The sequence below is a fragment of the Pleurodeles waltl genome, chromosome 10 (assembly GCF_031143425.1).
Source record: "Pleurodeles waltl isolate 20211129_DDA chromosome 10, aPleWal1.hap1.20221129, whole genome shotgun sequence".
Taxonomy (NCBI): Eukaryota; Metazoa; Chordata; class Amphibia; order Caudata; family Salamandridae; genus Pleurodeles; species Pleurodeles waltl.
This window is the reverse complement of record NC_090449.1, coordinates 570,473,176-570,884,151: the sequence shown is the minus strand read 5'-3', so window position 1 is coordinate 570,884,151 and position 410,976 is coordinate 570,473,176. Positions and strand designations below refer to the sequence as shown.

The window sequence follows — 410,976 nt, the reverse complement described above, 5'->3', positions numbered from 1 at the left end:
AATATGGCCCATAGTATAGCATCATCTGACTGTTATTTGCATCCGATTTGTGACAGTGCCCTTGAATAGCCAAATCTTGGCCCTTCCGTTGTCTGGCCCTCATTAATGCCTAAACTACAAAGTGTGACAGTGGACCAGGACCATAGTGTATGATGGTGTAAATTGCCTCCATCAAAGCCAGCAACCTCAGATAATGTCCATGAAAAGGTAACACATATGAGGACCCTGACTGTTCAAACGCTGAGTAACATTGTTCAAATGATAAAGATGAGTCGTGTGTGCTGAATACCAGCCATTTACTTCTGCACAGAGGCTATGATGGTTCCTGATACATTACCATCCACAGAGGCCAACTGGAGTACAAATGTTGCAATGACACATGCCGGATCCAGACACCTGAGACATTCTTTCACTCAGCACACCAAGGTTGCCCAGTTGAAAGTCTCATTACACGTTTTCAGTGACAGGGTGGGACCATCCATGTGTAGGTGACCATGTCCTCAATGGCTTCTCTCAAATTTTGCTACAAACAATACCCAATAGAAACAAGATTAGCTGCCACTAACTCACGAGGAGACCTGGAAGTTACAGTGACAACATACACCCTGACAGTTGATACTGGATCAATATTGGACCACACACATGTACATGTACCATCCAATCAACAAAATATTTGCAAGCAGCCGATCACAGTAGTGTCCCAGTTGTAACCTAGCAGGAAGAATGAAACATGCCACTAAAACAGGTAATGCATAAAGGGCCACATACATCAACAACCTGTAGCTATCAGGACATGAGGAACGTTGAGATTTTGCAAAAAATATCAATGCAAAATGGTATGTCAGATTTCTCCAAAGAATCAATAGGGCAAACGTAAAATGGGCAAATGGGATTACAGAATGGCAAACAGTGAATCATACCCTATTTGCTTCCATGAGCCTGCTGCTGAAGGTTTAGCATTACTGAATTTGGGAAACCCTTGGATAAATTTGCAAGTCTGGAAGAGCAAACCCTAGGGTGCTGGGGGCCTAAGTCCACCTCTACTGCCCCCCAAATAGACATTATTTATGCACATGTGAAGCACACACATGCATAAAGAGCATGTGTGGCCTACATGTCAAAAGTAAAACACATTTAAGATACATTAACTCGGAAATATGACATGGTTACCCCCTTAAAAAGTGTAGGCGACAATTGCACTACCTATTTGGCCTTTATATAATTTTGATTACCGTGATAAATGTGGACACATTTTTGCTAAGGAATACATCCTGGCATCCCATTCATATTTTGAAAATAGCCATCAGAAATTACCCACATATGTGTACAATTATGAGTAATATCTATTCTGACCAATCATTACTATTGCACTGTGAATACCTTCTATACATCCTATAAGGGACATTTGCCATAGCTAACCCCAAATGTGTATCACTTAGCACTGTTTGGTCATGACAAAATTCATTTTACAATTTGACAAATGAAAGACATATTTGTCATAATGCGTCATATTTCCAAGCATACAGCTTGTGCGTCATAATTTTTGACGCACAGGAGTGCAGATAATGCTGAGTCAAAAAATTATTTTAAAAATAGATATAATAATATCCAGCATTACATGGCCTCCATTTTTTTCCATAATGCGTCATATTTCCACGCATACAGCTTGTGCGTCATAATTTTTGACGCACAGGAGTGCAGATAATGCAGAGTCAAAATTATTTTTCATATTTAGATATCATAATTGCCAGCGGCTTAATTTTCAACTCTAGAACTGTAAAATAAGCCTCAAACAAATATAATGGACCAATGAAGAAAAATATTTTGACTCTGCATTATGTGCACTCCTATGCGTCACAAAAATATGACGCACAAGCTGTATGCGTGAAAAATTACGCATAGCGGGAAAAAAACGTCGGCCATTTTATGCAGGATGTGATGTAATAGGATATCCTGTTTACAGAATCTGTACAGTGGGTGTACTTTGACTTTCACTTTGCTGTCTCAGATTATTCTAGACTGTGTCGCTGTGTGGAAAGTGTTGTCCTGTGTATTAGTGCTTTTGTGTCCAGTGTACCTTCTCAATTGTGCTTTTGTCATCATTGTCTTGTTGTTGAATACTGTCTGAGTCTGTGTTGTATTTTTTTGTCAAGTCCAGTGTTTCATTTATTGTCTATCGGAGTCTGTTGTGGGTACTGTAATATAGGGGTTAGTTGGGCTCTTCTTCTTAAGTTTTCTTTGTATTTCACCACTCTACCTTTCCCCATTTCCCCCTTTTCCTTTTTCTACAACTTTTTCCCCTTTGTCAGTGCTGATATGTCTGGTAGGCTACGGCTTGCCAGGATGGGTGAGGAGGAATTGGGTGGATTTATATGGCTTGTTTGCCATTTCCTCCCACTCATGCTGGAGGCTGGGGGTAGGGTGATACAGGGGTATCACACGGAGGCCCGTAAAGTCCGGTGGGGGAAGGTGCGCCATCACTTGGTCCGTGTATATGGTAGCCTAAGGAATGAACATCAACTGAAGCACCGCTGGGCTGATCTGATATCCAGGAAGCAAGATCTGCTGGACCACCTGGGAATCAGGATTGGTGGCCATGTTGGTGAGTACACATCAATTACATGTGCACAATTTAAAGCTGTGTGGCAACATGTGATGATTGTTACCCAATCTGCCAGATAAATAGCTGAACGTGTGTAATGCTAGGGAAACCTACTGGGTAATTGATGCACAATGTGAAGGAAGACAAATGCTAGCAGTCAGGTAGCTCATGTTTTCTACACATACTGGTTGCCTGTAGCAGTATGTAATGTAGTGCTGCCTTTGTGTCAGATAAGCAACACATTAATGACTCAATTAGAACTCTACAGCTCACAATAGCCAGTGAAAAATGGATGTTGAAACATCATACCTACATATGTATACGCCATAGCTAAACTGACATTTGTAAACCCTACATGATGCTATAAATGAGTGCTGCCTTCACGTCAATTGAAGTTAGCAATGTTGTCCACTCATATGTCACATGTGTGTCTGGTTGGTGTGTAGGGAAAATGACCACATAGGCTGTTTGAGTTTGAGAGGTCATGCAGTCCTCAAGTAACCAGCTTTTGGATGTCTCTCTTGGATGCACATGATGAGATGAATGCACCCCTATATTGTTGGGGCATACTAATGGAGGTGCATCTTTGACACCACATGACTGTCCAGGCCACTGCATGTGTGTAGTAGGGTGTGTAACTGTAGCAGGACACTCATCCAATGTAAATATTGCTCATGAATAATTCCATGCAGTATGAGCATGTGTGAAAGGGTTTCATTACTCATGTCATATTCTCACATTGTCTTTGTAATTGCAATTGTTTGTCAGTGCACGGATTCTGAGTGTATTCTTCCTTCCATGCTTTACAGGTGGACCTGCACCGTACACAGTGGGAGAGGTGGCTCATTTTGAGGACCCCGACACCTACAGTGAGTGTTGCATGTGTGCTATTTTTAATGTTTGGTGGTGATGCATGATGGACTACTGTGTGTTCAACAGAATTCAAGGTTTGATGCGCTGCCCATTCATTAGTATTGTTCCATTAGTGGGATTTCAATTATCACTTCATTTTGAGTTGACCTATGCTTATCCATTTCTCAGATTTTGGGTCTGTAGGCCATTCCAGTAGGGCCTGCTATGGGGAATGGGGTGAGTCATGTTGAATACACTGGTTAATGTAAGAGTTGCTCTGGGACTTGTCTCGGACTGAGTCTGCATTTCAGACTGACATTCTCCCAGATAGCTTCTGCAAAAGGCTTGACTGAAATCTGCTGCTTCCCTAGTTAACGATGGACTGAGTACACTGTAGGTTGGATCTTCCGGGGGCATGTACTTCCACAAGTTGAACTAGAAGTGTGTGGGACTAGAGTGCAATGGCCTAGGTGTACATGCTATTCATGATCATGGGTGTTCTTGCTCCTCTGTGTCTGTAGTAAAATATGCCTCACTGGTAGTATGTGATGTTGGCCTAAGTCAGTACATTTGGACATGTGTGGACCTTGGATAGGACAAGGTCTAGCTGACTCCAATTTGTTGCTAGGCCTTCACTGGTGTTGTGTGTGTGGAGGCAAAAACCTGTTGAGCTTTCTTTACACTCCTGGGTGTGCATAGATTATGGGATTGTTGGAGGTTCTTCCCACCCCACCCTCAAAGACTGCCATGTGTTTGGGAATAGGGTACCTAGGACTGTAGCAACCATTATGTCACACATACTTGTGACCATTTGAAATTTTGTTTTGAACCTAGTGTACACACTCGGTTATGGCACATGAGTTCTATACTAGCAAAAACAATTACAAATCGCAGATATTGAGTGTTGTGATTGTTATCACATACACTGACATATGTAGTCAAGGCAATAGGCGGAGAAGGTGCAGCCATGATGTCAGCTGCATTACTAATTATTTTGATGAGAAGTTTAGGCTGATGTCACCCATCATGTATAGACATGTATATGCTAGGTGTGAGATGCCCTTTTGTATGCAGGCTTCCCATGTACTTCCTCTGAGACTTTCAATGATCTATGTGGTGATATGAGCTGTTACAACTACAGTAAAAGTAATTTCCAATTGACCCATTGTGCTATTCCACCCAATGCATTTCCTATGGTAAATAGTTGCCCTTTCTCTTCACAGCTGCAAACATGAGTGCCGCACAGAGGCATGATTTTGAAAGGCGGGCCATGAGATACCGGCACATCCTGCAGGTGCAGTCGGGGTTCCGACGGATGGCCCGAAAATACCAGGCGGATCGGGCCTCCGGAGCATGGTGGGCCTCACCACAGGGTGGCCCAACGTTGCCCACTACAGCCACCACCACCACATCCACCAGTTCTCCCCAAGTGGACCCAGCAACGGCGGGGACAGTTGTCCCTGCCTCTGCAGCACGACCTGGACCCAGCAATACCAGAGCTGCAGGACAGTCCAGTGGGCTACAAACAACTCCCACACAGAGCACCTCTGCCAGCACACAGACAGCAGCAGCACCTCCAATTGACCCTGCGGCATTCCAGGCTTTAGACCGGAAAATGGACAAGTTCATTCGGAAGGTGGACAAGCTGAGCCAGGATGTGGCGTACATAAAGAAGCGGGTCAGGTCCATCATATAGGTTGTTAGCTTAGTTAGTGTGAGGGAGGAGGGTGGGGAGTCCTTATTCTTTCTATTTTTCATTTTTGAGTGTGTGGATGGGTCGGTGGGGGTCAATGTTGGGATTCCTTTCTGTTTAGAAGAAGAAAAATATATATATATCTATAAAAAAAAATACAAAAAAATATATGATTGTTTAGGATAGTATAGTATGTGTGTAGGTTAGTATGTGTTGTCCTGCATGTGTCCTGTCTCATAATGGTGGGTGGGGGGTTGATGTTTAGATCGATTCGTTATATGTGTAGAGTAAGTTTAGCTTAGGTTAGTTAGGGACAGTTGTGGGTTAGGAGTAGTCAGGTTAGATTAGTGTAGGTATGACTTTTCCCTTAGTTGCCTCTGGTGTGAATACATATGAATAAATATATAGTTAACCCTTTGCATTATGTGTTAACTGCTACTTGATCATGGCCTTGACATCAGTGTAGGTGATTGTTGTTCTATGACATTTGTGTCCTATGCTACACACCGAAGAAAATAGAGGTTTAAAATGGCAGCTACCACTGTGCTAACTTGGTAAGTATCCACCATTTGATAGAACCACCATTTGGAGTTTACATGGATCACCAAGGATTTGTGTTGATGAGTATGTTTTCTACATCAAAAAAGTGTGCTTCCAGACTTGGTATTGTGGGTAATTTATTAGGTCGGACTGCAGTGTGATGTTCAGGGACATCTTTGTAGATGAGGTGTTGTTAACACTTTTGTCTTGTTGTCTTCATTACTGACATAGATCATGTGTGCAAAAATTCAGCATGACTTCCCTTCATGGAAGTATACTCAGAAAGGGTGATATGATGCTGTGTTTAGTTGTGTTTGTTTAGATTATACTGCATAATTTAATGTTTTAGTATTGCATGGTGCCCACATTTATCAGCCACCATTAGTTGACTTTGATTGCTATTGATGGAGCATTATTCTGTCCAACACAGCATGATTGTGTGTTGTTTCTCCCTTCATCAGTTATTCTCCTCAGGATGGGCAGGCTATGATGCAATCCTGGCCACTACGCAGATGTATCAGACTACATGATGTCAGGACAGTTGTATTGACAAGCTACATGGTTGTCACACAGGCACTTTAGAGTTATCTACTGCACAGTTGATGTATCAAATAACACAGAGACATATTAGGTGGGCAAGTGCTATTTATTGATAGGTGCGGTAGTGCAAAATGTACATTGTCCATGTTTGCTGAGTCCGTTCTAGTGCATTCTTACATGGTGATCCTACAGAAGGGGTGTGGATGATGCTCCTGACATGCTGGGGTGATGTTATAGACAGTGCAGAGGGACAGGATTTGCCAATTAGTAGGAGAGAGACATTCACTGGCAATGCTGACAAGTTATACAGTGGTTAGCAGAACAGTCATTGAGTATAGTTGTAGTGAGAATGGCATTTGACAAAACGTAGGACCTTGGTCAAAGTAGGCCATGGTGCAGGGACTAGTGCTTCCGGGTACTCTTCCGTGTGAATGTGATCTGTTCCATGTCTTCTTCTTCTGATGTGTGTGTTGCCTGCTTTGACCTTGTTGTTGTTGGTTGTGAAGGGGCAACACACACCTCAGTGTTAGAAGACGTGGAGTCAGACATCCCGGTGGCTGCTCCCTGTGAAGGTCTTAAGGGCAGTACTGCAGCAAGGAGGGTCTGCTGGTTCTTGAGAATAGCAGCTACATCACAATGGTAGGCAGCCAGGTCGGCCCTGAGGGAGTCATGATTGCATTCGTGCATGCAGTGGAAAGTTTGGGGTGCGAGGTGTTGTGGCAACTCCCTTACTGCAGTGGTGAATTCCTTTATAGTTTCTTGTAGTCCTTGCAGTATGGATGTTAGGGCTTGCATGGCTGCTGCCTGATCTGCAGATGACATCATGCACGAGCGCACCCCCTCAAGGCTGGCTGCCATATTTTGCATCCCCAACCGCACCTCCTTGGCCAGCTCCCGCTGTACTCCAACTACAGTTCTTTCAAAGTTGCTGCCAGTGTCGTCAGAGTCCTCAGCTGTGTAGGAGCTGGCAGGTCTTGCAATTGGGGTGGTGGGTGGTTCTTCTGTGATGGCTGCTTGTTCTGTGCTCCTCCTTGTGACTGAAGGTGGGGTCTGGAGGGTTTCAAGGACCTTTTGGATGGTCTCCTGGGGAATGTTTATGGACTCGTCATCCATGTCATCAGGGAAATCTGGGACAGGCATATCGGCAGGAGATCCATGTTCCTCTGCAATGAAACAGGGTACAATTAGTGTGTCTGTGTTGTGACAATTTTGACGTAACATGCCAGCCTTTTGATGGATTTACTTTGTGATCTTGTTTGGTATTGGTATCTGCTGTCCTTCATATGGGGATTGTTATAGGCCTATGGCCCACCTGTGTGTCACATGTATGATATAGAGTTATCAGACTTGTCTGCCTAATCGCCTCTAGGTGTTGCTTTGTACCAAATAGGGAATAGCCATCTTTTTGTCCTACTCGACCCTCCGTGTATATCTATTCTTATGGTGAGACCTTTCACTGGCTGTGGTTGTTCTGATTGCCCTGGCAGCACACTTGCCTCTCAGGACCTGCCCCAATCCCTGATTGTTCACATTGACTTAATTGTAATTGACATGTGGCATATCCTATGCATGGCAATGTTTTGATGTGATATGGATGTAGACATTGTTAATGTGTCCAGCTGATGTTGGGTAATGTGTGTTTAATTGGATTGCCCTGATTATCGTATCAATGTCCTATTTGGTCCTCTGACTGTGCAGGTGTATTTCAGTGACCAGTTGCATGTGTCCCCTCCTCAATGCTGTTGTCTGAGCAGTATGACATTTGTGATGTTGCCTTGATAGCCAGGCACTTGAAGGACCCTGACATATGCAGCATGGGTGTGTCCTTAGTGCTGTGTCGCTCCTATTGCTGTTTACTTTGGGTGATGTATGTGACAACTATGGGCATTGACATACTGTATGAGTGTACTGGGGCCTTTGTCTTGTTTCAGGAGATTGTTGCAGATGTCATCCTCACTCCCTAATTTAGGTATGTATGTTCCATGGGGAGGTTACTGCCATTGGCTACTTGAGCTGCACAGAGATCAGAGGTGTTAGTGTCAACTGTTGTTGCAGTTACATTGCAGTTGTTGTTTTGGCTAGTGGATTGCTGATAGGGACCTAGTTGATGTAGGAGATATTTTGGCTGACGAGTACCAGGATGTAAGTTTGACGTAGTGGCCTTCCCTCCTGTCGAGGCTTTCCCTTAGCTCCATTGTTGTCATGACAGGATGCCCCCATGGGACTGTTGTTGGTGTTGTGTAATGTTGTGCCCCAGCTTCTGTATGTGCAGGGCATGTCCCCCTGCCGTGCCCCTTTACCCATGCCACTCCATGTATATGCTGACTTACATGCAATGTGTAGTGGTATTACCCCCCCTGCTTACAGTCAACATTATTGCATTTTAATTCCCCATGCGACTTACCCTGCATGTGTGTTGTCTCGTGGTAGTCTGCTCTGTCCTGTCCTTGAATCCCTGTGACGATCTCCTCAGGGATGACGGCTGCGACCATCTCCTCCATGTGGTCCAGGGCCTCCTGGTGTGCTGGACTCCCCCCTCCAGTCTGCAGTGCTGCCTTCCTGTTCCTGGCCATTTTTTCCTTTCTCCTACGTTTGCAGTCATGCCAGCGTTTCTTACACTCGGTGACTGTTCTGCGTACTTCAGCCACACTGTTGATCTTGTCAAAAAAAAATTGCCATATGGCCTCTCTCCTACTGATTGGCAACTTAGAGGTGATGAACAGTTGGTGCTGGTGTTCTGTCACCTCTTTAACCAGGATTTCCTGCTCCTCTGCACTGAAGCGACACTTTCTTTTTTTTCTATATATGTCCTGGTTCCTGTATGGATCATCCTGGCTGGTTCCTGGTCTGCTGTCATCTTCCTGGGCTCTGTAGTGGCATCTGGGATCCATTTTGGCTCTCCTCTGCTGAAAGGGCAGTGTTCGTGTGTATTTTTGGCGCTATTGCGTAAAAAAAAACGGCGCTTTCCGGGTTGCGCTGTCGTAAATCGACCCACAGTCATTTACGTCGCGTTAACGTCGTTTTCCTTTACGACTTGACGCCGTGATGTGCGTAAAAAAAATTACTCCCACCTGTTGATTGTGCCGCCGTGCGTCAAAGTATAAATTTGACGCCCGCACGGCGCATCGAAATGGCGTAAGCCGGCGGTAATATTTTTGACGCAAAACTGCGGCGGCGCAGCTTTGCGTCAAAAAGTATAAATATGGCCCTCAGTGTGCCCCACGAGGTCAGCTCTCTGGAGGCATGTCCACTCCCTGAGACCACCCAGACATCTCTCTGCAGAGGGGTGCTTTCTCTCACTGCATCTACCTGCAGGTGTCCTCTGGCCTCCTTTACATGCAGGCAGGTGCAACATACATCGTGCACGATGAAGTGGCTACTTCAAGGAGCCCCTCTTGTCTTTTACTAATGAACTTTCCCATGGCAGCTGTGAGTTTGCTGCTGCCCTCGATCCAGCGCGTTACAAGTAAAAGGGCGCAGTCTCTGTTTTCACTAATTCGAAGATGTGCAGTGGGACAGTGCGCCTAATTTGTAATTCCAACCGGTTAATACTTGTTTGTGTTCCAGGCAGTAAAAAAGTTGTAACATCTGATATTTGTTTCCCAATTGAAACGTGCACCTAAAATGCTAAATTCTAGAAGAATTATTTCTAAATTTATATTAAAGCAACAGATGAGTATTTGTCGCTATAAAAAGAATAATTAGGCTTTTAAAGAAATTCTTATTCAACTATCGACTCCTGACCCTCTCAGAATATTAAAACTTAATCAAATGGATGGTACTTTGTCCAAACAATGGGTTCACTATTCTTTCTTCCATCTATCAGATACTAGGTGATAATAACAACAGTCTGTTATTTAATATAGTGCTTTCACCAGTGTTTTACATAGAAATGTTGACATAGAATAAAATATAAACCAATAGAAATGTGTATTCATTTTATCTAGTTGTCTCTGTGTCTCCATGTCCTCAAGCACCCCTTCCTTTCGATCCATCCCTGCTTGTTTCCCAGAATCTGTGTTTTCCCTTCCCATCACCAACAGCGCCAGTGGCTCCCTTTCTCATATCACCATATCCTCGAATCTCGTGCATGGCTCTAACTATAAGTGGAAGGCATGGATGGGAATACTGAGATCTGGGGTGAACTCTGCAACCCCACAGTTTTACCCCTGATTAATTTCAACAGATCAACCTGCTGCTTTTTGATTTTTGAATACCTCGGGAATAATAATAAATGCCGACCATGGTGAGGAAAGTAACCAATTCTACATGCACTTTCTCATTTTTCCAGAGGAAAACTTGAAAAAGGAGATGTTTACCACCCTCAGTAAAAACCACACCCCGGTGCTTTCAGTATACAATGATTACTTCATCCTTTCCAGGCTCCCTTGTAATCAGAAACCATGTGTCCTTTTGCGGGAACTAGGCGCCACACCCAGCATGGATTTGTGATGTAAGAAATAGAAATGCAATATTTCATCCAATTACTACAACAGTATCTAATTTTGCAGTTTTTTGGGGGGGCAAACCAATTCCCTCTCATTCATGATTATATAGGTACCACGCAGTTGGCAAATCTGTTGTGGTCATCTCTTTTGTTCCATTGTGGGGAACATGTTTGAAGTAAAATTTAATAACTTTCTAGGTGTTAAACATCACTTTAAGTGTAAATTTTACAGTGTTTTATTTGTGGTTCTTAAAACAACCTAACAGCACTTTGGCCAAGTAGCCGGCCAAGCACCTACCATAAATATTACCACTTTACTAGGCGGCTGCATTGTCATGCACCAGCACTTTATCACTTGGCTAGATTTTTAATCATGAGTGGACTTGTTTAGTAGTGGGATTTCTTTTGCATTTTTGTGTATGAAATTAGTAATATATGTTGTGAAATGCTTAATATTTTGAATGGCTGGTTTCCGTCAAGCTGACAGAATAAAGTTATTTACTATTTACTTTCCTAAGCTTGTGGTTCTGGGGCCTTGCTGCACAGGAATTTGTGGGGATAAATAATAGGGCACAGAGATAGGAGGTACAGACACTTGGCACAACTAGTCTGTGTATATTTGTGCACAGCTGTGTTTGTATGAGCTAGCACATAAATGCCAGATCTTTGGCCAGGCCAATGTTTGTTTTATGAGTCATAATGTCTAATGAATGCCTTAGTTGTGGTTTATGTCAGACTTCCAAGCCTGATTCACAAAGCATTTTCTTTTAGTAATTTGCACTCAGGTTTAGTTGTGGCTTACCCTAGAATCTCCTGAAGTAAAAGATGCTTAGTCATGGAAAACAATTTTGAGATTCACAAAGATTTTCACCAGTGGTAAAAACAGCTTACTCCTGGAAAGACAACACTGGCCATCAGAACCTCAAGTTAGAAACAACCATTCAGAGAAAAAGCTTTGTGAAAGGGGCCCTATATTGCTACGATTCTGATACACATAAAGGAAACCCACGGACGTCCTAAGGAAGAGCGTCATTGGTAATAAGATCTTTGGTGATGTTTACTCTTCTTCTGTCCATATGATGACTGGGGTAGAAAATGGCTACTGTTAGCTGTGTTATGTCTCTGCTTGACAGCTGTTTATCTGTGTATTTCTGAAGATCAGAAACATTTCAACTAATTTGTAAATTTATTATCTAAAGAACAAGGATAAACTAGATGAGACAATTCCTCTTATTTTTTTTTAAAAAAGGACATTCATGATCATCTTCATGTCATACCATAGCATTACTGTGACTGCTCTGAACGAATCATGACTCTGCATTGGATTTTTCTTTCTACCGCTATAAACTTTAGTGATTTACCCAGAAAAATGTGGGAAGCCCAGTTTATTGTCTCAAGCAGTATAAAAGATGGATTTGCCATGAAAATCAAAATACAACAGAGCTGAATTAGCCACCCAGAGAAAAAGGGTGCAGGTGAAATCATTAGGAAGGAAAATTCCCAAAGAAAACACCTAGGGCCATATTTATGGCCAAGTGATGCAGCACAGTAGGTCACCTTATTGCGCTGTGCTACATCACTGGGAAAGGTCAGGAATGTGCTTTAGTTAACCCAATATGGTGCATTCCTGTCCTTTCCCCAGCACTGGGGCACAATGGGTTGCCTAGCACCAGCGCAGGCACCCTTTCACCTCCATTGCATGTACAATTGTTTTTGTGCAGGAAGGGGCACATTCCTGTAGGAAAACAACCCCCTGATGTTTTTTCCTCTTTCTATGTGTGCTGCAAAATGAGGAGAAATAAAGATGTTTCTCCTTGTTATGTTCCTGGGGAGGAGTAGCTTTTTGGCACACTCCCAGGTCTCCCAATTCTGGTAAATCTGTGAATGCATCACAATACATGGATGTTGTGTAGGAACACCCATGCAACACCCTTTGAAACCCTTCCCTGGTGCAGGTTAATGTAGTGCAGTGATTTGTGCTGCCTTGCACTACTCAAGATTTATGAGCCACAAAGGGCCACGTAAGGTGGGTTTGCATGGCTTCAGAAATCTCATTTTTCAGTTGCATCACTTGGTCCAAGAGCAACACAAAGTGGCTCCTTTATATGCCTGAGTTTTTGCCTAAATATTCCAAGCAAAGCATTCAAAGGCCATAATGTGTATGCGCCACTTAGCCGAACTTTGCCAGCCAAAAGAAACACATCTCTCTGCACGTGCTCAAGCCTATTGCTGTTATAGGCCGATATGAATTTCCTGTCCTCAATGTACGTTTCCAGCATCTGCTGATTTTAAAGTTACCAGTGATTTCAGTGTTGTTTTACACCTTTTGCGTCGACCTGAGCGTCATAGCTCTTTGATGACATGCAGTCACATTCTCCCCAGATCAGGACTTTTCCTGGGACGTCCGGTCAGCGAGAACAGTTGCTGCCTCCTAGCTGTGCGATGTGTCATGTTTAAATGTGATCGCCTTACACATGCTCCACTGCGACTTGGCTTTGTAGTGCTTGGGCTATATATAAAGCTGAGCCTGAAACCAAGCACTCCACCAGCTGCATCTAAAACCATCAGATTCCTGATTCGCCAACTGCCTTGTGAACGAGAAACCCTCTCCCTTTGGCCTGGATGCACACGTTGAAATAGGTCCTTTACAGTTCAGGCAGAGGAGAGCGTGGTCTCTTTCAAGATGGCACTGCCGGTGGATCCAGCGGAGGAGCTACGCCTGTACCAGCAAACCCTCCTACAAGATGGACTGAACGACATGCTGGAGCATGACAATTTCATCGACTGCGTGTTGAAGATCAAGGATAAAGAATTCCCGTGCCATCGGTTGGTGTTGGCGGCTTGCAGTCCGTATTTCCGAACAATGTTCCTTTCAGATCAGGAAGAGAGCAAGAAAAGGGAAATTAACCTGGAAGATGTGGAGCCGGAAGTCATGGGGAAGATCCTCCGCTACATCTACACTTCCGAGATAGACATCACCGAACAGAATGTGCAGGACATTTTCGCAGTTGCCAATATGTTTCAGATTCCATCCATTTTCACAGTGTGTGTCTCCTTCCTACAAAAACGTCTGTGCCTTAGCAACTGTCTGGCCATATTCCGACTGGGATTGATGTTAGACTGTCCTCGACTCGCAGTGGCCTCCAGAGACTTCCTGTGCGACCGCTTTTCGCTTATCACGCGCGATGAGGACTTCTACCAGCTTTCTCCCGACGAGTTGATTGCCATTATTTCCAGCGATTCCCTCAATGTCGAGAAGGAAGAGCTCGTTTTTGAGACTGTCATGAAGTGGGCTGCCAAGGAAAAGCAAAACCGGGTCAAGGCCCTGCCTGTTATTTTCGAGAGCATCCGCTTCAGGCTAATGCCGCCGGACTATGTGAAGGACCACGTGGAGGCGCATGCAGAGGTCAAATCCAGCCCAGAGCTCCTCAAGAAACTCAAAGTCGTGAAGGAGGCGGCGGAGGGGAAACTGCCAGTCGTGAAAAAGAAGAAGCCCAGTAGCAAGGATGGCCCTGGGAAGGAAGTCAATGGCGAAGTGGAAGGAGAGGACGAAGAGGAGGCCCTGCCCGGAATTTTAAATGACACCATGCGCTTTGGGATGTTCCTCGCGGACCTCATATTCATGATCAGTGACACTGGTGCAGTGGCCTACGACCCGGACAACAATGAGTGTTATTTTGCTTCTCTCTCTGCTCAGATCCCCAAAAATCACATCAGCCTTGTCACGAAGGAGAACCAGATCTTTGTGGCTGGTGGACTCTATTACAATGAGGAAGACAAAGAAGACCCTCTGAGCTCCTACTTTTTGCAGGTATGGGTTTGCTTTTAGTTTGTGTGGTCGATGTGTGAAGCTCAGCAGTTGTATTGTGGGTGTGGCAGGCTGCTATGTGCCTAGCAATTGAATCAAAAACTTATTGTGCACACGCCTTACCACTTTTACTACCATCTGCAGATCTGTTAAAGTGATGCACACATTTGGGGCGTAAAAAAGGACCATTTACCGTTGTAGACAGCAACAAAGTAGAATTTCTAATGGGAATCCGACATACAATACACAATAAGGGTTACGTGGTATACAGGGTAAGGCGGCGGAACTGCTTGCCTCACTCTGCAAACCCCAAGTTATACTAATTAAGCACTTAACAGCAGCCTAAATTTCTATTCGGATCTAAAATTTGTGAGGTTTACCAGAGAACTCCGGCTACTAAATCCTGGGTGAAATTGCGGGAGGAAGCCAGTGCTCAGTGGCAGCTCCTCTGCTATGGCGGAGGAGCTTTGCGCCCCCCGCCAGCAGCACCCGCTGCAAATCCTTTAACAACAAAAGGATAATAAACTATGTTAAATGTGTGGGGCACTGGGGATGACGAGCACTGAGGGGAATGCCCTGTACAGTCCCCTCATTGCGCATGAATGTTTGACCGGCCGTCTTGGGCCGCCAAACATTCATGCGCACTGTGCTCTCTCCAGCCCGCTCCCAATCTGCCTGGGAGAGCCCTGGCTGGGTGTTCCCAGACAATTCTATTGCTGCTCTGGGCAGCATCAGGATTGGCTCCAGGGCAGGCTAGGAGCCTGTGCCTGCCTGCTTCTGAGGAGATTCAGGAGGGGCAGTGCAGCATACAGGCCAGTTTTACATTTTTTAAAATTAATATTTCACCCCGCTCCACCCTGCTCCCTGTAACCCCCGCAAGCCACAACTGCAAGTGGTTAGTTTCAGGCGGTGGTTGCCAATGGGGCCACACCACTCACTTTTGGGGAAAGGTGATTTTTTTTCCTAAGTGGGAAGGGTATGCCCAGACGTGGGTACCTTGCTCACTGTGCCACTGGATTCAAGCTAGCCTGGCTGATGAAGGGTGATACCCTGAAACCGGTCCCAGGATGCTTGTTTCCAGTCCAGGGAGGACCTGGCTTGGCAGTTCCGGCTGGACTGTTCCCATGGGGAACAGGGTCAAGACTGATTTGCATATGGCTGGGTCCAAACTGTGGTGGCAAGGTGAGCAAAAGAATGATGGATTAAACCCAGATCTGTGGCTGGGGTAAGTGTTTGCATTGTTCAGCACTCCGTCCATCATCCTTTTGAGTTGCTAGATTTTTTTTCCTCTTCAGACATTTCCCAAGAGCAACAGAGGGACAAGTGCATAAAGAAAGAAAGAGAGAGCGAGAAAAAACTCTGCAAAGGGAGAAAGCAGGAACCACAAGAGTGAGATAACGGGGCAGGTGGTATTTGGCAGTGGTTTGAAGAGGCCTTTGGTGGAATCAAGACCATGAAGCCCTGGTATTTGGTGTGTTGACATTTAATGTTGTCAGCCATGAGCTTCTGAGTACAGCTTTGGGCCTGCACTCATTATTTTTCAAATCAGACACTGCGTATAAGGCTGAAAACACAAATTCCTGCAAGTTATTCCCTGAAAACATGGAGAGTATGTGTGCCTCCCTGCACCTTGCAATTACCAAAGCTTTATTTCGGTAACTCTAGGGGACGATTTGTAATCCTACCCTAAGTACTGATGTAAAGTGCTGCAATTTTGAGGAAATGGGTAAACCAGGGGAGTATAATGTTGATCTTGGCAGGCCACAAGCCGTTCCCTTATTTTTAACAATAACTACTAGCTTTTTACATGATTACCATTGTGGTCCATTGTACAAAAATACATTTTAAGTGGTTATCCTGAAAATCTGACATGGATTCAGTACATTTTGGTGCCAAAGCTGGATACCCCTGTGTCCTGCTAGTCTTTTTTAGGCTGTCATTTTTTATGAATCTAAAAAAACCCTGCTTTTCTCTAATGTGATCATTTTACAGGCTCAAATTAACTCAGAGCCAGATGTATGAATTTTGCAGTAGCACACACTCTGATTTGAAGTTTACAACTGATAAAAAGTTATTGGCCTTGGACAAAACCATTTTAGGAGTCAGTAACTTTTTACTGACTCCTAAAATGGGAGTACAACTGGATGCAGATTTGGCAATTGAAAGAGACATATTTTGGGTGTCCCCTCCAAATACCAATTAAATACCAGATGTATCATTGGTTTGAAACCGTAATTCTGGTTTCAAACCACTGAAAAGTTACTGACTCACGAGTTGAGGTGGTGAAAGGAAAGGGGTCCACTTTGAACTTCTTCCCATTTATGAATTTGTGTAAATGTTTCAGGGGGAACTGGCAGTGGTTCAGGGGACCATTGACAACTTTCCCAGAAATGTAAAAAAAAATAAAAAAAATAATCAGGCTTCTTTTTTGAAAAAATAATTGAAAATCAATCACAGCATGGTGGTCTGCTGACCGCTGCAGACCACTATCCCTACGATGGAGTCTAATTGGAGAGAGTTGTAATTTGCAACCTCCCCAGTGAATATTAATAATGTAGGGTGGACTTGAGCTGACTTCAATAGCTTATTTTGCCAACAAACCTATTAGTAGATAGGTCGATTTACAAAACACATTTCTGGCCACAAAAAGGTGAGTAAAAGTGTACTATTCTTTTTGTGATAACAAAGTTCGGACATCCTGCTCTTAGATTTTTTTTGGGGGTGCCAGCTTCAAATAACAAGCATTGGGAAAGCCAGTAGGTCTTGATTTTGGGACCTTTTGGATTTGCTAATGGTTTTAGCCATGCTGTACAGAGCTTCCACATTGCTGTGCAGCATGGCTTAAAAAAAAGTGAAAAAATCCTATGATGCCACTGTCTGCATCATTTTTTAGGTTTGCGGCCCAAAACGACTCAAGTGCTTTTAAAAATGTTTAAAAATGTTTTTCACCAATCCGAGTTAGATTAGTAAACGAAAGCAAACAATTTGCATGAGCAGGGGGGAGGAAGCCACACAAGAGGGTTGGAATCATAGAGGGTAGGGTGGGTAAGCAACAGGAGGGTGGGGGAAGCAACAGAGTGGTGGACAGAAGCAATACAGAGGGGACAGGGAGGGAAGCAGATGGAGAGACAAGAGAGTGCAAAATGGAGCTGGGGGGAAGAAGATTACAGGTGAGAATACATACACAAAGGAGGAGCACACAAGAGCAATTCCATCACAGAGGGGGGCGGGGTGAAACACACTTTTAGGGCAAAAGCACTGCAAGTGTGGTGGAGAGGTACATGAGGTATTGAGCTGGAAAATATGTGCACTCTTGTGGAGTGCTTAAACAAAAACAAAAATGTAGCGATTGAAAGGTAAGCAGTGGAAGGACATAAGTAATATGTCCATGTTTCAGGGGATGGACACATTCATGAAGATGAAGTAAAGCTGACACAAGTATCGAATTAGAAGTAAGGATAGCAGAGTGAAAATGAAGCTAACCAATGGTAAACAATGGACGGGATGTAAGTGCACTCTAAGCTCACAATAGGTTTCATAACAGACAACGAAGTAGCTGTCAAGTAGCGAGACCTAGTAAAAAGAAAAATGATTTCAAAGTGAAATGTGTTCTTTGGGGCAGTTTGGGAGACGGTAGTGCGCTGAAGTAGGCTGGCTTGATGGTATCAACAAAGCTCAAACAATTGCTTTTTCTACAAAACACTACAAATACACATTATAAAAGTCTAGTTCAGTATTTAAAGACATTTTTTTAAATCAAAAAAATAATTTGTTTTATCACAAGGCAGCCTAAAACTGGCTCCTCTTGGCCATGGGTGGAAGAGAGAAGAGTCCAGTAACCAATTGGTGGCTGTCAGACATGTGATGAAATGCAACTCTGTAAAATGCTAGGGCTAACAGGTTTCCATCACATGGTAAATACTGATATCCACTGGTGATGTATTTTTCGGGTGAAGTAAGTATTTTCCATTCTGAGTTTTCCATTTGGAAATGAGGCCTAACATATTGGATTGGTGTGATCTGCTGAAATAGAGTTGAAGAAAATTATTTATTACAAAACTCAAAAGTCCTATACTTGTGCATACTCCCGTTTGCGCAGAGAATGGGATTTAACTACCTGCTTATAATGTGGGCCTCAGCGTGTAATTGTGTGAGGGTTGTGTACAATTGGGAGACAAATCTTGTCTGATTTTGCTTTTATGTAAAATGCTGTGATCTTGGTGCAGCTGTGACATTAAGGTCGCAGTAATTTCTGCCAAGCGAAATCAGACCAGGGTCATGAGTAACAAGCAGAGCTTATTTTAACATGCTAACAGGCAAGTATGTGTAATGAGGTTTTATCTTGCTGATTGGGTCTGCCTGTAATGCTCATAGTTATCTGACAAGTGATCAGACATTCCTTATTATCAACGAAACCCTCAGGATTTTACCTGCTACCACCCCGCCATCTCTGTGCAGTTACTGATACCTTCAGTGTCTATATTCCAGGAGCTGGCACTAGGGCACTCATAATGAGGTCCTATGTGGCATCAAAGTGCAATGAACATTTTTTTCATAAAATAGTTCATGTTAAAAATGGTATTGGGATTGACTGTGGCTAAACTGTGCCCAGCTTCCTCGGGGGACCTGTGGATGGATGGATTATTGAGCCCTCGGTCGAAAATAAATTCAGAGTTTCTCACTGTTATTTATTTATTTATTTTTTGCCCAAATTGACCACCTCAGAAGTCTTTGCACATGGTCCATAGAGAGTTTTTCAGAAGATATTTCAGTAGTATTGTATGTATTGTATTATGTTCAGGGTGACATTATATTATACTATTAGTATTTGCATGTTGCATGTATACAGTACAGTTTCAATCATCTTAGAGCACATGTGGCGTCAGGTTGCCCCTTATATCCCTCTGTTCTCAAAATGTGCTCCCAGTTTATTAGGGATCTTTGAAGTGCACTATGTTTATGGATCTGTGTGCTAAAGAAGTATAATATACTCTGTATTTTTTGGGGGCAAAAAAATACATAAATAGGCTAATTACAGGTTTCTCACCAATTCTGATAGGAGCATTAACTCCTGTTACTAGCCCTATTTGAATAATAAGGACTGTACAATTACTGTAGATCCTGTACATTTCGCCTGTGATTTTACCTGCTGAAAGCCGCCAAAATATCTGGTGAACTACCTGTGGTAACCATGTGCTGAAAGTGAGAGAACACCATAGGTGGTACAAGGAATCATTATTCTCATCTGTCTCCTTGCTCTCCTCGGGTAAACCCATGTGGAGCACAAGCATTTTAAACTGGCATTATAGGATGGAATATACAGTTACAAGGACAGGGAAAACAAGCATTGGCAAAGCCAATAGGTCTCGTCTGTAGGAGAGCTATTGGCTTTGGCAATGTGTTTTTGCCATGTTGAAAATCGGTGTGGCTCCTGTTCAGCATGGCTAAAAGTTAGTAGCGTGGAGTGTCTTGGAGCAGAGTGGGGAGTAGAGTACTGTAGAGTGGAGTAGGGGGTAGAGTGTCATAGATGTGGGTAGAGAACTGTAGAGTTCAATTATTCAGTGGCAGAGAGTGTTGTGGAATGGAGTGGCATGAGGTGGAATAGGGTGAAGTGGGTTGGAGTGGATTGAAGTAGTGGATGAATTGGAATAGAGTCAGGTGGATTGGATTGGAGTAGAGTGGGGTTGATTGAGTGGTGTGAGGTGCATTGGAGTGGGGTGATTAAAATGGGGTCCGGTGGATTACAGTGGAGTGATTAGAATGGATTAGCTTGGGTGGATTGGACTGAAGTGATATGACTAGTGTGGGGTGGATTAGATTAGGGTGGGGTGGATTGTATTGGGGTGATTTTGAGTGGGATGAACTGGAGTGGGGTGGATTAAACTGGAATGGAGTGGACTGGAATGGGGTGGATTGAATTTATTAAATTGGTGTGGGATGGACTAGAGTGTGGTGGAGTGGATGGATTGGAGTGGGGTGGACTGGAGTGGGGTGGGTTGGATGGACTGGAGTGGGGTGAAGTGAACTGGGGTGTGGTGGATAGGTATAGAGTGGGATGGATGGGACTAAAGTGGAGTGGGTGGATTGGAACAGAGTGGGGTGGACTGGAGTGAAGTGAAGTGGTTTAGAATGGAGCAGGGTGGATTGGAGTGGAGTTGACTGAATTGAATTGAGGTGGGGTGGAATGGCGTGGGGTGGTACGGATTGGCTCAGGGTGAGGTGATTGGATTAAGGTGGACTGGATTGGGGTGGGGTAGATTGCAGTGGGGTGGTGACTGGAGTAGGGTGGACTGGAGTGGGGTGTATTGGATGGGAGTGAGGTGGATTGGACTGGAGTGGAATGGACTGGGCTGGAGTGGGGTGGAATTGAGTGGGGTGGAATGGAGTTTGGTGGATTGTATTGAATGGGGTGGACTGGATTGGAGTGGATTGGATTGGTTGGGGTGGAGTGGAATTGATTTTTTGGAGTGGGGTGATTTAGATTGGAGTGGACTTGATTTGTGGAGGGTGTATTGTGGTGTTGGATTGGAGTGGATTGGAGTAGAGTGGGGTGGATTGGAGTAGAGTGGGATGAGATGGATTCAAGTGGGGTGGAGTGGATTGGATTGGAGTGGGTGGTAGTGGATTGGATTGGAGTGGGGTGGATTGAAATGGGTGGGAGTGGACTGAATGAGGTGGATTAGAGTGGGGTGGATTGGACAGGTGTGAGGGAAATGGATTGAGGTGGGGTGGACTGGAGTGGGGCGAAGTGGAATGCAGTGAGGTTGATTGTATTGAGTGGGACTGATTTGATTGGGGTGGGTTGGATTGGGGTGGAGTACACTGGATTGGAGTGGGGTGGATTGGAATGGAGTGGGATGAGTTGGATTGGAGTAGGGTGGATTAGATTGGTATGGAATATGGTGGGTTGGATTGGTGTGGAGTAGGGTGGATTATATGGGAGTGGAGTGGATTAAGGTGGTATGGGTGGATTGAGTGGGGTGGATTAAAGTGAACTGGCTTGGACTGGGGTGGATTAAGATGGATTGGATTGGAGTGGGATGAGGTGGGTAGATAGGAGTGGTGTGAATTAGACTGGAATAAGTTGGATTGGTGTGGGGTAGGTTGGACTGTAATGTGGTGGTTTGGAGTGGAATGGATTGGATTGGAGTGGGGTGGGTTGACCTGGAGTAGGGTTGGTTGGAATGCAGTGGGCTGGGCTGGACTGGAGTGGGTTGGATTGTGGTGGATTGGATTGAATGAAGTGGTATAGATTGGATTGGCCTGGAGTGGAGTGGATTTGATTGGTCTGGATATGGGTGGATTGGATTGGTGTGGGGTGGATTGTGGTGGATTGGCGTGGGATGAATTGGGATGGAGTGGGGTGGATTGGGGTGAGATGGACTGGATTCAGGTGGGCCATTCTGGAGTAGGATGGACTGGAGTGGGGGAAGATTGTTTTAGATTGGAATGGGGCAGATTACATTTTATCGGAGTGGGGCGGATGGTTTTGGATTGGAGTGGGGCAGATTTTATTCCATTTGGAATGTGGCAGATTGTTTTGGATTAGAGTGAGGTAGATTGTAATGGGGCAGATGGTTTTTATTTTGTAGTGAGGCTGATTGTTTTGGATTGGAGCAGATTTATTTGGATTGGAGTGGGGCAGATTAGTTTGGGGCACATTGTTTTGGAATGGAAGAGGGCAAACTGAAGTGGGGTAGATTGTTTTGGGCTGGAGAGGGGCGAATTCTTTTGGATTGGAGTGGGACAGAATGTTTTAGATTGGAGTGGGGCAGATTGTTTTGGATTGGAGTGGGGCAGATTGTTTTGGATTAAAGTGGACTGATTGTTTAGGATTACAGTGAGGCTGATTGTTTTGGATTGGAGCAAGGCAAATTGTTTTGGTTTGTACTGGGTCAGACTGGAATAGGACATATTATTTGGGATTGGAGTGGTGCCGATTTTGTGGACTTTAGTGGGCAGACTGTAGTGGGGTATATCGTTTTGGATTGGAGTGGGGCAGACTGTTTTGGATTGAAGTGGGCCAGACTTTTTTTTAATGGAGTAGGGCAGATTGTTTTGGATTGGAATGGGACAGATTGAAGTGGGACAGATTGTTTTGGATTGGAGTGGGGCAGATTGTTTTGGATCAGAGTGGGGCAGATTGGAGTGGGGTGGATTGAGATGGGGCTCATTGGGGTGGATCTGGTGAGGTAGACTGGATTGGAATGGGATGGACTGGATTGGAGAGGGATTGGATTGGAGTGGGGCAGATTGTTTTGGATTGGAGTGTGGCAGATTGGAGTGGGGCGATTGTTTTGGATTGGACTGGAGCAGACTGTTTTGGATTGGAGTTTGGCAGATTGTTTTGGATTGCTGTGTGTGAGTGGGGCTGGCTGTTTTGGATTGAAGTGGGGGCAGATTGGAGTGGGGTGGGGTGGGAGTATTGGAGTATGGTGAACTGGGATGGAGTGAGGTGGATTGGATTGGAGTGTGGCAGATTGGACTGGAGTGGGGCTGATGGTTTTGGAGTGGGACAGATTGTTTTGGACAGTAGTAGGGCTGGCTGTTTTGTATTGGATTGGGGCAGATTAAAGTGGGGCAGATTGTTTTGAATTGGGGTGGTGCAAATAGTTTTGAATTGGAGTGGGGTAGACTGGAATAAGCAGATTGTTTTGAATTGGGGTGGGGCATATTTTTGTGAATTAGAGTGTCGCAGATTGAAGGGGGCAGATTGGAATGGAGTGGGTTGGGAGTATTGGACTGTGGTGTATTGGAATGGTGTGAGGTGGATTGCATTGGAGTGTGGTGGATTGGACTGGAGTGGGGCAGATTGTTTTGTAGTGGGGCAGACTGTTTTGGATTGGAGTGGGGCCGAATTAAGTGGGGCAGATTGTTTTGGATTGGAGTGGGGCAGATTTTGGATTGGAGTGGGGCAGATTGTTTTGGATTGGAGCGAGGCAGATTGTTTTGGATTGTTGTATGGGAGTGGGGCAGATTGTTTTGGATTGATCAAGGCAGATTGTTGTGGGTTGGGAGTATTGGAGTGTGGTGGATTGGGATGGAATGAGGTTGATTGAATTGGAGTGTGGAGGATTAGACTGGTGGTTTTGGAGTGGGGCAGATTGTTTTAGACTGGAATAGGCCAGATTATTTTGGATTGGAGTGTGGCAGATTGAAGTGGGGCAGATTGTACTGGACTGGAGTGCGGTAGATTGCTGTGGCTTGGAGTGGTTGGAGTGGGGCAGATTGTTTTGGATTGGAGTGGGGCAGAATGTTTTGGACTAGAGTGGGGCAGATTGTTTGGATTGGGGTGGGGCAGATTGTTGTGGATAGGAGTGAGGTGATTGTTGTGGATTGCTGTCTTGCATTGGGGCATTGTTTTGGACTGAAGGGGTCCGATTAGAATGGTGTGGGAGTACTGGAATGTGGTGAATTGGGATGGAGTGAGGAGGATTGGATTGGAGTGTGGCAGATTGAACTGAAGTGGGGCAGATTGTTTTGGATTGGAGTGAGGCCAATTGTTTTGGATTGGAGTGGGGTAGACTGGAGTGGAGCAGATTGTTTAGGATTGGAGGGTGGCAGGTTGTTTTGGATCAGAGTGGGGCAGGTTGGAGTGGGGCAGATAGTTTTGGATTGGAGTGAAGCAGATTGTTTTGTATTGGAACAGGGCAGATTGTTTCGGAATGGGGCGGGGCAAATTGTTTTGGATTGCTGTATTGGAGTGAGGCAGATTTTTATGGATTGGAGTGCCGCAGATTGTTTTGGACTGGAGCTGGCAGGTTGGAGTGGGGTGGCTTTGGAGGATTGTAGTGTTGTGAACTGGAGTGGATTAGGGTGAGTTGTTTGGATTGGAGCGGGGTGGATTGGATTGGAGAGAGGTGGATTGGAGCGTATGGCAAGATTATGTGATAAATCACAATTTCGAAAATTACACATAAAAAAGAAACAATGTTCCTTTGCAATATTCAGAACAAGATAATAGTCATCTTTTGAGAACAGCGCCCACAAGCAAAAAAAGCAGTGCAAAGTGAGAAAATAATACTTGGCAAAATATAAAAAAGTAAACAATAGAAAGTACAAGTTTGCAATTTTGTTTGTCTAACTGGGCCTGTTTTTGCCAGTCATGCAACTTCTGTTTGCAGGGCAAAAGAAGTTAAAAAATTCAAAACATGCGTGCAAAGCGAGAAAAGAAGACTTGGCAAATGAAAAAAAAGTTAGCTATAGAAAATACAACTTTGCAGTTTTTTTTGTCCTGCTGGGCATGTTTTTGCCAGTTATACACATTCTGTTTGCAGGGCACTAGAATTTAAAAGAAGAAAATAGTACCTTTATAACGTCAGGAGCAGCAGACGGCACAGATTAATTTGAATCAATCAGTGCTTGGTCCCTGCTCCATGGACAGGAACATAAATGATGATATGCCAGCCGTGACCAATTACAAGGCTGTAAAGAAGAGTGCCAGGCAACCCAACTAATGATAAGCGACAGCCGGGCTCCAAGCCCTTTTCTAAATACAATAGTCTCTCACTAGCGATACGCATTCACTAGCACATGCTATCACAGGCTTGACCCTAAAAAGGGATTGAAGCATTATGAAAATATATTCCATTAAAAGTGATAATGCATAATGGCAAAGAATTACAATACATCTGCCTTCCTTTGGGAAAGAGTAACATATAACAAAATCTTCATGCCGTTTTTGGGGTTTTCAGATCTATATTTGGCATGTACTGCAGGTTCTGTTTTACTATTTGGTGAATTTATGAAAGTTTGACTTTAAGAGGGCAATGGAAAAACTGGGCATTCAGCCAACATGCCCATGATAAATGCCTCTCTATTATCTAGATTCACAACATTGTTTTTTTTTTGTTCTCATAAGAAAATCCCACCACACTACACGAGAGTCATAAACCGACATCAAACATGGTAACCCCGTAAACCAGGTTAGAACCCAAGTAGATGCAGCACTTCACCTCTCCCGGGCCCTCCCAATGCTCTTATCCAACCGCAAATCCATGAGCGAGGAGGAAAAAGCAGAAGGGAAGAGGGGGGGGAAAAAAAGGAGGCGGAAATAATCATTGGACTACTTAGTGTGAAGAGAAGGCAGAAATAATCATAGGACTACATATCAAGAGTAATTCCATTTTGCCGAGCATTTTCACAAATGGCCAACATTCATCATTGTCACCCATTGGGCCACTACGTTCTAAGCAAGAAAAATAATCTATTGAAAACAGCCAATCCAAAACATTCGGGGGTATAGGGCTGACCGACTTTAAGCATATTTGTCTCCTGGCCAATAGTAACAACAGAAACAATACACCCTTATACGGCCTAGATAACTTCTGTTCCCATATGGACCCTGGGGAGACACCAAAAAATACTAGAGAGGGAGTCACTTCCACTTCAGTAATTATAAATTGCTTAAGAAAACCATTAATCCCTGATCAAAAAATACCTAGTTTTGGGTAGTTCCAAAACATATGTACATCGTTTGCATTAGGCTCCCCACATCGCGGACACTTTTTTTCTAATTTCCCCACAGTGGACAGCCTCTGAGGAGACCAGTAAACCCTATGCATCGTAAACAGTTGATTTATTTTCAAAGCGGTTGATCTAGTTACCGACCATAGCATAGAGCTTGACATTTCCCAAATATGCACTAAATCCAAATCTGGGAAGACCTCTCCCCATTCCTTCTCAAGAGGCAAAACTGCTGAATCTGACACATCAAGCAATGACTGATACCAAACAGAAACGTCTTTATGTATCAAGATCGAGGATAATTTCTCTTCCCAAGGATTATACACTCCCCCTTTCCCCTGAAGAGATGCTGCCCAACTTGCTAATTGTAAATACTTGAACCTTTAAAGCTTATGGTCTGTTAATTCCTCCAAACTTGATCAGGGCACCAGCTTTGCATCCTTTAAAAGTTGTCCCCACTTCGTCACCCCCTTTAGCACCAAAGCCAGTTTATCTAGAAGAAACTCAGGAGTGCCAGGGGAATCCCAGACCGGAGCCCCGGGACTGTAATAGTAAATGTGGAGAATTTGGCATACCAACCACCATACTCTAGCAGCGTCTTTAAGAAGCTTCAATCTGATCTTTTTGAAAAATTTCAGGTGACCGAACTTGTATAAGAAAAAACTACCAGCCACTGAAAACTCTTGAGTCACTGCACCCCAAAAAAACATATATTCAGACCTATCCCGTAGCAAGATCCTAACATTTTTCAAGTGAAAAGCTAAGTAGTATTTATAAAAATCAGGAGCTGCAATCCCCCCTTCCCCTTGGGCCTACATAGTTTTTGCCAGGCAATTCTAACACCTTTTGAAGACCAAACAAACAAAGTTAAGTCGGCTTGCATCTTCTGAAACCATCTCTTCTTGAATTCCAAGGGGATCATGTTAAACAAGAATGTAAATTTCGGAAGAATAATCATTTTAAGGATATTTACTCTACCTATAAAAGAGAGAGGGAGCCCGCCCCAGGTCTTAAGTAAGTTACTAGATTCCTTACAGAGCTTATCAAAATTAACCCTGGCCAATTCATTGAGATTAGAAATAACTTGAATACCCAGGTATCTAATCTGTTGCTTCACCAGCGGACTATCAAAGGTAGTATTCCAACACATAATCTCAGTTTTCTCTGAAACTTCTCCATATTCCTTTAAACGTAATAAAATTCTAGAAAACACCTGTATCAAGTCCCCAGTGTATATCATAAGATCGTCAGCATATAGAGCAATCTTCTTCTCCCAGCCCATACATTGAAAAGGAGGGATCGCTCTATCCTCTATAGCTGCTAAAGGTTCGATATATAAATTGAAAAGGAGAAAAGGAGAGGAGATAGTGGACAACCTTGTTGCGTCCCTCTCTGGATGCTATATCTGGAAGATAACTTATCGTTAATCAAGATTCGAGCTGATGGGTCTTTGTAAATAACCTGAATAGCCCTAATAAATTTCGGGCCCATCTCAAAGGCCTCCATTACACGTTGTAGAAAACACCAATTTACACGATCAAAAGCTTTAGCTGCATCAAACGTAAGGACAGACAGGGGAACTTTTTCAGAGGTCGCCAGATCAACCACACCCAGTAAATCGTGAGTCAATTCACGCAAGTATCTACCTCTGACAAACCCTTTCTGGTCCCCATGAATCAAATCGAAAAATCACACTCTGAAGCCTGTTAGACAAAATATGTGTGTAAAACTTATAATCTGAATTCAGCAGGGAAATTGGCCTGTATGAACCACCAAGGGCCGGATCTTTCCCAGGTTTGAAAAGGAGGCTTATGGCTGCCTCACTCCAAGACCTGGGCATATCCACCCCCTCCTGTAATAGGAAATTAAACAATTCTGTCAAAATAGTAACCAACTCCTCGCAAAAATTGCCATATAGTTCATTAGGCAGACCATCTGGACCCGGAGCCGTCCCCTTCTTTAAATTCAAAATCGCTGCTCTCACCTCCCAGGATCTATTTCTCTCACAAGTTGGTTCTGATTTGATACTGTTAACTGAGGGAGATGAAGTGCTTCCAGATACTCCTTTACAGACATTTCAAACGTTACAGCAGAGTACTGGTCTTCTGTATACAAGTTCTAAAAAAAAAACACAAAGGCCTCCTCTATCTCAGGATTAGTTGTGCATACAGCTCCCGTAATCTCTGATTTAACAAGTGGAATTAAATTCTTAGAGCGGTCTGATCTGGTTTTCCATGCCAAGAGTTTTCCCCTCTAAAAATAGGCCCATCTCCGATCTAGCAGATTCCAACTGAGCATTAAAGAACCCCCTCTGTTTTTCCTCCACCCTTGAGGAAGCTTCCTGCAAGGAGGCCACCTTGAGCTCAAGTTGTCTCTCTCGGCTCTATATCTACAAATGGCCAACCCCGCAAGCCTGCCTCTAATAAAGGCTTTATATGCGTCCCACAGTATCTGCAGTGTGGTGGATCCGTAATTCAGTTCAAAGAATTCATTAGTGTCTTTCCTCAGCCCGTCCACCAATAACTCATCCAAAAACAAGGAACGATTTACTGTCCATCTGGGAATAGAAACTTGACTATTAAGGAAAACTTGCATTATCACTGCTGAGTGATCTGAAAGATGTGCCGGGGCATGACAAACCGATATTACCATGTCTCTCAACTGATGTTGAATTAAAAAGAAATCTATCCTTGAATGATGACCATATTTCTTATTATTAAATGTATACCTAACCCCCCCCACCCTTCTGATGCCAAATATCAATTAAACCAAGGCCCAGCATTCCTTGTTTTATCCTTGATCGAGTTCTAGGGAAATTGACAGTTGGTCTTGGTGTGGACTTGTCTAAAGAAGGATTCAATAAAATATTAAAATCTCCACCAATTAGAATCGGATGTTTAACAAGCAGTAGATGGGCAAAAAGATCTTGAAAGGGTGAAGGCTCATCAACGTTAGGACCATAATACCCAGCGATTGTAAACCAGGTACCACATAAGGCGGCTTCCAAAATCAGCCATCTACCCCTCGGATCTTTCTTAATATTGACAACCTTTACTCCTACTGACTTCTTTATCAAAATTGCCACCCCTTTGATCGCGCATGATTGATTAGTGAACGCACAATAACCCACCCACTTCAAATGTTTAAGATATGCCTTCCATTCGGTCTCTAACAAATGGGTTTCTTGTAAGATAATTACTTCCTCTTCTACCCTTCTTAAAAATTCAAAAATTCTCCTCCTCCTCCTCCCCGGATCCCGTAAGCCATTTACATTCCATGATAAACACTTCAAAGTAGCTCCTGTCTGCTTAGCCATTACCAATTATAAAAAAGTTGTCACCAAAAGACAAAAAACTCAACAAAAAGTTAAGACCCTTCATACGAACACATAGCATACTACTGAGGACATTTTCAAACATTGCATAACTACCCCCCGCTGTTACACCACCCCACCCCCACCTCCCATACCATGTGAAGAAAAAACAAAAAACCTCCTGACTTGTACCCCAAACACACCCACTACCTCCTCCACCCATGGGAACCCTCCCTCGTCTTCAAAGGTGACTATTACCACCCGTGTGAGCTCGAGCTGGCCGGCTCTTTTTCAAGAGAAGAAAAAAACATCAACATAAATTTTTCATTTTCTCAATTAGTGCCTGGACTTCCGCGGGTTCCCTAGTATTGTACATGGTATTATTCCACGTAATCTTCAAAAAAGCCGGGAACCTCATCTGAACTGTAGCGCCATGGGACCTGAGATCTTGCATGCACTTCCCCAATTCCCATTGCCTATCTAAGGTTGCTTTAGAAAGATCCGAGCGAATCCTAAATGACCAATTGCCCATTGAGAAACTACCCGCCTTGAGAGCATGAGACAAAATTATTTCTTTTACAGAGTAAGTACCAAAATTAACCAGGATCTTCCTGGGGGTCTTCCTATCAGGCTTCCTCCTAAAGGGATCCCGATGAACCCTTTGTATATCCTCTTTCAACTTTGTCTGATCCATTGCAGGAAAAAAATTCTCAAGCAAAGTTAGTACAAAGGCCTTGATATCATCTCCTTCCAACCCCTCAGGTACATTCAGTAGTCTAATGTTATTCCTCCGTAAGTTGTTCTCCAAGGACTCTAGCTTTTCCTCGACCATCCTGCCATCACGTGTGAACTGGGAGATGCCCTGGGTATTAGACAGCACACGGGCTTCCTGCTCTGACACCGCCGTTTCCAAATTACTTATCCTCTCAGTCAAAGCATTAAGTTCAGTCTCCAGAGCGGCGCAGGACTCTCTGAATTTCCCTTGGTTATATTTGTATACCTCAAATTTGCCTCTGATCTCCTCAGATAAGGAGATCAAAAGGTTCTGTACCGCAGAATCATGAGCAGGTAGACCCAACTCTAGGGCCTCCATACACAAGGGGCCCTGCACCCCACTGCACACTACAGATAGAGTTAGCGCTGACTCCTTCTCGCCAGCCTGCCTCCCATACCTGGGGGGGAGGCTGAGGGGATCCGAGAACGAGGGGAGTCTTCTAAGGACTTTAGGGGCTGCATCTTTGCGCAGCGTGAGGTGTTCCTCAAAAAGGGTGTAAGGGGAGAAACCAACTTGTCTTTCTCAGCAAGTAGACCTTGGATGCAAAAAGCCTTACTAATTTTGCGGGACTTATTTCTGTGCCTTTTTCTGGGCTCCAAATCAGACAAAGAGAGTACAGACAAACTCCCCTTGTTAGATTTTCCAGTCCCCTTCGCTTGCACCCTCTTATTTTCGGACCCCACCTTGCTAGAAACTTGCAAACAGCTAGTTGCGCTTTTCTGAGGGGCCTCCTCACCCTTCCCAACACTAAAGAAAACTTTCTGGCTTTGCACCAGTGGGGGGCCCCTAGAAGACGCCCGCATTCTTAGTATAATTGGCGTCATCTAAACAGAGCCTCCCAAAAGAATAGAAAAATACTTGCTGCGAGCTTTAGAAGCCTTAGGGGGTCATTCCTACCCTGGCGGTCCGAGACCGCCAGGGTAGGGGACGGAGGAAGCACCGCCAACAGGCTGGTGGTGCTTCTGGGGCTATTCTGACTGCGGCTCAGAAAAGGGAAGCCAGCGGTTTCCCGCCGGCTTCCCACTGCCCCTGTGAATCCTCCACGGCGGCGCTGCAAGCAGCGCCGCCATGGGGATTCCGACCCCCTTCCCGCCAGCCTGGTTCTGGCGGTTTTCACTGCCAGAACCTGGCTGGCGGGAACGGGTGTTGTGGGGCCCCTCGGGGCCCCTGCAGTGCCCATGCCAATGGCATGGGCACTGCAGGGGCCCCCTAACAGGGCCCCACATTGATTTTCAGTGTCTGCTTGGCAGACACTGAAAATCGCGACGGGTGCAACTGCACCAGTCGCACACCAGCAACTCCGCCGGCTCCATTCAGAGCCGGCTTCCTCGTTGCTGGTGCTTTCCCGCTGGGCGGGCGGGCGGCCTTTTGGCGGTCGCCCGCCAGTCCAGCGGGAAAGTCAGAATGACCGCCGCGGTCTTTTGACCGCGGTACGGTCTTCTGGCGGTTCCCGCCAGGCGGGCGGCGACCGCCGCCCACCAAGGTAGGAATGACTGCCTTAGTGTCTTCCTCCAGTTCCCTCCTATGGATACCAAAAGCTGCTTCCAAATGGGGCCCCCAGAAGCAGCTATGAAGAAGTACACTCGATTCAAGAAAGAGGCAGCCTCCAGCCAAGATCGTGTAAATGACGCGCCATTCCTTGGCATCTCTGCTGGAAAAAGCAGCCCCTCGTCTCGCCCTAGTTCACACGGAGGGCGGGGGCGTGGCACGAAGCTCATCGGGCTCGCGGTGTCCAGGCACGCGGTTTTGGCGTCAGCAAAGTCGAACACCGGCCGGGGCAGAGCACGCGACCGCGGTGTTACGCGCCCACCATGTTCCCCCTCATAATCACAACATTGTTTTTGACAGAGGATATACACATTGGTTTAGAAAAAATACTGATGCTTTTCCTTTCAATTCTCTGATCTCTTAATACACATTCAACAACATTCCATTTTTGCCTCTTGACTCTATGACCTGTGCCATATCTCACTTTGTAAATATTTCTTTGGACCAAAGTTTTTTGTTCATCTAATTTCTGTTGGCCTATGCTGAATCACCTCCATTTGGCCTCCATGGTGAAACCTTGGTACCTGGCTTTCTTCCCTTGAATCCTGCAAAAGGAGCAACACCAGTTATATTGTTGGGAGTGGTATGATAATGCCATAACAATTCTTGAATTGCTACCTCAATTAGAATTTTAGAAACTTAAGCTCTTTGTATACAGTCTTTTAACATTCTATACACCCTTTCAACTAGCCTATCAGCTTTAGGACAATAAAGTGTTGTTTTCATGTGAACAACAAACATATCTGATAAAAACCTGTTTCCTCTCCTCTGAAGCGAATTACACTATTATCTACAAACAAAGGCCCATGTTTATCATATTTTCATGCAGTGCAATAAGCCATCTTACTGCACTGCGTGAAATGGAAAGGGCTGTAATGCGTCATATTCAACGCTATATGGCGCATTCCTGTCCTTTCATGGTACTGGGGCACTTTTTACTGCCTAGGCCCAAAAGAGGCATCCTTACGTCATGGTGCAAAGATGACTGCATTGTAGGCAGGATTGTTTTGTGAATGAATGGATATCTTCCTTTATAAAAACAATCCTGACAGGAATTTTCCTTTTTCTATGTGCAGAATGATAGGGCTGGGGGGCTGTCCACCATGGGCCACTCCCCCAGAAAGAGCTCAGCACTCTTTATTTCTTCCCGGGGGGGGGCAGTTGGGGGTGATTACCCCAATCTGGCCAACCTAGGACAGAAAGTAGAAAGCCCACTAGATACTAGGGTACTTTAAAATATATATATATGTTGACAACTGCTTCCTGTTGCGGAGACTAAGCAGGCCTACCCACACAAGTGAGTTACCATTTTTATTGGGAGACTTAAGGGAATGCTGGGTGGAAGTAAGTTTGTGGCTCCCCACAGATTTCAGAACTTTCCATCAAAGAAATGTGAGAAAAATGTGTTTTGTTAGTGAATGTTTGAGGTTTGCAAGAGATTCTGGGTAAGAAAACCTTCATGCCATCATAATCTCACCGCATTCCTGTTCCCAAGGTGTCTAGTTTAAAAAAATATGGAAGTTTGCTAAGTTTCCCTGGGTGCTGGCTGAGCTAAGGCCCAACATCTCAGCTACCCACTTTGCAAAAAAGGTTCAGTTTTGATTGGATTAGTGTGATGCATCCATGTTGGGTTTTGGGTCGTTTGCTATCACGGGCACTAGGCCTACACACACAAGTGAGGTACCCTTTTTTAAGTAAGACATGTGTGAGCAGAAAATAGTGGAACATTTATTATTACTAATTGGATTTGACTGCATTTGTGCCTTCCAAATGTAAGTCAGTGTGTAAGAAAGAAGACGTTTTGAAAAATAACCTCTAAATCATATGCTAGTACGGGTACCCACAAATTCAGAGATGTACAAACATCCACTTCTCCTAAACTCCATATCTTGTGCCCATGTGAGAAATATATGTTTCCTTCATACCCATTTTTCACTCCACATATTACACCAAATGACTTGGTCTATACTTTCTAGACAATTAAAAAAACATTGTTTGGCACAGCTCAGTTGTTTTCTTTGGAAGTTACAAACCCTATATATCTCTGCAACCAGAAGGGTCTAGCAGACATATGTTTCTTTTGTAAATTAGCCATTGTGAAAAAAAGTTACAGATGAAAACTTCACAAATGGCCATTTTATTCCTACTCATTTTCAATATTTCTTTATTTCAACAATTTGTTACTTTGGAACACCTCAGGGTTCTACACATATGATCCCTTGCTGAATTGGTAATTATATCTACTTTAACAAATCTATAGCTTTCCTGGATCACCCATGAGTTTCACACTGGTTTCCACCACAAACTGGAAGTAGGTTCAAAAATAGGAAAAATGGGCTACCTCTTTGAAAAATGCCAAAACTGTGGTGAAAAATTAGATTTTTTTTTATTCAGCTCGGCATGTTCCTGAAAGCTGCAAAGATGGTGGGATTAGCACTGCAAACTGTTCGTTGATGCCAAGTTTAGGAAAATAAAAACAGATTCTTTTATCCGGAGCACATTTTTCCTATTTAAAAAAAAAAAAACTCAAACACTGGCCACATTGTGCCAATTTTCTCAGTCCATTCCAAGGGAATCCAAAGTCCCTGGCTATCTTTATAGTCCAAAGGAAGTTGGAAAAAAGGACACAGATTTGGTGTGGATACCTGTTGGACCTGGCCTTTTTACAGGGTCATCCCCAAACTTTTTGCCTCCTTCCCCCTAGAGCAGGGTGCTGTGTGGGTAAAAGGCAGGACATGTACCTGTGTAGTTTATATGTCCTGGTAGTGTAAAACTCCTAAATTCATTTTTACACTACTGTGAGGCCTGTTCCCTATATAGGCTTACATTGGGGCTGCCCTCATACATTGTTGAAGTGGTAGCTGCTGATCTGAAAGGCGTAGGAAGGTCATGTTTAGTATGGCCAGAATAGTAATACTAAACCCTGCTGACTGGTGAAGTTGGATTTAATATTACTATTTTAGAAATGCCACTTTTAGAAAGTGAGCATTTCTCTGCACTTAAATCTTGCTGTGCCTTACAATCCACGTCTGGATAGGTTTAGTTGACAGCTCCTTGTGCATTCACTCAGCCACACCCCAAACACAGGGTACTCAGCCTCACTTGCATACATCTGCATTTTGAATGGGTCTTCCTAGGCTGGGAGGGTGGAGGGCCTGCCCTCACACAAAGGACTGCCACACCCCCTACTGTGACCCTGGCAGACAGGATTGAACTGGAAGGGGACCTGGTGCACTTCTTAGCCACTCTTTGAAGTCTCCCCCACTTCAAAGGCACATTTTAGTATAAAACAGGGCCTCGGCCCTACCACCTCAGACACTTGCTGGAGAAGAAACCTGAACCAGAACCTGCATCCTGCCAAGAAGAACTGCCTGGCTGCTCAAAGGACTCACCTGACTGCTTTCTACAAAGGACTGCTGCCTTGCTGTTGGCCTGCTGCCTTGCTGAACTCTTGTCTTGCTGCAAAAGTGCTCTCCAAGGGCTTGGATAGAGCTTGCCTCCTGTTCCCTGAAGTCTCAGGACCAAAAAGACTTCTCTTTTTCAACTGGACTCCTTGTGCGCCGAAAAATTCGACGCACAGCTTGCTCCACGGTGAAAAATTCACTGCACGCCGATCCGGAAAGACGCTGCTCGACGCCACACCTGCGGTGCGACCGGAACTTCGACGCACGGCCCGCCTGGACAACGCCGCCCGACTTATAGAGAGGAAGTCGACGCGATGCCTGCCGTGAGGAAGAAAATTCCACGCACAGCCCACCGGAACGGCGCGCAGCCGGATAACAAGCCTAGGATTCCACGCACAGACCCTGGGACATCTGGTAATCCCGCGACCCACAGAAGGAGACGGTCCGCGTGCCGGAAATGATGCACGTCTTCCCCGATTGAAAAATAACGACGCAAGTCAGTGTGTGAAGGGGCGAAACCGACGCACACGCCATTTTTCTTCCCAGAGAACAATGCACGTCTCCCCACGTGGAAAATAACGACGCAAGTCTGTGTGTGAAGGGGCGAAACCGACGCACACACCATTTTTCCACGCATCTCCTCCTCTGCGGCCCTCTGCAGAGATTTTCCACTCCAAACCAGGTACTTTGTGTTTGAAATAGACTTTGTTTGCTTTTTAAAGACTTAAGACACTTTATATCACTTTTCAGTGATATCTCTACAATTTCATATTGCATCTTTTATCGTTTTGACCTGCAAATACCCAGATAAATATTATATATTTTTCTAAACATTGTGTGGTGTATTTTAGTGGTGCTTTATTGTGTTATTGTATGATTTATTGCACAAATACTTTACACATTTCCTTCTAAGTTAAGCCTGGCTGCTCAGTGCCAAGCTACCAGAGGATGGGCACAGGATAATTTGGATAGTGTGTGACTTACCCTGACTAGAGTGAGGGTTCTTGCTTGGACAGGGGGTAACCTGACTGCCAACCAAAAACCCAATTTCTAACAATACCCTATGTGGAAAAAAATATATGCAGCCCTAAGCTCAAACCACCCCAAATAGCCAAATAAGGGCTCCCAACTGGGAGGGGGTGGGGTGAGGGGGACAGTGACTAAGGGCAGGTCTATTGTGCTTTGTTTGTGGTTTTTGACTTTGGTTGGTCCTATTTTGCATACGTACTGAAACAGTTTTATGACTTGTGCATCCCATGCCCATGTCACTGGATCCCAGCCCAGAGAGCTTGTGCACCAAAATGTTGAGTCATGAAATGTCACTGAATTAAGTGGATGAGTTGTAGGATATTTTGAATAACCCAATGATTACTTGGACATCTGTTTCTAGGAAGAGTGGCAGGAGGAGGTGGCATACAATTACAGCACTTGTGGCATGAGGCATGCAGCCTGTCGTTGTAGGCCTAGAGTGAAATGTGCTTTTTGTGGAGTACAGTAGTCCTCTAGAGGAAGCATGACATGTTTGGCCACCTCACCACTGTCTCATGACTGCCAGTGACTCTGGAATTGCCTATACAAGAAGGCTTGATTCACTCAATTCTTAGGCGGATTCCTCTACTCATACAGCAGCAGCAAATCTAGACTAATGCGCAGACACTAAGGGCCTTATTTATACTTTTTGGTGCAAAACTGCACTAATGCAGTTTTGCACCCAAAAGTTTTGCACCGGCTTGAACCATTTTTTAGCACCATCTGGGCACCATATTTATGGAATAGTGCAAGCCAGTGAAAAGGGTAGGCTAGCGTAAAAAATAATGACGTTAGGCAGGTTAGAGACAAAATAAATGACTCTAACCAGACTAGCGTCAGTTTTTGACGCTAAGGGGCATATTTATACTCTGTTTGCACTGAATTAGCGTCATTTAAAAAAAATCTAATTCGGTGCAAAACTAACTCCATATTTATACTTTGGTGCTAGACCTGTCTAGCGCCAAATTTATGGAGTTAAAGTCACTTTTTGGAAGTGGAAACCTACCTTGCCTTAATGAGATGCAAGGTAGGCGTTCCCATGCAAAAAATGACTCTATGGCCTTAACGCTATATTTATACTCCCATGCAAAAATAGTCTAAGGGAGCGTGGTGGGGTCAAAAAATGGTGCAAGGCTTGCTTTGCCCCTTTTTTAAAGCCTGGGTCAGGGCAGGCGTTAGGGGACCTGTGGGCCTATTTCCATGATGGAACACCATGGAATAAGCCCACAGGTGCCCTGCCCAGGCCCCAGGGGCACCCCCACCCACACCAGATGGACTGGAGACCCCATCCCAGGTAGGTACAGGTAAGATTGCATTTTATTTTTGAAAGTGCCAAAGGGGGCCCTGAAATGGGCTCCCATACATGGCACAGAGTGCAATGGCCATTCCCAGGGGACCTTTGTCCTCTGTGCAGGCCACTGGGGTGGTGGGCATGACTCCTGCCTTTTCTAAGGCAGGAGTCATGTGGCATGGTAGGTTTAACACCATAAAATGACGCTAATCTGGTTAGAGTCATTTATTTTTTACTCTAACCTGCCTAAAGTAATTTTTTGGTGCTAAACCCCCTTCTTCTATACCGCCAGCCCCACCCGACTAAAGTCATTTTTTTTACTCTAGCCTACCCTTTGCACCTGCTTGCACCATTCCATAAATATGGTGCCCGGCTGGTGCACAGAAATGGTGCAAGCCGGTGCTAAACGTTTTGGTGCAAAACTGAGTTAGTGCAGTTTTGCACCAAAAGTATAAATAAGGGCCAATATTTTGTAAGTTTGCACCACTTTTGCGTCAAAAAGTGACATTAACGCAACAGAAAAAAAGTATAAATCAGGGTCTTGGTGCTAGACGGGTCTAGCACCAAAGTTTAAATATGGAGTTAGTTTTGCACCGAATTAGAGTAAAAAAATTACGCGAATTCGGTGCAAACAGAGTATAAAAATCCCCCCAGTATAAATATGCCCCTAAATATGGCATTAAGGCCATAGAGTCATTTTTTGCACGGGAATGACTTTCTTGCATCTCATTAAGGCAAGGTAGGTCTCCACTTCCAAAAAATGACTTTAACCCCATAAATTTGGCGCTAGACGGGTCTAGCACCAAAGTATAAGTATGGAGTTAGTTTTGCACCGAATTAAAGTAAAAAAAATGACGCTAATTCGGTGCAAAAAGAGTATAAATATGCCCCTAAGGGCCTCATTAGGAGTTCGGCAGATGGGAAGACCCGTCCTCCGAACTTCCAATGGGGAAGTTGCTGCCACACTAGCTACCTCCCCGCTGGATCCATTAAGACTTTCCTGCTTGGCCGACTGGCGAAAACCAAGGTTTCTGCCAGTCAGCCTAGCGGGAAAGTGGCGGCTGCATTGTTTCCGGCTCGTAATCGAGCCGGCAGCAATGCTGTCGCCTGCACAGGGCACCAGCACCCTCGCAATGTTCACTGTCTGCACAACAGATAGTGAACATTGCGAGGGTGCAGGGCAGGGGGAACCCTGTACTGCCCATGCTGAGTGCATGGGCAGTGACCTTTTCTCTGCCAGCCATTTCATGGAGGTGATACCGCCATGAAAGGGCTGGCGGAGAAACGGTTGTAATCAGCAGGGCGGCTCTGCATGCAGCGCCGCCCTGGCTGATTCTGACCTGCACCTGCGGATCACCAATCCCAGCAGACGGCGGAACCCTGCCAATCTGACCTCCAGGGTCTTAATGTGGTGGTCGGACCGCCACAGCAGCGGCAATCCTGACCACCACCATGAGGCAGCTGGTCTTAAGACCCCAACCTCGTAATGTGGCCCTAAAACTATGGGGCATACTTATGGAAAGTGGCGCTGCACTGAGTGCAGTGCCACTTTCCTGTGCCCCTCAACACCCCCCTACTGCCACCATTTATTTAAAATACGGCGCACCATGGCGCAGGGTATGGGACAACATCGTCATTTCTCATGATGCTATTGATGTACTCTGCAGGAGTAGTGCAAAATATTGGCGCTACTCCTGCAGAGTACATAGGGCCCCATTCTAAAGAATGGAAGCCCCTTTTAACGCCTGCTCTTGAACAGGCATTAAAAATGCGTAAAAATTGCGCCATTATTCCAGCTCCCCTAACGGGGGAACACCCCCTTTACATACATTATGCCTGGCTCAGGTATAATTTAGCACAAAACGTTACAGAGTGGCACAATGCATACATTGCACCACTATGTAAATACGGCTCTGGGTTACTCAGCCTCGTTGGGCTACATTAACGTCAAAAATAACGATGTTAATGTGGCCCAAGGTGGTGCTAGGGCATTACAAATATGTCTCTATGTTCCTAAAGTCCCATGTAGGCAATAGCCCTTCTCACCCCTTAACCCGCTGATGCAGCTAGGTGTTACGGGACACCATTACCTACAACCAGCAATTAATTTGCAAAATAAATGGGGACCAGTGCACAAAGCTGTGCTCCGAAACCCGTGACCTGCGGTATTAAATGTCAGCATGCTGAGTGGTAGTCTTGAGTCCCATTCTGTCATCATTAATTCACAACCAGACACTCCATGACCCTTTATCTCTGTGTTGCAGATACCTGCTTTCTCCCCTTATGACAGATTTTCTGTCTTTCTCTTCCTCCATCTTGCCCCATTGTTTGTTTTAACTCTCCTGCTCTCTGTCAGTGTCAGATGAGGAAAAATAAGTGCTAGTCCCCACAAATGAGTGGTAGTGGGCCCCACTATTGAATTGAACAAATTGAATGTTTTATGTTTTTCCACCTGGCTTCACAGCTTCAAAATGTGTCTGTCAGACACCCCCAAACTGTTATCACATTATTTCTGAAAAAATGGGGCTGGCAAGGGACTTCTATGTGTAACTCAACTATCAGCAGTAATTAGCCCACAGTTGTATTTTGTTTGCTGCACTCGGCGCTTACTGCGGCAACAGTCGCTCTACATCTTGACATGTTGTGTACTTTCTGGATGATTTCTGCAATCCCTCACATGGCTAGGAAGTAATTTTGGTGACGTGGCATTTTAAAAATGGAGTGAATCAATCATTATTTTACAATGATACAAACTTTTGAAACGTAGCATATAGAAAAGAATTGTTGTCAATTATAACCCAATCTAAATCACTTTTTAAGTGGTGCATTCATCTCATTGAAGAGTCCTAAAGCAATTACCTAGCTTTTAAAAGTTCTGGTTTGTTCTTCTCCATGTTTTGTTATATGATATCTCCTGGTGAGACACTCATATAGCATATACTTAACTGCCCTCGTGCATTGAAGCGATGTTTGTTATAGCCCCGCTTTGATGCCCCAAAGGAAGCATAATATGTGGCAGGAAGCCACTCAATCAGCAATCAACATAGAAGTTCAAACAGACAGTGAGAGCCCTGAGCCGAACCACAGTGCAAAACCCACTCCAACAGTGCCTGCTTTGGCGCTAACAGGTTATGCACCAGTGCATTCCTGCTCACTTCCTGTCACGCAGCACACACCACTGCAAGTTGTCTAGCTGCATTGTGTTACATGAAACCTTGATAAATCTGACCCTGGGTTTATGGAAGATGGTGTTAATTCACTTTCAGCTAAAGATTTCACACTGTTTGTTGGGCTCTGATGGCCGATCAGCTTAACTAGACATTTAGAACTACTGGAGAAAAATACTTTATAAGTTGTAGGGGTACCTTTTAAAATGACCATCAGTTTAATAGGGAACCCTAGCATGGACAGAAGGGCTCTGACATCGGGCCTAGGTTTATTTTTGGTGCAGTATTTAAGACCAGCTGAAGTTGTTCTAGGGCTTCTTCCGGGATCCAGAGTAAAGTAATGCAGAAATTACTGTAGACGGTATTGGTAAATACAGGATGCAATATCACCACATTATAACAATATTGTTCCTGGTAATGAAGCATAACATGTGGAATCTGTGCTTTACACACCAATTTCCACATGTTTCCCCTCTTTCCAATAACTTTTATCCTTTCACATTTGCCATGTTTTTCTTGGCAAAATGTGAATGATAAACATGTCCTGATTTGCATGTTTTCAAGCACAACTCCTAATCCCAATTTTGGTGGAAACCTGTGTTTCTGCCAAATCAGGACTAAACTGAATTTAGGATTATCTTGTCAGGATGTTCTTGCCACGGTTTACAGTGGCCCAAGAATCATACTCATGAATTACATAAAATATTGTGGAAAAAATATTACGATCCCCAAATATCATGTCAAAAATATTAACAACTCTCAAAAAAAGTATTTTGGGACAGAATATAGCAGCTAAGAGTTTACTGTTTAGGTATATAATACATTTTAAAAAGATTGTTGTACATAGTATTGTTTTATTTAATATAGTTTTATAAAATATTTTTTATTGAATTTGATAAATATGAATTATTGTATAATTTTAAGGTAGTAATAAAATAATATTTCTATTTAACCTTTTAAGTATAGTTTGTAATTTTTACTGGTGTATTGGAATTTTATTAGATTGTTTTTATTTAGTAGTGCTTGTTGGGTTTGTAGGGCATTAGGGTGGGAAAGTAAAGTATCAATTTTAATTTATAATGAATGTATGTGTAATTTAATTTATTAATTGATAATTATGTAAATTAAGAGACTTATTATTGTAATTATTTTTTAATGATTCATTTATTTAATTGTAACATTTTTAAATTAATGCTATATTTAATTGTTTTAAAGTTTATTACATTCAGTAACTAATTAATCATTGAGAATGTTTCATTTTTTATATTTTTTATTGATTTCAGTTGTTCGTTGCTGTTTATTTTTTAGGTAATAGGGAGGAAAGTGTAATTATTTTTAATATTTATATTTTTTCTATATTTTCTAATTTATTTTTGAGGTAAAAATTATATTTTTAGAATTCATTTTAATTTTAGTTATATTTAATGAAGGTATTTTAATTTTGAATATTGCACTTTTTATTTAGTTCTCAGTTATTTATTTATTTTTTTAAATAAGAGTTGGAATAGTAAATCTCACCCTTCCAAAGTCTAGCACTTTCTCTGCTTTTACATACATTAGAGTCAGAATACTGAATTTGACTACTTCAAAGTCCAGCACTTTCCTTGCTGTTGCTCAGTTTGCAGTGGGAATAGTAAATATAACCCTTCCAAAGTCCAACACTTTCCCTGCTGGTTCTGACATTAGAATGGGAATAGTAAATTTGAACCCCTCCAAAGTCAAACAGTTTTTCTTGCTCAGATTGGAGTGGAAATGGCACATTTGCCCTGCTTTTACTTGTGCTGGAGTGGCAGTAGTAAATTTGATCCCTTTCAAAAGTCCAACTCTTTCCTTATTGTTGCTCAGAATAAAGTCGTAATAGTAACTGTAACCCCTCCACAGTGCAACACTTTGCCTGCGTTTGCTTATGTTGAAGCGGGAATAGTAACTTTGACCACTCTCCAAAGTCCCACACTTTCTTTACTGTTGCTCCATTTGGAAGGGTAGTAGTAAGTTAACTCCTTCCAAAGTCCGACACTTTCTCTGCTTTTGCACATGTTGGAGTGGAAATGGTCAATCTAACCCCCAAAGCCCAACACTTTCCCTACTGGTACTCAGATTAGAGTGGGAATAGCAAAACTGAACTCTCCAAAGTTCATAACTTTCCCTGGTTTTACTTAAGATCGAGGGGGACTAGTGAATTTGACACCTCCAAAGTCCAACGCTTTCCCTACTGTGGGTCAGATGTAATCGGTAATGGTAAATCTAACCTCTCAAAGGCTAAGTTTCCTTTCTTTTACCTATTTTGGAAAGGGAGAAATCATTCTGGCCCCTCCATAGTGCAATAATTTGACTACTGCTGCCCATACTGGAGTGGATATAGTAAATCTAGCCCCTTCAAATTCCAACACCTTCTGTGCTTATATTTACATTGGAGTGAGAATAGTAAGTTTGGCGCCTCTAAGGTTTAACACTTCCCCATTTTTAGGTTTGCCTGCAAAGTGCTTGCATTGTGCTTGCGAAGCATTATGCTACAAAACAAATTTCTTTAAAGGGACTTAGAACTCGCCCCCTACTTCACCCCTTACTTACATGAACTTTACATTTGTTCATTCAAATGTAGCTCCAACTTCGCTTGAATTTACTTGCCTTTTATTGGCTAGCAGGTCACTCCCTGCTCTTCTGCTCTGCTTTTGCCACCACGTGGAGCGTGGCCGAAGTACACCTTCCGGTTTTTGTTGATTGTTTACTTGTTAGTGTCCTTGTGCGAAAAGATGAACTGAATGCAAGTCAATTTGCGTTGAAATGTGTGTAAACATGTTGTCCATCTTGCAATGTAGTATCACGTGTGCATGTTAACCATGCAGAGATTGGGCTCATTTTGTTGTGTATTTCATTCCTTAATAATTACACTTCTGATGAATAGCAATTGTAAATATTAAAATTATTTGTGTGTTCTTTTTTTGAATTTTTTTAAAGAAAAGTAATTTGTATAATGGGGTGATGTTTTATTTCGAATTGTTATTCTCTCAGTGACTTATTGACAGGCAGTCACAAGTGCAGTTATCTTGCAGGCACTATGGCCATGATTTGAACGGTGCAGTAGGTGCAGTGGCCCCAGGGCCAAAAGTTGTCACAACTTATCTAAACACAAATTTTTGCAATATTTTACTACTAAACAGACAGTCACAAGTGCAGTTACCTTGCAGGCATTAGGGTGGTGATTGGAATGGTGCAGCAGGTGCAGTGGCACTGGAGCCACAATGGGTCAGAACCCCTCTAAACACAGATTATTGCGAAATTTTACTACCAAAAAGGCAGTCAAAAGTGCAGTTACCTTGCAGGCATTAGTGTCATTATTTTAGTGGTGAAGCAGGTGTAGTGACACTGGGGACAAAAGTTTTAGCAACCCCTCTAAACACCAAATATTGCTATATTTTACTACTAAACAGGCAGTCATAAGTGTAGTTACCATGCAGGCAATAGGGTCATGAGTTAAATGGTAGGTTCATGGTTTGAATGGTGCAGCAGGTGCAGTAGCACCGGATCCAAAAGTTCTCATAATTCCTCTTAGCACCAACTATTGCAATATTTTGCTATTAAAGAGGCAGTCACACGTGCAGTTATCTTGCAGGCACCGGGACCATTATTTGAATGGCGCAGCAAGTGCAGTGGGACCAGGTCCAAAACTTGTCAGAACTCTTCTAAACATAAAATATTGCTATATTTTACTACTAAACAGGGAGTCACACATGCAATTATCTTGCAGGCATTACGGTCATGATTTGAATGGTGCAGCAGGTGCAGTAGCACTGGGGCTGAAAGTTGTTTTAGCTCCTCTAAACACCACACATTGCTATATTTTACTAATAAACAGGCAGTCACAATGGTGGTTACTTTGTAGTTAAAAGGGGCATGATTCCAGTGGGGCAGCAGGGGCTGTGGCACTTTACTAACTACAAATTACTGTACTCTAAAACAATGCCATATTAAATAAGGTACAAATTACAAGTGAGGAACCCTCGGATATTAATTACATCACAACCTAAACAACTATTAATGGTTTATCAAATTCAAAACAAACATTATTATAACATTTTTTTAAATATTTCTATCCAGTTATTAAGATACAATTCAAAATAAAAAACAAAGGTGAAACCTATTGGCTTTGCCAATGCATGTTATATGTTGGAGTGGCAATAGTAAATCTGACCCAAACAAAGTCCAACGCTTTCCCTACTATTGTTTTCTTAGTAATATGAATATGTAATTAATTAATTTATTTATTTTAAATCAGTTTTAAGATTTTTATCAAATTAAATAATTTGCATTTTTGTTTATATTTTCATTTTGTTGGTTGTGCATTCATTTTATTTGTTAATATAATGTGATATATGTTTTTGTTATGTGTACATATTTGTTATTTTTTATATTAATTACAATATAATGTTTTAAAATGTTTACATATTGTTTCCTTTTTTAATATATAGTTTTTTTTATTTTACAATAATTATATTACTTGTTTCTATTTATTTTTAATGAAAGTATTTCTTTAAACCTTAGTAAATAAAATAAATGACATAATGCTATATGTAGGTATTTCAATATATTTACCTATGTTATGGCGATATTACGGTATACATTTTTTCAATATTGGAGTAGTTTACCTACCATACAATATATGTAAGCTTGGCATTATGGGTCTATTTGTGTCACAATATTTGTGTGTTGTATTTTTTTTGTTCCTGATAATTTGTCATACAAGCATCATATCACCACTAAGTGGACGAGACCATGGTGTGCTAAAAATCAACTAACATGGTAATTTTTCTGAACATGCTGTGCTGCAGGTGTGTGCTCTTCATCACAAAGTTCATTTGTGAGATGAATTCTAGGGCAGGATCAAACAGTGACCCCGGTTTGTGACTTTAGAGCTGGTGATGGGCAAGGAGAGTACTGGATGTGTGCTGTAGGAATGACATCTGATTTAAGATGATCTTGTGAAAACACCACACTATGGTGCTTCACCCAATTAAGCAAAGGCTTCTTTCTCTGTCTGTCATCCATCTCATCCATTCTTGAATATGGTCCGATTTTACACTTGTTTGGAAGACCTTTTCAAAGTCACAACATATATGGATATCATTTGCTTGCTTTTGAAAGTATAGGTGTAGAAATGGATAGGCTATACTAATGACATACTGTACACTGTACACTTTCCACCAACATGACAAGACACAACACAGCATGCAATTAGCCAAGGGGTGCACATGTACTTTGAAGAGCCACTGGAAATGACTGAACCTTTGAGGACTAAACAGATTATTTCTAAGGTTTCCAACATCAATGGTTCACCGGCACAGTAGTAAGGATGCTTCTCCCACAATTCTTATACACTTTTTCATGCAAGGGCTCTTTTCTTAATTCCTACACTTTCATACACCCTAAGACTAGTCCCACTATTCCCATACACCACTCTAGCATTGTATGTTTGCAGATGCATACAATATTGTTATTTTATGCAAATTTGTAGAGCACACTATCATCTGGGAAGGCATCTTGACACTGTACACAGCACCTGTACCTATGGCCTTGTAGGATTATTCAAAAAGCCAGGTCTTCAGCTTCTTGCAGAATTCAAGAAGTGAGAAGGAGGCTCTTATGTGTAACATCATGTCACTGCATGTTTTAGGAGTGATGTAAGAGAAGGCTTGACTGCCCAATCTGGTTTTCCGTATGTGTGGGATGTGTGCAAGTAGGGGTCAGGACAAACCTTCCAGGTGTTTCAAAGGTTTGTGAAAGCTGATGCAATTATTGAGGTATCTTGGGACATTGGTATGTAGTGCCTTGAAAGTGTGGGTGCGGAATCTGAATTGTGCTAGTTTATGTATGGAGAGCTGGTGTAGTTCCTTCAGGAGTAATGTGATGTGTGTGCAGAGTGGGAGGATGAAAGTGATTCTGGCCACTAAGTTCTGCATGGTCTGAAGCCTTTTGGTGAGTTTGGTTGATCCTGGCATAGAAGAACTTTGTGTAGTCTAGCTTGCTTGTGAACAGGGCATGCATGACAGTTTTCTGGGTGCTAATTGGGAACCATATTGAAAATATTCCTCAGTATCTTTGGGATATGGAAGTATGAGTCAGTGACAGCATTGACTTGGACGGTCATGTCGAGTTTTGTGTTGATGATGATCTTTATGCTTTGATGTGGGTAGTAAGGGTGGGTGTCAGTCCTAGACCTTCCAGAAGGTCAAAGTTTTGATATTGTCAGTGTTCACTTCAGGCAGTTTGTTTTTGTTCAGGGAGCTATTTCAGTCATGCAGGCATTGAACTGTGGGTACTGGGCATCTTGTCCATGAGGGAAAGAATGAGTTACATGTCATCAGGTTAGGAGAGGGCATTGTTGTTGTGGGAGTGGATGATGCTGGCAGGAAGGATCATTTATACATTGAAAAGAGTTAGGCTCAGGAAGGCTCCTAGCAGAACTCCTCAGATGAGGTTGCGGGCGTCTGAGGTGTACAGTGCCTGACTGACTGGGTCCTTCCAGTCAGGAAGGAGCAATCCATCATAGTACTGGTCCTTGGTGTCCGATGTCAGAATTGTTGAAAATGGTATTGTATGTTTCTGAAAGGTGCCATGAAATGAGAAATGTAGTTTGCTGTTTTCTGGGCTTGTTAGTATTTACATTCTGCTGCCAACTGATCTCTGTCCTGCTAAACTGCCTGACACTTTGCAAATTGTTATGTATTCGACATATCTGCTTGCACTGAAAGGTCACTTTCAAACAATTAAGGAAAAACATTTCCTTTCTACTTAAGTACATGAGCGTGAGTCTAATGACTAAATACACTGTATCATTGTTTTCCTACTGCAGTTTGATCACTTGGATTCTGATTGGCTTGGAATGCCAGCAGTACCTTCTCCCAGGTGCCTTTTTGGCCTGGGAGAGGCTGAAAACTCGATATTTCTCATTGGAGGGAAGGAGCTGAAGGAAGGAGAACAGACTCTGGACTCCGTGCTATGCTACGACAGACTGTAAGTGTAGGGGTGGGCTGAATTTGAATGAGGCTTGGTCCTGGAGCCAAGAAAGTGTTTCTAGGGGGTCATGGGATTTAGTATTATATTGTTTCTTGCAGTTAAAGAACAAATCTTGGCTCTGCACTTGTTCTAATCTGGTGGTACTCATTACGATAAGTTCTTTTAAACCACATATTTGAAACATATACTCTACACTATAATCAACGTTAAGGTCTGGCCATTCGGTAGTCTGCTTTGAACAGTGGTTGGATTTTGCAGAGATGGGATGTTTAAACTTTGGTCTACTGTGCTTACGTTTTGGGTGACAAATAAGTCACAGTTAAAGATTATGTTCATGTTCCTCACAATGTGAGATGAACTGTCGCTGAGGATGCTGGCTAGTGGAATGGGATTGCAACATTCCTCTCCTTTCCAGCACCAAAACCTCTATTTAAGTAAGCCTCATTTGGAGAGGGGGCAGGAGAGAGAGAGAGTGTGTACACACAAACATACACATATTGAATTTAGGAACCTGGTTTGGATATGAACACATTCATAACACCTGTGTGCTGACACACTACATCGTTGCAGAATAATAATGCACTATGACAAATATCACCAACGTTTGAAGAGTTTTAAGTTAAGCCTGTGTCTGGATCCATCCAGATAATAATTTACACACAGTAGGATTCCAGTGTACTCTAGTTCCCTGGAAACCATAACTACTGTGTGTGGTTTTTTTGGTAGCCAGTGATTTTAACTCACTTTTGCCACTCAGGCAAACAGCAACCACTGACTCTAACTCTGGCAAATAGTGCACTCTATCATTCTCTTATCTATACAGTGCTTCTTGAGCTCTTTTCTATCATTATCAGAGGTGACATTCCCACAATGGAACCAAACTAGGATCCTGATGATTCACCTGTGCCCTAATGACAACAAGATCCAACTCATAATTAGCAGCTTTGCACCTAGGAAAGGGTTCCTGCCTTCAGGAATATGGAACGTCTCCCAATAGGTCCCAGATATCGCTCTAATAATTAAAGCTATTCATTTTTCTACTAAGGCATCCTTAGGAAGCTGAGAATTACAGCTCTTGGCCCGTTACACTTTGTGTTCACAAAGCTGAACGTCACTTTCCCACCTCTAACATTTAAATGTCATACACTCAACTCTCCACTTAGCACCAATCCAACATTCCCTGATGACATCACAGAGTGCTTCAACGCTTGCTGGCACTACAACATTCTCAACATAAAAGCATGTAGGCAGAACAAAAGCTAAAGATTCCTTTGTTAAATCCACTCTCAATAAGTTTAGAGATAAATGCTTAATTGACAACATATTCAGAATAAGTAAATTCAGACTGACACTGTGCGCAGAATATTGATGTCACTTCTACTAAGGTGTTAGCACATCTATAACATAAATATTATGAAGGTTACATATGTTGAAGAGCAGTGGTAAAAGGAATGACCCTTGTGATATGGATCTCTACTTTCTGCAGGTTGGGTAGGTCCAACTGCTACCCATTGCCTTCAGGGATGTATGCAGGCCCTTGGAATCAAAGGGTGGAAGTAAAGCTGAGGTTTACCAACAATTCGTAAGGTGAACCAAACTCAAACAGATTGTGACAAGAGAGGAGCAGTAGGAGGCAGCTAAGGATATTAGGAGAATAGAGGGTGAGGGTGTTAACAGTGCCAGCAGAGGGAGACGATAATTTAGAAAGTAAAGAACCTTCTTATAAACCTTTAACTCCATCCAAACATTAAGGTTTATGTATGTTGTATAAAAAGAGCTTCAATAATTGTGGCAATTTATAAACTTGGGAATTGAGCAGCTGCCCTAGAAATAGTATCACCTGCATGTAAAACACCACAAATCCAGAAAGACTGCTCAGGAGGTTGAGGCCCGTATTTATACTTTTTGACGCTAAACTGCGCTAACGCAGTTTAGCGTCAAAAATTTTTGCGCCGGCTAACGCCATTCTGAAGCACCATGCGGGCGCCGTATTTATTGAATGGCGTTAGCTGGCGCAAGCAGACCGGCGCTGCCTGGTGTGCGTGGAAAAAAACCACGTACACCAGGCAGCGCCGGCGTTGGGAAAAATGGCGTTAGGGCGTCTTAAAATGGCGCAAGTCAGGTTGACGCTAAAAAATCGTCTTAACCCGATTTGCACCATTTGAAACGACGCCCAGACGCCATTTACATGACTCCTGTCTTAGTAAAGACAGGAGTCATGCCCCCTTGCCCAATGGCCATGCCCAGGGGACTTATGTCCCCTGGGCATGGTCATTGGGCATTGTGGCATGTAGGGGGGCACAAATCAGGCCCCCCTATGCCAAAAAAAAAATATAAAAAAAAAAAATTTATACTTACCTGAATGTCCCTGGGGTGGGTCCCTCCAGCCTTGGGTGTCCTCCTGGGGTGGGCAAGGGTGGCAGGGGGGGTCCCTGGGGGCATGGGAGGGCACCTGTGGGCTCATTTTGAGCCCACAGGCCCCTTAACGCCTACCCTGACCCAGGCGTTAAAAAGTGGCGCAAATGCGTGATTTTTGCCCGGGAGTATAAATATGACGCATTTGCGTCGCCATCATTTTTATAGACGGGAACGCCTTCCTTGTATCTCATTAACGCAAGGAAGGCGTTCACGCAAAAAAATGACGCTCTTTACTCATACTTTGGCGCTAGACGCGTCTAACGCCAAAGTATAAATATGGCGTTAGTTTTGCGCCGAATTTGCGTCGAAAAAAACGACGCTAATTCGGCGCAAACGGAGTATAAATATGCCCCTGAGTGTCTGCTGGAGGATAATGAGTGGAGGCCACACTTTGTATTTAAATTTGTATTTATATCATGATCAAACCAAATTGGTAAAGAAGCTTTTGAATTGTAATGCCCGTAAAGTAGCATAGTCAGTTAAATCACCTGTTGTACAAATTAATGTGTGTGTCTGTGGTGGGGTGTCTTTGAGAGTAATTACACGATTATTTTATTTTTGCTATTTGATTAAACTTAATCGAAAAAGCAGTGAATCATGTGAAAGAGATCCTTTTTATATTAGCAGGAGCATCTCAAACTTAAGGTGCTGAACATACGTCACCATGGTGTGCATTGGAACTGACTGAACCCGATTACAATCAACAGACTTAGAAGTAGGAGGGAGATAACAGATTGTCATAGGGGCATCACTAGACAGGATACTATGCACCCACTGGCACCCTCCCTACTTTCATCTTACATCCTTCTACATGGTTGTTCACTCATGAGCCACTGAAGATTACTAGTAGGGCGTCCAGGACTCTACCCTACTATCTAACCACTATGGACAGCCACAGGTGCCTACCTGTAGTGCATGAGCCAGACACGCATGTGCACCCCGGTTGCAATCCCTCATTTGCTGACTGTGCTCATGCCTGTCAAAGCTGAAGCGATGAAGCTGTGTACTGGAGTCACTGTGGAGATTGCAGACTCACGGTATCGGTGTAAATCGGAGATGGTGGGCCGAATGAGGGGATTAAAACATGCAGTTCAGCCTCACCGATGGGAGCTGTTCCGGCCTACAGTCATCAAAGAAGGAGTTATCAGAGCTCACAAGTCCCTGGAGCCACCAGCCCCTTCTGTCCTTTTCATGGTCCTGGCTGAAGCACATACATCTTAAAATCTCTACCCATGGCAGCAGTCCTTTTGCTTCTTCCAAAGAAATGGCTTGAGCATGAATTTAGTCTGCTACACTTCAGCCAGCTCTTCTCACACACACATTCATGCCAAATTAATGTGCAACCAATTTTGGTTGAGAAGTTCATTCTCACCCAACACACTCCAGTGCTTAGGCCGAGTATTAAATTAGGGATAGCCTGCCATATATGCATTCAGGCTACCCATCATATACAATTCTAATGTCAAATTCCCCCACTGAAGAAGACAAAGACTTAGGAGCATAGTTACAAAAAAGTGGTGCAGTGTCGCGCAGCAAGTAACCTTGCTGTGCTACCCTGCGCAACAGGGAAAGGGCAGAAATGCATTGTATTTACAAAATACAGCACATTCCTGTCCTTTCCCCCGGCCCTGGAGCACTATTTGCTGCGTAGTACCAACGTAGGCATCCTTGCACCATGGTGTAAGGGTGCTTGCGTTGCATGCAGGATTGTTTTTGTGCAGGAAGGGGCGCCTTCCTGCTTAAAAACAATCCATGGAGGCGTTTTCAACTTCCTATGTGTGCTGCAAAATGCAGCACACACAGCAAGAAGAAAAAACGAGGAGAAATAAAGATATTTCTCCTTGTTGTGCCTGCCCTGGGGAGGCCTAAGGTTTTGACCGATTCCCAGGTTTACATTGCCTTGTAAATCTGCGAATGCCTCAAAACCCATGGGTATTGCGTGGGTAAACCCATTGCAATGCCCATGGAATGCCCCCGATGCAGTGTAAGGCAGCACAGCAACTTGTGCTGCACCTTACAGATATATATGAGGCCATTAAATGCTACGCAAAGTGGTTTTGCGTGGCCTCATAAACATGAGCCTGCACTCTGCACCACCGGAGCGTAAAAAAAAAAATGATTCACTTGCGGGATATGATTCACTGGCAGGATATCCAGACAATTTCAAGAGATACATTTGAAAGTCAAGGTCATCTTATTAAAGAGAAAGCTTGAAAGTATGACCGGATGTGCGTCAGGCTCTAAGCCTCCTCTCCAGTTCCCCTTTATAAAAGCAAACATCAAGGAGAGATGTCTTTACAGGCTGAAGAGAAAATCCACTTATGTCTCAGAGGGAGGCAAAAATGTAATGTTTTAGATGGTTTTTGAATGCTCTCCAAGAATGCAATATCAGTGGTAGTAGTTGGGAATAACTGGCACCTGGCTGAAACACTTTTATAATTTTTAAAATAGCCTAGAACTATAAACATGAAACAGGCATTGAAAAAGTCAAAATGGCTGGATTTTATAATGGAAAAAATTAGCATTTCTTGTGAAGGGGGGTTGTTATTGTCAGTTGTAGTATGATGTCACTTGCATTCCAGTGGAATGTGGTGGGTGACAGGGAGAACGGAAGACAGTTAAGGAGAGAAAAGGAAAGACAGTTGCAGTGTGGATGGCTGGTAGCTCACTCTTTATTATTTGGCAAATTATTATACCTAAGTGCAATTCACTTTACCGGTCTTGGAGAGTTTCTTCACTGGCGACGGAGGTGGGATCTGTGAAGCAGGGAGCAACCGGTGTGTTCATCAGAGCCAGCAGCAGTCTGTTGTTGTCTATCAGAGTGTTGGAGCCACGTCATTGCAGGCAGGGTACTTAAAGGCCTGTTAGAGAGCACAGGGTGGAGTAAATCCCCACAGGTGGGCGGAGCTTGATTTGTACAACGAAGGGGTGCAGCAATTTCCAGCCCGAAGTATATGCATTTGCTTGCCTGTAACACATGCAGCTCGCAAGTCCATGGGCATGTATGATCGAGACTGAGTGCTTTCCGACAACAAATGCGTGATGAGGTCACACAACATCAACCAAGTTTAGACTGAATGGTAGTCTACGCACCACTAGCATTTAAGGGAACTAAACTGGATTTTCAATGATAAAGAACGCGCCTTCACGGATTCTTAAGAAACGTGATTAAAAGTGGGAAAAAAAAGAAAAAGAGGAAACGTATTGCCATTTATTATACCCAAGAAGTTTTACAATTAAAGACTAATTAACACTAAGTTTAAAGGAACTTTTTTGGAGCACCTAAGCCACTTATTGCGAGTCATTGAAGAATAAAGGGTCTTTTCTTAAAGACTATGGCCCTCATTATGAGTCTGGTGGGCGGAAATGACCACCTGCCAAACTCCCGGGGTCAGGTCACGGCCAGTGCAGTGACCTTCCGTGGCCCCTATTACGAGTTTCCTGCTGGCCCAGCGGGTAACAGTCCACAACAATGATGCCGGCTCATAATCGAGCTTGCGGCAATGTTGCGGTGCGTAGGGTGCAACAGCACCCATCATGCTTTTCACTACTTAGACAGTGAAAAGCACGACAGGGCTGACCAGGGGGGCCCCTGCACTACCAATGCCAAGTGCAGCGCCCCCCCGTCTCCACCAGCTTTTACATGACAGTGCTACCGCCATGTAAAAGCTGGCCGACTGTGGCCGAACCACTACGGTCATAATGTGGCGGTCTGACTGCCGCCAAAGTGGCGGACCACCACTTTGGCAGCAGTCAGACCGTCACCGCAAGTCTATTTGGATGGACAGGCACCCCCTGCCCAACATTGGTGAAATGTTGACAACAATCCAGGGGGCAAAAATATTCTCCACCTTGGAGTTGACATCAGCTTATCACCAGATAGGTTTGTACCCTGATTCAATGCACCTTACATCCTTTATCACTCCAGAAGGGGTGTTTAGATTCAAATGAATGCCTTTTGGTTTGGCATCTACTTCAGCAGTGCTCCAGAGGGCAGTGCATCTGTTATTCAAAGGTTTGGTGAGCGTGACATATTTCCAAGATGATATACTGATCTTTGCAGAGGATATGAGGAACTATGACGATATTCTGGCAAAGGTGTTAGGAATTTTACAACAGTGGATAGACTACAAGGTCAGACAAATGTAGAATTGGTGTCAAGGATGTGGAGTATCTGGGACACTGGCTGGATGAAAATGGTGTGTCACCAAAACACAAGTTGGTAAAAGCTATTGAAGATGCACCGTCACCATTGGACAAGGAACTATTGAAATCCTTTCTGGGACTAGCAGAGTATTATTCTCGTTTCATTTCCAACTTTGCTGACAAGACTGCGTGGATGCACGGACTCATGATGAAAAATGCCAAGTTTGAGTGGGGTACTGAATGTGACCAAGAATTCAAACAGCTCAAGAAGGAAATTGTGTCAGCTCTTAACCCAAATGACACATGTGATAAAATCATAATTTGTACTGATGCCAGTGCTATAGGTTAAGGTGCGGTATTAATACAACAGAGGTAGGGAAAGGAAGTTTCTATTGCTTACGCATCGAAACCACTCACTGATGCTGAGTGCATGTACTCCACAATAGAAGGAGAAGCTTTAGCGTGTTGGTGGCCAGTATGTCACTTCAAAATATTTGGGAGGGGAACAGAGTTTTTCATTTGCACAGATCACCATCCTCTTGTTGATGTGTTTACTAATAGAAGAACAGCATGTGCATCATCAAGAATTTTGTGATGGGTGCTGAGAATGATGATATATTCATATACCATGAAGTACATGCCTGGAAAGAAAAATATTGTGGTTGATTGTTTGGCGAGGCTGCCAGTAGGTTATCAAGAAGACAATGAGGAGTGCGAGAATGAAGAATGTGTTGCATGTGTAAACTCTGTCACAGAAGGGCGAATGGGTGCAAGCTGTCAAAGATGACGTGATGTTACATGACCGAGGGGTGGCCAGTCAATGGAAGAGTATCTGAGGATGCTGCATCCTTTAAGCATGTGTGCGAGGAAATGTCAATGGAAAGTGGAATTTTGTCCAGAAGTGAATTATTGGTGGTGCTGGAGAACGCTAAAGGAAGGCATATATTTAGCCCTGTACCAAGGAGGCCAATGGAGAGAGGTGGTGAGAAAATTGATATGGGCACACCACACCACTCCCAATAGTGTCACTGGAAAGATACCTTTTGTCACTATGAGAGGCAGAAAGGCATGGTTCATGCTGGTGAAAAGGATGATGAAGGAAGACAGGGAGAGTGTAGCAAAAGTTGGAGAATGCTCTGCAAAACGTTTTTGTGTGGGTGAGTGGGTACGAGTGAGAAAAGGTGCTAAAGAATGTAAGGCTGCATATGCTTCTCCCCTAAAACATGGTAACATTAGTGTATACAGAATTTATATATTTAATTTACTTGTAGGTCCCTTGTAAAGTGGTAAACCATATACCTAGGGCTTGTAAAATAAATGCTATTAGTGGGCCTGCAGTACTAGTTGTGACCCCCACTTAAATAGCCCTTTAAACATGTTTCAGGCCTGTCACTACAAAGCCTGTGTGTGCAGTTTCACTGCCACTTCCACTTGGCATTTAAAACTTCTTGCCAAGTTAAACTCCCGTTGTATTACATATAGGTCACCCCCTCATGTAGGCCCTAGATAGCCCACAGGGCAGGGAGCTATGTAAGTAAAAGGCAGGGCATATACTTTTAAGTTGTACATGTCCTGGTAGTGAAAAACTCCCAAAGTCATTTTTCACTACTTGTGAGGCCAACTCCTCTCATTGGTCAGCATTGGGAATTTCTTAATATACTTTTAAGATGTAATTCCTGATCAGAAAAGAATAACTAAATCATGTTTAATATCATTGGAATGTTAAATCCTCTTTAATGGTAAAGTCATATTTAACATTACTGTTTTAGAAATGCGACTTTTAGAAAGTGGGCATTTTGCTGGACTTTCTGCTCTTTGTGCCTTGCAGCCTGTCTCTAACACACATCTAGGCTAGGAGGCAGCTACACTGTGTGCACTCCCTCTAGACAGCCACAAACACAGGAAGGGTGGGTGTGATAAAGGACTCATCTGCATTCTGATGGGCCTTCCAGGGCTGGAAGGGAAGTGTAACAATTGCACTTCAGTAGGGAAGTGCCTGTCCCCTACACAGAAGGCTATTTACCTCCTACTGCTAGTCTGGAGCCAGGACTAGGAAGGAAGGATCTCTGTGCACTTAAGGAGATGGTTTGAAGTCAGCTCCACTTCAAATTTTTGTATAGGTATTAGTCTCCAACCCTACCAAATCAGTAGACTTCTGGGCTTGGGAAGAACTCTGCTGGAGGAAAGACTTTTGTGCTGTAAGGATTACCACTTTGCCTGGACTGACTGTTCCAAGGAACTCTTTCTCTGCTTTGCTGAGCCGCCCTGCTGCATGCTGATTTCTGCCCTGCTGCCTGCTGATCTCTGCCCTGCTGAGGACAAGGACTGGACCCGTCCTGCTGAACCCCGAGTGACTCCAAGAGCTTGCTGGCTTGCCCCCTGTTTTTCTGCAGTCATAGGGACATCACAGACTGCCTGCTACTCTCCTGGTGCTGTTGGACTCTGCCATCTATGAGTCCAACCCTTGCCTGAGGTGCCCCGTCCAGTCCTGGGCCTCAAAAGTGGGTTCTGCAGCTGAATTCTGTAAAAACAACACATTGCCTCGAGTGCATGAGAATGTCGGCCACATCGCTCCTTCAGCAATGATGCAGAGGCTGTTCGATGACAGCAGATTCACAGCTTGCACGGCCTGACGCCAACTCTTCGTAGCGTGGCGGTGGCAATTCACTTTCAATTCAACGGAGTGCAACGCTGATGTGGGACCCGACTGCGAGGATCAGAACCAGCGCATTGTGCCATTGCCGATGACGCTTTGCTCCATCATAGGTACTGTTTTAGCGGACCTTGCATGAGTTCTGTAGCTGGCCTACCCGCCATTCCAGTCAGCCTGAACTTTGAATTTGTACCTGTCCCTTGTGACGTCAAGAAATCTTTTGACCTCCAGAGACTTCTAAACACTATTTTTAGTTTAATCTTTAAAAATTTACATCTCAACTTCTACTGATTGGATTTTTGTCATTTGGTCTTGTTTTGCTCAGATAAATATTCCCTATTTTTGGGTGTGGAGTATTTTTGTGGTGTCTTCATTATGTGTGTGAGAGAGTGAGAGAGAGAGAGAGAGAGAGAGAGAGAGAGAGAGAGAGAGAGAGAGAGAGAGAGAGAGAGAGAGAGAGAGAGAGAGAGAGAGAGAGAGAGTGTGTGTGTGTGTGTGTGTGTTTTTTTTTTTTGTTCCAAGCTACCAGAGGGTGAGCAAAGGTCAATTTAAAGTGTGTTTCTGACTTATCCTGATTAGGATTGTCGTCCCTACTTCGACAGGGTGCATTCCTCTGCCAACTAGAGACCCAATTTCTAACAATGGGGATACAGTAGCAAAATAATTCATGTAATATTGATAGGGGAATAACATGCAAAAATTGGTGCTCTTGCACTTTTTGCTCCATGTTATTCTCAAACACAGGCCTTTTTACATAGACAAGTTCCACATGATTAGACCTGATGGATTTCTCTACAGATTGACCTATGGTTGTTATGCCAAGCTTCATAAACCTGTGGAAACACACACTCTAATAGGAATATAATTTTTATGGGGGAATAGTGTGCCCTTCATTCTGTCCTTTCAGATGCATACAGGCTAGCCAAATTAAGAGGTCCAAGGCAGTCAAAGGGGATAGAGTCAAACACTTCAGCCGGAAGCTCGACCCTATCTGATATGTTTTGTTCTGCCTCTTGATGTACATGTCAGGCTAGTTGTATGAGGGCTACAGCAGATCGTGGAGTGGTGGAGATGCATGCTCCAGTAAGAATCCCTTTCTTCTGGAATATACTGTTTGAGCCTGGAGAGTCAATGTCATTTTGTGACGACTTCATAGCAGACCCTATACAGCTGCAGTTACCTTCTGTGTGCAGAAGCCATGCCAGTGCCTCCAGCCTCACCAGGTGCTTCCCAGTTCACTGATGCAAGTACAACTGTACTAATGCTCTGGGTCAGAGATAGCTGCCAGCGCTGCTACGAGTGCTGAGCACTATACATGCTTCAGCATTTGGTCTGTGGGTGCAGGAGCATTGCTAGTGTCTTTGGCCTTATTAGCTCTGTGCCACGCAGCAGGTTTGGAGCACCATGGTTGTCTCTGTCAAGAGACCTTGGGGAACATTTACTAACATTTTGCGTGGTGGATGCACTACTTTTTTGGTGCAGCCACCATGCAAAATGTTATGTTCGGTGGCATGTGTAGCTGCAGATACACATGCTGTGCACAGTCCGCCGTCTGGTGTTGGGTCGGAGTGTTACAAGTTGTTTTTCTTCGAAGAAGTCTTTTCGAGTCACGAGACCAAGGGACTCCTCCCACTTCGGTTCCATTGCGCATGGGCGTCGACTCCATCTTAGATTGTTTTTTTTCCGCCATCGGGTTCGGACGTGTTCCTTTTCGCTCCGTGTTTCGGGTCGGAAAGTTAGTCAGAATCAACGGAAAATTTGTTGGTATTGTTTCGTTCGGTATCGGGATAGTTAGGGCAAATCGACACCGAGCCTTAAAGAGCTCCAGTAACCCTTCGGGGTATTTTCGATCCCCCGTCGGGGCCTGGTCGGCCCGACCGCGTGCAACATCGAGACTGATGGAACGGACCCCGTTCCGATTCTGTCCTAAATGCCACAGTAAATATCCTTATACAGACCAACACTTGGTCTGTAACTTGTGCCTGTCCCCCGAGCACAAGGAAGAGTCGTGTGAGGCCTGTCGCGCGTTTCGGTCGAGAAAAACGCTCAGGGACCGAAGAGCCAGGAGGTTGCAGATGGCTTCCACGCCGACAGGACAACAAGGGTTCGAGGAGGAGGAAGAAGAAGAAACTTTCTCCATCCGCGAATCGGATTCCGAAGAATTCGACGTCGACGAGCAACCAACCGTGAGTAAGACGTCGAAAGAAAGATCACACGAAAAAACAGACAAAGCCCAGGGGACGCCACTGCCAACAGGCCATGGCATAACCCATAAAGTAGGTGACCGTCCATCGGCACCGAAAAAGAGAGAGCTGGTGCCGAAGTCGTCCGACTCAGGTCGAGACACAGGCACGCAACACTCTCGGGACCGAGAGAGTGGTGCAGAAAAGGCTTGACACCGAGATAGCGGCACCGAAGCTACTCGACACAGAGACAGCGGCACCGAAGCTGCTCGGCACAGAGATAGCGGCACCGAAGATGGTCGGCACGAGAGGCCAAGACACCGAAAAAGAGAAAGATCTCGTCGGAGCCGAAAACAACTAAAGACACGGTTTCGGTGCCAAAACACCCGGCAACCGAACCAAAAACCAGTTCCTACTCAGAGGAACAATCACTGTCCTCCCAACTAAAAAGACACCGATTTGAAGAGGAATTTCAAACTACAGAGGTAGATCACACGCAAAAGCGGATCTTTATCCAAAGGGGTACAGGGAAAATCAGCACTCTTCCCCCAATCAGAAGGAAAAGGAAACTTGACTTCCAGCAACAAAACAAGCCACCACAAGCAAAGGTGGTAAAGAGGGTAACTACACCACCCTCTCCACCACAGTCAACTCATGTATCACCGGCACAGACTCCACCACAATCACCAGCTCATACCACCATGAGCCAGGATGATCAGGAAGCATGGGACCTCTATGATGCTCCAGTATCGGACAATAGTCCAGAGTCGTACCCAACTAAACCCTCACCACCTGAGGACAGTACAGCATATGCACAGGTGGTAGCTAGGGCAGCCGAATTTCATAATGTATCTCTACATTCGGAGCCTATTGAGGATGACTTCCTCTTTAACACCCTGTCCTCCACCCACAGCCATTATCAAAGCCTTCCCATGCTCCCGGGAATGCTAAGGCACGCTAAACAGATTTTCAAGGAGCCTGTTAAAAGCAGAGCAATAACTCCAAGGGTGGAGAAAAAATACAAGGCACCGCCCACAGACCCTGCTTTTATTACATCACAACTGACACCAGATTCAGTAGTCGTAGGAGCAGCTCGTAAAAGAGCCAACTCGCATACATCAGGCGACGCACCACCTCCGGACAAGGAGAGCCGCAAGTTTGATGCAGCTGGGAAAAGGGTTGCAGCACAAGCTGCAAATCAGTGGCGCATCGCCAACTCGCAAGCACTCCTAGCGCGATACGACAGGGCCCATTGGGACGAGATGCAGCATCTCATCGAGCACCTCCCCAAAGAATTCCAGAAACGAGCGAAACAAGTGGTTGAAGAGGGGCAAAATATCTCCAACAACCAAATACGTTCTTCTATGGATGCAGCAGATACAGCTGCAAGAACAATAAATACTGCTGTGACAATAAGGAGGCACGCATGGCTGCGCACATCTGGCTTCAAACCTGAGATACAACAGGCAGTGCTCAATATGCCGTTCAATGAACAGCAATTGTTTGGCCCAGAAGTGGACACTGCAATTGAAAAATTAAAGAAGGACACTGACACAGCCAAAGCCATGGGCGCACTCTATTCCCCGCAGGGCAGAGGCACATTTGGCACATTTCGCAAAACAACTTTCAGAGGAGGGTTTCGAGGTCAAGCCACAGAAGCCAGCACCTCACAAACAAGACCACCTACCTACCAGGGACAATATCAAAGGGGTGGCTTTCGAGGCCAATACAGAGGGGGCCAATTCCCAAGAAACCGGGGAAAGTTTCAAGGTCCCAAAACCCCTCAAAATAAACAGTGACTCACAGGTCACACAACCCCTTCACACAACACCAGTGGGGGGAAGACTAAGCCAGTTCCACAAATCATGGGAGGAAATAACAACAGACACTTTGGTCTTAGCAATTATCCAACATGGTTATTGCATAGAATTTCTCCAACTCCCTCCAAACGTCCCACCGAAAACACACAATATGTCAAAACAGCATATAGACCTTCTAGGACTAGAAGTTCAAGCATTACTGCAAAAAGACGCAATAGAATTAGTACCAAAAACACAAAAGAACACAGGAGTTTACTCACTGTACTTTCTAATACCGAAAAAGGACAAAAGTCTGAGACCAATATTAGATCTCAGAACACTAAACACCTACATCAAATCAGACCACTTTCACATGGTCACGTTACAAGACGTAATACCACTACTGAAACAGCAAGACTACATGACAACGTTAGATCTAAAAGACGCATATTTCCATATACCGATACATCCCTCGCACAGGAAATACCTAAGGTTCGTATTCAAAGGAATACATTACCAATTCAAAGTGTTGCCATTCAGAATAACAACAGCACCAAGAGTCTTTACAAAATGTCTAGCAGTAGTAGCTGCACATATCAGGAGGCAGAAAATACACGTGTTCCCGTACCTAGACGATTGGTTAATCAAAACCAACTCGCTAACAAAGTGTTCACACCACACAGATTATGTTATACAAACCCTTTACAAACTGGGTTTCTCCATCAACTATGCAAAGTCACACCTTTTGCCGTGTCAAACACAGCAATACTTAGGAGCGACAATCAACACAACAAAAGGGATAGCCACTCCAAGTCCACAAAGGGTTCAAAATTTTCACAAGGTGATACAAGCTATGTATCCAACACAAAAGATACACGCAAAGATGGTATTAAAACTCCTAGGCATGATGTCCTCATGCATAGCCATTGTCCCAAACGCAAGATTGCACATGCGGCCCTTACAACAGTGCCTAGCATCACAATGGTCACATGCACAGGGTCAACTTCTAGATCTGGTGTTGATAGACCGCCAAACATACATCTCGCGTCTATGGTGGAACAGTACAAATTTAAACAAAGGGCGGCCTTTCAAAGACCCAGTGCCACAATACGTGATAACAACAGATGCTTCCATGACAGGGTGGGGAGCACACCTCAATCAACACAGCATCCAAGGACAATGGGACGTACATCAAAGAAAGTTTCATATAAATCACCTAGAATTGTTAGCAGTATTTCTAGCGTTGAAAGCATTCCAACCAATGATAACCCACAAATACATTCTTGTCAAAACAGACAACATGACGACAATGTATTATTTAAACAAACAGGGGGGAACACACTCGACACAGTTGTGTCTCCTAACACAAAAAATATGGCATTGGGCAATTCACAACCACATTCGCCTAATAGCACAGTTTATTCCAGGGATCCAGAACCAGCTAGCAGGCAATCTCTCTCGGGATCACCAACAGGTCCACGAATGGGAAATTCACCCCCAAATCCTGAACACTTACTTCCAAATTTGGGGAACACCTCAAATAGATCTATTTGCAACAAAAGAAAACGCAAAATGCCAAAACTTCGCATCCAGGTACCCACACCGGCAATCTCAAGGCAATGCTCTATGGATGAATTGGTCAGGGATATTTGCGTACGCTTTTCCCCCTCTCCCTCTCCTTCCATATCTAGTAAACAGATTGAGTCAAAACAAACTCAAACTCAGACTAATAGCACCAACATGGGCAAGACAACCTTGGTATACCACACTACTAGACCTGTCAGTAGTACCTCATGTCAAACTACCCAACAGGCCAGATCTGTTAACACAACACAAACAACAGATCAGGCATCCAAACCCAGCATCGCTGAATCTAGCAATTTGGCTCCTGAAATCCTAGAATTTGGACACTTAAACCTCACACAAGAGTGTATGGAGGTCATAAAACAAGCTAGAAGACCATCCACTAGACACTGCTATGCAAGTAAATGGAAAAGATTTGTTTGTTACTGCCATAATAATCAAGTCCAACCATTGCATGCATCTCCAAAAGATGTAGTAGGATATTTACTACATTTACAAAAATCAAATCTAGCTTTCTCTTCCATAAAAATACATCTCGCAGCAATATCTGCTTACCTGCAGATTACTCATTCAACTTCCCTATTTAGAATACCTGTCATTAAAGCGTTTATGGAGGGCCTAAAGAGAATTATACCACCAAGGACACCACCTGTTCCTTCATGGAACCTAAACATTGTCTTGACAAGGCTCATGGGTCCACCTTTCGAACCCATGCATTCTTGTGAAATGCAATACTTAACGTGGAAAGTTGCATTTCTCATTGCCATCACATCTCTAAGAAGAGTAAGTGAAATACAGGCGTTTACCATACAAGAACCATTTATTCAAATACACAAAAATAAGGTCGTTCTAAGAACAAATCCAAAATTCTTACCAAAGGTTATCTCACCGTTCCACTTAAACCAAACAGTGGAATTACCAGTGTTCTTCCCACAGCCAGATTCAATAGCTGAAAGAGCACTACATACATTAGACATCAAGAGAGCGCTAATGTACTACATTGACAGGACAAAAGAAATTAGGAAGACAAAACAACTATTTATTGCCTTCCAAAAACCTCATACAGGAAATCCAATTTCAAAACAAGGTATCGCCAGATGGATAGTAAAGTGCATCCAAACCTGCTATCTTAAAGCAAAGAGACAACTGCCTATTACACCAAAGGCACACTCAACCAGAAAGAAAGGTGCTACTATGGCCTTTCTAGGAAATATTCCAATGACCGAAATATGTAAGGCAGCAACATGGTCTACGCCTCATACATTTACTAAACACTACTGTGTAGATGTGTTATCTGCACAACAAGCCACAGTAGGTCAAGCCGTACTAAGAACTTTATTTCAAACTACTTCCACTCCTACAGGCTGAACCACCGCTTTTGGGGAGATAACTGCTTACTAGTCTATGCCCGGCATGTGTATCTGCAGCTACACATGCCACCGAACGGAAAATGTCACTTACCCAGTGTACATCTGTTCGTGGCATTAGTCGCTGCAGATTCACATGCGCCCACCCTCCTCCCCGGGAGCCTGTAGCCGTTTAGAAGTAGATCTTGAACATTTGTACATTTGTAAATATATTACATTAAACCTTCATTTTGTACATACATATTTATTCCATTGCATGGGCACTATTATTAGCATACACAACTCCTACCTCACCCTCTGCGGGGAAAACAATCTAAGATGGAGTCGACGCCCATGCGCAATGGAACCGAAGTGGGAGGAGTCCCTCGGTCTCGTGACTCGAAAAGACTTCTTCGAAGAAAAACAACTTGTAACACTCCGACCCAACACCAGACGGCGGACTGTGCACAGCATGTGAATCTGCAGCGACTAATGCCACTAACAGATGTACACTGGGTAAGTGACATTTTCCTTCTGAAACAAAGCCACATAAACCGGCTCTACGTAGCTTTGCATGGGATTTTTCTCAAAAAGTAAAGCAAGGCAAAGCATAGCATTGCCTTGCTTTACTTTCTGTTCAGGAGGGGTTCCATGGATGGAGATTGGGCATTCCCATGCATTCATCCATGGATTTTGGCGCATTCCCAGATCTGTAAGACATGTAAATCTAGGAATGCATCAAAATGCTACGCTTTCCTGAACCAGGCATAACAAGGAAAAATATATATTTTTTTCTCCTCCTTATTTCCTCTTTCTATGTGTGCAGCATTCTGCAACTCACACAAAAAATATGAAAATGCTTTTAAAGATTGTTATTGTACAGGAAGGAATCCCTTGCTGCACAAAAGCAATCCTGTCTTTAATGCAGGCACCTTTGCACCATGGTGCAAGAGTTCCAGCTTAGGCAATAGGCTGTCACAAGTGCGCCAGCGGAGGGAGAAATCTGAAGAACACAATATCTTAGTAGATAGGGCGCTTTCCAGGCCTCTCCCATTCACACACTGCAGCTCAGCAACTTGCCTTCCTGCACTGTGTGACGTGAATTGTATGTACATATTCCCCTTTGTTTCTACATGTGAACTTCGAAAGGAATTAAAAGCCATATGCTAACCAGGAGGTGTGCAACCAACTGGGGCTGATTTACAAATTTTTCACACAGGGCAGCAAGCAAAGTTGCTGCGTTGCGTGAAAGGGAGATAGCAGAAATGCACCATATCAAAAGGTATGGCACATTTCTGCTGCCTGCTAGCACTAGCACACTGTGTGCTTCCTAACACCAACACAGGCACCCTTGCATGATGGTGCAAGGGTGTCTGCATTACAGGCAGGATTGTTTTTGTGCGGAAGGGGTACCTTCCTGCACAAAACACATCCTTAACGGTGTTTTCATCGTTCTATGTGTGCTGCAAATGCAACACACGTGTACAGAAAAAATAACGACGACAAATAAAATGATTTCTGCTCGTTATGCCTGACTGGGGAAGAAGTAGCATTTTGCCGCATTCCCAGGTTTACAAGTCTTTGTAAATATGGGAAGGTTCCAAAATCTACGATTAGGTACTTGGAACAAGAACAGTTGAATATATACTCAAAACAACTTGAGCTGGTTCCACAATTTGTGAAATTGAAGCAGATGAGCGTCTGTTATTGGACCAACCAAGGTAACTGTTAAAAGATGAATTTACCAGGATGATGAAAGAATCGTTGAAGTGGAGGTGGAGGCTGGCGTTGGAAATAAGCATCTGGTGTGCAAAACAGAATATCACTCACCGGCTGAGCTGTCTAATGTTGTTGGCCACTACTCCACTTGGAATGCTATCAATGCATCTTCATCACCATTGATGGTGCAGCTTTGATGCTCATATTCAGTTTATCTTTTGTGTATCCCTCACACAGGTCCTTTAAATGGGGGGAATCAGACCCAATTCCTTACGAGGTCTACGGACATGCAGTAATTTCACAAGATGATCTTGTCTACGTCATAGGAGGGAAAGGAGCTGACAAGTGAGTACAACCTTTCTCTCTGTTACCACGTCGCTAAGTTCAAAGCAGCAAAAGTGATGGGCTGATACTTGGGTTCATTGAAAGGTAGAGTGAAGAAAGTCCTATTGTATCATCTTGGGAACTATCTGCCATAAACTAGAAATTACTGAGATATAAATGGTACTTTAAGAAGTGGTTTTACACAATACATAACCCTGGTCCTATTTATTCTGGACAGAATGCTGAAAACACTTTAACTTGGCTAATTGACTGCATCGATAAGTTTACATTTTAATGTGGTTTTGACAGAGGCTGATGTTTATAAAAAAATGATTTTATTATGACTTTTCATCTTTTTAATATGGTTTTATTGGGCTTATTAGCCAATTTATTTTTTCATGTATTATTAGTATTTATTGAATGTTTTTATTAACGATCAAGAAACCACTTTGGTTGCTGAAACCACTTTAACTTGGCTAATTGACTGCATCGAACGTTTTTATTAATGGTCAATACAGTTACTTATTTACTTACTGGAGATATAAATGTGTTTGTTGTATTATGAAGGCAGTCTTATTGGTTGTGCCAAGATTATTATGGGTTGTAAATGCAACCAGAGGTGTTGTGAAGGCAATCATGATGTTGTGAGGAGATCCTAAGGGCTGTAAAGGCTCTTGCAGCAATTGCAATACTGTCATAATAAGGCAGGGAGACAATCTCCATTACAAAGGCGTCTACATGTGGGCCAGATTTACAAACCTGTCACAGTTGATCCACTGCATTGCGAGATAGCAGGAAAGCACTATATCTACAGAGATATGTCACTATTGTGCTCTCCCCATAGTGCCAGCGCAGAACCATGCTACCTAGTGCCGCCCACAAACCTTTGCACCATAGTGCAAGAACTCTTCCCACTTTGAATGTGTGCTGTACGATGCAGCACACATGCATAGTGGGAAAAGTTAGGATAAATAGCAGCCTGTCTCTTTTTTAACACTAATTTTCAAATGGCATTAATTTTTGGCACACACCCCGGTCTAGTATTGTTAGTAGATAGAATTTTGCATCAACAACCATGGATGGTTGCACAGAAAAGTCCATGTGCTACCCATAGAATGCCCCCTTGATGCAGAGTTACCTTTTCTTATAAACCGATGCAAATACTAATTTGTGTTGGTTTGTATATCCCAAAAAGGATTTTGCATCAGATTGGAGTTAAAATAGTAACGCTAACCTGATGCAAAACCTTTGTAAATATGGCTTGTAGTGAGAAGTCAGTCATAGTACTTGTTCAGCTAGTCACGGGTGTGGGAAGACAATCCTAATTGTTGTTACTGCATTCCTACGGATGTCAATTCAGGTATTAACTTCACTCATGTGTATTGTCTAGTGCTTCTTACTGGTTAGGAATGCAAATATCATAATTCTGATGAAAAAGACCTATGTTTTTAACTCTTTGCTCCTAGCATGGAGTACGAAAAACACGATGCCATGACAACAACATTTTGTACGCATAATTTTCCATTTATGCTTTCACTATGCACTATGAAAGCAGCTTTAATGGAGATGAAAACAGCGACTGAGGCTCTTAGGCTTGTGACTAGCCATAGGAAGAGTGAGAATAGTTGCAGAGGATGAAGTAACTTTGGCAGGGTACTTGAAGGTGGTAATAGCTTTGTTTCACATGTGACCTTAACTGCATTTTATTCTCCCTACTCAGGAAATGCTTGAAGAAGATGTATGTCTACAACCCAAAGAAGTTTGAGTGGAAAGAGTTAGCACCCTTGAAAACCGCTCGCTCTCTCTTCGGTGCTACCCTGCACCAGGGCAAAATCATAGTGGCAGCTGGTGTCACGGACACAGGGCTCACAAGCACAGTTGAGGCCTACAACATTGCAACCAACAAGTAGGTATACCTGCTGCAAACTAAGGAGCTATCTATGAATATTTATATACACCTGTGACCTTGCTGCAGAAAGTGCAAGTCTACTCTCTTGTAAAGTTTGCATTTTGGGCTGACTAGAGGAAGCTATATAACACCCGTCTCTTGGTTCAGCCTTAAAGGCCTCCTAGCAGAATTGAAATGGCCTCCAAGATAATATGTAGCTCTCACTTTACAGGACACCGTCCCTCAAAGTTGGTTAGTGTTTGAGAATAGTCAGTCAAGTGTTATGCAGACCAAACTCCAATTCGTCTGGCCTTTTCAAGTTACTAGCCTGCCGGAAGAATATCCAGATTTATACTTAAGGCCAGTCTGCATTTTTCCTCAGAATAGCTTATAGCAAGCACTGTTGAGCTACCTCTGCGTTTGTGAAAGTAGATGAAGGTGGCTAAGTGAGAGTTTCAGAGAAGGAGACAGCATAAGGATTTATGGATTTGTGCACAGGTATTTATAGAGCAAAAGCCTAGCTGAGAAGCAAGGAGCTCTTAGCACTAGTGGGCCATAAAGGAGTGAACACACTTATACAGGTGGTAGCTAGCCAGTAGCTTTTAGTGTGTTGGGGTAAAGTGATTCTTGAAGAGATGCGTCTTAGGCTTTTCCTGAATTTCAATAGGGTCTAAGAAGGTCTTAAAATGGGGTTGCCGTTCTACACCATGTTCTATATCCTGGGTGCATAAGTGGAGAGTACCTATCATATGATTTTTTCCTGCTTACGGTTTTTAGTCACCAGTCTAGTGGAGTCTTCACCTCTAGTTTGGTGCTCTTTACTAGACATTGTTCATTTCTGGGGCACTTAATGGAAGGGGGCATATTCTTGGAAATGACTTTCAAATATCTTGTTTTTATTCCAGTCTTCACCTTAGCAAAAGATGGACAGCGTGTTCTCATAGACTCCCTTTGGAACCTGTAGGATCAATAAACTAGCACAACAACTCTGTAAAGTGGAAAGCAGGGACAAGTAACTTAGGACCTTATTTACAAGGCCAATGGCGCAGGGCGGAGCAGCAGGTACCTTGCTGCGCCACCTGGAAAGGACAGAAATGCGCTGTATCTATAAGATACGGTGCATTTCTGTCACCTCCCCATGCGCTAGAGAACTAATTGCTGGCTAGCGCCAATGTAGACATCTTTGCACCATGGTGTTAGGGTGCCTGTGTTCCGGGGATGATTATTTTTGTGCGGGAAGGGACACCTTCCTACACAAAACAATCACAAGAGGTGTTTTATCTTCCTATGTGTGCTGCAGAATGCAGCAATCGTAGGAAGAGGGAAAAACTGAGAGGAATAAAGCTATTTCTACCCGTTGTGTACGCCACCCCTGAGGTGGCCAAGGAATCTCACGCATTCCCAGACCTGTAAATCTGGGAATGCATCAAATTCCTTTGGGTTCCATGGGTGTGGGGTGGGAACACCCGAAGCAACACTCATGGAACGTCCCTTTTATGCAGTGTTATGCGTGAAAGGGGTCCATATTTACAAGGCCATAAAAGTCATGCAAGGTGGCTTTGAATGCCTTGTAAATATGGGCTGGCACACTGCATCACCGGGCCATTTAAATACATGATGCTCCTATGGTGCAGTGTGCCCTAGGGCCTCGTAAATGAGGCCCTTAATGTGCTATGAAAGAGATTTTCTGAGGGGTTGTCTCTAAGAAGAGCCCTTTAGAAGTCGGTCTTGCTTTTTTTTGGCATTGTGTTTTCTGCAAGATTAAGGATTTAGGGGGTCATTCTGACCCTGGCCGGCGGCGGTAGCCGCCGGCCTGGCGGGGCCCGCCAGAATACCGCTGCGCGGTCAAAAGACCGCCGCGGGTATTCTGGGTTTCCCGCTGGGCTGGCGGGCGACCGCCAGAAGGCCGCCCGCCAGCCCAGCGGGAAACACCCTTCCATGAGGATGCCGGCTCCGAATGGAGCCGGCGGAGTGGAAGGGGTGCGACGGGTGCAGTTGCACCCGTCGCGATTTTCAGTGTCTGCATGTGGGGCCCTGTTACGGGGGCCCCTGCAGTGCCCATGCCATTGGCATGGGCACTGCAGGGGCCCCCAGGGGCCCCACGACACCCTATACCGCCATTCTCTTCCTGGCGGCCAAAACCGCCAGGAATAGGATGGCGGTATGGGGCTCGGAATCCCCATGGAGGATTCCCCAGGGCAGCACCGCCGGTTTTCCGTTTCTGACCGCAGCTGTACCGCCGCGGTCAGAATGCCCATGGGAGCACCGCCAGCCTGTTGGCGGTGCTCCCGCGGTCGTAGGCCCTGGCGGATTTTACCGCCAGGGTCAGAATGACCCCCTTAGTCCGTTTGTGAAAGTGAAATCCACACAAAATTAACCACATTCCTCTATAGTTATGCTAATTTGGCACACGAGATCCGGGCTGACAAATGTCAAGAAAGATATCTGTAAAATGGCTGGATTGCAAGATATGCTTAACATATGAAAATTTCCTTTACCAGGTGGGAAGCATTCACAGAGTTTCCCCAGGAGCGCAGTTCCCTCAGCCTTGTCAGCATGAAGGGTACTCTTTACGCCATCGGTGGGTTTGCTACAATCGAAAATGATGAAGGGGAATTGGTTCCAACAGAAATGACGGACATCTGGAGGTAAGCCATCCGAGTGTACAAAGTATTACCCACTATGGCTAAAATGTCCATTCCTCTATTGTTTACATGACCCGCGGAACCGAGCTCTCACATTTAACCGTTTGTTGATTGCCTTATTATTATTGGATATGATCTCAAATGATCCTAGGACTTTTTAATGCAGGAAAGCCACTAATATATCCATCATGCCTGTGACTGTCCCATAATTAATTCACCACTTAGTGTGCTTGTGTTCACAATTCTTCCCTAGCCGCATAGTTTTACATGTGTACAAGTGCCACTCTTATTTGGACTTTTTCAGGTTTTCTGAGAAATGGAAGTATCAATGGGGATGGACAAAGACCCAGTTGTAAAGTCAAGCTCAAGTTTGGCAAATCTAGCCTGCCTCCATGCTTTTTGGGGATTTAGGGCCTGATTTAGAAATTGGCAGTTAGATTACTCCATCGCAAAGGCATGGGATAGCCAAGCCTCCAAAATCTAAATCCCATTATTTTCTATGGGATTTAGATTTCCGCTGTCAGGATATCCATCACTGTTGTGACAGAGTAACCCTTCTGCCAATATCTAAATCAAGCCCTTAGTCTGGGGGCCCACTTTTTCTTCTTCTGAGTTTTATTGTTGTGTGCATTTTGGGTTACTTACGCCCTACCCCAATGCCTTCTTATCTTTCCCATCCTGGTGTACCTAAATATGTTCCCCGTCTGATCCTTAAACTTTATGTGTTCGGGTAGTGAGAAGGAGGGAGAAAAAAAATGGTGGTGAGGCATCAGCACAATTGAGCCTGCATACCACCTCAATTATCAAGACAAGAGCACGCTTATCCTTCAAAAATGTAAATTTTGAATTTTAAGTCTTGAGGGCATTTTAGCCTTCTCAATCAACAAATGCCTTCCAATCATAAACACCAATGTCAATAAACTGCAGAAAAATTACTCAGTCCTTTTGCATTCGAATACCAATGGTATGTTTGAGGTTGCGCTAATGATCTTGCGTCTTTCTGTCTTTTTTAAATTAATATATTTAAAACAGACTTTAATTCTGTGCCAAAAACTCCTTAACTCCTCAATTTCTGGTAAACGTTCTGAATAATCAAGGTTCATCCCTACCCATCACACACACCATAGATGCGAAAACGCGCCAATACACATGGGGGAACGCGTGGGAACACCTCCACCCATGGAACGCTTCCCAAGTTAAAATGAAACAGCGCAGCGCAAGCAACTGCCTTGCATTATGTTTCTTTACAAAGCCACGCAAGGCCACGAAAACCAGGCCTTGCATGGCTATGTAAATAATACTGAAGCCTTTGCATTGTCCTTGCATCGACTTGAAGCCTTTGCATTGTCCTTGCATCGACTTGCATGATACAATGACAACACAAATGCTTCATAAGTATGAGGAGAAATGTTTACTTGTTGTATTTGGCAAATTATGAAGCACATTGGTAATTTAGTGGCAAGCGGGTAAATCCATAATCATGTAGAGAATGCTGCAGTTGCAGAATTACGTATTTCAGTGGCTCTGCCTATTACCAGATCGCCAAACCATGGATGTGTTACAGATACTGAATGGGAACCTCTGCAGAGGCCACACAAGCTTCCATGGACACACTGACTTATTTTACACTTACTTTGCAGATACAACGAAGACACGAAGAAGTGGGAAGGCATGCTGAGAGAGATCCGCTACGCCTCCGGGGCCACCTTCTTGCCTGTCCGCCTGAACACGTTACGACTTACCAAGATTTAACACCAGAAAGAGAACATATGCTACCCATATTTAGTGACTGAGTGAATGCAGAAGGCATTCCTTCGTGATTTTTTTTAACAAGTGCAGACTTTAATGTAACGTGGCTCTTATAACCACAAAAGTGTTGACTTTTAATTGCATATCATTCGCCATAAAGATGGAGGAGGCCAACAACTCTCGCCACCCCCACCACTCCACGCTCACGCTCACGCTCACCACCACCACACTCCTGAAATCCTGAGATGTTCGAAATTACATATAACTATTTTTATGTAACACGTAAACCTAATAAAGCAAACGAGAATTACCCAAGTGAGCTCTGGTCGGTATGCCTAAACGAGGCAGAAGCCATACTGAGAAAAACAATAAATAAATGCAACACCTTGGTTTTGCATTTATTTATTCTAACTTGGATACTTCTATTCTACGTTGTTCCCACTTCGTGTATACAGAGAGTGATTGTTCTAACATATATCAAATCATATTTATTTTTACAGCAGCCATAAATCGAAACAGCAGAGTAATGATAGGCCCCTTTCAGTGCTGGCACTAAAGCAAGCACAAGCACTTGTCCTTCCTTTGTGTTGCCCATGTTGGTGTTGTGTCAGGAACGTGTGTGTTAGCACAGGACACAATTGCGCACCTGTATTTATGCGACGCTGTTACGAAAGCTCATACATTTAACTCAGAATATCTCCGAGTTAATGCATAGGAAGCAGCTAGCATAGCTCGGAGACAAAAAATAGTGGTTGCCTTATTGTCTTTCCGAGCTGTCCTATCAGAATTTACATTTGCTTAGAGAAATTCAGAGTTTAATCGGTACACTCTAAACAGTGCAATCTGATAAACCAGAGCTGTGCAGTGCGGTGCTACACGCCAACGCACGCATTCACCATACAGATCCTAATTAGGATTGAATAGCGGTTACAGAAAAAAACTTCTAAAAAATCATTCTTTTACAAACTTTCACACTTTTTTATGAAAATGAATTTTTACATTTTTTTAGTCGCCATTTTATAATCTTTTGACCTTTATAGGCAAGTACTTTCTGCCCACAGACTATCGTCGATTTTTTTCCAGAAGAGCCTGCAGAAGTACACTGTATGTATGCTAAAAATAAAGTAACAGATGCTGATTTTTGTGCATTCATAAATGTACCTTACAAATTCCACACAGAAGGTGTTTCATGAAATCAAAAAATCATATTTTTTGTCTCAAGATTTTAAGAAATCTTTATTAGATCTTAGATACGATATTGTCTCAAAATAAAGTAAAATATATCCCGTTTCTAGTTTCTGGGTCTTCACTGGTTATGTAAAAAAATGGCAAAAGTATTTCTCCCCTTGATGAAACCCTTCAGGAATCAAAGCTTAAGGTCGTCGCCTCAGTAGGGTCAGCTCGAAGGCCTGTGCCATCAATGTGCCTCTGGTTGGAAAAACACAACACATACAGTGTGTATGCCAGGTGCACAATTCTGGACCTCCCCAAAATGTCAGCTTCCAAGCAGGATAAAACCTTTTGAACATACCCAATTCATGCAATAGGTAAAACTTGCTAGCTGTCCCTCCTCCATTTTATTCACCTAAAAACAGAGCCAGTAACCTCAGTTCTGTATTCTGCAGTCACCTGAAAAGAGATCTTTCATCTTCAGTTTTTCTCACATACAGTTGTCTTTCTCCTCTTGTTCATATGATTTACACAGACTGAAAACCAAAGCTCATAACTTAGCCTACGTCAGGGCCTTGGTTTTGACATAGAACGTTTTGCCACATAATTGCATTTAGCTGGAGTTTGAATGTGTATGTGTGCCCATGTCGAAGGGGACAGGAGAAACATCATGGAACAGAAATCAAAATTGTCAGTTTAAATGTAAAAATTGACCAAATAATATTTGGGATAAGCCCCGTGTTATTGACTTAGAATGACTTTCTAAATGTTCACATTTATTTTGGAATGATATTTTTCTAATCTAGACAGTACACAGCTGCTGAGACCTGGCAAACTTGCTGCACAGAAGATTACTTTGCAGAGTAACTGTTGAATAAGAAATTGTAAACTTGTGTTGACTTTGAAGGCTTGATTTAGGCCCTGATCACAAGTGGGCCATTACATTCTGATATGTACGGTAACTTCATGTTACTCATACAAATGATTGTTGAACAACTCACCGAGTTCAATTTCTATTTCTATTTACAATAAGCTCCGAATTCTGCATGTCATGCCCTATTTTCCAAGGGAAATATCAGAGGAAGTGTTGTTTACTGCACCCCGTTAATATCGCATCCAGTGTCACTATTTACCTGGAGCAGTAAGTACCTCATGCCTATGGGCATGTCCAGTCTTATATTTCTTTTGATAATTTATTTGTAAGATGACATGTATAGGGTAACCATCAATTACCCTTAAAGGTCGACACAAATCTCTGGACTCAGATAGGAGTGAGATACCATCCTAACAATCAATATCAACGATATCAAATCAAATACACATCACTTTCAATATTGGAGTCAGTAATTTATACACACCATGAGCTATGTGGCCATGAATCACCACACCTGTTTAATAAAGTTCAAGCATTTATTGCCCTTTAGATTAACAATGCTAGGATTACGTAAATCAAAAGGAAGACCAAATGATAAACATACAGGAATAACGCAGGTTGAACAAACCTTCGAAAGAAACTTAACCTATATAGAATATTTATCATTAAACATTCAAGAAACACCACGCAGAATAACAGTAATAAATGAATGATAGAAACAGAATACATTTAGTTATCACAGATGAATTGTTTACAATCAATTTATATGAAACAGTCGAATTTAGAATTTGACATCCTTAACTATTACTCGAATTCGATAAGCATGTTTGGGCATCATGCAAACAGAAAAGAAAACAAATTAATTTGGACAACATCTGACTTTTGGCGCTAACCAAAAATATCATTTGGATTTTCTGAAAAGAGAAAACATAAAAATCTGCAAGAAAGAGAAATGCACATTTGGTTATACCTCTCCTAAATGGATCAGCAAGTGGTGATATCTTCATCAGAGGAGTATCTCATGGTCTTCTTCATTTGGGCAATGACATAATAGAGAACAGTTATATAATGTTTGGCCTTAATCTATCCCTGCGGACAGAATCATAAGCAAAGAGCTAAGAAACAGGAACAGATCATTTCACTAGCTGAGAAAAGGAAAATCTGCACTTACATCATTTGAGTTTTGCTATATTAAACCTCTAGAAAGCAACTAACTTTCTATTGGTCAGTCTATGGGGTGGTTTAGGTCAGAGCCAATTGAAACTATTCCACATTCTCAGAAGTATCTTTTCTAATTTTCTGCATTCATGATGGGACCGTCATCTCTCACTGCAGTCACCAATGTCTGCAGTAGGATATAATTGTTGCAGATTATACATGAGCACTGAAGACTATTGTTCCTCGGGACACATTGGGCCTGATTCTAATTCTGGCGGGCGGCGGAGGCCACCCGCCAGAATTCCGCCCCCATAATACCGCTCCGCGGTCAGAAGACCGCAGAGGGTATTATGAGTTTTTCCCTGGGCTGGCGGGCGGTCTCCAAAAGACCGCCCGCCAGCCCAGGGAAAAACTCCCTTCCCACGAGGATGCCGGCTCGTAATCGAGCCGGCGGAGTGGGAAGGTGCGACGGGTGCAGTAGCACCCGTCGCGTATTTCAGTGTCTGCAAGGCAGACACTGAAATACCTTGCGGGGCCCTCTTACGGGGGCCCCTGTCGTGCCCATGCCATTGGCATGGGCACGGCAGGGGCCCCCAGGGGCCCCGCGACCCCCCCCTACCGCCATCCTGTTCATGGCGGCTTTCCCGCCATGAACAGGATGGCGGTAGGGGGGGTCAGAATCCCCCATGGCGGCGCAGCAAGCTGCGCCGCCATGGGGGATTCTGAGGGCAGCGGTAAACCGGCGGGAGACCGCCGGTTTACCCTTTCTGACCGCGGCCAAAGCGCCGCGGTCAGAATGCCCTGCGGGGCACCGCCGGCCTGTCGGCGGTGCTCCCGCCGACCCTCGCCCCGGCGGTCGAAGACCGCCGGGGTTAGAATCAGGGCCATTATCTCTTCCCTGGAAGACAGACAAATGTTACAACATAAGAATGTACCATTTCCACAGTGAGCAAGTCACTCAGGATACTTAGAGAAACATTATTTGCAGCATTAACAATTTTAAAACATAGCCTCTGGAAAATTACTAAAACATGAGGCCTTTTTAAAACCAATGCTAAAACATGAAACATTTTATGATATTTAAACCATTAATCCTTTTAGTACATATTAATATTCATTTTTCGATACATTTAATTATGAATAAACAAAATACATTTTCGTTAGACAGTTATTTTATTATTATGTCGAACCACATTGTGGCTGACACCAGGGTGATCATATTTTGCAAAACACACATTTTCAGTTTAACTTTTTAATAATTGTTATTTGATTGTGTTCTAATGACAAAATGTTTATTAATAAAGTTTGCACTCCAAAAACCCTCCTCTGGTAACTATGGGGGTAATTATGACCCTGGAGGTCCTCCACCGCCACACCGGCAGTGGCGGCCAGACCACCAACAGCATGGAGGTGCAGGACTGCCAAATTTTGACAATGGGAGTGAACTGGCTGTATTGCAGCCAGTTTACCACCTGTACCACCAGCGTGGTAGGACCGCCTGGCCGAAGGTAGACCACCTATGACCCAGTGGTCCATCTAACACCGCCTGCGGTATTTGTGCATCCTTACCGCCAGGGATTCTGTGGCGGCAGCCCTGCCATGGAATCCATGTTAGTAATGATACTAGCAACAGGAATGCTCATTCCTGTTGCCACTGCAGGACTCCCCAATGCCCCTCCATGTAGGACCCTCCCCCCTGACCCCATCTGAAGCCCCCACTCCCCCCAAGCTGTGACACCAATCTTGTTGATTTAACATAAAGTCCCATGTATCCTTAAAAATAAATACATGTCTGCACTCACTCGTTCCCACAAACTTAGTATCAGTTCTGGATTGAGGTATATAAAAGCAAAGTGTCCCTACATGTTGGAAATCTGAAGCAAGCTTCCCTTGTGTTTGAGTTTCACTAAATGCATAATCATTTCTAAATGTCCTCTTTACTAACTCTTTTTCTATTTTCTTCTTCAGTGCTTTTCTCCTGTGATCAGTTTGATCTAGAAATGTTTTTTCTATTGGCGAAAGCAAGCATGTCAAAATATTGTGGTGTGCGTAAGCAGTACCAAATGTTAGTGTAGGCTCAAAGAAACTCCCCACGATGTCAATATTTCTTTCTTTAGCTATGTTACTCAAGTGTTGGTTAATCGGAACAAAAGATAACATTCAGGCCCTTATTATGAGTTTGGCGGTCATGAGACTGCCAAACTCGTGGTGGCGGTCTAACTGCCGCAGACCCGGTGCTTTATTAGTTGTGAGGTTTGGCCGAAGCCAAACTGCCACAATGCCGCCAGTCCCGCCGGTCCAGTCGGACCGCCGCAGCTGGCAGTGAGCGCCTCTGGGGCAGCAGCAGGCCTAAGGCCGCCAGCCGTATTATGAGGCAGCGAACCGCCAGGCTTTTCGCGGTGGTCGTCCCGCCACCAAAACCCTGGCGGTAATGCACCTGACGAGAGGAATCCCCACTCCTGTCGCCGGCACACACACCCCCACACGTCCACACATATGCAAACACTCCCCGCACCCGACCACACATTTGCAAACACCCCCATTTGACCCCACACATCCATACAAACACCCCACCGGCACTCATGCATACAACCCCCCTCTGCATTCATGCACACCCCTCAGCCCTCTGCACACGCATACATTCACACACTCCCACTCTGCATATGCATACATGCACACACTCCCCCCTCCGCATACATGCACACACTCCCCTCCACATACATGCACACACCCCCCTCATCTGCACACTTGCACACACACACCCCTTATCCGCACACTTACACATACATCCCCGTCATCCGCACGCACCCACACACACACCCCCACTCACTCGCAGACTTGCACTCATGCACCCCCCTCACATGCATCCCAATACACACATCTACTCACTCGCACCCCAACACTCCCCCTCCCCTCCGCATACATGCAAAAACACACTCCAAACCACACCCATTCATCCAGGCACCCCTACTCGCTCGCAAACACGCACTCATACACCCCTATTCGCAAACATACATGCACTAAGACACCCCATTCACACACATACATGCATTCAGACACCCCAATTTGCACACATACGCACACTCATACAGATACCCCCCACCCCTCTGCATACAAACACAAACACGCCCGCATCCCGACACACCCACATCCGCTCAGCTTCCATTTGGACACGCACACATACATACGCACACATACATACATACACACACGCACACCCATACTGCTACACATACACACACACACAACACACAACCCCCTCTCCCCCTTTTGGACGGTCCACTGACCTGTCTCGGCGAGGCGGTCGTCCAGGAGGGGATGGGTCTCTGCGTTTCCACCGCCAGCACTGCACCGTCATTTAGGAAACTGCTGTGCCGTATTACGTATCGTAATACAGCGGGCGGAGTCCTGTTGGCATGGCAGTGGAATCGCCTCTCTTCTGCCACTGGCCAGGCCGACCATGTCGGATTTCTGCCTGTAAATGGGCGGAAATCCGACGTGACTTGTAATATGGCAATCTTCTGGCACCCGCGGCTTCGGCGGTCTTGTGAAAAGATCGCTGAAGTCGTAATGAGGGCCTAAGTCATAATTAGAATAGAAATATTGTATGTACTCTTGGTTATAGAGCCTTGTTAGTAAAAGACTACAACTGATTCCATATGTTAATGGCAAGCTATGTTAAGTAATTCCTTCCTGCACTGATGAAGGAATTTGCGTGCAAGCATAATATTCTCTTACATTTATTGTCTCAACGTATTCATACAGCAAGCAATAGAAAACATTAGAAGAAACATCTCCATGTGGTTTGTCTAAGTGCAAATATTTCTCATCCCTGTTAATTTATTCTAATTCAGAAAGTGTAGTCGTCTCTGAAGAAAGTGTATAATTTGATTCAGCTTTGTTCGAAACACTCATGCTCACACTTTATTACAAACTTACTAACACACATAATTCCCAAGCCAATACACATACATTTGCAACACCTATTGTTTTTTTAAAGAGATTGTGATTGTTATCCATGGCCTATAAAGAATCAGAAAGTGAAAGAAAAAGAAAAATATTTAACTATGCAGCCACAATCAAAAATAATATTCATTCTTCTTTGCGGTTATTTACAGACAACTTTCAGACTTTTCTCCAAAACTTTGTCAAAAATCGTTTTAGCATCTTGTCAAAATCAGTTTTCAAAGTCTCTTTAAGTAGATCATAATCTATTGGACAGTGATTATTACTTGTAGCATCTTTTGTTCAGATGGCAATGTAGTTTCAAATCTCAGTTCAAAAGTAACTTCAAGTTCCAAAATATTGAGCCGGAAATTCATGATAAACAAAAAAAAAAAAAGACAAAAATTCATGTTGCCACTCATCTGTTGTAAAATACGCCCATTCAGGACCTGAGTATCTTTGACTTGCAACTCTTTTTCTTTTTGATCTCCGATTTACACTTGTTTCTCCTTCACTCAGATCTTCATCTGTATCTGCTCTTGTTGTTGTGTCTAGCTCTTCATTTATGGTTGTTAGCACACATGGAGCCTTTTCATTTGTTTACAATATGGGCCATTTGTCTCCTTTCAGAGCTTTCTTTGACTGTTGTTTGCAAAACTAGACTTACAACTCTTCTTGATTCAGCAGGATTTTGACTTTGACTTGATATACCTACTACATTACCCAATTCAGGAGGAGTCAAACCTTTGTAACTTGGTTTCAACTTAACTCCATCCTCAGCTGCTTCAGGAAACATGATTTATTTGAACTGATCTTCCCAATCGTCTTCTTCTGGGAGAGTCCTCCTCTGACTTGACTCTCCTGCTATGTCTGCTGATGCTTGAGCAACTTCAGAAACCTCTATTTCATCTCTTAGAGATGTACCCTGATCCTCACCAGTTTGCACTATCTCTGTTTCTGTCTCCACAGTCTCTCTTCTTGCTCCTTGAGACTGTATAGTAGTTGTTGGTGCTCTGAACAACTCTTCTTCGTCTTCCAGGGGATAAGGTACTTTTTGAGTGTGGCTGGCATGAATCCAGTTCGGGATCACAGCACACCTCACAGCAGTCGTCTTAACAAGTACGACCTGGTAGGGCCCCTCCCACCTAGGTTCCAGACAAGTTTTTCTCAGGTGCTTCTTGACGACCACCCAATCACCAGCTTACAGACTGTGACACTGGTCTTGGGATGGCGGCACAGCTGTAGCTTTTACCTGGTGAGAGAAAGAGTGAAACACATCAGCCAGACTCTTGCAGTAATCCAGCACCATATCATCTGTTATATTCACAAGAGCATTTACAGGAACAGCTAGAAATCTCAATGCTCTACCCATGAGGATTTCGTGGGGAGAAAGTCCAGTCTTTCTATCAGGTGCATTTCTCATGCTCATCAAAACCAAAGGCAATGCATCTGGTCACTTCAGATTTGTAGATGTACACATTTTTACAAGTCGTGCCTTCAGAGTACCATGCATTTGCTTTACTAATCATGAAGCTTCAGGGCGATAGCTACAGTGCAACTTCTGCTCAATGTTTAAGGATGATCATAGTAATTTATTCACCCGGTTACTGGAGTGACTTCCTCTACCTGATTCTTAAGAGGCCGGGAACCCAAAGTGAGGAATTAACTCCTTATGTAAACATTTTGCTACTGTGAGACTATCATTTCTATGTGTGGGGTAAGCCTCAATCCAGTGACAAAAAATACAGACAATCACCAACATGTATCTCAGACCACCACCAATAGGCATCTCAATAAAATCCATTGGCATTCTGTTGAATAGACCTCCTGCTCTTCCAGTGCGACTCAAATTAACAACTGTTCTTTTCACCACGCTCATTTGTTGGCATGTAACACATCTGTGACAAATTGCTTCAGCAACCAGTCTAAACTTTGGATTGAATTAGAACTGTTTAAATGTTTGAATCATTGCATCTCTGCCAATGTGTGCTTGACCATGATAGTATCTTGCCATTTGCGTCAGTTGACAGTTTGGCAAAACCATCTGCCCTTCGTTTGAAATCCATATTTCATCATTGTCTCTTTGAGAACATTTAAATTTTATCCAACCTTTCTTTTCATCTTCAGAAACATTTTTTTGTAAACTTTAGATTTCCTCCCATGTATCAATTACTGTTAACATGTAACTTGGGTTTACTTCATCATCTTTTAGTTCTTTCCATTCTTCATTGAAAGAGATGCAGTTCAATGCACAAAAACATGCAACTTGATCTGCATAAGCATTTCCCATTGGAACAAAATCATTTGATTTCTGGTGTGCATTGCATTTAACCAAAGCAATCCTCCCAGGTAATTGTAGGGCTTGTAACAAATCATGAATTCTATCACATTTCTAATTGGTGAGCCAGAAGAGGTCATGAAACCTCTCTGTGACCACAACTGCTCAAAGTCGTGCACTACTCCAAATCCATATTGACTTTCTGTGAAAACTGTAACTTTAAGCTGTGCAGAAATACAGCATGCTCTAGTAAGAGCCACCAATTCAACCACTTGTGCAGAAAATACTCTTTGAAGCCGCGAAGCTTTGAGTATACCAGAAATGGTGCACACAGCATATCCAGATTTCAATGTTCACACATTATCTCTTAGACAAGAACCATTGACAAAAACAATTTGATCATTTTCCTCTAACAAAGTATCCTGAATATCAGGTCTGGGTTTCGTGCACAATTCAGTAACCTCCAGACCGTCATGTTCAACTTCTTTCAGTTTTTCAAGTTCAACATTGTCCACTGGGAGCAAGGTTGCTGGGTTAAGCACTGTACACCTCTTCAGGGTAACATTTGGAGAGCCTAAAATTAAAAACTCATACTTCGTGAGCCTTGCATTTGTCAAATATTGGGTTTTTCTTCAGGTGAGCAAAACCTCTACAGAATGTGGTTAAGGAAAGCTAAAGAATGTCCCATCACAATACTCTCACACTGAGTGAGTCTCAATCCAACCGCTGCCACAGTCCACAAACAGCCAGGTAATGCTGCGGCGACTTGGTCCAAAGTAGCAGAAAAATATGCTACAGGGCGATTTATAGCACCATGTACCTGTACAAGAACTGAAAGGGCACACAAATTAAGTTCATGACAAAACAGCATAAATGGTTTAGTGTAGTCAGTCATTCCCATAGCTGGTGCTCTGCACAAACTCTCTCTCTGCTCAGTAAAAGCTTTCATACAAGCTTCATCAAAAAGCACAGGGTCAGAAATATCTTTGTGGGTCAGTCTCTGCAATGGCTTTGAAATAACAGAAACATTGGAAATCCACTGGCGACAGTAGCTCACAATTCCCCGAAACATCCTGACATCTCTTTCTGTAACCAGAGGATTAAATAGCAAAATAGCTGTAACCGTTTCTCTGCACACCTCCCTTGCACCTTTCTCTATTTGGTGACCCAAGTATTTAACTTCTTTCTGACAGGACTGTAGTTTCACTAGGGGTACTTTGGGTATCATTACGATGCTGGCGGTCTTGAGACCTCCAGGGTCGTGGTGGTAGTCGGTTCGCTGCCAATGTGGTGGTCCGGCAGCCACATTACGACCACGGACCACCAGTACCGTCAGATAATTACTTTTCATCTGTCTGGCAGTGCTGGCGGTCCTAATGCGTCAGGGCAGTGCCGCCCTGGGGATTACAGGTCCCTTCTCTGCCGGCGATTACATGGCGATAGCCCCACCATGTAAAGGCTGGCAGAGACGGGGTGCAGGGAGGGTAAAGGGGTCCCTTGCACTACCCGTGCACTTGGCATGGGCAGTGCAGGGGCCACCCTAGAGAGCCCCATCACGATTTCCACTGTCTGCTTTGACAGTGAAAATTGCGACAGTTGCTGGTGCACCCTAAGCACTACAGCATTGCCGCCGGCTCAATTATGAGCCGGGGTCAATGTTGTAGGCTGTTTCCTGCTGGGCCAGTGGGAATCTCTTAATGGGCCCTGTGGGAAGGGGACCGCACTGGCTGTAACCTGACCACGGGAGTGTGACAGACAGCCTTTTCCGTCTACCAAACTCATAATGACCCCTTTTATGTCCATTTTCACCTACATGATTCAATAAGGCAATTGTACCTTGCCTGCATGCTTCCTTTGTCTTCGAAGCAACCATAAGATCATCGATGTACTTAACTAATGCTGATTGGAAAAGCATTTCCAATGATTCCAAATTCTTTTTCAACACCTGACTAAATATGGATGGAGACTCTGAAAAGCCTTGTGGGAATTCTACATCAAGAATATACACGACTGCAGAATTAATTTAAAACAGAAAGTAAATTGGCTATCCTCTTGAAAAGGTGCTGAGAAAAATGCTTGTGATAGGTCCACCACGGTGAACCTTTCTGCATTACATGGGATCTGAAACAAAATCAAGGCTGGATTAGGGACAACATTTGACCACTATGTCAATAATTTCTACAATTCTAAATTTCCCACCTGGTTTTCACAAACCCATAATAGGAGAATTACATGGGCTGCTCAGCACTTCTTTTAGAACTGCCTGCTTCGCAAAATCTGCAATTACATGAATAGCTCCTTCAATTACATCTGGTGCCATGGTATTGGAGTTTGCGGAAAAACTGCATTAGGCGGGACTGTGACTTTTACTGGTTCAACTCCTTTCATCATACCAATGTCTTTCCCAGAAAGATCCCAAACTTTGACTGTAACTGTATCTTGAAGATCAGTTGGCAGATCTTGTACTGTGAATGCAGGATAGAACCTAATCAGAGGAAATTCTTCATTAACTGAATCACATTCAATTGGCATAGATGAATCATCATCATCATCATCACAATTCGTCTGAATAGCAATTCCAAAATTTGTACAGGTAATCAAACACTTTGTTTTGCACAACAAATCTCTTATCAATAAGGAAACTGGACTTGAGTCGCAGACTATAAATTTGTGCAAACCTTAAAAATTTCCAGTTTTATCAGGAACCAATGTAGTAATCATATTTGTTAGAAATTGATTTGCAGCACCTACAATCTGCACTGTTTTCCCAGAAAGTGGCACATTAGGCACTTCTTTAGTTCTTACTGTAGAGCATGTAGCTCCTGTGTTTACTAGGAATGAAACCTCATGGCCCATTACTTTTCCATTTACATAAGGACCCTTTTGATCCATGTAAGGAAATGCCTCCTTGGCATGGTTACCCCCTGACTTTTTGCCTTTGCTGATGCTATGTTTTGAATTTGAAAGTGTGCTGAGGCCTGCTAACCAGGCCCCAGCACCAGTGTTCTTTCCCTAACCTGTACTTTTGATTCCACAATTGGCACACCCTGGCATCCAGATAAGTCCCTTGTAACTGGTACCTCTGGTACCAAGGGCCCTGATGCCAGGGAAGGTCTCTAAGGGCTGCAGCATGTATTATGCCACCCTAGAGACCCCTCACCCAGCACAGACACACTGCTTACCAGCTTGTGTGTGCTAGTGAGAACAAAATGAGTAAGTCGACATGGCACTCCCCTCAGGGTGCCATGCCAGCCTCTCACTGCCTATGCAGTATAGGTAAGACACCCCTCTAGCAGGCCTTACAGCCCTAAGGCAGGGTGCACTATACCATAGGTGAGGGTACCAGTGCATGAGCACTGTGCCCCTACAGTGTCTAAGCAAAACCTTAGACATTGTAAGTGCAGGGTAGCCATAAGAGTATATGGTCTGGGAGTCTGTTTTACACGAACTCCACAGCACCATAATGGCTACACTGAAAACTGGGAAGTTTGGTATCAAACTTCTCAGCACAATAAATGCACACTGATGCCAGTGTACATTTTATTGTAAAATACACCACAGAGGGCACCTTAGAGGTGCCCCCTGAAACTTAACCGACTATCTGTGTAGGCTGACTGGTTCTAGCAGCCTGCCACACTAGAGACATGTTGCTAGCCCCATGGGGAGAGTGCCTTTGTCACTCTGAGGCCAGTAACAAAGCCTGCACTGGGTGGAGATGCTAACACCTCCCCCAGGCAGGAGCTGTAACACCTGGCGGTGAGCCTCAAAGGCTCACCCCTTTGTCACAGCACCGCAGGACACTCCAGCTAGTGGAGTTGCCCGCCCCCTCCGGCCCCGGCCCCCACTTTTGGCGGCAAGGCCGGAGAAAATAATGAGAATAACAAGGAGGAGTCACTGGCCAGTCAGGACAGCCCCTAAGGTGTCCTGAGCTGAGGTGACTCTAACTTTTAGAAATCCTCCATCTTGCAGATGGAGAATTCCCCCAATAGGATTAGGGATGTGACCCCCTCCCCTTGGGAGGGGGCACAAAGAGGGTGTACTCACCCTCAGGGCTAGTAGCCATTGGCTACTAACCCCCCAGACCTAAACACGCCCTTAAATTTAGTATTTAAGGGCTCTCCCTGAACCTAGAAACTAGATTCCTGCAACAACAAGAAGAAGGACTGCCTAGCTGAAAACCCCTGCAGAGGAAGACCAGAAGACAACAACTGCCTTGGCTCCAGAAACTCACCGGCCTGTCTCCTGCCTTCCAAAGAACTCTGCTCCAGCGACGCCTTCCAAAGGGACCAGCGACCTCTGAATCCTCTGAGGACTGCCCTGCTTCGACGACGACAAGAAACTACCAAGGACAGCGGACCTGCTCCAAAAAGACTGCAACTTTATCCAAAGAAGCAGCTTTAAAGAACCCTGCAATCTCCCCGCAAGAAGCGTGAGACTTGCAACACTGCACCCGGCGACCCCGACTCGGCTGGTGGAGAACCAACACCTCAGGGAGGACCCCCGGACTACTCTACGACTGTGAGTACCAAAACCTGTCCCCCCTGAGCCCCCACAGCGCCGCCTGCAGAGGGAATCCCGAGGCTTCCCCTGACCGCGACTCTCTGAAACCTAAGTCCCGACGCCTGGAAAAGACCCTGCACCCGCAGCCCCCAGGACCTGACGGACCGGACTTTCACTGCAGAAGTGACCCCCAGGAGCCCCTCTCCCTTGTCCAAGTGGAGGTTTCCCCGAGGAAGCCCCCCCTTGCCTGCCTGCAGCGCTGAAGAGATCCCTTGATCTCTCATTGACTTCCATTGCGAACCCGACGCTGGTTCTAACACTGCACCCGGCCGCCCCCGCGCCGCTGAGGGTGAAATTTCTGTGTGGGCTTGTGTCCCCCCCGGTGCCCTACAAAACCCCCCTGGTCCGCCCCCCGAAGACGCGGGTACTTACCTGCTGGCAGACTGGAACCGGGGCACCCCCTTCTCTCCATTGGAGCCTATGCGTTTTGGGCACCACTTTGAACTCTGCACCTGACCGGCCTTGAGCTGCTGGTGTGGTAACTTTGGGGTTGCTCTGAACCCCCAACGGTAGGCTACCTTGGACCAAGAACTGAACCCTGTAAGTGTCTTACTTACCTGGTAAAACTAACAAAAACTTACCTCCCCCAGGAACTGTGAAAATTGCACTGTGTCCACTTTTAAAATAGCTATTTGTGAATAACTTGAAAAGTATACATGCAATTAAAATGATTCAAAGTTCCTAATGTACGTACCTGCAATACCTTTCAAACAAGATATTACATGTTAAATTTGAACCTGTGGTTCTTAAAATAAACTAAGAAAATATATTTTTCTATACAAAACCTATTGGCTGGATTTGTCTCTGAGTGTGTGTACCTCATTTATTGTCTATGTGTATGTACAACAAATGCTTAACACTACTCCTTGGATAAGCCTACTGCTCGACCACACTACCACAAAATAGAGCATTAGTATTATCTCTTTTTACCACTATTTTACCTCTAAGGGGAACCCTTGGACTCTGTGCATGCTATTCCTTACTTTGAAATAGCACATACAGAGCCAACTTCCTACAATCCACTTCTAATGAAGCTGACACATTCTTCATCATCCGAACTCTCACTCATCACTTCATCATTTGATTCATCTTCACTGTGAAGTGTGAATTGTTGCACTATGTGATTACTTTGATTAAATTTTTGACCTGTGTTCTGCTGAGGAAGCATCTTCTGCTGCTGTACCATTGGAGCTTGAGGTATTTGCATTTGTTGCTTTGGTATCATTTGCATCTGGGGCTGCATTTGCTGTGACTGTGGCACCCAAAAACGTGGAACCTATATCTGTTACATCGGTTGGGAACTTTGCATTTGCTGAGGGATCTGCATTTGATCATTCATATTTTGTGTATTTAAATTAGGACCTCTTATTCTCAGTCCTTTCAAATTTGGAAAAAGATTGTTTTCATTCATCTGCGTAACTACACCTTCCTGTACCATCATTGGACCCTCCTGTTTCCAATGCCCGAGGCCCCCGCAAGCGTGACAAGGTAACATCCTTTTCAATGTCTGCATATCATCTGGATTAACAATAGTATTCAAATCAATGTCACAGTTTCCATTTCCAACACAACCTATGCCTCTTGCTTGACCCCGATTTTGAATCGCCTGCATGTTTCCCTGTTGAGGAAAAATTCCCTGCATTCCTGATTGTGCTGCATTAATCTGCATCACCATTGCCTTTTCCTTCAATTCCGTCTGCTTCATTTCAATCTCATCACCACAGTATTTACAAACTGTAATACTTCATCAACTGGTTTGCTTGCCAGCAAATCAGATGACTCTTAAACATCTGGCTAATTTCAGGTCTCAACCCTTCAACAAATCTGAACAAAAAATGAATCATGTCTTTGGGCTCAATTGTTTCTGTACCACTGTAATGTGTACATGCTTGCAACAATCTCTCATAGTACGCATGTATTGACTCCTTTGCTTCCTGTGCCGTCCAATCAAATATGCTAATCAATACTTTTAGGAGAAATTCTCGTTTTCAAAAATTCAATTACTTTGTAATAATATTTCATTACATCAGGCGATGGGGCACCTGTAACTGGATCTCGTGGAGGCTCTCTTGTTGACCAGTCGACACTTCTTTTGCATTCAACCCATAAATCAACTGGAACCACTATTTCTAACAAGGTATTCAAATCCTCCCACCAGCATTTTGCAAGCTTCACAAATCTATCTGCCTGCTGGTACCATTCCACTGGTTTCTCTCTCAATCTCAGATACTCATTTGTAAATGACAAAATATCACTCATGCTCCAAGGAACATGTACATAATTCCCTCCAGGATTTTTTCTCTCATTGGTAATATCTTTACTGGATTATCAGTCTGCTGCACATCAACATTTGAATTTGCAGACTCTTTTGTCTTCTGATCTCTTTTCTTTACCCATCTGCCTTCCCATTTGTCTAATGCTTCCCATGTTTGAATATTCTGAACTAATTCCTTAATATGAATTTTTATTCCAGGTATTCTCGTGTTCTCAATATCTTTTGATTCAAATTCTACTCTGCAACTCCTTTTCAGTGGCTTTGACTTCTCAATTTCTAATATATATTTCTCTGCAAGTTCTCCTAATTTCTGGTGTGCCAATCCTGCACTGTTTGTAACATTTTTATACATGAAGCGTAACTCGTCTTTATTGTATGAGTTAATTCGATTTAACTTGTGTCCTTCAATCATTTCACTTAATTCTAACTTAAGTCTTGGCATGTTCAATAAATTTCCTCCTTCAGCATCTAATTTTGCTCCACTGATTTTTTCCAACCTGTCTGTTAACTGCTGAGCTGTCAAACCTTGTAATGAAACATTATTTACATTAGACACACTATGTGGAGTGTTACATGGAGTCTTAGGAGTCATCAGAAATGAATTTGAATTCAAATCTGACTTTCCCAAATTCTGTGACGTCATAGAATAATTTAAGTCAATCAGTGGACCTGTCTTGTCAAAAGTCTGATTCATTGGAGACATTGACTCCCCAAGTAACATTGAGCCTCTCCATTTCTGCATTTGAATAAAAAAGATTCTGTACACTTCTCTCATTATTTCCCTGGGTAAACAATAATACAACAGGACCAATAGTAATAGATACTGTTAGTGCTGCTGAACTTGATTGGACATTCTGATTTCTCAAGTAAATTACTTCAGAACTCAGACCAGTTCAGACAATACCAAGGTATACACCTGTAGCAATATCACAGTCAAGTTCTTCAATGCGGTCAGGTCAAATATCTTGCACAGAAATACTTTAATTAGGTATAGACTCCATCTGAACCATCACTGGTGTCTGGTAAATCTGTGGTATCTGTGATGATGGCACCACTGGTACGGTCATACTCGGTGCAGAACTTACAAGAGGAATTGTATGATAGACTACAGGTAACTCAACCTGACTCATAGGTGTCTTAGTAACTGTGATAGCAGGAACGTTAGTTGCAACTTGTACTTGACTATGTGTTACTACAGCTGTTACTGGAGCACTTGAACCAGTACTCTTACCTGGACTTGTCTCTTGTGCTGCATATGGTGGAGGATGACTTCTCAGAAATCGCATAATAAATTCACCATCAGCTGAGTCACCATCACTAAGTCAATGATTTCCTAACCTCATCTGACTTCGTCTCCTCTTTTTCAGAAGAGTCCCTATTCTTTTTCTTTGTCTTTTATATGACACTGCATTCTTTCTCTTGTGTAATTGCAGGAAACATTTTAACTCCCTGTAAAGTTTCAGTGCTCCAAAAGTTCTGCTGATTGTCCCAGCTTGCCGCTAATATCTTCTCAACTTTTCTCATTTGCCTCTCAAATTTTAATTTCTCTTGTTGTCTGGCCACTAACTCCCAAATGGCTAAAGGTTCAAATTGTGCTGGTCTCGGAGGAGGTTTTAATTCGTACAATACTCTCCTCAAACTTTCTAAAATTCTCATATTGAAAGTTCCGTAAGCAGGAAATGCTAAGCTCCCTTTCTTCTCCGTAATTTTGCACCATTGCTCTAACCAAATACATGCTGAGGTCCCTTTCTCTGCAATTATGATGTATGCAGGTGTACCTTCTGGTGGGGCAATTTCTCCTACTCTAACTGGAATGCTTTAATTCCAGTTAGAGTAGGAGAAATTGCCCCACCAGAAGGTACACCTGCATACATCACATACAGCATACAGCACACTCTTCAACGCTGTGAAAAATGTAATTTTTACTTTGATCGGGTTTAAAACGACAATTTAAATTCAAAACAGGAAATAATTAAATCCCAAAATCCTTTTTGCTTGCCTCTCTCAACCAATAACACTTCATGGTTGTTCACCAATCCGTTTGTGACTGCTTCTCACCAACCGACCTATCCCAGCACTGACCTAGTAATGTCACACTCCCACGCACTGAGCATGACAAAGTCTTGCGGACCTTCCAAACTCGATTCACATGAAAACTAATGCAAAATATTGCAAGCACCAAAAAAATAAAATAAACACTCATACTTGTCTACTTACTACAAGTGGGAAACACTATTACTCCTGAAGCTCACAAATTTTCGATTGTGGCTTTTAGCTCTGACAACTACTCATTCGATTTTAGCTTTCTCTGTTTTGCAAGTAAAATTCGACAAGCAAACTTCACCCTTCACTAATACTAGATCCTCCTTGTGCACTCAGGAATCACCAATATCTGTCGAACTAACAATCTTTTTAACACACACTTTAGGAATACTATTTGTCAACCACGCCCGATTAACTACACAAAGCAGACAAAGTGCGCAACAAAACCAAGTGTCTTCTACACTTGCCCAGTACGCCAGAGTTTTAGACCACGCAGGGTCCATATACCAACAACGACGTGGGCAACCTTTGAGCACAAGGTGCCACACTCAATTGAAGTACGACGACTTCCCTACATACACCCTTTTGCGTGCGCACACTCCCTAACAAACTACATTGGAGTACGCAAACTCCCTATTTCTCTCAAACATCACAATTCACCTGCGATTTGCTAAAGCACTGCAAGCACAAACCATATCCCAAATGCAAATTACCCTAGGAACACTGAGAACATCTTTAAACAACCATTGGCAAAACCAAATGTCAACCAAACAGGCACTGGCAAAACCACATTTAAAAATTTCAACAAGCACTGTTAAAACCAAATCTCCCAATTCTTTCAAAATGACAAATAACGAGATGAAACCATCAGATGATACCCTCCTACTGAGATGTAACCATTCACTGCTACCAAAATTGTGGGGGATCCAGCCTTATATTTGTTTTGATAATTTATTTATAAGGTGACACGTGTAGGGGAACCATCAATTACCCTTAGAGGTCGACACACATCTTTGGACTCGGATAGGAGTGAGATACCATCCAAACAATCAACATCAACAATATCAAATCAAATAAACATCACTTTCAATATTGGAGTCAGTAATTTATACACACCATGACCTATGTGGTCATGAATCACCACACCAGTTTAATAAAGTTCAAGCATTTATTGCCCTTTAAATTAACAATGCTAGGATCACATAAATCAAATTCAAGACCAAATGATAAACATACAGGAATAACACAGGCTGACCAAACATTCGAAAGAATCTTAATTTAGATAGAAAATGTATTATTAAACATTCAAAAAACACCATGCAGAATAATAACAGTAATAGATGAATGATAGAAACATAATACATTTAATTATCACAGATTAATTGTTTCAAATCAATTTATATGAAACAGTCAACTTTAGAATTTGACATTCTTAACTATTACTCTAATTCGATAAGCACGTTTGGGCTTCATGCAAAAAGAAAAGAAGACAAAAATTAATTTGTAAAACATCTGAATATGGCGCTAACCAAAAATAGCAGTTGGATTTTCTAAAAAGAGAAAACATAAAAATCTGTAAGATAGACAAATGCATATTTGGTTAAACTTCTCCTAAATGGATCAGCAAGCAGCGATACCTTCATCAGTGGAGCATCTTCTGGTCTTCTTCATTTGGGCAATGACATAATAGGGAACAGTTCAGTAATGTTTGTCCTTAATGCATCTGAACCGACAGAATCATAAACAAAGAGATAAGAAACAGGAACAGAACATTTCACTAGCTGAGAAAAGGAAAATCTGCACTTACATGACTTGAGTTTGCTATATTAAATCATCCTTAGAAAGCAACTAACTAAGTTTCTATTGGTCAGTATATGGGGTGGTTTAGGTCAAAGCCAATTAAAACTATTCCACGTTCTCAGAAGTATCTTTTCTTCATTTTCCGCATTCACGATTGGACCGTCATCTCTCACTGCAGTCACCACTTTCCACAGTAAAATACAATTGTTGCAGGTTATTCATGAGCACTGAAGACTATTGTTCCTGGGTACACATTATCTCATCCCAGGAAGACAGACACATGTTACAACTTAAGAACATGACTTTTCCACAGTGAGCAAGTCACTCAGGATGCTTAGAGAAACATTTCCAGCGTTAACACTTTTAAAACATTTCCTCTGGAAAATTACTAAAACATGAGGCCTTTTTAAACCTAATGCTAAAACATGAAGAATTAAACATTTCATAATATTTAAACCATTAATCCTTTTAGTACATATGAATATTAATGTTTCAGTACATTTAATTATGAATAAATACAATATATTTTCATTAGACAATTATTTTAATATGTCGAACCACATTGTGGCTGACACCAGGGTGATCATAATTTCCAAAACACACGTTTTCAGTTTAACTTTTTAATACATGTGTCAGGAATAAGGCCATGCGCGGTCCAGGTCTCGCCTGAAACTCCGCTGTGCGACTCTGCGGCGCTTTATGCGCACCACTTGTCATCCCCTCTTGTTCCAAAGGTGGCCTTCAGCGTCGTCTGCCCTGTGGCAAAGCTTATAGAGCTGCAGGTTCAGGACATTGGTGGTCAAGATGCACTTATCAGTGCTATTCCATGAAGGGACTACAATTCCCATGTTTTTAGAGGCAGCAGCCATCTGGGGTGTCGCAGGCCTATAAAGCCCAGCCACACCCAAGCACGTTGCTCACTATTTTGAAGACTTCAATGCAGCCAGACCTCGTGGGGGTTTCTCTGGAGAAGAGCAGAGTTCCTGAATGGCAGAGTGTTATCCAACCGAAGTATCCTTGTTTCCATGGTGCATTAAAAAACGAGTAGGTCGTACTCGTAGCGGTAAGGCCTTGATGAATCCAAGTTTGGAGGAAGTCGTTACTTCCAAAAGGTAAAGCGCCCCTTAGCATAACAAGCAATGCGTTTTCAGTTTATAGAGTACAGCGGCCTTTGCGCAACGATCAAAGGCATTTCAGAGCACAGGTGTAAAGCGCTCTTTTCACGGCAATTCAAGCGATTCAGTTCACAGATGTAAAGCGCTCTTGGCACGACAATTCAAGCGCTTCAGTTTACAGATTTAAAGAGCTCTTGGCATGGCAATTCAAGTGCTTCAGTTCACAGATGTAAAGCACTCTTGGCACGACAATTCAAGCTCTTCAGTTCACAGATGTAAAGCACTCTTGGCACGGCAATTCAAGCGCTTCAGTTCACAGATGTAAAGTGCTCTTGGCATGGCAATTCAAGCTCTTCAGTTCACAGATGTAAAGTGCTCTTGGCACGACAATTCAAGCGTTTTGGTTCACAGATGTAAAGCAATCTTGGCACAGCAATTCAAGCGCTTCGGTTCATAGATGTAAAGCGCTCTTGGCACGATAATTCAAGCGCTTCAGTTCACAGGTTTAAAGCGCTCTTGGCATGACAATTCAAGCACTTCAGTTCACAGGTGTAAAGCGCTCTTGGTACGACAATTTAAGTGCTTCAGTTCATAGGTGTAAAGCGCTCTTGGCACAACAATAAAAGCGCTTCAATTCACAGGAGTAAAAGGTTCTTGGCACAACAATCAAAGTGATTTAGGCCACTTGAGTAAAAGCGCCCCCTTAGTATAGTAAGTGTAGCGCTTTAAGGCAAGACAAGTAAAAGCGCTTCCTGGTATTATAAGTAAAGCGCTTCAAGTTCAATGAGTAAAAACTTTTCGGTCTTTATAGTTGTGAATGTGAAAGTATTTTTGGAGATAAGCAAATCATAGTTTTCATTGTTCTTTGAAAAACTTAAGATGTGAAAAGCATATTTAATTCTTTGAGATTTTCTAGGTCATGATCAAAGGTTTATATTGTGAATGCAGAGATGTTACAGGATTGATATTCTGAGTGTAATCATAGTCCAAAGCTCTTGCCATCTCTTGTTTCTGAGGTCGTAGTTTATTTTTGTTCCATGTTTCAAAGAAGGGGCTTTGCCCTCATTTCAAAAAGGGGCTCCATCTGATATCTCGAGACGCATTTAGTCAAGAGTCTATTTGATAAGTTGCATTTCTATGAATGAGTAAATGCATATTTGTTCTAACCTTTTTCTTTTCAGATCTCTCTTCCTGCTGTTCCCTACCCTAATTCCCTTCCCTCCGACTGGCTTCACCATAACTCTGTGCTATAATAGCTTTCTGAGTTGGTGATGCCGGAAGGTAGGCCTTTTGTTCAGCGACGTGCAGATCCTGAGGAAAGGACACTGTGACAACATGTTATTTCATTGTGTTCTAATGACAACATTTATTAATAATGTTTGCACTCCAACATCCCCGTCCACCCAACTCACGGTCAGGGCTTTAGAGTGAAAGTTCTGACTACAAGAGTTATCCGCCACATTTAAATTTGACTGCCTGCGTGGTGGAGTTTTCTCAGCCAAACAGGAAAAGCTGGAGAAATACCCTACAACTCTCGTTGGGCGGCGTGATTTCCACGACTATAGATTGGCACTGGAAATGGATGTCCAAAATGGTGGTTCGTTGTCCATGCTCACATGATGGGCCACTTTACTAAACTTTCCATGAGCATGAAAGTCTGGCAGACTTTTGATGGCATTTACGTGGAGATAAGTTCGCCAAACATGGTGGTGGATCAAACACCCTTGTTCAGCTGGATGGCGAACAGATTCCGGCACTTTGGTGAACCTGATGTCTGAGCCCAAGCGGTTTACGGCAGATTGATGTCAGGCTTCAATCAAAAATACTACAATTGATTAATTTGCATATTTGCAACATGCAGGCAGCGAGGAGGCTTTAATATTTTCAGCTCTAGCTGGGCCCATGACAAAGGCACACTTAAGGGGTCATTAGGTTTCACTATCCTTACTGGGAGCTATCTGAGCCTCCCACTTAGATGCAAATGCAGGGGAAGGGAAATAAAGGCACACAGCTTGTTATCACTTCACGAGTATTTGAGGGGCATGCTTTTAGGTTGTCAGCAAGTTGCTGTTGTTAAGATCAGATTGGCCATATTAACGGTGCTGAATCCAACAGATTGATTTCAGCTCGTTTGTCAGATTTCATCCTGCCCCGGGGACTTCAAAGATGCTTCTCGTCGCAAAACAGCAATAAGCAATGAATGAAAAGGAAGGGGGACTCACAGGCCTTTAAATGCTTCAGGTGACAGGCAGTCAGCAATGTCTTTTGTCAAAGAGTGTGTCAGTAGGCGTGCTGGCGTGTCTGACCTTAATAAGTAAACTTACAAGGGGACGCGAATAGGTCGATGAACCTTTTGACTTGTTTAAGATGTTCCCGCCATGGATCTAGAGCAGAATTCATTTAACTCAACAATCAATAATCATTAGTAATCAATTAATCAATAATCAATGGAGTCAGTAAATATTACTCACCATGACCTGTCAGTCATGAATAACCACACCTTAACACTTAACACCTTAACCTAACCAGCGTTAACACTTTTAAAACATTTCCTCTGGAAAATTACTAAAACATGAGGTCTTTTTAAACCTAATGCTAAAACATGAAGAATTAAACATTTCATAATATTTAAACCATTAATCCTTTTAGTACATATGAATATTAATTTTTCAGTACATTTAATTATGAATAAATACAATATATTTTCATTAGACAATTATTTTAATATGTCGAACCACATTGTGGCTGACACCAGGGTGATCATAATTTCCAAAACACACGTTTTCAGTTTAACTTTTTAATACATGTGTCAGGAATAAGGCCATGCGCGGTCCAGGTCTCGCCTGAAACTCCTCTGTGCGACTCTGCGGCACTTTATGCGCACCACTTGTCATCCCCTCTTGTTCCAAAGGTGGCCTTCAGCGTCGTCTGCCCTGTGGCAAAGCTTATAGAGCTGCAGGTTCAGGACATTGGTGGTCAAGATGCACTTATCAGTGCTATTCCATGAAGGGACTACAATTCCCATGTTTTTAGAGGCAGCAGCCATCTGGGGTATCGCAGGCCTATAAAGCCCAGCCACACCCAAGCACGTTGCTCACTATTTTGAAGACTTCAATGCAGCCAGACCTCGTGGGGGTTTCTCCGGAGAAGAGCAGAGTTCCTGAATGGCAGAGTGTTATCCAACCGAAGTATCCTTGTTTCCATGGTGCATTAAAAAACGAGTAGGTCGTACTCGTAGCGGTAAGGCCTTGATGAATCCAAGTTTGGAGGAAGTCGTTACTTCCAAAAGGTAAAGCGCCCCTTAGCATAACAAGCAATGCGTTTTCAGTTTATAGAGTACAGCGGCCTTTGCGCAACGATCAAAGGCATTTCAGAGCACAGGTGTAAAGCGCTCTTTTCACGGCAATTCAAGCGATTCAGTTCACAGATGTAAAGCGCTCTTGGCACGACAATTCAAGCGCTTCAGTTTACAGATTTAAAGAGCTCTTGGCATGGCAATTCAAGTGGTTCAGTTCACAGATGTAAAGCACTCTTGGCACGGCAATTCAAGCGCTTCAGTTCACAGATGTAAAGTGCTCTTGGCATGGCAATTCAAGTGCTTCAGTTCACAGATGTAAAGTGCTCTTGGCACGACAATTCAAGCGTTTTGGTTCACAGATGTAAAGCAATCTTGGCACGGCAATTCAAGCGCTTCGGTTCATAGATGTAAAGCGCTCTTGGCACGATAATTCAAGCGCTTCAGTTCACAGGTGTAAAGCGCTCTTGGCATGACAATTCAAGCACTTCAGTTCACAGGTGTAAAGCGCTCTTGGTACGACAATTCAAGTGCTTCAGTTCATAGGTGTAAAGCGCTCTTGGCACAACAATAAAAGCGCTTCAATTCACAGGAGTAAAAGGTTCTTGGCACAACAATCAAAGTGATTTAGGCCACTTGAGTAAAAGCGCCCCCTTAGTATAATAAGTGTAGCGCTTTAAGGCAAGACAAGTAAAAGCGCTTCCTGGTATTATAAGTAAAGCGCTTCAAGTTCAATGAGTAAAAACTTTTCGGTCTTTATAGTTGTGAATGTGAAAGTATTTTTGGAGATAAGCAAATCATAGTTTTCATTGTTCTTTGAAAAACTTAAGATGTGAAAAGCATATTTAATTCTTTGAGATTTTCTAGGTCATGATCAAAGGTTTATATTGTGAATGCAGAGATGTTACAGGATTGATATTCTGAGTGTAATCATAGTCCAAAGCTCTTGCCATCTCTTGTTTCTGAGGTCGTAGTTTATTTTTGTTCCATGTTTCAAAGAAGGGGCTTTGCCCTCATTTCAAAAAGGGGCTCCATCTGATATCTCGAGACGCATTTAGTCAAGAGTCTATTTGATAAGTTGCATTTCTATGAATGAGTAAATGCATATTTGTTCTAACCTTTTTCTTTTCAGATCTCTCTTCCTGCTGTTCCCTACCCTAATTCCCTTCCCTCCGACTGGCTTCACCATAACTCTGTGCTATAATAGCTTTCTGAGTTGGTGATGCCGGAAGGTAGGCCTTTTGTTCAGCGACGTGCAGATCCTGAGGAAAGGACACTGTGACAACATGTTATTTCATTGTGTTCTAATGACAACATTTATTAATAATGTTTGCACTCCAACATCCCCGTCCACCCAACTCACGGTCAGGGCTTTAGAGTGAAAGTTCTGACTACAAGAGTTATCCGCCACATTTAAATTTGACTGCCTGCGTGGTGGAGTTTTCTCAGCCAAACAGGAAAAGCTGGAGAAATACCCTACAACTCTCATAGGGCGGCGTGATTTCCACGACTATAGATGGGCACTGGAAATGGATGTCCAAAATGGTGGTTCGTTGTCCATGCTCACATGATGGGCCACTTTACTAAACTTTCCATGAGCATGAAAGTCTGGCAGACTTTTGATGGCATTTACGTGGAGATAAGTTCGCCAAACATGGTGGTGGATCAAACACCCTTGTTCAGCTGGATGGCGAACAGATTCCGGCACTTTGGTGAACCTGATGTCTGAGCCCTAGCGGTTTACGGCAGATTGATGTCAGGCTTCAATCAAAAATACTACAATTGATTAATTTGCATATTTGCAACATGCAGGCAGCGAGGAGGCTTTAATATTTTCAGCTCTAGCTGGGCCCATGACAAAGGCACACTTAAGGGGTCATTAGGTTTCACTATCCTTACTGGGAGCTATCTGAGCCTCCCACTTAGATGCAAATGCAGGGGAAGGGAAATAAAGGCACACAGCTTGTTATCACTTCACGAGTATTTGAGGGGCATGCTTTTAGGTTGTCAGCAAGTTGCTGTTGTTAAGATCAGATTGGCCATATTAACGGTGCTGAATCCAACAGATTGATTTCAGCTCGTTTGTCAGATTTCATCCTGCCCCGGGGACTTCAAAGATGCTTCTCGTCGCAAAACAGCAATAAGCAATGAATGAAAAGGAAGGGGGACTCACAGGCCTTTAAATGCTTCAGGTGACAGGCAGTCAGCAATGTCTTTTGTCAAAGAGTGTGTCAGTAGGCGTGCTGGCGTGTCTGACCTTAATAAGTAAACTTACAAGGGGACGCGAATAGGTCGATGAACCTTTTGACTTGTTTAAGATGTTCCCGCCATGGATCTAGAGCAGAATTCATTTAACTCAACAATCAATAATCATTAGTAATCAATTAATCAATAATCAATGGAGTCAGTAAATATTACTCACCATGACCTGTCAGTCATGAATAACCACACCTTAGAAAAGTTTAGTAAGTTTATTTCCCTTATAATAACAATGCTAAAGTCATGTAGATTAATCTCAAAATCAAATGAAACACATATAAGAACGTAACTGGTTGTCCATAACGGTGGAAGAAACGCAATCTAACCAAGGCTTGAATCACGACACATTCTAAAGCTACAGTGCAGATCAATAGCAGAGTCAGCTGCAAAGAAGTAACATACATAAAATTCTGAAAGATAACTCGTCAAACATTAGTCACTGTAATTCATCAGTTAAGTCTGAGTGCCCTCAACTAACATCAGATTAGCATCAGCATGTTGGACTTCATGCAAAACAATTTACATCACAAATTTTGGAAAACATCTAGCTATGGATCTGTAAAACAGCGCAGTTGGTACCTAGAAAGAAAAGGCATAAAATGTATAACAGTCACATTGTCGTATCTACCTATCCACGGTATGGGTCAGCAAACAGAATCAGTCTTCATCCTCAGGTCATCAATCGATCAGCAAAACATCAGGCTCTCAGTTAGAGAGTATGAGCCCAATGACAGAATCTCGAGTCTCTCCTAAAGTCGTTTGTTTTCTCAAAATCTGCATAAATCCAATCTGAATAATTCTCCTCTGTCGTGTTGTTATATCAAAGTCACCTAAACTATCCCCTAATTCCCCATTGGTCAATCAATTGTACGTTTATACACTACCCAATAACTTTTCTATACTAAATCTATGAATTCTAATATTTCGCTCTTCACACAAAGTCAGTTGGTCCACTCTCCGATGTCCTCATCATCAGGTAACAATTTTGTTGCATCTTCATCTCCAGTCAGTGTCTTCATTGTTCTCCTCCTGGGAAAGTACATCTCACACGATTTGTTACACTGCTAGAACACCATCTCCTGTCCTTTGGTTCTCACGGAAAGCTTCAGTTAAGCACTTTTAACAAGACAATGGACATTTCACAGTTAGTTCACTCTGTCAGCATTTTTATTACCCACTAAGAAATACAGCTTTCGCATGAGGCCTGGCAAAACTAGGCCAAGGCACTCGCTAAGTTAAGGCCTACAATTAATAAGCTAAAACATACTTCATAACCCTAAATATGACATATTATTACATTAATCTAGTACATTTTCAGTATTTCATAAGTGTTATCATCAATTAGTATATATCGTGAACACTGGTGGCCATTCTTCAAGGTCACATTTTCCAAAAACATGTGCATTATTTTTCTAATTTATTAATTTTCTACACAATTCAATTATTTAAAATGTATAAACACTCATTGATTATTTCTAGTTAAGACACCTGCTTCATCAGGCACGGCTCCTCCGCTAAGGTGGAGGAGCGTCGCCCTTCGTCCAGCAGCAGCTGCAAAACTTTTACAAAAAAACAATAGTAAACTATGTTTATCGGTTCTGGGCCACGGGCAATGACAGGGACTGAGGGGGAGTGGGGCAATAAAATTTGAAAAGTTATTGTGAAAAAAGATCTTAATTACTTTGATATGTAATATTAGGTGTGAATTACGACTCAAACACAATGGTAGCAATGTTATTGACCTCAGAACAATGAACTTTGCGTCAATTATGCATAGATTCAAACATATGACTTGCTGACTACAGGCAAATGTTTGTAGCAGGCACACTGCAATCCAATATAGGAACTTCTGATCAACAGCTTGCACAAGGATCTCATAAATGTTAACTCCCACTGGGCCATATTGTTAGGATTCAGATTTGCTCTAAAGGTAAACGCACTGCTTTGTAAAAGGCAACATATCCGTCCAGATAAAGAAGGAAGGTATGTGATTATTTAAATCTGTAACCAGCAGATTACACACATCTCTCTAACAAATGCTTCACAACCAAAGCTTTCTTCCTGATATACCAAAAGGTGCTGGATATACACACAACTCTTCAAATAGGTACCTTAATTAACCACGTCACTTTTCTTAAGAGCAGATACTCTTAGCAGGCAGATATAGCTAGTAAAATAGTTCAGGTAATCCATCATACTGCAGTAACCTGATGATCAATATTTTTAATCTTTCAAGAGACGTTTTAAGTCATGGCCAAAATGGGCTCTTGCCCAGGGCTCTCATCTTTCAGGGCCCCCCGATAGAGCCAGCATTGTCCTGCTGAGGGTCTTGCCTAATAAACTTGAATAATTCTTGAACATATTGTTTTAAATGCTGTTTTTCCTTTTCATTTATTCTTAACTTGGTTCATGTGTTAGGCTCTATTACAGACATTTTACAGAGAAATGTTGCACTTACGTTTCATGCAACATCCATAAAAAAGTTTCTTTTAGATCAAAACAGGACCTCACATATGAGAAATGGGAGGGTGTCTCCGAGATTATTTGCAGTGATGTTGGTGAGCTGCTGCTCTGTTACAATAATGAAAACACACGTTACTAGCCCTGAATATTAGATGTAAAAACATTCAGAATTTGGAGTGTGCCTTTGTACTGTCACTGCTTAATGTGGATCATAAAATCAAAGCTGTTCCGTACAGGCCCCCCAAAAAACGTGTGGCCCTGGGCCCCTAAAATCCTTAAAATGTCCTTGAATCTTTCAGCAGCTAACTTAGCCTTTCATTTTTCTATGGTGAATAAAAAAAACACTACTGGTCTGGGTAATGATACCGCCTGTTATCACTATAACCAAATTATAAGACTACAACACTAGTACTTAAAAAAACAAATAAAAGCGTGTGTATATGCACCAACGTTAGAGAAAAATGGAGGTGGTGCCAATGGGGGTGCCTCTTTTACTGTGTTACCCATTTCCTGCTCCACGCTCTACAAACCACAAATAAACAAACACGGGAGTTAGAGATATCCAAGTAAATTTCATAGAATGCTGCCAGGTAGGATTTACCCAGCTCAAACTGCTACTAGTGACGTTTATATACCCAATGAAGATAATTTCTCCAGACTGGATAGACAATGCATTTTCTTATTAAAATGAATCTGTACCTTTAATGCAAACTGCAACTATCAACTTTCTACAAGCGCAGTCAGGTTAAGCTCTCCTCCTGGAGTTGAATTTCGTACTAAATGTCTGGCTGCTTTGGTCAGCTCCTTGTGTGAAAGGCACAAGTATCAAATAAGACCAGTTTTGAAACAATTCGGCCAGATTTACTAAAGTTTTGTGTCATGGTGGCACCTCTTTGTGGCACATCCGTGATGCAAAATGCTAGTAGATATTTACAATGCCATGCAAGGGGTGATTTGCGCCACATTGCATGGCACTGCAAAAAAAAACAAAAAAAAAATGTAACAACGCCTTGTGTGCTACTTTGCGTCAAATTTCCGTCTGAAAGGTATTCCATGGGTGGAACATGGATGCTCACATGCACCCACCCATGGATTTCACGCAATCCCAGATATACAAAGGCTTCTAAATGTGGGATTGTGTGAAATTGGTATGCCTTCCAGGGGATGGCATAATGAGGAGGATTTTTTTTTTCTCCTGGTTACTTTCTCTTTCTATAAGTACTGCAATCTGCAGCACACATAGAACGAGGAAACGTCCTCCAGAGGTTGTTTATGTGCATGAAGGTATCCCTTCCTGCCCAAAAGCAATCCTCCTTGTAACACAGGCACACTTGCACCATGGTGCAAGAGTGCCTGTGTTGGCGCTAGGCTGACTGAAGTACGCTAGCATTATGAGGTAGCAGAAGTGCTCCATATCTTAGTAGGTATGGCACATTTCTGCTCTCTCCCTTTCTCGCAACACATCACTGCAAGTTGCCTTGCTACACTGCTTTGCGGAAAGGTTAATAAATCTGGTCCTTTGTTTTTTTTTTCCCTACTCGTGCAGCTCCCTAGAATTCGGGTGTGGATGGCAGCTATGTTTCTTAAAATAAGCTGTTGGTTTTAACCCTTGCGTTCTCCCAGACAGGGGTGTAGGTTCCATTTGTGAGTAGGTGCAGTGGCTCCGGAGCCCACAGAACCCTGATTCTAGCTGTATTTCACAGTTCATACAGCTGCCAGGGGGCACATATATTTCCTTGCAATAGGGTGCACCAGTCACTGACTATGCCACTGCTCCCATCTGGAGTGTCACTCGTCTCTTTTCATTGGCTGTCTGCACTATGCTCTCTTTCCATTTCAATGTATTCAACATGCTATAGTTTTTTATTGTCTACCTTATGATGCAGACACATGTCATGCCACTACTCCAGACTAAGAGTACTGATCCCTATTCCGGGTCTTCAAATCCATTCACAACCGGTCTCCTGTCACAATCATCATATGTGGTGTTTCCTATCACTTTTAGGGATCCCACACTTCTTTCTAGTATTTTCTGACTCACATCCATTCCAATTGTGCTCTTAGACTCTGCTTCTTCAGGCTTACTACGCACAACTATTGTCGCTCTTCTGCTGCTTAATTTGTTGAAAAATAAATCATACAATAAAAAATAGGACCATGGTCCAATTTATTTGTTGGAAGCCCTTCACTAGTACTGTTTAATGCTGGGTTGCTGAATTACAGGGCTGCCTTGCCTTGATTGCCTCTTTCTTGCACCACCCTACACTTTGGGCATCATTACCAGTCTGGTGGTCTACAGATCACCAGACTCGCGGTGGTTGTACCACAGTTGCCAGCACTGCCAGGATTAGTTGTCCCAGGAGTCTGACGGTTGTGGCAGTCCTAATCCGTCAGGGCAGCGCTGCCCTGAGGATTAGGACTTTGTTCTCTGCCAGCGATAGGCTGGCCGAGAACGGGTGCAGAGGCCCCCAGGGGGGCCCCTGCACTGCCCACGCACTTGGCATTGGCAGTGTACAGGCCCCCCTGGCAAGCAGACAGTGAACATTGCTAGGGTGCTTGTGCACCCTGCATTATCACAGCATTGCCACTGGTTTCCGCCTGCTGACCTAGTGGGAAACTTTGGCGGCAAACTCCCTGTCGGATGTCCTAATCAGGCCCTTTGTGTCTCTTTAGCTCTCTCTTCCACCTTTGAAACTTTTTTTCCAATCTTTCACTCCATATTTCTTTTTTGCCTTTCTCTGTCTTCCTCTCTGTAAAGTCTGATGATGGAAAATAAGTCCTGGTCTCAAAAAATGAGGAGGGTGCCCAACACTTGTAACCACCAGCTCAAATTAGGCACTGTTTTTTTCAGCTTCTTTGAAAATCTTCAAAATGTACTTAATATTTTGTGATCTCTCAAGCATGTCACCGTTATTGTCTCTCATTTATCGCCACAACATTTTTTGCGCTCTTCCAAGTTCAATAAATGTAAAAACATTAAATAGATAACTCAAAAAGTATATCAAAGAAAAAGGCACCAATTGGCTAATGCTGAAACCTCTACAGAAAATCTTACTCTGTAAATAAACTCTCGTAGTGCTCACCTATCATATGACAGACGTGGACGTTTTAGCTGTAGAAAAAATATGTTTAATACAATGGAATCACACACCACAAATTCGATCTGTTCTCAATTTAGGAGGTTCACATTTCTCACCTCAAAAAATTATGAAGCTTAGTTTTTTGTGTTCTTTGGATTGAAAAATGCATTCATAGAACCATGCTAAAATTTGCGGTGATACGCTTCAGTGGCAACAACGTTATAACTCGGTATTAACCCAGATTTAGGGTTTCACTGAAATACAACAGGAATAGCCTGCTACAGCAACAGTGTCACAAGTTTTTCCTGAAGTATTGGAAAATGGTTTCCAATCAGCTGTTTTGCTAATTCTGTTGGTAGGCTTAAAATAAGCAGTAAAACTGATCCCTCCGTTTTTATCCTCATTGCAGTAGTCTAAGAGCAAGATATGCTGAGCCATTTTGTAGTCACAAACTCTGATTCACGAAATTAGAGGGTTTGCAAAAGCAAAATTTGTTTTGGTATGCACTAAACACATTTTGTTATCCAGTAATCCTGTAACAAGCATAGAAATGGACTCGTGACCTACCTCAATAATATGCATGAGGTAGATCATATTGTGATCTACTCCGAATGGAAATTTTGCAAAGCAAACTATTAGTACATAGTTTGGGTTACAAAATTAGAATTGATTCTCAAAAGTCGACTGTGAGAAATTGGGCTGTTTGTTGACTGGGATGCAAGACCTGTTTAAGCAAGAGCCACAATCCCTTGCAGGGTGAACCACAAAAAAGTCACTAAATTAACCTGTGCTCAACTCTAGGTAGCTTTGAACAAAAGCAGTTAGGCTTAACTTAGAGGCACTGTGTAAAGTATGTCTGAAGCACACAAACAGTAATAAAGTGTAAACATAACACCACAAGAATCTAAAACCAATTTACAAAAATAGAGTACATTTTAGTACATCATTTGACACCAAATCAACATAAACCCAATTAGTAGAACTGGAGTTATGATTTCTTAAAGTTTAAGATTCAGAATAGCGCCTTTAAGATAAAAGTGCCATCCACTGATATCTGGTCACCTTTAGCACCACAATCAAGAATCCAGAGTGTATGGAGACCTCTTAGGGGTTCAGGACGCACTCAGGCTGGGTCCAGGTGCAGGTTAAAGATGATGGGAACCAGTTATGTCCCTGTGGTTCTGAACAGGAGGCCAACAAACTAGCCTTTGGAGTAACTTCTGGAAGTCCTGGGTGCAGGTGAAGATGAAGGGCTCAGCAGCCAGGCTGGCCTCAGAGGGTTCAAGAGAGCTCCAGCCAGCAGAGCAGCCCTTCAAGATACAGCAGCAGTCGGGCAGAGTGCACAGCCGGTCATAGCAGCAGGCAATCCTCCATGAGTCCCTCCGCGGGTCCAGTATTGAACCGAAGAGATGGTTTTGGAGCCCTACTGTTATACCCTGGTGCACTGCTTCAAGAAGGTGGAAGAAGCTTCTAGAAATGCTCTTTGAAGTTTCTGGGAGTTTCTTGCCTCCTCTGTCAGGGCTACAAATTGGCTGGCTGTTTGCAGTGACAACAAAGGGTCGTTAAGACTGTCGTAAGGAAACTGGGCACAGTTCATTCAGGCGCAATGAGGGCTGTGCTCGGCTACACCCTCCATCAAGCCCTTTAACGGCCCATTCAGACTCTGCTAATCCCACTATTGTGTGACTGTCTGGGAGGAATTCACAAAGCCTGTCAGCTATACCCAGTCATGAGAATTGGGAAGGAGGTTTAAATGCCAGGCTGACAAGGCAGTGTGACACTGCATTCAGGCTGCAATGGCAGGCCTGGGGCTTGTTTGAAGGTGCTACCTAAAAGACTGGCACAAAAAGTGCTGCAGATCCACAGGTAGCATTTAATTTACATGCCCTGGAAATATCGTGCACCACTCTATGAAGGACCTACATGTAAATTAGATGCCAAATCAAACCATGTTTAAGAGAGAAAACAAGCACTTTAGCACTGGTAACCAGTGGTAAAGTGCACAGAGTCCTATGACCAAAAGGAGGAGGAGAAAGGCAAAAAGTTTGTGGGTGACCTTGTAGAGAGGGCCATTTCCAACACTGATGCACAATTTATGACTACTTTTCAGTTCTTTGTACAACCGGCCCTAAATTAGGTAATGTGTGAAAAATGCAGTGGTTAACGTAAACAAAGACAGGCAAGGGGTTGTAAAAACACGTAATTTATTAAATTAAAATACTGGGCTTAAAAACCTTGGCCCCAATACCTTTCACATTAATCTACCCACATCCATTTTCTAATGGATGATCAAAACTATACCATTACTCACCACACTCTCCTTGGCCTCGGATCCCTCAGCCCATTCCTATCCCATAGCTTCTCAAAACACAATGCCCTCCTTCACTCATCTTTAACCCCTTAAGCGTGGGTGTTAGCCAATTGCCGATTCCCGCACTCCCTTTCCAGTGCGTCTGTTGGCTATTGGCGGACACTGGGGGCTCATATAAAGGCCCCTCTAGTGCAGAGCACCACGGGGATTGCTATATGATTTTTTTAAACTTGGGCTGCTCAGGAAGAGCTTCCCAAGCAGCCTAATTCTTTTTTTTCCTTTAGTGTAATGATGACCAGAGTGCAGGGCATGCTTACGTCATTAAATTAAAGTGAAAGTAAAACAAAAGCTTGTGTCATTTTACTTTCACTGCATCAGTGCTTGGGGGGCATAGCTCGGCCCCCACAAGCACTGATTGGGGTGGGAGAAGTATTGTTGGAAAGAGAAGACTCTCTCCTTTCCAATGATATCCCTGCCGAGTAGATCCTGGCTTTGGAATCGCCACAGGAAGGTGATCCTCTAAGCAGGGATCCTCCTACTAGACACCAGGGATATTGGGGGAGCAGGCTCCAGTCTTTCCGCCCCCTTTGGGGGCTGATGGGGATAATTACCCCTAGTCTGACCCATGGGGGGGCAGAAAGCTAACTGGACACCAGGGACATATAAACACGTAAAATAGGGGTAAGGACTGTCCATCATGGGTATGGCCATGCCCCCCATCAAATATGCTGACAGGCTTTTTGCTCCCCAGGGGGTGGATAGGGTTGATTACTCCCAATATGCCCCTTTGGGGGGGCTTAAAGACCACTAGACACCAGGGCTATTTAAAAAATATAGGGGCTCAGGCTACCCACTCTGGGCATGGCCATGCCCCTCCCCACCCAAAAAATATGCTGACGGTCTTTCTGCTCCCTCTATGGAGTTGATTACACCTAATCTGCCCGGGGAGAGGGTAGAAAGTCAACTTGACATCAGGGACACTTACAACAAATACATGGTTAGGGGCTGCCCACCATGGCATGTCCCCGCCCCAACAGGGAAGGCAGTCTTCCCGCCCCCACTGGGGGGGTGGATGGGGGCAATTGCCCCCAATCTATCCTTGGGGGCACATAGCCCACTGGACACCAGGAATTATTATAAAAAAGATATGGCTGAGGTGTGCCTATCATGGGCATAGCCATGCCATGCCCTTCCCAAACAAAATATGCTGACAGTCTCTCTGCCCTCACCTACGGGGGGGATGATTACTTCCAATCTGCCCAGAGACATTATTTTAAAAAACAAGTATAGGTGTGGGGGCTGCCCACCATGGGCTTGGCCATGCCCCCACCCTAACAAAAATGTGTTGTGAGTCTTTCTGCCCTCCTGGAGGGTGGATAGGGATGATTACCCCCAATCTGCCAAGAGAGGGGGCAGAAAGCCCCTAGACACCAGGGACTTCATTTAAGCCATATTTGTTTGGGGTGGGGATTGTCCCTATGGGCATGGGTTTGTGCTCACCCGCCATCCAATAGATTTTCTGCCCCACCAAGGGGTATGTAGGGTTATTCACTCTCAGAAAGCCCAATGAACACCAGGGATTTCAACAACACCAAAACAAATAAAAAGTAGGGGCACCTACCTTGGAATTGAGCAATACCCACCTTGCTCCAGAAGGAGCAATAGTGTATTTCTGCCCCTCCCCCCCAAGAGGCAGACAAATTTGTCTCAATTGTGGAGGGTGCCCCAAATATTCTCCCAGAGGAGGTAGAAAGTCCACCTGACACCAGCCTACAATCAAGGAATGCTTAACCCTTACATCATACACTGTCCTCGAGGGTAATGGGGGTTGGGACAACATAAGAAAAGATAGACTTGCGGCACTCATCCTGCTGCCTTGCAACACTGCGTAAAAGGTTCTCCACTCTCTGCACTTTTTGTGTTGGTGTTAATGTAGTGCACTGGAAATACCAAGAAGAATAGTTTACCAGTAGTTCTCAGCATACAATGATTATGTAGTTATTCACAATATTGGTACACTTGCAGGCATCACCACACGTACTGCAAGAGAGCAGGTACAAATCAAGATTCAAGGCTGGAGTTTCTGGCACTCCCAAGAATCATTTTACATTCCATTCTCTGTACAAGTTTGTATTCATATGTAGTGCACTCTAATAGGTCCTTTCTCATTCATATTACAACAATTTGTCAAGAATTACTGTTGGGTGGATTTTAGCTTTGATATAATTCAAGTTTGGAGTGCCTCTTCTGTAAAAGAGTTCAGAGGGCAAAATCCATTGAAACAAAGGAAGTCTCTGATTTCTGGAAAGTAAGCTTTCTTATATAAAACTCAGTTCAAGGGTTAATCTAAGGATTAGTGTGCACTAACCTGTGATCAAGTACTTAGCCTTGTCTCTCCTACTAAAAACTGGAATCCGGAGGAAGTCTTTGTTGCTGTAGTGCAGGGAGCCGAAAAGGAAGAGGAATTGCCACACTGGAAGCGAAGAAGACAGAAGCTTCAACAGTGTCAGGATCACATGAGCTGCAGGAAGTCTTGGGCTGAGGAAGACTAGAGCACTGGAGGAATCCAGTCACCTCAGGTGGTGAGTGCAGGGATGATGTTTGTTCAGGACAGGATCAAGCCAAGCACCAACTAGACTTTCAGGTGTAGTTTAAATGCTCTGTGGGTGTGGCTAACTCCTGAAAGGCACATGGCACACAGAGGAGACAGGAAGGTTCCAACAGGCCCTGGGAGAGAATACCTGTCAGACAAATGGTTTTAAATTTTAATACAAGCATGTGCAATCTATTAACATTAGTAGGTGGAGTCAATAGATCAGGGCAGTTGAAACCAATAAACAGAAGTAGGTGGAATCAATTAAAGTTAGCAGGTGGAGTCAATAGGTAATGGCAGTTGGAACCAATAAATGGGAAATACATGTCTATGCCTCACAAGAGTGTACACTGAAAAAATAATTGAACTACAGTATCAGAATGCTCTAATGATCTGGAAAGGGTCTGCCAAAGGGGTTAAGTGTAGTGGGACCATTGAGCTTGAGGGATGTTTATCCTGGTATCACAGGAGGCCATGAAGTGCCACAGGGAAAATACAGCATCTGCCCTATGCGCCGGCCCTCTGTACAGAGGGTGCAAGAGGGGGTCATGATGGCGTGGGTGTGCACTCTGGCATTGGCCACACCTTTACCCCAAAAGAGACAAACCAGCCTCCACCCCTCCAGGGGCAGGCAGGAATGTGTGCCCCCTGTTTGCCTCTGGGGTAGGCATAAAGCCCACCATATGACAGGAATAGATTTTTAAAATAAAATTTTGGGGTGAGTCTGGCCCATCCTAACATCAGGCCCTACCCTCACCCCTATGGGCCAGGAGAGCGTAGCTAACTCCCGATTTCATCCAACTTCCAATTGAGAATGGCTTCATTTTCTGGCCTGCCAACTGGGAAGATCTAGCAGACACAGAGAGTTCTGAAAATTAGATACCTGGAGGAGTCCAGGTTGGTGTGCTTCGCATGGATCCCACAGCATTTGTTTACCCACAATGCCCTGCAAGCCTCTAACGTTGACTAAAAACACAATTTTCCCTCAGATTTCTATGAGGAAAACTTCTTCAACCTGCACATTTCATACCACCCTGAGTTCTCACTGATCTCCCAATAAGAACAGACCTCCACTTGTGTGTGTCAGCCAAAAGACCACTAAACAAAAGGCCCTAACACTCTATGTAGAGAGATCAACGATCGGGGTAGCTCTGGGATTTCAGGCCGTGTTCAGGAGCCAATCATGGACACCTACCAACCACAGTCATTTTCCAAAACTATGTACAAACTACAGAGACCTACTCAATCATGTGGACTGTCCAGGCCACTTTAAGACAAAAGCAAAAAATCTTAAGAACATGGCCTGGGCAGTCCACATGACACCGCTGTTCTGCCTCTACTCTTCCCCTAATTTGTAGTATAATTTTTGAAAACTAGACAAGAGGATTCCAGGGTGGTTACCTTGCATGGATTCAATAGGTTTTCTTATCCACAATGCCTTTCAAACCACAAACTTGCAAGGGCTCCCCATGGACCTTGGTTTCATCCATTCCTGCTGCAGGCAGTAGTCCCAGCCACATAAGTAGTCAAGCATTTTTCTAGGCAGAAGTAGGTTAATGCTAGGCGGTAGGAATTTTGTGGATTTGTGCAGATTCCAAAACTTTCCATCACAGAAATGTAAAGACATTGTGTGATTTAAGGCAAAGTTTGAGGTTTGCAGGGCATGGTGGGTAAGAAAATCTCATGTGATCCACACCAGGCATACCACTCTGGAATTCCTTAGTTGTGTAATTTTCAAAAATGTCTGTGGTTGGTAGGTTTGCATGAGTGGCACCACAGCACGGCCCCAAATACTGCAGTTACCTCAATTGCTTATCTCTCAATGTAGCACTTCAGGGCCTTTTTGTGTTGTGGTCTTGTGACCCACCAACACAAGTGGAGTAACGTTCTTATTTGGTGAACAAGTGGGAACTCCAGGTGGTAGGAAATAAGTGGCTTCCCGCAGATTCCAGAACTTTCCCTCACAGATATGTGAGAAAAATGTGTGTTGTTTTTCTTACCAAAGATTGAAATTTCCAAGGGCATCTTGGTACTATTACCTACTGAGAATCACACGAGGCATGCACCTTTATACTCAGATAGTTGTCTAGGTTTGCCAGATGTGCTAGGTTCAGGCTATGTAGGGACAAAAATCCACAGCTACCAACTTTCCAAAAAAAGGGTCAGTTTTGAGTGCAAAAATGTGATGTATCCATGTTGCGTTTTGGGCAGTTTCCTGTTGCAACACTAGGCTTACCCACACAAGTAAGGTACAGTTTTTATCAAGAGACTTGGGGCCACGCTGGGAGGAAGGAAGTTTGCGACTCCCCACAGATGCTAGAATCCATCATGAAAAGTTGAGGAAAATGTGTTTTTTAAGTCAAGGTTTGCAGTTTGCAAGGGACTCTGGGTAAAAAAAAAACGCAATGGGAGTCGTGCAAGTCACCCACCCTAGATTTTCCCAAGTGTCTCGAGTTTTGAAAAAATGTGTACATTTGCTTGGTTTCCCTAAGTACCAACTGACCTAGGGCCCAAAATCCACTGCTACCAATCTTGGAAAAAAAGGTCAGTTTTCTGTGGAAAAATAAATTGGGTCCATGTTGCATTTTGGGCCCTTTCCTTACACAGGCATGGGGCCTACCCACACAAGTGAGGTACCACTTTTATCAGTTGACATGTGGGAACATAGAATAGTAGAATAATAGTTACAGCAGAATTTTGCTGCATTTGTGCCTTCCAAATGTAAGCCAGTGTGTAAGAAAGAAGACATTTTGAAAAATATACTTGAAATTGTGTGCTAGAAAGGGTACCCACAAATTCAGAGATGTACAAATAACCACTGCTTCTAAACTCCACATCTCATGTCCATTTCAGAAATACATAGATTTCCTTGATTTCCATTCTACACTCTACATACTTCACCATATGAATTGGTCTATATTCAGTACACAATGGAAACCCATTGTACTTTGCAGCTCAGTTGTTGGCTCTGAGTACCTTGGGTTCTTAGAGAACCTGTTAACTCTACATATCTCAACAACCAGAAGAATCTAGTGGATTTAATGTTGTATTGCTTTTGTAAGTCACCCATTTGGCAAAAGTTACAGATGAAAAAGTTATTATTTTCTGTGGGAAAACTTTGAGGGAACTACACATATGTCACCTTTCTGGATTTGGAATTTTGTCTAATTTTCAGAAATCTTTAGATTTCACAATGGGTTTCACCACAAACTGGAAGTAGGTTGAGAGCCCCAAAAATAGGAAAAATGGTTTGCCTCAAGGAATATCTCAAAACTATGGTAAAAACATAGGGGCATATTTATAAGAAAGTCATGTAGCAGATCAAATAATCTTGCTGTGCTGTGTGAGAGGGAAAGGGCAGGCATGTGCTGTGTTTAAAAGAATACAGCACATTCCTGCCTTTTTTGTGCGGGCACAGTTTTGGCTGCCTGGAGCCAATGCAGGCATCCTTGCACCAAGGTGCAAAGGTGCCTGCCTTGTAAGGAGAGTTGTATTTGAGCAGGAAGGGGCATTTTACTGCACAAAAACAATCTCCTAATGCATTTTCCTCTTTTTCTGTGTGCTGTAGAATGTAGCACCCCTAGAAAGAGGAAAAAACAAGGAGAAATAAAGATATCTCTCCTCGTTAAGCCATACCTGGAGAGGTGTAGCAGTTTTGGCACATTCCCAGGTCTACCACTTTTGGTAAATCTGGTAACGCATCGAAAATTCATGGCTGTTGCATGGGAACACCTATGCAACACCCATGGAATGTCTCCCTGGGGAAGAGTAAGGCACAACAGTGATTTGCACTGTGTTGCATTACTCTGCATTTATCAAGCTACTCAGGGCCATGCAAAGTGGCAGTGCGTGGCTTGATAAATCTCATTTTGGAGTTGCTTCACACATGCAGCATGTTGCGTGGTGCAAGAGAACACAACTCTCTCATAAATATGGCCCAAAGGTTTTTTGATCCTGCTCTACTTGTTCGTCTGGGAAGATTGTGACTTTAGCAAAACCAACTGTGTGTTGATGCCGGTTTGGGAAAAAAAAACAGAGCATTATGTCCTTTTTTCCTACAAAACTCAAAATTTTGCTATATTATCTCAGGCCCCTCCAGGGAAATCCACACACTTTGTGTACCTTTAGAATCCCAAGGGTGTTGGGAAAAAAAAGGCACAATCTGGTATGGATATTTTATGTGGAAAAATGTTATGGCACCCTAAGCGCAAACTACCCCAAATAGCCAAAAAGGGGGCCAGCACTTGGGGTTAATCTTGTAGTCTTCAGTATAGCATGCACTTTTCTTCTGTTGTCCTCACAAGTATTTCAAGTTAAACAATCCACCCTAACTGCGCAAGTGTAAGAGGGACTGCCTCTTTCCCATCCTTTCACTTTCAAACCAACTTCTCCTGACTCCATTGCCACTCCAAGAGCCTCAGTGACAGTGTTACAGGCATCAGAAAGATCCTGCCCCATATGGCGTTACATTCTGCCATGCTCCACCCCCTGCAAATCACTAGTGGTGTCTTTCTAAAGTTGTTCAATGATCATTTGGAGAGCCACGATATAGAAAGACAAGTGGAGTCCATCGTGTTCAAAAGATCTGGGATGCCTGTTATCATATCTGGGTGCCAAAAGGTGCCCATGCCTCTATCTTTACAAAACAATTCTTGCTTCCTCATTTACTTTATTTCACGTTCTGTTAACCGCTACTGTCTTCCATTTCCAGTTCCTCTCCACACCCTCATATTCAGAAACCGCAGCCAATATATTTTACCTATAGGCAATCGCACCCAAGTATCTTTCAAACCAGCTTTTATCCTCTTTATCAAGTATAAAATTTGATCTTGCACCAATCTCTTGTCTTCTCCTAGACACAGAACTAAGAAGACAAGGGAAATCTTCCCACTTTCTTACCTTTACTAATATCAACAGCAACTGCAACCAGCACATCCCTCCCCTGCCAGATCATACCTACGCCACTTTTGAAAAAACACTCAACACAGTAAAGAGCAGTCTATTGGCAGCTGAAGACAAGGTGGACTTTGCTAAAATGGCTCATACCTGGATGGTATTAAATAACCATAAAATTCTAAAACCGGCACATACCTGGGGACTGGCTATTCAGTTCTCTTAAAACACAAATTCATGACCTTCCATGTTGGCAATTTACCTTTGATAATCCACAACCCACTGTTGTTACCAAATAATGAATCAGCTAACCACAGTTTTTGTGAGTCAGTTCAAGAAGATATAGTTCATCTGGTCTTTATTTGCCCCACATTTGTAAAGGACCGGACAGAACGTTTGAGAACGGTTTTTAATCAACAAGATATTTGATCTTGTAGGCAAGCTATACTTGCTTGGTACAATCCAATCAACATTATTCTCAGTTGCCACGTCATAAAATTTTAAAATCAAAGTGGAGCGTAGACGCAAGAGTCTTAATTGCTGGTGTGGGGCCCTAGCTACACCTGTTTATTCAATTCTAATCAGCAAACTTTTTAGCATAAGTACTCTCTCAATGAAACAACTCTATTGTAAATTTTCTTTATTTTGAGTCTTTATTTTGTAAGCTACGATTTCAATTATCCATATACAAGAAATTTGATTTGATTTGTCCTTACCTAGTTTCCATACCTAATGGATCCCAACCTTTACCACAGCTTGTTCTCTATTTCACTCATACTTATCCTCATGCCATTCACGACTGCTCCAGTCCTAAAGAGCTGCATCCTGTTCTCCTTTTCTTGCAGTCTTAAACTGATCAACCATCTCTTTGAAAAGCATAAAGCCTGGACCCTCCCAACATGTTCAATTCCTGTGAATGAACACCCGCCTCCATGATGGACCATTCAACTGAAACAATTAACAAATTGCCCTAAATGCCCTTAGTAGACACATCTCTGTGTCCCCAGAGGCAGCAAGGAATCACATGAATCTGCTTATTAATGATTAACGCGAACAAGGAAATGTGCATTTCTACTAAACTCCACTCCATTTGTTTCACCTTAATATTCCAACACCCTACGTATAGTGAAAATCAGCATTGTAAATACCAGCTTGTCCTTCAAACTGGAGTATACACTTGGCAGGGTATCTTCAACAGCATCTCTGCTGCCATGGCCGCCTGCAGTCTGTTAACCTTGACCATCATTCTAAAATCATACATTACCTGCCAGCATTTCATAACCCAAAAAACATTTCCCAAAATGTCTGCTTATAAAATTCGGTGCAAATGGTGGCTAGGGCCCATCCTTGTCAACCAGGCTAGGATGCCATCTCTATGGCACTTAGAATAATTCAAACAGATCAGCAAAGGATTATACACCACCCTGGCCATGCCTGACAATTACTGCTTCATAGTTTTATACGATAAATTTCCCAAGTCCTCTATGTATGCCAGTGGGATAATCCATACACCTGTTTTGCAGCTCACCTCTGGATTTTTTAGAACTGGCAATACTGATACAGTCGAATACAGTTCTTGTTTTCCCGGATATTACTCCAGCGCAATTAAAACATAACACTCTTCTTGCATTGATCGTGGCCCTCCTTGACGATTATTTGGCTTGAGCCAATCAGGAACAGCAACCTCCTCAGGATCCCTTATTTGTGGTGTTATTGAACAAGTCTGGTTGTGATTACAAAAGAGGAAGTGAGATATGTATCTCCTTTGGTTTACAAGGTCAGAGGTACAGATCAAAGTATTTTTTCATATTGAAAAGCAGATTGTTTTTATAAAGGGTTGATCTTCGATAGGAGCATCCACATCTCTAAATATGTCCAGAAATTAATCTGCTGCCCCAGACTATACATGAATCCATGGGATGTCACCCACACCCTTCCTCAAATGTTATGCATCCATACATTCTCTGTAGGTATGAATAGGATTATTATTTGTCCCTCTGGGGAGGACATCCATGCTTGACCTTCTTCCCTCTCACTATCAGATGTAATGAAGACATGGTTTATGGCTGTCATCCAAAAAAGTTATACAAACAGAGTCAAATAGGGTACTTTTAAGTAAAATAAAATTCTGTGCTAATGCGGCATATCCTCTGCACCTCTGCCTTGCGTAGTTGACCACTTTGCGTAATGTGGTGCAATGGTCTTATTTGTAGAAATTGACTTTTCCAGCATATCAAACAAACCCCCTGGAAAGAACCCAACAACCAACTTACCCTGCTAAACTACAAACGTTTTCTGTACCCTCAAACCCCCAAATATTACTACAGTCCTAAAGATCTCACTTGCACGTTGCTTGACAGTCTAAGTAATGACTTAACACTTCATAAAAGTGTGGAAAATGTGTGTAAATTGAAGAAATACTTCTGAAGCGACATTGCGTGTTCCTTGGTCAATTGCATGTACAGTACCAGGCTCTTAATGTTACTAAGAGCCAGATGTACTATCATACTGGTGGTAAAAAGTGGCCACAAATTGTGCACCAACTTTTTGCGACCATTATTTGATTTTGCAAAGAAACCTATGTACTGATAGGGCGCTTTGCAAAATCATCAGTTGCAGGGGTTCTCAGAATGACATGGTTAATGAATATTAGTTATGCATGTTGCAATTTGCAAACCCCTGTGAATAGGTGAAACAAAGGAGTGGCGGAAAGCAAGGGTCAGCAGACCACCATCCCTATGTTTCCATTCCCAAAAGCGAAACATTCATATTTTCAAGCAGCCTTTGTTTCATAGAGGAATCAGTGCTGCTATTAAACAAAAGAAAAGTGTTCCATTTGGGAAATCATTATAGGGGAGAAAGCACTGGTCCCCTAGACCATGGCCCAATCCCTCTGGGTCAGCCAACATGATTCCCAAAGTGGAAGAAGTCGCAAGGGGACCACCTTCCTCATTATGAACTAGTTACCACCTCCTTTGAGGTGTTGGTAACTGTTCAGTGATTTGCAACCAGAATTTCAGTTGAAAAAAACAATGGAATAGTGCATACCAAATCAAATTTGGGAGGAACTTACCTTTTATACCTCTTCCAAATTACAAATTGCTAATTGGCATGGTTTGTAAAGACCACTTTACAAGTTAGAAAAACTTTTCCAAATCGTAATATGGGTTTTGCACACAAGAAACAGCAAATCTGCAGTCACAAACCTAGTTATTTTCTAATTCAATGGTTTACAATTGTAAAACTGCTTTGTAAATCTGACCCCAAATCTCTCTGGAAGAAAATGATGCCTGGGGTGTGTGGTAGTGTGGAAGGGTATGCAGGATGGAGCAGCTGTGTGCAATTAATATGCAGGCAATCAACCCTTCTTCATGATCACCTTGAACGACAACAGCACAAACTGAAAAACCATGAAGAAGAAGCACACAATTTAAAGAAAGAGACAGCACTCAAGTTTAAAGAATATATATTAGTTACATTGTTTAATAATGAAAGAATCTATTACTCTTAAATCCTCTCTTCCATTTGTGTTATAGCACTGTGCAACAGGCTGGACAACAAAGGGCACAGAATACATAATTTATAGTATTAGCACCTCTAAACAAAGCCGGACTTCTTTTCTTTGTATAACCACATCTACAACCGTCTATACGAAAGCTATTTACAAAGTTTAGCTAAGACACCAGTCTTGATGCTGTAGCATAGAGAACTGACAAGTTGTTGACCAGACTCTTAACCTGATTGGCTGCTCCCTTTTACTAAAGTGCCAAATACAAGAATAATCCAAAACAAGGACATGAGCCCTTAATTCTAGTCAACAGTGTATTTCTGCAAGATATGAAGAGTAAGGATGTATGAATGAGCAGCAGGAGAAGGAGGAATTGGAAGGTACTGGTCATGGACAATAGGCAGCCTTACACACAAAAGGCCCATCTTACTTTTTAACTTCCAGACTTTGACATTGTAAATGATACAAGAGGGGTCAAAACTGAGAGATAAACAATTAGTCAGACATACAAACAGAAGGATGAGTAGTGTATGAAGGACATTAAAACAAAGGAAGACCATGCAAGTCATTAAGTGGTAGAAACCACTACACATATACTCTTGTTTGAAGCTTAAGTAAACTGCCTAGCAAGCCTTGTGATTTAACATATATATTTGTTTTTTTAAACGTTTATATGCACTTACATTTTCATAGTTTTAGCATTAATTTGTTTTAGGTGATATTGCTCTTCATATTGTTAATGTTAACTTGTTTTGGGCTGTCTAGTTTAAAGTTTTAGTCTGATATTTCCCCTATTTTGTGTTGGAAATGTAATGAAGAACATTATCGTTCTTATGGTACATTAAATAGTTTATAAATATTACATTAAACAAATAACAGAACGTATACACAAGGTCATTAGCTGGTCAAAGGTCAACTAGTAGAATCTCATTCACATGAGACGTGATAGCACTTCACTAACTCTATGGTTTTGGCCTAACGATGTCACTAAGATGGACCGAAATAAAAGAAGCAATTTTAAGAGCTGCACTTCACTATGCGCTCTCTCCAAGCAATTCCTTATTAGTAAGCGGATCTAACTTTTAGTCTCAAGAAAGTGGTGAACTAACACATATGAATAATCTATCAGAAGTAGCAGAAAGAAATGGCTCATGTTGAGTTCGCGGAAATGGAAGAAAGGGGAGGAGGGAATCACTAATTTTTGCCTTTTTCTTTATTGTCTATATAAAAAAAACCTGATAAAACAGCTTTCCAACTTGGGGTTCCCTATTCACATTTACAAAAGATTGCTAATGAATGAATAAATAAACTAAATTTGAACCCTCTAGAATGTGAATAGAGGATTTGTATTTGAAAGCTTTTCATATAGTTCTATTCACAGAATTGAGGGTATAGAAGAGGACATATTAACAAAAATATGAGCGTTTGAAAAGGAGAGGCCACTTTAAAATCGATTAAGTAATTGAGACAAAACAGAGTGAATTATGCTCCAAGACTTGAGAGAAATGGCCAAAGACTGGGAGGTGTCTGCATGTCTAGTGATGGCTATAATCCCAACTCATGAGTGAAGTAACGTAGTTGTGTGATTGCGAGGCAAGCAGGGGCAGCTCCTCCATATGGGCGGAGGAGCATCGCCCCCCATCAGCAGCAATCGCTGTGAATCCTTTCACAAGGAAGGGATAATAAACTGTGTTTATTATCCCTTCCTTGTGAAAGGGGCGGGGCCAGGGGGATGATGAGCAGAGCGGATTGCACTGTTCAATCCCCTCACTGCGCGTGTGTGTTTGGCCTACCGTCTCCGGCCGGCCAAACATACGTGCGCAATAGGCTGTCTCCATCCCAGCCAGGGCACTCCAAGCCAATCCTGACGCAGCTTTGAGCAGGGAGTCTGTGCCTGCAGCCTTCAGAGGTGAGAGGAGCAGCGTGGCGCAGGAGCCGAGGTAAGTTATTTTATTTTTTATTATTATGCAACCCCGTGCCCCCTTCTCCCCCACCACACACGTTGCCCCGCCCCCCAGGAATCCCCACAAGCCACGACTAGAGGCAAGGTAGACAGAATAGAAGCATATGGATGACTCTACTTGAGACCTCAAACAAAAGCAAAGTACTCCAAAGCTAGATGCAGCTCAAGAAGGTAGGGGTAAGCAGGTTTGTGGAACACACACAACTGCTAATATGGCCCAAATTCTGAGTGCCTCATAATTCAAATGGGTCTGGTGACAGCAATTATTGGACCCATCAGAATTATGAGCTCCTCAGTAACAATGCAGATCGCTTTAGGTTCACCCAGAGATTTTCAGCTGATGAAAATAGGTGAGATCGCTGTGTAAAAGTATAGAGGAAAAAATGAGGAATTACAGGGGCAATTAGACCAGACCTACAGTAATCCCTCATTCCTTAATGGACTCTCAGGATCCAATCTGTAATGGGCTGAATTCTCCCTATCCCTATAGTTAATGGTACCCAGAATACCGGTAACTCTGGAGGTGGGGAAATCAGGCCCACTTACTGAGCCACACAGAGTAAGGGTCTAGTGGGAAAAGGAGGTGCCTTGTCAGAAAAGATCAGAGAAATGTGGGTGCGGTAAACAGACACCTGTAAAAGTAAATTGTGAGTAGTGGGAAAGAGTGAGCAGGAAAGTGAGGGAAGCACATGAAGAGGAAATAACAAATTAAAGGGGTGGTTAAGATCTATCCATTTCATGTACATAGACTCAGAACATTATTTATGTCCAAAGGAATATAAAAAGAACAGTGCTCCCAAAAATCTATTTAGAAGAACTTATATTTAGTTCTCCAAACACTATTATATTTGCATTTCTAAATGTGTGCTGGTTAAATGATCCATGCACTGTACCATTAATTATGCATATTTGCTCGCCCTTCTAGACATTGGAAACCCCCAAACCACAGGAAACAACAGATAATGATTTGTGCTTTGCACAGTACTAATCTAAAGGAAATTATTTTTTTAAGTTCTTGCCTTGAGTGTCAGTATCTGCTCCAAGAAAAGAAAACTGCTTTACCTGCAGCATACAGCATTTAAATGATACTACTTGCAGTAAAAGTCTATACAAACAAAGAACTCGATGCACACCCATGAATTTCCACATGGACAACTCGTGAAAACCTGTGTTTTTAAAGGCTTTTCAAGTTTTTTCAGTCGTGGAGTGTTGCCTCCCCTTATTGGAGCTTAACCAGCATATTCAAGTGCATGGTAGGACATTTCATATAATAATGGGGTGCAGGGAAAGCAAGGTTCACACTTGCAGAAAGATTAGATTGCTAGAAATAAACACGCATAAGCCAGACACATTTTGATGATTATAGATCTATTTTTATATGAACTCCCTGCTAATATTCTATGTTGATTATAGATCTACATTTTAAGGACCTCCCTCAGAAGAAACACATTAAAACTAATTTCAAAATTTGCAGGGGTGGACAAAACTCCTTGTTAATGGGTAGAAAGAATATAAAAAGAAAGTGCACACTTGAGAATGCTGACGTCTCTGGAATCCTATCAATGAGTCCTAAAGACAGGCCGTTATATTGATTTAACCACATTGTGTATATTGGTTTCCCTATCAATTACAATTAAGGAGGATAGAAGTAATACGAGCAACTGGTAAATGTATTATTCTACTGTAAAGTCTAAAGACATTTATTTTGGAGACAATCACAGTTAAGGACTTAAGGTACCAGTATCTTTACAGCATGTCTTGTCGTGAACTGTATCCCTGTTTAAGAACTGCACTTCTGAATGAGGTCCCTCAAGGTTGAGCTAGCAGAGGATGTAAACAAATCTCATCTACGGTCTGTTTCTTCTGCGTGAGCTTAACCACTAGCTGTACATCTACCAAAACATCCTGGTTCATTTAGGTCCCTCCCTTCAGAATGAGTTAGCGATCCCGGTGGACTGTATTTTACAGGGAAACACCACTGGCTCAGTTAAGCTTCCCAATGAAAACTGTTTTAACTGAAATCTCTCTTGAAATCAATTAACCGACCAGATGCTAAGATGAACAAACCAGAAATAATAAACATTATTAACAGCCCTCTTTCTCCTCTTTTTCACAGGATCTCATTAACATCAGCAACATAATAGGGAGGCTTGAAGGTCCAGGATCCCTAAGTGAAAGGATCTAACTCTCTTTGGCTTTTCAGTGTCCAATCAGATGGCAACAATATGAGTCTCTGGGTATCTGGAAAAGCTAAACAAGAAGTCTCCCTTGATGATTAACACATGAAGATGATGCTTACACAGCTTTTATGTAATCAAACGACAAAGTATTGCACTGAATTTAAGAAGTGCCCCCATTTAAAAGATTTTGAACACTTGTAAGCCATTTTGTTTGTTTAGTCCAAAGAAAGAATCACAGTTAATACACTGAAAAGGAACAGTTGGTTAATACCACATTTTCTATATGTTATGCACTAAGACGTGCCTGACTGCTAATTACTGCAACTACGGAAGAAAAGGGTTTTAAAATCGGCCTAATTCTAGCAGGTAAAGCGATCTGATTGGTAGACAAACGGATGGAAATGGCATCAGTGATATTACCATCAAACAAGGCTGCATTGACCTGTATTAGGTTTAAAAGGTAACAATGCTAACCAAGGGCTCCTTCACACCTCTTCACCCCCGGACAATGGTATTGTAAATCACATCACGGAGAGAGTGTTTAATGTCAATGAAAGTGCTATGTACTGGGCAGGAGAAAGTATAAAACACCAAACGTCTAAAAAACAAATATTTAAGCAGCATACTAAAATTCTTCTGTGGGATAAAGGGAGAGCATCGTAGCTTATCCAATATAGAATAAAGTGCCTAGTTTGTATTACTACATTTTGATTCACTAACCATACGTTTTTACTTGGCATGTCACTCATATAATGAATACCTTAAACATAACATACAGCCAGGCAGCTGCTTTAGACCTCAGTTTGAAGCATGTGTAGAAGGTTGCTGCGATTCTCTTCTGAGGCAAGTGAGAGAGTATCCACCTCCTTCTCTTTTCAGGCTCCTCCCACAAGAACAGCTGGAGTGATAGAACAGCCTTGGCTTAGCTGGAACCACGTTTTGTCCGTATAATTGTCTTTTCAGGGTCCCTGACGATTAGCCGGTTCGTAAACGGTCCTTCAGAGAAAGGGGAAAACATTTGAAACGGCCGCAGAAGCTCTTGCCTGCTGCCAATATTGCACACCACCAGAAATTAAAATTCCATCAGAGCGGGCAGCCCGTAGTAACATCCTGCCTTGTGCCCTGCCATCAGGTTGAAGGGCATCCTGGAAATGTGTAGAGTTCCAGGCTTCTAAGAACATATTGGCATTCCACGTTTAACAATGTCTGTTGTACTTTATTTGTTTAATTTTATTTCACCATGTCCTGTGTCTCCCATTTTTTTTTCTCTGCATAATAAACAATTTTTACTACACATATGCGCCACACACACAACACCCTCACTCATTTGAAAAACGAATGTTCGGGTTTAAGCAATTTTAATAAAAAATATAACAACATAATAACTTAAAAAGCTTATGGGCCTGATAGTTTCCTTTGTAAATCATTAAGGATGTTGACAAATGGCTGAAGGCTGTTATTTGTGTAAAAATGCCTAAAAAGGGCACGAATGACCTCGGAACACACTACTGAAGAAAAGGTGTATTCGAGCATGGCCATATAGGACTGAAAATACAACCACAAGACAGAGGGACCCGCAGGACATGTAGAAGCTTCCACAGTATGCCACTATCACTTCCCAAAATACATAGTACAGCCTGCAGTCCAGGGGGGGAGAAAGTGTTGTTCTAACAGGTAAATTCTTGTAGATGCTGACTAGGTGTTTGTTCTGTTTCACATGCGGTGCAAATAATGATTACATGTGAGTTCCCTGTCACTGACCAATCAATGGATGTTGCGCTTTGGAACAAGTCCCTTTAAAATTCAAAAAGACGTGTACTTAAGCGATCAGTCTCATCTAAAAGTTGTAATATAATTTTTGAAATACAGTATCTGTATGTGTGGATGTATCTGTATGTATCAGGATTGAAGACTTTAGTAGGATGACTCAGGATTAAATAATATAGGCAATGACAGTGTTCTAATGGAAATAAAGTGAAACATTTTCCACCTGTGGGCTGGGATTCCCTTATTTAACTGGAGACATAGGGCCTCAGCCTGGGTTTGGGGGCGGTGGAGGCTGCCCGCCAAACTCATTAGGTTGGAAGACCGCCACTCCAGTCTTCTGTCCGCTGGCCCTATTATGAGTTTCCTGCTGGGCCAGTGGGAAACTACACACAACATTGACGTCGGCTCATAATCAAGCCGATGACAAAATTGCAGTGCGTCGGGTGCGACAGCACCTGTCACGCTTTTCACTGCCTGTAATTCAGGCAGTGGAAAGCACGATGGGGCTATCCATGGGGGGCCCTGCACTGCCCATGCCAAGTGCAACTTGGCATGGGCAGTGCAGGGGCCCCCATGGGCCCCCTGGCACCCCGTCCCGCCAGCCTTTGCATGGCGGTGGGAATGCCACGCAAAAGCTTGTGGACACAGGAGTCATACTCCCCAGGGCAGCGCTGCCCTGGTGGATCAAGACCGCCAGCACCGCCAGGCCATCGGCCGGCGAAAAAGTAGCAGTGCAGAATGTCAGACTTTGCCATGGTCATAACGTGGCTGTCGGTGGTCTGACTGCCACCACGAGTCTGGAGGTCCTAGGACTGCCAGACCCATAATCAGCACCATAGTTGTGTTGTGATGCCTTATCCTGATGTTTGTCTCAAGATTGTTTGGCAACAAAGGGATCCAAAACATCATCCTTAACATGCTGGCTTCACAAAAAATGATGATTATACAGTCATCATTGCCCAATAACAGTGACTGGGATGTATTTATTGGTAGATCTTTGTAATAAGCAGCACCCCTTGTGACACATGTATTTTAATACCAATATTTGGATAAATGTGTTTTTGGTTTTTTAGGGGGTTACCATGTAGTCAGTAAAATATTAAATAAATTGGAGTTTTCTATATATTTTGTTTGTTTAAAAATTATCACTTGATGATTGTGTTCATTCCTTTTAAGTATTGTTTTTAAATTAAACAAGCATTATAATGCCTACATTTTAAGACATCAATAAGTTAAAATAACTAAAACAAAGTCATAAGGATGTTTTTGAAAAAGTGAATAACTGTTTTTGATATTTGGCATCTGCAGCTACAGCAGTATTCTTGCACCAGGACAGTAATGTGACTGGCAGTAGCAATACTAGCTCTGTGTTGCAGTCTAGACAAGTCTGTAATAATCGGTGACCTACTTAGACTTTCACAAATTCTCCGGTGGCAAAGCTACATAATGGAGAATCACTATAGGCTGCTAATAAATAACTTTTCACAACAAGCTGATGAAAGATCCACTGACACTCCTACAGATCTTGACAATGGCAAAAACTGATGCCTGAATTGAGGGTTACAAGGCTAATATGGAGAAAGGGTGAGACCAAGATAACAACTAGATAAAGTGCAAGTGCCAGCCTTCATAATAAGCAAAAACAGACTACACTCTCACTCTAGAGCAATGGAAACTAAACAAATAAGAATGTTTTAGGCCTCAACAACTTAAGGTGGTATAGACAAAAGACAGCACATAATGGCAATATTTCATTAAAAAGGCCATTCATGTGATAACACTGAGCATGTTGATATGAGGTAACATCAATATGGTCAGCCACAGTGCATCATATGTAGGACCACACACACAAGATGTACTCTAGACTGTGGTACAATGTGCAACATTGTGTGTGCATCTGAATAAGGAAAAATATTTAACATGTTGTGCTTGTCACTATGAAAAATGGATGTCTCCTGGTGAGGTTGCAAATAAGCTGCCTGCACACTCGGCCAAACACAATAGAACATAATTCATATCAACCCAAGGTGAGGTGCATGTTCCCCCATAGCAACATTATAGAACAAGAAATAGAATTAATGGTGATGACAGTCGTAGAGGGCTGTAGCCACCTAGCCATTAAAAACATGCCTACGATATTCCAAGGCCTGCCAAAGTTATGACATGCACAGGTAACATTTCACATCAAGCCACTATTCACCCCATCACACAGAAAATGGCAGAATAATACTGTCCTCTTGGTCAAGACAGTCATAAGCAAGTAATTGGGCCCACTTCCTGGAAGTCTTCTAGTGAAGCCGTCTCAAAATCAAGGAAAGAGGAAAGATGGGGATTTGAGTGGTTATATGCCTGCCAAATGTGTATATTCAAAAGACGAAGCATCCAGGACTTCACAATAGTGGCACAACAAACTACCTGAACGGAATCTAGACAGGTTGTAATCTGGATTAACACAAAGGATGTCATCAGCATCAACTTAATCCAAAGTCACATTACAGTATGATCTTTTAACACATCTAGGAATGTTACTCTGTAAGCGTCTCCGTTTCGGCATCTTGGGGGAAGCAATTTAAAGAAACCATCAAGCTGATAACAAATTCAATTTCGTAACAAGACTCTGGACCATGACCAAGCACTTAATAAAGTATGCATAGCATTGGCATAAGCAGGGCTCTTGTTAAGCACCAACAAATCTGAATTTTTCAAAAGGTCAACTCGTTATTTACCACATTTTTATAAAAGGCAGGAAATCTGACCCAGAAAAGAATGAAGTAAATAGATGCACTCCCGTTCTTGCAGATGTCATTCAGCATGCCCAGTTACTGTATTTTCAGCATTAAGGATTTTGCACTAGCAGGTCTATACAAAGCAAGCAAGAGTGCTAGAGTACTGCATACTGAGAAGAACTTCAAAAAGATAAAGAAAATGCAGTCTTGAATGAATATATGGTGTACTATAACCCTATTACATGGACTGAACTCAAAGTAGTCACCTGTTTAGGCGGGACTGGAACTGTCCTTAGACAACAGAGACATGGCTGAGACTCAAAAGAGAAAGATGAAATCATATGCTAACAGACTCCTGATGAAAGAGGATTAGCTATATTCCCAATAAGAGCTAGCGAGATGAGCAATGGCATGGGCCTCTGCGCACTCTCACATCTTCCAAACAGGACTGATCAAAAAGATTTGTTGATAATTAGTGGCAAAAAGATAGCTAAAATGCTGCCATAGATCGAGAGACAAGGAAGGAGGTTGATGCAGTTGACTTTAAAATGTTTAATCTGCTGAGGTTAAGAATGTAAACAGCATGCTCTTCAATGGTGGAAGAACCTCCTTAGTTTGTGATACCAATATTGGTTCCAATAAAAGATACCAGAGATCAAATTTTGGAACCCACATTAGAGGATCTCCCCGAAGTATCTGTGCTACATAAGGAAGCAGACTTCTATGAGCTACTAGACATAGAGCTTCATACAGAGTTTAGTGGATGGGATACTCTATGAAACTGTGATGGATATCTCATCTGCCTTTTACAATGGCCTTAGGCTATGCTGCACTTGTAAAATGGCAGATAGGACATCTGTGACATCTAGGACTGGGTGACCAGTCTACCTAACTATAAATAAGGCCCTCTGTGTGATATTTAACTAGTGTCCTAAACTTCCCTGTAGTCTCTCAGGTGGCCGTGACTGCTGTAACAACCAGAGGCCATATGTACCAACACATTTTCCCCCAGACACAAAATGAATAAAACCTCTTCATACATCTGGCCCCATGTTACCAGCAATAGAAAAATCCATTAGCAACAGGAGGAATTCAGGCACCCTAAAAAATGACAACAAGAGCAGCTTTAGCAGATTCCTTAAATCTTTAAAACAATTAATGCCTTTAAGTCTTTATAGTACTGGTATGGTGGAGTGATTCATTTAAACTCTAAGACGACTATACAAAGAGTGGATTCTATCAGGATATCTAGAATTAAATGTGCCAAGTTCTGCAAGATTCCACACCATGTCATGTATGTTCACGAATCAATGGGCTTCAGAATTTCTTTTAGCCAATGAAAGCAAACACGTCTCTCTTGTGCCCACAGAGTCATCAAAATAATGCACTGCCATTTGTAATATAGGGAAATAAAAAAGCATGAAGATGAAATAAAAGGCTAATTGAAGAATGGGCATTACCACTTTGTAGACTCAGAAATAGAATGGGGGGTGCAAAGATCCAAGAAGACTTATGTTAAGCAGGTCATCCAGCTACAGCTGTGAACACATAGAAGACAGGAAAAGGTTGATCCGGCGTTCTAAAAATCATTTACCGATTCGCACAACCCACGTATATGGTCAGAGACCTGCTCCAGCCAGTAATAGGGCAAACGGTAATTAATAAGGATTAACAATTAAATAGTTTGTACCAAAGGCGCAGCTTCAAGAGGAGTTCGTGGGGTGTTACACCCCCCTAAAAATGTATTCTGCAGTAAATAGTTGGGTAATGTGAAGTGTCTGTCGGATTTCACCTGGGATTTTTACATGCCCACACTGCCATAACACACACACACACACACACACAAACATACACTCTTGTCTATGTTTGGAAGCACTTAAAAAATGTTGATTAGTTTAAAAATATTGGCCCTCATTACAACTCTGGCGGTCAAAGACCACCAGGGCTGTTTTGGAGGTTGTACCATGGATTACAACTGCGGCAGAAGTACTGCGGTCGCACCGCCGGGACCGGTCCTGGCGGTTGTAATCCACCAGGGCAGCGCTGCTTGCAGCGCTGCCCATGGGATTACAAGTCCCCTTCCAGCCAGCCAAAGGATGGCGGAAAGGGGAGTCGCGGGACCCCCTGGCACAGCCCCACACAGCGTTTCAGAAAAGCGCGACGGGTGCAACTGCCATTTGGAGCCGGCTCCCATGTTGCGGCCCACATCCCCGCTGGGCCGGCGGGCGCAAACTCTGTTTCCGCTTGCTGGCCCAGTGGGGATGTTATAATGGGCACCGCGGGAGTGCGGCCGCATTGGCGTCCGCACGGCGGTTGCAACTTGGCAGGCGGCGGTTGCCACTCGCCAATCTTGTAATGAGGGCCATTGTGTTTTAAGTTCCCTAATAAAAGCATTCCTCTTTTTTCACTGACCATTAAGCCCCCTCTTCTTCTCATATGATGTTTTTTAATATACAATGTCCCAGCATGATTGTTGGGAAATCTTAATCTCACCACCCCCCCAAATCATACTGACCAAGCTGCACCCCTGTTTGTACCTGCATTACAACATCCGTTTTCTCTTGACATCTTGAGTTGCATCAACCAACACCTCCTATCACTGATCACTTCCTTGTGGCCCAGATGTGCACAGGTCCTATGAACTGGAAGCAAGTGCCTGTTGTGAGACACCCACAGGCCATGGATCAAAAACATCCACCTAACCATTCTACAGTTCCAGATCCTGTACCAAAGTCATCCCTGTGTAGGGTTCCTTTCTGAAGAATCCTTTTCCTGTGGAGCTTCAAGCTCCTACAGAGAGATTCATCAAGAACTGGAAAGGCAGTATATCAGTAGTGGCTCACAGGAGGGAAAAGGGGTGGGGCGGCATGTGGCAGGGGAGGAGGTGGTGGTGTGGAACACAACATAAAAAAATATATAATGAAAAAAAAGGATCTTTTTGCTCCGCGCCACTCCGGTCCGCTCCTAGGCTGGACTGCAGGCACAGGCTCCCAGCCTGTCCTGCATCCATTCCTAATGATGCTTTCATGCTGCTGGCATCATGAAAGCAGAGTTAGGATTGGACTTAGTGCTCAGCCAGGGTGCTCCATGCAAGAGTGGAATTCTCTGCCTGCTGTCTCCAACCCAGCAACGCTGTGCCTGTGTTGCTGGGTTGGAGAGAGCCCTGTGTGCATATGTTTCTTTGGGGGGCCCGAGACGGCCGGCCAAACATACATGCACATTGAGGGGGATTGCTGTGCACTCCCCCTTGCCCCCATCACAGCCCCATTGCCCCCGTCATGATAAAACGATAATAAACAAAGCTGATTATCGTTTTATAGTGAAAGGATCTGCAGCTGCTGCTGCTGGCGGGGAGGGGCGATGACACTCCTCTGCCATAGCAGAGGAGACGCCCCTGCAGTATATGCCCAGGCTTTCCAGAACTGTGGGCCACGTGGACTGATCCTTCTTGCATCATTGATGAGGTCCTCTGTTTGTAGTAGATCCATAAGAATATGCCCAGAACCAACAACAGTCTGCATCACAGAACTCTGCTTGCAAGATAAAACCTAGCTGCAAACGGCACACGTTTTAATACTCACTACCTTCGCCCTATGCTTAAGTGGCAGTCAAAACAAAATTATATTTATTTACAGTTCTAACCATTAACATGTACAATGCATATAACAGCTTTGCATGGGGCTAGGACTTTTGTGGATTTTTTGAAGGATTTACCTGTCTAAGGTGTATTGTTATTTTAGCAGACATTACACTCTTTTCTGTACACTTCTGAACAAATATGGACTGACTATGCCTCAGTCTCAACTTTTTCAGAACAAAGTATACCAGATCTATGTAAGCATAACTGAGGAGCTAAGCTAAATTGCAGGAACAATATGGCTAAACTGTGACTGGGTATAAAGTTACTGGTATTTTTTAAAAAGTTGCATCATATCTGCCCAGTAATTACTCAGACACATCCATGTGTTGCCCAACTTTTGTTATCCAAGCAGAATATCATGTGAGCATAAAGTACATTGCTTGTTAATGTCATTGTGTTATGCAATGTACACATTTGCATCCCAAGAGATGCTCTGGGGCACTGGGCCTATGGCTGCAGATCATTGAACCGCCTTGGTGGGTAGATAATAGCCTTCAAGTTGGTCCCCCGAATTTAATGTTGGCGGTTTTGATCTGATGTGATCTGGAGCTCACTATTTTAAGTCCTGCCAAAACCAACTCATCCTTCTGAGGTTGGCAAATTAAGTACCATTAAATTGTATAATAATGGTACCTGTAACGTTCAGCATTGAAAGCGTTAGCAAAACTGTGGTGTGAAGCACTGCATAAAACAAGGTACTATTATTATTATTAGTAGTAGTAGCATTTGCATAATTAGTATTACTATTATTAGTGTTATTGATAATAAAACTAATAATAATGATAACAATAATAACAATAATATTAACAATTATAATGAATAATAAGTATTATTTATTGGTAGTAGTACTACTTTCACTATTAATATTATTCTGTGCACATGTACAGTACACGTTTGAGAATTATTGCTAATACGCATTTTGTGGGTATTTACAGTGCAGGTCAGAGTGAGAAGGCACTAAAGTGTAGCTGCCCAAGCACACTAAAGGCAGGTCATCATCCGGATGAAATTTTAATCTGAGAATTTTCCTACTTTTACTGTATACTGACAAACAACTTTCTTTTTAATTAGAGCACGTCTGTTAGTTTATTCTAACGTCAGTGTATTTTTATTTGTCATGCACTGAGTGGAATACATTATCGTGCTCTATTATCACTTTATTTTCTTACTTTATTGTTGCTCCTGCTTATATTATTGCTTCCCTTTGTTTTCTAAGAGGCTGTATTAAAGACAGCTGGAAACAAGAGAAGACCTTTTCCGCCTACTGTGTGGGAATATCTGAAAATACTATGACCTGATTCACAAAAAAGTAAATTTATGTGCGGAGTCTTACACTTCCAATTGGACAGCGCTTTATATTTCTTTTAAATCTCAAATTTGTCAAGGGTATGCCAGGAACGATGCACAAGTTGCAGCTTTTTATACATAATCCATCACAAGTTTTAGGACTTCCATTTTTAGGTCTTGAGTGAGCAAAGACCTTTTGGTTTCTTATTAAAATATGTTGGATAACATACTATGCTATACGCACTTCAAGTGGACTTTTATTCGTCTCTCTTCCTCAATTGGTCTGCTGTAGGGTCACATTCACATTTTGCTTTCACTAACTTCAGTATCTGTACACTTTTCTAATGCTTGTTGGTGTTACCACTGGTATTTGACTGATGCCTTATTGGATAATGGTTACAGTGGGTGCCTGCGGAAGAGAACACTGGACATCTCCCCCACACATTTTTGACAGGCTTGAGACTAGAAAAGGCAGGGGATAGATCCCCTAAGACAGGGTGCGGGTTATAAGATCAGGTGCAGGAAGGGGTGACTGTCTTTTAATTTTAATTTCTCCTTTGGCCTTGGGTGGTTTTAAGTGCTTCTCTTCACGCTCTCCCCACATTTTGGATTTGTACTGAAATGTGGAGATGGGAATGGAATTTATATTAATTTATAGTTAGAAGGGGGAAGTTATTTTTTGCATATATTTGTGTTGCTGGTAAGGCTTTCTTGGTACAGGTTTTGGATTGAGCTTGTTGCTGCTGATAGGACAGGTTGGCAAACACTAGCACAAGATGAGTACAGGTTAGAGGGGCAGATGGGCCACCAAGGAGTAGATATCCCAGCTTGATGGTGGTGTGAAGTGTGTATCTGAATTTAGAGGTTGTTAAGGGTTTAAAAAAATGGAAAAAATAAGTGTGTGGTAACGGGGAGGGAAAAGCTAGAGTTAAGGCTTTTGACTTTTTTTTATGGGCAGAGGACAAGTGAGGATAACAATGGATGACAAGAAACGGAAATTGACATTTTAAAATGTATAGCTATTGAAGGGAGTATTAGGGATGCAATTGTTTGGGAAATTATATTATATATGAGCGAGGCTGGGTTATTTTAGGATGTTTTGTTTGTTGCTAGGGTTTTTTTTTAATATGCCACACGGCGTTGTATAAGTGGCCTTTCTGAACTATGAGTCAGTAGTGGCTGACACAGTCTTGGCTAATTGTACACTGTCAAAAGCCACTTATGCAAGGGATTTTTTTTTTCCTTCAGTTGGAAAATATTTTCTCTGTGGAGAAAGCTCTTCTAACTAGACTCGAACGATTTGGCTGGTGTTTCCATTCCCCTTCCTGGAAAAGGATTTACACCAGACTTTAGCAGAAGAAAATCTCTGACCATCTTCCGGGTGCAAAAGGGTCGTAGGAATTCACAGAATATTCCTGTTTATTGGCATTCACAGAATTTAAGATTAATCAATCCTTGAAACTCCCACCCCACGACCCCTGCATGGTCTGGTCTGCTGAATATGCACAAGCCTGGGTAATATTCCATAGGTGTAGATCAAATCAAATCATAAATATTTATAAAGCGCGCTACTCACCCGTGCGGGTCTCAAGGCGCTAGGGGGAAGGGGTTACTGCTGCTCGAAGAGCCAGGTCTTGAGTAGTCTCCGGAAAGCGGAGTGGTCCTGGGTGGTCCTGAGGATGGTGGGAGGGAGTTCCATGTCTTGGCCGCCAGGTAGGAGAAGGACCTCCCACCCGCCGTGGTGCGGCGGATGCGAGGGACGGTGGCGAGAGCGAGGTTGGCGGAGCGAAGAGGACGGGTGGGTGTGTAGAAGCTGAGGCGGCGGTTGAGGTATTCGGGTCCCTTGTTGTGGAGGGCTTTGTGTGCGTGGGTGAGGAGTCGGAAGGTGATCCTTTTGTTGACGGGAAGCCAGTGCAGGTGTCTCAGGTGGGCGGAGATGTGGCTGTTGCAGGGTATGTTGAGGATGAGGCAGGCGGAGGCGTTTTGAATTCGTTGCAGACGTTTCTGGAGTTTAGCAGTGGTTCCTGCGTATAGGGTGTTGCCGTAGTCCAGGCGGCTCGTGACGAGGGCGTGGGTCATGGTCTTTCTGGTGTCGGCGGGGATCCAACGGAAGGTCTTTCGGAGCATGCGGAGGGTGAGGAAGCAGGAGGATGATACGGCGTTGACTTGTTTGGTCATGGTGAGAAGTGGGTCCAAGATGAAACCGAGGTTGCGTGCGTGGTCTGAGGGGGTCGGTGCGGTGCCAAGGGCCGTGGGCCACCAGGAGTCGTCCCAGGCGGTCGGGGTGTTTCCGAGGATGAGGACTTCGGTTTTGTCTGAGTTCAGTTTCAGACGGCTGAGTTTCATCCAATCTGCGACGTCTTTCATTCCATCTTGCAGGTTGGTCTTGGCGCTGGTGGGGTCCTTGGTGAGGGAAAGTATCAGTTGAGTGTCGTCGGCGTAGGAGGTGATGATGATGCTGTTTTTGCGTACGATGTCGGCGAGGGGGCTCATGTAGACATTGAAGAGAGTCGGGCTGAGCGAGGAGCCTTGTGGGACGCCGCAGATGATCTCAGTGGGGTCAGAGCGAAAAGGTGGGAGGTAGACTCTTTGGGAGCAGTTGGAGAGGAAGGAGGTGATCCAGTCCAGGGCCTGTCCTTGGATCCCGGTGGAGCGGAGGCGGGTTATTAGGGTTCGGTGACAGACGGTGTCGAAGGCAGCCGAGAGGTCGAGGAGGATGAGGGTGACTGTTTCTCCGTTGTCCATCAGGGTTCTGATGTCGTCTGTGACTGAGATGAGGGAGGTTTCTGTGCTGTGATTGGCTCGGAATCCGGACTGAGAGGGGTCGAGTAGGCTGTTGTCTTCAAGGAAGTTGGTAAGTCACTTGTTGACGGTCTTCTCTATGACTTTGGCAGGGAATGGGAGGAGCGAGATGGGGCGGAAGTTATTCAGGTCGCTTGGGTCCGCCGTAGGTTTTTTCAGTAGGGCGTTGACTTCAGCATGTTTCCAGCTCTCGGGGAAGGTAGCAGACGAAAACGAGCTGTTGATGATGGTCTGGAGGTGCGGGGCGATGATGTCGTCGGCTTTGTTGAAGATGAAGTGTGATCAGGGGTCCGAGGGGGCACCGGAGTGGATGGAGTTCATGGTGGCTTTGGTCTCTTCCGTGTTGATGTAGAAGGATTCATGATTGCACAGACACCATTTGTTTATCCTATACCATGCACTTATGAATCAAGACAATTGTTCGCCTATATCTCATTTACAGGGGGGAAATGGCTTTGTGAACCCAGTTCCACTTGTTTGATTTTTGTAATATGGTAGCCTGCTGTCTATCTCAGTCCTATAAAAATTGGCAAGGGAAAAGAACAAAATTATACATCAGTAACTATGTGTGGATCCATTCTTTTGAGATTAGTTGCATTATTTGCAACCTCATTAGGAACAATGCTCCGAAATAAGGCTTCATAGAAGGCCGTGTCAAATAAGAACCAAAAAAACAGCTATCAATTTAAATGCCAGGGGAAGTGCAAAGTTCTCTCACAGCTTTCACAAACGTCTATAGACAATTACACAAAACTGGAAATATTAACAGTTTTTTCCACTTTTGCATAACAATGGTGACTTTTCTGAATATGTATATCACAAAAGGTAAACTTGCTGAGGGAAACTCTGTATGCATTTGCCGTTGTGAACAGAAAAGTTCTGCAAAGAATACATTTGCAGAAAAAAAGTCGCCACGCTTTTTCCATTCTAGAGGAAAAATTATCTGATTATATAGTAAATTATCTCACAATGTGCAGGAAAACTATTCAAAGGCAAATGTAAACTAGAAAATTTCACTTATTTGGAGAAGTGCAAAAAACAAGTACCTCGAAAGACTTCATTAGAGTAAAAGACGTCACACCTTTCTCTCACCTCAGATGTTTTACCTGCTTCTATCCAGAGTTTTTTTTAAAATGCTTTACACTTTTTGGTTGCATCATTTCTGTTAGGCAACCATGATTTGAGTACAGTTTCAACCTCAGCGAGAATTTTCTAGGCTTCTATGGAATCAGTACCCTCTACATCTATTTTGAACAGTAGTCTCCCAGCTAAAAAAGTGTCAGACTCTTGTGTTGTATGTATTTCCTTTAGGAAATTCAAACTCACATGAAACACCCTACAAGAAGAATGTGAACTCCTGGTGACAGACAGGGAAGTAAGAAAATCAACTGAAAGAAGAGCATACCGGTTTCCACTTGGGCACCTACACTCACACTCAATACCTACAGGACAAACTATTTTTACACTTTAAATTCTGCGGCTTAACATGGCATCACTTACTCAGTTCCACCGAGGCCTTTAAGTGGGTATCAAGAGGTTTCATGACTTGAATATCCCCTTTAATTGTTAACCCACAGACCGCTCTGTGGTCAGCCTAGCAAAGACTTACATCCATTCATAGTAAATTTTAACTTGCTTGAGGCCAACTTCTTTCAGTTGTGCTGCACAAAGAAGAGACACTTCTTTGCTCCACTTATCACTATCTATAGAGGCTACATGGAATCACCCCATTATTATGAGGGTATTTTCAAATTACACATTTGTGGAGTAGCGGCAGCGATAACATTTGGAATTTTTTTTTGCTTCTACTAGCAGCGTTTTATTTTCACTTGGCTCCTCTCCTTTAAGGCAATGTGAGTTATTTTGCATGTGTGCCTGGAAAAGTACTGTACCACACAGCCACCAGAAACATGAGTGATGACACTGTGTGACTGGCAACCAGGTAGGCCTGGAGAAATTTTAATGAAGCTAATGCATTTTGCTTCATTCCAGAATTTTAAATTACACAAAATTCCTGAAAATAAAGTAAATTAGTTGACATTTTTCATTTTGCATTTTTTGTAATTTTAACACACAAAATATCTCTTGAAGAGACATTTTTTGCTTAAACCAGCAAACTCTGGTATCCCACAAGACATTTTCACCCAGTGTTGCGTTAGAATGAAAAATGTCAGGCAAAATAATAGTAAACCACATTTTGTTAAGAAAGTGTCATCTCACATATTTTCTTTGGAATTTTGCGAAATTTCATGGTAAAAATAACGTAGTTGTGGCCAACTGTAGAACTGGGTTACATAAATCCCAGTAAAGTTACAGCAGCCATCAATGTGCGTCATCATCTCCTCGTAGCTGGTAGGAGATCACTGCCCATAAACAGGGGGCTTTGTGGTAGATATCTGTCTTCCCAGCTTAACTTTAAATGTACTGTGTTGTAGGAGAGAACGTGAGGTGACCAAGACATTTTGTAAAGTCTTTTTTTGTCAATGGATATTTTTTATACCAAGACAGTACTGAGTACAGGCCTAAGTCACAATGACACCATTGGGCTAACTTCTCCCTCTTTGTGTGTTGTCATTCTCTTTTACTCAGTCTTATTATGTCTTAAAGTCAGAGCCAGGCAACTACAGAAGATTCCTCACAGCTTCTTAAAACTAAGATACCTGAGAAGGTATTTCACAGCTCCTCAGCAGGTAGAACAGTGGGTGCAGAGCTCCCTTTATAGCTCAAGAAACAGGGTCACAAGATCTTGGAGTGACAGAGCCGACTAGGGTCAGATTGGGACGGGCACCAAAATAAAAGTGGGCTACATTAGTGAATTAGAAAGCTAAAAAAGTGACTTGTTTTAGCAAACTGAGGTAGTTTTGAACTTGTAAAGACTGGGTAGGTGTTTTTATTGATCTGGAAGCCTGAATGCATTTGAGCTTAATGCATGGAGTGTTTGCTTTAATATCAGAGAAATAAAGAGTAAAAACTGGCCAAGCTGTCCACAGAACAAGCCCACAAACATCCACAAACGGTCCACACACTGACTTGCCAAGCCCTTCGAGAATTGGCTGATTGCCCTCTAGGCCAGCCCAACCCTCAGTCTAACATCAACCTTGCCTGATCCCAGACCTATTGGATCAAACTCAACTTCCCACAGTTTACTAAAAACATAATGCAGCGGTGAAAGCTAGTTTTCTCCAGGACTAATGACCTTCATTCCAGCAGATCCTGCTTCTTTTTAAGCATCTCTTTCTGTATGACAACAAAACATATTAATACTAATGATGATAGTAAGAATAAGAATAATACGAGTAAGAATAAGATTTTTTTTTACTTATGCAGTGGTTTCACTCAAGCGCCTTACACAGAACATTTTAACACCCAATTAATGTACAATAGAAATTGGTATTTGTTTAAGAGCCTGCGATGACTTATGTTTTAAGATGACCTCTCGAATTTCGAACCTGTCACTTGCACAACCCAGAGTCATAGCAGCGTCCGCTTAACTCACCAGGATGGCTTGCTGGCTGTGTAGAAGATATTTTGGAATTCTCTTTTCCTGTATGTTAAGCCGGTTCTGTTGCAGCAGCAACGTCCCCACAGCTGTCTAGCGCTGTTGATGATTACACATACCCGGTAATTCCTTAGATTTCGCAATCAGACTTCACATTTACAATATTTTGTCTGAATCTGTGCTAGGCTGCACAGTCCTTCTGCAGCATAGCAACACTATTACAAGCCTCAGTGCCGCGTAGGGTAGAGATGTACGAAAAACATCTCACACTCACCAAGAATTATGATTTGCCCGCTATGTAAGCTGAATGGCACTCAGTCGTTGTGAACACAATACTTAGCAAACGTTCTGTAACAAACTAATACTTGTATGTCCACCGATTAATTGCGTAAATGACCCTTGCTTGAGGTATGTGCCTGAACTGTTTTTTTCAATCCATGCCTGGCATCTGCTACGAAAGCATTCCATAGTCTGTTACAACGAATGGCCAGGACATCCAGAAATTAAAAAACAGAGTTCGGGCAAAACACTATGGGGGTTATTCTAACTTTGGAGGAGGTGTTAATCTGTCCCAAAAGTGACGGATTTACCACCAGCCGTATTACGAGTCCATTATATCCTATGGAACTCGTAATACGGCTGGTGGTATATCCGTCACTTTACCGTCACTTTTGGGACGGATTAACACTCCTCCAAAGTTAGAATAACCCCCTATGTGATTACACCCAAACAATAAAGAAATGCAAGCAGGGATAAACACATACTGCATACTGACGTCAAGGACGTCAAGGTTAAGATTTGAAAAAGGAGGCCATGTATTAAGGTGAAATGTGTCGGATGTCTTGCATGAAAAAGTTTGGATCTTGTTTGAATGAAAAAATAAATCATGAATTAAAAAGACATCCTTGTTCTATAGTATGTGCTTGATGCTTCTAAATGTTCGTTTCTGGTAAAATGCTATAACGCAAAAAACTAGTGGAAAGCTCGTGATCAGGAGTGCATGCACGGCGGGCCTAAATATACCCTTATATATGTACGTATTTTTTGAATGGTTAGAATTTATGTGTCAGTCATACTGAGGCTTAGAGGTGCTTTCTGTGAGCCTCTAATGTGAAGCAAGCTGATTTTAGCAAGGATTAACGTCACGAATATTAAGAAGCTGAGTTCATGTAGCCTGGGCAATATTCCAAATTTATATAGCTTTCCTGAACTTTCACCAAGAGAAAAATTATTCTTAGGGAAAGCTGACACCAATGAGCATTTTTACATTTAACTTTTTTGTATTTCGGGAGTAATAATGCCTCTTACCCTACTCCCCATTTAAATGTGGGTGTATTCAGCTCCCATTCCCTCCATTGACATATTAGGGTGGGTTTCCAAGAGGAGACACTACCTGCTAGGAGTATGCAATTCAAATTTACAAGTTTCTGGGTGTCCATATATTTCAGTAACACCCAACAAATCCACCTACAACCTTGAATTTACAAATGCAGAAATGTTAACACACTGGGAGAAATTCTGTAGTAGCAAATCCCATTTCGGAAATTGCATTTCTGTCAATTCCAATTATTTGAACCCAGATTTGGGATTTTGTGTTTTCAAATGGAATTAATTATACACCTACCGAATTTCGTATATGTGGATAAAAACTGTTGCACTAAAATATTTTAAAAAAATCAAATGTCTTAAGGGAACCAAAAAATAATAAAGAGATATCAGGCCATGACTTTCCAAAGAACTTGAGCCAGATGGAAAAGCAAGTAATCCTTGATTCCACAGTCTTTGAGAGGAGAGTAAAGGGCAAAAAATACAATCAATAGCATCTCGTGAAAAAAGAAAAAATGACTACCAAGCCAAGACAGCCTTTTGTCCACATCCTTTCTTTAAATAGCTCATTCATTCTGCTCACATACAGCAACATTACTGTCTCCCTAGATTCATGTACCCAAACATGGAAAGACAATATTTTAGGAAAAAAATAAAACACATTTTTCTGGATCTTTTCCTTTTCAATGAGTTTGGATAAGATTAAAGTGTGGATTTTTTGCCAAAATCATTTGTCAGTTTTTTTTAAAGTCCTTTGTTTTTGATTTAAAAAAAAATATTTTTTAATTTTAGCTTTCATTTTTCATCATTCTATGTTTTTTTTAAAACATTGCCCCAGAACGAGTTGGAAATTAGAATCCTTCCAGGTGTTTGGACAAGAAACGATCCATCCTTTTGGCGTATTTATAGTGTTAAGGTGGCCTGTCACTGCACTCGAAAGAAAGCATAAAACTGAATAAAAGTCAATAATCTTTTGTAAAAGATTTTCCGGAAAATTGCTTTTGTTTAGAAGTTTTAACAAAAAGCAAAAAAATGTCATCGTAGACATACGGCTGAAGTGTATCTCTGTGTACAAGGCAAAAAGTTTGCTAAAAGTGAGAACATCATGAAAAATGCTTGCATTCAGAAAAAAAAAAACACGCAAAGCAAATGCAATGCTTATTGGGCACTTCTGAAAGGTTGATTGACTTCTGTCCATTTTCAGTCATCATTAGAAGAGTGAATTCTGCTAGTTGGAAATAATGGTGGAGGCGACGGTAGGTGAGGGGCTGGATGGAGGCTATGAGTGAGAGAATGAAGGTGTGGGGAGGGCTGCTGGTGGGGAAGCGCTGCCAGATGGGGTGGGAGACAAGGGCTGCATTGATTAGGTGGTGTGGCACTCTCCTCGGGGGTTGGCAGAATCATGGGGTGGGTGGGTGGAATGAGATCAGAGGTCACTGGGTTGCTGACCCGGAAGCACTTTTCCTTGTGGGCCTTCAGCATGTTTGAGAAGCGGAATCTCTGTCCACAAACATCACAAGGGTATGGCTTCTCCCCTGTATGTGTTCGGCGATGTCGCTTCATGTTGGGCCGGCTGGTAAAGCTCTTGCCACATATTTCACAGATGTAAGGCTTCTCTCCTGTAATGACAAGGGTCAAAATAAATAATTTCGTTTACATTTCACATGAGGCATGAGAGAATGGTAATGAGAATCTCTGTATCTAACCTTGGTATTTCCTCCCTGCACAATGTGTAATACGAATCTACATAGATTTGTCTTTTTCTTTAGCAAATAAGGAAACTCAATTAGGTGATATGGCATCCAACTGGATTTCAGTAGCTACATTATCGACAAAATTATTTTATGTAAAAGCAGGTCCACAGACTATATTTTGCCATTTGCTTTAAATGTGGTTACACTGAACAGTACCACTGTCCATTGCTTAGAAGAATCACTAGTATGCCAGACAACCCAAAGTAGTGATGTCAGCAGTACAGTAGATTTTGTCAGTCTTCTTGTGTATGAACCTTATACCTCAGGTATTATTGTCACAAGTCAGGATATTAAGAAAGAAGTACAGGCCTACTCACCTTCTATCTTTTACCTGCAAGTGCATAGAAGTAGGGGTGTGTCAGTCTTGTGGAAGTCTGTGTGTGTCACCAATCTAACAAAATGTTTCAGGAAGACTTAAATGCATGGTCGGTCACTGCTGTATTTCCTTAATGTGGCTCTGCAATGCTAAGTAAAACTAAAGGGAAGTAACCACCAGTTGTAAGATGGGTATGATGAAACACTTTGACAGTCTTTTCCTAGAAAAGAGCCCATTTTCTCATTGACCCTAATGTCCATCGCTCACATCCTATGTTCTTAATGGAAGCACAATGTAAAGATTTCCATTGTTTGTTGTTCAAAAAGCTCACTTCTTGGGCATTTCAGCCTTTTCTAAGCACAGATACAAACAAAGATTCACATAATATTTTATGTTGTTCAGAGGAATTGCATTTAGCCACTGAAAACCTCATGAACCCAATGCAAGACTGCAAGGTATTCAGGGTACCTATGATAATAACATAGCCAACAACAATTATTATTATTATTCTTATAATTAAATCCCCTGAATTCAGTTCAAAATTCTGCATTTGTAAAATCAACAATAATATAAAATGCATACAACTAGTTCAAGACAGGATGTTTTTCTGAGTTTGTAAAATCAACAATAAAATAAACTCATACAACGAATTCAGGACAGGATGTTATTCAGTATTTGTAAAATCAGCAATAAAATAAAATCATACAGCTAATTCAGGACAGAATGTTACTTCAGTGTTGTGAAGAGGCTCCTAGATAAATTACAATAATAGTAATACTGTTATCTTTAATAATAGTAAAACCATTGGTAAAAGTAGTAACAAAAAAACAGTGAAGTCGAAGAACGATGAGACCGCTTTGACTTCTTCTTCTTACGTGCACTTCAAGGTTTTGAGGAAGATGAGTGGTGATGGGTCCGTGAACGGTCTTGAGACCTTCCTCTCGAGTGAGACCGAGACGTACGCAAAGTCAAGCGTTAGGCCGCCGTGAGCTTGAAGGACCGCTCCCTCAAGGCCTTCAGGTGCATGGCCCGGCACTCTGAACAAGACTTCGGGTCGTGGTTGCGCTCAAGACACCACAAACAAACCTGATGCGGATCCGTCACCGATATCGTGGCAGTCCTTGCACGGCTTGAACGCACCAAAAGCTCACTAGAAAACTCGACAAAATGGTCACATTTGGTCAAAAAGAGATCAGGGTAGCTCTCTCCGGATCAGCACATGGTACAGAAAGAAAAGAACTGACATCACTGCGCTGAGGAGGCGTCTATGTACTACTACCGACGTCATCACAGCGACTACGACGCCAACGACGCCTGAGGAGTCGACCGACGGGCAAGGGTACTGCTTGAAGAAAAATCTCCGGATCCAGTCTGACGCCTGGGGGAAGTTCTAAGGTAAGGAATCTGCAACTAGAAGTCTCTATCAGATATCAATGAGCATAATGATGTTAACAGACAAAAAATAACAAGCATAATAACAATGAGTAATGATGGTGACAATGGTAATGGTAATGCAAAAAATATAACATACGAATAACAACAAAAACCAGAATAATTATGACAATTACAGTTTCATTTGTGTGTATATTTTGAACTGTATCATAAATAGTAATGGTAATATGAAGTATAGTTTCATTTAGTTAGGTGACTTCTTCTATTAATTTTGATATTTATACATTTTAATGATTATACATTTAGTACAATTTTATATAGTGATTTGTCTACCACTATCCTTAGTGTTTTTTTTTTTAACATATTTTATTAGATTTTGCAGAAAATCATGCAAGCTGACAACAAGTTCCCCTTTATCCCTGATAACATAATTTGACATCCGTACCCGTCTGGCATAGCACAGTCCTTCAGCAGTTTTCGCACAATTTTGCAGTATCAGTAGCGAAGATCAATGCCAGTAGTTTGCATGCAGATCTACCTATTGCATGGGGCAGAACAACTAACCCTTTCTCCCTCCTCCCCTCCCCCGGCTGGTGTGGTATGACAGTAGGTCTAGTGTCTCTTTTGAGCCCATGTGGGTGAGCAATGTAGCGGTCTTGTGTCTGCTGTTTTCCTTTGCTTTTTGTTTAGTTTTTTTGTAATAATAATTATTGTTTTCTGTTTGCTCTGTGGGCTCCTAGTTGTGTCCCGTAGGCCTTTCATCTCAGTCTTATTCCTCCTGGGGGTTTTTCAGGGCCAGGACTAGTGATTCCCAAGCCCGCACATTATCCAATGTGCCTAACCCCTTATGTGCCTCTCTTCGCAGTAAGGTCACTTCACAGGCTGCCCAATAATAATAATATCGGCAAGTCTTTGTACAACCTTTGCCCGGTATTGATTAAGAACAGGACATGTCCACAGCATGTGCATGAAGGACGCCCCCACCTCTCAACAGTGGTAACAAGCCGCTCCATGTGTGTTGAAGTATTTATTAGTTCTTTCTGGGGGTAAGTATGCTCTGTGTAGGCTATAGAAGTTAATGAGCCGAAACCTGGCATTTCTGGAGGTTCTGGGCATTCTATCCAGTATGCCCTCCCATTCTGCCTCTGATATAGTGGTGCCCAAGTCTGCCTCCCACTTGTTCAATAGTTCATCAATGGGCCTGATGGTCTCTGTTTGTAAATGTTGATATAGACAAGTACCTGCCTTCACTGTCCTGGCTGCCTCCAGGATGTAAGAACAGCACGCATGAGTTTGCAGTTCTGCATCAATGTTTCCCCAGTGCCTGCGTATGATTGTCAGTGCTGCCCCGTGGTTCAGGAATTTCCCTCTCAGGATATTAAATTCCACACTAAACAACTCGAAGGGGGTTTTGATCCCATCCCGGAATAGGTCACCCAGTTTAGTTACACCTGCTGCAGTCCATGTCCCCAGGCCATACCAGTTCCATCCCTCCTTAAATAACGGTAAGACTGAAAGGGGGAGTTCTGGGGAGTACAGCCATTGAATATCCGATTTTTTCAAGGAGGCTCTCTAGCACTTCTGCATGGTTGTAAAGGACTGCAGGTTTATTCCAGCGGGCGTCTCAACTCCCAGGACAATTCCAAGCAGCGCCCAGTATGTGGGTGTAAACCCACCTATGTGCCCCTCCTGCCGTACCGGACGTCGAAGTGTATCCCATGCCACTCGCCGTCGCCCCCTGCCCCATATAAATGCCATACTAAGTGAGGTTAGTTCTTTGAAATATGATTGGGGCACCCACAGAGGGAGCGTTCCGAAGAGGTAGAATAACCATAGTAGTGCAACCATTTTCAGGAGGACAATTCTGCCCATCACTGATATGGGCAGTGTCTGTCAGAAGGCAATATCTACCTTCGGGTTGCGAATTCCTAGCCCGTAGTTACCCTTAAACGTGTCCTGGACAGATCGGTACACCTTGACCCCTAGGTCTGGCAAGCAGCGGGGCTCCACCTCCAAATGTCTGGGCAAGTTAACCGGGGTCTCATTTTCCTCAATAAGGAACAATTTTGTTTTGGACCAATTCACTTTAAGTCCTAAGACCGCTGCAAAGCGGTTCAACAGGGATTGTGCCCCCCGCAGATCGCTTCCCGTATCTCGTAAAAATAACAGATTGTCAGCAAACAATGCAATACGCTATATGTCTTCCTCTGCTAGGAGTCCCTCAAAGTGATGGGAAAAAGTAAGGGGGATAATGGGCATCCCTGCCTCGTACCACGCTGTACCCCAAAGCCCTCTGAAATAGTCTGCCCCTTCTTCACTCTGGCTGTGGGGCTAGTATATAGGATCTTCGTCCAAGCCACAAATCTCTGTCCAAGTCCCATACAGGTCATGGCTTCATAGAGGTATGCCCACTCAAGGCTATCGAAAGCCTTTTCAATATCTACAGATAATATAGCAGCACTGGTTCGGTCATATGAGGTATCACATAATATGGCCATAAGACGTCTGATATTAGCTCGGGGCCAACTCTGTTGAGTAAGTACTATACAATTCGATCAGTAGGCCATCCGATCCTGGAACTTTATCTTGGGCCATTCTTTTAATGGCCCCTAGTACTGCGGGCACAGCTATTTCCTTCCCCTGGATTACTGCCTGGTCCCGGCTCAAGTGTGGGACTGTGATGTCTTGCAGAAAATGAATTCGTTGAGTGGGGTCAGCTAAGGGTCTACTACTATACAAGGTGCGATAAAAGGCAGAAAAGTAGGCATTTATTTCTTCTTGTGTTTCCATCTGGATCCCGGTGTTCAAGTTTATTTGCACTTTTGGTGAGCCCCTCCTTTCTGCGTTCCCAAGCCAAGCCAACAGTCTTCCCACCCGATCCCCTTCGTTATGTTGTCGTGCAATGTAAGCCTTATAGTCAAACGAGCATAGCCGTTCTGTGTTTTCCGCCACTCGCACCCTGACCTCCTGCAGTCGTGGTGCTAGGTCTGGGTGGCCCGGTCTGTCTGATTCTAAAGAGCCCAGTTGAGTTTCCGCATCTTTTATGTCCTTTAGCAAGGTGGAGTGAACCCCAACCCTTTCCGAAATACCATGGCCTCTAGTCACCACCTTGAACGTTTCCCACTCTGCTTGAAAGTTTGAGGCTGTGCCCTCATTTTCGTCAAAATAATGCACTATCTGCTGTTGTGTCTTTTCCCGAAAGGGAGGATCCTCTAGCATTCTCTGGGCTCAGTCGCAAGCTCGGGATCGGCACAAGAGGTTTTCCCCAGGATAACCTAAGCAGCACTGGATTATGGTCAGACAATGTGCGAGTGAGGTATTCAACACCCATCACCTTGATGTGAATTTCAGGGAAGAAAATAAAAAAATCTAGTCGGACATGTAGCTCATGGATGCTTGAGAAAAGGGAGTGGTCCCTTTATAAGGGAAGTAGGCGCCAGCTGTACCAAAGCCTCCGGTGTTCCTGCCACTCTAGTAGCACCCTTATTACCCTATGTGCAGGTGAGTCCAGCACGGGACGGTGAGAGCGATCCATCTCAAGGTCGAGGACACAATTACAATCGCTCCCCCAAAACTACCCTACTCTTTAACACGTGTGGCAATTGCGCTGTCAATTGATCGAAGAAGAGTGATTGATGTATATTGGGGCTATAAATATTAATCAGCGAAGTGTCCTGCCCATCTAGCCTACCCATCACTGCAACATACCTCCCCTCAGGGTCCACCTCTGCGCCCACCAGAACTCCCCACGCATAAGCTGAGAACATAGTATAATATAGTTGTCATCGTCTCTGCAAGGCCTCGCCCTCTTTGGCAGTCATGTGCATTTCTTGCAGGAAGGCAATGTCCAATCCCCGTCTCTATAGGAATGCGAAGACCTTATATCGCTTAGCTAATGTATCTATGCCCCTGACATTCCAGGAGATTATCGTATAGTTTTTTTATACACCATGAGGAATAAGTCATTTGAATTGGGAAGGGGGCATTTTCTTTAGCAGATCGCAGGAGCTTACACACAGCCCCACCCATTCCATACAAGCGGTGAATCCCAACAATCCCCAACTAAATCTAAGTAAGTAACAATCCAATTCCCTCTCCCAAGGACAGGAAGAAACAGTCCCCCCATCCAAATGACAGATGAAACAACAGTTCATTCTCAGTATAAAACTTTACAGGGGTTATCCAGGCAGCAGTCGACTTCCAGAAAATCCAGTTCCCACTTCAAACATTTCTTACGTGAAACATCTTGTAGCCCTCGATCATGGGGACATATGTAAAACAGTGGAAAAAGCTGTGCTCGGCCCCGCAGGGGAGCTCCCACTGATTGTACGTTTCCCTAGCAGGTAATGCAATGCCACTCTCATAGTCAATATATTTCATTACAGATCAGATCATCAACTGAGTGGGGGGCTAGGTAGGCCCTCGCTAGAGGGGAGCAAAATGTTTGAGTCATTGTCTGAGTTGGAGCTTGTGTTGGTGCTTAGTGGTGACTGTGTGCATCCTCCAGGCACCTTCCCGCTTATAGAGGCCACTTCTTCAACGGCCCTCAGTTTTCCTTGTTGTACCTCTTCCGCTGAGGAGGAGCCATGCTTCATCGGCCCTCCCTTCCTCTGGGATCATGCACAGCATCTCCTCTTCCCAGCCTGATGTTCCCCTCTAGGGTCCGGCCCAGGCTGGCATTCCGCCCATGACCAAGCCTCCTGGGGAGTGAAGAAGAATTGAACTCCTACTGGGGTGATCACTCAGAGCCGGGCTGGGAACTGCATAGAATATTCCACTGCTAAGTCAAGTAACTTTTTTTTCACCATGCCGAAGGCTGCTCATTGTCGCTGTACTTCTGTAGAAAAGTCAGGGAATATTAACACTTTATGGTTTTCAATCACCAAGTTGTTGTTTTGACAAGCTTGTCATAGTATAAGGTCAGGATCTCGAAAGTGTAGCAGTTTTGCCACAACTGTGTGTGACGGCGCTCCCAGAGGGGGAGCTCTGGCCGGCACCTGCCGTGCTCTTTCAAGGGCAAAAAATGGAGAGAGCCCTTCAGGGACTAGCTCTTGAGCAATCAATTTCTCCAGATGGCCAACAAGGTCATTTTTCTCTACCTTCTCTCTTCTATTCAGATGTTAATACGGCGGGCTCTATTTTCAGCATCTTCTGCTCTGGCTTCTAGTACCTTCAAGCGCTGCTCCACATCGTTTAGTGTGTTATTAGCCTCCGTTACCACTGAAGTTGTCTCCAACAGTTCCCTTTCTGTAGCAGTCACGCATTCCACCTGTTCTAGAGCTTCCCAAGATGCCGCAATTGCTTCCATCACATCTTGAAGCATGGAAGTGGGGAGCATGCTTTCCAGATGCGGGTGGGCCCTCTGCGGTTCCAGGTCAGTCCCCTGTAAGCCGCTCATCCGGTCCTCTGCCGTCACGTCACGCTTTTTATTAGCCTTCCCCATAGTTATGGAGTTCAGTGATGCCCGGAGAGCAAAAAATGGGGTACTCGACTGTTTTCAACAGGTGCCCCTAGCTGGTGACCCCCAATGAGCCTGCTGCTACTGCGTGGCCAATACTCCTCACTTGCTGAGTGTTTTTCCCCCTGTCATTGTGAGCCACACAGGTTTTTCTGTTCTTGCCTTGTTCACCAATCTATGATCCCACGAGTGCTGGCTGTCATCAGCCAGACAACCCACCTGCGCCATGTTGCACCCCTAAGCACCCCTAAGGGTGACCTCCAGGCAAGGCGCCAGGGCTGGTACGTGCCCTCAGCTATCTTGAGGGCCCAATGGCTGGCCGGGCCCCATTGTCCTCTTTTCTGTGGGGTCCTAGGCTTTGTTTCTGGTGAGGGTATGCAGTGAGGGGAGAGGCCACTCTCCATGCAGCATTGGGCTGACCCCCCTCCAATCTGCGGGGCCCCCGCTATGTCACCTCCGTCAGCGGGGCCCCCAGCTCCTTTCTCATCCAGGCCACCCCTCCAGGCTCCATGGACCTTGCGTACGGGTGGGAAGGCAGCCCCCGAAGACAGCACTCAGCAATGAAGGGGGGGGGAAATGGTGCCACTTTTCAGTTGCCGTGGGCCTCCCGTCCATGGACGTGCCCACTCCTCACAGGGGTCAGTGCCCTCGGCGCGGCATGCTCTCCGCTGGTCCAGCTTCCAGGCTCTGCTGGTGCGCTCTCCCAGCCCCCCGCTGCTTGTGGACACCGCCGGACCGTGGCAGCTGCCATTATGTAGGCCCTCACAGCATCCCGACTCCGCTGCACGCTGCCTTGCTTGGCCCCACAGCAGCCCGCTTCATCTTTATTTTCCCCCTCCCGGGGGCCCCACCGCACTGATATGTCGGGCAGAGTCCCCATGGAGGGCAGCACTGCAGCCAGATGGTTAGGGTGAGGGCTGGTTCCCCCGGAGCTACAAGGTTCCACGTCTCACATCGTCAGCCGCCTGGCCACGCCCACGCTATCCTCAGTGTTTTAGAGTTGTACACCATACATTACTATTGTCCAGACCAACTGTCATAAATGTATATAGCTTGGAGGTATAAAGACAGTGGCACTCATCATTTATCAAACCTGGGACTCAAATGTAGGTTATGCACAGTTATGGAGCAGCATAATTTATTGCTCCACATATTTATATGCAAATTATACTTGATGTGTGATGAATCCTATTAATCCGTGTGCAGGTATTATTAATCAAATGTATTAGGCGATTGTACTTACTTTAGAGGAAAGCCACACATATATAAATTGAATCTTAATCAATGTAATTACTCATCTTAACTGTACTTGCTTAATAGCCATATTTTCTGAAATTGGCCTAATTTGAAACCAGGCCAGAGTTGCATGCATTTCATGTTTATAAAATGTTCTGTCAGTCTTCTGTTTTTCTCCTCTGCAGATGCCTTATCAGGCTTCTCATTAGCTAGAATAGACTTATTGTTACTACACTGAAAGTGCCAGGTGGTTAGGAATTAATTGGAATTTGGCTGAAGACATGCAGACTGTGGTCTTAGGACAGATCCTCCCTTACCCAGCAGTCCTGACCAGTGATAAATCAAAGGTTGGGCAGATGTAGGTTTCATTGCCCAGCACTGGGAAACTAGGAAGTCTACCTACTCCCAGACAATGATAGCCGCTGATGGGACCATTTGATTAATTATGTGTTTCATAGCATAGTTATGACATAGCATGTCCTGATCTCCCTGAGAGATCTATTCTCTACTCTGAGGACTTCTCCTGCCCTGGGTGTTGAGCTCCATGCATCAACACTCCTGCCTATCCACTGACCCTTAAACTTGGTTCATTTGATGCTAACACTTTCCTCTTATAAATGTTCTGTTCCCCTTTGGGTACTTATTTAAAATAAGTACTTGATTTTCTGTCTGATGTACGTCATCATATTCTGCATCTTTCTATTGATAATATACAAAATCAGATTGCATGATTATTTGTTTATAAATTCTTATATTATACATTGACTAATTTGCTGATTATTGTTTGAGTTGTAACCTTGACTAAATTTGTTAATAAACCCTTATGGTTTGGACATCATCCTCTCTGTCTGCCTTGTGGAGACACATTGGTTTCACAGTAATTCCCAATGTTTTAATAAATGCTTTTTGTGACTAATCCACAGTGCCCTACCAAAACAGTGCAAAAGGTTTCAAGAGTAGCTGTGTAATAGAGCTTGTAACACCATACAATAAAAGAACACGGTGTCTGGTGACTATGTGTGAAGCATAAGTAGCTGTTGAAGGCAGTTTGTCCTTTGCACAAGTGTTCTATGAACAGGACAACTCTTGCTTCAGAACAATACAATAAGCACTCATTTGTTAGGTATGTAAGCTTGGACTCAGCTCATTACTAAATACCCTTAAGTCAAACTTGGAAATGTTGAAGGCTGCTCCATCAATTACATAAAGCTCAAAATATGGTCAAGCTATCTCTAAAAGTATACAGCATCAAAGACACCTACACTTTAGAAAGGCCCTGAAATCCTTACTACACCTCTAACCATTCTTCTCTTGGTGGGCCTGTGTGGTTCCTTAGTGATTGCTCCTTTCTGATCGGTGCCAAGATACTATTTGAATGAATGATGTGCTCTATAAATAAAAACAATAATATTTATCCTCATTATCATCATCACCATCATAATCATCATTTATCTTGTCCTTTCTGCAATTAAAAAAATTCCTGATGGGCCTTCAGGTGCGTTCGAGAATGCATGAAAAGAGGGCAGACTCTAGTCCACATTGTTGCCCAGTGGCAGGCTCTCTCTTGTGCAACTTCCTGCATGATTCATTTGTACAAAAGGATCTAGACAAGCCAAGGTTTACCTTCCAAGTAAATTAGTTGCACTGTAACACCATTCTACAATGAAATAATAAAAAGGTATCTATATGCTGGCAAAATGGAGTAGCTGACAAGGGAAAAACTGTTAAGTGATTTCTTACCTGTATGCGTCTTCATGTGTTCATCAAAGTACTGCTTCATGTTGAAGTCCTTCCCACACCACTGGCACATAAATTGCTTATGTCCAATATGGATACTCATGTGTGACCGCAGCTGGTACTTGTACTGGAACCGCTCATTACAGTTCTGAAAAAAAGAAGCATGGGCTAAGAATAAAGATTAGCTGTGACTCTGACAAAGAACATCCTGGTGTGTGGAACTTGTGGAACATGAGTAAATAAGTGCAACTTAAGCAAGACTTCTTAGTAATCAAGCTGTAAATGCCTCAATGCACAAAGGACAGGTGTTAGAAATGGGGTTTTTGGTTGGCAGTCAGGTTACCCTCTGTCCAAGCAAGAACCCTCACTCTAGTCAGGGTAAGTCACACACAATCCAAAATTATCCTGTGCCCACCTTCAGGTAGCCTGGGACGAGCAGTCAGGCTTAACTTAGAAGGCAATGTGTAAAGTATTTGTGCAATAAATCATACAATAACACCATATAGCACCACAAAAATACACCACACAGTGTTTAGAAAAATATATAATATTTATCTGGATAATTGCAGGTCAAAACGAATAAAGATGTAATGTGAAATTGTAGAGATATCACTGAAAAGTGATATAAAGTGTCTTAAGTCTTTAAAAAGCAAACAAAGTCTCTTTCAAGCACAAAGTACCTGGTTTAAAGTGGAAAATCTCTGCAAAGGGCCGCAGAAGAAGAGATACGTGGAAAAATGGTGTGTGCGTCGATTTCTCCCCTGCACACACGGACTTGCGTCGTTATTTTTCACACGGGGAAGCCGTGCATCATTTTCCGGCGCGCGGACAGTCTCTTTCTGTGGGTCGCGGGATTACCAGATGTCCCGGGGTCTGCGCGTGGATTCTCCTGCTTGTTTTCCGGCTGCGCGTCGTTCCGCGGGGCTGTGCATTGAAGTTTCGCTCTCACAGCAGGCATCGCGTCGATTTCCCCTCTGGAAGTCGGGCGGCGTTGTCCTTGCGTGGCCGTGCGTCGAAGTTCCGGTCGGCCCGAAGGCGTCGCGTCGATCAGCGTCGGTGTACGGCGTTTTTCTCGCCGCGGAGCAAGCTGTGCGTCGAAATTTTCGGCACACGAAGAGTCCAAATGAAAAAAGAGAAGTCTTTTTGGTCCTGAGACTTCAGGGAACAGGAGGCAAGCACTATCCTAGCCCTTGGAGAGCACTTTTACAGCCAGACAAGAGTTCAGCAAGGCAGCGGGGCAACAGCAAGGCAGCAGTCCTTTGTAGACAGCAGTCAGGTGAGTCCTTTAGGCAGCCAGGCAGTTCTTCTTGGCAGGATGCAGGTTCTGGTTCAGGTTTCTTCTCCAGCAAGTGTCTGATGAGGTAGGGCAGAGGCCCTGTTTTATACCCAAATGTGCCTTTGAAGTGGGGGAGACTTCAAGGAGTGGCTAAGAAGTGCACCAGGTCCCCTTTCAGTTCAATCCTGTCTGCCAGGGTCCCAGTAGGGAGTGTGGCAGTCATTTGTGTGAGAGCAGGCCCTCCACCCTCCCAGCCCAGGAAGACCCATTCAAAATGCAGATGTATGCAAGTGAGGCTGAGTACCCTGTGTTTGGGGTGTGTCTGAGTGAATGCACAAGGAGCTGTCAACTAAGCCCAGCCAGACGTGGATTGTAAGGCACAGAAAGATTTAAGTGGAAAGAAATGCTCACTTTCTAAAAGTGGCATTTCTAGAATAGTAATATTAAATCCAACTTCACCAGTCAGCAGGATTTGGTATTACCATTCTGGCCATACTAAATATGACCTTCCTACTCCTTTCAGATCAGCAGCTACCACTTCAATACCGTCTGAGGGCAGCCCCAATGTTAGCCTATGAAGGGAGCAGGCCTCACAGTAGTGCAAAACAAATTTAGGAGTTTTACACTACCAGGACATGAAAAACTACACAGGTACATGTCCTGCCTTTCACCCACACAGCACCCTGCTCTAGGGGTTACCTAGGGCACACATTAGGGGTTACTTATATGTGGAGAAAGGGGAGGTTTAGGCTTGGCAAGTACTTTTAAATGCCAAGTCGAGGTGACAGTGAAACTGCACACACAGGCCTTGCAATGGCAGGCCTGAGACAAGGTAAAGGGGCTACTTGAGTGGGTGGCACAACCAGTGCTGCAGGCCCACTAGTAGCATTTAATCTACAGGCCCTAGGCACATATAGTGCACATTACTAGGGACTTATAAGTAAATTAAATAGTCCAATCAGGTATGATCCAAGGTTACCATGTTTAAAGGGAGAGAGCATATGCACTTTAGCACTGGTTAGCAGTGATAAAGTGTGCAGAGTCTAAAAGCCAGCAAAAACAGTGTCCAAAAAGTGAAGGGAGGCAGGCACAAAGTTAGGGGTGACCACCCTAAGGCTGTCAGGTCTAACATGTGTCCCCCCCAGCTGAAAGTGGGGAGAGCTACCCGACCTCCTGGGAGCTCTCATCGCTAAGGCGGAAGTATCTGGAGAGACCATCAGCATTGGCGTGGTTAACCCCTGGGCGATGCTCCACCGTAAAGTCCATCCCCTGTAGGGAAATGGACCAACTCAAGAGTTTAGGATTTTTCACCCCTCATCTGCATGAGCCATCTGAGGGGCTGTGGTCTGTCTGAACCCAGAAGTGAGTCCCAAACAGGTATGGCCTCAGCTTCTTCAGTGCCCAGACCACAGCGAAAGCTTCTCTCTCAATAGCACTCCACCTCTGTTCCCGTGGTAATAGCCTTCTGCTAATAAAGATTACTGGTTGGTCTAGGCCCTCCTCATTTAGCTGTGCTAGGTCCGCCCCTATGCCATGCTCTGAAGCGTCTGTCTGCACAAAAAATTCCTGGGAGTAGTCAGGGGCCTTGAGCACAGGGGCCGTGCACATGGCTTCCTTTAGAGAGTCAAAGGCTTTCTGACAAGCCTCTGTCCAATTCACCAACCTAGGTTGTTTCTTGGAAGTGAGTTCTGTCAAGGGTGACACAATGGTACCATAGCCCTTGACAAATCTGCGGCAGTATCCTGTGAGGCCTAAAAAGGCTCTCACCTCAGTCTGTGTTCTAGGTGGTTGCCAGGCCTTGATAGTTTCAATCTTGGCCTGGGGTGGCTGCACCTTGCCACCACCCACTAGGTGTCCCAAGTACACCACGGAACCCTGCCCAATCTGGCACTTACTAGCCTTGATGGTCAGGCCTGCCTGTTGCAGGGCCTGAAGCACCTCCTTGAGGTGGAGCAGGTATTCCTCCCAGCTGGAACTGTAGACAGCTATTTCATCCAGGTAGGCTGCACAGAAGGCATCCTTGCCAGCTAGGACCCTGTTAACCAACCGTTGGAAGGTAGCGGGGGCATTTTTCAACCCAAATGGCATCACCCGGAACTGGTAATGGCCATCAGGAGTGGAAAATGCAGATCTCTCTTTAGCCCCCTCAGTCAGGGCGATCTGCCAGTACCCTGAAGTAAGATCAAACGTACTCAGGAACTTTGCAGCGCCCAGTCTGTCAACGAGCTCATCAGCACGGGGGATGGGGTGAGCATCAGTCCGTGTGACTGAGTTGAGACCCCGGTAGTCCACACAGAACCGGAGTTCTGGCTTCACACCTGGGGCAGTAGCCTTAGGGACCAACACCACTGGGCTGGCCCAGGGACTACTGGATTTCTCGATAACCCTTAAAGCTAACATCTTGGAGACCTCCTACTTGATGCTGGCCTTCACCTTATCCGATAACCTGTAAATTTTGTTCTTCACAGGGAGGCTGTCACCTGTGTCAATGTCATGAACACAGAGGTGGGTCAGTCCAGGAGTAAGGGAGAACAGGGGGAGAACTGCTCCAACAGCTCATAGCAGTCTCCTCTCTGGTTTAGAGTCAGGGAGCCAGAGAGAATGACACCTTTCACTGACCCATCACCTTCTTGGGCAGAGAGGAGGTCGGGGAGAGGTTCACTCTCCTCTTCCATTCCTTCATCTGTGACCAGAAGCATGTTGATTTCAGACCTCTCAAAATGAGGCTTCAGTCGGTTGACATGGAGCACCCTTGGGGGCTTCCTAGGGGTTTGGAGGTCCACTAGGTAAGTGGCCTTCCCTTTCCGCTCCTTTACTTCAAATGGGCCAGTCCAGCGGTCCTGGAGAGCTCCAGGCTCTACTGGCTCCATTACCCACACTTTGTCTCCAGGTTGAAACTCTACCAGGGTGGCCTTCTGGTCATACCAGCGTTTCATTACCACTTGACTGCCTCAAGGTTACTTTTGGCCTCTTTCCAGAAGCGGGTCATCTGGTTGCGGACGGCCAACATGTAGCTGACCACATCCTGAGGAGGTGCCTTTGGAGCTTTCTCCAACCCCTCCTTGACAATGCTTAAGGGTCCCCTGACAGGGTACCCATAGAGAAGCTCAAAGGGACTGAACCCTACCCCCTTCTGGGGTACCTCTCTGTAAGCAAAGAGAAGGCATGGTAAGAGGACGTCCCACTTACGCCTCAGGGCCTCAGGGAGGCCACCAATCATGCCTTTCAAGGTCTTGTTGAATCTCTCCACAAGACCATTAGATTGGGGGTGATAGGGTGTGGTGAACATGTAGGTTACACCACACGCATCCCTCATAGCCTTCATGTATGCAGACATGAAGTTAGTGCCTCTGTCAGACACTATCTCCTTTGGGAATCCCACACGGGTAAATATCCCCATCAGAGTTCTGGTCACCACTGGTGCAGTTACGGTCCTCAGAGGGATTGCCTCTGGGTAACGGGTGGCATGGTCCACCAAAACCAGGATGAACCTGTTGCCTAGGGCAGTTTTGGGGTCCAATGGACCAAAAGCGTGGATGCCCACCCTGTCAAAGGGGGTGCCAACGACAGGAAGTGGAATCAGGGGGGTCTTAACCCTTTTTCCTGTTTTACCACTGGCCTGGCAGGTAGGACAAGATCTACAGAACGTATCTGAGTTTGTCCTTATTCTGGGCCAATAAAAGTGGGTGACAAGCCTGGCAAAGGTTTTGTCTTGCCCCAAATGTCCTGCCAGGGGAATGTTGTGAGCCAGACCCAGTAGGAAGGTTCGGTAACACTGGGGGACCACCAGCGCACGCGCTGCCCCAATGGCCGGAACCTTAGGCTCACTGTAGAGGAGATCATTCTCCCAATATATGTGGTGATCGCCAGAGGCTTCACCTGCTGCTTGGGTTGAGGCTTGCTTCCTCAGACCCTCTAGAGTGGGACATTCTTTCTGCACCTTGCAGAATTCCTCCCTGGTGGGTCCCCCCTCAACTTGCCAGCCAGCAAGCTCAGGTAGATCACCTAGGGTGGCAATGTCTTCCCCAGTTGGTTCGGGAGCCTCCTCCTCAGGAGCCCCGTCAACCACTGCGGGAACTTCTGGGACCGGTTTCCCGTGCCCCTTGCCCCTCCTCTTGGCAGTTTTCTGGGCCATTGTTCCAGGCTCCAGACGCCCTTGACTTCCCTCTCGGTCAGCCATGGACCGTGTGGTCATGCAGACCCACTCAGGTAACCCTAACATCTCCAGGTGAGATCTGAGCTCTACTTCTTTCCAAGCAGTATGCTCAAGATCATTGTCTAATGGACAATCTACAGGCATGGCAGGACTCACAGCTACTTTCAGAGTACCAGAGACCCACCCCCCCCCCCCACTCAAAGGGAACCAGAGCCACCGGTAGGTGACTCACGATTGTCAGCGACTATGACCTGGTGGAATGTATTAGGGACTATCTGCTCTGTTGACACCAGCTGACTCTTGATAGTAGTCATACTGGCTCCTGTGTCACGCACAGCCTCCACCTTTTTCCCATCAATGGTAACCCACTGCCTGTACTTGGAAGTATTTTGGGGCATGTGGGCTTTGGGCACCATTTCTCCTTCTCCCAGAGACACTAGGGAAATCTCTACCTGCTCCCTAAAGCTATCTGGGTCCATCCCCCCCCCGAGCGCTACACTAGTCAACCCAGGTGTCTGTCCAGTAGTGGACGGTGCCCTCTTGGAGCACTGGGGGTCGCCTTTATAGTGACCATATTGGTAGCACTCTAAGCATTTGGGGTTGGATCTTCCTGATTTATCATAAGTCCCTGGCTTTTTCCCAAATCTGGAAAAGGAATGGTTGCCACCTCCTCCCTGGGAATTCTTTTGGGGGCCTTTGGAGAGTTCCTTATCTGTAAGTTTATCTCCCCCCTCTTTCTTCTGTTGGGAACCCTGACCACCTTTGTGGGTGTCCCCCAGGTACCTTTTTGGACACTCTGGTGCTAACCCAGAGGTCCGCCTCCTCAGCAAGCTTCCTGGGATCAGTCAGCTTACTATCTACTAAGTGCTGGCGCAACTCTGTATAAGTAGTATTGAGCGTATGCTCTCTCAGAATCAAATCATATTACCCTTTATAATTATCTACTTTGTTGCCCCACACCCATCCATTCTGTGCCTTACTGGAAAAGTCAAAGAAATCTACCCATGTTTGTGTGGTTTGTTTGGTGCTGTCCCTGAACTTCTGACGGTATCCCTCAGGGGTCAGCCCAAACTTGGCAAGTAAAGTGGCTTTCTGAAGTGGGTATGTGTTTTGATCAGGTTGATCCAATGTGAGAAGTGTGTCCCTCCCCAATGGCGGCACATAACCCCACATAGCTACCCCCATTGCCCTTCAGGAACCTCATGAGCCCTTAGTGCAACTTCATAAGCAGCTAACCATTTATCTATGTCATCTCCCACCACAAAACTGGACACCACATTTTTGGGTATACAAACCTTCTTTTCTTCAGCAGGTCCTGTCTGTATGCTGCCACTATTATTGCTGGATTCAGACTGTCTCGCCTTGATCTCCAGCTCCTTGAGACTCAGTTCATGAGCCAACAATAGTTTCTTTTCAGCCAAAGCTCTGTCAGCTTCCACCTGTTTGGCTGCTCTTTCAGCCTCAGCTTGTTTGGCTTCTCTCTCTGCCCTCTTGTATTCCTGTTGAGCCTCAATTTTCAGTTTTGCCATTTGCAATTGGAACTCCCTTTCTTCTCTCCTTTCCTCTGCGGTCAGGCTTTGCACAGAGACACTGCTCCCTGGTCTGGAAGGGGGCACAATTGCAGTGGTAACATCATCCACTGATAGCAACAAATCCTCTGAGGGGTCATTTTCTGGCTCCTCTTCCTCATCATCCTCCTCTAAATGGGCTTCTGCCCAGGCCCTCAGCACCACTTGAAAGTCCTCCTTTTTGGAGGCCCCTTGGGTGGGTACTCTCCTCACCCTGCAGAACCCTCTTAGCTGTTTGACCATATATGTATCCAACAGGGCTAGGTCAAAGTCTCCTACTTGAGACCCAGTCAGAGACATGTTGAGTGAGGATTTAGTTTTTGAAAATTGTCAGGAAAACAAATTTGCAAAACAAGAGATAAAAATCAAGTTGACCTTCAACTGTGGGTAGGTAGTGAAATACTTAGCTACTGTATGTCACTGCACAAATACAAGTCCTATCCTCACCGCTGATCACCAATGTTAGAAATGGGTTTTTTGGTTGGCAGTCAGGTTACCCTCTGTCCAAGCAAGAACCCTCACTCTAGTCAGGGTAAATCACACACAATCCAAAATTATCCTGTGCCCACCCTCTGGTAGCTTGGCACGAGCAGTCAGGCTTAACTTAGAAGGCAATGTGTAATGTATTTGTGCAATAAATCATACAATAACACCATATAGCACCACAAAAATACACCACACAGTGTTTAGAAAAATATATAATATTTATCTGGATAATTGCAGGTCAAAACGAATAAAGATGTAATGTGAAATTGTAGAGATATCACTGAAAAGTGATATAAAGTGTCTTAAGTCTTTAAAAAGCAAACAAAGTCTCTTTCAAGCACAAAGTACCTGGTTTAAAGTGGAAAATCTCCGCAAAGGGACGCAGAAGAAGAGATACGTGGAAAAATGGTGTGTGCGTTGATTTCTCCCCTGCACACACAGACTTGCGTCGTTATTTTTCACGCGGGGAAGTCGTGCGTCGTTTTCCGGCGCGCGGACAGTCTCTTTCTGTGGGTCGCAGGATTACCAGATGTCCCGGGGTCTGTGCGTGGATTCTCCTGCTTGTTTTCCGGCTGCGTGTCGTTCCGCGGGGCTGTGCGTCGAAGTTTCGCTCTCACGGCAGGCGTCGCGTCGATTTCCCCTCTGGAAGTCGTGCGGCGTTGTCCTTGTGAGGCCGTGCGTTGAAGTTCCAGTCGTCCCGAAGGCGTTGCGTCGATCAGCGTCGGTGTGCGGCATTTTTCTCGCGCGAAGCAAGCTGTGTGTCGAAATTTTCGGCACACGAAGAGTCCAAATGAAAAAAGAGAAGTCTTTTTGGTCCGGAGACTTCAGGGAACAGGAGGCAAGCTCTATCCAAGCCCTTGGAGAGCACTTTTACAGCCAGACAAGAGTTCAGCAAGGCAGCAGGGCAACAGCAAGGCAGAAGTCCTTTGTAGAAAGTAGTCAGGTGAGTCCTTTAGGCAGCCAGGCAGTTCTTCTTGGCAGGATGCAGGTTCTGATTCAGGTTTCTTCTCCAGCAAGTGTCTGATGAGGTAGGGCAGAGGCCCTGTTTTATACCCAAATGTGCCTTTGAAGTGGGGGAGACTTCAAAGAGTGGCTAAGAAGTGCACCAGGTCCCCTTTCAGTTCAATCCTGTCTGCCAGGGTCCCAGTAGGGGGTGTGGCAGTCCTTTGTGTGAGAGCAGGCCCTCCACCCTCCCAGCCCAGGAAGACCCATTCAAAATGCAGATGTATGCAAGTGAGGCTGAGTACCCTGTGTTTGGGGTGTGTCTGAGTGAATGCACAAGGAGCTGTCAACTAAGCCCTGCCAGACGTGGATTGTAAGGCACAGAAAGATTTAAGTGCAAAGAAATGCTCACTTTCTAAAAGTGGCATTTCTAGAATAGTAATATTAAATCCAACTTCACCAGTCAGCAGGATTTGGTATTACCATTCTGGCCATACTAAATGTGACCTTCCTACTCCTTTCAGATCAGCAGCTACCACTTCAATACCGTCTGAGGGCAGCCCCAATGTTAGCCTATGAAGGGAGCAGGCCTCACAGTAGTGCAAAACGAATTTAGGAGTTTTACACTACCAGGACATGTAAACTACACAGGTACATGTCCTGCCTTTCACCCACACAGCACCCTGCTCTAGGGGTTACCTAGGGCACACATTAGGGGTGACTTATATGTGGAGAAAGGGGAGGTTTAGGCTTAGCAAGTACTTTTAAATGCCAAGTCGAGGTGACAGTGAAACTGCACACACAGGCCTTGCAATGGCAGGCCTGAGACAAGGTAAAGGGGCTACTTGAGTGGGTGGCACAACCAGTGCTGCAGGCCCACTAGTAGCACTTAATCTACAGGCCCTAGGCACATATAGTGCACATTACTAGGGACTTATACGTAAATTAAATAGTTCAATCAGGTATGATCCAAGGTTACCATGTTTAAAGGGAGAGAGCATATGCACTTTAGCACTGGTTAGCAGTGATAAAGTGCGCAGAGTCTAAAAGCCAGCAAAAACAGTGTCCAAAAAGTGGAGGGAGGCGGGCAAAAAGTTAGGGGTGACCACCCTAAGGCTGTCAGGTCTAACAACAGGGATATGTTTTGGGACCCATCTAGCTTTCCTTGTTCATTCATGATTTACCTTCTTCTATAAACAAACTTAATTGTAACCCTCCTCCATACCTTATTACATTCTGACAATTTGGTTATTCTTGATCATATGCCTATAGGTTTATAAAGGCAGTTCCATGCTCTGGAGAGGTACTGTAAAGCAAACATGCTGAAATATAAATACATCTATAATCAAGGTAATGCATTAGGACAGAATTACCTACTTTTGCCTGGTACAATTTTAATTTAAAACTAGAAAGGGTTAAGTTACTTGGGTGTCACTTCTGGCACCACTTTGTATTTTGAAACACGTGCAATACAAACCCTTGTTAAAAGCACAAGATGTGCTATCTGGCTTCAGTAGATTCAGTCAGAAATAGGGGGGTTCTTCAGTCCTACTATTTTTGAAGGCATGTGTTACGAAGGTGATACCTATTGTCACTTATGCCAGTTCTGCTTTGTTTCTAAGCCATCCTGTTGATTTTAAAACATTTGGAGGAAGCACGCTTAATAAAGATTGTAATATGCCTAGCTCAGTTGAAGAGAAAGCACTGCATCTTGAACTTGGTCTATGTCCCATAACCAATGCCGTAATGGGAGCTATTATCAAATGTTTTCAGCTTCAAAAAATCCAGAGCATCATTTACTTGCTACAGACTCCTTTCTGGTTCTTTGTAAAAGCAAGTTACTGTTTGCATGCAAACCAAGATTCTGTTTGATTAAACTGTATCTTCAGTATGGAATAACAGTTAAATGTGAACAACTGGAAGTCAAATATATTTATATAACTAAGGGGATAATGACGTACAGGGTAAAGGAACTGTCATTCAATGCTGACCACTCATATATAGAAAATAAAAAGACACTCAACTGCCTATACAGAGTGAGAAAATTGTTCCTAAACTCAACCTATGTTGTAGGCTCCTGCTCTTTGGATTGAGTGCTTAACAAAAAAAGATTTTGTTTTAGCTAAGGGTCATTGTTCATGTCACAGATCTCATTATTTAATGAATGTAATGTTGTTATGCTCTGATTTTAAATCATTAAGGATGAAGAGGACTCTAGTTTCATATTTGAATGATCAATGCATATGCTTATTAATATGAACCTATGAATTTTAACTGTACTTAAATGTTTTCATGGGGGTATATAATGAGTACTAATTTGGCGTAAGGGCTAAAAAGTTTAATTAAAATTAAACTGAAGTAATCTTCATGTAGGAATGTAGGATGAGATTATAAGCACTGCAATAAGTGTGTAAATTATAAACATAAATGTTCTTTAACTGTAATTTTAGATAAATTTATTTTTTTAATTATTATTATTTTTATTATATGGACACACAGCAATACACAAAATTTCATCGCAGAGTGGGCGTCGTAATTCATACAAGAATCTCAACAATCAGATATTACCATCATTATCATATACAGGAAAAGTGCAAAATTAATTTTGTAACCAATCCACTCTCAGGGCCCTAAAGCCATAAGGCCAAAGGTGCCGAAATATTTAAGCCTTTTTTCCTTGCTGCGGCACCCTTTAATTCATATAAACTGTATTCCAGATGGTATACTGATAGGACCCGCGAAACCCATTGACTCCAAGGCGGAGGATCTGATTACCGCCAATCAGATGCTACACATCCTCGTAATACGGACATTGCAACAAACAAAAAATATCTGCATCGGTTCTTACAAACTGAATGGTCGACCCCCAGCAAAACCAATGTCCTGCCTCATAACTTTCTTCAAAAATTCAGATATTTCATAAATCAGTCTTGATATTTTCACGCAATCAAAAAACATATGGCAAAGATCTGCCTCCAGACTTCCACATCGCGGGCAGGTGTTACCCAGAGTTTTTCCCCAGCTAGCACTCTTGGCCGGTGTGTAGTATAAATTATACAAAACCATATAATGCTGAGCTTGCGGACCGGAGGACAATAAAACATTCTGAGCCATTTCTATAGAATCAAACACTTCAGACTCTTTAGAGCCTACCCGTGATTCGCATGTCTTGACAAGTAGTGCCAAATCATCCTGTACTGAATTTAGAAGGAGCGGGTACAGATTCTTAATAGTACAACCGATGGGTTGACCCACAACCTCCATCAGCTTGATCTTGCGACCGCATGAACTTTGTTTAAAAGAGGGTAATAGAAAATTCCTAATCTGTAGAAATTTGTAAAAGTCCCTTCTATCTAGGGCAAATTCTAAGCTTAAATCCTCAAATGACTTAAAATGACCACCCAAAAGTAAAAGATCCCCCACTTTCTGAATGCCACGGCTGGCCCATCTAATGCAATAATGATCTTTAAATATTGCTGGAAACATTGGAGTATTCCAAAGCGGTGTGTAGTAACAAACCCGCCCTATCCCTATCTTGCGCTTAACCGGTGTCCATACCTTAAAGGCGGAGTTTATCGTTTTGAACTTAACCTTCTTGTATTAGCTAGGTTCCAAAATCCGTAAAAAGACTGCTTCTGCCTCCTAGCCCAAAATTAATGTGTAGATTGAGGGAGGGGTATCTTGTATGGATCTATCCATACCATGTAGTGTCTGTGCATAGTGCAATACAGCCGCTAGCTAATATAGTTTGAAGTTGGGGAGTGCTCACCCCCCTTTCTCTCTTGGAAGCGTCAAGAAACGAGAGGCCCAACGTGGTTTGGTATAAGACCATATAAAATTGCTGGTCAGCCCTTCCATTGATTTAAACCATTCCTGTCCGATTTCTAATGGTATAGTTCTAAAAAGATAGAGCATCTTAGGTAAAAAAGTCATTTTAATCACATTACAGCGTCCCATAAATGATAAATGCAAATTGTTAATACGATAAAGGTCCTTTTTAGCCTTGGTTAAAACCGGGGCCAGATTTATTTCTACTAACTCGTCGATGTTAGCCGTCAACTTTACTCCTAAATACTGGACCTGGGTCTTTATATGCTCATCCTCAAAAGCTGCCCAGCCGTTAACTAATATTTGGCACTTAGTTTTATTCAATAAGTAGCCAGACACTTTTCCAAACTGCGCAGCCTCCTGTTCTATTTCATGCAAGACCGTCATAGGGTCAGTTGTAACGACCGCAATATCATGCGCATATGCCAGTATCTTTGTGCTGCCCCCTCTCGATATCACTGGGCTAATCTGGTTATTGTTAAGCAGTTTCCTTATCAGAGGATCAATATATAGGGCAAACAACAATGGTGAACACGGACAACCCTGCCGCGTACCTCTCTGGATAATAATTGGAGCTGATTTTAGCCCAGCGATTTGCAAGGTGGCAACAGGATTGTGATAGAGCTGCTGAATCGCCTTAATGAACCCAGGGCCGATATTATTCTTGCGCAAGATTGTCCATAAGAAGGGCCAGTGGACCCGATCAATCGCTTTTTCCGTGTCGAGCAGTATGACTGCCATTGGAAGCTTAGACATGGCCCTGGCATCCAGCAACGTGATGACCCGTCTTACATGATCAGCAGTACTTTTCCCTGGAATAAATCCATTGTGCCACGGAGATACCAGATTAGAAATCAGTGAGCTTAATCGATTGGCCAGTATTTTAGCATAGATTTTGGCATCACTATTAATCAAAGAGATCGGGTGATATGAGCGAGGTAAATGTGGCTCCTTATCCTTTTTTAAGAAGACTATGATCTTGGCCTCTTCGCTGAATAAGCTAAATAAATCCTTTCGTAATTCCAAGAAAAAAACCTTATAGAACTCAAGTGGGATCTGATCTCCCCGGTTGCCTTACCACTTGCCAGAGCACTGATTGCTATACCAAGTTCTTTGAGTGTCAAAGGAGCTTCCAATTCCCTATTATCTACCTCCTGTAACTGTCCCAGCGACACATTACCCGTATTAAAAAACATTTTCTCCTCCTGAGATTGCCCTTCTTGTGCATATAGTTTTTGATAAAACCGTCTAAATACTTCTATAATCTCTGGGCCACTATTAACTAGCTGCCCTCCCTCATTCTCCAGACTGTTAATACTACCATAGGTCTGCTTCTGCCTTATTTTTAAGGCCAGCTGCTTCCCAACTTTCCCGCTATATTCATAGCATTCCTGCCGATGTACCAAAAAGTTTGCAGCCGCCTTTTCGATAAAAATCTTAACGGCCTCCGCTTTAATGACATTTAATTCACGTAAAATATCTGAAGTCTCTCCCTTACTCCGGATCACCTCCCCTAGTCATTGCTCAGCTACGCTCAACTTTGTCTGTATTAATTTTAATTGATCAGTACGTGTTCTCTCTTTTGTTACTGCATACCTCAATGTTCCTCCTCTGACGGCTACTTTGAATGTGTCCGATACTACATGGCGGGGGCAGAGCCCTGATTTATCTAAAAAAACATTGGGATCCACTCTTTAATTTTTTGTACATACACTGGATCTGCTAATAATGCCCTGTCAAACAACCAGGACCTAGCTTGAGACCCCTCTTTCCCTACCTCCATCACCAAGACCAGCGGATTATGATCCAATATGATTCTAGGATATCTCTCAACCCTTAATCCCCTTTGCAGAGATGCTGATACAAAGAAATAATCTAGCCTAACTGATTTATTATGCAGAAAAGAAAAAAAGGTATTGCCTGGATCCTGCGGCTGCACCTCTGCCAAACGTTGATCAGGCCATGATTTACTACTAATGTCTGGAGCGCGATTAATTTGTAAGGTTTATTTTTTACATGTTTAGGTTTCATACCCATTGTTAGCCATAATTTCACTTTAAGAGTATTTATTTCAGCTAATTTTCCTGTTTTCTTTTAATCATACACTACATCCAACTTCAATGAAAGTCTACCCTAACTCTTCAGTGAAAGTATGCCCTAGCCCCTGCACACGTTGAATACAACAGGGGCAGCCCAAAAAAAACTACAACTGGGACAATAAAATCTGAATACACAACAGAGGTTCCAGGTGAAGTGGAATCAAAACATAATTTTGAAATAACGTATAAAAAGACAAAAATCACATTAACTAATTTACAATAAAATATTAACAAAACATTAAACAAGAAAATAAAAAAAAACAAGGTGCTGACAAAGCAATTTTTAAGAATGTAATATATTAATGTTATTTCATCTATAATATACAAATAAAGAACTTAAAGATAAAGCAGTACTCAAGTGATCACAAAGTAGTGCACATTGAATAGTACGCAATGTGTTAAAAGCAAAGACTGATAATGGAATATTCAACTTTTTAAACAAATGCAACAATCCAAATCATATTGAACAAAAGGTTTTAATCCCTTCCAATTGTCAGACGCGTCAACGGCGTTTTGACCCAGATGAGTAAGAGGGTCATTATCAGGATAAAGAAACTTAATGAGAAAAAGCATAGTTTATTACTGAAAGGAACAAATTTAAAGAATTGGACCAACCCGCAAATATTGGGCTGTCAAACACTAGTTGAAACTGTAACTTTCTTATAGCTGTTTTGCTCAGATAATCTGAAACACCCGCATCAGGCAGGAGACCTCTTGAAACTGAGGAAAGCCCAGGAAAACACAAAGCTGAATGGGCTGGCCCTAAGCCAGCTAAGACAGCGGTTGAACTGCTGCTGCACATGGCCTTCAGCAGTGCACAGAGGAGGTTTGTCAACTCTTGCTGCACACAGCTTTTGGCCTCACAACGCATCACTGATAACCAACTCATTCTTTTGAGCCCACAAACCCCAGTCAAGGGTTATAAACCCACACAGGTCCGGGGGCACATGTTGGACCTCTGTACCCACCGCAATACTAAAGAATGGTCCACCGTGGGTCCACGAGCCCTCAGTCAGAGGAAGCTCTACATGCCTCTTTATGCCTCATTCATTTGTAGTTTTCAGGACTTGGGGACTGTGGTACAGTGGCTGCAACCGTTTTTCCAAGTTGTAGCCAGTCAATCAGAGAGCTTCAACCAAACTCAGAGCTGCTTCCGACAGTCTATCCAGGATATGAAATTATCTCTGCACACCTAAAGCAAGTACTCTTTCAGTGAATAAAGCCGTTTTATTACTTTTATATTCCCCTTCATATGGCCTGGGGTCAGTCATTAATTGAGACATACGTTTTTAACAGATCTCAGTTCTCTAACAATAAAATTCACTCCTTTACTTAGTCAGTGGAAGACTTTGGGCCTGATTTAGAGCTTGGCTGAGGGGTTACTCCATCCATGTGACGGATACCCTGTGTGCTGTACAATCTCCATAGGCTATGATGGCACGTTTGTGATGGAGTAACCCCCTCCGCCAAATTCGAAATCAGGTTCTTTGTACTATACCAGTGGTTCCTAACCTTTTGACCTCTGTGGACCCCCACTTATTCTTTACTTGAATCCGGAGACCCCCATGAGATATTACTGGAAGCTGGGGACCCCAGCCGAAGCAATTTCAATGCTTTGACATGCAAAACAATACTAAAAAATACAGACACAACCATTCACCAAACAAATACACAAATTATGTAATATTTTAAATAATGCACAAACAAATAAAAAAAATGTAAATTTTAATTTTAATGGGGAGGTTGATCTTTGCTAAATTCAATTGAAGCCACCCATCATCCATATTATATTCCTTGATGCACTTGCCACTGCCACAAATCAAACTGAGGATAACTTAATTTTTAGTTTCCAATTTTAAATTTGTTAACACTTACAGAACTTGTTTACATTTTCTATTAAATATTTTGCTTCTTTACATACTCTGCACTAATAATCCGTTAAGATTATTTATTTTCTAAGTATAGGTCTGTGAGTCTGCGTGGGTCTGTGAGTGGATGCATGAGTCTCTGAGTGGGTCTGTGAGTAGGTGCATGAATGTCTAAGTGGGTCTGTGAGTGGGTGCATGAGCCTGAGTAGGTCTGTGAGTGTCTGTTTGGGTGTGGCAGTAGCTGCATGAGTGACTCGGCAACAAAGAACCCGCACCTGCAAGTTAATCCAACAAGAGTCCACAGTTTTGCACAAGATGTCTACCCAAATGAAGTACATTCTGCTAGTTAGTTAGAAAGTGCTACCTCGTTGAGTAAATGTCCAGTGTGCATTCTACACTAAAGCTGCATAATGGACCATGAAGAAATGTCTCCAGGTGATCTTGTGTGCATTTAGCAATGTGATTGTTCCTCGTGTGTCTTTCTCCAGAATTCTGTGGTGACATGAATCCTCCTATAGAAAGGCCAAGGAGACAACAAAGATGTAAATCTACACGAAACCATGGTCCTTCCTCTTATCTATTTGACTTAAGTGCTTCTTTATTTTGTGGAGAAGTACTTGTATTCTTTGGCGTCAAGAACGTGCCACTAAAATGGTTGGGAAACACACTGGGGGGCCCTTTGGTAAGCTGTCCATCATCCTGGCAAAAGGCAGGAAGACCTTTGCATACTACTAAGACGAATAGTGCACGGCCAAGCGGGTGGAGCTTTCAGGTCATTCGCACATTTGTATACTTGTAGCAATTTAAAGGAAGACCCATGGACTCTATGGGAGGGGGACCGTACCCAGGCTGATTTTGGCCCTGGGGACACATCCCCTGGGCATGACCTTCATTTAATGGGGAGGAGGACTGTGCAGCTCTCCTCCCAGGGCTGATTTTGGTCCCTGGGACCCCATCCCCTGGGGCCTGGCCATCTCTCCTGGGTGCCTACCAGAGCATCCAGTGTGTAATGGGACCATAGGGGGAACCTCAAGGCCACCGTGGTCCCAGACAGCTCCCCATCTGCTGTGGGAGCCAGCATTGCTTTTGAACACAGGGAGCTGCTAAATATGCAGCTCCCTGTCTGCAAAAGCAGCGTTTCATCTCTTTTCCTGCCTGCATCTCTGCGGGCAGGGAAAGCGATGAAACCTCTGCTTCCAGCAGACGAGAGCACTTTCACAGCTCTCAACCGCTGGAAGTGTTTGCTCTGACTTGACAAGAGCAGTCAAAACAGGGCACAGCAGGATCAGTCCCTGCGGGGTGGTGGTCCCCAGGGCCATTACTGACTACACAAGTAGGGCCCTCTCCAAAGTTTAACTTAGCCCCAGGGAGGTGGTGTACCCCTGGGGCCGGGGGTCCGTAACAGATCCCCTTCATCATGTCATCATCATCCTTTATTTTGATTCATTGAATCATAAAAGTTAGGATTAAGAAGTTAAATATAACCATCAAAAGTTAAAATATAATGACATACATTCTCCTACTCCCACATGGGAATTAAAATTTAGTAAAATGTAAATATACACACAGTGTGAATCATCTGATTTAAAAATTATTCCTTGATACTTGAGGATCTTGCTCTAATGTGCCATATTGCTAAGAAAACCTTTGCTACAGCACACACAACAGTGCCATGAGTGCTTGTTCTGCAGATCCTAAGGGCTACATGACGATCCTTAAGGCCCAGACAGTTGCAGATGGGTCTAATCCAACAGGCCCTCTGCTTGATATACCCAGGACAATAAAATAGGACATGAATGATGTTTTCTTTGGTCTTGCATCGCATAGGGCAAGAATCTGTTAGACCACCATTCTGCTTCCATCTAGAAACAAAATCTCGCAAAGGTAAAGATCCATTTCTGAATCCAATATAAAGTGCATGTGCCTAAGGCTGTAAAACAGTATCAAGATAATGTTCAAATTCATAACAGCACTTGATTGATAAAAAGTGTGTTTGTCAGACTGCCAGAGGGAGCTGATGCTAGTTCGGCCATTTGCAAGCTAGCCCAATATGTGTCCTTCAGACTCCGTAGGGCGTTTTTAGGAAGGTGCAAGGGGTCCAACCAATAAGAGCCCAACCCTAGTTTGAAAAAGCTGTTTTTTACATAACTACCCATGCAATTTTCTCGGCTTGAGAGGCCTCGAGGAGCTCTCTTAACCATATCCTATATGGATCTAACATGTCTGTAGACCAAACACTGATCCAATACTGTAGTGGCCTCAAGGCAGCGAAATCTGCAACAGATTGCAGGTTCAGATCCAAGCGAACTGGGAGCGTGGGTGAGCACGATGGAATCTTTAACAAGCCCTTTATGAAATGGTTCTCTCCATAGCATGCAATTTGCCATGGCCGCGTGGCTCAGCACCATACAGAGCTCCCCCTCTGGCTTGGCTTTTATAAATTTCTATCGCTGGCATGATGGAAAAATTGGAAAGTCTTCCAGTGAATCTTAATATGCCCCCTGCCTTTTGTCTTAGGGACATGGTACACCTTGACAATTGGCCTGTCCATTTATGGAAATTCTCTAATCTGACTCCCAGGTAGTCAAATTCTGATTCTCGTTCAAGGATCTCACCATCTAGCGATATGGTTTTCTTCACTCTGTGTTTTCTGTCAGCAAAAACCATATATTTGGTTTTGTACTATTTACTTGCAAGCCATGGTCCTTACAGAACCCCAAAAATGTCTTGAGGAGCTTAGACAATCCGGATGCTGTTTGCGATAGTAATAAACTTTTGTTAGCAAACAGCAACCAGGGTGTCTTTGACCCACCTCTTTTGGGGACATGTCTGTAGACCAAACACTGATCCAATACTGTAGTGGCCTCAAGGCAGCGAAATCTGCAACAGATTGCAGGTTCAGATCCAAGCGAACTGGGAGCGTGGGTGAGCACGATGGAATCTTTAACAAGCCCTTTATGAAATGGTTCTCTCCGTAGCATGCAATTTGCCATGGCCGCGTGGCTCAGCACCATACAGAGCTCCCCCTCTGGCTTGGCTTTTATAAATTTCTATCGCTGGCATGATGGAAAAATTGGAAAGTCTTCCAGTGAATCTTAATATGCCCCCTGCCTTTTGTCTTAGGGACATGGTACACCTTGACAATTGGCCTGTCCATTTATGGAAATTCTCTAATCTGACTCCCAGGTAGTCAAATTCTGATTCTCGTTCAAGGATCTCACCATCTAGCGATATGGTTTTCTTCACTCTGTGTTTGCTGTCAGCAAAAACCATATATTTGGTTTTGTACTATTTACTTGCAAGCCATGGTTCTTACAGAACCCCAAAAATGTCTTGAGGAGCTTAGACAATCCGGATGCTGTTTGCGAAAGTAATAAACTTTTGTTAGCAAACAGCAACCAGGGTGTCTTTGACCCACCTCTTTTGGGGGCATCATCTTCACAATCATATAAATAAAGGATACAGGCATTTATGAATAGAAGGAAAAGTGTGGGGGCCAACACACAGCCCTGTCTAACACCTTTCTGAATGGGAAGCTCCTCTGTTAGTTCCCCATCCGTTCCCCATCTTATTCTGGCAAAACTCTCAGAATACAATTCCTGAGTCAATCTTAGCAAAGGCCCAGGGACTCCAATTCTGCCCAAGATCTCCCCTAGCTTTTCTCGGGGGACTAAATCAAAGGCGGACTTAAGATCTACAAAGGCAACAAACAATCTCCCAGTGTCTAGTTCAACAGATTTCCACTTCATTGAGAGAAACCGGAAGATCTGGTCCACGGTGCTCGACGTCTGCTTAAAGCTCACCTGTAAGTGGCTTAGGACGTCATTTTCCTCTATCTAAGCCCTGAGCCTACCCAAAACTTGATAGGAGAATATTTTCTGTAAATTATCTAGCAGACTAGTCGGTCTGTAATTGCATGGGAGCGACTTATCCCCTTTTTTGTAAATGCGTATGATAATTGCACCTTTCCAGGAACCAGGGAAATAGCTAGAAGCCATGACAGTGTTTGATACACAATTTATGTAGGGGCCCCAAAGCTCCAAATCAGACTTGAACAGGTCAGACGGTATCCCATCTAACCCAGGCACCTCCCCCGGTTTTTGAGCCATGATAGCTACCTCAGTTTCCCTCATGGTAAATGGGATGATCGATCCTGCCCCTGCGTTGCCCCACTTGTTTAAGCTCACTAGTCCAATTGGGGACACGGGCTCCTGTCTATAAAGTTCAGTAAAGTGAAGGGACCAGTTTTCAGCAGAAATGTGGTAATCGGGTCTGAAGCTCTCATTTCACCCACTGTGGGAAACCAAGCACCAGTTTGAAGGAGTTGCCTCCTTGCAGAACGAGATATACTCCTGCCTACGCACATTCATGGTGGCCCATGTTTTCCTGGAATAAACAGACACTAAAACTATCAATAAACAAACCCACTCTACATTGTCAATCTTATTTCGTATACCTGCTACATTTCATGCGGTTAGAGCAGGGTAAAAGTAGCCAGTTCCCAAATCCCTGGCGCTGGATGTTACATTCAAGCTCCTGGTGGCATCTATCGCATTGGGAATCCCAACGTGTTCAGGCTCCCTCAAACTATTCAATTCAGGGTGCTCTTTTGTTGCCGATTGGGAGTTTCCACCCTTAGTCAGTGTGTTAGTGTTCAGGAGGCTACAGCTTCCCAGTCAATCAATTTCTGAGAGATCATCTTTACACATTTTTCTAGGCGGTCTCTGATTCTTGACCTTGCTCACATGCTTCCTCCTAGCAATGTCCATGAAGTGAGCCCTTGGAGATGATACTTGCTCCACGTTGCCCATGGTAGGTGCCCTCTTAACTGGGATGTATTGTTCGGCCCGAAAAGCTTTTAAAAACAATATTTAAGCCATTATGTACCGGGTTGCGGTCCTCCATGGATATCAGACCTATTACTAGTTCACAACTAGATAATCTTAGCTGAATAGAATCCCAATGCTCCGCCTCTCCTAAATATCGTTTGTCAGAAGTGATGTTTGGATATATGATAGAGCCGCACTGTCTGACATGTCTTACCCATGGATAACTTTGTTTTTTAGTGACATGCTATCCTCCCGGACATTTGGTGGTAATGTGGGAACCATACGCATGTAAATTGGATTCCCAATATTGTGATCTTTAGCAAAAGGCTGTCCTTCCGTGGGGTTCCGTGCCACCTCCAAATGAGGGCAGATCTGTAAGGGGGAGCTACTGTGCCTGTTTGCCCTTGGGCCATTTTTACTACTTTCTCAGGGTACTCTTGCCCTATTGGCTTCCATAATGGGGCCTGCACTCAGTGAGTTTCTCGGCTCAGTAGGTCTAGACATGGCTTGTGTCAGGATTTTTTTGGGAAGGCTCTTTTCATCCCTTTCCTTTGCTGCTGATCGAAGTAGAGTGACTGCCTCTGTCATCATTTGTATAAGTTGCTCAACCTCTTTTTTCAGGCCAGTAATAACGTTTACCACTTCTTTCTGGAAGGTATTGTCTGTTACCTGTTGACTAGACGTTTCCAAATTTGCATCAACATAACCCATTCCGGGGAGGGGTCCAGGTTCCCCAACAAGGAGAAGCGATTTGTGCAAGGTAATCATGCACAACTATACTTCTGTTTACGGTGCTCGCATATGTTCTCTGTAGAAGGTTTAATTCCCTATCCCTTAGCATTGGCCTCACCGTGTTTCCCTTGTGCTGGCAATGCAATAGGGGCATCCATGTTGCAGGCTATTGATCCCTTTTTAAACGTTCTGGGCTTGAAGAAAGAGAGCCACTTTTTGGCCTCTTTGAGACTCACCTCTCATTCCCTTTGAATATGGACGCAACTTCTTTGTTTAGAGTATCGATTTTGGTAGTGACACAATTAGAAGATTTGGTGGAGAATTTATATGACTTGGCAATTTTAGGTAAAGCATCCTCCACCACAGGGCTCTCTTGGGCTTTGCGCTTCCTCATCCCCTAGTCTATGTTAAAAGGTAGCACTGTCTTCAAAGTCAACTGGATACAGTCAAAATATTCAAAGGTGCAAACCTTACCTTGAAACCAAGAGGGGGTGGCCCAGCCCAGCCTCTCACGGCCACTGACAGGCACAGTTGGGCCCGTCCTTGGCCCGGGATATGCCAGGGCATGGCCTGTGTGCGTCCCCCGCTGTGGGAGACCCAACATGCTTAAGAGCACTCTCCTGGCATGTCCTCCCGGTCCTGGGGCCACTCACTGGCCTGCGGCCTCCTGGGACTTTGAGTCCCCATCTTCCTCAGGTGAAAAAGAGTGTAACAGCGTCCAGCTCTGCAGGGGACCCAAAGTACTTAAGAGCGCTCTCCCGGCGTGTCCTCCGGGTGCTGAGGCTACCCACTGGCCTGTGGCCACCAGCGACTTCAAGTCCCAGTCTTCCTCAGGTGAAAAGTGTAGCAGCGCCCCACGCTGCGGGAGACTCAACGAGCTAAAGAGCACTCCCCCAGCATGTCCTCGGAGTGCTGGGGCCGCCCACGGGCCTGTGGCCTCCTGGGACTTCGAGCCCCCATCTTCCTCGGGTGAAAAAGAGTGTAACAGCGTCCCTTCATCATGTCATATCAGCCATAGGTGTTGGTCCTCAGGTTGCGGGGGGGCATGAACCCCCCTTTAATTGCAACAAATTGCCCAGGGAGGTGATGGTCCCTAAGGCTGTGGGGTGGCTGTGCGGGCCACCCACATAAATTTTAGATTTAGCCCTGGGGAGGTGGCGGTCCCAGGGGTGGGTGCCTTGTGTGCCCTCAGCATGAATTTCATTTTTATCTCCGGGGAGGTGGTGGTCCCCAAGGTTGTGGGGGAGGCCTTATGGGTCCCCCACATTATAAATTATTGTTTTGCCCCACGGAGGTGGTAGTTCTTGACTCGTAGGGGCTGGGCAGCCCTCCCATATTTTTGCATAATTGCCCCGAGGAGGTAGTGGTCCCCAGGGCTCAATAAGCCTTAGGAGTAAGGCCCGCTGCCTCCAGGACCTGTCCCACCTCGGGGCTTTATTAAAAACAAGGTTTTTTTGTTTTGCTTTTTACAAATTTTTGCTGTAAGCTCTATATATAATGCAATTTAAAACACAAGGAAGACTGCGGTCTTAGCAGACCGGTTTGAGCACAGATTAGCCCCAGAAATACAACAGTATGTCCACCCACTCGATCACCTGTAAGGCAGAGGTCTTCTTCAGCAGCTAGTCTTTCACCGCCCCATACTCCCGACAGCTTCTCCAGCAGGTCATGTGCATGGGCTCTCCCAGCAATACCTTCTGAGGCAGATGTTATGCTGTGATCAGGGTACGTTTGCTCAGCCGTTGCAAGGTGGCAAAGCCTTTGTGCTGCTTCTCCTTCAACTTGAAGAGGCACTGTAAGCCGAAAATATCCAGATCTGGGCAGAGACTGTCCATAAAGACGGGGAAGTCCACCTCTTACAGGTAGAGCAGGTCTGCATTGTAGCTTCTTAGCTCCTTGCATAGTAGGGTCTGCTGGTAGTCCATGTCCAGGGCGTATGGACAGAAGGGGTAGAGCATGACCCAGGAGTGATCGGTCTGCCCATTTGTGCCTGCCAAGATGTTGTACGAGACTGTGTGGGGGAGCAACTCCGAGCTTATCCGCTGTGTGTACAGGTGTCACTGCTCAAAGATTCACATCCACGGTCTTCCTCCATTGTGCAGCTGGACTCCACCTCCCAAGTGGTGTCCTTCTGTGGGGGGGTCTGCACGGCCCAGCTTTAGCCATAGTCCAATGTCCTCGTAGGTCGGTGTGTAGACCAGCTGGTTACCAACCAGGGCCAAATCAGAATAACAGCAAGGCCTACCGCTGCCCAAAGTTGATGTGCAGTGCAGGGCAGATGGGGAAGCTTGCCATGATGTGGCGAGGAAGCTGCATTTGGCGGAAGGTGGGCAGGCTGGGCTCCATGTTGCTCCTGGAAATGGGCGACTCCAGAGGAGAGGCAGATGGGGAGGCCTTTCCGCTGCACTTGCATTTCCTGGTCTTGCTGCTCTGGGCTGCCTTCACAGTGTTGGTTGGGATGCAGGCCAGTGGCTCTGATTGGTTGCGTTGCATGTGCTTTTGGTTGCCATCAAGAGTGAAGGAGAGGGTCAGCTTGAGCTCCAAAGGCACACACCTGATCACAGTCGCCAGCCTTCTCCATCTCGCAAGGTGGGTTACAAGTGGTGGAGCAAACTGGGACACTCTGCAGTAGCTTTTAGGCTGAGAGCCTCAGCATTAACCCGGCACCTGATACAGCAGGGCAGAGGGGATTCTAGTATACTGGAGAAGGCAGCAAAGCCATTCATTATTGGCGCCCGGGATAGCAGTTACACCAGCATAGCAAAGAAACAGAAAAAAAGACTAACTGTACACGGCCCAGGGAAAAGACAAGTAGGCTGGTAATATGTACGATATCACTAGCCTAGTTCTTTTCCATGGGTGAACGATCAAGGCCAGTTTGAGAAGGTGTCAGTCTGTCTTCTGCTCACTTTTAATATGGTGAAATAACGAGGATACATAGATGCTCACATGCCGCCAGGACCTGGCCCTCCTAGGAGTTCTATTATAAACAATAAGATCTCAGCACAGGATGTTCGGGATCTGCGGAGCCTCTGCCTCCCTCGATATCTAAATTTTCTTTTTCCTTTATTATCTTTAAAACTACTGAATGCATTTATACCAAATTACAAAAAGCATGCATTCTGCCAAATTTTGTGTGAATCCGTCCAGCGGTTCAGGCTGTAACTGTGTTCAAAATCACTTTGGGAAAATGCGTAAGGGAAACTTGTTTTGGGACCCCCCCCTTTTCTTGGACACTTGCTTGACAGATCACACAAAACATTCATGACAGTAGCTGAATCGACTTTCATATTAGTTTTGAAAATTTTGTGAATACTTGTCAAATGGTGCCAAAGTTATTGGCAAAGCAAGAAATGCTTTTCCAATGGAAACTATGGCCCTCATTCCGAGCCTGGCAGGCGGCGGAGGCCGCCCGCCAGGCTTCCCCCCTCCGAAATACCGCTCCGCGGTCGTAAGACCGCGGAGGGTATTCTGAGTTTTCCCCTGGGCTGGCGGGCGGTCTTCACAAGACCGCCCGCCAGCCCAGGGGAAAACTCCCTTCCCACGATGACGCCGGCTCGTAATAGAGCCGGCGGAGTGGGAAGGTGCGACGGGTGCAGTTGCACCCGTCGCGTATTTCAGTGTCTGCTTTGCAGACACTGAAATACTTTTAGGGGCCCTCTTACGGGGGCCCCTGCCGTGCCCATGCCATAGGCATGGGCACGGCAGGGGCCCCCAGGGGCCCCGCGACTCCCCCTCCCGCCATCCGGTTCCCGGCGGGAGAACCGCCAGGAACTGGATGGCGGGAGGGGGAGTCGGAATCCCCATGCCGGCGCAGCATGCTGCGCCGGCTTGGAGGATTCCTTTGGGGCAGCGGGAAACCGGCGGGAGACCGCCGGTTTCCCTTCTCTGACCGCGGCTGAGCCGCCGCGGTCAGAATGCCCCGCGGGGCACCGCCGGCCTGTCGGCGGTGCCACCGCGTCCCACGGCCCTGGCGGACTTGTTCCGCCAGGGTCGTAATGACCCCCTATGTGTTAACTATAATATATATATATATATATATATATATATATATATATATATATATATATATATATTTTTTTTTTTTCACTGAAAAAAGCAAAGGTTACAAGGACGTTCTAGTTAGGTTCTGAATTTACTCGTACAAAACCATAGAAATTCAGCAATTATAGTTAGAGTTCTTTCAAGTAACTATAACTCATACCTTAAGGGAACTATAACTGTGCCCTTGCCATGCACAGTTTTCTTAGCAATAATGGTATTACAAATGTTGCAGTGATATCAAAGATGCCATACAAGATCTCACCGACGACATAATATGTGGCGTAATTAGATGTGCATGGTGAATGCGCTGGTTATAGTTACCTTAGGGCGATCAATATAGCAAAGTCCCTAGGAATGCTTGCAGGGAAACAGTAACCTCCCCCCCCATAGTGCTCATGAAACCCCTCAGGTCCTTGCAAACTGGGTGCCTTTTCTTAGTAATAATATCAGTCTCCCCGAACTTAACACTTACTTCGTCAAAGGGTGCATTACAGGGTACTACCTATATGTGTTGCCTCTCCCAGCAGCTTGTCCGCAAGTGGCAGTGATCAGGATCGAATAAATACTCCACTTGATCCAGCAAAACATATCAGTAGAGCGTTGCTGTGGGGTGCATCCCATGACACCATGGGCACATCCCAAGAATCATGGGAAATGTAGGCAAAAGGTCTGAACATAACTGTACTCTGCCTCGGCCAGCATCATCCATCTCTTGTCGTGAGCACGTATGGACATTATTGGCGCGTCCCAAGAATCATGGGAAATGTAGGCAAAAGGTCTGAACCAATCAGTACTCTGCCTCGGACAGCTTCAGCTATATGTTGTTATTCATATAGATATGTGGGATACTCAGATTGTGCATGGGTAGTAGGAGCTCGCCTGGTTAGCTAGAACGTATGGAGCTCTAATTAAATATTATAGGGAGTTGTGTTAAAAAACCATAGTAAGAGGAAATCAATGGCCTTCTCTTCTGTTCATGTACCTATATGTATTCTAAGCGAGAAAAGTTCCAGAGGAACGGTAAGTGGGAAGAGAGGGAGGGAGAGGAGTAAGCACTGGGGGGAAAGGCAGGGGTTCTTTTATACATGCATGCTTATCTAAGCCAATACAGTCCATCTCAGTGCCCTCCCTGACCAATTGGGCATTGAGGAGAAAGAGAAGGGAGCAATCCCAAGGGTTGCTGTACACCACATCAGTCTGAATTTAATTGGCTGTCCCAAGGGTGATGACCCAGTGTATGTGTGCTGTACACCACATCAATCCAAATTGTAATGGCAGGCTCAATCTGGGAGGTGCTCAGTATTTGATTAGCCCTAGTTATCTAGTAAGAACAAAGTGATTTCATCGTTCAAACCATCCCCGTCAGTGTGCAATCTCCACACCCTCCTTTGGATTTTGGTCATATTTTGTCTGGTTTATTTAAGTCTCTCAATCTCAAACCATTCCATTTCATCAGCACTATGGCCCTCATTACAACATTGGCGGTAAAAGCCGCTTACCGCCGTGCAGAAGACTGCCAACACACCGCCGCGCCCATGGAAATCCGCCACTGCCATTATGACCCACAGCACGGAATCCGCCAATATTCAGACACCCACACAAGTCCGCCACACCAAAGGTCAGTGATAAACTGGCGAAAACAAAACCTCCACCGTAACGCCAATAGAAATACGCCCACACTATCACAACACACAAATCCACGCGGCGGTCTTTCAACCGCTGTATTCCATTGGCGGTACACACCGCCGCGCTCAAAATATACACACACATACAAAACACAACTACATTGGACAATTCGAAATACACACACCTGATACACATACACACACCACTCCCACACACCCAATACAATATAAAACACACACCCACATCACCCACAAACACCTACGACTACAATTGAGAAAGAAGGACAGAGAGAGACACCACCATCAACAATACTAGCATCCACAGGCACACAACACCATCACCCACATCACTTCCACGCACCTCACACAACACCCCACTACATATCAGCACACTTATCACCACACACACCACCCCACACATCACCCCACACATCACCCCACATGACCCCATGGCACGGCAAAGACACCCCAGGTTCTCGGAGGATGAGCTCAAGGTCATGGTGGAGGAAATCGTCCGGGTAGAGCCACAGCTTTTCGGATCACAGGTGCAGCACACCTCCATTGCAAGGAAGATGGAGCTATGGCGAAGAATAGTGGACAGGGTAAACGCAGTGGGACAGCACCCAAGAAATCGGGATGACATCAGGAAGAGGTGGAACGACCTACGGGGGAAGGTGCGTTCCGTGGTCTCAAGACATCACCTTGCGGTTCAGCGGACTGGCGGCGGACCCCCGCCTCCTCCCCCACAACTAACAACATGGGAGGAGCAGGTCTTGGCGATTCTGCATCCTGAGGGCCTCACAGGACTAGATGGAGGAATGGACTCTGGTAAGTCAAATCTTAACTATTACATCCCCCACCCTACCTGCATGCCATCACAAACCCCCACCCTCACCCTTACCCCCATCACTCCAACTCCTCACAAATGTCCCAACATCACAAACCACACATCCCAACACCAAGCCCTGCATACAACACCAAAGCATGGACACCCATCACCAAATCATGCCCACTGCACAAACCCATACACCCCCCTAAACCATCATCACACAAGGTCCCACACAGGAATGCAAGCACTGGGGTACACGGTCACCCACCCATTGCACACCATGGCACACACACATGTAATAAACATCCTTTTATACCCCTGCAGGACCCCTACCCAATGTCACCGGACAGGAGGGTCCACACATGTCCACACCACCAACAGAAGAGGCCCACAGTGATGACAGCACCTCTGTCCAACTGGATCTAGATGACCAGCCTGGCCCATCGGGGACCTCGGGACAGTCGGTTCCCATCACACAGTCACAGGCCACTACAGAGCGTCCCCCCTCTGGAAACACCAGCACAGCACCCACCCAGCGGGCCCATACCTCTGTCCCCAGGACACGTCAATCAGCAGTGTGTCCACCACGACAGGGAACCCAGGCTAACCCACCACCCCAACAACAACAGGGACCTGGGGGCATTGGCAGTGAGCACACGGTCCAGGGGACGGAGGCCCAGGAACACAGGGTAACTGGGAGGGCTGCTGTGCGACAGGGAGAGGACAGGCCAAGGGAACCCACTCTCCACGAGGCCCTCTCCAATATCATGGGAGCCTACCACCACTCCCAGGAGACGATGGCAACGGTACTGGTCAAATTTCAGGAGACCCAGCGCCTGCAGGAGGAACTGTATTTGGGCTTCAGCGAGAAACTCAGAGCCATCAATTCCACCCTGGGCACCATCGTAGGGCTACTGAAGGAAGTACTCAACACCAGGAGGGACACTGTGGCACAACAAGGGGCCCCTGACACTAGCCTGGACGATGAACTGCCCACCACCTCCGCCGGCGTTAGTGGACAGGAGGCACCGCCACAGGACCACCACACCAGCACCCACCCCCTGCAGAGGGAGAACCACCCTGCAAACGGTCCCTGAGATCCAGGACAAAGACAGAGAATGATGCCAAGACCCCCGCCAAGAAATGAGACCACCCTGAATGTCATCCTTCCGTCCCACTTTGTCACCCTGCCCATCCTTAAACTTCCCCAGCTCCACTTCCTATGCCCATTTGGGCAATGCACCTGTGAGACTAATAGACTGGACTCTGCCATGGACATTCGTCCACCATCACCCCTCACCATTTTGCAACCCCCTCCAAAATTGCGCACTAAAATAAACACCCTTGAAGCACAAAACAGTCAGTCTGTGATTTCGGAATAGTGTATTAGCAATTACTGTGGCAATTTCAATTGTAATGTCAACATACCTATGTCACACAGCTCTAGTTCATGAGGAATCAAAGCAGATGTCACACAGTGGGACCCACATCTGTGAAATCGTAAGTGAAAGTGACAACTCAGTGACCATACACTGGGTGAAAACGACAGACAGTAGAGAGGTAGTAGTGTTAAAGTACATGTAGCAGGCAGGTTTGTATTCTTACCTGTGTCTCACTGGAAATATTGCAGGATCACTGAGTCCCTGTTGTCCATGTCTTCTTCTTCTGCTTCATCGTCTTCACTGTCCATAGGCTCCACAGCTGCAACAACACCGCCATCTGGACCATCCTCCTGCAGGAAAGGCACCTGTCGTCGCAAAGCTAAGTTGTGAAGCATACAGCAGGCCACGATGATCTGGCACACCTTCTTTGGTGAGTAGAATAGGGATCCACCTGTCATATGGAGGCACCTGAACCTGGCCTTCAGGAGGCCGAAGGTCCGCTCGATTATCCACCGTATTCGCCCATGGGCCTCATTGTAGCGTTCCTCTGCCCTTGTCCTGGGATTCCTCACTGGGGTCAGTAGCCATGACAGGTTGGGGTAACCAGAGTCACCTGCAAATGGCGAGGGACAACAGTTAGACACACACTAACCTGTAGGGATAACCCCAGACCCAGACAACCATTCCCACTGACTTGCTTCCAGGTGCTCACCTAATAGCCACACACGGTGCCTCTGGAGTTGACCCATCACATAAGGGATGCTGCTATTCCGCAGGATGTAGGCGTCATGCTCTGAGCCAGGGAACTTGCCATTAACATGGGAGATGTACTGGTCTGCCAAACATACTATCTGTACATTCATCGAATGATAACTCTTCCGGTTTCTGTACACCTGTTCACCACTGCGGGGGGGACCAAAGCCACATGTGTCCCATCAATGGCACCTATGATGTTGGGGATATGTCCCAGGGCATAGAAACCAGCTTTCACTGTAGGCAAATCCTCAACCTGAGGGAAAACTATGTAGCTCCGCATGTGTTTCAGCAGGGCAGACAACACTCTGGACAACACGTTGGAAAACATAGACTGGGACGTCCCTGATACAATGGCCACAGTTGTTTGAAATGACCCACTTGCAAGGAAATTGAGCACTGACAGCACCTGCACTTGAGGGGGGATTCCTGTGGGATGGCGGATAGCTGACATCAGGTCTGGCTCCAGCTGGGTACACAGTTCCTGGACTGTGGCACGGTCAAGCCTGTATGTGATGATCACATGTCTTTCCTCCATTGTCGACAGGTCCACCAGCGGTCGGTACACAGGAGGATGCCGCCATCTCCTCACATGTCCCAGCGGACGGTGCCTATGAAGGACAACAGCGAGCACAGAGTCAACCAATTCAGAGGTACGTACCCACAGCTTACACAGAACACGAATCATAATCCAAAAAATTGGCCTGTATGTGTGTTGAGTCTAGGCCTAGGTATGTGTGAAGCAGTTAAAAATGAAGCCATGTGGGCCCCTGAAATGGCGGCTGCCTGACCTGTAAAGTGGGACAATGGGATGTGAGGTAACTGCGCTGGCGTTGTACACCGTCGCAGTAGGCGGTCGAAGACCGCGGCGCAATGCTGCATTGGTTAACATTGGACCCTATGGGTCCCAGGAGCCAATGACGATGTACACCGGCGGTGACGGTACGCACCGCCGCGGACGTGACCGCTATTTTCTATCTGTTCAATCACTCGATACCTGATCTTCGACAGGAGAGGACCTACACTGCAAATGCTGCTGTGACCTCGGTCTGGAAGAGACAATGGCTCGAGTGTCTGGGGAAAAGGGCCCCTGCCTTCACATCGGAGGAGTTGGAGAAACTCGTGGACGGGGTCCTCTCCCAGTACACGCTACTCTACGGTCCTCCAGACAAACAGGTAAGTACACTGGGAGCATGCTGTATGGGCTATGCCTATGTGGAGTGGGGTGGATGTAAGGGGGGGGATTGCGGCGTGCATGAAACGACGGTGAGTGCATGTGCCACATGGCAAGGGTAGGGATGGGGGCCAATGACTGTGACGGTGCAGTTGGTAATAAGCTTCTCTTCCCCCTGTACAATTCAGGTAGGTCAGCGCCCACCAGAAAAAAGATATTTGGCGTGCCATCGCCAAGGACGTCCGGACCCTGGGGGTCTACCACAGACAGAGCACCCACTGCCGGAAAAGATGGGAGGACATTCGCCGCTGGAGCAAGAAGACGGCGGAGGCTCAGCTGGGGATGGCCTCCCAAAGTGGGAGAGGTGGGCTGTGGGTTTCCCTAGGCCAGGGTGAGTTTAGTAGGCAAGGTCCCTCCATAAGGCAGGCCATGTGGCACCCCACCCCACCTCTGTAGAGTGCCAAGTACACCTAGTCATGCCCCTGTGTCATCCATGGGTGCAGATGTCGTGCATAGCCTAGTAGGCCATTTTCCAGGGATTGAACAGTGGCGCCCAAGAGCGCGGCGTAGTGCAGGGGGCTTCTATGTCTGTCGTGTCCGCCAACGGTAGCGGTAATGCATGGACTCAACATGTCTTTCTTCTGTCGTCCCCCCCTTTTTGTGGTCTCCCTGTTCTTGTGTGCATTAGCATCATCAGGCGGAGGAGCAGTGGCACCGGAGCACGAGGGGGCTGCATCCCACATGGCCATGGAGGGCCACACCACGGACTCAGACTTCACCAGTGGGACGGAGGGCGAGGGGAGCTCCACGGCAGGGACAGGAGCTGACACCAGCGACACGGACTCGTCCTCTGATGGGAGCTCCCTTGTGGTGGCAGCAACATCTGTGCCCCCCCCCCATCTACAGGTACAGCCGCCACCCCCCTACCAGCACCACCCTCCCAGCAGCCCCTCAGCCTTTGCCCCGTGCCCGCTCACCCGGGAGGGTGGGCATCACCTTCGCCCCCGGCACCTCAGCCCCTGTCCCAGTCACCCCTGCTGCCCTCAGTGAGGCCATTGACCTCCTCAGGTCCCTCACTGTTGGGCAGTCTACCATTTTGAATGCCATCCAGGGTGTAGAAATGCAGTTGCAACAAACAAATTCCTGGAGGGCATTCATTCTGGTCAGGCAGCCCTTCAGCAAGCTTTTCAGACTCTGGCCTCAGCACTGATGGCAGCCATTGTCCCTGTCTCTAGCCTCCCCCCTCCAACTTCCTCCACCCAGACCCAATCCCCTGTACCCCAGCCTATCACAAGCACACCTTCAGACCAGCATGCACACACGTCAACACACAAGGGAAGCTCTGGCAAACATAAGCACCACACATCCCACAGGCACTCACGCAAGCATCACACACATGCAGACACACCAGCATCCACTGCCTCCACTGTGTCCCCCTCCTCCTCGTCTACCTCCTCCCTCCCAGTCTCGTCTACACTCACACCTGCATGCACTACATCTACAGCCACTACTGCCATCACCAGCACGCCCACCACCACACCCCGCTCACGTGCAGTCACCACCCCCACTACCATTCACACGTCCCCTGTGTCCTCTCCCAATGTGTCTGTGACGCCACCTCCCAAGATACACAAACACAGGCACACACCCACCCAACAGCCATCCTCCTCACGACAGCCTCCAGCCCATGCACCTTCACCCAAAGTCAGCAAACGAACACCTCCTACAACCACAACCTCTTCCTCCACTCCCAAACCCCCTCCAGCTAACCGTCCCAGTATCTCCTAAAAGCTTTTCCTGTCCAACCTTGACCTCTTTCCCACACCTCCCCCACCCCGTCCGTCTCCTAGGTCCCGAACTAGCACCTCAGCCACAACATCTCCGGGACCAGTGGTGCCTGTAGTCACCGGAATGCAGCTGGAGTGCACCTGCCACCAGGGCAGCCAGTGTGGCACGGAGCACAGCACGGACAGTCCCCCACCTGTCAAGCATCAAAAGTTGGCCAGTGCCCAGCGGGAGAGGGGGAAGACTCCAGCCACCAAAGCCGCTCCCAGGGGGCCCGGTGGGAGTGTGGAGTCAGCTGTGACACCTTCCAACGTGGGGAAGTGCCACAAGAAGCCAGGAAAGTCTGGGAACAGCAGCACGGCAGAGGAGACCGCCATCATCCCCGCTGCCCAGGAGGCCACAGCCATCATCCCTGCTGCCCAGGAGGCCACCACCATCACCCCCGCTGGCCAGGAGGCCACATCATCCCCGCTGGCCAGGAGGCCACCGCCATCATCCCCGCTGGCCAGGAGGCCACCGCCATCATCCCCGCTGGCCAGGAGGCCACCGCCATCATCCCCGCTGGCCAGGCCACCGCCATCCTCCCCGCTGGCCAGGAGGCCACCACCATCATCCCCCCTGCCCAGGAGGCCACAGCCATCATCCCTGCTGGGACAGAGAGGACCGCCAGCACCAGCCCCGCTGGGACAGAGAGGAACGCTAGCACAAGCCCCACTGAACAGGGCACCGCCGCTCCAAGCACCGCTGAACAGAGCAACGCTGCTCCAAGCACCGCTGAACAGGGCTCCGCCGCTCCAAGCACCGCTGAACAGGGCTCCGCCGCTCCAAGCACCGCTGAACAGGGCACCGCCGCTCCAAGCACCGCTGAACAGGGCCTGGCGCTCCGAGCACCGCTGAACAGGGCCCCGCCGCTCCAAGCACCGCTGAACAGGGCACCGGCGCTCCAAGCACCGCTGAACAGGGCACCGGCGCTCCAAGCACCGCTGAACAGGGCCCCGCCGCTCCAAGCACCGCTGAACAGGGCCCCGCTGCTCCAAGCACCGCTGAACAGGGCCCCGCCACTCCAAGCACCGCTGAACAGGGCACCGCCGCTCCAAGCACGTTGAACAGGGCACCGCCGCTCCAAGCATCGCTGGCCTACTGAGTCCGTCACGAGCAGGATGAAGCACTTTGGGTACAGAGCCCCCTCCAGAACCAGTGGAGAGATACATCCACTACCTCTGTCCTTAGCAGGGTGAAGCACTGTGGGCACCATGCCCCCTCCAGAACCAGTGGAGAGATACATCCACTACCTCTGTCCTTAGCAGGATGAAGCACTTTGGGCACAAGGCCCCCTCCAGAACCAGTGGAGAGATACATCCACTACCTCTGTCCTTAGTAGGATGAAGCACTCTGGGCACAAGGCCCCCTCCAGAACCAGTGGAGAGATACATCCACTACCTCTGTCCTTAGCAGGGTGAAGCACTGTGGGCACCATGCCCCCTCCAGAACCAGTGGAGAGATACATCCACTACCTCTGTCCTTAGCAGGATGAAGCAATTTGGGCACAAGGCCCCCTCCAGAACCAGTGGAGAGATACATCCACTACCTCTGTCCTTAGCAGGATGAAGCACCCTGGGCACAAGGCCCCCTCCAGAACCAGTGGAGAGATACATCCACTACCTCTGTCCTTAGCAGGATGAAGCACTCCGGGCACAAGGCCCCCTCCACAACCAGTGGAGAGATACATCCACTTGAGAGACTGGGGCTTTGCACTCCCCAGGATGGGACAGTGGGCAATCCACCCACTGTAGAAATTTGTGAGACTGTGGCTTTGCACTCCCCAGGATGGAACAGTGGGCAACCCACCCACTGTAGAGACTTGAGAGACTGTGGCTTTGCACTCCCCAGCATTGAACAGTGGGCAACCCACCCACTGTAGAGACTTGTGAGACTGTAGCTTTGCACTCCCCAGGCTGGAACAGTGGGCAATCCACCCACTGTAGAGACTTGTTAGACTGTGGCTTTGCACTCCCCAGGATTGAACAGTGGGCAACCCACCCACTGTAGAGACTTGAGAGACTGTGGCTTAGCAGTCCCCAGGATTGAACAGTGGGCATGTGGCCCTCTCGTGGGTTTGGCATTGTGCACTCAACCGGCTGAGGTGCCCCCCTTTCCCTCCCCCTGAGGTGCCTGTTTTCTTGCTCTCTGATGCCCCTGCAGTGTTCTCTCCGTCATGGTCGGGGATCTTGTGTGGGCCTCGCCCAGTGTTCCACAGACTTCATTGGAGCACTACCTGGACTAATAAGCTTGGTGTATATTTTGTTTATGGTGTATATATATATTTTTGCGTACTTGATTTTAATATATTACAATGGTTACATTCATTTCCTTTTGTCTTTGCATTCTTCCGGGGGGTGGGGTTGGGGGGTGTAACTATAATGTATAAATATGTATTAGTGTGTGTGTTGTAGTGGGTGAGGATGGGGGTGGGGGTGATGCATGTGTGTCCCCCTGTTTTTTCCCTCCCCCCTTCCCTGTGTCGTAGGTGCAGTACTCACCGTGGTATTCACCGCCGGCATTCGTGCTCCTGGTAGAGGAGCAAGAAGATGAGGGCTGGCAGGATGTGCAACTCTGGTTCCATGGCATCCGGATTCCTCGTGGGGTGTGTAGAGGTGAGCCTTTTCTCTTCGAAGCCCTGTTTCCGCCGTGTTTTTATCCGCAGTGAATCCGCCCCGGAAAAGGTGGCGAATTGGTAGGTTGTGATACTGTGGGCGGTACTTTGTCTTCCGCCTGTCTGTTTGCGGTGACTGCCAAGCTGTTTGTCTGTACCGCCGTGGTCTTTGTTGGCGGTTTCCGCCACGGTCGTAATTCTAATTTTTTTACCGCCGGACTGTTGGCGGTCTTACCGCAGCTTTAACACCGACCACCTATGTTTCTTTGTCATATAATGTCTTGTAAGTTTGGTCGAGTCTTTTTACAACAGATAGTGTTCCTATGTTCCTAAATCCGTATCCTTGCTTTGTGAGTCATCATCCCAAAATATCTTAATTTACACAAGCACTGGATCATGTTAAATTATATTTTTGGTATTACAGTTCGAAAAAGATCTCAGTTCTCAGAGAGTCCTTAGTCCCAGCTCGATTTGGGTGATTCTTCTTGTGAATCTACAAACACTGCATTTTCCACTTGGTGAATGACCTGAAGGACCTGGTAGATTCCACAAAGTCTGTTGGCTCTCGCTGGTTTGTCCATTACCTGGTCGTGTATGGACTACCATGTCCTGAATGCTTCTTGCTCTTTTGAGAGCATGCACTGGTTGTGGGAAATCTAAGCCACTGACATCAAAATCTTTGATAATCTTCTGCACATCTCTTGACATAGGGCAGAAAGTAGATACACAGATTAATTTCTCCTCCCTCGGTTTTTCCAAGGATTCGAGCAACTGTTCTCTATTAGTATTTCAGGCCCTCTTCTTTGCTCTTTGAATCAGGTGCCTAGGTTAATTCTTGTCTGCTAACTTTCCTGAGAGCTTTCATGCATGTTTATTATATTAATCTATGTTAGAACAATTATGTCTCAGTCGCAGAAACTGGCCTACTGCTAGGTTCACTCTCAGAGCTCGGGGATGGAAGCTCTCAAATCTCAATAAGTTGTTCCTGTCCATTGGTTTGTAATAGAACCTGGGTCTCAGGGATCCCATTCCTGGGCTGTATCAGGAGCTCAAGAAAGGGAAGTTCCTGTTCCCCGGTTGTAATAGTAAACCGTAGGTATGGATTGAGTTTGTTCAACCAATTGGAGAAAAGCATTGCCTCATCCCTCGTACTCTTCCAAATCAGCAGTATATCATCAATGTATCTTTTCCATAGGCTGATTTTCTCAAGGAAGGGGTTACATTTGTGTAAAACTTAATTCATCTTAAAAGAGTGGACATACAGGCATGCCTGGCTTGGCGTGAAGGTGCTGCCCATCGATGTCCCATGGACTTGAAAGAAAAAATCACCTTCAACTTCGAAATAATTCCAAGTGAGTGCTAGGTGTGCTGCATCTAAAATGAACTCCGGCAGGGTGATAGATTCCCAATTGGTATTCTTCAAGATCCCGTCTATTACCTCTAATGTAGTTTCTTGGGGAATATTAGTATATAAAGATTTTACGTCGAAGCTAATCAGGAGCTCCTTTCCACTGTCAAATGTCATATTCTCTAGCTTATTCAAGATATCCTTGGTATCTTGCAAGTATGTGGGCATTTGTTTCACTAATGGACGGAGGAAAATGTCACAAAACTGGGATAAAGGTTTGAGGGCCAAACTAATCCCCGACACTATTGGTCTTCCAGGGGGAGGGATTCTCCCCTTATGGATCTTAGGGAGTATGTAGAAACACAGTATTCTTGGATTTCATTTTCTTAAGAAACTTCCCTCCTGTTTAGTGATCCATTCATTTTCAAGGCCCTTGGTGACTAGGAAGTATTTCTTCCTCGATTTCCGAAGTAGGGTCATTAGACAAACATTTGTAGTTGCAGGAATCCTTCAGCAAGTGTAAACATTCTTCCTTGTACATTTCTGTGGGCATTGGTACTATAGCCCCGCCTTTGTCTGCTGGCTCGATGACAATGCTAGTGTGTGAGTTTGATGAGACCCAAGTGTTTTCAAGAGTAACAACTGTTACTGTTTCCTTGCACACATTTCTGAGGCCCTATGGCTTTGAAAATAAGATCTCCTGAGTCGCCTACCGCTGATTAACTTTTTTAGGGACCTTTTTTCATAACTAATGGACCTTATCGAGACATTGGAGAAGTTTCTTCTGTTTTCTGTTCACTGCACGCAGACAAAGGCCAAGCACATTTCTGTTGGGACACTCTTTTACTCAAAACTTCCCCTCCCCTTTTTTTTGTATCTGTATGTATGATTGGCTGACCTGTGACATGCTCATTCTCATGGAGATAATTATGGAGGTCGCAGAGCCCCAGTAATAGGGGTATAGAGAAATATACACATATATATTTTGGTCTGTTTGTTAATATGGATGGACTTGTGTTCTGTAATGAGAAGGGATACTCATTCCCTCTGCTTAGTCCTGAGCCTATTGACCTAGGAACTACTTAGTCTTTGCCCCAAATTATACGTGACCTTTTAAACCTATATGTGTTCTCCTTGACAGTACTAGTAGTGCTTTGATTCCTCTTAATTTTCATAGACCAGTTTGGATAGAAGCAGGTTCTGGATGCCAGGTGGACCTATGATCTAGGTTTGTTTCCTAGCCTGAGTTTTAGTGACGAAAGCAATATTAATTGTTAATGACTACTAGTGACCTAGAATCATACCATTGACAATTTCACAGTGGATTTACATTTCACTGTCTTACATCACCCACACTGGAATCTTGAGTATGTGTGTTTGACTGAACATGCTCAATTAACATAGAGATGCTTGTTTTGACCTGAACATTTTTTACACTGGTTTGCAGTGATTTGCAGTGCACTCTTTCACTTCACAGGCTCACCTAATGTTTCTGTAGAGTTGATCATATAGTAAACTGTTTAGCTTTGAATCCTGCTCTGTGCTCTATTCCTATTAGGTTTGAAAAGGCTGATACACTCTCAGGTAGCCCCTGAGTAGATTCTTTCTTTCTAGTTACAGACTTCTATTACACTTATAGCCCTACACTTTTCAATTCGGAACTATATAGGGATCCACAGCCCTGATGAAAGCCCTACACCAGTTGAAGCTTGAAAAATGGGCAGAAACATGTTGTCTTATTTGCAGATGAGCTGAGTCATTATACTCAAGCTCATCAATCCTTCTTCATTTTTAACCAAATCAGTCGACACCATAATAAAGGTAAATTACCGGTAGTCCACTAGGTATTTTTAGATATCTGGATCCCGGTTTTATTCAGCAAGCTTTATATAAGAATGCCCTCTGGTATGTCCAAACCAGAAGGTTTAGTAGGCCCTGACAACATTGTTCTACTAGGGTGGGAAGAGGAGGTCCATGGTGAAGCATGACACTATTAAGTGTGTGAAACCAACTCTCCCATAAAGGAAACTTTCCTATTAGTCTTACTCAAGGGATACCCGGGGAACCATTAGTATATCCCAAGTGGGGTTGAGCTCAAATTAAGCAATCAGCCCCCTTTTTTTTTTTTTTTTTTGGAACTACGGGTTGGGTTCTCTTTGGGTTTGCCTCAAACAGAGGCACCCATCTGAACTTAGTTCCCCCCCTACACCTTTTGTGTGCACAGAGTGTGGTAGGTCCCCATTGTTAGTTCTGATGGTCCATGTAGGCACCAACAACAGTCTATCGCAAAAATGTGTATTGGAAGATCAATGGTTAGTGGGGGTATATGTGTATTCTGGAGTTGATACCAATGCATGCATGCCTTACTACTGAACTGATATATCCAATCAAGATGTTGGTCTCTGAGGTGTTCTGGATGTGTCTTCGATCAGTCTACATGCAGCGCATTCTTGTTAGATTAAGGGAGTGGTAAGCATCCTCACATGCCCAAGCTTCCGAATCGTGCACAAATATCAATTGGTGTACAACAGTGGGCTGTGCCTGTATTCTGAAACTGATCCCAATGCACAAGTCAGAATGCAGCATGGATGAAAATACAAACAACATATATTGGAGGGATTTACATGGTAGGCTACACCCTTACCTACCGTGTATCGTTTAGACAAATATATGTTTGGCCAACTCATGTGGTAAAAACAGCCCACTACACTAATCTATATCGTGCTTAGAGTGGCGTTTTTGTTTTATTTGGGGAATGATGAACATGGATGAGTAATTGAATGTTGCACGAATGTGTATTTAATCAGCTTGCATTAAGGAGTCTCTTAAAGGTGCCCTAGTTGCTGAATATTGTGAATAGATTAATCTAGATTAGTGGTAATATGTGGATGTTGCATAATGTGCATTTATTCCACATACACCTCATTTGTATTTGATGATTTCGGTGGGTGCATGCTATATATTCCTGCTTGACCGAATACTGGGCTAGTATGTTGTCTGCTGTGCATATTGCGGAAGGAAGTGTATTAGGAAAAAAACGTCATCCATAGTTCTGTTTTCCCATGTTCATGCTTACAAATATAATTTTCGAACATGGATTAGTAATCTCTTCAGGGTGCACTTCTTATCTGCTGTTGCGCCAATAGTGTAAAAATGTGACTTCATTTGCTCGGCCGGTGCATGACTGCTGGATGAGCTTTACACTGTTTGAAGTCCTTTCTTGGTTCAAGTTGCGTGAGAAATTTGCTGCAGCTTTTTTTTTTTTTTTTTAGCTATTTCACTGTTTCCTGTTCTCTGGAAGAACCTACTTCAAAATCCTGTTGATTCCATGACCTTAAAAAGAAAGTTTAAACTACGAAATTGGTCTGCACTACATTCCACATGCATCAAGTCACGCAATTTCAAGCAGAATATTCGAAATATGTTGGCCTTTTGGTTATAAATTGCCAAAGACAGAGGTAAAACAAGATTTTTCATTCCCTAAGGAAAGTTTCATGTAAACATAATTATGTTGTGTCATTGTATAAAATATATATATATATATATATATATATATATATATATATATATATATATATATATATATATGTAATCAAAAACATAATGCCAAAAATGTTTAACTCTTAGCTGCTATTTATCCTGTGTTTAAAGATCATCCTCTCTTTAGATCACCTTTTAACAACTGTAGCCTGCATTCATTTTAAATCACACTTCTGTATCTGGGCCGTGGTTTATTGCAAGTTGTCCAAATTAACTTAGAAATGTAACCTATACTTTTAAGTATTGCACTACAAAGCACAAAGGTCTTGCCAGAATATGGCAGGGTCAGCACGCACTAGTACACTCGACCCCCATCTTACATCATTCGGCAGCACTAGGGGAGCAAGGGACCACCTGCCACCAGTCTACCCTGTCCATTGACACCCTTCATTACTTCAAACCCTCTCTCATTTGCTACCTACCGAGAGCTTGTGTTCACTGGGAGCATTAATCCACACACAAGTAGGAATGCCATGTGTAATTTGACTTGGAAAAATTAGGTTTTCATTGTTAGTCCCCATTCTGAGTAGGTTGAATCATAACTGCAAGGACTTTCTACAGAGTACAGTGTATATAGGTGAAACGTTTGCACCCTGCCGGCACTGTCCAACTCATAATGGGGCTCCATGTGTTGACTTTTCATAAAATCGGCATTCATTGTGTTTTAATAATCATACATTATTGCCCCTAAAGGTTTTCTTTAATCATGCTTGGAGGCTTCAGTTGAAACACATGATCCGTAAATTGATGTGAGTGTGTCGTAGTGTGGTAATTTGCATATTTTGCTCCTGGGTACAAGTTACCGTATTCAACATTAATATTCTTGCCTTTTGTCAATGAAATTTAAACCTGATCACAAGGTTTAGAAGTCTGGATCTTCATCTCACCAATTTTAACAGCAAACACAAGACTATTCAGGGTTCTGTCCTACCATGACAACTCCCCTTCCCATCACAAGTAAGTGTGGTCTCCACTGTTATCACATTTAACAGCAACATGTCTATACCAAGAAATATCTACTTACGGCGACCACCATACACATAACTTACTGAATCTAGTATGATCCAACTGCTGCATTTTAGGATGAACAAAAATAGCCACAAGGAAGATGCAGTGTTTTATATTGTAACTGCAGAAGTATCCAACTTTGCATCAGGTGGAGTTATCAGATCGGGTTTGGGGAAATCCTCATGAACATCAAGGATATGCAGATCATGTTTGTGGCCAGAGATAACAAAAATAAAACATAAGCGCCCCAAGAAGTTAAGTAAAATAGAGGCAAAGAATAGCAAATGGAATACTAATGAACCAGCAGAGACAAAGCATTTACCCCATGGTTTGAACCAATAAAAAAAATGAATAGTTATCAACTTATCCAAGAGTAGAATAACAAACAAGGAAATGTGTATTGTCATGCCGTTTTATTGCTCTCACTTAGTCCTAATACTAATGTGACTGAAATTGAACATTGATTTATTTATGTTCATGAGAAAACAGATGCAACATAAACTTCATTAGAAAATATTAACATATCATAACACAGGAACACCTGCAAAGAATGATTTGTAATATTTTGAATTATAGATTGGACAAATCTCTTCACACTATAACAGCAGCAACAAAATCAGGATATTGTAGAAAGCCAAGTAAGATTTTGAAAAGTTGAGTTGCGAGTCAACCCCTAGCCAGGCAAGTGGTTAAAATAGTAAATGTAATTTCTGTTCAAGTACCATTATGGATGCAGGTTAAAATACATTTCAAAATTTGATCTATAAGGACTGCCAGACAAACCTGAACAAAACAATTTAGAAACACAAAGGAAGATAAAATCTAAATATTTTCCAATAGCACGTCACTGAAGGTATTACAAGATGATTGGGTTTTGTGGCATTAATGAATAACAGAAATTACAAAGCTTTCTGATACTGACAGAAGGCTTGACTGGGAAATTCAAGAACAATTATAAAAAATGAATACAGTGATTAGTATCTACTCTTTTGGATGCCGATGAATATAAATTTCTTTCCAGAAGTGATTTATGGATTGATATACGTAATTAGCGATTCCTTGACTCCACAGATGCCAGTTTATATGGATAATTTACCTGCACTATACATTGAATTTCTGAATTAATTTGACAGAAACGATGTTTTAACTAAATGTAATATTGTACTTTGGAGACCAGATTATACCAATGCTAGCTTGAATGGAACATCACTGTACCCATGTATGAGGATTGAAGATTGCCTAATGGCATTGGGACACTCACTGAGCAATCAATCTGCACCTTTCTATTCGAATAGTGAAACGTTTCAAGAAATGACAAAATGTATTCTGTATCATAATACTTTAAATTTTATGAGAAGTTCCTTCTTAAAATCCAAATCACAAACTACTGGCTCATATTTGGCGGTAATAGATGCACATTTAATCCTGTGTTACTGGGAACAGTAGTGTTGCACACCAGTATAGATAAATGATACAAGCATGTAGTCCTGGAAATGTACTAGATCAATGGCTTGCATTTTATTTGGGATACAGTTACTATAGTGCTAAATGAGTATCTGAATCAGCCTAAAGAAAATATTTTACATTTAAATTTCACATATTGGTGAAGTAAGGAGCAACTCATTATCAGATCTGAAAAATATAACAATATGGACAGTATTTATCTCAGAAATGAGAATTCAAATGACTAGATTTTGTATGCACTAAGTCGTCAACTTTAATTATAAGGATACAGTACAGGGAACTTATAAGAGCAATACTGAGCTTTTTGGTATGCAAATACATTTGCATAAACAGGCAAAACATTTCATAGAAAGATTATGAGAAATGGGATTTTCTTATGAATTATTATATCCAGCTATGCGTAAGATACTAAATAAATATGATGATAAAGTTTTGATTGAGAAATTGGAGAACAAAGACAAGCAAAAAGCTATAGGGTTCATTAAAGATAAAGAAATCACTGTGAGGCATTAAGTCCTACAGGCACTGACGCGCCTTACAATTGGATTTGAACAGTAAACTGTATAGGGCACTTTCAGCAAAGTTCTAACATTACAGACATAAAAAGTACACTCAGCTGAAATTTAGACCCTCTAGAAGTATAAGATTGTCAAACTAGTTAAGGGCTTTTCATAACTTTGGCAAACGCAACACGCGCCATAATGGTATAAATTGAAACAAAGATCCTTTGGACACACAAAAGCCAAATATGAGAGCAGTCCTCTTAAAATCTGTGAGATCACAATAATGGCTTATGAATTTATTTGTTCTTGAATTCTAATTCACTTTGTTAGCAACATAAAAAGTGTGAAAACAAGAGATGGAGAGCAGGTGCAAGTCATACAAACAATTATCCCCTGTGTTCAATAGCCACACATTTTAATGAGAGACACAAAAGCAAATTGGAGAGTTATGTTTTGTAGTAGAACGTACATTTAGTACCACAGAAACATTCTACAGTAGTGTTTATACACCACACAGAGAAGTGAGTGAATGTTTACTGCAACAATTTATTTAGTACTGCATACAACAGCAAATGGTGAGAAGACTGACTTATGTGATCAACAGATAAAGAGCTGTAAGAACACTACTGACAGACAGGATTTGGCTCCACCCACATGTTTATCTTCCTCCCTACTGGGCTTTTAAGCATGCAAAAGTTGTGTTCTTTTGCTGAAAAACAATGTTAGTGTTTGTACTGCACAGATTATGCTCAACATATTAAGCCTGTGCTGGTTATGGTGACAAGCCAATGATCAAGGGTGTAAGCCTGATTGGTTCACTGGGAAAAGTTATGTCAGATGCCACAGGTCTGATCTGTTAATCATGAAACGTTATGACACACAATAGGCCCAAATTATTTACTGTGAAAAGCATGTGTTAAGTCCAATAGGTCTATATGGAGCTGCATGCCAAAAACTTGGGAAGTGGCTTCACATTATGAGCTTCTTTGTCAAACACTAAGGGCAGGGTTTAGTACATAAATATCTTTTTAGGCCCTGTTGCAGTAAATGATAGTGTCTGCAAAAGAAGAGCCAATGGTAATGTCCATGTATATCTTCTGTCAATAAATTTGGTTGATGGGTCCCTCGGGGCAGATACCACAAGGTCACGCATATGCCCATTTTAAAGCCAGTATGTTTACCTTATTGATGTGTAAATGTGGAAACAAAAGGAGTAGGTCTCTCCTTCTACACTGGAATGCCTTGACAAAGCCTGTAAGCCTAAACTGGTTGCATTCGGCTCATATTGGGGGCACTGCTGGTTTTTAGGGTTAGAGCCTGTTGGTGTGCAAATGTTCACCTGGTATTACACAAATAATTGGAACAAACTAGAAGCACCAGGCTAGTTTACCTTTGTGACATATTTTGGGAGTAAATGATGTCCACTCTTTGATTCTGCAAGGACCCCTTGGAAGGGAGTTTCAATTTGTGCACAGTATTTAGTTGAGTGTTCATTAATATACTTTCTCTTTTAAAGGCAAATTGGCTAGACATTGATCTATTGTTATTTTGTGCACTGCTAAGTTTTGATTTTCTAACACACATCACCTCCCTGAGTCTGCCTTATTACCTTGCAACTGAAGTTCTATAAGGGGTACTTCAGTGACCCTGCAGAGAGGATTCAGGACACCAAAAGAAAAAGAGACCCCATTGAGACAATCAGGGTCCATTAACTACCAACTGCCCAGGGACATCCTGAAACAGATGCCCCAAATACAATAGGAAAGAAACTTTGAGTGGGTATTACATTGTAACCTCTGGCAAATGTAACAGAAAGTGGCTTTACATGATTATGTCTCTGACAAATATGATAGGAAGGAGTTTTAAATTTTACTGGAGGACAAACACCAGATGAAGAGGTCTTTACATTTTTAAATATCTGACAAATACAATAGGATGGGGATTTACACTGTGAACTCACTTTAAAATTTAATAAGAATGGGCTTACTGTATCTGTCTCTTTTCTATTCTGGCATTGAAAAATTATCAATATATGCGCAGGGAAATTTAAGGTCCATGTCAATGTGTACTTTGAGTCTTCCTATAATGTTTGATGGGTCACTCAAGGAAGAGAGCAAATGGTAATGTTTATTTGTTTTCACATTAAAGCCAAGATGCTTGCTTTTTTTATTAATAAATTTGGTGGCAAAGGCATTAGCCCTCACAATTTACATTCTAAATGCCATTTTAAAGCCTGAAGGCTTAATCATTGAGATTGTGAAAAGCTTCCCGTTTTCCTATAGGCCTATAGGAGCCTTGCTGTTTTAGGATTAAAGACGGCTCCTGTGCAAATTGCCACATGGTATCTCACAGATAATGAGGGCAGCCTAAATTTTAGAAGGTTAGTTGCCTCCTATAGTATTTCTTTAGAAAACATGACCCTCGTTAGCTTGCAAGGCCCCTAAAGAAGAGGTTCTAAATTGAATTTTCACCTGAAATCTTGTAAGTAATTATTTGTCATTTTGATTACAGTATCTAGCTGTCTGTGTACTTTTATTTTTTTTAAATAAACACCATTAATTGGACATTGCTATATTTTGTATTCATTTTTGGTGTTACTTGTTTCTGAATTTCTAGCCCACAACACCTCTTTAAGTCAGCATTGGACTTCTCAGACTCAATAACCTCAAAGTCAGGCTTTTAATTTCAAACATTTTGATACATGCTTGGGAAGGGGATTCACGCTGTGAATTCTCTGACAAATGCAAGAGAAGAGGGTTGTGCTTAGAGAACTTTGTGACAATAATAGGAAGAATGGCCCATTGTGAACTCCTTGATGAACACCATAGGCAAGGGCTTACTTCATTTATCACTAATATACCTTATTAAACAATCTGCAGTTCAGATGATGCTAGACAGGCCTCAGTTTCATTGTGTAGATTTGTAATTTTGTGTATAGGAGATAGTTGCGTGTGAATTGAAGTACTTTAAAAATAAACACTGGACAATCATTAATTAAGGGTTAATGAACAATTTATGGCGTTCTTTAACATTTATTTAACCCCTTTAGTTTTTTTTTCTTTTGGCCTCATGTTTGCATCTACATATTAATATTCAATTAATGCTACAACAAAATAGCACTATCAGTAACCCTCCCCTTAAACTACGGAAATTCTTGCTTCAATATCATATTTTATGACGAATTGCCCTTTGAAGTTGAAGGCAGATAAAACAGAGCTTTTGGTTCTATAGAATCATCCTTTGACCTAAACAGGCATTTGGTAGTCACTGACTTTTGGCCCACTCTAAGCCTGTGGTACTCTACACAAATATTTTGGTGTTACTATCAACGGTGATATTACCTTCCATCTGCATGTCAACAGGATCTCTGGTATGTTACTCCCTTCTGAAGAGTCAATGGAAAATTCTTCCTTGCCTCCTAGTTAAAGGAAGAAGGTAGGTGATCCAGGCAGCTGTGTCATCCTATTTGGATATGAATGCAATCTTGCTTGATTCACCTAAATATCATGTGTGTCACCTTATGATTGCACATAATGCAGCTACCACATTTGTTACTTATTTTACTGCAGAGTATGTTGGTTAAATGCTGGTTGGACTTCCTCCAAAGGAATCCAGTGAACTAAAGGCTTCTTTTAAAAACACTTTGTGAGGTGCACAAAGTACTTGCAGACACTAGTCCTAATCAGCTCAGCTCTCAACTTCACCCCAAGTTCCCTTCCACAAGTTTCAGGACCCATCTTATGCACTTTTTGTTGTGCTCATATTTCATCCTACCTGAGCCTGCAGATTTTCCTTCCTGTTTCTCGTTCCTATTCTGAATGCACCAGAGGGAGATCAATGACCGAATATCAACAAAAATATTGTATGGACAGAATATTGCGAGAAAATTATCAAGGATCAAAATATTGAGAACGTAAGTATAAAAAGATAAACATAGATTTACTATTCTTAACACCACATCTACGTACCTTAAATATATATTTATATATATATATATATATATATATATATATATATATATATATATATATATATATATATATATATAGTTAAGTATAGTAAAACTTTGCATACCCATAAAAGCTTCCCTTCATCACATTCTTGTCCTCAATATTATTGATAAAATATTTTGTTTGCACATTATTTGGAGTCAATGTTTTGTCCAAACAGCCCAGAGGCAAATGGCTCTGCCAGTTTGACTACAGAGTAAGCAGTGTGCCTGTTAGAGTGCAGGGTGCAATAGTTTAAAGCCAGACCTATTTTCCATTGACAATTCTTGCTTACTTTTTACTCGTCATAAAAGTGAGCTGTGTGAATGCTATCTTACTAAAGGAGAAATCCAATTAACTAAACTTCAAATTTAAAAAAGGACATTTCTTCAATCAGACCAATCTCTGAATCTCAGCTAGGTTATGGAGATGGAGTGGATTGCAGGATTAGGGGGAAGAGAATACAGGGAGTGCAGAATTATTAGGCAAATGAGTATTTTGACCACATCATCCTCTTTATGCATGTTGTCTTACTCCAAGCTGTATAGGCTCGAAAGCCTACTACCAATTAAGCATATTAGGTGATGTGCATCTCTGTAATGAGAAGGGGTGTGGTCTAATGACATCAACACCCTATATCAGGTGTGCATAATTATTAGGCAACTTCCTTTCCTTTGGCAAAATGGGTCAAAAGAAGGACTTGACAGGCTCAGAAAAGTCAAAAATAGTGAGATATCTTGCAGAGGGATGCAGCACTCTTAAAATTGCAAAGCTTCTGAAGCGTGATCATCGAACAATCAAGCTTTTCATTCAAAATAGTCAACAGGGTCGCAAGAAGCGTGTGGAAAAACCAAGGCGCAAAATAACTGCCCATGAACTGAGAAAAGTCAAGCGTGCAGCTGCCACGATGCCACTTGCCACCAGTTTGGCCATATTTCAGAGCTGCAACATCACTGGAGTGCCCAAAAGCACAAGGTGTGCAATACTCAGAGACATGGCCAAGGTAAGAAAGGCTGAAAGACGACCACCACTGAACAAGACACACAAGCTGAAACGTCAAGACTGGGCCAATAAATATCTCAAGACTGATTTTTCTAAGGTTTTATGGACTGATGAAATGAGAGTGAGTCTTGATGGGCCAGATGGATGGGCCCGTGGCTGGATTGGTAAAGGGCAGAGAGCTCCAGTCCGACTCAGACGCCAGCAAGGTGGAGGTGGAGTACTGGTTTGGGCTGGTATCATCAAAGATGAGCTTGTGGGGCCTTTTCGGGTTGAGGATGGAGTCAAGCTCAACTCCCAGTCCTACTGCCAGTTCCTGGAAGACACCTTCTTCAAGCAGTGGTACAGGAAGAAGTCTGCATCCTTCAAGAAAAACATGATTTTCATGCAGGACAATGCTCCATCACACGCGTCCAAGTACTCCACGGCGTGGCTGGCAAGAAAGGGTATAAAAGAAGGAAATCTAATGACATGGCCTCCTTGTTCACCTGATCTGAACCCCATTGAGAACCTGTGGTCCATCATCAAATGTGGGATTTACAAGGAGGGAAAACAGTACACCTCTCTGAACAGTGTCTGGGAGGCTGTGGTTGCTGCTGCACGCAATGTTGATGGTGAACAGATCAAAACACTGACAGAATCCATGGATGGCAGGCTTTTGAGTGTCCTTGCAAAGAAAGGTGGCTATATTGGTCACTGATTTGTTTTGTTTTTGAATGTCAGAAATGTATATTTGTGAATGTTGAGATGTTATATTGGTTTCACTGGTAATAATAAATAATTGAAATGGGTATATATTTTTTTTTTGTTAAGTTGCCTAATAATTATGCACAGTAATAGTCACCTGCACACACAGATATCCCCCTAACATAGCTAAAACTAAAAACAAACTAAAAACTACTTCCAAAAATATTCAGCTTTGATATTAATGAGTTTTTTGGGTTCATTGAGAACATGGTTGTTGTTCAATAATAAAATTAATCCTCAAAAATACAACTTGCCTAATAATTCTGCACTCCCTGTACTTTTTCAGACAAAACAGAAACATTGAGATATCTCACCTCACACTTGAAGGGCTTTTCCCCAGAGTGCTGAAGCGAATGCACTTTGAGGGACATGCTGCGCTTGAATGACTTCCCACAAGTCTCACAGGTGAAAGGCATGTCCTTGGTGTGAGCTGCAGAAAGAGCAGAATCGAAAGGCATGATGATAAATGTGATAGAAGACAGAGCTCATAATATCCAAAAAGTAAAAATGAAATATATTCAACAACATTGCCCATTTCTGCACATTTACTGAGCACAGTGGCTGGTACACCACACCATGCCAACAATCCGTGGAGAAAATTTCACTCACTGCAAAACCTGGAAACGTCCAAAGTATTACAGTCCCTTTCCAAAGATGTATAATTTCAACAATCGCTGGAGATAAAGCAACTGTGAAGGTTCTGGCTGTCATCATGCTGTTATCTTTTTCCACTATGTATTTTTTTTTATTTATTTTTTTTTGCTTTTACTTGAACAATCACTAGTTGTAAGCTGCAGAAGCCATTATACCATTACGATTTGGTACCGGAAACTATTTAAATGGTTTGCGGTGCAGTGGGGGTTACTGTGAAAGAGGACAGGGTAGCAGTGGGTTGTGCAAGTTATAGAAATATATGCAGTATTTGGCTGGCGTTATTGATATATATAATATTTGGCTGGCGTTATTGGAATTGGTGATATGGTTAAGCAAGATCAATAAGTGTGGAATCATGAACAGAACTGTTTTGAGGATTATATTACTCGTGATGCCAGCTACGTGATCAATATAATATCTGTTATCCTGTGCTTTTGTGTTAGATGATGCATGCGCTATTGTTGATTAAAAGGATCAATATAATTTATAAGGTAAACATAATTTAAACATTTTCACTGAACCACTTATCATTGTTCTTAAAGCTGAGTAGCATATAAGCAATATTATAGCCCCATATTAATGCCCCAGCTTATCCACTTAGGGGTAGAAGGCAGAATTGTACACATGTGACTAACATGAGGAAACTACAGTAAGGTGTCCTTTTCTGACTAGAAAAGAGCCAAAAGACTCAAAGTGCCAGCAAACATCAAGTCCTCTTCCCTTAGAAGTGTATACTATTTGAGATTTTTTTTCTCCGAACATCTTCCTTTTATGGGGATGCAAGTGATTGAAGACTTTTATGCCTTGAAAGAGCCCAGGAGAGCCGAAGGTCAAGCGACTTGCTTAACAGTACACAGAGTGACCTGCCCCTACAAACACCTCACACGAAACCTGCATCTCCCAATCCGAAACGAGGGTGCAGACCTGCCAAACAGCACTAAAGCTGCGACTGATCAACATATGTGTGCCTCAGTCTATGGCTCTGGGTCCCTTGAGCGGCATCAGTACATGCTTTTGAACCCCTTACTAGGCACATTTGCCGGCTATGGTCATACCACAAAATGTGAGTCTGGTTTGTCATTTAGAGATTATAATTTATAGACCTATCATCTTCTCTACTACCACGCTGTGTCACAATTCTACATTTTTTTTTATAAATCTATAGGTCTGTCCACATTCTGAATCGTACTCTATTTCCACACTATGGCATTAATTTGTTAGTCTTTGCCCAGGTGTATAGATCTGCCTCCATTTTCTGTTCTACCATGCTGGAGGGTAGGTGTCTCACCTTATCCGATACAATGGTATTGTCAGGGAGCTGTTGCTGGGGAGTACATGGATGAGGATGCAGTAACACTGTGTTCCATCTCAGTGTACTAAGGTTGTGAGGCTAGTGTCTTCCACCTCTCTTTGCTATCAGCAGGGGGAGCAGTGAAGCACTCTAGTACTCGGACAAGAGACCAGGTTCTGCCTACCTTTGTACCTTTGTACCCTTGCACAATGCATAAGCCTAGCATATGTGGAACGATGGATTACATTGGCCGGCAGGTGGTATTGTTTTCTGAGGATAAACTTTTTTAGACCACCTAAACTCAACTAAGGTGTGCAAAAACATAATTTATAAGGGCACAGTCCAATTCACGGTTTGCAGAATCTGAAATGGTGAGATTTTGCACTTACAAACTGTATCACTGCTCACATAGAAATCCTCTAAATATGTTAGGGTTTCAATGCCATAAGGAGTGGGTTTGTGGATGATCCTAATTCGGTCCAGCAGAATACTTGGTGAACATCCGCAAACAAGTAAGACTGTTGAAAATAAATAAACATCTGTAGGTACCTTTCCTGCCAAAGGAAGGACAAAATGGGTGTTTAAGTGATAAAGACGGTGGAGAGGGGACACCCTCAAAATTGAGAGTGATGTAGGGGAAGGGTTTTCTACACGCAAAGCAAAAGCAATTGTGCTTGATGTGGATATGTACACCTGTTTTTATTTATTTATGCAGAAATATTTGTGCATGTGAGTACTTTAAAAATGAGCCGCAGTTGCAGATTTCCAAGCGTGCTGTAGGATATCTATGTGAATTGCTAAAAACATAAAACTGTACACTAGTGGACGGAGTATTCATGAAAAAGGAAATTTCGGAAGTAACGACAGACAACATAAACTGAAGACTAAAGATGGACAAAATACAAATGATGAACAAATACCTTTGGTGATACAAGACGTCTCCATTTAACTATTTTCCTGATTGAACCTGTCTTCTCCTTCATCTGTATGCTCAATCTGGGTTTGCCCTTCAAACCACATGTTTGGGACACCACTGACAGCCTAAAGTGTTCTAAGAGTTGTAGAGCTGCTTTGCTACCATTGAACAAAATAACACACCTGAGGGGAAATGTGGGTGGAAGAAAGGACCCGAATTCGTCACTTTGGTATCTTGATCGCACTGAACAAACTGTCAGCCTTTAGTCAGTACTTACCAACCATGTGCTTCCTGACATGGGCCATGGTGTAGAACTTCTTTTCGCAGATCTCGCAGGAGAACTTCTTCTCTGCGTACCCGTGAACTATTTTGTTGTGTTCGTGGAGGGACCACAGTTTCTTAAATGGCTTCCCACAGGTGATGCACTGTCAGGATACATACATGAATAGACATTAGAAGTAAATCTGCACAAATGTAGCTCTTTAAACTGAAGCTATTCTCAAACATCCCCTCCAACTTTCTCATTCTCTACATTTAGTTTAATTTTCCTGACCATTCAATAGTATTCTTGTCTTTTATTTAGTCCTCTCTCAGGGTTATCTATTTCAGGTGACTCCAACAAGTAGCTTGTGAGTCTCAGTAGCTCTCCAGCTACCTGCAAGTAGCTCTCCTGTGGTCAGTTCAGTCTACTATAGTAGCATTTGCTAGGTTGAACTAATATACCTATAGTAAAATTAAAAAGAGCATATTTGAGACGAAAATGTGTGTATTTTAAGAACTCATAAGCTGATGTATGGAGAAAAATGGTCCAATGTTCAAAAGGTTCTTTCAAGCTATTATTTGAGTGATAAATTATGTGGTGTTGGAGAGACATATTACTCATACTATTACTTTGGGGTGCTGCTCGGATTCCGGCTATGGCTGTTATGTGTTACCCTTGTAGAGGCATTTCAAATTGATAATCCTTTATTTACTTTACTGCTGATAACCATGCCAGATGCACTGATGTGATCACTGCTGACAATCTTGGATGGGGTGGTCACCAGTGCATCACCAATATTAGTAGATTGGGGTGATTTTCATTGAACATAAGTAGCTCTAATAACAGAAAAGGTCGGAGACCCCAGATCTATTTATTAATACTGAAGATTTATATAGTACAGAATAGCCCAGATCGGTCTCCGAGTGCATTATATGACAACAGTTACAAATACCTATGCACTTTAACTTTGTAAATTACATTTTGCTGAAGACAGCTTTCGTGTTGCAAGTTACTACCAGGCATGTTCGTTTTTTTTTTCTTCGTTTTTTTTCTAAAGAGTCAATGTGTAGCTCATCAGGTCCTCAACACAGTAGGATGTTGGTGAACACACATATACAGTCTGGCCCTTTACTAGGCAGGAGTCCCACCGCCGTGGAGCTGCTGCTAGGCCGTCACTCTCAGCTTCTGCCATTTCAAGGCGACTCTTGGGTGAGAATATAGGTAACTATGTTAGCAGAGTATTTGTTATGAAAAGATGAAGAGTACGGTTTCTCAGCAGTAGCAGAGAGCACCTGAATGCAATAATGATACATGAGTTATGGTGGAGATCTGTGGCACTTTCTGAAATGTCCTCATATTGTTTAGAAGGAGATTGGATGGGATTTTAAAAAGCCATCTTAAACAAGTGGCTATGTTGGCTTCCAACATGTATAATTCTGGTAAGTCAGAACTCCATCCTCGTCATTAGTACTCCAACACCATGCCATTATTTGTCAATGTAGGGGTTTTAAAATTCTCTTGAGTATGCGTAGCTCAGTATTCATTCACTCTCCTTTTCATTACAAGACTTTCACCCCACTGTTCATTAAGCACTGGACTCCTAGGTTGGCTGAGGATTTGTAGGTTGGATGCTTTGGAATCTTGTTTGAGGGGTGACTGGGACTTGCACCCTAACTCTAAAAGTAGCTCTCCTTCCCACCCCCATAGCCCATCCCAGGTGAAGCCCACTCTGCCAAGCAAGCTACCTGCTCAAAGGTATGCTTATGCTGAGGATGCACATGCACTCTTTTTGACTGTGTGTATGGGAGTGTGTAGTGGTTCAGTCCATGACACACATCTGCCAGTGTGCTACCTGTGCTGCGCAGCTGACATGATGTTTTAAAGTAGTGCCTGGCAGAGCTGGCAATGGAGCAAAGGCCTAAGGGCCTGATTTAAAGTTTGGCGGATGAGTTACTTCGTCACAAATCTGATGGATATCTTGTCCACCTTGTTACAAGTCCATTATATTCTATGGCACTTGTCATAAGGCGGACAGGATATAAATCATGATTGTGACAGAGTAAACTGTCCGCCAAACTCTAACTGAGGCCCAATGTGTTTACTTTGTGCACAGCAGCAATAGGCTCCCTTTGAAGGCAAACTTAAAGCTGACGGCATAGTTGTGAGTGGGACCAGGGCTACATAGCTGTCTACGGTGGAGCCAAAAAGAGGAGGCTGCATGTAAATACATATATATGTGGATAAACTTCAGACTTAGGCTACTGAATGTGGATACCACTGCTCTGGAATCTGTATGCTTGAATATTTGGTAAACCCTCTTACATATTGGAATTACTCTGTCATACAATGGAAAACAGTGGCATTAAATAGCATAAATCCAAAAGCATTTTATTTTTAGGCATATGTATGGTATGTCTACTGCCAGAGAAAAAGTGATGGATGTTATTTCTGGTAATTAAAACTGTGATTATTTGTCTTGGTAAAGGATTTTCAGGGGGGGTTTGGTCAAGTGGATCACAGTCTATCAGATAAGCTGGAGCATTTCCTGGCGCATAAATATATGCCAGATTGCTCAGCCAGTGGTGTTTTCATATGGGTACACATTACATTTAGGGGCAGACATGTACTGTTTCCTGCAATGGCTGCATATTTCTCTTTGGGTCCGTGGCAGGTCCTGATGTACGGGCATATTTTATTAGTTGTCTTTCAAAACTACCTTTTATATTCTATTGCTTTTAACCAATGTATTTGGGGGGCACCAGAGGTGGAAGATGCCCACACCGCCACTAACGGGCATCTTTTCAGGATGGAAATGGTCCTGGAGGTAATAAAAAACAAAAATGAAGACTTGGAGGCTCGGTCTTGATGAAATAACCTCAGTATCCTTGGGGTCCCAGAATCAACCACCATGGACAGAATGGAACCCAATGTTGAGGTGTGTTCCCCTCCCTGTTTGTTGAACACCTAACCCCACTGTTCGCCTTTGAGCATGCCTACCCCTCACTGGGTCCCTGCCTACCTCTAGGGATTCTGGCACGGCCTATTGTGGCACCCCTCCTTAACTACAAAGACAGAGACACTGTCCTGTGCCTGGCCAGAAAACGCAGAACTATCCAGTAGTGAGGTAATGAACTTATGTTCTAAGCGGATTTCTCATCATCCGTCCAAATGGCCTCTGTGAATTTCTACCAGTCTAGTGCCTACTGCAAAAGGCTGAGATGCAATATTCATTGATTTACCATGCCAAACTTCATGTCTTGTTCCATGGCATAACCTACCTTTTCACTGATCCGGTGGGCTGCCTGTCCTAGGTCACGGGCGTTGGCTGGTGACGCTCTCAATGACAATAACTGAACCAGTCACAATATGCATGCCTGTGGGGCAGTGCAGGCCCGTGGAGGCTACGGGCCATGGACTTCCTGCTGTACCCGGCTTGGCCTTAACTGATTTCTAATACGGTATTGGACCATCAGCCACAAAGCCCCCTGTTCTCTGTTGCCTGCTGTCTCGGCCACCCAGCTTGGACTTGCTGGGTGTTTGCATGGCCTCTTGGTACCCCGAAGGATGCATTCCTACATTCTTTCTTATCACGTTTGCATTGGGACGGGAGGGAGGGGGTAGAGAATGGTTCAACTAGATTGGGTGTTTGGAGGGGAGGAGAGGGTTTGTTGCGTTTCTGGTTTGTTTTCCTTGTGGCAGAGCACATACTTATTAGAATGCTAGGTTTGCCTACAACCCTTTACAGCATCTGGCACCCTTCACATAAGCTCTACATCCAGTGCTCCCACCCGACAGGCTGTGGTGACAGCCCATAGATGTTTGACCTGGAAAATACGCTGCTTGAATGATCAGTGCAAGGCTCAAATAGCGCATGCTTACTTTCACCAATATCGCATCAATAGTTGCTTCTTGCACAAACTCCACTACACTAGTGTCTCTCAACCCCACCTTTGAACTGACTGGCTCACATAGATGCATGCTACAGAATACTTTATTTATGCTCGGGGAGAGCCATTCTCATCTGGAAAAGACTACAGTGCCACACAACAATGTCCATCTGTGACACGCAGAGTAGATACGTTATCATACATGGTACATTCATGGGGAGGCCTCTCACGTTGGTTGCTGTCTATGGACCAAACATTGATAGCCCGACCTTCTTTGTGGACGTCTGGCACCACTAGTACGGGCCTGCCATAGTCTTCTGGGGAGGCAATTTTGATGTCATACTTGTGACACAAGACGGCCAAACACCGCTGCAATTGCTCAACTGAATATACAATAGAACACCGCAGGCTTATTGACCTGTGGCCATGAACTCACCTCCTGGATAGATAGGGCACTAGTAGTGGGGGCACACATAACACCTGGTCTAGAGCAGACCTCTGGCTTGAGACCCAGATGTGGCTCCCTAGTTGCGGTCTGTTGCGCATCTTCCGCTGACACTCTCGGATCATACCCATGTCCTCTTTGGACTCTCAATCCCTGGCATGCGGTCTCGCTACTTCACTTGGCAACTCCCTATCAACGCTCTGCACGATCCAACCTTCTGGGATAAGATTAGATCAAGTATTGTAGAATATTTTTCCTTTAACCCACAATCTGTGCCCTCCACTGCTCCACTATGGGAGGCCTTTAAGGCGTACATTCGGGGGGGGGGTGGTGCATTGCCAAACAGGCTGGAGTGCTGAGGACGATCCAAATGCAATTTACTGAGGTTGAATCAGATATTCAAGCCCTCAGCTTTTCCTTTTTCTTTTCAGGGGATCTGGGCACTCTCACCCCCATCAAGCAGGAGTTCCGCAAGTATAAGGAGGGGGCCCTGAGGGAGGCGCTCCATCATGATAAAGAAGCTAGAGCCCGGCATTATAGGGAGGGCACTAGGCAGGGCGGGTCCTGGTCAGGCTGCCGAGCCAGACCTGGGATAGTGACTATATTACAGAATTGCTTGATGATCAGCAGGTTCCCCACTCAGACCCAGAGGGCCTTAAGCACACTATGACAACCCTTTACAGTGACCTCTACACCTCCAAGATTATACATGAACCACCCAGCTTAGATAAATTATTGGACTCTGTTCAACTCCTTTACCTTGACTAAGCAAAGAACAACTAACAGCATACTGGGAATTACTGCCTTGGGGCTCCCATCCAGTAGACATTTGACTCCCCTTTACCACTTATATTGTATTCTGTGCAAATCCTGTGGAGGCCACAGTACCCCAAATCATCACATGACAGGTATGCCCCCCAGGGCACAGGTACCCCAGCATGCCCCCAACTGGGCCAAACAAGCAAATAGAGCGAATTCTAGCAACCATGGTGGCACATGTCTCACAGGCTTTACAGCTCCTCTGCCTGTGGACTGATATATTGTGGGCCCAATGTTTTGTGAATGAGGTTAGGTCGTGGGTCTGTGGTGCTGTCACCAACGCTTTATTTATTTTTTTCAACTGATATTATGACTTTGCTCTGCTTGTTCTCGTTTGCGGTTACTCACCTTAACTGCTTGAGGTATTTGGTCTGTGAAACACCTGTGTAAAACCTAATAAATAAATGTAAAATAACAATGTATTTAGAAAACTGTATGATAAAATACAGAACTTGGCCTATTTTTTCTCAAATCTTCAGCAGGACAGATCTTTTCTCCCACTTCCCTCTACGCTGTGAAATGTGGGACTGGCATTACAATATTTACAGGGCTGGTGGCAGTTGCCAGCCCAGACCTGTCCATTTGTGCTGCTTTTTCCTGTTCAGTTATGGTCTTCTGAACTCTTGCATTCATTAGTATATGCTTACATTCAGTAATGGTAGTGAATCCTGGAGTTGAAATACTTTCAGAACCTTACTGAATTACTGAGGTTTATACCACTTTATGTTCCTCCTGCCCTGAATAAGCCTGCTTTGATTTGGTGGAAAGAACTTGGCTTACTGTCAATAGTGAGTGAAAATACGAATAGCCAATGTTTTGCTTCGGACCGCTTTTTGAAACTGACTAAACTCTGTATTCAAACCTTTCGCACACTGGTTCACATATACACTCCAAAGTATATTTTTAGACGGGGACTACATTTCTTCATCCTCTCGCAGATGTTGAGCCCTTATATTTGATAACTGCCATATCTTTGATATGCAGCCATTGTCAGAAGCCACGGAATGAACATTGTGTCATATGCCGATGACACACAACTCATCATTTCCCTCACCAAAGACACAGACACGGCCAAAAGAAACCTCCACTCAGGAATGGAAACCGTCGCTACTTGGATGAGAGAAAGCTGCCTCAAGCTCAACTCTGACAAGACTGAGCTCATCATCTTTGGAAACGCCACCTTAGCTTGGGACGACTCCTGGTGGCCCACATCCCTCAGCACTCCCCCCCTGCACCGACTGAGCACACCCGCAACCCTGGCACCATTCTTGACTCCTCCCTATTGATGACCCGCCAGGTAAACTCAGTCGCCTCCTCCTGCTGGCACACACTCCGCAAACTTCAGAAAATCTTCAGATGGATTCCAGCAGACTGACGCTGGACAGTCACCCACGCCTTAGACACAAGCAAACTCGACTATGGCAACACCCTCTAGGCAGACACCTCGACTAGAAACATAAAAAAACACAAATCATTCAGAACGCCGCCGCCAAGGTCACCCTGATCCTCCCACACCGAGAACATATCTCCCAACGCCTGAGGATCCTCCACTGGCTCCCGGTCGAAAAACGAATCACCTTCAAGCTACTCACCCACATGTACAAGGCCATACACAACGCTGGACCAGCCTACCTGAACCACCGCGTCTCCTTCCACACCCCCGCCAGATCCATCTGGCCTCTGTTCTGCCTTACACGTTTCAGCACTGTTTTCTGCAGTTACTAGGGTCTCACTACAGTCAATGTACCTACCTCATAACATTATATGCTCATGTGTTCAAATGAATCTGCATGCGGCACATAGGTCTCTGCAGTAGTGGACATTTAACTCAAACAGCTAAATGGCCAGTTCCCTACCCTGTTCTATATTTTACTTTATATATTGAATTTAGGGGTTTAACAACCCCCCAAGTATGTATTTTTCTTTACTGATAGCGGCCACTTGAGTCGTAGAAGCAACAATGTCCTTCATATGTCTTTTACTACGTTTTCTTAGGACATTTTATGATGTGGAGTTAAAGCTTAAGGAGTCATGCCCACAGAGCATGCAAGGAAAACCAAGTGCTGGCTGTCTTTGTACCTAAGGACCCTGGCTACACTAATGGCTACAGAAACACCCTCCTAGAATGGCCCTTAAACAAATGGGTAATTTTGAGTATATATAGTTTCTGTGAGTGTATAGACCTCCACTTGAGATGTTCTCTTAATTATAATCTCATATAGAAGATTTCAGAGAATATATTGACAATGGTCAGAATGAGATTCCAGAACAACTGCAATCTGTTTCGAGGACAATAAACACACCACCAGTTACTTCAAGTGACAGCAAAAGAGGTTTCAGCACCATTAACATGATAGTCACCCTTACAAAAAACTGTCTTGGTATTGCACATCTTTCTTCACTAATGTTCATAAATCTCATGGGCCCTCCTCTGCCTCTTTAGAATCCATTGCCGTATGTTAATAGTTGGTTGACTGCTCATTGTTATGCAAATGTTACTGAGTTCAGGAAGGTGGGCCCTACTGCCCATCACAACAAAAGATATGCAGAGACTTTGGATTTTTTTTAATGGATTTTGTTACACACGTTAGGGGTTCAAGGATGTAAAAGGTCTCACTAATTACTAATTTCTTTTGGTTAAACATCCTGTGGCAATATAGCATGGTACACAATGTCTGAATTAATATATGTGCAGAGTATGCATTTATACTGTATCTTTCATAGAGAATATTGTTTGCCAAGCTCACAATACCAAATGCAGTGTGCAACTTGCATTTTGTGATACTCGTCAATGTGTGCTAACATTGTCATTGTATATAAAGGTGGTATGTTAAGTAGGTTAATCAGTTTTATAGTTGTGATATTCATAATTGCAATTACTAGCATTTTTAATGCAATGCATGAATTGTGCTTTGTTCTTGGTGTCAAGTTTAGAAAGCATAGCTTGTAGCACTTAGTGGATTGTCTACTGTAGTTAGTTAGACAATAAACTTCATCCACATTTGGACTGTTAATTCCTTCTAATTGAGGACTCAAGTGACATGCTTAGGTCCTGATCACCTTTCATTTGTTAAATCTCAAATGCCGCTCGAATGTACTCATGGTAGACCTGCAAAGCATGTGTGTGAGGTCTTAAGATCTGATGTCACTTCTTGTGATACCAATTCTTGTGAGGTCAGGAGTAATTTTGTCACTTCCTGCGATGCCATGTGTGATGATATGTGCTGTGATGTCACATGCCATGAAGTCACTTGTATACTGCCTATCTTGGTTAATCCCCAGTCTTTCTTTAGGAATTGTACACTGGAGGCACTCAAACTTCTGGTGGAATAGTACCAACATCAATATTTTGTTTTACCTTATGCATGGCAAGAATTTTCAGCCAGAGTAATAGTTTGGTGTTAATCAAAAACCCTCCAATTTCTAGAGGAAAATGATAAAACTAGAACACTGTTCCCATGAATGAGCCACTAATCATCTTTATCCTTGCTTTTCACTATCCAAACTATATATACCAATAACTCTAGTGAGTGCCACTTGGGTTTGGAAGGGAATGGTTTATTTTAATAGCAAATTATGCTAACTGACTCAGGCAATATGTTACATGTTATGGTACTGGTCTAGTACCTGTGAAAGATTTTTTAATTTAATTTTTTAGATACCTTTTAGTGTAATTTAAAAAACTGATTGAAAACAAGGAAGTGGAGCCCCAAGCAATGTCCACAAGGAAGAGCTGCCCCTGTGTTCTTTGCACTGATGTTGCCACCTCTGAGGCCAGAGGTCTATGAGACAGTGCACACAAGGGGCAAGCTGCGACCCCTAAATGAAGTCTATGTTCTGCAGTAGAGATAATAGAGGCTGAAACCTTGGCTTCTGGCCGTCTGCAGATAACTGTTGAGCACAGATAATACTTAAATATTGGCATTAAAGACTTTATATTTGACCGATGAGAGATATGTGGAGTATGTGGTTTATCTGAGTGTATATATATCACTAAGGGTAGAAATCTAAATTGTGAACCAGTGTTGTATGAGTTAATTAGCACTATGAATAAATGGAATAGGCTCCACATAGGGCTTATAGTGAGCTGTAACATAACTTAAATGGTTTTGCGCCCTATATTCTTGTAGCTTTTCAGATCAATACCCCTTATGATCCTGCTGATCTTTTTCAAATGCATTCATTTTGAGGTTAACAGGTTTGGCTGGGGTTCTAAGAAGCCATGTTGTACTATTAACTTGACATTTCCTCAAGAATGTGGAGGAGGGCCCTTTCCTGATTTTAAATACTATTTTTGGGCTTCACTAGGTGCCAGGTTGCACACACGTTAGGTACACATGCAGGGAACTGGCCATTACAGAAATCCTACCCGGATCAATTTCATGTTAGGTGTCCAGTGTTTTAATTTAAGCCATACCACGTTAAAATAATTAAATTCAGAAACACTTGGTAGTACTCACTCACACCTGGTATACATGGGTAAAGACGTTTGGAATCCAAAATGCAGCATTGTAGAATAATGTTACTCTCCCTAAAATATTTAGAGACTCAGCTGCATTTTCCTGGCATGACTCCCCCTTTAATTTCATGGACCGACCCTTTAGGATGTTTAGCCTCAGATCCTTTGGTGAATTCCAATTCCAAAGATAGGCTTTTCAAATATCTTCAAATTAGGCAATTCCTAGTTAAAGGTAACCCCAGTGATATATACAGTACATAGCATTAAGCATTCTTCTAGATTTCATGCATGGGACACAAAAAAGGAAAGGTTTGAGCACAAATCTGTATAACTTGCTTCTGGATGCATTGGAAGATAACTTGCTGCACAATGCAAACATTTGGACTGTTAAACTGGATTAAATTATTGCTGCTCAGGAGTTGGAAGGAACTTTAGTGAGATGCCACCAATTACATAACTTGGCCAACCTTAAATTACAACATTTTAAGTTCATTCCTGATTTATTTCATACACCAAAAAATTTATATCGATGGGGCTGTAGCCTAAATTCACAAAGTTTTTTTAGTGTAACCTGGTCCATGTAATTGTTTACTGTACTAAATTACAACTCTGCTGGCTGGGGATCCTCCAAGAGCTTTTTATTGTAGCAGAGACAACTCTTTCCCCCACAAGCATATTCATTATTCTGGGATAGTCTAACGAGATACCATCATATTATGAAGGAGTTTTGTTTACCGTAGTCATCACTGCCTAATTCAGCATAGCCAAATACTGGCAAGATAAGGAGCCGTCCCTGGTTGGATATTTCTGGAATGCTCTCCCTGATCATGGTGGGATGGAGATTTCTATTTTAGATCCTAGTGGAGATCGTAGCCATTAGGCTGGTCAGGTTGATCAGGAAAGGAGAAATTGGTTTTAACGGTTATTCTTCTTGGTTTTTTAACATCTCCACAGTTTGTGATGTATTTCTGTATTAATGAGCATTTATATACTATTGCAATATTATGTTTGTTACAAAGCGATAGGGTAGTAGTGTTATACAAATCACACCTCCTACTGGAATAAGTTAGTGGGAAATTATACTGCGCATGATTCTTTTTGGCTGGTGCTACCAGGTATCAAGTACCCTACTACCAAAGGTACAAACACAATAGGCCTAGAGGGCTCACTGTCTATGTCAATCACTAATGAAGATAACCCCATCACCCAGAGCAGAAGTCCAACAAATCAAAAGTCCATAATGTAAGGCTTGTGAAGAAAAATCCTGTTTATAGATTTATTGAATCATGAAGAATTCAGTAGTCCATAGCCGAAACATGTTTCACTAGGATAAGTGACATTTTCAAGGCTATACATGTAAAATTACAAAGAAAAAACTATACCAACAAGGCTAATACATATAACATCACAGGAGTGCTCATGAATAACGATAGCTAGCTATAAAATAAGAAACCAAGTACCCGTGAATAATCAAAGAGTACAGAAAATAAATAGAAAAATAGATGGCATGTTGTGCCATACCCTAGCGAAAGAAGAAAGCAGAGAAAGATATAGTAATTTCTGTGATAGCCTTTTAACACCAAAAGTAAAACCTCCAGCAAGGACCCGTAAACATGAATGAAAGTAAAAATAAAAATAAAAAAAATATTAATCCACCAACAAACAAATCAAATGAAGTGGTTGACGGAGGAGTCTTGAGAGGTTAAGTAAGAAAAATTAAGCAATAAATGTTAACCTAAAGTAGTCAATTAGGTGGCAAAAAAATGCAACGTATAAAGAATCTCCAAAACCGATGTCTGGATAAAAGAAAATCATGATTAATACAAAATAATAAGGAGCTAAGAAGAGCTCAATGTTACGTAGCATACAAAAAGACCAACCTAAACTGGTTTGAGCATATCCATACAGTAAGATATGAAACTTTCACAGTGAGAATCCTAGATCGTAGTTAGAAGATGCTTGAGTACTAAATTGTGCTGTGAAGAAAATGGCCAAGCTGAATAAAAACAAAAAAATGAGAAACAAATTAAATATACCATGACCAATATCTAATTCTACATTAGCCAACACCAATATCAAAAGACAAAAAAGAAAAGAAAATGGAGCCCACATGTGGTAACCACCGGGGAATACAATATAAACCAATATATGCATCTCTCAACAGAAGTAGTGTCATCCAGCACCATTGATGTCCGATGTACGACAGCAGTCCTCAAATAAATTCCCCTGTATGAGTATATAAAGATAATTAGAGATATAATAAGAAAATAAACATGGCACCCCCTACTCATTCAGGGGGTACCAGGCTGCGGGAGACACTACAACTGGCGACAAGATAGAGGATAAGTAACCCAAAGACGAAAGTGCTCTCCTGAGGTGTTGCCTTGGTGCAAGCAAACTGCTTGTGAGTGCCACATGTGCCTTTGTCGTAGTGCTGAGTTGACAGTTGACGTATGTGAAGTCACAGCACAACTCCAGCCAGTGTGAAGCGTGAGAATGGAGAGAGAGCTTCATTGAAAAGTCTATGCATTGTTGGTCAAGAACCTACGACCAAGATCATACAAAAAGGTACAGCACCTCCATGCAAAATAAAATTATACTGTATATGGAGCGTTAACGCTGAAGGCGGATTCAACCATGTTTACAAAGAGCAGTTAAAGACAATTATGAGATACTAAATAATGCTGCAAGGCAGAGATCAGCTAGCTGTAAGAAAATACAAACTGAAGTGAAAAGAAATGAAAGGGGTGACTCACCGAGACCATTAAAGCGAGTCATCATGCCACAGCAGTCACCAAAGTGGTTCAAGGAGAGGTGCTCGGGTTGTGCTTACAGAGCTATCCATACCAGATGCGGCTGCGCATCAAGCTGCCAAGTGGGGTTCAGAACAATTTCATAGGCCTTCAAGGAGCAAAAAGATTGAAGGCAACAGTTCAATCTGTAAAGCTTGAAGATGTCAACTAAGAAAGAAGATGCCATTCCCATTAAAAATTAGGGCACATCCTGAGACTCACAAGTCAAAAGACTTTAAAGAGGATTTGCACAAACATCATCATTTTGTAGTGACAGGGAGCCCGCTACTCTCAACATCAGTGAGTTCCGCATCCACATTGATCTACAATGCTACCGTCATCCAAAAACCACCACTACCAAAAGACAAATTATTGGTGATAGATGGACTGCCTTGATAGAGACGTTTGGAGATTTCATTGACGTACCTGAAGAGACTGATAACAGAAAGATTATCAAATATCTGAAGGTTCTTGCTGATGATGTGAAACAAGTCATAAAGAAAATGCCAAGAACTGATGAAGAAGTCACATATTGTTAAGTTAAGCATGTGTTGAATCTCAAATTTAATCCAGTACCAAACGTTGAAATTGAGAGATATGTTTTCACTCAAGAACAAGAACAAAGTGTTGGCGAAACAATCAATGAACCTGTGGAAAGACTCACACTCATCAGACACTGTAAGTTCAATTAATTTAATGATGGAGAGCCATGCAGCTTAGAGTGATCAATGGATGCATGTCCAATTCATTCAAACGACGAATGCTGAGAGAATTCTTAGTCTGGGTGTATGTTAGTGGCTGTCAAAGCTGATGAACGTGCTGAGAGTCATGCTGGTGACATGGAGATCTAGCTGCCCAGAGCAAGTCAGTCATGAGTGTGAAATGTATTTCAAAACGGAAGACTGAAGGACACATAGGGCCTCATTACAACCTCGGCGGTCTTACTAAAAGACCGCCGAGGCTGCGTGAGCCAGAATACCGCCATTGCCGGCGGTATTCCTAGCTCCCTATTATGACTTTTCCGCTGGGCCAGCGGACGGTTACAGTGTTACCGTCCGCTGGTCCAGCGGACAAGTCACATCAACATTGCTGCCGGCTCGTAATAGAGCCGGCGGCAATGCTGATGTGCAGCGGGTGCAGTAGCACCCGTCGCGCATTTCACTGCCCGAAATTCGGGCAGTGATATGCACGACGGGGCTATGCCTGGGGGCCCCTGCACTGCTCGTGCCAAGTGCATGGGCAGTGCAGGGGCCCCCCATCACTCCAAGTCCCCTTAACACCAGCCTTTCCACGGCGGTGTTTACCGCCACGGACAGGCTGGCGGTCGGGGACTCATAATCCCCAGGGCAGCGGTGCTTGCACCGCTGCCCTGGGGATTATGACCGCCAGGCAGAAGCCTGGCGGTATGTTGGAGGGGCCGGTGGTATGGCCGTGGCTATTGCGCCACGGTCATAATAGCTGGCGGAACACCGCCAGCCTGTTGGCGGTGTTACCGCCAGCTTACCGCCAGCCGCCAGGGTCGTAATGACCCCCATAGTGATGTCTACACGCCAAAAGAAATTGTGTTTCAGATGTGAATTTGTGTTTTCACATGAAGGAAATTGTCCTGACATTAGTCAGATATGTAAAGGCTGTGGTAAAGAGCACCGTTTTGTGATGTTGGGCAGAGCAAAGGAAAAAATACATGCGTCATGGTGGGAAGACAAAATGGCTGCCAGAATGTTTCAGATGCAACGTTCAGTGCGCACACACAAGGCCAGGTGGCAACATTAGTTGAGGCAAATAGATACTAAATGAAGTCGATCATCGTCAAACTATTTCTCCACCTCAATTATAAGTGAAAGTGAAAAAAGTGATTTTGCTATGTCAATGTTTACCTCAGAAAAACATGCCCATGTCGGACTGGTCACTTGCGAGGAGAAAAGTCAGTCAAAGATAAGTCGACATGTCAAAGCAAAAAAATCATGCAAACACTGTCCAAGGATTACATTGAAAATAAATGGATGTTCAATACCTTTCATTATTGATAGCGGTGCATCAATAAATATAATGCCTGAAGAAAAGTACAATTAACTGTTTCCATTACCAAAGTGTATGCCATCAAAAACCTAAGTGTACACTTGGGCTGCATTGGCGCCCATGAAAAGTTGAGGTTCATTTATAGTGACAGTGAAACATAAGAAAACAAAAGTACAAGCACCGATCCATGTGCTTCAAGGTACAGCGGCAAGTGCCTACTGGCTCCGTTTCAACACGGCTGCTGACATGGGACTAATTTCAGTAAATTACAACATGAATGCTCATAGTGGAATAGTAAGCCTATTCCCTTCATTGTTTCATGTTTTAGGGCAGTTAAAGACTCTGAAAGTAAAAGTGCTTTTGAACCAGAATTTCCATCCTGTTGCTCAGGGACATAGATGAGTTGCGTTTCAAGAAGTTGTTGAAAAGGAACTTGAATCATTACTTAAGCACAACATTATTGAATGTTTCACTGGTCCAATGCCATGGGTTTCTCCCATAGTAGTAGTGCCTAAAAAGGACTATGATGGATCTGTGTGCATAGGTGGTGACATGCACGAGGCGAACAAAGCAATTGAATGAGAACAACATCCAGGGCCACACATTGCTGACATGATAACGCAACTGAACCGTGCCAAAGTGTTTTCTCAACTTGATTTGGATAAAGGATAGCATCAGTTAGAACTTGAAGAAAGCTGCAGATATATTACAACCTTTTCTACAACATGTTGTTTTGTTTAGATATAACAGACTTAGGCCCTCATTCTGACCTTGGCGGGCGGCGGAGGCCGCCCGCCAAAGTCCCGCCGTCAGGTTACCGTTCCGCGGTCGAAAGACCGCGGCGGTAATTCTGACATTCCCGCTGGGCTGGCGGGCGGCCGCCTTCAGGCCGCCCGCCAGCCCAGCGGGAAAGAGGCTTCCACGATGAAGCCGGCTCGGAATCGAGCCGGCGGAGTGAAAGCTGTGCGACGGGTGCAGTTGCACCCGTCGCGTATTTCACTGTCTGCGCAGCAGACAGTGAAATACATTTAGGGGCCCTCTTACGGGGGCCCCTGCAGTGCCCATGCCAGTGGCATGGGCACTGCAGGGGCCCCCAGGGGCCCCGCGACCCCCCCTACCGCCATCCGGTTCCCGGCGGGCGGACCGCCGGGAACTGGATGGCGGTAGGGGGGGTCGGAATCCCCTCGGCGGCGCAGCTAGCTGCGCCGCCTTGGAGGATTCCAATGGGCGGCGGTACACTGGCGGGTGACCGCCAGTGTTGCCGGTCCGACCGCGGCTTTACCGCCGCGGTCGGAATGCCCATTGGAGCACCGCCGGCCTGTCGGCGGTGCTCCCGCGGTCCTCCAACCCGGCGGTCATGGACCGCCAGGGTTGGAATGACCACCTTAGTTTTGTTGTGTCATCAGTTCAGAACTTTCCCAAGACGTCATACCATGCATTATATAACTTGTTGCACATGCCTTCCATTACAGTGATGACATATTCGTTTTAGGAGCTACACAGAAGGAGCACAATAAAGCCCTCACACAAGTACATCAATTAGTCAATGATTGAGGTTTTACCTTAAGTGCAGACAAATGTCAGTCAATAAAACAAAATTGAAATTTTCTGGCCATATCTTTTCTGATGGGGGTAGGGCGCGTGATCCTGCAAAAGTACAAGCTTTGACAAATGCTGGACCCCCACAAGATGTTTTAATCGTACATTTTTTTCTTGGACTGTCCAGTTGCTGTTCAGGATACATAAAGGACTTTATCACCGTCAGTGCTCCATTACGGGAGTTATTGAAGAAAATGTTTTCTTTTAAATGGTCTCGAGAATGTGAAAAAGGTTTCAAGAGAATCAAACACACTTTTGAAAAACTTCGGAAATGGCGTACTTCAATCCAATGCTACATACCCAGATTGTGATTGACGTTAGCCCAGTCCGGTTAGGCACTATGCTTGCACAGCATAGTGGATGCCGACATGCAAGATAACATATTGCTAGTAGAAGTTTGTCTCAAGCAGAACATGCTTACTCACAGCCTGAGAAGGAAAGTTTGGCTGTAGTATGGGCTTGTGAACATGTCCATGTATTCCTGTGCATAAAGCCTTTTACGCTAGTGACTGATCATCAAGCTTGGCTGACCATTTTTGGCAATCCAAAAGCCAAGATGCCTCCTCGGATTGAACACTGGGGACTACGATTGCAAGAGTATGATTATACAATTTAGCATCGACCAGAAAAGATAAAAATCCTTCTGATCACTTTTCAAGAGTGCCTATCCAAGGTCATGGTACTCTATCTAAAACGGCTGAGGCCTACATCAATTTAACTTTTCAGGTCAAGTACACCAGCTGCTGTACCATTAGCCCAGACTGTAACTGCTACAAGCATGATAGTGACCTGCTGATTTAAAAGACATAATTACACCTCAGTCATGGAACAAAACACACTCGCCCCCTCAGTACCAATGGTAAACATAAAAAATATAAAAATGTGAAAGACGAATTGTCCATAACTCAGAAAGGATTTATACTGCAAGGACTGCGGACCCCGATTCTGGAGAGTCTACAACACAAGGTGATCAAAGTGACTCACTAAGGACATTGTGACATTGTTGCTACAAAGAGAGGTCTGAGACTGAGTTTGGTTTCCGAACCTAGATAAAAGAGTTGAAAAGGAACTTAGGGCCTGTCACATATGCAACTGCCTTAACCAAAGTTACTCAAAAGCCCCTGAACACGTCAGAACTCACTCAACATGCCTGGGAGAGAATAGCCATCGATTTCTTTGGTCCACTTGATAATGGACATAATGTAATGGTGATTACAAATGAATATTTACTTTTTCCTTTGGTCGAAGATCTTTCAACCACAACACATGAGCAAGTAATCGGACAACTTGATGGCACCTTTGCAACACGGGGCATGCCAGCCACAGTCGCACAAAAGTCCACCCTTCAACAGCAAAGAATTTAAACAATTTCTGGACCATCTGAACATTAAGCATCAAAAGATCACACTTCTATGGCCAGAGGCCAATGAACTTGTAGAGTTTTTTATGAGTACACTAACGTTAGAAATCAACAACGGCCAACAGAAACCAAGCTGTACATTGACACCTGACTTCGGCCATCTTGAAATGTAGTGCACTGAAAGATATTCAGGCTATAAAGTATCCCTATATTTGTATTTATAAAAGGTACAATATTTTTTTTCTGATTTAAATAGCAGTATGAAGATACTGAGGCTTGACAAGTATCCCTTAAGACATCATGTTGGCGTTGCAAATCGCATAAAAAAATCAATACACTGTTTCTAAACACTGCAACACCAACTAGCTGAGATAAATGATTCAAAGGGTAGTGTAAAAAGTGTTGAGTAATTTATTAGTTTCAGACCTTATGTCCTAAACAAAAAAAGAAGAAAGTTGGGGAAACCAAAATAATGAAATTGCAAAAAATTTGCAATGGTACAGTTGGTGACTTTCTTTTCACTCACCTTGTTTACTGTTTCTTTATTTTCCTCTTTTGTGTCATTGCTAGTTAATTTTAAAAAGTATTATCACATTGTTTTAACAATGAATTCTTCTCTTCTATGCTTTGGAATGCCACTACTTTGTGATACATAATAGGTATGGTCCCATGTATTTCCACTTTAGGTTTTTCTGACGCATTGCCTCCGCTGGATAAAATTATCATCATTTTATCTACATTGCATTTCATTCCAATCAATTCAGAAAATAATTATTGTACCTTTTATAATTACTAATATAGGGATATCTCATAGCCCATATATCTCTTAGTGCACTACATTTCGAGATGGCCGAAGTCGGTGTTGATTCACAGCTTGGTTTCTGTTGTCCATTGTTGATTTCTAACAGACAAGTCAAAAATGCGGGGATGATACGGAGTTCTGTTTCTACCACTCTGAATGCTGCATTGCCGCTCAATACTTCAGAGCACAGGTAATTTGTTTGATAGTGTTTGTATTCAAATCTTCAATGTTAACAGTTGATTCAATATAGTTTTCAGTAGTATTTATGTCACTTTTATCATATGTTTTAGGCAGGAGCTTATCAGGGCTTTCTTATCACTTTGATGCACTTAACAGGCACTTCGCTCAACCGCAGGACTTTTGGTCGGTCTTATGGGTAGTTTTACTACCTTGCATTTTTTGTTACTTTGAGAATGGGGCTTCCTTTGTGGAATTTTGTTATTATCTTTGGTTTGGGTAAATAGGTTACGTAGGTTTTTATTATAAGTAACATACCTCTATTGTCCAATATTTTAGGGAGAGAGATCTGTCCCTGAACCCCTTAACGTTTGTCATTTGGTGAGTGGCTGTGTATAGAATTGATAATTTAACAGGTACTTGCCTTATATTTGTGGGACGCTTTACTAGACATTTTGGGAGGTTTAGTCATTACTTTTAAGTGATCCAATAACTTACCTTTTCTCCTTTGTTAGGCGCTCACCATCAACTGGTTATTTGGGACAATTACTTGGTGCCATACTAGACTGCTAACTTTGACCTTTTTTGCGAACCCACATGTTAAGTTTCACAATGCAATTTCATATGAAACACTTGGGTGCCATTTTTATTTTTTTATTATATCTCTAATTATCTTTATATACTCATACAGGGGACTTGATCTGAGGACTACTGTCGTACATGAGACATCAATGGTGCTGGTTGACACTGCTTCTGTTGAGAGAGACACATATTGATTTATATTGCATTGCCTGATGGTTACTTCATGTTACGCTTGATATTCTTTTTTTCTTTGTTCTTTCATACTGGTGATGGTTAATGTAGAATTGGGTATTGGTTACTGTATATTTCATTTGTGTCTCACTTTGTGTATTCATTCAGCGTGGCCATCTTCTTCGTTGCAAATTTAATACCCAAGGATCTTTGACCTACAATCCAGAGTTTACACTGTTACTAATTTTTATACCTTGCTGTATGGATTTGCTCAAACCAGTTTAGGTTGGTCTTTTTATATACTATTTAACATCGAGCTCTACTTCAGTTTCCCATTATTTTGTATTAAACATGATTTTCTTTTATCCAGACCTTCATTTTGGGGATTCTGTATACTTAGTACCATGAATTGACTACTATTATGTTACTATTTATTATCTTTTTTTTCTTGACCTCTCATGACCCCTACATCGGCCACTTCACTTGATTTGTTTGGTGGTGGATTGAAGGGGTGTTTTTTTACTTTGATTCATGTTTACAGGTCCTTGGTGGATGTCTGACTTTCGGTGTTAAAAGGCTATCACAGAGCAGAAGTTACTATATCTTTCTCTCTTTGCCTTTCACTAGGGTATGGTACAAAATATTATGATTATGACTAGAGGAGATTACACACATTTGTATATATATATACAGGGAGTGCAGAATTATTAGGCAAGTTGTATTTTTGAGGATTAATTTTATTATTGAACAACAACCATGTTCTCAATGAACCCAAAAAACTCATTAATATCAAAGCTGAATATTTTTGGAAGTAGTTTTTAGTTTGTTTTTAGTTTTAGCTATGTTAGGGGGATATCTGTGTGTGCAGGTGACTATTACTGTGCATAATTATTAGGCAACTTAACAAAAAAAAAATATATACCCATTTCAATTATTTATTATTACCAGTGAAACCAATATAACATCTCAACATTCACAAATATACATTTCTGACATTCAAAAACAAAACAAAAACAAATCAGTGACCAATATAGCCACCTTTCTTTGCAAGGACACTCAAAAGCCTGCCATCCATGGATTCTGTCAGTGTTTTGATCTGTTCACCATCAACATTGTGCAGCAGCAACCACAGCCTCCCAGACACTGTTCAGAGAGGTGTACTGTTTTCCCTCCTTGTAAATCTCACATTTGATGATGGACCACAGGTTCTCAATGGGGTTCAGATCAGGTGAACAAGGAGGCCATGTCATTAGATTTCCTTCTTTTATACCCTTTCTTGCCAGCCACGCTGTGGAGTACTTGGACGCGTGTGATGGAGCATTGTCCTGCATGAAAACCATGTTTTTCTTGAAGGATGCAGACTTCTTCCTGTACCACTGCTTGAAGAAGGTGTCTTCCAGAAACTGGCAGTAGGACTGGGAGTTGAGCTTGACTCCATCCTCAACCCGAAAAGGCCCCACAAGCTCATCTTTGATGATACCAGCCCAAACCAGTACTCCACCTGCACCTTGCTGGCGTCTGAGTCGGCTGGAGCTCTCTGCCCTTTACCAATCCAGCCACGGGCCCATCCATCTGGCCCATCAAGACTCACTCTCATTTCATCAGTCCATAAAACCTTAGGAAAATCAGTCTTGAGATATTTCTTGGCCCAGTCTTGACGTTTCAGCTTGTGTGTCTTGTTCAGTGGTGGTCGTCTTTCAGCCTTTCTTACCTTGGCCATGTCTCTGAGTATTGCACACCTTGTGCTTTTGGGCACTCCAGTGATGTTGCAGCTCTGAAATATGGCCAAACTGGTGGCAAGTGGCATCGTGGCAGCTGCACGCTTGACTTTTCTCAGTTCATGGGCAGTTATTTTGCGCCTTGGTTTTTCCACACGCTTCTTGCGACCCTGTTGACTATTTTGAATGAAACGCTTGATTGTTCGATGATCACGCTTCAGAAGCTTTGCAATTTTAAGAGTGCTGCATCCCTCTGCAAGATATCTCACTATTTTTGACTTTTCTGAGCCTGTCAAGTCCTTCTTTTGACCCATTTTGCCAAAGGAAAGGAAGTTGCCTAATAATTATGCACACCTGATATAGGGTGTTGATGTCATTAGACCACACCCCTTCTCATTACAGAGATGCACATCACCTAATATGCTTAATTGGTAGTAGGCTTTCGAGCCTATACAGCTTGGAGTAAGACAACATGCATAAAGAGGATGATGTGGTCAAAATACTCATTTGCCTAATAATTCTGCACTCCCTGTATATATATATATATATATATATATATATATATATATATATATATATATATATAAACTCCTCTAGTCATAATCATAATATTTTGTGTTTTTTGTCAGCTTTTTCCAAAAAACAAAACCTGATAGTAGCAAGAGTGTTTTTATAAAAAAAAAGAGCAATGTTGAGAGCTCTGTCAGGGAGAAAAAGCAGATTATACCAAGGCCTCAGGAGACCCACATTGGTGCCGGTTCCAGTGGCAAAAACAGTTAAATATCAATCAACTTCCATTGTTCTGAAACATTTTGACAGATCATTGCGCAAAAGTGAAGAAGAATCTTCACTTTAAAAAAGTTGAATCATTGTCTGAATAGAATTGATTTTATAATTTAACTGACACTAGTTAATGGTTATTTATATATTTTTTATTTCTGAAAGCAGTGAAACCCAGCTCCTAGTCCTCTGTCATCAAAGTCAAGATTGAAGAACTGATTCAATTGGCAACTGCCCAGAGTTTGTTTTCCACACTGATGCACAGGGGCTGGTCCCTTAGTACATCTAAATATCAAACATGCTAGTTTAAAGATAAAAGACTTGGAAACTGTAACCAGTGAAGATCTGGCCCTACAATACTGCTGCTCACCTTCCCAAAATTAAGTGCCACTCCTGCGGTCGTATTTTGCAGTTCTTATAAGCAAGAACTTTAGCCCTGAGGAAGATCTCCAACTTATATAATGCTATAGAACAATTTGAAGTTGATGTGCCTATGTCATGTTTTTCCAATATAAGGTAAGGTTTGAATTAGCTGTCTTTGGGAAAAGAAGGCAGAGAGCACCACTGACTCAAAGTGGGTCTTGAAGTTGAGATTCACAAACTGAATGACAATCAAATTAGATGGGGTCTTTGTAAATGAGGTAGGGAAGCTGAGTAGTGCAGAGGGAAAGTGCAGGGTAATGTTATTTTGAAAATGCTAACGTTGTCCATTAGTCTATAACTTTAATTAAAACCCCAACAAACCTCCAATTGTCAAAAACTCTATTTTGATTTGACTTATGTTTAAAATAATCCATGCCTTCTCAACACACTTGAACTTTTACCGTAGTATTCCGTAGACAGAAGGTACTGAAAAAGTAGTGGTGGCATTTAAATAAACTTACAATTCTTTGAGCTTCAGGCACAGTAGTGCACGTGTTTCTTTTGAACATTTGAGAGACCTTTTCATTTCTCACTGGAACACTATTTTTAACAAATTGTCATTTTTGTAAATATAACTGACTGGACATTGAATGCCTTCCTTTAAGAGTACAAGTATCCCTCTCTTCCCACATAATGGTACCACATCTTACTGATGTCTAAAGAAAGATTGGAAAACTTCAAACAGTTAATTGGAGCTAATCCATAACCAAACTAGAGGAACAAAACTGAAGATGATGACCAAGGGCCTTATTTAGAGGTGGCTAAATGGGAACAACAGCCAAAACTGGCAGATGTGCAGTATGATGAATTAAATACATTGCAAATATGATAGAATGAAGATCTAACACTTATTGGCAGATGTCCGGCTGTGCCAAACTTTGAATATGACTTCAAGGGCAACATTTCACAGAGTCAAGTTGCACCCAAAGCATTTGAAAAAAAAGTGTGCTACAAAGTATAAATAAATCATCTATGCAATGTACAACTTGTAAACATTTGCTCCACAATAATTCTATCCTGCCTTGTTCCAGTTTTCACTCTAGAGTCGAGACAAAAAGAAAGTGAAAAAGCCATGTCTGCTCATGTTCCTTTTTTGCAAAGTCACATCACAAGTGAAGTCCCAGAATCATCATTCTCCTTCTTGCTAATCCATTCACGTCTGCTGGAAGGTGGACAGAGAGCCTGATCCACCTTGTGCTAAGGTTGGGTAATGAGCCCAATTTTCATTGTGTTTGGTGCCAGAGCTGTGATCTCCTTTTGCATTATCTATGCAATACCGGGTTAAACTGTTGTACCACCAGACAGGATGGGGTTGGCATACAGGTTTTCGGGATCTCAGCATCAAACTTCATATTAGGGTTGTAGACATTTTTATTAACTTCATATTGCGCCAAACAAAGGCAAGCTGGATGAAAAGCCACTTCGCACCTGAGCCTCTCATGGCCAAAAGTGATCAATTGTCATTTGGGGCAATTGGTAGCTATTCTCCAGTGAAGACGGGGAAGCAGTTGTGGAAATTGCCTTCTCAAAGTCTAGGACAACATGGCAGAGCTTCTATGACATGGGTGTGAAAGTGTAGTCCTTCGGGCTGACTAGTTTCAAAATGTTGTCTGTCGGGTCAGGGCTAGCCAAATAAAGACATGACATGAAGCTGAATATAACCTTCAGAAGTGCGCAATGTTAGGGTAACACCCTCACCAGAACCCATCACAATATCAGTGTACGACAGGTGGCAGCCAGGAGCATTGCTGCCTGAATGCCCAAATACATGGCTGGAATGCTGAAGGAGGCAAATACCAGGACAATAACTTATCAGGAAACCCGGTTTCTCTTGGGAATTTTCATAGTTCATATGTCTGTGAGCCACACATTACATTTTAAGAGCTCTAGAGACATGGGTGATACGGGGGCAAAATGGGAGATGCAGGATTTAAACTAAGTAACATGAATGAAATATGCACTTTTATATTGTACACCTTCGACATCACATATTGCCTCAGATGTTGACCCCTATCTGTAGGTAAAGCTCTCAGGAGCCATCCAAAAGTGGAAAAAAGCAGGCAACAAACTAAAGTAGAAAAGGAGAATGATGAAGATTATGAATAGTAATCAAAGCAACACACCATCTGATTATTGTCAGTTACGGCATCAATCTAGATAATGTACAATTGGCCTCATAACAGAAATCCATTCAATAAAATTGTTCTCAAGAGACTCACTGGAAATTCATAAATCCATATTTTCAGCCATAGTAGGGTCAGCAGAAGACTGTAAAAGGGCCAGTTGAAACCTTTAATGGAGTCAGGATAAACCTGTGTCTGAGTCAGCAGAAGTCTTTGAAGGGTTCAGCAGAAGCCTGCAGCCTAGTCAGCACAAACCTGTGGGGCAGTCAGCAGTCATGGGGTCAGCGGCAGTTTGCGGCAAGCTCAGGAGAAGCCTTTGAGGGATTTGCATGAGGAAGGGAGTAAAATGGCACAGTAATCAATTATAAGACATAATTAGGCTTTCCCGTTTTAGGTTTAAACTTATAATAACTGATAAACCCCACCAAAAAGAAACAGCCCTCATCAGTGTAAACATTTAAACATTGATAAACAAGTGCATAACCATAAAAAAAATGTAATTCAAAGAAACAGAAGTGAGAGAGAATTAGTAATTTTAATTTCTTCCTGAAGAGGCCAGCACAGTGTAACTTTGTTTTAGAAGGTAGCAGCAAGAAAGATTGGTCTAAGATTTATCTTCTTGACTTTTGTTGTTTAGGAATGGCACTAAGATAGTGTGGCTTCCTTTTTTTGTTTTACTAGTTTTGGGTGCTTGATTAAAGGTGCATGGTTTACAAGCATGGTTTAGGTCAGATCTAGTTATTTTATACACTGTGGAGAATCTGCGAATATTAAAATCATATTTGTTCTTTTGGCAGTGTTTAATTCTTTCACTGATTGGTGAAATCGCTGCTGCATAAGCATTATGGACAATAAGAACTGTCACATTTACACACAGCCACAGAAGGGGTATAAGCTTTTGATACAGCGACCCCCTTTTCTAACATATCAGTATTGATAACAGGCCAACTACCAAACACCCCAGACATTAAACATTCAATGCAAGTTGTAGTGGCAGGTACCTCTGAGAAGAGCACTGTCACCAGGTACATGTGCTATTGGTAATAGTGCGACACAAGACTTTCCACATACCTACAAAATTCATAGCTGTAATGTGACCCATTGTCAAGTGTGATACCTTCAGCTAATCCTCACCTTTACCCAACTGCAAAATACAGTTGAGGTTTTTGTGCTCTTGCTTAAAATGTTAACAGCAAAGGTCCAAGACCCAGAATACAATGTGATGTCTGTTAAAAGGTCAAGGCTGACTTAAAGGGAGACATCTACCATAGGGACACTTGGCAACTATGAATGACCACACAATAACAGCACCACCTTCATGTTGTCAGGTAAGGAGCACAAAAAAGCAGTGGTGAGCTGCTTAAAGCATCAGATTTCCAGTGCATTAGAATACAGGGCTACAAATCAATCTGGTGTAATTCAAAAAGTTAAAGGCTACACAAGATACTACATTTGCTGGGTTGACCACCCCTACAATGCCATAATATTCAGTAATGAGTAACTGAATGACCCTCAACTGTGTTCAAGAATTTGTATATTAAAACATTTGGAACCAGCACTCTAACTTTTTTAAACCATTAATAGCCCTGTACACCAGACAGAGCCCCAATAGAGGGAGTGTAAGAGGTAATGTGATGTGAGAGAGGGTAATGTGATGGGAGACTGAGTCAGAATACATTACACATACTTTCTATGCGTAGCATAGTCTAATAGGCTTCTCAAATGAGTAGCTCGTGAGCTACTGGTAGCATTCCAGATACCTGTAAGTAGCCCAAGCTACCAAATTAGAAGCTTTTATTTGGCTTAATTAATATATGTATACTGTTAGACTTGGCATCCCTGGTGTGGTATCCCCTAACTTTTTTGCCTCTGTTTCCCAGGTTGTTGATGTTTGCTGGACTCTGTTTTTGCTGTTTTTGATCCTCTGGGCACTTTACTACTGCTGTCCAGTGCTAAAGTGCAGGTGCTCATATGTAAAATGTATGTGTAATTGGCTTTCCATAATTGGCATATTTAATTTACTAGTAAGTCCCTAGTACAGTGCCCTAGAGGTGCCCAGGGCCTGTAAATCAAATGCTACTAGTGGACCTGCAGCACTGGTTGTGCCACCCACATTAGTAGCCCTGGAAACATGGCTCAGACCTGCCACTGCAGTGTCTGTGAGTGCAGTTTTAAACTGCTAATTCTGCTTGACAAGTGTACCCACTTGCCAGGCCTAAACCTTCCCTTTTTATACATGTAAGGCACCCCTAAGGTAGGCACTAGTTAGCCCCATGAGCAGGGTGCAGTGTATGTTAAAGGTGGGACATGTACTTATGTGTTTTACATGTCCTGACAGTGAAATACTGCCAAATTCGGTTTTCACTGTTGCAAGGACTATCTCTCTCACAGGTTAACATGGTGGCTGTCTTTAAATATTATTAAAGCAGAGATTCCCTTTGGGAGCAGATAAAGATATGGAGTTTGAGGTCTCTGAACTCACAATTTAAAAATACATCTTTTAGTGAAGTTGAATTTTAGATTATGTGTTTGAAAATGCCACTTTTAGAAAGTAGGCATTTTCTTGCTTAAAACATTCTGTGACTATGCTTGTTTGTGGATTCCCTGTCTGGGTCGGTTTGACAGTTGGGCTGTTTGCGCCTATTCTCTAGACAGTGACACAAAGGGAGCTGGGGTGTAGCCTGCATATCCTGGTGAGCCATCTGTGCTAGAGAGGAGGGGAGGAGTGGTCACTCACACAATGCAATCTCCAACCCCCTGGGGTGTGTCTGGGGCCTGGCCTGGGCAAGGCAGGATCTTACAAACAACAGAGACTTTTCTTTGAAGTTTGCCTACTTCAAAGGCAGAAAGGAGTATAAGAAGAGGGCCCAAAACCCCTGAAAATTAGGTCACTTCTGGATTCAAGAGGAACCTCTGCCAAGGAGAAGAGCTGAAGAGAAGTGCTGCCCGGCGTGTGACTGTGCTTTGTTGGGCTATCCTGCAGTTGCTGCTTCTGCCTGTGAAAGAGGGCAAAGACTGGACTTTGCTGTGCATTCCTGCTTGAAGACGAATCTCCAAAGGCTTGAACTGAGCTTGCCTCCAGTTGTTGAAGTCTCAGATCCATCAAAGACTTCTCCTGCCAGCACCTGGAATCTCTGCTGAGCCTCCTGCCCAAGCAAGCGGTGCCCTATCCAGTTCTTGGGCCCCTTGAAAGGTGAAGCTGGAAGACAAAGACTGAAAATCCACGCACAGACCACCATGCGGGGAAATTTTTGACGCACCTTCCGTGACGCGGCTGATAAACGACACGCCGCCGGCTCAGCGGATGAAATCAACGCTCCATCTGGATCACGGCTGGAAGATCGACGCAACGTGGCTAGAGAAACGACAGGCAACACCTGCTAACAGAGGCTGATAACGACTCAAACCCCAAGCAGCGCAGTTTTCTGATACCATGTGACCAGATTGCTGGGCACGGAAAACCACTGCAAACCCTGGCCGGACCTGAGGTGCCCGTCTGGATTGATGCATTGCTTTCCTGCGGTAGAGAAGAAATGACGCATGCCGACCCGACCGGAGGAGGAACGGCGCACGGTCTCACTTGCGAGTGAGAAATCGATGCATCGCTGGCCTTTTCCGACCCATACTCGACCGTGCAGTGTTATTTTGTCGCTACCCAGGTACTTTTGTGCGCTAACAACGTTCTCACTTTTTTCTAAGGATTACGACTCTTATTCTTTCAAAATTCATATATTGACTTATGTATGTTGGATTTTTGTTATTTTGGTCTTGTTTTGTTTAAATACATATTACCTATTTTTATAAACCTGTGTTGTGTCATTTTGTAGTGTTTTCACTGAGTTACTATGTGTGTTGGTACAAATACTTTACACCTTGCTTCTGAAGTTTATCCTGCCTGCTCGTGCCAAGCTACCAAGGGGGTGAGGGGGGTTAACTGAGGGTGATTCTCCTTTACCCTGACTAGACTGATGGTCCTTGCTTAGATTGGGGTAACCGGACTGCCAACCAAAGCCCCCATTTCTAACATATACCAACATTGAAAGGTATGTATTTGATATGAAAATCTGTGTGTTTTCAGAACCCATCATTTCCAAAATATATCTACAGCTGATATTTGACTAATAAATCATGCAGCATTGGAAGACTTATAAGTAATACTACAACCTTGGTGCCACGAGGCACTGCTGAAGTGATTGTTTTGTATTACCCTTGTAGAAGCATTCCAAATTGACTAAGCATTATTCACATTACTGTGGGCAGTCCTGCACTGAAGTGATCATGGATGATAATCTTTAATAGGGTGGCCAGTAATGTAATTTTGTCTGGTGTGCATAATACTAATAATATTAGTAGCTCGAGATGAATTCCATTGAACAAAAGTAGTTCTTGTAAGTGAAAATGTTGTAGACCTCTGGTCTAACATAAGTCCATTGCACCTACTGCTAATGGAAAGAAAGTACACACCCTGCATTATTTTTCTTTTATATTAAATATGTGATGCATAACAATCACTGCAAATAAACACGTTTTGAAAACACTGGTAAAGCACTATTTTGAGGGGTAGGCAGCAAAATAAGAACTGATTTCAAAAGGTTTATAAAACACTGAGAAACACCACTGGACTCCACAACAAATTAACATTGAAAACAGGACAGCCAAAACATAATCAAGTTATAAATGTTACAGATGGAAGAAGGGGTACATGGCACTAACTACTGATGCTATAGGGAACTACACAAGGCAATGAAAAGTTTGAGAATGCCTGCAAAGCATAACACTATAAGGATCTCTTTATAGGTCTTACTTTTAGGAATGGATTAACATCTGATATTAAAGCTCAAAACCTTTTCAAACACTTTTTAAGTCTCCTGTCCAATTTTTCAAAAACATATTATGTACTACTTTCTTCTTTTACTGCACTATGAAAACAACATGGCCAATGAGAATGTTCTTACCTGTTTACTTGTTTTCAGACTAATGGGATTAGTTCCACAAAATAGTGATGTAATTGATTCATTTCTTAAATCAAATTTCCATGGGGCAGTCTCTCAAATATGCCCTCTAAAAACTTCCAAGAGTCAGATATACCTGCCTCTGAAAATATACATAGTCAGTGAGAGAATACCTCTCTGCTTCGTACAGCTTCTATAGTGGGGACGAGACATTTTCTGGTGACATCTGAACTTTACAAGTGTGAACCTGGGCAAAGTCAACTCTGCCTTCGATTCTTCTGAAGTAGATAAATTCAGTTCCCTTACATTAGCTAATAATAATAACACCTATTATTTACAGCACATACAACTGGCATAAGTGAGGTATGAAGTGCCATATGGGAAATAGGTTATTATTCTTGTTGAAATCATCAAGGGGATTTTCCCCACTCAAAACCTTTACACACTAGAAAGTTGGTAAAAAAGTGTCTCACCTGTATATTCTTTTCACAGTCTGTCTGATGATGCAGCAGCAATTCACTTTCCAGAAGAAATCTTTTGCCACACTTATCGCAGATCTGCATTCTGCTATGAGTAACGTTCATATGCTTTTCCAAATACCATCTATTATTGAACACTCTAGGGCATTTTTTACAAGGATAATTCTGTTTCTCCTCTAGCTTCACTTTCTGAGAAAATCCATCATGCTCCTGCTTCCTGTCTTGTTGAACGTCTTGTGATTTTTCATCCTCCCGGTGCCTGGTGGAAACGGCGGCTATTGTCATCCGTGAAGAACGTGTCCCCCTCATTCCATCTCCATTATTCTCATTTCTAGCTTCTGCCATGTCGCCTTCCTCTTCTTCTTCATAGTCTTCATCATCCTCCTCTTCTTCACTGGATTCTTCAAGCTCTTCCTCCTCACTCTGCTCATCACCATCCTCTCTGCCATCAGCATCTTCATCTTCTTCCTCCTCCCCTTTTTCGTTTTCACCCTTTCCATCCTCTCTATCTTCTTGTGAATTTTTTGGGCCATCGCTATGACCCATCAGGGAGGCTGATTCACCCGACGAAGCCATTCCTTCAGCGCCTTTGGAAACATTTAAAGTCTGATTGTTAAGATTCACCTCCACAATGATCTGTTCACGATCATAAGCTGCTTGAATGTCTGAGTCAACTGAATAGGGGCCTTCAACCTTACACATTGTTGGTGCAGCAGATGTCTCCTCTTTGAAATACTGTTTTGTTGGAGCATTTGAGAGGTGCTGTTTGGTGGGAGCACTTCCTTCTACGCGCACAGAAAAAGGGTCTGTCCCTTCCCGTGCAAAGATCTTTGTGATTGGGGAATCTAACTCCTGCTTAATATCACAGTAGTACTGTGTGGCTAGCGTAGTGTTGCGATTGTCTTGTGTGGCCATTTCACTGGCCATGATCAGGTTCAGCGATCTACTGTTGATCAGCTCTTGGCAAGAGGCTGCAATGTCATTCATCTGCAAGACTGCAGCTGCATTTAGTACATCATGAACGTTGCAGGCATTGACTAGAAGCTTGGATGTGTAGATAAAATTAAGTATCTGTTGAAGACCTTGGGATGTCAAGGTGTCCAGCGAGAGCTCCACTCGCTGGAGCTGCTTATTCTGGGTGAAGAGGGAGTGGAAAAACTGGCTGTAGGCTGCCAGGATCCCTTTATGTGCAGGAAAGCTGCTCTTCTGCTGGACCAGGACAATGTCTACGTCACACAGATCCAGCTGAAATAGGCGTTGCTCATTCAGTCTGTCCATTAAACATGTGAAATGGAGGGCAACATCCTCCACTAGAGAGTACTCCGTGGAAGGGAAGTCAGTTGTCTTTTTAACTATCAGCTGTTGAGAAAAGAAAGATAACATATGAGAAATTATTTTACAGTCCTTAAAAATACTTTCCGAAGAATAATTCATATGTTTTAAAGAGCGAGTCAGATATATACTTCAACTTTTAAAGCAATGTCTTCTCAATGCCCCACTATGAATGATCAAGCAACACAGACAACATTCTGCACACATCTTTATAGGAACAAACTCAACCATTTACGGGATGCTTAACCTATGCAATTGAGAGTCTCAATATACCCAAAAACATACACAAAGGGTTATTTTTGCCTGTGATTTTAGGCGATGAACATCTGCACTCATTTTTGATGACTGGGACTTACTCATCAACACTCTTCGATCCTGAAAAAGGTAGAAAAGCGAGAAAGATTGTGGAAGAGAAAGATAGAAAAACAGTGCTATAGGAAGAAAGCAGTGCTGAACATAACCTCATAGGGAGATATAAACAGGCAGTAAGTTCAGGTGTGGAAGAAATAGGCATGATATGGAATCACGACTAGGCAGGCTTGGTATCCTACCACAGCGGAGGATGGGTTCCTAAGAAAAACATATGATCTCTTAGCTTTTTTTTAAAAAAAAATACTGTGGGACATTAAACAATGACATGAGAACAACAGACATTTCCACTTGGTTAGAACAAATACCAGCAAAACAGGGGCACTGTATAAATTTATGAGCAATGATGATCTTTGCAAAAGGCAGCATTTAAGATAACTTTTAAAGTGCATATAGCTGAAGCATCCTCCCACTACAAACGTTAATTATATCTAGGTTGAAGGCCTTTAATCTATGTAGGTGCTATCTCCAGTCACCGAACATATTTTCTCAGAGATGAGTATGATTGGAAACTGGGTATGAGCAAGCAGCCCTTCTTTTATTAATTTTTTTTAATTAATTAAAGCATGACTGCATGTCCTACGTGTGTAGATGCGGAGATGCAGCAGTCATAAAGATACTACCAGTAAAATACTTTTGTGAATAGTAAAGAGTCTTAAGCTTACACAAAAGTTTACGTTTACCTGTGTGAATCAGGCCCTCTCCGTTTTCCTTGTGGAGCCTAATGTGCTTCATGTTATTTAAATGTACTGATTTGATGATTTGCATCAGTTGTGGATCTTGATTCATCAGATAGTGTCGTATGGTCTTCAAATCTGCACGCAGAAATGTCGTTACAGCCTACTTCTGCTACCTTGAATTAGACCCAATATCCAGTGCAGGACAGTGTTCAGAACTCAACAAGCACTTTGGTACACGGAGAAAGGAGTTGGGGTGCCAATTTTCTCCATAACGAACTAGATAGCGGCTCTTTATGTCAAGCACCCTGCAGATTATTGTCCATACTGTTGCGAAAGTGCATGTTACAGACATTCCATTTTACTTGGCATCCTTCATCCTCTCAAAAATAGACTGTGTGCCATATGGATTGCCCAAATTGATTGTATTTGCTAACTTTGTGCGCTTTTGCACTGTTCACACTTTATAAAACCCGAAGGCAGCGGGAGGAAGTGTTCCCCTGTATGTATCGCCTATATGGGGCAAATGGAGCAGGTGCTGGCTGCCACTACCGTGGTGGTTTAACTCGTGCCAGTGGCTGCTGGGTACTGATGTGTTGGGCCAGTGGTCAATCGCTGCCCTTCTTCTTAGCAGTTGACAGATGATGTGAGGAGATTGGCAGGGGAAGATGAAGGGTTGAAAAATAAACGAGAATAGCTGGAGGGATGCAGGCAATAACGGGCTAATAATAAAAACAATAATAATGATAACAATATTGAGCTAAGGCAGAGCAACACAGAGAGTGTTAGGGCTTGAAGAGAGTAGACGCACACAAGGGAGAAAGAAACGCAGGCCACGGGTGTAGCCGAGTTTGGTGGAGATAAGCAAATAAGTGCGAGTAGAGACAGCAGAACACAAGGGACAGAGTACCACAGAGCACAGAATCAGGTATTTGGTAGGAGAGAACCATATAAGGAAGAGAGCTGGTGGACACAAGTAAAAAGAAAACAAACGTTCCGTAAAAAGGATGGTAAAGAGCCTATATTCCAGGGGAGGGACAAGCACAATAAGAGGAAGGCAAGCAATCAAATTAGAAGCATGCAAAGGAGAGCGATCATAAAGCCAACCTACGGCAATTATTGGGTGGGATTTAAGTCCACTGTGTGTTTTTGGTAGGCCTATAAAAGTTATTTTGCAATCAAACAGATTGTGCTGTTGGTCAGATGAGACCTAAAATGTTACTTTTCCCTGGGTACCACCGTGCCAAACATGAGTTGGCGCAGACTGACAATAAAATGTGGTATAATGTTTGCATTTACCTATTAGTCCCTTTTTAATGAGGGTCTTGAAGAATTAATGTGGCTGCAAATCAAAAGATATGCTAATCCCTTGCCTGCCGACAGGAAATGCACTTTTCTTGAAGATGCAAGTAGACTAAGTTGAACGAAAAATTAAAACCAGAAAAATAAACCGCCATTAACCTAAATGCCAGTAGTAGCAGAATAGACGCCAAACACACTTTGACCTCAAGGACACCATAGGAAGTGACATCATATCACTTTTGGCCTGGAATCTTCCCAGGAAGTTAAGTCACATAAGGGAGTACCGCCTATGCTACTCCAGGCAAGATCTTCTGGTTCTTGCACCTAAGGTGAGATGTAAGGGAGCGAGGGTATTAGATCTAAGGTGAGAGGAACTGTGGCACTGTGTTTGTTGCTTCTGGACATTGGCTGGTCCCAAAGGTGGGATAATGCAGCCCAAATTCAGGCCCTTGAAAGAGTACTCGGGAAGGGCATGTTGGAAAGGCCTCAGGTCCTAAAGAAAATCTTTGTTGTGGGTTGGTGAGTGCCCAGTCCCTAATTAAACACAGTCTAGAAATCTGCAAGCTGATAGAGACAGCTAAGTTGGACTGCATTTTGACGGAGACCTGGGCAAAAAAGGATTCCGGCCCTGACTTTGCAATGGCCACCCCATCAGGATATGGGGGTGTAAGATTGAATAGAACTGGGTGGGAGGGGGGGCTAGCCATGATTTTTGGAGAAGGCCTGAGTTGTAAACCACAGTCTATCAACACTGGTATTGAATGCTGTGAAGGAGGACCTTTCAATATTAAAACTAAAAACGTAATTAAGTTGGAAAGGATTCTGGTTTATCGTCCACCTGGGCCCAAAAAGCAATTTACTTCTAACTGGCACAGAGTGATAGAACCCTTAATTTCTTGAAATAACTTCATTATCCTGGGGGATTTTAACTTACACTTAAATGATGAGCTGGACCAGGATTCTAGAACTTTCTTGGATTTTATGACTAGCTTTGGCTTGACCCAAGGTGTTAAATCTGCGACTCAAAGCTGGACACATATTAGATGGGATCTTCTCCAGTCAAGAGAGTTTTATCACTACTGGTTGCCTGCAGTTAGACTGGACCAATCATAGTCTGGTTTCATTTAAGGTACAGGAGGTTGGAGTGATGGAACACAGGCAGAGTACCATCAAGTGCGTTAGAAGGGGGGGGGGGGGAATTGAAGCGGGGGAGTTTGCATGTGCCCTGGATACATTTATGGAGATGCGCTTGATCGGCCGAGCCTCACCAGCCGAGAATTCTAATAGCTCGATCATGGCAGCTGTAGAAGAGGTGGCCCCAGTGAGGAGTTTAAGGTCAAAGGACAGGAAGAAACAAACAGCGTCTGTAGTGGATCCTATTTAGTTTTAATGTGAATCAGGAGTAAGCTTAGCCTTCTGTCTTCCAAGCCTGTGCCCCGTCACCCAGTGCCTTTTAACCTACTTAGCGCGCTCTGTTTTAGCACATTTACTGAATTAATTCTTCCAAGATGGCTGCCATGGTTATATTGAGGAAGATGTTTTAGTTTCACATTATCAGTGCCATTCTGTAAAGGAGTAACTGTCAACGTCAAAGATAATTGAGATATGTAGGTTGTCACATTATGTACTTTCCCACTTACGTGTGGCAGTAACATAATGTACCTTTTCAGGGAATTGTTGATATAATTTCCACCCAAGGCATGCTTTCTTATCTATTGTTTAGGAACATACGTGCATCAGGGGTCCTACCAGATCTGTATAAATACATCTCACACAGACAAGATAATCAGAGGGTTTCCTATTAAATGCCATCAAAGTTATCTATGCTACACGTCGCCTTGATGCTGACCCAGTCTCCGTGTCCCCACGGAGTCTGATCTAGAGACCTCGTTCAAAGATAACAAGGGTTGGGAGGGGCTCTTCTCATGGACATGGTACTGGCAAATTAGGTTTAACACACCTAGCTCTCTTTAGGGTAGAGATTAGGTTCATCATGCTAGGGTATTAGGGTCTACACCACACTTGCTTTACATTTCATGTTATTGCAAGATGGTGGGGGTCTTTGTATTCACGACTCTTGTTTTGACCATTCTGTTCCTTGCATTATTCATTATCCTAATCATTGCAGCCCATGCAATTTATCGTAGATTGTAGTCTTGTTGATAGAACCTATTGAAAACTCTACTGCATCTCTTTGATTGTCTATATCTGATTGAGACATGTTTATGTGAGAAAGCGGTAATCTCCGCTTAACCACTACCTCCCCGAGATGTCACACTCTTGAGTCCATGCGTAAAGGCTGCCACAAATCACTTTTGCGTTTGGGTTTTTTGGGAGATACTGCTTGTCAGCCGGGAGGGTTTGGATGACTATTGCGACTTGTTGTAGAACTGACCTAGTCACCTACAAACATAAGTGCTGTCATCCTTAAACCAGCTGTCTTGCCTACAGCAATAGTCAACCTACAACATGGCGCCACCAACAATGGTGTTTAGGCACTAATTTACTGATACTCTGACTATCACTGTCTCACATACAAAAGGTACCCTAAGTACCGTTATACAGAGACATCCGTGGTCTTGGGGAAGATCTTCTTCAGCTGAACAGGAAGCACCTAATTAGGCTGTTCGAGTTTGAACTATTAAAAGGACTTTATTCCCACTTGGTGTTCCATCTGTTTGCCCATTTCACAATATGGCTAACGCCATAGACATTCCTGAGAATGCTAGACAGGCATTCACACTACACCTAGTAGCGCATGGCTTAACAGATGAGGGTGGGGATGTTACATTCATAGTAGAAGCTAGTGAAGCTTATCAAACGGAAACATTCTACTATTGGACCAAAGATCATTCACATTCCACACATCCAGAATTGCAAACGTACCTCAACGGTACTAAGCATGCCAGTATCTTGAAATTCCGATTACGTATCAAGAACATCAGAACTGGTTTAATGGCACCCTACCACACGTAATACAACCCATGAGATTAGGTACCTCAGGTAATGAAGGACCAATGTGGCCTATGTTTGCCACATACACACCTCACCCAGGTATACAAAACATGCAGGCAGCTGATCTGTGCAATCTATACAGTGAGCTAGTAACACTATACAGATGACTTGTTCAATTCGTAATGTGAACTCTGAACACCACACCAGTGGATACCAACTGGCTACTACTGGGATTAATCCACAAACAGTACATTCTATCATGGGCAAAGTATCCACAGACCAGGAGAAAATCTTGCTCTCGATAGCCCAGAAAACAAATCAGCTGGAAGCTGTGTTTCCCCATGCGGGACCACAGGAAAAACATAGAATTCTTACAATGTGCTTGCCCTTCGGGATGGTTCCCTCAGTGGATGGCTGTGCCACATGGGGGTACAGTCTTTGTTGCAATTTATACAACCACACATGGTACCCCAAGACTTGCCAATTTACCAGAAGTGTTAAAACAAATTCAGAATGAGCACGGCTGCACCAGCCCTAGATTTGGGGATGAAATTAATGCGTAACTTCAACGCAGTCTCCTCAATCTTACTCAGGGGAAACTGTAGCACTGGCTATATGCCAGCGCCTCCGAGAGATTCCACACCTGGAATAGGGGAAACAGCTACTGAAAATAATTTCTGACACCTACACTAGTATAGGATGGGATAGTTTGGAGGTCAAGCCGAAAAAGCTCGAAATACAAAGGGATAGACAAAAAAAATTAAAGACAGACCAAGTCAGAGAGCAGATTCTCCACACCGGAGAACTCCAACGGAAGATATAATCTCAGAAATATAGAAAATATAAAAGTTCCTGACAGATATACTGATTCACGTCCCTCTCGTTCCTTTCAGGATGCACCGGATAGACGTGGCGAGAGAGTGAGCCGGTGAAAGCGGTGTCCTGACTACGTGAAACAGAAGAAAGACTTCAGACAAAAAAGAAGATAAGTCCCCACAACAAAAGTCACAGTTTAAACAGAAAAAGGTGGCAGCACTGTTAATTAAAAAAGGCAGTACACTTGAGAACATTGCTGAAGAACAAGACGTGGGCAGTGACACTGCTAGACAGAGCGGCGGAAGTCATGATATGGCGCCAGAGTCTGAAAGATCATCTGGATGAGACAGCAACTAGCAACTTTATTGCAGTCGAGACTGCGGACGGCGCGTTCTCCCACCAGACAGTAGTTTTATGATTTAAATATACAAATTGAGGGAGACATAGAGTGCATCATTAGTGTGATATTCTGGTATGAACTTAGTTGTGATATCCCGCAGCCGAGAGGTACTGGCCACCTGATCACGTCCGTAAGCTCCCACATGGGGAAGATGTAATTTTGTCTTCTTTCTCTGATCTTGTTCCAGAAGCAGTAAAACAACCCTACGCTGTCAACTGGGCTTTAGCGCAGGCACCTGCGTTATACAGCAATCATGTAGGTTGGGACAAGGATTCTCATTTTCATGCAATACCTATTAGGTCTACACCCCAGCCTCAGTCACGATATCCAGTTGAACACAAAGCTAAAGCTCCAGCGAGGGAGATCCTCACTCAGCTCGAGTACCAGGGAGTAATTGAGCCCTGTGTCTCTGCAATAAATATTCTGTTATTCCCCACTGCAAAACCTGACCAGTCATACAGAATAGTCTTAGATTACAGAGACTTAAACAGTCATACTCACACTTACGTTATACAAAATGCACATAGCACAACACTTATGAAGAACATAGAGCGCAAAAAATACAAAACAACCTTGGATATTTCCAATGTTTTTTTTCTGCCAATACTTAACACACGAAAGTCGGGACCTGAGTGCATTCTCATTTGACTCACAAAAACGTTTCTGCCGTTTTCCCCAAGCCTACAAGAACAGCCCAGGGCTGTTCTTAGCCCGTGTAACATCAATAATGCTGGATATTGATCCTGAGGCGTTGTCCTGCGTGGATGACACCTATCTCACAGATAACAACCTCAACATTCATCTTGCCAAGGTCGAATAGATCGTTTTAGGATTCGCAGCCCTTGGTTACAAATTTAATTTTAAGGAAACTAAAATAGCCTTTTTTCAGCGTATTATTCCTGGGATATGAGCTATCAAATGAGGGCAAGAGCCTGGCCCTGCACTTTTTAGAGAAATGTGCTAAACTCCAAAAACCAAATGCAATCAAGAAACTACAGTCTCTACTTGGTTTCTTTAACTTTGGCAGAACTTACATTCCTGACTATGCACAACGTATCAAGCCACTTTATTACTTAATATGCCCTAGTTTACAAAGGAGCTCAAGGAGCTCCAAAGGCAGTGCAGGCAGCAGGAGCAGGAATGGAAACTGGCCCCAGAGGTGGGAGAGAAAACCAAACTTAGGCTATTGATTCTGAAATATAAAAAAGTAATTAAAGAAGCCAAAGTAGGATTCTTCTCCAAGAAGATTAAGTCAGCCATTAATGTCCATAAGGAACTGTTCAACACAGTACGCACCCTTGTTGTTCCCATGATTCAGGAAGTTGAGAACTCGCAATTGTTTGTGGTAAGATAGATGAGTTCTTTAAAGAAACATATATTGAAGATTCATGCAGATTTTTCAGCTCTTACTGACGGGTCTGTCTACTCTGGAACTCAGTTAGGTGAAGGGGAAGAAAGGATAGCCTCAGAATCACCTACCCCCAATGGTCTTGCCAGATTCTCCCCACTGCCTGCAGACAAGATCAAGACCCTTTTAGCTGGGATCACCTCTGGTTCCCCATATGACCCTTGCCTGCCGAGGGTACGGCACTTGATTCCAGACCTTATGGCTGAGGCTTTGGAGAAGATCTTTGCTGAGGTCCTGGAGACCGAGGTGTACACCCAGGGCTTGAAGGAGGCAGTTGTCATCCCTCTGAAAAAGAAACCTGATGGGGACTCCAGCAACCTGAAGAATTTATACCCAATCTCTTTGCAGCCTGCTCCTGCAAAGATATTTGAGAAGTATATAAACTTGGAACTAGCCAATTTTCTCCTGGATCAATATCTCCTGGACCCTTCACAAAACAGGATTAGGAAGAACCACAGCACTGACTCAGCACTCAGTCCGCAGGCATGTGCATCAGAGAGGAGTGGCTGACCTGGGTTAGGTTGATCTATCAGTGGCCTTTGACACATATCTCCATCACTGATGGTGCAAAGGCTACAGCAGGCTATGCTGAGAGATGTCACCCCCAAATTGCTGGAGCCCTTTCTGTGCTATAGCTCGATCACAGTGAGTTGTAGTCACTTCAGAGCGGCCCTATTTCAGCTTCCTCTGAAGTTCCTCAAGGATCTTCCCTTAGCCTGACCTTACTTAACCTGTATGTCACCCACTTGGCAAAACTGGCTTACTCGTTTGGGTTCCACGTTTCGTCTTATGCGGACGACACCCAGATCATTGTCTTGCTCTCTGATGACTGGGAAGAGGTGGCAGACAGGTTTCGGGTCTGCACGAGGGAAGCCAGCGGATGGATGGGCGAGAACTGACTGAAAATGAACAGGGTGAAAACCGAGATCATGGTGTTTGGATTAAATAGCTCTAGCTGGACAGAAAGCTGATGTCCAGATATCTGTGGCACTCTAACTAGCCCAATAGCTGCTGCTGGAAACCTGGGTGTGATGTTTGATAACAGGTAATAGAATGGTCAGTTCTTGTTTTTGGAGGGTAAGGATCTTAAAGAAAGTTCAGTGTTTCTTGCCGAAATAGATCAGGGTAGTGGTGGTCTAAGCTCCTACTACATTGAAATTGGACTACTGTAATGTCCTGTATTTAAACATCAATCAATTCTCGTTAAACAAGCTCCATCTCATTCAGAATGCGGCCGCACACCTGGTTTTAGGAGTACCCAAACATTCCTCGGTTAGGGAGGGACTGAAACATCTACACTGGCTGTGGATAGGGAAACAAGTGTCCTTTAAAGTGCTCTGCCTGACGTATAAAGCTCTTCACTCAGATGGATCTCGCTATCTGCAGTCCACCCTGAATTGGTACATTCTGAGAATACCCTTGAGATCTGCGGGCCGATTCAAGGTCGTAGTCCCACGCTGCCAGAAAGCCAGGTGAGGTGATCGGGATTTTACAGTTGCAGCAGCAGGTTATGGAGTTCCCTTCCCAATCAGATTAGGGGCTTTAACTCTTACCTACAGTTTTGCAAGCAACTTAAAGCTTGGCTTAAGGCCTGTTTCTCTAGAGGGGATATTTGCTTGGGTTGGCACAGTTTGTTCTGTCTCTCCTGTTTTCTAGCGCTTTGATGCCTTCTGGTTTAACACGCTTTAGTAATACCAAATGTGAAATATGAAATCCATGACCTAGACATTGATAAAATCACAATAACTGATCTAGCTAAAAATAAATGCTAACTGCATAATTAATATGACAACACATACAAGTATTTATTTTTGGCACTACCTATATTTTACGTAGGGTGCTGACATGATATAGAATGAGTATAGTACTTGTATCTCTTTTTAATACATGAAAACGTATGTGTTCATTTGAAAAAGAGTATATAGCACAGAAAATTCAGACAACTGGGGCCCTAAATTATTTGCATCAAAGACTGCCATTATTTATTGCGTTCTGTGTATATCACATCTAAAAATGTATTGATAAATCAAAGAGAGAGAGCTAAAAAAGACACTGTTAATTTTCTGTTGTTGGCACTGATTTTGCCACTTCTGAGGACTAATGTAAATGTAGAGCCAGGGTTTCTCATAGAGCAAGCCAGGGGTTGCAGCGTTTACTGCCCCCAGCAACCGACGTCAATGAAAGCCTGCCCTAGACACAGTGGCAAGTGGCACTGGGAAAACAAAAGAAAATTAAAAAATGAGGAATTATATTTGCTTCTGTGTCTTTAATCGAATTAAATGTTTGCATCACAAAGTACTGGGTACATCTATATTTACTAGCAAAATATTCATCCCAAATCCCTATAAAAATGATGTGAACTTTAATCATTCCATAGCTTCCATTTAGTACGCCATTCACAATTATCAATAAACCAAATTGCATCGCTCAAGTGACACTTGGGCTCTCGTCTATAATTGTGAGCCGTAGTCAGTGTCTAGTGGCATTCCAGGACTTTCTTCCTTTGCCACTTTTCAGTGTCTCTAGATTTGGAATTCCTTTTGATGCTAGAGTTGAAGCATGTCAGTTTCCCTTCAAACCTGCACCTATGCATGCTCGGTTTTCAGGAATACGATCAGGTATCAATCCTACCGTTTATGTAGACCTCTACTGACTCGCTATTAAAACACCCACCAGCCCATTTTTTTGGTACCTTTTTATTGGTGGTTTAAAAGCAGCACATTTTCTTAGTTAGGTCCGTTAGGCAAATCGGCACAAAACTTTTTTTCAAAAGTCCATCCTCTTTGGGTTCTTCATGGTAAGTTTCATACAGATCCATGAAGTAGGGGCCAAGAAAAAGAGGGGGGGACCCAAAGGAATCGTTTCCCAATTTAAATACCGTAGAATTCTTTGGACTGTGATACAGAAAAAAAAGAGTAGAAAAGAATTACACCAAATTTGGCATTTAGCTAGACATTTACTCAAGGATTGCGCTTTTTTGCTTGGTGTAAATTCATTCAGTAGTTGTTGAAAAGATAGTGTTAAAATGGTCCTCAGGTTGGGCCTGAGTTGGTTACATTTTAAAGCTGTCTGGCCATGTAATTTGTGGATCCTTCGTGGATTCTCAAATCCAGAGGATTTGTAACTGCATTTTGAAAAATAAATGTACTGTTTTGGACCAGGGATTTTTTCCCTATATGCATGCAGGTTCACAAATCCGGCTCCGGAGTTGCAAATTTGCCATGTTTTGATCACTTGGCTGAAGGCCACACACAGCAGCAGCTACTAAACAAAGACAGTTGAAAGCTGTAAGAAATTGGTTTGTTGGTTGACTGAGGTGTGGGCCCTGGTCGAGGAGCAACCACAATCCTTGTCAAGGTAAGGCACAAGCAAACCCTGAACTAACCTGTGTTCAGCCGTCTTGTAGCTTGGCATAGAGCTGTCAGACTAACCTAGAGGCAATGCATGAAGTATTTGTGCAACACTTAAAACAGTAATAAAGTGAATACCCTACACAAAAAGGTGCTCACGCCATGTAAGACCAATGGCATTTCTTCAAATAAATAAAACAAGATCAACATGCCAAAAATCCAATCAGTAGAACGGAAGATATTACATTTTAAAGATGTTATTGAAATAGCACCAAAAAGCACAAAGTACCAACTCTGGACATGTGGTCGCGCCAGACCAGGACAAAGTCCTAAATTTAGGATGGAGCGCAAGCCAGCTACAGAGGCCCAGTTAGGCCCGCTGAACAGATTACCTTAAGTCCTTGCTTGCAGAGCATTGTGAGGATTGACGTTGAAGATGTGTCATGCAGACAAGGCAGTGCGTCATTCTGATATGTGGCAAAGGTGTGGTGCCAAGGCCTAGTCGTAGTCGAGGGTCTCACTGATGGGGCCTTGCGATGCGAAGTCTGGCATCAAGGATGCGGCATGCAGTCGGGGCGATGTTTCGGTACCGAGGAGCTGCGAGACTGATGCGGAGTCCAAGTGTTGTCCTCAAGCCTGCCATTTAAGAGGGATGCGAGGCCCTGAGCGGAGAATGCATTGGACAATGACGCTTCCAATGAGGCTGAAGAAGCAATGTGGGTCTTTGCGATGGGTCCAATCCTTGCAGCAAAGGTAATAGGTTGGTTCAGCTTGGGATTGCGCTGCGGAGAAGAGGCGATGAGTTGGTTCCACTGGATCTACAGAGCCCACTTCCAAGGGTCCAGGTCTGGGGTGGCAGGGTGTACTCACAGATGGCAGAATCCAGGAGGAGGTGCAAAGTTGTTGGAAGCTTGCTGTGTCACTGAGGCTTCAGATCAGGAGGCCAGCCAACTATCCCTTGGAGTCACTCAGGGTTCTGGGTTCAAGTGGTGCAGATCCAGTCCTCCTCACCCAGGCAAGAGGGCAGCAGGTAACCAAAGCAGGGCAGCACTCCTTCAGCAGTCGTCCAGCGGAGTAGCAGTCCTTTAAGCAGCACAGCAGGCCTTCTTCCTGGCTGAGTGTCCACAGGTCCAGAAGTGTGCTGAAGAGTTGGTGTCCAAGGTCCAGTATGAATACCCAGTTGTGCCTTTGAAGTGGGGAGAACCTTCTACGGGCATGCTTTTGAAGTGTACAGGTGCCCTACCTTCCTGTCCCTGGGTCCAGACTAACTACAGAGGTGTATGCAGCCCTATGTGTGAATGTAGCACACAGCCAATTCAAGTGTAGTGTGGCTGGGCCAAGCTTGTCCCTCCCACCCTTCCTGTGCTGGCCCATCCAGTCACACCTAACCTCACCATTGTGTGTGGCTATCTAGGAGGAATACACAAATATAAATTGCCAACTACACCCAGTCATATCACCCACAGACAGACTGCAGGTACCAAATGGTTATGGCAAGAAAAAGCCAACCTTCTAAAAGCGGCATTTTCATAATTTTAATTTAAAATGTAGCTTCACCATAAGTTAGGAATTTTCGTTACATTTCCAGAGACACCATAACCGAACTTGTCACCTGTTCTCACTTGGAAATTACACTTATAACATATAATAAGTTAACTCAAATGTTATCCTAAGGCAGAGTTAGGGTTTACAGTAGCGAAAAGCAGATTTAAAAGTGTTTTACTACGAGGACTTGTAAAACTTGAAGGTATATATCCTCCTTTTGAAGGACATTGCACCCTGTCCTCTGGGCTATCCAGGGCCTAACATGGCGTGACTTATAGGTATGAAAAAATTAAGGTTTGGGCCTGGCAAAAGGCTTACTTAGCCAGGACGTAATAGCAATTTAAAACTACACACACACAGGCTGCAATGGCAGGCCTGAGACATGTTTAAACTGCTACTTAAGTGGGTGGCACAATCAGTACTGCGGGCTTATTAGTACCATTGACTTTACAGGCCCTCGGTACAGGTAGTGCCAAATTACTAGGGACTTACAAATAAACTCAGTGTGTCATTTGGGAATAAGCCAATGTACCATAATTTAAGGAAAGAGCACAAGCATTTTAGCACTGCTTAGCAGTGGTAAAGCAAACAGAGTCCTAAGGCCAGCAAGAACAAAGTCAGCCAAAATAGGAGGTCTGAAGGCAAAAAACAAGGTAAAGAACCACACCAAGGAGGCCAAATCTAACAAGAGCCGGGACTGGCTGCAAGAAGCTATGTCACACAATTTTAACCTTGATAAAAATCGCAATAATTGACATAGCTAATAACCCATGACTACTGCATCATTAATATAATAACAATATACATATAAATATCCATGTTAGGTGCCACCTACATTTTAACTAGAGTGATGACATGATATGCTGCGAGTATAGTACTCATACCTCTGTATTACATGAAGAATTATGTGCTCATCTGAAGAAGAGGACATAGTGTCAAAAAAATCATAACACTGGGGCCCTAAATGATTTGCCCCATAAACAATCATTATTTATTGATGCTTGGGTATATCACAACTAAAAATGTATGGATAAATCAGAGAGGTAAAACAAAATACCAGTGATGTCTACTTGTATTCGTAAAATACATTAATGTTACTCTTTTAATTTTTTCTTTATTTGTACTATATTTTGATTTATGTTAAGTCGGAGGATCCGCCCCGAGTGCGGACTTACATTTACTACTCATAAATGCACTTTGTGAATTCTCAAAGTCATAAACTTAGACATTTGGTCTAAGTTTAGACCACACGTCAAAGTATACCTTTGTGAATCAGGCCCAACTTCTTTCCTCTTTAGCCATTTATTAGTGTTTCTTGGATTTCGAATTTTATTTGATGATAGATTTGAAGCTTGCCAGATTCCCTTCAAACTTTCATCCATGCAGGCTCGGTTTTCAGGAATATGCTCAGATATTTATTCTATCAGTTATGTAAATCTTTATTGACTCTATGAAAACACCAACCAGCCCTTCTTTATCTGATACACTTTTATTGGTGGTTTAAAAGGAGCACATTATCTTATTTTGGCACTGTTAGACAAATTGCCACAAAACTTTCCAAAAAAGGTATATCCATGTTAGGTCCTTCATGGGAAGTCTCATGTGGATCCATGAAGTGAGGGCGAAGAAAAAGTGGGGACCATTTTAATTTCTGTAGGATTCTTTGATCTGTATTAGAGAAGAACACAGCTGAACAAGATAACACTAAATTTGGCATGAAGACAGAACTTTACACAAGGATTGTGCATTTGTTGTTTGGTGTAAATTCATTCAATTGTTGCTGAGAAATTAGTGCTAAAATGTTGCTCAGGTTGAGCCTGAAGAGGTTACATATTAAAGGTGTCTGGCGATTTAATTTGTGGATCCTCCATGGTTTCTCAAATCCACAGAGGATTTCGGACTCCATTTCGAAAAAAAAAAAAGATGTATGCTTTGGACTAGGGTCCTTTTTCCCTTCAAGCACTGCAATTCACAAATCCGGCTCAGGATTCATGAATTTCCATGATGTGATTGGCTAGAAGTCACAGAACCATTTCTGCTACAGCCACCAAAGCAAAGGATGTGCAAATCCCGAAAAAATTGAAAGTTTTTAAAGCAAAATTGCTGTGCTTGGCCAAGAGGGACACAAGAGAGTTGATCACACACAGCAGGATAGGAGCAGGACCTGGCAGCAAACCAGGCCCTGAGACCAGCCCCACACACCAAGACTTGGTGAAGGCGCCACACAGCAGTAGCTGGCTTCCAAAAAGACAGTTTAGAGCAGAGCCTGGGGGAAGCAAGGTCCGGCAAACAACTCTGCTGCAGATGCTTAAAGGCAGTGTGCAGCAGGGTTTGGTCACAGGCTGAGGGTTGGGCATAGGCTCTGACTAGAGGCTAGGCCTGGAAGCAACCCCTCACGACGCATGGCTGAAAGCCATGCACTGTGGGTGTTGGATGCATGTGGAGAGTTTGGCACAATTGCTGGCAGGAGGCAAGGCCCTCTAGCAAACTCTACTGTACACTGCCAAAGGGTGTGAACAGCAGGGGTTGGTAGCCTGAATTAAGTGAGCACAGGGCTTGATTGAAGGCTAAGACCTGTGGCAAATCCCCTCTGCATGAGGCCAAACACCACCTCCTGTGAGTGTAGGCTGCTCATGAAGGTGTAGGCCCATGGCTATCTGGAAGCAAGGCCTAGCTGGTTTAGCCACCCATGGATTATTGAGAAAGGGCCTGACATGAGGCCAGGCCCTGCAGCCAAACCTCTATTCACAGGGCCAAAATCCATCCAGGTGTTGGCTACCCAGGAAGATGTGGGTGGGCAAGCTTGCCTAGAAACCATCCCTTTATGCTTGGCCACAGGCAATGCACAATAGGGGGTTAGCTGTGACTGTAATGTTAAGCGCTGGGCCTGGCCTACCCCACTGCATATGGTCAACAGCTGTGCGCTGTTGGCCAATTTCAGACAGTTGGGCACTGAAGCTGGACAAGGCCCTGCTGTCAACCCTATTGCACAGGCCAAAGGCCTGGAGGACAGGCCCAGTGGGCCACCACTGCATACAGTCATGCACAGCAGAATTGCTGCCCATGGAGTGTTGGACACAGGGCCTGCACTGGACAGTGGCCAGGACATGTGGCTAACCCCTGCTTTGTACAGCCAAAGACTATACACTTCAGGCCTTAGCTGCCTGCATAGGGTTTGGTTTAGGTGAAGGCAGGAGGTCAGGCTCTGTAGCCAACCACTAACTGCACATGGCTGAAGGCCATGCATTGCAGAAACCCATGAGTGCTGGAAGCAGGGCTTGGCCATAGGCTAGAGTCCAGGTGCATAGACCAACCACGCCATGCAGTGTTGATGTTGATGTGCTGCAGTTGTTGGTCACCTGGAGTGATCAGGAGGCAGGGACTGTTCAATGAATTGTTGGGTGCAGAGCCTGGCCAGAGGGCAAACCTTGAGGACAATCCTTTGCTGCACACAGCTAAAGGCTGTACATTGCTGGGGATGGGCACCTATGGAGGGTTGTTGGATGTTGTATCTGATAAAACAACATTTTAAAAATCAAGGGGGTTAAGCAAAGTTATATTTAGATTTGGTTATACCACCTCCATGTATGTTTAAAAAAAACGGAGAAATCCACCTAAAAACACACAGTTAACGTACAGGTATGGTTACAAATTAGAACTGAAAATCCACTGAAATTTAAAAGTTATGGTTAGGAGCACAACCTATAACTTGTACCACATGCAATGAATTTGACTTCACAGCACTTATAACAATAAATAATAACTCCTATAGGTGAAATGTAATTAAACAACAACACATAACCAAACCAATTAATGATACAAAATGTACAACAATGTCTGTCAAACTGGTAAGGGTAATGTGATATGTGATTTTATCTATAACACGGTTAAAAAATCTGTAACAGCATCTTTTTAATTTCAGGTAAGGTTTAATATTGTATTTGGTGTGTGAGGTATGATTTCCATGGATATTGTGCGTGTTTTGGATAGTACACCTAACCATATCTTCCCTAGTTCAGTCTTTATGTTTTAACTTGGAACTATAACTGAGTTTTAGGCGCTATATATATATACATATATACATATATATATATATATATACACACACACACATATATGTATTTATATTTTTACACACACATCCACACATTATATACATATATATTTTTTTCACTGAAAAACCAAAGGTTACAAGGACATTATAGTTGGGTTCACGTTTTACCCATACAAAACCACAGATATTCAGCAGTTATAGTTATACTTATAGTTAGTTATACCTATGTTAAGAACCTTGTTGCTCAAAGTTACTTTCTGGCTTGAATTTTATGGCAAGACCGGAGGCTCCTATTATGCGTTTCTTTTCTTACTTTAATTAAATAGCAGCAGTCAAGAAACATACTACAATTCCCAGAAGGCTAAACAACAACAGCCAATGGGAATCAAAACGTAGTCATAACAGTGTACACCAATCACATGCATACTAGGGTATTATGACATCACTTGACTGCGAACAGCCCTCTTTTCTTGCTGCTCGCAGTCAAGATAAGTACCCTTTTATCTTTCTCCACATATTTGAGTGTTGTAATGTTGTGGGTTTATTATTATTAACCTTTATTGTTAAACTTTACTTGGTTTTCTTCTTGCGCTTTGCAAACGCGTTAGTTTAACGCTTTTTCCTTGTAGCTTCCTAGACGGCAACTTGCTGCATTTATTGACCGCCTCTCGGCTCGCGAGCCGCAATTCTGACTGTTTTTCCTAGCGCGCGGCTCCCCGCGCGCTCTCCGGCCATGTACCCGGGTTTTTCCTCAGGCGGCAGTTATTCTGCTCGCACTTGAGGAAACACCGGGCGCTCTGCCAAGCTCTGCTCCCCTGAGACTCAGAAGCTATTTTTAGACGCGCTGCTCATCACGTCTCTCAGGAAATTGCAGGGTTTTCCTTCCACATTACCGGCTTGACGTTCTCGGGCCTCTTAATCCTTCTGCCTCCCTCCTTTGCCTCGTAGCTGTGTTTTCAGCTCGGCAACGCCCACAATTTGTCCTCTTCCTTGATTTTAACCCCTCTCTGCCCAGTTCCTTTAGCATTATGAATTCAGATAATTCCCCCTCACATGATGTTGAGGATATTAGACAAGAACTCTCTGCCTTCATCAAATCATCTGTCCAACAGGCAGTTTCTTCCTCCATACAAAAAATTTCAAAAAACCTAGAACATTCATTTTCTGATATAATTTCTAGGACTATGTCGACGCAGGCTGCGGGGGAATGCAGTCAGCGCCTTTCCCCTAGTAAAAATCCTAAAAAATCTAAAAAATTGGCGCAAAAGAGAAGTGAGGTTTCCTCACATGCGGCAGAGGACGCAGTTCCTCAAAAGGCTCCCACCAAGGAGTATAAAAATGTGGACATTGGGAAACCAAATTTAAAACATAAATCTAAAGCAAAGAATATTATTCTTCCTCTGATGATTTCATCCATCCCTGATACGGATGACGATTTGTCGGATTTGGACTCCGATTCCAGTGTCTCGAATGACGCAGACAATGGTAATTTTTCTCCTCCACCTCCCAAAAAGACCAAGTTGTCCTCCCTTCAAACCTCCACGCTCCTGGACCCTGAGGGTTTCCCGATGTTTGACCCTTCCAATATACTTCACCCCAACTCCACTGAGTGGGTTCCCGCTGACCATGTGGCACAATATGTCTCTGCAAAAATTAATTGCCCCTTGGACAAACAAACCGGGGCGAAATTGAAATCTGAGTGCCCCCGCCCCTCCCTGTCCCGTAATTTCTCTGCTACTCCCTCTATTGACCAACCTCTTTTAACATTTTTTACAAAAATGGGCAAGGATCCACGCAAAGGGGTGGATAAAGCGTGGGCCTCTTGCCAAGATAAATTGCTGGATGTTATGGGGCCGCTAACCCGTATTTATGACATTGCGGAAGCGGCCAGAATAGATGGTTCCTTCATTGATCCCGAAGAACTCACTTTATGGGTTCAACGTACCTTTTGCCTTTTAGGTAATGCGAATTCCGACCTTACACATGAAAGACGCAAGGGTCTCCTCTTGAAACTTGACTCTAAGTTAGTCAACTTGGCGACTGTCCAATCCAACTCTCAAACAGATGGTGCACTGTTTGGAGAGTCCTTCATCAAAGAGTTAAGCAAGTATGTAACAACCTTTACTTCACTGGACAAGGCTCAACAATCCATGAAAAAGATGTTTTCACAGCGTGTTTTTGCAAGGGCTGGCAGAGGAAGGAACCACTTTGCCGGCCGTGCATACCACAATCAAGGTTCCAGAGGATATCATAACGCATCCTACCAGGAATATAGACCGCAGTTTTATCCCCAAAGAAGCAGGGCCTTCCGCTCCAGAGGTTCAGGAACTCCAGACCTTCTCCCCAACCAAGTAAGTCACGTTTCTTCTTCCATTCCCATAGGAGGGCGTCTCCGTTTTTTCCTTCCAAAGTGGTCAGAAATCACGGCAGACCTGTGGATTCTCAACACTATTCAGGGTTATTCCATAGAACTTTACACAAGTCCTATTCAGACTCAGCTACCCCCTCTTCCTCGCTTTTCCTCGGACATGGCTTCTCTCATAACTTTGGAAGTGCAATCTCTATTGCAAAAACAAGCCATTGTTCCTATCCTTCCTGATCCAACAGGTTTTACCAGCTCAATTTTTCTTGTTCAAAAGAAAGAAAAAAAAGATTCGCCCTGTGATAAACCTCAAGTATTTCAACCATATTGTAGTCTACCATCATTTCAAGATAGAAACTATTCTCCATCTCAGAGATACTCTTCTGCAACGGGATTGGATGGTTCGACTGGATCTTCAAGATGCGTATCTAGTGGTCCCAATCCATTCTCATTTCAGGAAGTTTCTCCAATTTCAGTGGTTAAAACAGTTTTTTCATTTTACCTCTCTACCCTTCGGTCTCTCATCAGCCCCATGGTGTTTCACCAAACTCATGAAACCTGTGGTAGCTTTTCTCAGGGCGCAAGGCGTCAGACTCATCATCTATCTCGACGATATTTTAATAATGAGTCAGTCCCCACAGTCCCTCCTCTCTCATCTATCTCTCACGCGTTCCCTGCTATCGGAACTAGGCTTCATCATAAACAGAGAAAAATCCATTCTAATTCCCTCTCAAGTTATAGAATTCTTAGGATTCCAAATAGATTCAATTTCAGCCACCCTGAGGCTCCCTTCCGCAAAGATCAAGACCATAAAGTCGGAAATTCTACAAGTCCTTCGCAGTTCTCAGATATCACTAAGAACGTTAGCGCGAATTGTGGGTCTACTCTCCTCTTCAATTCAAGCCATATTCCCAGGTCCTCTCCATTACAGGGACCTTCAAAGGTTAAAAATCTGTCACTTAAGGAAGGGTCTCTCGTACGCAGATATTATCCCACTAGACGTCGATTCTCGCACAGAGCTTCAATGGTGGATAGACCATTTAGATGCTTGGAACGGAAGGACTATCTTTGCATCAGCCCCAGATCTAGTATTAGAATCAGATGCAAGCCAATCAGGATGGGGGGCCCGATGTGGACCAATCTCAACTGGAGGCACATGGTCGTTAGAGGAGTCCAAAATGCATATCAATTGTTTAGAGATGCTTGCCGGCTCCTTTGCAATCAGAAGCCTTGCAAAAAACAGAGTCCGCTGTGCCATTCTCCTCAGAATGGACAACATATCAGCCGTTCGCTATATCAATCATCTTGGAGGCACAAAATCCAAACCTCTGACGGAATTAGCCAAGGGGTTTTGGGAATTCTGCCTTTTAAACCACATTTCGGTTCATGCAGAATATCTTCCGGTGTCTCTCAATTCGGTGGCAGATTGGCACTCTCGTCATCTGCGAGATTCAAGCGACCGGAAACTCCATATTTCAATTTTCCAATCCATTCAAGACAAATAGGGTCCCCTAGTAATAGATCTTTTTGCCTCACGTCTCAATTCCCAGCTTCCTCTATTTTACAGCTGGCGTCCAGATCCATTGGCCTTAACATCAGATGCTTTCCTACAGGACTGGTCCCCTTCCCTCAATTATGCATTTCCCCCTTTCCTCATGATCAGCAGGGTGCTGGCCCATCTCAGACGCCAACAAGCCACTATAATTCTCATAACTCCCTTCTGGCAGTCTCAAACCTGGTTCCCAGCTCTTTTAGAATTATCAATAGACTTCCCGGTCCTGATTCCTTCCTTCCCGAACCTATTGCTCAACCCTCTAGGTCATTCTCACCCTCTTATACTGGACAATTTGCTAACCCTCTCGGCATGGAAAGTCTCGGGAAATCCCAATTTATCCCGAGCATTTCAGCAGAAGCTTCCCGATATATCTCTCAGTCTTGGGCCCCAGGTACAAAAAAGGCTTATTCATCAGCCTGGTCTATTTGGCACAGCTGGTGTTTGGGAAAACAAATTGATTCCTTTTCAGCAGATTTGATTTTTATTCTCAATTTTCTAGTAGCCGAAGCCAGTAAAGGCAAAGCCTTCCGTACTATCAACCTTTATAGATCAGAAATTTCGGCCAATCATTCCCTAGTGAATGGGAAACCTGTGGGAGAACATCCTTTGATCTGCCGTTTACTAAAGGGAGTAAAGTTTTCTAATCCTCCTTTACCTAAATACAGTCGGTTATGGGATGTTTCTATTGTTTTAAAATTTCTATTGTCTTGGCCTGATAATCTCATGCTTTCTCTAAAAATGTTATCTGCAAAGCTAACCATGTTATTGTGCCTTGTCTCTATTAAACGTCTTGCAGATGTTAGAGCTCTAGATATATCTAACCGTCAGTTTACTCCTTCTGGGGTCATGTTTACTGTGGTTCGTCGAACTAAAACTAATTTATCCTCAGTTTTTTATCCTTATTTTCCTGACTATCCGAAACTATGTGTGGGACAATGTTTGAAAGCGTGTGAATTGAAGACTGCAGATTTAAGATCCTCTTCTCATTCCCAATTACTAATTTCATTTAGGAAACCTCACTCTCCAGTTTCGGCCGCTACTCTGGCCCGGTGGGTTCGTTGGTTGATGTCTTTGGCGGGCATAGATACATCTATGTTTGGGGCTCACTCTTCTAGAGGGGCAATGGCTTCTAAAGCGTTTTGGACAGGCTCCCGTTTAGAAGACATTCTTAAATCTGCAGACTGGTCTAATGACAACATATTCAAGTTTTTTATTGTAAACCTATTGATAATGTTTCTCTGAATATAACTAATATGCTTTAAACTCGCATAATAGGAGCCTCCGGTCTTGCCATAAAATGTAGATTTTCCTAGTATTATGACGGAAAGTCTTAATTTTATTAAAGACACGGAGGCGAGTATTATCCCTCCACTTTCATTAACTTTGTTTTTCTTTCCCACCCTTTATTCTAGCGCCATTGGCCATCACTCAATCTTCCACTTAAGTCTCCTCCTTCGACTTGGATTTCTACTCTACAAACTTCCTTGGCTCCGTTCAAAGCTGGACCTTCCACAGGAGTAATCTACCAGGATCCGTCGTGGTTACCTTGGATTTTGAACTATTGTTCTGATGTTTTGTCTTTTATTATGGCAATTCTTATTTTGTTCTCTATAGTTCCATTGTTTAATTCTAATTGACTCTCTTGCAAGAAAAGAGGGCTGTTCGCAGTCAAGTGATGTCATAATACCCTAGTATGCATGTGATTGGTGTACACTGTTATGACTACATTTTGATTTCCATTGGCTGTTGTTGTTTAGCCTTCTGGGAATTGTAGTATGTTTCTTGACTGCTGCTATTTAATTAAAGTAAGAAAAGAAACGCATAATACTCGCCTCCGTGTCTTTAATAAAATTAAGACTTTCCGTCATAATACTAGGAAAATCTACATTATAGTTTCTTCAGATAAGTATAACTATAACTGCTACAATGCTATGGTTTTGTATGGGTAAAATGTCAACCTAACTATAACGTCCCTGCAACCATTGGTTGTTTCAGTGAATTTCTTTGTTGTTTTTAATGCACATGTTAATATTTGTGTCAGGTTGCGGCAAGCTAATCAGGACCTTGTATTTCTCCAGGATCCAAGGAGGATCCTCGAATCCGCAAGATTGGCGAAAAAAAAAGGGTATTTCTTTTGCCCATGGGGGGGGGGAGGTTCATGTGTCCTATAGGGTCAGGTTACCTGTATGCTGACCCCTTATATGTTCGGCCACTATTCCTGTTCAAAATCCATATGGAAATTAACATGGAGAAAACACGTTTTTGGACCCCCACTTTTTCTCAGCGGCCACTTGACGGATAACCCTGAAACGTTCCAGATAGAAGCTGATGTGTTGTATTTTTTAAAAAATATCGTGAAGATTTGTCAACCGGCGCCAAAGATAGAGGCAAGTGAAAAAAGAAAATGCTTTCTCTATAGAAACTGGGTCCTCTAACTATAACTACCTAGTGTCGACTGCCACTAGGTTATAATATACATATATATATATATACATGTATACATATATATATATATATACACACATATACATACACATATACTAGCGGTCGCAGGTAGTTATAGTTACAACCTCATTCCCATAGGCAAAGCATTTTTTCGGGATGATCTTGGTAGCCAAGAAAAAAGCAGTTGTCCCAGAACATGTCTTCTGCATGCAATTTCACATAGGGATTTTGAACACAACTAAAATTTGAACCACTGAACAGAATACACCAAATTTGGCAGATCTCTTTTTGTTATCTGGTGTAAATATGTTCAGTAGTTTAGGAGTTATTAAAGGAAAAATACATTTGTATATCTAGTGATGCGGATACATTGTGAATCCAACGCGGTGCTCTCTCTTCTTTGTTGCATAACTTACACCAAACTCTAACCCTGAAAGTGTTTTGTTTTCACTTACACTGGCTGCTTCCTTGTCTGTAGACAAAGCTAAACCTCTTTGATGGGCTATAACGATAGCGAAACACGTCAGTGGTTGCTTCTGCTCATTTCAGGGAGGCTTGAATGGTTTTATAGCAATCCAAAGCTGTAACACTGTGCCTGCAATTGTGAAAGGCTGTTATCACTCCACAGCTCTGCAAGGATGGCACAGTGCCAATCTATGCTTAAAGAGTGTGCTGTACAAATGACAAAGACGTTGTCTCTTAGTAGCTTGGCGTGGACGCCACTGTGCTAATCCTATGCTTAAAAACTTTGCTAGAAAAACAGACATTTAAGGTGAGCAAGTCTTCAGTGTCTCTGGTGTTGCAGGGTGCTACTTCCTGGAGCTGGTCTCCACCTAAACTTGGGAACTATTCAGAGTTCTCTCTCCTTTTTTTGCATAATTTATGCATCACTCTAACCCTGAAAGTGTTTTGTTTTGCTATAAGTATATATATATATATATATATATATACACTGAAGTAAGTACTGAGGTAAGTAAATAACTGACATAAGTATAACTTGCAGCTCCATAGATTTCAGAAGTCAATAGTGATGTAATAGGTGCAGTCATAAGCAGTGTAATTTTTACTTATAACAAGAGCCACTGGAATTAAGCAGCAGGGAAGCACCACATTAAGCTGCAGGGTTGATTTTGTGAACAAAAAAGTAACGCCAATGCCAAGTTACCATGAAAGCAAAGTAAAACATATGTGCAAAGGCAAATAGTGAATAACACAGTGTCTAAATAACACACTAAGACATCCAGAAGACGGCAACTTCATAAACAAAACTGCAATATATTATCATTTAAAATGTAGCTGCACTAGCAAAGTAAAGACATCAAAAAACACAAACTGGCTCTAAATTGTCAGAAAAGGACTACATGTTTCCTCGTCACCAAACTCTGCTTAGAACACAAATGGAGCAACATAACCAATCAGGAAATGCCATGGCCTTGATGGACTGCTTCTCTAAGCAGTGCCAAACACAAGAAAGTCAATGACTGAAGGGGGCTTGCTTAAAGACTATTCTCTCTGTGTGCTACTTCTTACTGCACTTTCTAAAGAACTGGTGGCATGTCATCCACAAAGCTAGAGTCATCTGTAGCCAGATTTACAAAATGTAATGTAATGTTCCACACGGCTTTTAGCCATGTCAGTAAACGCTTGGTATAAATATCAACAAGTAGCTGGATATTCAAAAAAGTAGACTCGTGCAAAAATATAGGAAAAATATAGGATACATTGTCAGATTTATTTTCAACGATTGTTCACTATGCACTCAGTCAAATATAGTCCTCAAGGGAGCTGAACTTGGACCTTATTTTGAAGTACACCTCTGTACCTCAACGTCAGAAGTTTCTACAGCTGAGTAGAATTACCAAGCATAAAGCAACATGGCAAATGTTTAAACTGTTCTCACCCTGATTCTTGAAGGAGCCAGAATTCACAAGTACCAATGACTAATCTGGGACTTTAGAAGAGTTTGTGTTCAAATCGAAACGACAGAACCCAACAGCTAACAGGTAAATTTTCCTCCATAGTACAAATCCCGATGCGACTAAATCAACATTGACCACTTAAGTACATTTTATCCTTTGCTCCTCATAACCTACTTAGCATTTCCTTCCTTAACAGTACCATACCCACATACTCAACGTGTTATTTGGATGTATCAATTGGCCTGCATTGCAACAAAGTTGTCACTTTAAGTATTAAGTGAAACAGACTCAGAAGAGTATTAAAATCCAGCTGGGTCCTGCATCTTACCGTGCATTGCAAGAGTCTTTTTGTCCCTATTCCCTGGTACCGAGGCAGCTTGTTCTCTGCATCAAGGCAAAATGTCACTTCCGAGCTTGTAAATTACTCTCTAAGAGGCATGTGGGGTCAAGCTAAACGTCATGTGATATAAATAAATATGACCAAACCATGTAATGTCAACAACCCCAGAAAGAGCTTGTCAAATGGCCCTCCTAGCATGAGTAATTCCGACACCAGACTACTACTACTACAACTAATAATAATAGTTTGCAGAGTAGAGTCCAGTGGTGTAGAGTAGTGCTGAGTAGAGTGGTGCACAATGCAGCAATGCAGAGTAGAGTGGCATAGAGTAGAGTGGTGCAAAGTAGAGTCCAATGGAGTACAGTGCAGAGGAGTAGAGTAGTGCAGAATAGAGTAGAGTGACGTAGAGTGCAGTGGCATAGAGGACAGTGGTGCAGAGTAGACTACAGAGGCGTATATTGGAGTGGCATAGAGTGGTACAATTTAGAGTGCAATGGCGTAGAAAGCAATGGCGTATAGTGCAATAGCGTAGAGAGCAGTGGCGTAGAGTGATGCAAAGACGAGTGCAGTGGCATACAGTGCAGTGGTGTAGAGCGCAGTGGCACAGAGTGTAGTGGCATAGTGTGCAGTGGCACAGAGTAGTGTGGTGTAGAGTAGAGTGGCACAGAGTGTAGTGGCATAGAGTAGGGTGGTGCACAGCAGATCAGAGAGGTGTAGAGTGCCGCAGACTGCAGTGGCACAGAGAAGAGTGCCAGAGGGGCATTCGATCACGCAGGACAGCAATAAAAAAAGGACTTGATCCAGAAGACCCTCAGGTTATCTGTAAGGCGATGAAATATTTGATTTTATACGAAACAGCAACTCAATCTACATTTAATTGTGCACTATGATTTTTACTTGTTAAAGGTTTAGGCACTAACAGCACAATGGCGCTTTACTGATGACTATCTATCGACAAGTAAAGAGGATTACACTGTTTTGAAATTATTTTGACTTGCGATATTTTTATTCTTTAATAATGATTTATGAGGGCTCTTGTCTCCAGTGAGACCGTGATTTCTATGATTTGGCGGTTTTCATCATGTATTCTATTTAACATGCTTCTGTATTTGTAGTAGTATTGTTATGGTTTTTATTAACCCAAACATAGAGTGCACTGTCACAGAGTGCACTGGCACACAGTAGAGTGCAGTGGCACATTGTAGAGTGGCATTGAGTAAAGCGGCAAAGAGTGCAGTGGGGGAGAGTAGAGTGGTGCAGAGTAGAGTAGATTGGTGTGTTGTACAACACAACCACGCATGCCTAAACAACTCATGCCTGAACAACGCGGTCGGAACCACAACCTCATCTTTACCACACATGCCTTTCCACGCATGTCTTTACAACAAATTGCGTTGTAAAAGCATATGTGGTAAATAAATATGCATGGTGTATAGACCCGGAGCTGCACCCTAACACCAGACACCCCTATCCTGCAATGCACCCGACCCTGGCCTTAAAACTACCCTGCCCCCCCACACCTCCCCTTGCCCTTAAAACTACCCGACACCCCGAGTCCTAAACCTAAGAAACTACCCTGACCCTTCCCTGCTCTTAAAACTACCCTGACCGCCTGCTCTTAAATCTACCCAGTCCTGAGTCTTAAACCTGCCCACATACCCTGAAAAACAACCACCCCTCTCCAAAATACCCCGCCCACCGCCCTGAGCCCTAGAACACCTCTGCACCCTAAAAAACAACCTCCCCTTCCAAAACTACCCCGACCCCTCCAGATCCTGAGTCCTTAATCCACAAATCGATCCCAGCCCCCACCTGGCCCCCCTGCCCTTAACTCTAACCCGCCTCCCCGCCCCACCCTGAGACAGAAATTCCAATAACTACCCTGACCCTCCCGCCCTGAGCCCTAAAATGCCTCATGCACTCCTAAAAACAACCTCCCCTCCCCAAACTCCCCGACCCTCCCACCTGCCCTGAGCCCTAAATCAAAAAAGCTACTCCTTCCTTAAAAACAATCCCAGCCCCTCTTACCTCTCCCAAACCTTTTTCCTGTTCCTTCCTGCCTGCCGGCCCATCCACACAGCTAGAGCACTGCCTGAACCACGCATCTGCGTCCTGCCTTAACCACACATATGCGTGGTTAAGGCATATGCGTGGTTCAGAGAAGTGTTGTTCAGCTTGCAGGCAAATGGCACGTGTGGCTGAGCCTGCGTAGTTTAGGCCATTTCCCCTCAGAGTACAGTGGCCTTGAGTAGACTGATGTGGCGTAGAGTGCAGTGGTGTTGAACAGAGTGGTACAGAGTGTCAGAGTGCAGTGGCATAAAGCGCAGTGGAATGGACTGGTGCAGTATAGAGTGGCATAGAGAGAAGCTGCGTAAAATGCAGCTGCCTAGAGTGGAGTAGAGTAGGGTGCAGTGGTGTAGAGTAGAGTGTCAGAGTGCAGTGGCATAAAGTGCAGTGGCGTAGAGTGGTGCTGAGTACAGTTGCATAGAGTGCTGTTGTGCAGAGTGGAGAGGTGCAGAGGAGAGTGCAGTAGCATTGAGTAGAACGCAGTGGCACAGAGTACAGGGTTGGGGGAAAAGATGCAACATGGAAGGGGGCGTACATAGATGGGGATATGGGAGATGGACTGAAATCACAAGCACTCATGTGGGGGCTTGAACACAAAGAAAAAAGACGCTCCAAAAAAGTGAGCAGTGGACGGACACAAGTATTTGCTTCATGCTCCAGGGGAGAGCCAAACATAAAAAGAGCACATGAACCGCACATGCCATGACAAACGGGGGCCAAGAAAAGGAGAGTGATGCTGAAGCTAACAAATGGTACCCTATGGAGGGGCTGTAAGCCCACTGTATGTAAATAACATGTCTTGCAGAGACAGCCCGTCTGCTGTCTAGGGGAAACCTAAACAACCTACATTAGAAGGAGGTAGGTCTGTGAGAACAATGCATAATCTCATACCGTTTCACAATGAAATCCAGTAGATTACTAGTAAATGAATTTGCACCGACACTGAAATATGTCCAATACAACCACCTATTGATAACATTTTTAATATCATTTTTATTTTTAGGTACAGATTAAGCATCACTAGATGACTGCTTTCAACAGTAGAGTGTTGATTGAAGAGGATGTGGTGTGAAAAGGAAGTACGAGAAGTATGGACAGACAATGTTCCTAGGCATTGTACAGCAAGCATTCTTGTGGGTCTTGTACAATCTGAAGTTCATGCAGCCAGGTTTTAAGCAGAGGTCCTGCAAGATGCAGGTCCAAAGTGGGATCCTTATTAGTGGAAGGAAGGCAGAAGTCTTCAACTTTTTCTGTAGTAAGAACTACTTCTTATCAGTGAAAATCATTGTGCACTACTGAAGGCTAAGCAATTAGCGTATTGTTACCAGACGCCCCCAACCCAGCTTAACTGACTTTAAACCTAGTGTCCATAGAGTCACATACTAAGGTTTGAACAAACATACTTTGACTAGGGGCACTGTGAAAGGGCTGCCATCTGTGCCAGTGAGAGCATGGTCCTTGGGAATGTATGAACATTTGAGTGTGTAAATGGGTTGTATGTGTACAGGTGACTGAGAGACAGTGTCATGTGTACTTGTGGCACAGGACATATCTTTCCCAATATGTGGCACCCTTACATGCATAACACAAACATACAACCTTTTTTTTTTTAATGGGAGAAACTTAATGTGCAGCAAAAATGTTCAGAATATGAAACATTTTTCTGTACTTTAAATTTCTCCCACATAAAATAATGGCGGTCTTTTTCACTTATAAATATGGCACTGTGTTGAGAATATTAAACTGAAGAGTTAACTTTGTTTATATGGTTTCCATAAAGCTCATAATTCAAATTTTCTCCCATTTCCAAGAGTCACATTTACAAACACCAGGCATCTTGCTCCCAGTGGCCTGTAGACATGGTGCCATATTTACAACTGAAAAATACATTTGTTTGTTTAAATGGGAGGAATTTTAAGTGAAGAAACATGCTTCATAAAACATTAAGACGTAATTGGCTTAATTAAAATTGGAGAAAGGCATTAATGGCCTGATTTAGATATTGGTGGACGAGTTGCTCCGTCACAATGGTGACGAATATCCCATCCGCCAAAATCTAATTCCCATAGTACATAATGTGATTTATATTTCTCAAACTGGATACCCGTCACTGTTGTGAAACAGTAACTTGTCCACCAATATCTAAATTAGGCCCTAAGACTTAATGTTTCATACAAAATGTTTTCTTCAGTTTCAATAGCTCCCATTTCAAACAAGCATTGGCAAAGCCAATAGGTCTCAGAAATCCGAGGGCTATAGGCATTGGCAATGTTAATGCATTTGCGTATATCAGTAAAAACAGCCCCAGATTCGTACACAAATAAATTTACGTTGCCCATGCCTATAGCTCTTGGATTTACCTCTGTGCCCCAACCTGGCCCATAAGTCTGATTCAGCACTGCTCATTATCAGGCCCTGCTATCAGCAGCCTGATGAGAATAATGGAAAGTAAACACAGCCTTCTCTTAGCTCTAAAAGAAAAATGTGATTCTGTGATTTCTACTCTAAAGGTGTCTGAGAGCTCCTAGTAGTATACGATCGACTGATTGGAGACACCTGACCTAAAGTATTTGTACTATAACTAGCAGATGTCAAGCAGGTTTTGAGAGGTGAACCGTAGATGTCTAGTTAGTTGGTTGATCAGAAGAACTCTAATAATGTCATGGGTGCCCAGCCACAGAGGGCTTTATCGGTGAGGGACATGATGTAAGTGTTGACACATTCTTTGGTTGACAGCCAGTGCAGAACATCATGACTGAGGGATATTGTCTTATTTCTTTATGGTGAAGATAAGGGATGGCAACTTGGATTTGGGCCTGCTGCAATTTTTTCAGGAATTCGGAGTGAAGCTATATGTACAGCCTATGACATAACAATAAGTATTGGTGTGAGGGCTGCAAAGACAAATGTAATGTACTAGGCTACATGGGGGGAAAGGAAGGATTGAAAGAGACTCATCTAGTACAAATGTATAGTTTGTGTATCCAATCATCTGTGGCAAGAAAAATTAGAGAATAATCTCAGGTCATTGGTTATTAGATTTGTGACTAGACCCAGTCCATAGCGGGACACAAGGGTTAAAGAGAAATGCTCTGCATCTGTAGGTCTTTGGAGAACGATCTCCATTCAGACATTCATGATTGTCAGGGGCCGAGCCTTCATTCCTCACTCCATCTCTATATTCTTGTTATTCCATAGTGTTTGATCATTTGTTTGGCCATTATCTTTTACTTATATTATCTATCATCTCAAGAAAACAAACTTCCTTTTCGAATCCCTTCAGAGTAGGGGACACCACTGTCAGGGGATGTGTACCTTAGAATGCCTGAGGCATGTGTAGACAAGCTTTTTATTTGTTGATAATGTTAGCAAGCATTACAGGGTTTGATGCTAACATAGTCCGTGATAGTGCATTAAAAGGTTATCCATACGGTTCATTTAGCAGTTTTGTGCTAAGAATGAAAATCAAGTCTCAGAATTGACTGTGCAATCTTGCAGTATCTGTGTGGGTAAAATTACCATATCTTGTGTTTCGATGTTGCTTCAGCTGAAAGCTGAATGTTTTGCTTTCTTGCTAAATGTTATTTGTGACTACATTGGCAGTGCTTCTGCAGGCTGCCCGTGTACAGTTCCATGCTAATGGCGCTCAAAAGTATAAAAGGGCTAAACCTTCACACTTCTTAATACTTCCAAAGAGAGAGTGATAATACCACCTTTGATTCAAAGCTAGGAACCCACCTGCTCCATAGACTTCTTAAGTAAGAAAGGTACAGAAATTCCTTAAAATTGGTTTGCAGCAAGACCCAAGTTAATGGAGAAATTGTAACAAACACAACACCTACTTTGCAGGCCTTCTGGTCTACAGATATGCAAGGCTACAACATGGCTTGGCGACAAACTAACAATAATAAGAGAATGTCACAAGGCAGAAAGAGAGTTTTATACTAGTTAGTTAGCAATGAGTGCTGAACAGTCTATTGAGTGTACTGTAGTCTTTGTTCACCATAATAGTTGTAATTGTTGTTCTAGTCATCATTAATATGGCCCTTCTCACCACTAGGCATACAATAAATACACATTTTTTTATATGTACACTGATTCTGACTTTTACGGGCGAATCCTCCTACACTTCCACCAGTAAGAGAAATACATTTTCTGAGAGGCTTTTAGGATTCCAGAAGCCATTTCATTCTTATAGTTACAACTCAGAGATAGGGGTGAGAAAAGCTGACGGTTTTCTTTTTCCCTGTGAAGGTGACAGTTTACTTGAGGGATACCCAAAAAAAGTGGGAATGTTATGACACCTGAGGGTGCCTCATACATTTCCTCACATTTACCACCCCCCACGGCTGGGACACTGTTGTTTGAGGGCAGATGACTGACCTGGGGCTAAATGCAAAAATCACCTTTTGCTACAAATTTCCTTTGACGTACCACCATGGCATGTTACACAAAGTAAATTTCATGCCAGCTCCCATAGGTAGGATGGTAGACAATAAAAGCAGGTTCAAGAGCTGTCCAGCACACAGAGAAAAGGGCAACTATTACCTGTTTCCTATCACTCTCAGAGCAGAATGACCTCTAGGGAAACTGTTGAGGAGGCTGCCATTGTTGGTCTTTCTTCTCTGAAATTGGGAGAGGCAGAGAGCATGTATTTAGTGATATGGTTTCTCTTCTCATACTCGAACAGACAATAGTATTAAAAACTAGGGAGCAGTTACCCTCAACAAATGACAATGAGGAGGGAAGGGGGAGGTCTCCCTGGGGCTCTGAGAGCACATAGACAGGCTTTTCCTGTTAATCGACAAGAAGGGCCTGAAAGGAAACATGGTGACTAAGCCATTCTCTTTTGCATGAAGTTGGGGGATGGAACCCTAAAAAATGAAGGGGAGGGAAACACCCGATTCTTCTCCAAATGGGATACTCCAGAATGAGTGAAAGAACCCTTGACTCAATTTTATTTGTGATATATGCCATGAACTGAATCGCTAAACACTCAAAAGACGATGAGCATGAGGTATGTTCCTGAGGCAGAAGCATCAAAACAATTGGTTGTGAAATAAAACTCAAGAAAACCAACTGACTCTGGTACTCATTTTGGTTATTGCATTAGACCATTCATCTAATCAGGTTGAAGCCTAACGAAGCCTAAACAGACAGCACAGCTGTCTAGTTGCTAAAGATGTCTTGGGGGCATTCTGAAAGCTGAGTTAGGAATGCATTCCGAACACTGCTTAACATTGACTTTTTTTTAGTCCTCATTTACCACAATCTGACTCAAGGGGTGCCCAGGGAACTCAGCATCCTCCAGACACTCTTTGCCTCACTCTGTCAGGCGGCTCCTGTCTGGAAAACAAAGCTGAGTCACTGATCGTGTGCTGCTTAAGATCCACAAAGCAAGCCGAGGATCAGAGGCAGTGTAATCATCGGACAATCAAGGCTCCCAGAGGGGAAACTGATAATGTGAACTTTCCAACCAATCTCTCAACGGTGCCCAGAGTTCCTTCTCCTTCCTCCCCCTCTTCATATACAAAGTAGAGTTGTAAATTAGCGCCTCTAACCAATTCTGCAATTTCGAGGGGAAAGCAGTCACCCATTTTCTAAAAATTTCACATCTAGCCAACAAAATCATATAGAAGAGTTACTTAATGTTTCTCCTCTTAAGTGTTAACTGGCTTTGTTCCTGAAAACCCCCCAAAACAACCAGGGAGGGGCGGACCTAATCGTTAATCAAGAGTACCTCCCTTATTACCTCCCCCACCTTACTCCAAAACTTGGTCACCTGGGGGCAGCTCCTAAACATATGAAGATCATCCACACTGTCAAGACCACATTTCTTACAGGCTAAAACCGTTCCTTGCACCATCCTAGATAATTTCGCAAGTGTCCAGTAGGCCCTATGAATAGTGAAAAGGTGATTCTTTCTCAAAGATGCTGGTCGAATTGTCTTGCATAAAAGGGCATTAGAAGCTTGCCATAGATCCAGAAGCTGCTGACCTGGCAGGTCCTTCCCCCATAGTTTCTCCGGAAGAGAGAACACTCCATGCACTGTCTCCATAATCAATCAGTACAACTTTGTTATCTCCCGTCTCGAAGGGAGATTAGAGCATAGAAACTCTTCCAAATCATTCAAGACCCCTACTTCCTCCTTCACATATTTCAAACAATTGGAGATTTGAAAGTATTTGAACCTGGATAAGCTGCCCCCAACCTCACAGTTCAAGGTCTCAAAAGATGCCAAACTCCCATCCTTGACCAATTGTCCCCAGCCACGAGGTTAGCTTCCTTCAATGGGACAGCCAACGTATCTCTAGTTCATTCCGAGAAACCTGGCGAGTCACAAATTGGGGCATACCTACTATAATATGGCAGATTAATAGCTCTTCTCAGACCCCCTCAAAGTTTTACCAAGTCCTTAATTACTTTCAGACTAATTGTTTTAAAGAACTTGGGGTCGCCAAACTTATACAGCAAACCCTTATGATGTACACCATTTAGTTCCAACAAAGCCTTGAACATTTGTCCCTTCTCAGAGTCCCAAGGTTCCTCCCTTAGTTCCTTGGGATTCCTAAAAAAAAAAAAAAAGCCCACGCATAGTACTGCACATCCGGTAATGCCAACCCTCCTTTCTCTCTTTCCTCCTCAACTTTCTCCAAGCAAAGTGTACCCCTTTAGAGGCTCAAATTAAGCTACCAATTTCTCACTGAAGCTTACTCAGCGCCATTGTTTCTTAAACATCAACTGGACCGCATTGAAAATAAATCAAAATTTAGGAAGGATCATCATCTTTACTAAATTCACCCGTCCTGTCATTTTAAGGGGAAGACTAACCCATTTCTTCATCAGTTGCATGGTTTCCCTCAAAATGTTCTTAAAGTTAACTTATGCAATTTTATTTATTTATTGTGTTATAGTGACCTCCTAAGTAATCTTCCCAAAACCCCCCTCCTGGTCTTTCACAGCATTTAAAGTTTGGGTCAAGTCAGATGTATTTATTGATATATTGTCCGCATAGAGAGAAATCTTCGTACTCCAATCCCCACAATGAAACGGGACTACCCTCTGATCCCTCCTAAGTTTGCACACAAAAGGCTCAAGATGTATATTAAAAAGCAATGGTGATAATGGACACCCCTGTCCAGTACCTCTTTTAATTTTGATAGAAGAGGATAAAGTCCCATTCACCAGAATCCTTGCCTAAGGGTCTTGATATATCCCTTGCAACATCCCTATAAGATTTTTCCCCAATTAAAAACATTCGCAATCCTTCCTCCAATAGACCCAGTTCACCCTATCGAAAGCCTTAGTGGCATCCACAAAGACTATCGCCAAAGGATACCGGCATGCAATAGCCAAATCAATTGAGCCTATCAAAGTATGTGTCAAATCCTACATACACGTCCCCCTCATAAAGCCTTTTTGATCTTGGTGGATAATTTTGCACAGGACCCAACTTCACCTATCTGCCATAATCTCCACAAAGATTTTATAATCATTATTTAGCAGGTAGATTGGTCAATATGCATCGCAAGATCTCGGATCTTTCCCAGGCTTCGGAATCACCCTTGGGAGGGAGGGGTGAAGAAACGACCCCGACATGCTGCTGAAAACTGTACACTGACTCAAACTGACGACCTAATAGAGGAAGTAGAGAGCTTGCTAGCCACTAAATCTTGCAAGTCCTCCAACAGAGGAAATGACGTTGCAACCAAAGACATCAAGTCTTTCTTTATCCCTGCGAATAGAGAGCTGCTGCCAGAATTATCTCGGGGAACCTGGTTGGAGTCTATCATACCAGAAACCCCTGCTAACTTTATAGAGAGCCCCAATTTGAGCGTGTCTAACCACCAGGATAGTGCGTCACCTCCCATAAACTGTTCTAATAGTTTTTTACCCCTTGTCTCCCTGGCATCCTCTAGTATAGAGAAGAGCATACCAAGGGAAGCTGAGGAGGCATCAACACACTTAGGGGGTCATTCCGACCCTGGCGGTCCATGACCGCCAGGGCCGGGGACCACGGAAGCACCGCCAGCAGGCTGGCGGTGCTTCCAGGGCCATTCTGACCGCGGCGGTAAAGCCGCGGTCAGAAAAGGGGAACCGGCGGTTTCCCGCCGGTTTTCCCCTGGCCCAGGGAATCCTCCATCGCCGCCATGGGGATTCCGACCCCCTTCCCGCCAGCCAACCAGGATGGCGGGAACGGGTGTCGTGGGGCCCCTGGGGGCCCCTGCACTGCCCATGCCACTGGCATGGGCAGTGCAGGGGCCCCCTAACAGGGCCCCATGAAGATTTTCACTGTCTGCTTTGCAGACAGTGAAAATCGCGACAGGTGCTACTGCACCCGTCGCACCCCTGCAACACCGCCGGCTCCATTCGGAGCCGGCTTCTATGTTGCAGGGGCTTTCCCGCTGGGCGGGCGGGCGGCCTTTTGGCCGTCACCCGCCGGCCCAGCGGGAAAGCCAGAATGGCATCCGCGGTCTCTTGACCGCGGAGCGGCCATTTGGCGGTGACCGCATGGCGGGCGGCGACCGCCGCGGTCAGAATGACCGCCTTAGTCACTCAGGTGGAACGTCATGCTGAGGCACAGCTAGTACAAATAAGAGCAGAGATAGTGAGCCTAAGAGAGTATCTTACATCTTTCAGTCGTATGATACATGAGAAGCTGGACGGCATAACCGCCGTAATTGGGGACATAAGAAAATCCTCTTCTAAATCGGAGTTTAACTCTCTATCTATGCAAACTCAGCAAATTGAAACATCTACGGCTGGAAAACGCAGGGGAAAGAGGGCTGGAGTGACGTCACAAAACTGCCAACGAGAAGACTGTGTACCCCTGAAGTGGCCAATCTAAACAAACGTGATACCAATTTGATAAGAGGGGCAAACCATGAGGTGTACAGAAATAAGCCTCTAGATAACACCAATAAAGACCCCCCCCCATGGAGTACTTTGTCAAGCCAGACCAAGCATAGTCAGTATGACGTATATATGATGAACATTCCAAAGTTAAACTATGACTGAAAAGGAACAAGGGGACTCACTCAAAAATAAAGTAATTCATTGGATAAGGGGTGTAAAGAAATGTAGGTCCGTTTTTACGGGATGACATAGTTATTGCCCAGAGATTTTCAAGTGATAGCTCAGAAACGGACCTCATAGGGCTGAAATTGAACAGCCAGTGCCTAGTAAAGGGTCTTCTAGCGCTTGAGCAAAGATTGAGACCTAGTACCTCATCCCAAGTGACTCTTACCCAAACGATTCCGCCAATAATGGCTACTTTGTTTTTAAGAGGCAGTTCTAACAACCCACTGCTTACCAATATATGCACTTCAAGGCGGAGCCGCAGGAGTAGACCAACTTCAACTGTGTACTGACGCAAAGCCCCCATAGCGAAGGCAGGGAGGGATGATGTACGCATCAAAAGGGTTCTGGAATCTTGTGCCCTAAGCAATTTGTCACTGGGCATTGCGGGAGCAGAGGTAGGAATGCATTGTAATGGCCAAGTAGAAGGGAGGGACTGTGGGACAGCATCCTTCATAAATAAGACCAATGAGAGATTGTAAATTACTGGGGACGGTAATGATCCCCTAATCAAACTCTTATCTTGGAATGTGGCAGGTGTGCTATCAAAAACAACCAACCCGGAATGGTTCAGTTTCATGGACCAACATCACATCATTCTACTACAGGAGACATGGACCCCTTCTATGATTTATAGAGCAGGTTACTGGACCTTCCGAAAAGCTGCGCTTCTATCGCCATCTGGGAGGGCATCTGGGGGCCTGATAACTTGGTTAAAGCATGATCTGTTCCTCAAGGCAAAGGAGCTATCTACCCCCAGTAGAGATATATTAGCTGTGGAGGTTGAATTTAGCAGTCCAAGGGGGCCAACTCGCATATTATTTGTAAATATATACATTCGACCTGGACCACAAAGCACCCAGATTGCTCTGTTCAATTCGCTTGCAGATCTTTTGAACCATTTACCAGGGGGGCAGGGCTTAATCGTTGAAGGGAGACTGCAATATACAGCTGAGTTGTAAGGATGATTACCAGCAAGAAGGAATCCAGTTTGCAGACCCCTGGGACAGATCAGGCCCGGTCCAGGTCACAGCAAAGAAAATAGGGGGGAGCATTAGATCTATTTAAGAACTTAATAAAAACTATGGGGCTAAGAATAGTAAATGGAAACACAAAGTCGGACACTCCGGCGTTGCCTACATATAGAAAAGGACCATACTCGAGCCATCTAGATTATATTTTAGTAGACGATATACTCTGGAACTCTCTTATTGATATGGCTGTCTCTCCACGAGACGATAGTGACCATCAAGCTCTCTGTACATCCTTCTTAACTTCCACATTTAATTGCAACACACTGACTAAATGGGTGAAGGGTAACGCTTTACTCGCGACAAACGATTATAAAAACGTGAGATGGAAAATGATGGCAGAAGATGTAAATTTCCAGATATCAATATATAAAGTAGTTATATCGACGCTTCTCACCATGAAGCACACCGACTTTGTACTGGTTGACCGGATTAACTTGCATGGTACCTTGGTCAACCGATTAAGACCATATTTCCAGGTAGCAAGGAGGCGGATAGAAACTAGGGACAGATCATTGGGATGGTTCTCTAGTTCCTGCCGACAGGCTAAAACACAGCTATTGGGAGCATTGAAGGTAGGGAGTCGCTGAGAGATCAGAGCAACCAGGACTGCATATAAAATGACACTGAAAAATGCCAAATAAGAGTGGGAAACCAAACATTGGAACGCTCTGGTAGATGCTCTCCGTGAGAAGGATACAACATTGTTTTGGAAATTAGTGGCAGGAAAAGGACATCCCCAAAATGTGGAGAGCTGTCCAGCAATCCAGCCAGAAACCTGGGTGTCACACTTTAGAAATTTGTACAGAGTGGCTCAGATTAGCTGCACCACCATCCCTCCACCAACAACAGAGGGGTCTTTTACTTCTTATATACCAACTTCTGGGGCAGCCATCTCATCTAATTTTGATTTGGACCTCTTTTCCTTAAAAGAAACAACTTCTGCTCTCCAAACATTTCGCAAAGGAAAGGCTCCTGGGCTAGATGGTATCCCAGGTGACTTGTATTTGTCCCGACCCAGAACCTGGTCTTTATATCTTAATGCACTTAGTAACGAGATCCTGAGGGGTGGTGGGTTTCCCTCCCACATGGCAAGGAGCAATTATAGATCCTGTTTTTAAAAAGGGGTAAATGGAATTACCAACTAACTACAGACCGATAAGTTTAATTGATGTGAGTCAAAAAGTATTTTGTAAGCTGGTCCTGACCAACTGCAGATATGGATAGAGGACTTTCAGATTCTCTCCAATTTTCAGGCAGGATTTAGGAAAGGAGTGAGTACAGTAGACCAGGCGTTCAGATTTAATCTCCTTTGCTGGAAATACCTGATACTCAATAAGAGCCACTTGTATGTGGCCTTTATTGACTTACAAGCCGCCTTTGATATGGTCCCACAGGATTTATTGTGGAATGTCTTGGAGTCTTACAAACTTGATAAAGAACTGCTGAGATTGATAAAGTATCTCCATGAGGGCACTTATGCTCAGATACGCTGGTCTCAAGGTGGAGATCTGACAAAAACCATACCCGTTGATAGGGGGGTCAGACAGGGGCGTGTCTTGGCTCCCACACTGTTTAACCTTTTTATCAACGGTGTGGTAGATCAGCTGATGCATTGTAATCATGATGCCCCGAAGCTAGCAGGAGTCCCTGTCCCCATTTTAATGTTTGCAGATGATACTCTATTGATTTCAAGAACCTCAATGAGCCTCCAAAATTAACTTGATGCTTTTTTCTAATTTCTGTGATAAGAGGGGCCTTGAAATAAATCCATCTAAGACCAAGTTTATGGGGAAAATGACCATAGCTGGACAACTGGTAGAGAGAGTTAGCCAATTTGATTATTTGGGGATCAGGTTAGCGGATGACCAACAGTGGGCGGCACAGACTGGAAAGAGTTTGTCTATTCTCCGGCAGAGGTCAGCAGTGATAGGGAGGAAAATTGCCAACATCTCGGAAGGGGAAATCTCACCTGCCATTACAGTATACAAGGCAGTGGCAGTGGGTGCTTCAATTTATGGTGCCGAGCTATGGGGGTACTGTAATTCCAGAAGTTTAACAACGGTAGAAAATCGCTTTGTGCGTAACTTCTTGCGGCTGCCGATGAGTACCCCACTTACACCCCTCAGATTTGGTTTAGCTCTAAATGCGATTCACAATGAAATTGTCCTAAGACCTCCTATGTACTGGGTCCATCTTTGGACATCCGAACAGCTGTCCACCTATCAAGCAACAGCAGCTGAGCTTTTAGCGGATGGTGGCGTGTTAAAAATTCCTTGGTTTAAATATATTAGGGAAATGAGTCAACTCATTAAAATGGAGGAGGTGTGGAGAGATCCTCACACTTAAACCAAGGCAGTAAAAGCACGTATAAAGCTGTCCTACTGGGAGACCATTTTGGTGCAGATTTGGACCAAAAAGACCTTAGGTAGTAGGACATAACAGTTTTTAGATTAAAAATGCAGTCCCAAATTTGAGGCCCACATGGACAATATAAACCCTCCCCATACCAAAAGCCTTTTTATTAAATTTAGGCTAGGGATTTTGCCACTCAAGACATTCACTGCAAGGTGGAGTAAGGAGGATAACAACTTGAGCTCTTGCTATTTTTGCCATGAGCAACCAGAGACACTTGCACACTTTATGTTCTTTTGCCCCAGATACTTGGTTCCCAGGAAGAAGTGGATTATTCCTCTATTCAGATCAATGGGGATAAGGAAATACAATACATCCCTACGAATTTTTATAAGTGACACAAGTGATAAGGTAGTTTTTGCAGTCGCAAGATATCTCCAAAGTGCATGGGCTATAAGAAGTAGAGAAATTCTTGCTGACCGATTGGCAAAATTAAAAGTACTTAAGGTTGAAGTAGATTATTAAGTGAAATTAAGAAAGAGAGGCTCTTAGTTTCTTAAAATCTGATCGTCCTGTATTGTTATAAAAATTGTGCATTTTAATAATCTATTTTAGAAGAAACTGTCAAGGCTTTTTAATGTATTATGTGGCACCCTTCTTTTCTATTCTTAACTATTTTATTGTATGATTATGGTATGTTGTTTTATTGGACACTTTTATGGCTTTTAGCCGAAATAAAGTTATTTATACTAGACTTTGTGGTTTGTAACTCATATCTGCTTGCTTTCTATTTACTAGCTTCCTTCGTTTTAGGCTGTTTTTGTCCCGCCAGTGGAGCATACTGTTTACCACCTCTCTGACTAGCTCCTTGTATTCTTCCACAAGTGCTCACTTTCTGCAAACAGGCCTTTACATCTTCTTCCTATTTTATCACATTTGCTGTGCATTCAAAGACAGAGGTCAAATGTGAGGCTCTCTCTTCAGAGGGAAGTTAGAGTTTACTTTTCTTTCTGTGACTTCATAGTAGAGGCTTCATGTTTCTAAGTATGGGTGTGAAAGGAAAGGCTTTTACTAGCATACAACAAAATGTAAATGTCTGTAAATGAACTGTGCAAATATATCAGAATTAGGACAGCACAGATGAAGCACATGTTTGTAATTCTGAAGTGTGTTAGAAAGAAATATTTTAATATGATCACATTTGTACACATTATTATTTGTGCACTGTATAGTTTTATCAGTAAAACTGTATGTCTTGCCAATGTAATGGTCATTTCAATTGAAAATGTGTTGTCTTTAATGGCAATGTGCTACCACAGCATGCATAATCCACTCTGTCACACTCTACTCCCCTCCACTCAGCAACACTCAACACCACTACGCCACTCTGTTCTACTACACAGACCACTTTACACCCATTTACAATACTCATGCTCTGCAACTCCACTCTGACACTTAACTGTGCTTATTCTACTCTACTCTATGCCACGCCATGATACTTTACTCCACTCTACAACACTTTACTGCATACTATGCTATGCCACTCTATGACATTCCACTCTGCATCACTCCACTCTGGCACTCCATAATACTTCCTCAACACTTCCATGACACTTGACACTTACACGACACTCAACGACAGTCTGACACTTCCACAACACTTCCATGGCACTCCCACGGCACGCTCCGATATGGCACTAACTTTTAGCCTTGCTGAACAGCAGCCACACTGCTGTACAACATGACTAAAACACATTAGCAAAGCCAGTAGCTCCTGCATGGGCAAGACCAATTGGCTTTGCCAATATTTGTTTCATGAAGCTACTACTTCAAGGTATTTCCCAAAAGTACAGACAGTGCTTATTTTGTTATAAATTGTTTTTTTTAAAAGGTCAGCGGTCCAAAATGTTCATAGTAGCCAGCTCCTGCTGGTGCTCAATGATGGGGTAGCTGTTCCATGACAGTCTACTTCCTGCCTTATTATCTCACTCTTGCAGGTTCTTTTTCGTACCTCATTTACCTGACATCCCTCATGAAATAAGAGACTGCATTTGGCGCTTTCCAAACCACACTTTACAAATGTTTTTTGGCACTATCGGGTTTGTTCAAATATTGTGTGAAAATCCATTAGGAAGGTTTGGGCTTAAATGGGTTAAATGAAGTGCAGGTACTTATCAAATCCTGTGCGGCAGGGGGCATCACTCCACTCTATGACACTCCACGCCACTCTATGTCATTTAGCTCTAAACTACTCTACGCTACCCCACTCTATGACTGTACTCCACATTAAGCCATTCTACAACAAACACTCCTCTCCATGACACTCCTCTCCATGACACTCTACGCCAATCCCTTGTACTGTACACTTTTCTCCACTCTACACCCCTCAACTCTATGACACTCAACTATACGCCACCTTATTCAACTCTACAACACTCACCATCCCTCTACTCTACACCCATCCAGTCTACGACCCTCCAATCTATGACACTCTACAACACTCCACGCAATGAAACTCCATGACACTCCATTCCATGACACTCCACTTTATGCCACTCTAATCCACGACACGTAGTCCACTCTATGCCACAACACTACAACACTCTATACCCCTCCATTCTATGACATTCCACTCTATGACACTCTACTCTTCTCTACTACCCCCTCTCTATGACCCTCCACTCCACTCTATGCCACTTCACAACATTATACTCCACTCTATGCCTCTGCACTCAATGCCACTCTTCTCCATGCCAAACAACTTCCTCTACAACACTGTAGGAAGTTGGCTCTGTATGCACTATTTCAAAGTAAGGAATAGTATGCACAGAGTCCAAGGGTTCCCCTTAGAGGTAAGATAGTGGCAAAAAGAGATAATACTAATGCTCTATTTTGTGGTAGTGTGGTCGAGCAGTAGGCTTATCCAAGGAGTAGTGTTAAGCATTTGTTGTACATACACATAGACAATAAATGAGGTACACACACTCGGAGACAAATCCAGCCAATAGGTTTTTATATAGAAAAATATCTTTTCTTAGTTTATTTTAAGAACCACAGGTTCAAATTCTACATGTAATATCTCATTCGAAAGGTATTGCAGGTAAGTACTTTAGGAACTTCAAATCATCAAAATTGCATGTGTACTTTTCAAGTTATTCACAAATAGCTGTTTTAAAAGTGGACACAGTGCAATTTTCACAGTTCCTAGGGGAGGTAAGTATTTGTTAGGTTAACCAGGTAAGTAAGACACTTACAGGGCTTAGTTCTTGGTCCAAGGTAGCCCACCGTTGGGGGTTCAGAGCAACCCCAAAGTCACCACACCAGCAGCTCAGGGCCGGTCAGGTGCAGAGTTCAAAGTGGTGCCCAAAACACATAGGCTAGAATGGAGAGAAGGGGGTGCCCCGGTTCCGGTCTGCTTGCAGGTAAGTACCCGCGTCTTCGGAGGGCAGACCAGGGGGGTTTTGTAGGGCACCGGGGGGGACACAAGCCCACACAGAAATTTCACCCTCAGCAGCGCGGGGGCGGCCGGGTGCAGTGTAGAAACAAGCGTCGGGTTTGTAATGGAAGTCAATGGGAGATCTAGGGATCTCTTCAGCGCTGCAGGCAGGCAAGGGGGGGGTTCCTCGGGGAAACCTCCACTTGGGCAAGGGAGAGGGACTCCTGGGGGTCACTCCTCCAGTGAAAGTCCGGTCCTTCAGGTCCTGGGGGCTGCGGGTGCAGGGTCTCTCCCAGGTGTCGGGACTTAGGATTCAAAGAGTCGCGGTCAGGGGAAGCCTCGGGATTCCCTCTGCAGGCGGTGCTGTGGGGGCTCAGGGGGGACAGGTTTTTGTACTCACAGTCTTAGAGTAGTCCTGGGGTCCCTCCTGAGGGGTTGGATCGCCACCAGCCGAGTCGGGGTCGCCGGGTGCAGTGTTGCAAGTCTCACGCTTCTTGCGGGGAGCTTGCAGGGTTCTTTAAAGCTGCTGGAAACAAAGTTGCAGCTTTTCTTGGAGCAGGTCCGCTGTCCTCGGGAGTTTCTTGTCTTTTCGAAGCAGGGGCAGTCCTCAGAGGATGTCGAGGTCGCTGGTCCCTTTGGAAGGCGTCGCTGGAGCAGGATCTTTGGAAGGCAGGAGACAGGCCGGTGAGTTTCTGGAGCCAAGGCAGTTGTCGTCTTCTGGTCTTCCTCTGCAGGGGTTTTCAGCTAGGCAGTCCTTCTTCTTGTAGTTGCAGGAATCTGATTTTCTAGGGTTCAGGGTAGCCCTTAAATACTAAATTTAAGGGCGTGTTTAGGTCTGGGGGGTTAGTAGCCAATGGCTACTAGCCCTGAGGGTGGGTACACCCTCTTTGTGCCTCCTCCCAAGGGGAGGGGGTCACAATCCTAACCCTATTGGGGGAATCCTCCATCTGCAAGATGGAGGATGTCTAAAAGTTAGAGTCACTTCAGCTCAGGACACCTTAGGGGCTGTCCTGACTGGCCAGTGACTCCTCCTTGTTTTTCTCATTATTTTCTCCGGCCTTGCCGCCAAAAGTGGGGCCTGGCCGGAGGGGGCGGGCAACTCCACTAGCTGGAGTGTCCTGCTGGGTTGGCACAAAGGAGGTGAGCCTTTGAGGCTCACCGCCAGGTGTGACAATTCCTGCCTGGGGGAGGTGTTAGCATCTCCACCCAGTGCAGGCTTTGTTACTTGCCTCAGAGTGACAAAGGCACTCTCCCCATGGGGCCAGCAACATGTCTCGGTTTGTGGCAGGCTGCTAAAACTAGTCAGCCTACACAGATAGTCGGTTAAGTTTCAGGGGGCACCTCTAAGGTGCCCTCTGGGGTGTATTTTACAATAAAATGTACACTGGCATCAGTGTGCATTTATTGTGCTGAGAAGTTTGATACCAAACTTCCCAGTTTTCAGTGTAGCCATTATGGTGCTGTGGAGTTCGTGTTTGACAGACTCCCAGACCATATACTCTTATGGCTACCCTGCACTTACAATGTCTAAGGTTTTGTTTAGACACTGTAGGGGTACCATGCTCATGCACTGGTACCCTCACCTATGGTATAGTGCACCCTGCCTTAGGGCTGTAAGGCCTGCTAGAGGGGTGTCTTACCTATACTGCATAGGCAGTGAGAGGCTGGCATGGCACCCTGAGGGGAGTGCCATGTCGACTTACTCGTTTTGTCCTCACTAGCACACACAAGCTGGCAAGCAGAGTGTCTGTGCTGAGTGAGAGGTCTCCAGGGTGGCATAAGACATGCTGCGGCCCTTAGAGACCTTCCTTGGCATCAGGGCCCTTGGTACTAGAAGTACCAGTTACAAGGGACTTATCTGGATGCCAGGGTCTGCCAATTGTGGATACAAAAGTACAGGTTAGGGAAAGAACACTGGTGCTGGGGCCTGGTTAGCAGGCCTCAGCACACTTTCAATTGTAAACATAGCATCAGCAAAGGCAAAAAGTCAGGGGGCAACCATGCCAAGGAGGCATTTCCTTACACACACTCTATGCCATTTTACTCCATTCTACGTCATTCCTCTCTACCCTACTCCATGATGCACTACTCCATTCTATGCCATTTTACACAACTCCATGACACTCACTCTAAGACACTCTATTCCACTCTATGCCGCTCCCTTTGGGCCACTCTGTGCCACTTTACTCCAAGACATAGTGCTCCACCCTACTCCACTCTACACCGCTCCATGACACTATGCTATTCCACTCTATAACACTTTATGCCACTCCATGACACCTACTCCAATACATGCCACTCCACTCTACAATACTCTACTCTCCTCTCCTCCACTCTCTGCTTCCTTCTCTACACCACTCCACTCCACTCTACTACACAACACTCCATGCTACTCTCCTCTACTTTTTAGCCATGCTGAACAGAAGCCATTCTGGTGTAGAGCATGGTAAAACACATTGGCAAAGCCAATAGCTCTTGCATAGGCGCGATCTATTGGCTTTGCCAATGCTTGCTTTATAAATTCCTTCAAAGGACTAAGGACTCTATTGTTATAATGGGGACCATCATTGGCACAGTCTGTCATTATTATTTTGTCATCCATTGACCCATTCACAGAAGTCAAACACTGGGAACCCTTGCTTTGGCAGTACGTTTGTATAAAAGGTCCCTACTAGGTAATAACCTGTGTGCCATGTAAGAAGGTTACCACCCTTTTTGTCTGGCTGCATGCCTCTCCTCGCTGAGAATGTAGTGACGAGTGTCCAAGAGGGTGATGACTGTGACCCAAATGCCAAGTTTAGCCTTAGATGAGGCATTTGAAAATCTCAAGCCATGAACTGGTACGAGACTTGGTGTGGGAAACCTTACAGTTGTAACTTGATGAGGGAGCACATGGTGTCTAGCTCCAGGACTTAACCCCTTCTGTGCCGCGGACGTAGTGGTTACGTCCCGCGGCACAGTGCTGCTGTGCCGAGGACGTAACCACTACGTCCTCGGCACACAGCCCAGAGGGAGCGCTCTCGCTCCCTCTGTGTGCTTCCCCCCACCCCCCCAAAGTCAGGGATGGAAGGGGAAGCCCTTCCCCTTCCACCCCCGACCCCCCCACCCCCCCATAATGACATCAGCGCGCGATCGCGCGCTGACTTCATTATGGGGATTTCGCCGCACAGGAAGCCATTTGCTTCCTGTGCGGCGAACGGAGAAGAGGTGAGTTCCTCTTCCCGGTGGGTGGGGGGTTTGGGCTAAAGAGGCACCGGGGGAAAGGAAAGGCTTTTCCTTTCCCCCGGTGTCTCTTTGAGCATTCCTGCTGCCCGATCGCATTGCGATCGGGCAGCAGGAATGCCCACTAGACACCAGGGATTTTTTTTTTTTGTTGTTCTTTACGGTTTCTTGTTTGCGGGGAGCGGCCCCTTGGGCAAGGGTCGCTCCCCTTGTGGGGGCAATTTGTTACGGCCATTTCTGCCCCCCTTGGGGGCAGATTGGCCTACTTTTTAGGCGGATCTGCCCCCAAGGGGGGCAGAAACCACTGGATCACCAGGGATTTTTATTTTCTGTGCATTTATGTTGGGGGGGGTGCCCCCTTGGGCAAGGGGCGCCCCCCCCAAGGGGGCAGAGAACTGTTGGCCTTTTCTGCCCCCCTTGGGGGCAGATCGGCCTATTTTGTTTAGGTCCATCTGCCCCCAAGGGGGGCAGAAGCCACTTAGGCACCAGGGATTGTGTGTGTAGTGAATGGGGGGGCGCCCCCTTGGGCAAGGGTCGCTCCCCTGTGGGGGGCATGTCCTTTAGGGCCATTTCTGCCCCCCTTGAGGGCAGATTGGCTACTTTTTAGCCAGATCTGCCCCCAAGGGGGGCAGAAAACACTAGATCACCAGGGTTTTTTATTTTTATGTGTATTTATGTGGGGGGGGGTGCCCCCTTGGGCAAGGGGCGCCCCCCCCAAGGGGGCAGAGAACTGTTGGCCTTTTCTACCCCCCTTGGGGGCAAATCGGCCTATTTTTTTTAGGTCCATCTGCCCCCAAGGGGGGCAGAAGCCACTTAGGCACCAGGGATTGTGTGTGTAGTGGATGGGGGGGCGCCCCCTTGGGCAAGGGTCGCTCCCCTTTGGGGGGCATGTCTTTTAGGGCCATTTCTGCCCCCCTTGAGGGCAGATCAGCCTATTATTTTTAGGCTGATCTGCCCCCAAGGGGGGCAGAAACCACTAGAACGCCAGGGATGTTTTTTTATGTGTTTATTTTTGTGGGGGGGCGTCCCCTTGGGCACGGGGCGCCCCCCCAAGGGGGGCATTGACCTGTTGGCCATTTCTGCCCCCCCTGGGGGCAGATGGGCCTATTTTTCTAGACCCACCTGCCCCCAAGGGGGGCAGAAGCCACGTAGACACCAGGGATAGTGTGTGTGTGTGTGTGTGTTAGTGGATGGGGGGGGGGGGCTTGGGCAAGGGTCGCCCCCCACTTTGGGGGCACATGTACCCAGGCCATTTCTGCACCCCTTGGAGACAGATCAGCCTATTATTTTTAGGCTGATCTGCCCCCAAGGGGGGCAGAAACCACTAGAACGCCAGGGATTTTTTTTTATGTGTTTATTTTTGTGTGGGGGCGTCCCCTTGTGCACGGGCGCCCCCCCCAAGGGGGGCATTGACCTGTTGGCCATTTCTGCCCCCCCTGGGGGCAGATGGGCCTATTTTTCTAGACCCACCTGCCCCCAAGGGGGGCAGAAGCCACGTAGACACCAGGGATAGTGTGTGTGTGTGTGTGTGTTAGTGGATGGGGGGGGGCTTGGGCAAGGGTCGCCCCCCACTTTGGGGGCACATGTACCCAGGCCATTTCTGCACCCCTTGGAGACAGATCAGCCTATTATTTTTAGGCTGATCTGCCCCCAAGGGGGGCAGAAACCACTAGAACGCCAGGGATTTTTTTTTATGTGTTTATTTTTGTGTGGGGGCGTCCCCTTGGGCACGGGCGCCCCCCCCAAGGGGGGCATTGACCTGTTGGCCATTTCTGCCCCCCCTGGGGGCAGATGGGCCTATTTTTCTAGAACCACCTGCCCCCAAGGGGGGCAGAAGCCACGTAGACACCAGGGATAGTGTGTGTGTGTGTGTTAGTGGATGGGGGGGGGCTTGGGCAAGGGTCGCCCCCCACTTTGGGGGCACATGTACCCAGGCCATTTCTGCACCCCTTGGAGACAGATCAGCCTATTATTTTTAGGCTGATCTGCCCCCAAGGGGGGCAGAAACCACTAGAACGCCAGGGATTTTTTTTTTATTTGTTTATTTTTGTGGGGGGGGCGTCCCCTTGGTCACGGGGCACCCCCCCAAGGGGGGCATTGACCTGTTGGCCATTTCTACACCCCCTGGGGGCAGATGGGCCTATTTTCTTAGGCCCACCTGCCCCCAAGGGGGCAGAAGCCACTTAGGCACCAGGGATAGTGTTGTGTGTGTTTTTTTTGTTTGAGGGCTGTCCCCTTTGGCAAGGGTCGCTCTCCATGGGGACACAGTACTAAAGGTATTTTTTGGCTTCCTTGGGGCAGACAGGCCTATTTTTTTAGTAGGCCCATCTGCCCCTATGGCAGAATCCACTTAGGCACCAATTTCTAAAATGTTTGATGGTGGGGTGTTTGTCAACTGAAGAAGTCTTAGCATTTGTGATAAAAAATGTTTTCCTCCTTTTTGTTCTAGTTCAAAGCTTTTGCTTTATTTGCTGTGGCTCCTTGCGGTTTTGGCGGTGGTTGACCTGCAGTTTGCACAGTTGCATGTTTTAGGTAAGTAAAAACAATTTACTCCAAAGGAGTATTGTTGCCATGCATGAATGACATGTTTGTAGGGGGTGTACTAAATGCAGGATTGTGTGTGAAATTGTCCTTAGGTTTGTGCACAATGATATTTGTTTTGTCTTATTTCTAATTTGCCTTTCTTTCTTTCTTTTTAGTGGGATATCATTGGTGATTGCTGTGTAGTTGCTGGTGAATCAAGCTTTTTCAGGCAAGTGAGCGGTATAGTTTTTGAGTTTGTAACTCTTACTATCAAAGCTACACTTTGTTACTTGTCTTACACAGTGCTGGTTGTTGGTGGTGAATTTGTCCAGTTAATTTTAGCAGGAGAGATCATGGCTAGCCGCAGGATGACCGCTCAGCAGGTGGTTGGTATGCTTTTTGAGTCACAGTCTGATCATGACTATGAGACGGACTCTGCATCTGAGGCAGAGGAGGAAGTCAGAGATTCTGGCAGTGATGTTTCTGTTGGAGGGGAATCTTCTGATGATGAAGCCACACTCAGTGCAGATGAAGGTTCTGTTTTAGAGGAGGACATTGATGTGCCAATAGTGCAGCAACCTGGGGCTGAAAGGTTTCCCGTTAGAAGACCTGATGTCTGGGTTGCCCCAAACATGGAGCAGCCAGAGTTGCCTGCCTTTACTGGTCTCCCGGGGTGTAACGCCAATACAGAGAACTTTATGCCTATCAATTTCTTTGAGTTATTCATGGATGATGTGTTTTTGGAAGAGATTGTTGAGCAGACTAATTTGTATGCGGAGCAGCATTTGAGGGACAACGCTGCTAGACTTAGGCCACACTCTAGAGCTGCCCAGTGGATTCCCACAAATTTGGAGGAGCTAAAAAAGTTTTTGGGTTTGACTTTTTTGATGGGGTTGATAAGGAAGCCGTCACTGGCTTCTTATTGGTCTACTAGTCCCTTGATGGCAACAGCTATATTTCCAGCTACCATGAGTCGTAATCGGTATTTGCTTGTTCTTAGGATGCTGCATTTTGTTGACAATGCATTAGCCTTGCCACGAGATCACCCAGATTCTGACCGTCTTTTTAAGATTAGGCCTGTCCTTGATCATTTTGTAGATCGGTTTTCGGAGGTCTATGTTCCAGGCAAAGAGATAAGTGTGGACGAGTCTTTGGTCCTCTTCAAGGGTCGTTTGGTTTTTAGGCAGTACATTCCTAGCAAAAGGGCACGATATGGAATTAAATTGTATATGCTGTCTGAAAGTAGGACAGGATATGTGTATAGTTTCCGTGTGTACACTGGTAGGGATTCCAATATTGACCCCCCTGGTTGTCCTCCCACTTTTGGAGTTACTGAGAAAATAGTGTGGGATCTTGGTAGACGACTGTTCAACAAAGGTCACCATTTGTATGTAGATAACTTCTACACTGGTGTGCAGTTGTTCAAGGAATTGTTTAGAGTGGACACAGTTGCTTGTGGCACAATCCGTTCTAACCGGAAAGGCTATCCAAGGGAGCTTGTCTGTAAAAAACTTGAGAGGGGACAGTGCTGTGCCTTGCGGAACGAGGAGCTGCTAGCTTTGAAATTTTCAGACAAGAGGGATGTCTACATGCTAAGTACCATCCATGATGAGAGTACTTCCCCTGTGACTGTTTGGGGCCAGGTTGCTGAAGTGCGCAAACCTGTGTGCATTTTAGATTATAATAAGCACATGGGAGGTGTAGATAGAGTTGACCAGAGGTTGGAACCTTATACTGCTATTCGTAAGTCTTATGTTTGGTATAAGAAGTTAGCACTTCACCTCTTCCACTTAGCAACCTTCAATGCTTTTATTGTGTTTAGGGATAGGTCTCCAGACTCAAAGATGACATTTGTGAAATTTCAGGAGTCAGTGATAGAGAGCCTTATTGTGGTGGAACAGGCCAGAGTTCCTAGAGAAGCAGTGGTGGAGGATGTGGCTAGATTGAAAGATCGCCACTTTGCTGAGCACATTCCTCCCACACCCAAAAAAGACTTTCCAGCTAAGAAATGTAGAGTGTGTTTTCGAAGAGGTATCCGGAGGGAGTCTCGAATGTACTGCCCAGATTGTCCTTCAAAGCCTGGGCTGTGTGTCGGTGCTTGTTTTAAGAATTACCACACCCAGAAGAATTTCTGGGAACAACCATGAGTGTAAACTCATGTCTGTTTTGTATTTTCATGTGTTTAGTTTCATGGTTAGCATTTCTGTCATGCTGTTAGTTAGAGCTTTTGTGTTTGTTGTTTTGTAATTCTTTCTACTTAGTTAGGGGTTCCTCTGTTTAAAAAAATATATATATATATGATGCCATTGTGTGTGGAGTGGGGCTTGGCTGAGACTGTACATATTGACTTGATGTTGGCTACTGCAACACACTGCCAGCCAAACACCAGTCCACACACTCCCATCAGCTGGTGTGATTGTTGTATCAGGCATGTGGGCGTATGTAAGTGATGGGCCCTTGAGTGGCGCTGTCTGTCGATGTGAGTGTTGTAATGTGCTGGGCCCGTGGCTGGCGGTGTGAATGGCCTTGTGTGTGTCATGTATGAAAGTTGTGTGAATGGACTGTAAAGCGGTTGGTGCCTTGTCGCGGCTTTACAGCTCACGAGCTGTGAGTCATTGGTTCAGTTTTTTGCCTTTCAGTTACTAACAGTGCTTTTCATTTTTGTGAAAGCTCTTGTTAGTAAAATTTGATCCACTGAACCATCACTCACCCTCGTGCCAAATCCAACCAGTATGTGTGGTAAAAATGACCAAACCTGCTCCGCTGTAATCAGGCGTCGCAGCACACCTATGACACGCTAGGTGCCTCAGGTGGGACCCCGATGATGAAGCATGCCACCAACTTGGTTGGTGGGTGAGGGGTCTTTTTCACATAACCTAAGTGTGTTTCTTTTCAAAATTTTAGTGTTTGGCACATCACGGACGTATGTGGGCACATCAAAACGATATATTACAAAACTACCTGTGTTTGGGGGGGGAGAGGGCACCTATGTTTTTGGTCCTGTGTGCGGCCTTCATCTAGGGAAACCTACCAAACCCAGACATTTTTTAAAACTAGACACCCCAAGGAGTCTAGGGAGGAGTGGCTTGCGTGGATCCCCAACATTTTCTTACCCAGACTCCTCTGTAAACCTCAAAATGTGCTTAAAAAAAGCATATTTTCCTGACTTTTCTTCGTACGATCACCACTCCAGCACAAAATTCCTACTCCCCAGTGTTCCCCTCAGTCTCCCAAATAAAATGACACCTCACGTATGTGGGTCCCCAAAGCAGAGTCAGTCTAAAGATGTATAAAAGAATATGTCCTTATAAACTCGCAGTACTATCCCCTGTATCTCTACAAGTTTTGGGCCTTATTCTGTTTGAGGCACCTGGCCCACCCACACAACTGAGGTATCATTTTTATCGGGAGACTTGGGGGAACGCTGGGTGGAAGGAAATTTGTGGCTCCACTCAGATTCCAGAACTTTCTGTCACCGAAATGTGTGAAAAATGCGTTTTTTTAGCCAAAATTTGAGGTTTGGAAAGGATTCTGGGTAACAGAACCTGGTCAGAGCCCCTCAAGTCACCCCATCTTGGATTCCCCTAGGTCTCTAGTTTTCAGAAATGCACAGGTTTGGTAGCTTTCCCTAGGTGCTGGCTGAGCTACAGGCCAAAAACTACAGGTAGGCACTGTTTTCAATGAAAAAATGTGATGTGTCCACGCTGCGCTTTGGGGCGTTTCCTGTCGCGGGCGCTAGGCCTACCCACACAAGTGAGGTATCATTTTTATCGGGAGACGTGGGGGAACGCTGGGTGGAAGGAAATTTGTGGCCCCTCTCAGATTCCAGAACTTTCTGCCACAGAAATGTGAGGAACATGTGTTTTTTTAGCCAAATTTTGAGGTTTGCAAAGGATTCTGGGTAACAGAACCTGGTCCGAGCCACACAAATCACCCCATCTTGGATTCCCCTAGGTCTCTAGTTTTCAGAAATGCACAGGTTTGGTAGGTTTCCCTAGGTGGCGGCTGAGCTACAGGCCAAAATCTACAGGTAGGCACTTTGCTAAAAACAGGTCTGTTTTCTGTGATGTGTCCACGTTGCGCTTTGGGGCGTTTCCTGTCGCGGGCGCTAGGCCTACCCACACAAGTGAGGTATCATTTTTATCGGGAGACGTGGGGGAACGCTGGGTCGAAGGAAATTTGTGGCTCCTCTCAGATTCCAGAACTTTCTGCCACAGAAATGTGTGGAACATGTGTTTTTTTAGCCAATTTTTGAGCTTTGCAAAGGATTCTGGGTAACAGAACCTGGTCCGAGCCCCGCCAGTCACCCCTCCTTGGATTCCCCTAGGTCTCTAGTTTTCAGAAATGTACAGGTTTGGTAGGTTTCCCTAGGTGCCGGCTGAGCTAGAGGCCAAAATCTACAGGTAGTCACTTCGCAAAAAACACCTCTGTTTTCTTCCAAAATTTTGGTGGTGTCCACGTTGCGCTTTGGGGCGTTTCCTGTCGCGGGCGCTAGGCCTACCCACGCAAGTGAGGTATCATTTTTATCGGGAGACTTGGGGGAACGCTGGGTGGAAGGAAATTTGTGGCTCCTCCCAGATTCCAGAACTTTCTGCCACAGAAATGTGAGGAACATGTGTTTTTTTAGCCAATTTTTGAGCTTTGCAAAGGATTCTGGGTAACAGAACCTGGTCCGAGCCCCGCCAGTCACCCCTCCTTGGATTCCCCTAGGTCTCTAGTTTTCAGAAATGCACAGGTTTGGTAGGTTTCCCTAGGTGGCGGCTGAGCTAGAGGCCAAAATCTACAGGTAGGCACTTTGCTAAAAACAGGTCTTTTTTCTGTGATGTGTCCATGTTGCGCTTTGGGGCGTTTCCTGTCGCGGGCGCTAGGCCTACCCACACAAGTGAGGTATCATTTTTATCGGGAGACGTGGGGGAACGCTGGGTGGAAGGAAATTTGTGGCTCCTCTCGGATTCCAGAACTTTCTGCCACAGAAATGTGAGGAACATGTGTTTTTTTAGCCAATTTTTGAGCTTTGCAAAGGATTCTGGGTAACAGAACCTGGTCCGAGCCCCGCCAGTCACCCCTCCTTGGATTCCCCTAGGTCTCTAGTTTTCAGAAATGTACAGGTTTGGTAGGTTTCCCTAGGTGCCGGCTGAGCTAGAGGCCAAAATCTACAGGTAGTCACTTCGCAAAAAACACCTCTGTTTTCTTCCAAAATTTTGGTGGTGTCCACGTTGCGCTTTGGGGCGTTTCCTGTCGCGGGCGCTAGGCCTACCCACGCAAGTGAGGTATCATTTTTATCGGGAGACTTGGGGGAACGCTGGGTGGAAGGAAATTTGTGGCTACTCCCAGATTCCAGAACTTTCTGCCACAGAAATGTGAGGAACATGTGTTTTTTTAGCCAATTTTTGAGCTTTGCAAAGGATTCTGGGTAACAGAACCTGGTCCGAGCCCCGCCAGTCACCCCTCCATGGATTCCCCTAGGTCTCTAGTTTTCAGAAATGCACAGGTTTGGTAGGTTTCCCTAGGTGGCGGCTGAGCTAGAGGCCAAAATCTACAGGTAGGCACTTTGCTAAAAACAGGTCTTTTTTCTGTGATGTGTCCATGTTGCGCTTTGGGGCGTTTCCTGTCGCGGGCGCTAGGCCTACCCACACAAGTGAGGTATCATTTTTATCGGGAGACGTGGGGGAATGCTGGGTGGAAGGAAATTTGTGGCTCCTCTCGGATTCCAGAACTTTCTGCCACAGAAATGTGAGGAACATGTGTTTTTTTAGCCAATTTTTGAGCTTTGCAAAGGATTCTGGGTAACAGAACCTGGTCCGAGCCCCGCCAGTCACCCCTCCTTGGATTCCCCTAGGTCTCTAGTTTTCAGAAATGTACAGGTTTGGTAGGTTTCCCTAGGTGCCGGCTGAGCTAGAGGCCAAAATCTACAGGTAGTCACTTCGCAAAAAACACCTCTGTTTTCTTCCAAAATTTTGGTGGTGTCCACGTTGCGCTTTGGGGCGTTTCCTGTCGTGGGCGCTAGGCCTACCCACGCAAGTGAGGTATCATTTTTATCGGGAGACTTGAGGGAACGCTGGGTGGAAGGAAATTTGTGGCTCCTCCCAGATTCCAGAACTTTCTGCCACAGAAATGTGAGGAACATGTGTTTTTTTAGCCAATTTTTGAGCTTTGCAAAGGATTCTGGGTAACAGAACCTGGTCCGAGCCCCGCCAGTCACCCCTCCTTGGATTCCCCTAGGTCTCTAGTTTTCAGAAATGCACAGGTTTGGTAGGTTTCCCTAGGTGGCGGCTGAGCTAGAGGCCAAAATCTACAGGTAGGCACTTTGCTAAAAACAGGTCTGTTTTCTGTGATGTGTCCATGTTGCGCTTTGGGGCGTTTCCTGTCGCGGGCGCTAGGCCTACCCACACAAGTGAGGTATCATTTTTATCGGGAGACGTGGGGAAACGCTGGGTGGAAGGAAATTTGTGGCTCCTCTCGGATTCCAGAACTTTCTGCCACAGAAATGTGAGGAACATGTGTTTTTTTAGCCAATTTTTGAGCTTTGCAAAGGATTCTGGGTAACAGAACCTGGTCCGAGCCCCGCCAGTCACCCCTCCTTGGATTCCCCTAGGTCTCTAGTTTTCAGAAATGTACAGGTTTGGTAGGTTTCCCTAGGTGCCGGCTGAGCTAGAGGCCAAAATCTACAGGTAGTCACTTCGCAAAAAACACCTCTGTTTTCTTCCAAAATTTTGGTGGTGTCCACGTTGCGCTTTGGGGCGTTTCCTGTCGCGGGCGCTAGGCCTACCCACGCAAGTGAGGTATCATTTTTATCGGGAGACTTGGGGGAACGCTGGGTGGAAGGAAATTTGTGGCTCCTCCCAGATTCCAGAACTTTCTGCCACAGAAATGTGAGGAACATGTGTTTTTTTAGCCAATTTTTGAGCTTTGCAAAGGATTCTGGGTAACAGAACCTGGTCCGAGCCCCGCCAGTCACCCCTCCTTGGATTCCCCTAGGTCTCTAGTTTTCAGAAATGCACAGGTTTGGTAGGTTTCCCTAGGTGGCGGCTGAGCTAGAGGCCAAAATCTACAGGTAGGCACTTTGCTAAAAACAGGTCTGTTTTCTGTGATGTGTCCACGTTGCGCTTTGGGGCGTTTCCTGTCGCGGGCGCTAGGCCTACCCACACAAGTGAGGTATCATTTTTATCGGGAGACGTGGGGGAACGCTGGGTGGAAGGAAATTTGTGGCTCCTCTCGGATTCCAGAACTTTCTGCCACAGAAATGTGAGGAACATGTGTTTTTTTAGCCAATTTTTGAGCTTTGCAAAGGATTCTGGGTAACAGAACCTGGTCCGAGCCCCGCCAGTCACCCCTCCTTGGATTCCCCTAGGTCTCTAGTTTTCAGAAATGTACAGGTTTGGTAGATTTCCCTAGGTGCCGGCTGAGCTAGAGGCCAAAATCTACAGGTAGTCACTTCGCAAAAAACACCTCTGTTTTCTTCCAAAATTTTGGTGGTGTCCACGTTGCGCTTTGGGGCGTTTCCTGTCGCGGGCGCTAGGCCTACCCACGCAAGTGAGGTATCATTTTTATCGGGAGACTTGGGGGAACACTGGGTGGAAGGAAATTTGTGGCTCCTCCCAGATTCCAGAACTTTCTGCCACAGAAATGTGAGGAACATGTGTTTTTTTAGCCAATTTTTGAGCTTTGCAAAGGATTCTGGGTAACAGAACCTGGTCCGAGCCCCGCCAGTCACCCCTCCTTGGATTCCCCTAGGTCTCTAGTTTTCAGAAATGCACAGGTTTGGTAGGTTTCCCTAGGTGGCGGCTGAGCTAGAGGCCAAAATCTACAGGTAGGCACTTTGCTAAAAACAGGTCTGTTTTCTGTGATGTGTCCACGTTGCGCTTTGGGGCGTTTCCTGTCGCGGGCGCTAGGCCTACCCACACAAGTGAGGTATCATTTTTATCGGGAGACGTGGGGGAACGCTGGGTGGAAGGACATTTATGGCTCCTCTCAGATTCCAGCACTTTCTGCCACAGAAATGTGAGGAACATGTGTTTTTTTAGCCAATTTTTGAGCTTTGCAAAGGATTCTGGGTAACAGAACCTGGTCCGAGCCACACAAATCACCCCATCTTGGATTCCCCTAGGTCTCTAGTTTTCAGAAATGCACAGGTTTGGTAGGTTTCCCTAGGTGGCGGCTGAGCTAGAGGCCAAAATCTACAGGTAGGCACTTTGCTAAAAACAGGTCTGTTTTCTGTGATGTGTCCACATTGCGCTTTGGGGTGTTTCCTGTCGCGGGCGCTAGGCCTACCCACACAAGTGAGGTATCATTTTTATCGGGAGACGTGGGGGAACGCTGGGTGGAAGGAAATTTGTGGCTCCTCTCAGATTCCAGAACTTTCTGCCACAGAAATGTGAGGAACATGTGTTTTTTTAGCCAAATTTTGAGGTTTGCAAAGGATTCTGGGTAACAGAACCTGGTCCGAGCCACACAAATCACCCCATCTTGGATTCCCCTAGGTCTCTAGTTTTCAGAAATGCACAGGTTTGGTAGGTTTCCCTAGGTGGCGGCTGAGCTAGAGGCCAAAATCTACAGGTAGGCACTTTGCTAAAAACAGGTCTGTTTTCTGTGATGTGTCCACGTTGCGCTTTGGGGCGTTTCCTGTCGCGGGCGCTAGGCCTACCCACACAAGTGAGGTATAATTTTTATCGGGAGACTTGGGGGAACATAGAATAGCAAAACAAGTGTTATTGCCCCTTGTCTTTCTCTACATTTTTCCCTTCCAAATGTAAGACAGTGTGTAAAAAAGACGTCTATTTGAGAAATGCCCTGTAATTCACATGCTAGTATGGGCACCCCGGAATTCAGAGATGTGCAAATAACCACTGCTTCTCAACACCTTATCTTGTGCCCATTTTGGAAATACAAAGGTTTTCTTGATAGCTATTTTTTACTCTTTATATTTCAGCAAATGAATTGCTGTATACCCGGCATAGAATGAAAACCCACTGCAGGGTGCAGGTCATTTATTGGCTCTGGGTACCTAGAGTTCTTGATGAACCTACAAGCCCTATATATCCCCGCAACCAGAAGAGTCCAGCAGACGTAACGGTATATTGCTTTCGAAAATCTGACATTGCAGGAAAAAGTTACAGAGTAAAACTTAGAGAAAAATTGATGTTTTTTTCACCTCAATTTCAATATTTTTCTTTTTCAGTTGCTATTTTCTGTAGGAAACCCTTGTAGGATCTACACAAATTACCCCTTGCTGAATTCAGAATTTTGTCTACTTTTCAGAAATGTTGCGGTTTATGGGATCCAGCGTTGGTTTCATGCCCATTTCTGTCACTGACTGGAAGGAGGCTGAAAGCACAAAAAATCGTAAAAATGGGGTATGTCCCAGTAAAATGCCAAAATTGGGTTGAAAAATTGGGTTGTCTGATTCAAGTCTGCCTGTTCCTGAAAGCTGGGAAGCTGGTGATTTTATCACCGCAAACCCTTTGTTGATGCCCTTTTCAGGGAAAAAACCACAAGCCTTCTTCTGCAGCCCATTTTTCCAAATTTTTAAAAAAAAATGAAATTTTCACTGTTTTTTGGCTAATTTCTTGGCCTCCTTCTGGGGAACCCACAAAGTCTGGGTACCTCTAGAATCCCTAGGATGTTGGAAAAAAAGGACGCAAATTTGGCATGGGTAGCTTATGTGAACAAAAAGTTATGAGGGCCTAAGCGCGAACTGCTCCAAATAGCCAAAAAAAGGCTCGGCACAGGAGGGGGAAAAGGCCTGGCAGCGAAGGGGTTAAAGCACAGTGGGGTTAAGCCACATATCTGGCAGTACTGTAGGGAATAACATGGGGCAGTGGTTCTTATTCTTTTGATTGCTGTGGACTCCTACTGCTGAATGGCTACTGGAAGCCAGGGGAGCGCAGCCTAAACTACTTCTACGATTTGAACCTCAAAAACATATACATACAGAAAGGGCCTTGGTTTGACTTATACTGGGTGCTCCCTTGTGTCTGGACAAAGCTATACCCCTCTGAAGAGCTCTAATGTGTGCGAAACACGTGTCAGGGGTTGCTTTACTCATTCCAGGTTGGCTTGGACGGTATTTGACCAGTTCAAACCTGTAATACTGTGCCTGGAGTGGTAAATGGCTTTTGTCATTTTACAGCTCGGCGAGGATGACACTGTGTCAATCCTATGCTTAAAGATTTTGCTGTACAAACGGCAAAAGACTTTGTCACTATCTAGCTCGGAGAGGATAGCACTGTGCTGATCCTATGCTTAAAAACTTTGCTAGATAAGCAGACATTTGAGGTGAGCAAATCTAGAGTGTCGCTGGTGTTGCAGAGTGCTCCTTACTAGAGCACCGCTCCACCTAAAATTGGGAACTTCCCAGAGTTCTCCTTTGTTTTTTGCATAATTTAAGCATCACTCTAACCCTGAAAGGGCCTTAGTTTGACAGAAATAAGTATATATCAAAGAAATACACAAATTTACAAATATTTTATTTAATTCACAAACAGAAAAATGTGAAAAACACATTTTAGATTTAATGGGAAGATTAGAGCTTGTCAAAATGTTGTTTTTCTTTTTAAAGAGGAAGTTATATGTTTGATGCTAGCAAATCGCTGTTTTTCTCCTAATAGTGCATGTTCTCTTTTTGTCAGGTCATAATAGTGCTGCTTCAAGTGAGACCACCGATCGTCCATATTAGGTTCTATGTGCTGCACTTTTGTTGCTCCCACAGATTAAAAAAGTATACCAAATTAATTTTAGCTTCTAATTTCAAATTCCTTCCCAGTTAGAGATTTTTTAAACTTTCAGTTTCCAATTTTATTTTATGTATAAGTACTTTACCAATTCTTCTAATTTTATGTAATTTCTAAAGAGTCGCAGATCCCCAGAAGTCCACAGATTACAGGTTAACAATCACTGATTTAGGGACTTCACTAGGAGAAGGATTAGTTCACTCGCCCTATTTCCTGACTACTAAGTGCTTAGTAAAACAGGATTCCCATTTGTTGGCTGTAGGAGACAAACCTGCATCTGAAGGGGAAAGTATCAGTTGTGAGACATGCTAAATATATGTAACGATCTTGCATGCAACCTGTGCCTTAGAGGCACCCATAAAACAAACTATTCTGCAAGGGCAACACACTATGATAGAACCCAGGTATCAATTTGTGGCACAGTTCGGGTGAAACCAACGTTTTTTTTTTTATTCAAGAATATTAACTGAATAAATCAAATGGCTGGTTCGCTTTAACTATAACACGGATATTGCATTATTTCCAAGAGACAAGGTGGTAGCACAGGTGTAAGAGGAACTCAGACGAAGAGCAATACACTAAAGTATGTAGGACCAATAAGAATTCAGGCAATCTTGCCAACATAGGGGATGACTTGAAACAGACTCCTGCACCGGTGAGTCAAAAATGTATTTACACTAAAGTTAATAATGGCTTAAAGGCTAAAAGACGCGTATAGATTCACTGCATTTATACAATATTTACTTATTTCGTTGCTCTGTATTGTAAATGGAATAATGTGGCATTACCTCAAAACTATGCCATAGGGTGAACAAACTTTCCATGTGCTTTTAGCCCTCACCAAGTAGAGGCAGATCTTTAAGAAAGGGAATATGTAACAGTAGAATTGAAAAGAAATCTGCCTATTCGGCTGCAAAATGGGATGAAAGCTATGCTGCAAGTTTCAAACCCTCACATAAAATAGCACAAGATGTCTATATGCCAATTTGAGATATCTAATTACCTGCAGTCAAAAAGGGTATAATACTAAAAAAAATACAATGGATCAGCCCTTCACAAATGACAAAATTATATGTGATATAGCCTTGATTTATCACAACACTCATTGTCTTGAGGCAGTATCAGATCCGTGGAAATCCCAAATTGTTCCAACTTAGAAAGAAAGAACAGGTCTATACACTTATACTAACAAGACATGATCTAAAGACAGGACAGGACATTGTTATTGATGCCTGTTATTTGGGTCAGAAATATATGAATGAAGGTTCACTCACATCATTGGCTTTCTCTTCATGGGGTGGGAAAGAGAGTGTACCAGAAACAAATTGAAGATATCTGCATAAAGTCTACAGTGATGGGGAGATATCAAGATAATGTTTTGATAACTTATTAGTACCACTCCACTTTTACAGATGAAGGTCTTATTTTCTGTTTAAAGATTTGGAATACATAAAAAGGAACTCTTAGTACTGTAGTACATTTACATCTTGTGACAGGCAAACTGAGAGGTTCTCTCTCCAACAATGTGCATGACGACCAGTGCAAGCAAGAAATGGCCTCATGAATTGGGGTCATAGGCCCTCATTACGACTTCGGCGGTCTTTTCAACAGACCGCCGAAGTCACCATAAAACCACCAGTGTTGGCAGTCTGAAGACCGTCATATTACGACTTCATTCGGATTTCCGCCCGTTTACGGGCAGAAATCCGACCCAGACGGCCTGGCCAATGGCAGAAAAGAGGCATTTCCACCACTTGCACCGCCATGCCAACTGGACTCCAGCCGTCGTATTACGATACGTAATACGGTGCAGCAGTTTCCTGAACGGCAGTGCGGTGCTGGAAAATGCAGAGTCCCATCCCCTCCTGGATGACCACCTCGCCGAGACAGGTAGGTGAACCGTCCGAAAGGGGGGGGGGGTTTGTGTGCATGTGTGTGGTGTGTGCGTGTATGTGTATATGTAGCGGTATGGGTGTGCGTGAGTGCGTGTGTATATGTAGGTGTGCGTGGAGGGGTGAGTGTCTAAATGAAAGCGGAGGGGAAAGGGGTGTGTCAGGTGCAAGTGAGTAGGTGTGTGTATTGGGATGCGTGCGATTTTGGGTGTTTGTGTGGGTGCATGCAAGCGAGTGGGGGTGTATGTAAAGGAGTGTGTTGGTGAGTGGTGGTGAGCATATGAGTGTGTTGAGTGGGGGTGTGTGTCTATTTGTGTGCAAGCGAGTAGGAGTGTCTGGATGTATGCGTGTGGTTGGGGGGGTGTGTCTTCAAGTGTGTGGATGGGTGTGGGGGTGTTTGCAAGTGTGTGAGGACGTGTGCTGGTGTGTGTGCTGGTGACAGGAATGGGGATTCCTGTTGCCAAGTGCGTTACCACCAGGGTTTTCGTGACGGGATGACTGCAGCGGAAACCCTGGCGGTTTGCCGAGTCGTAATATCGGCAGCGGTCTTACGGCTGCCGGTGGGCCAAAGGTGCTCACCTCTGGCCCGGCGGTCCGACCACCCTGGCGGTACTGGCGGCGTTGTGGCAATTTGCTTTCGGCCAAACTGCCAGACTTGTAATGTGGCGCTCTTTACCACTGGGTCCGCAGCGGTAAGACCGCCACACTGGTAATGAGGGCTATAGTGTTGAGTAGGTTTATTACCATAAAGGCCTTCTTTTGAATTAAATATTTTGGCTAAGATTAGACACAGGCAAATACGATCTATTGAATTATCTTCCTTACTGTGTTTTGTGCATTTTGGATGAGAGACTAAATAATGTCCAGTCACATGGGAATTAACTGATCGTCATGAAACCCTGTACAAGAAATTAAACTGCGCTCGCCCTCTAATAGCTTGGCACAGAGCAGTCAGGCTAAACTTAGGAGGCAATATGTAAAGTATTTGTGCAACACTTAAAACAGTAAGGCAGCGAAAACACTACCTGGTTAGAAAAATAGAGCTTAATTTAATGAACAAAACAAGACCAAAATGACAAAAATCCAACACGTAAAGTCGAGATTTGAATTTTTTAACAATATCTGATAATATGGTGCTTAAAAGCATTAAGCGCTAACCAGGGCCATCTGGTTGCGCTTTACTGGGGTATATCCAAAAGTTCAAGCTGACCGCAATGGAGCATGGGACGGCTACAGGGACCAACCTTGTCCCTCTGAAACAGTACCTTGTTAGAAGGTTATGTTGAGGGGCGAGATGCGGAAAGCAGAGATGCCATGTGTCAGTTCCGATCCTTCAGGATTCCTAAATGATGCGTTGTCATCGAGCCGCGCACTCAGGGATGTGCCATTATCAAGAAGCCCTGGATGAAGGTCATGCGCAGTTATCGAGCCACGCATCCGGTGATGCAATGTCCTCATCCGCAGTGGCGATGCATCAGGTTCAAGGGGAGATGTGTCGGTTCTGACCACCACAATCAGCATTGCAAACTCCTCGTCCTCAGCTGAAGCGGTGATGTGTAAGGGAAGGTACATCATTCTGACCAAAGCAACTGGCAATGCGCAGGTTCTGGCAGGTGCAGCACGTTCCCACATCCAAGGGCCCAGGATTGGATTGGCACTACTTGGCCACGCAAGACTTGTAGCAAGCAAAGCCCAGGTGTTTTTGCAGGAAGAATAAAGTCATTGATGTCCCTGAGACTTTAGAACAAGAGGCAAACCAGCAAGATCCTGGAGTCACTTCGGCTCTTGAGATATAGAGATGCAGGTCCAGTCCTTCTCATTCCCAAGCAAGTAGGGCAGCAGGGCAAGCACAGCAGAGCACAAGACCGGCAAGGTCCAGCAGAGTGACAGTCCCTTTTGCAGCACAGCAGTCCTTCTTCCTGGCAGAATGTCTTCAGGTCCAGTAGTGTATCGATTTGGTTGGGTCAGAAGTCCAGTTAGTATACCCAGTGGTGCTTTTGAACTGGGTGAGACTTCAAAGAGCGGCCTTTGAAGTGCACAGAGTCCCTGCCCTTCCTGCCCTGGCTCCAGACTCACTTTGTGTGGGACCAGGATACAGCCCATTCAGGTGTGTCAGCTCTTCCCTCCCATCCTGCCCAGGATAGGCCATCAGTATGTTGATGGCCCATCAGTCACACCTAAGCTTTCTTTGAGTGTGGTTGCCTGGAGGAAACGCACAAGAGCCCAGCTGTCACTCGCTGAGACGTATATTTAGAGACATGCATAAGGCATTAGATAATTTACGGTAAAAAAAATTCCAACTTTCTAAAAATGGCATTTTGAGAATAGCAATTTAAAATCCCACTTCACCATCAGTTGTTTTTTTGAATTGTGATTCCATAATCACCAAACATGGGAGTCCCATTTCTTCCCATTTGGAAATGACACTTATAAAATGTAGTAGGGCAATCCCAACGTTCACCTATGTGAGAGATAGGCCTTGCAGTAGTGAAAAACGAAGTTAAGAGTTTTTCACTACCTGGACATATAAAATTTAAAAATACATGTCCAACTTGTCCCTTTTGGGGCCATCCAGCACCTACCCTTGGGGTGACACATGTATTAGAAATGTAAATTTGACCTGGCCAAAGGGTTAACCTGCTAGTTCAATATGGCAGTTTAAAATGACACACACAGGCTCTGCAAAGGCTACTGAAGTGGATGGCACAGTCAGTGCTGCAGGCCCACCAGTAGCATCTAATTTGCAGGCCCTGGGCACATGGAGTGCACTTTACTAGGGACTTATAAGTAAATTAACTATGCCAACAATGGATAAACCAACATTACAATGTTTTAAGCAGAGAGCACTGGTTTGCAGTGGTAAAGCGCCCAACAGTCCTAAAGCCAGCAAAAACCGAGGTCAGCCAAACAGGAGATCAGAAGGCAAAAATGTTAAGGGGAAACCACGCAACGGATGCAAGGTCAAACATACTTCTTGTAGGGGCATGTGCATGATGAATGCCAAACTCAAGAACACTTAAATAGTGGAGGGATGTTTCATTGGTAAGCTATTTTAAACCAAATACACAAAACTTAAAATAAAACAATAAAAAGAGAATAGTATTTATAAGAAATTGTGACCAATTACCAAGTTATCAAAGCCATTAAATATCCAATTTCATATTTTACTAATCTTAATCTATTAATAAGATTTTAGATTCTGTTTAAACCTTTAAAGGTGCAATGGTTACATTTGTCTCTAACGTCTCAAAGCAACGGTTAGCCACTCTACAAACAAAAGATCATAATAAAAAACCAACCTGAATCAGTGTGTGTATTACCAACATGTGCAGAGATAAAAAGGGATAGTTCCCTTTGAGTGACCCTAACATTCTAAAACTGAGCTTTAGCAATGTGGTAGGTTCCTATTTAAATAGTTAATTTCAATGCCCACACAAATGAGCTATATAATCTAACTGATAAAAATAATATGAAATAGTGTCACTGTGAAGACAATTTGCTTAAATCACATGTGAGATCAAAACATGTAATAGGGCTATATTTACCTAGGCCTCTATTTAAATAATGCCCAAGGTGATTACAATTGTTAGGTTCTCTAGCCTAGTGTATAATTGTATACAATCTGTGATTGTATCAATACTGGTCTATACTTCAGGCCATCAAATGTGTGTTTAAGATGTATGGAGTGTTATTGCTTGACAAGACTTGCTTTTTTTGTGTAATCATGATTTATTGAGCAAGAACAAAGTATTATGTTTTTGACAGTAACATTTAAAGCAGAGCATCCCAGACAAACTACAATCAATTACCATGTCCAAGTAAAACATTAAATAATGTGATGACAGTTACAACACTTTTCAATATGTAAATGATCAAGATAACATAAAGTGATCTAAAGAAGGCATTTAATAATAAGATAAATCAAAATAATATAAACAATGGTGCAAAGAGTATAAGATATTCGTTGAAGACAAATCACATAGAATTAAATACTCATATATGCATACTAATATAATCAAATGATGAAAATATTAAGAATAAAGAAATCACCATTGTAATGGTACCAGTGGAATTGATAAGAAAACAAATATTGGACTAAATAGTAATGTGAGAAAGGTTCAAAAGTGTTAATCCTAAACATAGGATTTAAAGATTTGTACACTTGAGGCCTAGATAAGAAATTAGTAAAAAGCGTCCAAATATGAACTTGTTTCGAATTTGAAAATTCTGATGTGAACTGAACTAAATTAATTTTTTGATTATAATGGATGCCATTTACATTAAAGTTTCGTAAAATTTTTCTAATTTGAAGAAATATTTGAATCACAAAGGACATTATTAAATCTAACAATTTACCTTTAACTGGAAATGTATTCCAATCTCAGCTCAGGCTTTTTAATAGAATATTGTAAGCAGATAAAGGAACATTAATAATGGCGATCTCATTAATAAAGGTACAAAGCTTAGTCCTAAAACTGCACACCATAGGACAGTTATAGATCATATGAATAAATGTTGCTTTAGCTTCCGAAAAAGCCCAGCTCACTGAAGCACTCAGACATTCCCCACCACCGGACACTACGGACTCCAACGCCTCAGCCCGCAACCTCTGCCACTAGATCGCAGACTGTGTCAACATCCTAGCCCCCCCTAAGGAAACCTGCCGGCAATCAGCACCACAGAAAACCCAGTTGGTTGTTGTCCGATCTCCAAGAATCGAAGTGCACCTGCAGACAACTAGAGTGAAAAAACAGCAAGAGCATGGCAGACTGCAAAGCTTACAAAGATGGAGTCCCCTCACAACACCAGCGCATTAGATCCTCCAGAAAGTCAGACATTCAGCAACAGCAAGGAGCTTTTCACCACAGTTATGGTAATCCCGAATCCTGGCACGGACACCACAGACAACCCCCCTCTCTCAGGACATCTGCAACAACCTTGCCACTATTTTTCACTTAAAAATCCAGGACATCTATGAAGGATTCAAGAGCTAACCCCCCTCCCCGCCCCACCACTTACCAGCACCTCCATGAGCCCCATTCCCCTAGCCGACCCTGAGTGAGCCACTGGACCCTCATCGCCACGGAAGACACCCAAAAACTCAAGAGTTTTATCCACTATGGGACACCATCAGGCCAATGCCCACACCACATTTTTAACTGAGCCAGCACCATCATCGCCCCCAAATTGTGCCGGACAATTAACCGCTCAATCAAGACCGCCACCTTCCCAGACGACCGGAAACACGAGGAGATCAACCCTCTACTGAAGAAACCCTCAGCTGACCAAAGGGACATGAAAAACCTCAGACCAATCTCATTGGTCCCCTTCCCAGCCAAGGTAATAGAAAAAGCTATTAATACGCAGCTCGCTGAGTTCCTTGAGACAAACCACAACCTAGAGCCTTCCCAATCTGGAATCAGAATCAACCATTGCACAGAAACTGCTCTCCTCGCAGCCACGGACGACATCCGCATCCTACTGTACCACGGAGAAACAGCTGCCCTCATCCTTCTCGGCCACTGTCTTCCATACCACATTATGCATCAGACTACACGACACAGGCATCCATAGCAAGGCCTTGGGGTGGATCCGCTCCTTCCTCACCAGAAGAACGCACAGTCAGACTCCCACCATTGATCTCGGAACAAACAGAAAACAGCTGTGGAGATACCCCGGGCTCCACCCTGAGCCCCACCCTCTTTAATATCTAAATGGCCCTGCTTGCCAAGATCCCCAGACACCACGGTCTCAACATTGTCTCCCACGCCAATGACACACAGCTAATTCTATCCCTTACCGACAAACCATCAACAGCCAAGAGCAACTTCCACACCGAATGAGAGCAGTCACCGACTGGATGGAAGACAGCTGCCTCAAGCTCAACTCGGACAAGACAGAGATCCTCAGGCACATCTCAGCCCACCTGAGAAACCTGCACTGGCTCCCCATCAACAAACGTATCACCTTTGAACTCCTGACGCAAGCTTACTTGGCTCTGCCAACATTGAACCAGCCTACCTCAACCACCGTCTATCCTTCTATGCCCCCTCCAGACAACTCTCCATCGCTCAACTGACCCTTGCTGCCACCCCGAGAATCAGGAAGAACACAGCAGGAGGTAGTTCCTTCTCCTACCTCGCCGTGCAGACCTGGAACACGCTGCCACTCCACCTCAGCTAGTCCCCGTCACTGAATCAGTTCAAGAAGACCCTCAAGACCTGGATCTTTGACTGTACAGCGCCCCCTCACCAGCTCATTGAGACCTCATGGGTGAGACCTTGTGCTATACAAATAGTTGATTGATTTCAGTGACCAACAGCCTTCTAAAGTAGCATTGTTAGATTTATGTATAATAATTAGTGTTATAAACAGTCTAGTATAGATGTAAATCTAAGTTTGTGTAAAAGAAGTTGCCCTTGAAGTACAATGAAGTTTAGACCAAATTTATCACATACTGCAACAGACCATTCAATAGCTGTACCTGCGTCCGACATTTCTTCAACTCTTGATTTAGTTCTTTCCTCTCTCTTGTATAGTAAACCAGCATAAATTAGAGAAGGTTTCGTACATGTTGAATTGATCTTCAATATTTGTTATTATTTGATAATTTGTCAATCACATCCCAGAGTTCTTGTATTTTATTAACAGACAAGACTTGCTTAAAGGTTCGTTTTTTAACACCCTTATGGCTGTTTTATGGTGCAAAAAACACTCTCTAAAAATTAGTAAGTAAAATACCTCTATGAGAATTCCTTTAGCATATACAATTATACATTATTTAGTTCAGGGGTCTTCAACCTTTGCTGTAGCGAGAGCTGCTTCTGATAGATGAATATCATCATGAGCTGCCAAAGACTAAACAACTTGAGCATTATTATCAGACACGCCGCGCTCAGCTTCCTTGACTTTAAGCCTGATGTCCATAAAGCCAGATATTATGGTTTTAACAAAATACTTTGACTAGGGGCACCATGACAGGGCTGCCCTGTGTGTGTGTCAGTGAGAGTGTGGACTTTCGGGATGTATGAACATATAAATGGGCTTCATGTGTATGGGTATTAGAGCCTGTGTCATATGTACTTGTGGCACAGAACATGCCTTTTGCCATGTACGGCACTGTTACCTGTATAATACAAACATGCAACCATTTTTTAAAATGGGAGAAATTTAAAGTGCAACGAGGTCCATAATGTGGAACATTTTCTGCACTTTAATTTTCTCCCATTTAAAAAATTACTCTATTTTTCAGTTATAAATATGGCATAGTGTTCTACTGGGAGCAAGAGGCTGCTGTTGGTAAATGCAACACTTTGAAAAAAAGAAAAATCGAGAACTTTAAAATGATAAGTCAACTTAATCATTAAGGTAATGTTTTCATCATTGTGTTCTCATGCTACAATACTGAGTTTACAAGGACTTTTAGTTAAGATTTAAATACTTCAGTGCTTCAGTTCTTCACCTCTGTGCCCTAGGTGATAAATCTGACTTCAGGACTTCTTCTTATCAGGCCATGCTTTCTGCAGCCTGATAATAATCATGTAAAATAAACACAGCCTTCCCTTAACTTTAAAAGGAACAATGTGACCCTGTGCTCTTTTTAAATGTAGGCTGTGAGCTACTCTGAAAGGGTCTGGGAGCTACTGGTAACTCTTGATCAACTGGTTGGAGAGACTTGATCTAGTTTAATCCATGAGCTTCTCTCTTCCCAGCAATTTTGGATAGGAATCTCTTGGTGGGTTTTGCTCCACTGTCACTTGCATATAATGGAACAAATCCAACTATTATTTTACCTATTGCGTCACGTCTTTGCTTCTGCCCTCTCATAATTAAGTGACCACAAGGGAGATACACGTCATTGGACGAAGCTCTTAACACCGAGTAGAAGGTTTATTATAATGCTGTTGATATAGGGTGAAACAACAGGATTACCTTGGAAACAAACTGGCAAATGTTGAATGGGAGACGAAGCAAAAAACATTACTGTGTTAGCAAACAACACCAGGGTGAAGAGATTTCTGACGCTCATTGGCAATCCAAACAGCTAACATAAATGTGTATCGACAGAGTTATCAGTCAGACGACAATATACTGCCTTCCAAGTTTTCAGAAATAAAATTTATTCTTTTTATAAACCTAATTCTAATAGATTCATACAGACCGACTTTCTACATAAATACATAGCTTTAAACGTCTATGGTTTCCTTCATGATCATTTATTCTAAGAGATACTGCTCCACTTTCTCAAACAAGTTTTCCATTTGGCGACTAAATCATGCAAATATGTCAGAAAAGCTACTTAATGTTGTGCCACTGGAAACCTATGCAGGTAGTATGGCATATAGATAAAACGTCAATCATCATTATGGAAGTATGCATATGAAGCAATATAGATGAAACCATATGCCTTAGTACCAGACATGCATGCTATAATATACTCAGGGCCCCACCACATAGGGTTCCGCACAGTGAAATGTGATTTCCGGTGAATCATGAATTAGACAAAATGCTGGAACACTGCTTTTTACAAAAAAAACTGGTCCTATTCCCAAGTGTGGAAAGGGCCGAAAATGCAAAATTACCACAAGAATCAAGTGCGGTATTCAAGAAGTAATTCCTAATTTCACAGGGGGGAAAAGGTGAAATAATGCCCTAGCCCTGACTCCCGAAATAACCAATACCCATGGTATCAAGTTATTTGGGAGTGAGAGTACTGTTTTGATAGTTCCATCCCCCTGTAACGGGGGCCGCAGTATGATCTATAAAGTAAATACCCTATCCTCTCACCTACTCTTTGGCTCATTACATTAAAGCCTTGCTCTGAGGGGGCTCCCAATAATTCTTTCTAAGTATAGAACTAGCACACCAACATAGAAAACCAACAGTATGACTGCTGGGAAATGCATAGTGATTGAGGAAGGTGCCATGCTATATTTTGGGAATTTCTGAAGCATGGGTATGCTAGCTGTATGATCCCTTAGTGTGTTTGAGTCTGTGTGGTTCTTGGATTCCTCACTGATCTCAATCCTGGGTTTCTGATGTTGTGTTTTATCGCTCTGGTCAAGTTCAGAATGTAGAGTATTGTTTGGTGATGGTGTACTATGTTGCTAGTTTGAGGACTTTGGGTGTGATTCTATGCCAGAAACCTAAATGGGCGTCCACTGTCTGGCCCCTCTTCTCAACTACATTGTAGTGTTCCCGCTTCGCGGGTCGCGCTAATTGTTTCCTGCTGCTGACGTTGGGCCGGAGGAAAGGCCCTTTAAATCTACAGGAGTGCTCCCGCCTCGTAGGACGCGCTGAACTTTGGTGCCTGGGGCAGGGAGGAGCCCCTCTTCTCAACTACATTATAGCGCGCCCGCTTCGCAGGTCGCGCTAATTGTTTCCTGCTGCTGACGTTGGGCTGGAGGAAAGGCCCTTTAAATCTACAGGAGCACTCCCGCCTCGCGGGACGTGCGCGGGCGGGCCCATCCTTCGCCCGTCAGCGCCTGGCAGAGGCTGGGCTGGGCCACCCCCCTGACATCTTCCCTGCGATTATTGGTTTGGGTCACTAAGCCTCAAACAGGTACTTTTTTTTTTTTTTTACCTCTTGCAGTAGGGTTTTAACTTTGTACTTTTGATGACTCTGCAAAACAGTCTTGTAGCACCGTGAGAAGCCTTTTTTATTGATCATTTTTAATCTGTATTGTCACAGTTATACAGAGATTGCTTTATTTTAGTTTTATTTTTTATTGGTGAGGAGCACTGTTAGAGCATTTTTAATGAAACCTTTTTTAGGATCAAATAACTAGTAAGAATGGGTAAAAGGAAGCAATCCAATACCAAAGATACTACCTCTCAGAAAGATCACTCATCAATATTAAAATTTATCTCAGGAGCCATGGGGGCAATTGACAAACAGATCACTAATGTTGAGGAAAAGATTCTAATTCAGAAGGGCCCATTGGGCCCTCCTCATTTTCCCCCACCAGCAAAACCAACCAATCTTTCGGCAATTGGAATCCAAACTAGAGGTATAAATGGATGTATCCAAGACACAATTGACTTTATTTCAGATGATGATGACCACTCACCTTCTCCTAAACGTTTGAGGAAACCCAAATTAGCCCGTAAGGATAAAGTCTCCAGTCAAGAGCCACTTGACAAGTCTAGACGTTGTAATTCTGGAGCTTCACTCATGGAACCTACACAACACGTACAAATTGTCTGTGAGAATACAAAATCTGGCCAGAGGAATAAACAACCCATAGTGAAAACGAACGTTAATCCCCTAGAGACTACTAATGCCTTGGAACATCTAGTCAGGTCTCTTTTTGACCAAATGATTAAACGCTTAACACAATTGGAGGAAAATGTGGAGACAATGTTTAATTTAATGAAGGCACAGTTTGCAAGCTTAACAGCCGCCACTATTCAGCATTGTGACGACCCAGATCCAAACGGTAATCCCCTTATAGAGCACAAACAGCTATCACGTATGCGTCAGACTATCCAAAGACACGTAGACCTACGTACTCCACTAATCAGCACCAGAAGTCCCCTATATCAAAAAGCAAAGATAAACAGAGGGGAAACACCGAATAGTTTGAAATTTTCCCGGGATTCTTTTTCAACACCAAGAGATATACTAGATCTTCCTCCTGCGGCAACTCCCTATGTGATAGTTCTTGCAAATGTTCCTACCCTTTCCGGGGATCACAGGGAATCATGGACAGCGTTGAGGAATAAATCCCTGAATTGGATTAGAACTCGCATGAAATCTGGCATTACAGAAGTTCTCTTTGAGGATATTAAAATGGTTAGAAGGGTAAAATGGGTGGGTAAGAACCAGAAAATATTCAGGGGTGACTGTGTGGTAATCTCGTTTAAAACCCCGAAACTGGTCGAAGACATTTTGATTCACTTAAGCCCGCGGCAGATCACGGATCATGGCACTGTATTGCTGCCTTTGTTTTTTTTTATTTTCATAATCCAGGCCAGGATCGTTCTGGTCCTAATCCTGAGAAACAAACAATCAGGTCTGAGAGATATTACACGATCCCTACCAAGAATAGATTCCATACTCTTTGTTCGGAAGGAGTCGATTGACTACCATTTGATCAGGAAGTGGGCGAATCTACAAATACTATGTTAACCCCAGTCCCTGATCTATTAAAGGGTGGTGATGGTCTGGTGGAGAGCATTGGAAATGAACGGATGGACACGGAATCCTCACCAAGAAAAATTGCCAACAATGAAGTGCCAATAAGCGGACTTCCTGTCCAATTACAAGACAAAGCAATAAAACAGTCTTCTGCGGGGAAAGGTACTAATACTCGGGGAGAGGATTTCTCATTTTTATTTTGGAATGTGGTGGGCCTGCGTTCTAAAATCAAGAATGAAGATTGGTTAGAATATATCCGATCCTTTTCTTGGGTGAGTTTACAAGAGACTTGGTCTGTGGATCCTATTCACATAAACGGTTTTAGGACATTTCATACCCCCGCTGTTCCTTGTTCACGGGGCAGGGCAAAAGGTGGGTTGTGCACTTTCATCTCTAATAAGCTCAATTTAATTAAGGAGGTTACTTTAATTTCCAACTCATTCTATCAATTGATCACATGTGAACTAAAAAACATTGCACAATTGGTGATCATTCATTTCTATAATAATGCTCCTCAACAAAGATTTTTATCTGTACTCAAGCTGCTTCAGGAAGACCTGGATCGAGCATGTAATTCAGCGCATAATGAGACCTTTATTGTGTGGAGGGGTGATTTTAATACACACTTGTGTCTTCAAACTGTTGAGAAATTTTGCCTTTTCTGCACAGGTGGAGATGATGATTCATTCCATTTCACACATAATTATTACGGTAACTTGTTGAATTAAACATTATTTAAATTTGATCTCCTCTTGTGTAACAGTTTAAATCATTGTAAATCGCAGTTAAAACCCACATTTAACAGTAGACACGCCAATACAATAATTGATTTTACATTATTATCCAATAATTTTATTTCTTATGTATCCGAATATAAAATTCAAGATGTGATGTTTAGTGACCATTACCCTCAAAGTCTAAGCCTTGCATTGCCTCAACCCACACCCAAACACAAGGAACCAACAGAGAAGGTAGAGAACATTGAATTGGGAGCAAGAAATGGTTATACTATCCGGTGGTCACAGATCAAACCTATGCGTTTTATGAAACAATTAATGAGCAGATTCTCCAACGAGTTTGAAGTTTGCCTTTCAGACAACATCAGTCCGCAGGACTGTATTAAAGCTTTTACTGCAATTACCACCGGAATTAAACACTCCATTACAGTTAGTTTTGGCAAACCTAGGCCTCATGTAGGCAAAGGATGGTTTGATAGTGAATGTACTCAAGCCGATAAGAATTTAAAACAGTACTTACAAAGACAAAATCCCGACAAACATAGTATCAGTCTTCGGAGGAAGGAGTACAAAAAGGCTATAAAAATAAGGAAACAGAATTTAAAAAACGAGGCATGGCATTCTCTTTGTGAAGCAAGTCTTCAGAATGACAATGTCATATTCTGGAAAATTGTGAACTCTCCTCTCCTACGTGATGGAATGTTACCAACAATTGAAATAGCCATCATGGAAGAGGATTGGGTCTCTTTTTTCTCTAGCATATACTCCGCAAAAAATCTGGTCTTGGAACCAAATCCTCTGAGACCAGTTTCCCAACCTATCATTCCACCATTTATTTTAAAAGAGGTTACTGACGCTATTAACGCCAGCAAAAGCGGGAAAGCACCAGGCCCAGATGGAGCCCCAATTGATATTTACAAGTCTAAAGTTTCACTATGGGGCCCATTATTAACACAGGTTCTACGTGCCTGCTGTGCCACAGTCTTTATCCCGACCTGGGCTGAGTCCATTATTGTTCCAATCTTTAAAAAGGGAGATCGCCAAAACCCTGCATGTTACCGCCCAATCTCCCTGCTTGATACTCTTGCAAAGATTTCTGGACGAATTGTTCTAAATAGGCTACGAGATTGGACGGAAGAAAATCACATCCTTTCAGACTTGCAATATGGCTTCGGGGCTGGGATAGGGACCATGGAGCAGGCTCTGAACTTAGACATCATACTTGGTAAATATACGAGGGCCAAGGCAGGAGCCTTATACCTAATGTTTGTCGACCTGACTACAGCATTTGACTGTGTGGTTCATAGCAAACTATGGCCTATCTTATTGGACATGGGGGTAGATCCAACTATAGTTCATTTCATTAGGGAACTATATGCTGGAGCTAAAGCCAAGGTGCGTTATGGGCTTCAGGGGGAATGTACCTCAGCCTTTCCCATTGAACAGGGGGTACGGCAAGGCTGTGTACTAGCGCCCTTACTGTTTGCTTTATATATTAACAAACTAGAGGGGGTGTTATCTGACGTTTGCAGCAATCTCCCACAAGATGGTTCTCGAAAGATCCCAGCACTTCTGTATGCAGACGATGCCGTCCTGATGGCCCGCACTCCAGTAGTCTTGCAGCGGTTACTAACAACCTTTGATAAGTATATGGAAGCTTTAGGTCTTAGAATTAATCACTCTAAAACCTTCTCAATGACATGTGGTAGAAACTCTACAAAGAAACCCCAGATCATGCTAAAAGGCACAAAACTAGATGACACAGGAATCTTTTCATACTTAGGCATCACGTTTGATAATGAAGATATATGGTCACAAGCCATAAATCGAGGAAGCTGTCATTTACAAAAACTATTATGGCTATAAAAAACTTTTCTAAAAAGGTTGGTAGAGCGACCCCCAAGGATATGATGACATTCTACAATGTAAAATGTGTCTCTGTTGTACTGTATGGGGCAGGACTCTGGGGATATAGGAACTGTAATACCTTACAGCTAGTCGAAAACAATTTTTTAAAGTCCACTTTAAGTGGTCCAAAATTTACCTCAACACTGGTATGCCATATAGAAATGGGGGCAACATACCTCATAGACTTAATTTGTATTCAACCAAAGTATGGACTTCTGATTCCACTAGGCTGAACAGGGCCATTATAGAAGATGCATTAGCATTAACTTATTCGCTGAAAATTCCAAGGTTAAACTACATAGAGAATTTTTTCAAAGAGCTGGGCTATTCTGAGTCATATTCTACCCCGGCCAAATTGGAAACAATCTCAAGGAAGGAATTGAAAAACATCTGTCTTACTCATCTGGCTGATTTAAGATAGGCCACTGAGGTAAAGAAACCTAGCGTAAGGATTAATTTTATGTTGCAACAAACAGATGGCATGGAACCATACTTGAGAAATGTATTGAATCCAAGGCATCGGTTTGTCCTTACGTGCTTAAGATTAGAAATGTTTCCATCGTCTCGTCAGCTTTCCGAATATTAATGACTGGACCTTAGCCTTGGTAAAACGTCCTTGCGACTCAGTGTCTGACCAAAGCACAATACATATTCTTTTCTTTTGTACATTTTATTTAAACCTAAGGAAAGCGTTTGTGATTCCACTTTTAAAACAAATGCATTTTAAACAATGTCGCCCAGCCTTCAGCTATCTTTTGTCCCTACCATCAATCATGATTTGTAATGGATTAGCTTAATTTTTATGTGCAGTGATTAAGGCTAGACTACATTATTAGAAAATCTAGCGAGGTCTCTTTTTAATCTTTATACGTATTTTATTAATGATAATAGCTTTTGTTTTAAACACATTGTCTTATTGATCTTATAATTGCTTCTTATGAGAATGTATTTAATTTTTTGTAACCCAACCTGTTACATGGTCCTCATTTTAGGTATGGTTTGATTTATTTGTTCCATTATCTTTTTAAGTATTGAGTGATGTTATTAATATGAATCATTTGCTTTTATGATTGTTGAATTCAATTGAATAAAGTATTTTTGATGATGAAGCAACGGCTCCAAGCTTATATTTCATTTCTCATTTTTTTGGCTCTGGCATAGTACCAAGTATGCTTTGCTTGATTATATATTCTCCACAGGTTCACATATATTGTAAAACACTTTCACCTTGATTACCCTCACCTGTCTGATTACGTAAGGGTATGTGATTGCCCAAACATGAGCAACTCTGAGGCCGTCCCTTTGGTGTATATATACCCTGCAGTAATTTGGCCTCCCAGTCGCTGTCCATCTATCCTATCATGTGCTGGAGTTGTAAAGCCAGATAATTAATCACCAGCTCAGGCTACCCTAGTCCACCTTTCTCACTTTTAATATTTCCAACTTAACCCTCTTTTGTTCCACCCACCACCTGCACAGCAAGACCGACTAACTGTCTAAATCTTTGAATAGCCTTACTGACAGTGGGACAGTTGAATTTTGCATTGTGTCTAAATATCTAAAAGATCGTATTGGCTAAGAACATTTTAGAATGGTAAAGGGTTTCACAATTGCACCAAACTCGTATTCTGGTTAATACACTGTCCACACTGTGTTCATATTGTCGCTTTGCTGTGTGGGAGACCAGACATCGGATTTTTTTCTTTTCACACTGTACCTCAGTATCAAGCACAGTTCATGGGTCATCTTCAGGGACCCCCCGAAGTAAATAAATTGTATTCCTTCCTGCTAGTGTGCAGTCCTGAGATCAGCCTGAGGCATTCCACCTCTTGATGCTGTACCAAGGGAAATAGCAACAGCAAAAGCCGGCAGATGGGCCATATTCCTCTACTGGTCTCTTGGCTGTATGATCCTACCCCATCTGTTCTCAGCTTTGTGTACACTAGTTGCACCAAAACCAGCCAGCGCAGCCCAAATTCCATTTTTAATAAAACCTGTGAAATATTATCCCATCCAATTGTATCAAATGCCTTTTCCATGTCCAGCCCTGTTAATGTGTAGTGCATATATTACTTTCAGTTATTCAATTTCCCTACTCGGTGTTTGTTCTCACTGAAGTTTAAAATGTGTTGAATTTGAGAAATAGGGTAAAAAGGCTGCCAGGTTAAGTGCGTACTATGTTTCATAATTTCCACTTTCTTCACACATAATTCAGTCCACAATGCCCATACTTAAGTTCTCCGTTAATCAACATTCCATTGGTCCTAACAGTAAAGTCTATTATTTGAATGGATAGAGACAATTCAGATTGGGGAGTTAGATATGTGAAATTTTATTTCTTACAATTTGCTAATATTATTAGACAATTTATTTTTATTAGCTCAAAACAAAACTCTGCTGGAGATTGCCGATCACATGTCCGGGCATGTTTCTATATATGTGGATTCTTGAAAAGTGACTGGTAGATGAACTATCCTTGGTAGAGTGACGATGTGCAGTGAGGTAGAGGGTACCTGGGGGCACAGCTTAGCATTTACTCGGTAGTTCCGACAATAAATTAAAATCAAATGGAATCAAACCAATGAGAGGACAGACGGTGTCGAGTGATGAATGGGTCTGACAGTTTATGAAAACTTTTTATCGAGTCAGTATTTTTAGTCACATACAGTGAGCCTTTACTTAAAAACACAAGCAATGACCAAGCCAATAGTGTTGGCATTTGTGTAGAAAAAAATGTATGGTTACTTCTGCAAAGTGCTTATTATAGTCGATTTTGCTATTGTTAGTGTTGTAGGAAACAGCAGTCCCCATTAAACAATTAAATGCCGTTCTTCAATTTTGGACCTCGATAGATATAGAAAATCGCACAGGTATTGCTTGGATTAAAACGTGTAACCTGAAGTTCATACATGGATCTCAGCAGGTGCTTACTTCACTGACCCATCTTGAAAGCGCCCAAATTATTCCATAAAATGTATTTTTTCCGTCAATTACTATACAGAGACTTGCAGATAGGATATTTTCTCCTGAATCCCTTTAACCTGAAGCAAAATCTCCATGTTATCTCTCTGTGCGCCTTGTAGAGTGTTGGGAAAGAAAAGTATCTGAGAGCCTTTCAGTTGTAATTTACCTCTTCACCTTACCACCTCTGGAATACACTCTCTTAGCTTCTAAACCCTCAATGGGATACCTAATTTTTTCGCCATCCATCCAGGTATGTAGATGCCCAAACGAACCTCTCCATCTTTCAGTACCCTAGCACATGCAGATTTCTACTTCTCAGGTGATTGTCCAGCAACTCCAATTGCCAACCTATAACCCATGTGATTCCTTTGCACGTGGGCAACTGCCTTTAGTCTTTTGTAGGTAGGGCTTTACAGTTTTTCTGGACCCTTCTTCTCTTTTCAGAAGGGCCTGGGTGGATTTCTCTAATTATTGCACCCTCTCGTCCAGTCATTCCCACTATCCCCTGTAAAACATCAAATTTGTCTTTCAGTCAGGACATGTTTTAATGCATCCTTTGTAATGCTTTGATAATGCTTGCCAAATAAAACTGGTAATATCCCAGGGTATCGAAATCGTCTTCAGTGGCCCCCACCTTCCCTTGGTATGTCGACGGGATTACTTGGGGTGAAGAAACCAGACTTCTCCCCTTACCTTGTATAGTTTAATGGGGTTAGCATCTCTTTGGGCGCCTTGCATTAGGTGAAGTCTGCTAAATAAGGAATTGCTGTTCTTCTCACTCCCTTCAAATGTGGCCACCGAGCTCAGTATATTCAAGCCTGACGGTGAGAAATCTCATGTCTCAATGTGTTCCCTGATCACCTTCTCTATGATTTACCACTAGTTGTCGATCCAAGCCCCTCCCTCTGTATCTTCTTCTGTGTTCCACACTACTGCTACGACACTATCAGACCCAGCTCTCTCACGGCCGGGTTGCCAGAGCACATAGAGCTCCACGCTCCAGCATTACTAGCTTACATGTGTAGCATAATATTTGTATCTTTTGCCTGCCCCTCGAGTGTCTTCCGTCAACCATCGGTTTATACAGATGCTTCCTTGCTGCAGCTGAGAAGTCTGCATGAACGTCAATTCGCCAAAATGTAAGGGGTAGCGGAAGTGACATCACACGCCATTTGCCTTTTACTTTCACCCACGCACACATTCACACATACATACACTCTCAAATAAACACACTCTCACCCTCAAGCTCACACACAACATACATTTTAAAAACATTTTTACATGCCTCAGCTGCCAGGGAGGGTACTACGTTCCTGATTACACTAATAATGAATTATATAACATTATTCACTGTTGAGGTAATACAAAATCGTCAGAAAACAAAGAAAGTGGAGCCCCAGCCGACGTCCATAAGGACGAGCTTCCCCTGTGATCCTGGCACACTCTGGCGAGGCGAACCGTTAACGTCGTCTATAAAAATCTGCAAAGGGAACGTCCTCTGGTATTACCCCCAAAACTGAAAGAAGCACGTTGTTTAATACAGTTCCGCAGACGCCACTGTAGTAGGGAGGGAAGGGGTTAAGCAGGGGTGCAGATAGCAATGGTGCAGTGGGTGCAGTAGGTGCAGTGGCCCAGGGCCCAAGTATTGCTGGATTCTGCTACCCCCCCACCCCACATTCCCCCCCCCCCCAGGTGAAGATTTTCCATGCTTGCTTGGTGACCCTGTCAACATTCCTCCTCCACTGGGAGTTAAATAGATATTAAGGAAACCAATCCCAAGAACACATTTAAAGATAGCTCTTTATTCACAAAATTACCAATTTATACTAGTTTCTTTCAAGCGCATATTTACAACACAAATCAAAGGGGCACCATTTAACTTTGCGCAGAAAGCCATCATAAGGCATCCTCTCTGAGGTGTATTTTTTATTATTTTTTATTTTTTGATAACGGGTGTTTTGCAGAGTTTATACTCAGCACTAAAGGTGCAGTCACGGGAGAAGGGCACGCTACTAATTAAAAGGTGGAATATAGCATTGATGAAAAGCCAGATATCAACTGTACTCCCTCCGTGTTGTGCTAATAAGCTACAGGACGATTTGCCAGTACATCTGAATAATGGGTCGTTTCTACATTTAAAGTAAATAAACAGAAGAAGGCAGGTCTCGTCCCACATGCTCTCATTTTCCACTATTTACCTGGTTTCATACTGTCCCGAGACAACCCTCAAAGGACATCCCATGCAGAGGTTTCTGCGGTGCTGGTACTTGTCGGGACCAACAGAACAGCAGACAACAGGGTCACAATCTTAAAATGTTTGTGACCCACTCCCCTCAAAGACAGGGATACAATTCAGAGCACCGTGCTGCTTGTGAACTCGAGTTACCGAAGCTACTGCACTGCGTCTCCTTATGTAAACTCGTGAAAAAGTTTAAGCATGCAGAGAAATACATTAGTTTAACCTTCTGTGAAACAACATGAATCTCAGGATTATACCAGCAACAGGTAGGTGGAAAAACACATGCCATCCTCACACTTGCTGAGTGTATCATACACGAACATGAATGAATTTCGGAATTACAGCAGTACTGGGAGCTGCTCCCTGTTCCCTGGCACCTTTCTGGTACAGGTAGGCACAGCTGCCTACGTGCAGGGCACAGGACGGTGCCACGGTTTCCAGCTTCAACGATGGTGACAGTAGTGCAACACAAGTGGTGCTTCAGCACTGGAGAGCACCTCAGATCATTTTCACCGCGCATGTGTGGGTACCGGAGTACTTCATTGACCTTGGGGTCTCGCCTACCCCTGCATACCAGCCTCACAGCTACACCGAAGACACATGTGTAGGAGAACTGAGGTGGCAATGGAGGTTCCCTTTATGTCATGGGATGTGCGAGGAGCACAACGGCAGTCAATACTTGGCTTAATAAATCTAGAGGGTGGACAGGCAGCAAGGAGACATTGGCACCACACCTGCACTGAGGAGAAATGAGGCTGTGTTGAGGTTCCACTTCTTGCTACAAAGCACTCGTGGAACCTGGTGGCTTCTGCTGAGTGGGCAGTGGTGCTCACTGTCTTGAAAGGCGAACCCCTTTGCCTCTAAGTCCTGCCCATTCACAAAGCAGACTCAGTCCTAAAGAGAAAAAAAATGCTCATGACTGAAACCCCAGTCAAAAATTGGATGTCCCATGGGTTTTGTTGACACTGACAACAAAGCAATGGCTGTAGGCAGCGGACCCATCCCCTACTCTATGTATGCTCTTGCAAGCACTGGTCCAAAATGTGGTGTTATAAATGGTTGCACCTTAAAGAGGCTGTCAAAGTTATCCCTATTTTTGGTTAATGTGAACAGGACTCTTGATATATTACAGTTATTGCACAGTGGCAATGAGTCCTATTTGCATTAGTATTAGCCTCCCAAGAATACTTATTTATTTGTAACCCCCTGATAGCCACTGTGGGGCGTGAGCTACTCACATATGTTCTATGAAAGGAAATAATTCAGATATCCATCTACATTCTAGAGACTGGATTCTTATTCAAAATCACGACACAGACCATGGAGGTAAAAGTACACATTAGGACCGCCCAGTGTTCAACTAACGTTCAAAAGGAGAGATTTGAAATGAAAAACTGGCAGCAATTTGGGAAGAGACCACCTCCGGAGGATGGAGGCAACGTTAGTGCTGCTTAAGAGGCTTCGCAGCTTGTAGGTGCAGCTGTCCAGAGATTTAAGGCTGATTGAGAGTGAAGGAGCAGGAAAACAGAGCATCTCCTGATGTCTTCCCAAACCGAGTCTCCTCTCACTGGAACATCGCCGATTCCTTCTGCTGCTCCCACCAAACGCGCCCCTTGATACGTGAACAGCGGTAATAATTTGAATGAGCCATGCCACAGAGGGGAGGGGCTGTTGCGTCTAGATAAACTGCAGGCGCCATTATTTAAGGTGAAAATGGACATCCAAGGATATGCGTGCTCGATATTTCTGCCACCATTTCACCATTCGTTCCTTTCAAAAGGAGTTCATCCGCACTAAAAGCTGATCGCTTCAGCGCCAGGAAATACTAAGGCAAGGTGTGATTTTTTTTTTTTTAACCAGAAACGTCTTTTGCTTTCAGCCACTATTTTATTTTAGATTGAGGAGGGCCTACAGACGTTTCCAGTAATAAAGTCTTGTAAAACTCTGATAAAACAAAACAAGCATTGAAAATGCCAAAAGGCTGGCAGCTAAAGCAAGACATTCTGGCTTTGCCAAAGCTTGTTTTAAGTAAGCTTTCAACGAAGGATTCCACTGTGTAAAGTTAGATGATTTGGATCTTTTTAAATTTTTAACCATAGCTTCACCAAACGTAGTGCTAAATGCGAGCTAAACGCGATTCCACGTTTGTTACTGTTGAGATAAAGCCAGGGCTTGCATCTAAAGTGGGAAATGTCTGAAAGCCTTCAACGTTTCAAAAATATTCCCGAGTGTTCAATGTTCCATGAGAGTGAAACAGCAACAATACTGTACCACTTGATTTTAATAAGTACCTACTTAAACTGCTGAGGGGAGCGGACTAATAACAAACTGAAAAGAAAGTTTATAACACAATAATTTTACTATACAGTAAATAATTTCCAAAATTAGACAACAACATTAAAAAATCAAAAACATTGCTATACAGTAAAATTTACAGACACAAGGATTGCATTAGGCATCTTTTGTACAACTTAACAGCAGGGACGGTAGAGTATTTCTTATATTCAAAACACTGTTGAAATGTCTACAGAGTTGCTTACAGGAAGGTTTACAAGTGTGAATGCTGCCAAGAGACTGTATTGTTCATATTTACAACAGCCAACACGTTTGTCAATAGTGTCGTGGAAATCAGAAGAAAAAGAACCCCATTACCATTGAATATTGTCAAAAAGATACTTAAGAACCCACAAGGAGTGACTAATAAAGAGGAATTGCAGAAAAAGCTTATTAGCTCACAGTTTTCACAGCGATATCCCCAACTTGTGCCACAGTTCAGCATCAAATGGAGAAAATATGTTAAATCTCACAGATCTGCAAATAGCCCAAGCTAAGGCTCAAGGAGAATCTAAAGGAACTACTGCCGGTTCCACAGTGTGTAAACCTTGTGGTACAGTTGCTCTTTACTTTGACCACTCATCCTTCACACATAAGCACAAAGCTGCAAATCATGAAACTACATATACATATGTCTATCAGGCAAACATGGAGTACTCTTTAACAGCGGCGACAAAGACATGCATATGTAGTACAAATTCAGTAGAGTATCACAAATCAGCACAGCAATTGAAAAACTGGGAGTGCCCGGTAAGGTGTATTCAATCATATTAAATGGTGAGAGCCAAAAGCATAAATATCGGACTCAGATTTGAGATTGTGGAAGAAATGGGAAGAAATTGCTCTACAGAATCTTGTGAATACTGGAATCTACTGGAAGAGATAAAGTGAGGCCACTCCTGAAGCGCTCATGTTTGTGGAAAGGACTCTTTATTGGAAGCAAGTAGAGCTCACACTGTTACAAATACCATCGGCTCAACCGCACGCTCTAAGCAAACACTAACAACGTTCTAATCATGTACATTTTACGCCTTCCTCCAACCCTAACCATTACCCATCCCTTAGGATCGTCCAGTTCCATCATTCAGATAACATGATCACACTTATGCACGTTTAACTAAAGAATTCTTATTTCCCACGACTTACAAAAATCTGTCACTTTCCCACTTACCTGCTTTTATACTTTGCAATGACCGCCAGTTTCCTAGCACCCTCCATATCTATCTTTGCAGCAATTACATCCACATATCATCCATCTTGTCCCATTTTGCGCACACCAAAAAAAACCTCATTTTTCATCATTTCAATAATTCCAGGCGTGACAACAGGACCAATTATTCTGTCCTAAAAGCACCAAACTCACTCTTGGCCTTGGTGTATTGCCCCTCAATTTCCCATGGTCCATGCAATCCCACTGTTACCTTGTCCCTCACGCCCAATTATTGACCATAGCATTTCCTTTTCAAATGTTTCCCAGCCCACTTCACAATGGAGTGGCCAAAGATCAAAACTTTGGGGGTCATTATGAACACAGCGCTGGCTGTCTTATCACAGACCGCCAGCCCACTTGAGACCCCGCCGACCGAATAATATACATTCTGCTGGGCCGGGACATTGCTGACGCTCCACATGGAGCAGTCGTCAATGCCGCTGTGTGGTGGGTGCAGCAGCACCCGTCACGCAGATCACTGCCCGTAAATCGGGCAGTGACCTGCGCAACAGGACACTGGACGGGGGCCCCAGAACACCCCTTCCGCCAGCCTTTCCCTGGCGGGGGATCCCGCCAGGGAAAGGCTGGATCAACAAGGGTTCTTTATCCGGAGGGCAGCGCTGCTTGCAGCACTGCCCTGTCAGATAAAGTAATCCGCCATCGTCAGGATGCCTGTCGGCGGTAGACTGGACCGGCATGGCGGTCTGAACTGCCATGTTCGTAATGAGGGCCTCTGTTCTTCCTGCCCTCTTTCAGCGCCGTCCCTAAAAAGAAAGACAAGCTTTAATGACTGCTCCTTGCCCTTCTGGCCTCACATAACTCTAATCTTTCACGTGTGCCATCTTGTTAGCTTTTTCAGCCTATTCACCCCAGCCCAAATGCCTCCATTACTACTCCTATCCTGCAGAAATGTGTCCTAAATGACTTCTGTGGTGAACCATCCAATTTCAACCTTCATCTTCATGGTGAAACACTCTTTATGGGTCCAATCCCACTCATTCTCATGTAGCTTTTGCACTTTCTTACTGGGCAGATTTCTTTCCACCCGGACTTGCAATTTTGAACCCTAATGTGATCCTGGTCTCTAACCAACTTTAAATCTTCCATATTCTAAACACATAGTCCTTGGTATTCATCACCCCAGACACACTAAACATCTCCAGAAATATCACGCCAAACAACCCAACTTTCCAGAGGGGCGTAACCACAACTCTTGCCTGGTTTATTCTTCCTTCCAGTATTCCTGCTGTAGTAGCTTTTGTGCTACCTTGACTTCTCGTTCCATTGTCCTTCTTTCCAAAATCAGTTTTATAAACCTGTTGCTCCGAGTCTGCTAATGATTTCACAACCCATTCCAGGAAGATGCTGAAGAATTCAAAAGCAGCACGGGCCACTGAGCACTTCATGGAGATGGCCTTGTTCACACAACGATGACACCCAGAAATCTTCTAGATGCACTGGCAAAACTTGAAGTCAGTTGAATGTCTGTCTTTCCTATACCTGTCCCCTTTGCACAATCTTGTATTAGTACTACTCCCTTATCAATGCCAGGACAATTCACAGGGTAGTTCATTTTGGGCAATAAAATTATTTAGTGATTGATCGCCAACCACAGGAAGCAAAGTATTATCCTGTCTCTGACACAGTTATCAATAGGGAAATCATCGTTTGGTATCTGTAGATCTTTAAAATTGCCAACTTTTCTTCTTGCCTTCAACTCCTTCAACAACTTTGTGTGTACTATCTTTTCCATATCTTTGACAGATTTCAGGTTGTCAACCTAGTGCCTTTTGTGCAGCCCACAGTATGGAATTTGAAACCATTCCTCACATCCTCCTCTCAGAACTGCCACAGCTTCTCTGTCCGGGTATTTTGCCAGCTCTGGATCAGAACCCCCATATGAACTGGCATATCGATCTTTTCCCACTATCTCCTTTGGGCCCACACCACCCTTGTTGCCCTCGTTGGATCCTCGTCCTGTGAAACAGTGCTCCAGAGGACGGTTATCACTACACTTGCAGCGTTTGTGCCTAAATTGTCACAGTGACTTGAAAGAGGCCACTTTGTTCAAACTCCAACATACTCCCCCAATGAATGTCTTGGTCTGTGCTCTCACTCCTCCCCTGGTAGGGACCAGCCTGAAAGAAGATGTGTGGAAGCATACCACTGGTCGTGCGCACAGCAGGTATTGGCCTTGTCATTGTCATATACAGCAGCCCTACTTCAATGTTCACCTCACTCACAATTTTGTGGGGTCCACCCATCTCTGAGCTATAAACACCTTATGATAGCAAAGTCAGACCAGTCCTCCAGAACGTATCAGGGCCATTCTGATGTTGTCTATTTGACCAATGCCACATTACAGTTGGGCATTTCTCACACATTGTGCTGCCAAAATCTTGAACGCAGCCATCCACATATCGATAGTGGTGAAAACTGTTGGTCTCTAGTTAGCTCCCTTTCCTCCCCTCGTGGCTCAGTGGATCTATATAAAAACTACAGAGCACGGTTTCAAATTCTGGCAGAGCATGCTCAGCTTTTCATGCTTGTACGATTTATAAAGTGAAGCCAGGCAATTTAGAGACCCTATATGTGGATGTGGATGCCAGGAGACAATGGCCCTCATTATGACCTTCGCGGGCGGCTGCCAATGCGGCCGCACCCCGCCGCAGCCATTTGGAGATCCCCGCTGGGCCGGCGGGGATCTCGGCCGCAACACAGGAGTCGGTTCCAAATGGAGCCGGCGGTGTTGCGGCCGTGCGACGGGTGCAGTTGCACCCGTCGCGCTTTTCACTGTCTGCATAGCAGACAGTGAAAAGCTGCACGGGGCCCTGTCAGGGGGCCCGCGACTCCCCGTACCGCCAGCCTTTTCCTGGCGGTTCAAACCGCCAGGAAAAGGCTGGCGGTAGGGGGACTCGTAATCCCCTGGGCTGCGCTGCTAGGTCGAAATGACCTGCGAAGCACCGCCAGCCTGTTGGCGATGCTTCCGTCATAACAGCCCTGGCGGTCTTGTACCGCCAGGGTTGTAATGACCCCCAATGTGTTTTGCACTGTGTGCTATACAATTTCCAATGATTAATATTGCTATTAATGCTATTGATGTTATTAAAACTACTATTAATTACTGGCAACATGTCTATGACAAATTCCTCACTACAAGAAACACCTCAAAAAAACATTAGCAGGTGCATATTGTTGTGAAAGGCGCAAGGACTTGGTAGTATGAGGTATTTAAAAAAAATGACAAAAAAATGCATAAAATGCCAACTCGCACACTTAGCTACTTTGCTCCAATACTTGTTGTCCCTTGATAACGTGAATGACTTCACGTCGTCAGATAGACATTCCAGTTCTGGGCCTTCCTTCCACAAATCATTGTTTTCAGCTATGGGGGCCTACTTGGTTCAGCTGATATGAACGACGATTACAACTCCCCATATGCATTAGCTTGTTAAAGATAATAGAATTAATTCTATGTATCTTGAGGGCCTGAAAGGTAATCCCGAGTTTCGCTCAGGATAAAGGCCTGGCAAGCTGAGAAGTGATGAGTGTGGCCTGTCCTTAAAACATCCTCTTCAAGGGAAGCCCTCACCGACGCCAGAAGTGGGGTGGTCCTGTCGTGACCACAAATGGAAACTGTTAGAGAGCTGCTTGCCCCATTAACACCCAGGCACGTGCAGAATTCAAGCTCTGCTTGACACTGTAAAATTGCAAGGACAGTAATATGACATGCAGAATATATCTGCATTTCTTACACGACAACAGCTGTACTTGAGGACATATACATATGAAACTGCATGCAGACCTTGACTCGCGTAACTTATTAATTGATGTGGTAAGTTGTAATTTATTGATGAATATTTCAAAACTTACAATAACCAAATGGACTTACATATATAAAAAAAGAAAACACAAGTCAGGAACCTTAAAAAGGAAACGGAAACAAGTGTTTAATACACTCCTACTAGTCTAATTTAGACTCAAAGTTACTGGTCATTACCGATAAAGATTATGGCCTGTTGTTATTGAAGGGCCATCATAAGCACACATAAGATAATAGGTACTGAAACTTTGTAGTGAAAACTCAAAGAAAGTGGGGGAAAATATCAACTGACGTCCTAATAAACTGTAAGCAAGGGACAATAAACGGGTCAGCCATTCTCTCCATGTCATGGAAAGAACATGGAGTGTGGACTCTAACGTAAAGGAGAGCCAAGAAGGGAACCAAAAGTTAACAGGAATAGTAATCAATCAATCAATCAGTCGGTTTGTAGAGCACAGCCTGCCACCTATGAGGGTATCTAGGCACTGGTGGGGTCCAGTGGTTCAATTGAAGAGCCAGGTCTTTAGAGACTTTCTGAACTCCAGTAGAGACAGGGAGATCCGGCAATGTAGGGGGAATTCATTCCATATCTTCACTGCTAGGTAGGAGAAGGACTAGTAGGATGAAAGGAAGGAGCCTTTTTCTACTATTCATAGTTTACAAGAAAATAAATATCTAGCAACTGTCTGGCTCTGCAGAATAACCAAACAATGAATGATGGTCAGCCTTCTACAGACTCTGCAGTTGTCAGGTCACTCTCATGCCGTATCCTTGACTTCTACTTGATTACTGTGTCACTGTGTGTCCAGACCCAGCAACCCTAAGTGTAGAAACATGGGATCTTGTTTTACTGGTTGAGAATTCCTCAACTGTTAAAACTATTGATGACTCCTGGCAGGAGCTGCAGGCAGAGGCAAAGCCTAGCCACCGAGTGCCATCGTCCTGCTCCACGAGGGAGCATATAATGCTCTGGCCAGCACTGCCCAGGGCCCCTGTGCCCTCTCCTGCCCTCCTCACTCCAGCCTGCAGCACTTCTCCCACTGTCATTCGCCACTTGCTCAAAGCATCAGTAACGGGCCAGTTTTAGCGCCCGTAATCAGGAATTAAATCTGGAAAAGGGGCTGGTAGTCCTGGATCCACGTTATTCCCAATTCTGGGGTCAATAACTTAAAATGTCCTTTATGTATCGAGGGCATACCATCGGAATCATGGATTCTGGCACCCTGGTATCTCACAATCAATAAGAGGCTACACACAATGAAGCCACCGAATGAGTCATATAATTTTTTTTTCAGAATAGGTTATAATTTTGCTTCAAGTATATGCTGGTGTCCCCCTCCGTGGTGATGAGTTGATATGGACTTCATTACGGGACTGGTAGGGCTACTGATGCAATAATACTGTATACAGAAATACCAATAGTGTGGACATTTCAGAATGCGGGTTTACCACACTATTCTGAGATTTCCTCTTTATAACGCGTGAATAACCACAGGAATCATTGTTTCTGAAACAATTCTCGCCTTTCAGGTTTCTTTTCCAGTGCACATTTAACCAAGTTGTTTCCAGTTATGTGCTCGGAAAAAAAATAGAAATGCGGTGTTACTGCATTTCTTGTTATTCCAGTCTGGAATGAGGGCCTCTGTGTTTCAGCAAAGTACAATTGTTCACCACTTAAGAGTTTTCAGTCACTTGTCATCATATTACACTTTACACTCTAAATGTTTTTTTTGTTTGTTTTTTTAAAACTATTTTTCATGGTCTCTGCCATGTATAATAAACCACAAGGGCACTGAGGAATTCATACCCTATATTGTACTATCAGATTTTTTTTCCCTATGGGGATGTACAGTATAGGTGCATTTCCATATTAATTGCCATAGGAGCTTTGAACACGACTGCAGCCTGAACCACTGCACGGAATTACACTAAATTTGGCAGAAATGTAGCTTTCAGTATGCAGATTACGCTTTTTGTTATTTGGTGTAAATCCTTTCAGTCGTTTTTGAGATATTGAAAGAAAAAGAAATATAGATATATAGAGGCACGAAGGATTCACAAATCCTTCCGATCTCATGCTGAGATCTAATTGGCTTCCACACTTCAACCAGGAAGTGTTGGCAGCCATCTTGGGACTCTGCATCAGCAGAGTTCATGAAAAATTTTTTTAAAAAAATGACGAGGCCAAGGTGAGGACACCCTGGCCCCTTAGCTCTGGTGTTGGGGTCCCAGAGGGACTCCCCCTCCAGGGCAAAAAAAAAAAATGATGCTGCAAATTCTTGATGTGGGTCGCAAATCTGTGGCAATTAAAAAAAAAAAAAATTAGTATCCGGCACTTGTTTTGATAAAACCCCCGGGTTGGCCAGGCCCCAGTGGCATATGAAAAATAAAGGAGTGGGGTGCACAGGTTCCCCTCATAGGTCATTTTTATGCCAGGGACCACCACCTCCCCGGGGCGTATACATGTGATGATGCAGGCAGATCCGCCCGTGCCCTGGGGACTGTCACTTCTCTGGGGCAAATGATTAAATTAATGCGGGGGATGGATTTAATTATCTGCCCCACATCCATTTTAGGATATTCAATCAGAATCATCATCATATTCTTCGAGCAGGCCATATTATCCTCACTCCATTCCATTAGCATTTGAGGCTTAATGTCCGGATGGTTTCGGCATTCTGAGTATTCAAAGTCCCCTCTATACTCTACCCATTGCAAATTATTTCTCCAAGGTTATTATCTCCTGACTTTTTGTAATTTCTTTGAAAATCTCTGGTGGGCACTTAGCCCACATGTAGGAGTCAATACAAATACTTCTAAAGACGGACGCAGTATAATTCCCCTCTATGGGTAATATACAGTTATAAATTGAACAACTGTTGATAGGTATGAACTATGATACAGTATCTAGGCAATATTATAATATACAAAAAATTCCCATTGGATGTTGAAATGTATATTTCTGTGTTACATTGAGCTCAGCACCAAGGTACTATTACTATATTTTATTTTATTTGTATTGAGGGTGGGGTTTGGTATGCACTACATGTCCCAGAATGCCTCCTAATGGGCAGGACGGGCCACAGTATTTATATTGTAATAAAAGGAGGACTTACTGATCATGAGCAAGACTAGTTCAGAGTTGAAACGCGTTGGTGTTTGCCGGATAATTAATTAAACTGCTCTTTATTACAAGATCGGAGTGCTGAGGTTTTTCTTCTACCTTGGTTTACTATATCTATATATTTATATTATTTTCTTTCACTGAAAAAAACAAAGGTTACAAGTACATTACGGTTAGGGTATAGAATTTAAAAAAACATTAGAAATTCTATTAAAAAAACCAAAGGTTACAGGGACGTTATATTTAGGTTCTGAATTTACTCACACGAAAGCAGATAAATTCGGCAGTTATAGTTAGAGTTAATTTAAGTAACTGTAACACGCGGCCTAAGGTAACTATAATTCGTGCCCCCACCATGCAGTTTTTTTTTTTCAATAACTTGACTTCTAATGTTTCATTGATATTTTTATTGATATTATAAAAGTTGTCATGAGTGTTGCAATATTTGGGGTAATTAGCAGTTAGGACAACATTTTTCACAGAGAGCGTATTTTGTTTTGCTAATAACATTGGCATCACTTGCTGAATCTTCAAAAAATTTCAAAACTTTTGCTATGGTTGGTTCAGCTGCTGTGTTGAAAGTTTTATGGTGAACCATTAAGCGGGGGCCGAGAAAAAGGGGGGGTCCCAATTTTTTTTTCCCATTCTATGTCAATAGGATTTTTCGAATTTTTGAAAACAACTACCACCTGAACCGATGAACGGACTTAAAACAAATTTGTACGCTTTTTGTGATTTCGTGTAAATCCATTCAGTAGCTTTAGAGATACTGAAGGAAAGAAATGCCCCCGTGGTGATATCTGATGGGCTGCCAACACTTCAACAAGGAATTGTTGGCAGCCATCTTGGGACTCGGCTTCAGCTGAGTCCCAGAAAAAAAAAAGTAAAAAATAAATAAATAAGAAAAGTGGCCAGGGTAGAGTCACACTGACCCCTTTGTTCTGGTGCCGCTAGGGCTAAAAAAACATAAAAAAAAAAAAAAAATCTCAAATGCAGATCCGCAGATTTTTACAAGATTTTTTTTTTTTTTTTTTTAAAAAGGGCAGTCTCTCGGCCTTTTGTTTTATGTGACCTCTGGGTGGGCCAGGTCCTGGGGGCATTCAGAAAAGAGGGGAGGCCCACGGGGCCACACCCCTTCTTGGACTTAATTTAGACCCGAGGACCACCATTTCCCTGGGGGCGATTTATGTTACAGGTGCGGGGGCCACGCAGCCCCTCCACATACTGGAGACCACCACCTCCCCAGGGCAAAAAGCTTTATTTGTGTAGGGGAGGCCCAATGGCTCCTCAACAGCCCTGGGGACCACCACCTCCCCGAGGTGTTTGATAAATATGTGCGGGGGCCATGTGGCTCCCTGCGCCCGGGGGACCACCACCTCTCCGGGGCTTTGATAAAAGAATGACAAGGGTCTATTGTGGGCCCCGGGGACACCCACCTCCCCAGGGCTATTTCCTTGTTGGAGGGGGCCACGCTGCCCCCCTTATAGAGCCATTAATGGCCTTGGGGACCGCCACCCACCAGTGACAACTCTTACTATTTTCTAAGGTGCCCACCCCCGAGACATAGTTGTTTGCTGTGACTTGCCGGCAGCTTTGACAGCTCCCGCCAAGTCACAGCAAAAACTTTGCTTGCAGTGAGGAAGAGCTGTCAAACAGCTATCCCTTCTGGAGAGCAGAGGTTTCCTTTGTTTCTGTGCCCGCGGAAACAATTGCTTTTCCAGACAGCAAACTGCATGGTTTCCAGCTCCTTGTGAGCAAAAACAATGCTGGCTCCCACTGTAGGCAGGGAGCTGGCTGGGGCCACGGGGCATTCAGACCACCCAATAGTCCCCAACGCACACTGGGAGCCCTTGATGGATTCCAGGGTTGATGGCCAGACACAAAGGGATGGGGTTCCCAGGGTCAAAATCGGCTAGAGAAGGAGGGCCATGGGGCACCCCTCCACCCCAAAAAAATTATTATCTAGGCTGGGCCTAGGGGGATGTAGCCCCGGGCTGAAAAGGGCCCGTGGAGTGGGGTGGGGGACACAGGCCCCCCTCCCCCTCAAAAAATAATTATTTAGGCCGGGCCCTGGGGACTGGGATTCCCAGGGCAGAGATCGACCTGGGGAGGGGGGCTGCAGGCCCCCTTACCCTCCAAAAAAAATTATTTAGGTGTGCCCTGGGGATGGGGTCCCTGGGGCTGAGGTCGGCCTGAGGAGGGGGGATACATGACCCCCTACCTAAAAAAAATAGAAAGCAGGGCTCCAGGTGATGTGGTCCCTGGTGCCGATATCAGCTGGGGAAGGGGGACATGCGGACCTGCGGCCAACTGCCACAATGCATGACCAAAGGCTGTATGTGCAGGGTGGGGTTGGGTGTTTGGGCTGCTGGCCACAGGGCCTGGCCGCAGACCAGGCCCTGCGCCAACTCGTGCTGCGCATGGCAGAAGGCAGCGTGCAGTGCAGGGTTGGGTGGTTATAGGGGTCGGCCGCCGGCCCTGTGGCTAACTGCCACAGTGCACGACCAAATGCAGTGCCTTGCGCTAGTTGTATTAACATATAGGAATGAAAATTAATTTACATTAAAAAAAAGCAAAGAAATTCACTGAAAAAAAATCAAAGGTTACAGGAACGTTATAGTTAGAAAATAGAATTGGAGAAGCCATTGAAATCCAATTAAAAAAACAAAAGTTACAGGAACATTATAGTTAGGCTCACATTTTAAACTACAAAACCATAGAAATTCACCTGTTATAGTTATGGTTACCTTAGGCCGCGAGTTATAGTTACTTGAAATAACTAACTTGGGCCCTGTTCCCGCACTGCTAATTACCACAGATATTACAGCACTAATGACAACTTTTATAACGTCAATAAATATATTAAAGAAACATTAGAAGTCAAATTATTGAAGAAAAACTGTGCATGGCAGAGGTGCAAGTTATAGTTACCGTAGGCCGTGAGTTATAGTTACTTGAGATAACTCTAAATATAACATGTGAATTTCTATGGTTTTGTACGTTTAAAATGTGAGCCTAACTGTAATGTTCCTGAAATCTTTGTTTTTTTAAATTGAATTTCTATGTTTTTCTTTAAATTCTATTTCTTAACTATAACGTCCCTGTTTTTTTTATTAGGGACTATATATTTATTTATTTATTTATTAACATAGGGTGTTTTGAAGCACCACTACGACAGTTTCTTTTTAAAATATTTGCTTGTTTGTATCTGGGGGAATTTGTTAGGGGCCTGGGGCCTTTTTATTTTTTGTTGGGGCAATTTTTATTTTTGAGCTGGTGCACTTGTGTTGTGTGCCTATGCCATACTTGAATAGCAGCTATCTAGGCCGTCCCACTATTTCGGAGAGGCCATGCTACCCCCACCTGCATTTCGGTTTAATGGGACCCTCAGACAGTAAAAAAAGTGGTGCAAGCATCTGGAAAGGTGCTAGAGGAAAGTCTACGCAGAGGAAAATAAATTTAAGTATAGAGCAGCACTGAAAGACTATCATACTCTATGCAGAGCTGCTCATGCTGCTTTCTACTCTGATAAAATCTCTGCCTCGCAGCACTGTCCAAAAACTCTCTTCATAGTAGTTAAAGATTACTCTGACCCTTGCACCCTATTCGCTTACCTTTGCTTTCACAGTGTGATTTACTGGCATACTTTTTTGTACAAAAAAAAAAAAAAAATAGGTGTTGGACCTTCAACATTCACTCTCTAGTCCTCGGACTGCAAATCTGTCTCTGATGGATCGAAATACCACTAACACTGCCTTACTGAATGCATGCACTAAATCCAACATTGATATTATTAATATCATTGTCATTTCTTACTGTAAACAGACGTATATTTGCTCTGTTAAAAGCCCGTCTTTTTTATACATTATTGCAATCCAGAAAGTCAGGCTCTCCCCGAGACCCACTCCCTCCGGCCAGGCTTAGCAAACATGGCCGGGAACTTTTACAGATTTTAATCGATGTTCTTAATTCCCCCTTACAAGAGGGAGGTATCCCCCTGGAATGGAAGCATGCTATGGTCCTGCCCCTACTGAAAAAAAAACTTAGCGTAAATGCCTCCAACTGGTCTAATTATAGGTCAATTATGCTGCTTCCGCTGTTCTCTAAAATCTAGGAGAAACATATCAAACACCAAATATTTGCTTTTCGGGAATCGCAGAATGTTTTTTTGTCAGTCACAGTTGGTCTTTAGAGCTGGCCACAGTACTGAATCCATACTACTAGGCGTTACTGAGCACCTCATGCTGCTGCAGAATAATGGCAGTACAGCAGCACTGATCCTGTCGACTTGAGCACAGCTTTTGATACTGTGTCCCACACAACTCTTCTAGATCGACTTGAAAACATGGGTATCCAAGCTACAGCTTTATATGGAATGACCTCTATCTTGCAGGATTGGACCTTCCAGGTCTTCTCATCTAGTTCTGTATCACAATCCCACTTTCTTTCTTCTGGAGTGCCACAGAGTTTGGATTTAAGTCTGGTGTTATTCAACATCATTGTTTGTCCCTTTGCTGATATTGTTTAAGGCTGTTACCTCAATTTGTTTCTCTATGCTGATGATGCTCAGATCATCTTTTGTTTGTCAGCAGCAGAGGGCCACTGCTCGGACACCCTCAACTCCTGTCTCCCTAAAGATTCCACCTCTATGAACAATAACTCCTTAAAGCTATATAGTGAAAAGTCTGATGTGCAAGAATCACTTTCTGGGGTCCCCAAAACTGGCCGGACACGTTAGAAGCAATGTTCCCTCTACTTTTTTTCATCTATGTACGTCAATTAAAGGTGCCTGTGCACAACAGTCAACACTCTGTGTGGCCAAGAAATGTAACCATTTACTGTACAATGGAGCACAGTGTTGGAGCTATCAAAATTAGCGATTTGTAACACCTCTCTCCAAAAGGAAATGCATTGTTCTGCCTTCCTGTGACTAAGCTGCTCAAGCCCCAGGAGGGCAGAAGCCAGTCTGTGAAGTGGCAGCGGCTGGGGGTGCCTGGAAAAACTCAGAAGGCTGGTATGGCAGTACTCGGGGTCCACTGTGGAGCCCCCAGGGTGCAGTGGATTTTGCAACCAATACTGGAATCAGTATTGGGGTACAATTCCCAGTTGATAGACACCTTACATGGCCATATTCAGAGTTACTATTGTAAAGCTGTACATAGGTATTGACCTATGTCAAGTGCACACTTAAAATGGCGTCCCCGCACTCAATAAGTCTGGGAAAATGGACCTGGACGATGTGGGGGCACCTCTGCTACGGCAGGGGTGCCCTCACACATAGGTACTTTGCACTCAGCCTTCAGGGTCTGAAGACCTGACATATAGGTGGCTTATAAGTGACATGGTGCAGTGAAAATAGCTGTGAAAAAGTGCATGCACTATTTCACACAGGTTGCAATGGCAGTCTGTAGAAGCTTTTGCATGGGCTCCCTATGGGTGGCAAAAGAAATGAAGCAGCCCATAGGGATCCCCTGTAACCCCAATGGCCTGGGTACCATATACCAGGGACTTATAAGGGGGGTCCAGTATGCCAATTCTGGAGTGAAATACTGGGTTACCAGTATGTAAGGACACATTTTGAACCAGAGAGATCATAAGCACTGGGATCCTGGTTAGCAAGGTCCCAGTGACACAGTCAAGCATACTGACAAAAACAGTATCACATACTGACAAGTAGGCCACAAACCATAAGTACTGGGGTCCTGACTAGCAGGATCCCAATGACACAGTCAAAACACACTGACAAACAGGCCAAAAATGAGGGTAACCGTGCTAGAAGGAGGCTACTTTCTCACAAACCTGCAGGTCAGATGTTCTCACACTGATGATAACCAAGCGCCTCTTGCAAACATTCACATTTAATGGGAGTGGCATAAGCAGGGCCACTGGAACTATGTGCAGGAAGCACAAAATTATATGGCATGGTTGATTAAATTGTGAAAGAAAAATCAAATTATGCAATATAATGCAGCACATTTTTTATACTATGACTTTGTTATTTAGTAATGTTTACACATGGTAATACAGTTGGGGCAAAGATTTTACATTGTTAATACCAGTTCAACAACAAAATATAGAAGTAAGCAACTGAAAGATGACCAGTTAACCTTTGCAAAGGGACTTTCACTGCGCACGGACACATGTTGCAACATTTTTAGTAACTTTTGATCTGTTTGAGCTAGAATATATATTTTTTTTAATCTGCAGATTATGTAGCAGATGATGGATTATGTGGTAAATGCTGCAAATCAAGAATTGTGTGGAAAAAAGAAATCAGCAGATGTAGAATCACATAATTCCAAGGGCGCTGGGCATGAATTTGAATCATTGTGTGTCTCACCAAAGTTACATTTTTCGAGGTATTCAGTTTGTAATTCAGTAATTTGAACATAGTCTAAAACAAAAAAATATATATCATATCGCAGATTGTGTTGTATAAATATTCATTTCACACACTCACATCTAAGGATATATTGCATTGACGAATCATATTAAATTACAAATAATGTGTACATATTTTTCTGTGCTTCACTGAAAATGAAGTTGTGCTATATATTTCATCAAGCAAGGCTGCTGTCTCTCCTAATTCCAGTTCTTTCCTCAGACACATTTCCTTCAGAATTCATTTAAGAGTGCAACTTGTGGGTAGGGTTTATGTTTCACTTGGTGGCTTGCTTTGTTAAGTACGGTTTGGCGCGGTGTTCTGTTGTGCCAATTTCTCACACCTACTGAAGAATGCAAGTCTTGTTAAACGACAATACTAATTACCCATGAACTGACTCAGTTGATGACTGATTCCGTCTTTTCTTTTGAAAAAAGTTATTTACAATAAATAGTGGATTGAAGTTTCGAAGGACAGAAACCAGTTAAAAAAGCTCAAAATCAGCTGACAAAACGGGTATACCAAAGAGTATCAAAGTCAGCTATTAACATGCTTGACAGAAGTCAAACACCAGGAGGGTGGCAACACTATTTGTGTGCAGGTTGTTTTGTCCAGGGGTTATTTTAGCATTTACAGCGGCACATTATTTCAGCTCCAGGCCTGCGGCATGTGCCCTTTCACCTAGTTGCATTTCATTTTATTCCTCTTATTATTTTAGCACAAGCTTCAATTTAGTGGAGATATTTTATTATTTTGATCAGTTGCCCTTTCATGCAGAAAGAGTTATTTTTTCGTTGCACACCATTTTCATCCTTTGCTCAACTCAAGGTTGTACATGATAGTTTACTGGGTATTGATGGTACAAAGAGTACAATGTCGCTCCTACATAGGCAAAAGAGGTGTTGCCATGTCTGGGCAATTCTTGGAACATCAGACGTTTTATTATAAAACACCACTCTGTCCCCACCATGATAGAGGGGGCATTCCAGCCAACTTGCCATCTCATTCTGCATGCTGTTTTCGCAGTTTCTGCTAAAACTCTGCACCTTCTCTTCATCTATGTGGGAGGACTCCCAGCAGACCAATACCTCATCTCTACCCGGGGGGCGTGGCCACGGAGCCGAGCATGGCACACGCTTAGCTGATCGGCTCCGGAGGGGCTGACTTTAAATCGGTGCCTGGACGCGTTGAAGCGGGCGGTCCGGTGCCCAGAGTGGAGTGGGACGACTGCTGTGGACAGGGGAATCGCGGAGGTGCGGTCTCGCCCCCCTGGAGCGAGCCCCGAGTGACTGGGGCTGCTCGGAGCTGCGGGGAGGTCGCGGCCCGGCCGGCGGGCGGGGCAGAGACGCGCTGTGCCGGGGGGCTCCCCGTGTTGGAGCATTGCAGGTGAGCTGCCGACGCTGCCGGGGCGGCTTGAGTGCGGCCGCGGCCCCGGGGGTGGCCTCCGGCGGACTCGTGCGCCCCAGTGCGGGCCTGGACCCACGTGGGTCGCCGCCGGATTGCGGCTGCGGCCCCGGACCGAGCGGTACGCTGCGCCCGGCGCTGGCCTTGAATGCGGGCCCGCCCTGAAGGAGGGGTGCAGACCGGAGCGCCTGGTGGGGGCACCTGCCGGTGGCGAGTCGGCCTCCTGCTCGGGAGGCGGAGCCTGATGCTCCCTGACTGAGGGACTACGCACAGCGGAAAGACACGGAGGCGGGGGGCCCCCCGGGGCTGTCCGGTGAGGGGTCCGCTTTGGGTGCGCCCCCCTGGTGAACGCACGACCGGAGCTCTGGTGTTTGCTGCCCGGGAGCCCCCGAAAGCCGACGACGGGACTTACTACACCCAGAGCCGCACAAGATGAGTTCTGACTGTCCTTTGTGGGGCGAGACAGCGTGGAATCGCCTTGTGCCATCTGCCGTCATCTACCAGTGTTGGGGGCCGGATGCCCTTGTTCCCAGGTGCGGAGCCCCCTTTGATTGACCGGACCAACCCAGACCGGAAGGCCTTGCTGCACCAATCGCTTATACGCACAACAACGCAAAGCTACGAAAACATGCTATCCCCGGTTTAGCCCAAAACTGGTTTCTTGCCTATGGAGTAGATGTGACGAGACCGGGGGACGGAGCACGGCGTACTCACGATCGTTCGGTCCGCGGGGGGCCACTGGTGGACCTGAGCCTGAGTGCACTGGGCGCTAGCCTCATTGAGTCGTCCCTACCTGCCTAGCCAATGCCCCCCAAGGGCAAACATAAGAGTAAAACCATGGACCCTCCGGCACATACACTATTGGGGGAAAATGAATCGACCACGCAAAGCCAGTCGCAAAGCAAAGTGCAAGACACTCTAGACAAAATACTGGGTGCCATTGAGGACACCAAATCCACATTACAGCGCGACATCAATCAGGTGGCGATAGAGGTGGGCCTCCTTAGAGCTGATCATCACAAATTGGCTGACAGAGTAAAAGAAGCGGAGGCAACGCTAGCGGAAGTAGTCCCAAAACAAGATGATGTATCGGCGGAGGTGACCTCCTTGGCTGGCAGAGTGGCGAAGCTTGAACAGCGAGCTGAAGATGCAGAAGGCAGAAATAGGAGGAATAACATTCGCGTGGTGGGCCTCCCTGAAGGGGCCGAGGGGCCGAATATGGTGGAGTTTCTGGAGAAATGGCTAAGCACAGCTGTCGCACCAGGATGTCTGACCCCCTTCTACTCACTGGAGCGAGCTCACCGTGTACCGGCTAGACCACTAGCTCCTGGCAGGCCACCGCGGGCAGTAATAGCTAGACTCCTGCACTACAGGGACAGAGACATCCTCTTGCAGAAAGCCAGGGAAATAGGCCCATTTAAAGTAGCCAATGGCGAAGCGACATTGTTCCCTGACTTCACCTTAGAGGTCCAAAACAAGCGCGCCTCCTTCCTAGCCGTTAAAAGAACCTTGCGAGAAGAGGGGATACAGTACTCGCTGCTCTACCCAGCAAGACTACGAGTGATTGCGGAGGGGAAAACCACGTTCTTCCAAACCCCAGAGGAGGCATGGGAATGGCTTGAAAGATCGGGGACACAGCCGACGCGACCAGTACCGGAAAACCGCGGGGTGAGCGGGACCCAGCGGGCCTCGAAGGGGAAAAGAATCAGAGACCGCCAGAGATTAGCACCAACGCGGACACAGAGGGAAACTGGCAAGAGAGAGGCCCTGGAGGCTGCGGCCAAGGTGGGTGGAGAGTCGCCGCCCCGGGAGATCTCCGAAGAAGAATCGGACGATACGGTGGTGTCCTCGCCCGATGGCTCTGGGGACTCGACTTACGCACCAAGAGTGACCCCGCAGACCGCTGACGAACTTGCATAGATTGTACCCGCACCAGCGCTGAAAGGTAAGACAAGACAAGAAGCAAAATGGCCCCTCCGGACCTGGCCGATCCCCCGGACCGGACTCTTGCCTGTCAGTCCTGACTGGCGAGTATTGCGGTGATGTGTTTGAATAATTTGCAGTGTTGCAGAACTTATTGGGCAGCCTACAGTTCCGGAGGTGCCCTGGGGATGGGGAGTTGGGGTTTGCGGTTATTAGTTATGTCGGCTACACGTGCGAAATGGTACGAGCATGAGGAAGGTACAAACTTGTGGGGGAATCGATCGGGGCCTTGGGCGTGCCGACCCTTCATACAACAGGCCTTGAGAATAGGATGGCGGACTACAATATCATAACTTGGAATGTCAGGGGGATGGGTACTCCTGCTAAGAGACATAGAATCCTTTCCTTTCTAAAAAGGAGAGGGGTGCAGATAGCTATGCTACAGGAAACCCATCTCGCACCCGGAGAGGGAGAGAAACTAAGGCGGAGATGGAGGGGACAGGTGTTTGCCACAGAATATTCAGCTTACGCAAGGGGAGTCCTGATTTGGATTAGGGCGGGGGTCCCCTTCACGATCGATTCCTCCAACATAGACAATGAGGGGAGGTTTGTCATATTGGAAGGGAAATTACAGGGACTCCAGTTGACCCTGAGTTGTATATATGCCCCCAACCAGGACCAAACAACATTTATGACGAACCTGTCTAGGCACCTTACACGGCAACGCACGGGGGAATTACTAGTAGGTGGAGACTTCAACGCAGTGCTCGACACTGACCTAGATAAATCTACCCCCCCACTACAGGGAGCAACATCAACCAAAACAGCAAAAAAATGAGTTGGGTGGCTAGACGCCTGGGGGCTGGTAGATGCTTGGCGGTTACAACACCCAGCGACCAGGGATTATTCGTTTTATTCGGGTCTTCACCAGGTACACACCAGAATCGATAGGATAGTTTGCACTGCGGGACTGGCTCGTAGAGTGACCCATGCTGAATACCTTGCCCGCACAATATCAGATCACAACCCTCTATTACTGACATTGAGAGTATCACAGGAAAGACCCCCCATACCGTCATGGAGAATGCTCCCGACAGCGCTTGAAGATCAGGCATACAGGGAGGAATTAAGATGCTTCCTAACAGAACATATAGAAACTAACCAGGGATCCACTTCCGCCAGAGGCATAGAGTGGGAGACTCTCAAAGTGGGAACGCGGGGTCACTGCCTTGGACAGTCAGTGGGGATAAAACGTACGCTTGAGAGAGAATTAAACGCGCTGGAGAGGGTCATACATGAGGGGGAGCTGAGACAGGGCCCTGCAGGGCAAGTGGATGAAGAGTACGATCGTGCACGTAGAGAGCACTCCCAAGCTGAAGAGCGACTTAGATGCCATAGTATGCAAAGATACTGGGCATCCATACAGTCAGAGGAGGGAAGATCTGGTAGACTATTGGCATGGTTGGTGCGACCGAACAGAGATAGTGACCCTATTGCAAGTGTACTAGACAGGGGGGGAACACGCAGACTTAGCCCAGAATCCATTAACGACGCATTTAGAGATTACTATACACACCTATATAGGAGGCCCACAGGCATGGAGAGGGGGACCCTTGACAATTTCCTAACTCGGATACCTTTACCGGTATTGAGCCCAGAGGACAGGGTCGGCTTGGGGGGCCCAGTGACTGCGGATGAGACGGTTGAGGCAATAGCACAGTTGGCCCCTGGGAGGACCCCCGGAACAGATGGTCTTCCTATGGACTTTTATAAAAAGTATAAAATCTTACTAGTCCCCAGGCTGATAGAAATGTATACGGAATCGGCAAAGAACGGAGAACTCCCACATACATTGCGTGAAGCACTGGTAGTGCCACTTCCTAAAACAAACAGCAAGGAGGCATCAGTGACAGACTATCGCCCACTATCAATGCTAAATAGTGACTTTAAGATCCTCAGTAAGATCCTGGCCAACCGGCTGTTGCCTCTTATGCCCACCTTGATACATCCTGACCAGAACGGCTTCATACCTGGTCGCAGTACCTCCCTAAACCTTAGGCGTATTTTCTCTATCATACATATGCCCAGTGAATCGAAGCCACCAACCGGGGCCCTGCTAGTGGACTTTGAAAAGGCCTTCGACTCAATTAGGTGGGACTACCTGAGGGCGACAATGCTAAAGATGGGCCTGGGTGAGGGCTGGGTCGAATGGGTGGACCTGTTATATTCATCCCCACTGGCAAGGGTCAAGACAGGCAGGACAGTCTCTGGTGCCTACCCAGTACACCGAGGAACCAGACAGGGATGCCCCCTATCCCCATTGTTGTTCGCTCTGGCGATGGAGCCCCTGGCGGCCTGGGTGCGAGGGGAGGGAGCAGACAGAGGGATTCAGTGGGGACCAACTGATCACATTATATCGCTATATGCAGATGACATCTTGATCTATCTTAGAGATGGGGCGAGTGGTCTCCCCTGGGCCCTGAACGCCCTGGAGGAATTTGGAGAAGTGTCAGGATTACGACTTAACCGCAATAAAACATATGTGTTCCCCCTGATGCCTGGATATAGTTGTCCTGCAACATGCCCAACAGACCTGAAATGGGCCCCACGGACATTTAGATACCTGGGGATCCAGATCTATCATGACGTGGGAGACTTAAGAGAGGGCAACCTTGGTAACGCGCTCCGATCCCTGAGATCCTCTGTAGAATTTTGGCGCTCTCTGAGGCTGTCGGTGATGGCCAGGGTGGCGCTCTCCAAGATGATCATGCTCCCCCGACTTCTCTACTACTTTGCCAACTTGCCACTGCTAATACCCCGAACCTGGTTCAGCGATTTGAACGCATTACTCAGAGAACTAATATGGGACAATGGGCGCAGGCGAACTACACTTGCAACTATCTGCAGACCACCCAACGCGGGTGGCCTGGGAGCCCCCGACTTTGAGGCATACTATTTGGCATCCCAATTACAGTGGATACCTAGCTGGCTTGCGGGCCAGGGCCAACTGGATTTACATACAGCCCAAGGAGCAATAGACACGGCGTGGATTGCGACATGCATGACAAACAGAAAGATAACCCCCCTGGGAACAATATAATGATAAAAGTGGCACTGGCATGCTGGAAAAGATGCATGAAGAGGGTGGGAGTGGGCCCTCCATATTCCCCAGCTTTGCCACTGGCGGTGCTTGCCATAGAACCCAGGGGGAAAGGGCCGGGAAATACCGGACTTGGCCCATGGTTGTCATCCGGAATAGAAGTAGTGGGAGGACTCTTCAAGGAGGGAGTGTTGAGGGAATTTACTGAATTAACTGAAGGGGGGGTTCCCGGGGGGCAGTTCCTTCTTTATGGGAAGCTAGTACATACTCTTAAGACCCACTGGGGCACGGTGAACGCGGAGCCTACCACACACGAGGTCCTGCACTCGCTGTTGACATTAGGGGAGGAATCACATCTGATCACTAAAATATATCGGGCCCAAGTTGAGGCAGCCTTGGATCCATTACGGCCGCTGAGAGGACGGTGGGAGGGCACAATTGGGCGGGAACTAACTGACTCAGAATGGAGGAGAACACTAGCCTACCCCCGAAAAATATCACGTAATACACGGTTAAGATACATTCAGTATAATTATTTGCACAGAACCTACCTCACGCCTCACAGACTGTTCCGTATATATGGAGGGGCTTTGGGGAATTGCCCGAGATGTGGAGGAGGAGGGGCAGATTTTGACCACATGGTTTGGACTTGCTCGGCGATCCAGACGGGCTGGAGGGAAATATTGCCCACCCTGTCTGAATTGTTTGAGTCTGAGTTGAGACCCACCCCTGAGCTGTGCCTGCTGGGCCTCAGACCAGCTGCGCTCTGCGGAAAAGTGGAGGGGCGCTTTCTGGACCTTTCCCTGGCTCTTTATAAGAGACTAATCTCGAGGGGCTGGAAGACCACAGATCACCCCCTACTGTCTGACTGGAAAAGGGATATATCGACATGGTCTAGAGCTGAACTACAGGTCCTAAAAGCAGAAGAAGCCAGAAATATTCGCCAGGTTCCTATAGCCCCGGGGTGGGAGAATTTAATGACGAGCTGGGAGAGTATAAATAAGAGGCTGGCAAGCCCAGTAGGAGAAACCAGTGCAACTCAATCCACACCGAGGATGGAACCAAATGGTGGAAGCACATAGACAGGCACCCAAAAACAGACCCTAACCACACATAGATCGCACCAAGATTAAAGGTGGGAGGACAGTTGGACCTCTGACTCCCGATCCACTGACAATAATAGTAAGCAACGTGAGTGACCCGCCACCTCCGCGGTGCGCCGGTGCGCCCTGGATTGCCATCTTCCCTCACTCAAAAACGGGCACATTATAGTACCTTCAAGCTAGCAATCACAAAAGCCATTCGCACGAAGCCGTAAAGTTGACCGTTTGAGGTCCCTTGATTTTCTTTTTTCTCCCCTTCCTCCTTTCCCTACCTCCAACTAACTCAATACGATTGTCAATAGAAATTGTACATTGCATACCTCGGGTTCTCCCTCCCCCTCACCTTCCTCTTCCACCACCCTTACCTTCCTGTACCTAACCCCGAGCACCACTCTCCCAAGTTACAAGGAAGAAGGGGTCCAAGTTTGTTGTTTGATTGTTGATTACACAGAACAGCGAATTGCAGAAAGGAAATATACCTTAACAAGTAAATGTGCACAATTTATTGAATAATAAATGTTAAGACCAACGATAATAAAGAGTGCAAACAATGAGCAAAAAGAAGAATATAACAGCATAAGCAAAAAAATGCAAGTAAAATGAACAAATATGAAACTGTGTAAAAACAAAATGTTAATAAAAATATATGTTAAAAAAAAATACCTCATCTCTACCCAAAGTATAGGTATTGGGATTGGGTGTCTTTCCAGGGACTAGATGGGTAGATTGGGGCTAACACTATTAGTGCTCTCATGTAGAATCTTAGTAATGCAGGTAGGGATTTTAGAATCATTATTGTGACAGTATAGTGGGACTTTTCCTTTGTTTCACTTTCCTAGTCACCGCTGTAATGGTAATGTGTTTCATTATCCTAATAGTGGCAATTCATGCCTTTCTACTTGGAATGCAATTGCTTCAACAAATGTATGGAACCAAACCATGCTTCTGTTTTGTCTACGCATGTATGAGACATGTATAACTGAGAGGAAGAGGTATGCTCTGTTGCACCATGACATCCCTGAGGAGTCTTAGAGTGTCATGCAATAGACTGCCACAAATTAACTTTACTTTCTGTTGAGGTGCTGCTAGCTAGCCAAAAGGGTTAGGTTGACAGCTGTCACACGGTCTAGGATCAGACTCATTCCCCCATGCTCAGTGGTGCTGTCGCACAAATCCAGCAGTCTTGAGTGGACAACGAGAGTTCTACGAGAGTTTACTGTGCTCATTAAGTTTATAGTGCGATGCATTTTAAATGAACTCGCATGCACAAAACAATACTTTCACACCGGCCGTTTTCTTGCAGACAGTCTCTCATACAGTTTGAGATGACGTGTGCACTCCTAGTGACACTTTGGGCGCAAGGATAAAGGATACTACGCGCACATGCGCAGCCTACAGGGAACATAGAGACAGGCATCAGGAGGGCTCCTAATCTAAGGCTAAAAACCTCAGCCAGACTTCTATTTCATCTTCCCAAGAGCTCCTCAATATCTAATGTGCTTTGTGATCTCCACTGCCTTCTGGTGGATAAACGTATTCAGTTTTAATACCCATGTTATTTCATAAAGCTAGATCAAATGGTGGTCCACTTTATCTACAACAGCTTGTGGAACATTACCGCCCAAACAGCTCACTCTGTTCGAGCAACCGCCACCTCTTTGAGGTCCCCAGAGATAAAAACAAAAAGCCCATGTGGGTGGTCGCACGCTTTCTTAATTGGGCCCCAAGCTTTGGGGCATGCTGCCCCATTCACTGAGAAGCTGCCAATCTTCAGCCATCTTTTGCAAAAACCTCAGAACCTGGTTGTTCTGATACTCTTATCTCTCTGGCTAGTTACCTAACTTTGTCTAGTGCCCATTTGGGCAACTATGTATTATATAACACTTTATAATAATAAGAGTCACACTCACGAGGTCACTGTAGTAGTATAATGATTCATGATCAAGGCAGCTATCACAGTTGGAACACTATATATGCATTATCACACAAAAATGGCAGAGATGGTACAGCTTTACAGGCTTTATCAAAGCCAACTCTTGCATAGGCTGAACGGTATGTGAAGGTCTCCTTCAATCCACTTTTGCTGCTGCCATCCTAAAAAGCACCTGGTCCTGGTGAGGGACACTACACTGTTCACTGCACCAAATGCATGACTGCCCCAGTGGAGACGATCTGCCATTGGCTTTCTCTTGTGTGGCACTATGTAAAAACTCCTCGAAATGACAGAACATGTGACTAAACCTGTTCTGCCAGAACAAAACCCGTTTTACACAGGTAATTTGCAACTCACACCTACACTGTGGCACATTTTCAACAGAGTTGAATGCTGTTTTACGCTGTCACTGCATAAATCTGAGCAATCGTGAACAAAGCAGTATGGCAACAACGTTTTGAACCAGTTTTCGGAAATTGTTTTGAAAAGCTGGATATTTCTCCTAAAAACATTCACGGGTGAGTCCATTAATATAGTGGGTTATAAAAAATTGTTAATTAAATTCAAACATAAGCAGGCACTTTGCAAGGTATATGTTTCTGACACAGGCCCATCATTGCTTGGATGGAAGGACCCAGGTGAACTGGGTATAATTTTGGATCCCAGTAGTTCAACTCCTGTGTCGGTGGTTCAACAAGATGTAGAATTTATGGAAAAGATTGCAAAAAAAATTCCAAGGGTTTTCTCAGGGCATATTGGAAAACTTAAAGGATTTCAACATAAGATACAGATGAAAGCTAATGCCACCCCGTGTATTCACAAAGTCAGAAACATTCCAGTTTCTGTGAGGGTACAGGTAGAAGAGGAACTTCAAAAGTTACAGGCAGATGGTATTATCGAACCAGTAGAGTCTGCAGAATGGGTCGCGTCTTCAGTAGTAGTTAAAAACAAATGGAAAATTGAGATTATGTGTGGACCTTAGGGATCTCAACAAAAGTATTGCTGTGGATCAGTTTCCTTTGCCCAAGATAAGTGAGATGTTAGCTTGTACCAAAGGTATTAAATGATTTTCTAGCACTGATCTTAAAGCTGCATATCACCAAGTACCATTACATGCTCAGAGTAGAAGTTTGACAACCTTCATAACAACTTTTGGTTGTTTCAGATTCAAAAGGGTACCTTTCAAGTTGGCCTCTGCAGCAGCCATGTTTCAAAGGTTAATGCACAAAGTTTTATCAAATATGAAAAAGGTGCTGATTTTTCAGGATGACATTTTGATAATGGGTAAAGATAGAGAGGAACATGAACAGATTCTAGATAAGGTTTTGCAAAGATTAAGTCTACATGGTTTAGCAGCAGAGCCTAGCAAGTGCAAATTTGCTGAAAATAAATTATTTAGAACCCACGATTTCGGAAGTAGGTATTAAACCTAAAGTAGAATTGGTTGATGCTGTCAAAAATGCACCGAGACCTCAGACTAAAGATGATTTGAGAGCTTTTTTAGGTCTAGCCGAGTTCCATGGTAAATTTGTACACAATTTAAAAAAAAAAAAAACATTTACCTTATGACAACTACTTAAAATTAACAATAGGTTTGTGTGGAATGATCAATGAAGAAATCAAAATTGATGTAGCTGATGCTCCACCCTTGTATGGGTTTGATCCCATGTTGCAAAGTATTGTTACCACAGATGCCAGTTCGAAGGGCATTGGTGCAACTTTAACTCAAATTGATAAAGAGGGATTTGAGAGAACCATAGCTTTTGCCTCACATTCAATTACACCTACAGAAGAAATATATTCTGTGATTGAGAGTGAGACACTGGCTTGTGTTTGGGGTTTGGAACATTTCAGACACTACACTTGGGGTTACCATGTTTGGTTAAGAAGTTACCATAAACAACTTACAAAAGATTTGACCACAAAAGGGGTAATTTCAGCTTCTCCTCGCATAGCTCGCATGTCGGTTAGACTTTTGGATTTCAATTACAGCATACAATATGTTCCTGGGGTCAAAAATGTGGTGGCAGATTTTTTAAACAGAATGCCTTTACCTGTACAATGTGGAGAGAATACTGATATTGACATGTTTACAGTAGCCAATGTTTTGGCTGATTTGCCTGCCATTACTAAAGAGGAATGGGAACAAGCACAAGTCAGGATGACATTTTGATTGTATTTAGTGATTACATCAAAAATGGATGGCCTAAAAAACACATATTAGATCATTGTATTCCTGTATTTTGGGAATTGAGACATGAACTTTCTTTAGAAGATGGACTTGTTTTAAGGAATGGCAGGGTTATCCCTTCCACGTGTGTAAGACAAAGAATTGTTGATTTATGTCATGAGGGACATTTAGGAATTGGTAAAACTAAAAATAAGGTTAAGTGTACTTATTGGTGGCCAGGTTTGGACTCAGATATTGAACGGAAAGTTAGGGATTGTCATGCTTGTAACATGTCTGACAAGGCCCAGGTCACATTAAAACCACTGCTCCATCCCATAACGTGTCCCAATGGACCTTGGGAAAGGATTGGTATTGATATCGCAGGACCGGTAATGTATGAAGATAAACAAAAGTATTTACTGGTGTTGGTTGATCATTTCTCAAAATGGCCTGAGGTGGAGATTGTTAACAAGGCGGATGTAGTCTCAATGATGTGTTTCTTGGACAAAGTGTTTTTGAGAGAGGGTTTGCCTAAATGAATTGTGAGTGACAATGGTCCCCAATTTATTTCACAAACCTTTAAAGAGTTTGTAGACAGGAAGGGTATCTTACATAATACCACTTCTTTATATCATCCAGTTGGTAATGGAGCAGTGGAAAGATTCAATTGCGTGATTAAAGGAGTCATTCAATTGGCCAATAATAACAATTGGGATTAGAGAAGTGAATTACTGCGGAATTTATGGTCATACAGAACTACGCCATGTGATTCTACTAGGTTTTCACCTTTTGTATTGATGAGGGGTAGGATTAGATAATGTGGGTTGGAAGACAAGTGATAAGAAGGCTGATTGGACACTTAAACAAGCGAAACAAAACATAAAGGGGGTGATTCTGACCCCGGCGGTTCAGTACCGCCGGGGCCAGGGTCGGCGGGAGCACTGCCAACAGGCTGGCGGTGCCCCACAGGGCATTCTGACCGTGGCGGTTTGGCCGCGGTCAGAAAGGGAAAACCGGCGGTCTCCCGCCGGTTTTCCGCTGCCCTGGGAATCCCCCATGGCGGCGCAGCTTGCTGCGCCGCCATGGGGGATTCTGACACCCCCTACCGCCATCCTGTTCCTGGCGGTTCGCCCGCCAGGAACAGGATGGCGGTAGGGGGTGCCGCGGGGCCCCTGGGGGCCCCTGCCGTGCCCATGCCAATGGCATGGGCACGGCAGGGGCCCCCGTAAGAGGGCCCCACTGGGTATTTCAGTGTCTGCCTAGCAGACACTGAAATACGCGACGGGTGCAAACTGCACCCGTCGCACATGCCCACTCCGCCGGCTCCATTCGGAGCCGGCTTCCTCGTGGGGAGGGGTTTCCCGCTGGGCTGGCTGGCGGCCTTCTGGCGGTCGCCCGCCAGCCCAGCGGGAAAGCCAGAATGGCCTCCGCGGTCTTTCGACCGCAGAGCGGCCATATGGCGGTTCCCTCCAGGCGGGCGGCGCCCGCCGGGGTCAAAATGACCCCCAAAATGTTCCCAAGAACAAAGTAAACTGTATTTTGACACAAAACACAGGTGTAAAGAACAAGTCATCAAAGCTGATGATTTGGTAAGGATCAAGAAACCTGGTTTCATTGGAAAAGGTTTTAATCGATTTTCAAATCCTCTTAAAGTTGAACATTTTTTACTGTAATTCTGCTTTGTTGAGTGATGGTAAAGTATGGCATATGTCAGCTTTGTCTGTGTGCAGAACTGTTCATTCTGATCCTGCTGGGAAGAAAAGGAAAGAAATCATTCCGGAACGCAAGGAATGCAATTTTGACTGGTTAATGGACTGGAAGAAGTCGAATCCTAATGAGTCTAGACATATGTCAAATGATCAATCAGTTATCAATAATCAGATGGAGGTGTCTGCAAACAAAACTAGCAGATATGGACGCTTAGTCAAGAAACCGAGCAGATTACAAGATTATGGCCCTCATTACAACCCTGGCGGTCGGTGTAGAAGTAGCAGTTATACGGCCAACAGGCCGGTGAACATTTTTTTTTTATTACAAGCATGGCGGTTAGCTCCATGCCAAACTGCCACTTCTACACTCCGACCGCCAATGTGGTAACGACCGCTGGGCTGGAGACTTCGGTCTCCTGCCCCGCGACCGTCACTAGACCGCCGGCGGTATAAGGACCCCGCATACCGCCATGGATTTCGTGGGGTTTTGTACCGCCACGAAATCCATGGAGGTAGGCACTATCAGTGCCAGGGAATTTGTTCCCTGGCACTGATAGGGGTCTCCCGCTCCCCCCCCTCCCCAGAGTCCTACCCCCAAACCCACGACCCCCCTACCACCCCAAAAAGGAGGCTGGACCCCCACTCCCACCGTCGCCCCCACATATGCACACAGACATACGCACACATTTCCCATACACACAACACACACCCCGCATGCATACACGCACTCACACGCACACCCCGATATGCACGCACACAACACACAACACCCCTCCACCCCCCTCCCCTAACGGACGATCACCTTCCCTTGTCCGGTGATCCTCCGGGAGGGAACGGGATCCATGGGAGCTGCTCTGCCGTCAGCTCCCTGTCACCAGAACACCGCCACGCCCAATCCTGGGTTGTCATACGGTGGGCGGTGTTCTGATGACGTGGCGGTGGAAGGTTGCAGAGCTTTAACCGATTGCTATGCTGCTGTCGGGGTCATATCTCTTATGAAAATAAATTCACATTTGAACTTACCTACGTGGTACTTCCATCATGACATATACACATACATAATAAAGCACAATTGAAAACTGAAAATGTTGAAATACTCTTGAGTGCGAAAAGGTTTGAAACTGGGGAATATCAATCAGGTTTGTATCCTTGTCTTGCTTCGTGAAAGCAACAAAGGAAAGCACCTGGATGATTGACAGCCTCAACTGTAGCATTGGTATGAGCCAACAGAAAGCATGCATTAGGAACAAAAGAAAGACAAAGTGCTATGCCGTCCTAGCATATCAATTTGTCTTTCAGAAATAAACCTACATTTTGATTATATTTAACTGCTTTATTATAACTTAAAAGTCGATGTCTTCATTTGTTTGTGAAAATAGTTCACAATGTATGTATTTGTCTGTATTTTTCAAATGTCACCAGGCAAAAAAAAATTAGTGAATTGGTTTTGCTACCTTTTGTAGCATACAGAATAAGGAATGCAAAAACAAGAAGTTATTAAATTGCATGTACAACTGCTCACATTAGACGCGGAGACAAAATCGCTAGATTGCTTTTAATTTAAGGCAAAATAAAATTTTAACCATCTTGCTTAGTGAAATCCTTTTGCATATGGGCCCTGACATACATGTCAACATAGGAATCATTGCAGGACAGTTAAAGAACCCAGATCAGTATGGCCTTCAAAACTTTGAAAACAGCTATAAGTCCTAACTGGTGGTCCGCCAACCAAAACCGCTCCACGCAGAAGGACTGGCACCTTGAAAGCGGCTCCAGAGTTTTGAAGGCCCCTTGTGCGCTTTCATATGTAGCATTGATACCTTGTTTTCATATTAACCCACTTTTTAACCTTTAAGAGTTCACATGATTTTACTGCTGTCCTCTCACTCCAATTTTTACTCGAAACATTATAATTTCTCCATAGATGTTTCACCTTAAAAATACAAAACAAAATGAACGTGAAGACAAGCCAAAGTATAAATCTTTTGCCAAAGCAATAAATTCGAACACAAATGTGCTTGGTATAGAAAGTTCATTTGTAACATTTAAAGTGTTCAACAGTCTGATGAGTCCGTGATTAAAATGACACCAGGTCAAACAGAGTAGTTTTGGAGGGTTTGGGTTGGGTGCATATCTGAATAAGCCCAATCAGTTCTTTTGGGGGCTGCCAATAAAATCTTTGAGCCTCAAAAGCCCTGAAGCTCCTTTTGGGCAGAAGCAGTGCAGAATCCCGTACTGAAATTAAATACTGATTATTTCCACATATGCTAAAGATAGCGCTGAATTTGAATTAAAGACAGATTATGTCGTATGAAAAGTTATGATTCATAAAAATGTAAGCATATAAAAAAGTGAACAAAGTAAAGTTAATTTTAATTTTAAAAAACACTTAGAAACATTGATGAAAAACATCTGGTCTGGACAGATAAAAAAACAGAGGTAGCCCAACCTATTAAATCAAGCTTTATCAACTTTAGCACATACTCACACTTGCATACAGTTATGCACACACCAGCACCCCATGACATTCTCTAGCTTCACCACCACAGTTACCCCCAGTCTTGCTTACAAACCTACATAGAGTCACAGAAAAACCACATTGCCCCTTTGACTCGCATACTATCACCTTCAGCCCCCAGTCGTGGTTTTTTTCCCAGAATCAAGGCACAATTAGGAGGTGTGGATATGTATATTCACCACAATGAGGCCATCATATTGGCATGAAAAGAAGGGCTGCTGGCATTCTAACTTTTCTAGTGAGGAGAACAAAACACAGAACATTACCACTCATGAAAATATTATGCCATTTTTGTACAGGCTTGACAACACAGCTGTCTCCAGACCTTATCTGATGAACAGAAAAAACAGAGCTTCACATCATTTGATTGGGTAGAAGTTGTGTGCTTTCACTAAAGAAAAACATTGGCAAAGCTATTAGGTTTTGCCTACACGACTTCTAATGGTTTTGTCAATGTTTTCTTTTTTTACATGTAGCACAGCAACAGGAAACTTTAGTTGGTCCTTGCTCCACTGCAGGGACAGGAACTTGAAGCCCAGGAGGAAGCAGGAAGCACACTGGCCAATAGGAAACAAGGACCGGAGAGTGACGTGCAATCCAATCAATGGTAAGTAACGGCAAGAAAGGGGGCAGGCTGTAAGCCCCTTTTAAGTGTTTTGTTTTTGTTGTCAAGAGGTTTTGCAACGCCAGCAGATGTTTTGCATGCACTGTTATGGAAAAACCTAGAGAGTGTCTGTATTGCACTTTACGACCCGTGGGAAAACTTGTTATGGCAACAAACCATTAATAAAGAATATAGGCTGATCTGTTTATTATGAAAAGTTACAAAGTCCTGATGTGTTTATTGTGAAAAGCACAATGTAATACCAATAGGCATTTAAGGGTGGTTCATCATTCCACTGTGTTAAAGCCAATAGGAAGGTATTATTTTTTTTACAAGGAATCTCACAAATTATTTTAGCAGGAACAGGTTTTGGTGTTTGTTAGAAATGGGGTCTCTAGTTGACAAAGGTATTCACCTTTGTCCAAACAGGAACCACAATCCTAGTCAGAGCAAGTCACACACAATCTAAATTACCCTGTGCCCACCCTCTGGTAAATTGGCACAGAGCAGTCAGGCTTAAGTTAGAAGGCAATGTGTAAAGTATTTGTGCAATAAATCATACAGTAACACAGTGAAAACACCACAAAAATACACCACACAGTTTTCGAAAAATATACAATATTTATCTGGTTAAATTAAGGTCAAAACGCTAAAGATTCAATAAGCACAGGTTGAGATATCACTTTTGCTAAAAAAGAGTCTTAAATCTTAGAAATCAACAGTTGTTTCTTAGTTTCACAAAGTACCTGGTTTGCGTCACAAAGAACACGCATGGAGACCGCAGAGCAGGAGATGCGTGGAAAAATAGGGTGTGCATTGGATTTTACACAAACGATGTGTCATTTATTTCCATGCTGCTAGGAGCTTTGCGTCGATTTCCGGCGTGAAGGCTTGGTTTCTCACTGCAATGCGGGGATCTTTTTGATGCCCAGGGATGATGTGTGGTAATCCTGGGCATGCAGGATGAAGTTACAGGTGTTGTGTCGATCCGGTAGGCGATGCCTCAAATTTTCTGTCGCACGACAGGAGCTGCATCGATTCTTCACTCGGGAAGTCGGGCTGCGTTGTTCCGGTTCGGCTGTGCATCGATTATGTAGGGCTGTGTGTAAAATTTCTGGCCGCAAGGCAAGCGCTGCATTGATTCTTCCCTCAGAAGTCAGGCTGCGTCGTTCTGGTTTGGCTGTGCGGCGATTTTCTCGTCACAAGGCAGGCTGTGTGTCGCTTCCGGCAGTTTATACGTCGATTTTCCAAGCACAAGGAGTTCCTTGAAGAGATGAAGTCTTTATGGCCCTGAGACTTCAGAAAACAGGAGGCAAGCTTAATCCAAGCCCTTGCAGAGCACTTCTCACCAAAGTCAGAGGGCAGCAGGGCAGCAGTCCTTCACAGCAAATGAGTCCTTTGGGCAGCCACAGTTCCTCTTGACAGGTTGCAGGTTCAGGTCCAGAAGTGTCTGATTTTGGTGGGGTCAGGGACTCAGTTTATATACCCAAAAAGGCCTTCGAAGTGGGGGAGACTTCAAACAGTGTTTTTTAAGTGCACAAGCTCTCCTTTCAGTACAGGTACATCTACCAGGGTCCCAGAAGGGGTTTAGGCAGTCCATTGTGTGAGGGCAGGTCACTAGCCTTTGAAATGTAAGTGTCAGGCCCTCCACCCTTCTAGCCCAGGAAGACCCATTCTGTATGCAGATGAGTGCAGGTGTGACTGAGTATCCTGTGTTTATGGTTGTCTGGGTGAAATGCACAAGGGAGCTGTCAACCAGCCCAGCCCAGATGTGGATTGGAGACAGGCTGTAAGGCACAGATGCAGAGAAATGATCCCTTTCTAAAAGTGGCATTTCTAAAATAGTAATATAAAATCAAACCTCACCACTAAGCAGGATTTTGTATTACCATTCTGGCCATACTAAATATGACCTGCTTACCCCTTTCTGATCAGAATCTACCACTCAAACAGTATATATGGGAAGCCTTAATGCTATCCTATGAAAGGAGCAGGCCTCACAGTAGTGGGAAACCAATTTAGGAACTTTCCACTACCAGGACATATAAATCACACATGTACATGTCCTGCCTTTTAAATACATAGCACCCTCCCTATAGGTTACCTAGAACTACCTTATGGGTGACTTATATGTAGAAAAAGGGGAGTTTAGGGCTTGGCTAGTACTTTTAAATGCCAAGTCAAAGTGGGAGTGAAACTGCACACACAGGCCTTGCAATGGCAGGCCTGAGACATGGTTAAGGGGCCCCATATGTGGGTGGCACAACCAGTGCTGCAGGCCTACTAGTAGCATTCAATCTACCGGCCCTGGGCACATGTAGTGCACTTTACTAGGGACTTACAAGTAAATTCTAATATGCCAATTGGGCATGAACCAATATTACCATGTTTAAGGGAGAGAGCATATGCGCTTTAGCACTGGTTAGCAGTGGTAAAGTGTGCAGAGTCCTATAACCAGCAAAAACAGTGTCAGAAAAGTGGAGGGAGTCAGGCAAAAAGTTGGGGGATGACCACCCTAAGGCTGTCAGGTGTAACACGTCACCCTCAGTTGAAGGTGGGGAGAGCTACCCAACCCCTTGGGAGCTCTCATCGCTAAGGCAGAAGTATCTGGAGAGACCATCAGCACTGGCATGGTCAGTCCCCAGGCGATGCTCCATCATGCAGTCCATCCCCTGGAGGGAAATGGGCCACCTCAAGAGTTAAAGATTTTCACCCCTCATCTGCATGAGCCATCTGAAGCGCCTGTGGTCTCTCTGAACCTGGAAGTGAGTCCCAAACATTTAGGGTCTCAGCTTCTTCAGTGCCCAGACCACAGCAAATGCTTCTTTTTCTATGGCACTCCAGCTCTGTTCCCGTGGTAATAGCCTTCTGCTAATAAAGACTACTGGTTGGGCTAGGCCCTCCTCCTTCAGCTGTGCTAGAACATGCCATTCTCTGAAGCATCTGTCTGCGTGATGAACTCCTTGGAGTAGCCAGGGGCCCTGAGCACGCGGGCCGTGCACATGGCTTCATTTAGCGAGTCAAAGGCTTTCTGACAAGCCTCTGTCCAATTCACCAACCTAGGTCGTTTCTTAGATGTGCCTTCTGTTGAAGGGGCCACTATGGTGCCATAGCCCTTAACAAATCTGTGGTAGTACCCGGTGAGACCCAGGAAGGCTCTCACCTCAGTTTCGGTTCCAGGTGGTTGCCAGGCCCCGATTGTCTCAATCTTGGCCTGGAGGGGCTGCACCTTGCCACCACCTACTAGGTGTCCCAAGTACACTGCGAAACCCTGCCTAATCTCGTATTTACTGGCCTTGATGGTCAGGCCTGCCTGTTGCAGAGCCTGAAGCACCTCCTTGAGCTGGAGCAGGTGTTCCTCCCAGCTGGAACTGTCACAGCGATGTCGTCTAAGTAGGCTGCGCAGAACGCATCCTTTCCAGCTAGGACCTCGTTAACCAACCGTTGCACGGTAGCGGGGCATATTTACATCCCAAAGGGCATCACTCTGAACTGGTAATGTCCCTCAGTGTGGAAAATGCAGATCTCTCTTTAGCCCCCTCAGTCAAGGCGATCTGCCAGTACCCTGATGTGAGATCAAAGGTACTGAGGAATTTAGCAGGGCCTAGCCTGTCTAAGAGCTCATCAGCTCAGGGGATGGGGTGAGCGTCTATCTTCGTGACAGAGTTGAGACCCCGGTAGTCCAGTCAGAGCCTAAGTTCTGGCTGGGCATCACAAGCAGCAGCCTTGGGAACCAGCACCACAGGGCTGGCCGAGGGACTGCTGGACTTCTTAATCACCCCAAGAGCCAGCATCTTGGCAACTTCCTCCTTGATGCTGGCCTTCACCCTGTCTGACAACCTGTAAGTTTTATTCTTTATAGAGGGACTGTCTCCAGTGTCAATGTCATGGACACACAAGTGTGTGAGTCCAGGGTGAGGGAAAACAGGGAGGAGTATTGTTCCAGTAACTGGTAGCAGTCCCCTCTCTGATCCAGGGTGAGGGAGCCAGAGAGATTGATGCCCTCCACTGACCCATCACCTTCCTTGGCAGAGAGGAGGTCGGGGAGAGGTTCACTCTCCTCTTCCATACCCTCATCTGTTACCAGAAGCATGCTGACCTCAGGCCTCTCAAAATGAGGCTTCAGTCGGTTCTGATGGGGCATCCTTAGGGGGTTTCTAGGAGTCTTGAGGTCCACTAAGTAAGTGGCCTCCTCCTTACGCTCCTTGATTACAAATAGGCCAGTCCAGTGGTCCTGAAGGGCCTTAGGCTCTACTGGCTCCATCACCCAAACTTTGTCACCAAGTTGAAACTCTACCAGGGTGGCCTTCTGGTCATACCATTGTTTCATAACCTCTTGACTGGCCCAGAGGTTGCTCCTGGCCTTCTTCCAGATGTGCTGCATCTGGTTGCAGAGGGCTAACATGTAACTGACCACATCGTGGGGGGGGGGGGGTTACTGGGAGCTTTTTCCCACCCCTCTTTTGTTATGCTTACGGGTCCCCTAACAGGGTAGCCATAAAGAAGTTCAAAGGGGCTGAACACCATCCCTTTCTGGGGCACCTCCCTATAGGCAAAGAGACGGCATGGCAAGAGGACGTCCCACTTACGCCTCATGGCCTCAGGGAGGCCTGTGATCATGCCTTTCAAGGTCTTGTTGAATCTCTCCACAAGACCATCGGATTGAGGATATTAAGGGGTGGTGAACCGGTAGGTCACCCCACACGCATCCCACACAGACTTCATGTATACAGTGTAGGAGGCTGGCCTGGTTTATAGTGGGTACCTGATGGTACTTACACCTGGTGCCAGGTCCAGTTATCCCTTATTAGTAGATTAGTAGTGTTCTAGCAGCTTAGGTGGATAGAGGTAGCTATAGCAGAGCAGCTTAGGCTGAACTAGGAGACATGCAAAGCTCCTACTATACCACTTATATCATATCATAAGAATCACAATAATCAGTGTACTAAAAATAAAGGGACTTTATTTTAGTGACAATGTTCCAAAAATATCTCAGAGGATATACTCCCTTAGGAGGTAAGTAAAATACACAAAATATACACACAAACCAAAATCAGGTAAGTAAACAGTTAGAAAAGTAGTGCAAACACTGTAGAATACAATAGGATGCAATAGGCCTAGGGGCAACACAAACCATATACTAAGAAAGTTGAATGCGAACCACTTAGGGACCCCAGGCCTAGTGTAGTGTGTAGAGGGTCGCTGGGAGTGTAAGAAGACACTAAGGGTGCCCAAGATACCCCACCCCAAAACCCTGAAAAGTAGGAGTAAAGTGACCCTACTTCCCAAGAAACACACTAAAGTCGTGATAGGAGATTCTGCAAAGACCACAACTGACTGCAAAGCACTGAAGACGGATTCCTGGACCTGAGGACCTGTAAAGGAAGAGGACCAAGTCCAAGAGTCACGAAAGTGTCCGGGGGGGCCGAAGCCCACTAAACCCCGGATGAAGGTGCAAAATGGCTGCCTCCAGGTGGAAGAAGATGAAGATTCTGCAACAACGGAAGATGCCAGAACTTGTCCTTTGCACAGAAGATGTCCCACAGAATGCTGGAAGATGCAGAGTTGTTTCCTTGCAGAAAGATCGCAAACAAGCCTAGCTAGCTGCAAAGGTCGTGGTTGAAGAAAATGGGTGCTGCACGGGCCAAGGAAGGACCAGGAGGTCACCCCTTGGAGGAGACAGAGGGGGCGCTCAGCAACACAGAGAGCCCACGCAGAAGCAAGCAGCACCCGCAGAAGAACTTGAACACGAGTTCAAGACAACTGAGCATGGCGGTCATCTCAACACTACAAAGGAGGGTCCCACGAAGCCAGTGGTCAACTCAGCGAGTTGAGCAATGCAGGACGGAGTGCTGGGGACCTGGGCTGTGCTGTGTACGAAGGATTCCTTGCAAAAGTGCACAGAAGCCCTAGCAGCTGCAGTTCACGCAGTACACAGGATTACTGCCTAGTGTGGGGAGGTAAGGACTTACCTCTACCAAATTTGGACAGATGGACCACTGGCCTGTCGGGGTCACTTGGATCCAGCTCCTGTGTTCAAGGCACCATGCCCGTCACAATGAGAGGGGACCCAGAGGACCGGTGAAGCAGACGTTTGGCGCCTGCATTAGCAGGGGAAGATTCCGTCGACCCACAGGAGATTTCTTCTTGGCTTCCAGTGCAGGGTGAAGGCAGACAGCCCCCAAAGCATGCACCACCAGGAAACAGTCGAGAAAGCCGGCAGAATTAGGCACTACAATGTCGCTGGTAGTCTTCTTGCTACTTTGTTGCAGTTTTGCAGGCGTCCTGGAGCAGTCAGCGGTCGATCCTTGGCAGAAGTCGAAGAGGGAGATGCAGAGGAACTCTGGTGAGCTCTTGCATTCGTTATCTGAAGAGAAGCCCACAAGAAAGACCCTAAATAGCCCTCAGAGGAGGATTGGCTACTTAGTCAGGTAAGCACCTATCAGGAGGGGTCTCTGACATCACCTGCTGGCACTGGCCACTCAGAGGCCTCCACTGTGCCCTCACACCTCTGCATTCAAGATGGCAGAGGTCTGGGACACACTGGAGGAGCTCTGGGCACCACCCCTGGGGTGGTGACGGACAGGAGAGTAGTCACTCCCCTTTCCTTTGTCCAGTTTCGCTCCAGAGCAGGGGCTGGGGGAACCCTGAACCGGTGTAGCCTGGCTTATGCAAGGAGGGCACCATCTGTGCCCTTCAAAGCATTTCCAGAGGCTTGGGGAGGCTACTCCTCCCCAGCCCTTAACACCTATTTCCAAAGGGAGAGGGCGTAACACCCTCTCTCAGAGGAAATCCTTTATTCTGCCTTCCTGGGACTGGGCTGCCCAGACCCCAGGAGGGCAGAAGTCTGTCTGTGGGTTGGCAGCAGCGGTAACTGCAGTAAAAACCCCAGAGAGCTGGTTTGGCAGTATCCGGGGTCCATGCTGGAGCCCCAGGGATGCATGGGATTGGCACCCCAATACCAGATTTGGCATGGGGGGGGACAGTTCCATGATCTTAGACATGTTACATGGCCATATTTGGAGTTACCATTGTGAAGCTACATATAGGTATTGACCTATATGTAGTGCACGCATGTAATGGTGTCCCGGGACTCACAAAGTCCGGGGAAATTGCCCTGAACTATGTGGGGGTACCTTGGCTACTGCCAGGGTGCCCTCACACTTAGTAACTTTGCATCTAACCTTCACTAAGTGAGGGTTAGACATATAGGTGACTTATAAGTTACTTAAGTGCAGTGTAAAATGGCTGTGAAATAACGTGGACGTTATTTCACTCAGGCTGCAGTGGCAGTCCTGTGAAAGAATTGTCTGAGCTCCCTATGGGTGGCAAAAAAATGCTGCAGCCCATAGGGATCTCCTGGAAAACCAATACCCTGGGTACCTAGATCCATTTACAAGGGAATTATAAGGGTGTTCCAGTGTGCCAATAAGAATTGGTAAAAATGGTCATTAGCCTGCAGTGACAATTTTAAAGGCAGAGAGAGCATAAGCACTGAGGTTCTGATTAGCAGAACCTCAGTGACACAGTTAGGCACCACACAGGGAACACATTCAGGCCACACTTTTGAGCACTGGGGTCCTGGCTAGCAGGATCCCAGTGAGACAGGCAAAAACAAACTGACACACAAGTAAAAAATGGGGGTAACATGCCAGGCAAGATGGTACTTTCCTACACACAGACATGAATTTTGTGCCTATGTCAGACACAACCTCCTTTGGGAATCCGACACGGGTAAATCTCCACATCAGAGCTCTGGTCACCACCGGTGCAGTCACTGTCCTTATAGGGATTGCTTCTGGGTAGCAGGAGGCATGGTCCACCAAAACCAGGATAATCCTAATGCCTAATGCATTCTTGGGATTGAAGGGACCGATGATGTCAATGCCTACCCTTTCAAAGGGGGTGCCAATGACGGGGAGCAGGATCAGGGGGGCCTTGAGCCTTTTACATGTCTTCCCCTAGCCTGGCAGGTTTGGCAGGACCTACAGAATGCCTCTGAGGCCACCCGCATTCGGGGCCAATAAAAGTAGGTGACAAGCCTGGTGCCTGTCTTGCCTTGCCCCAAATGTCCCGCCAGGGGGATGTTGTGAACTAGACCCAGTAGAAAGGCCCAGTAGCACTGGGGTACCACCAGCACACGTGCTGCCCCAGCCTCCGGCACCTTAGGCTCACTGTAGTGGAGTTCATTCTCCCAATATATAGGGTGATCGCCAGAGGCTTCACCTGCTGCTTGTGCTGAGGCCTCTTGCCTCAGACCCTCAAGAGTGGGGCATTCCTTCTGCGCCTTACAGAATTCCTCCCTCGTTGGCCCACCCAATGAATTCCCCCTAACTTACATGAAACAACTGTCCACGGTCTGGCTATAAGCTCTCCAATATTGCCCCTGCAAGCACTCACGATTTTTCTCCGTAGAGACCCCACCAGTCCACCTGTGATCTATTGCACGGCCATGACAGCATTGCACATTCTTTCCCCTGTGATTCACACTCATTACAGACAGCAAAGTATGAGAATACCGCACCTAGGAGCAGATCAGGTCCCGTAGATGCTTATCATAACTCAAACTTGCATCAACTGGACAACAGTGAAGATGACCCCTCTCCTTCTAAGCGACCTCACTTGCTAAACCCGCCCTTGGCAACCAAATCCTCAAATACGTCAGTGGGCAGGGCTGTCCATTAAACCACCGGGGTACGATTTGTCTTGTGGAATGTGTCAGGCCTGAGATCTATCCTTCACCTCCTTTATTGATGAGCATGACACACTTTTTCAAGAGACATGGTCAACCGATCCACTCGTTCGAACTGGCTACTCCAATTTTTATATTCCTGCTCTGGCCAGTACCAGGGGGAGGCCCTCTGGGCGTCTAGCCATCTGGACCAGAACATCTCCAAACTGCTATATAGTACAGCTATCTATTGATTCCCCAGATTTTCTAGGTCTTCGACTATCACTCGGGGCTGATGCAGTTGTGATTTTATTTAACATCTATGCCAGAGTGGTCGGGGGGGGGGGGAAACAATTTCCAAAACCCTCTCCACCCTGGAGACTTTTCTGCAAAACTGTCCCCGACATTACAAAATCATTGTGGCAGGTGACTTAACGTCACATTTGAACCTCTCGACTGGGATGATCTTGGGTCCACTCATAAGGTGGACCAGGCATGGTCTATCCCTGCCCTGGATATCCAACCCATCAAAAGGTGGTCCCAAGTTGCTGTTCAAGTAAAATCATTGACCATGGAATTTGGACTCAGGGCAATAAATGGTAGGACCAAATCAGATGTAAAGGGCTGTCACACGTACAACAAAGTTAACCATACCAGTAGAATCAACTATTGTCTAGTCGATGTAAGATTATGGCCTTTGGTGATTGACATGATGGTTGTCGAGAGATCAGAAAGTGACCATAATCCTCTCTCAGCCCACTTGTTAGCTTTGAGCAGCCACCTTCCCTTAATTAACAACTCAGCTAAAGCACCAAAGGGGATTAGTTTAGTCAATGACAAACGCCACCTAAAGTGGAACCAGGTTCTGGCTCGACCAACACTCATTGACGTTGCCAATGACACCTTAAAGGGGGGTTCTATATACACTAACGAGGAAGTAAGCATAACTCACATTACATGTTTCAAGGGTATCACCCCCCTCTTCTCGGCTGACACAGCCCCTGATAGTAAGAGGCTTAAGGGTTGGCATCGCTGGTTTAATAAAGAGTGTTGCTCCTCAAGCAAGCACTTAATCCAAGCTATCAAATCCAAGGATGTAAAAGCAATTAGCCTAGCCAGAAAGTCTTACAAATCTACCATTAACAAAGCTGAACGTGAACAAGATGAGAAGTGGTGGGTTGCACTTAGTAACGCTGCACAAGAGAGGAACTGTAGCACATTTTGGTCCCTGACAGAGCGCGGCCCTGCAAACAGCGAACTGCACATCACAACTAATATCGTACCTAAGGACTGGGTAGATCACTTTAGTGGGCTATATTCTTACAACCTTGATAGTTCTAAAGCTCGACAAAAGGACACTTGCTCATCTATTACTCTCACACCTACCCCTCCAGTGTTGCAACTGATTTCCCAAGCGGACATAGCATACTCTTTAGGCTCCCTAAAGCTCGGTAGGGCACCTGGTGCGGATGGTGTCCCAGCAGACCTATTCCTAACCGATATATCTGGTCAAGATATTTCACCATCATAGCGAATGCAATAGCATCTGGGGCACCAATCCCTGAGTCTTGGAAGGGGGCCATCATTATCCCCATTTTTAAAAAGGGCGACAGAAGCCTCCCCAACAATTATAGGCCTATTAGCCTAATAGACTGTGTGCAGAAAGTGTTCTGTCATTGCCTTCTGGGTAAAATTCAAGACTGGATGGAAGAACGCGATATTCTTAGTCCCCTCCAGGCAGGTTTTCGCAAAAAAATATCTACCATTGACCAAGCCCTTAGGTTCCTGCTCTTATACTGGAAAACCATTTTTATTGGCAAAGGGAATCTGTATTTTGCTTTTGTGGACTTGAAATCCGCATTCAATTTAGTACCCCGTAACAAGCTGTGGGAAGTTCTTTCCCTAATGGGAATCCCTGAGCAAATCCTTGTTTTACTAATTCGGCTCCATGATGGTAATTATGCATGTGTCAGGTGGGACGACAGGGGGCAGTTAACCAACAGAATTCAGGTGTCAAGGGGTGTGCGGCAAGGGTGTGTCCTTGCCCCCACCTTGTTCTCCCTGTACATAAATGATATCGTACCCTCTTTACTTAGACTGGCGGCAGACGCACCATCATTAGGCACACAGAAAATTCCGGTTCTGCTCTTCGTAGACGATACTTTGCCGATATCCAAGACCCCAAGTGGATTACATAAACTCCTTGTGTGTTTTGAGGAATTTTGCTCCTCAAGGGGACTTGAAATCAATGCCTCTAAAACGAAACAGATGACACTCAATCCACACAGATCATTTAGAGGAAAGCTCACTTTTGAGGGAACTCCACTTGAAAAGGTTGACACTTTTAGTTACCTGGGCATAATGCTAACGGAAAAATTGCTCTGGAATTCTCATACTGCAAAGCAAGCACTCAACCTAGAGCAAACAATGGGGGTCTTAATAAAGGACTAACCTTTCATATACCAAACCAATATGCCCCGCGATCCGGATATATAAAACCAAGGCAGTAAGCTCAGCCCTTTATGGGGCTGAACTCTGGGGCTATGCCAAAGCCCAAGAAATAAAGGTGTCTCAAAATAATTTCCTACCGAATTTAGTGTCCCTCCCGTCGAGTATGCCACTGTTTCCTCTCTTTAGAGACCTAGGCATGAACCGCATTGACCACAAAGCCCGTCTACGCCCCTCTTCTTTTGGCGGTGCCTTTGGACCACCCCAGAGCTCGCCTCCTCCACTACAGCCCTGCAGGTCATCCTAGAAGCTGACCATTCCCATAGTATCCCCTGGCTTAGACACATCAAGGGGTAACATTACTCGCTTGGGCTCAGAGAACTGTGGGATTCCCCAACCACAACTTCGTTTGCTTCCAAAAGTGATCTTAAAAAACTGTATTGGCACACGGTAGACTCTGAAGACACGAGGGTCACTCTTCACTCTACACGGTCATGTGACTTCACCAACCTAAAAGAGCCGAGCAAATATTAGGCTTTCTGGGACATAATCATGGTGCCAAGAGAGAGGACGTTGTACTTTCAGTTCCGTATTAGCACCCTGCCATTAAGACTATTCACTAGTTGCTGGTCACATGATGAAACAACAATCTGCCCAGCTTAAAAAGGAAGCAAGGGGGGGGGGACATGGCGGGCGGCAGGCGTGCCGCGCCCTGAGCATCCAACCGGGCTCCCCGGAGGACACCGAGCACAGTGTGTGCCTTAAAAAACGAAGGCACAGCAGAGGCGGGGAAAAAAAGGAGACAGAGCCTTACCGGTGGGCCGATGTGTGGGGGCTTCGGCCCCACGAATATTGACAGCGGTGCTTTGGCGGGCTGGACACGCGCCGCCCTGGAGCTGAGAAGGAGCTGGCAGCCAGCTACGCGCGTTCCCCTCCGGGGGATCGCAGGCAGATTCAGCACCAGTCGGGTGGCTGAGCAGGCAGCGTCCTGCAGGACAGGTTTGCCACAGGAGGATCCCAGCCTGCTTCTTTCTTCCTCCAAGCCGATAAGAGGATCTATTTTGGCTAGAGGTAAGAGAGGAGCTCACAAGAAGGAGGGGACCATTAAAAATAAATCCAATATATAAAACTTAAGCTCAGGAGGAGAAGGAGGTGGGGTGGAAGTTGAATACCAGGCTGGAAGTTCTTTTAAGAAGGAGATTGGGGAGAACTTGAGAAGAGCCACCACTGGACAGAAAAAAAGGCAAGCATTGGCAAAAATAAAGTGACTCCGTCTGTGCGGGCATATTTTAGGACACTCCCGTTGGTTGTTTCTACCTCTGGTGCCCAGGTGGAAAAGGAGGGTGAGGTGGTTTCCTTTTTACAGGATGGAGGTATGGTGAAGCAGGGGATTGTACCCCCCGGACCTGACAAGGACGTTTCTCAGATTGCTTTTTGTGGCACTAGTCAGGGAGGGGCTTTGGTCAGTATGGAGGATTTGGAACTATCTACTCGCTCCAACCCGGGGGAGCTTTTGGGGGTGATGGGATCTTCCCCCCCTCGGTGCGACTTAGGGACGGTGGAGTGACATGATCTCAATAAATTGGATAGCATGTTTTTGGCATTGACAGAAAGTATATCTAAAGGGGTTGCAGTTTCAGAAGCAAATCAAGGTGAGATTAGGTCAGCGTGGGAGTCCTTGGAGAATAAATTTGATCTTTTGGCCCTTAGGTCTCAAGCCCTGGAGGAGTCAATGGAGATGTTTAAAGAAGAATTGAGTAAGAACAAGGAGGAAATCAAATTACTAAAGGAAAGTGAATGTAGTTTACAGGATAAATGGGAGCACTTGGAAAATTCCTCAAGGAGGAATAATCTAAGGATTCTAAAGGTGCCGGAAGAAAACGACCTAAAAAAATGTGTTGCGTCTCTTATAAAAAAAAATCAGTGCCTATGGAATAAAGTGAGGCTGAGATCATAAAAGATATTCAGAGAATCCATAGAGATCCGTTTAGAAAGGATCCCAAAAAGAGAGAAGCCGCGGAAGATCTTGGTTAATTTCCAGAATTATCAGTTGAAAGAAAAAAATACTGACAAAGGCATTGGGACTGGGTACTCTGAAAGTTGAGGAGTTCTCATTTGAGATTAGATCGGACTTATCTAGCATGACGTTGAATAGGCAGTGAGAGCTGGGAAAACGATTGGAAGAGTTTTAAAAGGTGGGAGCAGTAGCCCAACTCAAATTCCCATCAACACTGCGTATTATGTATAAAAATAGGATGTATAATATTAGAGACCCAGCCTTAGCGCATTAATTGTTAGAGGGTATAAAAAAAGGCGACACTGTGCTGGCTATGCCGGGGAGCTCAAAGGGGCTCTAAATGAGATCTAATGATTGGTCAATAGGATGGGGGGGTTCCCCTGGGGTGGGTGGGAGGGGAGTGTAAGGTAGTGGTTGCTGGATGGGTCTGGGGATGGGGTTTGCACGGAGGGTGGGTTGGTTGGGAGGAAGCTATAAAATGTCCTTATGCATCCTGAATCATTTATGTACTAATGTATAGGGGTTCAGATGGTCAGAGGGAGGGGTGGATTTATTGCAAATAATGTCTAGGAATGTGAATGGTTTAAGGGTGAAAGCTAGGGCAATAAAAATGTTGTTGTCACTTAGAGAATGTCCAGCACATATAATGGTCTTGCAAGAGATGCATTTAACTAAGGAAGAGATGGTGTGCTTGTTTTCTAGTCACAAATGGATTCAACACTATGTTTGCACAGATCATAATTTTAACACTGGGGGGTACCAATTTTAGTTAAGTGTCGGGTAAATGTGTCATAGGAACTAAAACGGATAAGTCAGGCAGATGGCTGTTGGTTACCCTTCAATTGGGGAGAAGGAAACTCACACTGGTGGGGTTTTACGGTCCTAATTGTGACAATATAGAACCTCTGCAGAGAGTTTTTTCGAACCTCTTGGAGTGTATGGATCCGGTTATTATGGTTAGTGTTTTTAGTGTGGTTTTGGATAATAGGTTGGATAGGTCAGTAAGTTCTAGGTCAGTGGGTACTCAAAAATCTCAACAATATCTGAAATTAATGATGAACGAGTACAAATTATGCCACTTATGAGGATTAAGAGTAGGGGAGCTTCAGGAATTTTCTTTTCATAATAAGAGGTATGGCCATGCGTCACACATAGATTATTTTCTAGTAGATAGGTCAGTGTGTGCCCTTATAAAAGATATTACTTATTCCCCCGCACATTTGTCTGATCATGCAGCAGTGGTTCTAAGAATGTATTGTCCCCAAGAGACGAGCAGGAGAAGGTGTACTCACGATAGAACTCTGTTGTTAGAAGAAGATATTATAGGCCGGCTTTGGAGGTACATTGAGGAATTTTTTTACAAAAAAATCAGGGCTCAGCTTCTGTAGGTGTTGTGTGGGATACTTATAAGGCAGTGATGAGGGGTAGGATTATAAGTATTGCTAGTTTTAGAGCAAGGCAGTATAGGGATCAGTTGGAGGGTATCGAGAGGCAAATACGGTTGTGTGATTTGGAGCTGGGGGGGTGATGCGGAATTTTGGAACAACAAGAGAAGGGATTTGCGGCAGCAGCTGGAGTCGGCCTTACAACTTAAAATTGATAAGAGATGGGAGGTAACTAAGCAGTTACAGTTTGAGAATGGAGAGAATATGGGGAAGCTATTGGCATGGAAAATTAAGAAAGACCAGGTCAGGGGTAATATATATGAACTGGTGGATAGTTATTCGGGGGCTAGATTGACATCTCCTGATGAGACAGAAGAGGCCTTTTTAAAGTTTTTTTCCTCTCTATATAGGGAGGATGGGGAAGTAGAGTTGGAGGCAGCAGAGAATTGGATGGATATGGACGTACTTCCCAGGCTCACGCAGGATAAATTGTCATACTTGAGCGGCCCAATTATGGAAGGGGAAATAAGGACGGTTTTGAAAAAGAGTTGTAAAGGGAAGGCGGCAGGACCAGATAGTATCCCAGTTGAGTTCTATCAGATATTGGATGAATTTATAATCCCTCAGATGGGTCAATTATTTTCGGAGATTTTTGAGGAGGGTGTTTTACCACCAGATTCATGGCGGGAAGCTATTATTTCTCTTATTCCAAAACCAGGTAAATCCTTAGTGAAGTGTGAATCATTTAGACCAATATCTTTGTTGAACACTGACTATAAGATTTTTGCTAAGGTCTTGGCTAATAGGGTGTGTAGTGTAATTGGTTAACTAATACATCCAGATCAAAAAGGCTTTATATGGAACAGATTCATGTATGAACAAACATTTAACCTAATAGGGGCTATCGACTTAGCTACTAAGTATCAAGAGCCGTTAGCAGTTATAGCTTTGGATGCTATGAAAGCGTTTGATAGGGTCACTTGGAGCTACCTAAATTTAGTTCATTTAACTGTACAATTTGGGTACTAAGTTTTGCCGAGCAATTCAGTTGATTTATCAGGCACCAGAAGTGAGGGTACTGGTCAATGGGGGACTTACAGATTCATTTGTGATTACTAGAGGTACTAGACAGGGCTGTCCTCTGTCTCCTTTCTTGTTTGACTTGTATATTGAGCCCTTTGCAAGAAGGATTAGGCAAGATCCAAGAATTTCTCCCTTTAGTAGTAAAGGATGGGTGAAGAAGGTTGCCTTGTTTGCTGATGACCTCTTGGTCTATACTTCAAATTTATCTGAGTCTCTCCCGGCATTATTGAGCCTAGCGGAGGATTTTGGGAGGGTCTCTGGTTATCGTATTAATCTGAATAAAACAGAAATTATGATATGGAACCTGAGGGCCGACAATAGCCATACGACAAAATCTATGAGATACTTAGGTTTGGTAATAGACCAGGAGGTGGAGCGAATTGCAGAGGTAAATTTTAGGGCGGTAGCAGTAGAATGTAATAAGTTAATGTTAAGATGGGCACATCTGCCTCCTACATTGATTGGGAGGGTAAATTTGGTCAAAATGATGATTCTGCCCAAGCTGAATTTTATTTTTAACTCCATTCCATTATTAATGGATAGTAAGCTCTTGAGCTTGCTTCAACAAAAGGTCAATTCATTTATTTGGGCTCAGAAGGGGTCTAGGATTGCATGGAAGAAACTGCGTAGAAGGAGGGAGAAAGGAGGCCTCACTCTTCCTGATTTACAATATTACGCATGGGCATTCCATTTAAGGAATGTGAGAATGTTATTTAGTGATCCACTCTATGCGGCGATCGGAGAAATGATGAATTGTATGCTAACAACAGTTAAAGGCGCCGCTATTTATTTTTTGCATAAGTTTAGAGATCCCAAATTTTTTAAGAAAGTGAGACTTAAGATACTGCAGTATGCGGCTAAATTGTGGTATAGGGTGCGGCAATTGGCAGGTATTGAGTATTATAATTTTTGGGCACCGGTTTGGGAGCCTCCAGGGATGCCGGAATGTCTTACTGATGTGCTGGCTTTGCCGCTGAAGAGAGCGGGGATCCAATATTGGGGGGAGCTAGTTGATAGAGGTTTGCTATTATCTTGGGAAGATCTTTCGGAACGGACTGGTCATAGTTTATCAAGGTTGAAATATATACAATTGAGGAATTGGTCTCAGAAGGTTATAGCCAGGTTGGGGGTTGAAAACCAGTTCTTACACAATATAATAAATAACCACGCAAGTTTAGCAAGGGTTTCTAGTTAGTATTGGGCCCTGGTGGAGGTGCAGGATGGGGAATTCAAGTTGCCACACTCTCTTTGGGGTGGACGTTATGCCTGCAGATCAAATACAATGATGGTGGGGAGATTCAATGCGTATTGTATGTAAAGAAGCTAAGTTAGCATCACTATTGAGGAATCACCTTTTTACCTTGCATAGGGTCTTTTTTACCAGCGAAGCTAACAAAGATGAGAGGGGGTGACCCAGTTAACTGTGCAAAATGTGGTTTGTTGAGAGCATCAGAGATTCATATGTTCTGAGAGTGCCCATTGGTACAAAGCTTTTGGGTGAAAGTGTGTAAGGTCATTACAGAGGTTGTGCAACAAATGATTGTGCCAAGTCTCCCATTAGTGATTTTTAGTGTCCCGAATGAAGGTGAAGTTAAGAATAGGCTGAAGAAGAGAGTAATTTGTTTTGCGATAAGGTGAAGTTAAGAAGAGGCTGAAGAAGAGAGTAATTTGTTTTGCGATAATTCTGGCTAGGCGGGAAATATGTTGTAAGTGGACCTCCTCTCTCCCTCCATCATATACAGATTGGTTGGAGGCACTTAAGGGGATTTCTAGGCGGGAGGTAATGATTAGGATGCGAATAGGGAAGGGAAGGTGGAGGTATGGTCACCTTTATGGGTTATTGGTGTACAGGACAGCACTGCTTAATAGATATTTTCATAAATGTAATTTGTCTGATGATTAAAGGCTAGGTTAATTGAACTCTCGAGTGATCTGTTATTGAGATCAAATGAAAGAAATCTAAGCCCCCCCTTCATATGTAAATGAGATTATTTACTTATTTTGACAACATGAAGCTGATCCAATTAGGGGTGTATGAGGACAAGAAAAACAAAGAAAACAATCTGCCCAGCTTGTAAAGCACCCATTGAAAACCTCCCCCACGTCCTATTTTTCTGCCCTGCATTCACTGCTCCACTCAGGAAATGGTTGACCCCGGCTTGTAGACTGCTGGGAGTTCGCAGGTCTGACTTAGCTCTTCGAATTCTTAGATCAGACACTCGAACTATGCTAGCGATTGCTGTTGCCAAATTCCTTGGGGCAAGCTGGATTGTCAGAGGGACATTTTTACCAATATAATGGTGTTAGCAAGAATGTTAGACTCACCCCGGGAGTGCATTCAATCTTTATTTTTATTCAAACTCTTATTCCTATTTAATTTTATTATTTTATTCATATACATATATTGTACATATTTGATACACATATTTTATTAATCCTGTGTAATTACTTATTGTTGCTGTGCTTTTGTGGCTCTTGTAGCCGAAATAAAGTTATTTGACTGACTGACACAGGCGTTGCGTCGATCTGGCAGGTGATGTATCGGATTTTCTGTCACACAGCAGACGCTGCTTTGATTCTTCACTCGGGAAGTCAGGCTGCATCATTCCGCATCGGCTGTGCGTCGATCCGATAGGGCTATGTGTCGATACTTTCCTCGGAAGTCGGACTGCGTCATTCTGGTTCGGCTGTGTGGCGATTTTCTCATCGCAAGGCAGGCTGTACATTGTTTCCAGCAGGCTGACCATTGATTTTTGGTACACAAGGAGTTACTTGAAGAGATTAAGTCTTTTTGGCCCTGAGACTTCAGAAAATAGGAAGCAAGCTCAATCCAAGCCCTTGGAGAGCACTTCTCAGCAAAGTCAGAGAGCAGCAGGGCAACAGCAGGGCAGCAGTCCTTCACAGCAAAGCAGTCCCTCTTGACAGGTTGCAGGTTCAGGTTCAGAAGTGTCTGATTTGCTGGGGGTCAGGGACCCAGTTTATATACCCAAAAATGCCTTTGAAGTGGAGGTGACTTCAAAAAGAGGTTTTGAAGTGCACAAGGTCCCCTTTCAGTACAGGTCTATCTTCCAGGGTCCCAGTAGGAGGTTAGGCAGTCCCCTGTGCGAGAGCAGGCCACTAGCCTTTGAAATGTAAGTGTCCGGCCCTCCACTCTTCCAGGCCAGGAAGACCCTTCCAGTAATGCAGATGAGTGCAGGTGCAACTGAGTATCCTGTGTTTGTGGTTGTTTGGGTGAAATGCACAAGGGGGCTGTCAATCAGCCCAGCCCAGACGTGGATTGGAGACAGGCTGTAAGGCACAGATGGATTTTAAGTGCAGAGAAATGCTCACTTTCTAAAAGTGGCATTTCTAAAATAGTAATATGAAATCCAACCTCACCAATATGCAGGGTTTTGTATTACCATTCTGGACATACTAAATATGACCCGTTACCCCTTTCTGATGAGCTACCACTCAAACAGGATATATATGTAGCCCTAATGTTATCCTATGATAGGAGCAGGCCTCACAGTAGTGGAAAACCAATTTAGGAGTTTTCCACTACAAAGACTTATAAACCACACATGTATATGTCCTGCTTTTAACTACACAGCACCCTGCCCTATCGGTTACCTAGGGCCTACCTTAGGGGTGACTTATATGTAGAAAAAGAGGGGTTTAGGGCTTGGCAAGTACTTTAAATGCCAAGTCGAAGTGTCAGTGAAACCACACAAAAAGGCCTTGCAATGGCAGGCCTGAGACATGGTTAAGGGGCTACATATGTGGGTGGCACAATCAGTACTGCAGGCCTACTAGTAGCATTCAATCTACGGGCCCTGGGCACATGTAGTGCACTTTACTAGGGGCTTACAAGTAAATCAAATATGCAATTGGGTATGAACCAATATTACCATGTTTAAGGGAAAGAACATATGCACTTTAGCACTGGTTAGCAGTTTCAGAAATGTGGCGGGAGGTAGGTAAAAAGTTGGAGTATGACCACCCTAAGGCTGTCAGGTCTAACAGTGTTGCTATGTGAAAATCCTTACTAACCACTTTAATTGTTAAATCAACTGTAATGTATATATTTTTGTACTTTTATGACTATATACCTGATTGTGCCTTATAGGAAAACTTATGATGAATACAGTAGGCCTGAGTTGATTATAGAAGCAAGCCAATAGTATTTGTTATAGGTGTGATTGGTTCATAGGGAAAAGTTATGTTGGAGACCAAAAGTTTAAACTTTTTATTATGAAACTTTACAACAAAGGCAATCAGCATTACTTAATCTATTATGAAAAGTATGTATTATAGAAATAGGCCTGTAAGAGTGGAGTGGAGTGGTTATTATACTTTGTTAAAGACTATAGGCAGGTATTTCATAGAATATTGTACTAGGGAAGGATTTTGGTGTTGGTTACAAGGTGCAGCAAACCCCTAGGTAGAAGATTTGCACTGTAAGAATCAATTTCAGGCCCTTCTAGTAACGAGTCATATTTTATTTGCCATCTCCAATTTTGTACAAATATGCAATTGTAGAAATGTATACATCTCACAGCTCACTATAGACAAGGGTTTTGGCGTTGGGCACCCGGAGTACAGTAGTTCTCTTTGAGTAAGTGCTTGGATAATCCACTTCAAAACATAGAGCAATTATGGACAAGGACTGAAATAACAGCTATTTAATCACTGTTATAGCAATATTAGACACAATTATGCATATAGAAGTAAGTGCTCCATAGAATGGTGCAGTAATTGTGCTTAGTGACTAATGTGATAGGAAGTCCGCTTGTGAATTGGAAAACAAAGCAACAATGTTAACTGAACGGCAGTTGAATTCACAGAACACCAACTTTCATTCGAGTTCAGGTTTGAAAACTGAAATTTATGTTAATACAGTCAATATATGGGTATGTCGATATTTTGATCTTCTATAATGTGATCCACGAGCATGGTCTTCATGAGGACACAATGAGGTAGCAACCTACAACAATGAAGGGACAGCCAATTACCATGTAGAATCCAAAAGAGTAAAAAGGTAAAGCTCAACCCTGCGCTAAGGAGGGATTCTTACTTCTCAGATAATTATTTGGACTGTGGGACCATATACATTCGGATCTAAAGATAATAAATGTAGCAGTGACTTAGTAGGGCAAATCTACTCATACATACATTAATAGACAGAAGAATCTTAGGCCTTACTCAAATGGTGAGACCTTGCCTCATGTGTGCTTACCGAAAACAGGTTAATCTGTGTGTTTGCACAGACAGTCTTACCAGTGGTTAATGAATAGTGATGTTGCACAGATATCTATATATATGGTATTAAAGGTGTGCCAAGAAGCCTCTTATGTATAGTTAAACTCTGCGACTGGCATGTCTTTCATCTGGGATCTACAGGGTGCGAAGGAGCAGTTGGATTGAAGACAGGAAGTGCTGAGTTGCTGCCCGGAGCACGCCGCGCACACACCCCCTCCAGCCAGCAGCGGCTGCAGAGCGCGCCAGGGGAGAGCGCTAGCACCTAGCCGGCCAACGAGCAGCACACGCCACCGCGGAGAGCCGCAGCTTGTGCCCCTACTGCCAGGCCCCAGGCTCCGGCTCCGGCCCGAGGGCACAAGCGGCTCCTGAGACCCCGGGGGAAGCGGACACGAGGTGAGACCACGGGAAGAGGCGAGGTCAGAGCTGCAGACTGTGGAAGGGGAGCCGGGAGCCGGACTCGAGTCCCGCGCAGTGTCGGAACCCTGTTACCCTGACACACCACTGACCCTATCCAGTGTTGTCTGAACACTGGCGGGCGTTTCACGGGAAGATTGTGTAAACAATATAGTATTGGAAGGAGCCTTACATTTGTAGGGTGAACTGGAAAGAGTACGTGCAAACTCAGATAATCGACGACTCCGCTGTTCCCATCATGTCCAAACTGAGGTCCTCTAAAATGGCTACAAATAATGACTCAAAGACCTTGGATAACTATCTTTTTAAAGTAGTTAGTAAAATTAACGAAGATAGGAGATCATCATTAAGTAGGGTTAGTCCAGAAACATCTCCCATAAGGCAGTGCTTACCCTCTACATCACTGTCTCAGAGTGTCTCGGCTATTTCCAACAATGAGAACGATTTAAATATTGATGTTTCTGTGGTAGAGCAGGTTTGTTGTTCCGAACCTATTCAAGTACAGGATTGGACATTACCATCAAGGTCTCCTCTTATTCAATCTCCCATTAGGAGAGCGGTACGTGCCTGTAGGAAGGGGCCTGTCAAGAAAGCAGGGTGTTGGAAGCCAGAAAAAGCTGGCCCAACAGCTACCAATAGGGGAAATGTCCCTGAGCCCACCAATATTATTGAGGGGGCTAGTCTGCACTCAAGTCAAATTGATCTTTTGGTCACAATTCTTGAATCTAAATTGGAAGTACTGATCAGTCCCCTGGTGGCCAAGGTAGAATTAGTGCTTCTTAGGGTTACTAGACTGGAAGGCCTTGTAGAATCTTGTTTGACTCGGTCCACTGTTCCACTGAGTACCCACTTAGACTCAATAGGCTCTATGGATAACCGCCCAGTGGGCTCAGTTACACACTCTATAGTCAGTAATAGGGTGGAAGGCTTGGGGGCTACTGTTCAGGCTCCACCGACTGTAAGTGTGCCGACCGCCTCATCCTCGTCTACATTGCCAGTAGGGTCGGCTAGTGCACAAAACACATTTAGTCAACCACGATCAATACAAAGGAGTACTCAGGACACTATAAGAGGGACAGTCATTGATAGATGAAGTATAACTAGGCGACATAATTCTATTAATCTCCCGCCAGAATGTGCACCATATACTGTGGTTCTAACAAATGTCCCAGAGGTTGACTTGTGCCTGAATGGTTCTGGGGTAGAAACGTATCCTGCTCTTAAAAACAAGACGCTTGCTTGGCTGAATAAGAACTGTGGATTTCCTTGTGCCCTTGCAAATGACATTTTATTTACCCGCAGAGTTAGCTGGATTGGCAATGGCCCTAAAAATAGAGGTGGAGACTCTATTATTATAAAGTTTAAACACCCACAACACGTGGCAACAGTGCTTCTGAGAGCTGCAATTTTGCCAACTCTAGAAAATGCGGTTCATGCTAGACCTCTTGGCTTCTTTTATAATCATGGGACCAATACTCAATGTCGCTCGTCGTATGTGCAAGGGCAATGTTCAAATGAGAACGGAAGAGGTATGGATGTCTGTACCCCGAATGTATTTGTGAATATGTCCCGGTCTCAAATTAGGGGGGAGCCAAGTCGTCATCAGTTGTCTTACAGGCAGACCGTTAACACTTTACCTCTTCACAATCGGTATGCTGCCTTATCTTCTATGGAGGAAAATGATTGACTGCCAAATGTCTTGGGAAATTCTTCCCAGTCTTCAGCATCGTCCATCAAGATTGCCACATGGAACATTGCTGGTTTAAAGAGCAAGTCTGGGATAGCCGAATGGGAAAGGACACTAAAATCTTTTGACGTCATTGCTTTACAAGAGACTTGGGATCAAACGAATAGCTTTTCCTTAGATGGCTTTTGTCATTTTTGCATTCCAGCTACAAACAGTGTGGCAGGAAGACCTAAGGGGGGACTATTAAGCCTTTTCAAACTGGATATGAAAGGTACCTTAACTCAATGCCCCTCGGGCTCAGTAAATTGTCTAATTGTTGAGCTTTCCACCCAGGATAAGGGTAAGATCCTTTTTATAAATTTTTATAAGTCGCATGCTAATGATTGCACCAGTCAAAACCTGGATGACTTGGATAAATTTTTGTCAGTCTATAGTATAAATGTTAATACTTTTGAGTTAATATTACTAGGGGACTTTAACATACATCCATGTACCCTACCATGTATTAGGAGGGATGAGGAAGGCCCTCCCTTTTCCTCAACTGCTCATCCAGAACATACTAGGCAGGGGGATTATCTTGAGCTTTTCCTTGCTGAATGGAATTTATATGAGTCTGGCTGTGGAGACGGGAATAGCAGGTCCCCTACGTTTAAGGGCAAAGAAAATGGTACTATTATAGATTATATTTATTTGTCTTCTTTTTTGTTAAATAGTGTTTTAAATTATTGTACTGAGGTGTCAGTTTTTAGTGATCATAATCCTGTTGTACTTGTTTTTAAGAACACTGAACTGATTTCTCTCAAACTAGTCGCAGAGAGTGGGGGCTTGAACCTTAAAGTCAAAGACCAGAATCGAAGGTTGAAGTGGACAAAAATAGTCCCTGAAACTTTTTTTCAGGAGGTCTTATCCAAAGTGGAGGATGAAATCTCTATATGTCTAGCGGAAAATCCAGATCCTAGGGAGGTTATAGTAGCATTTGATCAGGTTTGCTTAGAAATTAATCGTAGTCTCCAGGCTAAATCTAGCCAGAAGGCGCTAGAGGGCAATAGATGGTTTGATAAGGAATGCTCTAAAGCTCATGGTGTACTACTTAAGGCATTAAAAACTATTCCTAAAGATCGATCAAAAATAGTAAATGCTAGGAAAGTGTATAAAAAAACTATTCTAGAGAGGAAAAGGACTCTGAAAGATAACGCCTTGGCTCAACTCTTGGATCCAGATACCCTAAAAAACAGTGGTTTATTCTGGAAAATAATAAATCAGCCCTTTTTTTCTGATGAAACTAATACTCCTTTAGAGGCAAACATTCCAGATGAGGGCTGGATAATACACTTTAGTCAGATATATTCTAATATTGGTCCTCCTGGTGGAATTTTAGCAGATGAAGTTGGGGAAATCTCCCCTGACAAGGATGCAGTTATTTTTGCAGTTGCAGATGTTGAAAGGGCTATAGACCTAACCACAAAAAACAAAGCCCTGGGCCCAGATGGGGTACCTGGGGACGTTTTTAAAAGTTTTCCAAAATTTTGGTCTAAGGTATTATGCAAGGTTTTTAATAATCTTGCATTTGATAAAATTCCGTCTTCCTGGAAGAAATCTATAATTATACCAGTGTTTAAAAAGGGTAATAGGCAAGACCCATCTTGTTACAGGCCGATTTCACTGATTGATTCCTCAGTGAAAATTTTAGGTCGAGTTATCTTAAATAAATTGAACGATTGGTTAACAGAGAAAGGGGTCCTAGCAGATGTGCAGTATGGTTTTAGACCTAAAAGGAGTACTATAGATCAAGGCTTGAATTTGTATTTATTAATAGAGAAATACACGAAGGCAAAGGAGGGTTCCATGTATCTGGGGTTCATGGACCTCTCGTCAGCCTTTGATCTTGTAAATCGATCTAAATTATGGAAAATCTTACTTGACATGGGACTGGACAAGGCTCTTGTTAACCTCTTAGTAGATCTACATACTGACCTAACAGCTTCTGTTAGAGTTACTACTGCGGGGCGATGCACCAGCCACTTTAACTCAGAAAGGGGAGTCAGGCAGGGGTGCATTCTGGCTCCCCTTCTTTTTACTATTTATATAAATGCCTTGGAATCTACACTAGAAGATGCTACCCAGGACACCCCACGGATAGGAGAACTCGGTATTCCGGTTCTCCTATACGCGGACGATGCTGTCCTGCTTTCTCGTACTGGTGTTGGTCTTCAACGATTATTGGACGCCTTTGAGGTTTTTATGACTTCCTTGGATTTAAAGATCAACGTTAAAAAGTCCCAGATTATGATCATGGGTAAGGGTAATAAAAATAAACTCCCCAAAACTTTTACTTGTGGGAGGCAAGAATTGTGTAGAGTAGCAATATTTCCATACTTAGGGATCACTTTCGATGAGAAAGGCTCCTGGGGCCCCCAGATAAAAAATAGAAATGTTGCCCTTGCAAAGTCGTCTTCTGCTCTTCGGGGTTTTATGAATAAACTCGGGGCGAGGCCAATTGTTAGTTTGCTAAAAATTTATGAAGCAAAATGCCTTGCAATAGCAACGTATGGAAGTGCGATATGGGGCTATTGCTCTATGGAAAGTATACAGATCACGGAAAATAAATTTCTAAGATCGGTTCTCTCTCTCCCACAGTCTACTTCCACACACATTGTCCATACTGAATTGGGTGTGGGCTACATTTCAGACTTGATCAAACTGGCCCCCGTTCTAGCCTGGCTAAAGATCTGGCTGAATCAAGAAATTCCGCTCAACCACTCCATTTTAAAAGATTGCCTGCAGCTGGATAAAGTAAATAAAATAGCGTGGCTAGTTTATATCAAAAATTGTTTTGTTAGATTAGGGAGACCGGATCTTTTTCATTCCCCGGAATCAATAGCTGTTAAAGATATTGGACTGATTAAAAGCATGATGAAAGATCTGTTATGTCTAGAAAGAGAACAAGTTGAATATGAGAAACCATCGGTGCGGGCCAGTATCATTTTGAGTACTTATGTGGGCCCTGAATTATATTTGTCTATTGTAAATCAACCCTTTCACCGGTTTCTACTCACACGCTTTCGGTTTAACCTGATCCATCTAACTCTTGGCCATTTTCAAACCTGGTCTCCTCCGGAAAAAGGAACGCCGTGTAATTGTGATAATTTTTCGATCCAGAATACAATGCATTTTCTGTTATTCTGTGACCATTACGCGGCCTTAAGAAAGAAATATTTGTTCCCAATTTTAAAGGAGGAGGGGTTTATACAGGTCCAACCTGCCCTCTTGTTCTTACAGTTATTACAGACCCCTAGGATTATGTTCCATGTTGCTAGTTTTTTAGTGGGAGCTGTTAGGGTTAAGAAAAAGAAGTTCGCCATCAATCCGATTATTTTATTGTAATGAATTGAGTGATTAATTAACTTTTTATAGGAAATGTAATTTCTGCGAATCTGGGAGAATATTAATGTTTCACGTTAAATGATGTTTTTAGGATGTTTTACTTTACTGACCCCCCTTTTTGAACATTGTAGATAATATAAATTGTTGATTGCCTGTAATATTTGATTGTACTTTTTTTTTTTATGCCTTTTTATGATATTTATTTATCGAAATAAAGTACTTTGACTGACTGACTGACTGACTCACTGGGCCTATAGTATATCATAAGATGTTACCAGAGGTATTCGTCGTTCTGGAGCAGCATCTATGATAAAAAAAACAATTCTTGTTTCAGCCACAGAAACAATAAGGTGACTTGTTTCCATAAATGTTCATTATGCTCTCTGGTGTGAGAAACAAAATAATGCTAATCAATTATTTATGTCAGCCAGTGGAAAGCATTTGGTAGGTGACCCTTAAATGTGAATAGTGTAATAAGAGAGCCACAATGGCAACAGAGAAATCGAGGGGCCATAATGAAAAGAAGAAAAGTCACCCGGCTTGCACGCGCAACACGATGATTACTTAGTGTTCTAAAAAAGATACAAAAATACAGAGGTGCCGGAATAATATGTTTATTCCAACTTCTAAAATATGACATCATGATGCCATCACGTAGATTTGCGAAGTAACTCACAAACGCTGGCACACCGTCGCAGACATCGTCGGTTCTGCAGCAGTTCTGACCGTGCATGTTAATACTCATGAGAAATTTTGGGAAGCAATAGAGAAAACAAGCATTGGCAATGCCAATAGGACTTGGCAATCCGAGAGCTATAGGTGTTGGCATTTTTGTACAGTTCTGGTGCTAGTTTTAATAATATATATATATATTACGTTAACAATGTCAACACTTACAGTTCTTGGATCCTAAATCCTAGTCAGCACATTCTCCTTCCAGTGGTTCATCCACGCGCAAGATTACGAGACCCAAAACTTTGTCAGACCTTCCCACCAAACAAGCCTGGCCAACTTTAAATTCGCCTGTCGTCGTTTTCCCCTTACGGAATGCAGATAAAAAGCTCCAGACGGCAGAAATCCAGCAACACGGTCTCAGGGAATGACTAAAGCCAGCAGCACAAGGGTCGTAATGGGAGGCAAGCTGCATCCCCAGAGAAGCAAAGGCTCTGTCGGGGCAACTAGACCCACCTCCAACCAAAAAAAAAACAAGCAAGCCCAACCTGCAGTGCGAGGCTGCCGGACTAGACAAGGGAGTGTTTACACCATGATTTTAGAAGGCAGCCCAGCTTGTTCATGCCCCGCCTCATCCACAATGAGGAGTAACTATAGGCCCCTCAAATGTGACTTAAGGTGTGGGAGACAGACACTTTAGGTTTGAAAAGTGTCTGGTTAAGGGCACAGACAAGTTCCCCAAAGTGTTTGGTTTGTTTTCAGCACTTGGCACTAGTGTTTGTGTTTTCGGCCACTTCCATGTGCATTTTTATTTTTGTTTTCAGCGCTTCAAACAACCACTTGTGTTTACGGCCCAAGACGGGGAAGACAGGTGTTTGTGTTGAGTGTTCATGTTGACTGCTCAAAAGAAACGGGAATGTGTGTGGGAGCGTGAGAGGCAGGGAGCACAGGTCTTGTGTTCGGTGCTAAAAACGTACTAAAAAAGTAGTCCCTAAACATTAATCTAAAATGGGAGAAGTGGATTAATGGTAGTACTTGGTCCTTGCTCTCAGGGGAGGGATAAAGACAGAAAGAGGCATGACTCATGCATTCCATAACAAATGAGAAGTAAAATTAGGAGAGCAACGATGAAGCAAGCAAATCAGAAGCGTATGGGCAGCCTGAAGCCCACAAAGTAAATACATCATGTCTAGGTTCGAGACAGCACATTTGTACCATCTAGAACAGAGCCCTAAAAAACAGTTGAATGGAATTACACCACATTTGTCAAAAAGTAAGAACTTTGATCAGAAAGAGTGCTTTTTGTTATTTGGTGTAAATTCACTCAGCCCTTTTTGAGAAATGCATGATTAAAGAGGTTCTTGGTGTGGGCAAGAAGAGGTTAAAGATTCTGTGATACTTGGACAGTTGTTAAAAAATAAAAGGTGTTTTCTGAATGGCTAAGGAAGCATTTTCTCCCTTGGGCCATTTTGGTAGCACTGGAACACACCTAGCCCAGGGGTACCAAGTGATTTGATTAGCTGCCATAGCTCTTTAAAGAATGCTGTAACAGCTATTACAGGACGCAAGGACTCAGCCCCCGAGTCATGAATTCTGTTTTTTAAAAGATAAAGGGGGGCAGGGTAGGCACATCCTGACAGGGTCATGTGTGGGGCTCCCCAAGGGACACCGCATTGCCTTAATTCTTTTTCTAATTATTTGGGGAGCAGGTACTTTGGTACCAAACAGCTGGCACCATGGTACCCAGTGTGGACCACAATGAGGTAACATGGTACCAGAGGCAGTACTGTAAAAACTTTAAAAGTTATGCACTATGTATTTGAGGTAGCATAAAACAATACAGTGCTTGATTTGAAAAAAATAAGTTCTAGGGGCCTTTTCGAGAGGCCCCTGCAGCTTGACCCACCCATTGCCGCTGCCATTGTTGTCAATGACAGTACCAACAAAACTAATAACTATCTCACTTCCTGAAGTGTGACAATGCTGAGTACCACAGACCACCCAAAGTTATAAGAATGGCATAGGTGGCAGATAATTTTAAATTATTATTTTTGAATGCAAGTTTAATTATGAAACACTGTCTGCTCATTTCAAAATTCGATAGACAGCGCCACCATGTGGTGGACTGTCATTAGAGCCAGTGGTGAGAATAAAGTGCCTGTTCCACGCACGGGAAACCACCAGCTCAAATTAAGCACTGAAACAATTGAAAGAACTCGTTAGGTTACATCTGATGCAAACGGTGGAATCATGGATAAATATACAGGCAAGTTTCCATGCTTGCACACATGCTTAACTCACAGAAATTAAACCTCAAAGGAAAGCACTTAACAATAAACATAGGTACCACAAGTGAAGCTCTACTTCTGTAGATGTCAAAAAGATTGTAAATTCTTGTGCTCGACTAAAGTAAAGTTAAGTGTGTTCACTCTACACTTTGAGATTTAAAAACAGATCTGAACATGGGTCAGGACCAGCAATGGTGGACCGTGGCAGCACAGAAGCAGTGGAAGCACAACAGGCCAGGGAGGGAGAGGGGAGTGGCATGCACACTGAGAACGGGAGGGCAGGTATAGGGGGCAGTGGTTAAAGGGGCAGTGGCAGCACAACAACCCAGGAATGGAAGGTGCACAGGTGGCTTGCGCTGAAAGCTATGCGTAGTGGGAGTATTAACTGAATAAAACAAAAAACATACCCGACATTCACTAAAAAAAATGATTCTGCTGTAATTCCATTCAACCATTTAATGCTGTTAGACGGTTTCTGTGGGAATGAACATGTGAAATTAATGTTTTGGACCCTCAGATTTTTTAGGCCCCTGCTTGGAAGATCACCCTGACACACTCCAGGATGGAGCAGAGGTGCAGGTTTTTTTTTTTTATTGGTTTTTTTTAACTTTCATGCAGTCGTTAAAGGCACCAACATTTATAAAAAAAAAAGATATAAAAAAAATTAAAAAAAAGTCTCTCCTATGGAAACTCTGACCTTACTATAGCTACACAATAGCAAGCACCATTGTTAGATATGCATATAACTTTATGTTGTGCATATATATATATATATATATATATATATATATATATATATATATATCTCCACATACACACACACACACATTATCTACTGGTGTTTGCCAGTAGGTAGTTATAGTTAGGACCTAGTTTCCATAGGAAAAGCTTTTTTTGCCAGTAACTTTGGTGCCATTTCACAAATCCTGATGAGATTTTCAAAATTAGTTTGGTACTGCTGTCTTGAACGTTTTGGGGTGATTTGTCAAGCGGGGGGCGAGAAAAAGGAGGGGATTCCAAACCACTTTTTCCCTATGCAATTTTGACAGGGATTTTTAGACACACGACTACAGCCTGAACTGCTGGTCTGGAACTACACCAAATTTGGCAGAAAGGTGGATCTTGGTCCAGAAGCACCCTTTTTGTTATTTGGTGTAAATGTGTTCAGTATTTTTTGAGATATTAAAGGAAAAATAAATTTGCATATTTGGGTGGAGCTTAAGCACAGATCTCATAGTGAGATCTGATTGGCATTCAGCACTGCTTTCTGGAAGTACTGGCAGCCATCTTGGGACCAATATACATGATAGCACCCCACTGAAATGCATTGTAGTGAATGGCAGGGTTTGAGGGTCACAAAAAAGGAGAACGTATAAAGAGTGACAACAGAATTTAGTTACAATATTACTTATTTGTTGATGGTACCATGCTAATTTTAGTAATTGTGGTGTGTTCTAAGATGATTTTAGCCTGTGAAAAAGCCTTACGCTGGGATTTCATGAATCACGTTTGAGGGAAAACAGTTTTTACATGGTTTTCCCTATAGAGCTTTATGGAAGGTGCTCCAGAAGCTAAAATGAGAGTATATTTTCTGTAAATTCACACTATTTTTCTCAGCCATATGAGAATGAAGTCTGACATTCTTAGTAAAACATGTACTTCCAACAGGAGCAGTCTGTCAGTTGATTTCCTTGTGTTCTACTGCAGCCTCCCAGAGCAATTTAAAGAACAACTGGAGTGCTAACAATCTTACTTATGACAAACATGTGGCACCCTTGAAGTCATCTTGATTGAATCAAACTAGTAAAACTTAAAACATTTAATTTAGAAAGGAACAAAATGAAGGGGTTTATTTTTTCATACAAATTAAGGTCAGTGCTGTAGAAAGAAAAATTAGGACACGTTTTAACTGAGTTCTCAAATATCTTCCTATTCGATTTCATTAAGGCATTCTGACACACAGAGTGAAATATGCACTTCCAACACCAGCAGCAGGCTGCCAGTTAGCCCCCTGGTGATAAGCAGCTTGATTACAGTGTTTTAATGAGCAACTAGAGTGCTAACATTCCAAATTTATGCCAAAAGTGCGGCACAACTGAACACCATATTAATGGAATCGAAGTGGGAAACTGAGAGCATTTTCTACTGAGAATACTGCAGTATATGAGGAAATAAGGGAGCTTCATAACAAATAAGTCTCCCAAGATGGCCACCAGGGACAAACAGAGCCCAAATGTAGCACAGGCATCACCCAAATATAGCCCAAGTATAGCCCAATGACAGGTGTGTGTGTAAAACACATAACTTTTTTTTATTTTTGTCAGTGTTATATAGTGCAGACTTCACCCAAAGGTACTGGGGTGCTTTACATGCACATCACTTACATTACAGAAGGAAACATTGATTTTGGTTTTAGGCATGGGGAAATTAAGTGATTTGCCCAGAATCACAGGAAATCGCGCTAACGCCAAAACTCAAACCTAAATCCCCAGTTGCGAAGTCTGCAGCTATGCCCATAATGCCACATCCTCTCCCCTAAGTGTAACATATAATCAAGTGATCAACTGTATAAAGAAAACCATAAAGATAACAAATAATTTAAAAGTGATTTGTCATTATTTGACAACTCCGAAATATGTCCTCATTTTAGTTTTTTATAGCACTAACCATAAATTCAATGGGTAAAGACCCTATTTTTATAACTTCTAAACAAAATGCTTTAGGTATTACCGTTTTGATTACATCAAGATGATGTCAGGTGTGCCACAATTTTGTAATAAATTTAGTATGTTAGCAATCTAGTTGTTCATTAAAACACTGTGGGGAGGAGGATGCAGAGGCAAAAAGTTAACCATGCTGGGCAGGCGGGAAGGACAGTGGCAGCACAACAGGCCATGGAGGGCAGAGAAAAGGGAGGTAGGGGCAACAAATCAACCATGTACGACAGGCAAGAGAGCATGTGACAATATAACAGACCATTGAGGGCAGAAGGTAGAGGCAGTGGCAGTACAACCATACATGCCAAAAGACCTGATTCAGGCAGGTGATTCGAGATGTTCTTAAGCCAAAAAGGGCTTTATTTTATCTGTCTCCTGACTAAAATCTCCTCTTTTTTTAGGGAGTGGCAGCAAAATAGACCACGGAGGACAGAAGGGAGAGGATAGAGTCATGAACTCGGACAGGGTGGAGGTGGTAGGGACTTGCAGCAGCCATCGGACCATGCTAGGCAGGTGGAAGGGGCAGCGGCAGCTCAACAGAACACTCAGAGTAGATAGCAGGAGTAGTGGCAGGTCCATGGAACATGGTGGCCAAAAAGAGGGTGCAGGGGCACGCACACAGGCATCAGAGGGAAGGGAGAAAGAGGTAAGGGGCAGCAAGCAAAAAACTGAGGCTAAGCAGGAGGACAATACTGGGGCATAGAACTGGACAACAGAATGCAGGAGGAGTGGGCATGGGCATCAAGCAAGATAGAAGGCAGTGGCAGCACATCGGACAATGAAGAGCAGGAGGGAGGGAGCTGGTGTATGGACTAGGACAACGGAGAGTAGAGAGGAGGTGGATTGGGCAGCAAGCTAACTGCTCAGGGCAGACTGGGAGGGCAGTGGCAGAATAACGGCCACACAGGGTTGTATTTAGGGAGCAGGGGCATTGACTTTGTCAATGATGGCAAGGAGGTAGGGCGCAAGCTCGGGTGTGTGCAGCACAATGCCAGGCCAGGTCCTGCGCTGACCCTAGCCCCACCGTGCATTGTGATAGGAATCTTACTTAGCATTAGAAAAATCCTAGAAAAAAAACAAAGGTTACAGGGACGTTAAGGATGGAAAATAGAATTTGAAAAAAAAAACCTTTCGAAATTTACGAAAAAAACGTTTATGGGGGCGTTATAGTTAGGTTTAGATTTTATACACACAAAACCATAGAAATACAGCTGTTATTTCAAGTAACTATAACTTGTGCCATAAGGTAAATATAATTCAGCCCTCGCCATGCACTGCTAATTACCCCAGATATTAAATCACTCATGACATCTTCTATGACATAATCGATGATAATATTGTAGCATTTGAAGTAAAATTACTGATAAGAAAACTGTGCATGGTGAGGGCGCAAGTTAAAGTTAGCTTTAAGGAGGCCAAGATTCTTGCAGTGGCCCTTCTATTATTAAAATTGACCATAATACAGTCCCCCTTACACAGTTTTGGGTCTCGACCCACCCAACCCACTCTACTGACCATATTTATTTGAGAATAAATATGGCCATACACCCCTATGTTCCTACAAAGCCAATGAAATACTTTGTTCCTAGGCTGATAAAACCCTTCCATAGTATCTGATGCGACTAGGGTCACATTCACGAGCACCACTACATAGGGGGTGCAATCAAGCTGAAGCTCAAGAGGTTACACCTATGGGCAGAAGCACTAGGCAGCTCTTCACCTGAGCAACAGAAGAAATCTCAGGGTGTACCCTGGACTGAGGGTCCCTTGCAATGAAAGGGGCTTCAAAGGGGACATTTAAAGGGCCCAATTATGTGTTATCACGACTGAGAGGCCTACACAGTTGGGCGACCTCTTTTTTTATGGGCCCAGGAGCAAAGGGTGGAACAGTGGTGTCCATAGAGACAGTGGAGGCCTCACCGAAGGGTGCTGATAAAAGGGGCCCACTGTTGGGGGACACACCACTTTGAGACCCCATGAGCAGAAAGGATGACTAAGTGTGGACGGCGGGGGTTGACAGAAGCGGGACAATAGGAGACTCTCTATCCTTAAACTTAGCCAAGAGCTCATTATTGATGTTAACAAGGTCCAACATCTTAGTATTCAAGGAGAGCACCACGTTCTTTACAACCTTTAATTCAGTACTTGGATGTGTGAGAAGGGTTTTTAGACCAGGTAAACAATCAGGATAAACAATGTCAGCATCCAAGTCCACTCCCTGCTGGGTGGTAAGACTAAGTGTAAAGATGGATGCAGGGAAATGGGATGGATGGGGGAGGGAGGGTTGACCAGTAGAACCTGAACAGGCAGACCCTCAACTGGCAAGATACCCGAGGTAAAGATAGTTATAGGAGGAATAGAAGCATTGAGCCTACTTGTATGTCCTAACTTTGGGCCGGAATCGTCTCAGGACCGGATGGAACAGGGCCACTGGAGCCACCTTCCTGGGCGATGACCTTCTCCTTATAAAAACTGGGTAATCTTGGTTTTCGCACTCCTGGGAGCAGACGCCACAGGAATTGATCTCCCAGTGCTAACCATGTCACGACTTTGGCAATAAGGTTGTCAATTACCTGGAAGGGCCAATTCTCAGCAGTGTGAAGCCATGCAGATTTAGTCCTCTTCCCTGCACCCTGGGGGTTATCGGAGGCTTTGTGCTTACCCATGGTAGTGAAGGGGGCAAATTAAGTTAGCAAGGAGAAGGCAAGGCAAAACAGTCAAACAAATGGACAATATGCTACTAACAATCCCTCTGGGATAGAGGAGACTTCCAACGAGGTAAGGGCTTACCAGGCAAGAAAATTGGGGTGACATCAAGGGCCAGAGCCAAGGGGTGTGGCTCTGCCCAGCCTCTTCCTGGCGCTGACGGGCATAGGATGAGCCCGGTCCACACTTCGTCTGCCTTCTGGGGCCCGGGGGTTATGGACAATGGAGTTCTGCCCACCATATACTTGCTGGGGGCCAATGCAGGATCTCCAAGGTCCCCGCGGCACCATCTGGCTACCCACATCCAGCGAGAGCCGGCATTGCTCTCGCTCGCAGGGAGCAGCCAAAAGTGTTGTTCCCTGCAGGTAGGACCAATATTTAGATCTGCTTCCATGCCAGCATCACTGCAGGCAGAGAAACAGATCTGAAGTCCGTTCCCAGTGGGTGGGCCCATTTGATGGGAACTCTGAAATTGCTCCTGCCGAGCGAAGGCAAACACAAGTTTCCCTCCCACATCAGTGCGATGTGTGATGGGATTCCAAGGGTGAGCCTCCTCCCCTTTGTGATTGTGGCTGGGCCCCCGAGGATGGGGTCTCTGGGGATAAATCCACCTGGAGAGGGGGGGCCATGTGCCCCCTTTGTTCATTACAAAGCAGGCTGGGCCTCAGGGAATAGGATCCTCGGGCTGAAATTGGCCTGGGGGAGCTGTGTGACCACCTACTTATGGATAAGGTTGGGCCAAGGGGGATTGGGTCCCCGGGGCCGATATCAGCCCGGGGAGGGAGCCATACATCCCCCCTTCCTCTTGTCAACCGAGCCTGGGATATGGGGTCCCTAGGGCTGAAATCAGCCTGGGGAGGGGGCCACGCATGCATCCCACCCCCATATCTATGGATTCCCACCCCCAGGACCTAGCCAACCTGGGGGCATTAAAACAAAAAAAACAACAAAAAAAAAAAAGCACAGAAAACTGCACTTGTTTTTTTTCTGGAATTTTGCTACTGATCCGCTGCAAAATAAAAATATATTTTTTTAAAAAAAAAAACATTTTTGGCCCCAGGCAGGGTCCCTGTGGGTTCCCCACAACCAGACCTACGGGGTCACTGTATTCCTACCCTGCTCCCTTATGTTGGTTTTTTTTTGCATTTTTTCTTGGGACTCAGGCGAGTCGGAGTCCCAAGATGGCTGCCACCACTTTCTGGTTGAAGTGGTGGCTTCTATCCAGATCTCAGTTTGAGATTTGTCAGATCCATAGACCTAAAGTGTCTTTAGACCTTTTTTGTTTAGTAACTCCAAAACTGCTGAACAGATGTACACCAAATTAAAAAAAATAGATCTTTCTGGACCAAGATCTAGCTTTTTGCCAAATTTGATATAATTCCATCCGGCGGTTTGGGCTGCCATCCTTTCTAAAATCCCTGTGTGGAAATTGCAGGGGGAAAACAACGATTTGGGACCCCCTTATTTGCAGCCTACACTTGAGGAATCACGCTAAAACTTTCCAGACAGCAGCTGACGTAAGTGGCAAATTAGTTTTGAAAGTTTCGTAAAGCTTCTTCAAACGGCACCAAAGTTATTAGCAAACAAAAAAAATTTTCCTATAAAAACTAGATTCTATCTATAACTACATACATATACAGTTTCCATAGGAAAGCCATTTCTTGTCTAAATAATTTTTGTGCCATTTGATGAGCCTGCACAACTCTTTCCAAAGAAAAATTATTTCAAGCAGCGGGTCAAGAAAAAGAGAGGGGTCTTATAAGTTCCATTAGCCATTTTAAATCCCAAGGGATTCGTTGCCCCTCGATCTACAAAGAACTGCTGATCGGCATGAAGATATAACTGTATTTCCAAAAGTGCCTTTACTTGGTTTCAGCACTTTGAGAAATTAATATTTAAAAAGGTGCACGAAGAGGTTACATTTTAGAGTTATCTGGCCCATTTTGTCACAGATACAATGTGTGTGGATTCGATGGAGGACTTGCTAATCCAATTAGAAGATTAGAGCACTCCATTAGATCAGGGGGCTTTTCCCCAGTCCTGCATTTCATATTTGCGCATCTAGCAGCGCACTGACCAATCTGCAGTCTTCTGCTAGGCATGCCTATTACAGAAATATTCCTGTTGCATATGCAATTACCCACAGTGCATTGAACACTGTGTTGGCAACAATGAATTGGAAACGGGCACTAGGTGGTTGGGTGATGTAAGAAAATGCTTCGATCACCCCCAAGTTTTTGGGCTGATGCTGAAGGTGCATTAAGGCCTGTTAAAGAGACCTCAGTGCCAGTGATGTGATCCTTAAAAAGGTACATGTCTGACTGGTTCACCTGCAATTAGCATTTGTAAACTTACTTATAAGTCCCTCATGCATGGTACGGGGGTACCAAAGGCCTGTGAGTCAAAGTGTTTTTTGTGGTCTGAAGCACTAATTGTGCCACCCCGAATGTGACAAAAAAATGTGACTCCCAGGCCGCCATTGCTGGGCGGCAAAGCAGTTTTCAACTGCTAGCTCAACTTTGCCATTTAAAGTATTGGGAAAGTCAAAACCACCTTGTTTTAGGTCGAGCCTGCAGGCAGCACACATGCGCTGCTGTTGCTTAGCAGCCTATTGTATCCAAAAAAGAAAAACCTTTAAAAGGTTTTTTAGCCCACCCAATACTTACCATTCATCTGTATCATTACCGCTCTTCTTAGCCAGCGGGCTTTGACGCAGAGCTGGAGGACAGAAGGGCACAGTTTGCTGGACTTGACGCCCGACCCAGCCCCTCCACCGGTATGCCGGACAGATGCAGACTAGCACTCAGCCAGATAGGGAAGTGATTGCATGGGAAATAATTGTATAGATGTCAGTAACCAGCAGTTGTTTTCTTTTTGTTTGTATGGTTAGTTTATAAAAGGTTTATAGCAACTGCCTACTCTGCAATGACACTTGAATCGCACATTCTGTGATGAGTGTAGTAGTGCACTGTTGAGTGTTGCCTAGGGACGCACTCATCAAACGGTTCGTGTCGGCTCATTATTCTTTTAGGCAGCAGCTGTAAATCATATGGGCATTAGTGGGATACCCTAGACGTGAATGTGCTGTTAGGCCCGCTCTGTAAATGCTTCCAACGGCGAGTCGACAAGTTTGTACTAGTATTGATTACGTTGAGCAGTATATTGCACCATTATGTTATTGCCTAGCTGAATGACATTTAGGGGGTTATTACAACTTTGGAGGTGTTAATCCGTCCCAAAAGTGATGGTAAAGTGACGGATATACCACCAGCCGTATTACGAGTTCCATAGGATATAATGGACTTGTAATACGGCTGGTGGTATATCCGTCACTTTACCGTCACTTTTGGGACGGATTAACACCTCCTCCAAAGTTGTAATAACCCCCTTAGTGTTAGTGAGACCACAATATGCATTATGCTCCAATATCAGTGATTTACGAATGTAATGTAATGTTATGATAAAATGCTAATAAACAGATTCATGAAAAAAATCATTACCACTCTTCTTAACTGCCTTCTAATTGGGCAGGCCGTCCCAGAGGTCTATTTCTACGTCACTCCCGTTCTTTGTGCAGCACATGGGCGAAGTACAAACTGATAACTCTTAATTAGTGTCCGTCTGCTGCTCGTGCTGCAACTCCTCTTTTTCTTTCTACAATCTTTATATCGCGCAAACTGGACCCAAATGTATTGGAGCACTTTACACGAACACAAGTTACATTACACAAGATAACATTCCGTTTTTTTGTGATGTACTTTTGGGGCAGAGTTGCAGGAGCTTTGTACTTGGCAGCAATCGTGCAAGGACGACTCCTTGTGTATGTATTTTTTTGTCCTTCTGTCCAATCCACTCCACTTGAATCCAATCCACTCAATTCCCATCCACTCCACCCTAATCCACTTAAATCACTCAACTCTATTACACTCCACTCTAATCCACTTAACTCCAGTCCCCTCCTCTCTACTCTTATCCATTCCACACCAATCCACTCAAATCCACACCAATCCCTCAAATCCACTCATTCCACTCTAATCCACTATAATCCACTCCACTTCTCTCTAATTCACTCCACACGAATCCACTCCAATGCACTCCAGAATTGTGACTTCTCCCTAGCAGGAAGGCCAAACAGGGTGTGAACTCAAAATGCAGGATTCAAAGGAAAAGTCACCCTTCAAGGGCAAATGGTGGACAAATACAAGAGGGGTGGCTCTTTTGTTCTTGAGACAGGTTAGCATTGAGGACAGAGAGGAAGAAGCATTGTTAAACTGTAGCCACACCACTGGGGTGGGTTAGGAAGCGCCACAGACCAAGAGAAGGGATCTGCAACATTAGAGTGGGCAGAATAGTGCATTCTGGGATGGCTGGATGCCACACGTCATCAAAAACGAGCAGGGAAGCTGGTAGCACATTGGCTAGTTGTCACCACATTCCACAAGCGCACAAACTGGGCATAAAAATGGCACCCCTGGCACCCAGACCTCAGATCACATCTGTACTGGAGAGTGGAAAGCAGAAAGACTGCCATCCTGTTTCCTAGGCCCAGCAAATGGAGGCTGCACCAAGACTAGACTGCACCTGCTGTTCCTTCGGCTAGCAAAGACAGGACTGTGCCTGTGGTGCCCTGCTAGAACAAAAGTCACCTCTCGGACAAATGTAGTGACTTCAAGAGTCAGTTGGCTGACTTCCTGTTATAGCTACAGGACCACAAAAGGTGAAGAAGCCTGATTTGGTAGCCAACCACACCGGACCACCGCTGCCCAGGAGAATGAGAATTGACCTCCAAAAGCTGCACCCGAGCCTGCAGTACCCACGAGCCTCATAGAAGTGCAGTTTGGTTGCCCAAAACTGAAGGTATGAATAGTTAAAGGAAACTGCTGGTTTCTCTGTAACCGGATACTAGCGGCAGCTGTTTTTTTTTTGGATTTCAAGAGACATTGACTCCTGTAGCTAAAGTTGCCCCACCAAGACAGTGGATCGGGGAGAAGCACTGGGAAGACCCCTGCCACCTGTTCAGCATCCTTCATCTCTTGTATCTGGATCACTCCATTAAAGTTAATGTTGCTTCATCCATAGTCCTAGAACCAGAGTGGAGATTGCTTTGACTGTGAGGTCGCTGTCCAAATAAGTCCCACTGGCCTCTGTGACGTTCCCTTCCCAGGTTGATCACCCACAGCAGGCCCGAGTAGTAATTTACAAATATATAAGAGTTTTCCAAAGTTTTGAAGGTGAACATCTAACCACAGTAGTTGCCAATGTTTGTTTGCATTTGTTAGTGGACTAATAATTTAGACCTAAGGAACACTTCAATTGATGTTTTGTTGTTCGGATGTCATTTTAAAGATAAAAATACAACTTATTTTTATGAATTGGTGTCCATTTTTATTGAATCTGGTTTCTTTTTTATTCAGCTGTTTTGGTACTACTTAGTGCTTTACATGTGTCCCTTGATAAAGCCAGCCCTCTCAAAAATATAGCTACACAGGGTTGAACTAAAGTTTTTCAAACTATTATGACTGGACCCAGAACAGGCAGTGAGTTTATCTTATGGTGAGGTCTCACAACCACACCATACAATAAACTGGTTTCCTTATAGAAGAGTACACCGAAAAAAGACCCCTGAAAATGAAATAAGTATTTAAAAAATTATAATAGCAGTATACATAAAGCGCATGCTAGATTTGTGAATCATGGATCCATTTTGCTTCCACCAGGATTTGTGAATCTACTCATGGATCTGCAAATCCAGTGTTAAAAAAAAAAATAGTATTCTATGACCTATTACTGCGCTTGGCCAGTGTCCACACTTGGGCATTGGCCATCAGCGGCTGGTTTGGAGCTAAGCCTAGTCAGGTCATTCTCTGTTGAGGTTGCCTTCCCAAAGTGAGTTGAGAGGCTAGGCCCTGTGGCAACCCCAGTTAGAAGAGGCAGGCCCTGCAGCCAGTCCATGTTATGCATGGCTGAAGGCTGTGTGTAGCAGGGACTTGGCTGTCAAGGGTGAGCTGGACATCGAACCTAGCCAGAGGCCAGATGCTGTAACTAACCCCTGCTGAGAGGGGCCTTGTCCTACAGATAAAACCCACTTTTAGAGGTGAGGCCCTGTGTCCAACCTCCGTTGTGCCTGGCAGAGGTGGGGAGCGGATGCCCATTGTGGGATAAGCGCAGGGCTTGGCTGGGAGACAGGATCTGTAGCCAAACTCTGTTTGCATAGCTGAAGAGTTGGCCACCTGCAGTATTGGCCACAGCCCATGCTCGAAGGGCAGATCCTGCAACCAATCCACACTGCACACAGCTGAAAGTCATACACAGAGTTGGTTAGCCGGCTGTTGAGATTTGGGTAAAGGGCAGCCATGAGCAACTGGAGTTAAGTTTTCTGCCTACGATGGGATGGACACAGGGCCTGGCAGAAGCCAGGCTCTGTGGCTAATTCATGCTGCACACTGCTGAGGGCAATGTCCAGCAGGGGTTTGCCACTTCTGGTTGGTTAAGCACAGGGCCTGGAAGGCCCTGGCCAGATGCAGGAGCCCCAAAGCTGTGTGAAACAGGAATTGGCCACCCACATAGGGTTAGGTGCAGAGCCTGACCATAGGCAAGGCCCTACAGCAAACCCCTCTGTGTAGTCTCCTCTCCCACTATGCTTGGCTGGAAGCTGAGCGCACCCAGAATATTTGTACCAATGATACACAACACAGAATAGCAAAACATAACTAAACAACAAGACATAACAATACCAATAAATGACTGTACAGTCACACTCGCATCTATCAAAGTGGTAAGGATAATGTGATATGTAATCTCGTCAAAAAGATGATTTGCAACATTTGTAAATACATCCGTTTCAATAAGGGTGAGGTGAGGTCATGAACAGTGCATTTGATGTGGGGGTTAAATCATGAATACAATAAAACAACTACAAGCAAAGTTAACAGGTGTCTCCTCTGAGGCCTATCCAATTGACGTTACCAATTCCTTTTGGCAGTGTTGTACAACGTCAGAATACCAAAAGCACAATAAAAAAATACATAAATAAAAAAAGACCCAATGGAAGTCGCATCATTCCACTGACGCTTGCATGAATCAGAGAGGAAGGATGCGGGTGCCATTTGCTTTCATTTTTTATTTAGTGGATCAAGACTGGAGGCGCCACTTGGATTAGTAAGTAAGAAAAATAAAGATTTTTTTGTGTGAGCGCACTAATTAAACAAGGCGGTAACAAAACCGCCCCAAGGAGGGACAAACGTAAAGCATTTACCAATGATAAAGTATTTTTGAAAGGCAAGCCCATGAACGAGTGAAAGTGATGAGGTGCAGTGGGCGTGGTTAAAAGCCCACAATACTTACAACAGGTCAAAGCGCTTGCGCGCTCGACCTACAAAAGACCTCCAGGTTTTGGCAGTTCAGGGGTAACGGGTGGGGGGGAAGGGAAAAGCAGCAACTAAAGAGCAAGGGAGACAGAAGCAAAAGAAGGAGAGAACCCCACAGAAGCACACAGGCAAGAAACAGCAACACAAACGTGGGGTGGTGGTCGGAAGCACACTTATGACAGGCAGCATGGGAAGCAACATATAGTGGGAGGAGGGAAGAGGCACACAAGGGAGACAGCAGCAAAAAACATACACTTGTGGGGGCTTAAGAAAAAATAAACATGAGAGAGCAGCACTGGGTAGAAAAGCACATAGACGAGAGAGCAACACAGAGCAGAAGGGGGAGAGGAGCACACAAGGGAAACAGCTGTAAAATAGGAGTTAATGTGTAGTGCTTAAGCTAAAAGAAAAAAAGTGGGGAGTACAAGGACACAAAGTAAAGAGGCTATGCTCCAGGGGAGAGGCAAATACAAGATGAACAAGGTAAGCCATTGAATAAGAAGCAAGCACATGTGAAAGACAATAAAGCCAATCAATGGTAAGAAAGGGTTGGCTTTAAGCCCTCTATAAATTCTTGTAAGTTGACAATAGGTTGTGTGCAGCCACACAGCTTGCCCAGTCTGGGATCCCAAACCCCCAGTGTCGCTGTGGTGCTCACACACACTTGGCCAGCAATCCAAACTATCAACTTTCCTCATACAATGTATAATACAGTACTTTTTGTTGTGAGAAGCACAAAACTTATAAATATACATTCTTTAAAAAAAATCTAATTACAATTATTTATGTCCTAAAATACATTTAGAGTCTATAAACACATTTGTCTGCATTTGTTTTTACATATGCATAACAGTTATAGGTTTTAACTATCGCACTTCGACACAATTTTAAAATAATTTAAAAACCAGAGAATATTAGTGATTGTTCAGCCCACTAGAGGATCATTAGTTGTGTGCTCCCCTCCATACGAAGAACTTTAGTATGTATTGCATGAAAACAGATATTTCACGTTGTCCGGTCAAGTTTGAGTTGCCTGTGATGTCCAGTTGCGCTTGCGAGTCTTTTGTATACACCAAAAAAGTATTATTGCGCCAACTATAACATTAAATATATTTGCACAAAAGAAATATAATGTTGCTTAATGCAGAGATCCAGCTCGATTCCACCCCTCCCGCTCAAAAGAACTCAAGGTAGGTCCATCACCTGCTACGCGATTCACACACATAAAGTTAGCACAATGAAAATCTATTGTTTTAAAAGGCATTTTACACCCTCGTGCCTGCCAACTCACATGCGGCGGCTGCCGCCGTCTGTCACACGAGATCCCGAGGGCAAACCCCGTAATCACAATGGGGAGTTAGTACACTTTTCATTGAGTAGCTTTCCGTGCCAGTTGTGAAAGATTCGCACAGCAGGGCTCCGTTTTTACAGTTCCCCCGATGATGGTTTAGGGGGGGGGGGGGGCATTTAGGCGTACAAGCGGTGCTTTAAATTGTCAGGTACTCTCCGGTACTGATCACCTGCACTTCTTTAATTTGAAAGGCAGAGTACCTGCAAATCTCAGCACTGCTGCAATACATCTAAGTGTACAAGGCTCACCTCAGCAGCAATCGGGTACTTTAAAGATTAAGTTCCTATATGTCTATCTCTCCAATTAAAGCACTGCATAGTGAGAGGTCCAAAGCCCCACTCCCCATGTCCCACCCCGTTTCTGAACGATCGCACAGTGAAACATTCTTGAGGGTCTGAGGTCCTCACACAGCTTGCCATGTGATGGGTGTGAGCGAAAAAGGCTTCTGCACGCTACCTTCCCTCCAACATACTCAGCCGCACATCTGGCTAGTGACTCCATACCATATCATATCATATCATGTGAACACTTAACGCTGGTCCCGACTTTTCAGCTATTAGCACTTTACATGCAGAACATTTTAAAGCCCACTTGTGCCCTATTAAAATTGAAACTACAATTCCCAGAATGCGACGTGTTTGTTGGCTAGAAAGGCGCGACTGGCTGGCGGTGACCATCACATGACACAAGATCACTTGGCAGTTAGACTCCCCGTTAGTCGACCCAGAGCAAGCTAACCTGATCAGATATATAAAAAGGTGTGTTCCTACTGCTGAGCAAATGCGAAGGTGAAAAAAATAAAAACAATTAAAAAAAACGGCACCGACATGAACAAAAGGGTCTGCCTGTCAACCTTTTCCCCACATCCTCCCCTTTTAAAAAATATTTTCGTCTAAGCCCTGAGCATATCTCTCGAGGGGGCTCGGCAAGAGGAGAAAACATGAAGAGTAGCTATTCGTAAAATGAATCGCAGTTCACATTCCTTTTAGCATATGTCAGCACCGCTACCTCCCCAACAACTTCTCATGGATTTCTCGCGCTCCGACCGAAGCAGAACCCAAAACCCCTGCCAGGTACAGGTGAGTTTCAGATGCCCCTGCAAGGCAATGTGACGCATTAAAGGTGCGCGGAAATGGCACAGGGTCTCCTGGTTACCATTCTGCAGCATCAGCAGCCCCCTCCCAATTTTGCGTTTTGGTTTTGCCCATGCACAGTCTACCCGCAAGGCACTGTAAGTTGCAAAAAGCCCTGCAGGGGAATCTGAGAGGACAGAAAAAATACGATATGCACATAAATTAAAACAGATCTCAGCAGCAATACCATTTTGATGCCAGGTGTTGGGATCAGAGCAGTCCTGCCCCTCCCAGTGCTGCAGGGGGTGTGTGATCTCCATTAAAGTATTTGGTGCTGGTAGACACCTCTCCTCCTAGGCTCTTGGGGCTCGTGGGGGGCTTTTTTGTCCTACACCCCTTTTTTTTCCTTCTTTACATCATCCTGCTATCGCCATGTTTAGCCAGAAGTGCTGATGCGGAGGGGGGCCTCTGATTGGAGCTGCGGGATCAGATGGGGCTGCTGTCTGGACCTTTAAAGAGACAGGGGCTCCTTTCGGTTTCTCTCGCAGCCACGCAGATGCCACCGCACCGAACAAATGCATAGTTTCGAGGTTGTTACACCTGGGAATTTTCTAAAGCTTCGAACTCAAGCCGATCGGAATCTTTTTTCCGCCAGGTGTGAGCGGCTCACGCAATGCTCTTCGTTCTCATTTGGATACTCGTAATATTCTAATTTATACTAAGACAAACTAAACTCAAATTGTCAGGGCGCAAAAAATAAAAATAATTGCGTGAACATCCTACGCGTGCCATTATACGACCTGAGCAGAACTAAAAGATCAAAGTGGAAGAATATATGTTTTACATTAGGCGTTATTAAAAATAATTTAAAACATGTAAAGCGCGCAGATACCTCAAAAAGTTTCCTGGCTCAACGGCGTCGCAGGTGTAGAAGGAGATTACAGCTTAAAAAGCCCCGTTTTCAGACCTTTACAAAATTCAAGCAGTGAAGAGAAAGCTCTCAGGTGCCCAGGGAGAGAGTTCCATAATCTCGGACCCAGATATGAGAAACAGTGCCCTTTCATGCGTGAGCGGCAGAAACTGGGTACAATGAATGAAAAGGGGTCGAGAAGAGGAGAGCAAGGGCTGAGACAGATGATAAGACGCCACCAATTTTTTCATGTAGTGGGGGCCAAGGCCAGCTTTAGCCTTAACCATGCAGCATAGGTTTTGAAAAGAGATGCATTTAGATATTAGAAGCCAGATCATCTCATGAGGCAAGTGGGAAACAGAAGTGGACTTCGACAAGTGAAAAAGTAGTCTGGCGACCACATTCTGTACCAATTGCAAACGGCGCATATGTGCCTTATCTATGCCCAGGTACAGAAGGTTACCGTAGTCCAAACAGGACAGTACCAGCGCCGAAATCACTGTTCTTAAGGCAGAAAAAGGAAGCATGCAGCTTATTTTCCTGAGCCACTTAAGCACCAGAAAGCAGATAGAGGTTACTTTAACTACTTGGGGCTGCATGGATAATGCATCATCCAATAAGAATACTAGAATTTTAACTTGCGAGGAAGGAGTATGAAGAGGCCCGAGAAAGGTCGGCCAGTGTTGTGGACCCGATAACGAACGGTGCTTCCCCAGGATCACCATCCCCGTTTTATCACAACTAAGCTTAAGTATATTAATGTTCATCCAGCGAGCAATACAACTTATGCTTAGGTAATGATCAGAGGAGACCTGTGACTGTGTTGAGGCCATGTAGGAGGCTGGCCTGGTTTATAGGGGGTACCTTATACCAGGTCCAGTTATCCGTTATTAGTGAAATGTATTAGTGTTCTAGCAGCTTAGGCTGTCTAGAGGTAGCTGTAGCAGAGCAGCTTAGGCTGAACTAAAAGACATGCAAAGTTCCTGCAATACCACTATATTACACAGTACTTATACACAATAAAAGACAATACTCAGTGTTACCAAAAATAAAGGTACTTTATTTTACTGACACAAGGCCAAAAATATCTTAGGGGCAATACTCCTTCTGGAGTTAAGTATTATGCACAATATCCAAAATCAGGTAAGTAAACAGTCAGAATAGTGCAAACAGTAGAAAAAAAATACAATAGATTGCAATGGGCCTAGGGGCAACACAAACCATATACTAAAATAGTGGAATGCAAATGTCAAATTCCCCCCTAGGCAAGTGTAGTATGTAGAGGGGCGCTGGGAGTGTAAGAGAACACCAAAGGTAAGTAAAATACCCCACCCCAGAGCCAAGGAAAGCGGGAGTAGAGCACAGCAAGTTTCCTCAAGATACACTACAAGTTGTGATAAAGGATTTTGCAAGAACCAAGCAAGACTGCAAGCAACAAACAATGGATTCCTGGACCTGAAGATCTGTGGAGAAAGGAGACCAAGTCCATAAGTCAAAGAAGAGTCCAGGAAGGACAGGGGCCCCTGCCAACCTAGAAGAAGGTGCAAACGTGGATTCTCCGGTCAGAAGAAAAGTACAGAAGAGTACCAAAGAAGATAGCTGCGGGTTCCTGCTTGGTGCAGGAGATGTCCCACGTCGAGTTGTTGGATGCAGGCTGTTTGCATTGCGTCAAAAAGGAGCTGCCTGGACCCAGGAAGGACCTGGGGGGGTTTCAACTCGGACTGAGGAGACAGACAGGGCTCTCAGCACTTCAGAGAGCCCTCAGAAGACCAGGCAGCACCCACGGGAGTACCAGAACACGGGGACAAAGAAGATGCAAAGTGCGGTCGTCGCAGCACTACACTGGAAGGTCCCATGCCACCGGAGAACAACTCAGGGAGCTGTGCGTCGCAGGATGGAGTGCTGGGGACCTGGGCTATGCTGTGCATGAAGGATTCTTGGAAGAAGTGCACAGAAGCCCAAGGAGCTGCAGAAGACAGAGTGCACAGGGGTATAGTCACAGCACGGAGAGGCAAGCTCTTACCTCCACTAAATTTGGACAGCTGGACCTTTGGACAGTCTGGGCACTTCGGTCCACCACCTGTGTTCCAGGGAGCACACTCGTAATCAGGAGAGGAGTCCCAGAGTACTGGTTGTCATCGCAGAAGGGTGCCTGCTGAAGCAGGGAAGTGACTCCGTCACTCCACGGGAGATTCCTTCAGTTCTTCTTGTGCAGGGTGAAGACAGGCAGTCCTCAGAGCGTGCACACCTTGGAAACTGTTGCAAATTCTGGTTGGAGCTGAAGTTGCAGGTCACAGGAGTCGTCCTGGATACTTTGTTGCAGTTACAGCAGTTCCTGGAGCAGTCTGCGGTTGATCCATCTGTCAGAAGCTGAAGCAGAGGATGCAGAGGAGTCCTGGAGGAATCTTGCAAACCGAATCTGAGGAAACACCCAGAGGAGAGACCCTAAAGAGCCCTGAAAGGGGGATTGGCTACCTACCCAGGTATGCACCTATCAGGAGGGGTCTCTGACGTCACCTGCTGGTGCTGGCCACTCAGAGGTCTCCAGAGGGTCCCCACACCTTGGAATCTAAGATGGCTAATGCCAGGGGCACACTGGAGGAGCTCTGGGCACCACCCCTGGGCAGGGGAGTGGTCACTCTCCTTTTCTTTTTCCAGTTTCATGCCAGAGCAGGGACTGGAGGTCCTTGAGCCCTTGTAGACTGGCTTATGCAAGGAGGGCACCATCTGTGGCCTTCAAAGCATTTCCAGAGGCTCTGGGAGGCTACCCCTCCCAAGCCTGTAACACCTATTTCCAAGGGAGAGGGCGTAACACCCTCCTCCCAAAGGAAATGCTTTGTTATGCCTTCCTGGGATTGAGCTGCTCAGTCTCCAGGAGGGCAGAAATGTGTCTGTGAGGTGGCAGCAGCTGGGGCTGCAGTGGAAACCTCTGAGAACTGGTTTGGCAGTACTGGGGGTCCATGGTGGAGCCCACAGGGAGCATGGAATTGCCCCTCCAATACCATATTTGTATTGGGGTGTGAATTCCATGATCTTGGACACCTCGCATGGCCATATTTGGAGTTACCATTGTGAAGCTACATATAAGTATTGACATATATATAGTGCACGCTTATAATGGTATCCCTGCACTCACAAGGTCCGGGGAATTGGCCCTGGACAACGTGGGGGCACCTTTGCTAGTGCAAGGGTGCCCTCACACACAGTAACTTTGCACCTAGCCTTCAGTAAATGAAGGTTAGACTATAAGTTACCTAGTGCAGTGTAAAATGGCTGTGAAATAGTGTGTGCACTATTTCACTCAGGCTGCAGTGGCAGTCCTGATGAAAGGTTTGTATGAGCTCTTTATGGATGGCAAAAGAAATGCTGCAGCCCATAAGGATCTCCTGGAACCCCAATTCCCTGGGTACCTAGGTACCATATACCAGGGACTTATAAGGGGGAGGGGTCCAGAGTGCCAATCAGAATTGGAATATGGAGTACCTAACTGTAGTGACAAATTTGGTAAGCAGAGAGAGCATAAGCACTGGAGTTCTGGTAGCAGAACTTTAGTGACACAGTCAAGCATAATGACGACACACATAGGCCACAAACTATGAGCACTGGGGTCCTGGCTAGCAGAATCCCAGTGAGACAGGCAAAACACACTGACAAATAGGGTTTTAACTATGAGCACTGGGGTCCTGGCTAGCAGGATCCCAGTGAGACAGTAAAAGCACACTGACACACACTCACAAACAGGCCAAAAATGGGGGTAACCATGCTAGAAAGAGGCTACTTTCTCACAGGACAGTGAGAAAATGATCTGAGTGTAATCGGCGTAACTGAACAACATTAGTCTGCAGCTCTCTACTACTTCTGCTAAAGGATGGACATAGAGATTAAACAGAAGTGGGCTTAAAATTGAGGCTTGCGGGACACCTGATGTTAGAGCTTGAAGGCTGGATTTGGCATCTGCAGAAAATAAGCTGGAATGAGTGTCCTTGTAAAAAGCAGCCAAACTGTGCCAGTGCAGAGTCTTTAAGCCCTAGAGACGCCAATCTGTCCAGAAGAATAGCATGGGAAACAGTGTCAAAACTGCGCTCACATCAAGTTGCACCAGATTAGCAGACTCACCATCAATCAAACGCTACCTCAGATCTTCTGTCACTCCCAAGAGGGTGCACTCCGTGTTGTAACCAGTCCTAAAACCCAGATGAAAGGCATGCAACATGTGGGCCTCTATGAAGGCAGTAAGCTGCGCATGAATGTGTTTCTCCAAGATTTCGTAGAAAAAGGAAAGCGGGGAAATAGGGCAATAGAACAAACGGAGTGATCCAAATTTAGTTTTGGAAGCACCATAGCGTGTTTCCACTTCAGAGGTATATATCCCTCACACAGGGAGGCGTTCAGAGCATCCAAAATAATGTTTAATAAGCCAGGCTCCAGTAATCCTAATTTAGCAGGCGGAAGGGGTCTTCCGGGGAAACTGATTTGATGGATTTCAGAACAGACATAAAAGTTTTGCGTATCTAATGGAGCCCAAGCTTCAATAGGAAACTCTGGAACAGAGCACAAGGACGTAGCACTAAAGTCCCCAGGAGAAGGGTTGGAATTAGCAACCACCACTCCTGATGGGGAATGTGCGTTCCACACACCCAATCATTTTCCAGTTGAGCACAGATATTGTTAACTTTAGTGCTAAAAAAGCAAGTCAATTCCTCACACTGAGCTTGAGATATAGCATATGGATGAGAAAGCTTGTTTGGGTCTGATAATTCATGTACCACCTTGAAAAGTGTTTTGGGGCAACGCTCTATATGCCATTCCATGCCACTTTCCTCCAGTCTATTCTACAACACGCTACTCCACTATGCTCCTTTGCTCTATTTTATGCCACTCATTCCATGACATTTGACTCTGACATTCTATGCCACTCCACTTTACGCCACTCGACTCTAAAACACACTACTTATTTAGCTACAGCTATAGTTCTCAAGCAAGCAGCGGGGCAATATTAAAGTTTAAGCATAAGGTTGGAGCTAGAAGTATCAGTACCATCCTGAAAATATATGCCCATGAGGAAGTGGCTTCAGCACTCTACGAGGCAGAGCTCTGGGGATATACAAACCCCTGTGTGTTACAAGTAGCTGAGAATAATTTCCTGAGAACTTTATTGGGGTTAGGGCCGGGAACCTCCTTGAAGGCCCCCTTCGCAGAGCTCAGCCTGATTTCAATATGAGCACTAGCAGACCTACAGCCAGTGTTATATTGGGTAAGGTTAATACGCAACTCTAAGGCAGCAGTGTATTTGGAAACTCTTGGAGAGGCCACCGCAAGTGGTGGATCTGGGGATCACTCGTAGGGGGTGCGCGTTAAAAAGACACAAAAAAATCTCCATCTAGAGGCTCTGTGGACGGATCCGGGCAGAGTCAATCAGGACACTGCGGGTCAGGTAAAAGACCGGTATCAAGAATTTAATAGGATAAGGGTATGCCAGGAACCTAAGCCCGAATCAATTACAAGCTATTACTTTAACAACGTCTATGACCCTGCCCTACCTGATTATCTGTATCTGTTGTACCCCGAATTGAAGTACTCTCTTATACAGGCTGGGTGTGCTACGTGTGGGTCTGGTACGTACCCGCAGACTGACGGCTGGACCAGAGTACTGTATTTGTAGCCCTGGGAAGGTAGACACTGTGGCCCACTTTACCCTGTTTTGTAGGAAATTTGACGCAGCTCGGCGTTGGTGGCTCTACCCCTTATTAAATCTAGTGGGGCGGGTTATACCAAAACTGCATTAGCACTTTGTGCAAGGCCAGATAACATCAGTACACTTAATTTGATATCCTCATATATATGGGCTGCTTGGCCCTGTCTGAGTGAGTTACTCAGCTAAACTGGGGTTGACTGATCTATAAGATCTTATAAGGTCCTGTTGATGCTCTATGAGATGGAACTGTCTGCTCCTATTTGCACAAATGGGGCTGGCTTCAATAGCCTTATTTAATGCTTTGCTGCTATAAAATTGCTGTATATATGTAATTATTAATTGATATATGCACAAGCACTTTTCTTGAGGCACCCCTTGCAAAGTTTTTGGCATTGTTGGAGGGTTCTCCTTACTACTGTTTTGAATTTTAACTAAAGATTAATTGGTTTTATTTGTAAATTGAGTTTTTTATTGTTCAAGCATTCTGTTTTATACTATTTTAGGGGCTATAGCTGAAACAATTAATTAAATTAATATGACTACTTATTTTAGAAATTTTGTTAGAGTAAAATGCAGAGCGTGCTTCTTTGCACAACCCATGGTATTACTTAAGCTCCGCTTTATAATTAATTGGCTTTGTCCACTACTAAATATTTCTTTCTCCAACGTCGCTCTAGCACCGTGTATATTTTTTTTTAATCCTCTAAAAGATTCATTAAACCAAGGTGCAGGTGGATGACAGTGAGTGACACGTTTTTCAGCAAGCGGCATAAACACTTTATTTTTTTCTATTGCCAAGTATGTGCAGGGTTTAAAAGATATAGGAACCAAGGCATTAATAGATTAAGCCTTGTTCCTAAAATCACGTAATAAGGCGATGAGGAATCTGGAATTACAACTCACTTTTCAGTTACAACAAGCTCAGGCAAAACCAGTGGGTCTCTCGTATGCTAGAGCTATTGACTTTGCCATTATGTTTTATGCATGTTGTACACCAGCATGGGTGCTGTTTAGCATGGCTAAAAGTTAGCGGGGAAAACAAGAGTGGAGTAGCATAAAGTGTAAAAGAGTGGAGTGTTATGGAGTGGCATACAATGGTGTAGAGTTGAGTGGCATGGAGTTGCAGAGTGGAGTGGTTTAGAGTGTTGTGCAGTGTGGTGGAGGGAGTACAGTGTCATATAGTGGAAAGGCGTAGAATGGAGTAGAGTTGAGTAAAGTGACAGAGTGGAGTGGACTGTTGTAGAGTGGAGTGGCACACAGTGTTGTGGAGTGACTTAGAGATTGTTGCATTGAGTGGAGTAGCATGTTCTAGAGTGACGTGGAGTAGATTGTCATGGTGTGGCATAGAGTGGTGTTGGGTAGGCAAGAGAATTGACATAGAGTGGAGTAGTGTGTTACAGAGTCGAGTGGTGTCAAGTGGAGTGGCATAGAGTGTCAGAGTCAAATGGCATTGAATGAATGGCATAAAGTAGAGCAATGGAGTAGAGTGGAGTGGTATGTTGTAGAATTGACTGTTCAGGCCAGGGGCAAAGCTCCTCCAGTATGTTGTGTTCTGATATGAGCAAGTGTTAAAGGTCCAAAGTGGACAAATGTTGTATCTCATCAAGTAAATATTCAATACAAAATTTGAGAAGGACCAACAGACACCTTTCCAGCTGTTAAAAAGTCACTTTAATTGAGGTAGAACATATCTCTCCATTGATAACCTTGGTATTTTGCCTTATAAACCAATGATACAATCCAAGCAGCAAACTAAGACTTAGGTACCTACCCTCTCACACTAAGTAATATGCCCTATCCTCTTGTCTTCAGAGCCTTCTCCCTCATTCTGATAGGACTGTGTTCAACTTACTTTTTTGCAGTTTTTTTATAGCACAAAGTTGAGCCTAGAATATTAAAATGCTTTGCAAAAAGCCTGACTAGTTATACCGATTAAGTGATGTGCCCATAATCACAGGATGTTCAGGTGAGGCTGGGATTTGAGGTTCCCAATTTTCCACACTCAGCAGCTCTAGCCAGTAGGCCACATCTGCTCTTCTATTTTACCAGCTCTCTGGTTGTTCCTTTCCACACCATTCCCTCTTTCCGTATAACCTGAACCACCCTGTCACTGCAGCAGTGTCTAAGCACATTTCTATCTGCAATGGAACTGGGCCTTCTTGTAGCCCCATGGAGACACCATGGACATCCTACAAAAAATATTTCTACATCTACAGGTCTTCTCCTATTCTGTGCAAAATCCTCGTTCTGTGGTGAGGTCTGCGTGCCACTGACATTGCATAGCCATCAGATTGCAATAAACCCTCTCCGGCACAATCACCTTGTAAGTGAAATATTTTTTTCACCAGACCTAGTTGTTATTGTTTTTTTATTAGCTCAGACTTCTATTTCCCGCATCAAATCCCTTACCATGTCAAGTTTATATTGTGGTAGCCTTGACTTCCTCAACACAGTCATGTTCAATGCCAAGAAACTGTAGCTTGCTAGTAATTCCCTTTAATTTGTTAATTGTCAACTACGCCACCAATGTAGCACTTCTTCAAATTCAGTGGCCTGAAACACGGTCCTTGTTCCTCTCTGCCTCACAAATAGGAAGTCCTCCAGGTAGTGCAGCGATTGTTCATGATCTGACTGTTTTTCACCTCCCTGTAGGAGGCTGGCACTCTATAAAGTGTATGACAATGACATGTACTGTGAAGAGAATCCAAGCAACCCTACTATCAAGAGGTAAAAAGCAGACCACCTAATGCTCTATTTTTGTGGTAGTGTGGGCGAGCAGTTAGGCTAATCCAGGAGATATGCTAAGGATTTGTTGTACTCACAGTATCAATAAATGAAGACACAGAATCTGAAAAATAACTCATGACCAATTTATGAAAATGATATCGATTTTTTTAAATAACATTATTCAGACCAAGATCGTCATTCTACAGCAAGTACTTTTTTAGTGTTGATTTTTCAAAGTTTAGAAAAAGTACTGTTTTTGTGCATAATTGGGCACCAAAGGAATCAATGGTGAGAAATTTGAAAAATGCATATAAAATCAGGCAATGCTCTCACAAGTGTCACCTTCTGTTTTTAGGTCGAGAACAGGTCCAATGGTCCAGCAAGTGAAGTTCGGGTGATTCCAGGTTCGAGCAGGAGCAGTGGCTGAATGTTGTGGAGCTGGTGCATAGCAGAGAAGGAGGCCACTTGGAAACACTGCGCAGATGGACTTTATGGAAAGTCTGTCGGGTCCCCTTAGAAGGGTGAGATTGCATGGGCGTAGGGACCACAATACCACAGCTGGTTAGTCAGCACAGAGGACAGGGAGGCGGAGTGCAGCGCAGCTAGGTTAGCCAGGCATCTTGCATCTTGGTGTCCTGGTGGTCAGGGCAAGCAGCTTTGAGGGTGGATTGCAGGGCAGCAGGGCCAATCAGGGGGGTGGATCTCAGGTGTCCTGAAGTCCCTCGACTGGTGCTTGCTCCTGTGCTTTTGGGAGTCCGGAGTGGACTCTGCTTCTGGGTGTCTAATGTTCGGGGTCCAGTACCCTGGGTACTGATACACCACTGCCCTAGAAAGCCCTAGTGCCACCAAGCTTCGTAGGGTGGCAGGTCTGGTCCACTGGAGCTGTTGTACAGTTTTTGGCTGGGCTGATAGGTCTGAGTCGTTTCAGCAGCAGGTCAGTAAACTGGACTTCACAGGTTCCTTGCCTTCAGGGTGCAGGAGAGAGATACCGTCACTCTGAGGAAGGTTTTTGGCAATTTTTAGAAGGCTGGAGGTGATCTGGGATTTTGCAGAATCCTTCAGGTTTCCAGGCGACACCTCAGTGGTGATGGTCGAGTCCTGGAGCAGCAGGCAGGGTTTGGTGCCTTTTTCTTTGTGCAGCAGGACTTCAGTTTTAGTTCCTTGTGTCTTCTTTGTCCTGGTCTTCTTGTGTCCATGAAATCTGAGATCATGGTAAGGGGATGCCCTCTAAATACTGCATTTAGAGGGTGTTGGGGGAGTACCTGGTAGTGGCCAATGGGCCACCTACCTTAGGGTGGCTACACCTACTAAGTGACCACTTCCTGTGGGAAGGGGACACATCCCTGCCCATGATTGCCTATTTTTCATACCATCTAAGATGGAGGAAAATGAAATGGAGTGGTCCTCTCGCCTGCTACACCTGAGGGGTGACGCAGGCTGAGGGTGGCCACTCCCCATATTCTTGCTAAGTTTCCCACCGGTTTTCCTGCCTAAACTGGGGGTAGAACCATTGGGCTGCCTTTTGCTGCTAGCACTAGAGGCAGGGGTCAGATTTCAAAAGCTGTCACCCCAGGAGTCTAGAATAGTGTCTGGTGGTGGCAGGCTGGTTGAGACCAGTCAGCAACCATGCCAGGGCTGCTAGGTTTTGCAGACGGCCCCTCTAAGGTGCACTCTGGGCACATTCTATAATAAATCCCACACTGGCATCAGTGTGGATTTATTATTCGGTGTTGTTTCATACCAAACAACCCAAGGTTCAGAAAGGCCATCATGTAGCTGGGCAATTCATATTGACCAGTGTCCAGCACAGGCACTTGCTATGGCTTCCCTTTACACTTACTACGTCTAAGGATTGTCAAAGTCACACAAGGGCATATATGCTCATGCACATGCATTATAGTGCACCCTATCTTAGGGCTGTAAGGCCTGCCAGACGGGTGACTTACCTATATTGCATGCAGTGTTCATAGACATGGCACCCAGGGTGAGTGCCATATCGAGTTTGCAACTTTGGGTATGCCTTGTCATGCACTTGCAATGGCAGATTGCATGAGGCTGGTGTGGGGCCTCTCAGAGAGCCACAATTGGTGCTGCTTCAGTAGCCATGCCGTAGATACCAGGGGTACCATCTGCTAGGGACTTACAAGGGTGGCTGAAGTGGCAATCTCAGTACAATTTTTGGGGAGAGAGATCTAGCCAGGTGAACCTGTTTAGCAGGGGCCCAGGGCACTAACAGCTCAAAACCACATCATGTTCCAGGCAAAAAGTGGGGGACTAACCATGTCAAAAGAGGAACTTTCCCGCATTCCCACCCTAACATTCCCACCCTATAAAAACTTTGCTGCACATCTTATAAACTGTGCATAACCCTAAGCATCTCACCTTGTCCACAAAAATCTGCCTCTCAAATTGTACTCAGAGAAAGTAAAAATCTTCTTAGTGTAACTGTAGAAGAAGTTGTTTCATCCTAAACCACTCCTAAAGATAATTTCAGCTTGTTACAACTCCAAGTTAAGCACCTCTTCAAGCAAAACAACATTTAAGGCTTTAAAGGAATTTTCACATGATATGTAAGATAAAAATGTGATAGTGTGACAACTGTGTTTCTCTCTTAGATGATGTAGTCCTGTCTATATTAAAAACCAAAACATGATAGGTCAGAAAGAAGGGGGGGCCAGCAGTGATCTTATGATGTACCCTAGAAGGGGGGGTACGGCTAGCAGTCAGTCAATGTTGTGAGACAGGACTCCACTGGGTACCACCCGGCGATCCCCTATCTACGGCAATCCTGCAGGCTATGCACACCCAATAGAGCCCCTGATACCCCATACCAATTTTATTTATCGGGGCACTCCCGCTGGCTGTCTTCAAGTGTTAGGGGAGGAGTGCATCGGCAGCTTTAACCGCTACGAAAAACTCAGCGGAAGGCAGCCCAAGATGGGGAACCCCCCCCCACGGGGCTGGGGCCGCATGGGCCCACAGAGATGCGGCTGTGGAGGCACAGTGCGAGTGACTGTGCCGCCTGCCTATACTGCAGCCTCCAGGGGACACAGTAAAAACAACAGTATCAGAGGGCAGAGATGAGTCAGCGGTGGCCCTAGCACATGGCTGCATGGCACCTCAAGGGTCTTCCAGCAGAGCACCACCACAGGGAAATGAGGAGCCCAAGCTGAGGCCTCCACAGTCCGTGATATAGCACAGGTGAGCTGGGGGCAAACTTTTGCAAAAACATCCCTGGCAGGAAGGTGGAAAACGTCCTGCATACTTATCGAGTAGCAAAACAGTCAGCACCCTGGCACTCAAAGCCAGTTGGCAGCTCGTCTTCCCCCTCGCTCTATGACCCCAGCATCAGAGACATTGCCACACGCATAATGAGGCCGGCTCTGTCCATCCAAGATGTGTCTCATTGAAGGACCTGCCGGCCCTTTCACAGCGAAAGTCCTTGATTAATGGAAGAAGGGATAATCATTACAGCAGGGACAAGCTGGGTCATTGCCCCCCACACAACCTCCTTACTGCCCTCCCTAAGTGAGCAGAGACTTGGAAACCCATTGATCAGACCGCTGCACTTGGGATCCTGTACATTTCTGCAAAGACTAGCATCAGGGATCAGCGGTGCTCTGAAGAATGAACTCTCCCTGGTGAATGGCAGGCAGGACACTGAGAGACGTCTTGATCTGCTCCTGCTGTGGGGCCTACACCATGGTGAGGCCCTGTCAGTGGCCCCTGGCAGATGAGGGAAGGAATCCACAAGAAGGACAGCACCGGTGGCTGAAATGGGGCCATTACAGTGCCCCCTGCCCCCATAGACTGGGAGTAGAGAAGTGGGAACACCCGAGCTAGTGAGTGGCCTAGCATTGAGAACCTCACTGCACTCCGGAGCCTGCTGTGGGGGACTTGCTGCTGGTCTTTGAGAACAGAGAACGCCCACACGCTGGGTACTGGGGAGCCTCATTTCTGACAGCCTACAACCTGACAGCTGCCCTATAATGACAATGGCAAAGGCGGTGAGAAAGCAAGATATAGATGCAGATCCCAACAAAAGAAAGGATCGCTGTGGAGATGCTGATGGCACCCCAGTGGTAGCCTGCCCCGGGACTCACCCTTCAAGACATTCTCCAGGCCACAACTGCCAGTAGAGAAGCTCTTGAAACCAAAATAGATACGCTGAGAACTCACCTCAGTATCTTGAAGGACAATCACAGGCAGTTGGCTGAGAGCCTTCATAGAGCTCAACCCAGATGTTGCTGTGATGTGGGACAGACTGGAGCTGATGGAGAATAAGGTATGAACTCTGGAGCTCCACGCAGAGGTTAATGAAAACAGATTGCGGAGGAATAATACATGGATCGGTCTACTGGATCGCATGGAGGGGAGAGATGCCATGAATTTCCTGGAGAAATGGCTTTGAGAGGAGGTGGCCCCAATGGGCCTCTCCTCTTTCTACGCATTGGAACAAGCCCATGGGGTCGCCGCCTGTTCATCACCATCAGGAGCACTGTAACCACATGTGGTGGCTAGACTTCTCTACTACAGAGACCGCAATAATATTCTGAACTGTGCCAGGACAAAAGGAGACATTTGATTTGACAACCATGAAGTCATGATTTTCCCAGATTTCACCAAAGCTGTCAAAAAGCAACATGCAACATTCACGGACACTAAGAAATGCCTTTGTCAATTAGGCATGCAAAATGCCATGCTGTTCCCTGCACAACTATGAGTGGCAAACCCGAAGTGGGTATACTTTTTTCAAACACCCCAGGAAGCATGGAACCGGCTAGATATGCAGGAGCATGCCATTCCCAGCCGCAGACCCTTCCAGAAGGACCACACAAGTGAGAAGGGAAAGAAGAGACAAAACCAAAACCCTGGAGATTGTCCCCCATCAGATGCCGAAGCCCATAGAGATCAGCAGTGAGCAGTGGTGGCTGTGGCAGCCATGAGCGGGGGTGGAGGGGGCACACCTTCATCAATGGATGCAGAAGAGGGCCAGGACTCAGTCCCCTCTAGTGCTGACCGCACACCTGGTCTGTCAGAAGACAAATTACCTTCAGTCACACCACATGCAGCTGTTGATGTGTCTTAGAAGAAAAAACATATTATAATGCAGTTTCATCTATCCTGAACTCAGAAGGAGGGGCCCCTTCCCGTTAACCTTTGGCTAATGTTACTAACAAGAATATTGCACCTGTGATAAAGGTCGGGGCTGCAGAGCTATATATCTACATATTTACCTTCATTGCTACCATTGGGTGGGGGTGGGCAAGGAGATACATGACTTGCTGGCCTCTGACACCTTCACTTAGACGTTGTGTGGGTTCTCTCACTACCCTCTGTTTTATTTTGGCTGTGACATGCCTGTGTGGATTAGGGGGGAAGTCCTACTTGTCCTGGGGAGGGGGAGTTGGGGGAATTTTTGTTCTTCTTTAACACATTGGGTATTGTTGGATGTCCTATGTAGTAGCTCTTTCATATTGTTGCATTGAAAGGGTCCAGATACTGGCAAGTTTTCTTTCATACTGAAGGAAGCCCCCTGGCCTTATTACTTAGCCACTACATGGCAACACCCATAACATATAAAATTCGCACTTGGAACATCCGGGGGATGCACTCTATGGCTGTAGGAAGCTGACCTGGTGTGTGGTGGGTACCCAAAGTACTGACACATTATACCAGGTCCAGGTATCCTCTCTTAGTGAAGTGTAGGCATTGGCTAGAAGCCAGGCTCTCTAGAGGTAGCTGTGGATGAGCTGCCAAGGCTTATCTAGGAGACATGCAAAGCTCATGCAAAACCACTGTAGCCACACAGCACTTACACACATTAAAGAAAACACTCAGTTGTACAAAAATAAAGGTGCTTTATTTTTGGAACACAATACCATAAAATACTAGAAGGGCAGCCCTCCAATAGAAGGTAAGTAATACACTAATTATATACACTAGTAAACAGTAATAGGCATAGAAAAGGTTAGAAAACAGTGCAAATAGCAATAACCAATAGTGACCCTAGGGGGAGCCCAAACCATTTACTAAAAATTGGAATGCGAACACAGGACCCCACCTAGGTAAGTGGAATGTGTAGAGGGGAGCTGAAAGTACTAGAAAACCACAGAGGTAAGTAACACAGTACACCCCAGTGACCAGGAAAGCACTGGAATTTCCCCAAACCACCCAAAAGGAAGGAAAAGAAGAAACTAAGACACCCAGACAAGACTGCAAGAAACCAGCAGTGGATTCCTGGAGAAAGAGACCTGTGGGGAGAGGGGACCAAGTCCAAAAGTCACAGTGGAGACCAGGAGGAGTAGAAGCTACTACCCACCCAGCTGTACTTGCAAGAGTTGGTCGACAGTGAGGAAGAATTCCTGATGGATACAGAAGATGACCCATGCTGAAGTGAAAATTGCAGATGGGTGTCGGTGCAGGAATTCCAGCAACAAGCCTTGACAAAGGCAAATTCACAGATAGTGGAAAAGTGGTGCTGCCAGGGGCCAGCAAGGCCCAGGAGAAGTCAACCCAGGGAGGAGAGTCACAGGGGACCCTCAGCAACTCAGAGGACCCACAGGAGTGGAGGCAGCACCCACAGGAGTCCCACAGGACTGGGACACAGAAGTTGCAGAAGGAGCCCACGCAGCACAACAGAAAGGGATCCCACGCCACAGGAGAACCACACAGAGGGCTTTGCATCGCTGGAAAGGGTGCTGGGGACTGGAGCTACACGTCACCTGAAGATCCCCTGGAGGAGATGCAAACAAGCCCTAGCTGCTGCAAGTGACAAGGTGCATGGGGCTACTGTCCTGCTACTGTCCTGCGTAGGAAAGCAAGGGCTTACCTCCACCGACGTTGGACAGCTGGCAGAGAGGGCTAAGAGGACTACTCCGGACTATCACCTGTGATGCAGGATCCACGCAGTTCAAGATGAGGGGAGATCCAGGCAGCAGGTCGTCATTGCAGCAGGTGCCTGCGGATGCAGGGGAGTGGCTCCTTCACTCCAAGGGAGATTCCTTCTTTCTTCTAGTGCAGTCTGAAGACACACCACCCTCAGTGGATGCCCAGCCTGTGGAAATGTTGCAGTTGCTGGCAGGAGCCCTGGAAACAATGTTGCAGAAGAGTTCTTGGAAGCAGGGTGTCGGGTCCTGAAGGGTCCAGTCGCAGTTCTGGAGGCCAGAAGTCAAAGTGAAGGTTGCAGAGGAATCTTGCTGGAATCTTGCAAGCCGAATCTGATGACCCACCCAAGAGAGAGACCATAAATAGCCCCAAAAGGGGGATTGATCACCTAGCCAGGTAAGCACCTATCAGGAGGGGGCTCTGATCTTACCTGCCTGGCCTGGCTACTCAGATGCTCCCAGAGTTCCCTAACAGCCTTGGAAACAAGATGGCAGAACCCAGGGACCCTCTGGAGGAGCTCTGAGCACCACCCCTGGGGTTGTGATGGACAGGGGAGTGGCCACTCCCTTTCCATTGTCCAGTTTCTCACCAGAGCAGGGACTGGGAGTCCCTGAACCAGTGCTGACTGGTTTATGCAGGGAGGGCACCACATGTGCCCTTCAAAGCATACCAGTGGCTTGGGAAGGCTACCCCTCCCAAGCCAGTCATACCTATTTCCAAAGGGAGAGGGTGTTACCTCCCTCTCCCAAAGGAAATCCTTTGACCTGCCTTCCTGAGCTTGATCAGATCAAGCAGCAGGAGGGTGGACACCTGTCTGAGGGGTGGCAGCAGCTTGGGCTGCCGGGAAAACCCTGTAAGATTGCTGGTAGCAATGCTGGGGGTCCTCTAAGGAGCCCCCAGAGTGCATGGATTCATACTTCCAATACTTCGGAGTTACCGTTAAGTAGCTGGACCTAGGTAGTGACCTATGTCCAGTACACGCATAAAATGGCGTCCCCACACTCACGAAGTACAGGGAAATGGAGCAGGAGTTTGTGGGGGCACATCTGCTAGTGCAGGGGTGCCCTCACAAATAGGTACTTGCACCCTGCCCTCTGGGCTAGGAGGGCCTGCCATAGGGGTGACTTACAGTGACCTGGTGCAGTGGCCTGGTAGTGAAAGGGTGCATGCAGCTTTTCATGCAGGCTGCAATGGCAGACCTGCAGAACACTTTGCATGGGCTCCCTATGGATGGCATAGAACATGCTGCAGCTCACAGGGATCCCCTGGTACCCTAATGCCCTGGGTTCCTATGTACCATATAGTAGGGTCTTACCTAGGGGTACCAGTATGTCAAATGTGGGGTGAAAAAATAGTACAAGTTACCAAGTTAGAAGGGAGAGAACGTAACCACTGGAGTCCTGGTTAGCTGGATCGCAGTGGACACAGTCAAACACACTGACAACAGGCAGAAAATGGGGGTAACCATGCCAACTTTCCTACAATGGCCAAGAGATTCAAAGTCTACTCATACATTCAGCGTCGGGCGATACAGATTGCCCTTCTTCAAGAAACACACCTAATAGCTAAGGAGGGACTGGCATTGCAAAGTAGATAGAGGGGACAGGCTTACTCTATGGCATATTCAGCCTATGCTTGGAGGGTGCTGGTGTGGATTCAGGAGGGAGTCCTCTTCCAACATACTGGCCACCTGATTGATCCTGCCGGTCGTATGTGATCATCTTGGTGGCTGAGATATCATCCTGGGTAATATATCCGGCCCCAATGTAAATCACACACAA

The 410,976-nt window shown here is 44.1% G+C and overlaps 2 protein-coding genes across 2 annotated transcripts; one reads left to right on the top strand and one right to left on the bottom strand.

Annotated features, from left to right (window-relative positions):
* Positions 1–13,205: 13,205 nt before the first annotated feature.
* On the top strand, positions 13,206–73,233 carry KLHL40 (kelch like family member 40). The gene is made up of 6 exons (XM_069211015.1): positions 13,206–14,485; positions 47,326–47,486; positions 65,575–65,682; positions 67,382–67,567; positions 70,051–70,197; positions 71,835–73,233. Exons 1-6 carry the CDS (start codon positions 13,358–13,360, stop codon positions 71,944–71,946), a joined length of 1,842 nt encoding a protein of 613 aa, XP_069067116.1. The 5' UTR covers positions 13,206–13,357; the 3' UTR covers positions 71,947–73,233.
* Positions 73,234–139,515: 66,282 nt separating this feature from the next.
* Positions 139,516–393,452, bottom strand: ZBTB47 (zinc finger and BTB domain containing 47). The gene is made up of 6 exons (XM_069211014.1): positions 393,223–393,452; positions 232,978–234,342; positions 203,412–203,559; positions 200,588–200,703; positions 150,650–150,794; positions 139,516–140,372 (listed from the first exon to the last, which is right to left on the bottom strand). The coding sequence occupies exons 1-6, from the start codon at positions 393,223–393,225 to the stop codon at positions 139,954–139,956; spliced, it is 2,196 nt and encodes a 731-aa protein (XP_069067115.1). The 5' UTR covers positions 393,226–393,452; the 3' UTR covers positions 139,516–139,953.
* Between the last annotated feature and the right edge of the window lie 17,524 nt (positions 393,453–410,976).

Excerpts from the sequence above, each read along its gene's own strand:
- ZBTB47 (XM_069211014.1), bottom strand. Across the intron at positions 200,704-203,411 it reads TGTCAGGAAGCACATGGTTG|CTCACACCAAGGACATGCCT; the intron begins GTAAGTACTGAC and ends CTCTTTCTGCAG. Across the intron at positions 150,795-200,587 it reads AAAAGCCCTTCAAGTGTGAG|AACTGTAATGAGCGGTTCCA; the intron begins GTGAGATATCTC and ends TCTTTTTTTCAG.
- KLHL40 (XM_069211015.1), top strand. The coding sequence starts at position 13,358 with ATGGCACTGCCGGTGGATCCAGCGGAGGAGCTACGCCTGTACCAGCAA. Across the intron at positions 47,487-65,574 it reads GTGCTATGCTACGACAGACT|GTCCTTTAAATGGGGGGAAT; the intron begins GTAAGTGTAGGG and ends TCCCTCACACAG. Across the intron at positions 67,568-70,050 it reads TACAACATTGCAACCAACAA|GTGGGAAGCATTCACAGAGT; the intron begins GTAGGTATACCT and ends TTCCTTTACCAG.